The following is a 562,695-nucleotide window of genomic DNA, read 5'->3' as shown; positions in this document are numbered from 1 at the left end:
TTTGTAGCTTTTCTTCTGACATTCAGAACATGGACTTCTGGTCTCCATGAGACTAGTAAACACTGTAATAATGAGAAATTTTCTTGCTGACAGTGTAGTTCCTCCTAGTCAGCACAGCATAAATCAGCAGTTGTACGTGCAAGTCACATCCCTTACTGTCCTTTATTTGGAGAACAAGACAGGAACAGCAGTGTTGTCCTGAAGTTACGTGTTATAACAAGTTGTTTATGAATACTGGAAAGAACTCTTAGCTCTGTTTTTCTGTGTAGCTAAAAGAAAGATTGTTATGCTTAGAAAAGATGGAGGGTTCTTTGCTGTTTGGTTGTTCTCAGTTGCTGAAAAGCTTACTGTTTTCCCTCTTCCAGTAATGAATGAACGTATATGTAGAAGTGTTTACATTCAAAGTAAAGACACGTATTCTCACCCAAATTCAAGATGATATTGGCTAGAAAAAGTAATTAACAAAGTAATTAATGTGCCATTTAGACAAATGAGAAATTATGGAAAATGAAGTTTTTTTCCTCCTAAGTTGGGCTCAGATCTCTGCTCGTGGCTGTGTGGCTTTTTGACACTGCAGTCTCTAGCTTTGCATTTTTGGCAGGTGCTGGTAGGGTGACCACTCAGCAATGCAGGAGCAGGTCAGAAAGAGTGCCCTGTAGGCTGAGGAACTTCCCTTCTCAGGCTTTTTTTGCTAAGGCTTGTGTTTGTGCCCAGACCCCTTCAGCCCTAATGGAGGGACTATGCCCATCCCTGCCACTGGGAAGGGGATGTTCTGCACTGGTTTGTAGCAAGATCCAAGTGACAAGTTCTTCTGCCAAGCTGGGGCATCAGGAGTTCTCTTTGTTTACTGTTACATTTGAATAGCAAGGTATGTTGCTTTGAGGCATGTCTTATTTATCTATTTACCTCTTGATGTCATATTTGCAGTTATGCACTGGGTGGTTTAATGTGTATCCTGGGAAAATTTGGAGGCATTTGCTTTCATGAGGAAAGATTTGGATATTCTTGTGATTTTTTTATTATTTTTTTTTCTGCAGATGAGGTACTCCTCTAAGGAGAAAGAAGCCTGTGCATCTCTTGCTGAACTTAAGGCAAATGCCACTTGAGGTCCTACAGTCACTATGCAAACTAACACTCTGATGAAGTGAAGGTAGGAAAAAATTATTGGAGAGGCCTCAGTTCCACCTGAATGCAAATCTGTTTATGGAAGGGGCACATGTGGAGAAACTGAGGAAGCATGGAAAGAAGTGAGGGCAAAGAAGAGCAAGGAACAGGAAATGAAGTCGGGGGGGGGGGTTTATTAATTACCTTGTAGTGTAAAGGAAAATTCTTTTCGATAATGAAAAATTGTGTATGTGGAATATAATTGTAGATCTGCTTTGCCTTGTCTCTCCTCCAGTAACTATTTTTTTCAGTAATTTTCATTTCTTGATATATATGATTGCTTTAACCCTTCCACTTCCTAAATGCTATAATGCAAATTTAAGTTTTACTTTCTCTGAGTTACTTTAGAGTCAGGTTTCCTGTTTTGTTTGTAGTTATCTAGATTATTAGGAGTGCTAGTAGTGCTATTTTAATAGGCTTTTCCACTCGGTGTAGTCTGTGAGTGCTAAGAAGGCTTTTTCTTACTTCATACAACAGCTTCCCTCTCAATTGGTAATTATCACCTTTTGTTTGCATAGAAGCTGAGGTCTTTGTGATCAGTGCTTCCAAAGTAGAGTGTGAGAAAGGAATACAAAGTCAGTGTGATTTGGAGAATGCTGTGGTTTTGTATATGTATTCCTGTGAGGTACAGCTGGGAGGGCAAAACAGAGACTCTTGTTGATGCAACTTGCTTAGTATGTAGGGCTGGATGAGAGAAAAGAGAATTTTTCAGTAAGCTGACTTGGGATTTGTGCTGTCAATAGTTGCTTAAGTTCTTACTGTCTTCTTTGCCTGGGATCAAGATGACTATGCATAATGGTAATTTCTGAGCATACTTCAGAATATTTTCATTTTGTAGCCTCTTAGGTCCTTAGAGGAGCCCTTGAGTTGATTAAGCTTGCTAGTATATGCTAATTGCAGAAACCAGTTTGATGCTGAACAATGACTTCTAAATGAAAAGATCAATAATTTTAGCATGAGTAATAGATCATGCTCTGAGAAGATAACTTGGTTAATTAATTTAATAAAGTCTTTTCACAAAGGGAGCAATTAAACCCAAGTCTGATTAGCTCTGCTTCATAATACTTGAAATATTCTATATTGAAGTTACAGGTTCTAACTCTGGTACCAAAAAAACCTCCTGATTTTTGTTACCCTCTGAAACTCCTTACTTTTTTTTGTTATTTGCATAACAAAGCACACATATTCAGAAATATTGTCAGCTTTTTCCTTGGCTAGGCAATAAGATATCAACAAATCTGAAGTAATTGTACAGTTGACTGTAACTGTATTCTTGGATACCAGGAGGAGGATGGCAATCCCCTGCCCATTATGGACTCACTGTCCTCCTACTAGGATGTACAAAAGTGGTATTTGCTTGGATCCTCCTATTCCTCTCAGGCGTCCTGTAACAAATCATAGTCAAAGGACTTTTGTCATAGTCAGATTACTTTTCCTCTGTAAACTTGCTTTTTGTTGGATCTAAGCCATAAATTACTTTTTCTCCTGATCTTCTTTGACTCTCTAATAATTTCTAATATTTAATGATACATATTTCTGACATTTCTCAATACTTTGAACACAGAATACAGCTCTTCTTTGTACATTTTCCATCATTGACCCTAAAGCCAACATGAATGGGAATCTGTTATCTCAATTTTCCTCTTTTCTAGTTCAGGACCCTCATCTTCTGCCTGGTGACTATCCAAGGCTCTCAGATTTTCAGACAGGAAACCCTGATGGTTGGGGCCATTTAGACCACTGTTTTTCAAGTTGTGTTTTTTTTTATTTATTCAGGTAGCCTCCTAAGTTATTGGAAAAAAAATCTGAGAGTTGCCTAACTTCTTTGGGGGAAAAAATGAATTACAAATGCATTGTGGAGTGCTGCCACAGCAGTTATCATTTGCAATCAAAAAACAACGAGACAAAGCTTTTGAATTATTATAATTTTTCCAATGCTGATTTTGTTTAGTTCTTTCCATACCTAGGAATGCATGCATATCTTAAAAAAAAAATAAAATCTTACTTTGTGTATAGTTATTTTTGCAAACTGCTGCATGAAGTTTTATGACCTACTTGTGACCCAGAGGCTGAGAAGTGCTGCTCCAATAGCTATGGTGGTGCAGATAATCTACACCACTAACATTATCTCACGTCAAAAAAGAAACCACTGAGTTCTCTGAACTCCTGAGAACTGTTCAAGAGGTTCTCAGTTAAGCTGATGCTAATATTTCTTGTGGTATTTTTCTTTTTTTACTTTGTTTTACAAGCCACGTGTTCTTTTTTTAAGTGCTTTTACTGGGGAGGAAATAACCTAATGCCGTATTTGAACACACAGAGCATTCAAGCACTGGGAGGTGTGGGGCACCGAGCAATGCCAAAGGATGTGATATTGTTATAGTATATGGCCTGCTTTATGAAGCCTTAGAAAGAAAACGGACATATGAGAAGTTTTGCCCAACTCCTTTCCTTGTTTATGGCTTGTCTTGTTTGCTTCTCTTGCCTCCCTTTGCTGGGAGAGGTGGCTGTGCAATGGCTTGAGGCTGAGCCCTGTGGTCACCTTGGAAGGGACTTACACAAACATTTGGGGGAAGGAGGTTCAGCTGGAGTACACTGCTGTGTAGTTTGAAAACTACACCTTTTAAAGTGCCATTTCCTTCTTCCCTTTCTTGAGGCTGTTGGAGCGAGGAGTGTAAATGCACATCTGGGAGGACTGCCCTGTCTGAGGAAGCAAGTCATCTCTGCCCTTTGCAGCTCCAATGTCACCAGCTAGGACTACAAGCATTACATATCAAAGAATAAAAATACACTTCTTAGTATTAAAAGAGTATTTAGCAATAGGAATTAGTTATATAAATATGCAAAATTCAGTGGCCACGCTCAGCTGATTAGAAGATCTTGATGAGTGGTGTTAAATTTTGCATAGTTCTGCAGCTAGATTTGAATCTTCTATCCTGAGTTCACTACCAGTGTTGTGTAAATCATACCATATGTTAGGCATCTTCAAAAGAAAACAGAGCAAACCACACAGTAATTAAAGTGGTTTAAAAAAAAAAAATAGACTTTTTTTGCTTATTTGAAGATTTATTGTTTTGCAGTTCTGCTGAGAACAAGTATCTGTGTGTTGCTTTGTGAACTGCATCCTTTTTTCTCAGAGGATCCTAATTCTGAATAAATGCCAGAATCCGTGGTCTTTTTTTGCTATGTGCTTTATCGTTAAGAGGGGAAACAACTATGAAGGGAATTCCCAAATTCAGCAATTTGTAGCTAGAGGACAGCAAAGCCTACCACCATCTCAAAACTTTTCCTGTTTCATCAGTGTGAAGAGATAAAAGTGTTGATAGGTTTAATGAGATTCTCAAATGACAGGAGGCTGTGTGCTGATGTGGGAGCTGTGTGGTGAGTCAGAGGCAGCCACATTTAAGTTGCATGAATGCATTTGTTTTCAAGTAAAGTGGTTATGTTGTCTGAGTTCACCCAGGTAAAGATTCTGTTTTCCATGTGCTTTTCTTTACCAGAAACTAATGTGCTAGCTAGCAAGTAATTATCAAGAAAGCACCTATAAAGAGAGATCCTGATGAAATTATCAAAATTAGGACTGAGTTGCCATTCAAAAAGATCTTACTGAGAAAGACAGTATGTAAAACTAGGCTCTATCTTTTGTTACAGTAAGATAATATTGGTAGGATATAGAATCATAGAATCACAGAATCACAGAATGGTTTGGGTTGGAAAGGACCTTAAAGATGATCTAGTTTTAGCCCTCCTGCATAGGTAGGAACACAATCCAGTAGATCAGTTGCTCGAAGCCCCATCCAGCCTGGACTTGAACACTTCCAGGGATGGGGCATCCACCTGTTCCAGTGCCTCAGCACCCTCACAGGAAATAATTTCTTCCTAATATCTAATCTAATTCTACCCTCTTCCAGCTTGAAACTGTTCCCCCTCATCCTATCACTCCATGGCCTTGTAAAAAGTCCTTCTTCAGCTTCCTTGTAGGCCCCATGAGGTACTGGAAGGCTGCTATAAGGTCTCTCTGGACCTTTCTCTTCTCCAGGCTGAACAACCTCAACTCACTCAGCCTATCTCCATAGGAGAGGTGCTCCAGCCCTCTGATCGTCTTTGTGTCCCTTCTCTGGACCTGCTCAATATAACTTGTTTCCAAAGCAGGTCTTGCTCCCATAGCTACCTTTACTGGCCTTAACATTGGCTTGGTGGCTTCATGGTCTGCCAGCTGGGTGGGACATGGAGAACCTTCTGAAACTAAGCCAAAGTAATGGGTGTTCTGAGTGTGTTTAATTCCAGAATATCGGGAAGCAAGTCATGCCTCACACTGAGATTCAGCCTATCCAAGGAGCTGTTATCCATTCGAATATGAGATCAGTATTTTCTTTCATGAGGTGTAAATATTCTTTCTGAATATGGGAAACAGCCTAAAGAAAGTGGCAGCTGGAAAGGGTAGTTCAAGCAGGCCAGGAGCAAAGTTCACATTCACATTGTAGGAGCCCATTTGGTCTTCCATCAGTGTTCAGGTTTGTGTGTGTCATGGTGTCTGACAGATCACAACAGCAGGAAGCATTTTTTCACTGTAATACAATGTTTCATTTGTTCTAGTATCTGCTTTGTTATTTTAGTAATGTCTTCAAAGATATTTTTCTAATTCTGTTTCATTTTTTTTGTTCCTTATTTTTAGTGTTTATATCTTAATTTCTAATGGATATGCTCGTTTCACCTGGAGGAAAAAACATGATGATGACCACACAGACACTTCAGAGTGGTGAGACTGCATCATTTATGTAAAATAGAAGTACCAGGTTAATATGTAATGAGCTTTATTACAATAAAAATTCCCTCTTGCAATCATTCCTTTCCATCCATCCTATAGCCAGGCTTAAGACTGTTACCACTCTGATTGTGTGTGTAATCATGGTGCTTAGAGGGATATGATCTGTCACAAACTAAGAAAATACTGGTGAGATCATGCAAAAAATGACTTTTAGGTGTAATTTTGCCAGTTTAGTTCTAGAAATGTTTACAAGCATCTTGTTAACTTTACTAAGGGAAGACTTTCCAGATTATTCATTATTGGTTTAGTGCCTTAGTGTAGCTTCTACTACCGTAGTTTCTACTCTGTAGTTCTCTCTCATAGATATCAAGTTTTCAAGCCTTAAAAAACTAAAACATACAAAAAATATTAATTTGAATCCTGCTAAGATTAGCATGGAAATAAAGGCTTGTACGTAACTTTCTCAATACTCTTTGACATTTTAAGAATTCAGTTTTTCCTTCTTCGTCCCTATTGACCTTGACTGTATGGAGAGTGTCTTTGGAACAGATATTTAAAACAGGAGTTCAGAATCATGAGCAGATGCCCACATACACTCATCACCTGGAATTAAGTGCTTTCATGATGAAACAGGGTGTAGCATAGATCTGTTTGGATATATCATTTTAATTGAGCAAGGCTTGCTTGTAGAAACAGTGGTCAAGTTGTGTTGTTTTTCTTTAATAAGGGAAAAGATGATGCAAGTGCAAATTGTTCTAATGCTGAAATACTGTAGGTGTAGTTTCAGTGGAAGAATAATAGCTTCATCCTGGCTCAAACCAGGACATTCAGTCAGGACTCCTGTCTTTGGTATCTCATCCTGCTGAGTATTTGAAGGTAGTAAAATACCATGTCAATGCACATGCTGAAATTTGCCACTATATTCTTTAAGTACAACTGCTATTGTATGAATTTTTAATTCAAAGGAAATATTAAAAAAACACGAAGCTTATTTTTCAGAGCTTCATCAAATTATGCTCACCTACAAATGGTGCCTGAATTCCCTTTCAATTCTGTTGAAGTTAAATAAAAATGAAGCTTGTCAGGATTTTGAGGCTTGCTATGTATTCAGGCAGTTCAGCTCCTGACTCTCTGGCTTTGACACATCCTGAAGTCCATTACCTGCCTTTGTGTTGTCGTCAGCAAAAATTGATCTACCCTGATATGCTGGCAAAGCAAAACTTAAATTGTCTTCTAGTACTGCACTGGAATGTACATGCCTTATTTTGAGGAGATAGTCTTATTTGTAGCAAAATCTTCTTACAAAGCTGTGCAGTGAAAGAATAATAATGCCACAAGTCTGCAGGTGTGTCTAAATAGGAGTAGTAGCTACCCCTTTACTATAGGCATGTTTCCTGTATAATATTGAACTTGTCAGTGGGGACTTCAAAATTGGGAAAACCAAAGTATACAGTACTGTGATTATAAATCTAGGTGATATTAAGCTTTCTATTGAGAAATGGGAAGTGCTGGACTTACTAAACCACCTTATTTCAGTGAAGCCTGCTAATATATTTTCTTTGTTTCTTTTTCTTTCATCACAACACTTGAATGCCTTGAGCTATCTGTATAATGATTTCAGGCAGCAATCCACATTGTTAGTTTATTTCCCCTGGCTGTATTTGCTGCATTTCTGAAAGTAAATTTAAAAATTGCATGGATCCATTTGAAAGGAATGCAGCAGCTTCCATTCCATTTTACCTTACAAGTAGCTCTAGCAGGCTGAATTACCAAGGGCACACAATTTCTTGGAAACCTAGGGTGGAATGGTAGAGCAAAGCTCAACAGGAAAGGTGGTGTTAACACATCATGGCTCTGGAATTTGATGCTCTGGGTGAGGACTTGCAAGGCCAGGAGAAGAAAACCACGTATAAGTAATAGCACTTAGTCACCAAGTCTTATAGGCAAGTGCCTCTGCTTCCACTTAATGCAGTTGCAGCTAATTGAGCAAGACATTGAGCACAGTTAGCTTCAGGCATGCATTTTCAGTTGCACTTGGAAATCTGAAGAGCTGAACTCACTGAAACCTTAGTTGAGGTTTTGTTGGGTTTTTTTTCTGATTTTTCTTGCCATTAAATAAAACCACCTGGAGATTAACAAGCTGAGTGAGAGTAAATTTACTCATTTTGTGTTTTCCAAACCAGAGCTGATTAAAATGTTCAGCTCAAATCTGCAAGAAACAAGGTTGCTGAAGGTGCTGAGCTCTGCAAATGGCAACTATCTGGCAGTGGCAATGGTGAGCACCCTCCCAGACCTAGCTTTTCCTCTGCAGCATGACCACTCTTTCTGCCAAGCAATCAGCATGACATCTAGCCACCAAGAAGATCTTGCATGTTGCATCTGAACAGGTACACTGTGCCCTGTGGCTCCTGTCATGGCAACACAGCTTTTTGGTCGCATCTCGCCCAAAGACTCAGAGAACAAATTGCTAAACCCTGTGAGCACTTGTGTTCAGCCTTGCTGACTCTTACAGCTACCAAGTTCAGTGATGGCTGAGCTGCTTCCTGCCCACCCACCTGTCTTCTTTCCCCAGCTAAGCAGCTGCAAGCTTAGAATCCAAAACATGGCAGCAGGAGAGATGTCCTGCCAGAGTAACTGTCCCTTGAAGCTGTGCCCCATCTATAAGGACAATTCCTGTGCCACTCAGGACTACAGCTTGTGGATGATCTGCATTTCTGTATCTGGATTCCTAAAAGATTTTACGTATTTGTTTTGACATGGCCTTAGTATTTAGTTTAGGTCTTACTCTGTTCTAAAACCAAAAAGACTTTTTCTCATCCTTTACCAGGGAAAAGTGATTGAATGTCAGGCTTTCCATTTGTTAATAACTCTTGTGATAGCTGTGGAAATGCTGTTATGACTGAGCAGAAAAAGTAGATAAATAGTTTTGCAGTCCAGCAATGTGTGCTCATTCTGCTGTTATTTTTAGAAGACTTGTTCTTATTTTAATTAGGCTCCTTGTTCAAATTTAGAAGAAAATGTTTTGCTGTGTTCTGAAATACAATTGTTAAAATAAGAAATTGCCTCACTCTATAAGCAAGAGGAAGAATTCAGGTGCTCATCCCGCCATGTGTGTTGCTATATGCTAAATTAAAGAAATTGTTTTCTTTAATGTGTTTACATTTTCTGCAGAGACTTGAAATAGACACCAGCTCACTGGTGTATGAAATCAAGGGTAAAGCTGAAGTATTTCTTGCCTTGCGTAAGGAACAAGGTGATAATTATGAGACTGAATTTTGAAAAAAAGGTGGTGATCTGTTCATCTTATGGGAGAATATAAACAAGCTTCTCCTGACCAAGTGTGGGGAAATGTTGGACTTGTTTATGTATGTGTGTATTGAGGGTATTTCTTCTAAAAACAAACTCCACCTTTCTGCTAAGTTCTTGCACAGCTCTGGGAAAGCTGCACGTGACAGAGTCATTGCTGATGGACTTTACAATTAAACACTTTTGCTGACTTACAGAACTGTATCTCCTGATCAAGACGCATGACATCTCAGTTATTGCCATGTGGCTTGCTGATTGACAATTGCATAAACACAAACTGCATCAGGATTATTGCCTGGTTTTCATAGCGTCTTGCATGTTTGCCAGGCATGCAATCTGTGGATCTCAGGATGCTTCTGAAATTTGCATCTTTAGTGGCCTGGGTTGATTCTGAGCTTTGCAAAAACAAGCTTTCCTTTGTGTTCAGGTGGTGTAAAGATCTCACTGTTTGATGCAGTAGCAGGCTTGTATGTTTAGTGAAAAATGTAAGTTCGATTTTATGAGAATATTTATTTTTAAGCCATTTTGCAGAATCAAGAAAAACTTTGTGGGAAAGTAAGCTTAATTGCAGTGGCCATGTTGAGGATGGAGTGACTTGTGAGTGATAACATTTCGGATATGTTTGGTGACATATAATTCAGATAGGCTTATAATCCTGTTGGGACAGAAGTGATGTGATTTCTCCTAGTAAATGAGACATCTAAATGGAGTTCCTTTTTAAGGGATACACAGCACCAGTGGATACTGCAGGTGTGAAGTGCACACTCTTGGAGCTCATGCCAAGTAATGCTTCTTAAATTATACACTAGGGCACTATTTTATGTAACTTGCCATCAGATGACATAAATTCTTTGACAACTCTTAACTATACTCAAGCAAGCGTTCTTGGAATAGGTTGTAGTGCTGGAGCCAAGCAGTTAATCAGGTGTAACATGAGGCTTTGACATGATTTACTGCCTGCTGGTAGCTTGTACTGGGACTGTATTGTCCTTCTGTATGTACTGTGTAATAGTTTTTAAGCTGTCCTTGGACAGGGCCCTATTGTAAACAAGCTGTCTGGCTTAACTGGGATATCCTGTAAAAATATGTTAATAAAAACTGAAGTCATTGTAAGGGATCCTACTCCTACTATTTCTGCTCCCCAAGCTGTTCCCACCAGTGAAGTACAGCACATGTTCTTAACTCTTGCTGTGCTGATGCGTTGCTGATGCCTGTTAGTGTTGTAAGACTTGTTCCAGAACTGATCAATCATCACGTCCCATCTCTGCTGGCTACTGGTTTGTGTGAATTCTCTCCTGCCTCAGCTTACACAGTGCAGAAATTACCACCAAAATAAAGCTTATTCTCAAGGGGTCACATAATTTTATTAGCACTTATTTCATGTCATTTTGTTTCTCAGCTTAATCAGGTCTCCTGAGGGAGCTCTGAGATAGTTCCTTATAAAAGTTAAAAGATTTTTTTAAATGAGGTAACTTGTGTTCAATATTAGAATATTACATCAGGTTCTTGTAGCCTGGAGCTAGCAGGTCAAGATACAACGGTGTCTTATGGGGGTGTAATTTTTGAGGGAGACATCATCAGACATCATTCAGTGAGGGCAACCTCAGCTTAGACTTTCTGGCTAGTGACAGATGCTGAAAATGTGTGTTCTTGCAAAATGAGGTGTTGTTCCTTGAAACGTAAAGGTGTGCTCCAGTGGGTTTAGACATGCAGAATTTCTTGAGGAAACAGATGCTGAAAAGTGCATGCTGAGAGTCTTTTTACAGAAATCACTGAAGTTTATAGACAGGGTGAGATATTTAGGACACCTTCAGGGGAGATGGTGTTCTGCATGAAGGGCCATTGTTTCGCTGTCCTTGCTGCTGTTCCTGGAGGAGAGATGTCTTTGTTACAGAGAATGGCCCTCAGTCTGCAAAGAGTAGCACCAAGTGATAAGCAGAGAGTGATGCTCTGGAGAGGTTTCTGGTTCCTCCCTCTGTCCTGCTGAGTACTCTGCAGAGTACATTCCCCCTGCAATATGGGCTCCAGGATTTTAGCAGGACCTCAGAGGGACCCACTAGTGGCTCAAGAGAAATGCCTAAATCCCAGCTTGAAATAGCCCCCTCCCACCCCACTTGTTCTTTTTTGGTTAAAGACAAACTTGTGATATGCTTTCTTTTGTAAATCAATATGTAATTTTGAATGTTAAAGCAGGCATCAGATATTTTCAGTAAGGATTTGGATCATCCCCATAGATGGAAACAACACTTGTGGATTGTGTGGTGGTCAGAGAAGGAGGAGGGAAGATTTGTGTATGTGCAGCTGTTAAAAGCCATTAAAAAGTGACCTGAGCCCCTCTGAGATCAAGCCTGGGATTAACTGTAAATTGAGATCATGGATCTGCACAGTTTTCATCCCAAACACTAATTTCAGATTTCTACATACCACAGTTTTGCTAAATGTTCTTATTCCAGATATCCTGGTTGCACTAATCTTTCATGTACTTTTAAAAATAGACTGCACAGCAAGTCATTAGCTGTGGATACAATTTAGTTATTGAGGAGTTGATGTTTCAAATCTGAATGAGAAGAATTAATCCCCCTCCATGTGTTTCCAGCATAGCGGTCAATTTAAAATTTATCCTAAAAAATAAAGAAAAAAGAAAAACGTTACCATTTTTATTTTATATTACAAAGGAGACCTGAAAAAATGTTTTTGTTGCTTGGTTTTTAAATTTATATATATATGTAGCCTTTGGTCTGGAACACACTTGTCACTGAATGCAATGGGACTTGCTGTCATGATTGTGCTGCTTTTTAAAGGTTCAGTAGAGCTTGGAAAAACTTCTGGCAGTTTTGGAGAGAACAGGCTGGCAGGTACTAATTTAGTTTTTAAAAACGCTTGCAAGCAAACCTGCCATGGTGCAAACACTGCTTCCTTCGGTGTGTCATCTCCTTTTTTGTTGTTGTTCTTTTCCTTAATCTGATTAATTTAAAGTTACAAAAAGGATGGGGTGTCTAACCAGGCTGGGTAACTGTTGGTGTCAGTGTGGCCCAGTCCTGGTGAGCCCAGAGCAGCTGCTCAAGATACATCCATTCAGCAGATAACCTACATGCTCCTGTTGATGGACAAGTGCTCCCCCAGTAGCTCCAGAGATTTTTGAGATCTTTGGGTAAGCCCATGACATGCTTCATCAGGTAAGAGTGAGTAATTCTGAGGTGGCAGAGTTAGAAGGAACTAAACATCTCAAAGAGCTTGAAAATGGTGGCAGTTGGCCAGTGACTGGGGCAAGCTCTATGGCTTACCTGTATCTGCAGTTGTCTAAGTCTGCTGCTTGAAAGGAGGCAGACAAAAGGAGGTAGCATGTAGAAAACGAAATCCTCAAGTTCACAGAAGGGTTTCATTTTTAGGAGGCTGCATTTCATTATTTATCTTGATTCCTGTGAGCAGAAACAGTTCCAGAAGCTCTGGAAGCAGCTGTGCAGGACAGCAATCGATGCTTTTCAGTGGGAAGGTAGAGCTGATGGGTAAGTGTGTACCTTTGTTGTCTCCTTGTGTGATTTCTTTTTTTTCTTTTCCATTTTTGGAAAACACAAGGAACGGAACACAATTTTTACAAGAAGACTGTCTTCAGAGCAACAAGAACAAAAGCGATAATGTAACATTGCGTGTAAATTAGCATCAATGTCTGCAGGGGGGGAAATACAGACAAATTGCTCAGATTTAATAAAATAAACTATTGCTCTCCCCTAACATACTTCTTTTAACTTTTGTTCCTTAGGTTCTGTCTGTGTCAGTTTGTACCAGAGAGTGTTGCGCAACCTATTTTCAGCAAGGTAAAGCTGAATGCTTTCTCACTCATATAAAGAGATGATGAAGCATGACCTTCAGAATGTTGTTTATTCACTCAGTTGTGATAGTCATGGTAGTCATGTCTTGCAAAACATTTTGCCCTAAATTGTCTCTAAATTTTTCATTGTTGTAGTTAAAATTCATCATTCATTCCCCTTCCTAAGCCAATGAGACTCAGGAGGGAGACATGGCAGAAGGTTAAAGCCTCTTGTATAATTCAGTATTTAAGCTGCATGCCTTTTGCATACAGTAAAAGCATCAGGGATTAATGAAAGCATTTTAATGGATTTCTATATTCATGAGTCATAGCAGAGCCATGAGATCATTAGAGGCAGCCTGACTACCAGATTTTCAGACTGGGCAGTGCTACCTTATATCAAATATAGCATTTCTGTGGAGGTGAAAAATTACCTAGTGAATTAATGGTGGTTTTATATTCTGCATTGTACTGCTACATTGTATAAGATGCATGATAAGGCTAATCAAAATAGTTTTGACAAATAGAATATTGACATCTTAAATTTGATCCCAATACCAGTCCTTTGCCTCTAGACTAATGTGCCTTCTGTCCTTTTTCTGAAAAACTGAAGCTACTCTAGGATGTCATTTTGCAAGGCATGTAAGATACTCACTAGATCCACATTCATTCCCAGTTAGTGAGAAGATAAGTGATATTTTCCTATAAATACATTCAACAAAAAGCATCACAGTAAAATAATCATCTGTTTATTCAAAGTTAAGGTAATAAGATAGGCTCTGCCTGTATCAAGCAGGAAATCTCTTAGCATGTGGAACAATTACTCTGTGTGATGCCTAGAAACCAGACTGCCCAGTACACTGAAACAGGGGTGTAAGAAATGTCTGGCAGCAAACTGCAAACTGCAGGGATGGGCTTGCCAGTGAGTTTTTGTTGCCTCTGGGTTCTATGACTAGCAGAGTGGAGCTCAGTCTGCAGCCAAGGGCAGTGGGTCAGTAAAGCAATTTAGAATATCATGGATATTCTTGAATAAGTTAATACTTCTATTCGTTATTGTAACAACTTTAAGGTATTGAGCTAATTCATTATTGCCTTCAGAACTCTCTGAGGAGAGGCTGCAGGAAGCTGCTTCTGCTATTGATCTTGGGGAGTGCAGGAACTGTGTTGTAGGCTGGGTAAAGGGGGTTTTGTTTACTCTGTGTCTTGTATGTCATGCCTGTATCTTATCTGCATGGGCTTAAATAGCGAGACTGCAAAAATGCTGTGGTCTGAATTGTGCTCATTCTGCCACCAAATTACCAGTGCCTAAGCCTTGGAAGGCAGGGATTTGTTACTTCCCTGCTACAAGTCCACTATAGCATTTTGAGCAGAATAGTATACACTGATTTGGAATGCATGACTAGAAAGCTATTACTTAATATTGCTAACAAATACAGAATTTGTAGGTGAAATGTCACCATATGGATCCTTGCCACCCGTGAAGAAAATAGAATCTGTGTGTATGGCTTGTAGCTCACTTTTTTTTTTCCCCCTTTAAATTCTAGGGAGCCTAACTTCTCCCTTTCTAATGAGAACACTTCATCCTGGCATTGCCAATGGGCCTCAGTCTGGCTGAGTTTCATGCTATTCCTTGCAGATCCTCTATACTGCTGGAGAGAGTCATAACGAGTATTTAACAGAGCAGGAAATCAGACATAGTGCTCTGTCAATAGCTGTGTTCATACATCTGTCTACAGTCATTAGAGATTAGGGGTGTGACTTCAAAATAGCAGAATGAGCAGAAATATCCAAACTCCATTAGAAACCGAACAAGCTGAACAGAAACTCATGTTTTCTTATAAAGTATAATTGTTTCCCATAGAGACCATATGGAGCTTTACAAGAATAGCTGAGATGACCTTTATGGTTTTAGAGAGGAACTTTCCTCAACCAATCAACAAGTTGTTTAATAACATTTTTCTCTGCCACAATAAAGGTAAAGCAGCTACAGTGAAGCTCATATAGTGGATAACACTATGAACACCTTCCATGTAGAGTTTAGAAGTTTGCCCATCAGAGCAATGACATCAAAGTGTCTGACAATGTTCTAGAGAAAATGGGAATACATGCATTTAGGCAGACCTTGGTTGATGGCTTAAAATTCTTTGTAAAATCTTTGCATGTTTGCAAAAAATGAGTGGCCTGCAAAAATGAGGACCTATAGAATACAAGATTTAATGCATAGCACTAGTCCAAATTGACACTTTTAAGGCATGGGGGAGAACTGACATCCAATTACTACTATTCTTCTTTTTTTCTTCTTTTTTTTTTTTTCAGTTTTCCTCCTTTAATTTCTAAGCATAGAAATAACATTTCCCCCCTCTCCTGATTGCTCATGGCATTTTTACTATTAAAATACATTTTGTGTAATTTCTTCACTTAGCCTTACAATGCCCTCTTTGAGCATCTGTTTTAATTCTACTAAAGCAAACTATGATTTTGCTGGCTTGAGATTTCCAAGTCTGGATGTCAGTGGCAGTGTTTTTGGCTACTGCCTTACTCTAGTCTTGCCAAAGCAGAAACTCCCTTTTGATTTTTTTTTTTTTTATATATAGGGGGGGAGGGGGGGCATCAAACCTTAAAACAAGAGGCACATGATCCAGTGTTAGTTTTGATTTGCTTTCAGACTCATTTATCAACACATGTCCTTCATCTCTTCAAAAATAGGAGTTCCATAATAATGGAAAAAAAATTCTGCTTGAGAAGGGATGAGAATGAGAAAGGATCAGAATAGGCCCAGCATGAAAATGTTATGGTGGTGAATATTAAGCCTTGCAGCTAGTCTTTACAGCTCTAGAGAATGTTTTTTTGTAATCTTATTCTTGTCTTTATAGGCATTCTACTGAGTAAATTTGTTTGCTCAGGAGATGTCCATGTCTGGCATCCTGTGGAGCTGGAATATGTAATACTTTCTTCCTTTCTAGGAAGAGTGCACTGAAGTAAGAGAATAAGACAATATTTAACACATCCCTTGTGCAAATAAATTGAGTTACCATAGATTACTGTCATGTTTGAAATCAGTTATAGCTAACTGGTTAACAAGGAGGTGCTGCTCAAGATGTATCAACACAGATAATGGAAGGACACAAGCAGATGATCAGAATTTCTCTTTTTTGTGTACTCTTTAAGTGCCAACTGAAGAAACAAAATGTCTAAGATGAAGGATTATCCTTTTATTTAGGGTAAGACTGTAGGTAATCATGGTTTCCCTGGTTAAAATGACAAACAGCTTAGTATTAAATTAATGAGTGATTATGCCTCAAAACACAAATGCTAAGGGAATGCCTGCAACAAAGACTAAAGCATGACTTCAGCTCATGCAAACAGTCCTTGCTCTGCTCCATTCTGCCATGACTATACCCTCAGCCATATGGTTCAGAGGCAGACTGGGTGTTCCCATCCATGGATTCCAGCTGCTGTAGCTGATAGGTATTCTCCTAAACTTAAGAGGTTGGCTGGCATCTGGGGGCCAACTATTTGTTTTCCTTTCTCTTTTTCAGCTTACATTTCTGTGGATTTTTCAGGACAATACAAGATGAGGGGAGAAGTTTCCTCAGCTGTGTCATAGTCTTTTGCTCCTGACCACAGGCAAGCTGCATGTTCTAAAGAAAAAATTTGCTAGCTTAGTGATAATTGGGTGGTTTTGTGTTGGATGTCAGTATGATGGTGTTTTTAACCCTGTGTGAAGCAGTTTGTACAATCCTGCTCTGTATTTGGCCTTTAGGAAGTTTGTCTTGCTTATGTGCTTTTTCTTAAGCACAGAGATAAAACTATTCTAAACAAATTTCCCTGAAATGGGTGTTAGTTTTAAAATATTCATGCAACGTGGACAAGGGACTTTTATGTTATCAGTGACATTTCCACCACATCTTTGTGTAAACAGCTCCAAATTTGAGCTTTGTGATGTGTTTTATTTGAAGTGGTAGCAAGAAAAGAGCTTGGGAGCAAAACCAGACTTTCCTGAGGAAGTGTCAATGTAGCTGCAGGATCAAGCTCAAAGGTGAAGTCCTTCACCACCTGATACCTGCAAGATTCCAGTCTTAGAGCATGATTTTCAGAGAAGTGGAGTAGTACTTATGCAGGGCTATTCTCATTTCACAAGAGATATTTTAGTGTGTCATCTGAACCACCATATATGAAGTGTATGAGTTAAAAAACTTAATAAAATCTAATACTAGTGGAAACTTAGTTTCATTATTAAAAAAAAAAAAAGAAAATTTCAAAAAAGATTTTTTATTTTAAATTAAACACCTGTATGGGTTTTGCAATGATATTTCAGCTGTAGACTACTGGCATAATCAAAAAAACAATAAGAAAACTGATCAAAGGATAAAATTAACCTATATACATTCACTTCATAAATGAGGTGAAGAGACTGGTTTTCTGTTTGCTTTAAAAAATGATGTGATACTTAGTTTCTGGCTTTCAGTATGACTTTTAATTTGGAATCTTCTACTTCTAACATGCACAAGGAATAACTAAACCATAGCTAACATTAGCACATCCAGTTGTGTTTGTATTGTTACCTTTACCACAATGATTTAGCATATTTTTTTAGATTTTAGAGACAGAAGCACAAGCTAAAAGCTTTTTATAGTGAGAATGTGCCTTTCTGTTCTCCAGTAAGACTCTAAGACTACAGGACAGTTTTCTTTAGTCTCTGGGTTGACAAGGACAGTCCAAAACTCAGCGTAGATGGTTGACACAAAATTGCATCAAATCCTCATTGTTTTTCTCTCTGAAGTCCAGTTTTCAAGTTCAGCCACCACCATTTGGGATAAGCTCATTCCTTTTGGCCTGGCCAATGCTTAGCAAATGAAGTTTGGCTGTTCAGAAGACTGGGGACATGATAAACTCAGATCCTTGCCCATATCACAGTCTGGATGTTTAAACAGGACCGAGTTGTTCATTAACATTGATAGCCTTTAAAAGAAATCCTTCCTATGTCTGTGCTTGATTAAGGCCTCATGCCTCTCAAACTGCACTGTCAGGAGGTGAGCAATTGCAGACTGATCAGGGTTGATAGCCTAATTTCTGCTCTGAAAGAAAAACAACCAGCAATGCTGTTTCCTTACGAGGTTTGAAATCACAGAGCGGCAACAGTTGCTGAGTGTTTGTATGAAATGTGCAGTGGTTTCTGCAGTGCTTGTTCATTCCTCTGAGCCCATCTCTGCTGGAGTTTCTCCCATGGAGGAAAATTATCTGTTCTTTAAACCAGAAAATGTAAAATAATGTCTTTTGTAGGAAACGTGCTGAATAAGGATCTCCTACAGACCTCGTTCTGTATGTAGGCAGAGGCAGTTGCTGGACTCAAGCCATTCATTTTTCTCCTTACAGTCAAAAACATTCATTATAGCCTACATAGTTTTACTTGAAGTCTATCAGCTTTGTTTGTAATAAATAATTCAGCCTTCTGGACACTTTTCTATCTTTTCTGGTATGCTATCTTGCTAAAATTACCAGCCCTAATTCTTGTACAACAGCAAATATGCTTTATCTGTTCTGTCATTGGATCATAGAAACTCCCTTGCCACCCATGTTCTTTTCAAGAGCTTGAATAGCACAGGTATCCCTCAGGATCTGCTTCTCCATTGCCTTTTCACATTGCTTTCAACAGCCTGCTCAGTTCTGTGGCCTTGCTGACACATGGTTACCTTTGACAGCACGCTTAGTGTGATGCTAAACCATTGTACAGAATGGTCCCTTGTGAAGCACAGTCATGCATCCTATAGTGAAAGTTCTTCTGGCATTGTCCCTGCTGAGGTAACTGCTAGATACAAGTGGCACTACAACAAGTCACACTGACCAGTTTGGACCCTTCTCATTCTTTTTGTACAGGCGTAAAAAGCAAATGAGCTGGGGCAGAGGGGCAGGCACAATTTTCCCTCATCTGCTTCTCAGTATTTATAAGATGTATTGTGCTCTACTAAATACAACAAGTGTAACTTCCACTGGCTCCTGGGATGGGTGATGTCTGGAGGAAAGACTCCCTTTTTATCTCTTTCTCTCAGGACCAGTCTCTCATCAATTTTTAAGGCAAAAAGAGTAATCCTTTCCTCAAGCAGGTGCTTCAGAGCTCAAAGACAAATTATACAGATAAAACTACAGCTTTCTAGTTATTTTCTCTCTCTCACTTGTGCTTCTCTAAAGAGAATAATCATAGAAACCCTAGGGTCATGTGTGAGTCCTTTCTAGTTGTGTGTTATATTAAAGCAGTAAATCAGTTTCTTTCACAAATGTGCTTTTTCTGTGCGGAAGCTGTTGGGTAATTTAGTCCAAAGTCAACTGAACATCTTTAGTTACTTCAGAGATAACGTGTTCTACAGATGGCTTCAATTAATGTTTGTTCAGGGCTATCTAAAGCAAGTACCCAGACTGCTTGCTTATGAAGTGTCAGTTAGAAATATCTCTATTTATCCATGTGAAATGTGACCTTCAGATGTGTTGTGGTCTGCTGGGTAATACCCCCAGGATGGTGTGGCACAAGGTTTTGATTTATGTCCTACTCTCTTTGCCTTTTTGTACTTTACCCTGTGTTGGAAGTGAGCACAATAACCAGGGCTTGTGGGAAGCTCAGCCCCAAGCCTGTGCATTTGTTTGAGGAACAAAACCAGTGATCTTTGTCAAGCAGTCATTATGGATTTTACAGAGTGTATTTTCAACGTTCAAAGCCTGGGTCAGCCCAGCTCTCTTGCTTCAAATAAGCACAAATTTAGGAATAGTACTTAAACATGAACATGGTTTATGCACTGGCTGCAGTCAAAAAAGTAGCAGGACCTTTTTACTTAAACCAGTACTGGAGATAAGGACAGTTTATTACTCACATAATGAGTGTGTTTCTTAATGAGTGAATACAAAATAACAGAGTGGATCTTCTGAAGGCAGGATGGCCTGGGACTGCCTGGGGATGAGATCTATGAAAGAGAACAGTTTCTAATACATATTGTAGGATAACATATGCATAGCACCAAACACCAAACCCAGAATTTTATTAAAATGTGTATCTATAAATTACACAGAGTAATAATCACAGAAAATAGCTAAATCATACACAGTAACCAAATGCTGAAAGTTTGTGTAAGTTACATTTTGGCAGAGACATTAGTGATTAATCTGGTGACATTTAATGAAGTATATTCTTGGATCCACAGGTAGTGGAATAGCTTGAGTAACTGCATTGATGAGGAGTTAACAGGGCAATGTAGAGGAAAGTAGCACTGATGTTTGCTCTGTTTCTGTTTGGACAGTTAAAGGTTTGGCTGAGGCTTTCGTTACATCACTGTTGCCTTGATTCTTCCAGTAGAATTGCAGTTGGTGTAACTGGGCTGGATTCAAAATCCTTCCTTCAAGAAGGTTGCATGCAAATGGAGTCTCTTACAAGCACTGCATTCACCTATGGTGGAAGCAGAAACACACCATGCACATATGTTATGCATTTGCTTCTCGTTGGCAGAAATTTGCACTCCTAAAGAGTTCACTGTGTTGTAATAAATCTGGAGAACAAAGCAATTATTTCCCTGCATATAAGGCATGCATAATCCTCAGTGAGTAGTTAACATTTGAGGAACATAGAAAGAACTCTAGTGCTGGAAATGTGTCTCTGGCATATGCAGCCACATCCTTCACAGCTGGGTTACCTTCCACAGGCTTTTCTTCCACTTAAGTTGGAGCAAAAAATTGTCCTTATGTGCCCTAGATAAGCTGATCTCTTGTCTTTAGCTAGCAGGGGAAGTGGAAGACTCTCAGGCTTACAAAATTATTCAAATGAGACTTCCAGAAACATCTTGTTTCTGAGTTCTTTAGCCATTGATTTTTCCACGCTGCACTCCTCTTTATTATTTATACTACTCTACCATTCACAGACTGGGGGACAGCCAGCAAAGAGTTTGGCTCAACTGGCCATTTGTCTGCTCTTTTGCTTGGAGTCAAAAAGGTTTTGAATTCATAGCCTAAAACTTGCATTAGTCAGTTCCCCTTTAAATTATGTGAGGAAATCACAAAGGTGAGAGAATCATGCATAACTAAAGGAAGTACATACCTACATAACTTCCTAACTATGGAGGGTGGGGGCTGAGACATCTCTGTACCAAGGGTTTCTTGGCCATCACAAGAGCATTACCATGAGATATATCAAGAAGGTTTGGGGACTTTGGTAGCTTGTTGTGTAGCAAACTGTTTTCAAGCCTGAATTAAGCAGAAAGAAGTGAATTCTGCCTCTCAGATCCTGTCCTGTGCTTAATGCCAGCACACAGGGTGAAATCTCCCCTGGGGTGACATCTTCTTCTGAATTCTGATTCTATACCTTCTAGACCTTCAGGCCATCTTACACAGTCCTTTGCTGGAAAGGGGAAAAATCTTGTGCTGTTGGAGGCATATTGCTCCCCCTGGCCAAAAGGGAAAGTCCTTATTTGGCAAAATGAGGAGTCATTTTGGCAAAATGGAGAGTTGGCAGTGTTTTGACAGATGGGAATACAAATCCTGTATAAGATCCACAGTTGGAGAAGGCAGATTATCTATCTCAGTAGTAAATTAGTGGATGCTTCCCAAAGCACTTGAGGAGCATTCCAGCATGTGGCTGCACAGAGCCACTGCTTGTTTGTTCTAACTTGCAGGCAATTTGATTTGCCACAGGTGGGTGAAGGATGAATTGTATTCATGTACAGTCTTTGCTTTCTGGTTTTCCAGTCACAAAACTGGAATTCTCTGGACCATTGACAGCTTGTTTGTTGAATCATTCACATGTGTGCAGACAGAGCTCAAACCTGTGGCTGTTTTCCATGGCAAAGAGGCCAGAGACTATTATTGTTAAACCCCTGTGCTGAAACTTAGAGCAAGATTTCCAGTTGTTGTCTTATAAATACTCCTGCTTTTCCTTCTCTCTTCTCCTTCTCTCCTTCTTCTCCTTCTCTTCTCTTCTCTTCTCTTCTCTTCTCTTCTCTTCTCTTCTCTTCTCTTCTCTTCTCTTCTCTTCTCTTCTCTTCTCTTCTCTTCTCTTCTCTTCTCTTCTCTTCTCTTCTCTTCTCTTCTCTTCTCTTCTCTTCTCTTCTCTTCTCCCTCCCCTTCCCTTCCCTCCCCTTCCCTTCCCCCTTCTTGAAGTGAAGTATTAAAACTTCTGCAGGATATATTCCCAAAACTTCTCATATTGCACACAGTCCCACTGATTTAGATCAAAGGTGTAGCTGCAACATCTTATGAGAATGCAGAATTTTCTCACCGAGAGTTGGTTAAACAGCTATGCTTGGTCTTGTGGCTAAGCCTGAGATTAGAAATATGGACACCTAAATTATGTTCACAGCTCTGTCAAGGAATTGCTATATTTTTTGATTGTGTTATTCTTGCTGCCTCAGTTTCCTCATTTATGAACAGGAATAATTTGATCTTGTGTAGTTAATCTCTCCATATATGGGAATTGTATAGCCAAACAAACACAAAATAATAAATTGTGTCAATCAGTAACTATCTTTAATGTCTGAAAGAAAGATTAAGAAAAACAATTATTGGTTGTGTGTTCTCCTCCTTTCTTTCTTTCTTTCTTTCTTTCTTTCTTTCTTTCTTTCTTTCTTTCTTTCTTTCTTTCTTTCTTTCTTTCTTTCTTTCTTTCTTTCTTTCTTTCTTTCTTTCTTTCTTTCTTTCTTTCTTTCTTTCTTTCTTTCTTTCTTTCTTTCTTTCTTTCTTTTTTTTAACTATTGAAGGATAATTTTGAGTTACAAAGAATAATATCTGTCTTAAGCATTGATTTGTTAATTATTACATTTAAATGCATGGTTCAACCAACTAAATGCCTTTGAGAGCACTTCTATCTCCCATCCAATTTCATCTAATAATATCAGGTGTTTCTGCATTTCCAGTGAATTAACCTTATTTTAGAGCCAGGAATGCAGCTGAGACTAAATTACTGTCCTGCCTTGCTGCAAATCCTGACAGGCAGTACAAATGATGCTTCACAGTAGTTCTAGTTTTGTTCTCCAAAGAGGCTGACTCAGCTACTCTTCGCCTTCTTTTCTGGGCAAGGGTGGCCAGGAGGAATTTCGTGCCATTAACTAGTGCTCTTCTAGTTGCCTGGGACTGTCATAGGCAGATCTAAGGACTGTTGCATGCTTGATTTGTGGTTTGTCAGTCAAAATGGGTCCTGGAACCTCCAAGTTTTGCCCTTGCAATCTTAGCAACATCTAGTTTTACAGACAGTTTACTTAGCTTGGCTTGTGAAGCTGTTGGCCTTAGGACTGTAATCAAGAGACTGTAATCCACCCTGTGGAAATGTCCACAAAAAGAAAAGGGGGGGAGAAAAAAAAAGCTCATCTGTAAATAAGCAGCTCCTAAACTGCTCTGACGTACAGGCATTTCTGCCACAGCTTCTGGTGAGTCTGATTCCAGAGCTGTAGAACAGGGATGGGACCACATCCCGTTTTCTCCCTGAAATTGCTGTACACTGCTGCCAAGTAAGCCTCTGCCTGTGCCCTTTCAGAATGATGTGTGCTAAAGAAAGCATATTTAATGATTCAGTAATTGGAAATTCCACTTAAATATCCTCTAGGTTGTATCTAACTTTCAAAAGAGACCTGAATGTGTGTAGAATACTGATTATCCTTGATATCTCATATGGCCTAGGATATATCACCTGGCTTTAAGAAATTAGCCACTTCTTAAAGAAAAGATGTATACATATCTGCCTGATCATCTCTGAGCAGGATGATTTTTTAGTTTACTTCAGGTTTTTTTTGTTTTTTTCTTTCATTTACTGCAGATTGTGTCAGTGGTAATTCTGGTAGTCCAGTAGGTGTAGTAAAAAGAAAAAAAAAAAGATTCTAAATTGAGTTGTGATACCCTTTGTATTGTGCTAGCTTGTTTTAGGGAAAGAACATGGGTTTCAGGATCAATTATTTCTTTTTAAGGCAGGACAAAGCAAAGAGTGTAAAATATAGTGATGGGCTGCTGATTCACATTTTATGAAGCATGAGAATAGAAAATTGCCCCAGAATAAGGATAGATAATGAGATACCTTCTTTCACACAGATCTGAAACAAGGGGGGGATGGAGTGCTGAAAGGCTAGAGGAAAACTCTTGATACTTTTTATTCATTTCCTGGAGGACAAGGCAGCCTCACAATAGTTCTTAATGTTCTCTGTCTTATAAATGCTACCAAGTATCACCAGCTGTTACAGAAGGACATTCTTACTTGCAGGAATCTAAGCATCAAAGGGGGATGAAGAGAGTGTCTGAGAAATAGCCACCATTAACCCTTTTGAAGCCCAACAGTGGAACCACGGAAGGAAAGCTACACTGCTTTTTTCCTGTGCTGACACTTTGCTTTGGATGAAATGGAGAATTTTAACTTCTGAGGCAGAAACATTTCTATTTTAATGGCAACACAATGACATGATAATTTTAATGTGTAAAGTTGAAATAGATTCTTTCTCTGTGAAATGTTTGCAGTTACTGCCTTGTGATGCTACTTACTGTTCTGGGTGCATTGTTGGCAAAGAGGGTTGGCTGGACAGTAACTACTTTCCTTACAAAAACTTGGGTTTAGTTTTCATTCAGATTTGGGAGTAAAAGGAAATTACTTCCCCCCCACTCCCCCTTCATTAATTGGGAAAGAATGCAGTAGCTGTGTCCCAGAACAGCAAGCTGAGTCATGAGCAGGGCACTCACCTGAATGGAGAACAGGGAGAATAGAGGTGGGGTGATGGTGCTGCTCATGGATGGTTTGTGTCTGTCTCTCTCAGACCACCCCAGACCTACATGACCTTCCTGTGCATACCTGCACAGACTCATTATTGCCATAGAATCAAATTTTGACCAAGCCTTCAGTTTTTCAGTAAGGCAAATACTTTGTTGAAGCAGTTTTGACTACTTCTGATGAAAACAGTAATTATTTTTACAGATAAAAGCTTGAAGGTGGGACAAATCTTATCTGCTCTGAAAATCTACAGATAATAAAATAGTGATGAGTCCATGAATCAGCAGGGCTGTTGGACTCCAGTTCCTGGGATTCATCTGAAAGCTGTCTCCAACATCTGTACAGTTACAGATTGGAACAACGGCATGAGAATAAAATCCCTTTCTATACAGAGATGTAGCTGAAAAATGTTATTTGCTTTGAAATAACTGAAGTGTTTTAATGAGAGAGGCTTTGAAAATGCATTTTGCATCTTTAGTGTATGGTTCTGAAAATCTGTTGTAAGCTGGATTTCTTGCACCTACTGAAGAGTTTTGGCCATGTGCTTGCAGTTCAGGTCCTCTTCACTTTTGCCTATCAAATGTAGGGTTTGCCTGTAGCTGAATTGAAGCTTATTGCTGTTGAAAAGCAACCCACCTTGGAAAAAGCCTCCTTACGAGCATGAAAACAGTAACAAAAGGATAATGTAGTAATCAGGTTCTGAGGAAAAAAAGCACATGTAGTGAAACTTTGCATGTGGAGTATTTTGCCAGGAAGTGTGAGAGTGTAATAATATCAGTGCTGCCTTGTCTCATCTGTGCATTGGGCAGGGTTTATAGAGGTGGGGACGAACATCTGCTTACTTGCCCTCAGACCCAGTTTCAGGCCAGGGAACGGCTGAGGCACAGTATGAATGCAGCCCTTAGGGTTTTTTCTTTTCCCCCCTCTCTTTTCATACAATGGAGCAGTGGCCCTATATTGCTGGTGGTTATGTGCTTATCAGGAGCAGGGCGGGGCAGATAAGATATGTCAAAGCTTGCTGTAAATACTTTCAGATGCTTCCATTTAAAATGCTGGTATGTTTTGAGGAGGTGCTGAAAACATTGCAGAAAGCTAGTCAGGGATGGTCAATTTCATGCTAAAGAAGGTCAGTTCCTCTTTGTTTTGTTTGTTTGTTTTTTGTGTCCAGTTTTTGAAGGCTAAAGGTGAACTATACAGAAAAAAATTAATACCAGGGTGTAACTGGAGAACTAGAGCAGCTGAGGGAACTGGGTTTGTTCAGCCTGGAGAAAAGGAGGCTGAGGGGAGACCTCTCTCTCTTACAGCTCCATGAAAGGATGTTGTGCCAGGTGGAGCTTGGTCTCTTCTCCCAAGTGACAAGTGATAGAATGAGAGGAAATGCCCTCAAGTTGTGCCAGGGGAGGTTTAGGTTGGATATTAGGGAAAAATTCTTCACTGAAAGGGTTGTCAGGCACTGGAACAGGCTGCCCTGGGAAGCGGTGGAGTCACCAGCTATCCCTGGAAGGATTTAGAAGACGTTTAGGTGTGGTGCTGAGAGGCTTGGTTTAGTGGTGGATTTGGCACTGCTGGGTGAAGGGTTGGACTTGATCTGGAAGCTCTTTTTCAAGCGAAACGATTCTCTGATGTTAAGAACTGTAGCTGCTTAGAGGTTTGATGCGAACAAGTCAAGGTGGAGCAAGGACGGGTGGAACGCCCGCCCGCCCGCCAGGTGTGGAGGACTCCGGCTGGGAGCGGGCTCACCGGGGTCCCGCGGGGCCGGGGCGCCGCTGGGGGGGCCGGGACCCCTGGGCGGGGCCGGGCCGGCTCGGCGGGGCGCGGTGCCCGCCGGAGGGCGCTGCGGGGCCGGGCGGGCGCTGCCGGGGGCCGCGGGCGGCGCCGCCTCCGCCCGTCAGAGGCGCGGCCGGGCCGGACCGCGCCCCGCTCGGCTCCGCCGGGCTCCGTCAGGCTCGGGGCGGGAGGCGTCGGGCGGCCGCGGGACGGCGGGCAGCGCCCTTCGGCGGCAGAGGTACGGCTGCCCCCTTTGCTGCGGGGAGGCTGCGCCCCGGCGGGGCCCCGGCGTGGGCAGCCTGGCCCGACGGGACCCATCGCGGGGATGGGGCTTGGGGGAGTCTCGGATCCTTCGGGAGGGGGGGAGCGGCGGTCCCTCCCGGGCGCCCCTTCCCGTGGCAAAACGGCGGCTTCGGGGCGAGTTAGGGGCGCTGTGGCTTTCGTTGGCATCTGGTGGGTGGATGGTGGATGGATGGTGGTGGGTGGTGGGCTGTGGGCGGCTGAACTTCAGGCGTGAATGCTGCGGTGCACACGGGCGGAGACCGTCCGGATCTTGCCCTTTAAAATGCGTGTGTGTGTGTGTGTGTGTGTGCTTTTTCTGGAGGGACCGTGGCATCTGTTTCTTTTTTTTGTCTCAAATAATTCCCGTCCGTGCGAGGCTTCGCTTAACTCGAAAGAGCGGGCTCGTGTATGGGAGGAGGGCGGGACCGTGGGAAGAGTGTCGGTGACTTGGAGCAGGATGATGAATCCTGCTGTCGGGTAACTTCTGGAGAAGAGACTTTGAGGAAGGGCTTTCCAGTGCAGGGTCGTTGTCCTGAAGAGCTTGCCTGGGGGAACAGCTTGCTGTAGTCTCCCTACTTAGGACCGTGCGTCTGCGGAGGCTGAGGCTGCCTGCTGTAGGACATCTGCTGCCGCCGTGTTTTGGGAAGGGCATCCCTTTGTTCCTTGGAATAGCCAGACTCCCCCGCGCAGGACAATGGCCATCCTGGCAGGGCCTGCAGCCAGCGGGGCTGCGCGTGGTACGGACACCAAGTGCATGGGTGCAGTGCTTGCTTGGCTTGGCTGCAGTACCTGTCTGGTAGGTGTAGGCAGTATAGGTAGCACCCTGCACGCTTTTTGCTTTTTCAAGCAATTTAGACTTTTGCCATTTCAGACGATGTGTTTAAGTCAATTGCTGTGTAATCAGGACCACTATCCTAAAGGGCAAACGTAACAGTAATGAAATAAAAGCTACCTACTCTTCAAATATATGTTGGAGAAGCTATTTAAAATATATTCAGAGTGGAAATCATTGCTGGAAAAGATGTAAAGGTCAGGTAAAATGGCTGACTCTGCAATTTTTGTGTTGAATCATGAGTTTCCCATATCCGGCTGTCCTATTGTTAATTGTGAATTAAGGCTGGCAACAAGCTGCCCATGCTTCCCTGGATGAATCATCACTTTGTCAAGGCCCGTGTCAAAAACAAGGCTTTCCCCCAAAGTGTGCAGTGTTAGGGAACAGAAACAGCCTGACCCATCTGCTAAAGTAGTATTCAGTGCTTGGCTGCTTTTAGAGGTATTAAAGGTAATGACGTTCTTCTCTTTATGTGTTTCTATTTCCAGTTGTCCCAGACTCGAGTTTAAGAATGTCTTTAATTTGGTGCTTACTGCAGTGAACTGCCTCTGGCTTGATTCTGTGTGAAGGTGTAGGAGTTGCAGCATTCCCGTTATTCCCAGAGTAGCATCCAGTGCTCACCACTCACCTTGTCATTTACCATTGTGTAGCAATGTATTTGGTGTTTTTCGGTGTTGTATTTGATAAGCGTCTTCAAAGTTTCTGGCTCTGTATGAGCGCCACAAACAGATTGGGTGCTCCACAAGGCAGAGGTGAAAGAACTCACAAAAGCATCTTAGATCACAGAAACTTACCTCTTTTTTTTTTTTTTTTTTATTCTTACAGTTTGTTTTGTGTTTTGTTTTTTTTTTTTATAAGAGACCTTGTTAAATCACATCCATGGGGAGGAACTCCATGAGGAAACAATGCCAGGGCATGGGAATTTAATTTAGCCCTTTAAAATGTTGTGCAAGACTTGATGTAACTCACTTTAGAAGGGCAAATGTACATTTCAAGCCGACTAGTGCTTCTGGGGGAAGGGAAAAGTCTGGCAAATGAGAGGAGGAAGTGGGAAAGAGAAATTGGAAACATAAGCAAAGCTATTAATTTTTCCCACTGTACACTCTTAAGAAACTGCTGGCAAGATACTGGTGATACTCTGCCTCATGGAAGTGTCATGGACTTTCTTCACATGATCCTCTGAGATCATCCGGTTTCTCTGAGTTCTGTGGGAACAGAAATTCCTTGTGTTGGAGTCTGATCTCATCTGCCTTCAGCAGCAGTAATAGCAGTGGCTTGGGAATCAGAGAGGAAGGTGAAGAAAGCTCAAGTGGGACAGTTTGGAGAACAGCCTAGTGCTTGTGTAGGCCAATTCAGACACTCTGCTTTCCCTCCTTTCGTTTGCCTTGTGTGTGCAGACCTGGGACAAATGCTACTATACCCACCAAGGGTAAGAGCTCTGGTTAAGCTTATTTAGTGCAGCTCGTGTGTCAGACCATCTTATAAATGTTGCCTTATGTTTCATTCATCCCTTTTATTGTGCTAATGAAGAACAAACTGAAATGGAAAATGGTGACTTGAGTGATTGTTTGCATCAAGCTTGGGGAATTTCCTGAGTTTGATGAAAGACAAAAGTAGAGGTGTTTTGGTTTATTTCCTCTAATACCTATGTACTTACTCTTTTAAATTCACAAAGCCATCTAAGTAGCTTCTCCTGTTTGTTGGGAGACTACTGGCAAAAAAATTAGGAATGCTGCATGATGGCCAGCCCTTGAGTCTGTAACCTGATCCACAGCTTTTTCTCTTCAAGGGGGAAAGGAAGTAACAGCTCTTATTACACCCTTATGTAACCTCTGTGCTCATATCCTCCAAAAAAGAAGGAAACCAGAACTTGATTTCTCATGTATAACCTAACATCAAGGCATGCTTTTTCATAAAGAAGCAGTAAAGAATATCAGTAATGTTCTTTTGTTTTGCAGTTCCTAGAATGAAGAGGGGAAAGAAAAAGTAAGGATTTTTGTTGTGTGCTGATGGGATAGTAGTAGAAAGGCTGCAACTGTCATAAGTGGTAGAGTAGCAGCTAAAGAGGATAAAAAGCTAAAGAGGAGCTGCAACAAGGGTCTTTTTTTAAATCTTCCTTGGTGGGTTTGTGCATTAGTCTCAAAACTTCCGTTCCTTACAGCTGTGCCCCTATTTGCTTGTAGATTTTGAAAGCTCTGCTCTTTTAGTTTGTATGACTCCAGATTTTGGTGTCTGAACAAAGTGTGGAGACCAGAATCTCTGTCTTTGTTGTTAGGTATAAGCACCATCTTGGGGGAGAAAGATGAGGGAAGAGGAAAAGTTTTCCATGTCCCTTCACACATGTAAGAATATATAAAAGAAATATAGTAGATGTTTCTCCCTTTCAGTAGGAGAAGTACCTCTGCTCACTGAGCAAATAAAGGAAGACTCTCTGTGACCCTGTCTGGTGTTCCCAGCTTCTATCCCTCACTAAGGATGTGAGCTCTTTCCACCAATACCTCCTCATTTTGCCTTTAGTCTCCTGCTAAGCTGTCTCTAACCAAGTGACCTCTGCTTCTTTACTTTTTTCTGGTACCTGTCTCACATCTTCCAGAAGCCACTGGTGTCTTGTGTGTGTTGCAATCGTTTCCTGCATCTGGAAGGCAGGTAATTGTGAAATGTGTGGCTTGATCCTCAGGGACCAGCCTGGCCTGTGAGAGGCTCTTCTTTGAGTAAAACTTTTATAGAATGCATGGCCGTTTTCAGTGACTCCTGCCATTTTTAGTCCTTTGATAGGAGTTTGAAAAAACTTGTAAAACCAAGCAGCTTCTCATAGCTTTTGCCTACCTTTCTTTTAAGTAACTGTAGAGTCTTTGGAGTTGCTTGCAGACTTGTGATTTTAGACTAATCTATCATCCAGCTGCAGGGCTAGAACCATCCAAATTGTCTTTTTCCATGCAAAGAGCTAGTGACAAATCTTTTAGAGAAAACCATGCAGACACTTACTCTTTTTTACTCTCCCAACTCGTTGTTACTGGGATATTTCCCATTTGGTTTCAGTGAGTAAACCTTCGTCCATTTCTTGATGTATTTGAGGTCTGTTAGCAAAGTCACTGGTGATGAAAGTGTTGCAGTGGGAAAGACTGGAGTTTCAAAATGCTGTTTCAGAGACCAAGAAATACTATCAAGTCTCCTTTTACAGATGCAAGTTGACCCCAGAGGTTAGAGCTGCATCTTTTCTTTCCAGTAGAAAATGCATGCACACACACTGATGCTCCAGCCTTTGGGTTGAGAGCAATCAATAGGTGGCCTCTGGTTTAAGCAGCCAGATGTAATGTTTCAGCAAACAAGTTGAAGGCCCAAGATAAGGAATCCAAATACCCAGAGTTCTGAGGAGTGAGGGTGAGAAACATTCACTGTCACAAAGATTTTTCTCCTTTGCACAAGGGTAGGGAGTGGGTGTGTCTTGAGGGTTTAGGTACTTGCCTTGTTTTTGACTTTGTGCAGTACTGCCTCAAAATTGCTTTGGTGTTGAATGTACTGATAAACTTTGCCTTGTTCTCCCTGTCATGTAGAGGCAGCAGTCCTTATGAGGGTCTTAGGTTAGCAGAAATCCTTACACTGTTGGCAAGAGGACCATGAAAAGAAAAGGTACCAGGAAGAAACAAAAGGCTCACAGGAAAGAAAAAAAGAAGAGATAATTAGGAATAGGTGCTGAGTAGCAGAAGGGTTGGTGGTTGCTGTACAATCAGAATTACTTGCTGTTGATTTATTTATTTTCTAAATACAGGCAGCAAGGAGAGACTAATTTTTTCCCTACTGTCAGCAGAAAGCAGTGAGTTTGTGACCACAGCCTGGTCAGCATTGGTACAAGTTGCCTGGGCCCACAAATATGTTCTGTCTGCAAGCTCTTGCTTTGCACTCTCTGCTTCTTTTTCTGTAATTTCCCATGATTTCAATAGTTTGTATGCTCTAAAGTCCTACTGGGGATACTTTGAATTAGGAATAAGAGTAATTAAACTGCAGGATTCTTTATGGAGTTTGTTCTTCCTTGAGGTCTACAAGAGCATGCTGATGCTTGAATATCTTTGTGAAGTCTTGGCCTTAAGGTAACCCAGTTTTATGCACAATGGAGCACATGTAATACCCTGATGCTGTGCTTTAACATTTTCCACTGATGTTTGCAAACCTGCACCTCAGAAACGAGAAAACCACTGGGTGATAATGTGTTGAATTTTGTATCTTGAGAAAGCACGAACAAAGGAAGTTGCACTTTCTGTATTTTAATGCTTTTGTGTTAAAACAGTTTGTAGGACAGTTAAGGGTGTCCTTTTAGATCAAAGTGGTACTGTTAAAGCCCTTATTGCATAAAGGCTCTTTGGATGGCACTGCAATGAGAAGTTAGTTCAGCTTTGAGGAGAGCTGTTGAAGGGAGGGAAGGTGGTATTAATCCTCTGCATGGTTCCTTTGCCCAAACAAATAAGCAGCTTGACAGAGAGGCACTAGTGGTGCTGGCTGAGAGTTGAAGATGGGACGTTTCTTCTGGGACCCTGAGGACCAGTTAGCCATCCGTCAAGTAGCTTTGCTACAGCTTCATGTTCCAGGGTGGAGAAAAAAAGCTTTGTCTAGTGGAACTTGTGCTTAACCACTGTGAATGGAGGAATACCTGGGATGTCTAACTTGTGGCAGGGATACCATCTGCTCTACCTCCTCATCAAGAGAGGCTTGGAGATAGGTCAAAAGGGAGATGGTAGGGGTTAAAAGGCAGATAATTTTTGGGAGTAGTTAAACTTACAGCTAAACTAGTACCCAGTTGGTTACTGAATGTCTGGAGATCCTTCCTAGTGAGAGTAGGTCTCTAACTGATGGAGCATTTGAGCTCAGTTGTGCAGGGAAAGCTAAGGGGAGTGCTGATTCCAGGTGAAGCTTTGGAGAAGGAAAAGAGTCATGGAAGGGGTGAAAATTACAATGAATCCCTCTCTCTGAAGGAATATTCCTAGTTGTGGTGAGGAAATATTGCTGCCGTGATGTACTGTGAGTCCTCTGTACAGCCTTGGTTAACTCTGCTCAACAAAGATGGGCTCAAACAGGAGTGAGAGCAGAAAAGGACTATTGGGGTGGTCAGGAAGATGGGGAAGCCACTGAGAGGAAAATGAGCAATAGTGGCTATGCTTTATTCAGAATGAGGAGCACGAGACAATCCTCTCTAAATATTTTCCTGGGAGGGAAAAAATACATTTAAGAACAAAAGAAAGACTCAATAGCATTCATGCAAGCAAGAATAATTGGATATTAGCCAACATGATGAAATTCAGACTAGAAATCAGGCGCACTGTAGGAATTATTTCTCATGAAACATTAGGAGGCTGAAAAATCACACTCTGGAGTAGTGCAGTATAGTAGTCATGATTGTATGTTACAGAGGTTTTGGCACCAGTCTCGAACACACAGAACAGATGTAGCTGCTATTGCCATTGTTCAGTTCACAAACTGTCAGGCTGCGGGAGTTAAAAGGGCTCTGGAGATCACCTTCAGTGATCAAAGAGCACAAGGCTGCCTTAAAGCAAAGTTCACTCCAGGAGAAACCCTGCAAAATCTTTTGGCAAGCAAGGATAGAGCTGGAGCTCCTCATACCTCGTAACAGATTTCTGACATGGGGAAATCTTGCCTGTATCCCATGTGAATAGATCTTTTTGCTTCCTACAACTGCCAGGTGATGGTTCTCACGAAAAAAAGCCTCAGTGCCTGTGAGTATGTCTTGAGTCTGTCTGCTGTTTTCCTTCTGTGGGAGGGAGGTGCTTTCTCTTGATGTTTTAGGAAGGTGTCCCTCTCTAAATCTGCAAAGTGTTAAATTGCATTTGGAAATGCCTTTCTTTATCATGCTAGATGTTAATAAAACCAGTCTGCTGGCTTCTCACTTCGTGGACATCTGGACAAGAGTTGATTATTGTGTGCTGAAATGCAGCTTCTTGAACTGATCTCATTGTCTGAGATATCTCTTGATAAGAGAAAGAGGAATAGCTGGAGATACCTTGATTTAAAAATTGATTACTTTTATAATGCGATTTCAGATGTCCTGCTGAAAATGACTGTTGATAATGAAAATGACAAAACTGTGGATATAGTTCAACACTTGAGATAATCAAATGTGTCTAAACGGTACACATAATTGATCTAAGCTTTATTTGTCCTTAATTAGGTGCTTTTTTAGCCTGGTTTGGGAAAATACTGCTTCTTTTTCCTGCAACACTTGCATCCAAAATTTTATTTTCTTTTCCCCCACCCTCCCTGTGTTTTTCATGAAAAGTGTTTTGCTGAAGAGAAATTGATATACAGAATAGACAGGGATGACAAATTGTAGATGAAACCTTGCATTGTTCTGTTACCTTGGCAGCTAGTCCTGGGAGAAACGGGATTTATCATGTCTGACTTCCTGCAGGTTTTGCTCTTGTGGAGAGAGATGGACCAAACTTACAGAGAAGCAATAGTTTCCATTTGAAGGTATTCTTGCAGCTATGGAATTTTGTGAGGCTATTCTTCTGCAGTGGCTCTGTGGTACTTAATAAGGTGTTTGTTCTTCTTGCAGCCCACGTCTTTGATGGGACCCTTATGCTTAGATCTCCTCTCCTGCCTGCTCTTACAGATGTGTGGAAAATTAGCTATCCCGTTGTCCTTTACTCATCTGTCTTTTGAATGAAATTCAACATTAGGCATGTATAAGAGAGTAGAATGTAGACCGTGACATGTAGAGCTAGCATGATTTGTCTTATTTTCGTAAAATCTTATGCTAAGAACATTCCAAATATTATTTAGAGGTATTACAAGGAACCCATCAGGTGAGGTTTCCAGCAGGGGAAAATTGCAATGGGCAAGAATAAGATCTCTGTGGTGGTAGTCAGGCAACTTGTTTTCCTTCTGTTTTAAATGGAAAAGGAAAGTAAATGGTGTGGAAATATCAGCCATACAAATTTCAGCTGTACCCAGACTTTTGCTGCTTGGAAGAGAACATGGTGCATGGAAACTTGGACCTTGCTTTGGGGAACTCTGTGAGTGCAACAGTGTCTGCCAGCTGCTGTAGGAGTTACAGGTGTGCTCAGTTATTGTGGTTGGCTTGGTGGTGGGTAGATCAATGCCTCTTCTAGGGATATGGATTTCCTGGACTTCCTGCTTTGCTTTGTGTTTGTCCATGCCAGTTTAAGTCTGGCTCAGTGGTGGCCATGATGGCTTTCTGTGGCTGCATTTCCTTCCGCTGCTGGCAGCTGAATCAAAGCTGTGGTGTTACCTGTTCCTTTATTTCATATTCTGCATATCTTCCAGGCTTATCACTGACTACTTAACAGGCCATGCACACAAGCATTTGTGGAGAAGATTAGTGTTTACTCTGGTATTTAACCCTGTAGTCTGAAGACATCTCTTAATACCCACCATACTAACATGATGTTAATTGGTATTTACTCCAGTTGCCTCACCATGAGCAGATGCCTTGCTTGTGTCGGGGATGTGTGGTTTGTGCTGGCTGAGGAGAGCAAGACTTGCTCCATGCCTGTGTGCTTATGTGGAAGGAGAAGTAAAAACCCTACTGAAAAAAAGTAGAAATGAAAGGTACAGATTACACTTGATTGCTGGATTGTTCCAAAAGGAGTGAAACCTCAGCTGAAAGAAATGTTTTCACTTTGTGAGGGCTGGTTGTTTTAAATAGTATTTTGTGAGCATCTGCTGCTGGGGGATCTTTTGAGTGCAGACTCTGGTGTGGTAGCAAGCTACTGGCGTGTGACACACAACAAACAAAGAAGATCCCCCAAAATAAATAAGTGCTACCTTGGGTTTTGTGCCTCTGTTCTGCAACAGCTATGCAAACATAACCTTTGAATTGGGCAGGATCCCAAAAAATTGGCAGAAAACTTCAAGCGGCCAGCTTTAAAGATGAAGATAATCAGCTTAAAAGGGCACCTCCTGCTTAGTGGAGTTTGGATATCCAGTAGTAAAAGCTAAATCATTTATTTAATTATTTATTAAGAATGTACTGTACAAACAACTTTTTAAAAATCATGTTGTCCAAAGAACACTGTGAGTCTGAAATCTAGTCTTTGGTTTAGGGGAAGAAGGCAGGATCTTTGACAGCTTTTGGTTTTGCATTCACATGTTGCTCCATATTTTGAAAAAGATTCAGGAGAATCTTAGCAAGGTATGTGCTAAAAAGAAACACTCTTTATTCCTGAATATTTTATCCCTTTCTGTAGATGTGGACCTGGAGTGATTATAAAACTCTGTGGTTAGACAATGACTAAGAAAAGCCTAATTGTATGAAACCACCATGTATTTTATTTCTGCTGAAGTCAGTGGGAATTTAACCAGAATTTTGGACTATGAACAGCCTTGTTAGTGAAGACCTATTTCCAGATGCATTGAAAATGCCCAGGGTGATCTCCCGATTAAACAAAAGCAATTAAAAATAAAAGAAGAAAAAAAATATATTCAGGCTCTAGAGTAATCAGATACAGAAAAGGCTACTCTACACCTATCATCCTTGAGGCCTGTTAATGTAATTCAAAATGTAAAGGAACTTCTGCAGGGTGAAAAGGGATCACCAAACATCTTTTGATTTTTTAAAGACTGTATTTTAGCAAGTGCCAAAGAAGGGTACCTTAGCAATTTTGGAGGGCCCAAATGCCTTTCCCAAAATGTAGTGTGACTATATGACCAACCCAGAAGAGTTAAAGGAAGGCTGGATGTTGACTTAGGAAGTAGATCAACCTCTGATTGCAGTTATTGGTGGCAGTTCTTGTGTTATGGTTGCGAAAGAATTATTAGAAGCAATTTGGAAAACTGAACTGCTGGCAGTATGAAGTAGAAATACTAGAATAGATATACCCCTTGGTGTCTTACAGCAAGCAATACCCATGCCAATGTTATTCAAACTAGTATGCAAAACTAACAAAGTAGCCTTAAAGAAATGCAAACACAGCCCCTTTCTCCTTCTCTCAGGCTTATGAATTAGTCTTTTATTAGGGAAGAGAAGAAGGGCAAAACTGTACCTTCTGCATGCATAGCTTCGGTTATTTTGGTTTTGTGGTGAGGTGCTTCTTTTATGTGATAGGAGTGAGGTGTGTAGCTTTGTGATGAAGGGCACAAACAGTGGCACGGAAGAGGCATCTCTCTCACTTTTGGGGGATTGATAACAACTAATTACTGCTTAATGTTGATGGCAACCAAACTGGTGTGAAAATAAAAAAACCTGCCTGAAACCCCCCAAAACCCACAAAAACTCCAACAATACCTCCCCAACGACTGCCAAAGAACTCCTGAAGCAACAAGCAAATCTCTCCCCTCTCCATTTATATAAAGGACCTGAGTCCTGCTAATAAAGTTTCAGCCACTGTTTATGTCAGTGGGAGATCATGTCCCAGCGAACATTTTGTACAGTTCCTAATGAGCTCTAATTATTACAGTCAGTTTTTCTGAACTGCAGGTAAGCCTTTGTTGTTGAACTCCTAAGAGATGATGTTGCTTCACATACTTGCAGCGGTTTGTTCAGCAGTGCTTTGAGTGGCCTGTTTCTTCCTTGAAAGTTGCCCAATCTTTAGCTAAATGCATGGTGTTTGGTGGCTGGAGCCAGCAGAGTGTTCCTTCCTCCTCTGGAATTCTGCTGGACAAATCTGTCATCTAAATTGCAGTCACTGGCGCGCAGCTCTCCTAATCTGATGTTGCTAAAGAGCTGTTTCCATTTAGCTGATGCTGCCTGCAAACATTCCTGCAGTCGTAATGCAAATATGCCCCTTAATGCTGCGTTTTACTTTTGCAATTTACCAGAGCTGTTTGTTGTGAGCTACTCAAGAAATCTGGTATGCATACATAACATTCAATCGCTAAAGGAAATTAATTGCACAAGGCTTTCAAGTAATAGTTCTTGCTTGGTAGGTCAGATGTGGGAAATGTTAGCTAATTCAAAAGCCCCAAATAATAAACTTTTTTCAGTTTGAAAAACACTTATTTGTTCAGCAGGACTGGGAGGAAAAGTAATTCAGGACATCCTCAGACACTGACAAATCCAAAAGGAAAGATGGGGAGTCGGAGGAAGTATTTTAGTTAAGAGTGCTTTTACTGCTGTCATAGTATCTATTAACATTGCTGCCTGCAATCTGTCTGTCAGATTTCTAAAGTCCATTTTCTTGCAGGAAGAAATTGTGGGCTGCACCATGATGCTGTTTTCTTCAGCACATTGGTGGTGGCAGAGCACCATCTGTGAGCAGCCACAGCTGGGCAGGAGGGTACTGGTGTTCCTGGCAGACAGTGGAAAGGAAGTGCTGGGTGCACTGCTCTCCTGGAGCATCCAGAGCTCGAAAAGTTTGGGGGTCTGGAGGCATAGCAAGTATTTTCTTTGGATGATACCAACATTTTTCTATATATGCTGATGTCAGGGAAATCTAGCTGTGGGTGGAAAGGGCACCATAGTAGTTCAGCTGCAGAGTCTGTCCCTTGACCTGGTGAACCAGCACAAGGTGTTTCAAAGGAACTTGTGTCTAGTGGGGATCGGTCAGAGACCAGGGATATGTAGGGTTTTCTTCGGCAGCAGAACAGGGTGAATTTAAATCCTGCCTCTTGCTAAATTGGTACTTAGGCTTGTCATGAGTAGTACAAGATGGCTGTAGTCCCGTTTTGTTTTGTTAGGGTAATGGCCCTCTGTCCCTAGCTGCTTTTTGCAGCAGTGGCCTCTCGGTGTCCCTGCTCTGTGTGGGCTGATTGCTCCCTGACAGAGAGAAAGGGAACGAGTGGGCAAGCGTAATTACAGCTCAGGATCAGGCTTGGAACACGAAATCAGTTTGAACTCTGATACTGAATTACTGATGCTGCAGGTTGTCCCCCATTAGCTTTTATAAAAGAAAAAGATGGTTATTTCCTACAGTGAGTTGGTGGTAGTAAAACCAAAGGCTTTTTTTTTTTTTTTTTTTGTTAATAGCCAGATCTGAAACATATGCCAGTGCTCCTATTGTGACAATTTTGATGGCAGGGAAATTGTCCTTTTCTAACAAGGCCACGAAAGAAGATAAATAAGTCACCTCTGCAGCCGGTGATAATTCCAATGCAGCAAATGCAGATGTGTGCTAAGGACTGCACATTTGTAGGAAGCTGGTGACAAATGTTGCTGTTTTTACAGTATGAGGGTGATGTGGAAAACCTTGGACAATTCCATAACATGCTGTATTCCAATAATGAGGTATTACTTCATTTCCCCCTTAGAGAATGTGTGAACTTAATTGGACAAGGCTTTTGAGGTTTTGCCTGTTCTCTGTATCATCTTCTATTTATAGTCTTCATTAGCTCTTGTTTCAGATTGGCTGAGGATAGGACTGCTGTGGCTGCAGAACAGTGTCATTTTTAGTTTGCCATCCTTGGGGCCAAGAGAAACAAGAAGGTTTTAGATTCAACTGGCCTAACTGGATGGCAATCCCAGGCATTGCAAGTAGTAGGTACAACAGACTGTGTTTTAAAAGGCTGCGTGTAACGTGGGAGTGTGTGGATAAAAGCATTTTACAGATGTAACATGCCCAGCCCTTCTCCTCCCGAGCATGTTGTCCAACATAAAACAGATGTGAAGGATTACTGAATAGTCTTTTTTTCTTCTTTTTTCTGAGAATGGAAATGTGTTGAAAGTGTTCTCACTCGGTTGAATTCAGGTTGAGATATGAGACCAAAGTGAGAAGGAACAGATTTGACAAATGACTAGAGAGCAGGGAGTTGTTCTGCAATGCTACTGGTGTTTGCTTTAGGGATAAGAAAGGTAAATCTGGGAGAAGAACTCAAGTGGTAAGTGGGTGTGGGAGTCATCAGGAAACATTTGAGAAAATCTGACTTGCAGGCTGCAAGCTTTAGATTTATTTTTAATATTTTTTTTATTTTTTCCCCAGAGCTAATTTGTTGCTATATTAAAATGTTAATAATTTGCAGCTATAATCTCTGTACAGTACTGTCATTTTTCTTAATGCCAACAGAATGAGATGTTACAGTCACAAAAGCCATTTATTAGGTCAATCGAGGGGTACCATTTACAATTTTAGGTTACTTTTAATTGAATTTCCAGTTTGAAATAGAGCCTCACTTCAGTACCTCCATATATCATCTCCCATTCAGCAATCTTAATTTGAAAATAGCTGGAGGTTTCCTTGTTTAAAAGGACACAACCCATTCTGGTTCTTTTCTCCAGCCTAATTCCCTGTTTGCTTGTGATCTCTCACCAGCACAGCCTTGGTTACAGTCATGGCTGAGCTCTCAGACACTGGGAGAGTTTTTAGTCCCATCCTTCCCGTAGTTCTGGTTCTTGAAAATGGTTCTTGAGAAACTTGAGTCTTTTTAGAAATGATAAAAGCATATATAGGGAGAAGCCCTTATTTTTATGTAGTGTTCTCCAGATTGTGGTGAGCAAGCTGCCACCAGCACTGCTGGGAGAAGATTTCCAGCTGCCAGGAGCCTTTGAAAATATGGCAAATACAGATACTTGGAGATGGATCTGGATTGTGTTTCTGAGCTTAGTGATTATAGCTAAAAGTCTTGAGTGAAGTTTAGCCTTGCAGTGTAGCAAATATTTGACTACTTTATTTATTTATTTTCCCTGTGTAGTGTGCTGATTTTTTAGTTTGTTGTTTCTGTTGTTTTGTGGGTTTTTTTTAAGCTACTTCTAAAATTAGAATTTGGTGCTTTCAAAGCACTATATAGTGAACTTTGATTACATTTTTCTAGTGGACTAAATAAGACAATTGACAAAATTAAATCTAATTGTTCAATATATGTGTAAACATTGCCTTTTCTTAACGGTACTTTTTTTCCCACGTGTTATGTCAGATAGGCAATCAAATTATTCCACAAGCTTGCCAGATTTTCCTTTGTTGTTAGCTAAACCCGAGCAGAGATTAATAATTGGATTCCACCAAAGTGAGGGCTAGCAACGCTGGTGTGGCAGAGTACTCTTGCATCATACATCAGTGTGTAAGGTAATCTTTAATGAATATTTTGCAAAAGCTAAACAATTGGAAATGACTTTGCAGATTCATTGCAAAACAAGAAGTCTAGGCATACTGTCCAGTTTTTTCATCACCTATGTTTCTAAAATTTTCTAGCTCTCATGTTAAAGGGAATGATTTAACCACAGTATGTTGTTAAACTGCTGTGGACAAAACCAAGCTGAAAATTACCCTTTGACCATAAAATGGGACTTTTCAAATACATTAATAAATAAGTATTTGTATACAACTTTCTGATGCAGCTTTTAGTGGTAGATACCATGTCTTTGTTCATCTCTTCTGCAAAATGTGCCCCTGAGCTTGGGAATACATGAATGTTCTTGGTGGGTTTGGCTGCTCTTGGTCTTGAAATTCCTGAGCAGTGATGCATGGAGTGTGGTAGGTGGTATGTAATTTCACAATGGTAGATGAGGTATACTACTTCAGACTGAAATTTTATGTTGAAATTGCCCATATTAGGATTTTTATGTTGGCTTTTTTTTGTTGCTCCCCTCCCCCCCAACCAATATTTAGTAATTTCCATACTTGAGAAGAACTTTTTTTTTTCCAGCCTTCAAAAATTATTTGAGCATTAGCTGATGTGTGAGAAGTAATTAGGTCATTGGAACAAGACTGGTAGTTTAAACAATTTGCCTTAATGGGTTACAGAAGTTGAAGTGTTACCTCTGAAAAGATTTTGTGCATGTTTAAAATTTTTCTGGTGATTCTGAGAGGTGAACTTTTAAGAATAAAAGTATCTTTCTCTACAGAAATATTTGTCCAGTGTTTTTGTTTAAAATAAATGCTGTTTTGTTTGTTTAGCAGAGTTGACTCAGCTTTGGTTGGTTATCATAGTTCAGCAGTGTTTTTGCATTTCCATGTGAATTTCTAGTAATTCCCAGGCTCGGTTCAGGTTTTGGGGATCTTGTTGTATCACTTCCGTTGGCTGCCTGTGGAGCTGCCCTTCTCTTCGTTGAATTTGGAGAAACATCAAACATGACTTAAGTCTTGATCTAATGTCCCTCAAATGTCACTCACTGCTCAAAAATAAATAATTAAATAAATAAAATAACATGCAATAATGCAGTGGTTGTGGACAGAAGCAAGAGATAAAAGGCTTTGCTTGTTTTAAATGAGTTGTCTGATGGATAGCTAGGATGGCAAGTTAACCCTGGTTGCGTAAGGTAATAGCTGTTCAAAGGTACTTTGAAAAAGGTATTTAGAATTAGGTATTTAGAAGGGAAATATGCTGCAGTGCTGGGGGAGGGCAAAGATAACCTGATAGCATTTCACAGCTGAGAGGTTGCTTCTGACTGCTGAAGTGCAGTTGTTGGTTTGTGCAGCTGTAGCTGTGCAATACTTTGTGTTGTCTTGCTTGTTCCCTCACCTCTCTCACCTCTGCTTCCCTGTTTGCAGCCACCACTAACATGTTCATTTTTCAGTCTTGTGAAAGCTGAAAGAGTAACCATGTGCCTGGGGTTCTTGAGGAGCTTAGTCAATCCTCTGTAGCGTTTGGATTGGAAGGATAAAAGGCTGGGACAGTCAAATTAGTGTTGAGTTTTGGCCTGACCTTGACCTCTTTGTCTATAATACTTTGTTTTCCAGACTTGGTTACTTTGTTTTATCCTGGTTCCTGGTTCAAGCCTGGTTTCTGCCTCTTGGCACTGCAGTTATATAGATACAGAATTTTCACTGGTCAGCTTGATTGTTCCTGCCCGACAAAAAGGCTCTCTTAAGCAATAAAATTAAAAATAAATCCAAATACCTCTGGTTAGGAAATGAAGTGATTTGGTAGGCTCATGTAACCAGGAGCAGTACTCTACTGGAATATAGACACTCTAAGAGTGCAGGGTTTATGAATTAAGCTGTGTGGGGTTTGTCTCTGCATGAGTTGACTTAGTTGATTTTCATTTAAATGTTGATGGACTTGGAGAAATGCAAGTAAGAGAATTGAATTTCAGGTTAGGTTATTGACAAATTTAAACCATTTGATATGCTGGAGATGTTGATGAAGCTTTTGATAAAACTTGTGTCTGTGTACACCTGAATGCTGTGTTGGGGCAATAAAAAAAATCTGGATGTGGCACCCATTGGAATTTTTATTCCTGTTCCTTGCAGTTTCATAATTAATATATAGTGGACCAGAAGGCACTGTTGACTGTTAGAAGTTTATTTTTTGGAGTTGTGTGGACTACCTAGGTAGATAGAAAAACTCTAAGAATGTTACTTGGAAAAATATTTTAAAGCAGTGTCATACAATGAGCTTTTAACTTGTGTTCCTTAACTAATGTTACTGGATATTGCCTGTGAAACATTAGAATAATTTTAAGCTAACTTTGCTCACTTTTTTTTTTTTTCTCTCTCATTTCTTTATTTGCAGGAGAATATGGCCAAAATGGAGGTCAAGACGTCACTTTTAGATGACATGATAGGGGTGGGAGATATGGTTCTTTTAGAGCCACTGAATGAAGATTCGTTCATCAATAATCTGAAAAAGCGCTTTGATCACAATGAAGTATATGTGAGTATATGTTAACAGCATCCTGTGAGGAGCTGTGTTGTTATTCTTCAAGTATGTGTTTGTTTGTTAAGGACACACATAGACTGAATGCCTGAGCATAATCTATTGTATTAAGGGATATTTTAAACCTTACCTGTGCTGTAGTCTTTCCTGTACTGCGTTGTTTGCATTTGATCTTTTCATCCGGGATATTTTTCCTTTTACCTGTTGCACAATGTGGTGGACCTCTTGATTTTCATAAAAAACAGTTCCAGAACTGCTGATGAGTATCAATGAGGTTGATACTCCTGTTGTCAGAGGACATTGCAGTTATAAATAATTCACTACCAGGAAAGAGACATCCAGGATGTTAAAGCAGGTTGATGTAGAAACATTATATACTTGAAATATGCTAGGGCTAGCTTATATGTTGCCTGCTGCCTTTGATTTGCAAAAAAAGTTGTTTATTAGAATAGTTGGATATGAAACTGAAACAGTGAGCTTGGATATACATGGAAGTAATAAAAATTTTCAGATATATGAATCTCTGAGTAGTGATCAACAGGAGAGATGTTGTGAACTGACAGTTGAAACACAGACTGGGAATGAAGAGAGAAATTGTGATTCCAGTTAAGCTTTTCACTTTCCTGCTTCATCTCTCTTTAGTCCATTTTTGTTAAAATGTGCACAGGATTGTATCTGTCGTACTGCTGATGTGGGAACTTAATGATTTGTAGAGACTTTCCAAGACCACTGGTGAAAAATAAGTCTTTTAAGAGTAAGGCTGAAATATTTAAGCCAAAATATAGCTACGATCTGCAAGCAGTTGTGTCTGCAGCTTATTACAATCAAACAGATGTGTTCTGTAGTTAATTATAACTTAGCTCCTTCCCCTTTGCTTTTAATTTTCAGTGTGACTATATTTTTCCTTCTTACTAAGCATTTGAACCGTCATGGTTTCTTTATATTTTTTCTTATAAATCCTCCAATATGGGAGGATCTGTGTTATTTTTGTTTGCCTTTTTCTGCAGTTATAGTCTGTGCTTTTGTACCTCTGGTATTCAATGTCTGCCTCATCTTTATTCCAGAGTCATTTTCCTACTCAGCTATGCCTGTTCCCTTTTCTTTAAGCATTAGTTTGGTAATACACAGTTCCACCCTTCTGCTATTGTATCATCTCCACCTATTTGTTCCTTAAGTTTGGACTAACAATTTTAAATTAACCAGAAAATTAAAGTAAGATGAGGGTTCTTGGTATCCGTTAAAGCCTTGTTAGAGAAGAAACCAAAATTACCTGTATTTGTAGAAAGATTCCAATGGTTATAAAAAACTTCCTGATACCTTTGAGAGTTATTAAAAAAAAAAGTTACTTATATTTTCCTTGTTCTTTGAAGATTTAGTCTGTTCCCTCTTGATAACCCTGAGATGTTAATACAGGCAGGTAGTTATCAGTCGGTTCTTTGCAGCTCTGTCATCCTGCTTCTGGCAATTCTTCTGTATTCAGCAGCTCTTGCAGAATTCAGTGTTTTTATCAGCCCGTGGCTTGAAAACTTGTTTCCCATCGGTTTTAGGGTTAACTCTATAAATGTAAACTATTATGGATTGCGAAGTGTTTAATTACATGTTCCTACTTAGTTTAGACTGGATAGCTTTTTTTTTTCTTTAAGAAATCAGTTTGAATGACAAATGGATAATCTGTTTTATTTTAATCTGCTATTATGTACTAGCTGACAAGCATGTTCATGCACTCAGTTCTTTGAGACAGTGACAGAGAAGTGTATATTTCCCCAGTTTCTGATTCAGCTGGGCCTGGCAGTGACAAGCAGTGTAATTAGCTGTGTTAGGAGCTTCAGGAGGTGATATACAAGCTGTCACTTTCCTCTTGCAATGCAGGAGGATCCTTTGCCTTTGCAGGGGGGAAAGCCTAATACTTAAACATGCTCTATTGACAAGAAGTGTGAGCTGCTGCTAAAACCAAAGGATTTTTTGTTGGTGCTTTTTTGTTGGTGTGGGTTTTTTGCTGTTGCTGGTTTGTCGGTTGGTTGGGGTTGTTTTGTTTTGTTTTGTTTTTTTCCTGAATCATTCCCTTGTAGTTTGATGCACTAGCACATACCCTTTTTATCTTCTGGTTTCTTTGATCGTGTGATTTATTTTTTTAAGTTCTTACAAGTACTGTTTGTGAATCCACAGTATGAAGGCAAAATGTTGCAGACCTTTACAAGTATTTTAAAGCATTCACTACATCAGTGGGGCAAAGAATAGATGTTTGTCTATGTCACATGCTGCTACCAAGTATACAAGCTCCTTAGTTTGTGGTGCCGTGTGGTTTTATTTAACAAATCATTTGAGGAACACTATCTCCTTTCCATTGTGTTTTGCTGCCTTGCAAATTTCGTGTAATTGTTGACATATTTTAGAAAACTTTTAAAGCAGTAACAGTTGGAACAGTCCTCACAGTAACAACCACACCTTAATTTTCAAGTGCAAACTCTTACCTCCTTTCTCCTTATTGCCATCCACTCTCTTCCCCCCAAACTTCTCTCATGAAAACTACACTCTGCATTTCTGTTTTTAGACTCATCTGAGCACAATGAAGCCTTTGTTACATCTGGAAGTAATGTTTATTTTACCATGTAAAATCTGTAGTTTGCATGCTATCCTGGGGGTACCAAATTGGACTACTGAAGGGCTACTCTTAGTGCTTAACAATGACTGCAGATTTCTTCTTCTCAGGATCCTTTCAGAGTGCAGTAGGAATGGATATGTCCTTTCATGGCTTAGTTGTGGGGTTAAGTTAATTCCTCATGTCAGTGCCCTGTTGTAGTAGCATTGCTAGAAATTGCATCCAAGTGTGAAAAACTAAATCAAACTGAATCTGTGTGAATGGACTGAAATGTTGCTACAGCAGTAAACCAGGGCTTATGCAACATCAGTTTCTAAGCAGTTTTCTATAGTCTGGTGGCTGTGCCTGTGCTACATATGTTAGTTTTAAACTGAGTGGCAGCTACAATTTGCAAAGGGGTTTGTTGGGAGGTATGAGACCTGCAACACAGATACCCTTGAAAATGCTGTAAAACTGGCCAGATGCTGCACAATCATGTTAGTCAGTCTTGATAGGTAAATGTGAGAGTCAGATCAAGCCATCAGAGAACAGTGCCAAATCTCTCTTCATAGCCAAAGATGACAAGATAAATGGGCTCATTTCACTGGAAGAGAATATAATTTTTGTCGTTTCTAATCTCTTTCCCTGTAGTTATGTTTGATGGTGGAGATCAAGGTCCATTTGCTGTGCCAGCTGGCATTTACCCCTTTGAAATTCCACATCTTGTCCACAAGAGCTCCCCTTGCAAGAGCATTCAAATCTGAACTCCCTGACAGTTCTCCTTGTACCACCCTGGGCATTGTCACTGTAAGCACTTCAAGAAAATCAGAAATTTCATGCCACAGTGCAAACAGGGTGATAAGAGTAATCCTTAGATTAGTTAGAGAACAGACTGTAGCTTGATTGCCTGTTGTTCAATTTTATGTGTATTTGAGGGAAAGTTTCAATGGATTTGGGTGTTAGGTAGCATACCAGGAGCACAGCTGGAAGCTGTGCCTGTAAAAATAAGCACGAAGGCTGGTGGAGCTGGAATTTGGCCAAATATTCTACTAAAGACTATCAGATTCTGCAGTAATCTCATGTTGAGTGGCTTTGGGGGGACGGCTCATTGGGTAACACACGTGTTAATTGGAAATGGGAATCTTAGAGTTTAGTCATGTCTGGAAATGGCTGGGGGTATGTCTGACCAAGAAAGATCTCATTAAAAAGCTGTAATTGTTAGTTATAGTATTTTTGCAGCTCTTAAACTTTTCATTGATAACATTTGCATTGCTTTTTTGTAAGAGTTCTTTTCTGGTAAATATCAGTAACAAAAGCCTGTGAGAGTTTTTTCTTAACTTCACAGAGAAGAATGTGGCTTAGGGCCAATGGAGTTAACAAGCAGAAAAAACCCACAATGGTGTTTATTTGAAGGTTCCAGGTAGCAGTTTGTGTCTTGAAAGTGTGTGACCTAGAGACCGCATGGAAAACTTCAAATACACTCATAGAATTCAGTTTGCATGTCACTGAGGAGTTCAGTCTCGTTCCGTTAAACTCCCTCCTTCAAGTTGGTTTGGTTTTTTATGGCTGTTTTTTTTAAGTTGGCTGAAATACGCTCAGCCTCTTTGGGATACTGTCAAAGGGGAGAGGGGCATCTGTCTATATGTGTCTATATGTCTACAGTGACTCATGAGTGGTAGACATTAGGGTTAAATTGCAGTATAATTATTGGTCTGAAACTTACTTTTGTCCTGGGCTTGTTTTGTGAGGCGGGTGGATGTGGCAAGGGAGGCAAGAGGAGTCTAGAAGGGAGTGGTGCTGCGTAGGCCTTTAGAGGCCAGAGACTGCTTTATTCTGCTGCCCTGCACATTTTTCCCTGCAGTTACGTTGTTTCTTGAAGCCTTCCCAAATTTGCAGAGGTCAACATTTTGTTGCTTACAACAAAATGTTTGTTTGCTTGCTTTTTGTTCTTCCAACAAAACAGAATCTTTCTCTTATGTCAGTGTTTAATTTGTGTTTTCTGTGCGTGGAGATTGTAGGCTGCTTTGGGCAGGAACTGGTACTGAACAGATGTTGTTTTATCACTGCAATATTAAATATTTGACATTCCAGTATAATAATTCAAAGTTAGCTGTTTGAGGTAGCATCCCTGTGGCTGCCTTCTGGTGGTGTGGCTATAGCGGTGTGCTGGTTTCCCAGACTGAACTGTTTCCTGTTCATCTCAATTGTTGTGATATTTTTAGGGGTAGCCTTTTTGTTTCTGACTTCACTCCATTATGTCTACGTTACTGATTCATTCCTTTTTCAGCTGCCCTACAGTATTTGGTAGCTTTCTGAATTGCTGTCAAACATAGCAGCTTTGTTCCTGCTGTGCTGGTGCCTGGTATTCCGGATGCTACATTTGGAAGAATAGAGTGGAGGACAGAATTATGTGAATGTGACCAATTGTCTTGACCTGCATCAGCTTGTGTCACCATCCCTCTATGTCACTCTGCTGTGAAGAACAGAGTTTTGTGGTATTGGGATACATAAATGCAGCTTGCTGAGAAAATCTTCATTGTGATATGATCGAGCGGTCATTGAAGTTCAATTTTATTGTCACTTTCATTACCTTCTACTGTCAGCATGATCTTGTTGGTCTCGGAGATGTTGTTTTTGAGGTCAGCTGGAGTCCTTTGTTGGGTTTTGAAGAGGGTTGTTGTTCCCTGTGGTTTCGGGTACACCCTAGCTGCGTGCATGCCTGTCAGTAGCAGGTCAGTGCCTTTGCTGCTCCTGCAGCAACACGCAGAAGAATGGATCCCCCTGCCAGACCTGGCTGTGCTGTCTTCTACTTCACTGCATTTACTTGTATTTATCCAACAAGTCCAGCCTAAACTCCTCGTTTTCCTTTGGGAGTTTGAGGAGTGGCAGGTGTGGTGACTGAGTTGTTTCTCAAAGGCAGGATGGTTTGAGCACAGCAACCATCCATCCGCCTGTGAAGGTAGCCCAGGGGACCCGAGTTTCCTCAGGTCTCCTTCTCTTCCTCCCTTGGGGGATCCCTGCATTGGTTTGAGTGATTTTCCCAGCAGTGCCTCAACAGTTTCCCTCTTCGAGGGAAGCTACTGAGTTGTAGTAATAATATTGTTGCAGCTGCCACAGGCTAAGACCTTGAAGCCTGCTGCTTCTCCTTCAGATGTGAAGAAAGGGTTTGTGTGCCCAAGGCACATAATTTCCTGTGATAGTTTGTGGTCTAAGAAGCAGCATTCTGCCTCCCTGCATATCTTGCTTTGCTTGTTATCGAAAGAGAAATCCTTTTGGTCCTCTGGCCCTTTGCATCAGCCCACTGTGGTAAAACAAACTTTACAACTTGCCCAGAATCAGGAGTAGAGATTTTTGCAGCCGGCGGTTGGTTCCATTTTACCTTGAAGTGCTTCATGGGAGGAGAGTTACTTATCTCAGGCAGTCTGTTTCCTTTCCTTTTTGTACAACTCCCACGATGCTGCACGTAGCATTTGAGGCACTTGTTTGTAGGGCCATATGCAGTGTCTGCATAAAGGACTAAGAAAACATTAATAAGGACCACAGAACATTATACGCATACTGTGAGCTGCGTGTAGGGGTCTTCTCCTTCCCTACACACTCTTTTTTTTCACCTCTGACATGACACTTAGAAAGAAGGGAGGAGGTGGTCTAGGAAATCCCTCCCATGGGGCCTCAAGGAGTGTTACACTGGTGTCTCTGCCCCAAAATGCCATGTAGTTCTTCACTAAGGTGATTATGTCATTTGGGCATTTGCTAGTGGTGCCCATTATAAAATAAAAACACCTAAGAAAGATTAAGGGAATATTTGCAAATAACAGAAATAGATGCAAAAGCATCCAAGTACTGTGAAAATATGGTTTTCACCCTGAACAGCATAGGTTAGCCTTGGCTGTGGCATGGCAGGAGACTTTCCACCCCATCTGCCCCACCCTGGTTTATCCCTACAGAAATAATAAAATATTTTGAAATGAGTGCTGTTGCGGATGTTTTCAGCAATGGCTTCTTGGCACAGGCACTATTCAGTCTCCAGCTACTGTTTGCTTACAGGTCTTGAAGTTTTCAAAAGAAGCAAGCACTGACATTCTGGGCTTTTAAAATGCTTTCCTTAACCCAAAGCAGAAATGAGAAATTTTGACTTCCTCGTTTTACAGGTTTCATCTGTAACTGCATCCTGTGTAGGAATTGTGCTTGTTTGTGTAAAAACATTCCAGTGTAGTCAGAGAGGTGGATAGCTGAGGTGATTAATCTGCTTCGTTAATAACAATGTTGGAGTCAGTCGTAATGATCGCAAGGTTAGCAGCAATATTCACTGGGCAGGGGAGAAATTTCTGTGCCCTCAAGAAACTCAGGAGAGAAACCTGATTATCTGTGCACATGCATCCCCTTGAAGTACTCGCTTCAACTTGCCATGTGGGTGTCTCTCCCTGGCAAGTGCTCTGCTCTTACTTCAGGGCTGGGATCTAAAGCAGGTTGCAGTGTGACTGAGGGCTTGATCCCAAGCAGCATGGGTTACCCATAGCTTGTTCAGGCTGCTGCTGTTTGCACAGTTGCTTGCAGAATCAAGCCCACATTGAAGAATATTGTAGCAGTGGTGTTACTCTTTTTGACACAGATGGTCTGTGTCGTGATTGTTTGCTTTGGGAAGGTATAAATGTGCTCTTCTGCCTTTGTGTTACCTGCCTGAGCTTTGTTTCAAGTCCTTGTATTTGCCATCAACATATTTGATACCTGACTATGATACACACTCAAGCTGAATTTTGTCTCCTCTAGCAATAAGATAGTTTTGCTTGGATTGCAGATATTGTTGCCCCAGTTTCTTCTTTTGCTTGATTTTATTTTTTTTTTCCTTCCCAATTTCAGGAAGTCATCCTTGTGCTCTACTATGTAGTTTTTCTTCTGTTCAGTCTTTACTGTCCTATCCAGGTCTTACAAGGCTGCCTGTTAGGATTAATATCTGCATTAAGCATGTGAATAGCTTACTGAGGCTGGGTTGTTTTTTTTTCAGGGCACTTTGTCCACTACATTGCTGGAGCAAAAATGCAATGTCCAATAGGTGGGTGGCAATCATTATGGGGAATAGGCTGTGTTTGTTCAGAAATCCAGTATCATAATTCTTCACTTGTACAAGCGTAATTAGAACAGACTCCATTCAAATTGCAGTGAAAAATATTCAGTAGTATCAAGGAGAAGGGAAGGTTTCTTTTATGTGTGTGTGTGTGTGTATATGGAGAGAGAGAGAGTAAAACTGAGAGTCTGGATTTTTAGTTTACCACAGACTAGCCTTTGGAAAAGTGTATTTTTAGCACTGGCTTTCCTTGCAGTGAGGGAGGGGGAAACTGGCTTATCTGTAGGATCTCATGGATTATTGGGACATCTTTTGAGCTGATTTTGAGCTTTGGAGAGATGCTATATTTGCTGGAAAATGCTAATGAGAGGTTTCAAAGCATGTAAGTTTCTTTTGCTAACTAAGGATTAATACTGTGTGATGCTGCATGAGTTCAGCACATTCTGGATATGGGAAAACCCATACAGAAGCTCCTGTTTGAGGAAATAAAAATTTGTTTCTGTTGTTTCCACTTGATCATTGCTCTTTGGGATCTTGGGGTGCACCTGCATAGTTGCTTGCAGATGGTACCTGGAGGCTTAGGTCCTCCTCCAGGCTCACTGGGGCACAAGGCTTTGGGCTCAATGCAAAGTGCAGCTGCACATCTTGGATCACAGATAGACTTAATTTTCTATGAGCTGTCATAAAACAGTGCAGGCAAACCCTGGAGTGTTACAGGATGAAATCCCAGTTTGTTTATGTGGTTTTTAAGTACCCAGCCCATCCCTCTCCACCAAACAATGCAAACACCTACAATGCAATACATAGTAACACAGTGAATCAAAGCCCCTGAAGTAGTAATAATGGTTTAAGGTGGTTTTGCTTTTAGTCTTGTTATTCTCTTCCTTATTCTTTTCAAATATAGTGTCTTGCAACTTGGGAGTGTTTCTGACCTGAAAAAACACAATGGACCAGAAGCAGGGTGCATTTAGCTATTTTATTGTGGCCAACCACAATGAAAAACAAATTTGAGCACACAGCATGATTGTTCAAATAAGAGATGATATTTTAATAAGGTACTAATCTAGTTGCTAATGTGTATTAAAATGAGAAATTTCATTATGAAGTAAAGTTGCAGTGTTAAATTCACCAGGTTCTGTTTAAGACAGTTCAGAGAACTGCAGACGTGTAAGTACAGGCTTTCTCTGCATCTGCCATCTCCTTGACCTCAGCTATTCTGCGCATGCTGCAGCACACGTGCTTATGAGCTGGCAAGGTCCAGAACCACAGTATTTCAGGAAAATACAGATGAAAATTAGATTATATTAGAAAGATAATCTTGCACATGTCACATTAAACCCCCCTCACAAAACCAAAACACAGCCCTCCCCCCTACAAAGAAATAGTGTTTCCCAGGCCCTGGTTCTGGATCGGTTCAAAGTCTAGTCACACTTCTCTTACTTTATTGTTTCTCATTTCAGTGAATTTTTTTAGTGGTGTGATCTCAAACTGTTAAAAATGATAGGAACCCAGTACACTCCAACAACATCTGTAGTAAAGAAATGTGCATTATACAAATCTCGACCATTCAAACTGGTCTGCATAAATGGAAGAATCAGTACAACCAGTCTTTTTTACTAGAATTTATTAATATTCTATTTTTATGCTCCAGTATTTAAAAAATAAGTATATAGGGCATCCTTACCTGGGCCCTGAGAATGTAGCATACTTGCAGGTTACATCAGCAATTGGATGTTTTATGGCAGGAGTGACTTGTGTGCAGCAGCATTTTTTTCTGGACTTTTAAAGGCTACCATAGTTAGGAAGCAGTGGGTTTGTTTTTAACCGAGCTGCCAGGAGTGGTGTAGAGTACACTTTCAGAAGGTTTGCAGCAAATAGCGTAGCTACTTAAGGAACTTAAATTCTGAAGAAGGGTCTTTGCAGAGGAAACTACAGATCCAGAAAGCTTTTAAAGATGCTGGCAGGCTGTTACAATAGCCCCAGTTCTGCAGCTCCTGAAGTGCAGCTTCAGCTGCTGTCAATAACATTCCCTGGCTACTGCAGCTGCTATCTTCTCTCTTCTGGACCCTTGGTGTTATTGCAAGACTAACTTTGCCAGGAGGAAAAATAGCTTTATGAATATACTGTAGCCCAGAGCGTGAAATACTCTCCGTTAGTGCTGTTCTGAAGGCTCCCCTTCTTGGCCTGTACTGCCTCTTCCCTGTGTATCAGATTTCACCACAGTGCTTTTGCATCCTGACTGCAGGGGTGTTTGGGGACCTTAGCTGGACTCTCTAGAAGGTTTTTTGCAACCTCTCAGCTGAAAAGGTCCACAGGCATTTCAGGCAGTTTGCCAGTTTTTAGCAATAGCTTCCCCAGCCCTTGGCAGGGAAGAGGCTGCTGCTGCCTCTAGGTTTCTCCCGAGCAATGGGAACCTTGTGTCATCTTGCTATTTCATTCCTCTCTTCTTAAGCCAATCTTAAAGCTGCTTGGATTAGAAAGGCACAGAAGGCCTTAGAAGGCAGATACAAGCTTGAAGGCATAGTAACATCTTGCCCCAAGTGGTTATGTTTACTTTCACTTATAGGAGAAGACGAGGCATTGGAAGTGTCTTGGATGTTGCTCCTCCAGTAGGATTTAGACGTGTTGTAACAAATACTGCCAGCATTTCCAGCTGAGTCGTGTTTAGCATTTTCTTCCTACTCAGGGTCTTAAACTTTTTACTGAACAGGAGTGAGTTGTCTGCATTGTTTTGGTGGATAATGCAGAATGTGTTGTAATTTGACCCAATGGAATATCTGAATGCTCTTTTCCACGGCTGCTACGTACGTGCATTACAGGGTTGTAGTGCTGCATGACAGATGCACTAATAAACAACAAGTGAGAGTCCTTTTGGTTTGGGTTCTGGGCAAACACACCCAAGAAGTTAGAATTTGCCTTTGTGAGTTATTGCAGTGAAGTAGAAATTTGGAAGAAGAAGTATTATCAAGAGTCTCTGGTAAGCAAAACTTTGAGGAGACGGATCTTGTCCAAGCTCGCATAACAAGTTGATGTCAAACCCAAGAAAGAAATAGAATCTCCTGACTGCATTCTGTGCTTTTAGCATCACGAGGCCATTCCTCTGGGGTTTAATTTTTTTCCTTAAACAGGGAAAATTAAGGTTCTCTTTGGTCCCTGGGGTTCCATGGTATGGTCTCCCACTACTCTTGGGCGTTCTGCTTTCAGCAGTGGAATGCTTCTGTGCTTGTCACTTACTTGCTCAAGGATTTAAGCCATTTATTTTGTTTGTTTATAATAGATTTCTGGTGGGAAGGCAGATGTTATGTGGGAAAGCTATTTTCCGGATCTGTTTATCCCTGGTATGTGGAATCTCACAGGCCACCAGTAGCAAGCAGCTATTAGGCATCAGCTTTGAGATATTGGCATTTTTAGAAGGGGAAATGTGTTAGTTCTTGTAAGCAGCTTTGCAGCAAAACCAATGATTTATTGGCGTGCTTTGGCTTGGTGTTAAAAATTAACATGAGTATGTCTTTGTTTTTATGTAGTCATTTGACTGTTTGAAATATTAGTATTTTAGGGAATGTTTTGTATTTGTTCATGTCTGACAATAAATAGCTGACTTGAATTCCCAAAATACATCGTCTGAGCAATATTTAGCTTTGAAGAGATGGTTCTAAATAAATCTCATTTGAATCACTGTATTCAAAATGAAAATGTAAGGTTTTCACTTTCACTCATCGTTCTTTGTCTTGGCATCTTAGGGTACTTAAAGGATCTTGGCAATTCAGTTGTATGCTATTATGGTAGCAGAGTAGCTGAAAAGGGCAAGTCTTTGAGTTCCAAAGAATTCCTGTTTCAAAATACAATCTTTAAGATCTGACCTTCATCTCTCTTCTGCTGATACTTTCTAGCACTGATTTCACAACAGGCTGAATTCACAAATTCTTAAGATTACGGAGGAGACAAGTTAATATATTAATGCTTTACCAGGAAAGAGTCCCAGTTGGGGTATACATGCACTTGCAAAGACTAGAAAGCTTTTTACTCTTGCGTATCTGTTATTCTTGCCAAGAATCTGTAGGTTTGCAAATTGACAAAGCAGCATGTGTTGAGAGAGCAAAGTGAAAACTGTAGAAAGGCAATTATTGCATTTTCTTCTTGTTCAGCCAAAGAGATTAGACATAGATGGAAAACACTTTCCTCCTTAGGGGGAGGATGGTCACAAAACTAGATCAAACACACACCACGAAACTGTGGTGTGTGCTTGAGAGAAGTAAAAATCTTTATTATTTTGGGATCTTCTCAACAGTCTGTATCTGAATGCCTTTAGGGGTGCTTCCCTCCCAGGTAGCAGGTCGGAGTTCTCCTTCTGAGTTGCAGCTTGGCTGCCAAGATGCAAGGCACCTTCAGACTTGCTCCCCCTCGCACCACTCTGCATGGGCACTTGGTGTGAAACCAGCCTGGTTCAAGGGTATTTGGTCTGTTCTGGGCTCTGATGCGTGGGGAAGGAGTGTGTTTTGAAATGTTTTGCAGAAAGTTTCTGGCCAGTTCCAAAGGAGAGGAGAAAGTATTCGTTGTTTAGAGATGGTGAGTCTTCAGCCCCATTAGTTGAAGTGTTTCATTGTAGCAGCAGTTGGGTGATGAATTGTCAGCAATGGCTGCTTCTGTTTCACCTGCTGGGTAGTAAACACTGCAAAGATCAACTAGGAGAGTCTTTGGAAGCCTCATGCTACTTGTTTTATCGCTGCAATCTAGTTTGTTCAACTCTTTTTTTGAATGGGTTGGAAAATGCTGTGAGAGTTCACAGCAGCTTGCCTGTGCGTATGCATGCTGTGGAAGATGGGAAATCTTGCTCTCCTGGCTTTCTGCTTAGGACCACACTGAGTTAGCGTTTAGCAGAAAATTGCTTTAGACATGAAAGTTAGATAGTGAAGGGCTGCAGCAATTAATATTTTTGTGGCTGCGGCTCTGGAGGTGTTTCAGTGCTCTGCTGAACCTGTTGGTGAGTAACTTGGCCTCCTTGTACCCCTGTTCCCATTTAAATATGCATATTACAGCACTTCTCTTTAAGAAGAACTTGGAGAAATCCAAATAGTAATTGCAAAGTGCTAAGGTGTCAATCTAAATAAGCTATTTAAAATCACAGATCTGTGGTAAAAGCCATTGTTCTTCTTTTGTTGTTACTAGCAAATGTAATCCAAATAACAGGAACCTGTGGCTTTTGTATACAGCCTTCACATCTCCCAGGGAGTTCATGGTTTTGGAAAACTGTATTTCACCAGGTCTTATTTATTTCATGGTTATGGAAAGAGATACCAAGCACTGGAGGTTTCATTAATCTTTGATCAGTATCTGCAGGCTGGGTGGACTGGGGTTTGGGGATCTTTTGCCACTGGGGTGTATTTGGATGCAGCCCTTGCAACTGGCAGGAGGTGTGGAGGGCTGTGGGGCACCCAGCAGCAGACTTGATGAAGGCAGGTTAATTGTGCTGACATGGTAATCATGGCATTGGTCTTCATTTCGCTTGGTAGTGAGCGGGACCCATCAGAGAAATCCAACACAGGACTCTGCTTTCCAAGGGTAACAGCAAGTATGTTTGGAATCTGGAAATTAAAAATATGCTTCATGTCTGCTGAGGAACCATGGCAGGACTTCAGCTGACTTGGATCCCGACAGTAAATCTCTCCTTTGACAAAAACCTGTCAGAGGCTGTTAGCCTCTCAGGCTCCTTTGCTGTGAAGCTCTTCTGTGCTCAAAGCTTTGAAGAGATGTCACGAAGCTCCTCCTCGGGTGAGGGAGTGTGGTCCAACACCAGCCTTTCCTTTATGTGGTTTTGTGTGAGTGCCCATGGGCTGCAGCAAAGCTCGTGTGACATTTGCCATGCAGATGGAGTTGGTTCTTCAAGAACATGTGTGTCCATTTCCCTTTCCTTCCCCCAACTGAATTAGTCACAGAAATATTGTATGATTGCACTTTCTTTTAATAAATGTTCCTAAGAGGCTTTCAGTTATGTAGAAATTACTACTTGATACCCAAGAGTGATCAAGATTTATAAGGTGTTTCAGACTGCATGTCAATGTTCACTCATCGCTACAGTTCAGTTTGTTGTGTGTTTATTTTTGCATGAGTATTAAATGGGAGAATGGTTTAGAAACAGCAAAAGTATGTTAAAAAGAAAAATCCATGGTCATTTTTTTCTTTTCCTTCAACAGACATACATTGGCAGTGTGGTGATATCAATAAATCCCTACAGATCTCTACCCATTTATACTCCAGAGAAAGTGGAGGAATACAGAAACCGAAACTTTTATGAGCTCAGTCCTCACATGTAAGTACAGTGAAGAAGTTTTCATTTTCAGATGGTACCAGCTCTCTCTCTCTCTCACCAAAACGTCTGTGTTGATTATAAGCAAACAAAACAAAACCCACGCTACCACTCCCCCAAAATCAATTTTTATTACTTCATCCTTCATTCTGTCGGGATGAGTTACTCTTTCTGATTCGTGTATTTAAACAATGGTGTGTGCAGTTCAGAACATTTTCCTGTCATTGTTAGCTGTAACCTTTATTACTGTATTGTAAAGAAGTAGTCTGGTTTTGAGGAAATCTGTTTCTTTCAAAGTCCACGTCACTTTGTGAGAGCCTCCAGGTGTTAAAAAAGCTTGAATTGTATAATGTTACTTTTGATATCTGAAACTCTTGCTTTCTCTTTCCACAATGCAAAGACTGAAAGAATTCCTCATGATGAATGCAGAAATATACTGGATATGTCTGAATGGTAACTGTAGGAAAATAAAAGCTCAGTCTCCTCTGTGCTGGGTGGAAATGCGCCCATTCTGAGAGGGCAGCCAGAGTGCCATAAATATATCATGCAAGTTTTAAGGCTAAAATATTTAGAATATATGCAGATATCTAATACTGCAAAATATGTTTTGCATGTGATATAAATTCCAAATCAAAATTTAAGAATAGAAGGCTGGGAAGTAGATATAATCTCTTATTCTGACTTTCATTCACCTTCTGTAATTCCTCTACAAAGATGCATATTGCACAGAAGTCAAAGGCCCTGCCTTGTGGTCATGGAGAACTGACACGACCCGTATTATTTGGGCCTGGTCAGATATATTGAGGGTAATGGGACATGGTTAAGCCCTGTCTGTAACAGGACAGGACTTTGATCACAGGTGTGTGGGTGGTATGGCTGAAAACTAGACACCTTGTCTTCGGGGTCCGTGTGTCGCAGTAATCGTTTTACCTTTTTGGACATGGTAGTGGTGAGATTGAAGCTGGTTGTTCCCTTCCTGGGATAGAGAAGTGTTTCCAGTGTGTTGTGGTATTGCCACCTAACTTTGCAGTCACATATTCAGGAGACTGACTAGAGTGATAAGCAATCAAATAAGTGCCTAAATATGGCTATAGGTTGATGCGTCTTCCTTCAGTGTTAGGTTTTAGGATAAAGTAAATTATGTGTGGAAAGAGTTCTGGAAGTTATTTTGTTCAGGTTAGATTTTTGCCTTCACAATTTATCTGTAACTTTTCCAGATACATTGACTAAAATGCATCTGGCCAGTTAATCAGATCAAATAAACTTCTGGTAGTTCTTGGTCCTCTTGGATCTGAACTGTGTTCAGGTTTTTTTTCTTCACTCTATTGTTTAGCAAGCACAATTTCTTGCTAAATTAACACAGTTGCTTGCTAAAAGAACTTTATGCTCTGCTAACTTTGTTCAACTGCATAAAATTTCTTGTCATATGATGGAGGATTTTAAAAATAAAATCTGAGAGCTACAGTTTGACATTCTGAAAGTCAGTACTATGTACTTGGTTACATGTTGAATCAAGTACATAGGAATATATTGATCTTCACATTTTTGCATCTCTCTTAAGAGGTGGTTTTCCAGAATGAACAGTCATTCTTGTATGTATCTTAACTTGGTAGGAAAATGTTTCATAAACATCCTTCATCACTATTGACAATAATTGTGTGGTCAGGCTGCCGTCTCAGACCAAGAACTTCTGGAGCCCAAACACTAGAATTCCACTTAAAGAGTAATACTTTGAAGAGAGAAACTTCTTTCAGGAGATCTTGACTGTGTGATTGTAATAGATTTTTCCATGCAGGTTTGGATAGAGTGCCAGGTCATGAAAAGTGTAAGATTACTTTTGCCTGGGACAGATATGATCCCTCCACAAATTTGCTTTATTTTTTGTTGCTTCTGTATGAAATTTTTGTGTTCTGAGACCTGCTAAGTAGAGAATATATAATAAAAAATACAGGATTATGTTATTATCTTTGTTATGGTTTCTTCTACAGATACAGTGTTTTATTTTCAAACTATGGAAGTATAAAAATGATCCTACCTTATGGTGACCTTGCTTTTTTTACCACCAGTCTGTAGATGCTTATGAGAGCTGCAGAATCAAGAGAATCGCTTTTGTCTCTGCTAAACTTGGTAAACTTCTTCCCATCTTGAAAAGATATTTTAAAATACTGTAGGTGTCTAAAATAAGGGCTGTGTAGGCTGCCTTATGCCATCCCTGACAAGCCTAAACAACCTTTCATCCCCTTTAAAATATAGTGCCTTGTGCTGTAGCCTCAGGATTCATGCCAGTCCAGTTATTCACTCTGTGAATATAGAGTCGGTACTTGAGGGCTGTTTAATAGGCAATGAGGTGAGCTTACCAGGTGACCATAAGGTCCTGCTGCAGCCCAGCCCAGACTGATCACTAACAGGGTGCTTGCCTACCACACTGCTCAGTACAGCCAGCAACTGGTTTTGGAACAGAGCTGGCATCATCCCAACCCTGGAAATTGCAGGTAATTCTAGGGCTGACTAATTGTGGGAGTAGCAGGCCACTGTTGAAAGCAGGGTTCCAGGCATATCTGGGGAGCTTGCTGTGCTTCCACAGAGACCTTGCAATCTTCAAGGTATATAGATTTTTTTTAGCTGCTCAGGAACTTTAATGAAGAGATGCTGTGAGAGAAATTGCAATTTGTGGTATTGCTTCTGACTTGGGGGCAAAAAAACCCCACGCTGATTTGCAGAGATGTACTTAGGGTTTTTTGATGTGTAAATCTCCACTGAGTCATGACCTCTTCAGAGGAATTGATTGTGGGTAAGTCAATTGCACCATTTAAGTGTCCTTTAGGAAAAGACTTTTGGTTCCTGTTATGTAATCCTGAGCAAAGCAAAACTCTTGACCATTTATAAGGAAACTAATGACAGTGACCTAGAAAGTGTGTCTAGAAAGAAAAGTATACACAGTGTGTTTCTTATTTCAGTATCTCCTTTTTAACAAATATCAATCTAATTATTTTGCTAGTTCTAGCTAGAAAAATGCAAACAATTTATTGCGAGCATTTTCTATCAGTGGTTTGGTTTGAGGTTACTCTAGAAACCAGGTCTGAATGGAACAAAACCTCTTCTGTCAGAAATAAATGTGCTGTCACCTGTTGGCGTGGTAACCCATATGCTCCAAGGTCTGTCATTTTGGAGAGAACTGTCAGGTTTGGGAATCCCAATTGTTAAGTGTCAATGTCTCTGGAGCAGACTGCATGGGACCTTCCCAGAGCTCCAGCTCTTTGTGGGAGCTCCTGGGAAATGAGAAATCTAAATCCTGTTTTAGTTATTTTCCAGTATTTTTGTATGACCTTCTGTCTATGCTCAGGGTATGTGCAAGTGTTTCAGTGTGATGGATTGCTGCAGGATGTGCTTGAGAATGCCACCTGTCCTGGTAGAACAGCAGGCTTGGTGAGTGAAGGAAAATGGAAGGAAAAAAGAAGTATATAACAACGTGAAGGAAATCCATAACTACAGATATTTTTCTATATATGGTCACAGAAGGAAACATATACCCATGGCAGTGAAAAATCTGTTCATGTGTTTTCTTAACCCTCTGAAAGCTGAGGGAGTGAACACCTAGTCATCTGCCCTGTTTCCTCAAGAGTGTCTGCAAGAGCGACTGACGCTCTCAGTGACGCTCGTTAACACTTAATTGCATCCTGTGGGCGGGCTTTTGTTTTTTAATGTTCTTTGGAAATTACAGAGTAAGGCCATGAACACATTTTGAATGGACAGCCAAAGTGGATTTCTGTGAGAAAGTTCCTGGTCAGGTGATTTTGGATAGTGTTATATCTGACAAAATTTAATCAAAGAGAATTTATTTTAGTAGTTCATTCCTCTCTAAATACACCGCTGTTGTTGTGGCTCCGTATAATGAAGTATTACTTTTCTAGGTCTCCTGGTGTGCTTGTTTTCACAGTCTGTGGCTATTTGCATAGGTCTAATAGGAAGTTTACCAAGATTTTAAATTGTTTGTTGTTGTTGTTGTTATTTTTTTCAATGTTTTGTTAATCTTGATAGTTTTGTCTTTATCTCCAAGGCAGGATCAAACTTGTCTCTGACTTGACAGGGCAGAGTATGAGATACTGGTGTTAAAACAGTTTGCTGCTTGATTTGTGCAGTCCTTACACTTCTGTTCTGCTCTTTCAGTTGATGTAATTACTCTTTCAGTTGATGTAATTACTCTTTCAGTTGATGTAATTGCTGTTTTGCTTACCTTGTGGGTAAACTAGACATGAGAGGGAACCAAGCTGTCCATCTTGCTAATTTACATCGACTTCCACCAGTGACAAGTAGCCTGTCGTGCCATTTATTTGTAACCTTCATGCAGTATCACTATTCTACCAGAAACAGATTTGCTTTAAGGAATTGCAGAGTAGGTGCTTTCTTGCATTCCCTGTCTTAACCGCTGGCTCCTGGCTCCTCACAGCTCTGTCTCTGGGAGATAGGGTGGCTTGTGGCTTTTTGCTCCCCTTCATGTTCTGGACCGCCTTACCTGCTGGCTTTAGAAGAGAATCATGGATTATTTTAAGTTGAGGGACAAAACAGAAAGTGGCGACTGTGCTGCTAATGACAAGCTACCAGCAAATAAGATTCAGAACCAACATACACTTTCTAGCTATGCACTGAACTACTTAGGATGAATACCTGGAGAAGGCTTGTATCAGTCAACTATTGGATTCTGCTTATGCAATTTTGCTGTATATTTTATTTACTTGTTATTAGTTCTTTTAAGTCAAATACTTCGGAAGAGATGGTAGTTTTTCATTGAAAGCTTTCAAATTTAGAGAGACTTAAACTTTTGCAGACAACTCCAAAAAACCTGATGCTTCTTAAAATGCAAGAACAAGGAGTTTATGTTCCCCATTTCAATGATCATCAATTGTCCTATCATATTGGGACAAATAATTATCCTGCAGATATCTGCAATTACTCTGACAGTAGATACAATTTGCTGTTTCAAGTTTTGAGACAGTGTTAGCAGTGAATATAGAAGTTATATTTTTGCTTCTGTTTATTTTTTTGTGTGTGTTTGTTTCTGGTATTCCATGCTTGCATGTCTTGTGAAACACCAAGGTTACAGTAAGTCTTTTTCCTCCTTGATTTAAAGCAAATATTTTTGTCTGAAGGGCATGAGAAGGCCCCGGCTGTGAAGGATAGTTTTTGCCTATATGTAAAACTAAGCTTTTCCCTATAGGTAGCAGAGTTTTAAGATACACAGTAACTTTATTTGTTCAAGAAGGGGACTGGGGTGAGAGCCTGTGTTGTAGTTTAGTGTCCTTCATTGCCCCAGTATGTTTCTTGTAACATTTCCTTTTCAGTTTGTCCTTTCCTCTCCAACTGCTTTCATTTGGAGGCATGGGAGCTGGGTGGTTTTTGTGTTTTGTTGGGTTTTTAAAAATCCCTTACGGTTTTGTTCACCTTGCAGTATCCCCTTTTTGTTGTTATTCTTAATAATTCCCCACTTCTCCAGACACTCCGTTTTTGAACTTGTTAATGTGACTTAGCAGAGTTCCTCTTTCAGAGGAGTTTTATAGTGGAGGGAGGATGATCACTTCAGAGGTTAGTTGGCAAAATGAACCGCTGGGCAGGGAGGGAACATCTATGGCTGACAGAAATAATACATTGCAGTTAGGGAGGACTGCCAGTACCTAATTGTTAAACCCATGCTAGGAATGAGTTGAAAGAAGAAGGGATTAAAAAGAATGCAACGAAACAAGAAACCTACAGAGAATACTGAAGTCTTATTTTTGGAGGAGGTCAGGGTTATTAGTCTCTTAACCTCTATAGTGAGGCAGTACTGGATATGGTGTATCCATGAGTGTAAATCCTTCCAAGTGTAGAGATGACAAGGGCCTCACGCTTGCTTCAAGAGTCAGGAGGACTTCATGCCTGAGAAGAGCCTCTTCTATTACAGGCTGCTGGCACACCAGCCATGGGATGCAAATTTCCTAAACTTCACACTTGGTAAGACACCTCAGAAATCCTGAGAAAACAGAGTTTAGAGGAAGACAGTTGTGATCTGGCCATGTTGAAATGTCTGTCTGATTCTCTGAGGAGCATTTTGTAAGTGATTTGTGAGCTTGAAGGCTTAGAGTACGAAAAAAGGTTTCTCTCATGCAACAATAAATTTAGCTTTTTCCTGAAATTTGAGCAGGGTTATTTTAGTTGGTTTGGATAGCACACAATGCAGCCATCAGTGCTTCAGAAGCAAATAGAGTCATAGTAACAAGAACAGTAGTTGCTTGTTTGCTGCTGATAGTACAGTGCATGAAATTTTCTAATAATGCCTAATAATAATACAGGAACTGATTTAGAGCAGGACATATAAGGAGGCTCAAAAAAAATTGTACCCAACACCCAAGAAATATAAATAGCCCAGAAAAGCAGTGCATAGATGAATATTGGGCTTTATTTTAATTATTAAAATAGTCTGAAGTGACATTTAGACTGAATTCCAAAGTTCACTGAAATAAGCCTTTCCACTGATCCTCAAGTAGTGCTGCCTAAATTAAGAAATGAAAAGGCCCTTTAAATTTTTTGTATATGGCACTGGTGCTGTCATTGTTCTGTAAGTGTCTGGGACATAAGATTTCCAATGTGAGAACATAGGATGCTGTGTGTAGCCACAGAGCTGTAGCACAGGTGGGGTGGAGATGCCAGAGCTGCCTGCACAGAGGCTCATCAGGTGGTCTGGAGTCCAGGTGGGTTTTTGTGCTATTTAGGTGTTTAAACACTTCCTAGGCTAGGAAGGAGTGTATCTAGACTACAGGGGATATAAAAAACATTAAAACAAAACTGTCTCCCAAAATACCCCAGGACTCTGCCTCTGCTCTTGCCCTCCAGCATCTCTCTGTCCCGGAAGCTACAGCAGCATATAGTACATGATAAAAATGTTCAAAAGCACCAGGTCCACTGGCTCCCATACAATTTCAGTCTCCACAGCCATAACAGTTGGCAATACTGTTAGTCACAGCTCCAGAATTTTCACTGCCAGAGGCTTCCCTCTCTGGGCAAGACCCACCTGCCTCCATCAGGTTCTCATCTGGAGACCTGTGTTAGGCCTCAGCCAATATTCACATGACCGGTGCACTTTTTGAAGAAGCTTGCAAAAAACCACAAGAATTTGGTACCTTTAAAACATAGTAAGTTTGTAGGGGAAACATTTAGCTTAAGATCCATTCCAGATGCTTCTGTAAATCTATAATTGTCGTCATGGTGTATGAAGGAAAACAATCTCGGGGCAGCCTTTATGAATTAACTGCTGGCTTAGAGCCTCAACAAAATATCTTTGTTGTCAGAACTATTTTCAAATATTTACTCATACCTCTGTACACAGCATAGTTTCACATTTGACTTCAGTCATGTTGGGGATCAGAAATAAAATGTTTTTAGTTATCTTTGACAATCCCTCTTTTTTTTTTTTTTTCATGTGAGTGTGCTATATAGTCTATTTATTTGCAAAGGTAAAAAAGTTTGAGGTTTGGCTAGATTGTTTGAGCAAAGATAGTTTTTTTAAAAAGTCTTAATATACGTTGCATATTTGGAGATGTGTGTTAATACTCCAGTAGTCTAAACTAGTGGTAACTTTTTTGCCAGATCCCATTTCTCTCATTTTCCTGGAACTGGAATTTTCTGGCTAACGTTCATATTATGTCTGATATTTTTAGTACATAAAATGCTGAGAGTTAAAAAAAAATAAAATAAAATTCTCATTGTCACATAAAGTAGAATCCCCCTAATTCACACAGAGGCCTTGGGAATCCATTCAGTATGACTACATTTTGTGAATGAAGTGGGTACTTCGTTAAGTAAAGGACTTGCAGTGATTTTGCAGATTTGTAATGCAGTTCTCCAAATCGATCAATACATAACTGCTTATTGTCTTTTCTCAACATTTCAAATAGTTCTCCTTCCAGCTCTTCATTTCTATGTCTGGGCTAGAACTAAAACCAGCCTTTTTTGTGCTGCTTAGCAGAATGAAGTTTTTCTGATTAGAAAATTGACTGATGGTGTGGTAGGACTTGGAAATAAAAGCATTTTTGAATGCTTCATGCAGCTTTAAATGTAACTTGATTTTTAAAAAAGGGCTGATAGCTGAATTTTTTAAAATTGGAATTTTGGGATTTTTTGCAAATAGGAAAGAATAAGTACTTAGAAGGAGACACTGTTATGTTTCACTTCTTAAATAAGACTTGAAAAGTGAGGGCAGGTAGAGGCTCTGTCAGAAATGAGAGAAATCCCATTTTATACATGATGTGTACATGGAGCAGAATTTTCATTATGCCTTTCCTGAACTGGCAGCATGGTGCTCTCTTAAGATCTGGGATTTCAAATTGCAATTAAGAACAGCTGTCGTCCTTTCACTGGAAGTGTCTCATTGTGTTTAATGGCTGTCTTTTCTTTCTTTTTTTCTTTCTTCTTTTTTTCTTTTAGCAATTTATAACACACCAGGAAATGCCCATCTGCTATCCTAGGAGTCTTTGTCATGATTTTAGATGCAGCATAAACAAGGCTAACGTTTAAAGACTTTAAGAAACTTTGTAAAATTCCAGCTTTTGTTCTACCTTTAGAGGCAGAACATTTTTCATTCAATCTCTTTTAACTGGCAACTTTAAGCAAAAGGCTCCTGTTTCTTCAGCTTCGGGTACATTATGGTTTATGTAGTTTGGGTTATTAAAGATAAACTTTTTCATGTTATGAATCAGGAAATACACAGTCCTAATATTTACTGTCTAGCACACTGAATAATCTTTTACGTATGTTTTGAATAGATAAGAGAGCTGGGACTGGGGTTTACAAACAGAGCTCTAAACTACAAAGACGGTTCAGCTGTGGTCATTTCAGTAAATTAGTTTAAATCTGCATTTTTTTCTTCTATACACAGTTTCCTTTTATGTACCACAGAGCTGATTTTTAGTTGCTAACGCTAGTGGAGTTCAAACTGCAACTGGTCATAATTGCTGCAAGATGATTTCTAGAGAGGATGTATCCACAGGACAAAAAATGTGTGCAGCTGACATCCTCCTTGAGCACCAGCAGACTGACCAAGGACGTAGCTGTTGAAATACACTGTCCCTGGAAGTAGTCCCTGTGGGCTGGACTGAAGCCTAGTGTTTGAGCAATCTGAAGGCAGCTTTTAATTTCTTGCTTTGACCAGTCATGGAAAGAAAATTTTGGATACATATCCACAAATCCCATGCAAAATTTGAGCAAATGCCATTTTATAGACTGAATGGGCTTGTTACCTTGATGTTGTACCTGAGCAAACAAGCTCTCAGAAGCTCAGATAAGCTTTAGTGCCTACTTTGTCCAGGGATTCATGAGAGGTACTTTATAAGGAAAAGAGAGGTGGGAAGCAAAAAGTAAGTTGCATAAGGCTTCTTCCTAACTTCCTTACAAACTACTTGTTTTGCTGAGAGTACTTGAGAGTTACATGGAAAACAGAAAAATTCAGTAACTCCTCCGAGTAGCAGCATACCGATGTAGTTACATAGGGTTGATACTGCCCATCAGATGTTTTCTGGATAACTGAATTACTTTTATTTAATGTTACTCTTGTCTTTGATAATGTTGTGGGCAGCTGCATGCATTACAGAGTCTAGATTTCAAATCTGATGAATAGCAACTTACTTTAGCTTATCTATGAGGATGTGGTAAGACTCCAGTTTCTCCAATATTGTAATATGGACTTAGTGGAGTGCTTGGCATTTTTTCTGATGGCAAATTGTGTTGCCTTCCAGTGCACTCTGTTGCACTAACACATGGCTGATGTTTCTTTACCCAAGCAGAGCTATGAAGTCACTCCAAGATGCATCTTTTTATATGAGATGCTCTCCTTTAGGTATATGCAGCATACTGGAGTTCAGCTGTGCAACAGTACACTGTTGCCTGTTAGAGGAGACCTTTGAAAGCATGTCCCTTTTCTGTGAGGTGAGTACGTGAAGCTGGGAACTTTCCTGTTCATCTTCCCCTGAGTACTGGAACACATTTAGTTACTTAAGAATGAAGGAATACGTTTATTTTTCATTTTCCAGTTGGCAGAGTAGAGCAAGCTTGTCAGAGACGGTATTGCTACTTTTGCAATAAAATTGTTTTCAATCCCTGCATGAGCACATGGCAGCAATGCACACTTCTTGTGGAAGCCAAATCTTGACTTGCATTTCCTCTGCCCTTACAGCATCAGGAGGAAACTACTTACTTCTGACTTCAGGGTGATGCTTCTTAAGGCCTCAGATAAAATCGTGGCTTTCTTTTTGCTAAGCAGGAATACATTTTTTTAGGCAGCAACATGGAATATTCCTTGTTTCCTAAACATTTTTCCATGTGAAACCATAAGAGCAGCACTCCCCTCTCCTCTGCCTCAGGAAAACCTCCAGCCAGTACAGCCCTGTTGTGGTTTTGTTTGTGAGGTAAGTCGCTGGCATTTTGTACATGGAGCATCTGTGCTGTGCTGCTGGTTTGAACAAGCTCAAACTGTATGGCCCCAAAATAGATCCTATTAAAAAACTAAATTAAAAAAGAAAAAAAAATATGAAAAAAAGTAAGGTGACTAATAGCATATTCCTGTCTGTGCAAGAAAAGCCAAGCTTTAAGAATCATTGTTCCTCTGATAGGGTTATAGAATCCTGTCTTCTGAGTATTTCACTTAACCTGTACTCTGGGCCTGTTTTTTCTGAAATAGCTCTGGATAATTCTAAGGACCTGTGTTTCGCCACAGTTAGTGTTTTAAGAAGGAGGAATAATTGTTTCTCAGTGTTTTATTTTTATGTAATACGTGTTATGCTTAGGCACTTAAGTCAAGATGAATTACAGTTTTATTGGAGGAGTTTACTTTTAGTGTGCTGTTCCCGTGGTGCAGCAGCACATTCAAAGCCTGGCTTGTTCTGCAGAAAAAGATTTCTTTTATGTGAAATCTGGTCAAAGCTGACGTGAACTGAACATGTGTTTGACCAGTAAACTTCCCTAATTTTCAGACACACGCAGTGCAGAAACTAATTCAATTTTCTGTAAAACATTGCCAGTCTGGATATTTCAGTGCAGAAAGGGAATGGCAGTTTTCCCTTGCTCCCCATTTTCCTCGCTGTCTCACCAACCCTTCCTTTCCAAACATTTGAAAGAGTTCAGAGGTGCAATTCAAATCTGCTAATATGTAGATGAAATAGCAAACTGGGACTTTAAACATTGTGTGTCCTCTACTTAAACTCTGACAGAAGCCAAGCAAGGAGAATCAGTTTACACCTCTTTTTCCTTATGGTCCTTGTTCAGCTGTCTGACCCCTTGCTACTCCATTTGAACTGGAGAGAAATGTGTTTGTTAGTGGCATAAATGCTAATTTTTACAAGCCCAGCCTCAGGGGCTGCAAAGCTTCAGAAGGTCCCTGGTGAAACACAAGTCTCTCACCACTGGCATTTCTGGCGTGTGATGAAGCTGCTTCCCTTGCAGGTGGCTGCAGCTTGTTTGGTGTAGTCAGGGAGTCCAAGGAAAAGCATGGAGCTTCTGACACAAAATATGGCTACCAGAGCGGTTCACTGTATACTTCTGCACTAAAACCCCTGGTTGTCTCTTTTAGGCAGTCACTAAATCAAGCATGCAAGGGCTGAGTTGTCTTAGGAAATAAGCTACCTCTAATTAAATATGGTTTTTAATAAAACAATAGAGGACACTTATTATACTTTCCTTCAAGGATATCGTAGCCCAGTACAGTTACTATTTTTGTAAACAGAAAAGCCTATTCCCCCAAGAAACTTAAAATCCTTGCAGTGCAAGTTATAGCAGACTGATTTGCTGTAGGTCTGTAAAGAGGCCCAGCTGTGTCCTCCTGTGTGGCTGTGTTGGGTAACGCAGCCTGGTATGTGGGGTGAGAGACTCTTTGGGTTCCAAACTCATCAAGTTACTGCTGTGCCTTGAAAATGGGAGTTACCCATTGGGCTGAGTATTAGTATGGATGAGGAGGTGATGGTTACATGACATCCAGCTGACTGATGTCATGTCAAGGGGGAATCCAAGCCAAGCTACTCTTCTGAAAAGCTCATGACATGGAAATATTTTTTGTTTGTTTGTTTGCTTTTTCCACTTGGTTTATGTATACATTTACTTCAGCTGCTCCAAATAAGAGAGTTCACTATTTTAATTCCTTTCTTTAGGAAAACCAGGTCAGGAGTTGCACCTGTTGTTTGTCTGCAGGTGCAGGTGTTTATGGTGTGTACAGCTGGTGCTGGTCCCCATGAGCTAGTGGGGTATGCCCAGTTCAGTTTGGTATGCCTGAGTGGCCTTGCCATGGTTAATGCATGTTGCCAGGACAGGAGACTGAGTGCTCTGTGCTGCCACCATGCTATGTTCCTTTGAAGGACCCAACCTTGGATCTATGCACAAGTCACTCTCCTGACAGTCTACTGGGTGGATTTCACTGCCAGTTTACAGGACTGAGTTGTTGAATGTGATGTGGACTCCCCCTTACTGGGGTTGATAGTTTGCTAAAATTTAGAGAGAGAATTTATTTTGCAGTCTGGATGAGAAAGTGGCACGATCATCCTCAGCTTCAGAGATCCTGTTTTCTACCAGTTGAAGGAAAATAAAGCAAACAGCTGCGTCACAGGCTCCTGGTAAAAAGGCATTTCATCATACTAATGTGCAGCTCTAAAGTTGCCTTAGATGTTGAAATATGCAGAAAATCATAGGCTGCATTTTAGGCTTTTGTGTACAGTGCTGGGAAGAGACCACTGTTTGTTTTCAAAAAATTCTGGACTGTTGGTCAGTAAAAAGGAAGTGATCACTGATTAAGCCTCCTATTTCCTCAGAGGGGGAATGTGTGCCATCCTACAAGAGGGAAAAGGATCAGGGACAGACTGGGCTGTGGTGGGCTGGGAGGTTGTGCAGGCACAGCACTTGGGGAAGAAGCATTGGCTCCACCTCTCTGTGTAGAGGTTTCTGAGGCAAAGTCCATTGGGCATATCTGAAATCTGCTTCATCCTGACAGAGACAATTTCAGAAAGAATATTTTCTTCTTTTTGCCCAGGCCTCAGAATATTGGCCTGAATCAACTCTTCTGCTGAACCTGCAGTGTGTATATGAACATCAGAGGGTATATCCTGGAGTCTACTGGAACAGAAAATAAATCACTCTGGCTTAATATTAGCCTGTGTTTTAAAGTGTTTTACTCTTGAAAATCAAGAGTGGCTTTGTCTGTCCTCTTCCTGCTCCCTTCCTCTCTCTCCCTTTTCTTCCATGAATTACAGCTGCTTCTTACAAATCAAATGGGCTGATTAACACAGCTTTGGGCTTTATTCTGCACCTAGTAATGCCACAGTTGCTGCTGGGAATAACAAAGTGGGGAAGCGTCCACAGGAGGGACCCTTCTGCTGTGTGTATTGGCCACCTAGTATTGTTGACAACACATGTTTCTGTGCTCACTGGGAACATAAAATTGGAGACTATCAATAAGAGGAAAGGCTTTCCATCTGTCTTAGCACACCTCTTTATCCTGGTATTTAAACTTGTTTTATTTTTTTCCTGATTGGCTTTCAAAGAGCAGCTGCTTGCCTGTGGAGGTCTGTCCTAGCTGATGCTCCAGCCATGGAGCTGTGGCTTTATTCCCTCCAGTGACAGGCTAATCAGCCTTTTCTTTTCAAGTCTGTCAAAGTGCTGAACAGAAGACAGCTTGTAATTATGGAAAGTGGGAGTACACTTTTTATCCTTAGGGCAATTAGATGAAATGATTCTGCACTATGAGCTAATACTATAAGTAATCTCTTATGATTGTTTTTCCCGAATGGTGAATTTTCCACTGGGCTTCAGTGGGCAGGGGGAAAATGTATAGCAAATAGTGATGATTTACAAAGCAATTTATAGAATGTGCTTCCACTGTTCCTAGCTCAGGTTATTGGAAAATTTCATATCCAAACAAACTGGGATTCTGATGTTTTCCTAATGCATGCTGTGAGAGAAGGAAATAATTTGTTTGCTGTTACCCTGTTACAGAGCACTTCTATGCATTCAGAAAGAAAGGGAAGGAACTTAAATGATGCTCTTAATTAAACTTGAAAGAATTAATATAAATTACATTTTATGTAAAATTTACATTAAAAATATATGTAGAATTCACATTTTTCTACTGTTCTATATAGTCTTTGATAAGCACTGACTTCTAATATCCTGCCTAGTGTGTTTAGATACAGTTGAGCAGAAAAGTGCTACCAGATTCTGCTTTGTGAGGAAATGGCACAGCAAAGAAGAGAGGTTTTCTTAATTTCCTTAGAAGTAACAAAGGAATTGGCAGCTGAAAGCCAAAATTGAGTAACAGATGTTTTAAAACGGGGTCTGAGACTAGCCAGAGAAGATGGGTTGAAGGGAATTAACTCAATTAGTGCATGAGAAAAGCAATTGGAGGGAGTTTAAGATAGTGCTAACTAATTGCCATTAACTGACTGTGCCAAGGGAAATGACAGGAGGGAAAAAGTATTGATAGCTGGCAAATGCTGATTCTTGTGATTTAAAGGAAGAAGGTAGCAAAAGAGAAGAGCTACTTCTGTGAGCTCAATTTTTGACAACAAGAGCAGGGTTTTTACCCCTGGTGTAATGGTGGGTGCAATCTGGAGCGTGCAGATGAAGTGGTAAGAGTTGGTGCTCATTTTGGGGTGAGTGGGAATCTTGTGTCTGTCTCTTCCTGACCCCAGGGGTTTTGTCAGAGCATAGAGATGCTGTTGTGCTGCTTAAAATTGCTGGAGCCCTTTGGAAATTCCCCTTGGAGGCCTGTTTGCTCTTTCCCTTTGTTAGTTTTTTTTGGGCTACAGTTTTGTGACAGCTCTGGCCATCTGGAGTTATGTGGCTGAAAAAGCTGTGCTATAAAAAAACAGAGCCTTCTTATTGAGCTAGGTGTGGATGGTGTTTCAATTGCAAATTGCTTCTATACTTAAGTCTTAGCTAAAAGAGAACTCCAGTAAATATTTCTGTGTTCATTGTGGTAGGAAAATGTCATCTTCTTTCATGAAAACCTAAAAATCAAAGGAGAGTTTATTATAAGGTATGGTAAGTGACACTGCTGACACACTCACCAGCTAATTCAGAACACATGGCTTATAACTGCTTTTTAAACTACAAACTATTCTAAAATATTACTTAAGCTCCGTAATTGTGAGGTGGCTCAAAGAGTGGTATGTGATTTAAACTTATAGTTGCAAATGTGGACTTTACAGAGCTGTATTTCTTAATGTTTCTAAAAAGAAAAGAATAGAAGGATTCTTTGTGGTCTACAGATCGCTAAAATGTGTTAATCTGAAAGGACCTTAAATGAAGTTATTGTACACGTTTGTCACAAATAGGGAATAGCAGGAAATTATATTTTTTGAAAAAGTAGAGTTTTAACCAAAGACTTAAAAGTTTGAGAGGTTGTTTTTTTTTTTTTTTTTTTTAATTGCAAAGACAAAAGGCAATAATAGATAGGAAGGACTGAGAGGTCTAATGGTGTGCCATGAAAGTCAACATGACAAATGAATAGATCTGTCTTTTCTTTGAGATAAAGACCCTTGTTCAGGCTCTGACATGAAAATGTCTGGTGCTGTTTATGCAATGCCAGGAAGACAAAGTAATCTTAGTTATTTAAATACACTCTTGTTTATGCCTACTCCAAGTGAATTGTTGGAGCAGTACTTGCAATGTCCGAGGTAAATTTTAGAACACTTTTGTTAGGTAACTCTATAAGCATGTACACAAAACTCCTTTTGAAATGAGGCAACTTATTTTTTTCTTTTGTTTGTAGTAGATAATAATTGATATATTTATGAAGCATTAGGCTTTGCTGGATTGTGTAGAAAGTTGTAGAAAATGATAAGGTATGCCAGGCATCTCTGACTAGATAGGATAACACCAGAAATCATACATACTCTCTTCAACTTCAGAGGTCTTGTTGCAGAGTTAGACTCTCAGTTTCTCTGCTGATGGAAGAGAAAAACATGCTTTAGTCTATTTTTACTGTGCAGTGCAGGCAGAGTTAATAAATACATCAAGCAGTAAAATATATTTTGACAGGGGCTGTTGGGAAACTAAAGTTCAGTGTATTAGGAAAGATGAATGGTTACTAAGCTGATTAACTCATAACTCAGTATATCAAGAGAGAGAATACTTTCTCTGTGCTTGATGCTGACTTCATTTTCCGGTGTGAAACTACTGCCAAGAAAGTTGTTTCAACAGTGAAGTACTAGTTGATGGCTGAGATTGTTTGAAGGACAGCAGGGAGAGAATGAGCCATCCAGTCTGTAAGTTTGAAAAGTATCTCCGAGTTGTACCTTCCTGCTGAAAGCCAGTTTTCTGAATGAAACCCATGGAAACCATGGCATTAGTATTAATGTTTTCTCATATGGCCCATGAATGCTCACTGCAGTTTTATTTCTTTCCTCTTCATTCTCCTGCCTTTTTTTTTTTTTTCTTTAATTCTTCTTGCAAAAAGGAATGTAACCTGTGCTGGAATAAGCTTTTCTGAGTGCCAAGCATTGTACTCTTCAATTTACAAGTATATTTGCAGCAGTGTTCAACAAATATTATTAATTTCCTAAATATGTCCTGTAAGAGTCTGGTAAAGTGTTATTGCTACTGTAGTTAGGATTCCAAACAGTAAAGTGGATGCCAGAAATTGTGTCATGGTCTCTCAGCAGCAGCAGAATTTCTTTTTTTTTTTTTTTTTTTTTGCTACTTCTCCAGCATGTTGACCACATCACAAATCGACTTTGTTGTAATGCTAAAAACATTACAGCTTGCTGCTTTCTTGTAAGCACATTTTCACCTTGGGTTGAACTACTCAGTTCAAATGCTTCAATCACCACAGCAGTATTAGTTTTGAAAGATCAGTCTTCGTTTGGATTCAATGGTAAATGTATCAAAAGGAGTTAATAACCTTTGATTGTGGTTGTGAAGTGGATGGCCCAACTGTCTGTGCAGAGAGAACTCTAATTTAGTGCCTTGGATGTGGGAGAAAGGCAGTGAGAGAGACAGAGCCTTGGGCTGGTCACACAACTCCTGTGCTGCAGGAGAGGAGAGGACAGGACAGGAGGGACGCACATGAGGGGAATCAATGACATGACCATCATTGGCAGCCACTAGAGAAGGAGAGGAAGGTGTGATGATTTAGTTATAGAGGAGCCACAAGGTATTTAATTTACCTGTTTTCCAGCCTTTTCAGAATACCACTTAGTATTCTGGTCTCTTGCAGGGTGGGTGTGCTGATAACATGTTGTGACCATAAATAGAAGTGAGAGAGCAAAACCAAAACCTAAATAAGCAAATACAAGATGAGTCTCATACTGATGAGGAATGAGGAGGTATAAATGTTGTTGCACATGCATTTGTTGCTTAAATTGGGGTAAATGTGCCATGTTCTCCGTACATATTTTGGGGGAGAGAAGGCAGGAAGGAACTGTCTGAGCTGGATGGTGATAGCAGTAAGTATGAAATAATTTGAGTGGATGAAGGTTTAATATTTGAAGCTTTCATACTGCAGCAATAGGAGCCTCTAGAAAAGGCTCATCTGGCTCTCACTACTTCCACTGTGCTGTCCATGCCACCCCTAACCAGTTTCATGACAAAGAGCTTGCTTATCTGTGAAGAGGCTGTGGTTGCCTGCAAAAGCACTATATGGCTACATTATTCAAAACAACTCCATCTCTTTGTGGTTACCAGTTGAATGCAAAGCTTCTGAACTGTCATAGAATAAAGAATCAAGTTTCTGAAAGGTGCATTGAACCTGCAATGATTATGTATTTTATGTTGACTTGAGAGTTCATTTCTCTTTTTCATGCATGTAAATAATAATCAATATCCACTTTTAAGTACATACACTAATATTTTACTAGGTGCAGTAATGTTACAGAGCTCTTGGTCTGTTGAAGGAATGTTTATTTCATGTAAAAATATGCTGTGATTGGCTATCAGCTTTTCTTTAAGTTGTGTAATGCAAGTATACCTTTTTATTTGAATACTGCTTGCTAAAGTTTTTCCAAAGGATTCTAATGTTCAGATAGTCCTTTATTCCATGAACTTAAAAATGCAGTTGAAACAAAATCAATATTACTTTCTCTGTCTCAAAATTACTACTAAAGAAAACTAAATATAATAGCATCTACATTTCTCCAAAAGACATGTTGCTGCATGGCAACAAAGCACATCTGGATTCAAACTGTAGCCCAGTTGTTTCAGAGTCATTATGTTCTGAGCTCCATGGAAAAACTTTTTTGGTACAGGAAAGCTGTTGATGCTTTAGTTTTGCTATATGACATCACCCTTACTGAGTTAAGAACACACATACTGGGAACACTTCTTCATATTTATGCAAAAGTTCAGCAATACCCAGATGCAAAGGTTCTGTGACATCTTCATACTTTTCAGAGTAGAATTTGCAGCTTGTGGTCTTATTAGCACTCAGGATTCTCCTTTTTGCTTTTTCTTAAATCTCTTCAGACAGAACATGTCTTGCTGATGTATTGGTATCTTGTTCAAGAAAGGGTATGACTTCTTGTTCCATTAAGAACACTGTAAATTGCCCTGAAATTTTGTGACTTTGTTTTGATCTTATCTTTAGAAAAAAACTTAGGGATTATGCTTGTGTGTTCCTGGAGAAAGTCTAAATAAGCCACTGAGAAAAAAAAGTATCCATTTTGCTTCTGTTGGTTTTTATGTTCTGAAAAGTAAATGCTTCCACTTTTTTTTTTTTTTTTTTTAATTCCTCTGCCTGGATGTGAGGGACAGATTGCAGTAGTTAGTGTTAGCACTTGTTCTGACCAATTTTCGATTGACTCTTTTTTACTTTGCAGCTTTGCTCTGTCAGATGAAGCATACAGATCTTTAAGGGACCAGGACAAAGACCAGTGCATTCTTATTACAGGAGAGAGTGGAGCTGGAAAAACAGGTAATAAGCAGTTTTGCTCTTGTTCAAAAACACTCAAAGTTATTCAGAGCCTTACCAAGTGATGCTAGAGTCTGTAAGAGCTGAGAGTTACCGGTATCTTTTTGTGTTTGGTGAGTGCAGCTCATTGCTGTAGGGGTGAGCTTATATAAACTAGTGTTTTTTCCCATTGTCACCACTGATGTGTTAAGGCAGTATCCTCATCAGTATGCAAAGTCATGCTAAAGTAATGCTGGTTTGTGGTAGTGTTGTGAGGGCCAGAAATTTAGGCTCTCCCTGTGGGAAACGTGAAGACAGAAAGCTGTTAGTCTTCTAGACGGGAAGACAATCCTTTGATACTTTTGCATGTCTTTTAATAAATATCTACATTTAAACTGGATGATGCCATTCATCCAAGGAAAGTAAATAATGGTAAGTAGCTGATTAGTTTGGAAATTTCATCAGTTTCTTGCATGCTGTGCTCAGAGCAGAGTGTTTCTCAGGCAAAGCTGAAATTGCCTTGAAAATCATTGCTAATTTTTAAACTTGAATGGTAGAAATTGAGTGAGGATTGCATAACAGCAGACCTTAAAAAAGAAAGAAGCCAGTTATTTTCTGAAGTAACAATTTAAAACTGAGGTAGCTTGTGAAAGACACAGCATGTAGGAATGCATACATCTGTTTCCATGTAATTTAAGAGATTTTTTTTCCTTTGAATCTGAGAAAATGTGGAGCTTTGTATGCATATACTGAGCAAGACTTAGTGGGTAACAAAAAGTTGCTTTCCAAGCCTTTTGTGAAAATGTAGTCTTCATCTTTTCTTTGTCTGATTAGTGGCATCCAATTGAGAAGTCATGAAATCTTCAATAGAATCCCTTTTTTTCAGTTCAGTAACACGAAAACATGTGTACTCATTTAAAGTGTGTATTTAAATAATAAAGTTCTTACTAATCTGATGTTTAGGGCTTCTCTTGAGGAGTTCAAACTTTAGAAAGAAGTCCTGTACTGGTATTGTTTGATGTCTTAATTTCCTTGGGAACTCTGAATTACCAAGCACCTCACACAATTGACTTCCACCTTGTATTTATTTATTCAGTTGAAAAGTGTAGCAGTGGTTGAGTTTCTGAACTTTTCTATTTGTAGAGAATATTCTGGTACATTCAGATTTTTTTAGAGATTTTGATGGTTCTGTTATTTTCCTAGTCATATTTGACATAATATTAATTGCTCCCTGATAAAGGTAAGTACAGAATAACGTAGGGTTAGAAATTCAAATCAATATTCAGCTCAGAATCTGTGCTGCTCTCTAGCAGTTGATGTGACCTCTGTTGCTGAAAATGGGGTTATTAGCTGAAGAGTCAGGTTTCCATAGCAAAAAAAAAAAGGGGGGGGGGGGGATGACAGGGGAAGAAGTTCCTGGAGTTGAGGAAACAAACTTGTTATTACAGAAGCTATATAAGTGTGGTTGAGATGTTTGGTAGCCAGAATGTTTGACATGTTTGGGTTGGAAGAATTGAAACTGACTTGTCATCAATTGGGTTTGTTTTTTTTTCCTTCCAATTTTGCTCTTATTTCACCAAATATTTATATTGCTAATCAAAAGTAACTTTGTGCAAGAAAACATGATAGGTTACCAGAATAAGTGGTGTATTTAAATGTTTTTAGATGTTAAGGTGATGATTCCCTTTCTGGTGTCTTCATTGGACCAGAGTTCCTAATAGAATAAAGAGCCTTTATTTTATTTCAATGATGTACAGAGCCTATACTGAAGCCTTTGTATCTTAATGCATATTATTTTTATAATACCTTGTTTGCTGTTTCAGTTTTTCTCTCAGTGATTGAGTAGCTCCACTAAAAGTTACTGTTTTAGGAAAGATTTCAAATAAAAGAATTTGGTAATTCCAAGCTCTGAAGGGAATAGATTCTTAAAAATGAGAGCTGGGTTCAAGGTGCAGTTACAGGAGACAGGAGGCCTTACAGACACACCTGTAGCTCTTTCTCCTTGCTTGTTTGCTTCCTGTATTGCATGTTTGCTCAGCTTTCTCTACAATATGATATAGTAATTTAATATTAGCAAACAAATTTGATTAAATAGGACAGAATCATTATCAAGGGATAACTTGTTGTTGGTCAGTTCTTTCCTGAAATGAAACCCTTGAATTTGTAACAGATCTCTGAAGAATGAGGAGTGGGGTTTTTATGACCAACCACTGTGTTGAGTTGATAGGAATTCTGGGTTTAGTAATTATGTTGTATATCAGCTGATAATGCCTCAAATTTCACTATTTTGCATTGTACTAAACACCATGGACTCTGTTTATAAGCAGAATCCTCTTTCAGCTGCTCTTTGTCCTGACCAGCAAAAACATAAGGGTTGGATGGATTATTTAATATTTTTTCTGTCTGTATATTGACACCTATGTGAACCCAACTTTGAAAGTCCAAAAATGGTTCCAGACTTTGTTAAAAGTTTGTGTACCTTCACATTAGTTTCACTGTTTGAATTAAAGCTTTGCTTTCTCTATTCATTATACTTCAAAACAGCCTGCCTGGTGTTTTGTGATGTTGCAATCTACTTGCAGTGTACTTTAGAGCTGTAATTACACGAGTATAGTCTTGTAAGTTTACACTTGTGTTATTGTGTATCTGCTGATACAAACTGAGTTTTCCATCTTGAAACTGCTTGGGCCTATTTTTTTCAGGCTAGACTAAAGCATTTCCAATGTGTCAGCTAGGGATAGTGTTCTTTCCCTACTGAATGCTTCCTGCTGAGGCTAAATGAAAAAGTAGCAGGTACTGTGTCATATCTGCTGGTGGCTTCTTTAGTGGGAGGTGGGAGGACTCTAGGTGTTTAAGTCCATGGGACTGCGGATGTAAAGGCATGGGTTTCATAGCAGGATATGCTCCTTTCTCATTTCCAGATTGTACAACAATGTAGAAGAATACTGACATGAAACGTGCTTTGCAGTTCCTGTCTGGCATGGTGAAAATAGGACTGAGATCAAGCCTGCAAATAATTTTATGGCCTATTTGCCAGTACTTATCACTATTTTATTTTGCTCTTCCCCCACAGAGGCAAGCAAACTTGTCATGTCATATGTAGCTGCTGTGTGTGGAAAAGGGGCAGAGGTTAATCAAGTAAAAGAACAACTTTTGCAGTCAAATCCAGTTCTTGAAGGTAAGAATCTCATGGAGCATGTATGGAGTATATTACGTCTGTGTGTATCAGCTTTCTTGCTGGGCTGGTTTTGAAAAATATCTTTTGTTGTTTCATTGTTATTTGGTGTCTAAAACCATATGAGATGCTTTCTGTGAAGATACCTACAAGATTTTTTTCAGTTATAGAGAGGTTTTCTTGAGAATCCAGGGAGCTGCAGCCTGACCTTGGTGCCCAGGAAGCTTATGGAGCAGATCATCTTGGGTGCCATCACGTGGCACATACAGGACAACCAGGCAATCAGGCCTAGTCAGCATGGGGTTATAAAAGGCAGGTCCTACTAGAGTAACCTGATCTCCTTCTATGACAGGGTGACCCATGTGGGTGAGGGAAAGGCTGTGAGTGTTGCCTACCTTTAGGAAAGCCTTTGGCACAGTTTCCCACAGCGTGCTCCTGGATAAACTGGCTGTTCATTTTGCTGAGTAAAAAACTGGCTGGATGGCTGGGCCCAAAGAGTTGTGGTAAATGGAGTTAAATCCAGTTGGCCAGTCACAAGTGGTGTTCCCCAGGGCTCAGTGTTTGGGTCAGTTCTGTTTAATATCTTTACCAATGATCTGGAGAAGGGGATAGAATGCACCCACGGTAAGTTTGCAGATTACACCAAGTTGGATGGGAGCGTTGATCTGCCTGAGGGTATAAAGACTTTACAGAGGGACCTGGGCAGGCTGGATTGATGGGCCTAGGCCAACTGTATAAGCTTCGACAAGGCCATATGCTGGGTCCTGCACTTTGGCCACAACAACCCCATGCTATGTTACAGGCTTGGGGAAGAGTGGCTGAAAAGCTGCCCAGGGGAAAAGGCCTTGGGGATGTTATAGTCAACAATTGGCTGAACATGAGCCAGCAGGATGTCCAGGTAGACAAGAAGGCAAATGGCATCCTGGTCTGTATCAGGAGTAGCGTGGCCAGCAGGAGTAGGGAAGTGATCGTGTCCTGTACTCAGCACTGGTGAGGCTGCACCTCAAGAATTGTGTTCAGTTCTGGACCCCTCACGATAAGAAGGACATTGAGGGGCTGGAGAGTGTCCAGAGAAGCTGGTGAAGGGTCTAGAGTACAAGTCCTAAGAGGAATGGCTGAGGGAGCTGGAGTTGTTTAGTTTGGAGAAAAGGAGGCTTAGGGGAGACTTTGTCACTCTCTACAACTCCCTGAAAAGAGGTTGTATCCAAGTGGGGGTTGATATCTTCTTCCAAGTAACAAACAATAGAACAAGAGGAAATGGCTTCAAGTTATGCCAGGTGAGGTTTAGGTTAGATATTAGGAAAAATTTCTTCACTGAAGGGGTTGTCAGGCACTGGAACAGGCTGCTCGGGGCAGTGCAGGAGTCACCATCCCTGGAGGTACTTAAAAGCTGTGTAGATGTGGTGCCAAGAGATATAGTTTAGTGGTGCACTTGGCAGTTGGACTTGATGAGCTTAAAGGTCTTTTCCAACATAAATGATTCTATGAGAAGAAAACTGTTTCTCTCATGCATCGAGAGCATGGGAAGTTAGGTCATGTTTCCCAGACTCCTCCTGCTGCTCTCTGAGGGTGTATGTACCCTTTCTTAACCCTGCCTTGATGATGCTTGGCTGCATCAAAACACTTCAGTTTAATCCCTCTGACTAATTTCCTTCCAAATCATATTATTATAGTCTCTAGTAAATAAACATGCTCTGTAAAGCATTATTTTTCTTTTAGAAAAAAAAAACAAACAAGTGAAGAAATGGATCTTAGAATAAACTAAGCCAGTACATATGCATGCCTATTGTTCCCTGAGACTTATTGTTCCTTGAGCTTGGTGACTTTGTTGCCCAGTCTTCCTGACAACTGCCTTTCCTGCTCTCCCATGAAAAACTTTTTATTTTTTAATTAGTCATTTTAATATAAAGATGTTGCCTGCCAGAAACAGGTTCTTCATTTTGCCTGGAGAGAGCATGGATGATCCCCAAAGCTTGCAGTTTGGTCCCACTGTCTAGTAATTGCCTTCAGAAGTGCCTTGGTTAGCACTGACTTGTTTAGGTCTATTGTGTTGATTCCTGAAAGGAATCTTTCCTGCAGTTCTCTGAGCTGCTGTGGTGCTCAAACTCTCCTGACTGCTGCATGGTGGCTTTGCATCGTGGCCAGGTGATATGCAGTGCTAAGGCTGTTGAGTGTCAACATTTTATATATTGCCCAGCTATCTGTATGTACATGTGAGGAGTTGGAGTCTGCAGGGAGCAAGCACTCACACTTACCTTATACAAGTGAGACAGGGGGCCAAAAATAAAGAAAAAGGGAAGGGAATGCAAAAGTGAGCTGAGAACAGCAGTGAACTGGATGGGCAAAATGACATTGACTGTACACAAGCAAAAAATTCTAAGTACAGACTTAAAGAAAGGATGAAATGTTAAAAGTTGAGAATTTAAAAAAATGCTGGGTAAGCCTTTCTTTGATGATCAGCTCTATTTCACTTAAAGCTGTATGGGGAGACTGGCATCATCCATTTATTTGGGTTCACAGAGAAGAGCTTTGTTGCTTTAACACTGTCCTGGAGGGCAGATTTCAGATGTAGACAGAAATAGTATGGGAAGTACGGAGGCTTTTCTTGCCAAAGGTAGGCTTCTCCTCAGGGACTGCCAAGTTTATTGGACTTCTTGGTTTGTGAATCTTTGTTTTAAAACCAAAGGAAAAGAGTAAGCTTACAGAAGAGTGCCCTGTTGTTTTAAGGTGTTATTTGTTCTACTTGGTGTGCAGGTAACTATTTAGCTTTTTGGAAGGCAGGGCATCTTCCTACTCAGCCACAAGGCTGCTGAGCAAGCCTGGCTGCTTAAATACATTTTTCACAGAAATTAAGTTTTTGTGGTTAGATTTGTTTTTCTTTGGTTATGTGGGTCTGTTTCAGTCAAGCTGCAGTGCAAGAAAATGACATAAATGTTACATATGCATAATTTATCTTAGGGGAATTTATTTTAAAGTACAGTTGCTACTGTAGATTAACTTTTAGAAACAATGAATTAGGCAGAACTGAGGAATGTGTCTCATGCTTTATAATGGAACATTTGTACTTGATTCTGTGCAGTTATAAATGAATCTACTGTTCAGCACTGTGTTTAAGAAAATGCAGCTCAGATTTGGTTGTTGAAAAGATGATTTATTGCAGGGCATAAAGATTTTGAAAACAATTCTTTCACTTATCCTTGGCCTTCAGGAGCAACAAACTTTTCCTTTTGGCTTCAGTTCTTTGATCAAGAATAAGTCTACTCATGCAAGTTTGTTGAAGCCTAAAAGCATGTCTTTATTTCTGTCCAAAAAACATTGACTTGACTTGATCTTTGAAAATATATATACTAGATAAATAAATACTGGGATAAATAAAGTCTCCTGTTGGAGTAGGACTGCTATGCTTAGTAATGTGGGGGACACTGCTGTTTGACTCAGTGTACTTTGACAATGTGTGATGTTTAGACCTTGAATTGTCCTCCTGAGTTCTTATGTCACCTATGTTCTAGGCTGGTGGCTGCACATCTGAATATAGCCCTGGGAAGTCCTGTGTTGGAGACTTTTCACTGTCAGAAAACTTGAGTTAAAGAAATTAAAATTCACCTTAAGCTAGTACAGATGTCTTGGACATTTATCAGTTTCAAAGCATTGATTAATCTGTCCCATGCAAACAATTTTTAAGTGTCATTCTGTAATTTCCTCAATTCTGGCCTCCATCTTTTACCAACTTTGGTTCTGGGAACAAAGGTTAATTATTTCTCTGAATTGAAGAGAGAGAAGTATTTCCTATATTTAAAGTTATTTGAATAATAACATTTTAAAATTGATGGTTCAAACCCCGAGGGTATTGGCTCAATCCAGGTGCAGTTTTGTCTTGGAACCATTTTCCCTGGTATGTTTTTATTTCACTTTTTTAACCCAAGGAAGTGTTGAGGCTAAACTACATTGGGCTTCCCTAGGTGTGTTCTCACTTGTGATCATGGCTGTCACGCTCTGTCTTTCCCCAGAGACTGATACCCATACATAGAGGAGCCTGTTTTTTCTCAGAAGTCTGATTCCTTTAAATATGTAAACAGTCATAAATAATTTAGCATTTCAGTATTTTCTTACTCATAGGTTTGGTCCTCATATTTGTTTTTCTCTTTCTCCAGCTTTTGGAAATGCCAAAACTGTGAGGAATGACAACTCCTCTAGATTTGTAAGTATTTTCTTCAAGGCTGATTTTAAATTCCTTTTAGGGGAGTGTGTGATACACTTTTGGCTACTTCTGTTTTAACTGGTGTCAGACATCAAGTCATCTGTAAGGAGGGAATGAACAATTTTGAGAGAGAACTGTCTTGTAGTTGGCTGAGAACCCTGGTGTTTGGAGAAGGCAAAGACCTTCAGTAGCCATCAACATTTCATTTTGTAGAGTGGAGCGTGTTCTCCTTCCCCAGTGTTTTAGCAGTGCATTATTGGAAGTGACTTATCTTTTTACAAGATGTTTAACCTTGTCAGAAATCTTGTTGTGTTATGATGTGGACACAGGCTTCCATTGAGAATCAAAGTAGAGGTTAAAACCAAGAAAACAAAAAGAAAAAACCCAGAAGATTAGGTTGTGACAGTCTGTGACCGGATGAAAACATAATTACAGTGCAGCTGGATTCTTTAATTTTCTGACACTGGTGACTTTAATGTCAGTGACCATGTGCCTACTACTGGTCTGTTTAGCAGTCAGTCTTTCTGCATGATCATGTTTTCCATCCATATCTATAGCTTTTTTTGTTAAAATTGCTATGTCAGCTTGTCATTTTCTTCTTGTGAAGTTTCAAACTGTGTTTACAGCTCTAGTTTTCATCTAACATTTTAACATTTCTTTTTGGCTTCTTAATAATCAACTGGTTGAATTCAGGCTCTTTTACCATGAAACTGAATGTGAAATTATAATGATTGACAATTGGCAAAAAAAAAATTAATATTGAAGCTAGAGTGGGGAGATTCATAAGTAAGTACTCATCATCATTTCTTCTACTAAAATCAGATGGCTATATAACTTTGTTCACTTGGATGCAAAGGAGTAAGATTGTGAGATGTGTAAAGTAAACAACAGAAGACACATGAATACACTGGGAAAAGGGTGTATTGTGAGTAAAAGTAAATGGATAAAAGCCTGGATACTGTGACACTAGAGAGCAGCTTTTTTCCCTACGTGGGAGACTTTTACTCCCTTCCTTTCTGATTTTTGGGGGTTGATGATGTTGTGCCACATAGCTACGAATGCTCCTTCTGCAGCTGTCATTGCCTCTGCTTGTGTGCAGAGCCAAGGGTCTTCATTGCAAGGTCAGGGCCAAAATTTGAGGCACTGTAGAAATGTTTTTTGTTATAAAACAGTTAGAAAACATGCAACTGTCAGAGATGACGAACTACAGAAAGGAAGAGGAGACAGCAAAGAGGAGAAGAGGTACTCTTTGCAAACAGAAGCCTTTCCAGGACAAAGTGCAACCAACTACTAATTCGCCTTTTAAGTACTTGCTTATAAACATAAAGCTAAAAATACTTTTGGAAACATCCAGCTGGCCCAGTCCTTGGGAAATTAAAATTTAATTATCTGATTTAATTCTTTATCTCAGATATTTGAATCAACTCAGAATTAACTTCAAACAAAGAAGTACAAGTACTGTCCTGTCTAGCCTGCCTCAGTTGCCAGCAAGGAGAAGAATAGAGTTTAAATAGAGTCAAGCCAATCTTGACAAAATACCCAGTAAATTAGAAAATATGTTTGAGGGAGTCAGGGTAAAGTGCTTGTTGGTTTTTTTTTATATTGTGTAATTAAAATCAAAAGAGAAGGAAAAGAAAAGGACTCTTCCTAAATGCAGTGAATAAGGAAGTATAAAGGCAAGGTTTCTCTTTTCAATAGGATGGTTTTGTCCTCTGTAAGTATCAGAGGATGGTGAGATCATTTCTGTGCACGGTTCGTGGAATTTGTTTGAATTACTACCAGCAGTTTTTATCTTTCTAAACTTCCTTGCCAATGTACACTGTACTGCTTTTGCCTTTTCTACACAGCAAGGGTCTGTCCATTTTGTCACTGTTAAACATAGCTGTTACTATATTAAGCACGTGTCATCGAAATTAAAATGATGCAAAGACCAAGAGTGGTCTTCTGCGATGTGGAAAAGTCAGACAGAAGTCAAGGAAACACACTGTGCCAGTGCGGCTGAAAATGAAATTGCTCTTGTGGTGACAGTCTGTTAATTGTTGCCTTTGGTCTCCTGAGTTACTAGGCAAAGAGTTCAGTGGGAAATATCCATCACTTTTACAAGGCAGGCACACGCTTAGGGACAGAAACCCCATGATTACTAACAGTACTTGTTGCCAGCCAGTCCTTAAAGCCAAATAGAGCGGCTGTCCTTCAACTGCTGCAATTCATGCTCTCAGATGAGTTACACTGAGAAAATAAAGCTGTGTGGAAGAGAATTTCTTCCAGCCTTCTTCCTTTGATAAATACGGTCACGTGTACATGGCCACAAGTATTATTTGGTGTTCTTGGTGTTCGGGTGAAAGTTTGTACAATGTACTTTTTCTTCAGATAACCTTAGAAACTGAGCAAATTACTGGGTTGCATTACAATTGTGATTAAAGCTATTTTCATGAAAATCTTTGGCTGTGCTAATGCAATTGTCTTGGAAGCTTTGAATAATTTCCTGTTTTTCAAAATCTGACTGATGCCAGATTGCTCTTTTAGCCTGTAAAAATGACCAACCAACTTCTTAAAAAATGTCTTGAGCGGTTTTTTCTTAAACAGAACTTACATTCCTGAAATATGTTGCTTTCACAGGGAAAATATATGGATATTGAGTTTGATTTCAAGGGTGACCCACTTGGAGGAGTTATAAGCAACTGTGAGTATTACACTTACTATCAGTGTATTAACAATTTAAAATGTTTTGCTCAAAAAAGAAGATGGTCAGATTAATGAAGAGATCAGCTGCATTTGTCTAATTGAATCTCTCTCCATTCTGTGTTAAATTCTGCTTTTTAATTTTGTTGTTGTTGCTGAAAAGAATTTCTTAGAGTAAGTGAGAACAGACTTGAAGAAGCAAGCATGAATGATGAATGCACTAATGCACTGTATTGTTTTAAAAGGTAATGAGTAAGGTGTGTGGGTCATTGTCTCTGAAGCTGGTAGCAGATGGATAAAGTGTATCTGAGGCTCTTTTTATACTTGAATCTCTGGGATCAGCTATGGTACTTGATCTGATAGGTCATATATTTATGGCAGAAGAAGTCTGAGATACATTGTGTTCTGATTCATAATAGTGACCTGAAATATGCTGGACATCACCATGAGGTGGGGATGCTTATTTGAAATCAAAGCATTCTGGACTAAATTTAACTCGCAGTATAGGAAAAGGTTTATCATGAGGGATGGTGACCAAGCGCTGTTTGGTTTAAAGAGAGAAAGGTGGCTTCAGATTTTATTACTTGATGTGATGCTGCTGCTGGGAAATTTATAACAGTTCAGAAATTTTAACCAGCTGACTGGTTGTTGGGAAGAAAGAGTCTGGGAACTGAATGCCAGCCTAAGATGTTCTGACCTGCTTTTCTTTAGAGAGTTTAAATGCAGCATTTTAAAGAAACTGCTCTTCTATGCTATATTGAGTTATGTCTGCTTGGTTTTCTTATTTTTAAAAAGGGAAGGAGGAGGGCAGTGGCTGACTATACTAGGTGATTCTGACCTAGCCCTGACCTCTCTTCCCACTCAGCTGAATTAATTGCTGTTTCTAGACACTGACTTTTTACTCAATTTTACTGGTTGTGAAATAGAGAATTGTCTAAGGTGCACTGAAGTCTCCATATATATATAATAGAAACATTTTAAAACATTGTAAAGAATTTTATCCATAAATATAGGTTTTGATTCTTTTTTTTCAGAGGTCAAACATTTTTTCTGGACTAGGTAATCTTTTGGACCTGTGCCTGAAAGAGCATAATTTTTGTGACAGAGTACATCTTGAAACTGAAAAGCAGTTTAAGTGTTTATGGCTATCTATTAACTTTGACATTTGGCGGTCAACAAAATTAGAGGCCAAACACACTCATCAATAATTAAATGTGAACAGAAAGGCCCTAGCAGGCTAGCTGTGTTTTGTTTTTTTCTTTTTATTTCCAGTTCAAAACAGATACATTAAACCAGACTCTTCTTTACAGAGTGGATGTTCAACAGTTGGTCTTCGAAAGTATTGTGCTGAATCATCTAATTAAAATGATATGTCATATCAGAAGGTGATTGAAATAGTTACTCTATAGTTTATCTGCCTTATAAATCTTTGCCTGTTGTAATTACAGCATTACATGTAGTTATAATGATGTGATGACATGTAATCAAGGGCAGACATATTTTTAGATCTTCCTAAAAGATGCCTATCTCAGGCATTCTCCTTGTCTTTTCACATTTAGTAGATATCTAATAGCAAGATGATTAATATAAACTTTAAAAATAAAGACCTTATGTGTAAGCCTTGTTGTGGAAAATGTTACCTGTTGAACTATGAATCACCCCATACTTAAAGTGTATATCACAGTTTAATACTGAGTTCCTGTAACTACACGTTGACATAGCTCATCTTTAATTTAATGCTCATAAAATTTGGTAGTCCATCCATCTCTCTTTATAAAACAGGTTTTAATTCTGTGCAGTTCCTGCCTTGCATTTTTCCACACATCTGCAGCATTGCATTTATCTGGATGAGAAATTGTTCTGTTGTGAGGTGTCACCATTCTGGAGACAGCAAGGGCTTAAATTCTTTTACACCACTTATAATTTACTATGGTTTTAGTAAAATTTAGGATCAGTTGTCTTAATTCATCAAGCAGGATGTCAAGTAGTGCTTAAGTTTTCTATCCTGAAAGAGAAAGTATGGTTAGTTTGTTCCTAAATATTTTCACTTTCTGACCGTCTGTTGGTTTGGTGTTAGCACGATGTGATGATGACATCATAACATTGTGATTAAGTTTTTAATAGTTGTATCTCATGAGCTTCCTTTCCAAACACCAGTGAAGTTAGTGGGTTTTTTGGATCACAGTCTATGTCACCAAGATGTATTTCCTACTGTGAGTAGCTGGAAGCAGACACGGTGACCATCTAGTTTATTTTGATGGCAAGAAGGGTAACGAAAATAAGTTACTAGTTTTATCAGGCTGGTAAAGATGAGCAGAGAGCCATTAGACTCAAAAGTCTTGTTTGAAACTATTTGTTTTGCCCTGCTCTGAAATGCTGTGAAGCTTTGTGAAAGGCTGGTGAGTCTGCTCCCAGCCTTCACGGAGCTGCTGCTACTGTCACCTTCCCTTGGGCCATTCTCCTGGTGTCCTTCAGTGAGCTCTTACTTCATGATGACAAGGGTTGACCTACAAGTGAACCTTTCAGGGAGAGGAGCTAGAGGGTGAAATTATCATGACAATGCCTACTGCATGTCTGTCCTGTCCCGGACAAAGTGAATGGAAATGTCCATTAGGCTTTAGCAGGAGCTGATACATCTGCAACGTTTAACGTGCCTTAAATGGAAGGATAAATCTTTTGAGTAAAATTAAAATGCGAATAACCAAATGGAAAGGACTGTAATGGAAGATGTTTGTAACATCTATTAAGTCAGAACTGATCTATTCCCAAACAGAAGGTAATTTAATGTTTGAACACTGTAAAATACATCAAGACTTGTTACATTGTGGCTGCTCAGAGCTGAGTGCACTGGTTTGTAAAGCATTTGGCATATTCCTATATCATGATGTACAGCCATAAAGATAAACAGGGAGTGAAAATTTTGACATTAATGTGATTTATGCAATCATTAAATATGCTACTTCAGTCAAGAATTTTTCCCCCCTAGACTAGAAAAGAAAAATAATTTCAGGTAATGCATTGATCATGCTTGTTTGTCACTAAGTTGGCAGCAACTGTGGGGTAGGGGGAGCAGGAGGCTGAAGAAAGGCTGAGTAAGCTGATCTATGTAGCAAGGCTGAGTTGTTCAAATCGTCCCTTTTTGTTAGTTTTCTGTGAAGGTCGCAGCTTGTTTCCCTGATGGGTGAGAGCTGCTGCAATCCATGTAAGCTGACAAGCAGCCCAGCGTTCACCAGCTGACCTGTTTCATATGTGTGGGGTTAGGAAGCCCAAATTACTTTGATGAGCTTTCCTAAAAGCTAAGCCCTTGATGCACTGGTCACCTCCAACTGTAGATATCCCACTGTTGTGTTGTAGCAAACACCAGTCCCTGTGCTGCTCTAAAATGCACTTAAAAACAGGTAAATCACAGTTACACTTGCTCTCACTGAACCGAGGACGAGGTGTCTGTGCCCTCTCTGGCCTCCTGCAGGAGGTTCACAGTTGCTGCTGTAGCAGTGAACACTCCTGTCAGCACGTACCTGCTCAGAGGTTTTATTTCCAGAGTGCTTGTGAGGAAAGGCAGTTGGAGTGTTGGTTTATTAACTTGCTTTTGCCTGGGTATACTATTGTGGAAATAAATTACAGAGACCATTAATACTTTTCTTGGTTTTCCATTTATTCTAACTGCTGTGGTGTAGTGGGGATGGGAACAGGAGAAAGGTGGGCAAGAGACTGCTTTTCTGTAAATACAGACTAATATGTATTTGATGTAAAAGTGGGTGTGTTTGTTTTCAGAATGATAGGTGCTAATTGCAGTAGCTTGTACAGATCTACAGTATTACTTTCTGCTCACAGATGCTGTGCTGTTTTGTATTCCAGGCGATGTTTGTGTGCACACAAACGTTTGTTAGTTTTGTGACTGGTTTTGTGTACACTAAATTTTTTTTCTTGAAATGGTTTAGCATGGTACAGGCCAAACGGGTTGACATTTGCGGTTTTTAGACCTTTTAAAAGTAGGGATCTTTCCGTTTCTTTCCCAGAGTATTTGTAAGTCTTAAATGTTCATGTTTCATTTGGGATTTCCTGCTGAAAGATACCTAGCTTTTTAGCTTTAGGTGATCTTTCCTAATCTGCCTAAGCCCTTTCAGTGCTTTAATGATTAACTGGAAGACAACAGTGGTGCAGGTGAAGCACCGTGTATGTACTGCCTGCTTTTGAAAAGCCATTTTTAACTGGCACAGTGTACTTGAAGTCCAGATAACAAGTGATTAAGAAAGGGCCCTGTTTTACCATCTTTTCCAACAACAACATGAAAGAAACTTACCATGTTTGTCTAAAGCAACAACTGTTGTAAGTTACCAAAGTGATAGCAATAATTTTACAACTTGTTCTTCTTTGCAACTTGTTTGTTCATGTTTAAAAGACAAAAGAAATTGCCCACTAACTGAGAAATCAACATCTTGAGCTGTTGATTGTAGTTATGTGGTTACTGTTAATAATCTCCTTTGCTCCAGGAAACATTATACAAATTTTACAAGTAAGCATTATGTAAAGAGATACTAATTCTTGTTGATTTTTATTTTGCTGTTAATTTTAACTCGTTTCACCATCTCCCATGGTGTTCCAGTCAGCACAGCTGCCTCCCTTTAGGCAATTGCCTTGTCTAAATTAGGAAGTGTGGGTTTTTCTAAAAAAGCAACAAATAATACTAAACATTTTGATTGACTTCTTTTTAAACATCATTTATCACTTAAGCAATCAGCATTTAACACTCAAGCCTGTGCAATCATCATATTTTCACTGCATATACTGCCCAGATACTAGTTTTTATTTGATACCGTTATGGATAATTTCATTCAAGACAAGGTTGTTATAAACTTGATGGGAATAATGGGGAAAAAATTCTTGAGAAAGCTCTATTTTATTTTCATTTTCATTGGTGATTTCTTTTGATGATAGCTGAAGAATCAAGGTAAGAAATCAGAAAACATAATTGAATATGGCATGGGTGTAGAGATAAGCTGCTGTGACTAGAAAATATTCTGTGACTTGGGTTGAATAGCTAAAAAGTTCCCTGGTCATTGTCAGTTGAAGAGACTGACTTAAAATAATTTTTTCCTGGATTATTCAGAATTCAATTTCTAGTGTATTTAGAGAAATACAAATATCCTAAGTTTTTCTGCATCAGTCGAGTTCATGGGTCAAGTAACCAAAAAGTAATCAAATTTGTACATTGAAGCTTGCAGAAGTATTCAGCATGTTGTTTTTTTTCATGTTGAGTTCACTTGAGTGGTCTAGCCAGGATGCTTACATAGATCTCTTGCATTTAATATCGTGTTATCAAGGAGTAACAAGTAGTCTTCAGAACCTGAGGGGTACAGTTGGATTTTAAGTCATATGAATAAATGCATTAAAAAAAAATAATTATCTAAGAAGTGTTTAAAGGGTGGACTTTTCCAAAACAATTGAATTTTTACAGTTGCTTTGATACACACAGCATGTTAGAAGTTTCACTTCAAGCAGAAGCATTGTTAAATAATGCAGAAAGAATAGCTAATCCATAAATACACCATGGGTAGCTCTTTATGTTCTCTCTAGATAATTCTGTATAGTCCCTATACATAATTTATATAGAATGTATAACAAAATGTAATATGTATAGAGTTTGGGTAGTTTTGCTTGTGTGTGTTTTCATATAGATAAGTAGCATCTGTCCACACATGTCACTGTAAAGAGAATGACCAAGTGGGCAAGTGCAGGAATCTGAGGTGCACCTTTGTGTCTTCTCTTTTGACGGGTCAATCCACAGAATTTGTAAGCATGTGGGAGTTACCACAGAAGGTACTGGTTGTGCTGTCTTTGCTTTAAGGAAAATACATCTAGTTGATTTATTGAAATGCTAATTAAGGCAAACAAAGGGAAGAAGTTTCTTAAGAACAGGGCAGATGGTCGGGATCTTTTCTACCAGTCTGATTTCAGTCTGCATGTGGACATAAAGAGAAGGGGGGGAAGCACAGAAAACTAATACTAAATACTAAAAGAATTAGTAGCAGCTGCTTTGTTAAGGGAAATACCTGATTTTCTGTTAGTAACTGCTTTCTGGAGTCTTTTTGCTCAGTTACAAAGGCTGTCAGAATATGGAATGTTGGGGCTTTGGATAGCTGGCTGTTAATCAGTTAACCTCCTTGCCTCTAAAAACGTATCAATAAGATAAACTGTGGTGAAAAATCCAAGGCAGTTATGCTTCTAACAACTTGTTTGACATATGTTCAAGAAACTGTTAAATCTGCTGAAGGCATGCATGAATTAGAAGGCAGCTTACATATATTGTTTTGCCAGGATATGTAGCTGAGCTTTTATGATAACATTTGTGCAAATTTATACATAGAATATTTTTAAACCCAAATAAGCCAAACTGCTTTACAAACTGCATTGCTTTAACATCCTTTGAAAATACAGCCATTTCCTGAAGTGCACGTAACCACTGCAGGAGCTGAAGTTGTTTATTTATTTGATATGAAATTTAGCTGTGACTCCTTCCAACACTTCACTGGAGAATTTTTAATAGACTGGGAGCTTCCTGGTGCTCACCTTGGCTTTCTTGGCATTAACTCTTTGGTGGACCAGCCTCTCCCTTTCAGTTAGGATTTAAAAACTAGAGAGGATCAGGTGTCTGATGGGCTAACTGAGATGACTCTGGGTTGGAACAACAGCTCAAGGAGGGAAGCCCCAACCTTAGGTGAAGGTAGAGAGGTTACACACTAGGCTACAGGTGAGAGCTACACCTTCTGACCTGTGCCTTTCTGACATAGCATCAACCATCAAATGTTAGCCAACTAGGATTTGAAAAACAAAAACAAAAAGATGCCAATAAAATGAAAAAAGCAGTAGTGGAAAATGTAACCTGCCCCATCCTCATGTAAAGATGAGCTGCTGGCAGTATGTGACAGCCACTTGTTGGAGTGTATCTTGGGTGTACTTTGTCATCAGGATGTGCAGAACTTCCAGGTGATGAAATAAGGCCACCTTTGGAAGGAAAGAGACTGTAGGGTTACTGAATTATAAAAATGCACATGTCTATTCAAAGAAGGAGAAGTTACTCATCAGATGCTCTGGTCCTTGGAAGCCCCGTTCACCATCACCTGCTGCGCTGGTTACAGTTCTTCTCTCAGGAAATTGCATATTTATGGGATAACATAGTTCAGCTGCTCTTGTCCTACTATAAACCAGCCAGAATATTAATAATACTGGCTGAATTTCATCATTGTTGTCACTGGCTAATTATTAGAGCAGAAATCAAATTTTGATTCTGTATTGCTGTTGTTTATTTCAAGGAGGGCCTCCTAAGGCTTGTATAATTTTGTGGGTTGAAGTTTGGTCTTTGGCTTCTACTCCATGAGAAGCTTAGGTAATTACAGTGGACAACACGAGGCATAACATGCTGCCTGTAGCTAGTGAAAACATGAGCACACTATTGCCCTTCTCCTGGCTCCTCAGTCAAGGATCAAACCACAGGGAGATGCTCCCCTTGGGCCAAGTCCTGGCATGCCAGAAAGCCAGCAGAGCCTGGGGGCTGCAGCCTGGCACAGAGGCACCTGCCCCATGGTGGGCTGGGGGGCTGCACTGAGCCTCTGGCTTTCTGCGTTGGTAAGAGTAAGCAGGCTCAGTTTCAGCATAAATGAAAATTTGAGCAAAGTTATGAATAGAATATATGTTGGGTATTATAGCAGCCAGGCAGTGAAAGTGTTTAGCAACCCCACATTTATGTTTGGACTCGGTGATCTCAGAGGTCCTTTCCAACTGTGGCTGTTCTGTGATTCTGTGTCCTTAAATGTGTTGCTGTTTCCTGTTTTTAACCTTTATGAAAGTTTGATCTCAACTTTGTGGCAGCTCTTCCAAAGCCTGATATCCAAGCTCTGGTAATTTCAATTTTGGGACTTTCTTCTTGTATGGGTGCAGCTTAGAGTGAATTGAGCCCTGGTCAGAGCAAGCTGAGGTGGATCAGTACTGGTAGGAACACAGGGAGCTCAGTTGCTGTGCACTTGGAATGTGGCTCTGAATGACTCTGTCTTCAGGTAACTGAACAGATGTAGCTTAAAATAGTTCTGGAAACTGTGGGTTTGGTATTTGGAAAAATAGTGTGGAGCCCTGCTGTGCCACTGAGAAGAGAAGGAAAAACATTTTACATGTACCAAAGCAGCAAGTGACACTGATACCTGTCCAGTGGTTCTCTTCCTGCATCCCCTCCCCTCTCCTGGTGTGCTGGGGACCACAACCTTTCAAGCTGGTACAGGCTGAACAGCCTTTGGGTCATCACCTCTGCAGTCACACTGTGCAGGGGAGTCTGAAGTGCTGCAAGTCAGGCAGCTGCTGCTGTCTGCCCACATTCCTGCCCTTCCTGGCAAGGCTTAGAAATGTGCCTGTCACTAACGAGAGTGGACAAAGCACTCTTCTGGTCTTAACTACTCAGTCAGTGCAGTGATGCTTTTCGAAGTGCTGCTTTTCCATTTCACTTTAAATGTCTTATGGAGCTCTGTCAGTCCCAGTGGGGCTTGTTTCATAGCCTGATGCACACAAGGATCACAAAGTGCTACATGATTATTCAATTAAAATTCTTTCTTTGGCTTCATGCTTTCATTTACCCATCTTTCATGTGTTTAGCCTTTTAACATTGCAGTTCTTTTCAAAACTTCATCCATACTATAATTCTCACCAAATCTTAATTTTGTGGTGGGACTGTAAATTGGTTGATGTCTTCTGAGAACATTGACTCCCTGGCCAGAGTTTTCTTTGCAGCTCATGGACTGCAGGACTTAGAAGTGACCTGGGATTACAGCTTGCCCAAATAATTTACTTTATAAATATGTAGTAATCTGATACATTGTGCTAAGCTTTGTCCCTACCATTTATCATCTAATTTGCTGCTGATGAGATAAAGCAATGCAACAGAAAACGAGGGGGGATTGTGTTCATATTAAAGTGTTTTGCTTCAGCAATCTTTCCCTGACCTCAGAGATTCTCTTTGTTTAGATCTGCTGGAGAAGTCTCGTGTTGTTAAGCAGCCAAGAGGCGAAAGAAACTTTCACATTTTCTATCAGATACTGTCTGGTGCCTCAGAAGATTTCCTCTGTAAGTGTTGCTCTTGTGCCATTCTCAGAAATGAGTAGTCTTTAATGTGCTGCTCCATGCACATCTTCTTTTGTGGAAAATGTTATATATTTTTTTTTTTTTCAAATTATTGGTGGCTGTGGCAATAATAACACTAGTAAATATATGGTTTCGTGTTGTCCAGGCATCTGAGTCAGAACTGGCTTTGTAATGTATTGTAAACAAAGCAGAAAGCCTGTTCTTATTTAGAAGCCTTGTAATTAAAAGATCCTTAAAGATAACTTAATCCTACTAATAACAACAGTTCTTGACAATACTGGTTCTGGGATAAAAGAGAACATAACAAGAATGAAGTTAGTGATGATATTTTTTATTTGATTTATTAGGCAAACTCAAACTGGAACGGGACTTCAGCAGATACAACTACCTGGGCCTGGATTCTGCCAAAGTGAATGGAGTGGATGATGCTGCAAACTTCAGAACAGTCAGGGTGAGAAGTAACACTGGTTGAGTGTAAATTGCAAAAAGGCTCAACAGTAACGCAGAGTTCTTATGCCCTTGGTCTGGCTGTTCACTCTGGACTGGAAGGGACTTTCTCGAGTCACTTTCAGGGTGCTGCACACTCTTCATGCAAGGGCATAGCATGTTTGCACAGGGAAGCTTATCTGCAACTGGAAAATACGAAGAACCAAGTTTCTGGAATATTCTAATGGAAATACAAAATGGGAAAGGTTATATTTTATAGTTGCTTATGATGGCAGTGACTGAGCTTCATGAACCAAGGGTGGTGCTGACCCAGTCAAAAGAAGAACAGGGCTGGGATGGTTCTCAAGATTGATCTACTGTGATGTTTTTTGCTTGATTACACCCAGACACAAGAAGAGTAATACCTAGAAGAGTGATACCTAGTGTATGCACATTTATATTCTACAAGTTACTGGCTTTTGGAGGAACAGAGTGGACTGTGAAGACAGCAATACCTATTCATATGATTGTGGAAAGTTGGGTCAGACTATAAGATAAATTAAGTGGTTAAAAAAAAAAAAAAAGTACCACATTTTAGAAACCATAAATGGAATTAATTCTAGAATTAGACTGGACTGGCATGCCAGCTCAATTACCAGATCTTCTTTAACCTGTCTTTTATGTTAAAAAACTTACTTAACCTAAGCACGATAATTCTATCATGTTCTTTTTGTAGCAAAAGTATTAATAAAACAATTATAACTTATGCTAATACAGATCAATAGTGAATTTTGCAAGTATGATCTGTTTAAATGTAGATTCTTTGATCTCATAATTTTATCTGTCCCCTTTGCAGAATGCAATGCAGATTGTTGGTTTTATGGATCATGAAACACAGTCTGTTTTTGAAGTGGTGGCAGCCGTTCTGAAACTGGGAAATATTGAATTTAAGCCTGAATCTCGTGTGAATGGTTTAGATGAAAGTAAAATCAAAGATAAAAATGGTAAGATGAGATTAGTAATGGGAGGAAAAACACCAATTTGTCTGAAGTAATTATTTTTGTAGTTTCTGTAGACATACGATATCTGTACAGATAAATTAGATTGTTTCTAAAACTCAACTGCAGGCAAATATAGGTTGAATTCTGTGCTGTTTCAGTCACTCTGTTTGAAATTGCAAAAATTATTATTTTTCTCCCAGCTTCTTAACACTTTCTTGTGAAATGTTAACAGGTGCTATGCATTTCTGTAACTGCTTGCTTATTCTACAGCAGAAGGTTCTAGTTCTTCTGCAGCAGAGTGTTTCTGTCTGTAAGATCAGATCCATTTGGTCATGTTTTTCCAGCTTATACATTTTGAAAGTTCATTTATTTTCATACCGAACTCCTTAACACCTAGTAGTTTTGGAGGAGAAAAAGCAAAGGTACAAAAGTATTAATTAGATTTACACTGTCCTTTTTCATGCTAGAGCTCAAGGAAATCTGTGAGTTGACAGGTATAGACCAGTCCGTATTGGAAAGAGCTTTCAGCTTCCGGACAGTTGAAGCCAAGCAAGAGAAAGTTTCAACAACACTAAACGTGGCTCAGGTAAAAACAGCTCATGATTTTGAAGGAGAATAATCTTTTAAAGTGGCAATTTATTCTATATGACTAAACCATAACTGCACAAATAAAAGCTACAATAGGCTGTACTGGCTAAAACGTGGCACTAGCCTAAGCTTGTTGTTTCTTCCGCATGTTCCAAGTGTCCAAATATAGTGGATGTTTTGTTTCTATCTGTGAATTGCCTCAAAAGATGAGGGATAGGGAAATGTTGAAAAAATGAAACAAAACACATACTGACATTATCATGGCAAGCTGTTCTCCCTTATAGCAACTGGGGTGATTTCATGTGAACTCTGTGCCCAGGCTGCTGAAAAACTTGTGCTGCCAGTTTATCTTTCTGTGGTGCTGCAGAGCCAGCGTGGTTGCCACCTGTGTCTCATCTGTTCATGCTAGCAGGAGTGTCTTTCCCCTACCCGCAGCTGCTCAGGTCTCTTTGCTGAGGCTCAGAAGGGAGGATGTGAGTCTTTAGAGGATACCTGGATGAGCTGGAAGGGAGTGCCCTGATGGTGGCTGCTGTTGCAGCCAGGAAGGCAGAGGGTGCCCTGCAAAGCCGCCTGTGCTGCCGCAGTGCCCTGTCACCCCTGGTCCAGCTCTGGTGCCTGCTTAGACAGAGGCACTGCTGCCTCAGCCAGCCTCACCCTATCATAGGACCTTTAAAGTATGACAGTAGCATAAAAAGTTTAGGATTAGCCCAGCATTTGTAATGTTTTCCTTCTTTCTTGTTTTTTTGTTTGTTTTTCTTAGGCTTATTACGCCCGTGATGCTCTGGCAAAGAATTTGTACAGTCGACTGTTTTCTTGGCTTGTTACCAGAATCAATGAGAGCATTAAGGTATTGTTGTTTTGTGCCTATAAAAAAAAATAAATCAATAGAAATCCTTTAAATTAAAAGGGACAGTAAAACTTAATTTGCCAATTTCATTTTTCATGGTTGCACAGTGTTACACATGATACAGGTGAATAACTGTATCACAGCTCAACAAATTGCTGCTGCTGCTCTGTTTTTAAGCTTATGAAAATAGTGTTGTTGAGTGTATTTTGGGAAACACTTAATATTTTAGTTTGCAGAATTTGACAGCCTACTTAGGAAATACATTGTTTTTCTTGATTCTCAAGTATTAAAATGTAGAGATGACTGACTCAAAATTTATTTTTTTTTTAAAGGCACAAACAAAAGTGAGAAAGAAGGTAATGGGGGTGCTGGACATCTACGGCTTTGAAATTTTTGAGGTAAGACCTTTATAATGGGAAACATTTACTGTGAGAGCTGTTATTAAAGTTTAATAGAGTAGTTCATGAAATGTGTCATCAGCATACATGTAATTTGAATCTGTTGTGTCATTCCTGGAAAAAAAACAACACCAAAAAAGTAAACCAAAGAGAGATGTCTTAGCGTGTCTGGAAATGTCTGTGAAAATGAAACAAAAATTTACGAAAGCCCAACTTGTGTTTTTATGGCATAGGTAAATAAATACTTTTAATGAGTAAACTAAATACATTTTCTTGTGACATAGATTCTGAGCATAAGAGAAACTCTGACAGTGTCAGTTCTGCCCTGAGTCATTTTGTGGGTGCCTTTGAACAAGCTTTTTATCCCTTTAAAAAACACGACAAAACCTATACATTTTTCCTCTCAAAATTAAACAAGAAATTATATTCCATTTCATATTGGTTCGCTTAGATAAATCTTCTGTACTGATTCCTAGCTAACAATCTGTGGCTCACTGCTGTTTGTTTATTACAGTATTTTTAGATTGGTGGTATTCAGAAACAAAATCAATGAGGAATTTTTAATTGGGTTAGAGAACACCACAGAGAACCAGATTTCATAAATCTTACTCTGTTTATTTTAAGAGATTTATAGGTCTCAGTTGGAAACTGTTTAAAGTAGAAACTCAACTGGGGAGAAAAATCAGTACAAAGCTTGCAATCCTGACCCACTTGCCTACATCCTTCTTGAAAATCCAGGGAGCATGTTTCAAACTGTGTAGAGGAAAGGAATAATCTGGACAAGAGCAATTATATGTGGGAGGGTGGTGTAAGTTTTATTTCAGAAGCAAAACATGAAAGTATGTGCAAATCAAAATACCCCTATGAAGAGGAAAAACAAAGCTGATACTTGCTTCAAGGGTTTGCTAAGCTAGGTTGGATTGTTTGCATTAAACAAGAGCGTATTTATGAAAATACGTTACAAGCAGTCAGGTGGCTGAATGGAGATCTCGGTGCAGATCTGTTTTGGGGCTGGATCTCCCTTAGGAAGTTGGGCACTAGAATGGTACTGCTGGCAGCTTCAGGCTCCTGTTTTCACTAGCTCTTTCTTTTATGTTTAAGGATAAACATGTAGGATGAGATGGCAGAACCTTGCCACTAGCATGTGAGCCAACTGAGTAATTGTGTTTATGGGATGGTGTTGTAGAAGCAAGGCTGTTTCTTGCATGTTATTTTCTTTTCATGTAAGAGTTCAACTTTTCAGAAGGTTTTAAGTGAGTGAGTACAGGAGATGGGGTTTTGCAGAACAAAAAAAAAAACAACAAGGCTCTTTTTACTTTATATATTGAATTAAAATATATCTTTCTTGATTGCTACAAACTCAACAGCTTTCAAATAATACGGGTAGTTATTGTTCACTCCTTTAAGCGCTGAATATTCCTTCTTCTGGAAAAGGTGGGAAAGGTTTGCCTTCTGAATTGAGGATCAAAATCACTGGTACATTCATACAAAAAGAGACATTTCCTTTTGGGAGCTAAGACCTAGGGTGAGAGCAGTAGCCAAGCAGCTTGGTTCAGCATTACAGAAATAGAGGAATTATTTTAGAATAATTAATGGACTATTAATTGAATTATTTCTCAATACTCAATATGGGATTCAAGTAGTATGCCAGAAACATACATGGCTTGTACTACACCATATTTTCATTTAAAGGTATTTGAAAGAGAAACTTGATTGATTTAGCTTTTTGGAGGTACAGTTACTAGTATTGGGATTCTGTGGCAGGACTGTAATTCAGAGGATGAATGATAGGAAAACAATCCATTAGAAACTTCTGAATCAGCTTTATTTCCAGTACTGCCCACTTAGTCATCCCTGTGTTTCCAGACAGGTTAATTCTATAATCAGAAACTGCTGACTTATTCTCAGTTGAATCAAAAGCGAAAATCTTCTTTCAAGGCAAAATGGAATTAATTTTCTATGCAGCCCTAGTTGGAACAAAAAATGATGTTTTGTTATAATCCCTAAATTGAGCAAAACAATTCTGTAATGAGCACTGCACAGGCAAAATGTAGCTGGACTTGTGGTTGCTTGAATGAGCTAGTAGGGTCAATGAAGAGGATGCCTGCTAAATATTTTGGTGTCAAGTTTTGTAACGAAAGATTGAGTCTCAGAAAAATTATTCAAGTTCTTCAGAAAATGCTTACAAAACCCAAATATTGTTGAGAATTTAAGTAACCATGTCTCAGAAAATTGTGTGAAGGTAATTCTATTAAACCAATCAATGAATTAATGAAATGTTAGAACTGTACAGTACCCTAACTCAAAGAAAAGTCAATAATGTCTTAAGATTTATAGCATTAAAATTGCAGTGAAATTAGGGGTGTTTTGCTGTATGATACATTTGTAAACACAATGGCTAAACATTCAAAATACTTGCTAGGATGTGGCTAGAGGCAGTAAGGATAGCCATCTAATTATACATTACTCTGACTAAAAATCTACAGTTCCCTTTTGAACCTAATTCTTAAGTCAGATTTTGATTTTCATGTCTGTTCTTGAAGGTTAGAACTAACATGATCTCTACAAAGAATGTTTTTTGGTAAAAATGTCAATGAAAGACTTCTTTATCTGTGAACTTGTGTATTTAAGACTTGTAAGCTATTTGTTATGCTGAAGGTAAAACAACCTACTTTAATCACATTTCAACTCAGGAAGCAGATAGGTTTATCACTAGTACATACTCTTTGACCTGAAGTGTCCTTGTACCTTGGAGACAGAACATATAAAAAAACATAGTAGGTGGAATAGGAATTTTTTATATATGCTAAATATTTACACATGAAACTTAGTAACATTGAGTTGAGTTGCAAGACATGTTTATTGAAGGGTGTTTTGTTTGTGAATTTGTTTGTTTGTTGGTTTGCTTGCCTTTCCCCCCCACCATCCCCCCCATTAATATTCCAATTACCCTTCAGGATCACTGAAAGAATATTCCAGTTTCCATGTTTCGTCCTGAGGTTCTCAGTTAAAAGTTATAGGAATACATTATGGACTAGTCTGCTCCCACTGCATAAACATTACTTTGCTACAGATTTTCCAGGGTTTTATTTTGTTTCATAATGGGTAGTGCAGACAAGATTTCTCAGGCCTTATTCCTGTTTAGGATGATTCCTTGGATCATCCTACAAGTCCTCCTATAAGAAGAGTAAAGAAATCCAGATGTACCATTCTGAAAGATCCTACACTTCACCTTCTAATGACAATAGTAGTCTTGTTCTATTGTATGCAAATTGAAGCTTACATAATTGACATTTTTTAAATCTCTTTTGAAGGATTACTTTATTTACTGTCCACTGTAATAGCTACAATTTTCTGTAATTTAAAATGAAATCCATTTACAAATAAACTGGAGGTTTCCTGAAACTTTACAAAGGAAAGAAAGTGGCACATTGATAATGCTGACATATACTCTTTGAGATTTGATTTCTCCTAGTCTTTTTCTCAAGCACAAACTCAGTTTTTCAGACAAACCCAAAAGCTACCCAAGCAGATGTAAGGATTTAGCTGTCCAAAAATTCAGATTAGGGATTTAAATCTATCAGTAATCCTCAGCCTCTGTGGCTTTGGGCTGGTGTCAACAGCAAGCTTGGCTGAACAATGCACAAAATAGGTGCTGTAAAGCTGTGTATATTTTTGAATCCTTCCATGCCCTTTGTGGTAAACTGTATGCTGGGACTGAATGTTCTGAAAGTGAAATGCTGAGATTTTGGGTGGATTGTCTACAGGCAAGGATTTGGGGACTAGGATTAGGGTGCGGGACCAAGCTGGTTGTGTAACGCTCCTGGAGTTTGAGCAATGATTGAAGCCAGACACCAATTGCTCTGAGTAGGTTTATCTACATTTTTGAGCACCTGCATGCATGGTCACTCTGCAGTCTAGCTTGGGGTAGGGATGATTGTCAGTGGCTCTGGGAGTTTCAGAACCAACTCACTTGCAGACTTCCTGGAGTAGGTTTAGGGCCGGTCCTGTTTGATTCCCTGTTCAATTCTGTATTTTTGGGCAGAAGTGGTTTCTGCATCTCTGTAAAATGTTGGGGTAGGTCTGTGGAAGGGGTGGGGTTTATGGAAAAGAAATGAAGGCTGTAGAAGGCAGATGATTAAAGGCCTGGCAGGTTTCAACAGAGATGATCAGAAGACTCTTTCTGTTCAGGTTGAACATTTAATTTTCTGTCATGTACATTTCCCGTGTAGATGAGGGCAAGGGTATGTAAAACTGCATGTCGCACAGCAAGTGTGAATATTACATCCTGCCTAGCCTTCAGAGATAAAAATGTCTGTGTTAGCTGGCTTAAAGGCTTCATTCTGAATTTTCGGGTGCTGCTTTGTAGCTAGTCCATACAATGAAGCTCATGGTTTGGAGTGCGGTTTTATGAAAGTTTAGACTGTCAAGGCTTATTCTTGAGACTTGCCAGGCCCTGAGAAGACAGTTTGAGAGTACAAATGCTTTCTGCTCAATCCCTTGCTGGAGAAGTTTGTTCCATGTATTTTTAGCCTGACAAGAAGCTGGGGGTGTGCTGGGGATACAGCTGCAAAAGTAAAGGCTGCAGAAAGAGAGGGGCTGTTTCCATTCCTCTCTTAACATCTGCTGAGGGTTCACCTGAGGTGATGTGAGAATGCCTTGTCTTTGGGACAGCATCTTGCCAACTAACTCCTGCTCCAGGTACACAAGAACATGCAAAGATGTGGCAGCATCTATCACATTCTGTGTAAAACCTGTCAGTAAATAAAAATACCACCAACAACGGAGGCAAGCTGGCCTCCCAGCCATAAAACCATGTCCATTTCTCACAGTTGGTGATGCACTTTGCCAGTGCTTCTCTTTATTAAGCTGTTTCTTGTGTGTAGAAGCCCCTTGTGGTGATTGAAAGAAGTTTGTTCATATCGCATGTATAGCTAAACTGTCATCTGAACGTTGATAAAATGCCAATGTATTTTGAGAGGGAATCTGTTAGAAATATTAAGAGTACAGTTTAATTATATTAACATGTTCATAGTTACCTGTTTCTGGAGAGAAGTACCCAAATTAGGCAGGAGTAAACATTGAAAATACCTTTCTGAGATGTTGAGAGGTATGTACCCTTTTACCATAAACATATGCTGCAGCTTAGTGCAGCTGCTTTGCCTTGTTCTGTCCTGTTCATCACATGAAGGAAATTACTTTTGCAGACCAAGCTAGCTCTGTGAGTTTGCTGCTGGCCCAGAGACTTCCCCTCTCCTTGCCACCCAAGGATGATTTTACTGGAAAATGGTCTAGTTAGTTACTAGAAAGATGACTTATAAGATGAAAAAAAAAGCACATGGAGCAAATTAGCTTATCAGGATCTTCTATTATCTTCCTCTTTTTAGGCTCTGGAGACCCTTTCTTCATTCATGTCTGAACTTTAACTTAGCCATGGATATCTATTGTCCTGGTAGTTGCCTTAATGTCCAGACTGTAATTTCTAGACACCTTTTCTAGGCACTCTATCATGCAACAGATTTCCTTTTCAAAATTGTTCACCCCTTTTCTGGTGCCCATCAGCATATCAAATACTGGCAAGTGGCAGTGCAATCTGATTCCACAGGGCATAGCCCAGTCTAGTGTGAAAGAGAAGGGCTGTGTTTTTAATCTATAATTGATTAACTACATTTGCTAGCAAGAGTTATGAAAGAGGGGAGCTTTACAGAGAGGGAACCTTGGTTGGACTGCTAGGTCCGAATCCTATGGAGATTTTAAAATGCAGTTACAGCAATGTTTTCTGTAAGTGCTAGAATGCTCAGGAACAGGGGTGCATCCCAGGAAGTTAATCACCATTTAATAAATCACATTATAATTTAAGTATTTAGAGAGGTTTATTGTGCAAAATGCAGGTTTCTGAAGTGAATCGCATGGGCTGGCTGTTTTCATCAGAGGAAATATTTGAAATGCTGGAGCAAATCCACACAAATGCTCTGCTTCAGGTTGTGAGAATAACGTTTTACCCTACAGCAGCTATTCTGTCTCAGTAGAGGAATGGATATGATTATATAGCAGGTTCTTGCTTTTTGTAATTCCTGATGTTTCAGGACTGTAATTTGTCAGGTTGAGTTTGTTGAAGGGATTGTACCCAGGTTTCCCTGTAGATCATGCATTCATTGTGTGCACTGGATTCACTGTGGTGCCCTTTTAACTCTAAATTTGCTTTACACCTGTGTGTCTGGACACCAGAGCTGAAAGCAAGATAGGTTTCAAGGTGCCTGCAGCCTCTACAACTGCCACTAGCATCAATAAGGACTGCAGCTGGTTGTGCTATGCAAATATAGAATATGGATATTCCCTGAAAATTCATCATATATCTTTCTTGCTTCTGTTAGATACACTGAAAAGCAGTTTGGTTACATATATGTGGAATATTTATCATGAAATTATAGGCTTCTTGGGTTTTTGCCTGTAGAGGTACTTACATAAAAGCACAGAGCTTATTCTAGTTTACACAAATTATTTTTTGAGTAAGTTTGATTATTCAAATGTTAATATATGTAAAAAAAAGTAAAATATAAATATTGGTAACATATCTTTACTAACTTAGCAATTTTTTTTAAAAAAATGGTTGTAATTAGGTCACATGTAGCCAATTACTTTCTAAGATAAAAACAGCATATTTTCATTTTTTTTATATGCACTTTCCTCACTTTGCTGATTTTAATTTCCTAGCATTTATATTTCTTAGTTTAATCTCATAAACTCAGATGCTTTTGTGGTTGTACATAAAAATCACTCTCCCCAGACACCACAGTAGGATATAAATTAAATTTGCTGGTTGGTTTCACCATTCATTCCACCATTCATCTCAGTGAAACAAGTATGTTGGTCTTTTATAATCATTACTTTTACCATCTGGCACTTTTTGTCTAGGAGCCTTAGTAGTAATCTAGGGGCCTGGTGGATCTACTTGTAATCTCCTGCCTATATTGGGAAGAGGTCAGAGTCTTCTGATGCCTGGGGCTGCATTGTTGTTGGAAAAAGTTCCTCTCCAGGGCTGTATGTGTTAGAGCTTCAAAAGCATTAGTCTCTCTCTGCCTGTACCTCCCCATATTGACAAAAAAGTTCATTTTAGTGCCATTAATTCTGTTTATTTCAACTGTCTCACAACTTGAAATATTTGGGGGTTGTTTTAAATTAGGCTTTTCCCTTAAATATTCCTCATGTATTTTTTTTGTTGTGTGTGTTCATAGAAGGTATTTGAGAAGGTGTTGCTGAACACCTTTTTTGTATGTGTGGTTGTAGATTGAGAAATATGTATATTTTTTTCAATTGGCTCTCAAAAACAACTGGTGTTATGAAAGATAAAGAAGGAAGAGGAAATACTGAGAAACACCTTGTATTGGTGTGACACTAATGGTAGAGAGTCTGTCAATTTGAATCAACAAAATCTGCTTAATTTGGGGAAAACAGTGAAGTGAAAAGAACTCAAGAAATTGGAACACTTAAATTTGGACTTTAATAGGCGGGTGGAAAGTAATAATTTATTCCTACCTACTAATATGGAAAAGTACACAGTTTTACTTTTAAGTAGCTATTTTAGTTGCCTCAGTGTCTCTAGAAATCACTGGAAACTGAGTACTGAAAAGATAATTTGAATGCTCTGTGGGGAGGGAACTTTAGAAGATATCTGGGTTTCTTGGGAAAATGCCTGGGTTTAGATATTTTGTATTTGTAAATCTAATGCAAAAAATGACACACGGCATCAGTATATTGAGACATTTCTACATTGGTGCCTGAGACCAGTAAGAGACTTTGAGCCTTTTTTTTTTTTTCCCCCCAATCTGGAGCTTGTAGCCAGGGGAGGGTTGGTCTCTCCTCCCAAGTAGCGGGTGATAGAATGAAAGGAAATGGCCTCAAGTTGTGCCAGGGGAGGTTTAGGTTGGATATTGGGAAAAAATTCTTCACCGAAAGGGTTGTCAGGCACTGGAACAGGCTGCCCAGGGCAGTGGTGGAGTCCCCATCCCTAGAGGGGTTTAAAAGCTGTGTAGATGTGGTGCTGAGGGGCATGGTTTAGTGGTGGCCTTGGCAGTGCTGGGTTAACAGTTGGGCTCAATGATCTTAAAGGTCTTTTCCAACCTGAACGATTCTGTGATTCTATATATGTTTTTTCAGATGATTCCATGAGACACATGACTGGAATCTTTCAAAGAGGAAATTAAGTAAAATATTAAAGAACAAAAAAAAATTTCCTTAGACTTTCAAGGACCTGTATATAATTAGTTTAATAGCAGTGGTTCAAAACTAGAACTTTTCATGGTTGACTCTAACATCCTCAGTGTGTAAAACATCACGATCTGCTTGTTTATATAAGCATTATGATTTTACACTGAGTAAAATTTTTTGGAGTTCAAAACCTTTCTATTCATGAAATGCAACCCTGATGCCCAGTAGTTTGAAGGCTGATAAAGAGCAGAACTGTCAGAGCAAGGCAACATTATTTGTGAAATGAAAACCATGGTGAAGTAGACTTTGATTTTTGTCAGTGAATTTTTCTACTTGTCTAAATGTATTGTTGCAACTGGTAAAAGATTAAGAGGAGAAGCTGAGGATGGTTGGTTGATCTGTATCTATAGAATTGGCATGACATTAAGCCCATCTCAGGTGACATTCTGTTTCCCAGCACTGTTAATTTATTTTGAGAGACCGAGTGTTTTTTCTTCCACAAAAGTTTTATTTTCTATTCCACAGTGATTTCAAAGGGATAGTTTGAAATGATTCTATAAAAATGCAGGCATTGAAGTGATGGTCTGGACACTAAAGTAGTAGAATTACAGCCTGGAAGAGAAGCTGACACTTTGAGAAGTGCTGGTCTTAAATATTTTTTTTCCTAAGAATATTTGATTTTGCTAACTCTTCCTGAAATGTTGGGTCTGACTGTGCTGCTGCTGTGTTGGTCAAAACTCTTTCTCTCACTTCATGCGAATGGTCAGCATAAGGAGCAAGTAAGTACAGGCTCTTGATGGCTGGGTTCTTCCAGCCTGACTCTCCTGAATGGATTTAGGGATTTGCTATCATTGGTATTAACTGTTCTCTACTGGCTTCTAAAAAAATTAAATAAATGTCAAAAGTCCTTTAGATCCCCTTTAGTTCTGTCATACATAGTTTCTAGGAGCCTCCATTAAAATCTTGGGGGACAATTTGTCTATGCTTGGTGAAGCCCTCACAAAATTACATATTTTGGATATACAATAAGGGAGAATAAATTCACAGTCTCTGTTGCCTTACTCAGATTTGCTCAGAGATAAATACTCTGTTTTGGGTTTGTTTTTTTTCCTACAGTGCTTCTTAAAACCTGTAAAAGCAAATACTGCTTTCTGAAGTGTATTTAATTTACTGAATGTCTTCTGGTCTGTTAAGAATTAAGTGTTTTGAGATTGTCAGTAATTCCAAACATTTCTCCTTATTTTCTTTGCTGTAATTAACTGCTAGCCTTTTGTTCTGCATCACACATAAAGAACAAAATTGCCACTGCTCTTTAATGACTTTTTTCCTGGAATAGCCATTTTCAGTTGCTTGGCAATGTCAGAATTTCAGAGCTCTAAGTGAGTGATTTGTGAAGAACTCTGTGGATTTTGGTTTGCCTTTCTTTGGCAAACCATAAGTAAGACAGATAGATACCCAGCAAATCAGGAAAGCATCTAGTAATTACGATAATATATTTTTAATGATCTTTTAGTTAGATGGTTTAGCTAGATCTGCAGTTCAGTTTCCACCCTCTTTTGAAGCTGAAGACTCTGTATAATATGTGAGCAAAAAGTCCTGCAGTCCTTGTAACTGGAATAACATGGACTTCTGGAGAAACCATCTTTCTGTGGTGGGTGGCACGTGCCTGGCAGGAGGATGCAGAGTGTATTTTGCCCTTCCTCTTTGCCAAGGTGATGTGTCAGTTGGAGTCCTTTTATATATATATATATATATCAATATACAAGTCAATATATCTGAAGTGATGATATTATATGAATGTGTCAAATAAACATTAACGCGTCATTCCTCCAGTGTTCTATTTCCTTCCCCATTCTTCTCTCCCATTACTGATACTTGTCTATGGAAGGTTGCGTATGTGGCATGGATTTAGAGATGTGACAGTGCAAGAATGCAGTTCTGTGTTATACTGATGTGCCTCAATCCCTTGGTTTATTTGATAGTCTTTGGATAGTACCTAAAGATACACTCATCTACAAAGAATATATAATATTTATGTAGTACTTCACATTTTCAGTGACATACAGATATGAGTCTGATAGACTGATCTACTTGGTACACTGAATCAATGCTAGTATATATATTTGTGTTGCTATGGAAGTGTGTAAGTACTGACTGCAGTTTCTGTAATTTCTTTTTGCAACAGAACGCAGTAAGTATGACTTGTTTGCAGTGCTGATTTTGATGCATGCCAAATTTTAACTTTCTCATCTAGAGCTGTGCAAGTTTTGCAATCTGATTGATAATTGCAGTTGGTGTGAGGGGCAAAGTTTGATGTGGCTTAGGAAGTTTGGTGATCAGCTGGGATTTTGCTTTACCTAAAACTAAAATTATAAAAGTAATCTCTGCCTCAATATTTTCTAATCTGCTTGTGTGTTCTTAATCCCATTTAGCAACCAGATCATTAATTTAAACTTTTAAATGACTGCAGTTGCCCTCAGACATAAAAATTCTGTCACCACTATTTGAGCTTCAGCAGGTGTTGTATAGCAGACTTATTTGATAGTGCAAAAGGTGGTTTATTCTCTGATGACTAGTAATTAAACAAAGGGAGGGGAAAAAGGGCAAGAGGAAGGGAACCCCACAACCACAGAGCTGAGAAGACCAGCAGCAGATACCAGAAATTATTCCTGATTGCTGTTATTTCTGCAATATGGAATTATTATTCATGATTCTTTCAAGCACTGGAAAAAAATAAATCTGCTGTTCCCTTTTATTTTGAGAGGGGCTTTTTAAAACACTCCTCAGAACAGCCTATCTCAGGTGACAGAGAATAGCCTCAGAATAGCCTCCTGGCCTGCAAACAGCACGCATTTCAGAGGATGGAGTGAAATGGTGAATCACAGCTTCCCTGCTGCAGTCCCGGCCCTGGGGGATGTTAGCAGTGGAACTGCAGTAGGTGCAAGTGCCAAGGCTTTACCTATGCTATTTCCAGCTAGCAGCAGCCAGCGTTTCCCATGCTGATGTGTGTCCTCAGGGAAGCCTGGTGCTGCCATGTCCCAGACCTGCTCCTGATGCAGGTGCTGAGCTGTGTCCCCACTGCCACCCCCCCCCCCCCCCCCCCCCCCCCCACCTCCTCCTACCCTCTGCTCTGCTTCCCTGGCCCTTTGCAAAGGGTCACACATGTGCTTGCTCCCTAACCCAGTTTTGTATGAGTTAGCCCTTCAAAGGATTGTTGGTTGATAAAGTTATTTTAATTCCTATCATTTCAGGGGCCAATTACATGAGCAATTTATTGGCAGGGAGGAGGTGGGTTGACCTCTGGAGTCAGTAATCTCCTAACTCAGGCTCTGCTGCAACCAGAATAGCAGCTTGGGCTTTGGTCTGTAGGATGCTTTATTGGCTTCCAAGCGATCCTGGTTGGAAAACAGCTAATGCTACCTTCATGATTTTATTTATCAGAACCTACATTTTCCTTACAGGGACAGATCAGATTAGTGCAGGCAAAGCTTTTGTTGTTTATTCCCTCACACCCTAGACCTCCTTATGACTTGTCCCAAGGCATTGATAGAGAGGCATCATGAGTATAACCTACAGTTTTTGTCCCTCCCGATTGAGAAAGCTTCAGGGAAGGATTTGGTCTAAAATTTCCAAACTAATCTCACTCTCAATAAAATACCACTCAAACCATCACATGGCAAAGCTGGAAGGAGTAGTTAATAAAGCAGCTTGTTGACTTGCAGCTGCTGCAGTAACTTACTCCAGCTGAGTTCCAGGTGTTTACACAACAAGAAATGCTAACATGTTTTATCTGACAGGACAACAGCTTTGAGCAATTCATTATCAACTACTGTAATGAGAAGTTGCAGCAGATCTTCATTGAACTTACCCTCAAAGAAGAGCAGGAGGAATACATCCGAGAGGTAATACTTAATGGATCTTTCCTCATTCTCTCCTCTTCCCGTTGTCCCTGTAATGATGATTCACAGGTATGCATGCTGGACCCTCTCTTCAGGGAACAGAGTCACTTTTCACCACAGGCCTGGCAAGGAGCATGTTTGTGTAGGAGGACCGTGTGGTAATTACGTTAAGCATAAAGAGTTGGGTTTGGTTTTGCTTCACATTATGAGTTCTCCAGGTATAAACCAGACCCAACTGTGTTATTAGTTGGAAACAATGACTGGCAGTTCTGAGCAAAGGTTAATTAATTTATTAGAAGACTAATGCTGCTTTTTGGTATTAGTGCCATTACCCTGCAGCCTGTGTTTTGGATTACACAGTGGTGTCTGGGATACACCCCAACAGTGGCTGCAGCTGATCCTGTTTCAAAAAGGAATAGGGTGGGTGAAACAATAGAATACAAGAGGAAAGAAACTGCACATAGGTTTTCTAGTTTTATTTCAGTTAAGTATTGAAGGAACTGTGTAAGCTTAACAATAAATGTAAAGATGTGCTTTGGAGCCCTAACTCTAATGTTTGATGTTACTGCAGGGGTACGCTGAGTTAAGGTTTTAATAGGTTTAGCAGTACTGCCCATGATGTACAGAGCTTGGAGAAAATACCAGCTCACAGCTGTAGAGACTGGCAAATGCTGTCTGTGCTCAAATTGGATGATACGATTTTGCTGGGTAAACATTTTTAAAAATGGAATAAAGTTCCTGCCTTATAATCCTGGCGATAATCAAAGTTTGGGAATGTCTTTTTTCTTTTTGCATTCGGCAGTGAAACATCTAAAGCATCATTACTGCAGTTGGCTTCCTCAACAATATTTCAAACACCCTGAAAAAACTAAGCTTTAAGATGTACTGCAGATGCAAATTAAGAATTAAGTTAATTTTTTTTTTTTTTTTTTTTTCCCCAGTCCTTTCTCCTACCAGTGTTACCTCCTGATGCACTGGCATCTCGTCCTGGAAATTTTATTGCTGATACTCAAAAAAAACCAACCCAACAAACCAAAAAATGAACTAGGATATTAGGAATATCTGAACAACAGCCAAACTCCAGTCTCATCTAAATTTAGCCCTCTTTCTTTCTCCCATTAAAAAAAGCCAACTAAGAGCTTAGATATGTTGATCTCAGATGCTTTGCAGTGAAATGGGCTTGTTTCCCGAGGAGCGTGGGCAGCAGGGGGCCGGGCCGGGCGCCAGGGGAGTGCATGGGAAGCTGACACGGGTGGGGAGAGGAATGGAGAGAGAAGGTCTGGCAGCCACCCAAGGACAGTTGTCCTGCACAGATCATGTTAGTGGTAGATGATTGCATTTCTGTCCGAGTAAATAAAATGCTGGTGAGCATGAAGAATTAAATTTGAAAGTAGTATCTTAGCTAACTGGAATGTAATTAAATTGGCCAGAGGAAAAGCTCCCTTTATTGTTTTCCTGTTCACACTTTGTGTTTGTTTTTTTCCTAATAGGGGATTGAATGGACTCATATTGAGTATTTCAACAATGCTATTATTTGTGACCTAATAGAAAATGTAAGTTATATTCAAGAATCTTATCTGAATGATTTTTGATGCATGGATTGAATTCAGCTGTAAAGTCTGCATGCATCCTCACTTTGATTTTCTAAAACAAGCTACTCATTGTATTAGTCATCTTATTTTGATTGGTAAAAGTTAATTTTACTAAAAAAAAAATTCATAGCCATGTTCAGCAGCACCTATGCAGAAACAAAAAGCTGACCAACCCTTAAATGTTTATATTTAGTGCTGTTTTCAAAAGCAGATACCACATGCTACATTATAAATTACATTTATTTTTTATGGAAACTAGAAGATTCAATGACTTGTTACTGAGGGCTTTAGGTACAGTAATAAGAGGACTTCCTATGGACTTAGTGCAATAAGAAAGAGAAAATTCCTTACGGATTGGAAAAGAAAAGTTTTTAACCATTAACATAAAATGAATGCTGGTTCTACCCATAAAATGGCTACTTTCAGTTTAGCTGAAGCCTTTAAAAAATGCAGGTACTAAAAATCTGTTGGAAATGGGGATTAGGAAAAGAGCCAGACTTTGAGATGGCTTGAAGACTGTCCGGGTATCGAAAGTCGAACAGGAGAGGGCGGTCTCCTTTTTATGCCTTGATGGACACAAACACTAAAGCTCTTGTCTTGAAACTATAGAACCAAACTGGAATCCTGGCCATGCTAGATGAAGAATGCCTGAGACCAGGAACTGTTACTGATGACACCTTTTTAGAAAAACTGAACCAAGTCTGTGCCACTCACCAGCATTTTGAGAGCAGGATGAGCAAGTGTTCCCGGTTCCTCAACGACACCTCCTTGCCTCACAGCTGCTTCAGGATTCAGCATTATGCTGGCAAGGTACCTGGGGAGCATGTGGTGTTTGGAGGGTGTTGAAATACTCAATAAAAAAAATGCTGGTGAGCATGTAGAATTAAATTTGAAAGTAGTATCTTAGTTAACTGGAATGTAATTAAATTGCCTAGAACGTGTGTGGAGCCTGGGTTTGGGGAGGCTCTTCATCCATTAAATGATGTTACAGTAATGAAGGAGAACTGCTTGAGTCGAGAGTTGGCCAAAAAATCCAGACCTGGCTTGATCTTTTCTGTCTTAAGCCTAAAATTTGTGATTTGGGCTTGAAGGCATTCAGAGACCATGCTGCTCTAGTTGAAATCCTTGCAGCAGAGGATGATGTCCCATGTGCTGTGGTGGTGAGCGGCTTGTGCTCCTGAGTCTCTGAAAATAAACATGTTGTTTAGAGTGACCAAAAGATCACACACATCTGAAGGCAAGATAATTTGGAAATCATGTTCTTTGTCACTGACCTAGCTGAAGTCATGTTGATGAGAAAGTGGAGTTTTTGTACATTTGAAGAATCTGAGTTTATTTTGACAGCTCGTGCATTTAAAAAGGTGGGCTTGTAAATGTATTTTCCTTTTTCAACATAAGCAGTGTGAATAAATACAAATCTGATTTTTTAATGTATTTATTGTAATGTTTTCAGTGTATTATTCAGTATGACTTTTTATGAATGAAAATAATAATTAAATTTGTAAAAAGGAGACAAAATATTAAAAAAACCCCAAACTTTAAGCATAGGGGTCTAAACTATACCTCATGTTTGAATCTGCCAAACTATTAGTTTCATAGAATAATGACTATTTGGAAAGTGGTTTTTTTGCTAGGACTGTTTAATATTTCCTTGGTTTTTAACATTTTCTCAATTTTACAGTTTTGAATAGCTTGATAATCTGCTCATTCAAAATAGTGCTGAAAATATCATACTTTTACTGGCTTTGAGCCATTAATTAACTTTAATGCTATATATTTGCTAATATTTTGTAACTGCATTTAATCTATCAGGATTAATAGTTAGATATTTCTTTGGTTGTCTAAATTTGAAGTGAATTGAAAATACCCCAGTGCTTTGAGGACTGCAAACAGCCTGAGTCTTAGCAGGCAGTGAGGGGCTTTGATTATTATTGGCATTCACTTACCCAGTGAATTCCTTCTATTTTGGGATGATGTTTTTCCATCCTCAGCTGAGAACATTTTGATCTAGTCACAGGATAACAAAAGTTTGATTCTCCTTTTATGAAATATAAGTGAGTTCATATGAACAGGTTTTTTCAGTGGTGCCATTTGCCACACCTCCTGGCAGAAACAGAAATGTGTATTCCAAGGAAATACGTAAGGGGTGAGTGTCAGGGAGATGGAGTTAGGCTTTTCTCAGTGATGACCAGTGATAGGACAAGGGGTAATGGGTGGAAATTGGAGCATAGGAGGTTCAAGGTGAATATACGAAAAAATTTTTTTACTGTGAGAGTGACAGAGCACTGGAACAGGCTGCCCAGAGAGGTTGTGGAGTCTCCTTCACTGGAGACATTCAAAACCCACCTGGATGCGTTCTTGTGTGATGTGCTCTAGGTGACCCTGCTCTAGCAGGGGGGGTTGGACTAGATGATCTTTTGAGGTCCCTTCCAACCCCTAAGATTCTATGATTCTATGATTCTATGAAATGCCACCTGAGTTTCCAGTCACTTGCTGTTGTGTAAAATATGGCTATGCCAGTATTAGTTTTATTCAGTATCTGTGTACATAGTATGTGTCTACACAGAACTGAGAAATCATGAAGCTGAAGAATCTGTATTATCTGCCAGATGACTTGTAACAATTAATCAAACTAAATTCCCTGCCCTCAAAAATAATAAAAAAAAACAGTAGCAATCTGAGATCTATATGAACTTCCCCTGGTAATGCCTTCTGCGTCTCCAGCTGCAGGTCAGAGCTTTGCGTTTATGCTTGTTGTCATTGACCTGTTTTCCTGGTAAAAGTCCTTTAAAATGACAGTCCCCTGAAGACTGCCCAGATAGCTGCTAGCTGCTGGGAGACTGAGAAGTGGTATTTCATGTCTTGTTCTAGTTAGGCAAAGAACGTAAGCATTAGTACTTCAAAGGTAAAAGGTATTTTTGCTGTTGTTATTCAAAGGAGAGGGAGAAAACCTTTTGTTAGCCAAAAAAGGATTGTTTGGAAGTATTGATAAGTGGTGCTGTATCAGAGCTATCATTTCAGAAACCAGAATCGATCAGCACAAGGAAGAGTTAGCAGTGTGAGAAAAGGCATCTTTCTCAGGAAGCACATTCACAGAAATTTTCTCCAACAAAACGTCTTCCAAGTGTCAACTTAAAAAGAAAAGCTGAAATGTCTTTCATTTGTTTTGGATAGTGAGAAAGGAGAAATCAATTTCTTGGTTCAGTTTTGAACTGGTCTAGTTCAAAACATGCTCTGATGAGACTCTTCTGTATTGTTCAGGTTATGTACCAGGTGGAAGGATTTGTTGACAAAAACAATGATCTTCTGTACCGTGACCTCTCCCAGGCCATGTGGAAGGCCAGTCACTCCCTTATCAAAGCATTGTTCCCAGAAGGTAACCCTGCTAAGATCAACCTGAAGAGACCTCCAACGGCAGGTTCACAGTTCAAGGCCTCAGTTGCTACCCTGATGAAAAACCTTCAGACAAAAAATCCAAACTACATTAGGTAAGTTACCCTGTGCAAAGCTTTGGTGAACTTATTATTTGGCAAAGTTAAAAAATAAATAAATAAATAAATAAATAAATAAATAAATAAATAAAAAAATAAATATATATATATATATATATAAAAAAATCTTGATACCTGAGGATAAACTATTGAAATCTGTGGTTGAAACTCACAGTAATAGTTGCAGACATGCACAGTGCTGCAAACAAATGTGGCTGTTTGTTTCTCTCTCCAGGTGCATCAAACCAAACGACAAGAAGGCCGCACACATTTTCAATGATGCCCTGGTGTGCCACCAGATCCGCTACCTCGGTCTTCTGGAGAACGTGCGGGTCAGGAGGGCAGGTTATGCTTTCAGGCAGGCGTATGAGCCTTGCCTGGAAAGGTACAAAATGCTGTGTAAGCAGACGTGGCCCCACTGGAGAGGGCCAGCCAGGTAGGAACAGATCAGCATTCTTACCTATCCTGGGTCAAAGATTGAAATTACTGTCTTACACATGTCCTGCTTGTTATTTTTTTGGTTTTGTGTTTTGAGTGTTTTTTTTTTGGGGGGGGTATTGTTGGTTGGTTGGTTGGTTTGTGGGTTTGTTTGGTTTGTGTTTTTGTGTGGTTTATTTTTTTGCTATGGGGGACTTTTTTTGGTTTGTTTTTAATGTAATGCACTTTCAAGTATTCTACAAGTAAATTTAAAACAACTTTTACTTGTATGTTGTTCCTTAGCATCTTACTCCAAATTTTGGATGCATTCATTCATCCAATGAATTCATTCATCCAATAGGTGCAACCTATTCTGCTCAGGAGGCTAGAAACTACATTTCCTTGGTGAAGGAGTTGATTAACTGATCTACTAATGGAAAAAATGTTGCATATGAGCAAGGAGAACATTTTGGTTTTAGAATATATTGGAGCCTTTACTGATTTAGACCTGGAAGAAAGGGGAGGGGAGGGGAGAGAGGAAGAGAGAATGGAGTGGAATTAAAATGAGGAGGAGGTCTGAAATCATCAGGAGAACACTTATCTTTAATAACCAGCTTCCAAAGTGTAGGAACACTCATTTCTTTGAAGACAGTCATGCAATTGTAATCTGTTCTTTCAAATTAAAAAACTGATATAATGATTTTTGTAGAACTATGAGATAATACCTCTTGCAAATCAATTGTATTAAATATATGGTTTTAAATTGCATAGTATTCACGTGTGTTTTTATAGATGATGTCTTGGGTAGACAAATTAGTTTCTCAATTCTTTTTACACGTGGCCACCACTAGCATGATTTAAATTTATTTCATAATATATCAGTGTATTTAGGAGCAGTTTAAATCTTAAGGTTACCAAGGTAACAATGGAAGTGCATTATTGTTAACAATAGCATTGTTATAATCCTCACAAAGTTCTGTGCAATTCCTCTGTTGTTTTTTTTTTGCTGACATTTACAAAATGCAGTTGGTGGTTTGTGGAACTTCAGCATTTGCCCCACTCACCAGTCTTTCTTTCACATTTTGATGTTAGTGTGAGAGCCCTTCCTTTTTTCTTTCTTTTTTTTTTTTTTTTAAGTGAAAATATTATAGACATAAAAGGGGAAAACAGGCCATTGCTGATGAAATTACATGCATTTTCTCTTTTTCCATCAAATGATTCTGAATCCTTACAGTTATTTTTCTTGCCTTTAGCTAAATAACCGGTGAGTAAATTAATTAGGTTTTTCAGTCTTCTTATGTCAAGCACTATTTAAGAATTTAAAATATGCTTTAACATACTTTCCATAAATTAAACTGTGAATATCTAAACCATGAAGCCTTAGAGCTGGGAGTCGTTTTTGTTAAGCTCATTTACTTCTTACTAGGGCTGGAGTAGAGGTACTGTTTAATGAATTGGAAATCCCTGAAGAAGAATTTTCATTTGGTAGATCAAAGATATTCATCCGCAACCCAAGAACGGTAAGTGACAAGTGTCTTCCCTTGCAAAATCAAGTCACCTCTCATGAGGGCAGCCTGATAGGAACCGTGTAATTCACTAGCTGGTTACTGCAGATTTTTCTAGATATAGTGCTTTGATATATTGCACTGGAATGTAGCATTAAAAAAGGCACTTAGACCCATTAACATTTATGTGAATCAAGACTCTGCAGTATCTGTCAGCCTAAATTGAATGTAGCTTTCATGCACTGACTTGAGGCAACTCATCTGCCACAAACCCTGTCATGTATCTGCCTACAGCTCTGAAGGTGAATGAACCAAAAGGTGTCTGAAGGGGGGCCTGAATAAAGAGGAGACTTCTCTTTCATAGCTGTGCTTATGGATTTGTTTGTCTTTTCTCCCCTGCTGTTTTTCTTCCAATGTCAAAACCCTAAACTACCCCACACCCAGCTCTTCAAACTCGAAGATCTGAGAAAGCAGCGGCTGGAGGACTTGGCTACTCTGATTGAGAAGATTTATAGAGGTTGGAAGTGCCGCACACGCTTCTTGTTAATGAAGAAAAGCCAGATTGTGATTGCTTCCTGGTACAGGAGATATGCAGTAAGATAATATCCTTACTAAATGGGGGGTTCTTTATACTGCTTAATTTGGTTTTGCACATAACCTTGGTATGATATTGCAAATAACCCTCATGATACTTTTCCTTGATATGTATGGAGAAGTGTTGAAAGAATTAAATTTTTTGTTAGTTTTTGAGTATGAAATATGTGAATAAAAGGAAATTGAGTTTATAGAGACCACTGTGAAGGATTTACTCTGTGTTTAAATAATTAAAAACCTCACCAGAGCCCTTTAGCTCTGGGAGAGCAGGATTTTGTGGCCCAGCTGGGAAGACTCTTTTTTCATTCAGCTAAAATGCTGTGCTGCCTAGCACTTAAGAGTGCTCTCAAAACATATGGTTAACGCATAAAAAAATGTTTGGTAATGTACACGTGCAATTCTGTGGAATTCAGTCATTCCTAAGGCTTTTTGTATTTTTGCCTTATTTGGAACCTTTGCATTTGAGGCTCAAGAATGCTTATTGGGAGGATCCCAGGGATTTATTTTAATTATAGCTCCTAAGACTTGTAGTTCAGTAGTTGTTGTTGATGCAGCTCTAAAACAGCTTCACGTCTGTAGATGGGGTTTTCTGTGCCATGAACCAAACACTACTGTTACATGACTCTGTCATGGCTTTCCATCAGTTAGTAAATGACATTAACTTATATTATTTAAAAAGTTTTATTGTTTTAAAGCAATTCTTAAACACCTGAGCTGCAGTTTGTTATTGTATGCATATAAGGAAGCTTGAAAAAATATATGATATGGAAAGAAAATGTTTCTTAAATGGCAAGTTGCAGAATTGACAATCACTGTTTTTCAGCTGATGAGCACTTCTGTTTATCATCTTGAAAGTCATTAGTGTGTGGTTCAGTTATCTTGGATAATTAGAGAGAAGTATGGATAATTTGAGAAAAGTATGAATAAATGCCCTAAAAAACTTTCCTTTCTGAACTTCTGTGCTCGAATGCAGCGTTACTAGAAACAGCATCATTACAGAATTGCATTGTGCCCATATGGCTTCATTATGATCTCATAGAATCTAGATGAATTATAAATGGAGTTACCACGGCTAGATTGGCACAACTTTTAGTATAAAGGAATGAAAACAAATACATGACAAAGTTTACATTGCTGTTTATTTCTTAACTGTAGACCTTTATTGTTTCACTGGTGAACCATGGCAGCAATTGTCTTTGAATGCAGGAAGTTATAACAAGACCCTCAGAATTACTTACGGGTGATGCTAGAGATGTTTCCTCACCCTCTTCATGTAGATGGAGGGGACCATTCTCCTAACCCAACATGACTGTTAGGCACTGTGATTTGGCAGGTTTCATAAGGAATGTCTGTCCCTTCCATGAACAAAGCTTTTTGACAACAGCTTGTGCTGGAGGCTTGGCTAAAGGAGCTGCAGTAACTTGTCTGCCTGTTCCCTCACAAGGCGTGGCAGGCATCAGTCATGGTATGAGCATGACCTTGGTGTAGCATAGAGGGGATTCTCTCTAGCTTCATCAAAGAGATGTTCACTGCAGCTGAGTGGGCTGAGGGTGAAGTCTAGAAGCTTTGTTGTAAAGTCTATCAACTGTTGTTCACTTAGTGTTACACTAACTACTAGTTTACTGGAGAGCTGAGCTTTTTAGAAGGAAAACACTTAGCTGTCCAGGAAGTTTATTGCTCAAACTGGCCTACTTGGATAATACTCCAGCATGTCATTCAAGAATCCATGGGTTTTTATTATCCTTAGTATCCCTAAGTTACCATCAGCATATGTTTTTATAAAAGGACTGTAGGTAATTGGAACAGCACAAGTCTTATGAAAAGCTGGTAAAAAGCTTAGCCAACAAACCTGAGCGTTTGTGATAATTTGCATGCTGCTCTGTTGGTGGGAAAGACAAACAAAGCTGTTACTGTTAGTATTTAATCCATGTCACTTTTGTGTTGCTGACCATGAACTTAGTGTTTCTATAAACAGAGTGACATTGTCCATGCAGCATTGTTGATGTGCTTTGTTTCCCTTTAAACACAGAATCAACACTCTGATCTGCTTGGTCACAATTTGTTCACTTTCTGCATTCGGTGCTTGTATCCTTAAATAATATCTTCAAATGTGATTAATGAAATTTGTATTATCTTGTATTTTACAGTTGCAATATTCTGTTCTAAGCATCACATATTTCTTTCCAATACAGCAACAAAAAAAGTATCAGAAGATAAAGAGTTCAGCTATTATAGTGCAGTCCTACATCAGAGGGTGGAAGGTGAGTTTCCTGTTTCTGCAGCTCTCTCTGCATGGCCATAGGTGAGGAGCAGGTCAGGAAAACATTTGAAGTGCCCTGAGCCTCCTGACTTTCATGCCATCTGTCACTTGAGCTGTAGCTGTTGTTGAACACTGATGTTTGCCATAGAAGAGGTGAGTTTGGGATATGTATTTGTAGCCTGGGCTCTAAATTTCTGCAGACAGAGCAAGAGGAAGGCTGGGACCATGCTTAACTACTGGGTTAACCTTGAGGTGTCTTCTGCCAGAGAATGTGGAGAGAGGTGTCCTCTTTACACAGGCTGCAGTGTGAATTAGTGAGTCTGGTGTTCAGAGCACACATAGGTACATGCTAACGAGGCAGCCTGGTGGCTCCAGAGTGGGGTGGTCCAGGACTCAGCCCCTGGGCTTATGAAAACTGTCATGTTGGACTGATTTGGATGAAATAAGCTGCAGTTATTTTACAGATAATAGGAGTCTCAAAGAATGAAGAAAATTGAAAGCAGGCTTAAAAGAAGAGTCTGGGTCACATGGGCAGTATTTTACTTGGGTTGAGTTTTCAGTCCTCCTCTCTGTGCTAAGCAAAGGGGGGGAATGCATGTTCCACTCAGCTTCTGTTGAGTGCTTTGTCTCTGTTTGCTTGTCCTCTGCCTCAATTTGCTGCTTCTCTGAGAGGTGTGTGCTTTGTGAAGGGGTAATCCTGCAGCCATAGTAGAGACTTAAGGAGTGATGCTGTAATAAAAGGTAAAAATTAGGTTAAGAGCTCATATGAAAGCAGCCACAGTGCTTAAAGCAACTACTGCTGTCCAGCTTCAGAATCAATGTCCCCGGGCACTTCTGCTTTCTTATTAACCTCCCTCCTCCTCACTACATGTGACTGTATTTAGGGAAGGGATAGCTGCCTTTAATTCTGGACTCAGTTCCCTTCCTGTCAGACAGGGAAGGAAGAGGCTGCAGTTACTATCTATAGGTGTAAGCAGCCCTCTCCTGCCTACGGGGTTTTAAAGTTTGCCAGCAATAAGCTAACGCAAGTTGATTTTACTGTTTTTCTTGTGTTTTTATTATTTTATTTATTTTGTCTTTATTATTCTGTTTAAATGAGTTAAAAATATCCTTTTGGCCTAACCATTGACGTGCTGGGTAAAAGCATCTTCTCATCCTGAGTTACGGTTTTCTGTTTGTCACTGGAGAACACGCTCCTTTGCAGTAGCACTACCATAGATAAAAGCCTGGGATGACAGCAGCCTGAAGTGTGGCCTAAAGCCACACAATCTACTTGTGATTTAGTCTTTAGTGCAGCCTAAATGCATAAAACATACACTATGTGGAGAAAAAGTGTTGTTGCCATTGTACAAACAGACATTTAGATATCTCAGGTGATGCAGCAAATCTGGGAGAAAACTAAACATGGAACTAAAGTCCCCTGATCTGCCAGTGCCAGGCTCTCACTTTGTACACAGAATCCTCCCTGCAACAGGGAAAGTTAGGCTGTGCAGCATTTATGAATTTATTTGCTTGGGGATTTGAGGCATTATGTTTTGGTCTTGCCTAGATTTACAATTTGCAGAGCCTCCTTTTAAAAATAATTAAGACGTTACAGTTATTTACTTGAATAAAATATTTTCAACTGTTTGCAGGCTCGGAAACTTCTTCGGGAGCTGAAGCATCAGAAGCGTTGTAATGAGGCTGCCACAATAATTGCAGCTTATTGGCATGGTACCCAGGTAAGAAAATGTGCATACAATTGTCTCTACATAGAATGAAGGAGGCCCTTCAGGATAAAGTTATCTGGGAATGTTTTCAGTGGCTTTAAACTACTGATTTTTAGATGTCTCTTTGCTGCTAACATTTTTTAGCTGGTGCAGTCTGGGAAGCTGGGACACGCTTTCTTATTTGCTGTTTGTAGTGAGTGGTTTCTTTCTTTCTTTCTTGCACTGTTGGGAACTTGCAGTAACCTTTTCTTTCCTAAGCTTTTCTATATCCCATTTTCAAATGCATCACAGGCGCGAAGGGAACTGAGACGACTGAAGGAGGAGGCTAGAAATAAACATGCTATTGCTGTTATTTGGGCTTACTGGCTTGGATATAAGGTACTTCATGCACCTATCACATGCCCCCTCCCCTCCCCTTCATTACCCAACAACATCAACATTTAATCAGTAGTAAATAGTGAGAATTAATGACTAATACAGTTGACTTTAAAATAATAGAGCATGATCATTGGTTCCTCCCGTTTCCATTCATGCCACACTTGATAAACCTGAAAACATTCTGTATGACAGTTTTTTTTGTAGAGTAGGAAATTCTTTGCATGGCAGCCAAGTAGTGATTTGCACTAACAAGCCATTGGACTAGATTAAAAATGACTAGACTCCAGTATTCTCAAATTAGGAAATGCATTTAACTACATGTAAATGTGCAAAGCATGGGTTGCAGGGGGAAAGGAGGTTGGGGTTTTTTGGTGTGTTTCCCACCCCCTAACAAGTGCTTTCAGTGACACTGTATGAGTGATGCAACTGAGATTTCCACCAGGCTGTGTATTCTGCATCCTGGGCAATGTCTGTTTACAAGTTCAAAACAACACTATTAAGTTTTACTAAATTTTAGTTTTAATTGGTTTAATTGATTATCTGGCTGTGATTTGAACCAGTGAAAAAATTTCAGTAAGTACAAGTAAAGCATGGTTTTATGACCTGATCTTTTAGCAGAAAATTATGTTAGTTTGCAATTCTAAACTTAGAGCCCTAGAAAAATCCCAGGAATTCTAGCATCAGCTGTCTGTTTTCAGAAGCAAAGTCCCACTGAAAGAGTCTTGCTAATCCCCAGCCTGCAGTTGTGGGTTATGTGAACATTTGAAATGCTGTTCACTAGAGTTCAAAAATGTTGGTTTCAATTAAGAAATTCGTAACTTAGTTGAAACACACATTCAGTAAATACATTGTTTAAAACATCTTGCAGTTATTCAGGTTGGAGGTGTGTGGGGGGGTTATTATCAGAACATCTTGCCAACTAGATGGAGAAACGTGCTCAAAGTACATTTGGAATATAATGCTGAGTTTGACCTTTGCTGTTTTGTTATAAATCTATTAGATTTCTAATTAAGCACAGCCCTGGGAATCTAAACAAACAGACAGAATTCCCCGTGTACTTGAGAGATTTTGCATCTTTTCAATTCTAGTTTGATATTTAGGTAGCTAAGTAATTTGACAGTCACACCATGTCCTCTGTGTTTGTTTAAATGCAATACATTGATGATTTTATTTTTAACCAGAGTTCCTTTCTCTCCAAGACTTAGTAATGCAGAAGTGGTATTTACTTTCCTAGGTTTAAAATATTCTTTGGAATTAAAAAGGACACATCCAGAAAGTAATGCCATAAATGCAATAGTGTTAACTGTGTTAGAGCTCCTCATTTAAATACTTAGTAGATTTAGATGTTTCTTAACATGTTTAGTAGTTATTTTTATCAATTGGCTCACAGATGTTTTCTGAAAAATTGCCTCCTTATTCCTTAAATAGAAATAATCTAAATATAAATTAAGATTAGAAAAAGAATTACAGTATCTGATAAAAGATAAAACTTGTTACTGGTGTGATATTTTATCTTTTCCCAAGGGAATATTTAAAACAAAAGTTTTGGGGAGTTATCTTCAGAGATGGCTTGCTTCACTGAAGAACAAACAAACAAAAACCCCACAAAACCCCCAAGCTATAGGCTTCAAGTACTCAGTTTCCTTCCTTTTCACAAGACAGATACTTTGTTTTACAGAGTTCTTGTTGCTTGTCCTTGCTTTGGCTCCAAGCAGATGACTGAAAATATATTCAGTCTCTCAAAGAGCCTACCTCTGCAAATGCAAATTAACCTTTCCAGCTACATCAGAAAAGCGTAACTGGCACAAGCTGGAGCTGCTGCTGCACAAGTCTGTCTGACAACACGTAACCTGACAACTACAGCTGCTGATCCTATAGTTCTGGAACTCTGTTTTACTTGACTTTTTTTCATCAGATATCTGAATAACAAATGTACAGGTGTCACCTAAAGTGTGAGATTCTCTTAAGCTGCCTACACGTGCTTTTGTGTTTAGAACACTTTGCAAATCGCTTTCCTAAAATGGCAGTGATTGCTGAAATGTAGGTGGGTGCCTGTCTCTGGGTACATGAGGGAGGCACTGAGTTTGAGGGCTTGATGCCTTCAGTCCATAAAGACAGACATAATTTACCAGGCTGCCCAATTTTTAAAGTGCATAAAGATTAAATAACCCCCAGAATAAAAGCCCTCAATACAGTGCCAGTGCTTCACAATTACATATATAGTTTCAGAGCTGATTCTGTTCTGCCCAGGCACTTGCCAGTAGTGACTAGATCGAGGGGGTTTTACTAAGTCTTGAATTTCATACACATCATTTTGATCATGCTCCTGCAGGCAAAGTTCTCCATTAGAATCAAGTTACAAGATACTTGCCACAGATTGCAAAGTCTGCATGGAAGAAAAGGTGGAAACACTGATATCAAATAATGGGGCAGACAAAATTATCACCTGTACATGCCACTCAAGCAGCAGTGGAGGCTTTTTTGACCTCCTCTGTGGCTTCACACCAATTCACACCGACACCTTGGGTATTAAAGGTTAAATGCTGTTCTTCTGTCTTTCTGTACCTTGATTGTAAGTTGGCTGTTCTATGTGGGAGAAGCCTTTTCCTGGTCGTTGTGCTACCTGCATCGGGCTGTCTCTTTTGTTCACTATCTAAACCTTTTAGGCTCGAAGGGAATTGAAACGCTTGAAGGAGGAGGCTAGGCGTAAGCATGCTGTTGCAGTCATTTGGGCTTACTGGCTTGGACTGAAGGTACTTTCTCCAACACTCCCATCTGTCAACATGAACTCAATAAAGCGTGGCATCTCACTAACCCTTCATAAACAAGCAGTTTTGTGGGCTTTACTGGTAGGGCTGATTTTTACACAGAATTACATTGCTGAACTTTGTCATGGACTCTACTGAAAAATTCGTAAGCTGAAAATGCCTCATTTACAGCAATATTTAGGCATCAGTGGTTTTTGTCATATCAGGAAATTCAGTTTTCAAGTGGAAGACAAATGCCAGATTAAAGGGACCCTGCTATTCTTGTTGACTTAAAACCTGACCAACGTTGGCAAAGATCCTATCCAGAAAGATTACAAGGATGTATTTTCTTACGTGACCTCTGCTTGTCTGAATGGGAAGTGGGGTGGAGCTGTTTGACTTTTGCTGCTGCTCATGGTGGACCCCTGGACCCCAGTGTCAAGAGCATGGTGTAAAGCTGACGATCCTGTCCTGTCACTTCCATCAAGCCCTTTTAGAGCATGGCATTGCATGCAGCTGCCTGTGGCTGGTGGCAGCTGTGAATTCCCACAAAACCTGAGATGTGCAAGAGTCTTTTGTTTTCTTTTTGTTTTGCTTTCAAGGACTGGTTGGCGAAAGAAAACACATTTGTAACCTGGAAAAATGTCATTCTGCTCTGCAAATAGACTATGAAAATGGCATCTTGAGATGTTTCAGGTCTGTGCTCAAATGATTTACTTAACACAGCTTCCAGACATGCAGATGCAGTCCCGAAGAACTGCGGAAACCTGAATCAGTTTTCTTTGGCTAGGTGTCACTTGTGCTGACAGGGATGTTGTAGGCTACAGAAGTAAAAAAAGGAAAATATTTGCTTCATGATGCAGCATAAATCCCAGCTCTCATGTTCTCATTCTTATTAACAATGATAAAATGGAACAAATAGTTACAAAAGATAAAATTAAGCATAATCTATGTATATAAGAAATCCATTACAATACGATGGAAACCAGAGCTGGAAATACAAAGGAGCCATTTTAAGAAGTCGTTCTGCAGATCAGAATCACACTTTAGGTACTACTGCCAAAGTGGGTCTGTTTTAATGATTTTAAAACAAGAATATGTCCCTCCTGAGAACTCAGAGGCTGTTTTATATCAAACAGCGGCATTTAAATGAAAACTGATGAATCCAAACCCTTTAAGGCACATTACAGCAGGGATATGTTTCTGCCTGCCTGTGGTGTGGTTTTCCATGTCTTTTTAAAATAGTGTAAGGGCCACTTCTGTCTCACCTGAAAGAGAATTTTTTTTTCTGAATAAGAACATAGTCTGTGATTCCAATCAATCACTGCTACCACAGGCAATTCTCGTTTGTCTGAGGGCAAAGCATTTTCACCCAATTCATGCGGAGGTGAAGATTTAAAGTTGATACAAGTGATCAAGATTAAACCATTGATTCTTGAGTCTTTTTTAATTGTACAAGAAGTAGATTTTAATAGCATTTCTGGTACTTTCCAGACTTAGGCTTTTCTGGAATGGCTTGCGTTTCTCAGTGCTTGCTTTGCAGCTTCCCTGCAGCGCCAATAGGATGCGTGGGTGAATATTAGTCCCTTTGTTCCAAATTAATTTGCACACCTTGCATCTCACAAAGAGTGATACAAAGCAACATCATTAAGAGAGTCTAGGAGAACATGGTGAGATTTGGGAAGATTGTGGTTGGAGTGGTTTTGAGTGTGTTAATTTCTATCCCTGAATAATAAATAAAGAATGTACACTAATCATGGAGCACTAAGCCTTACAGAAAATCAGTGAATGAGAACTCTAATGGTTTTTCTTATCAAGTGAGGAGGACAAATTTATGTGCTGTATTTGCATAGAATGAAGACAGTTGAATGTTGTCTGTTTTGTTCTCTCTTAATATGTAATTAAGCAAAGCCCACTTATCTGTGGGATTTTTAAAATCCCGGAATGGTGACAGATCCTTGCTTTCAAAATACTGGCTTATTTTAACATGCATTACACTCAGTATGGGGCAGAAGGTGTGCCAGGATAAGCCAAGCAAACTTGTCTTTGTAAGTTGATGTAGGTTTTTTCCTCTATGGGTTTTCCCTTTATGTTCTGGTTACAGTGAATTCAGCAGCACATAGCGAGTTAGCTAAAACCACTAAATTTGCTCTGGGGTAAATTATGCAAAGCCACGATATTTTCCCTGGGTTTTGCTCAAAACTTTTAACAGGTGTGTTGCAGGCTGTGCCAAAGTTTGAAAAAGCTTGGGGATGTTTCAGTTAACTTGATGGGAGCCTGGGCTTCACAAAAACTGCAAGGCAATTGTGCTCTCTCTCAAGTTGGGTTTTCTGGGGACTAAGGGTGTGGGAGTTTGGGAAATTAGGCACTATGCCAGTTAGCACTGAGAGAAATGCCAGGGGCAAAACAAGTACTCTGAAACTTGCATTTACAAGTGTGTATAAAAAATCACTATCACTTTCAGAAATGGTCCTCAACGATCACTTTATTTATTTTAAATAAGTGTTAGGAGCAAATCTCAAGTTTGCTGACGTTAAACAACCTTTGTCTCTTCTCTGCTCTTACCAAACACCAAAAACTTACCTTTGTTTTGGAATGAAGACTGCTTGTGTGAAAAGACATGCATAAGTCCACTCTGAAAAACAAAAATATCACTTTTTAGTTATAGGAAACTCTGTGTATGAAGAATCTTAAAGGAGAAAAATTAGAAGCAGTTCATCAGTTAACTATGTAATAAATATCAGTTCAGTGTTGCTTCAGACACAATATCATACATATTGCTGATGATTATGGCACGTTTTCCAGTCCAATTTTATGCAAAAACCTATGAAAATGTTTTAATGCTGTGAGTTCAACAGTATTTTAATATCTTGCATTTTCAGATCAAAGCATTACAAATTCTTTGTCAAGTTTGCAAATTACTGTACTCAGGTCATCTGAGGTAACTTTCTGACCTCTTTGTCCATGGTCTGTTTCATATCTTTTGAACATATCCAGTTAGTGTTCCTATTTCAAGGGACACTTTGCATGTTTGTATGCTTTTTCAGTGTTTTCTGCCATAGAGCTTTATAAAAGAGCACCTGTGGAAACGAATTCATTTGTTATATTCACTTTGAGGGTTTGTTTAACTTTTCAGGTCCGTAGAGAGTACAGGAAATTCTTCAGAGCCAATGCTGGAAGAAAAATTTATGAATTTACCCTTCAGAGACTTGTATGTATTTTATCCATACAAAGCACATATATATTGTCTGTGTTTTAAATTTTTGTTTTCTATCAAAAGTAACAGCTGTACCATGGCCTTGATGGTCTAAGTAAAGAAATGGCCGTGCTAAGCATACAGAAAAATGACAACTTAAATATTCTGATGTTGTAAAGAAAGAACAGGAATAGTGTTTTGGAACGGCGCTAACTAAGCATTTGCCACACCTGTATGATATCTAAATCTGCATTTCTCAGTAGACCTGGCTTTTTAAGTCTATATTCAGGTTTACTGAAACAGAGAGTTGCAGTTTGGTACCTGTGCTTTTAATCACAGAGCATCTGTTTTTCCTTGCTTATTTCAATAACTCCGGTATTTGAACGTTAATAGAACATCTTGCTTCAATTTTAACACAGATGCAAAAATACTTCCTGGAAATGAAGAACAAGATGCCTTCTTTATCACCAATAGATAAAAACTGGCCAGTGAGACCTTACCTTTTCTTGGATTCAACTCACAAGGAACTAAAGAGGATTTTCCATTTGTGGAGGGTAGGACGCATTCTGGTTGAGTTTGTACAGAACTTCATCACATGATTTTCATTAGTTTTGTTCACGAAGAGCCTATTTTTAGGATGCATTTCTTCCCGTTCCAGCCAGGATTTTTTTATTTCTTTGGAAGAAGTGTGTCTTTTGATCATTGTCTTTGGCCTGCAACGAGTATAACTATCCTGCCTACTCCTTTCTGGGGCTAGGGAGAGAGGATTGCTTCCTGCCACCAGCTTTTAACTTAATAGTAAAGCAGCGTGCCTCTTGCCTGCTAATTGGTAGCTTGTCCTACTTGTGTCCATGGCCAGGACTGGGGCACTGGAAGAACAGGGTGGAATTTTTTACTAAAAACTGTGGTTAGCTGAGATTTGTTTTGGATCTTCAGATGGAGAGAACGACGTGAAGCTGTGTAAGTGCTGATGAGACGTTTTACTGATCTTCTGGGCTCTGTTTTCTGTGAATTCTCAAGGAACATTTTTCTTTGTGAGCCTGCAAAATTAATCTCTCAGCTGTGTTTTGTTCTTTCTCTCTACTTACATAAACTTCCACAACTGTGGAATTACATGTTTCCGTGAACCCTTTCAGTGCCGTCCTCCAATGAACTGGTGTCTGATAGATGAAGCTCAGGTGCAAATGCAATGTGATTAAATGAGATGGTTTAGATACTGTTTTTGGTGTAATTCAGAAATATCAAGAATGGGGGAGGAGAACACCTCTGCTGTTTGTTACTGTGCTATAGTGGCATGTAAGATGGAGCTGAGTCACTTCAGAAGCATAGAAAGAATGTGCATCTTGAGCAATAGGCAAACATTAGGCTGTGGTGCTGCTGCTTCAAATCAGATTTGGAAAGATAAATTTTTTTTGTTTGTTTAATATGTCATGTTTTTGTAGTGTAAAAAATACAGAGACCAGTTCACAGATCAGCAGAAGCTTATATATGAAGAAAAACTGGAAGCCAGTGAACTTTTCAAGGACAAGAAGGCTTTATATCCAGCCAGGTAATGACTTGTTCTGCTTTGGGAAACCAAGCAAGATTTTGTCTGAAGCTGGAAAGTGCATTTTTTGACAATGTCTCTCCATCATTTTACTTTACAGTCCTGGCAGTTGACCTCAGTTTGCTTCTCATTTAGATGTTGCAGTACCACTAATCCTGTGGTACTGAGCACTTCTGTCCAAAAGCTGTGATATTTTGTTGTTCTAACCCCCATGACCTGTTCACATCATAGAAGTTTAGAGAACTTGTAGAAGGGAATAACTCTCACCCTTTCCCCTAGTTTCCATCAGGCTGGTTCCTGCAATCAGTAAATGCAGAGTGAGACGAAAGGCTGTAAGTGACACTGTCACTTCCAGAGGAGGTGTGCCAGGGAGCACAAGCTTAGTACATTCATCATCATGCAACAAGATTTATATCTTCTTGAAAGGTTATTTACAAAACAAGTGCTTAGATTTTCATTTGAATTTAGGTATTTTTTTAATTGGAGGTTTTATAAATTGTGAAATCTGCAAATAAGGATTTTTTCCTCAGATTATTGAGTTCTTAAAAACTGATACATTCTTGTCATTGCTATCTGCAGAGCTAACATTACTCAAGAAAGTGCAGTAGTATCAGATTTTACTTAAGGAATGCACTTTTTTTTTTTTGCATGCAATAAAACAAAACAGAGATCTGATGCCCTTGAAAGAAGTGGAATTAAACTTTTTAAGTGAATATGAGCTTAGAAATGTTGTTTTTCTCGAAAACAAAGGTCTTCTCCATCACAGTAGAGTTTTCCTCTGAAAGCCCTGGTTTGAACTGAGCAGGAACAAGGCACTGTAAAGCAATAAGTTATGTTCAGCATAGGGAGGAACAGGAATTGGCAAGAATTTATGAGGCCAGTTTTATGCATGGACAAGCTCTGCTTTGTTCATTGTGTGTTTTATTGGTTTTGGTTTGTTTCACTTTTTCTTGAGACATTTCCTTTTTTCATGTAACGGGCTCAGTATATGTTTTTCTTTTTTCCCTTCAGTAGATCACTTATTTAATGGCTGTATGTGTTATCTTGTGGTTTGTTCCTTATTTGCTTTGGGATGTCTTTTTATGAGCATAGAGCTCCTTGGGAAGGAAAGGATTTTATTTGTCTCCCTGGTTTGCCATTTTTAACACCAAGACTGAACAATGAAATATTCTAAAGTAAAATATATATATCTGAGGTACTTTTATCCAAGGCATTCTTGAGTGCTGATATTCTGTTGTTAGTCACAATCATTTGATTAGGGAAAAAGTCTTTAGGCAGTCAGTTTTGGTGACTAAGGTTTCATAATGCTAATTAATAAAACAAAAAACCCCCAAAGCTCCAAAATAGTAGAAAGCTAGAATGCTTTCCCCACCCTGCACTCATTTGGAAACATTTCCATCTCTTTCTGTCTTGTATTCAGAGCTGATTAGCTCCTGTTGGGTTTTTTTAATTTGCCTAAGGGAGCAGGAAATTACTGTATACAAGTTCTGATTAGTTAGTGTGATAATGATTCATAGGATGTAGCTAATTTTCTGTGTATAATATAATTATTTAAGAACGGAGAGGGACTTCTTGTGAGTACTAAAACACCAGCATCCTTCCTTTTCTCTCCCACCTCCCTGTGTGCAGAGGTGCAGTTACAAAGGTAGTATTATTCCACATAATACATTGGTTCCTCCTGGGCTCCAGCTTTGTCAAAGCTTTGCATTTAGTACTTTTGCTGTAATTTAATTAAAGTGATTAGTTAAAGTGACTTCCAAACAAAGCAAGCAGCAACTGTATTTACCAATTCTTAACTAATAGCAGAGCTCTCTCTGTCCACCCTGAGGTGGATCAAGATGGGGTAACAAGTCTTGATGAAGAGCTGTCCCATGTTTACCAAACAACAGCACATCTTGAAGGCCAGCTCTTGTCTGTCACTCTGAAATACTGTGAAAGTGCAGGGCTGTCAGCCCTACTGAAGCTTTATTTCCTCTGTTTTCAGAGACTGTTATTGAGTGCTTTTAAATAAAAACTATTTGCATATGCAAGGACGTACTTGTGTCTAATATCTACAGCAATATGGCCAATTTAACTGGAAAATATATCCAGAGCAAGGAAAAATGAAATCCTATTACTGTCTTTGGAGACAGATTTCTCTTTATTCACCATCATTGTGCTGTTAATATACGTAAGATTCTGTGTCTAATACACATACTGTTTCTTACCTCTCCTCCTCCGTTCTTCCTTCCCCTGGGATAATGTGCTGGGGGCTATATCCATACTACTCTGAAGCAATTCCCAAGTTATTTTCATATGTACTGATGTAGTATGCTGGCACTGCACAGATTGATGCCAACACCACTGTAGTGAGTGAGCAGTGGTACCCACCTGAAGAGCTTCAGGGCAGAGCTCAGGGCACTGCAGGGTGGAGGACAATTGTGCTGCATAAACCAACACCATGTTAAGAGCCCCATTTGCATTAAATTATGTATTGTTCTAATTATTCTGTTAGACCACAGCAAATTATTTTGTGCTGCTGTTGTTAAAAAGCAGGTGGAAAACGTGAATAGAGGTTTCTGGGTTGATCAGGGTATTATTTTGCTAAAAATAAAGCAGCAAATGACTTTACCTGGCAGAGGGTGTGTCAAAACTTAAGGAAGCTACTGGCAAGGTAGAATCATTGAAAATGCTATTTGGTGCATCTCCTGGCTCCACAAAGCCTGAGGCAAAATGTGAGTGTTTCAGTGGCTTTACTTTTTCCCTGTGATTCATATTTAACTCATGTTTCTCTTTTTGCTGGGCAGTGTTGGGCAGCCATTCCAAGGGGCTTACTTGGAAATCAGCAAGAACCCCAAGTACAAAAAGCTTAAAGATGCTGTGGATGAAAAGATCATTATTGCAGAAGTTGTGAATAAGATCAATAGAGCTAATGGGAAGGTAAGAATATGGCATTGCTTCATCCAGAAGAGTAGATAATTTTTTTTATAAGTAAACTGAGAGGGAGACTTTGTTGCTGTCACGTAAGAGTCTGAGGATTAAAAAAATTCAAGGGCAAGACTGGAAATGTTGGATCTATATAAACTGCTGGTTTTAAGCACCTATTTTAAATTTGCATAAAGATTACAAAAATCATGTTTAGATTTGTAGTTTTCAGCAACTTTTCCAAACAAAAATGGCATCTCATCAACTGGCACCAGTCTGTTGTTTCACAACCAAATGGAATCTCTGTACAAAACTTAAATGTTCTACATGCCAACTGGAGAAAATAAGTATTTAGAGAATCTTGTTTGAGTATTTAGAAAACATAACCTTTAAAGGTTCACACTGTCATTCAAACTCCTGATTATCATATTTTGTTATCTTTTAAAATTGTGAGTGGCATACTCTGCTAGCTTTGCCTGTCTTCTGATTGATATCAAAAGCTTTTTGGAATGAAGAAGCAAGTTTCTTGTATAATTTGAGTAAAGCTGTTAAATACGCTGAGTACTTTCTTATTCTGCCAACACAGAGCTTGTTTTGCATTTAAATTATACTTATTAAAGCAGGAAGTATTATCTTCCCTTAGTACATGTAATTGTTTTCACCATACCTGTCTAAATATTAGTAGATCTCAGCTTCTCAGATGTAGATGACATTTATGCATTTGTAGGAGTGAAATGAGGTTGCCTGTTGTTGATGCCAAGTTAATTTTCCAGTTTAGGATAAACTAATGAAATTAAGACAATATCTTTCCTGTATTTGCATAGACTGCAGCTCTCAAGATTGCAAGAAAAGAAAAGAATAATAATGAGCTGCGCTTCTATATGCTTAAGACAGCTACTTCTTAATTATTATAGTTAAGGTTTTATTATTTAAAAATTTACAGGAGAAAAAGCTGTATATTGATTTAGTTATTTCTTTCTCATTATTTTCTAAGATGAATTTAAGAACACACTTTCATGTTTCCAAAATATTTGTCTTTTGAAAATATGAATGTGTATCCTCCTAAAGAGTAATTCCAATAGATAAAGGCAGAGCAGAACACTGAAAAGACCTATGTGATTTCTGTTGTTCCGCAGCACAGTTTTGGTGAATAACAGTAAATAGTGAGGCTTAGTCCTGAATTAGCTATCACTGAAAATGTACGTTTGTTTTCCTGGGGATTGACAGAGCATGAGAAATGAGGTTATCTTGATTTTGCATAGTTTCTGAGTTTCAGTTTCGGAGTTTTGTAACTGTAATCTTGTAATTAAAGGAACTGTTGATATCTAAGCTTATGTGCCAAAATGAGCTAAGCTTCTCAATCTACAATTAGACACATAAATTTGCCCTGATTCTAATGGATGTGCAGCTTTTACTGAACATCAAATGTTTATGTTTACTAATGTGGGCCAAGCTTATTAAGTCTATGAACTGCTTGTGGTCTTAGTAGGTGCTCCATAAAGGTACATAATGGTTTGCATGTTTGTATTTTCACAGGCTACATCCAGGATTTTCTTATTAACCAAAAATAATGTTCTTCTTGCGGATCAAAAATCTGGGAATATCAAGTCAGAGGTTCCACTGGGAGATGTTACCAAAGTGTCCATGAGCTCCCAAAATGATGGGTTCTTTGCAGTGCATCTCAAGGAGGTTGGTTACAACTTTGTAATACATTTGTATGACTGTTTTACGTGCAGTGATAAAAAATTGATTAATAATTATCTTGTAGCATTAAACCAGTGGTTAGTCTGTAGTTTTATAAATGTATTGACCTTTGCCACATTTGTAAAAACTTTTGTTCAAAACTACTGAAACTAAATGAGCACAGTTACTACATTATGATCATTTACTTGTGAAAATCAGACTTCATCTTTCACTGTAGCTTTTTCAAGATCAGAGTTTTCCATTTGTAATATGGGCCTTTAATCTGGCTGGGAGACCTCGTGGCAGTGTTTTCCTTTTTAGCTGCTCATATAATTCTTCCTGACACACTGGCAGGGTATTTTCTCTCTTCTTTATGGGATGCCAAGAAATCCACATAACTGCACAGCTAATTTAGTTACTCAGTTCTAAAAAGCTTAGTTCACTGCTATATTTGCTTCACTGTGAGCATTACTCTGCTAAAATCATTAAATTGGTATTTACATTCTAGCTTAAATGGATTTGAAGAATATGATATATAGTGTCTTTTCATGCTGTCCACCTTCCTCCTAAAACTGGTGTTGGTAATGGGCTTCTCTTCCTGTCTAAAAATACCCTGAGCTTGCTGTGGTGTAGCCAAAAGAGGGATACAGAAACACTACAGTTTTGCAGGACAAATGAAGGTGTCAGAAGAGGTTTTTAACTTCCTCAATGGGTTTGTAGTTTATTTGAGAGTGAATTTCATTTTGATCCTGTACACTGCACTGCATCCTGATTTAAATTACAAGACAATAGACTTGTTCCATTGCACTGGGAAGAGAAGACTCCTTGTAAAATCTCCTGCTTGGCTGCCATTTAATATTTTTGGTAGTCTAGGTCTTGGTAATCCTAACTACTTTCTTTTCTGTTTCAGGGTTCAGGAGCAGCTGGTAAAGGAGATTTCCTGCTCAGCAGTGATCACCTTATTGAAATGGCCACTAAACTTTACCGCACTACACTCAGCCAAACCAAACAGAAGCTCAACATTGAGATATCTGATGAGTATGTTTCTTGTTTGCTTAAAAGTGCATTTCCTTAATAGAACATGCTAAAAAGTCAAGTATCTAATGTTAACAAAACACTGTTGTGTAACTAATACTTCTTTTCTCTTGGCAGAATAATTGTAAATAAGGATCCAGTTTTCAATGTGTACTTACTTCTAGTATTCATTTTGGCTCTAATTTCCCTGAAAGTCATTGATAAAATGTGCTTTTCCTAAGGTAGTTTCAGACAGGGCTATGAAAAAGAATTGCTGCTGAAGGAAGAATTAATGGATACCCCATTTCTTTCTGCTTGGTGCAGTTTTGTATTTTGGCCTTAAGTAAGAGCTGGACTTGCTGTGTTTATAGCCATGGAATAAAAATGTCTGTGCTTGGCTTGTTGTGTGAAGCACCCCCTAATTTCAGTAGCATTCATTTGGAGGGTTTATTAATTTTGACTAAAGAATAAAATTTGGAATCCTTTAATGATTGTCAACTAAAATTTCTGTAGGCAAAAATGGAACCTTTTTTCTGGCTGCAAAGCACTGCTTGTTTGCCACAGTCATGATGGCCAGTACAGTTTGTATCTGTTCAGTTTTGAGGGTTTATTTAAAGGCTAATATTGCTCTTTCCTTAGAAGTCACATCTGCCATTTTCTATTGTTTGGTTACCAGATGTGATTCAGTTTGCTCAAGGGTGTGTGTTTTTAGCCTCTAAAAGAGTCTGGCTGTCCCAAGTTTCTAGTTTAATGGTGGCTACAAAGGGAGAAACTACTAAAACAAAGTTCATGCATTGCAGTGGTCTGGCCTGCCTGCCTTAGGTCTGGAAAACAGTCTGCTGTCTGGGAGTCCTGCATTTTGGGATGTGGTTTTTGTTCTTGTCTTGCAGATTAAGAACACACAAGTGCCTATTGCTATTGAGTTTACCCAGACTAAATAATGTTAAGCTGTTAGCACTTCCATCTCTGTTGATGGGGAAGCAGTATTGTCATCTTCCTGCTACAGTTTAGATACAACTAGGGACTGAGGAGAAGATGTGGCCTTATTTTGACTCGGGTAACACTACATTTTGGGAAGAGATCTGATACAAGCAAAAGTGCTGTTGATCCAGGGGCACTTCTAGTAAGAGACACATGATTTATATATGTAATATTGAAGCAGTGGGCCTGGGAAGGTGCAGCATTGGTGACAAGAGGTGCTGGCTATAAGACCCACTCGCATTTTCTGGATGCTTGTGTGGTGGGAAGTGCTGAACAAGTTAATCTTGGAGTGCCAGGGCTATGCAGCAGGAAAGCAGGACCGAAGGGCAGCTCAGCACAGGAGAGGCCACTTCCTCCCCTGAGCTCTCTGTCAGCTTGATTGGTGGTTTCCGGCTGGAGAACAAATTCTTTGAAGTTTTTGGTCTCTGCTGGAGGACTTTTTAAGGATGCTAAAAGGGAAAATGTGCTGTATTACAAAGGACTTTTTAGGTCAGCAACCACTGGATGTGAGCCAAAAGGCAGAGCTGCCCTGGTTGTGGCTTTTACCCAGATCAGAGAGGAGTCTGAGGCTCCACGGGAGCCTGATGGGTTTTGTTGTGGTTTTTTTGTTGGTTGTTTTTTTGTGTGGTGTTTTTGCTTGTTGTTGTTGTTTTAAACAATTCTCTGCATTCAGTGAAGTTCTTCTTCCAGTAAAAAAGAGTCAAATCCAGGTTGATTTATCCTAGACTTTAGGAAATATCTAAATTTGGAGGTTGCTGGGAAGGAAGAGAGTTTTCCCAATTGCCAAGCAGGGGACTGCAATAGCTAACTAAGGATTAAAAGTATGCGAGCTGGTAAAATATCAGATATACTAAATTAAGCATAAACCAGAAAAAGAACACCGATGTTGCTGCAGAAACATTTAGCTTCCTTCCATAAAAACAGTCAAGTCCCTTTGGTGAAGCAGTTGGAAACAGTCTTTGCGGCAGTTGTGGTATATTAGAAATTCTAATTCCAAATTAGAAATTAGAATTTAAACTGCCTTCTTTCTAAAGGAATAGCAAACTAACTATTGTAATAGGTCCAGAGTTACAGGCAAAATGGCAATAATTAAGAGGTATTCCCTGAAGGAGACTCAAGCCATACCATAACATCTGGCTTTTTTATTATTCCTCAGCTCTTACTAATAACACAGACCTGAAAGTGCCACCTTCTGGAGTGATGCTCAGAACTAACCGGATAGACCCCTCCTGCTTGTTTGGGTTTCTTTCCACCTTTAACTAAAATGTATCTTATTACCTCTCCTAGGTTTCTGGTCCAGTTCAGACAAGACAAAGTATGTGTGAAGTTCATACAAGGCAGCCAGAAAAATGGCAACATCCCAACTTGCAAGCGAAAAAACAACCGGCTCCTCGAAGTGGCTGTTCCTTAACTGCAGTTGGTGACTCTCCCTTTCATGGACTCATTTCTTTGTACTAGTGCAATTCTAGTTTGGTTTTGCTGGTTTTATCCCCTTCTGGAGCTGTTGGTGGCTAAATAGCTTTAGAAACCCTTGGCAAAACATTTGATCAATCAACTTTTTAATCTTTTTGTTCACGCCAGAGTTTTAACTCTCCAAATGCAGGTTTTTACCAGCTGGCATCTATCTGTCATATACAGAAACCAACCTCTTTGTGTAGCAGTCATACTTTAGTGCAGCATACCCTAAACCCACATATTAAAGAGAAATTACTCATATTCCTTAGTCTAGAGATCTGCTTGACAGGAAGTATACATGGCCTTGGTGCTTGATGACCACTTATGCCCAGTGTCTTTTTGTACCAGGCTGTGGTGGTGACAGGCTCCTTGCTTGCCCACCACTGGGGTCACACACACACACACACACACACACACAGACACACACACACAAACTCCTGTCGGTAACGGTAGGACCTTGTAACTTGATTGTTTAGTCAATAGAGCACAGGAACATCTAATTCTGCAAAACAGGAGGAATATATGATTATACAAGCAGCTATATGCATAATTTTGTAGTAAAAAAAAAAAAGGCAGAAATTTCCAAGTAGGATTTTTAATTAGGTCAGATGTTTATAATGACTTTATACAGTAGAAATCAGTAAAATTAAAGCAGCTTGTTTCTTTCACAAAAGCTATACAGTTCAAGGCATATTTTCTGTTCTGCTTTTTTTTCCTCTTTTAAATTATCAGTTAAGATTAGAGCCTGAAAAAGACAATAGTATTCATAATACAAGTAACTGCTAGGTTAGTTATCAAGTGAAAGGTTTGAGCCTTTCTTTTCGATATTGGCATGTACAATGTGCAATAAAACCTACATGACATTTTGTGAAAAATTATTTATAATACATTTTTGTGTGCAAGAGAGAGGATTGGTGCAGACTGCATAGACAATGTAGGGGTTAAAATAGATTTGTATTGTTAATTTGCAGTTTTTTTAGAGTGTACACTACAGTTGTCAATTTGGGAAGGATACTTAGAATTAAAAAAAAAAATCCTTAATTTGGGGGTTTGTATATAAATTGCTATTATGGTAATAAAACTGTTCTAATTCTGTGCTGTTTGGTACTCCTATGTTATAACCATATTTTTGTACTCCAAACTATTTTATATAACTTGTGTGCCTGATGTAAATGCGTGCACAATCAAGAGCTGCATTATAAACTTTCAGTGTAACTGATTGCACTTAATCTTTCATAAGCCAGAAGCATTAGTGGAAACCCTGAAGAGGAGAGATGCATTTCTAGATAGAAGTAACTAATCAAGTGAAGGGTTTGTTGGATGTGCCTCTTTGATTTGTTGATGCAAGGACAGTTAAGAAAGCATTGTATTTTTGTGGTCTGATATAGGAGAGATTAAGACCCTGGGTATCTGATGTGCAGTGCTGGAAGTCCAAGCTTAAATAAAGGAAAGACAAAGAAAAGTTCAGAGTCTCGTTACTCTCCCGGTGGTGGTGAAGTTATGTAGCACTCCTGGCTGTGAAGGCTCCTCTGGGTAGTTCAACCTTAACATTGGCCCTCTGCTTTAAAACGGGGGTTACTGCAGCAGATGTTCTAGTGCTAATGGTTATTGGTCTGAAAAAAGCAGCTGCTTTGGGTTATGCCACATTTTGCTTTGGGATTAAAATGTAAATGGTTTTGTTAGTGCTCTAGATGCGAAACAGTTGTTTTAACTGGTTGCTTAATGTGGCTGTTAAAAAGTCCATGCACATGGCCCTGAAAGGTGGGAGTATAATACATCAAAAGATTTTCCAAACTATGACCAAAAATTGCCTCTTCCTTAGGATCTTAGTTTGAACCCTTCTTTTAATAATTGAGTCAGGTTAATAGTTTAGTAAAATTTAAATCTTTTTACATGTTTTGTAATTAGAGTTAGTTACAAAAGAAATCATAGTATCATTTATAATGCTTTGAATTAATTAGTCCATTGCCTTAAGAAGACAGCACATAATAATATAGCATTTAAAACTGCTAAATCCTGTAGTAGAATTGCTGCTTGGTAAAGATGGATGGTTTGTCAATCTGTTCAGTACCTTGAAAATCTTACAGTAAAAACCATAAGGGGTAAATTTTTAAAATTAATTTAAAAGTAAGGTAAATAAACATTTGAAGTCTGATGTAACCCTGTTGTTGCTTGCAGGTAGGAAACGGGAGAGTTTAGTTTAAGGTAATCTGGTTGTTTGGCCCATTAAATTTGGGTATTACAGAATAGTGGGGTATTTGACCCATCCCAGGCAGGCCCAGTACACATCTCTGTTATTTTTTTGATCTTTGCAGCAAGTCACAATAGCTTCACTAGTGTAAGACTGGAAGAGGGGCAAAATTCCTCACTTTGATTTCTGTTGTTTCATTTATTTTTCTGAATCTTTACAGTTTTTACCTGGCATATTAGCTGGTACTTTATGATAGTTACTATTTGACACTAATGTACAGAGCTAGTTTTGCTGAACGTTAATTATTTTGAGACTAGATGAGGCATGGGATCATGATGTAAACTTTTAAGTATCTAGAATGTTGAAAATTAAAATGTAAGGTCAGCTAGGTCATTTTTTCTCCTCCTCTGTTTCCTTTTATAACAAATATTCTATCAAATGAAGTTGTAAAGAGACTATTCTTCCCATGGTGCTAACCTTACACATACTTTTACTGGTACATTTCAATTTGTCATCTGAAAGCTGGACAAGGATCATTTAAAAAAAAAAGAAAAAAAAAAAGAGATTTGTTGCATGATACTTTCCAGAATGAAATAAAATTCTGTTCCTAGACCTATACTTTCTCTCTATCTGTATCTTCCTTACTCCCATTAATTCTAATGAGTGCAGGTGACTGGTTTTTAAGATAAATACACACAGCATTGGAGAGACAAGATTTTTATTTTGTACTTGATTTCTTAAGAGGCAGCATACTTTTTCAGTGCATCTCTTCAGTGGAACTCCTTTCCTGGACATTATTTTCACTAAGAAGTCTGCAAAGTCAGATTTCCAGTTGTTAGGATTTGTGTGGATTCCCTCAGAACAACATTAATAGGCAAATTAACTTATTTTTCAGAAAAAGGCTTTGCACCCCAAACCTATCACATTCCAAGTGTTTTGTTGGGTGATATTTTCCTTTCTTTTATTCCTTAACAATTTTATCCTGATATAAGTATTTTCCTGTTCATCATACAAATTATGGAAGAAATTAAAATGGAAAGTCAGAAAAAGCAGCTTTGATTTTAATCCAGGTTTGTTTTAATTGCCAAAACGGGAACATTTTTCTAAAGAGTATTGGGAAAAAGCTGAAGAATTAATTCAATGTTTTAATATGAAATGAGATTATTTTCCCCAATCAGCATAGCTTGCATGGTTAATTCTTAAGCTTTTAGATCCTTATGTTGCACACAAACAATTTCCATATTCTGTTGGAAATGGCTGTAGCTACTGTAGGTGTGACAACCATGGGCAGGAGAGAGATGTGCACATCTACACTTCTAGGGACATTAGACCTTCCCAACAAACACGTTTCACAGACAACTGCAAGTGTTTTCTGGAGATGCTGCCAATTTAAAGCAATGCAGACAAGTGTGAATTGTAAGCAATCTCTAGCATCGCTAACAGATGAGTTCTGGCTTTCCTCCTCTCTAGTTTCCATGCTTACTGGAGTATTTTGTAGCTTATACAGACATTTGATGGTGAGTGGGAGGGACAATTCTTTACCAATGTCTGTAAAACCCCTCTAAGTGATTAAAATTCTCTAGGTACTGCTTTTAATAATGTAGTTTAAAATAATCACATGTTGTGTCACTGTCCCATGACCTTCCAGTTAAATGTTAACTGAAGGTTGTTGGCAGGTTGAGCAGTCTTGTAGCCATTCCAGCACAGTATCTGCACTGCAAACTTGTCTGTCTGAAATTGTGTGACCTGTTAAGTGGTTTCAGGAGACTTAGTTCAGGCCGTGGCACCCTCCTCAAAGAGAACAGCACGTCAGCCCTGGTTACAGTGACACTTTCCATTTTGCGTCTAACTGGAGTGTTTCCTCCTAGAGATGCAGGTAAAGGGAGGTTGAGTGGATGGAAAAACAATCTTCATTGCCAGAGTTTGTTGGCAGAGCAGTACTTGCTTCTGCTGAAGTTTCATACATATGAGTGGTCGCTGCTTTAAGCACACATTAGATAAATACTGCTCTGAAAAAGCCCTTTCCTGCAGGATGACACTGACAGCAGTGCTGCACCCCTCAGTCCTGCATTTTTGGAGCAGATAGAGGATGGAGGATTGTGGTGCATGTGCACAGTTGCTGTTAATAATTCTTGTAAAAATGTATTTATATAGGCTGGGGCAGGTTTACATTGGCCAGTCCTAAAAAATTAGCTGGAATGCAAAAAGGGAAAAAGTGCTTCTATGAATTTGTTTTAAAGCAACACATCACTGTGCCATGTCTGGCTGTATTTGTCTGCAGTCAAGGATTGTGGCTGTGAGAAGAATATCAATTTAGTTATCAGCTAGAACCAGTTCTGTTCTTGTTCCCTAGAGCACATGGATAAGTTGGGTATTCAGGTTTTAACTTAAAATGAGAGGACCATTTGAGGCCATTGCAATTAACTTTGATTATGATAAATTGTCGAAATTGAGTCCTAAAGTATTTTTAGAAATGGATTCTCTCTCTCCTTCATCCTAAACTTTTAAGACCTTGGCATCTGATTGTGAACTGACTAGATAAAATCTGAAGGATGAAGCACAAAAGGCGTTATACATGAATGAAAAAAAAATCTGAAGAATCTGAATCTCTCTTCCAAGAGAGATTTGTTTTCCAAGGCTGTTCCCTGCACTTAACCCAAGGTAAGTGTTGTTGCTGTATAACATTATTCTGTTTGTAGTCTTTAGTTATTAGAGAAAAGATAAATCTCAGGTATTCCTCTAAGCAGGGAATCTTCTTCCCTGAGGACATGCAAAAGTGCAGGGGATCTGCAGGGAGTGCTTCTGGAGGAGTCCTAACCAAACCCCCAGAACTTTACTACCCAGCCTCACCTTCACCCTCTGAAACATTGAATGCCTTTTATGCATTCAGAAAATGGGAGAAGATGCTTTTTGCCCAAATAAACGGTGATATTTGCTGGCCTGGCAACATCCCTTCTGGATGTTACAAATCCATTCCCCACCAGTATCTCGATGCTGGGTGGTCTCAGAGATGCTGGGTGCTGCTTCCCACTCTGGCTCTCATCACGTTCTGATTTCCTCCTCTCCCATTCCCTCCTCCCTCTGATGTGAAGCAGCAATATATTCTTTTAGGTTATTTCCTTCTGTTATCTACCACTGCATTTTGACACCTCAGTTTTAGCTGGACATACAGGAAATGCTGTATTTCCCTTCCAACCAAGAGCTGTTTTTAATGAAGGATGCTTTGTTCCCTTTTGAGTTAACTTGCTAGCTGGGCCGGTATCACCAGTTGTTCTGGTTTGGTTTGGTGGGGTTTTTGGTAGCAGGGGACAGGGCCCAGGGGTGGCTCCGGTAAGAGGCTGAGAAGCTCCCCTGCCCCAAAACCAGCCAAGGAGCCATCAGAGGGACAATAGCTGCGCCTCAGGGATTAACATACGAAAGGACTGAGGTGAGAGCTGGGGAGCGAAGGACTTGGAGGAGACGAGCGGTGCTGGGGAAGCAGAGCGGGGCAGGTGGTGGGTGAGGGAGAAGGAGAAGAAGGTGCCCAAGCAGCCGTTTCCCTGCGGCCCACGGCGAGATGGCAGCTGTGCCCTGCGCTCGCGGAGGAAGGTGCTGGAACATTCCCCGAAGGCGCCAGGAGGGGTGAACTTGGCCACTGGGCTTGCGTGTTGTGGCCAGAGGATTTGCTGCCAGCGGGCTCTGGCTGCGCAGCTGTGGCAGAGCCCGGCGCGAGCGGAGTTTGTTCCCGAGGCAGCCGTGACTGTGGGAAGCCCGGGCTGGAGCAGCTCCGGGCCTGGCGGGAAGGGCTCGCGGAGGAGAGGCTGGTGGAGGACTCTGCCGTGGGGAGGCAGGGAAGCACTGTGAGGAAGCCTTCTTCCTGAGGAGGAAGGAGCGGCAGGAACCACCAGCCTGTGAAGTGACTCTAAACCCCTGTGCCGAGGAGAGGAACGAGGAACAAGGTAATTGGGCCCGGGAAGAAGGGAGGGGTGGGGGTAACATCCCTGTCCTGTGTACGTCTGATTAGTGTGAAATTCAATAACTGTTTTTCCCCAGGTTGAGTCTGTTTTGCCCGGGGTCTTAATCAGTGAAGAACCTTCCTTGTCCTTTGTCTCGACCCAGGGGCTTTGTCCTCCTGATCCCAGAGCGTGTGTGTGTGTGTGTGAGCTGAGGGAGCGGCCCCGGCTGATCCTTTGTCCTGTTGGGCCCAAACCAGGAGATGAACGGGGAGCCAGGCGGGAGAGGGACAAGGAGCCACGAGATTATTGGCCACCCAGATGGGACAGAGGCTAGGATATAAGTAAGGAGAGGTAACGGGCAAAACATGGACTAAAGTACGATTATGGGGAATTTGTGTTGTTAATACTGTGGTAAATGGACGAGGCGTGGACTGTGCGGAAATCCTCCCATTCTGTGTGGAAATTCTTCTCCCTTTCTGTGCGGAAATTCTCCCTTTCTGTGTGGTATCGTGCTGCCATCTTTATTTTGATGTCAGGTTGTTTTTTGCGGTGTGAGCGAAGCTCGTAAAAACTTGTGCCCAACGTAGATTTTGCTAATGATTCCTTCGTACCTGATTCGCAGAGGCGAGAGGTGGAATGTTCTGGTTTGTTCTGGCGGGTTTTTGTGGTAGCGGGCGACAGGCCCCGGGTGGCTCTGGTAAGAAGCTGAGAAGCTCCCCTGCCCCAAAACCCGCCAAGGAGCCATCAGAGGGACAATAGCTGCGCCTCAGGGATTAACATACGAAAGGACTGAGGTAAGAGCTGGGGAGCGAAGGACTTGGAGGAGACGAGCGGTGCTGGGGAAGCAGAGCGGGGCAGGTGGTGGGTGAGGGAGAAGGAGAAGAAGGTGCCCAAGCAGCCGTTTCCCTGCGGCCCACGGCGAGATGGCAGCTGTGCCCTGCGCTCGCGGAGGAAGGTGCTGGAACATTCCCCGAAGGCGCCAGGAGGGGTGAACTTGGCCACTGGGCTTGCGTGTTGTGGCCAGAGGATTTGCTGCCAGCGGGCTCTGGCTGCGCAGCTGTGGCAGAGCCCGGCGCGAGCGGAGTTTGTTCCCGAAGCAGCCGTGACTGTGGGAAGCCCGGGCTGGAGCAGCTCCGGGCCTGGCGGGAAGGGCTCGCGGAGGAGAGGCTGGTGGAGGACTCTGCCGTGGGAGGGACCCCGTGGGGAAGCAGGGAAGGACTGTAAGGAATCCTTACTGAGGAGGAAGGAGCAGCAGGAACCACCAGCCTGTGAAGTGACTCTAAACCCCATCCCCCTGTGCCGCTGGGGGGAAGGAGGGAGAGAAACCGGGAACAAAGTGATTTGGGCCCGGGAAGAAGGGAGGGTGGGTAACATATGCAAGCCCTGCTCTGTGTGTTGTCTGTGTCCTGTGTGTGTTTGATCAGTGTGAAATTCAATAACTGTTTTTCCCCAAGTTGAGTCTGTTTTGCCCGGGACCTTAATCGGTGAAGAACCTTCCTTGTCCTTTGTCTTGACCCAGGAGCTTTGTCCACATCCCAGAGTGTGTGTGTGTGTGAGTTGAGCGAGCGGCCCCGGGGCTGATCCTTTGTTGTCGTGTTGGGCCCAAACCAGGACACCACTATTTCCCAAAACTCTGATAAAAAGCAAAACTGAAGCCTGGGACACAAAAAACTGCTGTTGCTATGTACCCACTCTCTTCCTCTTAGAAGATACATCCACTTGAAGAGATGTTGTCATGAAATCCCTGCTGGCCTTCAGGGTGTCTGTAGGTGCTTCTTGTACCTTGAAAAAAAGGAATCCATCAGAATATGAAATAGGGAGTTTCCAACTGTGGTGCCAAAAGGAGTGGACTCATTTAGATTCAGATACAAAGGAGTATTAAGTAGCTGTGAATATGCTTACCTGTGCTTTTGTTTGCCCTTATGCTGCTATGGCTGTGGAAAAGAAACCTTGGCTTAAGTTTAACCATGAAGACTCCAACCAGAGGTGTTCAAAGCCTTGCTGTCTGATCAAAATCGCCATAAGCTGTTGATTAACATTTAAATTTTAATACTAAAGGGCAAAAATTGTGCATGAGCTTACAGTGGAGGATCCTAAATACTGATTGCATCCCAAACTTCTTATTTCTGTGTGGTGATTGTGGCCTTGTGATGGCAGGTTCATAAGCTGTTCTGGGGATAATGCAATAAAATCAAGAACAAAAAATTGCAGCTGTTTCTGATAAGGCATTTATTTTAAACCAACAGCAAACTCATTGCAACATAAGGGTGTGATTGTTTCCAGCTCACGGTCAGACCATTACTGGCCCAAAGATGCTTTCCCTGGCCATCCTTTATTTGCAGGCTTTATTTAGAAAGTGTTACTGTATTGACATCAGGTGAAGGCCCTGCATGTGCTTGGCTCCCAAGCACTGCATGGTCCTCGGTTGTGGGTTTTGATCCCACCTGGAAGGTTTTCTCCCATCTTTTGGGGTGGAGGTAGAATTTCTTTGGGTGAAGAAATAACCAGAAGAAAAAAGAACCTGGAAAAGAAAGGGAGGGAGTACTGTGAGCCAGATCCCTCCTTGTGCTTCAAGTTTCACATTTTCAGGTCTCCAGCTGCCAGACCCTGGGATGCCATGGGTGGGGGCTCACATCTTCCTTCAGCCAGGGTGGAGCAAAGCCTGATGGAGATCTGATCTGATTTTGAGTTTCTGCACTGGAGAGATGATTTCCACTCTGGTAGTCTCTGTCTGTGGTGCTATTTAGAGGATTCCCTTGGTGTGGCTTTCACCTTGCACTCGGTGTTGTGTTGGCAAATGTTCCTTTCTGTCACATAACCCCAGCATCTCCTACAGTCCCTTTTGCCTGAGACCTCTCTGCCAGTCTCTGCAAGGCTTCATCATAGGGGCTGGTGGGATGTAAGGGGAAGCAGGACATCTTTTCTGATGGCAGACCAAATCAAAAGCAGGGAGTGGGGAAGAGGTACCTTGGGACAGGTACTTGAGCTGCAAGGCGCCAGGAGCTTGTTAGTGACTGAACCCCAGCTACCTGCCTCAGGGTTTAGCTCCTTTGACTCTTCAGTCTTGAAGACCTAGGCTCAAAAACTGGAGTATTGGTCAAAATGGCAGACATCGTACTTGTGCTTCATGGGTAGCATGTGAGGCTCAGCACTACAAAGCTTTGGGGCTTTGTAGTGGCTCTGTTCAGTAACAATGACAATGTTAATTGGTGGGAAATGAGTTTGCTAGGACATGGGGGGAAGGCACTACAGAATCATCTGACCTGGCACATGGAAAGATCTCAGCATCCCCAACCAGGGTGTGTGAATGTTCCTACTTCACAGAAATGCAAATGTGCATGGTGTGTGAACAGTTCGGGCCTGGCACATCCACTGGATGCAGTTCCTTATTATCTAAGGCATTTGGCTGCTTTTGTTCCTTGGAGATAGTGCCTGGTCTCTTGTGGAAGCCTTAATTCAGTTGTTTTTCTTCTTTTTTTAGATTCTTGCTCTTGCAATGTGACATAAAGGTGGCTGTGGCATGAAGGACATGCCTTTTTCCTCATGAAAAAATGTAAACTTACACAGAGGGACAGATTTCCTAATTTTTATTTTTTAATAGTCAACTGATGACTAATAGAGTTGAAAAAAATTTCCGGTAGTGGAAAAAAAGAAACAAAATGGATCCTAGCAGCTATGAAGGAGGCCTATAGCTGTAGCTATTTCTTTCCTAAAAATGGCTAGAAAACTAAAACTGAGGCTGTGGTTTCATTTTTCAGCTTGAGCCAAACCAATGTGTTTCCTGCCACCGGCCCTTTGTCTCCTGCCTGGCTGAGCTGCCCTGGCCCTGCAGGGTCATGTGCCCCAGGGGCTGAGAAGTGGTCCCATAACAGGGGTTCTTGGGGGGGATGCAGGTCCCTGGGCAAGGGGAGAGGATGCAGGGGGGAGCCGTGAATCCCACTCAGGTGGGATGTGAAATCAGGTGCTGGGACAGCAGTTGTGCTTTCTGCTTGGATGCTAGGAAGAAACACTTCACTGCAAAGGTGGTGAGACGCTAGCACAGGTTGCACAGAGGAGTTGTGGAAGCCCCATCCTGGAAGTGTTCAAGGCCAGGTTGAATGGGGCTTTGAGCAACCTGGTCTAGTGGGAAGTGTCCCTGCCCATGCAGGGGGGTTGAAATGAGATGAGCTTGAAGGTCCCTTCCAACCCAAACCAGTCTATGAGCTCTCTTAAAAGACACTGTATGTCAAAACCCCAGACAGACAAATGTCCCTGAATTTTTCCAGCTGTTCTTTGAAGAACTTAAAGGAGAGCAAGAAGTATATACAGTATCACCAGCACTTTACAAAGCACAGTTCAAGTCTCTCCGCTGGTGCTGACTTTTTTTTTTTTTTTTAACAAACTTGGATTTTGGTGGGATTTGGCTGGGAAGCGCTGGTAGCACCACAGTGGGTTTCCTAATGAGCACAACTTTTGGAGGCCACCTGGGGAAGCCAGGCATGCAAGGCAGGAGGACATGCAAATCCAGACTACTGCGTGTGTGTGGATTAGTTGGAGAATTAAAAATTAAAGCAAAACTAATGACTTTGCAAAATCTTCACCCCCCTCTGGCTGACGGTAAAATTCTGATCCACTCCACAGGGGCCAGAAACTCCCTGTTCGCATGCAGGTTTCTGTACAGACACCAAGCAGATCTTTACAGAGCTTCCAGATGGGATCATAATGTCATTTCCTCTGCTGTTTGCCTGGATTCCTTTTTCCAGTCTTCCCGTTCCCTCCTCAGGCTTGCTGAAGAACTGCTTTGTGAATGTACCTGCCAGCTGGTTCTGGTGAGAATGTTTCCCTGGGTTGCCAGAGAAATCCATGCACCAAATACAGGGCTAGTGCCTACAGCAGGACTGCGTTGTTGGGTCCTTGGAGCTTGTCTTCTCCAGCCCTCTTTCTACACCCAGTCTGACAATGGATGTGGAATGGAAGGAAGAGGAGGGAACGTGAGGAGGCAGCGCAGTGCTGGCATGCTTTGAAAGCTGGCTTCTTCACTCCAGATGTTCTGAATCACATGTGGAGAAGTGTTTGTGGTCAGATGCTGCTTGAAACTGATTGTTGATAGTCTCCTGAGACAGCTTGTGACAAATTGTATAATAAAAATGATAAAAATAGCATAGCTATTCCCTGGAAAAGCGAAGTTCCCACAATCCAGTGAGCTGGGAAAATTGTTGAACTTTCTTTGGACACAACGTGCTCGTTTTTTGTGTGTGTTCTTCAACCTTCCATGGGTCCTGGGCTTTTATCTTATGACCCTTCATCCTCCTACCAGCTCTGAGCAACATTTCCAGCCTGCCCAGCCCCAGTAGCTGCTGAACTGAAGTTGTGGCAGGGGAGGTTTAGATTGGATATTAGGAAGAATTTCTAGACTGAAAGAGTGGTCAGGCACTGGAATAGTTCGCCCAGGGAGGTGGTTGCGTCACCATTCCTGCAGATGTTAAAAAGCCGTGTAGATTTGGCACTTCAGGACATGCGTTAGTGGCCAAGGTTTGGTTTTGGTCTTTTTTTGGTTGATGATTGGACTCGGTGATCTTAGAGGTCCTTTGCATCATGACGACTCTGTGAACTGACCACTAACCATCGATGTGAAGAACTGTCTCCCACATTCCTTCAGCCTGCTTGTTGAGGTCAGGTCTCACTTGAGAACTTAGTAGTTTCATGAGTTGAAGTTGGTTATTCAGTGTTGAGAAGGTTTCCTACAGTTTGCTTATGGCTGCAATAATGGAGTGCAAATGTGGTGGCAAGGCAGATAAAAGCTGTGGAAACTACAGAAATGTTTGGTGTGCCCCGAGTGAGATCCTGTGTTCTTTGCTAGGCAGAAACAGCGCTTTCCAGACAGACACTGTATATGTACAAGTGACCAGAGTCTGCCTACTACTGGAATAAATGTCTTTGTCACAAAAACTACCCTTCTGTGTGCTATTTTATGTATTTCCCTGTTACTGGAATTAGCTATAGATTCTATCCCATTCTGGCATGCATTGCAGCCCTGCAGCCATGTGTATGTATTTAAAATTTAGGGGAAGATCTTGGAGTGTGAGCTCTCCTTAAGCAATGATGATCTCTTTGTGGGTGATTCCAACGATGATTCAATGTAGTGTCTTGTTTTATGTGGCCATCCTGGAGATGAGCAATATTTAAACTGTCAGTGGAGTTAATAATTGAGGTAGCCAGCATTGTAACAGATGCACTTAGGTCAAGTCCCAGTCGGACACGCCAGAGTCTCCTCCAATGCTTTTTGCCTGAGGGGAAATGCCACGCACCCACCAACTCACTTACCAAAATGTCTTGCAGATCATCAGCTGGTGCCCATTTTTGTGTCCTCCCTGATAGCCACTTGGCTGAAGAGTTTGGCTAATGAAGCATTTGAGGTGCAGCTGTTCCTTGCCTGTGTAAAAATCTATGGCACACAGTAAATGTAGAGGTCGAGTGAAACCACAGAAATGGAGCAGGGAGCAACGAGGAGCACAAATGTTTTAGAAGTGTTACAGATGAAATGTGGAAAGGCTCTGGTTTTGTAATGAAGTTTGTGCTGAGCTGCTGGTCTGAAGTTTAGGTTCCACGTGATTTCTTGAGAATAGCATTTGTGATAGATAGAATCTGCTCCGTCCCAAACCCACTGCACAGTTGTCTCCATGAACACCTTCCTGCCAGGCACCGCCTGAAATAGAGTCTAACAAAAGAGAGAAGTGAAGTTCCTTTTTTTTGCCATGTAGATGAAATTAAATATGTGGTTGGTATGAGAACGCTGACAGTCACCACCATGAATTTCCTTCAAGGGAATGTCCTGGATGCTTTTCTGACCTGAGTAATGACTCTTACTTGCTCTCACTCTTGCATGGTGGCTGTTTCCTGTAGTAGTTCCCTTCTGCTCTGTCACAGTGGCTTGAGGACCTGTTGTTTATGAGGACATGCTTTTGATAATTTCTCCCCCTATTTATAGGAGTATGCCTGTGTATTTATTTGAAGGCTTCTTGTAGGTTCTGCCCTCCCATGGGTCCTTCCTCCACCAATTCCCTGGATCCGTCACTAGTAAATAAACACAGCTCTCAGTATCAGAAAAGATAATTGGCTGTGCAATGCATAGAAGGCAAAATTGCTTTCCCTGAAATTTATGCATCAGTTATGGCTGTGCCCTGGATGGCACAGTTTGAACCATTTTCTGGGTGGGGAAAAATACGTCGAATAGCGAGAAAAGCAGCTATTGTTGTAATAAATGACTGGGTGCATATGTGCATGACTGTGTTTTAGGTGTTCCATAGCAGGTATCCTGCTAACAAGCTAACGAACATGCAAATAAGTAGCCATGCATTATCACTCTATTTGAGACAAGGCGTATTCTGTTTTTTTGCTTTAAGTAATGAGAATGTTGCCTGGTTCACTGGTGTCCCCTGGGGGAAGTTGTTTGTTCACTGTACTCTGCTAGGAGGATGCAGCAGCCATCGGGCTGAACCCATCTTGCCTCTCCTTTTTGCAAACTCCCTTTTGCCTCCAACCACCAAGCCCTACCTTGTACTTGTGGTGGAACTCCAACATTGTACCAGCGTCCAGGTGAGGGATGCTAAAGTCTGAGGTAAATTTAAAGCTAAGTCAGTCAATAAGTGGTCAAGCTGTATTTTTGGTGAAGGTTTTAATGGAAATGGTGTGTTTGTCCCTCTCTGGAGAACATGCTGATATCAGGGTGCTGTGCAGAGCATTATGAAAAAAACCAATGTTGCCAGTTACTCTTCTGGCAGGATTGTGGTAAATGAAGAGTGAGCAATGTGACTATGTCGAGGAGGAGTGGTTAGAGATTTCTTAAAGGCTGCCTTGTGTTACTCAGTTCCCTCAGCTGCTATTTACTTTAAAACCATTTACTGGGACTTGAGAGCATTCAGCGTCTGGTGGGATCCAGCCCCTTTGTAAATACACTCCTATAAGGGTGTAAGGTGACCTGGGAGCCTGTCAGCCACCATGCTGACTCTGCTGCTAGTGACCTTGACTTATTATTGGTGTTGAATTGATTTGTTAAGAGACATTTAATTAGTTCCCTATTTGTTAGCAGGAAATCACTTGTATTGTAAAGCACACTGTGAGCCCTGCTGCCCGGAAAGGCTTCTCTGATGCTAGGTAATACCTGAGCCAAACAGATCACTGTGGTGTCCTACTGTCTGTTCCTTGTGAGGCCACCTACAGGTTGCGTGGTCCAGGAGAAAGTCCTCTCCTGTGGCCAAGGTACTTCTCATTTAAGAGGTGAGATGTTCTGAGGCAGGAATGATCAACTACATCATCTGTTACACAGGACTTCTCCCATTGGGTCTCCTGTGACATTTAGGTGCTACCTGAATATAAGGAACATCTGTCAGCTGAGAGAAAGAGATTACACCATGTCTGTCTTTCAAGGAATCTATTGGTTGCTGCTGTGGCTGGTGATAATGTGAGAAGGAAGGAGAACAGCATCTCACCCACCCGTGTGCAGGTCTTTAACTTCAAAGAGAAACACCTACCAGCCATGCTCACTACATCTTAGAGCAGCATCCTGGGCTCCCATTACATCCTATAGTGTGGGTGCCTCCACCACAGCTGAAAAGGGGTTTTAAGTGCACTGAGAAATCTGGAACCCTTATTCAGAACATGGAAGAGAAGCTCTAGTCATCTGCTTTTGTAGTATATTCCCTTTCGTTCATTTATGAGATAAAATTAGATTTTGATTTGGAAGCAGTTTTGGGAGAGGGAGTTCAAATGTTTTTCTAGGCCATCAAATCTTGTTGAATTTATTACTGTTTCAAGAGTCATGATCTGACCAGAAGAGTGGAGGCCAGGGAAGTTTTAAAATGAAATGTAAAATGAAATCCTCTAGGCTTGAATTAAGTCACTTAGTCTGCTCACTGTAATACCAGGAGAAATAATATTTACCACTTGGTGCTGGTGCGAGGATTAATGCTTGCTGGGTGCTGTGGAAATGAAAACATTTCCTGCAGAAACGTGGTTAGTGGGTAAGTGTAGAGACCCACAGAGCAATGGACTATGAAAAGAGGAGGTCTTAGCTTGAAGAGGCACACAGCAGCAGGGAGGTCCATAGCCTGGTACAGTGCAGGGTTTGGATAGAGGAAGGAGGACTCTAGGGAGCTGGCTAAATGGCTGCTAGCACTGAAGACTGCAATTATGGAAAGGGTAATGTATGCAAGCTGAGAGAGGTGTTATTTATTTGCTGAACTGCCCGTTGGAAGCTTTTCCTTCCTGATGAGGCAGGGTCACTGGGGAATGTCTCTTGCCTGTGCTGGCCGGGCTGAGGGGAGCTGAGGCAGGTCATCAGCTGCAGGCAGGACCACAGGCCCCAGGAGAGCCAGCTCTGGGGCTAATGCTGGAGCACACGAGGTGTTGGATTACCCAGCAGCCTTTTCCCACAGTTCATGAATATACTTCTCTCCAGAGTTTTGTAGCGCGTAGGTTTTTAAACAGCTGAGTCCTGAAGCTTATCAGACACATTAGCTCTGACCTAAAGTCTTGAAAGCAAATTCTGCTGAGCTGAAAAGGGAGCTTTAATGTCAATGTGCAGTGAATTATCTCCCCTCCTTTCATTTGCCTGAAATAAAACTGTAGGTCTTTATAATAAAGACTCGGGCAAGGTGATGCAGAGTTTGAACAAAGGAACACTGGGAGGAAAGCTGTACTAGAAGTCTGGAAGACATCTTTGAAATTTCTAAGGCTCTTCTTAGGTTAAATGAGGGAAAAATTGCTTCAAGATGCTTAGAAAATATCTTAAGAAAATACTAAACACACTGTTCTGCTGGGTATCACTTTGAGAGCCCCTCTAATTGATTTCAAGACAGGAGTCAAACACACTGAAGGACAGTATAAGCCCTTTGGGTGACACAGGGCAGCAGGCCCCAGTGCTATAGATGGGGTAATGTTCAGACCATGTCATGAGTCAAAAGGAGCAAGATGGTAACATATTGCAGGATTGCCTTATGCGGTTTCTGAACACCCCCTTGTCCTTGAAGAAGGATTAAATAAAGTGTGTTAATTGTGTATCTTGCATGCTGATCAGCTCTCCCCATAGCAAGTTATTTTACTTGTGCTCACATTGGACAGGACCCTTCATTTCCAGCTTTTACTGCACCAGTACATTCCAAACAGCCTGAGGAGGACAGAGTCACACTGCAGAACAACTCCAGTGGGACTGGTCAGGATATTGATAACATAGCATGGCTGTTTATGCCTCCCACGGGTGCTCATTCAGGGTTCAAGGGCTCTCCCATGAATTCAGGGCACGGTGATTCACAGCCAGGATAGCAGGACTCATCTGCCAGAAGTCAGGGAAAGGTCTTCCAGCAATAGTGTGCCTCCCAGGAAGGGTAAGATCCTTTCTGCTCTCCTGAGGAGGAAATAAGCTCAGGGAAAGGACAGGCTCAGCACTCAGGAGCCCTCAGGAGCCCCTCCAGCACAGAGCAGTGCTCGCGGGGCGTGCCCCAGCCCTCCTGCCCCGCCTGCACCATGCTGCTGGGCCTGCTGGCCTTCAGAACTGTTTTCCCTCTGGTGTAAATTAGATAAGAATTGGTCCAGAGTCTTCAATTGTCATTTTTATTTTTAATCTGCATAATTAGATTTGTAATAGTCTGTGTTCACCATCTGGGAGGTTGCCAGCTGGGTGGAGGAGGCAGGGCTGTGGGCAGCCCAGCAAGCCTCCTGGGGCTCCGTCAAATCACTTGCCACTTCAACCCCGGCTGCTTTCCCAAGCCACTCACGGGGGTATAGCCTTGCAAAACATTAGTCATCTGTCCCAGCTTCTGTCCTCAACAGATGCAACTGTTTAGGAGAAGGTGGTGCTGAGGGGAGATTAACGGGGTCTAGGTTTTAGAACAACTCATTTTATATTCCTTTTATCTTTAATGAGAGGAAAAGCCAGCAAAATGAGAGACAATACAGTAGCACCAGGTCTGGCACCAGGTTTCTGCTGCTTCCCAGGTTGTGGGGAGGTACTTAGAAGTAAGCAGGGGCTGGAGATAAGAAGGTACCTGGATATCCTGGAGTATGATCTCCCAAAGAAAAGTGGTGGCTTTGGAGAGGGATGAAGTGGAAAGGGTGGTTGGAAGGTGAGTAGAAAAAGGAAAGTTGAGCCTTGCTGAAAATCTTACTGCATTGAAATCTGCCTCCTTAATTCCCACATCCTTATGACTTCTCCCCTTCTTTTCCATCCCCATAATTAGATTTTTAGTGGCCTGATCCTCGCAAGTCTGTTTCCCAGCCATGGATGGCCCCAAGAACACTCTTCCTGTCCCTTACTCTGCCTTGGACTGTTGCTATGAATTTCTATCTTGCAGCTGCAAGGAGAACAAAATCTTAATTCTGGGGAGGCAGTATTCACTGTGTCGGGCATGCTGCAAAGCCGTGGGCTGGTGCTGCTGCCACAGCTTGTTTTACTTAAACTGCTGCTTTTTATAGACTCAAAATGTTTGCTTTACCAAAGATGTTTCCTCCTGTTCCAGCAGAACCATGTGCTTAGGTTTGCTCATGTAAGAAGCCTGTGGCTGCAGGAGCAGCCATCACTGCTGCCTTGTGTTATCTCTTGTGGCATGAGGGCTGGTGGGCCAGCCAGATGGAAATCTTTTGATTTCAGTTTCAGTGGAAGCTGGATCCGAGATTGTTGGAAGGAGATTGGAAATGTCTCATGAAAGCACATTTCGAATACCAGACCCTAGCTTTTATTAACCCTTTGAAAAGGGCACTTGCCAGTAGGGATCTGTAGTAGATTTTGGGGATGGCACTCAGAGTAAGTAATGGGTAATTCTCTATGTTGAAGCTGGACAGCTTAGCAAAGCAGTTCTTTGTATCTTTCCCCTTGTAGGTTCTCCATGAAAGTGGCATTTCTTTCTCATCAAAGACCTTTTGGCAGAGATTTCAGATGCCTCTAGGAATCAGTGCCTGAAAGGCATAGTCAAACATAAGGTGTGGATTGCAAACCCACACCAAATTTGTGGCTCAGTAATGCTGTCCAGTTGCCTGCAAAGATTGTGCTGTGAGTTTGGGCTGTGAATATCACTGTGAGAGCTAAACAGTGGTACGCAAAAAATGTGGCATTTTCCCTGCAGTGGCGATTTGAAGGACCACTCCTTCTCCCCTCCCACCAGCTCAAATGCAGTTTGGTGATGAGCAAGGACAAGCCAAGGTGAGCATGAGAGCAGCTTTCCTGCTGCAGCCTAGTGCAGCACCCTGTGTGTGGAGGGACAACAAGGGGGAAGCTGCATGGAAATTTCAGTGTTTGTCACATGAACTAGGGAGCAGGTAATATTAAGGACTGAGCTGCTGCATGTTGGACCTTGCCAAACTGCCCTGGCCACTTTGGCTCTGTGGCAGAGCCTTGACCTGTCCCCTCTGTGGTCAGAGTGATGGCATCAGTCCCACGCTTCGCTCTTACCGCTAGCTCAGCAGAGTCACTGTGTCTTGAAACCCAGCCCGCAGCTGGCTCATGTGTCTCCTTTGTGGAGGGATCTGACCACCTTCTGAGAGCACATGGCCTTGCCATGCTTGAAGTTCAATCAGCTCCACATGCGGGCATCCCAGGGCACAAAATGATCAATAAACCACAGAAATGCTTTACCACTGCAGCACTGATCATATTACTGCTCTCCCGGGATCTCTGGGGAGGGATTTCCCACACAGATGTCCTCCCTCAGCCACTTGTGCTTGGCCACCTGCCCCACAGTGGGCCGGGCAACTGGGCTGAACTGGAGCAGCTGGGCGATGAGGGCTCGACAGGCCTCTGGCAGTGGGGGCAGCCCCTGTGGGTATATCACCCCTTTCTTCTGCTGCTGGGGCATGCGACGGATGTGGGTGTCGTCAAAGGGCATGTAGCCGGTCACCATCATGTAGAGCATCACCCCCAGGCTCCATATGTCCGACTTCTTGGCATCATAGGGGATGCCCATCAGCAGCTCTGGGGAGGCATAGGCAGGTGACCCGCAGAATGTGGTGCTCAGGTCTGAACATTTGGTGGCTTCCTTGCTAAAGCCAAAGTCACTGAGTTTGGCCCGGCGGCCGTCAGCGGTGAGCAGCACGTTCTCGCACTTGAGGTCCCGGTGCACCAGGTCCCGGTCGTGCAGGTAGCGCAAGGCCGCCACGATCTGTATAAAGATGTCCCGGGCCTTGGGGCTGCAGGGCAGCTTCCCCAGGTGCTGCACCAGCTGCAGCAGGTCAGTGGCGGCTGCCTCCATCACGATGCAGACCTTCCCGTCGCAGCCTTCGATGAGCTCGAAGACGCGCACGATGTTGGGGTGGCGGATCTTGCGCACGATGGAGAGCTCCCGGGGCAGGAACTTGTACAAGAAGTCTGGGGACGCTCGTCGCCGGTCCATCACCTTGATGGCCAAGGGACCCTTGTATTTCTTGGAGGTGGCTGCTTTCACCTTAGAGAAGGTGCCCTCTCCTAAGGTGTGACCCAGCTTGTAGCCCAGCTCACAAAGTAGCTTCTCTCCTCCATCGGTTTTTGACATGGTGTGTGATCCTGACAGGCCTTCATCAAAGCTGGTGTTTTACTCCAGGATTTTAAAATTTAATATATGGTGTGTGGCAGCTATTGACCTTCACTCTCTCCCACAGCTGCCCCTTTGGGTTCTAGGGCCCACCCTGGCATTGTGATGGGGTGGAGAGTTAGTTCTATGGCAACACCTTTGCAGATGGTCAGGGTGTCTGATGGGCCCCCTCCAGTCAGTGGTGTCCCTGGCATGCCCATGTGGGGCAAGAACTCTTGCTGTGGATATTGTAGAGTTTTAACCTTTTTTTTTCCCCCCTCTTCACTTCGGTTTTCAAAATGGAGCTTTTTGGGTGATGAGAGTTTAAACATCGGCTTTCTGGGATGAAGAATCCATTTGGAGACCTAAACCCATTTTCTGCTGGGTATTAATTATATTAAAATCAGAACTGCACAGAGGAGTGCAAAGGAGTAATTTCTACTGTCCCTAACTACAAATCACCTTGGTTGGCTGTAAATACATAGCCTTTTTTATTGCAATGGTGAAGGGGCCTATTTTTCTAGGTAGGCTTTCTGACTTTGTGTGGTTGGGGAACTCTCAAAACATCTTTCAGAAGAAACCGTTTCTTCAATTTGGGATTGTTCTCTATTTTTATGAGAATGGTATTTTGAAGGCTGTGGAGAAGAAGTGAGACCAGAGATCCATTGGAGAGCTTCTTTAATTTAGATTTTAAATGTTTTCAGTCTGTTTTAGTTGCCATAAGTCGACAGTCAAACGAAGCACAGTGCTGGATCAGACAGCAGCTGGGCTGGGTGGCAACATCCACGCGAGAGTGAAGTGTACCTTCCATTGCCCTCTGCATCTCAGGCCAGTCCTGGTGCCTTCCTCCCTTCACTGAGTCCTTGGCTCTCACCACAGTTGCTTCTGGTTTGTGCTGGGCTTTTTTTTAAGCTGTTCAAGGATTCTGTCTTCCTTATGAAGCCCACATTTCCTTTCCAGCTCTACAAAGGAGCCTAGGGCCACAAAATGTCCATTTTCCTAAATACCAACCTAAATGCTGTTTTAAATTGTTTTAATGTATGTTTCATTCTGGAAATTGGTTCTGTAGAGGAATAAGACTCAACAAAAGATGGAACAAAATCTTTCTTGTGAGTACATCTTGTTAGTGTTTTGAAGTCACTTGAAGAAATTAAATTACTTAAGAACTGCTAACATAGGTCTATGTCTGCTGTGGTGGTTCTTTGCCCTGACTCCTAAGGGCAAGTAATAGTCACCTCGAGTTTTATCTGCTGTGGAAGTTGCAGGTCAAAACCAAGAAGTCCTGGAGGACTTCACCCTATGGAAGGGACCTGTGCTGGAGCAGTTAATGAAGAACTGCAGCCCTTGGGAATGACAGAGAAGTTCCTGGAGGACTGTCTCCATGGGAGAGACCCCAGGCAGGGGGGGAAGAGCAGCAGAGACATGTGATGAGCTGATCCTAACCCTCATCCCTCTGCACTGCTGGAAGAGGAGGTAGAGAAACTGGGAGTGAAGTTGAGCCAGGGAAGAAAGGGGCTGTAGGGAAAGGTGTTTTAACATTTAGTTTTATTTCTCATTATCCTACTCTGATCTGATTGGTGACAAAATAAATTGTTTTGTTTTGTTTTTTCCTAAGTCGAGTCTATTTTGCCTGTGACCACAACTGGTGAGTGATCCCTCCCTGTCCTTGTCCCACCCCACGAGCTTTTAATTATATTTCCTCCTCCCCATCCCACCTGGGGGGCGTGAGCAAGCAGCTCCGTGGTGCTTAGTTGCCAGTTGGGCCTAAATCGTGACTCCCAGGAGTTTATAAACTGCTGCTGCTTCAACACAAGCCAATCCCACCCAGCAATCAGCAGGCTAGATGCAGAAAGCCATTTTTCTGGATACATACAATTTCCTGGCACTTCTGCTTAGCCTGTGAGTCATAACCACAGCAGCTTCACAGAGGTTTGAGGCAGACTTTTCATAGGAGCTGGGAACTTTGAGGTGGCTAAACATAACTGAACCAATGTGGGCATTTTTACAGGGGAAAATGTTTAGACCAGGCATCCCTTTTCTGCTTACTGTCAAAGCACCTCTGGAAAATGCTATCGTTGAGATGGTGAGGAGTAATGCTGTGGAGTCCTGCATTGCTGTTAACTCCCCATCTGCTGGAGGGAACTTGTGGCTTTTGAGAGGTTTTCAGCATGCCCCATCCCTGGAGGTTTTTAAGGCCAGGTTGGATGAGGTTTTGTGCAGCCTGGTCTAGTGGTAGGGTTCCTTGCTCTTGGTGGGGGGGTTGGAACTTGATGATCTTTAGGTTTAGGGTCCCTTCCAACCTTCATGATTATATGATTCTATGCTTGGCTGAGGTGGACAGAATTAGACTCAGAAGTGATTTGGTAGGTCCTTGTCTAAGCTTAGCACCCTGTGAGTGTGGGAATGGACAAACAGCTGCACAAAAAGTAAAAATAACTATTACTAACATTTTTGCTTGACTACTTCAGATAGTGCAAAGACTGACCACCGTTCTAGCAGATGCTGAGTTTACCAGCATCTTCTTTTCTCACAATGGGTAAAGGAAGCTCTTTAAACAAAAGCGTTCCATGTTTTATTTTGTATCCATGGTTGTTCAGACACCAAAGAGAAGCTTGAGGCTGGCATGTCTTATGTGCCAAAAACATTTCATGTAAATGACAATTTAAATTGTGTGAGGGGTGTAAAATAGGCTTGCAAGCCACCAGAGGGAATGGATATAAGGCAATAAGCCCCATCACTACCTCTTGGGCAGCTTGTGAGTGCTTCAGTAAGTGCCAAAGGAGATGAAGGACTGAAAGGGCTAATTGGCTGTTCTGCAAACATGATTTTGCAGCTGGTATCACCAGGCTACACCTGCCAAAAAATCTCAAACCTGAAGGCAATAAGCTGGAGTGGAGTGGGAGACAAAAGGGACTTAAGCAGGCTCTCCCAGGCTGGTTGCTTAGGAGGTTTGTCCTGGCAGCTCTGCCATTTGAAGGTTTTGCCCTTTCTTTGGAAAGAAGGAGGAAGAAGAGTGAGATCTTATGCCTTGATCCTTGTGGTGAGAAGTCATGTCTGGCTCATCAGAGCTAAGGAAAACTAGGTGTATGGGGAGGGAAGCTTCTCCTTTCAGTGCTGGAATGCCTGCTGAGGGGGCAGGCATGGCTGGGAGCAGAGTGGGACTCAACCCCTGGAGCTCACCACACCCCATTCCGAGCTGGAGGTCCTGATCTCCCTGTGTCCTTGTTCAGATGGCTCCTTCCCACCACCTCCCTTCCGAGAGCTGGGAAGCTTTTTCTTCCTTGGCCAGCCCTGCAGACACTTGGCTCAGCCTTCAAGTGGCTAATTCCTGCACACTTACCAGGGAGATCCTCCAAACCTCCTTGTGAGCCAAAGGGAAGGGCTGTGCAGTGTTGTCAGGCTGTCGTGCTGTGAGGAGTGTCTAAGTTTGTTCTTCCTGCCCCTCCTTGAGGCCAGGAAAAGAGCCTGGCAAGCCTGCTGAGATACCCCTCAGCAGCTGGTAAGAAAGGTAAGGGTAGGGGGCTTGGTGGTGTGTGTCTTCCCTGACCAGGGATCATTCCTCTGCTCTTCTTGTTGTGTTAGCATCAAGCAGTCTCTTTTCGTAGCTGAAAATACGTGCCTGCTGTGGCTATTGACTCGCTTTACTGTCCTTGTATGCCCACTGCCTCTGTCCCTTGGCAGAGTTCACTACAGCTGGCTGGCAAGCAGGAGGCAGAGGGCTTCAGGTGGGAGATTTCAGAAGCCATGGTGTGTGCCTCTTGGGTTAGTGGAATTCAGTGGGTATGAGGATCAAGTGGAGAAATGAGAAACTTTTCTTACCACGTGAAGTTATGGCCACATATAATTAAGTTAGAAAAGCAAGTAAGTGTTTCATGGTTTGCTATCCCAAATGACTGATACTTACATTTCTTCCTCACATTGATTTACTAACCTGCCTGTGGCGAACCTCATTGCAGAGCATTATGCATTCAGAAACAGATTTAGTTGTCTGGCACCTACTCTAATTAAAAGCGGCCAATTAAGGACTGCAGAATTTGGCCTGTAATTAGGATATGACAGCCTAAGGTCCACAGAGTTGGAAAGTGAAGAGTAAAGTGTTATGGCTATGGAGCAGGTGTTTAAATGGGAGTTATCAGAGACTGATTTCATGAGTTGCTCTGCAGTCACACACTAAAACACTTGCTGCAGTTGCTCAGATAACCAGTCAGATGCTTTTCCCATGGGTCTGGTTGGTCCCAGTCCTGTACACAAGTCTGGCAGGGTTTAGGCATTAAAAAAACCAAAAAGCTTCAGAGCTGTCCAGATTGATGAGAAAGTTTAGGTTGAGCCTTGGAAGATCAGTAAAGACAAACTCTTAAGTAAGAGAAGGAGCTCATCTTGCACCAGATAGTTTGTGTGGGCATGTGTGTATCAAAGAGGGAAGCAGCTACAAGGACTATCCTGAAAGTCTGTTTGCTGGAGTCTACTCCATCCGTTATCTAACTGGACAGGGTTCTGTGGGATTTGAAGAGAGTGCCTGAGAAGCCAAGCAAGAAACTAGCTGTAGACCTGAGAGGAAAACAGATAAAGCAAACTCAGGGTCATCTCATGCAGAGATAAAAGGACAGTTAATTTGGACAAGCAGTGAATATGGATCTGCTCACGCAAGCAGCAGAACTCATTGCACCGCATGTGCTGCTTTGCTTTCAAAAAATTTGACCTTTTTGCTGCTTTCCTGCTTGTGTGTTTCCCCAGCAGGGAAACCAGTCCATGGTAAGCAGAACCCAGGTGCTCCCCTTCATTTACCGAGGGTCACTGCAGAGCAGGGATCCAGCCAGGCCAGGGCTGGGCTGGAGGAAGGGGCCTGCCTGTGTCCCGCTGCTCCAAGCCACTGAGTATATATAATATCACAGTGCCCTCTTGGGGGCAGGTGCTCCTCGGAAATGATTCGTATGCTGCAGATCTCATTGCTTGCTGCTGTCATTTATTTATTCTAGGAGCTCGTGCTCCCTTGCCAAATCACAGACTTTCTTCTAAGAAAGGGTTCAGAATTTTCACTTTGGATTTTCATTTTATTATTATTATTTCAACACAAATCCTTTCCCTGCTTCTGACCTGTACTTGAAATCTGAAATAACAGAAGCAGGGAACTCCAGAGTGAAGATGGCAGTCTGCCCTCAGAAATGAAGCCTGTGTTGTTTAAACACTTTCAGATGACTCAGCCCCAGCAAGAAACAGGTTTTTTTAATTTATTTTTTATTTTTTTAACAATACATTTAATTACCTGGTGTTTGCATTCCTTCACAGCATGCTTGGGTCCCAGTGCACCTGCTGGCAGACCTGTTGCAAAGCCCTGGTGTCTCCAGCAAAGGAGTGTGAGGAATGACTGAAATGCTAAATAAGGACACAGGTGAGTGTAGGAATTCTCTGCTGACTGCGGGAATGGGTTGGAGAGGGGGGGCAGTGTGACCTGTCTCTCCTCTAGCTTTTGCAGCACTGCCTTTGGGTAAATGGTAAAAAGAAATAAAAAGTGAACAGAAGTTGCAACTTCCAGTGAATATTTGGGATGATCCTATGGAACTGTATCACAGCCAATATGGCTTTTGGTGCCCTGCTGTTGCAATTAATGCTCTCAGTGTAGGGTACTTGTTTTGCCTGTTTTTCAGGAGCTGCTCTGGTTCACTAAAACAGGCAAACAAACTGAAGCTTTTGTTCTGGTATAGGCCAGTCATTTCCCTGATTCCTTCTGCTTAAACAATTATACAAGAACCTCTATTTTAAGGAAGATATAAAATTACAAGTCTGAAACTTGTGACAGTTGTTCTGGCATGGATACCTATGAGACTGCATGTGTGGGTTTGGGTTTTGTTGGAGGGTGTTTTTTTAACAAATTCAGCTAAAAGCCCATCTGTGGTAACAATTCAGTTGAAAAGGATGTGCCACCTGGCAGATGAGTCCATGACTGGTAAAAGCTGGTTTCTCTGAAAAGCCAGCATCTAAGATTGATTATGAGGGCTTCCATATATGTTTTTCTCGCTTAAGGCACCCCCTTTGTTAGACTGCAAGCAGGGTGAAAATCCCTGTATCTCTTAGTGCACTGTGCTTTGTTCACTGAAGCCTTTTTCCTTGCAAAGGCAATTCCCGTCCTCTCTGACTCTCTGCTTTGCTTTCTAAGTTCCCACAAGGTTGGACCCAGCATCTCCTCTGTGCTGTTCTTGCTGGTCCTCAGCCGGTGTAAAGACATTGTCTGCTTTTGTTTTGCTCTTAAGTGGCTTTGTCTTAGCAGCCAAGTTGTTCAGTTGCTACTTACTGGATCCTGCTCTCAGTTTGTTGTGAGTTGGGCAAGATTTCACTGCATGGCCTGAGCTGGCTTATGCCAGACAAGACTAAAGCTGAGTATTTTAGGAAAGTATCCATATTTTAGGAAAGTATCATTTCTGCAGACAAGGGAAGAGAAGGAAAACCCTACTATTTGAGAAGCTGGGCCTCAGACTTTGGAGGAACGATAACATCTGCTTGGGATGTGGCTTAAATGTGCTCAGTGTTGGCCGGTCTGTGAGCCTTGAGAGTGTGTGGTTAGGAGAGCCTGTTGGATGCCCTGCTGGAAGTGGTTCCAGGCACAGAGACCAGGGCAAGCATGAAGAGGATCTTGTCCTGCAGCACTGGTCCTGGCCACTGGGACAGCACTGGGACAGGGCTGCAGCTGCTGAGGGGGGTGTCTGGCACAAAATATTTGCAGGCTCTATCTTACAGCTTCCAGAGAAAAATGGTGGGGGTTTTTTGCTGGGGTTTTTGTTTTCATTTGGGTTTTTTGTTTGAGAGTGTCTGTAAACTCTGTTTTGCTGTCCTGTCAAGCCTGTATCAGCAGATTGTAACAGTAGCAGAGTAAGCAGGAGTGCAAGGGTGGCATCTCTTAGGGACTGCTGTAATTCTGGCAGTGGTATGAATCGGGCACAGTCAGTCTGTCAAGATAGTAAATGTTTTATTCCTCATATTTGTGTGTCAGGCAGGTGTGACTGAGAGGCACTGGTGTAATCATTATAGATGGTAATGTCTCCTGCATGCTCTTCCTTCTCTCGCTCACTCCAGTGTCCTAAAGGAGGAGTAATAAGGCAGGGTTTCATCAGTAGCTGTCAAATGCAGAAATAAATAACTTCAAGTGATACAACTTCACTCAGTTTCTATCTACTTGTCCTGGCTATACCTTGTATTTACATGGTACCATGGGAAACTAAAACTTTTAACTGTTAGAATTTAAATGAACGCAGGTTCCTGAGGACTATATCTGTTACCAGTGATAACATTTCCAGTGTAGTTTGTTTTGTAGCACATCCAGAAAAGCAGCTGATTGGAGTGATTTATTTTCATTCCTAGGGAAAAAAATAGCCTTAGAGCCTTTGTGAGCTTTAGAGGAAAAGCAACCACGGTGCTGGGCAGGCAGTATCTGCCATCATGGAAACAACGGAAAGGGACTTGCTCATCTAGGAGTCACAAGGAGAAGACCCCTTGTCTCTGACCTTTGTGGAAACACTTGCAACAGCTTTGGCACAGTTTAAGGAATTGATCTAAGAAATTGGTTGTCTTAGTCACTGTGTAAGGCTTAGTTGACTGATGAGGTTGTGGGGACATGCAAGGGCATGGGAATGGAGGGGTGAGATGAGACTGGGACTTGGAAGGAGTAGTATGTGGGGTGACTTACATCCTTGGCATGAAGGGAGACAGGTCCCTAGGCCATCTGCAGGGCAGGACCCCCTGCGTTTTGCCCCAGTAAGTGTGAAGTGAATCATTACCCTATGCACCATGTCTGGTCCATTGGTCATGACTGTGGTGATCCGACACTTCTCCATTTTACAGGGCTGGGACTGGCACGTGTGTCCAGGCCCCAAGCTGATCTGGAGGGAACAGTTTTAATTACCTGTGTGACTCTTTCTCCATCCAGACTGGAATGTGATTCATGGTTGTCTAGTCACGCTGGTCACTATGACATGGAGAGCCAAGAAGGGACCAGATTTTAACTACTCACCAGCTATAGACTCAATAAGCCTCCAACTTCACCCTACAATAAGCAAATGGGCGTTTGGCAGAGTGGTGAAAAAGGTCCAAGAGATGGGCCCACATGGTGTGAGAAGTATGTAGAACATGGAAATTTTCTGAAAACATTGACTAGATTCTTAGAGGAGTAGACTTAGGCACAGGAATATTTCCAGGCCGCATCTCTCTGATGTCTCTATCCACCATAACCAAACACATAACCTGTTTGTCCCTCTGTCTACCCAGGTATGACAGTATGGCTCTTTTCTTCAGTAGTCCATTTCTTTCTGGATCAAAACAGAAATGGTGGTGGCAAGAGGAAGCAGCAAGGCCTAAAATAAGCCTCTGTCAAAATGACCCTCGTGTCTCTCTACAGTGTCTTTTATCCCGTTCACACCCAAGGCCAGGTACAGGCATGTGCCGAGACAGGCTGGTTGGTCACAAAGGATCTGTGGCAGTGGCAGTCCAGAGATGTTTCAAATGCTGGTCATTTACCAGTTCCTTGAGAGGCTTCCCATGTACATTGTATAACAGCAATGACAGAATGAGACCATTGCAGTCAGATTACTTTCCTGTGTGACATACATATATGAAGTTGGTCTGACATCATCTGAGAAAGCCCTAGAGGGCCATTGACTAAGCAGACACCACCAATGACTTAAGACCTTCCCATCTGACCTGGCCTTGAACACTTCCACGGATGGGACATACACAACCTCCCTGGGCAACCTGTGCCAGTGTCTCACCACCCTCACAGTAAAGAATTCCTTCCTAATGTCTAACCCAAATCTCCCATCTTCCAGTTTAAAGCCATTACCCCTCATCCTATCCCTCTATGCCCTTGTAAAAAGTCCCTCCCCAGCTTTCCTGCAGTCCCTTCAGGTACTGGAAGGCTGCTATAAGGTCTCCCTGGACCTTTCTCTTCTCCAGGCTCAACAACCCCAACCATCTCAGCCTGTCTCCATAGGAGGGGTTCTCCAGCCCTCTGATTATCATCTTTCTGGCCCTCCTCTGGACTTTTTCCAACAATTCCATGTTCTTCTTACGTTGTATGTTGCCTCCTGCCTCTGATTTCACTTGGCTCTGTGTGGGCAGATGTCTATTTTCTTACTAAGGTGACTGCAGTCAGTGCTGTGATTCCCCATCACTGCTCAAGGCCCTGGAGAGCAGGGTTCCTCTACGTAGTTAGCAAGGAGCAGCTTTCCAGTGGAGGGCACCCAGCTGCTGCAGAATGGGCCAAGGGCAGATTCATCCCCTGTGACAGCAGAGGGGAATGTGAGCTGAGCTGAGGAGGCTGCCAAGGCAGGGAAGGGGCTGTGAAAGGGGGAAGCAAGTGTTGGGAAGGGATGCTCCTGGCCACGTTTCAGGCTGGGAGCCTGAGTGAGGGGTTATCATTTATCATCAGTCCTTACGAGCCTGCTCTAAACCCCGCCTTTGGGGAATCAGACCCACTTGGTAATTCACAGGTTTTGGCCTGTATAGGGTTTATTTTTCTACCAAACTCTTGTAGGAAAGGGAAATCTAGGGCAGGTAGGCAGCTTTAGCATGTATCAACCTCCTTAACTGAAAACACATTCTCTTTATCTCCTGTTCTACATCTCTGCAGCTTCTCCAGTGACCTCTCTGACAGATCCCCAGGAAGCAAAATAAACACTGGGTTTGGTCTGGTTTGGTCTGCAGAACAGCTACTTGCAAAATCAATGGTGGGTTGTTTTTCTTCCCCCTCCTTTGCTGAAGCCAGAAATAGGTCAAGCAGCAAACCAGTGTTTCTGAGGCAGCCGTAAGTGACTGGTGTTTGTTCATAGGTGTGTTTCAGAGGTGGCCTCTCTCTGGGGTTAGTGTTCCCCTCCTACCTAAAATCCCCACAGCTTCCTTCTGCTAGAAGAAGGAGGAAGTGAATTGTTTGCAGCAGAGAAATGAAACCACTTAGGTTTTCTTGAACAAAGAGGTCAGGCTTTTTGGTAGAAAATATATCTAGTACATGCTTCTGTGATGCACTGCACCCACGACACCCAGCTTGGCTTTTTCATGTCTGACATCTGTGCTTGGGAGCCTCAGCACTTTGCTAAGACCCTCTGTCATTAGCCTTGTACCTTGCCTGTGGTTAGGCTGCCTTAGGCAGAAACCTTCCTAATGGAAGCGAATGAGAGTGTCTCGCATTGTCTGAAGCTATTTGGCATCACATACACAGTTGCCAGGTCTGTTTTAAATCACTAAAAAGCTAATTTGGTCACAGCAAGACAGCAATATTCACAGTATTTTTAGGTCCCACTCTTCTGGTTCAGTAAGGTTGTCCCACTTAATTTCCCTTGGAAAATCACAGTCCTGGTGATTGGCTTTATTTTCTCCAGATCTTTCAGATCTTTGCTTGTCTCTTTTGAATGTTTGGCAGCATTTGCAGTGACAGAGGCTGTAACAAACTGCTGTAACAAACTGCCACAAGGGCTTTAACAAGCAGTTGCTGCCTTGGAAGAAATAGGGGTGTTTGTTTTCTCATGCACCGTGTGTCCCCCCGAAGTGTGAAATCAACCCTTCAGAGCACAGAGTTGGGGCACAAGGGTGACAGCCCGCAGTACATTCAGTATTGCTCTTAATTGTAAGGGCAGCAGAGGAGTGGTAATTAGACATACAGAGTGTTCTACTTCCCATCTATATGGTGATTTTTTTCCAACCAAACTGGCTTGCTTAAAGGCTGAGCTCTTGGAGCTGAAACTTGGGATACACTGGGCAGCTGCCACTGATGTGCACGGGCTGAGAACTGCTGAAATGTTCCTCTCTGCACTTCCTGCGCATGGTCAAGTCAAATAGCAGAAGTAATTTGTGGGCTTTCTTCAGCCAAGGTCATAGGAAAGAATTTTTAAAAAGCAAACAAACCATCAGCCTGTTTTGGAAAATGCAAATGAGAAACCTGCTTTATCGCAGCATCTAAATGGGAGCTGCTCCCAGAGGAAAGCAAAGAAGCCAGAGATGGGAAACAACCTTCTAGAGCTTTCACCCTGGTGATACATGGCTCTGTGTCACCAGGGACTATTCACCAGCATAGCCACTGCAACAAGTCCAGCAGAGTTCTTTCCTTGCCAGCTTCCTCACCAGTTCTTTGAAGAGGTTAGAACATCCCCACACAGATAACACCCATCGCACTCACGTTTGTTTGCTCTCTTTCTACCTAAAGGTCTCTTTCCACATCTCCTGTGTTGGCTGCTGCAGCCTCCTTCCCTCTCACGTCCTAGTATACATAAAATTTCTCTCCAGCCCAGAGAATACACAGCAAAGTTGAGCTTTCTCCAGCATGGCCTTGTTATTTCTCCTCTCTTTGAAATCCTGCATGACCTTTGTCACTCTTTTCAATTTCAAGGTCTTTCATGTATCTTCTCATCTTTGGATTTTGCTCTAATGTGCTTCCTTTGACCTAATACTGTCTCTTTTTCTAGTCTTACATAAGATCTCTATTTGTTTATTTTCCTCCCGTTTCTGTTGTACCTGCTATAGTACTCTGTCCTTTAGATAACTTCAGTAGTAGTCTCCTGCAACCTCTGTCATCTAGAAGTGTGTCCTAGGCCTCCTCAGATAGGGCAGCTGATTGTATCTTCAACACTTTCAGGGATTTGGAGCCAGTTCAGCATTAAAGCAGAAGCCAGTTGGGGTAAAATAAAAAAGAACTTTTGCAAGCTGAACTAACTATGATGAACTCATGGAACTGTGTTTAACTCTGAACCCTGGAAAATAACGTGCTCTATCTGGGAGCTGAAAGTACTAGAAATCTCCTGATGGAGCTTCTTCAAAACTAATTTGATTTATATATAGGTCTGATATTTATCGAGGTTGAATTGTCTGTGATGTTTTTGGAACTCTCTGATCAAATTAATTGTCAGAGAGGAGCTAATTTCTTCATTCCATTCATGTTTGGTACAGTCAGTGTCGTATCACATTATTTTTATGGAACCTGTAGGCTGACTTTGTATAGTATATGGAGAGAAAAAAGCTTTTACACACTCTTCTTGTTAATGATGGTTATTAGGGCAGGCACAAGGAGCAGGCAACCAAGAAGGAGATCCTGTTGTGATGCACAGTACATGAACACGGAGTGTTACACTGGCCCTGCTTTATATTACAGTCTAATTACAGCCTGTCACAGTCAACAAACCATTTCTTCCATAATGGAAACCATGCGTACTGTGTATTATACAGGATGCTAAAAGACGTGGTGAGAGCTGGAGAAAAAAAGCCCCTAGCTTTCCATTTATGATGGAGGACTTTTGTTGGAAATAATTTCTTTTCAATAAAGAGCAGTTATTCCCTTGTTGACCTGCAGGATTTTAATAAAGGGTAACTGTGGACTGACAACCTTCTTCAACCTCCTCCTTAGAAAGTAACAGATGTGAGGCTATCATGAATAATATTCGGAGAACAAGTTTTTCTCTTTCCTTTTTTTTAAATGACACTTTTTTTTTAAAGGGTTAATTTACACCTTTTTTCCCACTTCTGTTATGTGTAGTTTGGAGATCCAGTTCAGCACTCATGTAGAACAAGGAGTTAGGGCATGAGGTGTAACTGTAAGGAAGTAGTTTACCACAACTCAATGGGTTACCACACATCAGTGAGCAAAATAGGCTCTGTGTGCCTCCTTATCCAACCCAACAAGGAAGGAAGGCCCCTTCACTTAAATAATTGTTAGAATTTGAATGATAACCATGCTTGCCCTGACCAGCCCCAGTGTCTCAACCATGTGTGATGATGTCCTGCTTCCATGTTCCCTGCCCTCAGTGCAGTGCGGGGGCCCTGGTTGCTCAGCTGGGGACTGTAAAAATAACACTGTTAATGAAGCCTGGGAAGGGGCAAAGAGGGGGGGAGGAAGAAACACACCGTGTTATGTTGTCCCTGAGCTTTCCTGTGGAAACTCCTACCTGAAGGGTTTTTCTCTGCTTTGTTGTCACTGATTTGATGCTTGTATCTGTGCTGTGGTTTGTGCTTTATGTCTGGTATTCGGGAGGGACGACAACAAAGGATGCTGTTTGTGAGCCTAAAGGATAAGGGAAGAGCCTGATGAGAAAGCTCTGGTAGCAGTGGAGTGTCTGGGGACAGAGGGAGGAGAATGGGCAAATATTAGCAAGAAATGTGCAGAGGTGTAGGGGGATGTTCTGAAATGCTAAGATTTTTGTGCGAGTTTCTAATGGATTTATTAACTAAATTAAGTTGCTCTGAAGCATAAGCACTGGGCAAAATCTGCTCAGCAAAGGAGTCTCCTCACAACAGCAGCTTTCAGCAAAAGCAAAACAACAAAAAAAATCCTGGGAGACTCAGACCTCATATTCATCTTTCCTGTAGCATCTGCGGCATCAGGGGATTTCCTTGTAACTTGATGCATCAAAGAGATTTGTGCTTCTGCTCCATTTCTCAGCCTGTGCTGCCAGGCGAGCAGGTCACCTGTCAGCTTTCTCTTCCCTTGGGACTTCATCCCTCTGAAGTCAAGGGGAGTCTCTGCATTACCACCAGCTTCACAGGCTTTGGAGCAGGCTCTGAAGCTTGTCTTCAGCTGGCTGAACCCTGTTCAAGTTCTAAAGCATAATATTTCTTACTGGTCTCTTGTTTCCTGAGGCTGTGAACAGTCTTATGTGAAGAGGGGACTCAGGAACTTGAGTCTACTCCCTGAAGAGTGTGAGGGTTACTAACAAAGGGAGGCTGCAGAAGTGGCAGCTGTGGCACCAGATGTGCCTGCCTGACCCAAATTCTGTGCTAGGCCCCCAAGGGACATGGTCCAGAAGGTCCTGTGATGCCTCTCACCTGAGTCGGTGCTAAGTACTGTGTTCAGTTTTGGGGCCCTCACTACAAGAAGGACATTGAGGTGCTGGAGTGTGTCCAGAGAAGGGCAATAAAGCTGGTGAAGGGTCTGGAGAACAAGTCTTATGAGGAGCAGCTGAGGGAACTGGAGGTGTTCAGTCTGGAGAAATGAAGGCCGAGGGAAGACTTCCTTGCATTCTACAACTTCTGAAAAGGAGGTTGTAACCAGGTGGGTGTCAGTCTCTTCTGCCGAGCAACAAGTGATAAAGCAAGAGAAAATGGCTTAAAGTTGTGCTGGGGAAGGTATAGATTGGATATTGAGAAAAGTTTCTTCACCAAAATGGTTATCAAGCATTGTAACAGGCTGCCATGGAGGCGGTGGAGTCGCCATCTATCCCTGGAGGTTTTTAAAGGCTGTGTAGATGTGGTGCTCAGGGACACGGTGTAGTGGTGGCCTTGGCAGTGCTGGGTTAACGGTAGGACTTGAGGATCCTAAAGGTCTTTTCTAACCAAAACCATTCAGTGATTTTATGATACTAAGTGGCTTCAGCAGCAGCAGTAGGAACTTAACTCCATTGTTTCCTTGGCTGTCAACCACCAGAAAAACAGAGGGTGAGGTGATGATGCTGATGGACTGGCATGGGCAGAATGCAGAAGGCAGGGTGAGGGAACATGAGTGGAGCTCTACTCCATCCCCTGTGCTCTGTGTTGTTTACAGTGACCATTTCCTCCTCCTCTCCTGCTGGGAAATGATGTTAGCCTTTCACTTAAGCCTGAGTTGTCTTTTAATTCGTGTCTCACTGAAGAGGAAAGAGGAAGCTGGGGCATCACTTTTAAGCATTGGTGGCTGCTGCTGCTGCTTTTCATATAATTATTATTAAGGCAGTAATCATTTTATACAGAGATAAATCCAGCTGAGCAACGTTAAAAAGAAGACAGCATTTAACCTGAAAGGAGAATACAGTGTGATGCAAAAGACAGACATGATGGTTGCTCTAGACAAGCATCTTTCTGCTCTGGCCCGAGTGTCACTCAAGAAACACAGGCTGCTCTCTGCCAACAACCAGGTGAAGTCAAACCTGATGGAGAACATTACATGAATGTGTCATTGCAGTGAGAATTATTTTGCTCTTTTGGATAGGTAGTGTGAAATGGGAGCTGATGAGCCTGCAGCTCTCAAGACCACAGCATTCAGCCTAACAGTTGATGATTTAGGTGCTAATTACTCTTCCCCTGAAGCAAAAAAGATGATTGTTCTGGATGGCCTTTAAAAGGAATGGCAAGACTGTTAGGAAGTGAATAGTCATCACTGTAAGTCACATCTGACTCAGCTTTACTATCACTTGGAAGGAATGCTGGAGAACAGCCTCTCTGAGGACAGCTTGGAGCTCAGAGCCACTGAGGGAGTTAAAAGTCACTTCAGCAGGGCCAGGTTTTTGCTTCAGGCAGGTTTTAGTATGAAAGGTGCTGTGCAGGAGGTCCTTCGCTGAGACTGGCAGGGCTGCTCCTTGGCACACATAAGCACTACAGACCTACCCAGGACCTTGCTTGGTGGGGCAAGGTCTCCTCCTCTTCAGGGAGCCGTATGAGTAGGAGAGTCACACAGGGATAAAGGAGAACTGAACATGCACATTAAAATATGCATAATGCAGAAGTGAGTGCAGGCACAGACTGCAAGGCAGCTGTGAGCTGGGACAAACAGTAACCCTGTACTGCAGAGCTGTCCCCTGTGTGCCCACCAGAGCAAGACTGAATCTGCTGGTCCTTCGGGCTCTGTCCTTCTTGGGTGAGATGCACCCTGCTAGCAGGCAGCAAGGCAAGACCACCCTGAATCCTCTCCAAGGGCCTCCTAGCTTTCAGGACCTTGTGCTGCCTGGCAGATATCTCAGGAGTTCTGTGCTCCTCCTGCGTAATGCAAAGGAGTAACTGGCCACCCCAAACTCCAACCCAGCTGCCTGGAAGTCACCAGTCTTGTTTTCATCAGAGTTGTGTTTCCATTGCTGCAGAAGGGAGCCAGCTCAGTCTCTGAGCAGAGGAGGGCAGAGACCAGGAAGCCTGGCCAGCTCCTGGCCCTGAGGTCTACCACAGCCTCATCCCAGGTTTTGGTGGCACCGAGACCTTATTCCACCTTGCAGCTTCAGGTTGCCCTGGTGCCTGCTTTCCATGTCCTCATATCAGGCAGGTTAAGACAAAACTAGGGCTAAGTGTTTAGCCCTAGTTTAAAACTTTCCTGGTAGATATTTGGTGAGTATATTTCCCTCTGGTGAGTATTCCCTCCATGTATTTACGTCGGTAATACAGCTGTTCTGGAAATGGCTACTGTATTTGCTCTTGGGTGTAAAATACTGACCAAGAAAGCTTGATGGGAAGAAAAATTACAGTTCTTAATTTAATTCATAAGACCCCTTTTCCTTTGTCCTGAATCCCCCTTTTTGTGCTTTACGGTTGCTGTGGTATTTATGCTATTTTAGATACATTTGAAAGTGTAGTATTTATATTTATACACTTCATATCGGGGATTGAATCATCATGGGAAAACTGGCATGCCGTGCAGCTGGTGAAAACCCTTTTGTGTGGCTCCGCTGTGTCACTTCCCTGCACAAAGCCGGCTCCTAGTGGGCAAGTCCCTTCTCTCCAGCCTGGAACTGCCAGGAGAGGGCAGGCGAGCCAAGCCTGCTGGAAAATCAGAAACCTTGCAGGCATGGGAAAGAAATGTAAATCTACCAAAGGAAAAAGCACTATGACCTCGCAGCACACCTAATGCCGCACGGTGAAATTACAGAAGCATAAAGTAACCCAAATTTGCTGCGTTTCCAGGCGTGGACATAAAGGAGCAACTGATGCTTAGGGATTCGTGAAACATGAATCCAGCCTCACAGCCTGAGCCTCTCCCTGATTGTTTCCAAATGACACGTCTGTGCTTGCTCGTGGGGCCGACCTGCAGGCTCCCCAGCGTGCACAGGCATCCAAAGAGCCTGATGAAGGAAGCCAGGGGGAGATTGACTTTTCTCCTCTGACTTCTTGGAGCAACGCAGGCTAGTGAGTCAGTACTTCCTGCAGGTGGCAAAGTGGCTGTGGGAGTCAGGTTCTGCAGGCCTGGTATCACTTCCTAAAACTGGTAGCTGTTTCTTTCATGCTTTCCCTTGCTGAGCTGCAGCCTGCAGATAGTTTGCTGCAGAAGAGGGGAGATCTGGTCAAGGCCTTGTCAGTCTTTTGTGTCCCTGCTAAAGTTAAGGGTGTGTGGTACAGGAGGTTCGGTCAGCCCAGCACAAGTTGTAAGTCCTTTTCCAGGTTTTCTGTATTTGGACTTGAGAAATGTTCTTATTTGGCTGATTTTTCACCCTACCTGAATGAGTTTCGAATGATTGCACACCTCTTTGTGTGCTGACACATGCACACAGGCACTTTGAATGTTTGACCCACAAATGTCAGGCTAGAGCTGCTGCAGATTCCTTCAACGTGCCCTGCAGAGAACCTGCATCTATCTGCTCCAGCAAGCCAGGGTTGGCAGAGGAGCTGCTGATTGCACCCTGACATTTGTATTCAGGCAAAGACAGCTTCTGTCAAAGCACATCAGTGAATCTCTGTCCAAGAAACTAATACAGCAAATCCTACAAAACCAGTGTTTTCTGTTGCTTTTTGTCATTCCTTAGTTCAGTGATTTACAAGCAGGTACAGTGTGCTGCAACAGGGTCTTCTGCTTCACAGAGGGGATTTCCTAATAGGGCTCTGGAGTTTCCCAGTGCATTCCTAGGCACTGAATTAGAAATAGAATCAGAGAATTATTTTGGTTGGAAGAGGCCTTTAAAATCATTAAGTCCAACTGTTAAGCCAGCACTGCCAAGACCACCATTAAGCCATGTCCCTAAACACCACATCTACACATCTTTTAAATCCTTCCAGAGATGGAGACTCCACCACTTCCCTGGGCAGCCTGTACTAGTGCCTGACAACCCTTTCGGTGAAGAAATTTGGCTAATATCCAATCTAAACCTTCCCTGGCACAACTTGAGGCCATTTCCTTTTGTTCTATTGCTTATTACTTGGGAGAACAGACCGATCTCCACCTGGCTACAACTTCCTTTCAAGTAGCTGTAAAGAGCAAGAATGTCTCCCCTCAACCTCCTTTTCTCCAGATTGAAGACCTCCAGTTCCCTCAGCTGCTTCTTCTAAGACATGCTCTAGACCCTTACATAAAACTATAATCTTACATTAGGCTAAGCTTGATTAATGAGATAGGGTCACCCCTCCCCACCTGCTGCAAGGCAGTGATAGTCACCTGAGTGCGATGCCTTGCTGGGTCTGCTGTCAGGTTGAGTGTCTTTAGCTCCTGGCAGAGCTCTTGTTGGGGCTAAAGTGACTTCAGAAAGTGAGCAGTGCCTTACTCATTTGCAATCAGGTCATCTTTGCTGCAGCCAGAGGTGAGCTGGCTGTAGGATGGAAGAGAAGTGCTTTGTCCCTAACAAGTATGATCCCTCACCCATCTGGAGTTACTGTCTCAAGATTGGTGCCATGTTGTGTGATTATAGGGTGGTGGCTGGCAGAGCAGACTGTGTTCTCCTGTACCTGCCCACCAAAGACCACACAGGAGTAGTGTTAAAAGGCAAGGTGTGAAGGACTTCTGATATAAATTATTGACCGCAGGGCAAGAAAAAGGGCTTGAGAGGTCCTTGGAGGTGTGAGATTCTGGCTGTGGAGTGCACTGAATTGTTCCCTGCAGGTACACATCTGTATTAACACTGTGGTGAGGCTCTCACCAAGTCCAAATCTGAATGAGTCCTCAAATGTCCTGTTTATGTGCAGAGGGTGGGAGGCAGCTAATGTGTTTTGTGTGGTTGTTTTGGAGCAGCTTTGGAAACTGGGGATCTTGTTAAGCAAGAGAGCAGGAGTGAAGTGCAAATCACTTAATAATAAAAATTATTAATACTAAGACATGGTTCCAGTGCTTTGTGATAGAAAAAAATAATTGGCTTATAGCACAAACAAATGAAAGATCATGGATGATTAAAATTATAATTAAAGCATGGGAATGACACTGGCACCACAGACATCTCTGCAGACTACTCAAGCAGTGTGTTAAGCAGAGTCAATCATTTCTTCATAAGAATGGTATTTACGGTAACACAATGGGAATGTAAGGCATTTCACTGCAGGCTGCCTGGTTGTTTAAAATACACTTTTACAGCATTAACATCCAGAAAAAGAGGTACGGTCTGTGTTGGAAAAAATGCTCAATGCTACAGTTACCTTTTCAGATGCCAGATTTGAGTATAATCAGCAGCAAAGCAAATGAAAATGAGGGAGGACGTTGAACAAGGGCTTTAAAAAGAGGATTTGCTATAGAGAGCAGGATGGTTTTGATTATGCTACTGTACTAAATAAAATGAAGCTGAGGAGGATTCATAATTATAAACTTCTATAATCCATGAAAAACAATTTAAAGATAAGGTGATAGAATATTATTAGCAACTTCAGGCAAAGCTTTCCTATTTGTGATCATTATTAGTCATCTTCTTGGGATCTAATTTAAAAAAAAACAACACGACAAGATAAAGCTCTGTTGCAGGACACAGCAGGGAAGAAAAAATTTCTTCTACTCTCAAGGGCTAAACTCCCTTCCCACTGGGTGATTTTTTTGTTGTGAAAAAGGAGGCTTCAAAATTGGGCTACAAATGTTTGGGAAATTTTAAAAGGTACAGGAAGAGAATAAGGAGCACCGTGACAAGCCATGCTGTACTGCAGTGTTGTGAGGAGGTAATCAAGTGTTCCAACTCGATTTTCTCTTTCAAGAAGAAACAGGGTGCTCAAAGATAGGAAAACCAAGAAGAGTTAAACCAGTCAAAGAAATGTTGAGAAATAATTTGTGTAAATCCTTGCCACAAACTCCCACTTCATTAAGGAGGCAGGTACAGTGCAGGAGAGACCATCAGGTGATGTTCTTAGTCCTTGCCACTGGGTTGTACCAATCCCATGACATGTCTGCTTCTTCTTCTCTAATAGGTTTCATAATTGCATTTTCTGTTTGGCATTTTTCTAGAAGAACCTGTTACCATTTCTTTTTTGTTTTATTCCAAGCATATGGTACTGTTTGATAACAATTTTGGGTTGTTAGTCTGCTCTGTGATGAGAGTTCCCATGCTCCAGTTACCTGATTTTAATAAAAAAACTGCCAAGCAGATGAAATATGTAGATCTTTTCATCTGCTTTTCATTCACAAGTACAGATTCAGCTGATAGCGAGGTTGAGCTAGTCAAGCTTCATTGTTTGTTTGGGAAAACCATGTCTCTGCTCTTCTAGTCTGCTGGGGCTCTTCTCACCTTCCAGGCTGAGCTCTACCAAGACTCCTCCAAGCCCTCCTGCACAGCTGAGAGCTTCCAGAGGGCTTTCACCACAAGGCAGAGGTTTGAAATCAGCAGCTTCTTTTAAAAGAAGTATCAGTGCCCCCTGAAGCTGATCAGACAGTGTTGGCAGATGTGGATCAAGGCCAGGATCCAGCCACCTCACTGGTCACAATAGATTAACTCCAATATCTACTATTCAGCTCTCATTAGCAAGGCAGAAAGTGAAGGAGTGGCTTTGTGCTGAGCCCTGGCCAACAGTGTCATCAGTCAGTATGGCTCCATACAGAGGGAACCACAAGTACTGTGTTGACACCACAGGAAGGCTAAACTTCTTGATTTGGGGTTTATCAAACATTGCTTTGGGCAGGTTGTGGGGCCAGATGCAGATCTCCATCATGCCAGTGAAATGGTGATGATGGCTGAGTTACTCCAAGCTAGAACAGCAGGAACAGACTGGTGAGGTTTTGGCCATGTTTCTAGGCATGTCTATGGGGAAACATAAACCCACAACTAATAGGTCCTTTGCCTACTGGGCATACAGAAGACAAGGGCAGGAGACCTTAAACAGCCTCCTTAAAGGTGCTGGTATCTCCTGTAAACATTCTGTTTGTGCCTTCAGTATGTAGACTGCCCTTGTGAAAAAGAAAAATTACATCATGGAATCCAGCTACTTTTAATGCCCTTCAAAACTTTCAGTTGGATTTTTTAAAGAGTAAAGTAGTGGAAAAAAATAGGTACAATGCTGTATGCAGAAAATGGGGAAAGTGCTGCTGGGAGAGTGGTGTTCTCTGTAGAACATCAGTAAAAGAAAATACAGGCAGGAGTAATCTTCAATTAAGATAGCATAAGGAAGCAAATATTTGAGGAACCAGTAAATCAACTAGATAAGGGTAGAATAGATGTAATTCAAAGACCAATTTCTTGTTGTAGTATGTTACAAACATCAGAGCACAGGGCTGCATTTGATGATGGACTGTAGAGTACAAAGTTGGAAGAGAGGCAGTAGCTCTGTGTAAAGCTCATTGAAAAGCAGATACATCACAAAGGTTATTGTATCATACTGCCAGTGAGGTTTTTAATAAGTAGGTACAATTATTTTGGGCATGAAGAAAATATAAGAAATATCCGCCCCCAAAGGTTGTTATTTTCTCAACAAATGTGCTAGCAGAGAAAGTCAAACCGAAACATAAATATAATAGGATGGGAAAATACGTGCTGGGGAAAAGGAGTTTGTGATGCCTTTAAAAGTGGCCAGTACAGAGCAGCAGATCCCAGTGGAAGACTTTCACAGAGGGGAAAAAAACCCCAACTATTACATATGGCAATGAAAATGTTACACAAGGCATATATTCATATAAAACATCAGACTTACATGGTATTATAAACATGTTCAGGACAATCTCTGCTGCTGACTGGTAATGGGACAGAAGGCATTAAGTTCTGCTTGCATAGGTGAGGGCCAGTTTAGAAAGCATTTGCTCTTACTGGTGAGCATTTATTGCTCATTGAAACCAGTCACCTATGTGGGGTGAATAAAGGCTTCATCAGTTCAATTTCAGGCCAAGCCTGATGATTAAAAAATATGTTTTTCCCAAGTAATGTCTCCCTGAATAAGGACTGGGAATTAGAAGCTTTAGGGAGTACCCCTATCAGAAATAAAAGTACCGATAGAGGGTTTTTTAATCCTTACCAAAGGAAGAATAACATTTATGTCTCTGTTAGGGAAAGTAAATATAAAGCGATGGGGAAGTGTCTAAAGTAAAGAAGGATAAATGTGGCAGTTCAAGCTTTCACACTTTAGATTCAAAGAGTATCTGTGAACTGGAGGATAAGATAAATGTACAACTTGAATTTTAGGTCCTAGTGACTTAGGAACAGGCCAGGCAAGTGCAGTCTAACGATACACTGTAGAGGGCACTCCATGTATCTTATTCACAGGGTGCACAGCATTTTCCAGTCTCGCATCAGTCTTGCTCCTGGCCCACTAACGAGAACCCTAAATTCTCTTGGCTATTGCTGTTCTCTGGTTCTGCGGTTATTTCAGTTAGTTTTTTAATTTGCAGTTTCTTAAACTTGAGCACTGCGTCTGGAGGGAGGAAAGTTGGGGAGGCTTTATCTTTTGGCTTGTTTGGGGTTTTTTTAAAGGTCTTGGGAGAGGGGTGCTGACTCTGTAGCATCCCTGAGATGGGGGTGTGGGTACTGAGGTACCACCCCTGTCTACACATGGTCAAGCACTGCTGTTACTCTTTATTTCAGGGCTACTTTGCAGAGCCAGGCAGCGGCAGGCATTTAAGCATGTGAGTTGAGTATACTTACAGTTTGAGGAAAAAAAACCTCCTCTGTCTCTCCCTGAGAAAGGAAAATCTCTGTGGTTACTGTAGTAACCGTGATCTCATCTGCCAGCAGACACCGACTTCTGACTAGTCAGTGCTGCAGTTGTGAAGTGTTGCACGTGTACGTCTATACCAAATAGGGCTTGGATAACGTTTTCAGAGTCATCTAGGCTTCCCCTTTGCCCCAGGGCATGACTGGCTTTACCTTCACCAGGCAGGTATTTTTCTAACGTGGTTTTTCAGATCTCTGGTGATGGGGAAGGAAGTGCTCTCCCTTGTCCCAGTTGCTGCCTATTTCATAGCCTGCGGCATGAGATGGATGGCATTTCCAGACAGTTTTTATATTCACGGGTGTAATTGTAGCTCATGTCTCTGGCTGTTTAATAGATTGTACTAATGACCAACCATTCGGGTAGTGATCTTTGTCATCTTCCTTTTAATGTTGTGGGAATCGGAACATAATCATGTAATGCTTAATAGGTCGTGAAAAGCAGAGCTGTCCTCTGACTTTCCATGGCTGGAGTGCACCAGGCAGACTCAAAATACACCTTTTTCTGTCTATTCTGTTGGGCTGTATTCCTTATTTGTAGAATTTATTCTCTCCCAAGCTTGAAGTAGTATTGAATTATTCTTGTTTGTGACTCCCTTCCTTCAATTTGGCTTTTAAATTTGCTGTAATCACTAAATAACAAATCTAGGATCAAAGCAGGTTGTGAGAATCTCTAGGTCATGAGGGAGAATGAAATGGTCACCTAAGTAACTGCTGACCAGAAGGTGTAACATGTTTATCAGATGCAACAAGTCAGAAGCAACTGTGTCTGAAGAAGACAAGAGGACAGTTGTTTTAACCACACTGATAACCTCAGCATGAGAAATCCACTCATTTGTTCAATCAGTTTAGTTTCCCGTTACTGGCATACTTTATTTTCAACTAGGGCACCCCCAGTTTTCAGGCATAATGGTAGGCAAACTCTTTCATTTCAAGGAAAGCCCTCCAGTCCTGTGATTTTTTGTTTGTTTTATTTATCAGTTTGAGCTTGTGCATCCTCCTTTCACACCCTGTTTCTGACAGTACCTTGGTCCAGTGCCCCAGGGAGGAGGTTGGACACACATCCACTCCTATCACCCTGCAGCAGGACAGAGGCAAGGAGATGATTTAGCTGCCTCACAGTGTTTTTCTGTCTCTTACTTTGCTCCATTCACCACCCCTCAGCGAGCAGGGCAGTTACAAAGGCTTTTGCAGACTTTCAGCTTTTAATATATCAAAAAAAGTCTGGAGGTATTTTTATTTCTTTAGCTTTTAAAGGTCTTTTTTGGTTTTGCCAATTTCCAATTTGGATTTTTCCCAGCTAAGCTCTGTTGTGGTTGTTTTGCCTGGGCTGTGCTTTCATTTTCTGAAGGACAGGTATAAAGTTCAAAGCAATGTGTGAGCTTTGCCATTTGACCATAAGGCTCTTCTCTCCCCTGCCTCCCATTCCTCTCCATCCTCTCTGCTCTTGTTTTTGGATGGAAATGAGATTGGCTTCAAGGCTTAGTGTAATTTCTTCTGTAGCCTCCATGCTGAGTTTAAGCATTTTAATGCTTCCATGGATGCCATCAAGAGCTCCCTTCCTAGCCCCGAGAAACTCTGCTTCTTCTCCCACCCTGCCTATTTCCTTAGGCCTTACTGAATTTTTTGTTTTAGAAACAAGTCAGTTCCTTCTTGAAGATTTGGAAATTTAATGATCACTCAGTGAGGGAAACTGGGTTTCTCCATGGACTCATTGCCATGCATCAAGCTGTTTGCCATTTGAGACCTGGGGCTTGCAGGCAGTGCTTGGAAGAGCCCAAAGAGGCATCATCAGAAAGCATAAAAATGAGATTCACTCACGACAATGCAGACAGGGAAAGCAGCAAGGCCGAGGTCAGGCACTGCAGTCTGAAATCAGCAGCCTGGCCAAGTCCAGAACCAGGAAAGGCATCTGAGTGCAAAGCCCTTTGTGCCCACAGCAGCCACTGCTCCCACCAGACAGCCCAGCAGAGCAGCCCTGCTAGGCATCCACCCAGCTGGGAAGCACTGGCCTCTTCCCAAGCAGGAACACAAGGCCTGAGCCACTGAATCTCCTGCCCATGATGTCCTGGGCCCTTGGTAAGGCAAGATCTCCACCTGCAGATCAGTTGTTTGGCTGAGTGACAGGATCACTGGGCTTAATTTAATTTTTGTCCAGTCAAGATCTGAGTGCAAGTCTCCAGAGACAAAAAAAAACAACAACAAAGCCGTTATTCCTGCTTCTCACCATATTTAGCTTTGATAAAACAACAGATTAGTTATCACTGAGGTAAAGGCATCAGCTGACCAGAGGTTTTGGCCAGAGTGTTGTGTGTTTAAAGATAATAAGGCTAGTGAGCACACAGTACCTTTTTGTTAAAGGTGCTTCCTACTTAATGAAGTGTTACATAAAAACTAAATTGTCCCCTGATAGTTTTAGTCGGGAGTATTTGGGTAATACAAAGAGCAATGGCTTATTAAAATGGAAGAAGCAAACAGAAATAATAATGATGAAAAGGATCCTTGATTCAAACCGATACTGCTTGCCATGCCTCATTGACATTTGTGTCAATACCATGTTAGTGGTAATCAAATTTCTCATTGTCTGCTGCAGTGTAACCAACGCCTCGGGTATAAAACTCCATGAATCATGGAGGTGTGCTCTCTGCCTCTCTGCTGGTGGGAAGATAAATTAGGTGGTGCTTTGCAGATCTGCTGAAAGAGAGGGGGGCAAGCATCAAGTATAGATGGAGAAGGACAGGCAAAATCTATTCCTGGGCCATTTTCCTTGACATTTGTTCTATGCTAAGCCAAAGAATAGTCCAGAGACTGTAATTTTATTAACTATCCTGCATAATTTTGTATCATAGTTTTCATTTTAGAGCCAATGAAAGTGTATTTCTATGCTTAAGGCAACAGGTTGGAGGGGGTGGGTTTCTGTAACTGCAGATTGTACAGGCATTTTTGCCAGCTTAAAATGGGAGGATGCTATCAAATTTCCTAACTGTCTTGGTCCTGATAGAATCTGCAATGCTGCCATCAGACTCTGGTGACCCAAGTATGTCACAGCTCTGCCAAGAACCTCTTGCATGATGTTGGGTAGGTTACTTCATTTTGCTCTACCTAATTTTCTGTGTCTGAAATGTGGGTAACAGTACTCCCTGCACCCAGAAGGTACAGTGTTAATAACACCATATTAATGTTCATGATGTAGATCCAAAGAAAGAACTTGTGGGTGTGGTTTTTTGCATATTCAGGTTTTTGAAGCCGTGTGAGATGCAGATGCCAGCTGGCTGGATGGGAGGTTTACCTGAGGGATCACTTTTATTTAAAACTGGTCATAGCTTCAGTATCTTCAGTTGCAAAGTGATGACAGTACTTCTTACCTTCTGACATAGAGCTCTTGGTAATAAAAATGCCAGGTGTTGTTACTGTGTATAGAGTGACAGGCCTCTGCTGTGTAAGACAGTTTAGAAATCTTTGGTTGTCCATAGCAACCAGAAGGCATTGAAATACCAGCCTGCACATACGTGGGGGTTTGAAATGCTGCTGTTAACTGGAGGCTGCTAGGAAAAGGCCCCTGCTTTGTCCCTGTGTTGATGTTTTCATCACTCCTACCCACCTCATAGAGAAGGCTGCCCTCAGCCCAGCAGTTTTGACCAGACTGTCCAGCACTATCCCTAGGAGGTGTGTAGTGTGCCTGGCCAGAGAGAAACTGGTACCAAGGCCACGTGTGCTGGAAAGTCCTGACCAGAGTGAGCCCCCATCCTGCAAAGACATCAGTGCTGTGATTTCCACCACTAGAGAGCATGTAGCAGAGCTGAGTCATGACAGAAAACCACTGAGTTTGCTGATGATGGATGCATTGTTGTAAAAGGCAGACTTGTCTTCAGTTGAAAGTAGGAGAGAAAGACAAGAGACCAGAGCCACCTTGTCTCACACTCTCAGGCCTCTTTGGCCACACTCCGGGACAAACCCCTCCTCCCTGTGCCACAGCTAACAAGCAGAAGGCAGGGCATCACCTCAGGCTGTAGCCAAGTCAGAGGCCCAAAGCAGTGGCTGTGCAACAGGACTCAGCATGGCAGGGTTCCCCCTCTGCTGCAAGTGTCTCCAAGTAACACCTTGGGTCACCCTAAACCTGTTACTGACCTTGTCAGAGGTTGTGCCCTGATACACTTTGGAGGACCCAGGTGTCAGCCAGTTAGTACTTGCTCTGTTCTGGTGCAGGATGTTGTGACAGGCCTGAAAGTCACTGCTGTGGGTGTCCCATTGCTATCGTTTCTCAATACAGTGCTCTGCTGGGAGCTAAAGACTGGACCACCTGCTTGGCTGCACTGAGCCACTTTTGCAATACCGGGGTACAAAGACTTTTTTTCAGCAGCTTCTGTGCTCTTGGCAGCACATGGTCCCTGACATAATTAGGTTTGGGTGTCCTCCAAAATGACAGAAATGTCAAAAGCCTCAAGCCTAACCTTGGGGAGATGTAGGTGAACCTGTGATCTCCATGCGATGTCATCCTGGGAGTCTTTCAGCTCCAGTGACCAGTTTACATATTCAAGGCTTGACACAGCAAAAGAGAGTCTTGTGGTCTGATGGATTCAGTCTTTTAATCCCTGTTTCTACCAGTAGTCCTCTTCCTGTGAGTAGGCCCTATCCATGCAAGTAGTGCTCTTGGCTTCAGTGGAGTGTCTTTGCCCTGCCTGCCTTTAGTGTAAACTAAACTAAGCTTACTTTTGGCATCTGTGGAATTCCAAAAAACTAGAACAGCAGAGTGTGATCCAGAGCATCGGGCTTCATACACCCAAGATGTCACAGTGGAGTTGCTAGCACAGGCACAGCAGATGTATTTCCTTTCTGACTGCAGAATAAACACCGCATGGGGGGTAAATACTAGAGGAATTACTGTAGCAGGAGCAGAAAGGAAGGAGGGCTGCTTTGCCAAATGCAGAGTCACAGGATGTCTGTTTACCTGATGTCCCCACATAGCCGACACTGCTTATCAGAGTACTTTGGAAGTCAGGAGATTAAAGCCTTAAACAGGGACAGCCAACACACAGACGATGAGTGCTTTTCCAGCTTTTCGAGTTTTGTGTAATTGTGGCCATTGCTAATTTTCATACTGTGGTGGTTTGACAGTTCTTTGCGTCTGATTGCACAGCCCGGCTCACATGGGAAATCCTTCTTGGAGTCTCATAAGCACTAAGGTGCACATCCTTGGTGCTGCCATGGCAACGGTGGGATGCAGGAGAGCTGGCAGCTCTGTCTGCCAGGAGCACTGCACCTTGCCAGGGGAACTGCCCTTTCGATGTCCAAATTGGTTTAATTACAGGCCATGGAAACTATCTGGTGCCTGGTGACTGAGTCTTCAAATGCGTGATACTTCCCTGAGCAGAATCAACCCTTTGAGTGCCAGCTCCAGCTGTGTGCTGGGCCTCCCAGCACAGCTGTGTGAGCAGAGGGAGGGAGGCAGTCCCGGGGGGCCGGCGGGGCTGTGCACAGTCTGGCAGCCTTCATGCAAGACTGTCAGTCTTGATAAGGAAACTGGGGGAAGCTTCACTGAACGTGTCCTGGCATTCAGCATCAGATAGTGTTTTGGGTTTCTGTTTTTGCCCTGGGTCATTGCCAGTGCCATCCCTTTCCCTGCTGGCAGGGAGAATGCAGGGCAGCCTCCGTGCTGTGCTGACCTCCCAGCGGGGTCAAACAGCCCCAGGCTTGTGGCGGCAGAGTTGATAACTGAAATTTTGTGCCTTGGAGAACTCTGTTTTTTTCATACTTATTTTTTCCCCAGGGGAGGGATAATGGCAGTCATTTTCCTCTCTGAAAAGCATCATGACTCTGAAATGCTGGAGCCCATGTTTGCAGGTCAAGCTGGCAGAGACACACCTCGCCTGAGCAGTGGCCATGCCCCCAGGAACTGCAGCTTGGTTGCCCCATATCCTTGACTCTCCTCTGTGGCCCAAATTTCCAGCAAGGCAGCATCTTCTGTGCTGCATCCTGGCCAGGGAAACTGCATGAGGCCCTGTGGCTGCTGAGGGGGGACAGAGAGATGGAAAATTAAATGGGGGAACATGGTCCATGTATCCGAATGAGGGCATGAAATAATTTAACTCTAGTTCCTATGAAGTACTCTGGCAACTTAGGTAGATACCTGTTCATTATATCATATATCAGAATAGTTTTAGTTGGAAGGGACCTTACAGATCATCTAGTTCCAACCTCCCCTGCATGCCAAGCTGAAACAAAACCAACTGTTTTGTTTTGTTCATTTTTTTTTAAATTCTGTTTGACATAGGGAAGCAGTTTGATTAAATTCACCCAGACCTGAAACTGTTTTGCCATATCTTTACTCATGCTTTGGTAAAAATGAGTATTTCCCACTCTCAGGTCTTGACATGAAATTAAGCAAGTGTTTTGCACTACCACTGCAGCTGATTTCAGTTGCTTTATAAAACTCTTAACATGGTCTGCAATTTGCATACCAGATACTTCCGTGCCAAGTCAACCCCATGACATCAGAGGGTGGCTTGCACAATGATGCTCTTACATCATTCTTACACTTTTCTGCTGAACTGTTGGGTAACCTGTACCCGGTGAACTCTCTCAGGAAGAGAGCTTTACATGGCCATCATCATCCTGGCATGAAGTGGCTGTGTGACATATGCTCCACGTGAGTTCTGTGCACGCTCCCCTGCTGCATCATTTGGCTGAAAGCAGACAACACTTACTGTTAATTACGTGTTGCTCTGCTACCTGCTACTTAAGGAGAGCTGCAAAATTGAGATGTGTGTTATCTGGAGTAGTGACCATAAAATTTCAGTGAATGCAGAGGTGGAGGATAACCATTTTAATAGAGAGAACCCAGAACAGCTAATACAATAGTGGTGCATGTATATATATATATTTTAATCTTCTTCAGGATTTACTGATGTCCCTGTTCAGAAATACAGCAACACTGACTGGGGATAAATGTATGTAAATGCCATGGTTCTTAACTAGAGAAGTGGAAATGTTGTGGTAGGAAAAGCCATTTCTGCTTATCCAGCTGGAAAAGAAACCCAGTTTTATTGGCACAGACACACTTTGGAAAAAATAAAGAGCAGAGAAGAAGATGACACCACGGTTCTGCAGGCTTGCAGAATGGCCATTGAAGGGTGTTCCCTTGTTTTGCAGGCTTCAGAGAAGGCTGAGAGGAACTGCAGGAGTGGCTCCATCTGGTGCTGGGAACTCAGGGGGGTTTCCTGAAGACAAGCAGCCATGGCAGGGCTGTGCTGGGAGAGGGTTTGCACCGTGTTCTTGGTATTGCTCGATGGTCTCTGTGCGCTGCAGATGGGCAGGGACAGCCCAATGTGCATCTCTGTTATGTTTGGCTGGCCATGATTTCACCTTGGTTGCCAGGCTGACAAATGTCCTGAGAAACTTCTCCTAAAATATTATATATGCGTTGCAGAGTTTTGTTACAGTTCCAGTATGGGACTGGCTTTCAAAACCAGAAAGGTGCCATCAAGTTTCTGAAAGTAACATCTGGCTAAAGCCTGGCTTATATGAATGTTTGAAGAACCCTTCTTGTATCACAAGATAAAAATAATCTTGAATACGGAGAACCTGAACAAAAATATTCACAATGTGTGTTATTATGTATCTTCTTTTATGTGGCATTTGATGATGATCAGGATCGCTCTTATTTAGGGGATTATCGAACCATGTCGTCCAGGTCTTCGCATCTCTCAGTTCTGCATCAGAGCTGCTGAAGCTCAGTCAGAAGGGACTGATGAAATGGCTGTGTAGACAAGGAGTGGATTATGTGCCTCTTAATGATCCTACAGGAAGTAAACAAACTGGACAAAACAGAATACTTTCTGTGGACAAATACGTGTTCCAGTAAGTAATCTCTCAGTCAGACTCTCTGTATGTGAGCCCACGTGGGAGGAAGGGACAGACTGATGTTACCCAGACCTGTAAAATGAATTGAAGATATCACAGGAAAATACTTCTCATTGGGGAATGAAGTGCTACTCCTACTTATGCCAGTGGTAGCATAATTTTAATACTTCGCTGTTTGCTTCCTTTGGAAAGAAACAGCACACATTGCAGTACAACTTGGGAAATATAGATTTTACTCCCAAATCTGGCAAGTCCAAAACTGAGAAGGCACTCATGTTCATTCGGATCTCCTCATCTGTTAACCAAATACAATATCCATTAATTTCCAGTCATTTTAAGATGTTAAATTAATATACCATTGATAACGTGCCTAGATTCTATCCAATGGAAGATGCTACATAGGTATAAAATATTATTTGTTTCATCAGTATGACAAGATAAGCAGGTTGTTTTTGTATGGTTTTGTTTTAGTTTACCTAACAGTATTTTAATAGTGTATGAAACAGTAGTCTAAACATGCAGGAAGGAGGAGGACATTCAAAAGAACAATGCAAGGAGCAAACCTGTAGCATAACAGGCTGGAAAAACTCCCTCTTAGAATGGGAAAAAAATCAGAGAACACAGCAGGAGTTAAAAAGCTGATACAGAAAGAGCAAGACAAAACTTTAATAATAAATATGTATTGGCTTTAATCTTTCACATACTTGAATTACACTAAAGCCTTCATCACATAAAGTAAATCAACCTGGCAAGAACAATATTCTAGGCTGATGGTTGTCTGCCCAGCCAAAGCTCTGCCAGTTAACCATGACCTGGAGTCTTACAAGTTGCCCTCACATGATTGCCACTTCAGGAACGTCCCTTTTTTTTCACTGTTGTATTAACACTCCTTGCTCCATAGTTAGTCTAACTATTCCAGAGATCCAATAGAAAAAGAGAAGCAGGTTTCAAATTTCAAGTAGAGTTCTCCAGGTTGTTCTTGCCATCATATTCAGCCTTTGGAGCAGAGGCTAAGGGTATTTTTATGCAATGGCAAGGTGGTGTTCTTAAGGCTTCTGCTGGAGTTCAAGAAGCCAGACACAACCCTTGGCTTATATCAGCCGGAGGTCAATATCCACCTACAGTAAAGATGACTTATGTCAAACAGTTGGGCTGATACTCTTCTGTTTCTTTATAAATTAAAAGCTTGAATAGCTTTCTGGTCTGCTTTCAGTATTGCCTAGCTTGACTGGAGAACTTAAGGAAACTGCAGCATCAGTAGAGAGTATAACTGGAAACTGAAAAACCTGGAGGAATTTTTGATCCTCCAGCTATATAGGGCTTTTTTATTTATGTTTGCTTTCTAAGCTTAAATCCGATAATTAATTATCCTTTTTCACAAAACATAATTTATTAAATATTATCTAATGCCACCCTGCAGTAAAGATGAGATGCTTAGAAATGCTTTAAATACAGACTGAACAAGAAGTAGTATACTTAGCAGCACCAATGGCTTTATGGTTAAAAAAACCCAAACAACAAACCACAAAAAATTAATGCATACGAGAAGCAAAATTTTAGCTCTCCTATATATACCCAAAAGTAACAGGAAGGGAATGGAATGACTTGCCACACAACACGAAGACAGTATTTTATATTTTAACATTATTAAAGCCTTAGATTGATCAAGGAGCCCCAGTGGAACAGTAGTGGTAGTACACGGTAGTACTAGTTTTACAACACTGGAAATGCACCCAAGTGGCAAGCTCCTGTAAATAAAAGCTGTGAGGGCTCTGATGCCTTGGGATAACCATTTCTCCAGCAGTGCCAGTGAGGAATCACGCTCCTCTTTCCTAAAGTGAAGCTGTGCTCACTGGGACATCTAATACAGGCTGTTTTGGTGTTTTTAAGCTTGGGTAAAATCCCCTTTGACTACATGGTGCCTGCTGTACTGGCATTGACTTCTCAGAGGAGCCCCTGGGGCCTGCAGTGGGAACTAAATCAGGCCTCTAAAGGTTAACCTACAGGTAGGCGTAAGATGCCAGGAGGGAATGATCACCCAGCTGGTTTGTGGCTGATGATTTGAGGCTGGTAACCGGAGAGCCTGTTGCACAGCTTTTGTACCTGGAGTCTCTGTGGGATCATCAGGAGCTGGACGGCCCTGGCCCTGTTTGTGCAATGCTGGAGCAGCTCGGCTGTGTCCTCCTGAACGTGTGCCTTTCAGTTGTGTCTGCACTCAGAGTGCTGTGTGGATGGCCCTGTTTTGAGCTGCCCTGCCTGGATTATTCAGGAATATCCAGGAACCTGTGTCCCTGAACTGTCAGTGATTGGTAAGCCAAAAAGCTGGGATCCCCTTGGAAGCTTTTGCTGTGTTCTGTTTATTTTTCCATTCCCTCCCACACCCTAAGATAACACAGGGCTACAGTGTAGACTACAGCAAAAATGCTTCCCAGAAACTTGTTAACACTATGAGTTAGGCTTTTTTTTTTTTTTCCTGTTTTAAAATATCCCAAACTACAACTTGAGATAGTAGTACCTTCCCAGAGGTGCTCATGTCCAAGGACCATTTAGAGCACTCATTTGATTTCACGTACATTGGTGGCTTCCAGAAAGAACCATTTCCTTGTTATCTCATCTGAGCAGGAGTGTTGATTTTATATACGGTCAGAAAATGGAAGTGGAAATGCAAAAACTGTGGTATTAAACCTCTTCATGCTGCCAGTGGCACTTGAAATGTGCTGCATTACCAGGTTTGATGCTTTAAAAGAACATTTTTCATCTGCTGACCCGTTTTGGCCCAGGCAGATGATTCTTAGGTCCTCTGCTGATGTCGTAACTAGGAGCAGTAATGTGCAGCCTATGGAAATATGCAGCAACTGTTGGTACTCATTAGTCACTGACACAAAGCTTTGAACATCAGAATCCATCTACAGGTGCCACAGGGAGAAGGCAAGAAAGAAAAATGTGTCGTACTCTGAGGTAAACAGCTTGAGTCCCTGTGACTCTGCAGGAGGCTGAATTAGTAATTTATGAAGCACTTTGCCACGATGAGATTTGTTTAGTCCGCTTAGGATTTGTTGGTTTTTTTTGCTGTGAACACGGAGCTAAACAACTGAGACTGTGTCTACATGCTCTTCTGCAGACAGGGGCTTGCTCCGTCATCCCTGGCAGCACGGCCGCCTTGTTTGCACAGCTCGGAGGGTAGGGCTAGTATTCCCACAGTTACTCATCCCAGCACCACACCCCCCTTTTTCCACCAGGTGTTGCAGCTGCTTCTGGCTTGTTGGCAGAGCTGTCTGCCTACCAGGAATGCAGCAGTCACATGTGGAGCAGCACTGGGAGGTCAGGAAGGAGGGGAGTGTGACCACCTGGGGTGGAGTGGGGGTCACAGCACCTTCGTCCAGCTCTGTAGCAGCACGAACAAAACGTGTTTCCTCTGCCTAGGGAACAGACCTGTGGCAAGACTGTTTTTTTTCAGTCTTTAACAACACTCTGTTGCTTAGTAAGATTTGAGAAAGGTTTAAGTCTCTGTTGTTAAAGACCACTACAAAACTTTATGGAAAAAGCAGACACTGCTGCAAGAAAAAATAATAAGAAAAAAGAACCTAGAAAAGAAGCCCAAATGCCCATTACAAAAAAATAAATCCAAACCAAATTAAATCTTCAAAGCCTCCTTCCTGGACATAAATCCCCTGTTTTTCTTTTGAAGGTCAGCATTGGATGATGCAAGACCAAGACAGAACTTCCAGCCCATTAGCCTCTGTGGAGCCAGCCAGGGTGATGTGGTCTGTCTGCATACCTCCTCCAGGCACTGGAGAAGAGGTAAGACACAAAACCCTCCCTGGGTAGAAAGAATTAAGAGACCCTTCTCAGCTCTAGGGGCACATGTTGCTGCCGAAGGGGTGTCACGGGACAAACGTGTTGAGCTAGCATGCAGGAACCACCTCTGGCAGAGATGGGGCTGGGCAAAAGGAGAAGGCATTTCCAAAGCTTTTTGAAATGTTGCCTGCTGTCCTGACTGAACACGATAGGAAAGGACTCACCTTACTGGTATTTAAGGGTTTCTGAGCCACTTCAGGCAACTCCCCAGTGGTGCCTGCTCTGTGAAGAGCAACATGGAGTGTGAAACAAGTGACTCAGGGGAAAGGCAGAAATCTGTAGAGCTCTGTGTCCCACCTGAACTGCCTTCTTCCTCTGACTTGAAGCATTTGCCTCTTCTGTCAGCCAGCCAACCAACCATGGTAGTGGGGCTACTTTAAGGAGTCACTCCATGTTTTTGTTGGTGTAAAGCTGGTATCTATTTTCCCTATGTAAAAAGGAGTCACTGTGTTGGTTTAGGTGCTTGTGACTGGTGTACTCATGAACAGAGTGGGGGGTTATTCTGGCACAGCTACAGTGGGAAAGTGCTAATCCCTGCATCTGCAGTTGTTAAACCTCTAAAGACCAGTCTGATGAAGGAGATGGACCATAAGGCCTGTTTTTTTCCTATAGCACTCACTGGAGAACCAAGAAACAGTAATTATGAATGTTAGTGGGCTTTAAGCCCACACATCTTTCAGACTTGTTGTGCATAGTCCTTTGGATCTCTGAAAAGCTGAGGAGGCACTAGCTCCTGTGATCTTTATCTGTATAAGGCAAATTTAGACCCAAATTCCTGTGGTCCAAGCCCAGATTCACAGCTGAGCAGGCAAGTTGCTCTAGAATTGCCCAACATCGGAGATTTCATGTCAGTCACGCTACTGGTGTGTGGGATTCACTGAAGAAGGGAAATAAAGAAGTTCCATAAGTGCCTTGCAGAACTGAGTCCTCTGATGAAAACATCTGCCAAAATGTGTGGAGCCCAGGAAGAAAAGGCTACATCAGTGCTGCAGGACACATACATGGCTTCTTTGGAAAGAATGCGGCAAATTCAGAAGGTTTACTTGGCAATTTTTTATTTTATTTTTCTTTGGTGGTACATTATGGTGTCCTGGTACTCTTGCAGTCAGCTCTCTTAGCCAGCAGCTAGGTAGGCAGACAAAACTGTCTGAAATCCTGGTGACAGACACCTGGCAGTGTTGCCTGCCTCAGGTATTGTGCAGGTACACTGCTCTGAGGCAGGGAAGAAGCAGGCAGCTTGGATCTGTGCTCGTAAGCCAGAAGCAGGACTAGATGCATGAGACTGTCCCTGACACCAACACTGGGGATTCCCCACTGCCCCTCTCCCACTGATTTCTGGGCTGAAGTTCCTCTCAAGCCTGTGTGGCTTCCCCTGCAATCATTCATATTTTCCTGGGGAAACCCTGACCCTGATGACTGGATATGGTGTGCTGAAGAAATGCTGAAGGCACCAAGCTACTGTTTTCTAGGGTCTCCAGAATGCCAGACTGGCTTGCAGCTTTTTAAATGGGTGCTGACAGCTGACCAAACCTGTGGCTTCATTTTGAGTTAATGGCCTGGTAAGGCTCGGTTAAAGGTGGCATTTGGGGGCTTCCATACATTTTTAATCTCTGTGTACAATAAAATACTAAACATCAGCTCTTGCTGGCAGGTTTATTGCAGGAAGATCTACTCTGGGACTCCAATAGCACTGAATACTGGAACAAAAGGGGGAGTTTGGAGCAAAGCCTCTGCTGGTGTCACTCCATTAAAGGCAGAGGGTAAAATCCCAGCCCTGCTGAGATGCGTGGGATTTTTGCCAGACTTGCAACTGCCAAGAGCTCTTTTAAGAATTCAACCCTGATTTTGCTTTGGACTGAAACCTCCCCATGTGTCTTAGCCTGTAAACACACTTTGCACACGGAAGAAAAATGTTCGGCAGCAAGCAAATCAGCTTGGAAACGGATACAACTTCATGAGATGAAGCTGGCTGTAGACTTTCAGTGCAGGCTAAATTAGGCTTCTGTGGTAAGACACTGAGTGGCACAGAGACATTCAGCTCCTTCAGTGATGTAAAGGCTCCTACTCTGGGTGCAGTCACAGTTTATTTGATATGCTCCCTGTTGCTCCCTTGACCCGCACAAGCAAAGTTTTGGTGCGGAGTCTCAGTGATTCATGGAGTCTGTGCTAATCAGTTTTTAAGACCAGGTTATTGCAGGAACCCTAGGTACTGACAGTGCATCTCTCTCCTCTCTTTCCATTGCATCTTGCTGTCATGGTTTCTGGACTTCTTTTTAGGCCTACCTGTTGTTACAGGGTATTTGTGAGTCTCCTGGAAGTTCTTGCAGCTGCAGATACACCTGCATCAAAGCCCTCTCCGCTCCTCCTGTTGGCAGCAGACTGACTACACCTCCAGCAGGGAGGTCAGAAAGCTGGTGTTGCCTCACCCACAGCTGCAGCTTGAAAGCCTTACCGTTCTGAGGTTAAAAAAGCAGCAGGAAATAAGATACTGGAAAACAAATTAAGAATAATTTCCGTCTCTTTATACATTATGAAGAAGAAGGAGAGAAAAAAAAAAGTTTTGTTTTGCAGGTCACCTTTGCAGCAAAGAGGAATCACTGCTGAACAATTCCAAGGGCATTCTCAGGAGCTGGGAAGTGGAATGATGATGCAAAAAATAAGAGCAAGATTTTAAGTGTCGCTTTGTGAAACAAACACAGCAAAATTGTTGATCAGTGGTGGAAAAGTCACTGTAAACAATACTGTCTTAAAATGCATCTGGAAAGAACATTCATGTCCCTGCTAGTCACAGAAAAGATAACCAACTCTGTCTTCCCAGTACAGTCCCAGCTCCTTGTACAGATACAGAGGGAGTTTGTGACCTTGCCTTGCTATTCCATGCATCAAGATTTCTGGAGCTCTGTGTCTCTTTCTGCATTTGCAAAGACTGATCAGAAGTATTTCACAGAGTTTTTTAAGTTGTCTGGGACCTCTTGTGATCTTCTAGTCCAAACTCTGTCAAGCAAGGTGAGCTAGAGCAGGTTGCCAAGGATGGTGTCGGGTTGGGCTTTTAATCTCTCAATAGATAGAGGCTCCACAGCCTCTCTGGGCAACCTGCTCCAGGTTTTGAGCACCTTCACAATAAAAACATTGTTTTCTTCTGTTCAGATGGAATCTGGTATGTTGCAATTTGTGCCTCTCGACCCATCAGTGAGCATTACTGAGAATAGTTTGCCTCCCTCCTGTTTGTGCTTGATTTCCTGCTTGTTGGGATGGACCTTCCCTGAGCTCAGAGGAGGTAATCTTGGAAAGCCAGCCAGCTCTTCTGGAGCCCTGTGCTCTCCAGGGCCCAGTGACTGATCCAGGACAGGGTCCTACTGTGCTTGGGGCTGAAAAGAGAGGATACAAAAATATTCTTTCCCAAGGGTTCTAAACAGATGAGATAGACACAAGGTGAAGAGGAAGGTAGGAAAACCCCATCTGTAAGAAAATAATGTTACCAGTTCCATAGAAAAAAGTATTTTTGTCCAGCCTTTGCTAGGGACACTAATTCCTGGAGTTTGGTTCGACCTCTTTCCCGAGTGACTAAATTGGAGCCATTCATCTACTGACATTAAGTGTTGCCAGACTGAAGTTAAAGCCAGTCAGGGGAGAGGCCACCAAGGGTCTGTCATCCCCCTCAGCTGCGCCGACTGAAGGATTTGGGACAGAAGTGGATGAAGCTCTTGGGGACTTCGAGCAAATTCTCCTGTGGCTCGTGTTGCCTTCCTCTCAGGTTCTGGTCTGAGCAGCAGCTCCCGGCCGGAGGGATCAGCCCGGCAGCTCCGGCGCAGGAGGCGCGGCCAGGCCTCGCACAGCTGCTGTCACCCGTGGGCTCCTGCTTACCGAGAAGAGAAGGGGAAGCCCGGCCGGCTGCGGCTGCGCCTGGCCTGGAGAAGGAGGAACAAGGTGCACGGAGCTCTGCTCCGCTCCCTTCCTTAAGGGGGAACGGCTGAATTGCGGAACCACCGCGTGCCGGGGCTGCTCTGTGGCAGGGAATGATTTCCTCGGAACCCTCGTTTCCTGATTGCCCCACGGGCCGAACCGAACCGAGCCCGGCCGAGCCCAGCCCGGCCGAGCTGAGCCCAGCCCGGCCGAACCGAACCCAACCCAGCCCAGCCCGGCCCAGCCCGGCCGAACCGAACCCAACCCAACCCAGCCCAGCCCAGCCCAGCCCAGCCCAGCCCAGCCCAGCCCGGCCGAACCGAGCCGAGCCGAGCCCGGCCGAGCCGGGGCACGCGCCGCCCGAGGCGGGTCAGCTGGTCGCTGCGCGGCCCAATCAGCGCGCGGCGGCGGCTCGCGCCCGGCGGTTGCCCACTGGCGGCGCTCCGCGTGCCCCGGCCGGTTCCATTCCGCGCCGCCCCCCCCGCCCCGCGCTCCCGGTGGGCCCGCCCGGCGCTATAAAGGGCGTCGGGCGCACGTGCGCCTCAGTGCCGGCGGGACCGGGGGGAGGGGGTGGTCGTGGTGCTGCTGCCGCTGCTGCTGCCGGCGGGGGGAGGCGGGCGTGCCGCACAGATACCGCGCAGCCCCTCGGTGCTCGTGTCCCTGTCCCCCGTCAGGGCTGCCGGGGCCCCCCCGCCCGGCCCCGCTCCCCCGCCGCTCCCCCGCGGGATGCGGGCTCGGCCCGCCCCGCCAGCCCTGCCCCCCGCAGCATGAGCGCGGCGAGCGACACGTACCACCTCATAAAAGACATAAAACCCGGACTGAAAAACTTAAATGTCGTCTTTATTGTGCTGGAGATCGGTAAGTGGCGCCCGGGCCGGGCCGCCCGCGCCGGTGCCGAGCCCCGCTGAGCCCCCGCGCGTCTCCCCGCAGGGCGAGTCACCAAGACGAAGGACGGGCACGAGGTGAGGTCCTGCAAGGTGGCGGACAAGACGGGCAGCATCACCATCTCCGTCTGGGACGAGATCGGCGGCCTCATCCAGCCGGGGGACATCATCCGCCTGACCAAAGGGTGCGTATGGGGCCGGGCGGCCCCGCTCCCGGCCCGGCTCCCCGGCCCCGTGTCACCCGAGGGGAGGGGCGGTGAGCGGGCCGGGCCGCCCTGCCCGCCCCGGGGCACTGCCCGCCCCGCCGGGCTGCCTCCTGTCACCGAGGCAGCGCCCTGAGATCACTCGCCAGACCAAACCCGCCTTTTCCAGCCCAGAACGTGCCTAGCAGGGACGTAGGATCTCATGGAGGACCAGGAGGGGCTTGTATTTTTAATGAGGAGGTGGTGTTAAAGAGACCCGGTTTGGCTTGAAAACAAGCTCCTGAGGAAAATAACTTGTTTTTCGGGGGAGGCGGGAGATGCAATAGTCAGTCCTGGTCTGGAAATCAAGCAGGGAAGTCAGAAGCATGTTCTTGTTTTTACAGCCAATTCTTTCCTCTAGCAGTCAGCTCCTTAATGGAAGGAGGGGATGATTAATGTCTCTCATGCAGAAAAGCTGCTTGTCATTGTAGGGGGTTTAATAGAAAGAACCGGCAGAACCTTTTCAGTTCCTCTGTAAAAATTCGTGCTAGAGCTGCACTGTAGGGCATGGTAGTTTGGTTAGGTACAGTTCCTTAATCTCAGAGCTGGTTTAATTAAAACCAAACAGACTTAGGTTTATTAGCTGTGAGAAAGTATGCTAGATTCAATTTTAAAATCCTTTTCCATGTCATTTAAATTGTGCAAATTGATAGTCACTTTCATTTTGAGTTCTTCATGCCAGTCAGGTTACACTTAGAAATCCATTACATTGATCCTTCAGCACTCCAGGAGGTGGTGGAGCTACAGTGTGTGTAAGGTAGTTTGTTTTTATGAAAAAGTAGGTAAAAGGTTACTCAGTGAGCTGCTAACTGAGCTGCTCTTAAGTTGTTCATTTGGGTTCACTTCATGGTTTTGGAGTGAAACTGGATGACCCTTGCCACCAAAACTGCTTCCTCCTATGCAAGTGTGCTTTTACACCAAATAGGCTTGACTCCTGATTGTGGGGACACCTGCTTGTGTGGGGAGCACATGGAGTGCTGGGTGCTGAGGTGAGTGGAATGAAACCAGAGCTCTGGGCCAGCACCAAGCCCTGTGCCTGGATGACACTGAAACAATGAACAGTGATACTGTTCAGCACTGTCACTGTGCTGTGTCCAAAGCTTGGCTTTCTGGGGCTGCTCTGGTGTTTCAGTGCAACACAGGGGAGGGTTGTTGTAACCCTTCATGCCAGAAAGTGAGTTTGGCTTGCATGAATGAATGAATAAACTGACATAAGTGTTCCTAGTGGGTGGCTAAGTCATGCCTTCACTTACATGAATTGCATGCTCACTTAGGACTCTGAGGTGAGTGAAGTGGCCAAATACATTTTGGTTTGGCTCTCATCTGAAGAAAAAAATGTCCTCACACTGCAATACAAGGTCTTCCAAACAATTTTATACTTAAATAGGATGGGTTTTAGTGTGTGATGTTGCTGTTGCAAGGCAGGTAAATTTCAGCTCTGCAGGCTAATCTGATGCTTTCCAGTGCAGGACACTGGCTGTTAGAAGCAGAAAAGCTTAGCTAGGCCCCACATGTAAATACAGTGTTTCTTCTTTCTTTCTAATGTTGAATTTTAAGCTGTATATGCATTCTTTTGCAAAAGCAGACACTTCGTGATTTTTGTCAGTGGCTGATTAACTCATTTATAGAAAGCTGCTGCAGGTAGTATTTCTAAATTCAAAGCTGGTTCTGGAGTTCAGTGCTTTATGGCTGGCGCTTTCTGAGACAAAAACAAATGCTTGCATACGTGGAGTAACTTTGTGCTGGAAGTTACTAGACCCATGATTTGTTAGGTCTTGTCCCAGTAAATGTATGTCTATTTGTTAGTCTGTAGCTGTTCCTCTTTGTGCCCTGCCACAAAACTGTCCAGCTGGCTGTTTCCAAGAGGGAATCTTTAAAGTGAAAGGTGACAATATGAAGTGAAGAGCATTAATCCTGCTTCTAGGTGGCAGACTAGGTGCTGTGCTTTACTGCTGGGGCTGAAGTACAGGGCAGGTTATCATTGCATTGGCATTATTGTCCTGTTCTGCTGACATGACTCCTCCCTGGTGCCTCTGCTGTAAGCAGTGGGATGGCTCCCAGTCTCAGCAGATAAGGCAAAGGGCAAGAGCAAGGTTTGTTATCTCTGTTCCAGAGATAGACCCAGAGCATAAAAAGTGGTGACTTGTCCAGATTATCTGTGACTCCTGAGAGTGCAGTTGCTGGGGCTCCTTATTTCTGTTGCTAGAAGACAACCCTATTCTTGTTAACTGCCTTGTGCTGTACCTCAGTTTCTGGTCTGTATTTTCATTGTTTTCTTCACATGCACAATGCCCTTCACTGAAAGGAGTAACTCTACAGAAAGTTCTGTATCACTCAAATTCCACTGCTTGAATTCCAGTGCCACTGTAAAGACCAGAGTGCACTCATTCTGTCTCGTAAGTGAATGTTTCCACAACCAAGAAACTGTTTCATTGCATTTCTCTGTCACTTGGAATGTAATGGTCAAACTTGTGCCTTTACAAAAAACCCACATCTGGTAAGCACCTATACTAAAAAAGTAAGCACTTCATATGCTACACATTCAGTAGCAGTATCTGTAATACTCCAGTGAACAAAGGTCATTATTCCTGGCTCCTGCTGAAAGCAGAACTGAAAGCTGTCAGTGGATGGTAGTACAGATACTGCTTCTGGCAAAACGCCTTTCCTCTGCAGGAACAGTCATAAGGGCTGCTCCAGCCAGGAAAGCAGCATCCAGTCTCAAAATAATTGGCTGCTTTCCTGAACTGCCAAAGGAGTCAGCTGAGCTTCCAGTACCTTTCGCTAGAAGTAAAACATGGGGATCTATAAAATTTTAGTGTGGTGAAGTTGGAGTCCCTGGGAATTTTTTTAGACCATGCTAATCTGTAATATTTATTAACTCTTGGAAGTGCTTCTGCTTTCCTTTTAAAACTGGTATTTCTCATTCACTAAGAGACTGCTTTGCTGCTTTCTTTGGCCAGGTATGCATCTCTCTGGAAAGGATGCCTGACACTTTACACAGGACGAGGTGGCGAGCTGCACAAAATTGGGGAGTAAGTATCGTGTGTTTATCCTTGTGGTGTTATGTCCCGTTTTCAGCAGAGCACCGTGGTAAGTATAAGATGTGGTGGCTCTTAGGAAATGGAAGCTAGAACAGCAAAAGTGTGTCAATTAGTGATGGATAGGTACAGTACAGGCAACTGTGGTGTGAGTTTTTACATGTTGTGATAATGAGCTGTTACCCTCTGGATTCATAGGTATGTTGAGGGAAAATAGGCCTCCATGACAGATCTGGGTTTAACCTAAAGGGGGGATTCTATCAATGACAGGGGCCTTAGTCTGCATTGCTTACCTAAATCTCTGCTTGAATAATTACTTCATTTTGGTGGAAGCCTTGTGTGTGTGTGTGTGTATGTATCATGCTTTAGAGGCAAGCATTGCAAAGAAGGAAGACAAAGGTAGCTTCAGTGAATCATATCTAAACAGAAGCAAGCCTCATTAAACCTGCTTTAAACTGCCCACAGACTGAGGTGGTGACTCCTCCTGACTAAGAACAAACATGAGTAACATACTTGACAAGCAGCAGGATAACTAGCAACATTTTCTAACCAGAGCAGTACTTGGCTGTTGCACAAAACCTTGTGGGAGGCCTTGTAATTGTCAGGGAAGTGGGACGGTGGGCTGGCCCTGTCTTCCATGGTTCAAAAATGCCCCATGCTCAGCTGGATTTTGTGAGGGGTGACCTGCCAGTTTTCTTTGGTACAAAACCATTGCCTTAGAAGTGTCATCCAGTGGGCTTACTCTCCAGCAGTCTGGAGTGAGGTGTCTTCAACTGGGCTGTGCCTCCCAGCAGGAGGTGGGAGCTCCACTTCTGTTTAACAAGTCCAAGCTACATAAGGATCCAAATCTTTCTTCCACCCTGACATAATTTCCATATGGTGAGTTGGTGGGCCTATTGTTCCATATTCCCTTTGAATGGAAAAGGGTGCTTTGAATTTCATTCCCTGTTTTGGACTCCTCTGTGCTATTATGTTAATGGAGCATTCTGTAGCATGGGAGCATGTGGGAGTGTTGAAGGTTTCCCTAGAGATGTAATGCAGGCACAGTCTGGGAGCAGGCTGGGTGACTGGTCCTCAAGTGACCTTGTGAGTGGGTGCTGGACAAGATTGTGAACCTGGAAGGAAGGCAAATGGAGCCCTTTCATCACCTTTTGTTTTCTTTACACCGTTTTATCTCGTAGAGTAAATGTGTACTTGCCTCCACTTGACTGAAACACCCACACAGGAAGATGTGACAGCTTCACTACAAACCTATAAAGGGATCAAAGGGCCTTTTAATACCTATGGATGCTCTATGAACAGTGGGGTCTGGATTAATTGCTTCTAGGTGATGAGTTTTAGAAGTTCTTCATAATCCTGATTTCTCCCCAGGTTCTGCATGGTATACTCAGAAGTGCCAAACTTCAGTGAGCCCAACTCAGAACATATCGGGCAGAACAAGCTGGTATGTTAAATTTATCCGTGGCTTCTGGCATAAAGTGCTCTTTGTTCTGAATGCTTCCCAGTAGGCTGTGATCAGGTATGACTCTCCTGGAAAAATTTACTTGGAAGTGATATATGAAAATGAGCCAATAATTAGAGTAGCAGATAAATTCCATGTGGAGCCACTATAAGAACACAAGAAGAAAAAAGTCAGTGTCTTTCTGTAAAAATGTGAAATTTTTCTCTCTGATCTGTGTTTTGTTTTGTTGTTTGTTTTTTCTTTTCTCTGAAGGCACAGGGTGAACAGAATAATAGTTCTGCATCAAGTAATATGGGTTCTTGTACTTTTGGGCCACTGGGTAAGTTTTGTCATTTTGTGGAAGTGAAAGGATGAGAAACGTTTAATGGGTTTAAAAAGAAATTTATCTTGCTAAGGGTTCTGCACTGTGGGGCAAAAGTGTACTATGCTCTAAAAAAGACTCTTAGACTTAAGTGCAAGCACTTAAGAATAAACATTTCCTGAATAATGGTTTCAGAATTTGTTCCCTAGAAGAGGAAGAGATCAAGGTGTCTGTATCATGTAAAGGGACTTCACTAATCCTGAATTATTTTTGTGCTTTCAAATAGTATTTGCAGCACTTGAAATTGTGTTTTTTAAACAGCCAGAGACCTTGGCTTTAAAAATGACTTGTTTTGATCTGGCCAGTCAGTTGGCTTTCCTACTAGGTTAGCTCCCCAAAACAGCAGTGGTAGTAGTTTGAATTCCAATATTTGACCTGGCTTAGTTCATTTTGTGATGTATTTAAACGTTGAAACTTCAATAGGAAAATACTTCAGGCTTGAGTGGCTGTAAGCTGAGAGAGAACCTTAGTTATGGCCTGGCTACATGGTGCCCAGTCTCAGCACCTGGTGTTACATAGCTCTGCTGGTGGATGACAGCAAACTGATCCATAACTTGCTGTTGAAAAGCTGTGTTGCTTCAGTTCAGTGACTCCCTGCTGCCTCTTTAGCAACATGATTTTTATTTCTCTTACAAGCCCTTTCTGTTTCTTTGAAAATAAATGCTTCTGAGCAAAGAGAGGCAGTGCTTTGGGGCCAGTCTTCCCTCAGTGCCAGGGTGAAGCAAATAGGTTTTCAGCCCAATTAGCGTGTAGGTACTTCCTTGGTGTCTGCTTTGGGTGGTGGACAGATTTGTTTTCACTGAGCTTGTGCATATCTTCTGAAACTTTGTTTTTCTCTTCCTGCTTCTTGTGTGGTCTTTAAATGCAATCATTTCCTTTGGTCTCTTCCTTCCCTCCTAGTGCTTCCTGTCATTCTCTTTCAGCTCTGTCCCTACCAGCAAGACATGAGCAGTGACTCATGTTCATGAGAACTTGCTGCTAGCTGGGTTGGTTCTGTGGCTGGAATTCACAAGGCAGCTTTCTGTTTCTGTGTGCCTGGTAGCAGGGAATGATGCAAGGATCTTTGCATAGCCTGCTTTTATTTTGCTTGTTTCTCCTTGACTTCTGCTGCCCTGCTGTCTCTGGTGTGTGACCTGCAAGACAGTGCATGTTTCTGAAAGCACCAGTCTAGTTTGAGACTGCAGTCTCTCTCCTGGGCAAAGAATCAGTATGCAGTGCTGTGACCCTTCTTGCTTTAGTTGAGAGTAGGGGGTAGGGATGGAGGGGAGGTAGTTTGGGAGGGGGGGGAAAAGGTAAGCTGTGATTCTGTGTCTTGCAGTACCAGGTGGGCTTTTCCTTCTGGTGCTTAGGGCTTCCTGGCTGCTGCAAACTTAGTGCATTCCCTGTTGCTAAACTTAAATAGGAGAGAAGTGATTTGAGTCTGTGGAGCTTGTGATAACCTTTTTTCTGTCTTTTTAGGAAATGGTTTACAAACTGGACCTGAATCTGGATTTCCATTTACATATAATCATGGCCCCACTTACACAGGTAGTGGGAGAGGCAATGGGCGAGGACCTGTAAATCCAGCACCAGCTAATAGTGTTCAGCCTCATCTCCCTGCTGTCAGTAATGGGAGGGACCCACGCAGAGCCTTTAAAAGATGACTATGCCAAATGTGGTTGTACAGCTTGCTTAAAGTCCACACTCTACTTGAACACTTATTGCACTTTTATTTATAGTTAACTGTGAACCAGTTTGTCCTTTATTGTTGGTTTGGTTTTTTTTTTACCTTCTTGTCTATGGAGCAAACTTGATGTGATCTATTTCTTGTTTTGCTTAGGGAAGCACAGTGAGTCTTTCCCATAAATTAAGGGGGTAGGGGGAGAAGGTAAGGGTAACAGGTTGAAGAGTCTCAATTAAAACTCAGTAGCCTTTGATAAATGGAAACAAATTTTAGTTACATGTATGTATTTTTCTGTATCTGTTGGTCAGCCATATAGCCTTAAAAGGTCTGTTATGTCCTGTGTGCCCATACATTGACTTCCATTAGGGTTAATGGGAGTTCCTTGTTATTGGAAGATAAATGAATGGGAAGAGCAAAGATGCTCTTGTAAACTAGGTGTCCTTGGAATGACCTTAGCTTGTAAAAGCAGTAAGTATAAGGAAATGGTGGTGTCAGCACATAGTGATGTCTCCTGAATCAGAGAATGGATAACCTGGATGAAAGATGAAGGCATGGTGAGTGTCTTGAAGCTTGTCTTCTGATTCCAGAAGGGTGTACACTACGTACAAATTCTCCCTAAACACCGTTATTGCTGACAAGGAAAGTGACACTCATTTTTGCTGTGGATAGAAACTTGGATATCCTTTCTTGCTTTGTATGAAGTACCAGGAGGGGGAGGCTCTTAAGTTCAGATAGTATTGGGGAGTATGATGTTAGTAAGCCACTCCTTGTGTTCAAGGCCAGGATTACTTTGTAGGAGTCTGAATTTCCAGGAAAGAACTGTTTTCAAATGCTGCATTACCCACTCTTCAGTGAGGCTGCCTACTTCTCCTTCCTTCATTCACTTTTCCAAAGGAATTATGTGTTAGATGAAGCTGTATGTGTGGATTGCAGAGGTACTGGCCAAACACACAGCTGCACTTCTGATGCTGTTTAGCTGCTAAGCTTTCCTTCCTCAGTTTTATATGAAATACAAATTATCCTGTAAAGAACTTAACCCCATCATCCCCATCTGGGGAAAAATAACTGTGGTTTTATTTCTGAGATCACAAATGCCTTGACTCTAGGTAAGAGTCCAGTGCTGTATTTCAGATCAGGCTCAAAAATGACTTGGAAGCTGAGGTGTCATACTGGATTTATCTGTTTAACTCTTCTTATAGCTGACCTCTCAAATAAAAAATTGCACTAACCGTTTCAAAAACAAATCTTAACTTTCTGTCAAGCCATAAAGATTTCATGACAAAAGGCTGTTTCTGGATTGTGAGTTGTCTGTTGTTCATGTTAATTGAATCTATTACTATGTCACTAATGTTTACAAGTTACATTTGGTACTTCTGCTTTTGGTACTCTGTCATCATGATTTGTTGAAAATTGCTTCTAGTTGGCAAAAGTTCCTTGCTTAGTCTGAAATACTGCTTTCTTTTTAATGCAAGCATCAGCAACAACAACAAGCTTCTGAAGGGAGGTCTAGAGAGATTGTGCCCAGACACCTGCAGGCTGTTTACCTCTGGTCTTGGAAAGTGCTCTTCTGATTCCTGCTTCCAGGTAGAACTAGTGAAACTTGTCTTGGACACAAGAGGGTGGCATGCCTCATGAGATCACCCATGGGTGCTGTTACAGAAGCACAGTGCCAAGTGGTGAACCAGAAAGCATGCTGTGGCTTCTGGGGAAATGGAGTAAGGAGGTGATATGTAACTCAGGGACTTTAAATTGCTTACTTATTTATATAAATCCTGTATAGTCTAGATGCATGAACCACCTCTTATGCAGTGTTGCATTAAGACATTTGTTATGCTTGTGAGAAGGAAGCCAAGAGGACTTCTAAACCTGTGATGTATATGTTACGTGTTCCAGAGGTAAATGAAATGTAAGTATGGTATGAGAGCTCTGCCTTCCAGTAGTAGCTGTAAAGGTAGCGAGTGGACAGTGCAAGTTACAGCATGCTGGGGACTTCATACTTACTGGGGTATCTCCACCATTAATCTCAGATCCTGGTGCTCTTGGCTTCTCTACAGCATAAAGAAGATTGAAACTGAGGGGAACCCTGTGCTAGTGTGTGCTGAGGTACCTGATGTTTGTAGCTCTATACATTTGAGCTTTTGTTAAGCTAATAATAAACAGAATGCTTGTTCACAAACTCCAAATGAAAAGTGAGATGGTTACTGCTGCTAAGTGGCATAAGATTAAAAATTTGCTTTCAAGTGGATGATTGGGAGGAAAAAAAGGAAGAGGCTGGTCTTCATGTTCTCAAGGTTAGTAGCATTCCTGCCTCCCTGTTTCTTATGTGAAACTTTAAGCTTATTAATAATTTTTCACTTCTTTGCAGGGGAAATCTGTGCCCTGAAAAATCGCATGGACCTAAAGTAAATATAATCAGGAATTTTTCAAGGTCTTCTGATCTTCCAGTGAACCTAAGACAAAGTTATTTCCCTCTGAGGTATCAATGTCAAGATAGTGCATTCTCAGCTTGCAGAGGAATGTGGGAGCCTACATGACATCTGTTTGGATCATACCACCTTGGTGTACAGACACAGGTGCATTTCTCTGTGTAAACAAGCAGTTGCCATGAATTACTCTGACACTGTGGGGCAGTTCATGGGTGCCCAGTGGTTAGGTCTTTAGGGAGTCTCTTTACAGATATCTTCCCAAGATATTAAAGGTCAGGCTGCCGTTAGGGCAATCCTATTCTAGGTTATACAGATTGCCAAAGGAGAAATAAAACAAACTTCTGGAAGGTGTTTGCATGCCCAGACACAAACCACTCAGTGCTACAGTGCAGCTGAGTAGCCCTGAGACGCTTGAGTCGACATTCCCAGCTCTCATCACCCCAGAGCAGCTCAGCTCCTCTTACCTGCCCTAACAAAAGGACTGATGCCAGAGTACAGCCATGTGGCAGTGAGGAGAGTTTTGCTGGCTGGCTGCTGCAGTTCTCCATGTGTTCTGTCCACCCTCAACATACATCTTTCCAAAAGTAGAAAAGCAGTCCTATACCCTGAAACACTGTCCTGGGTGGCTGGTGGGGTCATGCACTCTGTGTCCACAGTGAAAATGAGAAGGTGCTGTAAGAACAAATTGAAATGCTGGGCCAAGGTGTGTGATACACAATCACTGCTTTCACAGCAGAAAAACCACAGTTATTTTTCCCCACAGTTAGTTTTGGCCTGAACTTGAAACTGACAGGTTGCAGTCCTGTGCACCCCAGTGATGCTGAGCAGCAGCAGCATGGGACAGATGCCTTTAAGGGAGTGTGTGCTGTGTGTGCCGGGCTGCTGCAGGCTCTGTGCCATGGCTTTCCTCTCTCAGAGGACACCCTTGGCAGTGTTCCAGGATTGTCAGACATGTAGCTCATGCGTGTTTTTGGACCCAGGGGAGTGCTTAGAAAAATGCTGTACCCTGTAGCTCCTTGGGGCTTTGTAGTGGTTAACGCTCGTGTTTTGCTAAGGACCTGGCTGTGCTCTGGTTATCTGATGCAATTCATGTCCACATCCACAAAACAAAGAACAATTTCCTGTTTTCTAAGACGGTTATCATCATGCAGCTCTCCTAAGTGCTGTTAGGAGTAGGAATTGGGGGAAGCACTGGGGATTTGAGAGTTTCTGGGTAAGTTTTCTGAGCTGCTTCATGGCCTGTGCATTCTTGGCTACCAGGTTGTTCCCCCTGCTTCTCTAATCTCCGTAGATTTGCCCTTTCAGACATACTGGCTATTCTTAACCCTTGAGCCAAGCAATAATTTGCTCTGCCTAGCGAGGGCTCTGGCAGTGCTTTTGAGAGGGATGAGTGCTCTTGTTAGCACCTAGTTTTTGAGCTACAATTGGGCGATTTGGGGAGTTGCCCCTCAGTCCAGTGCCAGGACACATTCCTGAGGAGGTTGCAGGGCTGTGACTCCCTGTGGTGGCACTGAGGAGGCTCTGTTGGTGCTTGCTGTAGAGCTAACAATGGCTGTGCCAGACCCTGGTGCTCCTGTCACCCTGCCTTGCTGCAGGGAGATCCTGGGATGGGTGTCCAGCTCAAGGTGGTCTGGAGCACCCCCAGGGTGAGCTTTGCAGTAACCCTCCCCCAGCCCCTCCACCAGAGCTGCAGGTGGAGCAAGGGGCATGGAAGGTGCTGTGCATGGGTGCCAGAGGTGCTGGTGCCTGCAAGGTATGTGTCTTCCAGGGGCAACACGATAGCTGCTTGGTGGTTTGTTTTAGTTGAAGCTATGGTCCCCGGTTCCCTCTGGAAAACGTACAAAACCAGGGGCAATTGTCTGAAAACAGATTGAAATTTGCAGCAAAGCCCTTCAGGAATTTGTTCAGAAATGCTCTTTTTGACTTCAGCCTTAATCGTGCTACTAATTCCTTTATTCTTAATTCCACAGAATTTGAAATTGTGGCTCTTTGTAAGGATTATTCTTTTTAATCTGTGTAGTGATGGACATTTGCGTGTGTGTGTGTGTGTACAGAACATATAGAAACACACAGCATCTTGTAAATGGGATGGAAAAAATGAATCCTAAACAAGCTGTTGAGTAAAGTACAGAGGATGAAGTTCAAAGGGATTAGAAAAAAGTTTGGTAATGACTAAGGGGAACACTTAAGGACTTAATTTAACTTCTTAATTTCTCTAAATTGCTGATGTTTTTTCTCAGCAACAAAGCAATGCAGTTGTAATAGCTTCATCTAAAACCACCCTCCTACCCCCCAGCTGATAAAAACTGTCCCAATTTGTATGTTTCCTAGGGGGCAACATTAGAGAAGGAGTAAAACATCAGGATTTAACTCAGGAAAGAAAATTAGTGTGCTGTAAATGTACTTTCAGAACTAAATGCTTCCTTACTACAGAAGTTTAAGTGGGATGGTATCTGCTCTGCAGAGTGGAGAATCTGAGGCAGTATAGTTACTGCAGGGCTGACTAGCTGCTACATGTTAGATAAATTGGCATATAAAAGACAAAATTGGCTCACTACATCATTAACTGAGACTCCACAGGAGTGAAGCTGCATGTTATAGTGTGTCAGCACTGCCCTCTACCAAAGTTTCTTCAGGTTGGTGGCCAGAGAGTGAAATGGTCTTGCAAACTAGTAGACAACTATTTGGGAAATTTGGAACCACGCTTGCCCAGCTCTGCTGAATGCCCTGTGGGCATGGCCGAGAGACAGCCTGCTGACTTCAGACATGACTTGGATTGGATCCTGTGCAGGCAGTAGGTTGTCACTGAAACTAGGATGAGGTGGTAGGGCAGATCTAGCAGATACCAAATTCGTAACTTGGGAAGACGCTGAATGCTGTGGAAAAGCTGAAAGCCACAGCCAGTGTGGAGATTTTTCTTTCTAACTCAAGAGACATTTGGGAATCCATATTCCTAAGCTTGGGTTCTTTGTTGTTACGTGTTTGGTGCTGGTGCTGCCGGGTCGTAGTGTGGCGTCCGTACGTACCTGTTTCATCCCCTGGCAGGTGGGGCAACTGCTTGTGCAGGACCTGTGAAGCTTTCTTTTAATGAGGAAAAGGCAAAAACTCACACATCCTAGCAGGTGCGAAGTGCAACCATTAGCAACTGACCTGTAGAGCTGGTGCTTCTGCTCAGGTCAGATCCTGCTGTGTGTTCCCTCGGAGGCAGAGGGATAACCCAGATCAGGATAGCTGGAAGATGCCAGGGCAGAGACTGTAGCAGAAGGGCTAGTGAAGCCCTGGAGCACACTGGTTGGTACTTGCCTTGTGGGTAGATTTTTAAAACAGTTGCACAAATACCTGTCAGGAGTGATTTGGAGAGAGGGGAGTTGATTCTGGCGTAGGGCAAGCGTGAAGATGCATTAAATGATGTCCTGTAGCCCTTTCCACAATTATATGATTTATGCATTAGCTTAATTTTTGTAATTTCCTCCTTCCTAGTTTGATTAATAGGGAATTTTCTGTAATCAAGTTGAGCATGTAACTTGGAGAGATGAGGTTTAGGCTGATTGCAGTAAAAATCTACATATCCAGTCTAGCAAAACTATTTTTATCTCTAAATTATGCAATATTTTCATGGAACTCTGCAGCCTACTTGTATTTAACCTTTGAATGGAGTGCTCTTATTTTTTTCAGATCACCTAATGCAAACTTTATAAATGGGTTTTTTAATTAGGACAAACTCACCTGCATGCCATCAACTGAATTATTAGCAAGGCAGAGAAGGATCACCAATGGTGCTGTCAGACTTCAGCTGAATATGAAAAATGTTTAAATGCCAAGAACAGAAGTTGCCAGGAAATAACTTGAAGCACCAAGTGCTGGAGGAACAAATTAATATGACTTATTTTAGTTTCAGAAATAGTGAGTTGAAGCCTGATGTAGATAGACATTTCTATGTGCAGTAGCAGCACTTGGCTATGCAACAAGACTGACAAAATCAACACAACCTTCTCTTGAAAAAGAAAAGATATAATGTTTAAAAAAGCACTAGATAGGGAGAGAAAGAACTTGATCTACTCTACTACGTGCAAGACTCCGGTAAGCTGTTCTTGTGCTGTTGCTTATCAGAGTTGTCTGTGATGTGGTTTGGGATGACCTTGAAGCAAGAAACCCTTGAGCAAAAGCCTCTCTTGAAAGCCTTTTGGGAGTATGTGCAATCTAGTTTCATTTTGGCTGTGCTTTACTGCTGGTAGGGGCTATTGCTAGGGACAGTGAGACTAAATGCTCTTGCTGAGCTTATTTTCCCCAGTACTGCAGGAAATCAAAGGTAATTTTTAGAGGAAGCGGGACCTAAACCACCAGTAAGTCAGTATCACGAAGCCAGTAAGAAGGCTGTGTCAAATTGGGAAAATTGCTGCAATAAGCTTCCTATAGCTTTGTTAGGGAAGTGGATTTGTGGAAGCCTTCTGTGCAAGTTCATCAGTATTGTAGCTGACGGCATGAGTGACAAAAACCTGGGTGCAACTGGCTGGAAGCCAAGTGGGAAAAAAGGTGCATTGATAATGGATGCTCTATTGGATATCTGGAGACCATTAGACAAAAACTGTTAGTAAGTCTGTAATTATGTGGTTTTGTGGATGTGCCTCAGCAGTCTATTCTCACTGGGCTAATTTTCATGGAATCATGGAATTGTCAGAGTTGGAAGTGACCTCTAGAGATCATCTAGTCCAACCCCTCTGCTAAAGCAGGATCTCCTAGAGCAAGTTACTCAGGAATGCATCCAGGTGGGTCTTGAATATCTCCAGAGAAGGAGACTCCACAACCTCCCTGGGCAGCCTGTTCCAGTGCTCTTGTCACCCTCACTGTAAAGAAGTTTTTCCTCATATTTCAATGGAACTTCCTCCGTTCCAGCTTGTGCCTGTTGCCTCTCATTCTGTCAGTAGGAACTACTGAAAGGAGTCTGGCTCCATCCTCCTTGCACCCACCTGTTAGATACTTGTAGGCATTAATAGGGTCTCCCCTCAGCCTTCCCTTCTCCAGGCTACAGAGTCCCAGCTCTCTCAGCCTTTCCTCATAAGGGAGATGCTCCAATTCCCCAGTCAACTTTGTTCCCCTCTGCTGGACACTGCAGTAGATCCCTGTCTCTCTTGAACTGGGGAGCCCAGAACTGGACACAGCATTCCAGGGCAGAGTAGAGGGGGAGAATGACCTCTCTCAACCTACTGGCCACATTCTTCCTTACACACCCCAAGATTCCATAGGCCCTCTTGGCAGCAGGGGGACACTGCTGGCTCAGGGATAATGTACTACCTACCAGGGCTCCCAGATCCTTCTCCTCGGAGCTGCCTTCCATCAGGTCCACCCCTACCCTATATTGGTGCATGGGGTTCTTCCTCCCCAGTTGGAGGACCCTACACTTGCCCTTGTTGAACCTCATCAGGCTCTTCTCTACCCAGCTTTCCAGCCTGTCCAGGTCACACTGGATGGCAGCACAGCCCTCTGGAGTGTCACCACCCCTCCCAGTTTGGTATCATCAGTGAACTTGCTGCAGATACACTCTGTCCCCTTGTTCACCTATGTTGAACAAGACCAGACTGAGCACTGACCCCTGGGGGACACCACTGGTTACAGGTCTCCAACTTGACCCTTTTTCTATTGATTTACTGAAAAAACCTCGTTACCATTTATCACAGTGGCCAAGTTGAGTTCTGCTTGAACCTTGGCCCTTCTAATTTTCCCCCTGTGTAGCTTCACTATATCTTGGTATTCCTCATAAGTTGCCAACGCCCTTTTCCAAAGGTCATAAACTTTCCCTTTGTTCCTGAGGTCCAGCCAAAGCTCTCTATTTAGCCAGGCTAGTCTTCTTTCCCCTCTGCTCATCTTTCAGGTCCTGGGGATGACCTGCTAGCTGCTTATAGAATATTTCATCAGTCTCTACATCCTGGTTGGGGGGGTCTGTAACAAGCTCCCACCATGATGTCTGCCTTATTGGCCTTCCCCTTGATTCTTGCCCATAAACAGTCAACACTACCATTTACAATGTTAAGTTCTAGGCATTCAAATCTATCCCTAACATAGAGGGCCACCCCACCACCTCTCTTGCCTTGTCTGTCCTTTCTGAAAAGTTGGTATCCATCAATTGCAGCACTCAGTTGTGCAGGTCTTCACCATTTTTCTGTCATGGCAACTATGTCATAGTTTTCTTGCTGTACAATGGCCTCCAGCTCCTGTTTGTTGCCTATGCTGTGTGCATTTGTGTAGATGCACTTCAGCTGGGCTAACTGTCCTGCCACCTTTTAGGGGGACAAGCCCTGATTCCCACATGACCACCCTCAGGCACTTCCCTAGTTACCAGACTATCACAAGCCCTCATGTCTTCTCTATCACATGGATCACCATCCCCTACCTCCATTGAGACAACAGCCTGCAAGACCTTGCTAGCAATTCTACCAAAAGCACTGGCACGCAGCTCCCAGGCTTCTCTCCTATTAGGCTGGTTTCATCCCCATCCCCCTTCAAACCTAGTTTAAAGCTCTTTCAGTGAGCCCTGCTAAGTCTTGTCCCAGGATCCTTCTTCCCCTTTGGGTTAGGCTTTCCCCACCTGTTGCCAGCAGGCCTGGTGTCCTGTAGATCAACCCATGATCAAAGAAACCAAAGTCCTGCCAGTCACACCAGTCTTGGAGCCAGGAGTTAATCTGCTGGCTCTTCTTTATCCCCTCATCAAACCTGCAACTGGTGGGATAGAGGAGAACACCACTTGTGCTCCTGATCCTTTAACCAGCTGTCCCAGGGCCCTGAACTCTGTTGCCCTTGGACTTCTGGTAGCTACCTCATCACTGCCTCCCTGAAATATCAGTAATGGGTAGTCATCAGAGGGCTGAATCTAGGGTAAGGAGTTTTTTCCATATATCCTTAATCCTGCCCCCAGGGAGGCAGCTGACTTCCCTAAGAAGTGGGTCTGGCCTGAGTATAGAGCCTTCTGCTCCCTTTAGAAGCGAGTCACCTATGACAAGGACCCATCTTTTTTTCTTAACCAAGGTTCTGATGCAGGGCACGGTCTGACTCTGCCTTGGTGGCACTTCCAAGTTTGCTGAATCATCATCCTCATCACTGTTTGGTTCCCCTTGCAGAGCATCATATCTATTTTGCAAGGTCACCTGGGGAGGTACAACAGTTTAGAATTTTTTTGGGTGCTGTGAGCAAATAGATCCTTCCATGGCCATGGCTATTTTGATGTCCAGAGCTGGTGAGTCCAACATGCAGTTGTTATCCCAGGCTACTTCTTCAGTCCAGGTATGAAGGAGGCCACTTAGAAATTAATGGAGGGTGATGCACACAGTCTGTGATCAGAAGTAACAGCCTGTTGCAGGCTGTCAGCAGGGTGCTTGGTTGGTGATGCACAGGAGGACACCTCCCTGGCACTGTATGTTTAGGGTACTGCAGGAGTTTCCTCTTCCTCCAAAAATTTTTGGTTCACTTCAGCCCAGGATGTGTAGGCTTTGGGTTGGCTTTTTTTCTCATTTCAGGTGAACCTGAAATATCCCTGCTGTGCAGCCCTGTGTTTCTTCTGGCTGCCCTCTCTTTTACCTGTTCTGAGATAGTCTTTGCTGGCAGCCACAGAGGGGCCCATCGTCTGTCCCACCAAGCCTTCCCTTGCCTGTTGCTCACCTTGCTGTGTGATCACTTGCACTCCTGCTTACACCAGTACTCACCTTCTGTAATATAATTCTGATTTGTCTCTGACAGGTTCTTACTCACTGAGTATTTGTCAGGTCTGTTTCTGCTTGTTCCGGCTCATTTCTGCATTACAGAATTATTTAATTGCCCAGTTAGAGCCTGGTTGCCCTCCCCAGGTAGGTGTGCCCTCCTGTGGAACAACCACTCTGCCCACAAGCCCCCTTGTGGAGTCCACTCGAGACAGAGAAGGCATCTTGTGCATCGTTGTCCCAAGTTGTTCACAACTGCTGGCACTCTGGGCTTCAGATTCAGCCTTTCAAAAGACTTTGGTAACGAAGAAAGGAACATTTTTTTTCCTGACTGCTGCAAATGAAAAAGCTTTTCACTTGGGAGTTGTGGGTCATATTTATGGAAATGGAGCAAGCACTTGAAATATTTATAACGGTTACAGAAGCGATTGAATCTATCTTTTATTGATACGTATTTACATGCCCACAAAAATCCTATTGCACAGTAGTTGAGAGAACTTTATTTAGATTTAGTATTTTGAAGTAATTTTTTAGTGCTTTTTTATTATCCGTGGAGTGCAAGATTCAATATTTCAAGTAGAACTGTCACCAAACAGCCGGAGGTTTTAAAAAGATTTTTATTTTACGTAAAGATAAATGTTGAAACCACATTTTTCAGAGGCACCATCTGTTCCATGTTGACCTTAATTTTCTGGATGAGTGCTTTTCTTCAAATGTTTTAAGTCTTGTCTACATTTCATTTGGTTGGGAGTGTTTAGGTTATTTGTTGAACAGGAAATCAGATATTCAGAATGCAAACACACCATTACATTACAAATTATTCCCTTTGTATAATTTAGCAAACTGTTTTGTAAATATTCTGCAGACTTGCTGGGGTAGCTCTGCATCTTTGACATCTGGTGAGTTGGCCTTGTGTGGAACTGGATGTCTTTTGAATGTCTCTGTCATGCCTTGCACTGGGAGATGGGGTGCAGGACACCAGGAGAGAACTGTGGAGTACCCTTCTAAAGGGTAGTTTTTGGGGACAAGGAGAGGATAAGAATTTGTTGGTTGGCTTCATGGCCTTGAAGGATTTGCTGTTGGGGCTGTCTAAACAATACCTGATCCTACTAAAAAGGGGTGGGGGGGGCACTAAAATAGCTATATATATGGATACTTATACACACATGTATATACATATGCATTGTTCCCACAGGACAGTACCTTTCTTTCTGCCTTCAAATCCTTCTTGCTCTTATATTTTCTCTCTCCTCTCTCTCTTTTTATATACATATATGATCTTTGCCTTCCTTGGCCTCCAGCCTTGCTGTGTGGCTTGTCCAGACTCTTTTGGCTCCAGCAGTTCAGCTGTTTGTTACCCTGCACCTCCAAGGGTTTTCAAGACCCTGCTTGTCCCTGCCTGTCTCTGCTCTTTCTGCCCAGGATCTGCATTGCAGGCTGGGCACCTTGCCCCATCCGCAGCTCACCTCTGATCAGCCCCATAGAAGCTTTTTGGTGCCCCTGGACACTGTTCCCAGGGGGCTGTGGCTAAGACCTGTCTATGTCAGATGTTGATATGTGGTCCATCTGGGCTAATGCTGACCCACAGTAACAAGCATTTTAGTGACAAAATGTACCTTTTGCAGCGATGGTGACATCTTGGGTTTGGATTGTCAGTAGGGTTGTGATCCTGCTGTTACTTTTTTTTTTATATGTAATGTACCAGCTCCTTTGGCCCCTGCAATGTTTGTAGCCCAACGCAGAAGGGATATTGAGACCTTTTTTTCCCCTCTGAGTATGGATTTGGAAATAAAACTAATGGTGTGGTAGAAAAAGTGATACAATTTATTTTTTTTCCTGTGCTTCAAGAAATTCCCAGAGGGGAATGCTGTAAGGACTGCACTCTCTGAAATTAACCAGCTGGTTTCTTTACAGCTCTACTGTGTAAGTGCCTAGTAAAGCCCATTGCAATGAGATGCCAAGATGTGGGGGTAAGGAGCTGAAGAATTAACAAAATATCTGCATAAACCAAGACTGCAGCATTTCCAAATACCAAAGCCAGGTCTCACCAGGTTGGCTGGGTTGGGAAATACCTGTTGCTACACCAATTTTTGAAGGAAGTGATGGAGCTGGGATGAGCAGCTGTTGGACTTTGTGGCTCGTGGTAGTGGCAGTTTGCTGCCCAGAAAACCATGAAGTGCTCTGCTGCTGGATGTTTAGAGGGTTCTTGGATGTGCACATGGTATGTACCCCAGCCAGGCCCCACCAAGTGAGAGCAGAGGAGGCAGTGGGTCAGGTCACCTCCTGCCCTTCCTCCCCAGCATGTCCAGGGGCCAGGACTCTCTTGGGAAGTGGGGACATTGCATGTTCACTCCAGGCTAGCTCAAGCTATTTTAAAAGGATCTTTTTCTAATCTGTGCTATAAAATAATTAAATTAGATCTAGGATGAGTACGTTTTGTCTCTCCTAGTTATCTCTGGTATCTAGATTTACATCTCTGTATGCAAGGACAGGAGTGATTAATACAGGGAAAAAAAAAGTCTGCTCTCCACCACTAAAAAAGGCATTTTCTGTTTTTTAAAAAAGCACTGAGTCTTGCAAATGAGAGGGGTCTGGGTTGTTTTGGTCTTGTTTGGAGGTGGTGATTTATAAAATAAGTAAAAATGCACATTGTAGGTGGGTGAAGAGTAACTCAGAACTACAACATCAAAGCTGTCCCTTGCACCTGCAGGATGGGCTTTCAGAAGGCAAGGGGTCTGCCTTAACTGCTGGAAGGTCAGGTTTTAATACTGTAATTAATCAGAGTTTCTTTTTTTTTAATTATTTTTTTCCCCTCCCAATCTACTCAACAGGGACAGAGGAACTGTTGAAGAAAACCATTAAAAGCAGGACTCCTCAGCAGAGCAGGGAGCCATTCCTGGGCTCTCCCAGGGGTGAGCAGGCAGGAGAGGGCTCAGAAATTGTACTTTGGGCTGACAACAGCACTTAGGACTTCAAATACCACTCTGGGACAGAGTGAAACCTCTGAACTACTGCAAAGTTGGACTGTGCATTTGATGTGGAGATCTTGGGGGAGACAACGGCTGACCTCTGCCTGCTGACTGCCCTGGAGGCACAAAGCTTCATGGGGATTCCCATTCAAGGGTTACAAACAAAGTTGAATATCCCAACATTGAGCCTGAATTTGCAGTAAAAAGTTGTTGGAGTCTACAGCAGCAGTGGGTAAGTGAACAAGAGCTGTGTACTTTTCAAAATACCTACTTTAAAGACAGTATGTCCTTATCTTCAACAGAAGGATGTTTAGTTTTACAATCTAAAAATACATTTTGTTTCCATGCATCTGCCTTTCTACAGTTGCTTAAGGAGACCTGACTTTGGTAGCATAATTCTGGAGTAAGTGTTAAAATCACTTGGTGTATGTTCATTGTGTTTTTGTGGATAGGTTCATAGCATGAAGTTGTTCAGGGTTTGAGCAAATAATTATTTTGAGGCAAAACAGCTAACTTTGATGTGATTTAAAGAGGGCATTCTGCAAATACTGCCTTTGCTTTGATATATCTGCACCGTGTGGGTAAGTGTATTAAAGATGACCAAAAGTATTCTGACCTGCTGGGCTGTGAGTTAAATATGAAGTCACTGGAAAACTATTTGGAATAATACAAACGTTGTTTCTTAAGTTGAAAAGAGAGGGTTGAAAGCCAAATGCTTATCCATGGGAATGCCTGAACTACCACAGTAAGTGTAAAAAATACGTGTTGTGAATCTGTGGGGCTAATGGGGGACTCTGCTTTCCACTGGCACATGGAACAGGTCACCACTTAGAATAGCAAAAGCAACCCCATCCACCAAAACCTTCAAACCTGGCAAAAACCTCTTGCCCAAAATCTGTGCTCACTTTTCATTGCTAGTACTTTCCAGTTTGCATTGAGGCAAAATCCCATTCCCTGCTGTCTGTTTAATTTTTCAGGGAGATTGCTGTGCAGCCTGTCTCACATGAGGAGGCTGGTGTGGAAAAAGCTAGTGGAAAACTGTCAGGTGAAATGGGGAGGCCATGCGGATGTTGCTCGTGTTTGCCAGGTTGAAACAAGCTGCTAATTAATGGGAGCATTTGTGTATGGCTTGAGTTTTGCATATATGATCAGGCATAACCACACTGCAGATGAGGAAGATAAACTGACAGGCAGGTGGGCAGCTGGAGGTGACCACTGGGGGGGTTTATAGTGAGGTTATTGAGGGCTCTAGAGAAGGTGAACACGAACTGATTTCTTTTATATCCTGGTCTACAGCACAGAAGGAAACCTTCACCTCTGCAGATTCAGTCATGGCCCTGCCATCTTGCTTGCAGCACTCCAGATGAGAAAATGAGCCCTCTGACCACAGGGTGCCCTCCAGAGCCAGCTGCCCGGGTCTCACCATGTTCTAGGAAGCCTTGGCAGCAACTCTGCTCCCTGCCCAAAGGCTGGACCTGCTCTCCTCATGGGGCTGGGGCAGTACAGGGATCCCACTGCTCAGTGAAAATCCAAGCTTCAAAATAACTACCCAACGTTTTGAAGATGGGTGGACAAAGCAACAGAAAGGTTGGTTTCCTGGGCTTCTGAGAACTGTCTTAATATTCATTTCTCACAGTAAGGAATTGAAATTGCTTTTTTTGAATCCACAGTTTTTATAAAGCATGCTCCCCTCTAAGGAAGTTGCCACAAACCCACATGTTCAAAAACCGAGTATCATTTTTCCTTATTAGACTCTGCTGTTATCCCATGTAATCTCTGGATTATAACTAATTAATGTAGCTACACCTAATTATTGAGCTAGCTACAGGTGAGAAGGAGCTTATTTTTAATGAGATTTTTGTTTGATGGAAATTAATAGATTCTCCAAATGGCATGTCCTTTCATCCAGAATAATTTGCCAGGAACTGGATATTGTAGTGACATAGATTCTGTTTTATTTTGTTTGGGTTTTTTTGGTGTTGTTTTTTTTTCAAATCTAATGCCAAACACAATGTGTGCTTGGTTGACTGCTAAGCAGCAGAGTGCTATTTGAGAAGAAGCTTTGAGTATTTTACTGGGATTCCCAAATGTGAGAAACTTGCAGTGCAGACAACAGTGTAGAGATATTAATGCTTTGGTAGCAGTCATGTGGCAATGAAGTCACTGCTTGGTCATCTGGGAGAGATGCACTGTATCTGTCTAGTGCATTTAAAAAAAGCCCTAGACCAGTGTACAGGTACAGCATGCAAGCAATCCCCAAGTGATATTGCATTGCAGAGGTGATTCTGACCTACAATAGGCTGGTGCTGCTGTGCCAGAAACAATTCCTTCCTCACCTCAGTGGCATTAGTTACCGGGGCATTTTAACCAAAAACTGAAAGAGGAAAAGGGTGTCCCTTTTTCTGGTCTCAGTGAGATCAAAGAGCAATGCAGTCACTGTAACACTGGTGTCACAACTTGAAGCCAAATATAGTCCTAAACATTATTTGTTGGTTGCAAGACCAAATGCAGACAAGTAGTTTTCCCACTTACTATGGAAATAACATTGTTTACTTGGCATCTGGTTATTAGACATTATTTCCTTTTCCTTTCCTCTCCCAGATAAAATGAAGATCTTTTGATTAGCAGCTACAGTAAAAAGTGACTGATTTATTTGTGAGAGTTGATGTTTGCCAAATACATTGCTGTGGCAAAAGTACTGTTTGTTATGAGATTGTGCTGGGTCACTTGTTGATGCTATTTGAGGGAGGGAATTTAGTTAAAGACACGGGAACAGGATGTTCATTTTATTTCAGTACTTGTAATCCTGAGTCATCTCTGATAGCTGATGAAATACAGCAACTCACATCTTAGAGCTTCTCTTAACATAGTTTGAGGATGCTGTAATTTGATAGAGGGTGGAAAAATACATAGATCTGATCTTATGCAGAGAAGTTTATTTTACTTGTCACTCTCTGTTGAAGCCCTCTTAAACTTTGCACATCTGTGGCACTTTACTGTGTCTTTGAATATTTTGTAGTTAGGGTGAAACAAGAGCTGGTGTGTAGACAGCCCGTGGGTGCTGGGACTCAGTCTCAAGTAGGTGGGTTCTGGCTGTGGAGACCAGCTGGATTGCTGCTTGGTTGGTCATGTTGACTGCTGTGCAGCTTGCTTCCACTGCAAAAACAGCAAGTCCAGAGGTATTTGGTTGTGTGCATATGATGTAAGGAAGCAAAGGAAAAGTCATCTTTCATCTGTGACCTTGAATTCAAACATTAGGTGAAATTCTGGGTATAATTTTACCCAAGCCTGTGCTTCTGTGGGAGTGTGATTATTTACTCTGATTATTACTATCAGAGTAGCATGCACCATCAAATGTGTATTATTATTATTTGAATATATTTATTTTATTAATTTAGTGCTGATGACAAGATCCTGAATTTGAGCATATTTCCTCTTAGGAGCATAGAGGTGTTTCAAAATAATTTGCATGTATCACTTCAGCTTCACTTTTGCTGCCTGCTACCCTGACTCTTTAAAAGCACAGGGTACTTACAGGCAGAAAGTAACTAATATTGGCTCTCTTCAAAGCTGTGGGAAGGATTTATGTCAGAAGGATGTAATTACTAGATTTGGAATTTGATCAGGATGCACAATACTGCTTGAAGTGAGGGAAAATATTGTAGGGTGAACATTGATCAGAGGATATAAGGATGCAGTTTCACTTTTAATTTGGATGCTTACGTATTCAGTAGTGTAGTTAATGTTCTTGGTACCAGGGTGAAAAGCTGGCTGAGAAAAGAAATTCATAACCTTCATCTCATGCAGTTGTTGGTTTTCTCTAGGGATCCTGCAGATCCAGCATAGCCAGGTTTGCTCTGGCACTGGTGCAGTAGTGTACCTGTCCAAAGGCTTCTCTCTTCACCCCTTCGCCTCCTGACATTCCCAGGAAATGTGTGTGACCAGGCAGCAGAGCAGCTCAGAAGGCTTCTTCACCCCTTTGTAGGACAGTACAATGAAGACAGGGAACACAGGTAAAACTGTATATTAAAATTATCTGCAGTCAAACAGTGAAATACATTCATCCCTTCTGGCACTGCTGCTAATTTATATTTAAAGCAATATGAATTTCATGAGCATTTTAAAAAGTCATATTTTAAATTCAATTTGCTGTCAACTCATTTGATGTTTTGTGTAAAGTCATTTCCCGTAAACAGGTTATTGAATATCAAAAGACTTGTCTCATACATAATTTTTTTGAAAGAGATAATAATATAATAAAGATGAGAATCTGTCCCTCACGTGAGTCATCAAGCACCTCCTGCATCACTGCAGTTCTTTGGTGCTTTCTTTATCACAGTCAAGGGAGTGTCCTGGGCAAGGAACATTTGAGAAACAGTCAACAATAATAATACTGTTTTCTAGGTTGCAGTAGGTTATTCTGCAGTTAGCTTCTGATATATAATATATGAAGAAAGACATTAGTATATTTTTTTCCAAATATCAAAAAGAGAGTTGGAAGAAAATGGATTAAAATACTTCAAATCTGACAGAACTTTTGAGTTGTAGAGCTCATGTAGTATAATGGACTGGGTAGTGTAAGTAGATATGTTGAAAAGCTGAACATGTTTGTTAAAAATTGCTGAAGAAATAATTGCTGTATTTTTTTGGCATGGGATTCTTATCTGTGCTTGGAGGTTGCTGTCATCTGGCAGTTGCTGTGCTGTGTAAAACTAAGCATCAAAGCCTGTATGAAGCTGAATCCTTTGCAAAAAGAAAGAAATTGGCCTCTGGATGCCACAAATTTCTCTTCCAAGTGCTGAGTAATGTACCTTGGGTGTAAGCATATAATATCCAAGTAAGCTGCTTGGGCACTCAAAGATTTGCTAGATTCCTATCAGAGTACATCCAGCCAGTAAGGTTGGAAGAGATTTTTATTAAGTCATTTATTTAAACAAGTTCTGTTGTGAAAGTGGGCATCTCCTTCTGTCTTTGGAAACTGCCAGAAGAAGTAGTTTTCAAATTTTGAATCCCTTGTATCCTAGTTGCATATGGTGCATCAATATAACATAAACACTGAAATAGTCTCCGTTCTATTAAAAGCCATTAGGGGCAACTGGACATTGCACTGAGTAGAATTTAATTGTACTTTTGGCTTTCTCCAGCAAACTGCCTCCTAATTGATACAGGTTTGAAGTAGATTTACATCTTAATAACATTTGAAGTTGAACTTTGAAATCCCAAGCTCCCAGATTTTCCCAAATCAAAGTTTTTTTTTTCCCAGCTGCTGATTGCCCTGGAAGGATTTGCATTTTATTTCAATTAGGGAAGGAAGATTCACCTAATTGCTGAGCATCAAAATACCCTAAAGGTAGACTTCATGAGCTTGAGGCAACTCAGCTGAAGCCTCTGTAGCAATTCTGAAACAGCACCATCATGTCCTATCTCTGAACCCACCCCAGGGCCCCTCTCTGCTTGTTTTTGAGGTTTGCTGTGCATGTCTTCTGGCACACAGAGATGTGGAGACTGGTACAAGGCTCAGATGGAAGAGTTGTCCAGCCTTTCCCCTTCCCCATCACTTCTGGGCTGGCTTCAGATGTGGTACCTGTGGCCAGAGCTTTCTCCTTCTGAGCCAGGGGTTTCAAGCTGGGTTCTACCTGCTGCAAGCCCATGGGCTGAGCTGGTGGCAGTGGTGTGTCCATGGTTACATATAGCCTCTGTCAGCTACGTGTGTTTCAGTAAATTATTAATGTGGTTAGAAAAGACTTGGGGGTTGAAGAAAATATGTGAGGTTTGTAGGCAAGAGATCAGAGCAGACCCATGCTGCAGGGGCAGCAGAAAAGGATGAGTCCTAGTGAAGGCTGAAGGAAAACACTTTTACTGCAGAAGGTGGAGCATGGTGGTCACCACCAAAAGGAAAAAACAGAAGCTTGTCTTTCTGCTCTGCTGGCTTTTGTAGTTGTTGGGCAAATTCTCAACTGTGAGTATTGCCTCTGTTTCTTTATCTTCAGTGAAACTGATCTCACTTAAGACTTAACAGGGATGTGACATAACTTATGTTGCTGAGAAAAAGGTTCATTATGAGGGATAGATAGGTGTTGTACAAATCCTGGGTGTTCATATGGTAGCACCTTCCCCTGTGTTACTTTTATGAAGAAAGTGAAACGAATCCCTGAGGATCAGACACCTGGACCTAAACTGAAAATGCTAGACACCATTGCCTTGATCTGATTCTTAGAAAAAATTCAGAGCAGGTAGAAAGTGGAGCATGGGCCAGGCAGAATGGGGAAAGTGGGAATAAAGCAGCTTTCCCCAGCAAGTACAAGGCTTTGAAAGAGTAGGAGTGTAATGTGTGCTGGTAATGCTGAAGCCTGCAAGTTAAAATTGTTATAATATGAAGTAAATCCACAATACCCACAGCAGGAAGCTCAGTGCATTACAGGGGAATTAATACAATATTTCTGTGGTCAAAACGTGGGGTCTGCTGAACAGCGGCTAAATCGTCTGGGGAGAACCTGGCCAGCAGCTTTGTGTTCCTTTTGAGCTCTGAAAGCATTTGACATCTCCTGTCCACCTCCATGGAAAAGCAAAAGAAAAGCATCCCAGTGCCTGTGTGTGGGGCAATGCTGGTGTCCACCAACAAAACCCTCCAGCTCTGTACTTTGAGAGTCCACCATGTCCTCAGGGTCACTGAGATGCCTCCTCTGCAGAGACCATGGCCTGAGGGCAGTGAGGGGTGGTCAAAAGTGAGGAAGAAACAGCATCCTTTGGTGGCTGGCAGACGGTGTGGTGACTCCCCATTGTGTGCAGTGCTCATAGATGCAACTGGTGTTCAAAGAAGTCACCCCAGATATCACCACCTGGGACAGCCTCCCGGGGTATCCGTAGCTCTGTGTTGCTCTCAGGGGTCAGATGATGCTGGGGAAAAGTTTTACATAATGCAGTATTTCTGATGACACTGATGGGTGAGTGCCTGCTATGAAGGATACAGAAAAGGCTCAGTGGAGGTCTGTGACCTCTGTGTGGGATGGGTGTCCTGTTCTAGGGCCAGTGGGGAAGGGGCAAGCTGGGTATCAGAGTTTCCTATGCAGTAAGAATAAATTAGGTTGGAGAAGAAGTTGTCTTTGAGTTCCTGAAATACATGGGAAGGAAAAAGAAAATTAATTTCAAGTGAAGAGAGTTCTCTGTAGCCAGGGCTCTTTGTGACAAGGAATCCAGAAATGCTTGAGCCAGAGGTGAGGAGGCACAGGACCTCCTGCAGTCGCTCGCAGAGGGGCAGAACATGCCTCAGCCACCCTGGGCCTCCAGGCTCACCCCCTGTGCTGGGATGGGAGGACATGCGGGAAGGCAGAAGGTACAGTCAGGTCAGGTGCACTCTGGTGCCTGCCAAACAGCTGGTAAGGTCAAGTGCTGCTTTAAAAAGCGTATTATAATGTGAGATGCTGGGAGTCGAATGATGAGTTTCTGCCCTAAGGAGCATTGCTGAGCTGCTGTGTTGGGTCTGGCCTTGAACCAAGGGCTCTGTCGTGTCGTTAGGTGGTGCAAGTTTGCTGCAGTTTCTGGAAAGCTGGAGCATTTTTTTCAAAGATTGCAGTATGTGTGTGAGGCTGATAGCAGCATGGGAGAAGGAAAAGCTAAGCACTGTGCCAGCTGTAAGTAAAGCTGAATCTTAAATATAAGCCCTATCAATAGTCTGGGCAGCACCGAACAGCAGAGGTAAGGTCATGTCATGTGCATTGCTTCCATAGTTGCTTGGGGATGTGCCTGGGGGATGGCATTTAGACAGGTCCTGCAGCAGTGGGCCAGGGCAGACAGCAGTGAACTCCCAAGGGTGATGACTAGGTGGGTGGGAGCCCTGGATCTGCGGCTGGGGGTTCCCCCAGCCTTGCCTTGCTGACCTGGAGTGAGCTCCTGGAGGAAGAAGGCTGCAGCAGGGAGGACAGCAAAGCAACTAGACTGTTCGTCTCCACGTTCTGCATAGCACTAAGTGGATAAGACAGAAAGTGAAAACCTTGCTGATGTTGAGCAGAAGTGACAAAGCCCCCAGTGACAGCTGAAGCAGCTATGTCTGCTAAAAAAGCCACAAAACAAAAAATCAAGAAAAAAGATCTAAACCGAAGCTGGGTGTTTAACAAGCCCATGCACAGTTACTCAGTTACACACTGAGTAATGTGCAATTGCATAGTTTGCTGCTCAGGCTGTATATGTGTCCTGTAAGGTTTGCAAATGGTTGTGTTTCAGGTTTTGGAAATCTGGTGTGAGTCAGACGGGCAGAGTTAGTGGTTTGCAGAGGCCTGAGACCACCAGGGTTTCCACTACCAGGGAGAACTGTTCTAGTGTTTCCAGTGGTTGACTGTGGGGTTGTGGAGTCTAAATTTATTATATGGAAATATTTGGTTGAGCTTTTTCTTCCAAATAGATCCCTATGGATAGCTGTTTGCAGGCCCACCCAACAACAGAAGGAATTAATGCTCAGGCCCTGCAGTGTTTAATGCAAGGAGACTATGAAGTTGAGGAGAGAGAAACATAAGCAGTGCAGTCTGGCTGCAGGAGGATTTTCTGAGAGGGTTTGTTTCCATGCCCTGCAGCTGGCAGTCATCCTGCTCACAGCTGTCCAGGGAATGATGATGTCTCTTTGCTGCAGCTTTCAAGGTTTTTAAATGTGTCTGTTTCATACTGAAACAAAAAAAACCCAACCAACGTTATTTTGGATCGTTTTCATGAAAATGAAAACACCTGGCTTGGGTGTAAAAATAGCGGGTGTGTTCTCAGTGCATGTTTTACTTCTGCTTGTCCTGACGTGCAAGGGCATTAGATGCCAGTGAGGGAGGTTCAGGTCTCATCCCTGTTGCTGTGACCCATGGTGTGTGGCTGTGTGTCTGCCTGCACCCCACCCAGCCTCCCTGCACGCTGTCCCCAGCAGCTTTCATTGAAAGCAGGACATCTGCAAGCTGAAAGCTTTGCTGGAAAAGCAGCGCGCTTCAGGAAAACGTTGCTTGGTTAAAAGTGTCTCCAACAGGAAGAATGTTCCTGGAGATAGGAGCAGTGGAGATAACAGGCTTTAGACAGCTTTTCTACTACATTTCTGCTTTGCTACGTTTGTGAATTAATCAAGGCCTTTGACAGATAGGATGGAAGAGCAAAGCTACGGCAGATCCTGGTCTGGTGTCTCAGTCACTCATTCTGCCTCCCTTTTCCAGCTGCCTCTCCTTGCACAGCACGGCTGTGAACGGGGCCACAGTTTTCTCCTGCTGCTGCTGAAGTCGAGCTGCAGGGAAAACCTGTGGGGATCTCTGGTCACTGCAGCCGAGGAGCAGACCTTGCTGTTGTCCCTAGCTTCCCTGGTGGGTAAACAGGTCCTGCTCCAGCCTGACCTGCTCTGCCAGGTCCCCTCACTTAGTGGCGTCTGCTTCTCTTGTCAATGGATTTGGGGATGGTGGTACTCTCCAGTGAAACACGGAGTGCATCTGAGATGGATGGGTAAAAATGCTGCATTAACATCTCTTGCTAATAATCCTTGATTAATGCAGTTACACTGTTGTTGCTAAAGGCTGTTGCTGGACAGGATTAAGGAAGAAAGACCTAGAAGAAGCAGGATTGGTTGTGAGTTATCCCCCTGTATCTTTTAATCTCTCATGTGGCACAGCCTGATGTTTTCAAGTCTTCCTTTTGAAATGGCAGATAGAAACATATTGCTGCTGTCTGGAACCTTTAATCTTCAAATGGAAATAAGCTTTTCTTGCAGAAGTAGGCTGCTTTTTCAGAAACGCTGATGTTGTGCCTTGGTTGATCTGGCTAATTAAAAATGAGCTCCTGTCAATCAAAACCATTACTTTAATGGTAATAGCAAAAATGCAAAGTGCAGCTCTAGTAAATGCAGTGTTAGACAGAAATATGCCTCATTTCCCCCAGGTGAGTGACTCAGAAAGAAGGTTTTTATTGTGAGTTTTGATATTAACAGGCCTTTCTGTTACAAATGTTACCCTTGTAATTCCTATTGGCTATCCTCTCTGTGTCCTTGCCCCTGAGGAACACCTGGTTTTAGCAGATACTATGTTTTGCTCCCTGTAAAAATGGGCCGAACTGAACCTGTTGCCCCAGCTTGTCTGCCCTGCCAGTTGTGCCATTCCCTAGGATCTCTTCACTGTCCTGAAGGTTCATACGGCTGATCCTGCTGATTCTGAATCCTCTGGAGAGGCCCATCTCACTGGCTGAGAAAGCACCTAACTTAGGCTCCCTAATTAAGCACATATAGACAGGGAAGTATTTTTACTTCCTTACACCTGTTGCCTGTATTTGTCTTTTTAACATGTACTTCTGCACCAAATAGATCTCTTGTTGCAGTGAATGATATTCTGAGTATAGCGTTTGACTTAGAAGTGCACACTTGAAATGCTTACAAGCATTTCAAGCTTGGAGTGGTGTCAGCTGTGTGCCTGGCTAATAAGCCTGTTTTCAACAGACACAAACCAAAGCCAACCTGACTTTATATATATGGAATTTCTCGGACATTGGTAGAAAGACTCTAGGTGCCTTAATGATTAATTAGACTCAAAATGGCAAACATGACTGCCTAGCAGCAAAGACTAATTATATGCAAATAGTGAATTAATTCAACCAGAGTTAACTCAAAAGACCTCAGAGCAGCTCAAGGAATTTAAAAAATATTTCTTATACCCCCTCCAAATTCAATAAACAAACCCTCACCTTCCTCAGAATAGCCTTATATAGAGACACCCCTTGAATTCCCCTTCTTTTCCTGTATCTTTTAACCCCCAGTAACTTTGTCATTTAAACTTTTCAATAGCAGTGTCTCCCTGCCTCTATCTGCCCTGAGCTCCTTCCTTTGCCAACTCCTGTTATCTCTGGCTCGACTGTTCCTGTCTCTCCCTTCTTTTTGAAATAATGCTGTTTTGTTCTGCATGTGTGCTTGTTCTTGGATCCCAAAGTCCAGTAGCACTTCCCTGATTCTTCAGTTGCTGCCTTATCCCTTCTTTCTATTCTCACCTAGAGTGCTCTGGTACATCCTGTTTCTCCTGCCTGTCTGCAGCCCCAGTGCAACTCTGAGCTAAAAATCCTCACCTGGGAATGTGAAACTGGGGCACTTTAGTAGCAGACTTGAATGCATCAGGACAGGCTACCACAGGCTCAATACCTGTAAAATTCAGTCTTTCCTATTACTTAACTGTTATTCAGAGTTAATTTGACACAAGCATGCTGGCACCAGTTTCCTTCACAGGGTCCTACTTCAGCCTGTCTCCTTGTAGGAGCCCTGGAAGTTAGCAGAGATCGGTGACAAAGAAGGGCTGACACAGATCTGCAGATGCTTACAGCAGACCCTCTTGCCTTCCCAAGGTGGAGGCCTCAGAGTATCTGCTAGGGTATTCCAGTGCTCTTATACCCCTAATTACATGCTCATGACTTAATCATAAGCTGCCTTTTGCTCAGGTCTGCTTGTAACATCTTCCTCCTTTCTGCTGCTGGTGCGTGGGCTTTCCCTTTAATGTAGCAGCTGTTCAGTTCCTGCCTGAGTGATGGGACTGAAATACCTGCAGACAAGCAGAGGATCTTTCAAATTCCTTTTGAAATACACTTGGAAATTGCAAATTCAGTTCTGAGATGGAAAGCTCAGGCACCTGCCACTGAAGGGAAGAAACCAGGCACATGCTTCCTGCAGAAACAGGCGAATGGCACAGGTATGAAACACAGCCTTTATGTTTAAAGACCTCAGCACTTCACAGTTCACTCCTGTTCTTTTACTAGGCAGTCTCATGATAGTCAGTATTTTCCTTAGGGCCCAAACTTCCAGTCCTGTGATCTGACTGCTTTAATGAAATAAAATTGGCCCAAAAGCAGGAGGGCAGTCAATAGATGCAACTGAATAGAAAACCAAAAGACAAAGATACACAACCTACCATTTTAAAGCTTTTTTGGCTTTAGAGGTCATAATTTCTTTGGAGAAAGCCAGGGTGATAATTTTGGTGTGCTGTTGGCTGCTATTCACAGCTGACTTATTTTTAAGGTGGCACCTGAAGGACTGTTTTCCCTTGGTTTTTCTTCTTTGGGATGTCTCAGGGTGCAAAGGATTATTTTGGAAAGTCTGTTTTATTTGTACACCCTTTACATTTAAAATGCTGTTTTTAATAAGAGTGGAAGATGTGGATTTTTAGCCAGGCTGTTTTGAACATTGCTGTTGACATACGCACTCTGAGGAGAGTGCACCTTGGTTAAAGATCCCTCACTACCAGTGAAGGTGGAGGCAACCTTTTGTCTTTTTCTGGTCATGTTTCCAACACACATGTGTTGAAGTAATTTTTCCTCTGGATGATGTGAACATACAATGCACAAATGAACATCTTGGGCATCCTTTGTTCTCTGTTGAATCCCCCCCCGATTTGATTTTTTGATAGAAAAAAGAATGCATCCATAAACCAAACCTGTATATAACAGCTCTAAACTGGGAGGAAAAATGCATAAAATAAACACCCTTTATTTCTGATGGGCCCTGCAGCAGCAAAGCTAAGATGTGCCTTATCTTTCTCAGGAAAAAACAAGCTTTGCTTTTTAAAAAAATGTCTTGAGTGTTTAAGTTCAAAAACATTTCAGTTGAGTTACATAAATTCATAGAGAGATTGTCATCTGTTTGATGAAAACGAAGGCAAATCTGTGGACAAAGTAAAAATCTAAGGCCTAGCAGAAACTTGGCAATGAGTTTGGGAACTCAAAAACCTTGGGAAACAAGTGTATTTGGATCATGCTGTCACTCAGTGATGAAAAATCTCCAGAGTCACCTTCTTGACCCTTCTCTGCATGTGATGCGCTTGTCATTCTGCTGCATGTTGCGAATTCACCTGGCTCAGATTTATGCACATATAAACATCATAATGAGGAGGAATTACTGCTGCTAGCAGTGGATGTGCCTGGCCAGCTGCCAGGGAGCTCACTGATTGCTGGGGAGATGCCAGCCTTTATGAAGAACGGGTGTTCTTTCAAATCACAAAATCATTTTTGATTGAGGGGGAATTATGAATAGCTGCAGTGTCTGCCGTGGCCAAGGAAGTTTACTCTGAAATCAGTGCTTGGCGCTCTGATTGCCAAACCTTTCGACCACTGTTGAGGTTTTGGGGCCGGATTTTCTGGTGGGCAGGGCTCTGCTGGTTGGGACTCAGTGTGTGCAGAGCAGGGATGGCCCCTGGGGACCCTGTGCCGGTGGCCACAGCCCCCCCGGGCTGCTCCCCTCCCTGCGCTCTGCCGCTCCTCAGGAAGGAGCTTCTCATACGTAGTGGGAAAAAAAATCATTTGGTCTGAGGCATGTCTATAAATATTCTGCAATTCCTTTAGTCGGTCTGACACCTTCTCCCCATTGCCACCTGTGGTCCTGCCTTGGTTTGGCGGCTGTGCTTCGGTTTCTGTAGTTTGGCCGGGCTCGCTTTGCCCTCCTGTGGCCGACAGCGGACATTCCAGAGGTCGGTTCCTGACATCAGTGTCCTCCAGGGATGCGGTTGCCCAGAGGCAACCTTCATAGACTCCCTCAGTATTTGGTACTTGCTTTTCAGGGTAAACACAAATGCCTTATCATTTAACACAGAGTTGCAAACTCGTGATTAGTACTGGCAGTGTTGTTCTGAACATCACTAACTGGAGTAGCTAATAATAGATAGAACTGGTTTAAGATGTATTTCCTCACCTTGAAATACAACTGAATTCTTCTGAAGAGAAACCCACAGCCACTTCTTTCTCCGAACCCAAATAATTATAACTTCAGACAAAAGAATTCAGAATAACAAAAACTTCCTTGGTAAGAGATGAAGTATTCAAACTCACTTGTTGAAATATGTGTAATTCTACCCCAAAGTAATGTTAATATGGTTAAACTTCTGCAGAACTGTTGCCTCAGCTCTTCAGATCTGTGGCTGCTTCAGATGCCTGCTGTTGACATCGGTCCAGGTGTTGGTTTGTTTTCAGTTGCAAATTTGTTTTCAGAAGGTAATAAAATAGACTGAGAGGGATGAGGCTGGGGAATTGCTCACTGCCTCTGCATGTTGTTGCCTTCTTGGATGCTGCAGAGGCAAGTTGTGTCAGCAGTGCACAGGACAGCTTCAGAAGTTGCATGGAAACATGGCATCTTGCATGGCCCTCATGATACTGACATGTGGCTTTCTCCATCTGTCTCACACAGGCATGAGGACAATGTCTCCTCATCACTCTGACTGAGCAGCTGGGACTGCAGGGCAATGTTAGATCAACTTTCTCCTGCGAAACTGGAGGTGTCACATGTGAGAGGAGTGAGGAAGAGCTTCCAAATGCATAGCTGCTGCATGTCAGGGTGTCTTACTCACTGGAGGTGGAAGGTTTGTTTTTTTAATTGGTTGGTAGGATTTTTAATCTGAGGATAGGAAAAATCTCATGTTTTAATAGTCATTAAGATAAAATAACTTTAATAATAAGAACTGAAATGCTGGTGATCTTCACATGTAACCGCAGTGAGCTCAGCAGGTGCTCGTTGGCTGTGTTTCCAGTTTCAGCATGGTTCAAGGATCTCACTGGTGTATTTTGGTTTCTAGGTGGGGAGATGAGAGGGCAGCATGAACACAGATAAAGTAAAGCTTTCTTAAGAAATACTTCTTTAAAACACTGTAAATGGATTTGTGGTTAACTGGTATTTCATTTAAAATGGCTGAAATCCAAGCAGCTTAGATCAGGTAAGGGTTCTTATTCTCTGGTACGTGTGCAGTTCCCTAACTGTTTGTTAAGGCTTGTGGAGAGGAAAAAGGGAAGGGTCATGGAGAGCAAAACTTGAGATGTATGAATTGCAACATTTTAACATAAATACAGGCAACCACTTAAGATAAATGCAGTAGACTAAAGAAAGCCAACTGCTAATGTAAGGAAAAGCAGTCATTAAAGCAAGTAGGAGTAACTCCTTTCCCTGCTGTGCAGAGGCTGCTGCCCTGGGTAAACTGGTTTCATCTGGTTCCACATGCTCGTTTCTCTGGCTATGGTGCCAGCCAACTGTGTCCCATGCAGGAGTCTGTCTTGCAGATACATGAAGATAGGGGAGAGTAATCTCATCATTTATGTCATATGCTCTACAGTAAAAGGGTAAGATTTTTAGTGGATCCTTCTCTCCTATTTCTTTAGTTTCTGCTGCAAGCATCTGCTATTGGCTGTACATCCTTCTGGCAAAATCCCTGAGACGTGTTCTTACGGTGTGTTGAGGATGAAATCTGGGAAAAGGTGGGAATTTCTGTTCAAAGCTTATCCAAAATCATGTGTTTGATGCATTTTTATGCATTTTGTGTAAAATACTTGGAGTCTGGGGTTAAAATTGATTTTTCCTTTCTACTATGATTGTAGGTAACCACACCTTCATGTCCCTCCTACAGATACAGCATACTTGTTCTATTGCTAAGCTCCCAAAACCCCAGTATTACAACTTTTTTGAGAAGTAACAGTAACAAAGGCTCTCCATTTAATGCTAGAACTGTATTCCTTTTTTTTTGCATCTCTGATAGAGTGGGGAGGATTCTGCACCGTATGGCTTTTGCTGCCATAAGTCCAGGTGTGGTAGCTGGTGCATTCTAATGGTGAAGAACCAGTTTCTCAGCAGTGGCAATACTGATTACATATGGCTTAACTGAAGATGGGTGCTGTGCGTTGGAAGATATGTCCCTGCCTGCAGCCATGAAATTTCCAAAGCAGGACTGGGACCAAAGTGTGATTATGTGAGTCAGAACGTAATTAGGAATGCAGGAGGGGACGTGGGAGTGCAAGCTGTGTTTGATATGGTAAAATCTTCAGTGTTCTGCAGTTCTTGGCCTGAAGTTCTGCACCTATTGAAGATTTCCAAAGTTGGAGCTTTGGACTTGTTTTAATGTGAAATATTTATTTTTACATTACAAAGAAAATAATGGCCTAGGAAAAAAACAAAACACAGCAACCTAGGGAAAGTGTTCACAGAACACCAGGATTAGGACTGAAAAATTGCATAGAAAATTGCTTTCAGGTCCATGTTGCAGAGCCAAAGTGGCACGAGTTCTCAGATGTGACAAGCAATCACTGCCTCTTCTTAGACTCTACAGGAGCTGCTGAGTGCTCAGTGTGTGTTTGAAAATGAGGCCACTGATTTAGGCTTCTGTGTAGGGACTTAATGGCCTGATCTGAGGCATCCACTTCAGAAAGTTTTGACTGGATTCACATAAACCCTTCAAGTCAGAGTATATAATTTCATATTCCCTGTGGCCAATGAGAGACTTAACTCCAGTTTTGCATTTCATATTCAGAGACTGTTTATAGCTCTGGGAGGTAAGGAGATATTTTAAGCAACCTCTTAAAACTCACTGGGTATTTTGGTTTCTGGAGGCTGAGGGTAGCAAAAGGTGAGTGGATGCTTAATGATGACTTGGGGACAGGCTGACTTGGCAGCATCCTGGCTCCCACCCTTGTCAGTCAGCAGAAATGGAGGCTCAGTGCTGTAGAGGGTTGAGTCCCACCACCTCATACAGCTATGGGTATGTCATTCCTGGCAGGCATTTGTTCAGCCTGCCCTTACCAGCATCTGATGACGGAGACTCCTCAGCCTCCCCGAGCAGTCTCACTAATACTTCGTAGTGGCTACTGTGAGAAGGCATTCCCTCACCCCTTCTGATGTTTGCTCTTGCTCTCTTTGTTACACCTTAGGTTATTACTTTTCCCCTTCCTTTAGGGAGATAATATGTAGATGATTCCTTCCTAGTTTTGGAAAGTCCTCCTTGTATCTGACAGCTGCTTAGGTTTGTGACAGAACTCAGAGGGCTGTGAATAATGGAGCAGGGTTGAGCTGGAGACCTGTAACCAGTGGTGTCCCCCAGGGGTCAGTGCTCAGTCTGGTCTTGTTCAACGTATTCATCAGTGATGTGGACAAGGGGACAGAGTGTATCTGCAGCAAGTTCATTGATGATACCAAACTCCAGAGGGCTGTGCTGCCATCCAGTGTGACCTGGACAGGCTGGAAAGCTGGGTAGAGAAGAATCTGATGAGGTTCAACAAGGGCAAGTGTAGGGTCCTCCAACTGGGGAGGAAGAACCCCATGCACCAATATAGGGTAGGGGTGGACCTGATGGAAGGCAGCTCCGAGGAGAAGGATCTGGAAGCCCTGGTAGGTAGTACATTATCCCTGAGCCAGCAGTGTCCCCCTACTGCCAAGAGGGCCTATGGAATCTTGGGGTGTGTAAGGAAGAATGTGGCCAGTAGGTTGAGAGAGGTCATTCTCCCCCTCTACTCTGCCCTGGAATGCTGTGTCCAGTTCTGGGCTCCCCAGTTCAAGAGAGACAGGGATCTACTGCAGTGTCCAGCAGAGGGGAACAAAGTTGACTGGGGAATTGGAGCATCTCTCTTATGAGGAAAGGCTGAGAGAGCTGGGACTCTGTAGCCTGGAGAAGAGAAGGCTGAGGGGAGACCCTATTAATGCCTACAAGTATCTAACAGGTGGGTGCAAGGAGGATGGAGCCAGACTCCTTTCAGTAGTTCCTACTGACAGAATGAGAGGCAACAGGCACAAGCTGGAACAGAGGAAGTTCCATTGAAATAATGAGGAAAAACTTCTTTACAGTGAGGGTGACAAGAGCACTGGAACAGGCTGCCCAGGGAGGTTGTGGAGTCTCCTTCTCTGGAGACATTCAAGACCCACCTGGATGCATTCCTGAGTAACTTGCTCTAGGAGATCCTGCTTTAGCAGAGGGGTTGGACTAGGTGATCTCTAGAGGTCACTTCCAACTCTGACAATTCCATGATTCCGTTTTCCTTTGATCTTATCCTCTTTGTGCAGGAAAATTGAAATAATTACGACAACTGCATCAGGTCATACTTTCTGTCCCTTTGACACTCTTGGCTCTCTCCAACTGGACAGTAGATTTCTAAATGCAGTATTTCAGCCAAGGTCTAAGGCCTGCTGTGTTTGCTGTTATTGTTACTCCATGGGGATTTCTCACAGATACTGCATTTTATGATATAAGTCTTTTTGCAGCAGCATAACTTTAAATAATAATAATTTTATTGTTCCTTAAAAACATCCCTGAAGCATTCCTGTGCCATTGCCTTGCCCTTTCATGTTTCATCTAGAGGTGTATCCTAAGAGTAGGCCACTTCATTTTCCTTCAGTAGTTTACAAACTGGGTTACATTTTTAAAGACTTTTTTCTTCTGATTTGTCAGGATCACGTTCATTCTAACTCTGTCTTCAAACTTCCTTAAAGTTTTTGTCATCTGCAGAATTAGTAAGCATACTCTTTTCCACCGTGCAAATTATTTTTGAAAGTGTTCAAGTCACCCAAGGCAGATCATCATGGAAAATTTTTTTAAAAAATTAATTAAATTTGGCAGTGGACTATTGATACTGCTGTCTGAGGACAGATGCATCTACTGCACTCTAGGTTGTGCTTCCTTCTTTTTAAATTACTGTATCTGCAAAGAAAACCTTGCTGAAGGCAAAATATGTATCACATGAATCCTTTTTTAATGAGGAGTGGAGCACCAGACCATCACGGATAGTCATTCGAGCTTTGCCCTGTCTTACTATCTGATCCTGTTAAGCCAGGGACAAACAATGGACAGACCAGGGTGGAAGGAGTGTGAAAAGGGATTTTACTTTCCACATGGCTTTTCCTCCGAGTCTTGTGGGATTTGGATGACCAAGGCTGAGACAAGAGAGTACATTCTCATGTTAGCCAGCGTGTAGTGAGTCTGTTTCTTTTAGTTTCTTAGGTGTAACCGTGTACCCCATTCCGACCACGCTGCCCTTACACAAACCCCAGGCACGAACGTGCTGAGTGGACACGCTCTCGTGTTACCCTGCCAGCCTCGACCTACTAAACAAGGCCTGGGACCTTGGGAGCTCGGCACCGCGCTAGCGGTTTTAATTGCTTTCAACCAGGACTTGAAATGCAGCCAGAAAACGCCCCACCTCTGAAAGCTGCTGTCTCAGCAGGGCTGTATTAAAAGGAGATTTAATGAGGGGAACATGGATGGAAAGCCGCCGGGGAGCAGCTGCCAGGGTGCTGGTTGGTTTTAGGCCTTTTTGCCACTGGTGCCCCGTGCAGTGAGAACAGGCCTTTGCCCCTGCCAGCCTGCAGCCTGTGGAGATGCAGAGAGGCTACAGAATCATAGAATGGTTTGGGTTGAAGGGGACTTCAGGGGTCATCTCGTCCAACCCCCCTGCCATGGGCAGGGACACCTGCCACTAGGTCAGGTTGCTCAGAGCCCTGTCCAACCTGGCCTTGAATGTCTCCAGGGAAGGGGCTTATTACCACCTCTCTGGGCAACCTGTGCCAGTGTGTCTCACCATCCTTACTCTAAACAATTCCTTCCTAATCTTTAGCCTAGATCTGCCCCCTTTCAGTTTAAAAACATTACCCCTTGTCCTAGCACAATAGGCCCTGTTAAAAAGTGTTTCCCCATGTTTCTTGTAGGTTCCCTTCAGGTCCTGGAAGGCCACTCTAAGGTCTCCCCGGAGCCCTCTCTTCTCCAGGCTGAACAGCCCCAACTCTCAGCCTGTCTCCGTAGGAGAGGTGCTCTAGCCCTCGTCTTTGTGGCAGGCTCTGGACTCGCTCCAAGAGCTCCCTATCTTTCTTGTGCTGAGGCCTCCAGAGACAACTTGGAGCAGGGGGAGCCAGGTTACCTGCTCCAGCCCCCGGCCCCCTCTGGGGTCCCTTCAGCCCACAGGGCGGCCTTTGTCAGGCAGGACGTGAGGTGAGCACATCCCATGGGATTCCAGGAGGGGTTTTGCCAGCTAGCAAAGCTACAGTGTTTCCCCAGGAGCTCCTTAGGCCACATCATGCCTCAAATTTTTCCAGTAAGGATCTGCGTAGATGAGAAAGGAGCTTAATTTTTCTACCAGAGAGCAAGAGAGAATGGCTTTAATTTCTCTACAGCAGCAGAGGCTTTTGTGGGGTTCCTCACACCTGTATTGAAAAGTTACTTTAAAAATAGTAATTACTGTGGGGCAGTAGGCGTTTTTGTCAGATGGAGTTGCAGTGGGGTGGGTGGTCCCGGTGCTGCCAGCCGGGGCCATGGCTGCCTGTCCGGGCCGGGCGTGCCCCAGCCCGCGTTTCTCCCTCCGCCGCTGCCCTCGGCCCGCGGCTCCCTCGGGGCTGCTTCTCCACGGGGAGAAGAGGCCGCGGCCGGCCTGGGGTTGGGCGAGGAAGGAGCGGCCGGGCCGGGCTGTTCCAGCGGCGGGTGCCTGTGAAATGGCTGCAGCAGGCCTCGGTACTAGAGGCCTGAGGAAAAGGTGCATGCACTCCACGTACTGTCATTTTAAGCACAGGATCTGTGGAAGGAACATGTACTGATTCAGTCCAAACAATGCAGGTCCAAAATGTTGCTGTCCTGAGGCCTTGGCGGCCTGACGGGTCCCAAGGGCGTTGCACCGACCTGTGGTGAACCTGGGTTTTCTCTAAGCGTTCCCAGCCCATGGTCCCTGTCAGGTAAGCAGCCTTGAAGATCTGTAGCAGGAGAGGAAGGGGAAATCCTGTTAACTGAGCCCCACCTCTGAGTGTCCTTGGATTTTGCCAGTGCTGTGCAGCATCCCGCATACATTAGTGGTGAATCATAACACACTGACAAATTCCAGTCCCTGTGACTCTTCCTTTACTTATCTGGTGGTGGCTGCCTTGCTTTGTGCTGAATGGGTCACCAGACCATAAATGTTCAGCAGTTTTTGCATAGACAACTTGAAAGTACAGGCTGGGGAAGGAAAAAAAGAATAATGCTACTAATTGTTAAAAGCGTGGCAGAACTCAAGTGCTGTAGTAAGAGATTTCGTAGCATGAACGTTAGTCTCCACTAACGGGAAGTGTCACATATAAATAACATTCCCATCTGGTTAAATATTTGCCACTGAAAGGTAGTTCCTGACAACGTTCTTTTTCCTGAAGCAGACCCAAGAAGCTGCCTCCTGCTTGGGCCCAATGCTTTGTTGTGCAGGCATGTGGTCCATTGACAGTAGCTAGTGAGGCATGTTAAGCGTTTTGCACCATATTCTTATATTAATTGATTAACCCTCTGACTCTTTCATGGGGAGGGGAGGAGAAGGCAGAGCTAAAAATTGACATCACCTGCATATGTCAGGGATACAAAGAATGTTGAGTCTTAATAGTTTCATCTTACAAGGTATAATATAAGCTAAGCTGGATAGTAATGCTAGTTGTTTCATCTCCTCAGGCACTTGACTCACCTTTGTGCTGTTGGAGGGCAGTTTTTCAGTTGAAGTGCTTTGTGGAACTAGCAATAATAGTAATACTTACTTTTGTATTGTTTCAATAAGTGGTGCTAAGGACCTGTTCCCCAGTTCCCTCTCCTGTACTTTCAGGGTGAGTTAGATGGATCTGACATTCACAGCTTGTTAATCACCAGAACCCCAGGTAAAAATAACTGGGTACTTTAAATGCTGTAAGATTTTGTGCTGACACTTAATAACACCCTGGATGTTTTTCTTAGCTCATGTACTATGTGTGCATTGTGGTAGTTTCATCATTGCAGCATAAATGTGTCTTCGGCCACATTGAGATGGAGCAAGAAATGGGGTGGATGTCTGAAGCTACAACAATGGCTCTGCAAGTTTTAGGTTTTGTTTGGCAATTTTTTCCAACCCATTTAATTTGGCTTATTGTGAGTGGGGAAAAATACAGTCCTTCAAAGTGCAGTGTTTTAAGCCACACAAAAAGGAACTGTGCTGGAAGGAGCGTTATGAACCTCAGTGCATGATGCCACTCTTTGGCAGGGAAGGACAAATGACGTGTAAATTTTATTTGTTTACTCTTAGATTCTGTTCCTGTTTTGACATCAGGGACACAGTTGCACTCACTTGATCTTTTCACTTCTGAGTCACTGTTCTCAGAGCAAAAAAGAAAGATGGGTTTTGGAAGCAGTGATTTTCAGATTGTAGGGTTGTTGTAGATCAAAAGACTGCATTGGTGAAGAAGAACAAGATGGTTTTAAAGTTTTATTTTATTTGCATACTCATTTTGATACTAAAATCAGAAACTGCACAGCCTGATTTCTGCTATGTGTATTTAGTGTAATCTTGTCTCTAACTATAACAAAGCTAAGATAAAATAGCTAGGGTCTGTTGGCTGTCTTCTGGGGAGCATCTAAGAAATCTCCATGGCTGTCACGTTATAAGATTCTTCAGTATTAGTTGATGTTCCAGGGCATTGTTGTCAGGTGATATTCTCATTGTTACAGATATAAGAAGCCTCTGCCAGAATTTGGCTGGCATGCAGTTCAAACTGACTGGAATTCCTAGTTAAATGCTGGCTGAAGTTCCCACCTGGAAATCTAGGAGAATTAAGCCAGACTACCTGGTGCCTAATAAGCTAATTCTCCTTGCTTGCAAAAACGAATCAATTGGTTTAACAAGCAATACTTTATTAAAGGGAATTAGGTTCCCCTAGCTGGTACTGCTTTCATCTGCCCATGTGATCACAGAGAGTAAGTGCTTGGCTTTAGTCTTCCCATAGATGTAGTATTTTTGCTTGTCTGAAGCCCCCAGAGTACCCATAAATGCTGATCTGCATCCAGTGGGAGATCCTGCCACTTCAGATGCTCACCAGTGTGCGCATGGGCTGCCTGATCAGAGCCCTGTGTGGTCTGAGTTAGGGAAGTTTATGATCTTGTGACCTGTTTTGGGTCTCTCTAATAGGGACCCCTTCCATATTGCGTAGCCTCTTTTACACAAAGTGTTTGGCCAGTACTCTGATGAGAACAGACTTGTAACTCTAAAGCATTGGAAAATTGTGCAGGCCTTCTCCGTGCATTGTTGCATTCCTTACATCGACACTGCATGACATAAATTTGTTCCTGGATATGCAAATGCTGCTGTAATTGTACTTGTTTCAGTTCTAGGGAATGCATGTATTGGAGGGAAAGATTTACTTGTCAGGCATTTCTTTGGATCACAGAGCAGTCCCATATTAATAGACCTAGGTTTTAATATTTCTGTGACAGTGTGTTGAAAAACAGATGTATACATCCTTCCAAACACTGATACATGAACATTTCCCTCTAAGCTGTGGAAGAGGCTGATTTATTTTTGCTCAACGTTTATGCCTTTCAGCATCGTGAGTGGCAGCACTAGCCACGACTGATGTCTCAGAGACCATGGCTAACAAGCAGGAAAGAAAATCAGTGTTTTCACAGCCTTGTAATGCCCTGTTTATTTATGTAATAGATTGAATATCGTGTAAAGTTTGAAACTGCACTGAGCTTTTCTCAGCTCCCTTGATCTGTCTCACAGCTGTGGTAGATGGTTCTCTCAGCTGCTGTTGCTGCCTCTCTAATCTGTGCTTTGATTCTGTAGGCATTTCTTATCTCCTGGTTGTGGTCTGTTTGACACGTCCAGCTATGGAAAGGAAAAACAGACTGTTAAGAACTTGTGTGATAATGCTTCTGCCCTGGCCAAAAGGAACTTTATGTTCCTTGGAAACTTGCCGTATGCAAGCAAAACTATGTATTTTAAATCATACTTGCAAGCACTGAGTTATTAAATGGCACTGTTACCCCGATGTATTTTTCCCCTTGATTTTCAGTGGGTATGAGCTGTTGGTATCAGTGGAACTATATGTGTTGTTGGAGAAAACTTCAGAGCTGTGTGGTTCCTGGAGCTTTTGACCTGGTTTTACTAAACCTGCTTATGATGATTGATATTTTTGCCCATATATCTGTATTGTGAGGGCTAAGCCTGGGTTCCCTAAGTCTCAGGCTGACCTTGGAGATAAAACCCTGGGGTCAGAAGCTCCATTGGATAATGTGGGATCCAGCTCCCTGAGCACAGCCAGTGACTTACCCCACTACCCAGACTGCTGCTGCGTGCTCACAGGCTGCACCTGCTGCTGGGGTGCGATGCATTACAAGGTGTGCCATGCTGTGGGTACTCTAAAGCTGATAGCACCATAGCCACAGTGCTCTTCATTCTGAGCAGCAATGCTGGCTGCATGACATGGTCCTGGCACTGGAGCCACATGTAACTGTGTAAGAAGCTCATCTGTCTCCCCTATTCTGCAGCAGCCCTCATCTTCAGTGCAGGATCTGTTTTGTCTAGGAACATGCAGGTTTTTTGGCATATACGTTCATTTTTTTATGCATGCAAATTATAATTACTTGGATGTTCATAAGCAGGTTTAAAATTTGACTTCTTTGGTTTGCTTCTAGCTGTGTTCAGGAAGCCAGCTACCAAAGCCCATTCTGACTACCATTTTGTCTTCTGACCTGAAGTAGCTGGTGCAAAAGAAAACAAGCTGGTTCTGCTTTGCCTCGTGCTTTCCCGTGATCTTAGAGACTGAAACCTGCTCCTCCGGTGGCATAAGGCTTATGGGTAAGTGTTTTGCCAGAACTGTGATATACATAAGCAGCTGTTCATCTTCCCTAAGTGGGGAAGAAAATCACCCAGAGGAGCAATGGCTCTCCCTGAGGCAGCAGCTGACGTGGATTTATGAGGCTGTAGCAGACATAATTGACCTATTTCATTTTCCCAAAGCAGGAAGCCAAGATCTCCTGTGGGAACAGACCTTCTTTAGCCTTAAGCAAAATCTGTTTTGCTTCCTGGGTGATTCTACTAGATGGGAGTCAAAAGCTGGGTGTCATGCTGCTTTGGCTGCAGGAAGCTTATTTACCTGCTGTGGAACAAGACCTGCTGAGGCTGTTCAGGGCTTCATTTCACCTGGCAGGTATCACAGCCTATCCTAAACCTTTGGAAACAGCTTTCTAATGGATACTTGCCTGCCTGAGGAAAAGGCAGCACTCATTCTTGCTTTCTCACTACCTTAGGCTCTAAACCAGTGCTATTTTTTTCTGAAACAGAGTGCTGCTTTTCCCTGGGAGGTGACCCTCATCAGCAGTGGCCTGTTTCAGGAGCGCTGCTACGTAGAGCAGTGTTCAGGTACAACCAAGGCTGTTGAACCTGGGTGCTGGTTAGAGAGCCTGCTGAGCCTGTGGCGAATAGTGCACAAGTGAGCTGTGCTGTTCCCAGTTGTAGGGTTTTCTTGTTTGCATTGTTTGGAGAGCAGGGCAGGCTGACCAGTGAGGGCTGGGGTCAGCCAGGGTGCAGGACAGCCTGCGTGCATAGCAGTGACCCTTGAGGAGGAAATCTCCTTCACCTCTCCTGAGAGTCAGGAACACAGGAACTATTCTGAGAGCGATGCCGTCTGCGCCTCTGGTTGTTTGGAAGCTTGCTTATCGCTGTGAGGCAAGTGTCTGGATGCAGTCCTCTCAGGGGGAAACCTGCTGTTGTTTCCACTATTCACTCTTTATTGTGGTAGTATCTGAAAGCCACAGTCATGGTTCAGAGCCCCCTTGTGCAGGGAGTTGATTATGAGCAGGACTGGGATGAAAGTGGGATGGTTCCTCAGGGACGAGTAGAAGTTTGGTGGTTTTCTTAAGTTTTATGGAAAAATACATTAGTTTGTAAATGAGTGACAGGGCTGTTGGCATTTATGGTCAACAGGAGCAATGTAACTCCTTTCAGCACTTTACTTCAGGATGTGAACACGGGAAGGCAGGGTCCTGGGAAGAGAAGCTTGTAGGTCAAGCTCCAAAAGTGTTACTGTAATTCAGGCAGTACATTTCAGTGGCAAATTCTTGCATTTTCAGCCTGTGCCTGTGACTTCAGGAAATACTGCGGAAAAACACAGGTTTGAGAAGATGAGGAAGCCATCGTCAAGGAGTGAAGTATTTATTGTCTGTGGAAGATCTAGTAGGAGTGTGTTTAAACATAAGCATGGTGCATGGTAAATGCCTGTGGAAACTTTCATTGTTTTCTGTTAAGTGTGACCTTTTCCTACTCCTTTTTTTCTACTTTATTTTGTTGTTGTTTAGGTTTTTTGTTTTGTGTACAGGGTGTTGTGGGGGTTTTTTTTGTTTTTTCTTTTTTTTTTTTTTAATCAGAAGCAGTTCCTTGGGAGTTACTGTAGATCTACTTCAAAATATCTTTTTAAAGCACTGAGATTTTTTACTTGTCTAATTCATGCTGAGAAGCAGCGAAGTTCACAGGAAGCATCATTAATTTCAAGGAACTATTCAGCTTTAGTAAGGCTGATTAGTTGAGAGTATTAGGTGAGAGTTTTTGCAATATTGAAACTGTCAAGCTATTACCAGATTTTACATTGATTTTTACCAGTTTTCAGGTTCTTTGGCACATGTTTTAATTGTTGACTGGAAAAGGAAATGAGTATTCATGTTCTTTCTTTTGCTGCCTCTCTGTTTTAGGGAGAGAAGTAATTAATTATTTCACGGATAGAAAACAATTAAAGTGTTGTTTCTTTCATCTCTGCATGATAATGAAGTAACAAAATGGTGTCTGAGAGCTGAAGTTTTTACCAGAGTTTTTGTGAGGGAGAGGAGTACTGCATGCAGCTGAGCTGACATAAGAAATGTCTCATTTTTCATGTGCTAAGGGGTGATTGAAATCTCCCTGTAAACTACTCTATTAGGGTGCTTATGCACTACTGAAAAAAATGTAGGCTGTGGAAGAAAGTAACACTGCAAGCAAAGCCTGAATACAGTAATACTTCAGTTGTAGGCAGTGCTCCACTTCGCTGGCTGAGAGCCAGCTTTTTTATGATATGGGCATCTGCGTTTGTTTAATGTGTCCCTTATCAAATCCAAAAGCTAATATTTGAATTAGTCCTCCATGAAGATAAAAGGAACTGTTTGAGTGAGAATTAAGATATTGTGTATTGTACTCCTCAGAAATGTATCTGGGTACTTTACCTTGAGTCCAAAGAAATGTCTTGCAGATGTGTACTCAATCTGAGTTCAGAGAAAGTTCTCTTAAATGCTAGTTCGTGTAGTTTTGGGGCAAGTCGGAGCAAAGAGGGTGATCCTGGTTTTAATCAAATGCAAAGCATGCTGCAGTTGGTTTGCATCCATCAATTGGTTCTCGGATCAGGCTTTTTTTTAGTTCTGAAGGTAGTAAAGAGACTGCCTTTTGAGGAAGCTCAAGGAGGCCTTCTGTATTCCTTTAAATAAGAATTCTGCAATCCCAGTCTAGCTGTAGAAGGGAGTCTAGTCCACAATTATCTTTTCTGATACACAGCATAGGCAGATCTTCTGCCACTCCATTGGCTTCAGTGGATTCATACCAAAGCTGCATCCATGTATGCAAGAGTAGAATTAAGCTCCCCATACTTACCTCTCACTCAGTTTAAGCACTGAATATTTTGTTTCTGAAAATGACACTTTTGAGTACCTTATGGACAAGGTCAGTCAGGTCTGAAGGCAAGCAGCAACATAAGGACTCTTAATATATGGTTGGGATAAATGTAAATAAATGGATGGTCCAACAAACGATGCCAGGATGCCACTGCTGATGGATGTCAGGACCCCAAGTCCCCTGTCACCACCACCAAAAAAAGCAAAAGTAGTTAGGTAGCTGCAAAAGTTAACACAGGTTAGTGGAGGCCTGGTGAAAAACAATCTGATAATGCAAATCATGGTGGTAATGGTGGTGAAAGAAGGATTGAAAACAAGGAAGAAACTTAGAAGGTAGCAGCCACAGCAATGCAGCTTGGGAAAGGAACAGCAACAAATGATGACTGTACTAAATCCACTTAAAAATTAAACTATAATCTATATTAAATGTAGCAGGCTTTCCCTCAGCAGGCAGTATTCATGTAGAATTGAAAGCTGAACATGAAAATCTGAAAATACCATGATGCTATATAAGGAGGATTATTGTGCAAAAGAAATTTCTAGTATTCAGGAAAAAAAAGGAACCTTTTCGTTCTAACGGCAAGCTTTAACTATTGATGTAAGAACAATAACAACTGTTAATGCTGATAATCATGAATGTTTGATGTCCTCGGGTTCTTGCCAGGCTCACCACATGCTTTGTCAACTTAAATGTTGGGAGGAAGCAGCGTAGCTGGAACTTGCTGGAATGCATTAGGTGGAGAAGAGGAAACCTTGTTTCCTGACAAATAATTCTTTCAGGTAGTGCTTTTTTGCAGTATTTGGCCAGCTGCATTGTTGAATGAAAATAATATTTGGAGAATGATGGTAGAACTCACTCAATAATATATAATCTAAAGAATGAAGTGTCTCCAGCACAGTGGGGATATGGAAGTAGGCTGAAGCTTCGTCCTTACCTACACAAAGTAATTATTTTGTGTGGGCTTCTTGAAATGATCTCAGAAATGTTAGAAAAGCACCTTGCTAGTTCTTCCACCTCAAGTTCCTGTGGTCATCTGGATGGTGGAGCCATGGGAGAACTGCTGCTGGTAACAAATCTGACTGAGAGCTTTGCCCAGGGCCCCAGTGGATGGGCTCCGTATCATGGAGGGGCAGGAACATGCCTTGCTGCTGATTCCATGGGCAATATTTCATGCCACTTTCCCCAGAGAATTTAGACCAGAAGGATGTCGCTGCAGACCTCAGCTGATCCCTTCTTTGCTCTCATATTGGAATCTTGTACAAAGAAAATGAGAGTAGACACCAAGTGTGCTGTGGTGATTAAGATCTATATAACCAAAATACTTGTTCAGATTGCTCCAGTAGCATGGCATCAAAGAGGAATCTTTGCCATGCTTTCTGCTATAATAAGCAAATTAGATGAGTTCTGAGTAGACAATCTTTTTCTCCAACTTCAGTACTTACTACAGGTAAAATATGTACTGGATATATATTGTTTTAAAAACATATTATAGTCTGAAGACCTATTTTGTTCTATTACTTGGAGTAGGTTAGGTATTAAGGGAGCAACAGTGGAGTAATACCCCTGCAGGCACAGTTCTTTGGCTGTGTTGCCTACCAGCGTTGTACAGGCAGGGATGATCTCACCCTGTCTGCATTTTGAGCTGACCAGGCATCATATGGATGCAGTTAGTGCAGTGCCTCGTTTCAGCTAATGAGAGATGTGGCATTTTAGCTTGGGGCAACATCTGACATTTGACATGTCTTCCAGTTGGCTTGATGCATGGGCAGAGCGAGGGTGTGTCTGTCTCAATGTGAAGGTGGCCTCTGCCTGAAGATATTGTGCAAAACTGCGTGTGTGAAAGACTTGCAGAGTGATTTTTGTGAAATCCTTGTGAAGTGAAACATGCTCTGTAATACGAAAATACTCCTATTAGAGCTGCAGCTTGAGTAACTCTTATATAAGATGACGCACCACCAGTTCATATTCTCTTGTCTCTGATTTTCTCCAAATGCATTTGGATTTTGTGAGTCTCCCACTGCTGGCATAGATTTTGTCTGCTGTCACATCATAAGACAAGGGACTGCCTGAATTTGTTTAGTCTTTCAGGATGGATGCTGAATACTGTGATAGCATAGGCATTATAAGAAATGTCAGGAGGAAAACTTTGGAGGAACTTTGTCTTTATTAGATTATAGAATGAGTTATAGGTGTGTAGATGTCTTCGAAATTGATGACACTTGGATGCCAAATACTTTTTTAAGGTTTAGTATATTAATCCTTGTACTAAATAGTAAGGATGGAAGTACAGGTATGCATATAGAGATACATATGTATATCTAGGTGTATGCATATAATGTCACTATAGAGTTGTATGACAAAGAATACATACAACTCCTGAGTTTCCATTGTCATTTTTATCTCTCAATACATCTGCCCCCCCCCCCCCCCCCAATCTATTCTGTAGGAGAACTTCTTTTCAGGCACTGGAATTTGATAGCAGCAAACAAGTCGGCAAAAAGACATTTCCCTTTTGAAGAGTCCTAATCCAGGTTTTTATTCCATTGGCTCCAAAGCTCTTCTTCATTTTGTCCCTAAGTTTCCCTCTTATGTATAGAAAATGGTCCAAGTATGGCAGGTATGAAAACCTCTGTATCCGTTAACCTGCATCCTATGAGCCATTAATAAGAATTCATAGTAGAGCCTTTCAATTTCCAAGAAAGTTGTACAGTGAACCAGAGAGTTTCAGGAAAAGTACAAGAAAACATCAGGAAGCAACTTAGAAGATACTAGGAGTGGAGTAGGAGCTGATCTGAGGTGTGGATGTTGAGAAGGGGACTTGTGCAGGTCCATGCAGGTTTTGGAGCAGAATCTGGCCTTTGCTGTGCAAAGTGACAGAAAGGGACCACTAAAAAAAGAAACTGAGGAAAGCCAGAAAGAACAAGCTGTTTCTCAGCAGATATGTGAGAGTGGAGCAACTCCCATGGGAGGCCAAACACGAAGGAGAAGTGGCCCAGCCAGCACTGCTGCCTCGTATCTTAATATAGCAGGCTTCTTGGCAAAGCAATGGGGTGAGGCCCAGTGGAGGAGGAGAGCTGGGTTTGCTTTCCCAGAAACCTGTTTGCAACAGCAAAGAAATCCTGCTGGCTCTGTTCCAGCGAACATTAGAATTCAGTGATCTGGCAGTGAAATCCAGCTGTTGGAGGTGCAATCCTCAGTGCTTCTAGCAGGTCCTGCTTGACTCTTGTCTGCAGGAGTTCTGTACTTACTGGGAGATTAGCTGAATGTCTGGACAAGAGAAGATCCCATCTTGCTGTTAGCCCCCTAAACGCCCTCTCCCCAAGGCTTTTGTGGAAGAAAGTAGGCATGGCAAATGGGTGGTGTTGTGTGAGCTTGCACTGCAGACGTGGGAAGGGCTGATTCCTAGCATGGGCTTCTGCAGGCTCAGAACAAACTACTTTGATGTATGTGAATAAGACATTTGCCTATTCCTGACTGACTTTTCCCCCCCAAAACAAACAAAAAAAAATCAAAGCAAACAAAAGAGCATTGACAGCACTGCATAGTAAAAATCACTTCTAGACCTAAATGCTGGGCGCTGCCTCTGCAGTGCAGATTGGCAGGTAGGGAGATGATTTTGAAAATATTGTGCTCTTTCCTCACTATTGCTGTCTTTTACATTACAGCTCTCCCACAGGATTTTCTGATTCCCTACCCTCATTTGCATCCTTTTGAACCCTAGACTTATTTACTCTTGTTTTCCATTATTTTGTTGGTGCCTCTTGGTTCTGTCCCATCCTTTGCTTTGAGGTCTTGGTCTCTGTTCTGGGCACCCTGCCAGCATTTCAGCTCCTTCCTCCAGGTCCCCACCCTTCCCACGAACTCGTTCCTTCACACATTCTCTCTCTTGTGCACATCTCACCGTTCCATTTCTTACCCACATTTTCCTATTTCTTTTCTCCTCCCACACACTTCTGTGTCTTAATGCCTCCCTTCACTCCCAGCTGGATGTCAATTACTGTATCATTCAGAGGTAATGGGAACTGATTAAAAAAATAAATAAATCAAATGTATTAGTTTTTAGGATTTGGATTTATATTTTTCTATTTCCTTTTTAGCAAAAGAATTTACAACCACTGCAAAATCCATGAAAACTTTTCCAAGTTGTCACCTTTTTTTGAAACTGTATGTCATAAATATTGCATAGTGCTTTATAGCAACTGCATAGCACAGTCTCCTTTTAATTGAGATCTGCATGCTGTTAAAGCTAGCCTAGAAATGCATACTTTTGTGTACTGCAGGCTTGTCTTTTGTTGGAAGAGGTGTTCACTGGCATGCAGAAGACCCAGCTGTTCTTCTAAGGAGCTTACACCTGGATGTGCAAACAGAAACCCCCCTTTTCAAATTTATGTAGGACACATTAGGACCCACAGGTCTTACACGGTGTATCACCCTTTAATGTTTTCACTTATAACCTGATCACTGACTTTCAATCTCCAGCAATCATCAACAGCAAAATGGTAAACCTTACAGGAAAGTGAAGGTTCTTTTTGAGAAGTCACATAGTGCATATAGTTTTTGCTATGATAGTGTGGATGTGACAATTGACTCTGCAAATGCAGACAACTTCTATGTTAATTTGTTTACTGCTAGTCAGATGTTATCACTGTCCCTTTTTCCATGTCTCTCACAACACGAGTTGTAACGAGTCAGGGACCAAGCAGCTGGTTAATGCAGCTCATGTTGTCACCCTCACGGGGCTCATTTGCCTACAGGCATGTCAGAAGGAACAAGTAATATAAGGGCATATATAACTGTAGTTGGCAGTGTACTGAAAAGATGGTGAAGCTCGCTTTAAATGAATAGTGTAGAACGTCAGGAGCTAAGTTGCTGAGAAATAAGATAAATTTGCTTGAATGGAGTGTTGTGTTTCTGTAGTTAGGCTGTGCCTGGTACTTGATCTAAATGAGGTATGTGTACATGGTGTGCAGTGTAGACACCACCTGTGTGCTATTTGTTCCTAATGCTGTCTTACACATTTTCAGTATCCAGCACAGTTCATATCACCCACCCGACCACACCGCTTAAGCCTGATGGGAGGGAGTAAAGAAAGACAATGCCAGACCCTCCTCACCAGAATTAATGGCATGGGGCATTACAATGACCTTCTGCTCCCTATGGTTAGGAATTTGAAGGCTTGGGTTTTTTTTCTGCACACCTTTAGGGAGAAGTACACAAGTTTGTAGAGTGATTGATGCTATGTTTGTTGCTGTTCAGGTCTTCCATTGTGTACCTGCAGAAGCCTGAGTCTGTTTGTGCTGCTTCACACTGGCAAGGCAAGAGGGAGCCACGTATGCTTTGTGTTGGTGCAGTCTGGGCTTGGTTCTGCCGTTGAGGATCACGTTTCAGTGCAGTGAAATGCAAGCTTCTTCTGTCTATCCACTTTGGGCTATGACTGTTGACTGAATGTGTGTGCCCTTGGGTTTGCTAGTTGTTTTTCCTAATTCTTCTGCAACAGGCACTGTAGGTTTTCTGAGCACTTCATACCAGCATGCAGCAGACTGTGCTGTAAGGGAAATGGAGGAGACAGTCACCCAAAAAAACAGTCTTACAGTCTCTTGTGATGATATGATGTGATCATCGACTGAGATATTCCAAAGAGCTGTATGGGTGAGTTGTTCCAGGGCCAGGTTTTCACTGAAGGGAGTAAAGAGAATTGTGATTATTACTGAATTTGGGCTGTATATTGCAGCCATGTTCTGTGGGAGAGTAAATGTTAAGAGAGTTTAAAGCTATTGACAGGCAGAGGAGCAATGCTAGTGTGCAACCTTGCTGCCACCCACTATAATACAGTTTCCAGTTTGGATCGATTCCAGCTGTCAGACCCCGATTTACTAACCATTCTGGGAAGGACACGAATTTTCTTTTAGAAGGTCAGTATCATTTAAGGTTATTGAAAGTGAGGAAGCTGTTCCACCTTTATAAGGAAGACATCGCTGTGGAGTTTTTAGGAGCCATAGAGTTATAATGAATAATGAACGTAGGGTACTTTGTGTAGTGTTTAGCTCAGCTTGGGAAAGAGAAAATAATAGAAGTCTCTTCTTTCTGCCTGTGTGTTCAAACGAAGGAAAGTCAAAGCTGTTATACCAGAGCTATATATCAGCTAACATATTTTAGGAACTGTGGAATGATCATAATTACAAAAAAGTCCTCCAGAGAGAAATTATGACTCATAGTTTATGTTCTCTTTAGTGTTGCTATGGAAAAAGAGGTTGGTGCCAGTGGTCATACAGTAATATTAATCTCTGATCTGAAAGAAAAATAAATAACAATCTCTAGCTTAACCCAAAGCAGATTTATTCTCAGTTACTGCAGCATGCTCCATTAAAGGGGATAACCATGTAAGAAAAATTAAAGATGACACTGATTATCAGTTCTCAACGTGCAGCTAGAGAGAGTTCCTTATTTGAATTAGTGTACACTTCAGACTCCCACAAATGACTTGGCTTAGTGAGAAGAAGGGAAAAAAGGCATTTTGATCAAAAAGAGGGCAGGAAAGATCAGCCACCACCAACAGCTGCAAGTATGCTGATTAAAATTTCTTTATGCATGCAGTTAGACTCAGCTGGGGTTGGCTGGTTCAAATGCAGATCCTGAAACAAAGCCCTGGAAACAGGCAGTTTCAAGTGGTGGAAAGTGGCTATCAGCCCTTTTCCATTTATTTGGGAAAGCGAGGGCTGTGAGTCAAAGAGTGGCGGATACTTATGTGCTGAGTCAGGACCCTCTGGGCTGCCCTGGCAGTTTCCTGCCAGTTGTTTAGTTGCCTAGGCAAAACCCAAACCAGGACTGGGGTCAAACAGCTGCATGTTTGCTCTGCTGGAGCAGTGACTCTTTATTTTCCTGCAGGAAGACTACCTGCCACCTTCCTCTTGACGCCCAGAGTGAGCATGTGTGTCTTAGTGGGTCACAGTAAAACTTCTACCTGTGGACTTTGTTTTCAGGTGTTGGAGCTACACTTGCTCCATTGTATGCAGCTACTGACGGCAAAGACTTCGCAGTCAGAATTTAGCTTGGAATTTTGCTCACCATGCACCCTGCAAAGCAGGCTACAGCGTTTCTTTCTGCCACACTGCTGCATCTGCCATGCTGATGGCAGTAAAACTTTTCATTCTGTTGATGAGCTAAGCAGATTGGATTGGGGAGATACACAGATCTCATGTCCTGCATCTAGGCACACAGCTCTTACTGATGGTCACAGGAGTTGTACGTGTGGCCCAAAAACACTGTAGAGTTCGGACAGTCCTTTGAGCCAGCTGAAAGCTTTTCACTGACTTTCAGGGTTGGACTGGTTCCTTGGTGAACACTTTGCCCTCTAATAAATTGCTGTTACTTCTCTAATTCTTCTGAGTTTACCTCTTTGTGAGGTGTGCAACTGAAATTCACATAACTGTTTGGCACAACAGCCTATAACAACAAATGGTTTTCATTCCATCAGTGCAAAGGGCATACAGGTATATTTTATCTTCTGATCCTTTTCTTCTTCTTCCCTTTCTTCTCTCTTTTTAATCATCCAACATGCTTCAGTCAGGCCAGCATGAGGGCTTTCACTGCACTCTCTTATTTGACAGTGAAATGGTCCAGAAAGCTCCTATCTGTGCCTTTTCACAGAGGAGCTGGCTCATGGATTAGCACGTCAGGGTCAACAGGATGCTCTCTGCCCTTTCCCCTAAAAGGGGACAGAAATATCAGCTGGCTTTCTGGCATTGAAAATGGAAGTATCAGCAGCCACTGAGTGCTACTTGTTTAAATATTTATACCATAAGGACTTTATCACACTCTTTCTTTGTGCAAAGCTCCCGCCAGTTTTAAGTGAAGGTCAAACTGAATCTGTGCAGCAGCTAACAGGTCAGGTCTTCCAAGGAATAATGATACAAGTGGAGCTCACAGGCAGGGGCTGTACCCATGGTATCATGTCAAGAAGGGTAAACAGGCAGTTTTTAAAAAAAAGTAATGATGTAGACAAACCTGTCAGCACAAGCATGGAATACCCATGCATATGCTTGACATCTGCCAGCCTGACAAGATCCAGGCACATACTTCAGATACTTGAAAGAATACAGTGCTGCTGGAGCTGCAGTTTGTCTCCTCTCTGAGACACTATGTTTTTAGTTGGGACTTAAGAATGGAAGGAGAGGGGAAGAAACAGCTTAGTGAACCTCTTGAGATTCTGAGCTTTCTTGTTTATAAGAGCGCAAAAGCAGGTATTCATGAGTTGAGTGAACATTTTTCTCTAGTGCAAAGCATATTTTCATGTATTTGTTAAGATTACAGGTCCCCTCTCCTCGTAAATATGTGATCATGATGGAGAAAACGTTTAATTCTAGCCCTGCAATTGATGGCTGTGTGTGTAGTGTGTCCTGAAATGGGTATTTGTTTTTAATTCTCACAGTTGCTCAGTATCTGCATTTCCTAGCATTGTAATGCTCTTAAAACAGTGGGCATGGGATTCATTTCAGCATCTCTGAAACTGGATTAAGTGTGGCCAGGGATATTGTTTGAATTGAGGCTTAGCAAGACAAACAAATGAGGCATATCTGAAAGCAAAATGTAAACATGATGCTGGGGTTCCTGGTTAGTGCTCGGTGGCTACGGGAAGTTGACAGCTCTTAACATAAAGGTTAAATGTGCATTCGCTGCTCTGTCAGTAAAATTAAGCCTGTTAAAGACTATGTGGCACTCTGGAAGACACAAATTTATCTGTGTGCATAAACAGAATATATACTTCAGTATAAATATGCTCTCAAGACTATTTAAACTATTAGAAATGTGCTGCGGTCCAATAAAAAAAATGCAGATGAAGCCAGCAGATTTTGGAAAGCGCCTGATTGCATTCAGATGGGCCAGAGATCTGACAAGTGTCTGGAAAGCAAAGCACTGGTGTTTGTGTTGCTAAATAACAGCAGAGGATGAGAAAGAAAATGATACAGGTGCAACGGGGACACAAACTGAAGTAATACATGCTTAACCTTTAAATTTCATCTTTACCAACTTCTCAGCCTGCTTCCCCCAAAGATTGACATGGCTGTGTTTTATGTTATGTTTTTATTTGTCGTATTTGTAGTTAGTTACAAGTAAAAATTACTGAAATCCATTGTAGTTAATACAAAATAAAAATATAGCTGCACAAGTTAAGCCATGATTTTTCTTACAAACAGTATCTCCTATATGATACCATACACTTAAGAGCTTAACTCTTAATAGTACTTGCCTACACTAAGCCCTTGCTGACTAACTTCCAGTGTGATTTACTGGTTACAGATATTACCCCTGTGGAGTAATACATGTTAATCATTTCAATAATGGTATTTTTGCTGTAGGTTTTATGTCCCCTGTAATTTGTGATTCTAAATGCAAGTTGAAGGAAGCAAACTTTTAGTGCAATGTTAAGTTTCAGTAGAATTTTAGCTCTCTCTATATATAATAAAAAAACCCACTGCATAAACAAACAAGGATGTAAGCTAACTGTTGAGGGTACTGTGCTTCCCTTTCCCCCTTACCTTTGTTAAGTGACAGGAATGAACATTCATACTGAACATGTAACCTCTCATTTTCAATGAATTTTGAAAAATTACAGACTTGTAATTTTGTGAGCAGGTAGGTGGCATTGAGGAAAGTCATCAGGAGAGAATAAAATCCTGTGGCTTTGCAGACTCATCCTTACGTAAACTCATCCCTGCCATGAAGTTCAATCCATAACAGTTATTCCCTTTAGATGTGACTAAAAGATAATTTCACCTTTTTGAAAAAATTGTCCTTACATCCCTGTAATTTTGTAACTCTTCTGTGTAAATATATTTCTATATACGAAATAATTCTTAAAAAGATAAATTATGCTATTTTCAAAGTACTCTGAGATACAAAGTTGTGCAGGTGCAAAGTTTGCTAATATATTGCTATAAAGACTAAGAAATAATTAGTGTTATCTGAGTATATATTATTTAAGCTGGGAGTATAGATCTGATATTGCAGGGGTTTATTTTTGCTTTTTTTTTTTTCATTTCATAGCATTTCATACGTTCAGACTATCTTAGTTTTTCAAATTCCTTCAATTTCTGATCCTTTAAAGGTACAGTAGCTGATCACACATTCATGCTTGTCATTTATGTACTTTCATAACTCTGGTAGATTTAGAAAAAACTTTTTCATTCCCACCTAAACACAGTCATTTCTTCTAAGTGAATAGCAGGAGACTGCTGGCAAAAATCCTTCCCCTACTGAAACGGATGGAATCAACTTTTCAGCTTTGCCCTCCATGTGTTCTGCTCTTCCAGGCTTACAGCATCGTGGAGCAAAGCTCCAAAACACTTCTATGTGTATGCACAGTTATCCTGAGGCTGTTAGTATTCTTAGAGCATGGCAAGGAAACCAAAATCAAATGTTCTCATTGGTATTCCTACATGCCCATACAAAACTACTCACAGTGCTGGTAAATACTGACAAAGAGGAAAACAGAACAGAATTGTTTGGGTTTTGACTACTCCACACATTCCTCTGACCTAACTATAAGAAAGCCAGCTGACCAGCTTGCTTCTACGAGACATACACTTCTCTTGCTAGTTTCTTACACCAGCTGACAGCCTCACTAAATTAATAAACTCCAGTGAATTGGCCTAAAAGGGAGCGTGTTGCAGCCAGCATTGTTGACCTTGTTCACTCTGCATTCCAACATGATGCAATAAATCACCATTGCAGAGAAAAGGATGGAGGAAACTAATGGCTACTACTGCCTGTGTAGCAGAAACCAGTTCCTTGCCTACGTAAAACTGTGTATCTGGAAGGCAAAGGAAGGCTTGGGCTGATTATGCTGTTTGGTTTATCTGCAGGACAGCTGCTTGGGTTGTTTCTTCGTCAGAGTGTTCCCTTTCCCCACCGACTGGGTTGTTTCTTTCATCGTACAGTTTCTGGCTAGAAACTTCTGGAGGCATCCCATACTCTTCATCATCTTCAACGATGGACAGCTCGATGTTGTTGTTCGTCATGGAGCTCCCTTCCCTTCTGGCTTCCTTCTCTAGAGAATCTGCTACTGCTTTGCCCTCCTCGGTCAGCGAAGTGGTGGGTGTCATATCTGAGTGCATGTCGGCAAATGACATTTCATCCTCATTCTCAGCTTGGTTGTTACTTGTAGTTTCTGTTGTTCTGTCTTCAGCTTCAGCAGGGCTTTCTCCTTCACGGGCTTTCTTCACGTTGAAGGTGAGGGGAGAAATTTTGAAAGCTGAACTCTTGGAAGAGGAGGATTTCTGATGATGTACGGTAAGCGATTTCTTGATCTTTTCTCTCCGTTCTGGCGAGACAATCTTGTTCATCTTCTTCTCAATGTTTTGGCGGGAAAATGCTTTCTTGAGGCTGTCAACCTTCTTGAGGCTGGATCTTTTTATTTTCTCAGCTCTTGATTCTTCTGTTTTTTCCTCTTCGCTGTCATCCACATCGTCTTCCTCGTGAAACATTTCATCATCCGAACACAACTCCACTGTATGCAAGGTTTCTTCCAGTGCTTTGTTCTCATCCACAGGCTCCTCTTTTCCTTCTGTAATGCTGGGAATGGGCTGTTTTGTGAAAACACTGGCAGGGATCTCATTTTCCTCCTGAAAGCAGTGACAATATTTGAGTTTTTTTAGTTCACAGGACACAAATTTAATAAAGCAGAACCCTGAACAATCCCTTCCTCCCCCCCCATGAGATGAAGGATGCTGAACATTTCTTGTTGTTTCCATATATTTAACCAGTAACAAGCCACTCAAAGCCCACTGAACCATTATCTGGTACAGTTTAAGACTAATGAGCTGTCAGCTGTAAGAGTTCTCTTTCAGAGTGACTTGAAATGTATACAGAATGGAAATCCTGTTCTTTGTAATTTAAATTAGATACATTCTAATAGGAGTTTAGCTGTATAGCTGTAAAGTTGTCCACCTCTCCTTGGAGAGAAGAGATGGTTTCATGGCTAAGGAGGTCATAACACAGACTTCTGCATAGACCTAGGGAAGTCACGTAGCCCCCAGAGCTTTCAGTTTCTCTAGCCAAAGATTTTGAGTATCTCTATAGAGAGATGTTGGGTGCATCTGAGAGGTACCTTAGCATTTCAGAGGAATGTCTGCTGCTGTTAAAACTGGATTGTTGATACTGAGAAGCCATGCAGTCTATGATGTTTAGAGGATGTGCTATTTCCCAGCTATTTACAGCACAGAAAAAACCAAAATTGATAAATCTGCTTGGTAAATTGGTAAATACAAAGAATACGGACAGACCAACTCCTTGAAAACTAAAGGAAAAAATGTTACAGCTTACAAAAATAGGCATTGCATGACATAGAAAATACTAGTAGCCACTTCTAGCTAAGGGGAAAATAATTGCTTTTGAGAAACAAAACCAAGAAAGGGCATGGAAAGAAAGAAGGTATCTGAACACAAAACAGGTTGAAGAGATGCAGAAGCTGCAACAGGTAATGAAGGAGCCCTGTGACTACCGAGCACAGCAGCTCTGCAGGCCTGAGCAGTTCAGAGGCAGCACAAGCAACACACTGTTCTGTGGTAGGTTTTGCAGGCATCTGCCCATGCGAAGAAAACAATGTTCCTCACACGCTGTCTTTTCCTCTCAGAATTATTAGGCCTTAGATCTGCATAGTCTATTCATTACCTTTTTTTATCACTTTCAGATAGAGTGCATGCAGTATCACTTAGTGTTATGAATTGGAAGGGTTTTTTTTAACACCCCCCTAGCCTATTTATCTTTAGATACAAGAAGCAGTAAGTGCTGAGTGAAATGGTTGTAATAGTTTCAGATCTGTCCCTAGTGGGCCTGAGTGTACAGTTAAGGGGAAAAAAGGCCACATGCACTTCCAAGTTCATGCTCGTTATTTCAGGACTGAACATACAGTTGTGATCACTAGGGAGAATAGTGTCTCAAGTTGAAATTGTTGTCAAAACTGTATAAGGATGTCTTTATGAATATACCACAATACTTTGTACATGGTTGTTTTTAAAAATAAAAGTCACCACTGCCTTGTAGTGCCTCTGGAACTCAAGAATATGGATGTGGACAGGCAGAATAATTTTATAGCAAAGATACACAGTATATAATCATATACTGTGATTCAAGTGTGTTGATGAATATCCCTTAAGGATATAAAAGTGGAAAGTATCAAAAAAATGGATTTGACTGTATCTGCTTTGCTTCTATGGTTTCCACACACCTTCCAGGACCAGCAGCCTCAGTGGGATATGCTGGCACAGACAAAGCTTTCCAAGCCCTTTGTCTGCAGTGGAACATGTAATAAAGCCAGAGTTCCTCTCCCAACACCTATAATGTTATTGCAACTATCAGCAACAGTGACCAAGATAACTAAACAAAGGAAACCTGCACCAGCTTTAAGTGAAAACAGCTGTAACTTCAGTACAAATATTTATATTTTCTCCACTGCAGTTAATGAAATGTGGATTACATGAGTGGGTGCAGTGTTAAATGATTCCCCAGAGCCTAAGAACTCAGTATAAAGTATAATTTACATGTCTCATGCATTCTTTCCAAACGTAGGTAATCACATAGGGTTTTAAACATCTCAACATTCAGGTGTAAGTGCCTGAACGACATAGAAACCCCTGATTTTAATGAATAAAGACGGGTTGTAACTTTTGAAGTATTTAGTCTAGGAAAGGGATGTCATATGAGATTGATCACTGAGACAGAGATGGGCCTGTGTAGCTCATCTCATGGTCAGTTTAGCTCTGTGTTTACAGTATTGATGTTAAACTGAAGTACTGCATGCAGTGTCTAGAAGAATATGGACATAGATTTTCTTTCAATTTTTATCAAATTTGTGACTTTGGAGAAGGGAAACTGTCAAACTATCCATATTTATAAAAAGAAAAAAGCTAACAAATATACTATATAATAATGAACTAATGATTCAGTTTAAAACAGATCCTAGGTGGTCTTTGGCTTTCAGACAGTACTGGCATGCAGGAAATCACTGCTGTGTCTGAGCTTCCTGCATGGCCCTGGAAAACATCAATAGATGCCTCTGGACATCTATTACTCTGCTTGGAAAATGGGAATTACATACTTTCCTATCTCACATTTTTAACAGACCTGATGATCAGAGGAACTATTAAAATGCAAATGAAAATAAATTAAGTAAAAATGCTTTGGGAATACAAAGGTAGTATAGTAGGAATGTTCTGTGAAGGAACAGACATTTCTGTTTCAAATGCAGTTACTGATAGCATGTTTTAAGTGGGCTATTAGTAACTTTTTGTCTAGGAAGTTTTGTATGACAGCTGTATTTTGTTTTGATAGATTTTTCAAGCAGTCTGATATTTCATTTAGGAAGACTAGAACAATACACTGAAAAATGTCAGCTGTTACAAACTGCATAACTATTTTCCGTGCCAAAAAAAGGTAGAACTTTGATCTTTTTGTCTTGATCTAATGTAACATTGTGAGAAAGAAATACATCTTTTTATTTTCCACATGCGACTTAAAAAACAGCACTTGTATTTTCTCAGATGAGCTTGACTGTAGGTAGCCAGGTCCTCTGAATTTTGCTTTTCCATGTAGGAGACTGAATAGAATAGTGCAAGTTCTCTCTGTAAAACAGCTCTCACTAAGACTAGTAATGCTTGCAAAGTTAAAATCAATGCCTTCCCTGTGGCTTTCATCAGCCATTCTTTGGAATTTTCTATAGGTCATAATCTCATCCCTATTTTTACCAGAAAAGAAGAAAAGATCTGCAAGAGTGTACCACAAAACTAGAGGGTCTGAATGAACAGGTAGTTAATTTACTCAGGAATGCTAAGTCTCTGATAAGGGAAATCAGTGTGCTTTGTTTTGGATTTTTATTAGATGTAAGAGGCCATGGCCTTCAAGAGGAGGAGATGGCATTTTTCCATGCTTACTGCAGTCCAGGCTTCTCTGTAGGTGCTGTTATACGCCTAAATGGTTACTGGTCTAAAACCTGTTTTGCTACACAAAATAGGTCAAAAGATGACAAATCCTTCTAAAAACAGCTGTAGCCTCACCTGCTTTTCCCTTCAGACAAATACATGGTTATTAGACCTGGATGTCACTCTGGGGAGGGAGGAGGGCAGGGAGCAGGCTGGGACTACAGGAAAGGAAGAGATCTCCACCCACCCATGTGCATGTTTTGGTCCCCTGACCCCCTGCAGCTCAGCTGGAGCCTGTCCTTAAGAGCCATGTGAGGTATTTCTGTCGTAAATCAATATAACAGTATTCTCCCTGCAAGGCTCCAGTGGGAAATTTAGTCCGTAGATAACAGCATTATCAGCTTGTAATTCTTCTGTTTTCCTCACTTGTTCATTTCTGGGTTTGAAGTTGCTTTTTCAAAAGATTATTGCAATGACCCAAACAGCAAGATAGAACCAAATGGCTAATTTCCTGTGCCCTCCTCTTGCTTCATTTCAGGATGAAGCATTTACTAAGAGCAGCATCTGAAAGGGGTTTGAATATCAGTGTGCTTGACCTCAAGCTGTAATTTTCACTTATTTTCATCTGTCCTATTCACCACTAAACATGGCATTTAATTGAAAAATTAAACATGAGCCTTTTTTATCTTGCATTTTGCTTTTGCAGCTGAAAAAGCAAACAAAACCCCCACCAAACCCAAACCAAAAAGCTGGTCATGTGGCAAGCACAAAATAGAGGGGAACAATGCCAAAGCTTAACAAGGATTTTTAAAACAGTCACTTCAGTGTTTTGCTAAATTGCTGTGTCACTTGTGGCATTCCTAATAACTTTTGCATCCTCAAATGCTTGGAATGGAGCTTCATTAAAATATGTCAACCATTAAAGAAATATATGCAAACTAGGAACAATGCAAATAGTCTAGGGAAAGAAAACTAAGGGCATTTTAATGGAAAATATGTAAATAGCTGAACTTTTCTAGACACAGTTCATTCTCAAGAGTGTATGCTGAGGGAAAGCTGATGCTGGCGAGTGGCAGCACAGTTACCATAAAATGCAGAGCTGGAGCTCAGTCATGTGGCTATGCCTGAGCTCCTACCAAGTGTCAGGGAGTTTGAGGTATACAGTGAATGCAGAACTTAATCACAAATGTGTGTTTTCATACAGAGCTGTTTTCCTAAGCTGGAAATGCAGGACCTAATGAGAAACATGCCTTGTGAAGTTTGGGATTATTTTTTTCAGTGGAAAAGAAGAATCACCCAACCGAAGAAAAGTCTCATACAGATTTCCTTTTTTTTTTTTTTTTTTTTTTTTTTCCCCCAGCAATCTGGCAGCAGGATGGCTTCAGTGCTGCAGCTTCTCTTTCCTGCAATTGTTTTTCCATGGATTCCTGCTCAGGCCAGGACAGAAATACAGCCAGCCTTCTGCTTTTCTTCTTTACAATCATCCTAGTGAGGCGGTGGCCCCACTGACTACCAGGTCATCCCACCTCCAGCTTGTAAGGAGACCTCAAGGGAGTTTTCACAGAGGTGGACATGCAGGTAAGGTGCCTGGCCAGGCCAGCAGCAGGCATATGAGCACCCACCATCCCCTCTGGGTGCGGCTTCCCCTGTGGAAAATCCCAGCTCCTCCCAAGCCTTGCTGGAAGGAGCCCCGGGCGCTGCCTGTCCCTGCTACCCTCCCACGCCCTGGGAAGCTCTGCTGGCCACCCTGGTTTTCCAGACAGCCACTCTACCTTTTAGCAACAAGCCAATGCAATTCCCAGTTGACAGCTGATTTTTTATTTTATTTTTACTGATTTTAACTGCAGTGTTTCTTTTTTAAGGCTTGTGTTCCTGATCTGCATCAGCTTGGGATCGGTTGAGTTCATCTCCCCTCTGCCATGGCAACATATTTTCCATTGAGAGATGGGAACTCGGTCACCTAAATCCTTGCAAAAGCAATGAAGAACAGACCTCCTGCCCAAAGGTACCACCCCAGAGACAAGCAGTTGATTTTCTTTAGCTGTGGTTCTGGGACACTGATCTGTGTTTGCACGTTCGGACACAGTGTTACAGAAAGGCTCAGAGGTTTAAACTGGCCTTAGCTTTGCAGTACTTTTCAGTGTCAGGAAGCAAGCAAAGCCAGCCCTTCCCTGTCAGGATGCTGCTTTACCCTTCAAACCCTTCTTGAGTTTTTCCAGTACTTTTACCCAGTGACTGCAAATCCCTGCCACTAGGCAGCAGTAACAGGGATCTCTAGCTGAGCAACCCTAACTGCCCACACACAGCTGTGGTTTTGTCTGTCCTCTACACACTATGTCATCTTAAAATGCTAAAATTTGAGTTCTCTGGAAGAAGATACTGTAGCTGGAATAGCAAGGCCTTATATGCTCGTGGGTAGCAGAAATCCTAGAAAATTATGTTCCCCCAGGCCATGCTGGTGCACCCTCCTTACAGGAAACATTCAAGGTCTAGGTCTGAACCTGGAGGTGGGAGCCAGTCATTAGCGAACACAACCTGGGAGATGGAAATGTTTTGACTTACAGTAATGGATCTTAAATTACTTGGAGAAGTCCAGATAACATATGTCTCTTAAGTTAGCCAGTCCTTGGAATAATTTCCACATTCCTTCTAGGGTGGAAACCACTCACTCTGTACATGTTTCAGCTCCTCCTCTTCTGGCTTGACAAGCCTGGACTGTAATTTGGGATAACAATAAGCAGGAAGGTGGGGGTTTCCTTTTGGGGGGAAAGAGCCTGTGTGCTAACCAGGCCTGCCAGCTTTTAAAATCAAGGTCTGCTCATGTGTTTTGGGTTTAACTAGAAAAAAACAGCCCCAGCAATAGAGTTAATGACTGACAGCTGTAACACACAGCTGACAAAGATTAGTGTGGTGAGCTCCTGATGTGCCTTAGCTGTGGCTGCTCCAGCCCCATCTTAGCTCTCCTTCCAACTCCAGCATGTTGTAGAGGTCTGGTTTATTTATTTTTTTTAAAGATGTGAAAGTCATATCCTGTGTTTAGTTAAAGCTCACGCCATGTTCTGTCCAGACCATTGCTTAAAAAGGGGAAAATATGCAAACTGCTGCTATCACTGGATGGGCTCCCAGGAAGCTGAGTTTTTAGCTGAATTTTTAGCTCATCCCTGAATGGGCCAGGACAGACTGAGGGGCAGAGAGGATTTGGGTCTGAGTGCTATAGCTCTACACCTCTCCTGCTTCTGAGGGCAAATGCAGGGAGTTTACTTAGCCTCCTCCCCAAAACAACTTTCCCCACATATGCTAAGAGTTAGTAAAAGGTGGTTCTTTCCCCAAGTTTGTAGGAGTGAGCAAAGTAAAGTCTCTTTTCCTCAGGTTTGATGAGAGTTAGTAAAAGGCAACTCTTTCTCTCAGTTTGCCAGGAGTAAACATGTCTCCTTCACCAACGTTTGCTAAAGTTAGCAAAAAAACAGTCTCTTTCCCTATGGTTAAGAGTTAGCAAAGTGGGTTTCCCCCCCCGGATTGCTAAAAGTGGGTATTTTTCCTCAATTTGCTGAGAATAAAGGAGGGCTCTTTCTTTGAGTTTGCTAAGACTAGAAGGTTTTTCTCCCAAGTTTGCCAAGTTAGCAAAAAGACAGCTCTTTTTCCAAGTTTGCAAAGAGTTAGTAAAAGCCCAGCTGCTTGCAGTTTGCTCTGAATAAAGAGCAGCTCTTCTCCCCAGGTGTGCTGGCAGCTGGGAGGAAGGGCGGCGGGGGCGGGAGCCTGGGTGAGTGGCTGCAGGGCAGAGGGGTGGTGGCGGGTCCTCTCACCTGGAAGATGAGCACCTTGAAGCGGTCCCGCCGGAGCAGCTGAGCGTGGTGCTGCTCTAGCCGTCGCACTTGGTCGTACTGCCTCTCCAGCCGCTCCCGCACGGCGCGGGTGTGGGCGCACACCTTCCGCGACTTCTCCAGCAGCTTCTCCACCGCCTCCCCCGTCGCCCCATGGCTGCGGCACAATTTCCCCAGGTCGCCTTGGATATCCCGCACCGCACCTTCCAGCCCCCGCTGGCTCTGCTCCATCTGCCGCTGTTTACCTTCCACCGCTTCCAGCATGGAGAACAGCTTCTCCAGCAAGGCCAGGACGGTCAGGGCGTTCACCTGCCCCCCCCCCGCCTCCGATGGCGGGAGCAGAGGTACCGCGCTGCCTGCCGCCGCTTCCCCCATGGTCGGGACGGGACAGGGCGGGACGGGGCAGGACTGGGGCTACGGGCGCTGCTCTTAAGGGCTGAGCCTTCTCCCTCCCCAGGGGAGGCTCCGGGCTGAGCCCGGCCTCGGGGCGGGCCGGGACCGCGGTGGGGCCGCCGGTGCCTCCCACCGAGGCTGCTCGGGGCGGGCCGGGACCGTGCTCGGGCACCCGGTGCTTCCTCCCTGTCCCTTTTTAGAAAGAAAACAAGCTCGCCTCCTCGGAAGGATCAGTAGATGGCAGGAGATACCGCGGAATGGGGATAGGGATGGGGAGAGAAAGGAGCGGCTGCTGGAGTCAGGTTAGGAGAGAGGGAGAGGGTGTTGGTGCTAGGAGAGCTTGTGGGTGTAGATTGGAGTTCAAGGCTGTCCTTTGATCTGATGGAATTAAGCTGATAATAGAAAAAATTTAAAATTATTATAGTAATCAAGGTAACAATTATAACAATACATGAATATTAATCTATGCTATAGCAGTATAAAATACTTATGTGCAGTGGTATTGTATTACCTGGTGTAGTTATTCTTCTATAATTCTGTAATCTATATTGATAACTATGTGTAATAATTGTAATAATAATTAACGTGCTCATAATTATTTTCACATGTGGTGAATTGAATCTCCCAGCACTCCTTCCACCAAGCAGGCACCCCATGCAAAACTAGACTGTTTGTTTTTTTTTTTTAAATAATAGTTTAAATGATCTCACTCCTACTCATTATCATCCTTATTATTATCATTAGGGTTTTTAACAGTAGTGTAGTTTATGATTATTCTAGTAGCAGTAGTAGTTGTGTTACCAAAACAGTCTGGTGTTGCATGCATTGCTTGCTGAGTGGAAGGAATACCAAGAGATTTGGTTCACCACATGTGGAGATTAACCAGGCATCTGGTGGCCCTGACCAGATTATCCAGCCTTTCTTTGGTAACAAATTGTAGGGTTAGAACCGCTAGGGATTAGCAATCAACTGGGAGTGGTGGTGGAGGGGGCAGCATTTTCAAACTTTTGCAGAGCTCCAAAAGGAGCATGCCTGGCGTGAAGAAATGCCAAGCTGTTTATTTAGAATAATACGTAACTGTCCTCAGGTCTGATCCAAAGCTATTATTGTCAGGGAAAATATTACAGTTTCACAGACTTGGGTTGCTCATTTGTATGCTGATTGTCTCAAGCACAGCTTCTTTTGATTTTGTGTTCTTGACGTTTGCCTGGTAACAGGACTTCTTGCTGCAACGCAGATGTTTCTAGTACTTGGGTATATGGAATTCTGATACTTGGGTAGCTGAAGTACAGTATTTTCTAATATCTGGGTGTATATAATTCCTCTATGATTTTCCTGCATCTTGTAGACTAAGAACATATTATTTGCAGTCCAAATGGCCGTGATCCTCACCCTGCTTTTAATACACAGGGGAAAAAAAACACAATCATTTTACCATGAAAAGGAGTAAAAATGCATGACTTAAGAATAATGCAAATGAGTTAACCATTTCAATCACCACATGTTCAATCCTCTGAATGTTCTGCAATGTTATCATTACCATTTGATTTTTTTTGTCCTTGCTTTTTTCCTCTGCCTGCAACTTCTATTCCTGAAGTTGAAGGAGCTTGAAAAAAGCATTTGGTGAATGAGTTCCTGTAGGAAAAAAATTACCAAGTTTGCCAGAGTTGTCAACAAGGAAACTATGCTGAGACTGTGAAATATGCAGGCTCAGAGGGGAGTGGACATATTTTAAAGGGAGCAACCTAAACAAAACCCTTTTGTTTCCCTGGCAGCACTACCTGGTACACCCTTCCGGAGACATCCGTGTTTCCAAAGGGCAGCTGCTGTCTTCCCTTCTTGGTACAGGATCCTACCCTGATTGCTTTCTTGCTCTCTCCCTTTTATTTGGCTGGGACCTTGGAGCCCAGGTAATGAGGGGGTGTTTTTGCAGAGGGCAGCAGCTCATGTTGCTCTGGCAGGGCCTCATGTGCTGTTGGTGGGTGGGAGAAGGGCAGGAGTTCAGACTGGCGGCAGATCTTAGCAGTAGTGGTCATGCTGCTGCCAGCTCTGCCTGCACAGAGGTGGGAGCAGCCAGGCCTTGCTGCTGTGGCAGTGGTGGAGGGGAGGCCCCTGCCTCCAGCAGTACCAGCCCTGGCTTTTGTTCTCCCAGCAGCTTTCTCACTTGCGAAGCCAGAGTAGCAGCAAACCCAAGTCTTCCTGTCTCTGCCTCAGCTCCAGTCCTTCCCCATCCCTTTTTCCCATGCAAGGAGCAACCCAGCTCTCTCCATACCCAGTTGCATATCTTTCCTGTGGTAAAAATACCTTCCTCACCCCATAAATGAATAATTAAGGTTTTCTTTAGTTTTGATGAACTGAAGTTTTGATGAGTTTCGAGTTTTGATGGCAAAGCCCCAGCTTGGCAGTGGTCCTGGCTGCTGAGCATGCTGGGCTGCTGAATGTGCTGGCTTTCCAGTCTGTCTCTGGTTTGCACTTTGGAGCCTGTCTCCCCAAGCCTTTCTGTCTCAACCTACTGTACATGGCACATTTGCACAATGGAGAAGATAGACATGTTGTCCTTGCAATCTAATACTCTCCTGAGTCCTGTTACAAGCCCTCTGCAAAGGTTCTGCAAGTTTTTGAGTCTTTCAAACTCCCAGCCCTGTGTGCATCCTAGGGAAAAGCTGCAGCACCCCATGGTAGTGGCTCAAAGGCACAGAATGAGTTCCTGGTTATCCCTCTGCCCCAGTAAAGCAAAACCAGGCATGGCAGGGATGTAGCTGCAGGGCCCATCAGCACCCACCATAGGGATTCCTCAGGTTCCCTGTGGCTCGGGATGTTCTCTGTTGTCCCTGTGCTCCCTGCCCAGCCTTGTTACTCAGGTCACAGGCCCTGAGGGACAGCAGAGGTGATGAAACCAGGAATATGATGGCCTCAAACTGGTACCTTTTCCAGCCAGCTGCTGAATTCCAGCTGGGGGTTTTGACACCAGCCGTCAGCTCTGATTACCTGTTGTGTTTGTAACAACGCTGTCAGGCTGGCTGGGCTGCCAGCACTTGGAGGAATTGGAGACTTTTTATGCAGGTTTGGGGTTATTTTAATTTTATTGATTAATTCAGCAGGGTAGTGGAGGAGTTTTTTTTGCCAAGTTGCAATGCAGGTTTTAATGGTGAGAAAATTTCTAGAGGAAAACATTTTATGTTTATTTAGAAAGAAGGAGCATTAAAGAGATTAAATTTATCAGGGTCATCCAATGTAAGTCAAGTTCTTTTCATGTGAAATCAATGTGTGTGAATTCTACGGACAGAAATTGGAGGTTAATTCACTCATTAGTCACATGGTGTTCAGGATAATAAATGTTTGATGTTGGAGCATTACTGATAATTTATTAGGCATGGAGTAATAGGTAAAAACAATATGACAGGAAAGGATGAAGAAGGAATTTAATAGGAGAAGGAAGAATGGCAGAGACTGTACAGGTCATCCTCAGCTTATTGAATCTCATGCCCAAGCTCCCACTGACTTTAAAGGTATAGTGTGAGGCTGGCTGACTCTGTTAGCACAGGTAGGCCAGGTGCTGGCTAATGAGAAGAGCTGTGGGTAGCCTGGGAGGAGAGCCCAGTAAGGGAGGGAGGGTTCCTCCAGGGGGCTGATGTCTGCCCCAGGGGTGAAAAGAGAAAACAAATATACACCAGACAGGGAGAAGTGATGCTGCGTCTACTGGCACCAGGACCAGCCGTGTCTGCAGCCAGTGGGCAGCTGATGGCACGAGGCTTGGTTGCTCCTTGCTGGAGGGTTTCTCTGAAGGCTGGTCGGGTCACACATTTCCCTCCTGTGGGTCTGCTCCTTCTGTCACAGCAAGGTTTGTCAGGTCATTGAAGCTTCAGCCAGGGTTGGTTGAAAATGGCCAAAAGGTTCTGGGGAGGTGGAGGCCAGACTGGCTGATTTGTAAAATGCAGGTGGTGATGGAAGAAATCTTGTTTTATTAGGCAGCAAGGCTAAAAATACTAATGGAGTTTGTCCCAGCAAAAGGCATTTCCTCCCCCCCCCCCACCCCTGGCCATAGGCTGCTTTTTTCAGTGGCACAGGAAAGAAAACCCATCTGGGCTCCAGACAGAAACCACCCTCCTGCAGCCCCGTTCCTGGGGTGTGCAGGAGAGCAGGGCATTCTACCCTCCCTGCAAGGGCTCTGCTGTCCAGCAGCCATCCAGCCTGCTCCCTGATGGAGGGAACCCTCAGGGCCCGGCTCCTGGCTGACAACTCCGTGCAAACAAGAGTAAATCTCTTTGGAGAGCCAATATGTAAGAGTGGGAAATTTGGAAAGTCACTGCTGGGAGAAATGTTAATATCTGGGGAAGGAGAGAGATGAGGCTGTCTGACAGGAAATGTATCATCATAAAAGAACATGAAACTGCAATTTTGTTCTCTTGTGCAAATGGTATCCAGCAGAACTTAATATGCAAGAAAGAAATCCACTTCCACTTTATTGGCCAGCCTGTACCAAGTTATGCACAGGAGACTTCCTTTTGCTGTGTGCCAAATAGTAATAATTCTGTGCAGACCTGTAGACGAGGGGAAAAAAAAAGCCACATAAAAATACTGTATGTGCCGGGCATTTTCTGCGTATTTCCTCAGACATTTGAGGAGCACTAATATTTTTTTTTTCTTTGTAAGGCAAACTAAGTTTATGTGAAAGGTTTCCTTAGCTTCAGATAAAGGATAATATTTCAGCTGCTCGGTTGGACATTTTAGCAGCTTAGACAAAAGCGAGGTCAGGACACCAGCAGATACAAATTGAACAGCATATGGCCAGTCAGACCAGACTTGCCAATTTATTGTATTCATCTAGTGATATGTGGGGCATGGAGCAGGAGAAGCAAGTCCGTTAATATCAGAATAATAAAAAAAAAAGATCCAGAGGTGTTACTAAAAGGACATGAAAAATGGCAGGATCTGCAGGATGGGCCATGGTTACCTACAGGGAGCCAGCTCTGCTTTTGGAGCAGAGAACCTGAAAGCTCCTGCTGCGGCCAAGCCTTTGTGGTGGGTGTGAGGATCTGCAAGGTCACAGGGACTGGGGAACGAGAGCTTGAGGGAGGTTTTGTTGTTGTTCCTGGTGAGAGCCCTTTCCAGCTGGAAGATGGGCTTTTGGAGCTGTGATTAAAATGCTTACCAATGTTTTAGGTTTCCTTCAAAGGTGCCAGGTTCTTTGGAATAAAATGTTGCATTTTTTCTCACTTTCCGATCAGAAACGATACGGAGACAGAGCTACTTTTCCCTTTCTTTCTTGTGATTTTTCTGGAAAAAGGGGAGTGAGGTAGTTTTCAGTGAAAGGCAGAGATAACCTGTCTGCTTCCTTTTTCCTCCTCCACTAAAAGAGAGTAAAAATTAGAATGCTTTTAAGGGAGCTGAACACACAGCATTGCTTTTTCTTCTAGGATGCTTTTTATTACAACATATTCTCAACGGTTTATTGTCTTTTGAAATTTCACAAGGAACTTCTAAGCAAGCAGCCTTCTTAGAAAGGATGAGGATGGTCTGTTCTTGTGAAGCCTGGCAGTATGTTCTCTTGTTGCTCTGTGGAGATTGCTCAAGGTGATGCCTCTTCCAAATGGGAGATTTTCTAGCAGTAAATTAGGGATTATGATCAGTATTTTTCTAAAAAGTATTTTTCCTCTACCTGGCACATCCTTCGGGATCATCATTATTGGTAAAAACCTGAAAGAGGAGCCTTTCCTGCTTCATAATCAGGTTGTTTGGAAGAAGATGGTAATGAAATAACATATAATGGAAGCAAATAGAACATTAATTATGTGAAAAGCAGGTGAATTGAGGGGATCTGTCTTCTGCAGGTAACTGGGAAGACTTGAGTAACTTGGTCTGCAGACACACCACCATTCATATCCCTTGAATCTTTTATTTGGAAAGAGCTATAATAAACCTGGAATCTAGAGAGTGTCTCTCCTTCATTGCTGAGGCATCTGTCATGTTGTGGCAAGAGACTTCATGTTGTTCAAATGACATTGCAGGAGATAACAGTGCAATGCAAAGCCAAGCGTGATAAATATGACATGGCATGTCCAAAACAATACTTGCTTTTAGTAGATCAGTTCTCCTTTAAAAGCTAGTATTTAGGTTTGTCCTTAGATAATTCAATAGCTCCCGTCTCTGGTAGGAATGATGTCAACCTGAGTTACTGTTTCTGATGAACAGTGTTGATGGGACAAGATGGCATGAAAAAGATGAAAGAACAGCAGACTCTGGGTGTGTATCCCAGAGCTCCTTCCTGAGTACCTGGTCAAGGCAAAGTTCATGGGGCAGAGCACAGTAATGATGTGAGAAATAGCTGAAGAGCATTTGTCACAGGCCAGCTGGCCTCAGTGATAGTATTTGCCCACCACAGCACTCTTGATTTTTCTTTATCATTTCTGTCTTCAGGTCACCACTAGTGTGCCAATGTTAAGGCAGTAGAAGAAGAAGGACTGAAAAACGAACCCCCAAACAAGGTAACTTTTGTGAATTGGGTAAATGAGGAACTGTTGAAGTAGTATGATCAAAAGTCAAACTGGAATTTGAACCTTGAGCATCCATTTTGTCATGAAAACTGCATCTGGTGTGACCTGGCTCCAGGGAAAAGCCAGACTCTCAACCCCCTGGGGAAGAGCTGGGCCCCTCAAAAGTGGGGACACATCTTGGCCCTCTGGAGTTACTTCCTCTTCACAGGGGGTTGTTTTGAAAACTGTTTATTCTCGTAAATGAGAAACAGAAATCTAGGCTGGAAGGATCTTGGGTATTTGATAGCATCTTCTCTCCTTCTCTCTTGTTCTCTATCACTCTTTCCTGCACTCTCCGCTTGCTGCCTTATGTATACCCTTTGCATGCTACTAACTGTCTGTACTTGATAGTAATTATTTTCAGTAATTGAAAACACTTATTGACTTAGTTATATAAAAAGGTGAATATTTTCCAAGAGTCCCTGTTGAGATTAGAAGAAAAAAGGAAGCTTAAATGAGGTACCAAGCATCCGAGGTACGTATCATTAATACCTGATTTATTAGTGCACAGCTATTAAGTGCTTTTATTCAGAAGTATTGAATAAGCAGAGAGTCATCTAGATAGGACATGGCTAAAATATCAGGCTGCAAATTAGTTTGTTTATGCAGTGAGCACCGAGGATTTTAGACCTGCTGTCTCATGTGCTGTCATGCTCTAGGTTACAGGTGTTGAAGCCATGTTCAAACCAAAGCCATGAGCAGGGTGAATGTGATTTTTAACCCAAGCACAGTTCACCAGGAGTTACTTACATGTCTTGGCTGCAGAACTGAACCTGTGGTGCTGTTCAGTGTTTTGAATGTCTGCTTGCTTGTGCCCTGCAGCAGCCTGCAACTTGCCCTGAGCTGCCTACCTCCTCCAGCTGTCATCTGAGCAACTTGCCCTGCTCCTGATGCACTGAGGGGCTGCTGCAGTCCTGAAGCAGGTGGATGGCTTTCCCTGCAAAGGTTTTATTTTTATTTGGGGTCATGGATATTTAAGTGCTAAGGCCTGACCCTGCCCACAGGCTCCAGACTGTGTTGCCACGGTTTCTGGAAATCTCCTGGGCAATAACCACAATTCAGGGTTGCAGCCACATGAAGGTTATTCCTGCTGTGAGAAAGGAGGGTGAAGTGGTTGCACTGGTTGTTCTCTGCCACTGATCCTTTGCTGAAACCCATTTGGTTTTGCTGTGTCAAATGTGCTTGAACAAGATGGTGAAAGAATTTTCTGTTTTCTGGGTGACTGCAGAAGTGGGGTGGGAGGAAAGCTGGTGGGATAGCCTTCTTCCAGGCTGGCCTGCTGTGCATCAAATCTGGATGCTGTTCCCAAGCAGATCAGCCCTGGGATCTCTGCTCAGGCTGCCAACACAAAAATCAATTAGTCCCTGTCATGTGGGCTACTCTGAGGAGCAGACCAGTGCATTACAAACTGGTCTGGACCTGCAGAGCCATTTAGCGTTTGTCACCAAGGAGCTATCAAAGAGTAATGGCCTTGTCACTAGTATGCAACTGAGATGGATGGGGAGCCATGACCCAGATGTGTAAGACTCCATCCCATAATTAGTCCTCCGGACCAACCAGCTTCTGTGCCATTGCTTTTCAACTGGCTCTCACCCCAGTGACATACCCCCATGGTGCTGCTTGAACAGTTTCACAGAAATCTCTTGTAAGTGGAATATACATCAGTGGCAACTATACCCATGCCCTGCTGCATGATATGAGCCATAGGCAACTCCCCAGGTCCCACTGCTTCCCCTATGAGAGGAGATTTGTCTCTTTTGCTCTTCATCCCTTAGAAGGGGAGGGTGGGGAAAACTTGTGTATTTAGGGCATAGGAGGGAGTACATGGGCATCTCCTCCAGCTTAGATTTTTCCTCAGCATAGGATTTTTTTGGTAGTGAAGGGCTATTGCTAAAGGGACAGTATCCCTCCAAAAAAAGGGAAGGACCAAATTGTTTTCCCATCCAAATTGCAGATTGCTGAAAGAAGGGTTGAAAAAATTAGTCTTTGTGTGGGGAGGGCTTTTTCTCCTATCTTGCTTTCCAGCTTCTCCATTGCTTGACAGGAGCAGTAGCCACAATTCCAATATTGAATGGGTGCAGATAAGACCATGGAATGGCAAAGTTGGGACTGAAGAAATGGAACATCAGGATTTGGGATTTTTTTTTCTCCAGATAAATTCTCTTTTATGAAGCCTCTAGGGCCAATTAAAAAAAAATTCAGTTGATGTCGTGCTTTAGTAGAGCACATCCTAAAGAGCAGAACATTTAAAAGAACAAAGGAAAAAACCCTGGTTCCTGGCTGATAAATGTGTTTGCCCAACCTTGGAGCTTCACTAATAAGACTGCTACGTTTCCAAGCACTAGGCATAATGGCAGCTGTTTTGCAGTGTGTTGCTTTAGAGTGCTGTGGTGGCTTTATTTGTGAATGATCTGTAGGCATCTGAGGATACCCAGTGGGTTAAGGCAAGCAGGATGCTGTGGTGTTATTCTTGGTGCTATTTAGCTTTTAACCCTCATGCACGGAATGCAAAAAAGTTGGCTGTTGTAAATTAGCTACATGTAACTCAAGAACTGATATGGATGGAAATACTGGCTTCTTTAGCTGACTTGTGATAAAAAATATCATTCAAGAGGCTCAGAAAAACATCCTCTGCTCTTGGACAACACCGAGCTGAATGGGAAGCACTAGGGAAAAAAACCCAGCAAGCTAATTCTACATTAAAACATACCTCTCTTTCTGCCCTCTCTCTTTCTTAAATGCTAATAAACATTTTTCCCTTGTTCATCTCCACATCGGTCCACAATTTTGTGTAGTGCATGTAATTCAAGGTAGCACAATCTAAAGCTGCAGCATGCTTTAAAGCTGTTTATTTTCCCAGATTCAACATATATTGGGCCAGACAGCAGGTCTGCTCCTTCTGCAGCTTCAGTGAGGTTCAAGAGGACCAGGCAGACAGAGCAGAGCATTGTGTCACTTTTCCACCTGAATCCTCTCTACGTCGTTTGCTGTATCTGTGTTTGTGAGAATCCTGCATCCATCAGAGCTCTCCATCTTGAGATATAAGAGGTGGGTGTTAATAAAAATGAAGTGTTTTTTAAAAAAAAAAAGTGAAAAAAAATTGGCCAAGTTGCACTCAGGGTATTTGTCATAGGGATGATGCAGGAGGCTTGCAGTGAGTTGCTGAGTGATTTGAAAAGTTAAGATCCAGACTAAAGAGAAAATAAGCAAATTTTCTGCACCGAATTCCTTCAGCAAATGTTTCCACATCTTCACCAGCTACTGAATATGGTAATATTTAAAGAATTAAGAGCTGAATGTAGGAGCATATGAAATGTCAGGTTGTGGGAGGTTAAAAAAGTCTTTTGAAGTCCAACTTCCCGAATAATTTTCCTCTTGCAAAAATCTGATTGCTGTTCAAATAACCCTGCTTAGGATGCATTTACTGATGGTTATCTCAGGGGCTGAAATCTTCCTGCCCTCCTGGGGAGTGCGCTCCTTGCGGAGCCTCCGGGGCCAGTTGTGGCTGGAGGAGCATCCAGCCCATCTCACCCCACTCTCCTGACACCAGCCACTTCCCTTCCTCCTCTCCTGCTTTTAAAGGACAGCCAAAATGTTTCAAGTGTTGAAATCCCTGTCTCACTGAAATTGCACTTGACTGGCTGATTTCCTTTGCCTTACAACTTGTAATTAATTAGGAAAAAGTTAATTCTGCACCTTCCAGTACCTTCTCTCTGGTATTATTCAGACCATAGTTATTTTTCCTTTTTCCTCTGGCTCTCCTGAAAAATGACTTTTCAGGATTAGTTGGTTTCTGATGTATGTATTTTTGTCTGTTGCCTGTATGTCTGTATCTAAAAGCGTATTACCAGTGTCATTTCATGTGAAATCCATGTAATTATTTTTTAGGTTTGACAGGTTTTTGCTTTTAAAGTGCAAGTAACACCTTTTAGCAATCTTTCCAGGTTCATTAAAACATGTGGGAATTTCCAAACACAGAGGGAGGAGAGGTCACACCATCAGCAGTGCAAAGCAAACTGATGTCCCTTGACACTTTCTTTGTGGAGGATGATGGGCATCTACAAAGGCTTTTCAGAGGCTGATTTTAAGAGCATTTTGAAGAACTCTCTCCTTTGGTTACAAAGAGAAACTGCCCAGGTAAGGATAGATGTCTAAAATCTATTGTATGTGCCCTTCCAGGAAAGTTCAAGGTAAGAAAATAAAGCTTTAGAAAATGTCAAAACCTTTTTTCTAAGTATGTATTTATCTCTTGATTCAGGGTTTGGTTTTCTTATCAAAAGTGTTTATCAAATTCAGGATGGCTTCACCAGCCAAACAGGTCAGTCTTAGTTGTCATTGAAGGTTATTCAAAGGTCCCCAGATTCTGCTGGGTATGTCCAGCAAATTCAGGGGCTATGAGGTGTTCTTGTTCTACAGATCTTTGCCCTACAGTAGTTTAATTTTCTGTATGCCAGGAGCACTAGGGAGTGGTGTAGCACAGTCTGTAAGTGGTGCTCAGGTAGGGACAAGCCACCCAAGCTGGCTGATAGCCAGCAAGCATATCATTGCAGCTTGCACTCAGGAAAGATCTGGTGTGGGGCATTTGCTCTTTGTGATTGCTGCTCTGTGAGCTGGTGCTTTTCTGCTGTTCCCTTCAGGGAATGACTACAGAAAGTGGGACACGGCAGTGATGAGCTTGTTTGAGACTATTCTGATGGGACCAGAGATGGAGATTTAGTAGAGTATGGTATTTCTTAGTTTGGTGAGGGATGGTATTGTGTAACATGGTTGCTATTGCTATCCACCATGGTATGATCAGCATGTTTTGTCGTCAGGAAATGTCAAGGTGCACCAGAAAAAAAAAAAAAATCTACTTTGGAAACACTAACTAAATAAGTACATAGAGCGGCCAAAGGTACAGGGAGTTGGAAGGGCAGGTCCTGCAAGTGAGAGGACCAGAACTAGAACTTGTGGGGGCTTTACAGATTGTAATACCTCATGGGGAGGCAATACTGTTAATATGGATGGATATTTGTGAAGCTTTGGTAGGGTAACTTAGGACATCTATGCAATAGGCAATATACAAATACATCCTGCAGCCACTGAGCTGACCTATAATGTTCTCACAATCTGGTGTGGAAAGTACACACAGCTCCACCAACCTTCTAGTCCCTGGAGTTCTCACAAGGTGAGAGAAGGACACGGTCAAGAGGTTCCTTCTCTGTCTTCCTATTTTTGATAGGAGAGGGTTGGAAGTACTTCAGCTGTGCTGCTGAACTCCTGTTTTTGAGACCTCTTAGTATTTCTTAGTATTCTGGGTTTTGCTTGGTTTATTCAAGTACTAATTATGGCAACATTAATACAGACCACTTTAAATCCTGAACAAGCATGCAGCATTTGTGAAGACATACTGCCAAGTGACTTTACAGCTGTCCTTGATGGAGGTGTACAAGGAGAAGAACTGGGAGGATTGGTAAGGGCTTTAGGCAAATCCTTGCATTGGAAATTAGAACTAATTAGACAGGGAGAAGCAAGAGACCTGCTGGCAGGAGCAGCAGGAGCAGAAGGGAGAAGTTTCCACTCTAGTGAATCCCTGCTTACAGGTGAGCAGAAGCCAGGAAGAGACAGGAGAGAGGTGGGGGGAGGAAGACAAGGTCCCTGCACTTGCTGTTACTGCTCAGATCAGCAGCAGGTCATTTCACTGCAGCATCACTGTCCTCTGTGAAGTCCCTGGGCTGCCTTTCCCCAGTGTCGACCCAGTAGTGTTGATGGAAGAGGGCTGCTGAAGGCCAGCAGCAGCAAGTGTTCTTCAGGGGTGCCCTGGTGAGGGACCCAGCATTTTTACCCCCTGCTGTTGACCACATTCACTCCGCTGGCTGGACCTTTGATCTGCCTTGGTGGGGGGTCCTATGTTCTCATGTAGCCTCTGGCACAACAACTGTAGCTGTCTCAGCAGGTGACGTGTGTCAGGATGAAGCAATGCTGGTCCCTGGGGGAGAAATGACAAGGGTGATTTGTAGCCAGGCTTTTAAGTGCCATTTGGTAGAGCAAATACATTTAGAAAATAATATTGCTGTAACAACAGTGCTGTCTGTGTCCTCTGAGGATTGCCTTTTTCCTGGCTTTGAGGAGAGCAGGGCCAGCTCATCAGGCTGTTCTGCAGGTGTGAGCCCAGCTCCACGTACCCCTCAGAGCAGCATGTGCCAACTGCCACCCACCCTCTTCTGACATGATAACTTCACTCTTGGGCACAAAGTTGTTTTTTGATCTTCGGGCTTCCCCCTCCAGCACAACAAGACTTGTCAGCTTCTTGGACACAGGCTGTAGATGACTCCAGATTGTTGCCCATTTTTCTTCCGAGCTTGTGCCAGACTGTCCTTCAGGTTAGGGCTGATGCAGCTTCCTGACAGGAGCAACATGGGAAAACCAAGCAATTGCTGGTGTCTGCAGAGACCGTGGTTGGTGATGGGCAGATTCAGCAAGAGTGGTCCTGCACAAGCCTGGAAACCAAGGGAACAACATTAATCTTCAAGGGGGTTAATTTATTGAGGTTACTTTCAACCAGCTTAATAGTCTTCTCACTTTATTCATGCTACCTGTGGTTTTAATGCTGTCTGCAGGCATGGGGTAATTGCCCGGAAGCAGAGGAGGTGTGAAATAAGGGGAAAAGGGGTGATTTGAGACCTCCAGCCTTCTGTGGTGGAGGGGACAGGGTTGGTGTATGTGAGGTAGGAAGACCCACCACAGAGAAGCATTGTGCAAGCTCACCCTCCTGACCACACTGCTTTTCTGAGTAGATTTCTTCTGCAGCAGCTTTTGCCACAACAGCCAGTGTTGTTTTTAACATGAAGGGGATGTCTCTGTCATTGTGACAGCCCCGTGTGACCCCAGCTCCTCTCAAGTGGCCCCAGATCCTCTCAGTGCCCCTCCACCATCCCGGGTGCTCCATCTCCATCCCTGGGGCTCCCAGCAGGGCTCTGCTGCACGGAGCAGCTGGTGCAGCCAGGGCAGCCTCCTCAGCAGTTGCTGCTCTTAATGAGTTTGTTGCTGCTTCCTTAGTGAAGGAGTGGCTGGGATTTCATTTTCTCCCCTGTACTGGTTTTTCAGACCCCTGCTTGAGAAAGCAGACCAAATTCAGTTGAAAGCAATGCTACAGTTTTCTAGATAAAATTGCATCCATTCTTTTTCTTTTTAATTTCCTTTTAACCAGAGGAAAGTCTCTGAAGGCATCAAAAGTGATACTTTGTGCATATACAGTGCTACTGTGTTTGAAACTATTTGGCCTTATTAACTAACACAGACATATCCCTAAAAGATACTGCTATTCCTGGCTGAGTTGCATCACATATTGCCAGGGAGAATTAGAATTTTGAGGGGGAGAGAGCATTATGTAGCCACAAACTAACAAATACACAGAGAACTGGAGTACATCTCCTATGGAGACAGGCTGAGAGAGTTGGGGTTGTTCAGCCTAGAGAAGAGAAGAATCTGGGGTGACCTCAATGGCAGCTTTCCAGTGGCTGAAGGGGCTACAGGAAAGCTGGAGAGGGACTTTTTACAAGGGCATGTAGCAATGGGACAAGGGGTAATGGTATTAAACTGAAAGAAGGCAGAGTTAGACTAGATACTAAGAAGAAATTTTTAAAATAAGGGTGGTGAAGCACTGGCACAAGTTGCCCAGAGAGGTCCAAGAAGTCCCATCTCTGTAAGTGTCCAAGGCCAGGTTGAACAGGGCCCTGAGCAAGCTGGTCTAGTGGGAGGTGTCCCTGCTTTTATGGCAGGGGGGTTGGACTAGTTGACCCTTAAAGGTCCCTTCCAACCCAAATTATTCTATGATTCTGTGAAAACCCACCACCTGAACACCACCCATGTTTCTTTGAACATGTTTTCCATGGACTTCTGCAAGAGATTTTGTGAAGCCAGCGACTGGCTTCCTGTGCCATGAACATCAGCGAGCCAATGGCAGCAGAATGTTTTCCTCTTTAGGAAAGCACGGAGGCTTTACTCCCCAGCACACAGTCAAGGGAAGGAGGAACAAAGTGCTGAGCTGGTCTGCAGAACAAGGACTTGACCTTTAGTCTGAGGGAGCTCGGGGTCTGACAGGCTGGAGGATTAGCCTCCTTATCTCGTTTTCTGGCTTTCAGTTAGGATTTAGTTAAGAATACCCTGCATCTGCATCAGCAAGAAGAAATGGCTCTTCCAAGGCTTTGGAAAGGTCAGCAAAAAGCCAAAGATTTTTAAGCACACAGTTTGAAACTTTTAATGTGTTGGAAATGCATCGGCTGGAGTCAAATCCTGAAAGTGTGGAAGGCACTTCTAGCTGGGACTGCCTCACTGTATGTACCTGCATTTGTAAGCATCAGGAGATGGATGGGCTCCATCTTCTGCTGCCTCTTCACTCCTCTGCACCAAACCCACCCTGTGTGCTGCTCCCTCTCAACCAGCAGCAAAGCTGACAGGGGTTCAGGCTCTGTGGGCTCTCACTGGGTGTGGGGCTTTGGAGACCCTCCTCCAAGGCTGGGGCTCCCGTTGCTGTGTGTGGTGCTGGGGCAGCCCCTGGCTCCCAGCCCCCTGCCCCTCCAGGAGCACCCCAGCTCTGGGAAGCAGGGGGTGCAGCCATCTGCATCCGCTCCCAGCCCCTGACTTTTTCAAGCCCAGCTGTGCTTTGCCCACCAGCAGGCAGCTGGTAGGTGCCTGCTTTGAAGCCTTACTCCTCTGCAGGCAGAAAGAGCCCTCAGATTAATGGTCTGCCTGAAAGCTAAAAAGACCACAAAAAAAAGAGAAAGAAATCATTTAAAACATCACATTAAAATGCCACTCCACATCTGAAAGGATCCATTAAAACTTTTATAGAGCTTTTTACGTTTGTTTCCCCTGTTTTACATTTTGTTCTGGATTCAGACACTCCTCTCTTATAATTCTCCTTTGTAATAAACATTTTTGCCTTGGTTGGCTCTGCACGAACAGGGACAATTTGCTGTGCAGAAGGAAACATGGGGCTTTTGCCTCGAATAGAGCTTTTCTTTCCAAAACCACCATTCTCAGGCATCCAGCCTGGGTGGTTGTTCCTGCACCATCCTTCTTAAACATTTTTTTTTTTTTTTTAAATTTTTGAGACTCAGAAAAGTGCATCAGGGCTTCAGGCTGTGGTTCTCTGCCTGCAGCTCCTTTGCCAAGGCCCCGTGGTGGTGGGGGCAGAGGGAAGGGCTGGGAGAGCTGCAACACCCTGTGGCCAGGGCTGCAGGTCCTTCTACCCAGTCCCAGCAGGATGCTCCTGGTCCTGCCACCTCCAAGTGTCCCCCTGATGTGCTGCCACCACTTCACCTGTTCTTGCTTTTCATGTCCTTTCCATTAAAAATAAATAAAAATTGTAAAATCTGCTGTGGGTAAGAGGAGGAAAGGCTTCTAAGGTTCAGCAGGAACTGGTCAGTTGTCACCCCTCCTCTTCTGGACAGTGGGCAAGGACAGGGTGACCAAACAGTGGCTCAACAAGGCTCTGAAGTCAGGTGAATTACGTTTGCAGAGCAAACGGTGTATAAAACTGCTCTGCCTGCACGCCTGGCCCTTGGTCTGGGCCTAGAGTTAGACTGTTGCTGTCTGCCTTGCTCTGCTCAAATGTGTTCCTTTTTGTTAAAATATAAATAATAGAAAGCATGTAGCATCCATCTGGTTAGCCTTTCTTTTTTGCAACTTTTTTAACCATACCTATGGAAAGAATATCACGTCACACGGGCCCTACTGCCTGTGCTGGATGCCAGGAGCTTGGGTCCATGTCCTGCATCCTGCCTGTTCCATCCCATCCAGCAGCCTGGGAGATGCTTGCCTGCCTGGGAAGCCGGAGGCTGGTGTGGCTTGAACCCCTGGCCTCTTCCAAACCAAACCCACTCAGCACAGCATCTTGTCCATGGGGGATTTGTGATGCTGACTATTACGTCGTTGCTCTGAAAACAATTTTGTGTAAGGCCTCAAATTTAAGCTTAATTGTCCCAAAAGAGAAATGGCAGCAGTGTATCCTGTCAGTGACCCAAGGCAGTGGCACTTCCTTGCCTCTTCTTCCTTCCTGTGTGTGCCCAGCATTGCAGAGCCCACCAGGTGAGATCCCACTGGGTGCTCACTTGTAGTTCCCAACTACCAGCTTTGACAGTGCGTTATTGAAGCCTTCACCTTGTCTCCCATCCCCTGCTCTACCCCTTAAACAATATGTATTTTTGAATGTTTTGTGTTTGCAGTGCAGCCTCTGCCTGTGGTCAGTACACCACCTATGGTGTGGCTGTCCAGATGGGCATTTCTCAGGAGCAACAAGTTTAACACTGGCCCTGCTGGGGTGGTGCTGCCCCGTAGCACAGCTTCTTGCACAGCTCCTCTTCTTGCTGTGATGCTTTAGCTTTGTACCCACTGCTGGGGCTTTCCTGCCCTTTCTCTGGGCACACCTGAGCCTTGCAAACTGAGGGCTGACTTCAGGAATGCAAATAATGTTCCCTGTGCATCCACGCCATGTCTCCAAAAACCTTTTCATCTTGTTCCTTGTTGCCCTGGATGATAATTACTTCAAAGAGCAGCCCCATGTCCTGGTATTTCAGTTTATCTCATTACCATTGTGTTTACTAAGCCAACCAGCTTTGCCAAAAACAGCGTCAAGGTTGCTGGCAGCTCTAGCTGACTGGCCTGTTTGTCCTCTCCGCTGGCTGAGATGCTAATTTTTCCTTGATTGCAAACCCTGCATTCATCTTTTGTGAATTAGTGGTGCCTACAGATTCAGCATAATGGCTTAAAAACCCCGGGCCCGAGCCACGGGCTGCCAAAGGCAGGGCTAATGGATGCTGTTAGGATATTTACTTGCCACTTTCTTGGCCAAGGGGAGCAGCTGGCTGGCACCCAGGGCTGGCGAAGGGCAGGCGGGAGTGTCACGTAGGAGAGCTGCTTGGCAGGTGAGAGCTGGAGGAGGCACAGAGGGGTGGACAGACAGAGGGATGGACAGACAGACAGATGGGTGTAAGGATGTATGCAGAAGTCATTTGTCATGGTGCCAGCCAGCCGCTAGAAGAGAGATGCAAGCTGTCAGCTTCTGGCTGTAGGAGCTTTCCTGGGCTGCAGGAAGACTAGAACAGTCTCAGGGTACCCTCAGGACGGTCTTAACACAATCTGATTTTCCCCTTCTAATCTTGGGTTGATTGCAACAAACTACGTGTACAGTTTTTAGAAGTCTTTGGTGCAAGATGCTGAGCTGGCAGTAGTGTAAGTGACAACCTGAACAGGCATTCATGCTCACATGGACTTGCCCTGACGTTGCCACCACGGTCAGAACAGGGCACCAAGCTTTGGGTTGCTGCATAAAATAATTTTAGTGGCTGAGGATTAGTGTAATGTTTTTTAAGATCCTTAAAAATCTGACAGCCGACTCAAAAAAGAGAAAATGAGAGGAGTCTCCAGCTCTCAACCTGCTGGCAGGGATGGGCAACGTGGGGTGGGCAGCCACAGCCCTGGCTGTTACGTTGCTCTTTAGGATAAACCTACCGTAAGTGATGCTATGGCTGTTGCTAAGCAACTCACATGATTGCTATAGCCAGTATTTCCCTCTTAAAGGTACATTTGCAAAGAGTAATCTTTTGTGTGCATGAAATTAATTTCCAGATGTATGGATTTGTATTAGTTAATGGCAATAAACTTTGGCAACGCCTCAGTGCGGTGTTAAAGTGGCACACAATGTGGCATGGAGATACTGCAGAGCAAAAGCATTAGGCCCTCCCCTTTAATTAATTGGAACTTAAAGCTGGGATGTTTTACTTACCAAAATAAATTAACAGTGAATCAGGTTACAGAATAAATTAACAAATTAAATTGGGTTAGTTGGAAGTTTAAAAGAGGGTCTGTGAGCTGCCTGCATTGCAAATAGAGTTGGCAAGTCTTGAGCTCTAAGGGGAGGCTTGCAAAGAAAAGTGTAGCTGTTGCGGCTCTGTGAAGCAGTGACCAGTTTTCAGTCTTTAGCATCAGAGACTGGACCTGCCCTAAATACGGATGAAACCTCAGGGATGTGCTGCCCACCCAGGTCAAAGCAGCCACCCCAGAAGGGACTTTGGCTGCTCATTTTCTTCTGGTTTTGTGTTGCCACAGACTTGCAGAGGATGATGCTCCTTTCACAGGCCATCACAATCCTCCCTTTTTATTTTTAATTATTTTTAAGCTGTTCCTTCTCTTGCTGTTCTTGACTGGCAAGGACTTCATCTCCTGTGCTGGCAGAAGGGGCTCCCAACCCTTGCTTGGTTCCTGGGGACGTGTCTCCACTCCAGGCTGCGGATGCAGTGGGTCCCACCGCCTAGTAACCTTGGCTGAAGCAGAGGCTTTTTAAGATGCACAGAGCCATTGGCAGCCCAGTCTGATGGTCCTACCGTGTCACAAAATGTCCCTTTGGTCACCCTGGGCTTGCTCTGCCACCATGGCACAGCTGGAGAAACCCTCATCTGTCAGCAGCAGGGAGAAGGGGAACCCTGGCAAGGTACTTCAACTGTATTACTTTCAGGTGGTTGCTACATCTTTTCTAATTAAAATAAAATAATTTTAGGCTTCCTGAAATGAATATTTGGTATAATAGATTCAGAAAGTGATGAAAATGTTTTCATTAAATAGTGAGAGAGGGAGAGAGACCCTGCAAGGCATAGTATTTTATCTCAACTCTCTAATAACATTCATAAACTCTTTAATCTTTTGTCATGTTTATGGCTTAATGGCAATCCTTAAAGACATGACAGACAAGTAAGAGATGCCAGGTTCCTTTAACCTATAAGCATTCATGTTCTTCCCAGGATTTTGATCAAGTGGGAAATGCCCCTGTGACAGGCTTTATGCTCCATGTACAGCTGTGCTTCACAGCCAGCCTCAGTGGTTGAGGATGCTCAGCCTTGGCTGGGCCCTGGCAGTGCCAGGGGATGGTGGTGACATCTCCCTCCTCCATGGCCAGGAGCCAGGTGAGTGCTGGCTCCTTTCCTGCCACCGACCAGGGGTATTTAGTGTCTGGCCCCATTTCCTTTGTCCCAGCTGTGCTGCCCAGGCACTGACCTGACCCTGCTGGTGGTTGGTCACTGGGGGACTGGCCTTTCCATGAGGAGTGGGTTTAAAGCTGACTGCTGGTGAGCTCTGTGTTGCATCATTTACTTTCTCTGGTCTACAAAGCACCAAATAAGACTAACCCCTAATTTTTTGGTGTGATTTTGCTTTCCCCACTAGGGGGTGAACATTTGGAAAAGGGGGCTCCGTGGGGGGTGGTGGTGTCAGCACACGATCCGGGAGAAGGGAAGTGCGTAGCTGGTTAACTTGTTCTGTGTAGGACACCCCATAAATGCCTCATATACACATGCCTGTGGTGATCTGTAATTTCAAACTACTAATACTTGCTAAGAAGCAGCATTAAAAGCTTGCTTTTTGGTCACAGGGTCAGGCACTCCAGTTGCTGCTGCCAGAGAGAGAGTTGCCCAGCACAGACTTCACTCTGCCCTGTATGCTGCTGTCCTGTGGTCCAAAAGAAGCATGTGTCCAGTGAAAAAAGTAGCATGTGATCCTGGAATTGAGAGGCTGCACAACGAGGCAGACACAGGTAGGAACAGAACCCAGCCTTTGTATTTCCTTTCTTTTGTTATGATTTTCCAGACTCCCAGCTATCTGGCATTTTCTAATCTTCCAGTCCTTGACTATAAAACCTAATTAATGCTCTTCTAATGCAAGGTTTTTGCATTTAATCTCCTCAGGTTTGTTTTTCTTAAATTTTAGGTGCATTTGCAGCCTTTTTCCTCTCTCACCAGGGTTGGGACCCAGAATACCCATTACTGCAGCTGCCAGCTGACTGTTCCCCAGCTGGAAGCAGAAGGATGCTCCACTGACAGGGTCAATCCAGCCCAGGGTGGTCAGTGGCAGTTTGATTCTTCCTGTCCCTGTGGTACCCCCTGGGTACCCTGTGCCCCTGGGTACACACGGTACAGATGGTATTTCATGCAGCTTTGGCTTCATCTGCTGTGAACATAAACACCAGCTTGGTAACTTCACTCTTGTAAACGATAAGCTGAAACCTCTTTGGTCCTTTCTCAGTCAAATGCCAGTAACAAAATGAAAAATCACCATTGAACCCCTCCTTTAATTGCATGGTTATGATGCTGTCAAAAAAAATACAACATTCATGTAGCATAAGGAGAATTTTTAAATAGAAGCATAACATTTTAAAACCCTAATAAACATAAAAGCAAAATAAACACTGAAATTTGAATTTAGAGAATAAGAGAAGAAAGATTAGTCTGTGCTGGTGTAGTAATGAAGGTAGTGGCTGGTAACAATTTTTAATAGCACATTAATGCTGAATTACTTTGGAATTTCTGCAGGAGTTGAGATGACATCCACATAAACACCAAATGAATTCCAAATGATTGGTATTATCATAAAGAGCACCAAATGAATTAATAATGATGGAACACTTAAACTAAAACGTTTTCTTCTCTAATCTGTCTCTTTTATGCACTGCACAATTCATTTTTAGCCAACTATGACCCTTTATTTCATTTGTTTTTTAATTTTTAAAAAATATATTTGTTTTTGCATGAGTGTTCTGTACCCACGTGAAGCAGGACTTGGACTGGTCTGTCTTCTTAACAGTTCTGGTTTGGCATAGCAAAATTTAAGATAGATGGGCAGACATCTGGACGTGAGATATATTGCTGGGAGCCATAAGAATAACAGTGATCCTGCCTTGATGGTCCCAGGTGCACAGAGACCTCAGGGCACCCTGAGCAGTGTTTAATAAACTAAATGGCTCACTCTGCAGCAACACAATGAGTCTCCCCCTCCTGCAGCCAAGCCCGAGAGGGGAGGAAGCTGGAACATGCCTTTGTCTGTGTAACTCAGCCAAAAATCAGTCACTAGGGGCTGGAGCTTGTTTGGGTGCTGGGCAGTGCTGCTCCATGGGTGCCAGGGAGGAGCTGAGCCCCAGCACTATGGGGCAGTGTCTCTGGGGGCCTGCAGAGCTGCCAGATGTGGGCACAGCTGGTGTGGGGAACACCAGAGGGAGCAGCACTGGTGTCCTGCGGGCAGCGCTGCCCCGGGTCACGCCAGGTCCCTCCCTGCTGACATATTAGCAGTCAAATGACATTTAGGGAGCACAAGGCTCACTCCCTCCTGCAGGCCAAGTAAATATCATTAGTAATGATATTAAATCTCAAATTGTGCTCCTGCACTATGGCAACCACTCAGCAAGCATTTGCTATTGCTGCTTGTTCCTAACAATTACTTTCATAGACTTTATCTCTTAGAGAACTATTAGTGACCATAAGCCTCTACATGGCCACAGAAGGAAAAAAAAAAAATTAAATAAAAAAAAGAGGAGAAGTCAGTGCAGCTTCCAGACTGATGTTGTAGCTACCAAGAGGCTGGCAAAGCAGCTTTTATTTTTGTTAGGAAGTTGGTGGTGCTGGGAGCTGCCCTGGGCAGCCAGGCAACTTTTCTGGCCAGTGAACCCTCTATGGCTTTCAAGTGACATGTGCCCCAAGGCAATCACCTTGCTCTCCTGTACATATATTTGTGCATATAAAAAATACATATTTATGTATAAAAACATACACACACACACATATATATGTCCATGTAAATGTGTGTAGCCCTACCCCCCCCCTTAGCAGTTGGTTTGCTTGGCTGCAGCAGTGTTGGCTGGGCTGGCAAATGCTGCTGGTGGCAGTGGGGGCTGCTGGCCCATCACACATGCTGTGCTTCTGTGACAGAAGCAACATATAATTATATTACAAATTAACTTGCAAATGCTGGTAGGGATGTACTCTGCAGGAAAAAAAAATAATTGGTTTCAGCTTCTCTTGTGTCTTGTAGCTGCTCCCTCCAGCACAGTCTGCATCTGTCAGGATCCGTGCCCTGGGAGGACTAATCATTTTTATTAACCATTAAACAAGAAGATCCTTTTTATTTGAAAATGTAAAACAAGCAGGGAACACTATCTGTAGCTGCTAATTCAGGTCATGTTAAATAGCTCTTCCTCACCTCTTGGTTTATCCCTGTTTCCTGGCCGGGCCGTGCTCTGCCTCTTCCAACCAGATTCTCTCCTGAATTATTGCACTTCATTTCTGAGACACCCAAAGGAAAGCAAGCCCCCTTTAAAGCCTCTCTCCTGGCAAGTTTATGAGCTGTTACTGTATTATCTTAACATTTTCACCTTACAATGTGTTTTATTTCTCACTGGGGCAGTGACAGGTTGAAGGCACAGTGATCCCAGAAGAGAGACTGGGAGGATGGCCCCAGCTGGGGTCCTGTCTGTGCCTGTGGGCTTTGGTCACTGGTGGCCTGAGGGACCCCTTCCCCTGCTGCCCCCTTCCCCCTGGTGAGGGCCAGCCAGGGCCCAGGGAAACTCCCACGGGAGAGGGGCTGGAATCAAAGCTCCTACCTGGAATCTGCTCCTCCTCAGCTCAGCAAAACAGGCCTCACGTTTCATTTACAAAGCTATGGCTGATGCCACCTAGTTAGCATTATAGAGCACATTCCTCATGTGCTTTTTTTTGATGCAGTTTGGTGGCTGCTGTGTGAGACTGTGGAATATTTTCCTGCTTTTGTGACTCTCAGTCAGTGCCAGGGGTGGGGGAAGGAAAAGTTGACAAAAATCCTGCTTTTTTTTTTTTTCCTTTTTTTTTTTTTAAAGGCATCTTTGTTTTCAACAGCCCTCCTGCTGCGACAAAACTGTTAATTAAACTGGAAGTAAAATAAATTAAGCCCACCTAATATGAAAAGCATTTGAAGGCAAAGCATCTGCCTAAATGCTGGGCAGGGTAGGAGGTGGCTGTGCCTGCCCCTCCTGCCCGTGGGTGTCAGCAGAGGCTGCTTTGGCTGCCCAGAGTGCAGAATCCCAGATCAAATATGAGATGATAAATTATTGGTTTTATTGTTGTATTATTATTACTACGGCTATTGTTACTATTAGGAATAGAACAGGCTCTAAAGACATAATCTTAATGGCCAGTGCATCTCCATGTACCTTTAAGTCCAGCTGATGTTACTGATTATCCTGGAGGGAAAACCATAGGTTAGCACCACCAGCTGTGGGCATTCCCACCTCCCATTTGTCTAAAATCTGTGGGGGCTGGAATCTCTAAGTAACTTGCAACCAGCCCCTCTAGTCCCCCTGGCCCAGCCACATACTTATAGATAAAAGGGCAGGCCTGGCCCAGGCGTGGTGCCTACTTCTGATGTGCCATAATGACTTTCACTTTTAATTTGGGGTTGTAACTTCCATCCTGGCGCAAAACTGGGAGCTGTGGAAAAGCTGCATGTGTAATGAGGGGTGAAAGCAAGGATGCAGCGCGAGATGTGTCTGATGTTGGATGAGGGGGAAGATAGCCTTTAATCATTTTGTTTTCAAAGAAGCTTTAGAGAGCTCTTTGAAGATGAGGCTTTTTGAGAGCTGCTTCTGGAAAAAGGAGGCAGTGATATACGGCACCCACGGCCACCCACCCCCTCGGGTAACTTGCATGTGGGACAGACGGATGCACAGGCATCTCTGCCTTCAGTGTGTGAACCACTAGACCAGGTTGCTCCAAGCCCCATCCAACCTGGCCTTGAACACTTCCAAGGATGGGGCATACACAGCTTCTCTAGGCAGCCTCTGCTTGTGTCTCACCACCCGCACAGTGAGGAGTCAAGACTCCTCAGTGCATGGGGGGGGGGGCAGTGGCTACAGTGGGCTGTCCACCCTCCCTTTAATAATGATGATATTTTTGTAACGATAAAGTTCTGTAAATCATGTCTTACCATCATTGGATGAAAGGGAATGGTACCGACCGATCAGATTTCTTTAAGGACAAGCACTGTGAGGCATGGAAGCAGTGCCTGTTGGTGTTGAGCAGCTTTTGGGGCGGGAGAAGGTGTCAGGTTGTCTGTCACCCACCCGCTGCAGTCAGGCTGTGGTACCTGCCCGTGGGCTGGGAGCTGGCACTGAGGGATTGAGCATCATCTGAACATGGCAGGCTGGGCAGGATGCAGGATGCTCTGCCAGGAGCACACCTCGCTTTCCGGAGGGCAGGATGCTGTGGCACATGGTTTAGCAGTGGACTTGGTAAATTTAGGTTAATGCTTGGACTTGATGATCTGAAAGGTCTTTTCCAACCAAAATTGTTCTGATTCTATAAATGCATGATGGATGAAGTGAGCACATCTTATTTGTTCCAGAAGAATGTTATAGGCTGTGAGGAGAAGACTCAGGAACAGGTATTGCCACCAGTCCTATTTTTTTACCAAGTGCTTTGGCCTTGGTAAAACAACAGCCAGGCTGGCAAGTGACCACAGGCTGCTGGGATGTCAGTGGCATGTGTTGCCCCTCAGCAATTGTGCTGAGCCTGGCATTACTGGTCTGTGGTTTTGTGTCTCTGCATTCTCTTGTGTGGTTACTACAGTAAGTGTGTGCTGGTAGTTGAGGTTATTTACAGCTTCCATGGTGTCATGACAGAAACAGCTGAAATACATTAATTGCTGCCCCCCCCGCCTTGCCCAAATAAGGAACAAGCCCACACACTTTGTAAAGGGCCTTGCTCTTGCTGCTCTAAGTGTGCATTAAGAAGTGGACAAGCAGCAACACATTACCCCTCCAGGTGCTGCAGGGTGGAAGAGCTGGGCCTGGCACCATCCCCATCCACCCCTTCACCCAGCCCAGGGCCTTCCATGCCTAGCCCACCTCCCCTCCATTTGTGAAGGTAAACTGCATGAAGTCCCTGCAGAAAAGGAAAAAGCAACCCCCAAATCCACTTCTCCAAAGCTGCAGCTGTATTTGGTACAAGTTCTGCAAATCTTTCCTGTAGAAAGCTCCATTCCTGGTAAGTAGAGCCCCAGACACAATTGTTGTCAGACTGTGCGCCCATACCAGCATGTTGCGGGTTAAATTTGAAAGGCCCAAATAAGTAGGACCTCCCCTTGGTGCCTTAAAACTAAAATCACTTTCCCCTCTCTGCCCTCTGGTCTGCAGTAGGTACTTAACCACTGGCCTTGATGCAGAGGCTTGAAGGCTCCATGGCAGGCCCTGCAGCTGCAGTGCAGCTACCAGCCCCTCACCTGCACAGGCTGGGCAAGGATTAACTGTGCCTTCCACAGCAAAGCAGGTAACTTGGCAAGTTAGGGGCTGGTGTGCTGGACTCCTCCTTTCACTTCTAAGTGATGCTGTGCTACTTTAGGCCAGGCCAAGCCTTGCCCTTTTTTTTTTTTTTTTTTAATTAGGTTTATTGCTACAACTACATGGCTGTGTGTGTTAACATTTGGTTTTTGTGTCTAATGTAAGTGACTGAAATAAACAGTCCAGATCTGATAGTCCCACTGGGCGGACTGACATTTGGATGCAGCTCAAAAAATCTGCACTTCAGCTGCTTGTTAGACTCCAGCTCTTCACTCAGAAAGCACAAAGCACAGGGTGAGGGGGCTGCAGGGCAGAGCTACATTTGTCATCTCCAACCTGAGCCTCAACCAGGTTCAGGCCTGCTCACTGCCTCTCTGCTGCCATCTCCTACCCCTGCAGCATCACTCCTCCTCTCATTTGAAAGAAGCCCGGATGGCTGGTGAGCTGGGGTGAGGGCTGAGGAGCAGAGAGCAGCTCTATAGCCCTTGCCTCACCCCAGCCCACAGCCCCAGGAGCTGCCCCACCCTGTCCTCTGCCCCACTGCCTGTGAAAGTACCACACTCCCACTCCCCTCAATCAGCACAGACCAGGTGCCTAGAAGCATCTCTTGCCAATCATCGCCTTTTATTACCTTCAAAAAAAAAACCCGGAACAAGACAAAAACTGAGACCGTGTGAACATCATGCAATGGATTCACTTGAGAGCAGGCCGGGGGTGGGACAGGGATGACCAAAAGCTGTGTTCGAGTAGAAGTATCAGTTCACCTGTGTCTGGAGGCCAGAGTGGGTGGTCTGTCACTGGTGGGGCTGGTGACGACTGTTGTGAGTGACTGAAGTGGTGCTGAAGCAGGAAATGGAAACACACTCATGAGCCATCATCCCAGGTAACCCCAGACCTGATTCTGCCCCAAGTGCAGTATCTCATGTGGTGATGACAGTGAGCAACACAGCTAGCTCTTGGTGCTGGGCACTTTCTGCCTCAGCAAAGGCTCTTTGGAAAGGAGCAGCACAATTAATACCTTTACAGGGGTGTTTTAGTTAACAGTTCCGTTACTTAGTGTGACTACTCCAGTAGTCAGTTAGTGGAGTGGATGTTGTACAGCAGGAGTGAAGCTACCACACTCTGCCCTTCAGTTCCACTCTGCCATCTTCAAAATTCATAGCACACTCAAGACTAATATTAGCCTCTCAAAAGAAAGTGTTTTGGAGAGTTTCAGCTACCATGGAAATAACTTTGCATCTTGTCCATCATGTGGATGTGACAAAACACATGCCCTTATTTTCCTGAGGTATAGCCAACATTTGACTTCATTACATTTAATGGAGTAGGGTCACCCATAAAGTTATTCATAAGGTATTTTCTGAGTGGTTTTCACCTTCTCTTTGCAAAAATAAATTATATCAGCATGTTCACAGGGTACAAATGGTGCTGGCATTTCCGCTGTTATTATGTTATTAACTTTTTTAACCTAATAATTTTCAATCAACAGTACGAAGCAATTTTCACTCACTCCAGTGACCAGAGTTGGAGATTCTGCAGTGTTCTTGTAGGGTTCACCTTGACAGACACCTAATTCCCTCCCAAATCAAAACATTACCCCTGACACTCCCATCACAGTTACTGAGAATTTCCATTTCCCCTTCGGTTAGAATTTAATTTAGAAGGCAAAGACTTCCTAAGCTATGGGAGAGTAAAGATAGATGGTATGGGAGAAGAAGGCTGATGAAATGTAGTTGGCTCCGGATTTGAAATATTTTATCCCTCCTCAATGTAGATTAAATTATTCTTCACCTTTCCCACATCCATAATTGTCGCTGATCTTGGACCAACTCAAAACCCTACTACTGAGTTCAGTAGACTCAAAATTTCCACTAGAACTGGAAAAAGAAAAAAAAAAGAAGAGATTTGTTAGTGTCCATATACAATATCCCAAGACTATACACAGCTATGAGATACAGCAAATTTAAGAAAGGCAATTTTTTTTCTCATCACTGAGTATTTATTATATATAACAAATACATGAAAAAGAAAAAACTATATTGTGTGATATAAATAGTTTATTTACATTACAGAAAAAACATCAAGACAATGTATACTATTTCAAATATATCCATACATAATCAAATATAGCTGTAGTACATGTTCTCATTGGTGTAGATTACCACAAATGCAAGGCAACATGTGTAGATCTTGTCTTAATCTTTTGTCTATAATACTGTATTTTGTAGTCCAAGCTCTCTGCAGTTAGTTTTGCCATTGTGGAAACATGCGCTCTTTAAATTAACCTTGTCGATGCTCTTGTCGTGTTGTCTGAACTGTAGTGCCCTGTGTTTTGCTTCTGTCTGTGGATTCTGTTGCTCCTGGGACATTTCCTGGAAAAGAGAGTGGTGAGAATACATGGCTCTTAGGGCAGCTGCTCAAGAGGTGGCATGGGCAGCAGGAGATGGGAGGGCGAGAGGGTGATCCTCTGGCCCTTGGCATGTTCCCTCCTCAATGAAATGAAACGGGCTGGTTAATTGCACTGGTACCACACGAAAAAAACCCAACAAAAACAACCCACAAAACATACTATAAGCAAAAATATGGCAAGGGAAATTCTAAGATTCCTGCTCCTTCCTGGAGAGCAGGGGTGATTCTGCTGCACTGTGACAGCCCCAGTGGCACTGCATCTCTCATCTTTGAATAACGGATTTCTTTCCAGTGAGGCGCAGGCGGAAGGTTTAGGACAGTCTCATGCTCACCTGCTTGGCTTCCCAGGTCTGTGAAGCATCTACAAAGTGGACGTGGGGCTGTCTTTCCGAGGGGCTAAGCATCCACAATCCCTGTTAAGTCTCCATGGAAATGCTCCACGCTCGGGTCATTAGCGAGCAGCTACTTTACTCACGGGTGTCTGCACCGCACTACGTTCCTCACGTGGCTGCTTGGCTTAGTGTGGAAAACAACTGCACTGGAAAGCCCCAAATCTTATTTTCCTTTGGATGCTGCCAAAAGCAAAAACCTCTTCTGCCTCAGGACCTCACGGAGCTTCAGCAAGGGCACCTTCCCACTATTCACCTGCAGCACTGTTGGCTATGGGGACTGCTACAAAGTGTTTCCCACTAATGGAAAATTTCTGGCTTCCTCCCATGGGAAGGCAGCTTCTGACAGAGGGTATGGAGAAGTTTAGCCCTAGTGGAGGCTGTAGGAAGTCCTAAGCAGCTGAGAGCCAAGGGCGTTCCATCAGGAACTGCTGGACAAACAGAACCACAGCAGGGTGACCAAGACCCTCTAAAAATGCTCACACTTTTTGCATTTGTGGTACCAGTAGGAAAATGGTGCGCTACAGCCAACCAACCAGCAATAAAATCACTCCCTCATCCAGGGTGACCTAGTTAACATTTTGCACAGGAGGAGGAAGCAGCTGTTCCTAATTCAGCCATTCATTTATCCTCTTTTGTCGTCTGAAGTCCGGTATGAGTTTTTTTCCCTTTTGGCCCTCCACGTGGGCAGTTACAGAAGAGAGACTAAACACCTTCTTGGAGTGGCATGACAGAAAGCCCACACACAAAAAAGCCCCTTGCCTTGGGTCAACTTGTTTTTCTCTTAGAGGGAGGCTTTCAGCAGCACCTTGTGAAACCTTATGGGGTATGCACCAGGGAGCGCCCACCCTCCCCGTGCAGCGAGAGCTCAAAGCACTTACCTTCAGCTCTGCATCAAATAACTCAGAGCAAAATAGAGTGAAATAAGGATTTACTGACCCCTTAAAATAAAGAAGGCCATTTTTCTTTCCCCCTGTTGGCTGGGAGTGATGCTATGGCTTTGTGAAGCCAACTGAAAGGCTAAACAAGAGCGTAAGGACTTAGGAAGCATTTCAAAACGCTGAAATACAATTATATAAGTGTCTTACAAAATGTGGGTCAGACTGTCCCGACTTGCCTCACTTTCAAACCAACAGGACCACCCCCTCATGAGAAACTGTATGGCTGTGTGCTATATATTGCCTTGTTCCTGTCTTGGAAGCAGCAAAGTAGGCTGTTATCACTAATCCGTGAAAAATAAGCCTGTGTCTCCAGTGCTCTGGGTGGTCACGGCAGAGCTTTCATTATGAAGCTAACGCAGCCTTCAGCCAGTCTGTGATTTCATCATTCACGGCGTGTTCCTCAAATTGCAATCAAACTTTTGGAGTGAGTCAGGGAGCTGCTGCAAGCAGGCACGGGGCTGATTCCCTGAGTCACACATCATGTGTGTGCTGACAGCTGCCCAGCCCCAACCGTCCCCAGGTGGCTTCTCCTGCCCGTTCAGCTGGAGATGGCCCAGCAGGACCTTGCAGTGCTCCACGGGAGGCAGCACTGACACCTCGATGTGTGACAGACAGCACTGCTAAGCCCTGCTGCAGCAGCCAGCAGCCTCATGGGCCGACCAAGTGACCAGGGGTTCCTCCCCAGTCCCAGGGCATGGGGATTTACAGCAGAAGGCACAGCCCTGCTACATCTTAGCGTTCAGCCACATGAAGCAGGATTGGAGAACCAGGCGTGGGAAGCCACAGTGGGCACAACTGGACCAGTTTTGTAAGAAAGGTGGAGATACCAGGTGGCTGGGGGATGACCAGGATGGTCAGTGAACTCAGGGGATGCAGCTGTACATTCCCAGAAGGGTGGCTACTGACTGCTCCAGCTGGAAGCAAGGAGATGAGCATCTCACAGGCACTTTCCCAAAACTGACACTGACAGCATCTCTACAGTCACTTAGTCCAAGGTCAGGAGATATTGATTCAAATGAAGAGATTACTCCCATTAAGATGATGAAAAAGCATCTTTTAACCAAAAATGCCTATCATTTAATTGCAAAATATGCTCCACTCCCAATCAATGGAAGCCTGGGAAGGCCCCAAGGCCAAGTACTGACACCAGGACTGCTTAAATGCAATGCTGTTGCATTTGCAGGTAGGTTGTGTCTGAAGTGCATCTGGGTTTCCCTAAGAGGGGCGTTGGCATTTAACCAGCTTTTCAGACTTAATTATCTGCTAAAATTGAGTGACAGCTTTTCCTTGGTCCTTAACTCTTTAATCAAAAGTTCTTTGTAGTGCTCTGTGTGGGGAATGCTTTTCTTTATGAACACAGCAGTTTTATCAATGTAAACTAGGTACTGGAGCACAGGCTGCCTGCCTTCCTTCCATTGAAGCTCGCACACAAGCTTGAGTTACTCACAATGTGATTCATAGCAGGTAGAACACATTATGCATTCATTTTTAATCAAGTTATTTCTTCACGTAAATAAGACTGCTGTGACTAAACATTAGGGAAGCACTAAAAATGCAAAGCTGTAAAGAAAACTGCTGAGAATCATTATGACACTGGGTTGTACCTATATTATTTACCATCCTCCTTCACTTTTATCATCGTTTTTCTTTTGCCTCTGAGCTAAATGTCCTTGGGCACAGGGATCTCGCTGCTCTACCTCCTTCTCTCTGGCACCCTACTCCTCCTCCCCAGCAACTTATTCCTGGTGCTGGCACTAGCAATGAGTAGCCAAGCAGCCAAACCTCATCAAGGAATTGAGCTGCTTAAAAACAAATAATCCATTTTATTGGCTGAGTTCACAGCTGAATCCATCCCCTGACCAGGTTTGTGGTGTGGCTACACAAATGCTAATGGTGGCACAAGAGCACTGGCAGAAACAGGTGCCCAGGAGACAAGGGCAGGGCAGAAGGGACAAGGGCAGGCTGCCCCTGTCAGCAGCACAGTTCATTTATTCAGAATGAAGTATCTATGCCAAAACAACAACCCTAAAAGTGTGCAGGAACAGCTCCGAGCAAATGGACCTCCAGCAGTGGAGGACACCCCATAGGTCTGCACCACTGTACAGGTGGGATTTTAAGAGCAGCCACAGCAGCAATAGGTAAAACATTTTCAATGACATTCTTGGTGGCTCAAATGCAGAGTGTGCACACAGTGCACCAAACTCATCTGATAAATTAGGTGAAGCTGTGCTGAAGTGAGCAGCAAAGAATTTGGCCACCGTGGCCTCTGAGAGACTGAAGTTTCCCTCCTTTCCCCCAGGAATCTGGTAGGGTGGTTTTTACACTTTGAAGAGTTCAGGGTGTGGAGTTCACACCAGTACAGTCAGGTTCTCCAAAGCAGGTAACTCAGTTACTTAAGCACGTACTGCCACAATGCTCTCGTGTCATGTGGATTCTTCTCTTAGGCCACTTAAGAGCACACTTTTGCAAATGTATCTGGGCTCATTATGCTGGGATGAGCAGTAATTACATGCATGATGGGAAAAAGTCAAAAGATCAGAAATTATCTTGGTTACAAAGTGTGTGGGGAAAGGTACCATCTATGTATGAAAAGAGTGTGATGGATAATTTGCATATAGCACCAGACCACTCAGAGCATGCTGCCTTCATTCCTCAATGGAAAGGACTCTGCCTTTCTGCCTCAGGGTGACAAAGCTGGAGTCACCTGACATTCTGATACAAAGTAATCGTTACATTATCAGTTACTGCACCATCTTTTCCTTACTCTGCACCACATTTTTGGTTGGTTGAATTCTGTCAAGAGCACCACAATATAATCTCTTGCTTCATTCAGCATTTACTGTTGAGTTGATGGACTCAGCTTGGCCAAAAAAGTAGCTTCATTTCATTAGATGGTTTTGGTTTATGCCTTTAGGCCACAGAAGGACTTAGAATTTGTTGGGTGTTTTTGGTGATTTTTTTTTTTTTAATATCTTTTCTAGAAGCAAATGCTACACTTGTCTTCCAGCCAGGTAGTGCAACACGGGACTGAGATACATTACAGATTTTATTTTCTACAGAGGTGTAATACCAGGCTTTTGTTTTCTTGTCTTTTTAAAATAAATCTATTTCTAAAAGAGAGATTTATCAGTGTTGCTGAGTAAATTTAAGCTTGTGATTTCTGAGAGAAGCCTGAAGATGCTTGAAGTTCAGAACTTACTCCAAACTATCCAAGAGACAGTAACATAGTTCACTGGGGAAAAAGAGCAGCAGGTATAGGAGGGGAAGGATTGCATTTACCCCTCTTACTTTGAACCACCCTGTGGCTGTTATTTCCATTCAGACAAACTCTTTCTCATTAAAGAAAAAAGAAAGGCTGCATGGCCTGGTGTGCCACCATTTAGTGAAGACCTTAAAACCTGAGCAGTACCTTTGAACATGTATACAAGACTAATTAAATCATTTAATCAATGGGATTGCAAACAGGCTTAAAACTTTGTATGCTTTACCTGATTAGGACTAAGGGAATGGGCCCTTGAGGAAACCAGATGGAGATATGATTAGTTTTATTAAGTGTTGCTCCAGCTGCTATATTTATATTTCCCTTATTTATATGAACAATATTTGTCCAAGCATTGAATACAAAATGGGAAACTTCATTTGCTGCAGGCACCTACCTTAGTTTGATTAAGATTGAAGTAAGAATTCAGTTATAATAATAAAGCAGCTCTGGCTGGCTGGACCAGACGTTATCTTGTGTTTGTTGGTGAATGAAATAGCATTTGTTATCACTAGTGTCACAGCAGAAATCTGTATAATCAGTGCACAGAGCAGGAAAACCAAAAGTCTTTTTTCTGTTGCAAAGTATCTGGAGATACTGACCTTGTAATACAGAGGACTACAACACAGATGATAGCAATCTGGATGGTTCCAATCACAGCTGCTATTAAGACATACTGAAATCGTACTGGGCCTGGAACCACATACAAAACGCTGTAGTCCTTTTTTTCACAGTGTTGTCCAGTGTAGCCAGCATCACATCTGAAACAAACAATAGTTCATCCAGTTATCCATACATGAGGCTTTTGAAGAATGCTTGAACAAAGTGTATGTGAAAAAGAAGATCAGTGGCTTGAGCACAAGCTTATGTGTGGGTTTTTTTTGCAGGATAGGCCCCCCCCAGAGAGAGCACTGGTGTCTCCTTGTACCTCTCAGATGGAAGCTTTCAGGTTCTCAGCACCACTGAGGTCTGTGAGAGTGAACAACACTGCAGCAGTGCCAGGAGGATCCAAGGGGACAAAGAGTCATCTAGCAACTTGCATGTCATGATGAGAATCCACTTGTTTCCTTGCACAACATATTTTAGATTTCTCCCTTTCTTTGGGGATGTGGGGGAGGGTGAAAAGCCATCTAGTTGTGGTTCCTTATGCAGATTACTCCTAAGGAAGTGATAAGCAATCATCCAAGCTCCATATTAAATGTGATTAGATGTTCCTGCAAGTGGATACATCATTTACATTTTGTCTGGTTGCTATAAAAAACCCCTCTGTTGATGCTTCAACCACCCACCCCAATGCTGCCTGCTGAACTGCTCACCAGTTCCCATCCTGCAGCCTGACATCTCTCTGTGATTTTGAGGAACAGAAAGTAGTTTTCCCATGGTACCTCTTGCCCTCTTTCCCCAAAGAAGCCCAAGCAGGAAGATGCCAAAATTCAGGTCAGTGGTAGCAGCAACTATAAGAGACCGAGTACTATTGCTTGGGCTCCTCTCAGAAGCGTTATTGAGGCACTAACCCTGATGGGTCAAGCCTTGAACTTCCATCTTTTTCCTCCCCTGCATTTCCACAGCAGCTTGAGGAAAAGACATTTTCCAACTGAATGGAGAACCTAAAACATTGCAGCTGCAAAGACCAAAATGTGCCCTCACTGTTTGTGGGAGCTGGGAGAATCTGGCTTGAGGATCTGGCCTGGGGAAATCGGCCTGGTCTGAATCTCTGTTTTCCCAGTCCAATGTCTCAGAAAAACGCTGCTTCATGCATAATAGTCCTTTTCTTTGCCTGCTGGTTGGACTTCAGAAGTAATATTCCCACTTCTGCAGGGAGGCATTTGCTGCAGAAACACCGTTACTCCTCCCGCATGAAGGAGCCACCTTCACTCTAGCTTGCTGCCCTATGAGCATCACTCCTGCTACAGTGGGGACACATCCCTGGTAGCACTTTGCTCCTTCAGACTGAGGAGGCTCCCTAGCACCTGTCTGAGCACTTTGTGAAGTGCTTTTAAAAATATGCCTAAATGCAACTGAATGTTACTGAATCTTTTGACAATCAATTAACATTGTGCATAACTCAGTACACTTTTGCCACGTAAAATGGGGACTTTGATGAATAATTAAAGTCTAATGGACTTTTGTAGCATGAAGGGCCATGGTTACCATTATTTGCCATAGTTTATCTAGATTAAGTGCTTTTGTAAATGAGTATTTCATCCTTGGTAGAAGAAAGGTTACCTGCAAGACGGTTCCAGCATGTTAGTGGAGTGCTCACACTTGCCGTGCATGCAGAAGCCGTTGTAATGCTCTGGACAGGGGATGTAGATCCCTCTTGCACTTTCTTCCAGTTTATTTGCATTCTCTGTGAACACAGGTGAAGGGAACATTAGCCTGGCAATGCAGGATAAAGTGGAACAATGGAAAGAATGTGTAAAAGAAAGGAAAATCAGAAGAACAAGATGTGAAAGATGTTTATGGGAAGCAAGAGCAGGAGTTTGCGCATCTAATTCTGTCACGTTACAGCAAATGAGACACCAGTACAAATAATTTGACTATTCAAAAACTGATTACAGACTGACACATGAGGAATCCTTCATCATTTCTGTTATCCTCTAGGGACTGTCTCCTTGCACCCAGGCAAGGCTAGGAGGAAGACTTGGGACATTTGCATGTAATATATTGTTACAATACATTCAGTCATTCAATACAACATATTAAGAAAGATAGTTTTATGCCTGAAGTAGAGGAGCAGGAATCCAGAGCTGAAGTTTCTCATCAGTGCTGTATGCCCATGACCCATACCCTCTGGCCTCCTCCCTGTCCCCCAGCACAGGCACCTTTAAAATGGTTTGATTTTCTGTGCCTACTTCTGCAGCTGTTAAACTGTCACCAAGACTGCAAATCCTAGAAAATGCTTCCCTCCATGCAGTCAGGAAAATGGAGGCCTCATTTAGTCTTGAAACAGGAACGTGCTCAACATTTACATTATGGGCTGAAATGCAGAGTGCTACTTGCAGTAAATACACATGAATTTTGTAGGCCACCAAAGTGTTAACTAATATGCATAATTTTGGCAAATTCTTCCATTTAACCAACACTGATGGTGTCTCAAATAGCAAAAATCTGTTCTCTGCGATAGCATCGTCTAGCCATGAGGAATTAAAAACAGAAAAAAAAAAAATGTCCTGATAGATGTCTGAGGAGATGTAGTTTGCACACAACTAAGTTGAAGCCCTTGTATCTTCCCAAGGAAGTCCCCCAGTGTCATGAAACAACTGCAATTTGTGTTCTGCCTCCAAGCCAGTCGTGCCGGCAGGAGGTATGTTTGGGTATTATCCCGCCTTTGGGAAGACTGTGTGTGGCAGATCCAAGATGCAGATTTTCATAATGAATTTCCTTCCTATCACTGCTGTCCAAGGAGAGCTTTAAGTCTCTTAACAACTTGCACTAATCAAGTTGGTTCTATTGTCCTTATGTTAAAACAGGTGATGACAGGCTCCCAGCAAACGAGAATGACACAGCAACCTCTGCATCCCCGTAGACAGCATTAACTTCTCTTACGTCGTTAGGCTTTTCAGAACTGCACTAGGGATCATTGTTGCATCTTTTACCCCACACGTGTGTTGAACACAGCCCTGTCTGCTTCCAGGACCTCTCCCAGACTTGCAGCTGCTCTCACTGTGTGTAGGCTGTAGGGCTGGTAAAAAGAGGAATGATTTTTCCTCCTCCTGCAATCATGCAGGTGTTTTCTTTAAAAAGGTCCCTAGTGTACTTTAAAATAAATCTAGGATCCTGCAGAACTTGGAATTGTACCTCTTAAGTAGAACGTTATGTTGGGAAATGCTTTACTGCATCAAAACCTAGATGGTCCAAGCTTTGCTGGCACTTCATAGGATAAACTCTTCATGCAGGAACACTTATAATCTGGCTTGGAAGAAACCACAAAACCTGGACATGAATTTTCTGTAGTACCTAATTTTGACTAATAACTCTTCTAAAAGAGTTTGGGATTGAACAGAAGGGCAGAAGGGGGAAAAAAACTTATTTATTTTTATCTGCCCTTTTGGTTGTTCAACAGACCAAAGCCAAAGCATCATTTACTTCACACAAAGAAGTTCTCCTCTTCCAGAACATTTTGAGTTCACCCAAAATAATTCCCCTGCCTCAATACAGGTTATATTTCTCATTACACAAAACATCTTTTCAGATTTAAAATAGAGACACAAACACCAAGACATGCTTCAAAAGTTCCTTCATGCTAAAGCTGACTGCTCTCATTCCAGAAGGATCTGAGCACTTCTGATGAGATACCGTCATGAATGCATCACAGGGTTTATATCGCCATGAAACAAGTACTTTAAATAATTTCTAAAAAGAGAGGATATTAATTAAAAAATGTTTAAATTATGATTCAAATAAGAACTATACAAAGTTCAAAAACGTAAAGTAAAATAAATGAAGACTTCTCTATTATAATTTGGGATTATGCATAAATTCAGTACTGGAGGCAATTTTCACTAATCAAATATCACCAACCTAGGAAACCCCTCTACCACACCTTCCTTACAGGTACAGAGAGCAAAGATTAAAGACAAAACTAGCCACTTTTTTTTTCCAAGCACAGCAGATTTGTATTCCTAGAACAACAATACAGACCTAACTCAAAGTTCATCAGGTTTCAGTAAAGTTTAATTCAGTAGCTCCTCTTCAAACACTGGACTTGCTGCATTGTTATTGTGGTAACAATGTGTGAAAGTATTAATGGCATCCCCAAAAAAACAACAACAACAAAAAGACATAAAAAAGATAAAAACTGGACTCTCTCCTATCCCTGAGCAAATGTAATTCCTGCCACATTTCTCAAATTGATTCTGCTTTTTATTTTAAAAAGAAATACACCCTCACCTTCCGATCAACTGTGTTCAGAACCCTTTTTCTTAAAGCGTTTTTCTGATAGAAACCATCACTTTGATGAAGCCAATATCTTTTCCTTCTCTGCAACATTTCTTGCATCTTTAGCCTTACATGACATTTCATATTGTTCACATCTTTTGTTAGTGCCAGAACATGACATGATAGCCTATCATCTAAGATATACTAGTCAAAACAGATTATTTTTAAATGCATTGAGGCCAGATGCTACTTTGTGTAAACTGAAACAGCTTATCATCTTGCTTACTAGAAGAGTCTCCCAGTTGAACACTTGCTCTCCAACTGAGATGATGCTATTTCACTGAGGTAAGAAATTGGATCCTGAAAAGTTATCCAGTGTAACTAACCACCCATTCAGTGATCTTGCTTTTGCTGATGAATTATCTTCTGAAAAGTTAAATACATTATCTAAAGATATATTGTCTAAGTTCCTTAATATCTATGGTTGTTCCTGTCTTCCATCAAGAAGCAGTAGAAGAATTATTTCAAAGATACTTTGTATTCCTTTTGTTTTAAGTTCTGGTTTAGGTGACTTCACCTCAAAGGTTTTGGAAGCGGAATGTGCACCATTAGGATCCTCAGGTGAATATCTTGTGAAGGCTGAAATTCAGAAGCCAAACAGTCTGCCTGGTTGCAGGACCTGACTCTGCAAGTGATGAGAAGAGAGCAGCCAGATTCTTCTCTGGGCAGCCTCACTGGTCCCCAGCTCCCATCCGAGCTACTGCAGAGCTTCTGTTACACAACTGCATGTGGAATATCTCAGCTGACAAATGATTAAGTCCATTAGTGCCCTTGATGAGGATTATATGAAGTACTGTCTGGAGTGCCCAGAAAATTCTTCCCAGACATAAGTTCCTGCAATCCACTTTAAAGAAATTAGATAAAAATCTAGGCAAAAATAGGATTCCTATGTCCAAATATTGACTGCCAGGCACTTAGCAATCAGTTCTGAAGGGCTGATAATTCTCTGTTCTGTATGTTTGAATCAGTGAGACTTTCTAGGTGATTTCAGCAAGCGAAGCAGAGGGCCACAGCCTCTGAGTTTACATGTTAGGATTTTCAGTTATACAGCCTGTAATGTTGGAGCTTATGGAAATAAGAACTGCCCATATGAGAAAATATTGACTTATGTACAATGTAAATACCTTTTGTACAGTCATCACTGGACCAAGAGAGATCCTGCAAATACATATATACACATATATTCATCAGTAAGGGACAGGACAGTGAAGGATGTGCAGCGAAAGCTATTTGGACACCCATCTCATTGGGAGCAGTGGTTAAGGAGAACTGGTTTACATAATAATTTAATCTTTTAATACTGCTGAGGTCAGACAAATTTGCAGCTGAAAGCTCTTGCTGATATTGAGGTAGTGACTCCTTACATATCACATTTGCAGAGGATTTATGAAGGGAGAAAGGGATTCCTGGGTCACATGTATGTCCTTAGCCTTCTCAACTCCTTTTGGAAGTGTGTCCCCCTCCCACTCCTTTTACCTCCTCACCAGCTCTCCCAAAGATATGCTGCAGAGCTCAGAATTGGGAACTTAATTTAAAAAGCTCTTCTGCTCTGCATGATCAGAGACTTGCTGTGGCAATTCTTATTTGAAATAAAAATAAAGGTCTAGAGAGTCAACCTGTGGAGCAAAGGCAGAGGATGTCCCAAGTTTTGTGGAACAGCTTCAGTGATTGAGTAGGGGTGGGAAGGTGAATCCTGTGGATGAGTCCAGGAACAGTCTACATTAGTCATCTGAAGTCTTCATAGAGTCAGCAAGTGCTGCTCTTCTGGGGGAAGGGGGAGCATCCTCAGCCCAGCAATGTTCATAGCATCTGCAGAGGTTTGAAGGTCCCTCTGTAGTCAGGAAGAATGAGGCGGTAATGGTGTTGCTCCTTCTGAAAGTGCAGAACTGCTTTAGCAGGGTCCCACAGCAACTTACACAGATTAAGACCTCAAGCAGGCTTCCACTTACTTGTAATGAAGAAATGTGCTGACAAATCCCAGCTCAGAACTGGCTCTGATGAGAGGAAAAGAGATTTCTCCCAAGTCCAACAACTCCAGACACCCTGCCCTTCACAAAGGTGCCAGCAGCCAGGCTGCTGTCTACCACCACCAGCTGCTCAGACCTGGCCTATTAACCTAGTACGTCCCCTTTTTAAAAACTTTTAAAACCCTGCTTTGATTTTAGGAATATGGAGTGTCTCTTTACAATAAAGAAAATGTGCCCAAGCAACTTGCCTGAAAATCATTGTTTGGGTGGGCGTTGCAGAGAAAATTCAGAAGGAAGCACTTGCTGCTGCTCCAGAGGAAGCTCACCAGCCCACTCCCCTGAGAGCTGGTGGAGACACCAAATGTCAGCTGAAAACGTCTGGCATCTCTGAGCTGCAGCCCAAGCCCAAACTCATCCTGCAGCCACTCCAAGTATGAATTTCAAGCTAAGCTTTCTACATAAACTGCATAAAAATACCATCCCCATGTTAGCTACTTTACTAAGAGGAAAAAAAGAAATGGAACTTTGTGAATTAAATTACATTCATTTCTTTTCTCAGGCACAAAATAGGCTTGCTCAACCTAGTAATTTATTAATTTTAAATGTCCCTATGCAAATGAGTTCTCTGGAATAAGATAGCATCCACTTTCCTTTTTAAAAATAATCTAGTGCTTTTTATGTTTGACATGATGGCAAGATGTCCTAGTGCACTTGGAAAAAAAGTACTGTGCTCTGTCTTTTGCAGCAATGTATCATAATTATTCAGCTTGCTGCCATAATTAATAATAGAAACCAGTGAATTAAGACACTAATAATCCCCAGATGTTCAAACGGAGAACAAAACACTTTCAGCTTGTCAGCATATATATATATATAGGCTATGCTATACATGTTAGAGCCATCTCTGAACTTTTGAAATTGAGAAGCAGTTTTATTTACATAATCTGTCTATGTATGTTCCTTATTCCAAAAGACTGCTTGAAATTAGGCAACTTATTAATTTTCCTGTACATAAAGAGACCATATGTCTACTGAAAAGTGAACACAATCTTTTTTAACCTTCATTTGTTTTTTCAGTGGCCATAGTCCACCTGTACTGACTGGCTAGGCACAGATGCTTTCCCCTAGGGACTGCAGAGACCCCCTGGCTCCTACACACACAAGTAGGTGCTACCAGGTAGCTACTGCAATATGAAGTGCAATACAACCCCAAAATAGCACAGTGATACAAATACATGCTAGCAACCACTGCTTACATGTCTGAACAGGAACACCCAGCAATACTAGCCAAGCTGAAAGAAAAAAGAGAAAAAAACAACGATGTGGGCCTATATGTTGCTCCAAACTGGTATTTTCAGGTGGTCACATTGGACACAACTCTTCCCTGGGGTGACCACTTTCTTCAGGGAGGTAAAGCAGGCTGTTGTCTCACTTTCTCTGATCTCCACTCCCTCCTCGCTGTATTTTGTCCACTGATCCTTGCTGAGGCTGTTGGTAAAAGCAGCAGTCACTGCTGTTAAAAGCAGATGCTGCACAAGTGCCTCTACACTTGATTTGAGAACATGAAGAGGTGACACACTGAGCTCTTCCTTCAGCAGCTTCACAGAGCAGTTCATTGCTGGGTGTGAAAGGCACCAACCTGCCTTCCACTCCAAAAAACTGGGAAGGCCTTCAGCTCCCTGTATTGTCTCTGTGTTGGCTGTTACCAAGTCCACCTCTCAATACTTTTGTGGATAAATTACACAGATGGAGCTCCTGAAGATGGCCACAGGCGTGGCTGGTCTTGAGGCCTATGATTGTTACTGCAGATGTGACTTAATGATGTGGGGCCATGTTGTGGATATATCAAAGCCCTGGGTAAAGGGGCCCTTAGAGTCTGTGCTTCCTTCTTTTGTGCCAGGATTGAATACATCTGCGTTTACTCCATTCACAGAATAGATTAAATCTCTCTTTGTGCTAACTCAGCTAGTCTGTGTTTTTGACACACCACTCATGTCCCCTTCACTCAGATGCCCCTGCCTAGGAGAGGTGCTGCTGGCCCCATGGGAGCAGCTTCCTCCCCTTCAGAAACCAGCCATGGAAAGGAACAAGGTGGTAGTTTTTCTCCTTGCATATGATCTCCTTAGGCAGCTCATGACAGAGGCCTTAGAGGATGAGTTAACATTATTATTGTAATTCTGTGTTGAAAAAAAGTTGATGTCAGTTTAAAGATTTGTGAGGTTCCCTCCAATTAGGCTGCGTGCCTGAAGGCAGAGGGGTGACTGCTGTATCCATCACACGTGGCACAGCACAAGCACAGCAGGTGTCACCCCTCCCTGAGAAATTCCTCCCAATGGCTTGGCCAGTGCTTCACTGGAGGTTAAAAACAGACAGTGGCAACCACATCTAGGCTCCTCTCTCTGTCCTCCTCTCTGAAAAAGTATGCCTGAGAGTTGCAATTTCCTCTTTAATATCAGATTAAACAGAGATGGAAATGCCACCCCAGTACGTGGATGTTAGCGGCAGCAGATGTTTCTTTATATGACCAAATTTTGTCTCCTTCCAAGGAAGCAGGCATGGATCTACAGAGCAAGGCAGAGGGCAGCAAGGGGGATGCTGACACAGGAAGCAGTGCTGCCTTTGAGGACAGAGAAGCCAGACATTGTTCCTACTTCACAGCCCCATGTGGCACGTACCAACACGTGCTTCTCCCTGGCAGCAAAACCAAAGAGCTGTTATTCACGACTGATCTCAGTCTAACATGCAGCTACATTAGTTAATGTAGTTAAGTGGTGATTAAGGAACAAAACTCCCTGAACTTGACCCAGTGGTGTCCTGCTGCCTCTGCTTTGTGTGCTACTTCTATGCAATTTCTGTATCAAAGCAGCCTTGCTAGTGCAGCAGTCTGTGAGTGGCTTATTTATATGTAGATGCAGCTATATGACATTTCCAAATGCCATACATTTGCATATGAAGGTTCCACTTTCCCCCCCCTCTTTGAGTAAAGAGGGGTTGCTGCAGCTCCAAAGCAGTGCTCAATTGGAGCTTTCTGTGAACCATCTCTTTAAACAGCTTAAAAAAACCCTGAAACACCTCATTTTCATAACTTGGCAACCGTGGGCATCAATAGCATCTATGGGCAGGTCTTATGATTTAGCTGTACCTTTGATTGCAAATAGAGTATGGAGAGCAAAACTGCAAGACCGTAAGATTTCCCATGAAATGGCTGCAGATAATCTCAAATACGAATCAATATTTGCAAATAGGCCTCAGACATATGGTGGAAGCTTCTGGTCATTCTAAAAAAGGCTGTGGGTCACATTCATTACAGCTATGAAGATGATATTGATTTTTGTCACTGATCTTTCACTTGGAAACAAGAGCAAGAGCTTGTTGCAAGACCTGCCTCTGAAATGGCAAACCTAACACGAAACCACACCCTTATGTAAGGCAGGGAAAGCCAAGCTGACATTATATATTCAGCTTTCTTGTCAAAGAAAGATAAGGCTGAAGCAGATGGTATGTGGGCAAAGTTTCAACCTGAATACATTGCCTTCTAAAAACCAACCGTGCTAGGAAAACGTCCCAACTTCGTGGCATGAGGGTGACAAACGCTACCTGCACGTTCAAGAGCCGCTCGCTGCGGCGCCTCAAGGTGCGTGTAAGGGAGAGGTTGGAAGAGCTTCCTGTTGGCAACGGGTGTATGGAAAAACTGTGTGTCTCAGCATCTCTCACTTACCACCTGGTGTGATGAGTATGAGTTACGTTTCATAGAGAGATTGAGCCCTGTACTTGTACACATTCCCACTGGGACGCGCAGCCTGGGGCGCAAGCTGAAGGAAGCGGTTATTCCAGCATGGTGGGGCGGCCTGGGAGTGTGGGTGGCAGGAAGAGGGGATGGTGAAGTCAGCAGCCATCACCCATTCCCTCTCTCATAGTGCCACCAGACACCAGCCATCCCCTCTCCCACAGTGCCGCCCTGCTCCATGGCTCCCAGCAGACCTTCTCCACATTCCTGCTGCCCTGTGGGTGGGCAAATGCTGAGGTGAGGACCAGCCACTGCCTCAAGCCCCTGTTCTGTCTGCTGTTCAGACTGCAACAGGTGCTTCCCAACTGTGACAAACATGCACAACAACCCTTGGGACTCACCTTTCACCATCACTGCAGTCTTAGCTTACAGAGTTCCACCCATTCACCACTCTGTTTCTAAAGGATTTCATCCTGGTCCCCTGCTGACTGTTAGATAGCATCAAATATGACAAATGGGATCAGGTGCCAGAAAGCTGATAAATACTTCTGATATGGCCCTAAAAATAGTGCAGGGATATCTGTACCCTTCTGACACTTTTCCAAGGGTAGATGGATATGCATGACCTAAGTTTTAAGACAGGTGTCAAGAATATTGATGTGTGGAGGGAGCAAGATCGTTTTGCTGGCACTGCCCCAGGGGACAGTGGCATGAATAATGATCTTTCCCACCTCCCAGCTGTGGGTGTGTTGGGAGGGGGCTCAGGGAGGCCTCTGCCTTTGGTGCCCATCCAGAGGAAGAGGATTCTAGTTCTCAATGCAGCTCTGCCCACCTGGGACATACCTTTTCCACTGTGGGGATGCTGAAATGGGAGAACTGGCGTGCAAGTGGTCTCTGTGCCTGGTGGGACTGTGTGGCTGGCTGGCACATGCCTCACACTGGGGCAAGCTGTGACTGCTGCATGGCTCTGAATGGCTACATGGGAATTAAACTGTCTAAGGACATTTTTCAAAAACACAATGGGATAAAATATGCTTATGTTCTGCTGGAAAAAAATTATAGACTGCCTAGGAGCTACAGACAACAATTTTGGTGCAGATTTGTTCTGGAGGAGCAGTAAAACAGGGCATTGTAGAGCCCTGAGTTCTGGTCCTGCAATTGCCACCAGGCTAACTCATGCTCCATACCTGATTGGGCCTGGCATGTTACTGGGACAACACCCGTAAATTTAATTTGGCATTTCCAATCTACCTCTGGAAATGTGGAAGTCAAACACAGTTTCTTCCTCTCCCCTGCAATCCCTACAATGACACAGACTCCAAAGGTCTCCAGTTTGCATGTGCCATCCCAGTGTCCTGAAGTTAGTCCCTCTGTGGCCCATGGGGCTGGCAGGAATTTCAAGTATTGATGCAACTAGTAGGTCTTTGAATTTTTAAGGATAAAAATGGCTTTTAAGCAATTGAACTGTGGATTAACAAAGCATCTTTCCATGCTTGTATGGAGATGCACTTACCACCTGTATTCACCTTATTATTATCAGAGGCACACGCACATTTTATGAAAAGGAAGCTGCATTTTCCAGCAGTTCTCACCCTGTCTCTTCATGTGTGTGAGTGGCCTTCACTGGCAGAAAGATTGGGCAGGCGATCAATGAAACAAAAGAGGAGCTTCATTTTGAGAAACTGCAGTAAATAAAATTGCACCTTCATCCAATTACTGTGCTGTCCCCTGATTTCCAATAAGAACTCCGGATCTGAATGGATTGTTTTCTGTGGAGATGAATGGATGGCAAGAAGCACTATTTAAAAAGGTTTACAACTTACACTTAGGTCTGCCAGCATGCCATGAGAATTTACTTTTTGGTTGTACACTTTAAGCAAACTAAAAAAAAATTACAACTGAAAGCAAGTATGAATGGCATAACTGCCAGTGAGGTTTGATGGGAGGCACGGAGATGGAAAGGTTACCCAGGTATGTGACAACACGGACAAGTAGGTTAGGGACATCATTTTGGAGGTGTTTCCTGAGTCCTTTTGACAAGCTGAAGGTTTCACAGCCCTAGTTTGGCATCAACTTTATATTCAGTTTTCCTTACTAAAAGCAGGGTTTTCTTTTTTTTTTTTTTCTTTTCTGGGGGTGTGTGACACTTACTTGGCTCGCTTCCCTCTTTCTTTTTTTTCCAAGGTAGCATCTGTGCTTATAAAACATGCTGCCTGAGAGAATTCATCCAGGAAACTGGAGAAAGAGCTGCAGAATTTGGGGGAAGTGTGTGTAAGAAAATAGGAGACTGAAATAAAAATACGTAACTCCTATAGATGGTATTTTGAATGCTTCTTGAATCACACGCCTGGCAAATCCCTTGTGCAAATCTTGGTTATTTTAGTTACCAGACCATGACCCTGAGTGGCCTGTGACTCCTCAGAGATATATGCATTGTTGGCTAAAAGCATCATTTCAGCCACGCTTTTCACTTCTTTTGTTTGGGCTATTCAGAAAAGTAAATACATTTTATTGGCATGTTGCAAAACTGCGATCACTCCTCTGTACAAAGCAAGGCTCCACACTTGCTGAGGCAGAAATCCTGCTCAGTTTGCCTCTATTTTTACTCACCTGTCTCCCTTGAGTGCTGCATTGTTAAAACTGTGATGGTAATGGGTCCATACAATTTACAACTTTGCTTTCTGTATCTGCCTAGTTCTATTGTTAAAATCTTTTGTGGCTGCTCAGAAGATCAGTTTTGAGCAGACTATACATTAGAAATTCCTACTCAGTAAGAAGGAGTTCAATATGTTCCCTTTCTCATGCCTGAAGCTGGAAAAATATCCATTACTATTCCCACTTTTAAGTGTAGGAGAAAATGGTAAAACAATATAAAATGCCTTTTACCTGATTTTCCAAAGATACACTTTGTTTCCCATCTGTCAAGAACCTTCAGTGGCAGGATAAAGCCAAAACCTCTGCATCTTCTTGGTTTTTCAATAAAAGGGTCCAGTCTTGCTGTACTGTTACTCAAATTTCAAAGGTCTATCAGGCAATAATTGGTCTCTGAGCTGAGGAGATGAGACCACCCAATGTTGCAGAACATACTTTGTGCCTCTCAGTAGCCTCAGGAGCTGACAGGGACCCTTCCAGGGCATGCTTTGCACTGAAGACACTGGTATGGAGCCATCACCTCTCCTCCTCTGATGACTGCAAACTCTCCCAGAAGCACCAGGACCTTGAAGTTACTTCTCCATAGACCCAGCTCAGACTCTTGTCTCTTGAAATGGCTTCCCCACCATGTCAATGTATTTTGGCATGGCAGGACACAAAGTGAGTACAGAGCTTGCCCTGCTATTTCTTTCCATAAAGAGTAAAATAGCTTTTCTACAACACAGAGTTCCTGGGATTCATCACTGGTCACACAGCTCATTTTGAAGCACTGCCAGAAAAGTCTATTAAGAGCATATTTTTTATAAATTAATACCTTCATTTACTAGTTTTATACACCTGCACCCATTCCTACCGTTATCTTACAGAAGTGCCACAGAAGTAAGCAGTTGAGATGGCATTTGTGTAACTAAAGGGTTTCCTATTTTATCCCAGAACTCACTCCTACAGCTATTATTAAAAGTGGGAGAAGCTGAATGGAAAAGCAAATGGAAATTTTACTATGAATAAAAATGGATGAACAAGCTGTATGGAGAAATCACAAAGTCATTAAACTCAGTGGCCATTCTCCCACTAGCTTCAGTGAGGTAGAGAGGCCAGAATTTTACCTACTGCCTCTTTAAATCTTATTCACTCTTTCTAACAGTATTTTAAACCAAACAGCTGACATCCTTCTGCCCCAGCCAAGGCCCTTTAAATCACTGAAATGCAGGATGGAAAAAAAAAAATCCACAGTGCCAGATGTGTCTAAAAACAGTCACAGTTCTTGTTGAGGCAATCTGCCAGAGAAAAATGTTTAGCATGTATTATGCCTGACAAAACACTAATGGTTTACCAGTTTTGATATTACAGACTAATAACAAGCCCTTCCTGTGGCTACTTCATTTGCAGAGCACAGAGACAGACTAGACTTATGTTACTTGATTTTAGAACAGTGTTTTTTTTATTTAATCCTTTTCCATCCTAGCTAGATGGAAGTACACTTCCATTACTAAATGAAATTATAAATTAAATACCCTAGAGAGGCGGTGTTTTTGATGTACACCTCACACAGCTTTAAACCATAGACAAAAATAAAAGGGAGATTAAAATCGCAGGGAGGATTTGAATTTATTTTTTTCCCTCCTGAAAAACATTTTGTTGTGTAACACAGTCTAAAATGGCTAAGGCTGGTGATAGCAGCAATGGGCAAAGAAGTGCATTTCAATTCAGTGCTGATAACACTCTGAAATGCACTGCCACTGGGTCTGTGCCAGCACACTTGGGTTGCAGCGGTTGTATTTTTGGGAAGAGTGTTTCATGCTAATTAAATGCTCATGGGTAGATGGCAAAATGACAGCCCCAGTGTGCAAGAAGTCACCTTGCTAAGCAGGTAAATGCTGCATTTCAAACCTGAGCTTTCAAGAGGGCTTCCACTCGCTTGGTGGTACAGACTTGTGCCTCAAATCACCAAGGCTGGGCTTCTCCCGAATGCAGAGAAATGCTTCTATGGAAAGAAGCAGTTGAGGTGGCACAGCTGATATTCAAAATGCTGCATTCCCTGTTGTCTATAAACCATTCCATTTTTCTTAAATAACAGATTTCTGTCACTAATGGTTTCAGTGTCTCATACCCTAAATGTTAAGAAATACAAAAAGAACAGGTACGTTGCGTTGCTTGAGCAATCAGGAAAGTGAAAATGATGCAGCAAGATGCTTGTCTGTCTTCCCTTTCTTTACTCAAATCCATTAAACTAGGCAAAAATTGCTACTTGTGTCCATGTGGTCTAATTCTGAAGTTCTATCAAAAATAAATACTCCAGCTCTTTCTTTTCTTCCCCAACAGCATTTCTTTCCATTCTATCAAACGCATTTACTTCCTGGGTCTAGGTGAAAGCCTTTATCTGAAGGCTCAGGTTAGCATCTCACATGTCTAAATGATCAAATTATCTAGTGTTTGTACTGTAATTTAACATGATGATACTCATTCTAGAAAAGATGATGTTTCAATCAGTTCTAAGTAGCAACTTTCCTTACTATACAACTTACTTACTACAACTGTCACATTCTTTCATCTCATGATATTTTGATATCTCAAATTTCATAAAGAATGCCACAACTTCCCATGAAACAAAATTCTGAAGAAATTCAGTTCTATGAATATTTAATTTTTATATTTTTTTTACATTTCAGACTAGATCAAACACAAATATTTAAATGTTGATGTTCCCTGAAAACAGATATTCTAGCATCTCATTATAAGTAACTCTCAATTCCTTGGGAAGGCTCTGTCATTCCTAACAGCAGAATTACAGAAACCAGGCCTAAAATAGAGCTGCTAAGCATAAAAATACACTGTGGTAGTCCTTAATATCCATTAACTAATTCAAACTAGTGTCACGGATAGCAAATATCTGCTGTGCACCATCTCAAACAGCATCCTTCAAGAATGGCTCTTGAGTAATCAACATGCTGGGAGCCCAGAGGAAGGGTGGAACCAAGGCTTGAGTTAAATCCCTCTACAAATCCAGACAACGGGATTAATTTTCCTAGCCTGTTCCTTAGGGAAGACTTACAGAGTCTTGTCTCAAATACTTTTTCAACTTTCCTTTCTTGAAGGGGATACAGGCAGGCTGAGAAGGGAAACAAGATGCTATCAAGAGGGAAATGCCAAAGACAGTTGGTACCTACCATTTTCCTAGCATGTGGATGAAGTACTAGGAGTTATAGACTGATACCTAAACAAGCACCAGAGCTGACACAGGGTGAAACCCAGCTGTCATAGCAGAGTATCAGAAGAGTCACACATGCCACCACCCTGCAGCTCAGTATGTCTCAACTCTACCTCCATGCTTCTGTTGGTCCTATAGAGGAACTAGGCTGCACAGTTTTTTCTGGGCCCCAACTGGAGAAGAATCTAAGCTTTCCTCTGACTTCTGTTGTAAAGTGAGTTTGGGATTGTCTGCAATAAATTTAAGTACAGATCTGTGAAAGCCACTTTGTGGCCGGACTCTTTCTGCATTGTTCAACTAATATAAAGAGCTCTTGATATTTACTGCTGGTATACCTCAAAGAAGGAGCCTGCAAGTGGGGGGGCACCTCATCTAAGAAGTGGCAAAGGTACAGTATTGGGTGCCATAATGTGATTTAGTCAGATATAAAATTACTTTTTTTTTTTTTTTTTTTTTAAATAAATGTGTATCTGTTCACAAGGGCAAAGCCCACATGCTCTGTGGGGCTAAGTATTAGGGTGCATACTCCATATGTTAAAGGCAGCTGAACAGTGCATGTGGAGGATGTTGCTGGATCGTCATTTCCATAAACCTCTGAAAACAAAGGCTGGGAAAAGCAAATTCTGGGAGTGGCTTTAACTAGAGCGTAACAAATTGCATGACTGCAAACCATGAAAGTGATTTTTCCAAGGGTCTCTTCCTGCATTCATTTCTTCAGGGTATCCCTTGCCATTAGAGATCTTACTTAGAAAGGTAGTATCTGGTTAAAGGCAACTCAAGAAATGAGACAGAATTCAACTTTTGTTGAGTTTTAGGGATCACAATTTGACGTGTGAGAAGGAAAAGGTTTTTCTGCAAGCGCTGCCTCCCTTTCAGCTTATTTATTCTTCTGATCAAAACACAAATACTGAACAGAGGACAAAGATCAGCAGGTACTGAAAGGCTCAGATTTGCTAAGGAAGCTGGATTTCTATGCTCCAAACAAGACAAAACATGGGTAAACGATATGTGATGTGTTTGTGGACCAGGACACAAACAGAAGAATCTGTCGGAACGCTTACATAAACCCAGGTCTGCTCATCTCTATTGCACGTACAATTTCTGTTTTTATCCATAACCTTTAACAGAAAAATATGTTACAGAAGACTGCTTACATGATACCAAAAGGGAAAACGACAACCAGTAAGGTACACGGTCCTGGGGGAGCAGAAGAGAGAGCCAGTGTTTGGAGGAAGCTTTATGAATTTTGCACACTTCTGATGTAAACCCCAGATGGAAAAATATACTTGGCATTACAATCTCCACCCTCACCTCAAATCTTGACACCCGAAATAACTTCTGGGACTTAAATATTTTGGAAATGTTGTCAACAGTGAAACAGCCTGGTCTGACTGCCTTTTGCAGGCTGCCCATGCCAATATCAGCGTTACAAGTTGGTACTTTCTTTGCCTGTGTATTTCATACCAATCAAATTCTTAGCCAAGACATACCAAATTTTCAGGCTACTGAGCTTCTAAGTAAATCAAATAGCTTTCTTTATAACGTTCACTCACAACATTACTGAATTTGTTTATTATAGGAAAAAAGCACAAATGAATCCTGTGACTTTTGATTCACATTCATTAGTGACTAAATTAACAGCTAGGCTTTAAAGGCACAAATGGAAATGCTCTTTTTCCTTGAGCTACATCAGTCTAGGTAAAGAGATGTCTAGCAGTTCACCTGAGACCTAATTTAAGTTTTAATGCTAACAATTATAGGTTCCATGAACATGACACTGGGAAATCATAAGTAATGAAAAGGCACGGTTTCTCTCATTATAAAACCACAAGAAAACAGAAATCCAAAACAACAAGGCACATTTTACCAAGCTTAGCATACACAATTCAAAGTTAAAGGAGAGCTCTCATAAAGAGTGAGGTATTCCCTTGAGGCTGGCAGATTAAATGAGCAATATTTCTCTCTCCCTACTGCTTGTATTTAAAATCTCTCTAAGCCTGTTTTCATTTTGCATGCTCCTCAGGAAAAGACTGTTAGGAATAAGTGCTGTTAAATCACACGGCGTGGTGCTCAGGAGTGATGTAGCTTCCTTTCTGCCATGGGACTTGTCAGTGAGGGTCCTACGTGACCTCTACCTCTGTGTTTGTCTCCTCTTTAAAAAAAATGTACATAGAGCGTAGCAAGACGGAGCCTAGCGGGATCTAAAGACACATTTGAGAATGTTCTAGATAAGAAAAGCCTTTATGGCAGCGTATCCTGCAGTGCCTACCACTAGACAATTGTGTTATGCCCTGGTTTTTCATATTTTAGACATACAGTATCCAATCCTGCTGGTGACACAGAAAAATTCTGGAGTGAGAATTTCCCCACTCCACCTTTTGAAAACCAGGAGTAAAATTACAAAAAGAAGTAACTGCAATTTTTCATTTAAAAAAGCACCCAGGACAAGTGAAGGTTTGGGGCCCAAGTGAGTATTTCGGCCTGATGTTACTGGCTACTCAGACTTTAGTTCAGAAGTACCTGGCAGTAAGATTTATTATCCTACCCGTTGGCCTCTATCTCTACTTTAAAAATTTTCTTCTGGGTATCAACAACAGTGGAGGAGCTGCAAGGCAGAGGAAGAGCTGGAGACCACCGTGCTATCAGAATACAGTGAGCTCTTCTTGCCTTTGAAAATCAGTAAGAAGAACCCTAGAATAGGCATGTGTTTTTTCTGTGTTTTATAAACTAAAACTAAGCTACACACAGTTATTCTCAAGTAAACACTATAGTACTGTAGCAGCAAATTTGAGTTTGATTTTGGAAGCCTCCAGGTTCCATGCACTAAGAAGAGACATTTCCTCTGCTCTACCTTTTGAAAACTTTTCTGCTAGTAGTACTTGGATTAGGTAGGCAAAATAAGCTCAAAATGTCTTCTCCACCTGCCTTTATTAGGGAATTACTTCAGAAGTGGAGATCAGCTCTGTTCATTCATCATTGTGAGTTTATGTGCCCCAAACTTCAACTGTTTGTAGACATCTACATTTCTGAATGACCAGACATTTTAAGGGACTTTCAGGCACGTGGAGCATAATATTGTCACATCTTCCAGAGGGAGACACCCTCACTGCTTTCCTCAAGTCACAGGCAAAGAAACCCCAAACTGTGCAGCCTGAAATACAATCTATACTGTTTTCCTTCCTGGCTTTGTAGAGTTCATCTGCCACCTTTTGTGAACTTTCATTCTGAATCAAACGTAATGTGTATTTTCATAAAACCTCACACTCGCAAATGCAACTAACAATGCAACAACATTTAAAATATTCTTACTTTTAAAGAAATGTATCACTTGTATTATTCTTGTACTCCCAAATTCTGGGACTGTACGCACCTCTGAGTGTGAATGCAGGCAGAGGCTGCAGCTAGACAGCATTCACACTGCCAAACAGCTGGCAGAATATTAAAATGTGCTTTTTTTCAATTATTAAGTGATTTGATGGAAAAGCAGGAACACTTCCTAAATAATACATTTGTTTAGTGTGACATCCTCTGACTTGGAGACTGTGGAACCAAAAGCCAAGCAAATCTGCATATGCAAGAATGCAATTTCCCCAGCTTTTTTAGAAAGCTGCAGATGAGAAATGGTTTCTCTCTAGCTGTGACGGATGCACGGTGCTCAGCCCTACATCTCACTTGCTAATTCCATTAAGAAGAAAGGAAAGCCTGGTTCACAAAGGCAGAGCAAAACCTCATGATATTTTCTATCCCGTAGCTAAGCTCTGGGGCTTTATTATTCTTTACCAGTTTAGGAAATGGCTGACAAGGTAACAGACACAAAATTTAATTTAAAGGGACAATGTCAAGTGATTTATACTCAAAGCTTAACCTACTTCAAAAATGTTATAATCTAGAGAAGGAATCTGAAGCTCTCCTATTTACTCCCAGGAAGAAAAAAAAATAATAAAAAAATTATCACTCTCTCTAGAAATCCAGCACTGCTGCTCTGGTTCCTGGCCCCTCTCCAGGCCTGTTACAGACAATGAAGATGACTGTGACTGAATTCGGCGGGCTCTGTATCAAGCCTGTGAAGAAAGGGATGTGTCACACCCCGGTGCTTCGCACATGTGCTGGGTCAGCGTGCTGCTGCCAGCTCTCCACATTGCCTTTGATAGGCACGGCTTGCTCTCCCATTCAAAGGGATTAGAAGTTAATGATGCAGAGTGACAGATTTGAGTAAAGTTGTAGGGTGGTTTTCTCAAACATAAATACTATGTTCTATTCATTTTGGAGTCCAAGACTCTTGGACTTTTGAACAGACTCTTTGAAGAGCCCAAGAACTCTTCCTTACCCTTCGGAGTGAGGAATCTGTGGTAGCTCCCATGGCCTTCATCCCACAGCCCTGGCCCAGCCAAGAGAAGATGATGTGTTGACACAGATGGATTGTGCCCTTTTTGGTGGAGCACTCAGTTTACTTGGGCAACACGGCCATCTGCCGGATTACTCGCCTGAGCACTGCCAGTAGTGCCAGGAAGGCCCCAGTGCCAGAAAGCAGTCTGAAAGCAGTCCAAGACTGTCACGTAGATTTGAAATCCCATGGGAAACAGGGGGGAGAGCAGGGAACAGAGCAGCCATGAGCAGACGTGCAGCATTTTGTGCTCGTTAGCGTTTTCCAGGCACAGCAACAGCAAGAGGGGCCATGGAAGTACCTGCAAGAGAGTCCCTGGACTAGCCAAAGTTGCAGAAGGCACCATCTGAGGCTGCAGCCATGGGAGAGATAACTGCCTTCAAGCAACAAAAAAACATACAGCTCATACATTTGCAGAGGTGCATTTTTCACCAAAACTGACTATTGGGGCTGAAAATGCCTTCTTCCCCTCATCATCAGCTTCACTGTGCTGCTGGCGTTTGGCTGCCGAGACTTGATCTAATCAATGCTCATATAAGGAGTGTTGTCTGGCCTGGAAGATGGTATTATTGAATAGGTCTATCAAATTTGTCAGTGTCTTTGCTAACAATTTTCATGAATACATAGCATTGAAATATAGCATATCCATACTGACTTCTTCTTTATAGTGCTCAAAATGGCTTGAAAAAAATCTCTGTAATTTGATAACGAGAAAGGATAAAATCAGTTAGGGGGATAATTGCTAATATCCAGATCTTAAGAAGGGAATAGAAAGATGGAAGAATAAAAAACATAGGCAAATGAAGAAACAAGATCAAAACTCCTTGGTTGCCTAAGCTCTGAATGAAAATTGCCTACGAAACAGCCAACTTCTTTAGGCAGATCATGGGGAAATTCAAGAAAATATCAATCACAGGACTTCCAAACACTACATTCAAAAACATTCATTACATTTAAAATGTTTAAAGATGCTCTTTCATGGAAATTGCAAGATAAAGTGTATTTCTATTAGATGTGAGGGAAAAATCCCTCCCACTCATTTACTGACTAAAACCAAATCTTATTTCAAAAACTTCATCAACATCAACAATTTGCCATTTGTTGAAAAGAGTGAAATCCTCCCTCCCAGTCTGATAAATACTTTGATGTTACAGAAAAACAAGAGAGGCCAGAATTGCACAGAAAGAGACACAAAGACACACACAAACAGATTTTGTGCCTGCACTCATTGCACACACAGCCATGGCAAGAGTAGACTGGTGAACCTGGAGAGGTGGACACCATCAGAGAAGGGCCACCTATGGCTCACTCTCTCTGTGTTTGCTTTGCTGAAAAGAGGGACCCTGCTTTTCGGGTGTCTCTGGCAATAGTTAGGTGTTCCAGTACTAGAGTAAACCTTGCCTGTGTAAAGTAAGGGCCCTTCAAAAACCAAGGCAACGTACACTTAATGCAAAGCTTTACCCTCCAAAGGAACGAGTACTCTTGGTCTTGCAAACTGAAAGATTTGTGTGTTATTTGCAAGGATCAACGGGCTTGAAAGAACAGGAGGCAGGAAAGACATGGATTGAACAGACAGTTTGAATAGTTCAACATGAAAAAAAATCAGCTGGCTGTTGGGACTTGTGGCTGTTCGCAAAGCTCTTGCCTTCCTGGGACCCCATGTTGAGCATGTGGGGGTGTTCATGGAAAAATCTGCACCACTCAGCTGCCACAAGCTCTGCAAAGAGCATTTGGCACTGCTGCATTAGCATAATTGACAACATCAATTATGCCCACTGCTATTTTCTCCCCTGAGAAAGTCAGTCCATATGAGTCAGTGGTTTTAAAAGTGGGCAGTGCTCACAGTCTTGGCAATTTTTTGTGCCATTAAATGGTAGAGAACAAAGGTGTTCTCCAGAAAGGTGCAGGGACGGGGATATTGCTTCAGAGGCACAACAGCTGAGGAACTGCTGCCTTCTCACACAAAGCTCCCCCTGGTCAGGGCAGCGTTTCCCTTCTGAGCAGATACAAAAGGGGGAAAAAAAGTAGCACAGACCACGCTCCTGTAATAGCCTGAATCAAATGTTTCTGTGCTTGAAAGAACATGAGGACAGCATGAAGCCTGGATGTCTACTGAGCCTCAGTTTTATACTGCTCTTTTCCTTCTGACCAAGTATTCTCAAAGACTGAGGTTGTTCCAGCTTTTTGATACAGTTGTCCCTTCCCCCTAGGGTCTCCTGCTAGGGTCATGCCACAGACACCTGGGGACACTAGAGGCATGTGGACTGCCCTGCACGAACACAGAACTTTCACCCTACATGCTGCCACCACATCTAAAAATGACAAATGTAAGCAAGAATAATAGTTAGGTGCACAAAAAGAACACATGTCATCAGCTGATGCAAGCAACTGTGGTTCAGGTTAAGTCAATGGATAGTACCTGATGAGACCCACATAGAGGAGACAGTCACTGCCTTTGAGAAGACCACTGGAGCCCGAGCCATTCCAGAAGCCTCGAGGAATTGCTTGTTAAGGTGCAATGACTGTGCCTTTCAGTGCCAAACAGGTACCTACTGGACCTCCCTGCTGATTCAGGATGTCTCCATGCCTCCTGCAGCTCTAGGGGAGTGAGATGCCCTGTCCCCTACCACAGGCCCCCATCACCTCTCACTGGAACATCTGCTGCAACAGCTCCTTCCAACCTATCGGATCTCAGAGACTGTCTCAAGTACAGACCCACTCCTCCATGTCATTGTTCTGCCCTCCTCCCTCACCAGTAGCCAGTTTCTTCCTGGACTCCTCACTTGACTCCCTGGCCTTGACAAGGCTTTGCTACAATCAATTTTCTACTACCCACTATCCATTCAAGCGTGGGCTGAAATATCAACACTATTCTAAGCAAGAGCTGTTCTCTTTCCTCCTGCCCACTTGAGCTGAAGGCACCTTCTGTGCTTCTCTTCCTCTATGACCCATGACTTGGCTTCCTCTTGTCATCACTGTGATCTCCTCCTCCTCCCTCATTTTCAAGCTGCCTTCCCTCCCTTTTTGTTACAGCCCAGTAGCTTCACGTTTTAACGTGCTGTCTCCTCTCTAGGCGATGTGGGTCACTGCCATCCTAAAGCTAAACCACCAGACAGCAGCAGAGCAGGACAGGTTGCACAACACTTTAAAAGGGGCTGCAGGCCTTCATCTAGATTTAGGGATGGCAGAGCTCTCCTCCATTCTCCAGCAAGAATGCTAAAGGATTTAACACAACAGTATTACTTACCTTCATTTCTAATTTGAAATAAATAATTTTGACCTGCCTGGCTGTGTCTCCTGCCCACCACAGGATACAATCTCGAGCCTTCCAGCCTTTAAAAATACCTGATTGCTGCATCCCAGCAAAAAGCTGAGACTAATCTAAGGTTTGGGGAAAAGAGACTGAAGACTTTTCTCTCTTTGCATATTCTCTCTTCACCCACAGAAAGGCTTCCATGTTTTAATCATCACACACCATTTTGAAGTAAGAACAGAATAATCCTTTCTAATGGGTACCCTTTTAATGCTGGGATGTCGTGCACAAAGGGCCCTCACAAGAAATGACCAGCAAAAATCAACCAACGCCAGGGGACTCTCCTGGTAAGAAATATTAAGACCTGTGAAACCATCAGCTGGATGTCACCTAAGCCATGTAGCAAGCTGCTCAGGCAAACCCACTCTAAATACCTACTTGCAAAACACAAAAATATCACAGACCTAAGCAACGAACGCATCACCTGACCCACTTTCACAATACCTTCCCAAAGGTCTGAATTCTCAGTGCGAGCTGTGAATATCTGTATGCACGTGCCTGCACATTTAATTTCTAAATCAATCCTCCCAGGCAAAGGGTGCAAAAAACATCTCCCAAACCTCACCAGTATGTACATGTTTTTAATTTCAATTGCCATATAAGGCTATTCAGTGATTATATTTTACTGTAGCTTCTACATAAATTAAAACCATTTATCACTTAAAAAACCATTTTAGGAACTTCATTAATTTCATAGTCAGACAGGTAATACTTTCTATTATGGCAACATTTCATTGCCACAGCTGTGTTATGCTCTGGATTTTCACTTTCTTAAACCTCTGTATCGTGACAAAAATACTCATAATCTAGTGCACTGATTCAATAATTTTCAATTATATCTGCTAATTCTGCAAAAGAGCTTAAAATATTTACTTTCACTGTCAGTACAGGTGTTTTATGACCAAAATACCTGTATACTGACAAAAATGCTAGAAGTCCATTTATTATGAGGAAAGAGCTTCCAGCAAAAGGAAAAGTAATGTGAAGACAGTGTTTTCTTAAAGCAAACCAAGAAAAACATACTAGAAGATGGGGACATCTCATCTTAGCAAATGGGGGAAAAAAGTGACTTACATAGTTCCTAGAAATGGTGATTCTCACAGAGTAGGAACCATACCTGCATAATCTGTTCTTGCGTAATGCCCATCCTCCGATTTTGTAGTTGTTGTAGTATTATCTGTGGGAAAAGAAGGATGTTGAATTGCTTGGGGTGCCTCTACTTGATACAGACTGTGCCTCAGCTGCCAGTGCCCAGGCAAACATAGCTTCACTTGCATGCACAGCATTGCTGCTGGCTTCAAAGCTCCCCTGGGTCTGTCAGGTGAAAACAGTAGGATTCGGCTTTTTGGAACAAAATGTTCAACATCTTCCATTAAGAAAACACTTTTTTTTTTTTCCTAACAATATGTGATAACAGATTGCAGCTGGGATAAATATATCAGTATGAAGCAGAAGTTGTCATTTCTGCTCTATTTGAAGTAATTAGGGAATTTTAATTTGTACCCTGAAATGAACTGCCATGTAGGGTGGTTAACTTTAAAGAGATAGGAATAAACTAGAATGTGTTTAATATACCTATATAGTATGGGCTTCTCGGTAGATGTACTGAGGATTTTTAGGTCAGAAACTAAGGGGGGAAAAAGCTATTGGGAGTCTGAGCCTCAGCAGACACGTTACTTACAGGAGCTATTTAAAGGCAAACTTCCTCAATTTTTATTTAAAAAGAAAATAAAGTCAACTCAAGGGTTACAGGTACAGGTGTTGTAGTAGCCCATGAGCTGGACACAGAGAAGCATGGCATTCATGGAGAAACACCATGAGACTTGAGCTGTTATTAACCAAATTTCCTTCCAGGCACCTTCGGCATCTCATGGGCCCAGTGCAGGTCACATGAGAAACTAGAACCAGCTCTGTGTTTGGGAGCACATCTTTGGCTTCCTGAGATTGCTTTGGGCTGCTCCAGTTGAGGGAGAATCAGAGGATCCATCCTGGATGGCAAAACATACCTGAGAGACTCTTCTGCTGTCCTGCTCTGACAGGTGTCTGATTTTGACACCAGTGCAGGGCTGGACAGTCCCCAGCCACTCCAGGAGGAGTGTTGGAAGGGTTATAAACATCACTCCTTGCGTCTCGCTCTGCACCCTCCCTGAGCTTGCACTGTACCATACAAATTGAAAGAGTCTAATGGAAATGTGAGAAGTGCCAAATAAGAAGCCAGCCCCAGTTCTTTTTTTTTTCCCCTGAACAAAAATTGAAAACGTTCTTTGAAATGAGTTTTGTTATGAGAGTTACCTTGACATCGACCCAAAGACATGACTTCAATTTTCTCCTGTTTCTGGCATGATGCCTCTTTGATTTGACATGCATTATCATAAGATTTCCCATCGGAAGCACAAAGAGGATTGAAGTTGGTTTGAGAACAGTCAATGTTGCACACACACCTGAAAAGATAAAGAGAAAAAAGAAGAGGCTAATTTGAGAGTTTTTTCATGACATCATAAATACATCTCCAAAATAAGTGTGTTTCTATTTTCCTGACTGCACAATGCAGATCAACAGAATGAAAGTGGCAAGTTCTGTCAAGAGGTCATTTGTATTTCTGGATGGAAATGAAACGTGGGGAGAGGGAAGGGACACAGAAAAGAAAAGCAAGCAAAAGGAAAGATAAAAGAGAGTCTCATACATGGAAAATTATGCCACAGCATTACCACTTGTAATGCTTGTAAACCAAAGAACACCCAGCAGATATGCAATAATTTAAGCTCTGCACCCTCTTGCAATTAAAGAAGCCACAGTATTTGCCTCTGTTGAGGTGCTGCCCATCATATGTAACACCACAGAAGTGTGGTTTTATATTGATTTACGACTTAATTCTGATTATAATTACAGCATCTATAGGAGCTCTGATCATAATAAAAGATGTGATGCTGAAGCCTTATCTCACCCTACTGGGAGCCCAGCATAGGACAGTGCGGGCAGGGCAGCAGTGGCCCTGTCCTCAAGGAGCCTGGGGACATCTCCAGAGCCACAACAACCTAACTCATGAGCTCCTGGGCTGTCCTGAGACGTGAATGAAAGAAAAGCAGGGGATTCACTTCAAAAGTCTGGTCCAAATCTGAACTAAATGTGTACATGTCCTGACTGCATCAAGCCTCGCCATTGCTCAGAAGATGGAGAAACCTAATTGTTTTCACCAACAGGAGGCTGCAGCCTTTTTTCTTTTGTTTTCTCCTATTTCATTATCATTAATGATGTCAGACACTCTTGGGCACCAGCAAGGGAAAGGCATGCTAATCATCCATCCCCCTGACCACGCCATTTAACAGACATGTAAGCTCAGCCTCAGCAACGCTTACATTCACACCAATGTGATCCTGCTTGGGGACAAAGCCCAAGATTTAACCTGGCAGCTGCCCAGATTTTCTGAGCACGTAACTGTGCACATGCTGCTGTCTAAACTCTTCCTGGCTCCTTCTGACATTTAAGGCAAAGTAATGTGACCGAAGCTCCAGCCCACTGGTTGCGCTGAACCTCACAGCCTTGACTCCACAGCTCTTCTTTTGGAAAGTTAAGTAATGGAAATGTCAGCCTCTAGCCTCGCTGCTTGATTTAAAAAGTGTTTAAAAGTCAGTTCACCTCCCATTCACAGATGACATGTGGACACCTTCAGCCACTGGAAGTACAGAGGGAGATACACAAGAGAAAAACTTTGGTGGAAAGAGGAAGTGTAGGAAGTTAAGACAGTGTGGGTCAGATTTCTCCAACCCCCTTTTGGCCTCTGGCCTCTGCAAATGTGCCTAGGGTGATGAAAATGAGTGGAACCAGAACTCAGCTTCTTTTGGACTTTCTTTACGTTGGGTAGATCTATTTTCCCCTAATGTTCACAAAATACAGAAAACTTCATCTCAAAAAGATGCAAAAGGTGAAAAGAGCTGATAATAAATTAAATTACATGATTTCATAACTAGTTGAAAAAAAGAGCCTGGCTCCCTGTGTAACCATTTCCCCACACTGATGAACATACAGAATAGAGGGAAAAAATCCAGTCAATTTCCTAAGAACCTCCTTATCAGTGGAATGAGAGTGTTCTGCTCCACCGAAATATTAACTGTTGTCATTTCTTCCTGCAGCTGTTTCCAGCTTCCCACCTTACTCAAACTCACTTCATTAGGAAACATTTACTGCTCAAGTAATAGCAATTCTTTTCACGTAGCTCCACCATTTGCATTTCAGATGGGACACAATCAGCCATATGCTCCTTTTTTGTAATAAACCAGCTCAGAAACAGCTTCACTCCTCTACATTTTGCTACAAAAAATCAGTGTAGGTTAATATATATTATGTCTCAAGTTAAGAGAGAATTAAGTCAGTGAGAAAATTAAAACAAAAGGGTGCTCCTTAGGGGAAATCTAAGCAACTATGGATTCAATTTCAATAATGCCTAGGGGATGTAGGAACCTATGCTCAGAGTTAAGTACTTAAGAGACATATTTTTGAAAGGTGTTTAGATGCTTAAAGATGCATGCAAACACTTTGTGTGGGATTTCTGAAATCTCAGAGACCTATCTCCCACTGACTTCAAAGACCATTTCAGAGCCCGTTAAGCATTTATTTGCATCTGTTGATACCTTCCAAAAAAACCTAAGTTCCAAAATTACTTTTCTGACCTCCTTCAGTAAAAGTGACAAGAGAACCAAGATTTTTCTCTACTTCATTCAAAAATCTTAACTGCAAGACCAGCCTTTCTTTCCAAGCAAGATCTCTGCAGCCACACCCTGCAGTGTGTAGGACGTACTATACGAGCACCATGGACCACACACTCCCTGTGCTTGTGTGCAAGGAGAGCAGAAGGGACGACCTCGGGATGACACAATACACCCAAGTCTTACAGGATCTCCTGTGTGAAGGCTGATTTTCAGAGTTGACTAGATAGGCAGTAAAAAACCACCACAATAAACTTGTCACCCCAGTCTCCTTGCTGCAAGGATCTGCACATCATCCACCCCTTTCTCAGTTTTCAGCAGACAGCTTCTAGCTTGCACCTGCTGTTCCTTACTGCTTTTGCACTTATATACTCATATCCTACTTTAAGGTTGCACAATTAAGCCAACATCAAATATATGTCAGGAAATGCTAAACTTAGGATTGCATCAGGAAGATTAATGTACCCGGGTTGCTGACTCTGTTTAATTTATAAAGCTCTCTTATCAGGGAAAACGATAATATATTCAAACTTTTTTTCAAACTAGAAGAACAAGCAGTCTGCCATTTCAACCGTGCCCCCAAAGTCCAGAAGAGTGTATTACTGAGAAGAAGGTGGGGCATTTACTCCAAACACGCATGCCCAGGCACACGTGGCCACACAGCATATCTCATCCTTAAGCAGGATATGCTGGCGATGTAATAAACACAAAATGAACGTCACTTAACATATTTGATAAAATGAAATCCTTTAGCCACAGGTAAATGTGCCTTCACTTTTTAAAGCAATATAAAATGCAGAAGTTGGACTGTGTTCTGTTAAACAAGCAGAATCAAACAGTGATAGCCCCATTTGAACCTAAGGGCACGCATTAGGTAAGAGCCCTAATGGTATTCAAGACTTCAGATCCTGTGGGACACAGGACTCCCCCAGCCCAAACAAGACTCGCACCAACTCCTGTCATGCCCAGAAATCCTGTCCCGCTCATAACCAGCACCCGGCGCTGCTGCCTCGCCTCTCACACTCAGCCTGCAACCTGGCTATGTCCATGCTCTGTCCCATCATCTTCTCGTTCTTCCACAAGCCACAAAATCAAAGTGGTCTCATCCCTTTCTGGTTGTTGGCTGCACTGATACCGGAGTCCTCCCAAGTTTCCCTGCCAGTTTAGGCCTGGAAATACACATGCAGATGCTACGGGGCTGACCCACAGGCCAGATGCATGCCTGCCTGCAGCTTCCCAGTCCCTGAAGCACTTCAGTATGCCTCTAATTTTAAGTAATTTGATCATTTGACCATTTTATCATCCTGGCTATGACTTCTGATTATAGTTACATCAATAAATCCATTTGGTTTCTGTGCTCTTAAGTGTAGCGCTGAAGAAAGCTTGGCAATAAAAAGGCTGACTGAGCTTTCCTGAGGCTCAAGAAGCTGTGAGAAGGTCAATGAGGTCTTATCAGGGGTCACAGGATGAAACTGTACCCAAGAGCATACACAAAATAAACGTGTAAGACTTGACTATGACTTCTCCAGTCAGAAAAGCAGCTTTAAAAGCATCTGTGAGGAAGAAGTGCTTCCAAGTTGTCAGCCGATACCCTGCAGCTCCCCTGAGAAAGGAAGAAATACAGAATGCTGCCCCACAGAGCCATCACATCTTTCAAGTAATGGGCTTATATATTCATTTATTAAAATGTGGGCTGTCACTGTAAACAATCATTAAACAAGGCTCATTTCCCTATGTCTGTTCTTCCACATCATTATGATAGTCTCTGATGAATTCCACTTCTCCTATATGCTCTATTTTATTCCAGTATCATAGAGTCATAGCATGGTTAAGGGATCTTAAAGATCATCTAGTTCCAAACTCCCCACTATGAGCAGGGACACCTCACACTAGACGAGGCTGCACAAAGCCTCATCCAACCTGGCCTTGAACACCTCCAGGGAGGTGTTCCATAACCTCCCTGGGCAATTTAATTTCATATGATGAAAATCTTGGAGGAGTTGAACATCTAGCAATCCACTTAGTTACTCTGGTGATCATGAAAGCAGAAAAAACAAACCAAACTAAAAAGACAAAAGGCAAACCTGGGCACCCCCTCAGGGGGTTTTGGGCTAACTGCCCCAGGCACATCTTGCAGCACAGCTTGATGACATTGCCAGACCCTCTGATGAGAACATCATGTCAAGGTAGGAGTGGAAGGTCTCTGGAGACAGAGGTGACAGTAGCTAACAAATTGGAGAAGCCCATAAGGATGCCTACAGGAGGGCTGGCACAGCTGAACTAAGCCTGTGGCTGGTGAGATGCTGACAGGCACCTCCTTGTGCCTCACTACTGACTTGTAGGGTGCAAGTCACTGCACTTCTGTCTCTGAGCTTCTGTCAAGGCAGTAACTGCAATAAATGCAACCAAACAGCACACAGGGAGCCCATGTGCATTTTAGGAGTGGTTGTCACTATTTCACCTGTGTCACTATTTCTCTTCCCAGGGAAAGGAGAGAAGAGCACAGAAGCAGACCAGCAATTACTTCCTGTACAGATCTTCACCATGAAAAGCAAGCTGCCCAGACCTCAGAGAGGTCTGCATCTCAGCAGTGATGGCAATGTGCTGCACCACGCTGCTTGGCCAAGCTGGAGCAGCCAACTTGCCTTTCTGTTCAATCAGTCTCTGTAAAAATGAATGGGGTCAAGAAACCAGGCATGGGTGAGTACACCGGTGAGTGCACAGGCTCCTAACCCCCCACTCTTCTGCAAATAACACATGGTATTATTTTCTGGGAACAGAGAGTACCTTTGCCTGCAGAGAGCATGCTGCTGAAGACAGGATTCATGGCTATGAAGGACTGCCCCTGGAGGGAGGAACAGTGTTTTAAGGAGGCATTTAAATAAAAAACCAAAACATAACAAAAAGAAATAAAAATGAGAGCATGATTCTTTGCCCGTAAAGTGTAGGGGAATGCTAGAATTTTATTTCCTTAGTACATGAATGAAGTATAATCATTAGCGATACAGCAATGAGAAAAAGAACCCCACTCTGTGTTTTATCTCTACTCCTAAGACAACTATTCAGTCTCTGTTTTCAGCAAAGTATTACTGAAAAATATTTTAAAAAACATTACTATGCAATATCTTTGTATAGCATGAGGGAGGCTTCATAAGTAGCTATGAAGGGAAGGAAAGAGAACAAATGAGACAACACTTCTGAAAGAGTGGTTTTACTGGGAACAGAAGCAGGCACATTTTTGTCAAAGTGAGATGGCAATGGGAATTCTTCCCTACTCAACATCTTTTAATTAGCCCTCTGCAGTTTGGAAACCTGAAAGCACTGTTGGTACTACCTCTGTTTATTAAAGATTTATATTCAGGCTTTGCTGGCCATGGGTCATTTGCTTTTTGGAACCAGAGCAACAGAAAATTGTGTCTGAGATATCTGCAAAAAAGTACTTAATGAAATGACTAACGTCTTCAGCTAAGTGTCTAGTTGATTACAGGGTCCAAACAGCAGAACAGCAATAAATCTGCCACAAAGAGAATTGTCAGTCAAGAAAAAAAGCATATAACTAAACAGACAAGGAAGCGAGAGCTAAAAATGTGAAAATGCAAATTTAGTGTAGTTTTTACTAGTCAGAACTCTGGTATTTGAGTGTTTATGTTAATTTGGTCAAGTGTGAGATCCCACCATGTCTCAGCGAACACTATTTCACAGGGAAGGTGATGTTCCATTCTGCAGTCATTTTAAACATGTCTTATATTTTCTCCAGGCAAAAATAAAAACAGCAAGGAAAAAACGAACAATATTTTGCAGCATAAAAAAAGCCCAGAGCCTTCCCTTAGCCATAAAAGAGTGTATAAATAAAACCACGGTTGTTGTACATTTATGGTATTTCCACCAGGGACATTTCTTATCTTCCTCTGTTCTCACTAGCAAACAATGATCAGAAACTCACAGTTTCTGGTTGGATGCCAGTATGGTCCTCTCCAAGCCCCTGTCCCTCCAAGCAGGACATTAAATGCCCACTTAAAGCTAACCTGGCAGTATATACCTACATAACGAGCCCGGCAATCATCCCCAAATGCCTTCTCTATCATTTGGATTCCTGCAAGGTTTTCCTTTTTGGTACACGGGGCATCTTTGTTAACATTACCAGCAGGCAAGCTGAAATGAAGCCAGGCTTAACATTATGCCTCAGCATTAGGACATGCATTGCACTGTGGTTCAGCCGTGTGTCAGGAGGCTGGGGGGGCACTCTTCACCCAGGCTGCTTTGGGTATGTTTAATATGTCTCAACACAACGCCATGCAGAGATGCTTGAACTAGCTCTAAGCAGAGACTGGCAAGGTTAACCAGGCTGGGCAGAGCTATGCTCACACACACCCGCTGGCTCCAGGAGCTAAGCTCTCCCGTTCAGACCTTTCCTGTGCTGCTGCATCATGCCTTGTTGAAGCAGGCTGCCTATGATACCCCTATGCTGGGGAGCAGTGACAGCTCACCTCTGCTACCCACCTGGCCCCCTCATCAGTCATCCTTAAAGCTGCTCGCACATACAGGCAGCTAAACTGGATTGCTTCAAGGGGCTTGCGCTCACCTCTGATTCCACATCAGTCTCAAAAGGACCTCATAAACACCAGCTTCTTTCTCTGACCCTCAGCCTATTTATGAGCCCATTAAGTTTTCCAGCAATCAGATCCTGTAGCAGCAATGACTTAGTACTATTAACTCATTTTACAGAGAGGTAAATTGTATGTTAAATTCCTGGCACCTTCAACAGAGTCACTTTTAGAGGGACTTCTGGTAGCTCTGGCCTCTCTGCTATAGGGGTATGTGCAGTGTGTGAAGCACAACCCAAGAGGATGGCACCAAGAGATGCCTCCAGCCAGAAGGCAAAATGGCCTGGCATCATTGCCTGGTTTCACATACAGCTGAACATCAGGTACACAGACCTACATATATAAAAACCAGTATACATAAAATATATTGGTAATGCACACAGGCACAGAATTTTTTACACTTCCTATGAATCATACCCTACGATCTGCCTGTGCTTGCCAGAGGATTGAAATCTTATCATCACACTCTTAAGAACATCATTAAGAGGCTTAAAGAATAGAGACACTGCATGTCTCCTTCAAAAAAAAAAACAACTTTACTGTATTTTTTGAGGCTGATGCAAATCTTTAGCTGCACTGCAGAACAATAAACAATACATATTTTATAATGGCAGCACAAAAATAGCATGTGATATTTCATTCCTGGGTCTGCTAGTACTTCTCTTCTGCTTTAAGATCACAAGAGAAGAAAAAGCACATCTTACTTTGAGTGCCTTCCATTCAATGTTCTTTCTTTATTTATTTATCTAATTTATTTTTCCCTTTTGTCCTTTGCAGCTCAGCTTCTGTACGAAGGGCTTTAGCACGTCTACTTTTCACAGTAGCTTCCCTGGGATATTTTACCTATTTTTACTGTTCAAACGTTTATCTTCACCAGGAGTAATAGGAGAAAGGCTTGATTCCCTCAGGGTGACACAATGTTTCTGCATGGCATTTCAACAGCATCCTGTTCCTCAAACAATTAGAAATCAGGGAGACCATGCACGGAATTATCAGCATACTGCATAGAGACTTTTATTATTATGTAGTGCATAATGAAAATGATTTGAAGGACCCCAAAGCATCATAACAGAAGGAAGAGCTGAATAATCAGGTTTGTTTTTTTCCGTTTTGTTTTGGACTGCAAGAGACCAAAATACTGTTTACTGGACATATGTCAAGCTGAAATGCACTAAAGTAGTGAATATATTTATTACTGCCCTTCCTTGCATACCAAATGCCACATAATCAGAGAGTCTAGCTGGAACACAGAGCCAGGAGCTAGAGCAATCACTGTACAGCTGCCACGCTGCTGCTGCTGAATACAGGGAGTGTCTGGCAATGTTTAAAAATACTTAGGATTTTTCAGAGCATATTTGTTATGCCAGTTAGGAGAAGTTGCTTCAGAATGGTTTTGGGAATCACTCTCAGAGACACCTCACCTTAGAGCAAGGACAGCCACCTAGGTGCTGGCTCCTCCCTGGAGCTGAACCAGCTCAGTGAGTTGCTGGTCCATGCCCCACCAGTTTTCAAGGCTTCATCCTGGAGACTGTAGCTCATGACAACTGCTTTAATCTGCTGTGCAAGACGCTGCAGCTTGTTTCCTAATTCTCCTTTTGTTTGTTTCTTTCCCCCCCCCCGTAACTTTCTTTACCAAGTTTTTGACAAAAAAAAATAATTCACAAACTTCACCTTTACTTCCCTCTTACAATTCAAAGCACCAATTAACATACGACCTTCCTCTGGCATCCTGATGCCTCTAGTGCTCTCAACAGTGCATTGAATTGTTTGCTAACACCTTCAGGGCAAAATAAACGTCTCCCCTAATTTATTTTTTTAAAAAATAGAATTCCTATATAAAAGGAATTATACGTTGTGTACAGCAGTCTTTGTGAAACCAGATGCTTTAAACCCAGAATTATGAGGCTGACAACTGTGTTTGAAGAGCAATAGAAAAACAGTCACGCTAGCTGTGTGTGTGGCTAGAGAAGAAAATTCTAATATTGTTCATATGCCAATTCAAGTATCTGCAGGTATCTAATGAAGGAAGTTTATTTAAAGCCTACAGAATAAAATAAAAGCCTTTGTATGGTTTGCCTGCACTTGGTGTCCTTCACATCTCTATAGTCTGTGTTAAAACAACGCTTTGCTGACTGTTTTTCTCCCTCTGCAAACATTTGAGGCTGTCCTTCACCAACGTTTTATCATCATGTGCCTCAGACTGCTGATACTGTTCACTCCTATCTAGAAGCCAGCAGAATAATGAGAATTGTTCCCACAAATCCCAATGTTTCACCTCGGGCTGCAACAGCCAGCGGGAATGCTTCAACATCTGGTGTGAAGCACGGGACAACCATCTAGCTGCAGGTCCTGGCATGAACCTTGCCTTGCAGAAAGGCTTAGGTCTGCTCACCAAGGACTGCAGTATCAGTTGGGATGAGCCCAACAGCACATTTCTGGTAACAGCTTTGTTAACTACACCAGAAGTTACTTCTGAAAGCAGACTCTGATTTAGCAGTGAGACTACAGCGATGACAACCCTCCTGCCAGCTTAGACCACCATGTTGCAAGCCCTGTCCCATGCAGCACATGAGCCCTCCACCGCTGGTGGGGGAGGCATGGCTGAGAATCGACCTTCCTAAAACTAATTGAAAAAAATAATGGTAAAAGAATTCTTTCTTGTAATGACTCCCTCCACATGTGCAAAATCAAACTAGCTATCACCATAAACTGCTCGGTGTCCTCAAACACGTGTGCCTCCTGCTTCCGAGGAGACCTGCCTGAGGCAGCATCATCTGAATTGGCTTCGTACTCCAGGCTACCCTCCTTGCAAGGATGACTTATATTACAGAACAAATTCCAGTCTAGCTAATGAAATTTTAGGAGGATACTCCAGGCTTTCCTTCAGGCTTTGTTTTCACCTCCTGCACAGACAGAAATAAGGCAAGATAACCTCATGTCATCCCACACAGTGATGAAAAGGTATCTCAGCCCATAGGTATGAGACTGGGACGGATGCAACCCCAAACAAATCACTGCATTTGCAAGAAGAGAGCAGTAGTAACCTTCTGTTTCCTCAGAGCATTCAGCTCTGCAGGGTGAAGCTGCTGTGCAAAACAAGGTATTAGTACTGGCTGGGGCTGTTGCCTCTTCTCTTGCTGTCTGATGATGACCACAGCAGCTGGCTGCCTTTGGGAGCAAGTCCCAGGGGAAAGTACTGCTGCCAGAGAAAGGAAAATGAATGAAATGTGCCTTCCCAAGGACACATCCCTGCCTGCAAACTACTGAGAGTAGCCCTGTTCAGGTCTGAGACAGGGATCAGTGGAATCCCCCTGTAGCTCCTAAAAAGGGATGCACCACAAGCCCTGCACCCTGGCTGAGATGGGTGCCCCCAGGACACCCATGCTCCTCCACATGGGAGGACTTGGTTACAAAATGGGCAGGCTGAGGGACAGCAATTAAGTCTGTACATCTGGACACGTCTCACACAGGCTTTTAGCTGCAATTTGCAAGTAGGAAAGGACCAGGGCAGGAGATGGATGCTGTGGGGAAGGAACACCTGCCACCTCGCAGGGGCTGTGAGAGCCGAGGTCGGCCCTGTGCGTCAGCTCCTATTGAGATTTCCTCAGGCTCACATTTAATGCATGGGATGTACTTTTAATGGCTTAGATGTGTGAACAAACTGTGGCCTTGATGTTTCAACATGGGTGTGTGAAGGAGCCTCTGACCTTCTGCAATGGATGCAGTTTTAATTTAATAATTAACATAAAGTAGGATGGAAGAGATGAAGCATTCTATTAAGACATTTGATAATAAATTGGAAAGTGCTTTCCCAGTGCTGTACATAGTTAGTCTCTCTGCTGATCTATTTAGCCAACACATGTAATTTGGAGCTACAAAGTTGTACTCCTGCTTTCGTAAACATAGTTACATAAAACTCAATAACAACACAGTCTATTTATTGCTAAAATGCTAGTAGGAAATTGGAAAAGGTATAAATACAATTCATTGCTGGTGATCTCCTGCCCCCTGAAGGCACTGTAAGGCTCCAAATCTTGCTCAGTTCACAGCATCATAAAACCAAAGCAATAAATGTCACTCCTTTCTTGATTGCGCATTAGGCCAATCGGCTTTTTATTGCGACTAAATAGGCCGTCATGAAGGCACCGCTCAGTTTACTACTAGGGTATGACTTTGGCCAAATGGGGGCCCAGGGAGGGAGGAAAGCTTAGTTTTAAATAACAAAAAGGGGAAAAGAAAACAGGAAAATAAAGGTGCAAAAGCCTGTCGCTCTCCAAGGTCTCTGCACTCGCTGTTTTGTGCTATAATGCCTTGATGTTCGCAGACGATTTTGTGTCAATGCACATTAATATTTGATGTGCATTATCGTATTATCCCTACGTGCACTTCCACAGCCTGGCAAGCCCTGGCTCCCCCGGCCATGGGGTTACATGACCAATTGGTGGCTTTGCCTTGGAGCACATAGTGCACAACTCTGCCCTTTCAGAACTGAAAGGGATCCTGTTGTCCACTTCCCAGAAGGAGGCAGGAGCCAGGCATGATCTTCACAACACCCTGTATTACAGCAAGAGCATAAATCAGGCTGCCAAAACCATTCCTTCCAACGCAAATAAAGGCGTGTGCTCGGAAGGCTGCTACGTTTTCCTACCTAGGACTGAAATCTGTGCTCACAGCTGGTGTCAGAGGAGTACAAAAAAACAAACTCCTGGGTTCGTTTGCTGCCCTGTAAAACTGGGCACATAAAATGGTAGATCTCTGCTATGCTCTCATGTGTATATGTTGTATACAGAAATTTCCTGAAAAGAGAGGGGGATGCTGCTGCTGTGTCACACAATGCCCAGGTACACAAGCGCAGCCCTGTAACACACACAGATGGGTGTCAGCACAGTCCACAGCTTCGATGCCAGCCAAGCTGCTACCCCCCACAACCTCCAGCTGTCCCAGCCATACTGGTGTTTGACGCACCTGCTCCACACTGGATGTGCCATAGCAGCCTCCAAGCTCAGCAGAGCGAAGGCAAGTGAGGAGGAACTTCCTGCCACCTGCAGGTAGTGTCCCCAGAACCCTCCCACAGCCCCAGTGCGTGGGCAGCTGCTGAGGCTCCCCCCTGCTCTCCAGCAAACAGCAAAATGGACTAGGCTGCAAGTCAGCTTCAGGTTCTCCCCCTGCTTCCACAGTCCTCTGTCCTTCCCAGTTCATCCCTCCAGGTTTCCTGCCATGACCACCCACCTCTCTGTGCCTCCATGCCTCCTGTCCACACAACACATGCTGAACATACAGGTAGGCATCTTGGCCATGGAAACCTAACAGGAAAATTTCCCTATTTTGAGCCACACTTTTAAAATAATTCCAGTATTTATTTTTTTAACTTTAATATTCACAGACTAATAATTGTGAAGACAAATGGCAGCTCTACATGTCCTACAAGGCTTTCCCCCTTAAATTTAATGAGAATTAGTGTCTTGCTCCTACAGGATGATGGCACCATAATAAATCATGAAACCCCCCAAAATGATCAGAAGTTATTTTTGGCTTTTCACAAATCAATATTGCCTCTGAAGCAATTGAAGGAGTAAGCCAAATTTTGCTTTTATCATCACAATTTCCAAGTTATTGCTTTGCACTCTGTGACTGACTGAGCATTTACACTCCAACACACTCTGTTCTCCATTCTTCCAGCAAAAGGCTTCATGGGGCAACTGAGAACTCACTCCACAGTTATGATACTGGGAGAAAGCTTCTGTTTCACTGAAGCTAATGGAATAACTCTCACTACTTCCATAAGCTGAAAGTTCATCTTCTGAAACGAAAAAGCAAATTTGGATCAGTATCTGAAAAGAGGAGCACAAGGAAAAAAAATCTATAAACTTTATGACTGTGTAGGGTATTACTCTCTGGACACAGAGAGAGTTTTGCTGTAATTGCAGAAGATTTTTTTTATTACAAAAGCAAACATTAGGGATTCTAGTTTTTGGATAAGAGATGAATGTGTCATATAGGGTCCCTACAAGACCTGCTTTGGTGAATAGTACAGATTGAATACAATGTGGGTTTGCATTTATCTGAGAACATTTAGAGCTGTGATATATTGTCTACATGACAGACTTCCTCGATGTATAGAGAAAATATAGCCAATTTCTTTGTGTAGGCTGAATTATTTACCAGAGTGTTCCAAAGTGTATTGGTAATAAAACACTATGAAGTATAAGTAACTCCAGACAATCTTGGCTTATGTTAAAACCAGTTTTGTTTTGTTTTTTTTTTTAAAGAATGTTATTAAGAAAATAAATCCTGAGAATCTGGAAAGGCAGGAGTTTGTCAAGTGAATATAAACCATTGAAGGATTGTGTTGACTCAATGGATGGAAAGGCCAAATTCTCCAAACCACCACCCTAAGGGAGTTGGAAATCAGTCTCACTTCAAAATTAAATAGGTTCTTTTGGCACAGGATGAAGGACGCAAAGATGGTAGGGTGATTTTCTGAAACTCACCTGACAACAAAAAATGGCTATTTTCATCTAAAAACAAATAAAATATATGTAGAGTAAAACAATTTTCACCAGCTCACCAAGCAAGCTATCATTTTTTTAAGCATTAGCTTTCCAGCCAAGCATCTTCTAGCAGTGCATTCAGTTTAGAAACAGTGCTCGCCTTCCTGCCTCCTACTCCTCAAAAAGATGGTGTTTTGCTAATTTTCCTGCTTTTGTGCCAAATCACATGGCACTTTTTTTCCACAGCCCAAATGAAGGAACATGGCCAGGTTCTCTACTCAGTTCTCACTCCCCAGCAGGTCTGGCTGACCAGCCTCCTGTGAAAGCCACCAAACTGGCCCTTCTCCCATGCAGGTTTCATAATTAAAATACCATGTATGGACAGGTAGGTGTCCTACTGTTTTTTCTGATGTTCCCAATGCTTTGTCTTTCATTGCAAAACCTTCATTGACTAATTTCCACTTCAAATCTTGTTGCTTGGACTACCCTTTACAGCATTGCTGACTCTTAGTCTACTGCATGGTAACTTTATGACTATCTTAACATGGTATCTCAACAGTTATACTGAATGGCTAGATGTAAGGAGACCAGTGGATGTAGTCTACCTTGACCTTAGCAAGGTGTTTGACACTGTCTCCCGTAACATCCTCATGACCAAGCTCAGGAAGTGTGGGGTAGAAGAGCGGACAGTGAGATGGATTGAGAACTGGCTGAACAGTAGAGCCCAGAGAGTGGTGATCGATGGTGCGGAGTCCAGCTGGAAACCTGTAACTTGTGGAGTCCCTCAGGGATCAGTCCTGTTCAATATCTTTATCAATGACCTGGATGAGGAGACAGAGTGTATCCTCAGTAAGTTTGCTGATGATACAAAACTAGAAGGATGGGCTGATTCACTGGAAGGCTGTGCAGCCATTCAGCAAGATTTGGAGAGACTGGAAAAACAGGAACCTAATGAAGTTCAACAAGAATGAGTGTAGAGTCCTGCACGTGGGGAGGAATAACATGCCCCTGTACAGGTTAGGAGCTGATCTGCTAGAAAGTAGCTCTGAGGAGAAGGACCTTGGAGTCCTGGTGGACAAGAAGTTATCCATGGGACAGCAATGTGCCCTTGTGGCAAAGAAGGCCAGTGGTATCCTGGGGTGCATTAAGAAGAGTGTGTCCAGCAGGTTGAGGGAGGTTCTCCAACCCTCTACTCTGCCCTAGTGGGACCCCACCTTGAGTACTGTGTCCAGTTCTGGGCTCCCCAGTTCAAGAGGGACAGGGATTTACCTGAGAGGGTCCAACAGAGGTTACAAGGATGATTAAGGGACTGAAACACTGGTCTTGTGAGTAAAGGCTGAGAGACCTGGGGCTGTTTAGTCTACAGAAGAGAAGACTGAGGGGATCTTATTAATGTATATAAATATCTGAAGGGTGGGTGTCAAGAAGGAGGGGACAACCTTTTTTCAGTTGTGACCCGTGATAGGACAAAGGGCAATGGATGCAAACTAGAACACAGGAAGTTCTACCTCAACACGAGGAAAAACTTCTTTAATGTAAGGGTTACAGAGCACTGGAACGGGCTGCCCAGGGATCTTGTGGAGTCTCCTTCTCTGAAGACTTCCAAGACCTATCTGGATGTGTTTCTGTGCGACCTGCCCTAGGTGATCCTGCTCAGGCAGAGGACTTGGACTCGATGATCTCCAGAGGCCTCCTCCAACCCCTAACATTCTGTGATTCTGTGAAGTCAGCTGCTTGCTTTTTATGTCAAAAATTTTTAACCACAGAACATGTACAAAAAGAAACATTTACAGTTAACTAGGCTAATTTCTCAGTAGATACTGTAGGTAGCTCTGTTGTTAGGCCAGGGCTAAGGTAAGCGACAAGGGTGTAAGAGGGTCTAGGCCACTTGGCTGTCTCCTGCTATGCAATACAGAGAGTGAATGCTGCAGTCCCTCTACTTTCCTCTGTAAGCTCTTGCCTGGACTGTTACTAGACATGACTACTAAGCTCCATGTGAAAATGTATGCAGCAGCTTCACTATGTGCCTTAGGTATGATCTCAGGTTAAGCAGAAATTTAAGTCTTTGCAGGTTTGCTTTTAAAATTATGTGATTCCATTTCTGTGTTTATTTGAAACAAAAGTCTAATGTATGTTCAAGTGTTATATGTAGCCTTGAACAAAGATCTACTTTTTTTCTAAACGAGAAAGGAAAGTGGCAGAAAACGACAATATATCTACTGGATAATGCACGGGACACTGCAGATGTTGAAGTAGCTTGTTGTTTCTGCATTTGGAACAAGTAGGTCACACACAGTCATTATGCACACTACTGAACATGAAGCAGCAAATACCCGTGTAATATATGTGAGCTTTTAAATTACCTTTTAGTACCATATAGTAGTACAGCATTTTGTTTGCAGATGCTTTGCTGGAGAGAAACTGATTGAAGGGGGAAAGGACCCAAAGCTGACTGACCTAATTGCTGTGTGGATTGAGAAGCTGGCAAAATCATCAGTTTCTTTTATGTTTTCTTTCTATACTATAATAAAGACAAATATTGATTGCTAGAAAAATATTGATTGTAGGGGTCGTTGCTGATGGCAGCTGCATGATTTGCACAAATATCTCCTACGTACAGCGCCGCTTATTTGCATGAGAATGCAGTTTTACCAGCCTCGCATTGCAGACTGTTCACTTGCCTTACAGGAGCATTTACCCAAACTGTATAGATCAGTGACTAGCAGTAAAATATGAAACGAAGGCCTGAAACAGTTCATCTTCTTAATATGTTTTCTGTGTGTGACTGTCTGCTGAGGGTAAGTGGAGTTTATTGTCCCAGTCATGTGGAAAGAAGCGCAGGACGCAAGGAACCTGCTGTAATTATGCTGAAACATCACCACCTCGCTTGGGAACAGCACCCCTAGACCCATGCTCCTTCCCTCCTCACTCACCTAGACAATGAACACACTGAGTGCCTCCATTCAGGTCTGGATGCTTTCCTCCAAGCTCCCAGCTTTGGGACACAGTGTCCCCCCAGCATGGCTTCAGCACCTTCTCTCTCCTGAGCTGAACCTGCCTGATGGGATCCTTGTCCACTTGTGAGAAATGGAAAAGGCCCCTCCAGAGCTTGGGAGAGAGGAAAGTTGCCTGCCACAGCATGGTGCCTATGGCAGAGCACAAAACCCTAACCTCAGCCAAGGAGGAGTTCTTGGGGTGTGTGGGACCAAGTTGTGGGAAGCAGCAGGAGTATTTACACCCCTTTTTATCACTGGTGCAAACCCAAGTGACCCATTCAAGGTCAGGTACCTCCTGCCAGTGAAACTGCTGTCTCTCTCCTCCACCTGCAACCTCCGGAAGGAGGAAGGGCAAGGCAGAGGAGCAATCTGCAGAAATGGCCTCCTCACCTCCTTGGACACTGCCAGGTTGCAGGGAATTCACTCTCTCCCCAGCATATTATACATCTCCGTGTCTGTCTTTTAGCTGGCAAACTATCCTATTCTGGGAAATCCTGCACTTTGTTACTGCTGCTGGCTGACCTGCTGATATGGAAATTCAAAGGAATAGCATGCATATTTAACCCCAATTCATCATTTTGATTTTGATTAACTCTACTAGTCAGAGGTTTGCAGGCTTTAATCTTGTTTTAAGAAAATATTCCTGTTTGCTCTTCTTTGCGTTTAACAGGAAATTCAACAGAAGGGTTATTATTATTATTATTATTATTATTATTATTATTATTATTATTATTATTATTATTATTATTATTATTATTATTATTATTATTCTCCTTCCACTTATTTGGACACATCATGGACCTCTGAAACAGCTGCCCAGTATCTATCCAAACTATGGCTTGTCCAGTGTAGAGAGTGCTCTGATTTCCTAAGTGGCTCATAAGAAGGAGATTAATACTGGAATCCAGGTTTCTGACATGGTTATGCACTGACACTAAGCCACTTCAGCAGATGAGCAGGCACTCCATTTGGTGAGTACTATTTATGTACAGTGAGTAGGTATTTCACAGATGCTTTTTGGAAGATCTTAGAAATACACCACAGTTCACAATGTTACGCTTCATTTTTCATTTCCTTTTAAGTATATCTCTTGGGGTGTTATGTTGAGTAGCCTTGTCTTACAAAATCAATTATTCCCTAGCCAGCCCAGGAATAAAACCCAAAGTAAGCAACACCAAATGTCTGATTTACCAATAGATTGCAATCCAGTGCTAAAGAGCACTGCCCTGCTTTAAATATTTATGAAGCCCACGGGTGCAAAATGCATTAAAGGTGGGAATAATGCCAGTAATACACGATCCTCTTAGTGACAAGAGGCTTTCACATATTAAAGTAGCAAGATGTTAAAGACTTTCAACTGAACAATCTTGGTTTTTAACCTAGAGAAAGAGATTCACTAATGGAATGCCAAATTGCATTCATTCTTGTGATATTAGACTGCAGAATAGGATAATAATACATGTGTGCTTTACCATGCTGTGGAAAACCTGTTATTACAGTGGGTTATCTTCTGCCTTTTCTTTGTACTTTCCAAAAAACGTTCACATGCATATCTTAACCCTTTGAGCAGTCTTCTGTGTGCCAGTCTCCCTAACAGAATCCCAAAAGTCTAGCCATTAACAGGTTGGTTTTATGCAAATACGAAGACACAGTACAACAGTACAGTTTAGCTGAGTGACAACTGATAATGAATAACCAAAAAAACAAAAAAGGGAAAAAAATGAGTTAAACCAGAGACAAGAGACTGCGGCGTAACAGACTGGCAATGCAGAATAATGTTAATTATCACTTTAAATCATTAGTAGCCCAACCACATCTGCTATCACACCTGCGCTCTCTTCTCTGTTCTACTCTGGCACCCTAGAAATATTAGGTGTACAGTCAGTCTCATATCTCCAGTTCTCTGTGATCTGGGTCTGCTACCAGATTGCATCCTTCTGACCTGGACTGGATCAGGCACTGACCCTGCACCCTCTAACTGCTTCTGATGAATAGGGGACACTGCTGGTGCTGGGCTCGTCACTGTAACAACAGGTCTCGGGGCTGCTGGGACACACTGACTCCATCTGGATTTTACAAACCTCATCAGTCAGGAGAGATAGCTAAAGGAGCCCTGCTTACATCTGAAATTTGATCTGCATAAAAATAGTGATCAAATAATAAACTGAAGTCTTTTCCCACTTAATCTAAGGACATTTTTTGCACACCAAATCTTGGCAGGGGAGGTGGGAGACTACATCTATCTGGTGCCAAACATGGAAATTCAATTAACGTACATTGGAAAGAGGGATCTAGGTACCCCCATATGTAGTCTGCTTTTCTTCTAGTAATAAGAATAACAAGAAGCTAACACAAAGAAGGTTCATTTTTCACAAACACGTTTATCCGAGACTTATCAGGGGGCAAGGACCGGAAAACAGGGCTCTGTTATGGCATACAAAGTTGTTTACTTCAAAGCAGACCTTTAACAGAGGTCTTTGTACTTCTGGTTGGAAATCTGCTTTCCTGCCTTTTAACACTGTCTGGCAGCATCTTCCTAGTAAATGCCCATCCCTGCTTCCCACCCCAAGAAGTGTCTTCCCCTGCAGAAAAACTGTCAATAAAGATTGAGAACTTCAGCTCCTGCAGTCATTACACTGCTCTGCATAAGCCAAGTTGTTTTCAAGAGGAGGGGGGAATTGCATAATGCAAAAGCTGTAGAGGGAACATTACAAGAGAAAGCAGAATCAGGCTACTTTATTGAGCTATTTCTGGAAAAAATAAAATAAAAACTGCTACTCAGGGCTTATGATTAATAATGTTATCTTGTAGCTAATTTCATTCCTTGCCCCTCTCTTCTCCTGCTTTCCAATTTGGAAGTGCACTTAATTATGAAAACATGAGCACTAGACTGTGAATTTTGATATATTAATTTTACCATGGTTTTGTTTTTACACCGCACCACCAAAACTCTCAAAGGACAACCAGTCAAGGAGACAATGAAAATCCTGACACCTTGGGTAACTTCCTTAAGCAGAGTCAAAATTAAGCAATTTCTTCCACACAAATCTCATTACATTATGCACCTGTCCCAGAGGGGGAAGAGGCTTTTGGGGCAGGACTTAGCAGGGCTCATTGAGAGAGCTTTAAACTAGATGTGAAGGGGGAAGGGGAGAAAACTGGGTTTGTTAGGGACAAGCACAAGAGGAACGTACCAGCGCCTGAAGGCAGATGGTCTAAGGAAGATTTAGTCCCACCAGTGGGCTCTGTTTGTTTCCTGAAATGCCTGTATGCTAATGCACGCAGCATGGGGAATAAGCAGGAAGAGTTAGAGGTCTGTGTGCGGGCTAAGGGTTATGACCTGGTAGCAATAACAGAGACATGGTGGGACAGGTCACATGACTGGAATGTGGCCATGGATGGTTATGTACTTTTTAGGAAAGATAGGGCGGGGAAGCGAGGTGGTGGAGTTGCTCTTTATGTGAGAGAGTAACTAGAATGTATTGAGTTTTGTGCAGGGACTGATGAGGGGCAAGTTGAAAGTCTGTGGGTAAGAATTAAGGGGCAGGCTGGTGTGGGTGATACAGTTGTGGGGGTCTACTACAGACCTCCTGACCAAGGCAAGGAGGTTGATGAGGCTTTCTACAGGCAGCTGAAAGCAGCCTCACAACTACAGTCCTTGGTCCTCATGGGAGATTTTAACTGCCCCGATATCTGCTGGAAGACTCACACAGCCAGCCTTTCACAGTCTAGGAGGTTCCTCCAGTGCATTGATGATAACTTCTTAATGCAAATGGTGGACAAGCTGACTAGAAGAGGAGCGCTGCTGGATCTTATACTAACCAACAAGGAGGGCCTTGTTGAAGCAGTGGTGGTCAGTGGCAGCCTTGGCTGCAGTGATCACGAGATGGTGGAGTTCAGGATCCTGTGTGGAAGGAACAGAATACCCAGTAGGACCAGAACCCTGGACTTCCACAGGGCGAACTTTGGCCTCTTCAATCAACTGTTAAGGGAAATCCCATGGGACAGGGTGCTGGAAGATAAAGGGGCTCAAGATAGCCGGTCAACATTCAAGGACCACTTCTTGCAAGCACAGGATCAGAGCATCCCAAGGGTTAGGAAATCTAGTAAGGGAGCTAGGAGACCAGCATGGTTAAAAAAGGAACTGCTGGGCAAACTTAAGTGGAAAAGGAAAATCTACAGATCATGGAAGGAGGGGCTGCTCACTTGGGAGGAATATAGGAATGTTGTCAGAGAATGTAGGGAGGCAACTAGGAAAGCTAAGGCCTCCTTGGAACTTAACCTTCCAAGTCAGGTTAAGGATAATAGAAAGAGCTTTTTCAAATACATAGCTAACAAAACTAACACTAGAGGCAATATTGGCCCACTGAGGAATGAGGTGGGGGCCCTGGTGACAGAGGATATAAAGAAGGCAGAGGTGCTGAACGCCTTCTTTGCCTCTGTCTTTACTCCTGCAGGATTTCCCCATGAGCCCCAGATTCATATAGCCACAGAAGAAGTCAAGATAGGTGAGGACATAGTAGATGAGGATTGGGTTAGGGATCAGTTGAGTAATCTGGACATCCATAAATCAATGGGTCCAGATGGAATGCATCCAAGGGTGCTGAGGGAGCTGGCGGAGGTCATTGCTAGGCCACTCTCCATCATCTTCAGTAAGTCATGGGTAACAGGAGAGGTGCCTGAGGACTGGAGGATAGCAAATGTCACTCCAGTCTACAAGAAGGGCAAGAAGGAGGACCCGGGTAACTATAGACCGGTCAGCCTCACCTCCATCCCTGGAAAAGTGATGGAACAACTTATTCTTGTCTCTATCTCTAGGCATATCAAGGACATGGGGGTCATCAAGAGCAGTCAGCATGGTTTTATCAAGGGTAAATCATGTTTGACTAACCTCATAGCCTTCTATGAGGAAATTACTAGGTGGATAGATGATGGTAGAGCGGTAGATGTGGTTTATCTTGATTTCAGTAAAGCATTTGACACCGTCTCCCACAGCATCCTTGTAGATAAGTTGATCAGGTATGGGTTTGGTGATCAGGTAGTGAGATGGATCAAGAACTGGTTGATGGGAAGGAGTCAGAGAGTTGTAGTCAATGGGGCAGAATCTGGTTGGAGGTGTGTGACTAGTGGAGTCCCTCAGGGGTCGGTACTGGGACCGGTGCTGTTCAACATCTTCATCAACGACCTGGATGAGGGTACAGAATGTACCCTCAGCAAGTTTGCTGATGACACCAAGCTGGGAGGAGTGGCTGACACACCAGAAGGCTGTGCTGCCATTCAGAGAGACTTAGACAGGCTGGAGAGTTGGGCGGGGAGAAACATGATGAAATTCAACAAGGGGAAGTGTAGAGTTTTGCATTTGGGGAAGAACAACACGATGTCCCAGTATAGGTTGGGGGCTGACCTGCTGGAGAGCAGTGTAGGAGAAAGGAACCTGGGAATCCTGGTAGACAGGAGGATGACCATGAGCCAGCAGTGTGTCCTTGTGGCCAAGAAGGCCAATGGCATCCTGGGGTGCATTAGAAAGGGTGTGGTTAGTAGGTCAAGAGAGGTTCTCCTCCCCCTCTATTCTGCATTGGTGAGGCCGCATCTGGAGTATTGTGTCCAGTTCTGGGCCCCTCAGTTCAAGAAGGACAGGCAACTGCTTGAGAGAGTCCAGCGCAGAGCCACAAAGATGATTAAGGGAGTGGAACATCTCCCTTATGAGGAAAGGTTGAGGGAGCTGGGTCTCTTTAGCTTGGAGAAAAGGAGGCTGAGGGGTGACCTCATCAATGTTTACAAATATGTAAGGGGTGAGTGTCAGGGAGATGGAGTTAGGCTTTTCTCAGTGATGACCAGTGATAAGACAAGGGGTAATGGGTGTAAATTGGAGCATAGGAGGTTCAAGGTGAATATCCGAAAAAATTTTTTTACTGTAAGAGTGACAGAGCACTGGAACAGGCTGCCCAGAGAGGTTGTGGAGTCTCCTTCACTGGAGACATTCAAAACCCACCTGGATGCGCTCCTATGTGATGTACTCTAGGTGACCCTGCTCTGGCAGGGGGGGTTGGACTAGATGATCTTTCAAGGTCCCTTCCAACCCCTATGATTCTATGATTGTTGTGAACCTATAACCATTATACGTATTGCTCCTGCTTTTCAATAACACAATTTCTTTTGATGACTGGAGCCAGAGCAAGGCCTCAGTGGTTTGTTCATTTGGTGTTTTTCAAAGACTAGAATCAGAGGTTATTAAAAGCCTGGCAAGACAAAACCAAAACGAGCAAAAAAGGATGAACATATTCCTAAGCTTCTCCACTGAACAGCAGAAATGTTCATAATTTACTGCCTGACCAACAGTGCATGGATGCCTTGCCTGGATGAGGTCAGCTGCCCAACACTGGACCCAATTCTCATGTTCAACATTCATACATTCGTTCGTTCATTCATTCATTGACTCCTCTCTTGGCTCCATTCCAACTGTCCAAAAGTTAGAGTTTGGGCAATATTGCTTTATTGACATCTCACTGCCCAGTCTGTGTATCCACCCTTTAGCTACCACCAGCCCATAGTTTCAGAAACACCATCCAGACAACAGCTCTACCATTTACATGAGTATCTTGTTGTCTTTCTAAATTTGTATTAATTTCTTAGGTAGAAATATGAGGTTTGGCATTAAGGCAGTGTTAGAATAGCTCTGTGAATAGTGGCTTTTTTGATCTATTGGCTGTTCCAAAGTCACAATGAAATTATTAGTTTTAAGTTGACTTAACATATGTTTGCATAGCTTCTAGGCAAAACAAAAAATTAAAAATAAAACCTCCTGAGCAGATAGAATTATTTCCCTTCAGCTTATGTGGTTAAGGTTTAAAGTAATAATAATTAAAAGATAAATATTTTCAAAACCCTTTTAAAAACTAAAAAATAAAACCATTTCCATTGAGAAATGTCTAAATGCACACTCTAATTATTTCAATCATTTGAGGGCTGGGTCTTCAACTCCAGCAACTAGGAAAAATCAAGGCAGATTTCCCAGTGTTTCTAATGCCACACATGAATTAACATGATGATAATACTGACATTTTTTAACCAGAAAAGCTTTAGGTCAATTATTTTTCCCAATTCTATTTTTACCAAAATATAAACGTTTAAAACTCCAGATGGAATAACATAAGTTGTAACAGCAACAAAATGGATAACTGTGTTTCTAGACTAAATTGTGCATATTCCAAAATTATAAACCAAACTGTTTTATACATTTTTTTCAGAGTAATAACCCCCTCAGTCCCTGTGCAATGAATCTCTGGGTGCAGAAAATTGAATATCTAATATTGTTAGTGCTTTCTAAATCACAGTACCATTAAATAATAAAACATTAATTAAAGTAGAAGAGTAGACCAAATTACTATACCAAACATCCTCTGCATCTTCATCACACTCTGCCCCAAACTGGCAAATGTCACAGGTCGATGTCTCTTTTTGATTGGTTTCACCTGAGCCTTCATTGACTGTTTGAGAGAAAGCAGAAGAATATACATTAGTACAGACAGCATGGTAGCACTTCTCTCTCTCTAGACAAATCTATTCAGCCAGCTTCACGTGCTGCTCGCAGAGCCAATGCCCAGCTGGCAGAACGTGTTTCTGAATGAGGCCAACATAGAGATTTCCAAGTTGGTCTGTGATAAATTCCCTGAATTACAGAGTTACATGGAAAACTGGAGGAAGACCCTTCCTCTGGCTTTTCCACTTCAACAATGATCCCTTGAAGCTGCAGGTCAGGCAGGCTGCATCACCAGCGAGCCTCACAGCTTTGTGCCCTGGGAAAATGATGGAAGTGTATTGATAGCATGATATGCTGCCTTGTGTCCTTACACCATGAAGGCCTTGAGATGGACCCAAGGGGATGTTTTCCTTGAAAATGTTTTGAAATTACCTGTGGAACAGTGCAATCTATTCCATTCCAAAGGCAAAACATTTCTCTCTTCGAAAGTACAGCTATGAGCCCCAAGGACTAGTTATCTCTGGCAGGAAAAATTTAGTGCTGTCTAGAGGAGGGGATGATCTCCAGCACAGGTTAAATTTGAAACCCAGGGAAGTCAACACCCTTGTCTGCAATTGTGTAAGGCTGTAACTGGCCCTTAAGCCAAAAACATAAAGGGGCTGAGGGGAAAATAAAATACGGGTATAAGAGGACTGTGAAAAATGTTGATGGCTGAGTACTGAAAGAGAGAAAGGGACCACTAAGGTAGTCACCAAGAAGAGGGCTTGTTAAGATACAAACAAAACACAATCTACATTTATATTAAAGTGTATATATCTTGCAAGAGGTGCTGCTTTCGAGCAAGACACAGTACCCAGTGATATCTTTCTGCTGGTTACAGAATAATTAAACCAACCCAGACTTTAGTATCCATCAGCTTTGACTGATGTTATCTGCATAATCAGCCTCTGCAGTGCCATCCTTTCTGCTGGAGCCAGCCCTGTGGTGCAGGCTTATTGCAATTTGGGCCCAGCCTGCCAAGGCTGAACGACACAGTGAAGTGTGTCAGTAGCCCCTGACACTGAGGGGACAAATCACCTGCCTGATGCTGTGCACCCACTGCATGAGACCCCCTTGACCTGGTGTGACTGGAGGCTCCGGGGTGGAGCGCTCTGACGTTGAACATGCTGCTTTTGTCATTTACTCAAGAAAGAAGAAGAGTCCCAAGCTTTCACTCAGCTGTTGGAGGAGAAAGGCCTTTTGCCCCTAAAAGAGAAAGTGTGACCCCAGTGCCTGCTTTCTTAGCCTGGACAAGTTATCTACCTCTGTCCTGTTTCCCACTGTGTAAAATGGGTATAATATCACTCTCTACTAAAAAAGAATATGGAAACAAGTTTATTAAAGATACTACAGTGATATGGACCACAGAAATATCTAAGGTAGATGGTTTACTCAGAAGCCTTTTCCTTAGGCTTAATAGAGTCAAAGAAAGCGCTGGTATGTTGAGGTCTGAGCTATGCTGCAGCAATTTCTCATCAGTCTTGCTTGAATTTAGACAATGAAAAAAAAAAAATTATCTATTATGATAATTCTGATGATCCTTAAAGGAAAAAAAAAAACATATGGGTTTGCACTATTTGCAGAATTTTGCTCACTTTTATACCCACAAAGTTCACATGCAAAAAAAACAAAAGGGAAATTCAGAAAACATAGAATGGATTTTTGTTCTCCTCTTTTGTAGGAAGGGTCTGACCTGTGTTTTTTCTGTTTCCTTAAGTGACTGAGCAACTCTTTAGGCTCATATTTTATAAGAGCCAGCATACAAAGATGGACAGGGTGTCCAAGGGCCGTGTCCTCACACCATTAGCATCTCCATGTGCCACATGTTTGATCCTGACCCAATAGCGCTGGGAAACTCATGCTGCTGTACAGCTCAGGCTCACTCCTCTGCAGCTCCATCCAGGCCTGGAGTTTTCACTGAGTTTCATTTACATTTTAAATTTAGATTTTTTTTTTTTTTCCTGAGAAAATAACTTTGACAGCCAATTTTGGCAGAGAATTTCCAGTGGTTAAGATATTAAACAGGACACATGATGTGGATTTATCAAGTCACGTTGCTTTGCTGTGTCACAGCTTCATCATCTGTGAAAGGGGAACAGAATATCTGGCAGGTACTTTGGGGGCTGTAACGAATGATTGTAAGCAGAAGACTCCTTATGGCAGCTAAGCATTCCTCACCTACCAAGAATATAACAATAGCTTCAGTTCAGGAGGGTGAAAATGTATTTTTTTTATGGAAAAGAGCTATAACTTTTTAAATTTTGTTATCTGTAAATCACTTTCCTTATACTCCCTTTTAATTAAAAATATATGCCCTATTTTGTTTTCTCCAAGGAATGTTTCTGTTTATAACAATCCAACAGGTGTTGGACTCATCACAAGCTGAATAAAACAACTACTTAAGTCATTAAAGGAAGACATTTGAAAGATTGAGCATTCTGAAGAGAACTAACTGATTTAGAGAGGAACATCCACATTAAAGCACAATGCAGCTCTCAATTTCTACTAGAAAAGAACAGGTCACTCCTTCATATTTTTCTGAAGGAGCTCTGCATCCAGCATTCCAAAATCAATGTGCGCACTGTCATTAAATGTCTCAGCACACAGTGGTCTTGGTTAAAAAGGACAGCTGTTTATCTCCCTCTCTCTCTTCTGTTTTCAGTAACCACATATAATATTATTCTTTACAATTCCTTAAGGTATGTTTTCTCCCCCTACACAAACATGCATAGTGGCATGTGTACCCACACTCAGGACTGACACATGCAGGGGTTAGTTTTCTTCATGCTGTGCAGGTAAGCGCGTTCATAAATCTGGACATCCTACAAAGAGTTATTTTCTCAATATTTCCTGCTGCTTTTTAGCTTTAGGACTAGTAGATGCTCATTTTCTAAGGTGACTCTTTTTTTTTTTTTTTCCCCCCCTCACTGTACTTGCTTTCATATTGCAACTAAAAAAAAAAAAAAACAGCAAAAATAATCTAGTTGCTGGATTCCTCTTTCAAAAATAAAAGGAGTTCAACTCTCTTTTTCTCATGCACAGTATGTAGTTCTCATATTAGCAACTGCTGAGGTTTAACACCAACATCCTGCAGGACCATAGTAGGGCTCCAGGGAGGCTAATCATTGAAACCCACCACTTATTACTCACACTGCTGAGAAATGTTAAGCTGCAAGTTCCTATTTGTATTAGCAAGATTAGCAACTTCCAGAGTTCAGGGAAATGTGCTAATGTGGGTTAGAAGGTCACTAACTTTATCTGAAAGTCACTTCAGAGACTTCAATCTCCTAAGCAATACAAATTCTTTAGCTGGGAAGGCACTACATACAATTTACAGAGTCAATGGACTGTAGTAACCGTAACAGCCACTGTTTTAATAATTTGGTCCTTTTCTGGCATTCTCACTGCACTCAGATCTGATAGTTGTGATTTCGAGAATATCTGTAAACTTGCAAGTCCCACAAGAAAGAAATCATTTTGGACACATTTTACTTTGCTTCCGTAGCTGAAAAACCAGACTAGAAGTAGTGGTCTGACTCTGTGCTTTTCTCCTGTAGTATAAGGAGAAAAATAAAAGTCCCAAACTGTTCCCCCTTCCATAGACACCTCTACTTTGTCTTTACACTTCAATCCCTTTGAGTCAAGAATCTTCTATAGGTGCTACAATCCAAATAAATCATGTTATGACTTGACACACACAACTTCCCAAACTCATGTTCTACTAAGAGTTCATGATGGGTGGCTTAGCTGTTTTAGCAAACAGACATGAACATCTCTGTGCTTAAGCTTCTGGATAACTTGCTCAGTGTCTTCCAAACATGCCTGACATGTGTCAAAGAGGGATTGAAATAAACTCTTTGCAATTTCCAGAAAAGCAGCTCCAATGGGATGGTTAGGAACATGCACAGCAGCTCACAGCCTTAATCTAATATACAAAGCATCACCCATTTCCTAAGAGACTCAAGAGACATGCACATAACTTGCCTGATGGACCACACTGTGAGGAGTAAATCGAACTGGAAAGAGGAGCTGGTGAGCCACAAGGGAGAGAATTAGGTAACAACACTGGCTAAGCAAAAATCTCTCAATCTCTCTTCACTAAGTTGCCTCTGAAGACTACAGGGCAAACTCAGAAGAGTCTCAGTTCAGTTTTCATGTGGTTTCATAGGATTACTAACACTATTAAAATAATCCTTATTCAATATATTTCAACTATACTGGAGAACTCAACAAAGAAATAGCACTGTTTTTTGTATTAAGCAGTCTTCCTTTGGTTGATGTGATCAGATGCGTGATCATCACAATCTCTGATTCTAACTTGACTACTCTCGGTGGGACATCTTAGCTGCTGTTGAAAGAACAACTTCAAAAGGAGCTTGCTCTAGCTCATCCTAACAGGATATCCACTTGTCTTTATCTGTAAAATCTAGGAAATAACACATATCATGTGGAGATGAGAGTTGATGGCCGTTTTTGTAATTTTGGAATGAAAGACAATGCGTAAACTAAAATGTGGAGGAGGAGGAGAAGAATGCTCTTCAGAGCAGCTGAGGTGATCTCGCCACATGCTTCAGTCCTAACAGGACTGCTCTAGACAGGCAATGAGGTGAGTGGACAAAGTGAGAACACTGAGAAAACAGGGCAGAGAATCCAGCAGCATTTACTAATTTTGTTAGAACAAACACTACCTACACCTCTACCAAATGGTGGAAAACACCTCAAAAAGTCAAAGAAATGAAAGCCCATTTGCTGCAAACAACTTCACTCTAATCAATAAGGTTTTTTCTTCCCTGAAAGCATTAGCCCAGTCAAAACTTGCAAAGTGAGAAAAACTCAGGGTGCGGAGTCGGGGAGCACCTCGTGAATGACTCTGCTCTTGAAGTCTGGCAGAGGCTCAGCATGACATGACAGTCAAAATGAAAAGCAAACGGCCTACTGTATCAGTAATAATTCCAAACTCTGACACGCCTTGTTCAGCTTTGCTCCTGCTGCCTCGCTCCATCTCAATAAATACAAATATGCTCTCTCTCACACATACAAACATGCTGGGGAAAGTACTTATCACATGAGGAAAGTGTCCCTACCCAGATCAGGACCTGACTCAGAACTTCTGAAGGGGACTTGAAAAATTCTCCTTCATGCCAATGGGCCTTTGATGGGTTTCTCCATACCACCAAGGGTCAGTACTTGAAACCACTTCTCCACTACTGATGGGCAGGTGATTTAAAGAGTGTCAGGGTTGTGTCCATACCTGAGCAGACTACCAGGAAACCAGACCACACTTTCCAGCATTTATACTGGAATTATATTATTTCCAGCCAAGTGCTGGAAACAGTTAACATGACGACCCCAGCGTGATGCAAATACCTAACAGGGCTTTTGGGGGAGAACTAGATTTATCCAGCCAGCTCAGACTGCTGATAAAATATGCTCTTATCTTCTTGCTAAAGACCACGTAGATACAGCCTGGCACTGCTTTGATGCCAGTCAGACTCAATTTGCAGTTTTTTCCAGCTCTCATATTTGTACCATGACTCTCAGGTTATTATTTTTTTTTTCCTTGGATTATCTCAATGTATCTCAGTTGCTATGTACACTTATTTTGAAAGGTACATCTAAGCTTTAGGGCTCTGGAGAAAAAGCTTCTGGGTATAATAAATACAAGAAACGATGAAGTTTATAACTTTAAAAATTTTTTTCTAGGGTTGATGCATGATTTTCTGGTCCTGTGCAATGCAGAGTTTAGCTCGGACAGGAAATAAGCACTTCCAACACAGGTCACTCCTCTGCAAGGCCCTGTGTTGAGCTCACCCACACCTTGTGCTGAAGGCTCCAATTATGCCCTGCATACAGTGTAATTAGTGCAAGAAAACAGTGTCTGGGAAGTGCCCCGAGTTCAGTAAATAACTAGTATAAAAAAGTTTCAAATTATTACTAAGTGCTGCTGCTCTCACTAGTGCCATCTTTATTTTTTACCTCCTGTCTTACTTCCTGTCATGCCTGCCTTCCCATTCTCTTTCAGCTTTTTCAGTTGCAATTACTCAGACTACAGGGCCCAGCTCAGACTAGCTCTGGCAGCCCTGCAGACAAGCTGCTGCTGCTGTGAGGAGAGGCAGAGGCCCATAAAAAGCTGAGAGCTTCTCACTTCATTCTGCTCAATGTCCTAGAAAACTTAGAAGCCTTCTACAGCTGTCATCCAGGCTGATAGCTTGCAGGCCTCCCCCATCAAGACAGGCAGCCTTCATACCCTCTGAACCTCATTCATCCTGGCTAAAAGTAGATGGGAAAGGAATGGCTTCACAGGAACAGCATTGCTCCTCTGCATCTCTGCACTTTCCTCCTTTCAGAGGCCACAACTGGAGGTCTCCAAGAGCATCTGGGTCTGAAGTCAGGACGTGACCCACTACGAACCTCTGTACGGACTTGCCTATATTTGTACAACTGTGGCAAGGAGGGAATGGATTAAATTCTTACTCAAAGTTTATTTATTATAAACAAAACACCACTTCCTTGTTTCTGTCTCATGCATATTCCTGTGCTCCCACAGTACATTTGATAAAAAATTAAATACAATTAGTCGGGGCCAGTTTCTTCTTGCAAATATCTATAATGGCATTTCAAGAGGAATGGCTCATTGAATAAAACTCTATTGTAGGCTTTCTGAATGCTGACATGAAACAGCTGTGATTATTGCACCCTTGTGCGTTCCCCCTACAAAATTTGGTGTTTGCCTGGTGTATGTGGGATGCCAACATTGCAGATTTATGAAGGTGTACAATGACCAGCACTGAGAGCATTTGCCAGCTTGAGGAAGAGGAGGCTCATTTGAATTTTGCTAAGAGCTTCCCCGCATAAACACCTTTGAGTAAAAAGCCAAACAGCATATGGGGACTACTCATCTCTGCCTTGGATTAATTTAATTTTAAAGAGAAATCACTTCCTTGCAGGACAATTTTCAAGGAATAGTTACAGCTTGTAAAAACATGCCTGCAATGTTGCCAAAGTGTTTGTGGCATCAGTCCCCAATCTCATGTATTTCAATATGTCCAACAGTGCAAACAAAACAAACAAGTGGCCATGCCCACAGCTGGATGGTGCAAGGCCACGGGTCACCCACCAAGGCCATTACTAAAGAACCTGGAATGAGATCACTGTAGTCCTAATTGCAAGGACCACAAGATTTTTCTGAATCAAGGAGAAACAGAAAAAGATGATGTCTGATTCCTCCCTCAGGTTGACTTGCCTGGCCACACAGATCATTAAACCTCACCGTTGAGTCAAGGGAGACAGGAAGCTGCAGTCCAGGAAAGTACCCAATATCATAACACTTTTCTTATTTGTCAGAAAAACAGGTTACTCAGAAGGAGAGTCAAATGTGAGCCATTTGTGACCAGCTGGCCCTATGTGCCAGAAAGAAAGGTAGCAGGACAGGCTCAAACCCCTCTTAATCTCTTCTGTGGACTACCAGACACCCTCTCCCTGAGGACCTGCAAAAAAGCCACCACATCTTTGGGCTCTGCAGAAAAGCAAGGGCTGGTTCTGGCCACTCACCTTCCTCTTGTGTGGCTGGGCAGAAGGTGTATCCCATACAGTCTGAAGCAGGAGCTTACTGCTAGTTACCTTATGCTTGATGCACTAAACATACGATGCAAAGCTAATCTGATGGACAGAACATATGGACTATATACATGCTGTAAAATTGCACTTACAGCCAATTCTATTGAGCAAATACTGCATTAGATATAGCTTCATCTGGAGAAACAGGAGTCAGTCGTGCTTTCCTCTGCAGGGCAAGATGCTACAGTTGGACATGCACTGCATAAATTACTCATGTGTGCTTTCCTTGACTTCTGCCAGGAATTCACATCCCACCTGAAGTTCTAAGCACTTTTATTCAGTCTAGGCAGAGAGTAAACTGGATAATGAAATTCAGAAAAATTCAGTGAAAAAAAAATAAGGAAGAATCCAACCCATGGTTTCACAAAGGAAAATTTCCATTAAGGAAATTCCAAATGGATGATGTGACTTTCCAGGGCTTTCTGCACTGAAAGGGTGCTTTAGCCAGCCTCCTACCTGGTGGAAAGATTAACAGGAGACTTGAATGTGAACCCTTATAGCTATTCATCTTTCACAAAACAGAATGAAAGGAACAAAGATAAAACCTAAAAGAGCTGTCCAGCTTCCACTTGGTGACTACTTCAGTTTTAAGGTCTTTGTCACTTTGCTATTGATTTAAGTCTGTGTATCCTTTGGAATATTAGTATGGCTAGCAAGATAGCAACATTATACATAAAAATGTTCTTTATTCCAGAACAGATGAAACTCCCAGTGGTAAAAGAAGATTTAGGTATCTCTGAAGATTTCTTATCACTGTGCAACATAACTCTCTAATGGTTCAATGCCTTGGAGGGTCATCTGAGATCACTTATCACATAAATCAAATAGGTGGCAGGCTATAAGTGTGGAAGCCTATAGCAATTTCATGTCTTTGCTTGCAGACATCAAATCTATCTTTTAGGTAGACTATAGAGGAGATAATATGCCACTCCATTTAAGACACTGAAGAAACCCAAATCTGGGTATTAACCAATTTTAGGAAGCTGCTCCTAGTCTTGACTGCACCACAATTATCTTGGGAAATAACTGGTTTTAAATCCTAAGACGCAAACCACAGACACCAGTCCTGGTTCTAATTTACATCAAGGCCTCTGTAAATCACTCTGGCAATGGAAGAGAATGGCAGACTGAGTGAAAGTCCAATTTACTTTATGTCCCATTTACATAATCAGGGTGGTGTAAAGTGGCTCTACTGTAAAAATGACTTGGGTCTGCCTTTCCCTGAATTCAATACAAGGATCACAGTTTTCTTCTCCCACTCCACGTTTCTTCCACGTTGTACTCATTTCTGTTTATTTCTGCACTGCTGATGCATGTTACACACACATACCTGAGCACAGGCACAGCCCTGGAGCTCAGAGGCTGAGAAGACGTGTCAAACTCACGCTCTGCAATGGGGTCTCAGAAGGAGACAGCTCAGTCAGGTGTCAAAACTGGCAGTCAAAAACCATGCTGTACTCAGCCAAGCTGTACCCTCATGGTTGGGAGCCATGATTGACAGCTCCTTAACAGCCTCTTCCTCCAGCAGCTCAGTGGTCAGACTGTATGCAAAGGGTGATCCCCAATCCCCCCTCACAGCTGATGTCCCAGAGAATTTAATATTTCCACAATAACCCTCCATGATCTTCAGTTGTCACTGCTGAGCTGTTCCTCTAAACTTGCACAATCAAGGCTCATCCAGGGCTCATTCCTGTGTTTGCTGCTTTCTTTTTAAGAATTTCCATTTAAAGATAAAAGAAAATCTGGCTCAGAGCTAGTTGTAAAAATATCCCTCCTGACATGAGTAAAGCTCCTTCTGTCTCCCCAAGCCTGCAGCTAGGCAGTCCTTGGGCCTCTGCTGTAGCTCAGGGGGCACAAGAGTGCAGGCACCTCAGGAACTTGCTAGAAGTTGAGGGCAACTGCAAAGTTTTAACTCCTGTGGGAGGAGACACAATACCTATGTAACATATATCCCCTCTTTTTTATAACCCTATTCTTCTACAAACACAAAAACATGCTGTATCAGTTACTTGCATGAAAATGTCCAGCAGTAAGATGACCTTTCAAGACAAATGGGTAAAAAATCAGTTGAACCATGTTTTGCCTTTTTATTTGCATATTTGTGGGAAGCTGAGGCACTGTGTGAGTAGCACCATTGCTGGCTTATTGTATTGTCCCTTGTTTATGGTTTATGTGGTGGAGCAGTCATGTCCACAGGACAAAAACCATGACAAATACTGGCAGCACTTGTGACAGCCTTACCAGAAAGGCAAGGAGTTAATGAGTAGCACAGCCACTCCTGAAAGAGTGGCAAAGATTTAGGAGAAGGAGCCTCCACAGGCCAGGCTTGTTGCTAAACTAGGGATCTGGTTTTGTGCTTTCACCTAAAATTGATGTGACAGTGTACAAAAAACCTCCCAGTCCTCTACTAACAGGACAAACAGGCTGAGTGCAACATGTCAAACTCAGCCTTGCAGGAGCAGTGAAGAAGCATGGATTTGAATCCATTGACACCAGAACAACATTGCCTTTCTGAGTATAATTTTACAGATGTGTTTATGATATGGGGGGAGCCATATGGCACAAAAGGTTTAAACATTTCATCTCACTTAGCTTCAATATACTGCATATACAGAAAATTGGAAGCCCAGCAGGAAAATGCCAGATTTCATTCTCACTTAGTCATGATTAACCTTTATGAGCTCTCTCAGAGTTTTGTCACCTGTGATGTCACTGAGTACAGGCAGGCAGCAAAAGCCCTGACTTTCTGCCCTGTCCATGGCACTGCAGCCCTTAAGCTTGAGCTTCCTGAGGGCTGTGCTGCCCAAAATGTGGGCCTTTCCCAGCTGAACAGCAGTGTGCCCTGTCCCATACCTTCCCCCGGGTATGGGGAGTGTAGAAGGGGCTATAGGGAGTGAATGACTTAGAGGGACTCCTCCCCCTTCTCTTCCTGCAACTGTGCTTCTTTGCACATCTCAGGTAGGTCAAGTTTAGAGCAGCCAGACACTGGCAGATGGATGCAAAGCGAATAGCTGATATGTATCTCACTTTGCAAATAAGCTCTTTCTCATTAATATTGATTCCCACACACAAACACTTTAGTGATATTCACTGATTGCATTACCATTGCAGAAGTGTAATTAACAAATTAAAAGGGAGGATTGTGATTCTGTTTAATTTGGGGAAAATCTTTAAATAAAATAAATAATAATAATAAAAAAGAAGTCTGATGTTTGAGGATCGTTCCACTCTGCTACTCATTTTAATGCCATGGACATGCTCTAAGAGAAATGCTTTCATCAAAAGAAACACGAACCGAGTATACTGCAGTACTGGCACACATGGGTACTTGAAGAAGCATCAACAAGACAAAAAACAAACAAACGAAAAAAAATCCTGACAGATGCTAAACAAGATACTAGATTGCAAATGAAGGTGTATCATCATGGAGAGAGGTAGAGGGAAAATGCCAGTTGGAAGCTGCTCAGACTGATCTGAGATTGCCAGCTTGTTCACAAAACCTTATGAAAAGCAACACAGAACTTGCACAGGTAAAAGCCAATGCCACAAATATTTCTGAAAGTGGGAGAAGCAGAACATCTCCCATACTTGCTGCCCTTCTAGTTGCTTGTATGATAAAATAAATCAGCTCCACTAACTAAACCAATGTTTGAAAGAGCAGTCAAAACTCCTGAGCCAAAGTTTGACTGCTCTTATCTCCAAAAAACAACTGAGCACACCTAGAAGAATGGTTGCAAAATGATATCTACTTCCCTTCCCATCTCCTACCAAAAACACCTTTCAGGTGATCTAATATTATAAGAAACCATAATCATTAAGGATTGATCATGCTAATATAATTTTCTGGATGGCTTATTAACCTACTAAGACATGTTTTTCTCTACTTCCCTTCATTAGCAACAGCAGTAATTAGGTAAGGACAGAGTAGCAAAATTGATCATATGCTACTGCCGAAGGGGACAGAGAATGTATCATGGACATTTAGCATAATGTTCTCCGAACTCGAGATGCATTAATTATATTTAGTAACACAGCTATTTTCTGCCTTTGATAGAAGGAATCCATTACTGCAGATATTGTATAATAGAAGCTTATTTTTCTCATATTCCAAAATGGAATTTTATTTTTTTTCTTTAAAGTTCATCATATGAAATGAGATGAAACAAGAAAACATCACAGTCTCAAGTATCTACTGATACCACATCCTCTTCTTATTTCAGTCTTGCCTACCAGTCTCCTCATGAAAGCAGTGCTTTAAAAGCAGAGCGGCTGCAGAGCTCTGGCTAGGAAGCAAAGAAGTGAGTGATACCCTCACCTCCCAGACAATAATCCCTAGAGACACTTCCCTTAATTTTTTGGGTCAGCTTCAGGCAGCCTTCCCACTGCCTGCCATCCCTGGTCACCAGAACAAAGCACCTGCAGTTTACACGTAGGCAGTGGTACTCAAAAAATGTGCATGCTTACATAAACAAATTTTATACATGTACAGAGGTGACTGAATAGCAGCCACACCCTGAGTGGATGCTAAGGTCCCTCCTCCCTGAATGTAGCACCAGCAGCAGAATGGGGCTGGGGGATGACGGAGCAGCCAGACTCACTGTCGGTGCCCACATGCTGCCTCTCACCTTCCCAAACTGTGACCCCAGTGCCACGGCCCCACACCCCACAGCAACAGCTCTGATCCTTGAAAGAGAAACTGCCAGCTAAGCCATCAGCCCGGTCACAGCTGTCATGTGCAGAGACAGGGACTGGTGTCAACCCATGGTGGGGCCGCCACTCGACCTGGCAGCTCAACAAGACTGGCGGCATTCACTTCCCCACGCCACCCTGCTAGCATGGGAAGCGTGTGTAAGTGACCAAGGGATGGCAGCAATGATAAATCTTTACATATTATTTAAATGCCAGTGACTGGCTTTCCCTGAGCTCTCTCCCCATGTGAGCAATAGGCAGCTTTCTGTAGATAAAAGCATTAGAGGGAGCTGAAAAGAGTTGACATTACAAACTTGGCACTCCGATGGTGTGCTGCACAAACACGGAAAGGGAGGATCTGCCAAAGTGAGAGCCAGAGATAATATGAAAAGCATAAACCCAACATATTGACCTTATTTAAATCCAAACAGCATAACACTAGGATACTTAATACAAAAATGTTGAAAACATTCTTTATTCCACACACACGAATGTTTTCTTTAAATATGCAATTCAGTTGATATCTGCAATCCCCCCTCTTCAGTTGCAAAATCCAAAATAATGATTATATCAGTCACTGCTTAATACATTCAACTGTGGCCCTGATTTTCATGCATGAATGGTCATTTACATATCATTACCCATCATGCCATCCACTCAGATTTTTCTTTCTAAATAGAGTAATACATTTAGAGTTGTCATTTTAAAACAAAAATGCTTAAAAATGGGACTTTCATTTCTTGTTATCTTATCTGTGCTCTTAGAGGCTCATAGACCAGAATATTAAAATGGAAAATTCTCAGTGTGTGTGTGACAACTGCCACAGTGAGAAGATCTCAGAGAAGAGGCAATTACCAAGGGATTTTTCTCAACTTTGGAAACACAGATAAATATGAACAGAAAAGCTGAAGAAAACCAACCAGAAGCAAAAGAGTAATTATACTACGTTCTTCTATTCTCCTAACACAAGTCCTTGTTGGGGCAAAGCTAGTTACATGTTAGTGAAATTGCTGTGGACATGAGGTGCAGTTAGAAGCTTTGCAAGAATAGATTACCGTTTTTCAATTAATATTGCCCATGCCCATAAAAGAGGAAGGATTTTTTTTTTTTTCTTCCTCCTGCTACTTTTAAAGTAATTTTCTGCTATGTTTAATTAGGAATTTTCTCTACAGAAGGAAACGTGATAGAAGATTAATTCTCTATTTCCTCACCCACTGTGTCAGTAGACTCAAGTGGACACTATAAACCCCAGTTAAATAGGACGAGGATGATCAAGCACGGAGCTCCTTTCAAGAGGTCGTGTCTGCAGACTGCGGATCTCATTTCAAAACAATAAAAATGAGTTAGAAAATGGTATCTCTCCATGACAGTGCCACCGAGGAACGATTACAAGTGCTTCATGGTGCGAGGGTTCACCATGCCAGCTAAGAGGGTTTGCTATGACAGCTAATGATACTGAACACCACCAAGTGAGAAACGATGTTTTGGGTCTTTTTCTCCTGTTCAACACTAATAATTATTCCTCTAGTAGTCACATCCTATTTTACATATTTTATGCCAAGTATGAAACAGCAATTAAACAATAAATAATGAAATGTTTGCTGGTGGGCAATATAGTAAAGGCTTTTTTGTTGCTTGTTCGGGATTTTTGTTTTGTTTTGGGTTGGTTTGTTTGTTTTTTTGTTTGTTAAGGGAATAGACAAAGGGTGCAAACTGTATTGGTTTTTAATGAACAATGAAGAAAACAAGCTATTTGTTTCATAAAATCCTATGAATGGTCTATTGCTGCCTATGTTGAGTAAATATGAGGTTAATGCTTTTTTTAAATTGAAATCCAAGACAGAGTAATAACAATTATTTAGGATAAACTCAAACCTATAAGATACTGGAACATACAAAATGCTGCCCTTTGACAAAGAGAGTAAGGAATCTTCTCAGTTGTTTTATTAACGGAGTGGCTGAACATCAAAAGAGAAAAAGCATGAACGATTTAGAGGAGGAAATGCAGACATGCAGCCTAGTAGAGACCGAGAGCCTTGCTCATTGATTAACTAGGATCAGATTGTTTTAATACAATGTAAGTTGTCAGTACATACCTCCTGGGGACAGAAAAGGTCAAAACAGGACAATTTAGCAGAAATAAAATGTGTAATGCAGAAGAAACCTCACTCCCAATTTTATGTTTGGCTTAAAAACATAAATCAGCATTTTGGCTAGTCCAGTACCTCTATATCTGTGCCAGTCTCCCTGTTTTGAAAGGTTTGTAAGACATTCTTAATCCATTCTGCTAAATGCTGCCCTGGTCTCTTGTAGAGAAATGCTCCAGTAGAGCATTTAAGAAGGGGCAGCCACCTTCAAAGAGTCCAAGGGAGAGCTGCAAAGATGACGTGATTCAAAAAACATTACTTCCACAGTGATCTTAGGGGAATGGAAATTTTTTACTATGGAAAAGAGAAGACTGAAAAGAGATTAGTCGTCTGATATAAAAAGGAATGTTAAAAGACTGCTATAAAAAGAAGGATAATCAATTGTTCTCCACATCCACATTTCTGAGACAAGAAATAATTGATATAATTTACAGCCAAGGGGATTTCAGTCAGATATTAGGATCTCCCCCCCTACTTCTAAGAATTACCATGCGCTGGAACAGGCTGAACTGGAACGAAGCAGGTGTGCTCAGAAGTGGCTTCTGAGACTGGTCTGTGCAAATCTCAGCAAGGGAGAGTCTAACTATAGTTGTTCCCATCAGACTTGAGAAGGTTGTATGGCATGATCTGTTGATGCTACTTGCAGAAATATATGTCTATATCATCCTTTTCTACAGGTGAGGCAACAGCTGGGCTCCACGCTATGCAAGACTCAGTCTTTACTTGTAGAAATTCCCACCGAAGTCACAGGGCATTTTTTGTTAACGTAATTAAAATGCTTTCATGTCAGCTGGGTGTGTGATGCCTGCCCATGTATGGGGATACTATATATTTTTGCATAATCTCTAAAAATTCCTGACTCCTGCAAATTCAGAGGACTTGGTTACACCGAGGTCTTGTGAACAAGATATCAGCTCTTCTGATCCTGCACAGGGAGGGGAGCCAATCGCATCTCTTTCCCTCAAGAGAGAAGTTTTTAAACACAATGATTCGAAAATATCAGCTCCAGATTACCAAGTTTTTGTTCCATTACAATAAAATACCTTTTAGAGAGAAGGCATAGATGTCTTCAAAAGGAAGACATTTTCCAAAATTTTGTTAAATGGGTTGCAAAACCTATTTTAATACAGAAATCCAGGTAATGCACTATGTTTCTGGAGTGGCCAGCAATGAGCTTCCCATGTTACCACTCAGCTTGTCCCTACCGAGCTAGAGCCTGGGGGACAGTCCTGCTCAGGGTGGGGGTCCTGCCCTGCACCCTGCCACCTTCACGCCAAACCAATGGTATCCATCACAGACTATGCAGCAGCCGTGCCTCCAAACGCCAAGGGCAGAAGGTGGCAGAGGGAACAAATGAAGCTCCTTGAGCCAGCTCCAAAGCTGAGCATTTTGGGGAGCCCTACTTTCAACCAGAGCAGACTGCGACTGCCCAAATGTGTGTCAGGAGCCTCAGCCCATGCAACAGCCGAGAGTCACGCAGCGCAGAGGGCTTGTAGCCACCTTTGTTCTGCGTCCCCTGGAGCTGCGCTTTCTGTGTCGCATCTGCTGGAGGCACAGCACAAAATCTGTCCCCTGTGTTCCTGTTTCTAAGGAGTGAGCAGCCCTTTTACAGCGAAGCCAGTCTTCAGAGGTTCCCCAGCATCCGGTGACTGCAGCTCATGCCCACACTACATAGCTGCCTAGGTGCACATGGGGTGACTTTTTTTTCCTCTTTTTCCTTCGTAAGCAGTCGAGCCCCAGGGCAGAATTACAGTTTATTTGCACACTGACAACACAGCCTTTCAGAAAGGAAATATAAAATGATGAATCAGAGGTCTGGACATACCCATCTGTCATATCGAGTAAGCACGTGTGTGCCATGTGAATGCCTGGTCACTCTTGTAATTAGCTGCTGAGGCTGAATGGGCAATTTTCAGCCAGAAGTGAATGAAATGCACGAACATTTTAATGATGCAATGAACAATTAAGAATATTACATGCACCGTTCCTGATCACCTTGAGATTTTCTCTCTAGTTAGCCCTGAGGGAACTCAACCTCTTTAACCCTATTAGAACAAGAAGGCACAGATGGAGTAAGGAAATTATGAGCTGAATAAATTGCAGCAAGGCAGGCTCTTCTTAAAATGTAACTTTTTCTTCCATAAACTCTGAGATAATAATAGGGAAAATGTCTGTAGTGAATTCTGATGAAAAAAAAAAAGAAAGGCCAGAATAGTAAATATGTCCCATGTGACAGACAGGAAAAATGAAGGGTCTGATTCAAGTCCTGTACTAATCAATGGGACTCTCTCAATTACCTCACCTAACAACCACATTAAAACCTTTATGTTTAGCTGAGTAGATACAGCACATAGGTAAGAAGCAAGAAAGCCTAGTCCCTGAAATGGCTTAGCAGCAGGTAAGCCACCTGAACTCAACCTGATGCAGTAAATCTGTATACATCAATAAATACAGAATGCATACAGATGGTATGGATGCTATTTCAGCAGAGAGCAAACCTCCTGTGTCTTCACCCCAAACAGGGAAAGAGGGAATCTGGACCAAAGAAACACAACAAAACAAAACCAAAGAAAAAATCACACAGAAGGTGGCCAGAACCTATATAATCAAGCAATCTAAACATTGCTAAGATTTGCAATCCCACGTGTACTTACGCAGAGACAGAAAAAAGGGATGTGGCCCAGGGTTGTGGGGAAAAAACTTGACATTATCACACATTAAGTATTTGCAGTGGAGGATGCAATGTTATTTTTCAAAACCCTGTATGAATTTGGCTTCAGCAAATGCCCCCGCATAAATTCCATCCGGCATATGCCAGTCCAAAATGCAAGAAATGCTGTGGCCTCAGACATACAGCTCGATGAGGGAGGAGGAAATGCCTTTCTGCTCACAGAGGGGATGTCAGCTTTCAGCTCCTCTCAGGTGGGTGCCCACTTGACTTCAGCAGAGCAGAGCTGGCTCCTAACAGGTTGGGACCTAGCCCTGGGCGTTCACTATGAACATTTCTTAGGAAAAGTTAATTAGCATATAGTAGATGTGGGTATGTTTCTTTGCAAAAGCTTGCTCAGAGTAGAAGTGTAAGCACTGCCTAATCTAACCACTACTTTCATGTACCTTATTTTACACTGAGTTGCTATAAACTATCCCTGAAGTATTTTGTTGTAATTACATGCAGTAAAAGAAACAACCGGGTAATTACCTCAGACTCTGCAATAATATTTCCACATTAAAACGTAAGTGCAAGATGCATAGCTCGTGTCCATGTTTTAACCATAGGAAGAACAGAAGACTGCTCATTTGAGGGGAAAACCACACATTAAAAACCTCTGTGCGAGATACAAGTGGTCTGGTGCTGTCACAATTTAGGTTGGGCACCTGCCTCTGCTTATAACTGTTTACAGCAATCCATGGCTTTAAAAACAACTGCGTGTCTCCAAAGGACGTTTATCCTCCCTGGAAGCCTGGCACCCCTGAAGCGTGCGCAGGTGATCTTCAAAGAGGCTGTTTACATGTGGAGAGGGATACTGGAGAAACCAGCTTTCTGACCTTAGTCCCTGGGCTGGGATTAACAGGGTCTGCCTGCCCCTCACACCACTGTCGGGCAGCAATTGCAAATGCTGTGGGAGAAGGAGGATTAGCTGTATTTCACCTCCAGAGGGTTGTCTTCCACACTGAAGGATTTTCTGTCTTTCATGAGCTTTTGCGCTTCATTTAAGCCCTAAATAAAGCACAAATAGCCCACGGGAGTGAAGTTTACTCTCTACCTGTCAGAATAATTTCCTACCTGAATTAACTTGTGAAGACACTTAAAAAAAACCTAGACACATCTCCTCTATAGCCTGATTATTTGCCTGCTTTACTTTCCAAACTTTGTTTTACACCACTTTTTCCATTTTGGGGCTGACTAGAGTCACACTAATCGATTGACAGGGTGAAGAGTAAATGCAGGCTCAGACTTTGGTGTATGTGATCCAGTTTATACAACCCCTCCCACCTTCCAGGCCTGACTGGTTGCTTAAGAGTACTCAAATGGGCTCTATGCCTGCCCAGTTTCTGAGCACTTGCATGCTTTGCAGATAGACTTGCAATGAATTCTTGCTGTGGGAGGGAATGCTTTCTTATCACTTTGCATCAGGAAGGGCTGTACAAACCTGCCCAGCCTTCCTGGCTGAGCTGGAGAAGGAATTTGCAGGATGACCCATCACAACCTTTAGAAAAAAAAAAAACAGAAGAGCAAAAATGGCAGAAAAAAAAAAGGAAGAAAAAAAGGAGTAAAAAATGTTGGTTAAATGCCACCACTTGAGACGCTACAGATACTAAAAAATTAGAAGGGGATAACACTGAACAGACACTGCTCATTTGTGCTTTGTTTGGAAAGGAAGGAATGTTATGAGCCCCCTTCTGAGGGGTGGGCCCATCCCTGCCTGCACCCCAACTGGCCCTGCCAAGCTGTGGCCCTCCAGAGAGGATTAATCACAGGTCTCTGCATCACTGCTTGAGATCCAGACAGGCCACAAAATCTCTGATTTGACCCAGAGATGACCCATTTCTAAGATAACCACAAACATATGAAGTTTGCTTTTTGATAGAGCAGAACTCTTGCTCTACTTTCCAGTGTTAGGTGAGAGCATCAATAACATGCCGTGGATGGCTGAAGAAGCTGGGAGAGGACTGGCAGGCAGCAGGAGGCCATCTGAGAGGATCCCAGCTGCACCACACAACCAGCATCTAACAGATGCTCTGCCTAGCTCTGTGCTACTGCTTTATTAATGAAAACAGGAATTGTCTCTTTCAGTCTTACTATCACAGACAGTTTAATCAAAGCGCTAGCAAAGCAAGCAGGGAAACCACAGCCACGTGTTGCACTAATTCCAAGAAAGGTGCTTTAGAGAACAGAAACCTCCAGCACCCTGACACTTGGTGGTTGAGCTGGCTTCAAAAAGGGTGACCAGACTCTGCCAATGCCATGGGCTAGTTCTAGGTGCTAAGCCCACAAGGAGCTCCAAGTCCCTGCTAATGCACTCAAAACCCCATAGCAGAGCACAAAATGTCGCTCTCTCTTCTCTCAAAGAACCTAGTATTTACCACTCTCAAATCAGCAACAGCCAATTTTCATCACATCCCACCTTCTTGTTAGGATCTGGGTTCACTTTCTTCACTGCTTCCCATCTTTGGGTCTGCACTGACAGAGGCACAATGCCTGCCCCTTACGGGTTTGGGTCTCCATGAAGCAAGAGAAGGCAGAGGATCATTCTTCTCAAAGACCTGTTCCCAACTTGCAAATTCCCCTGGCAGTATTTCTTTCTCAGTTTTACTTCTAAAATCATTTAATGGGGGGCATCTCCCTAAAATCTGAGCCACTTCATGATCTTCCACTGTGCCTGTCAGCTTCCTTATTGCTGTTGTTTTCCTAACAATATTTCTGTGCTAAAATGAAATTCACACACTTTGCATGCCCTGAACAGTAAGACTTTTCAGGAGATAAAATATAATTGCTCAGTGCATCAGGCATGATTGATCCCTCTGCATTTCCTGGTAATTAGCCTCAAGAACAGTCCACATTAGACACTCTCTGCTATTAGAAGTAGTGTCTGGGGTCTTGTGGTCAGGTTTACTAAAATATCCCCTGCCGTATGTGACCTATAAGACACATATGCATATCCTACATAAGTGCATTCTGTTTTGCTCTTAGATTTGCATCAGAAAAAACACCCATAAGGCTATTCTATCAGACTACTATTATTTAGAACAAGTTAAATAAATAAATACATACATAAATAACCCCCTCCCAGCATTATGTTTTCTATTGCCTTCTGCATTTTTTTCTTACTAATTTTATTCTTGCTCTTTATGAAATGTATTTACAAACATAAGTCCATATTTAGACCTGATTCTGCATATTAACCTTTACAGAGCATATGTTTTCCCTCTGGAAGCATAACTTTTTTTAGTGGTTACTTTTTATTTACAACACAAACAGATTAACAGAAGTTATGCAGGGTCAGAAAGCTTCGTCTCAGCTTTGGTTCACACATGCCTGTGGGATAGGTACCTATCTTGTCTCCATTTTATCCAGCACCTATTGATCACCACTGCCTCTCTGACAGCTCCACAATAGGTTATTCTTGCTCTGAACCAACCCCTACTTGATACAGGATCTGATGTTGAAATATATTTCTATTCACCCAGCAGTACTATAACATTTGCTTCAAACCACATTACTTCTGATCCTTCTAAAGCACTGGCAAACCTAAGTATCTGAGTAAATGCCATCTCACATTATTTCTGCTGTTTCACCACTGCCAAGGCAAAACGGTGCACCTGCTTTATGCTTGCTTCTCTAGTATGTGGTTCAGAAAGCTACTGAAGCCAACAAGGACATTTAGCAATTGAAAAAATGTCATAATCCACTGCAAAAATCCTTGCCAGGCCATAAAAACCATGTCTGTGTGAGCTACTCTTCCCCCTTGCTACCAGTATCCAAATGGATGGATCTAAATAGACCAGTCAGTTGAGCTCTAAATCACATAAAGGTATCATTAACAAATGGAAAAAACGATACAGGTCCTTCTAGGAGACATTCAATTTCCTGCTTTCTTTCTTTGCACTATTTTGGCTTGAGACCCAGAGACTTGACCAGAGTTCAGTGATTTATTCCCAGAGTGTCTTTGGTCACGTTGTTCTATTTTTCATTTATCTGCTGCAGCTGGCTTCACACCAGCAGACACTCCTCAGCATCTATATAAAGTTTCAGTGCACCATCGACTGGTGCACATCATGCCAAAGGCCAACTTCCTTGATATTTCTCCTTCCTGTGCTGCTCTGGCTGAGCAGCTGCCAGCCTCCCTGTCTGCCCACACTCTCTAGCCAGCACATAAACCAGTCCTGCCATCCTGAACCAGCTGCATGACACCACAGCTTCTTCCTTAATTGTTTCCACAAATTTTAGATATCACTATTGCCTCTTACTTTGGAGCTAGATGAGAAGGACTGAACCACATCCTCCACCGACTACTCAGAACACAATATTTGTTGCAGGTCTATTTTTTCAGACCTCTTAAGTACACTTGTCATTCACAGTTATTCTGTACCCTGCCTACAGAGAACAAGCTAAGGGGTGAACATAATGCTTTCATGATATTGCTAATATATTTTTCTTCTCTCTACATATTCTAGCACCCATCCCAACACCTTAATTGGTTTTGGGATTTTAGGTGCTGAAATTATTGTTCCTAGGACTAGGAAGACATTTGTAAGCTTTAAAGTAGTCCCTCCATTATGAGATGAAGAATCTGCTAGAAAAGCTCAAAAGAGAAATAAAGATGTCATTTGTTGATACGTGATAGCAGATCTCACCATTACCACAGAGGGCTAAGTGCCATGGACACACACCAAAGAGCTCATCCACTGAAGCCCTCTGACACTGAGCCAAATGACATTTATTCTGGAAGAATGACTATGGTAACCAAAACGTAGCTACCACATTCTCGCTTACCTATCATCTGCTCTCAAAGCTGCTGAACATCAGAGAAGAACTCAGCAATAGCATCATGGAAACACCTAATCCCATGCCCACATTAACCAACCAGCCCAGCCAGTTGAGTCCTGAGCTAGAGGAAAGGAGTAGCTTTGCACAGGAGAACAGTGGTTGCTGGATGCTGAAGGCAATGGAAAGGGACAGATGGCCATTCACAGTGTCTCACTGGCTCTTAGTTGCCTGTTTGGTTCCTAGCTTTCTCTTGCAATATATCTTGTAGCTATATGGTCCCATTTTGAACATACTGAATATTCATATCTATCTACATGGAATAGCTCCTAGAGACAAGAGTATCACTGTCCACATTTCACATGAAAGTACCTAAGCAGGGAGGTACCTGTCTTCCTTCTGGGACCACAAACCTAGGGGCTCAGATTACACACCATATGGTATCCTTATAGAGGGACAAAACATGGACACTCTCAGCTCAGTCTTTGGCAGTAAGACACTGAACTCAACTTTGCAAAATGTTCTCACCACCAGCCAGTGTTTGTCTTGAAGACTGTCCCAGTGAGGAGCAGAAGATTTGTAGAAGACAGGGCTTGAAACAGGGTGGAGGTTTCACAGGCAGGTAAGAATTAATTACTACGGCAACACCACATGACCTAATTGGAGTTTCAGGAGCGTGGCAAGTTCTGTAGGGCCTAACAAAAACTTATTTTTATGACTACAGCTGGAGCATACCTGAGGAAAATAGGTGGGTGTGTATCTAAACTAGAAAACTGGCCTATATTGCCAGAGCACAGGGAAAGCATAGAATGAAGGGATTAGGAACACCAGAGCCTCCATTATCAGGTGTTGGAGGTACAATGGTAGTAGCACCACAATGTGTGTCTTGTCCACCTAAATAAGACCATATCTTCATCAGTTAAAACCACACACTTCTAAGTTCAACTATAAAGTCAATATTTCTACAAATTTTGCATTTCTAAGGCAATCCAGGACACTGCCAGCAATTTAATACATTTATAGCAAACTCATGCAGGCCTACTGAAGCAACATTGTCTGGGTAGCAGTTTTGCATGTTTGGAATAGAACTGGCTATTAAGAGTGCCAAGGGCAAGAATTAATTATGGAATAAAAAAAAAACAAACCCAAAACAACAAAAACAAACACCTCTGCCTGTGATTTGTGTCATAGACATCAGTATTTCATGCAGCCAGGCACATAGTTGAGTAAATAACCCTTGTGAGCCATTTGTAGAAATTAAGAAGGGTGGGTACCATATTTCCTTGAGTAAGGAAGGAAAGAGCATTAAGGAAGGGAGGAGTTTGGCTGTGTGTGAATAAAACCCAGTTGCCACTGAATGTATTGGAACATGATCTGAAATCAGATTTGCAGTCATGCAGTTGTGCTGCCAGGAGACTGAAGAGGTCAGCTGTTTGTTTTATAAACCACCAATGCTTTCCTCTCTCCCTGCCTGCTCATCTCAACAGAAAGCAGTACGATGGATGGGAGGAGGTCCCTCTGCTCCTGAAAACCCCTGGAATGGAGGATGCAGTCAGGCAGTCACCTCTGCCTGTCACTCCTGCCAGAGCAAGACACTCCAAAATATCCTGTGTGCCAAGGGTCCCTGATTAGCCTCACATTCACCACAAAGTCATTGTTATCCTTGCTCCTTGGGCCATGATTGTTACACTTAGTGGTTCTCTAAAACATTTGTAAGCTGTGTCTCTCAGATAATATAATACTGCCAGCTGAGTGGCAATGCTCTGCAAGACAGGAAACAGCACAGCCTGGAAAATGCCTCTACCCTTTCTGCAGACAGCAGATGTGCTGAGCCCCACTCAAGTCCTACAGAAAGAGATGCTGCTTGGATACATGAAATAGTGAACAGGTTATGGACCTACAAAGAGGCACCACAGGCTCATGGTAGAAAAGATAAGAAAACTTCCCCAGTCTGCACACATGGAAGTCTGAAACTTTCATACTTTTTGGATGAAAGGCATTTTTAAGCCTCTTCCCTCTGAAGAGACTGGCAGAATAAAGACACCGTCGGAGCACTCAAGCTTTGTACTCTCAAACCCCTCAAAGTCGCACTGGCTTTGGTCAGCTTTGGATCAAGCCACAGATTCCAGGGAAAGCCATCCCAAGAGTAGCATTGCTCGTGCTGGTGCAGCCTGCCCATGTCCCACTAGAAAGAAAAATCAAGGAGAAGTACAGAGAATTATCTGAAAGGAAAATAATCCTGGATTTACACTTGGGCGAATCACAAAGCTTTGTCTTTATTACCCCTCTCCCTAGGGAGATCTTTTCTTTCCTCTTTCATATTCACCCTTGAATTCTCTGTTTATTTCCTGGGGATGCAGCAGGCAGGTTTTGCCTTTCATGGCAGATATTACTCAGAGAACAATAAACAGGTATTTTTCTCCTTCAGGTGCCTGAAACTTTCCTTAACGTTCCATTACAAGCACATACACCCAGCTCGCAGTACATACAGTACAACCTGAAAAGAACTGCAGGTCGGAGTATCTCACAGCAGAATATTACTGTGGATTTAGTGCTAATTCCAGCTTTATTCCTTTCCTAATTCCTGTATCACATAGCCTTATCTACACAGATAAAGCCCCTTGAAGTGCACTTGCTTTGATGCATGGATGGAAGACTTCTGTCAAAAAAATGTAAGATTTGCTTAGAAAACAATCACCACTCTATTTAGTCCGCAGCCTACTCCAAACTCCCCTGACGGGTTTCAGTGCAAAAAAGCAAAGGCTCCCCTTGGCTGACTACAAAAGTTACATTTCAGACAAGCCAGTAGTGTACCCGGGTGATGAAGTTTAACCTCGTGCAGTACTTCAAGCATGGCCATGATCTCTTAAAGCTAACATCACCATTACCAGCACAGTATTTGCACACCACATAGCTAATTTCCTGACTTCCTTAGAGTATCGGTGTCCCTGAAGGGCGTACTATTGATCCATAGGTAGATGATGTTAGTTGCTTGGCTTTGGGAAATACGCGCTTGCTCTCCAGCATCCTTGTAGAAAATGGCTGTGTTTTATGCACGCTCTGCCTAGGTTTTCAGGAGCTCTTTAAGCCAAATCGTAATGGTGCAAGGCATAGATCTTTCGATGTCAAAGCCTGTATGATTTTACAGCTGGCAACAAAGAAAATTTACATTTATAGTAGACAGCAACTTCCAGCCAAGGGGATTTCAAAGCACTTTATGAACTATCATTCAGAACAAATAATGCTGAATGAAGACATTTCTGGGTTGAAATATAGACATTATTGAACAGAACTACTCAGCAGCTCAGGGTAAAAGGTGAAGAATACCCCATACAATTGAATGTGTGCAGTGCAATTTTAGTTAGGCAGGATGCAATTACAGAAGCTGGCGTCTGGCCAAGCCACCAAGGTTAACTACTTTACTTTTTCAGAAAGTATCATGGGACTTTTGTAATGACCACAAGTTAATGATGTTGTGTCTGAAAGTCAGCACCTCTCCCCTTACAGTGGCCTTTACAATAATTTAATAGCAACCTCCCAATACTAGATCCAATGAGAGAATCCCAAATCACCATTCCCACTGGTCTCAGAAATTTGTTTCTCTTAGAAAAATGGGTTTAGAAGGGATCAAGTGACTCACTAGGTCCAGTTCTTTAGAATCACAAGAAAGATCACATGCGTAAGTGTATCACTGATACACAGTTGATAAAAGTTCAATATGTCTTCTTCTAGACTGACTTCAAAGTTATGAACACCGTAAACTAATACCTTTCACAAAAGGAGCTTCACAGACCTGTGATAAATTCAACTTAGTAGCATCCTTCAATACTTCAAAGTGTAAGATGTTTTACGAATTTTGGAGTAACTTACAATACATACATTTTTGGACTATGCAATAGAAGGATCTAAGACTAAATACACAATTACCACATCAGATTGTTATGGACTACAGTAAAAATAGTGACATGGATTACTTAAGTAATAAAGGGACTCTCGCAACCTAGTGTTTATTAATCCATCAAATCAGAGATACCACTAATTACAATTAGTAAGAACATATCCCTGTGTGACACAATGAAAAAAGTAACTTGTAAGTCAAACAGGACTATTAGAAAATCATGCACAGCTTGCAGACTTTAATAGCCATTAAGACAACATCTATTGTATGTTCTTTGCACCAACTTTCCTATCTTCAGTTATTAACACAGGGATACCAATCTTCAGCTAAAAAAAACCCCATAACCCAACAATTAATTTATGTATTATTTTTATTTTATTTGCTAAGCATGCCTTTGCATTTATCTTAGCCAAGCCACTGCTTTCAAAACCACTTCTAGGCTATTTAACTCAAACCTCTGTTTTCAACTGTTTGCTAGACAAATCATTACAAATAAAATGCAGAATTTAATTTTGATAGCAAATGGTACTTTAAAAAGAGGAATGGAAAACCTAGAAATCCCAAAGGCCTTTAGAATCTTCCATTCAAATCTTGAGTATTCTTCATGCAGACCACACCATCAGGTATTTCTTGCTGGTGAACATATGTAACATTTTTTGCTACCAGACATAAAACTTCCATGGGTAAGTAAACTTTAGAAAGCAAGGGTATGATCTAGTAAAATCAACAGCAGCTTTTATGTTGATCTCTGCGTGCTTTAACCCTCACATACCAGATTTAACAGTCTTATCATCTGCAGAACAGCATTTGCACAGTTCATTATCTCATGCCCCTTTGTTGACTCTTCATCTGATTAGGTAAATGAGACATTATGACTGACCTTTTAGAAAGTTTTTTACTATGCTTTTCTTGTGCAGGATGTTAGATAAAGGAATCTCTACTAGAGGTAGCTTGGCCTAAAAAAAAAATTCTAGTATTCTAAGACAAAGGTAAAATAAATCAGGCTCAGAGAAGCTGGGGCAATTTCTCAGATCGAATAAATTGGAGAGCTCTTCCAGCCACAAAGATCTCAGCTGCCATCAATGAACTGAGCACCCAGCCTACAGCATCTATCTTGTGTTAATTCATTAAATTCTAAACCAACCGTACAATAGCCTCACTGTTACTTTTAACACTTAGCACTTTATGCCACCACTTGCCAACAGTTACTTTTTATTGGTGCCAACATTAAGCTTGCAGCCCTAGTAAGAACTTAACGGGACTGAGATTCACCTCAAGTTTGCCAGAAATTTCAGGGTTTGACACATTTTAAGGTCATTGGTAAATGGTTCTTTAAGCTCTCACTGGGTAAATTGTTTACAGGTGAAATGGTCAATCTGATCTTTGCTCTTATGTTAGCTGGATGTGAGCATACATTTGTCAAGAATTTTTCATCTGGGAATTCATTTCTTGTAGATGAAAAAGCTATCCTTCTGGTCCTAATACTCTGATCTTTATTTGATTAAAAGGATTAATTCAGATTTATTTCCCTGTGATACTGCATAATATCACGGTGCTCTGTTTTGTGAAATCTCTTCAGAGGTCACTTCTTAGCCCTCTTCCAAGTCCCCCACCTCAAAAGTACCACTGTGGGCACATGGCTGACTTTGCTTCAGGTCTTGAAATATGTGGAGATGTTTAAGTGTGCAGGCAATGCAGCCAAGCTATATTCAAAGGTCTCTTCTCTCATCCAAACTAAGAATCTAAAACCTGATGTTAATATTAAGCAAAAACGGTTCATGAATGTAAGCTACTGCTGAAAACAGAGATGTGCATGTTCTGTTAGTTTGGATCAAACCTTTGATGACTGAAATATTTTTTGGCTATGTTGGGAGAAAAAAAAACAAAAAGAGATCAAAGAAGAAGTAGTTGTCAGGACTGCCCTTTGTCCCAGCAAGGAGGGTTTTATAGCTGTGCATTTGGAGAAGGAAAAAAACCCCACAACATTTATGTACCTTGGTATGAGTGCAATAACTCAGCAATAACCCAGCACATAAAAAAAGGAACACACCAAGGCTTCAGGTGAAACTTTCTGCTGTGCAGATTGCCTGCCTGCTTTGCTGGTTCACTTTCCAGCTCTCTGCAAGAGCAGTTTTAGGCCTGGGAGATGGAATGGATCTTGCTCAGGCTTTTCCCATTACAAGCAGCACTGACAGCTGTCTTCAGACATTTGGCTGTCTATACTCAAACCCTAACTTGAACCAGCAACCAAAGCCAGCATAGATACAGCTAACGTGCTTGATGAACAGATAAATGGATGAAAAATGAAACCATAAGAAACTAAATTTGACTGAAAATTTAACATGCTTGTTCAATAAAAATGTCCCTTTTAACCAAAATGTGTCTTTCAACGCAAAAAGTTTCTGCTTTAAAGAAAAGTTTTCAGATTTTTTTGTGCAAGAACTCACACTTATTTTCTTACTTAGGTGACTCCAACCCTACAGTTTTACAGTGGTGTCAGGCTCCTTGCAAGTAACTGACGTTTTCAGGGTTTCTTCATAATGACAACACCCCCTGCCATCCCCAACCATTACAACATGTTTATTTTACTGCTGTGCAGAGTAAGTGAACAGGCATAAGCAGCAACTCAGCTGGCATTTTTCTTATATTAGCAACATCTGAGATCTAATTCTGTGCTATGTATTTGCTTAGTGTGGTGATGCCAGTAGGACTTGCACTTGTGTATCTCTACAGCCAACAAAGATGAAAAAGCATGGAGTCTCTTACGGAACTGTAACTAGAGCAAGGTAGAAGACTAAAGGTTTTTATATTAAAAAACTAAACTTATCTGAGGGTGGCTGGGAATACATGTATGTTAAAAGCCTCAAAATTAGAACCAGATTTTTCGTGATCAAGTCAATAGAAGGAATTCTGAAAAAAGAAAACTATAACAGAAGTCAAAGTGTAAGTGTAATTTCATATTTGGAAAAAGTTTTTTTTTCCCTCTTTTTTTCCTAAGCAATAAGCCTCTCAAGTTTGTGGAAGCTTTGATTAGCTGAGCTTTCTAGGAATCAGATCATTCTGCTTCTGACTGCATCAGAAACATGATTTATTTTTTATTTAATTTTGGCACGAAAGCAGATGATCTAAACACTGAAGTGGTTTTGGCAGCATGAGTTTGAAACCTCATAGCAAACAAAAGATTTTTGTCACTGCACCTCCTTGCAGACATGTGGCTGGAATTGATGTGGCCCCTCCCCTCATACCTTTTGACAGACATTTGAAGAAATTGTGTGCACCATATCTTTCTCGTGTAAGTGAGCACAACGTCCCAAAATGTAAACAGTTTCCATCTATATGAAGACCATGCAAAAAAAGAGCTGTCTATTAAAAAGTCCTTCAGACATCAGCTTTAGGAAGAGAATAGTATTTCACAAAAAAGAACAACTCCTGGAGACCTCTCCCTTCCCCAGGAGGAAAGAAACCACCTGCCCAAATCCACTACTGATCAGATCTTTTTGGAGCTCCTGCTGTCTTGCATCAGGCAATAAGGATCTTCTGCCACACACCATTTCTTCCTTCTAGAAGAAGTCTACCTTATTTTGGATTTCACATACAGTCTTATGGCCTAGCTCTCTAAAGCTGCAAATATAAACAAGATTCTACTAGGGAAAACATTATCAAACCAGTGTTTTGACCAGCTCTCCTCTCTTCCAGGTGCTTTCTTGCACCTCTTTCAGCAGCATGAAACTCTGCTTCTGCTCCTGCCACATATTTGAATTCCTGGCACCTTCTTGGTCCTCTGGTGCCCTTCCCTTTCCCTTCTCATCTCTCTGGCTCTTACAAGCATTACAAACACATACATCCATTGCTTTGCTCCTTTCATACAAGACCTATAAAGTCAATAGTCCTTCATGACACCTTTCCTGAATATTTTCTGATGTGAATCATACTTGAAAATAGAAACAAGATTAGCAATGCAGTAACAGGGATGCTGCTACATTAAGGTGTGACCACAAAACATTTTACAGCTTTGCTTGCATCCTGCAGCCTCTCTGTAAATGACAGTCTCCACTTATTCATCTTTCTGCTTTAAGAATTTGAACTCTCTAGGTCTCCACTTTCAGCCAGAAGGAGCTTAACACAGTATGATTATTATAATGATAAATAATAAAATAGTCATATAATATAGTCATCTGGATCTGTAGCCAAGCATGGATCTTTTCTAGGTGCTCCTACAGAGCATTTCTTCTTTAACTCTGAACTGGGATTTATATAGTCAGGCAAGCTCTGATCCACAGAAGTATTAGACAGTGTGGTTTTAATGGGAGTTTAACAGTCTGATGCATTATTTGATTTCCAAATGCAGTCAGCGCCAGCCCATCATTAGCCATCAAACCAATAATGTGGCCCCAGGGAACGCTTCCCCCTAGGCCCTAGTAATCACTATTGGCCCTTAAATTTCATGCCAAAGCGTTAGTTCATTCAACATTTTGCTCTTTTTTTGTTACAGCTTAAAGAAAAGGACAGAGGGTAATTTCATACACAAATGTACAAGGGATTTGGTGTTCATCTGCTGTGAAGAAAGTAATTTAAAAGCTCTTTTATTTAGAAAATCTAAATATAAGAAACTTTGGCCTTCGTTTACTGGGATTCAGAATCAGGGCTGGAGACCAATAATAGTTCAGCTCACAAACCATAAAGAGATGTAAGCCCCACTAATTTCATGCTCCTTTAATCTGCTTTCATCAACTGTGTGGATTTTGTAAAAGCACTCAAAAATTAAATGTTACCATTTAGTAAAAGCATTGACTGATTTCCAAAGGGTTAGCTTGCAGCACTGCTGAAAACATTAGTGACATGGCAAATAATCCAGTGCTATGAGTTTCCTGCCCTACACAATTTCTATTCTAGTAACATAAATATTACTGTATGAAAGTAATTTCACTCTCTTAATAAAGGGAGAGAAAAAAAGCTTGGCCTGTATGTTGATCTGCTTCTGATGAGGTTATAAATAAACTGTTACTCATAGTCTCCAAGACAAACCAGTTTGGATGTGCTCAAATATCATATTCATTAACAAAGACTGTATTTACACAAATAGAAAAAGAAAAAAGAAAATAGTGAACAAGGCCATTGATTTCAAATGGAACAAGCACCACAACGCAATTGAGTGCTGTTAAGCAACAATCTGAGCAATATTGCTTTTACCAGTTTTATATTAAGTTTTTTCAGCATGCATTTCTATGATCATTATAATGAGTAATTGCATTAAGAGTTCTGTTTCATCAAATTAAGTTACAACTGCAATAACCTTTCACAAAGATTTTTAGGATAACATGAATGTATAGAGAGGTCAGTTCTGAGAAAAAAAAACACACCAAAACACCGAATAGCTTAGCATAAATAAAAATACATTGCATACAGCAGATCCTGGCACTGCACAGTAAGTTACAATGACCATTAATAGAGAACAAGCTTTATGCCATTCAGCTCATCAACTATCATCAGTTCCTTGACTAGAAAAACCAATGTCCTCTCCAGACTTCTACCCCAACTGAGCAAAACACTGAAGAAGCTTCTATAAGCAACAGCCACAATGTACGTCAAAGCACAGCCCACTGTTCATGTTATCCATCAGAAAGTACATGTGACAAAATTAAGACACACCCATGTGCAATCCTATGCCTGACCTTCATTCCTTCCCTCCTTGGAGATGACTGACCCAGGAGGACAACTCGCCACCAGCCAAAAGGGTAGATGGACACTAACAGATTTTTTACACTGTCTGAGCACAAAAACTCCCCCTAAAGTCAACAGGAAAGTTACTTCCAGCATGGAGTAACTTCCAATAATATCTGAGCATCCAAACTTCAGAGTTAATTTGAGGTGGCAGCAGCTGTGACCACAACTCCTAGTCATAAGAAATACTGTGGATACACAGGAGTACCACAGGGGTGATGAGGCAGTGATGGACTGAACGTGAGCCATCTGGCTGTGACGGCAGTGATGGACTGACCGTGAGCCATCTGGCTGTGACCGCACTGCAAAAAAGGCAGCAAATCTTAGGATTTCTGAGATTACATATTTTCACCATCAGGAGAAACAGAGAAGTATTAATACTATTATTGGAGTTCTGTGCTAAACGCCAGTGAGCCAAGCTCAGGGAATCCTGATTTCTGAATCTGACTATGGATAAAAGGGAATGGAGACGTTACATGAGACTGTGGCCTGTTCAACCTCAGACAGAGACTTAGAAGAGGTGTGATGGTTATCATGGGATACTGTTGGAGTGGAGAGAAAGATGTGTCAGGGAGAGAAAAGAACTGGGATCAATGAGCCATTTGGTCTTTGCCAATGCTGTATGTAGCTGTTCAGCTGGCTCTCATTGGACGAGATACAGTGACCTTGACCATCTTCTTTCCTGATAGAAGATTCACACCCAGAATTCCCAGGAGATTGAACTTTTCACCCTTCTGGAAAAATGTACAGCTTTTCTGTAAGGTTTTAAAACCTGCTATAGAATCTTCCAAAGTGGGGGAAAAAAGAGAGCGCAAGAGGGAGGGAAATGCACGTGGAAGTGCTATTCCTTGCTGATTTCAATGGATAGTGGTTTTGATAACATTACACTGTATTTGCATGTCCACTTCCCCTTCCCCTCCCCCTGTGGGGCCAGTGAAATTCTGACATTATGAACTCAGCTGAAACCCTGCTTTGGTTACTCTACGATCTCAGCAATAATGAGATCCAGGCTTGGTTAACATTTCCAAAGGAAAAGGAGGTGTTTAATAATCTTAACTCAAAGACTGCTGCTAAAATTAGAAGAATATTCATTTTGTTTACTTTGGTGTTCAGAACAGAGGGGCTGCAGTGATTTTATCAGTATGACTGAAACTCACTGGAAAGAAAACCCACCCATTTCACAGCTGCTTCAAGAATCAACTGGTAAAGCCCTTTATAAACAGAAAGGAGGTGAGCAAAAGCACTATTTGTTCAAAGTACAAAATGTGCAAGTCAGATCTTAGGAAAGATTACATGACAGCTTGGTTGGAACTATGCAAGGTCAACCTTTCTATACCGTATAGAGATACCTTGTTCATAACCTCGGGCTACTAACAGCACTGTGATGCCTGCAAGAAAGTACTATGTGCATATCAGTACTTGATGAACTGAATGAATGAATGTTAAATCTCAAAGCAGTATGTTCCTTGTGATCTGTTAGAAGTCTGCAGCCCTTTAAAACAAGAGCCTTAATATCATAATCTCCCTGGCATCTAAATCACCATGAGAAATGAGTTCATTTTCCACACACCGTGTTCTGCCAAGCAAAGTTATTTTTCCAAACGCTTATTATGTAACTGTTCAACGGGAAAGGCAAGATTGGAGCTAACCCCGTGCATGCTCATCTCTGCCTGATGAGATGCCTTCTGCTAACTGGAGCAAGCTCCTGTTCAGGTTCCACCCTCCTCTGATTCTTCATCCTCTTTGTACTCCCTCAGTCAAAGCACTGGCAGAGGCCATGAGCAATAAGCAGCTCCTCTGCTCTCGGGCAGTGCTGGAACAACTGCCTTGTACTGGGAACTTGCTGTTTATTTCCCCAAATGCATGCACATCAAAGCATTTTATCAAGGTTGAGACTCAAAGAAAGAGAACACGACATCAGGGTCTGATCCACAATTAAAATATTTCTGTTGAGCTGGACATTTGGACTGAAGCCCTGAAGCTGCCCTTCCACAGCTACTTTTCTCCATTTTAGACACAGGCTTCATTTAGCCATTTCTGTGTTTCCAGTCTTTGTAGTTACCTTGGATGATCGTAGACTCAGTGGACACAGGCTAAAATATGTTAACATCCAGCACTGTTAAGATGAGTGAGAAAGCAAAGCAGGGTGCTTGCAGAGCAAAGATTTAGGAAACAAGCACAAGAATTCAAGACTGCTGAGGGAGGACCCAGGAACTGTGAGACTGGCTTAAAAGAGTTGTTTTTATCAATAATAATAAATCCGAGGCCCACATTTTTCTCCTGGGGACTCCAGATTGCACTGCCAGCTCTCCTTCTACCACAGAGGGGCAAGAGAATCTCCTTAAAAACAAAGAAAGCTCAGATCTTCAAAAAAACACATGTAGAGCTTGTATATAAATTCAAAATACCACAGACCCCGTGATGAAACCACAACTTGGCAGCAAGTGCCACCCCTTGCTACACAGTTGAGAAAGAATCCATCTTCCCCAAGCATTTACTTACAGCTCTCTGGACAATACAGACCTACACCTGAACCCATCAGGCCAATATCTGCATTCCCAATGCTTTTAATGATCTCCGGAGCAGGCCTCTGGAGACAGCCAGTCTCTGAGCCACGGAAGAGAAAACCAGCAGTGCTGAGATGGAAGTTTTCTCAGCCCCCAGAGGCAAGATGTGTGGCAGCTCCCAAAAGGCTCAATTGCCCTGACACAGGCTCAAAAGTGAGCCTGTACTTGGACTAGACCAGGCAGACCAAAAACAAGCTCTGACATAAATCAAGAGGAGACAGTACAAGGCCTATGGGGAGCAAAGAAAAGATGGAATCAGGAAACCACAATTCATCATTTATCTTCGTGGTGTCCTGCTAACAACGGAAACTTCCAAACTAATGATTATTTGAATGCAGCCTTACACATAATGTATCATCCCTGAACTGTATTAAAACATCAAATAAAGACTTCTAAGATTAACAGGCTGTTCACAATTAATTATGAGGTGATTGCCTAATTTTAGACTTTGATTTGGTGTATTTACCTTCTTATATTCAAACATATGCATACTTTGTAATATTTACATATATCTAGGTTGTGACTTCCCATAGTATTGCTATAAAAATGCTGATGTACTATTTATGCAGACACAGTACACATTTTCCTGTGCTGCAAATGCAATTTACCAAGCTGTTTCATTCCTCCTTTTCTAGTTGTGAGATTAATTATTTTGATTTTCCTTTATTTATTTCACTTAATGAACTTTAATGAATTTTGTTCAACAAATAATGCAAAGTTTGGTTCTTGTTAAGAAATTATACCTTCCAAAAGGAAAAAAAAAAAGGTCTTTCCTATCAGTCTTTAGGTTTGTCACTTGGCCTAAATATTATCCCTCTATACTATGAGAATTACAGTGTAGAATGCTCAAAAAAGGCCATTATTAATATATGAACTGCATTATTTTCTGACCAACATCGGTTATGATGAGTTGCAAGAGAAAGGGAACTTCTCCATCTACAAATCAATATTGATCAGTCTGATTTATGGGCTGATACAAGGCTGGACCATGCCCTCCACAGGCATAAGAGAGGCACTGGTGATGTGGGAAGTTACTGCTATGTTTTGAGGCTGGTCCATGTCTGGGTTGTGCCAAGCACTGTACAAATACGTACAGTTTCCCTGTGTACTACTGACATACAGTAATTCTTACAGGATACAGTAAGTTGACTTTAACCCACATCAACACATATTTCCCTGCTCATCATATCCCATGGGTAACCACAGATGCATCACAAAGTCCTTGAGCGTAATTTCCAAAGAGACCTCCTGGTAAGAACAGCGAGAAGGTCAAGACCTATGGACAAGCTATCCTTTCTACCCATCCCAGATTATGGCTTTCTGCACCGGGGAGGAGAGGGCAACAGTTCTCTCTTTAAGCACCCTACCTTTGGTGCCTGTTGCCTCTAAAGTCCATATATATATATCAACAGGCAGGGAGACAAAAAGACTTCAGAAGGCTTATAAAAATTCAGAGGAAGAGCCTAATTGGAGTGCTCTGAACATCCTCTGGCCCAGCCTGTCTCACTGTTGTGCACAAGGCAAACTGCAGAGGTTGTGCCTCCCTGCAGGCACCTACAGTCAGAGACAAGTGGACAATGGGACTGCCTCCCTTTGCTGCCCTGAGCAAAGGAGGTGGGAATTATAAAATATCACCTTGAGTAATTGTATCAAAAGTAACACATTATCAAGGGAGGAGCAGGGAAGGAGCTGTGATTCTGCGTGCTTTTTGGTTAAGGATAAACCATCCCTTCAAAAAGCAAAATATAACTCTGCCACTATGTCTATGTGAAAACATACACAGCAGAACTGATGGTGATCAAAAACCAATAATAGCTGTTACTACACAATTTTTATCAAAGAAGATTATTAATAAATACAAACACTTTCTACTCCACTGTAGGAAATGCTTAGAAAACAAATTCCAAATAAAAAGAATGACACTTCTAAAAGCACCCATCTGGGGCAGAGGTATGGATGATTTTTTACACACATCCAGTGATTTCTATTTTCTATATTCTTGCATAAATCTATTTCCTCCATTAGCTCTTTTAGTCAGAGTTAGATTTATAAGGGGTAAACTGGCTCTCTAAAAGCTCCTTTCACGATCTCAGGAAAACTATTATACTTATCGATATCTCAATTGCTGATTTGTAAAATGAAAATAACTGTACTCTTCTTTTAGAGGAACTTCATCACAAAGAGATTTACACTCTGACTGCTAACACTGTAATATTCTTCTTTAAGCCATAATAATGCTGACATTTTACTAGTGTTTCTCTCTTTCCCTCTCAGAATTGTTAGAGCTAAAATCCAATGCTTCATACCAGGTACTGAAATGCCAACAAAAAGAGTATGATATAAAGATACAGATATGAAGCAGCATCTAAAACGGATGATTTTGATCTTTCAAAAGACAAATCACTAATCTCTGGCTCTAATGAGATATGGGATGATAAAGGTCATGCTGAGTAAAGGACTAAGCTGATGGATCAGTCAAAAAGTTTCAGAAATGATACTACTGCTCGTGTCCCATTGGGGGGTGGTGGGGAAGGCAACCCTTTGGATGTGTTGCAACAGACTGTTTCAGGCACTTTAAAGAGACTTATTAACTATGCTTAATGCAAAGACAACTCTAAACTCAGCCAAGGATGTGCAGACTGAAGTGCAGTACTGTGGTATTTTATATGCTGCAAAATAAATCCATTTATTCTTTCAAAACAGACTTGCAGTCTGAAACCGGTAAAAGCTCCTTCACCTCTGCACGTCTTCATGAGGATTACTAATGAGATACAGTAGAAGCTACCAGGTGATTGTGAAAGGACCTTTGGTCAACAGTAACTTGAATTAGCTGCTGAGATGACAAAAGAAACGCAGAGTAGCACAGCTTTTATTTAATTTGGGGCTTGATAGTTTAGGACTTGATGTACACCTGATACAGAGTTATCCACAAATCAGAGTACTACCATAATCCTCGACTTGCACTTCTCGTCCTCAACATTTTTAGCATTTTGCTTTCACTCCCACTGGGCTGCCAGCTCGTGTTTGGCACACTTTGCAGAGCTCTGCAAAGACTGGATCTCTTTTTGTTTCACTGGCTGATGTTTTTTCAGTGTTTCCTTTGCTCAGGTGAGCTGGGTGATGTCTTATAAAACCCAGCCCATGAAGCCTCCCTCTACAGCAAAAGCAATAATGATTTGCAATCTTTCACACCAACTGAAGCTGGGACAGAATTGCTGGACTTCACTTGTTTCCTCCTTCTACTTTGTCCCCACTGACCTGTCTTGCCCATCACTTTTAAGGTCTTTGATGAAAGCTAACATGCTAACAATAAGCAAAATCTGCAAAAACAGCCATCCTGCTTCCTTTGAAGACTCTATTCCTTCATGCCCATGACTGTACAAATGCTATCAGGTGTAGCTGAACGTTGCTTAATCCCTACTTTTCTTTCAGAAGCCATTTTAAGCTTATTCTGAGTTAAATTTGCAATTACACTCTTAGGTACAGGTAAGTTTGCAATACACTAAATCAGGTTCTGCAGATTGCATGAAGACTGAAGGAAGCTGCTCTGCAAACCAGAGAAGGCAGGGGGAGGAGAAAGGGAAGAATAGAAAATGAAGGTATATTTTGGGGGAAGCTGTGAAATGAGGCAGTTTTCTTTACCACCCACGTGAGCTCATTATTGCACACAGAATTTAAAGGAGATTGATTAATAGCACAAAGGCCTAGAATGGACATTGATATTGTTGTTTAATTCTATATAAATACAGCATCATACAAACTGCATCTAGGGGAACAAAAACCCCTCTTTTGTTCCTCTTAGCATTAAGGAAAATACTAAGTAAACAGTGTTAATAATAGAAACAAAGGGATGGAGTCTAGCAGAGCTTTTAGGTCACTGACTCCATTCAGAGAAAGGGGGAAAGAAAGGAGGGTAAGGTGCAATCTAACCTAATTATGACTTCGTAAAAATTATTTTCAAGACATTAACTGAGATTTGGCCTACTTATATTGTAAACTTCTGGGAGAAAAGACTTGTTCTTCACTGGTCTTGCACGCCTTGCAAAATTCAGTCCATACCCCTGCTCAGAGTTGCCAGGCCCCAGGTATATTAACCAACCACAGCATGAAGGTGAGACAACCTGGGCTAGGCACATGCCAGCAGCTGTGCCCACTGTCAGAGGACCTCTGAAGTTCTCACTTAGTATTAACAGCCAGCAAGGCAGAATGTGGTTTGAGATTTATAGGTGTAGTGGGAAGAATTAAAATGTTCAGTTTAATAACCTGTGCTTCCATGAAATGCCAGTATCTCTGGTGTTAGAACAGGTAATCACCCTCTCTGTGCAGAGATCAGCATGAGTCAGGAGCCAGCCAGGAAGAGATTTTCCTGAGAACTCAGGGGTATAGACATGGTCCTACCTAAAATAAGTCGTTCAGAATCTGGGTCAGCATAAAAAACCAACACAATTGGAAGAGTTACAAAGTTGAGGGGGGGAAGACCTGTTGGGGAATGATTCTGACTATTTTTCAGGCTGAAAGCACTATTCACTGAGAATGAGCACTTTCTTTTTTATTTTCTGTTTTTTTCCAGGTCAGCTGCCTGCGTAACCTGCCATATGCAGAGAACTGCTTATTGTCATGGTTCTGCTGTGGTATCTGCTGACTTCATGCAGGGCTTGGGTGCTGGAACCAAAAAACCCACACAAGAGAGTTAATGCAGTGGGTGGGCAAGGACTGAGAAGGAGTCCTGTCCAACTTTACAGCTGTAGTGGAAAGGCTCAGAATTACAAATGCACTCTTTAAAGATCCTAAAACTGAAAGGGAATAAACACATTATTTTAAACCAAGCTGATTTAGAGTAATCCCTGACTTTGAAATGTGCCATGAGGGAAGGTGCAGTGTAGAAATTTTTTGTTCTTAAATGGCCTATACCTCCCAGCACCCAAACAATTACATTTCAATTGCAGGTGAAGAAGTTCCATAGTGTAATTTATGTCATCTCCAATCTGTGGAAAGCTCTGGTATATTATACGTAAAAGTGCTTCTTATACGGCAATCATCAGATGTCAAGACTACAAGAGGTTTGTTCTACCAGTATTCAGCCTCATGCATAGGCTTGAAAAACACGTGCAGAAGACTCAGCCAGAAGCATTATTTCTTAACTAAGAGGGGAAAAAAAAATCTTTAGAAAGCATCTTAAACTGACAAGGTGAGGTGTGTGGAATGACCTAAGACAGACAGGCACTGATTGAAAGCCATTGAGGTAATTCCAGAACTAATTAGATCTTTGGACAACAAAGTGATGAAACAGGACAAATGACCTTTTCTCATTCGCACACTACCAGCTTATTTTTCTGATTTGTTTCACTCTCCAGGAACAGTATTTCTTTTAAACACTAGCAGGAAAAAAATATGGCTACAGCACTGAGCCGAGATGCACAGTATCTGGATTCAGCACCTGGCTCTGCTGCAGACTTCCAGTATGACCTTGGGCACACCCATTAATCTCTTGCATCTCAGTTCTTTAGCAGTAAAATAGAAAGACAGCTACGACTTTTTCCTTGCCCACTTGCCTGTCTTCTCTACAGAGCCTGTAAGCATTTTTGGAGCAGAGAGGTTCCTGGCATAACCACATCTATAAATTTTGCAGAGGCCGTGTAGGTCAAACGCAGTGCTAGAAGTCAGCACAGAGAGGCCAAAGACAGCATTTGGCAGCAGTCCTAGGTCCCCATAATGCCTGTACCTGGGTCTTTGCCCCAGCCCAGGCTCCCAGGCTGTCCTCTGCCCAGCACAGGTCTGGAGGGAGCAGCCCTGCCAGTGCAGGCAGGAGATGACACCCTGCTGCTCACCCACCCCAGATAACCCAGTGGCAGTGCATTTGAGAGGCCATCCCCATGGCATCAAAACTCTACTTGAAATACAGAACTTAGCAATTTTTTGGAGCAGTGGGGGAAGGCAGGATTTGGGCATGAGCCACAGGGTAACTTTCATATAAGATACAGTATCAGATAATTACAGATTGGCCTTACAAAGTTACTGTGAAAATTTACCAGCCTTGGCATCTAATCACAACTTTGCTGTAAATATAAAATAAATATAAATATAAAAATATTAAATATAAATATTAAATATTTATAAATTATAAATAAATATATAAAATAAATATAATTTTATATATAAAATATAAAAATATGCACCCAACCACTGACACACAAATTCTGTCTGTATATAATACGCAGAAATACCTATGTGAGTATGCATACGTATCATTACACACCCACATGATCCCATTTCAACATAAAGGAATGTCAGAGTTGGTTTACCATACCACCAGAATAAATATCCATCTTGACACATTTTTCACAAGACCTCTGTGAATTCTGTATAATTACATTTTTGAGGATGTATTTTGCAAACGTGCCAGATAATGCCAGAAGCACAGCTTTGAGTTGACTACGTTCTTACTCCCACCAGTGTCCTTGCTATGACAGTTTTGATACAAACAGTGTGTATTAGATCATTAGTACAGAGACAACCCTCTCTCTCTGCCATGCTTTTGAAGCTCAGTCTGATGAATGGGAACTTGCTCCTTCTGCATTCAGCTTGGCCAATACATCAGAAAGCCGTGCTCAGGGACTGGCATCTAGATTGACTCTGACCATGCTTCCGGGGTGTTTCTTATCAGTAGAAACAAACAAACAAACATACATACACAGCATGCTTACAATCGATCAAGGTATAATTTTCTAGAAGCATACAGAAGGTCATTCATTGACTAATAAGGCAGCCAATTATCCAGGGTCTATTAAGTAATATGAGCTCTCAAACCTTTACCCACATCTGTCAGATTTCCCATGCAGACAGGAGCATGTATGCATGCCTCCCTGTGTCTGTTGCAGTCCCTCTTAAAAAGCAGAATGATATTTAATTTACTGAAATGTGCAAAGAATAAGTCAAAGATTTCTGTGCATGAACCAGGAATAAGGGTAAGGTTTTTTTGTTTCATTGATTTTTAAATTTTGAACATTTGCTGACTATTTCAAAAGGTGAAACTTGTAACATCTCTCCCTTTGCATGAAACCACCTGGCAGAGGCAACAGTAATTACAAGCAGAGCTGTCCAACGATGCAGTCTTACGCTCTGTATCACCCTATTGCTAATCAAGTTGCTGTATTGATCACCTCTCCTTGGATGCCTTCCCTTCTACCCCAGGGCCTGAGCGGTGCTCTCCACATGGGTTGTAGCTTGAGCTTTCACAACTCCTTTTTAGCAAGGCACTGAATTTGATTTGGGACACAGTGAGGCAGCCCTGCACCACAAATACCACCAAATACAAAAACCTTTTAGCTCTTCTATAGTTAAATTTGCCGTCCAGAGATCAGATCACGTGCCATTTCTATCACTGTGAGAGAAGTACAATAACTTTTTGATTCTCTCTTTCTGCCAGTCTCTCTGCATGACTCCCACAACTTTTGGATCAGATTGTAAAGGAATACTAATTCCCTACAAGCCTCATGAGAGTATAAGCAGCTTCATTGAGAAGAGATACCCCGACTGGAGCTCCCACTGACAGAAAGCTTTTCCTAGAAATTGTGCTGTACTTCCAACATTAAGGAGCTTCGGAGGAGAGAGCTGCTGTGAATCCAAACCATAGGAAGTGGCTTTATACATTCTTCTGACCATGAAAGCATTTGGAAATCTGAATTTCGGCTATTTTTGCAAAAAGCAAAAAAAGATCTCCTTACATCTGTATTTATGGACTTTGTTATGTTTCAGTTTTGTTCAAGATCAAATTCTGGCATAAACTGGGGCTCTTCTCTGTTGACTTTGCAATTACACACAATGCTTACACTGGCTCCACACTGGCCCTACTGATAATTTTTGTCATTTCTTCCTGTCTTGCTCCTGTGCAATCTCTGCTCTGAATATGATGGTGATCAGCTATCTCTTAGAAGCAGTGTAACTGGTTTAAAAAGATTTATCCCAACTTTAATTAAAGACAGTTATTAGAGTCCAGTTGAAATCCAGTCTTTAAAAATAAAAAAAAAACCCAAACACCCAACCAAAAACCAAACCAAACAACCCAAACAAAAAAACTTAAACTAACCAACCAAGAAAGCACCCAGTTTCTTTTCTGCTTTGCTAATAAAATTGGAAAAGTTCTGCTGGAAGGTTCTAATGATAGCACTGTATATTTAAATTTCAAGACACACTAAGTTTAGAACAAGATAATGTGGCATTTTAATTATGGTTCTTCTATTTATATATCTCCTATGTGGCACAAGACCCCTTTAATGAAAGCCAGTTTTAGAGCAGCTTCAACACACAGCATTATAGCAAGTTTTTGAATGTGCCAGAAGCTTATCAGCTAAAATATGTTAATTTCTCTAATGGGGTAATGAAGTCTAAATGCTTTCAGGAAGACATTGCTATGATAATGGGTCTACTTAAAACACAACATTAGGAAAACCTTGATTACAGGTTGCTCAGTAGTTTCTGACTTCCTTAGGACCCAGAGTTTGTTCCATACCTAATTTGCTGCAAGAGTTGCTGGGAAGGAAGCTCATTTCCATTTACATAGTCAATCACCTTTGACAACATAACCAAAACAGCTGCTTGAAAAAAAAAATCCACTAATGCAGTTTCCAAGACTTAGAGGCTAACTTAGAGCTGCAAAGGCTTTGAGGATGAAGCAAGGCTGAGCCATGTGCAGGGCAGCACGTGGACAGTGAGGTGGCGGCACTTACGTAAGAAGCAGATGGGCAGTCCAAATGAAGCAACAGGTTTGATGAGAGGAGAAAAAGGCAGAGCAAGAGTTATGTAAAGCAACGAAGATGCCATGTCCACTAAGGAAACCGCCTGGCCAACATCTGCGCACATACCCAAGGAGCAAGACTCTCCACTGCTACTCGTGCAATACTTGGTCACTGGGAGACTCCCCAATCAGAGCCTTGAGACACTTGCATTTTCTAATATAGGTATTTCTCTTTCTCTTTAGAAACCTGTTGACTTCCCAAGGCTTGAGCCTTGTCAATGAGCATTTCTTCCACCTGCCACCTATGAAGGCAGCTCTCAGAGCTAGCACTTTGATTCTGCTGTGTTTCAGTCACATACAAAGCAGATAACCTCACATTACTTCTGACTAGGAAGATACAGAAGCAGAGCTCTAGTACCTGCTTTGTGTCCCCCAGCCAACATCTTTACACAAAACACTGCCCGGCAAAGCCCCAGACAACTTTGTCCTTCACCTGCCTTTGCTGCAGAGCTGACAGATGCAACACACCTATGTATTTTACCATCTTGTGGCTCCAGTATAAGGCCTTTTGCCAACCGCTCATCACTACACCCACTGCAGAGTCAGTGACCATTGCCTGGCACCTTGGTTTTGCTGGGCTGTCAGCTGCCTGATCTGATCACATACCCATCATTCTTTTCTTCACATACCCTACCAGCTGCAGGATCAGGCCACAGCTGGATCTGTCAAACCAGCAATCATTCAGCTTGCTGCTGAATGGGAGGAAAGGCATGTGGTGTGTAGAGAAACTTCTTGACAAGCAGCACCCTACAAAGAAGCTAGCAAGCTTTTACTGAAAATTAGATGAAAACCTACAAAACAAAACAACAACAACAACAAGATACTTCTCTACTTCCCAATGCATCACACCAAGTTCCGATCACAGACACCACATCTGATTTCCATTATAAGAAAATCAAGACAGTCTGACCCTGTTGTACAGATACACCTTTTGAAAGGAAAAGAGCTTGATACTTGTCTTGATATGTTCAGCTGGGACTATGCTCTCCCTCATTTTGGAAACAAATGGCTCTGTAAATCCTGCAGCATCAAGCTCAGCATGATCTAAGTGAACTAAATATTCACCTTGGTATTTGCATTTTCTCTTTTATCAGAACCAATAGTAATCCACTTATTAAATCCAGTATTTCTGTAATTAATTTGCAGTCATTACAAATCACCTTTAATTGGATTAGCTATAATTACAGTCAAATAATTCCCTGAAAGAAAAAATTATATTTGTGGGGTTTTTTGGTGGTTTGTTTTTTTATTTATTTTTTAGAGATCGGAACTTTATGTGAACATATAATAGTTGAGAAACACTTCAGAGTGTTATTTTCATTGAGCTCGTCTGTGTATTTCCTCCTCGACAGACCCTAAGTAACTGAAATGATGATTAATTGCTGCTCCTCTGCTGCCTGACCAGGCCCAAGCTGAAGCAGGAGTTTGATGGCCATCATGACTCTCCCTTCCTCAAGTGTCAGTCAGTCCCTGGAGTTCCATCATCTTGGTCTAACAAAGGGTGATCAAAGCCATGCCCAGGCATTTTCCTTGGCACAGCATGACCTGACTTTAAGGAGCTGATTCCTCTGAAATCTCAAATTTTTCCAGCAAAAGAGGTGCCTTCACAGTAGCTCAAGTTAAGGTACCCACAATGCTCTGGGACCAATTGCTGTATTAATAATGCACCCCTGGCCTAGGCCTGCAGTGCAGATAGTACCATGATTTTTGGCATGAATTCCAACCCAAGTCACACGCTACTTTTGGAAGGATTTTTTTTAATAGCCAAAGATGCTGCCAAAACCACTTCACCTCTTGGGTTAGGCTCTTCCTCTGCTTACAGACATCAACAAAGCTCCAGTGACTTTGGTCAACATTGGCTGAAGATGTGGAACACACAACGTACAAAAGGGTCATTCCCTTGTGCTGCACATGATTGTACAGCTGCAGAAACCATCTAGGTTTCTTTGCTCATATTCAAAGATGAAATAAAATGTCATGTAAGGAAGAAATCAAACCAAAAGGGGCAACGACCTATGGGCATAGCTGACCCTAGACAAATGGAATAGAATTGCTGGAAATACAAGGTTTTCATTCAAGACCTTTTATTCTTAAAATAAAATTACATGGCACATTGGCAGGAGTTCTGGTATTTCTCTCACTAACACCAGTCCCAATTTCACATTTAATACATGCCATAAAAATAGCACATTTGATTCACATGAGCATGTCATGTCACATAAATGTAACACCAAGCTGTAAGTTATATTTTTACCACACATATGAATGTGCTGCCTTCCTTTCCACTCACTCCAGCTCTCACAGCTCCTTAAAACAAAAGTACAGCAAGATACAGTCAGGCTGAGCTATCTGAAAACTCAATTTTCAATAGGTGGAGTGAAATTAGCTACTAAAAAGCATGAAGCACAAAACAAAGTTCGCTGGAAAAAAAGAAGAATTTGAACCAGGTGCTATATTTTTAAAATACCACAACAACTCATAAATGATGCACATTTTATGCAACCTGATTTTATCCAAGGCTCCCTTAAACAAAACACATCTCTAGGGCTTTCAACAGCATCTCCTCCTTCTGAAGTCATTGCTAATCTGCATATGCTTCTGGCCTGATCCATCTCCTGCTCCCCATTTTCTAGATCAGTTCAGGGCTGATGGGTCCAACACTCCAATTAGAAAGCAAATTCATCCATAAGGAAAAGAGAAGTGGAACAGACAGCCATGATGCCTGCAGACCATTCTTTAACTGAACAGCATAGCATCAGACTCAGGTTCACCTCTCCTCTCCAGCTCCACCGCCCTTCCTCAGCCCTGTCACTGAGACGCTTTGGGCCCTTGGCTGGCCCTGTGCTGAGCCACCTCACTGCAAAAGTCGGCAAGAGACAAAGCTACAGACACAGGATCTGTTTTCTGCTGGATGCTGGACTGAAAGGACAGGGCGAAGGGTCGGGAAAACAGCCAGGCCAGCAAAAAGCAGGGCAGGACCTCGGCAGCCCATGGCAAGTTGAACTGAGATTGCTGTGCTTGACAAAACCAACAGATCAATATTTAAAGGAGAAAGAGGGTAGAGAAAGAGTAGTAAGAAAGAAATGTTACTTTCCTCAGTTTCTCTTCAAGTTCCATGGCCAATTGTGGCATAAATGATGCGGAGCTCTTATACTTAGCATCTTTGTTCAAGAAACTGCATGGCCAAATCAATTTTGCTTACAGTGTGTATATTGCTTGAAAACACAGCCTCTGACTCGATGCTCAGACATTAGGCAGACATTAAGTATGTTAAAACTGCAGTTGTAATTACATGTTTTTTTCTTCTATTTTTGGAAAGATAATTCTTTGGAATAATTACATACAGCATAACTAAGTTCTCGGAAATGTCTGAGTCACCAAGAATCACATCTGCACTCCAGCAGCAAGGCTTGTTGAAATCTTGAATATTTTTATCCCTGCTAATTATAAGAGCTGGGAAAAGCAAAAAGTTGGTTTATGCCTTTTAGGAGAAACGTGCTGAGCCCATTTGGAAGATTCTATAGGGATTTCCTATAATAGAAATAGTATAGCTGCTCTAACAAATTTCTGACATAACTTTTGCTGAAGATTTTCCACTTCACAATTAGAACAGTATTTTGTGTTTACCCCTTCATGCTTAAAGAGCTCACAGTCCAACTACAAACAACACCTCTCAGATCTGACAAGCTTCCCAAACAGGACTCCTGCTTAGAGCCAGGATGAAACACAGGAGGACGTGCAACCCCCAGTACACAGACAACTCTGTAGTACTTTCACTGTGTAATAGGACACTAAACTACTCCCAGCGGAACTGAAGTAGTAAATTGCATACAACTGAAACTGCCATTTAAGTGTCAGGCTTGCAGAATTTCAGCTCTGAAGCTCCTTATTTCAGAGCAGCCAAGGACCTCTGAATAAACAAGCAAATGAAAAACAAACAAGACTTTCCAGTGTTCAAAAATGTGATTTTAAAGCTTGAAGGTCTAACATTTTACCAATTTCAGCAGCAGCCAAAATAAGTTCAGGTGGAACTGCAGTACCTTAGTCCTCTCCTTCCTTACTCAGCTGTAATGCAGATTGGTTTCAGGAGCCCAAGGTCTCTTGGTAGTGTTTGAGTGCTACCCTGCAGGTCTGGAGTCTTCTATTCATTCCCATTATTTAAATAATAATACATATGTATAATCCTCCTTCCTCCTGTAAGTGTTCTACTTGAAGAACCAATTAATTCCATTTGTTACTTCCTGGTGTACTATTTCTTCTCTACAAGCTGGAATCCCTTTAGGATCCCTGTCTGCCCTTGACTACTGATTATTTCCTTGGCTTTTCAATCATCAGAGCCTCTTCCCATGGATTTTAGAGCATTACTGTGATTGTCAATTTTAATAATGCAAGTTTTCATAGTCTGTGCATACTGCAGGCCATAAAAAAGAAAAAAGAACAATCCTGCTTTCCATAGCTTTAAAATAAAATAAGCATTTTTTTTTTAAGTTTAAGGAACCCAGTCTTACATATTGTATGTCCATCTATTATGTGATACATACACAAACACTGACACTCACACAGCTTTTATCTCCTTCTGTTACCAGTCTAAACAAAAACCCCCAAATGCCTCAATTTTTATCCTTAAATGTGAAGAAAGAGCACTTTCAGAAGCACAAAGCAGGAAAGGGATCAGCCTTCAAACAAAAGGCACTGAGCACTAATCTTTGAATCCAGAACCTGCTGAGAAATGGCACAACCCGTAGCATCTGATGAGGCTACCTCATAGGTTTTTTAAAGACATTATGGATGAAAAACATTTAGTATAAGTTCAGGAATTCAGCTGTTGTGTAAACATTTGACCAAATGGTCCCTAAGCACTTGAATGAATACTTAAGAGACACACAATTCAGAAACAAAGGCATTTCCTGAGGCATCAGACTTCAGGGATCCTACTGCCTTTTGCACTATTACATGACTGGGGGAAGCATTAAATGCCTACATAGCCCTTTGGCTGAGTAGATGGATCCATTTAGCTCTCAGAGCTACCAAACCAGATTCACTCCTAGAGCTGCAGCAGTGTCACTGCTCCTGTCTCTTAGGCTACACCCAAACCGCCCGAGCACGGAGTGGACGAAGACTATTAAGAACCTTCCCTATTCCTCTGCTTAGATGGACAGCACAATAACACTTATGGCTTCAGCAAGGGCTTCTACTGATGTTTTTGATAGCTGAATAAACACCATAAATGCAAACAGGAACAATACCTTCTCTTCAGCCTCTGTTCTGTGCTGCTACCACCACTTGAAGCTGTACTCTGGAGCTGAGAATGAGAAAGAACTCAATGGGAAATTTTTTCTTTTCTTTCAATTACTTTGGCAACTCTGGCCAAGGGAGGCCAAGCTCCACAGGACATGTCTCCTGTCCTGCTGCCTAAGCAGTGCTGAGGTGCCTGCACAGTTTTAAAAAAACTGTTGTGGCAATGCACAATTAGGTGTAGGTCTGAAAGTCCACTTACATCTGTCTGTAAATAAATAGTGCATCTGCTATCAGAGCTGCACAGACACCGAAAGGCTGATGTTTGTGAAGCTATTCAGTACTTCCTGCAAGTCAGCTCTGCCCTAGTTTTGTCCAAATAATGACTTCCAAATTAAATCCACCATAAGGCTGCTGGATCAGAACAAGAGAAAGCTCATGGACATCCTATATCTAGGAGCTTTCAAATGCTGCATTAGTTTTGTCCATTTAGTTACTGATCAACACAAGCACATTAGCTCATCTGCTTTGAAGGAAGCACTAGTAAAAATATGGCAAACTGTAGTCATGTCAGGTTATCAAATATACCAGAATCACCTAACAATTAGTAACCGTATTCCTTATTAATAAAACTAACAATGTCCCATTAGCATAGAAATAGCATACAAAAAGCACAGAGAGGAAATGGACAAGTTCAAATGCTGGGAAAATATTCTTAAGTGTAGAAGTCCCTCCCTGGAATGACGTGTCTTTTACAACAGAGTTGAAGCTGAAAGCAGCCCTGCAGGCTCTTCTGTTCAGCTTTCAGAATCCCAGGAAAGAAGGACAACCAAGAAAACAGGTTTCATGCCAGCAAGAGGATCACTATTAAGCTCAACCAGCATTTAAGTGTATTCACAGCTGATTCCCATATACAAACATTGTTGTTTTTTTTTAAATATAAGACTATTCATGTTTACATTTATACTCCCATCTCAGTTCACAAGACAAGCACTTGCTGGTAGGTTTTAGCAAGCGACTTCCTCCCACTAGGGTAGCTCAAGGATGAAGCTTCTTTCACCTTCTTTTGAAACAGCTGCTCCTGGCTATCACCAGTGACATGAGTTGAAAATACATTGACCCCACTCTGATTTGTGATGAATATGGACAGAGGAATATAAAAACTGTGGACATGCATTTATGCACAATAATGCACACAAAATATGCATTAGACTCCTTGTAATGCTCATACCTACAAAAGGTTAAATAGCCCTAGGTGACACAGAATTATTTAAATGGACCTTTTTATAATGGCAAACAATAATGCATTCTGGTTACCTTCTGACATGGCTCACTTCCAGTCAGCATTAAGGAGAATTACTACCTGATTTTAATACATCTTGGTTCATTTTCATGCAGGCTTATTGTCTTCTAATTATCAACACAACAATTTGATCTGCATCCAGATTAAGGCATTGCCCTGACTTCTAACACCAGAGCAAGGCCTGTGGTGCTGTGCTGATTTCTCAAGCAGTAAGCAGTTTGCTGTTGTCTCACATCCCCAAGGCACAAATAAGCAGATGCTGCATTAAAGCTTGTTTAACAAAACTGCTTCAGTTGTGATATACATTTTTAATATAATATACTGAGTGCATTACAGTGAAAACTGCGAGAGCCAGTGAACTCACACAAATTCATTAGCAAGACCAGCTTCTCAATTAAGCCCATCTAAAGACTAGACCTAGTTGAAAAGAATTGTCCAGAAACATCTGAAATTAGTGAAAAGCTCGATCGTGTTTGCCACACAGAAGCACAGCTTAGTTTACCATTTCAGTTTTCTGAGCATCAGTTGGGATTGCTTCTCACCAACAACAAGCTTCACTGACCTTTTTTTTTTCTTTTCATCACAAGGATACTGTGGTTGGCTTGAAAGCTTAAATTTTTTTTACAGTATTACTATTCTGAGTGTAAAATCAGAAGCACAGCTTTTCATACGCAGAACGGGTTCTGCACAGGAGACACTAGTAGCCAGACGTTTTGGAGCACTCACTGACATGCCTTCATTCATGGGTAGGTTTAAAAGATCAGAAATTATACCTTGTGTTTTCAAAAGACAAGCCAAAGGAGAAAGCAACATTTTTTATTCTCTTTGGCTTATTTGCATTTCTTACCTACACTCTTCTCCCTCAGCTGTCAGCTGACAACTGAAGAGCACCTCTGGAGGGCTCTGTAATCCTCTACAATGCCTGTAAACTGTCGTGAATCGGTGATTACAATAGGAGCCCTCAAAAAGCACAAATTTTGCTCTTCCTTCAACAGAGGGGAATCTTTGTTGTGCACTTTGAAGAAACCAAAGCTATCAGAGGATTATTATTCTAATATACTTGTTTAAAGAAAATGCAGTAAGATATACCAAAAATTAATCTGGCCAGCAGCAGACTAAGGTTTACACAAAGCATTTGCAGGCTGCCTCTGGTAAACCATGACATTAGTCACAACTCTGTTTATGGCATAACTGGCTGCTACTGCTACGAGCCGCATTACAGCAGCCTTGTGCAATAGCTTAACTTAAAGGAAGAGAAGTTCTGTAATACAACTTTCTCCACCATATTTTCGGGAGTGCTGTCTTTTATGGAGCCCTCTGGCACCAGATCCTTCTGAATAGTAGCAATGCAACCATAGTAAAAGGGAAGAGCTTTCCCCCCTCACTACTGCTTCCTTCTGTGCTTCAGTGTATTTCTTCACTCTCTCTTGGACATACCCAACATGCACCCCTGAGCAGTGTTCCCAAAAGCTGATCACCAGGCCAGGGTGTCCTGCAACATCTGCTCACTCTCTTCTTTACACATATATGTGATCATGAGAGTATGCTTACTTTTTTCTGCATGACATGATGGCATCTTAATGACAATTTATCCTCATGAGAGGTAATAATGATGAAGGTTGCTGAAACTTTCATTATGTTTATAAGCTGATCCATTAAACTGAATCAGTCTAATCCCTTACGAATGACACTACAAGTGACACGAAGTCCTAAAACACACAAAGAATTTTAATTGCTGGCCCCCTACTGAGACACTGCCACTTGATGCTAAATGACTTCTCTGTGCCATTAATGACTAGAATTTGCAGGGATTTACAGTGACACTTGTATCATACCTGCTAGCACCTACTGCCACTGTAACAAGTAGCTGGGCACTAATTTAACCTGACCTTAGCAACTTGTGCAATCTGACAGCTCCCCATGCTGTTCACCCACTGTCAGATCAGTCTGCTGCAGATCTTATGATCCTTCTACATCCCTTTAAATTAATAGCGTAACATCAGTTAGTTCTACAATGTAATTAAATGCAGAAACAGCAGAGATGACTTTCCGAGGCCCCGATGCTGAAGTCACAGCACTTATAGGAAGGCAGAAAATGTGGATTGGATGCCTCACCACCATGGATCCCCTAAGACAAACAGGGGTGTGTGTTACTAATTACCTAGGTCGCACAAGAAACCTCTTCGAGAAAGAAGAGACTTCTGAAATGTCTCATGAACTAGAATGAAAGACTCTTGGTGCCACCATTTTTCTTGCTCCTAGAAGCTGTTCAATTCACTAGTTAAGACAAACTAAAATCTCTCCTTCCTATGAATTAAGTTGAAAAGGACTGAAGACAGGAAAATATGGTGAGTAGCCTGGTGAATTTCCAGGCTATGTGTAGAGGGTTATTCCCACTTGTTTATCAACTTTGAACCTTCTTGTATTATAGGTTTATAATTGTTTCAGGTAACTATGATGGTCTAGAAAATTCCTTCAGATATTCTTTCCAAAACACACATTACTGATAGATTTTCTCAGCATTACTTCAAACTAAGGGCACTTTTTTTGTCTGTCCTGGCACTGGCTTGGAAATGTTACAAAATGTAGATTATTCCCAATCTAGTTAACCTCTGTAAAGCAGGCTTAGCTTAACACAACTGCCTGACTGCCCACTGAAATCAAGAGCATCTCTCTTAACCAACAAATGTTGTAGCACAGGAGTGGAGATGGAAAGGAGGTACTTAAACCTCAGGCAGAGGGTAGATGAACAGGCACCAACAGAAAAATCCTGTTGAAGACTGCTCAGCACTATCTTGTGCCTGCTAAAACTGCTGTTTTCAGGTAGCAAGAACAAGAGTTTTAAAAACAAAACTTTAGAAATACTACTGTGAATTTAAGAAATGGTTCTTGGTACTGTTTTCAGATAAAAAAAGAATCCAAGAAAATCCTCCTGAACAACAGAAGGAAAATTTCAGCCCCAAAAGCACCTGTCATCCAGCTAAAGACATCCAGAAAAGAGTACCTTACAGCAGAGGATCTAGAGCATTCTGTGGCTTTCCAACCCAAATTCATAAGAAACACTAAAGGGCTCAAATACAGATTTACTCTACTGGTTAGAAGTAAAATGCTCTCTTTTTGAAAACATTACTGCTGCTGCCTATAGATACCACTTCAGCATTTGCCACTCTCCCGTTACAAGAATGCTAAAGCATCGAGATCGAGGGCCTCAGATTTGATACACCCTCCGGGATCCAGCCTGACAGAGTATAAACGGTAAAAGAAAAATCCAAGGAAAATACCCAAGCACACGTTTCCAGGACCCACAGCACAGGCAAGATGTGAGCTCCCCCTGCTGACACCAGGGAAGCCTGCCTGGTACAGCCACCACGGCCACAACAAGGGGACAGTCACCACCACCGGGGCAGGAAGGGAAAAACGCCAGGATGCAGGCAGAAGGGGCGCCGACAGCAAGGATGAAGCCAAGCTTGGAATGGCCCCAGCACCTAAGATATCATGGTTTGACCTTGGAACTCACTGAGCACCCTCAACTCCTTTTAGGAAACATGGAGTCAGAAACCAGTTATGGGTGGTACCTGAGTGAGCTGGGTCAGAAGGGGCTATGATGACGAAGGTGCCTGGGCAGGTGTCAGCTGGCCTTTTCACTGCTGTTGTCTAGGTAGAAGCTCCCAGCTCAATTCCTGCACATGGACAGCTGAGCTAGGCCATCTTCACCCAGAGCTGTGCTGTCACCAAGTCCCTTGCTGAGCTTCTCCAGTGCTGCCTGAAAAGAGTTTCACTGCTGGCTTTTAAAGGTCCCCTTTTGCTGCTTCTGTGGCACCTGAGTGAATGGAAGAACCTTGCCCCTGAGCTCCTGAGCTCTTGTTTCCAGCACGTATACTCAGGTGTATCACCACTGATTCTGGCACAGCAGGTCCTAGGGAGAGAGATAGGACACCGAGGAGGCGGGCCACAGCCCCACTGAAGCTCCTCATACAAATGGGACAGGGGAACCTGTCCATCCTCCATGATGCCACATGCTTTGGGGCTGAGCAGCCAGCTAAGAGGTGACAGCACTAATGTGCCACACAGTAAGAAGCTGGAGGCAGGAGCCAGGTGACTGGACCTTACACTCCTGACAGAAAAGTTCAGAGTTTGGCAAATACTCAAATCCTGTAAGACTTGGGGATGGTTACCACAAGGGCAGAGGAGTGCTCTGCAGTCGCTAGCAAAAGCCTTCGGAGACTCCAGGTAGAAAGAAAAAACTAACAAAAACTTTTAAAATATTTGAGAAAACCTGTGCCAAAATCTCCTTAGACATGTATCCATGACTAAGCATGAGAACTGAATTGCTGATGCTGTAGAGAGGTTGCTGCTTGCTGGTGATGGTCTAAAAGCACTGATGCAGCGAGAAGAACAGCTTAATTGCTAGAAGCTCACGTATTAATAGCAGAATTTTCGGTCAGAAACATGTGAAAGCCTGTAGGCTTTGGAGCAGTAAAATAGAATTGGGGCCGTATGGTGGCAGAACAAAGTCTGTTGAAGAGTGTTGTATTTTCTGCCTTTGATAGGGACATTCCAGAGCTGTCAGCTGAGCTGCAGAATTAGAAACCTGACATTGCAGCAGTCAGTTTTTAGATTTCAAGCTGTTCAAATGACTTGTCTCCAGGGAGGAATATCTAGCTTGCAGGAATCAATAGCAAAACAGGTAAAGATGCCAGTGTACAGGGACAGCCACCCCAACACCATGCCCCAGCCAGCCAGGCAGTCCTACTGGAAAGGAGTCATGGGCGATGATGATGGAAAAACATGCTCCCTCTTTGAATCAGTACAAGAGAGATACTATAAGCTGTTCACTAAATTTGTGACACTGCAGCTTGATTACATTTGATTCCACGTTACAGATTGATCTTCCACACGCCCTCAGTTCACACCACCCCCGTGCTCCAAGCCACTTGCTGAAAAGATTATAAAAGAGCCTATTTTATCATATCCTCACCTCTGAATGCATTACAAGTGACATCGCTTAATTTTAGCCAATCTGAACAGCTAATTAGATGTAAACAGATTGAAAAATTGTACACATAGGACAACTCGTTTTTCAAAAGGCCACTAATCTAAACAAACCTGAGTCCATCAATTTACTTCAACATTTGTCTAAATGAATTACAGCATAGACTTGTCCTGCATTGGCCTTGTGATTCATATAACTAGCTCCCTCCTCTTTTGGTGAAAATCTCAGGCACTGTACAAAAGAGTAAGTTATTTGTTTATGAAAGTTCTATTAGAACAAAGATGAAGATGCCACTCTGTCTGAATCTAGCAGACAATATGCATGAGCCAAACCAATTGCAGCCTACTCTGGTACCTTCTCTCTTACCTCCCAAACCCATCACATAGATACATCAAAGCCAGGGAGGCTCTTTGTAATGACACGTAAAAATCAAATTATATTTATTCATGATCAATACAGGTTCCACTTTCAGAGCTCCTTGGGTGCAATCCTCCCCTCTGCTCTTACCCCTTTACACCAGCAGAAATGGGAAGGAAAAGGATCTTGGACAGATTGTGCAGAGATAGCTGGTGATCCTCCTCCCTAGGACTCCCTCTAAGCACCAGCTGGGGGAGACCAGTATTGACACTGGGCATCAGAGCAGCACCGAGGACAGAGATAAGCCCAAAGGGGCCCCTCATGACTGATGAGGTTGGGAGATGCTGAAGTTACCCAGTGTCAGACAACATAAAGAAGTCTTAGGATGAAATGCAGTCTAGTGTGGCCTATTTTTAAACACAGAGCAATTAGCAGAGAATTATGCATGAGGTTTTCCACTTGCTGCTAAAGCCCACATCTCTTCCATTACCTGCATATGTAAATGTACACAACGAGATGGGAGAGGGCAGAGGGAAAAACACCTGTGTGGATTTTTAAACGAACAAACATATTCAGATAATCAATCCCTTTCTAGACTGCTTAACACAGAAATCTTGGTGAACAAAACAGACTAATCTCAGCCTATTTCATGCATAAACTAATTTATGGCACCTAGAATTAATGGTCCACTGAGCATCTCTTGTGACCTCCCATGAGACAGAGGCCCCAGAAATTCAGATTCATCCTTGTTTGAGCAGCACAATCTAGACGTCCAAGTGCCAAAACTTCAAGTGATGCAGAATCCTACGTAACTTTTCATCACGTACTTCTATGCGCTATTGTCTTAATTTACAAACACACATCTAAATTTTACTCTGTCTAGCTTTAATTGCCAGCCTGGAATCTCATTAGACCTTTGTCTGTCAGCATAAAGAGCTCTGCTGCTCATTTGTGTTCCGCATACTGGTGCTTCCTGGTTGTGACCCACGCACTCCTTTCCTTTCCCTTGCCAAAACTAAGGGCATCAAAGCTTTCACAGCAAAGCTTGCTTGCCAGCCCCCGCTGTCACAATGTAACATGACATCCTTACCCTTACTCAAGAGTCTGCTCCTTAAATATACCAGGATAACAGTGGCCCTTTGGCCTGTTGTGTTTGCAGAGGACTCGCACAATGAGCCCACTAGCTACCAAGCCTCCAGCTTTCTTTGTCGCATCAGTTTCTGGGGGGTTTCCCCACCTCACTCCTCAGGTTTCTGTCTATGTTCTCTGGTTGTGGCTTTAGATTTGGTCACATCAGAAGGCCTGTTCTTGCACCAGTGTACCCAGTAAATCATGTTGGGTAGCATTGGTGAACTGTTAATTTCTTACTTCTCCAGTTATATCTGCTGAGAACTTGACCAGTGAGGAAAGTATGTGACCACCTAAATCACTGGTAAAACAAACAAACAAATAAATAAATAGCATAAAGCTCCTTGTGTAGCCCTGTGCTGCCCATCTAATAACGATAAATCCACTCATAATTACATTGGGAAAGTCAGTTTTATTCCACTAATTGTGTACTATGTTAATTTTGCGTGATTCTTGTTCCTTAATCATAGCATCATGCAAGAGGCATGCCAAATACTCCACTGACATCCGTGCACACTACATCAATGTTGCTGTCTTTATCAAGCAAACTTGTAGCTTCATAAATAACATTTCAATTAGTTGACAAAATCTATTACATCAGCCCATGCTGCTCAGCATTAGTTATCATTTATTTTGTTATTAAGGAGGTCTGGGTCTGCATGTCCTGCTTTACCTCAGTCAATGTCAGATTGACAGGCCTATAAATATCTTGATTTTTTTTTCCCCTGCCTTTTAATACCCACACACCCACATTCTCTCAGACCTTTAGAATTGTCCCATGTTCTCAGACTTATCAAAAAACAATGTTAAAGTCCCTTAACTAGCTTTGTTCAAACTCCTGCCTGCAAGATATTTGGAGCTGCTGAGGTAAAAAGGGTCCTGCTTCAGTTGCTGCTTTTTTAAATAGGCACCATCATTATCAAACTCCCATGCAGCTAAACAAATGAGATCCAAGAAGTCCCAGGCATTACAAAAATAAAATAGTGAAATATCATGGAAGAGTTCTGACCTCTTCTTCTCCAAATCATCATATTTTCAAAATGCAATTTGAACTTCTCCCTGTTGTTGAACATTTTGGACTTCTATTCAAGTATTCTCCTAAGGAACAAGGACTAAAAAACATTTGTGTTTGTTTTAAATTAAAACCTAAGCATCTTCTATAAGACTATTCAAAAACCTCAGCTGAAAGACTTGTGGCAACATCTTAAGAACTTGTAGCACTGTACCATAAAATTTTAACTTCTTTGGATTTAATTATGAATTGTTCTGGATTCTTGGGCTTGCACAACATGCACTAAAGTTGTCTTGCAAGTATTTACATAAAGTAGGTGGCAATCTCCAGTTTGCTAGGTGTTTGGGAATTAGTCATGCCCTTCCCAAAGATAAACTCCCACTAACTTAAAAGACAGCAGGAAAAATGTCAGGTTTTATTTCCCAATCTCTCCCAAGTAAAGAGAGCCTCTTCGACAAAAGGGAATTTAAACACCCAATGCAGAATATATTACATTTCCCAGATGCAGCTGAGGTCTGAAATGTAAGAGTTAAAGAAAAGTGAGTACATGAACGTTGAGAGAGACTTGGCAGTTTTCATCCCATTTGTTCTTTTTAAGATCTCATGAGAGCATCTAACAAAATCCTATGTCATGCCAAAAACAGTTCAAAGCAAGCGCATAGTGAGTCAGCTTCTTCAATCACTAAACCACAGAACGTATAACCAAGAGATGCACAAGGCTCTGAAGAAGTTCTAGTCACTCCAAGACTGCCTCAGTCCCCACAAGATGTCCACATTCAGAAGAAAATTTTGGAGTCAACAGCATTGAAGCATGTGATAAAAGCATGTGCTTGAACACATGCTCTTACCCCACGCACTAAGACATTGGTACAAGTCTAATAGAGCTGTTTAAAAGTCAGAGAAGTATTTTTCTTCCCTAGGAAAGAACTCCCTGCATAGGAAAGCTAAATGGTGGGCTAGATTCACCTCTCACTGTCATCATGGCAAATCTCCAGTGACTCCACAGTTGTCACAGGGAAAATTAATCCAGGTTTACAGAGATGTAGCAGACAAATCTAGTCCTTTATGTCTCTCTCTTGCTGTGTTTGAAATAACAGACCATTAAATGAGTATTTGTAATTGGATGCCTCATTTTTAATCTGTTTGGTAGAGTATCACAGGATTTGTTTGCTGGTTTGATGACTTAGTTATTTGGACATTTACAGATTGCACATTAGACAGCATATTTTGGATTTTCTTGCTCTGTTTTGACATGGACAGGCAATTTTGACTATTAAAGCAAAACCAGAGCATCCTCAGTATTTTCTGACATAGGTGAGCATCTTCCATTCACACTCTCCTTGTGTAGCTCTGAACTACTTAGAAGAAGAGCTAAAAACCATAAAAGACTTATGAAAGAAGGAAAGAGGAACTCAGGAAAGAGACTATGAATGGATGTCATTCCTACTTCTCGCCTACAAAAATATGTGGATCTTCATGGCATCTTCTTTTCGTTTTCTCGGGTTTTGCATGAATGGCTGAAAATGAGCCACAAATCATTCACTACAGCTCAACTCTTTCCTGTGGTATTTCTCAGTGTTGATAGTCTGCTTGAGGGGAGCTGTGCACTCACACTAAGAACACAGCAAGGGCTTTGGCCCATTAATAACAAAGCAAACGCAGGGATTGAACACACCACTTTTCGTGGTATTTTTGCATTCCAACTTCAGAAGCAGCAGGAGCAAAACACAGGCAGAACCCAGGCAACTGAACCCCAAACTAGTATCTCCCAGACTGGTACTTAATATATAAACCCTGGAGAGCTTCAGCTTCACAGGAGCTGTGAGGATTTGCTGGAACATCTCAGTCAGGCACTGTTGATTAGCTCATTATCTAGCTCAAATGAGAGCCTGAGAGAAATCCAAAAGCTGGTGTTCCTGTCATTCCCATTCCTTCCTAGCATTTCCAAAACCACTAATGCTTCCTACCCAGCACAAAATGCCTGCAGCGGAGGCCTAAAAGCACTTGTGAACGTCCAAGTGCTCCCCATCCAGTCATCAAAACCACAGGAACTTCAACCTTACCTAATTTTCAAAGGCCACAAAGAAACGTTAGCTGCCTTTTCCCGACCTAACTCTTATATAGGTCAGATGTGCACCAGCCCTGAATTAGAAGTCACGTAATCATGTTAGGACAGTGAAGAGCCTGAGCTAATAAACCCAGCCTTTCAAAGAGCTTATTGGTTTGGGCTTGGTGCCATGCTGAGGTTAACAAGGTAAAAACCTGTTTAACAAAGGAGACGTATATTTGACCACCCACAGTCAGGTCAATCATATAAGATTTAAACATTCCCTCCAGAGGTATTTACCGAGTCAGCGCACGTTGCTTACAGTTGATTTGGTACCTTCTGATGCTGCTTTAAATTATACCTCCCAAATGATATTAGAGTAGGAGAAGCTTTCTTACTGCTTTACTGCAGTTATCATAGCACGTGGGGTCAGCAGATACTCTAAATTCACATGAGAGAAGACTGTATCACCCGTTACACTCAGGCAAAGAAAGGACAGGATCTGTAGCTCAAAATACAAATTCCCTTTCTTTCAGAGGTGAAACTAGAATACTCCCAGTGTTTTCCCATATATTGAGAATGTGTGTATGTGTGTGTTTATCAGCATTGGATTTTATACACTGCTTCATTCAAACCAATATTCACTGCAGGTTTTATGGTGTATTTTGGCTCAAGTGTTATTGCTAGGACAGTGTTTACAGCAACGTTCATTGTGTTCTGCATAGCCCTGCCCATCAATCAACCTTGTAATAAAGTAGAAAGGGAAATCGGTGGAAAAGCAGCAGAGCTGCTGAATTCATGTTTGTTATACAAAACCAGCATAGAGACAAGTACAAACACAATTGGGCCAAAGTAGCTGTTTGTCTGTTGATTAAAGGAAAAAAAAAAAAGAAACAAAAAAAGATACTCATGCTGCATTACAGTTTGCCTTTAAAAATAATGTAGTCTTCAAAGCGTTAATTTTTTTCCTCCCTGTCTTCTCTGGGTTAGTGTTTCAAGAAGACTGCTGCTCCATACAGATTTATAATATGAAAGTGTTTACTCACACGTCTCCAAGCCAACAGGAAAGGCAGAGCAGAATTCTAAATCTATCATTAAATCTACATGTTGACACCTACAAAGAGCTGCAGGACTTCAATTTTTCTGGATATGACTGAAAGGATAAACTGAAAGAACAAACAAACAAACCATTCTTGTCCTTAAAATACACATGCAAAAAGGAAAGAGAGACAGAGGGGGAAAAAAAAAAGATGGTTTGGAAGGCTGTTGATTTCCAGGTGTGTTTACTGGTGGCAAATTAGGAATAACTTTAAGAACAGTATAATCTCCAGTTCTTTCTGAATGACATACAGACCTGCTGACAAACACCCTGGTTCAAAAGACACAGCACTGGTAAGGCTCCAAAGTGGTGTGTGTTATTATCAATTCAGCCACTGACTTGTGATGCAACTTCCAGCCTTGGCTCAACTTGGACATTTAGGCTCTGCTTCACAGATTTTATTCTCTCTCTCACTGTGAAGAAGTGCCTCACACTATCAGGGTGTACCACACTGTAGGCCTAATCTTATAATTACTGCCTCTAGATGCTACTGTAAAATAAATAGCAATGCTGAATATTGATGAATTATGACCTTTTTTTTTTTTTTTCATTCTGCTTTAGTCTAGATCATAAAGAATTAATATAAAAATTAAACTAGGATCAGATCTGTGTACCCAGGGGCCCTATACAATTCCCACTGAAGTCAGAAGGACTTGAAGGGAAATTGAATGAGGCTCTGAAACTAATTCAGTGTAGGTGCCGGGGATCACAGAAACACCTAGTGCAACAGTCACCCACAGTAAACCCTGTGAAAGCCAATCCACAGAGCCAAGAATACAGATAATGCAGGGAAAGAAGTGTTCAATGTAAAAAAGAAACCAAGGGAGATGTTCTTAGCACATTAAGAGCTATAATGAAATACTGCATCTTGAGTTTGTCGCTGCTCAAAGGAAGCTAGGAAACGAGCAAGAATTCATTATGAAGCTGCTCAAGACCAAAACATGAATCATTGAGTTCTAAAAAAACCCAGTTGTCTGGAGAACTGCGTAGATGAAAATGAATGGAATCTTTTTAAATTACTCTCTGTATCAACTCTTCCACATTCATTCTTTCTGCCATTGATTAGTATCTTTATGGGATAGAGGTTTTAGAATAATTCCACACCATACTCCCAGCTTCTGCAATCAAAACACAGAAACAGCTCTTGATTCTGCATTTTTAGTCTTCATTTAGAGGGAAAAATGTCTTCTGCAGTAAGAAAATTGAACACCTACTGTTCTTACCCATTTACTGGATATCCCCAAAAGTGCATGCTGAAGGCTCAGTAATCAAATGAGATTAACATTCCCCCATCACTTTACAAATAAGGGGACTTTTAGACACTGTTACTGCATAAAGAAGGATTAAATCACCTCTAGAAAGCCCTCAAGATCATTAAAGTGTTAAGAAGCTGCAACCTCTCTGATCCTGGCATCCCTGACAGCAAAGCAGAAAACGTCAAATCCTAAATAATAAATTGAGAAGTCTTCTCAGCAAACCTAGGTTGGAATGCGCAGAAGGGAAACTCGGCAGGTAAAACACGGCCTCTGGCTGTTCTGTTTCTGCTCTTATCAGTTTCCTGAGAAAACGGGGCTTGTGTGACCACACGGTGTGTTTTGTACATCTGTCCATCACACCAACGTTTTTCCAGCAATTTCTAAAGCATCAACCAGTTGGCAGTGTTAGGTTTATGGTTTGACACAATGACCTTAAGGGTCTTTTCTAACTAAATGCTTCTATGATTCTATAATTTCACCTGACAAGAGCTCCATTGAGGGAGAAGCAGTGCTGAGAGCTGAACTGCTATCAGTCATGGAGGACACCACCTCAGGGCAAGAAATTTGCTGCATTCCAAGAACCAGAAAAACATTATGTCCTCTACTAGTTTGCAATTTGAGTTAATTCCCTATTAGATGCGTACCTTATCAGACCAAAGAAATCCAACCACAAGATAAAACTGTTGAAAAGCTGCTCCCTTGTCACACAGCTTGTGGAGTGATATTAAAAAAAACCCACTAAGGGAACTCATGGGAATAATATTCTGGGGCTCCAGTGAGAAGCAATATCCTTTTCCACCTACCAAGTGCTGAGAGGCAGAGATTCGTGCTGCTAATGACAGTCCTCAGTAATTCAGACTTAAGTATCAGCCCTTACAGGTGCCTTCAAGTAGAAGTCCTTCCACTCTTTGCCTCTTTAATCAGAGACTCCTAATCCATGTCCACGAGGCCTTGCTCTACCAACCTGTGCCCACAGCAATCCCCCTTCTTCTAGCCTCGGCCTCTCTGGCTGCAAGGAACCTCCCAGAGACAGACCTCAACAGTCACACAAACCTGAACCTTCCCAGAAAGTCTTTAAACTCTGAAAAACACAACATACAGAGATGCAACACTGAACAAGCAGCAATGCCCAAGTGTTGCTCTAGCCTGTGTCTTGCCAGCACTTCAATGGCAACAAGAAACAGGGCAAATCAGCAAGAGAATCATAGAATCACACAGCAGCTGTTCTTAAGAGCTCTCAGAGTCTGAGATGTCTCAGGTACTTTGCTGCAGACAAACCCAGCACCTGTGACACCTACAGCATCCAGCACAGTACCACTCTTCTGATTTAGGCAGAGGCTTGGCCAGTTGGGAGGGTCCCTACAGCTGTAGCTTTGCAAAAACCCAAACCAAAACAACAACAACCATAAAAAAACCCCAACGATGCCACACTAGTACTAGTCAGCACTTTGATAACCAAGACCGCTTGAAGAAGAGTAAGAAATGAAAACTTGCTTAAAAAAACCAGAAAAGACTCAAGATTGCATAAAACCTCAAGCTTCTCATAGAAAAACATTCCACTCATGATAGTTGAAGTGGATTTTACCTTACTGTGATGACATCCAAAATTTATCACATCTTTTATAAGACCGTGTCTAGTAAAGAATGATGTATTAACAACATTTACTTGGCTGGATTTAGCTTCTTAGGGCACATAAATATACTTTTGTACTGTAAGAGCAGCCATAGCTGTCTACTAAATCTTGAATAATACAAGGTAGCTTTGTAGACCTTTAAACACATGCACCAACTTGATTCTGTCTCCTTCACAAATCTGCTTCCTTACTAATCTGCCCAGTCAGTCCCCAAGGCCCATGTGCTGCTCATCTTTTGTCAAAAGACATGTCATTTACCACGTTTGGAAACCATGCTTTTAAATTTCCATGCTTTATCAGTGCAGAGTTAACTACTTTTAGAAAGTGGCCAAGTTTATTTCCCCTTCCTCCCACAGTTATAAAACAAAGTGGAAATCTTATCTGGTTTCCTTGGTAGATACTCTGCATGGCTTTTCTAATTTGAAAACTCATTTATCAAACATACACATGGAAACTCTATAATAAATATAAAGTGTATATTTCTGTTAAGCACCGAATAAAGAATCTATTTGGTCTAATAATTTAAAAAGACAATTAAAAAATAAGACAGAGTAAAATAGGAATAGCTGGCCAAAACTTTTAAAAACTAATAGCAATATTTTAGGTTGGTATTTTTTGGGAGCCTGCCTTGAAATAACTTAAAGAGCTGATATGCAGAAAACAGCCTGATCCCAATGTTGGAAAATGAGCTAGGTCCCTTGCAAGTGCCTCATGCTTATGTTATTGACCACTTGATAGGTAAAAAGAATATTTTACCCACACATTGTGCTCTCTAACATACTGGTTAGCAAAACTACATGAGGACTAGGTGATATCTTGCCAAATAACAAAACTGTATTTGAAAAACCCGAATCCATCCAGGAACAGCCATAGAGCTGGGTAAGAGCCCAGACCTGCTGTCAGTGTCTTACACAGCAAGCTGGCTCAGCTGCTGGTGGCTGCCCCAGCCGCAGGAGCTCAGCAGAATCCCAGCCTGATGCAGACCTTGCCTCTCCCTGCCATGGGGGTCCCAGAGCTTACCCAAGGGACTCAGGCAGAAATGAGTCTAACTCTTAAGGACAACCCTCCACAGCCACCCAAAGTAGCCCTAGCCCTCCCAGCCACCAGGGGACCCTGACTCACCACTCCCACCACGCAAGTAATTCCCAAAAGTCATGCTCACTGCCCCGAGCCAGGGCACTACCCAGAACCAATGCATATACTTCCAACAAGGATATGTCACAAACCCTAGGACCAGTGTTAAACAAGCAAACCCATAACTGACTGCACTGAAGAAATAAAAAGAAAACCAATCCCCAAATTCAGTGTAAGCTTGCCTACATTTTACAGTACCCCCTGTATGCAGCAAAGGGTTTGGACTATTTCCATGTTCATTTTTGCTAATGCTGTTCTTATAAATACACATTGTTCTTTCCCTGTGACATTTCTTTTTATGTTTAAAAGAATGCTCTCAGTTACCACAGAATATTTGGCTTGAATCCTCCAGTAAGGAGGAGCCACCAGGTTTGGCTCATGTTTTAAAGACAAAAGAAATACTACTCTAAACATAAAACAAATGAGTGCAACTGTAACAGTAGATGGAGATAGAGCTCCTAGCAGCACAACCCATGAATAATTCCAGGTTCTGTAAGAAGTAACACAGCTTTCTGAATTTCCCTAGAAAACAGCATGTCATTATTAGCTTCCAGCTTGACTAAAATGCAAAATGTCACTTTCTTCAGAGAAAAATTTACACAAAAGACAGTATGTAGTGTAACAACTAAACTGCAAAGCATATCCAGTTGCACTCTGAAATTCTGAAAGACAATGTGTGTATAGATAAGCAGATGGCTCTTACCTCCGTCCCCAGATCCTGAGCCGGCATCTGAGAAAAGAACAGAACAAAATTTATATTCATGTGCTACCGTATGTCCTGTAAGCATGCAAAGCAAGACCACTCAGTTAAGTGTATTACAGTGTACCTTACGTTTGATGTCAAGTCTGGGTAAATTATAGAGATCTAATCTGAACACAGTTTGCTCAAGCTCTCTCATGTCTCCCCGCTTTTTCTTTCAAGTCTCTATATCAAACTAAAATAACCTAAGCCCTGGAGTGCTGTAACATCCTCATAAGCCTCTGCCTTGTTTTGCTTGTACTGAGATTGATCTATCTTTGTTCCCAACAGTTGTGCAAAGTTACTTCACTTGGCCACTACTAAGCTCTCACCAAAGATAATTTTTTAAAATCCATTTGTTTGAGAACACCATGAATTTCCAGTTGGTATATCTTGACAAAACAGTGAAATTCATCAGATCATAACTAGTTGGAATAAACAGTTGAAATTATTATTATACAATTTTTTTAAGACAAATTATTAAAATGTCATTGTTGTTACAGAGTTTCACAACTCAGTGCTTTATTTTTCCTTTGCTCTACATTTTGATGGCTGGAATGACAGGAGTCACAAATTTAGAAAGTGCAACATAACATAATTGCCAGGCCTGGAGCTTCATTACAGAACTTTCGAAGCAAGGCAAAGCACAGAAATGCACACACGTGCAGGGTTAACAAAAATAATGTGTAATAGGAGTTTCTTTTCCAGGGAAGGGAGGGAGGTTGTCATCCCATCTTCCCCCTCAGAGAAGGGGTTATACATTTATCAGTATCAATATTAACATAGAGTTTGGTAAGGCTGCTTTGGGATCCAAGTACACTATGAACTCTTAAATCTCATTTACTGACAGCAAGGCCTGGTGGATCTGAACTGGCTTGTACATGCCACCATTGCTCAAGGTTAAAAATAAGGAAATCCTTTATTTAAATAAACAATGGCTTAACATGGTAGATTTACACAGCAGGACATTCAAAAGGGGGCTGGAAAAAAGAACAGTGGTGTTTTCCCAGTGACCATCTCTTGCATTTTTGTGATCTGGTATTCTCTCCTGATGTTCTTTCCCAAATGAGCTACTGAGGGAAGAGGAGGGGATGGTGTCTTCATTACAATGTTCTCATGGCTCTGGGAAGCACTGCTTTTCCAGGTGTGCCAGGTCTCCCCAACACAGAAGAAAAGAATGCCTGCTATCACCTGCCTCCCACAATGAACTACCACATTCTCTGGCTCTTTGAAGGAAAAAGACCTTGTGTCTCCCCTCCAGCCCCTGCCCTTCAATGCCCAGACCCCTCCCAGTCATGGCCAGGAGGGCTGCTCACTGCCAGACCTGCCAGCAGCCCAGGTTGGGGCTCCTGCACATCCTCCCTTCTGTCCCCTTCCCACAGGGAAAATCTCAGGTACACAGTTGCTCCCTGTTCCACTGAGCATTCTCCTTGAGAAGAGGAAAAAGAGGACAACTGATCAAGACTTCAGGAAGCCCCCCCCACCTCTTTTTTCCTTCTCTGTTTCCAAAATCCATCTGTTTGACAGAGAATGCTTCCAACACAGCCAATGCTAGTAGGCAAGAAAGTTTAAGAAAAAAATGTAGCAATGCACAAAAATTACCCCTTTAATCAAAAAAGTTTGAACCGAAAAAGACCAGTTGCTGCATTGAGAGAATTCACTAAGTTTAAAAAATCCTATGCCACAATAGGCTTTGTCAGCCTGAGTTCTGTTTAATACCAATTTATAGACAAAAAAACTGCAGCATGTGGTTTTTTTTCCTCTTGAAAATTGTGAGGTAACAGCTTCAGAGAAGAACAACATTTCCAGGAAGGAAGTTTATTTGCTCTCAGGTGTATGAAACACAAAATTACAGCACTGCAAAAAGTTTGTCTAATACACTTATTGACTCCTCCATCCTCAGCCAAGAAAGAAATTCTGCTTCAAGTTTAAAGAACACTCTCAAGAACAAAGACTTACTCCTCCTGCTCTTTTCAAGTTAACTTCACTGCCCACCTCTAGCAGATACTGAGCACAGAAGAAAAACATCAAGAACTCTTGCATGAAAGTAACAGTTTTCCTGTCTGATTTTGCTCATTCACCTTTCTAGCTGTTTCAGAAAAGCACAGGTACAAATATCTCATAATGCTCTCAAATGTCAGTTTTCATGTATGTTCTTTAATGAATTATTCCAACAAATCCAGAAGAAAAACAACAACCTGTTGCACACACTTGGTCCTTAAGGGTGTTTTGGGCCAAATCTTCAGCTGATATAAATTAACAGGGTTCATTACAAGCAGTGGTCTGTTGTATCATACCAGCTGTGCCCTACATGCATAAGAAAAAACCTAAGAAAATGGACTGCAGGCAATAGTGCTTCAGTTCCATCTCTCCAGATTATGAAGAGGTTTGTGGTAATCCAGATGCCCATTTATCAGACATCTGCTCATTTAATCTACTTCCAGTTACTTCTTGTAACAGCTCAGAAGTGTACGCAGCACACAGGATGATCAGGAGCACAAGATACGTATTAAAAAAAGCAATGAAATTCGGTGCTGCACTCTTCAAAACAGGGTCAAGGGTATATTGTATCACAGACTGTGAGTCTATACCAAGTTACTTAAAAGGGAACGATGGCAGCAACTTCTCATGCCTAAGACTGCAAAGAATTAACCCATTACAATTAAAAGCAGGGATTCAAATGACTTTTGCCACCCACAGGTTATTTTATTCAGAGGCCAGGCAAGGTCCACAGGCAGCCTGGAGTGCATTGTACATACCAGTTGCACACGATCCTTCAGACACCAGGAGTATTTCACTCTGCTGCTTGCAGGCAGCCTGTTTCAAGTAGCATTCGTTCTGGTAAGTGTCACCGTTGGAGCCACACACGGGCACATAGTCATTGTTACACTGAGGGGAACAGACAGAGAGCAGCAGCATTAGTCACACACCCAGGGTGATACAGCATCATCCATTTGGATGCGTGCCCCCCCCCCCCCCGCCTTCCAGTATTAAACCCCTGGGAAAACAACAGAGAGGGAGACACTGACCCTCCTTGTCATCCTTACAGCCACGTTGGGAGAGGGAGGGGGGATTTTAAAAAAGACAAAAGACGAAGAATAAACCAGACTTGAACAGGTTAGGGAAAAGATAATCTGAATGGGCAAAGTGTTCAACAAGTGCAAGAACCACAAGCAAGACAAAGGGCTCCTCGCGTCGGCAGTAGCCGCTCGTGTGTTTTCATCGGACGGCTACGAGCAGGAGGTAACAAAGAGGCGCACTTCTCCTCTCCTCCTGCACACCCTCACTGCTACCGAGACAGTCCTTTGCATACACAGAAGTGTCCACCTGTATACAACTCTCTGTTTAAGCACTTAGCCATAATTAGAACTGATTGGGCTGAGGGAAATTATTTCTGAGAGACCTATAATCAAAACTCATCCCTCTTTGTGCAGAGATATTTTTGTTCCCGTTGAGCCGCAAACCGGGATGCTCTGCAAAGGTCCAAGCCCTCCCCAGGGCAGCCAGGGGGCAGGAGTGGCAGCACGGCAGCCAGAAGTTACTCGCACCACATACCCCTCCTTCATCTCAAACTCCTGCCCATCTCCACACACTACCTGCTTTATTCCCTCTACTGCTGAAAGACGGCTTTGCCCTCTCTTGCTCGTTTTAATAAAAATAATTCTATTTTATATTGAAAATTGGGCAACCTGCTGGGTGCAGTTCTCATAAGATAATCGCACTCTGAGGCTTAGAAATACTTGGATGTACCCTGTACGTGGTAATTATACAGGGATATGATTATCTCGTGATTACCGTACCCCTGGTATGCCTCATTGTTTAATTATAACAAATGGAATGATCACAATAATTATTTACAAATGCTCACCTCTGCTTAAACCCAAGTAAAAACTAAAAAGAAACCTTACTTCCTACTTAGCTGCCTTATGCCACAAAGTGTCTGAGGTGTGTTCTTCAGGCACAATGTAAAACACAGAACTGAGATTCCAGGGATATAAACATCAAATACTCTACAAAGTGAAGAACTACAGAAGTGATTAACACCAACAGTTGCACAGATTGCGTGAATTGTAGGCCTCCACACAGAGCAGCTGTCAAGAAATTATTCATAGATGGTCAGTGACATTTTGATTGGGCCAAACCAAATGACATTTTCCTTATGCATTGTATTTTCTTAAATCTTCCTGAGCTGCTGCCCACCCCCAGCACTCTCTTCTCTTGGAACAAGAAAGAAAAGCAGCAGCCATAACAGTAGAAATCCTCTCCTTCCACTCCTAATAAAGGCCTCTTCCATGCAGGGATTTTAAACCATTGATTAAAAAGTGTTTCTACGCTATTTTCACCATTATGTTCCAAATCTGAGCAGTGCTTCAAGCAGAAAATGCCAACTTCATCCAGAAGCTCAGCAGCAATTGCTGGAGGCTGTTATGGAATACTTAACCAGGACAATGAACGCAATCACACGCATTTTCTAAAGCATCATACTTGCTTTAGACATGCTATCAGCTTGTCACCCATGGGGAATTTTTGCCCAAACAATCGTTCAGAATTTGGCCCAAAGTATGTGAACAGGCTCTGCTGCATGTAGAAACAATGTTGGATCCTGTTCCCAATAAAAAGTGGCAACCTCTCTATTGGTTTCACCCAGAGCAAGAGATGATCTTTTACACGGACTCAGCTGCAAATCTGCAAGAGGCCAGACAGCCCTACATTAACAGTATTCAGCATTAACAGTGAAATCTTGAGCCACAGAAAGGATGACAGAGCTGCTATGAGCTAAGCTGGAACTTCTTCCAAAGCTTGGCAATTTCAAAACACATTTGAAAGACACCAGAGCTCTGGGAAGGATTAACTCCCATGGCAGAAGTTTCCCCATCTCTCTGTTGCTCCCATCACACTCGAGTGTGGCTTGGCCAGCAGGGACGGAGGGTACTCCAGGATGAACACACATGATGCAGCCTTTTCTGTCTCTAACTGTACTGGTCCCACCCATTCTTCTCATCACCGCCTTTGAAGAGTCAGTATTCAGATGGAAAAGGCAGACACCTAGGAGCTACTGATGAGTTAGTCACAGGGAAGAAAAGAAGCAAGAGCTTCCAGATGGATCCTGCCTTGACTTTGAGCTGGCATGACTCTGAAAGCCACCAGGAAACCATAGTGGAAGGTATCCAGGAAAGAAAACAAGACCACCCATGAAAAGGTTGTGACATTAGTCATCAGGCTACTCATGACCCACTAGGGCCAGACTCTTGACCACAGTGAATCCAGCACTCGTGGCTCTTCACTGTCATAACATACTCCTTGCTAGTACTGGAGGTATATTAGACATTGACTGTCATAGTTTCCTCAGTTTAGTGACACATTTTTGACATTTTTGGCTCCATAGACCCAGCCCTAGATAGGAGAATGATCCATAAAGTAAGGCCTGACCAAGCACTTGGGGAAATCCATGTCAAAACTCCCACTAAACCCAAAATCTCCACATCTTATGCACACGAGATTGTTAAAGACAGCTGCAGAGCAGGGAAACTGACATATCCAATTCAACCAGTTTCATTCAAAGACAGCACTAGCAGCTCAAGTGCCCACTAACACAGCTAAAGACAAACCAGCTTTGCAAGTGTTGGGGGGCAATGCTGTGCACTGAAAGCATAACCTTTATTTTCTAAATAAAATAATAACTTGTGTAACTCCTCCTCCTGGTAACACTATTAAAAATTTGACCTTCTACTCTTGGGGATTAACTACTCCCCAAATACCACCTGCATCTTGAACCAAGTAGCACGAAAATACATTCTGAAAATACACTACAAAGCAGAAAGTTGGCCAGCTGATGTTGCAGCTCCACAAACACTGATGTACGTGAGGGATTCAACATGCACGAAAACAGGACTCCTGCCTCACAGTGAATGAATGTCCACAGTCTTGGTGACTGAAGAGAAAAGATATGTAACACTGAGGGAAATACCCCATTATATTTTTTGATATGTTAATCAAATCTAAAAGGGAAGACAACCCAGGCTGCCAGACTGATGGCTTTGGGCAGACTGTGGTACAGACTCCAATGATTCCTGTCTCCAACCACATTTGTTCAGGCACAGCTCTGCACCATCTGGTGGATCCATTTCAGTTTGCCCTGAGTAGGGAGGGAAGGGGTGGTGGTTTCCCCCACACTCATCCCCAGTGCTGGAGCCAGGATTGGCCCAGTGCCTTCATTCCCTGCAGGCACCAAGGTCTGTGCTTGCCCCAAGCAGGGGACAGGTCTGCATTTAGTGACCAGAGCAGGACATGGTGTTTCCAATTTGACACATCTCATCCTGAGGAGTCAGTGAATGAGCCATTGCTTTGCAACAATACAACGTGAGAGCCAACCCATATGAATGCTTTCTTATCTCATGTCTGCTGGCTCTCCAGGGATGGAAGCCTGACTGAGGTGTTCAGAGCAATCTGATCATATTCACCCTTTCAAACAGAAATAAATTATGTTTCCCTCCACTTGGACAGATGTGATGCACCTGTGATTCTGGTTTGGAAAAAGCCCAAATGAAGACTGCAGTTGCCCTGATCCCCACTTCTGCCTCCTCCCCACCCCTCAAGACACAGGCTGGCCAGCCCAGGACTTTTCAACAGGACAGAGGCAAAATTAGCTTTCCATCCTTGTCTGTTCTCTCAGGCTGCAGTTAAAGCCCTTGGCAAATTCTGGAGAAAACATAAAAAGTAATTATTGTGATGAGGACTGTGCTATTGATTTGCTCACTATCACCCCAGAGAGATGTCACTGAAACGGGGGACCTGAATTCTGATGGAGGACCCCCTTGCTCATGACATAAATTACCTGGCTGGTTCTGCCTTTCTCAGACACTGCACTAGAAATTAATTTTCTACTCTGGTGGTGTCTCTCTTTGGATTGTCACGTTGTCCACTGATGTTACAAGAGAAGCTAACGTCCCCCCAAGCTCTGCCTGTATCAAAGCAGACGTGTTTGACTACAGAAGCCTCAGGCACTGCACTGCCCTTCACAGCCCTGGCACAGGATCAGCCACAGGTAATTTGCCCTCCAAGGTCACAGGCAGCCCTGTGGCTCCATGGAGGGCTCAAATCAAGACAAAGAGCTCTGAGTGTTTACAGGGCCACTGAAACCAAAGATTACTGCTGATTTCAACTCATTTACTAGCGATCAGGCCCACAACTGACCAATTCATTCTTTTGATCTCATTTACATATTCATACACCAATTATCTGCTTTCCTTAAATCTGTTTCAACTGCCCCCTACAGAACTGCTCAACTCAGCATACACATACCATTTACCTCCCAAAGAGGAGACAACACAGCCCAGAGAGGTCTACTTAGCTTCATTTACCCTGAATCATGAGGGACCAGCATCCTGCCTTGGGATAACGGTGCTCCCAATGCCTTCTTCCCTGTTGATTGCAACATCTGAGTTTACTCCTTTTGTGTTATGAGTCCCCTGCCTTATGCCAAATAGAAACACCAAACTGGGGCCAAAGACAAGACCCGAGCACTCTCTGTGGCTGCTCTAATTTCCCAATGCTCATGGCACAACATCTGCCCTAGCTTTAGCACCAGGCAATGGGACAAGCCACAGACGTTCCACTGCATTACAAATTTTTCTTAGAAAGAGAAAACAGACCAAGCCTTGAATCATGGCACATGCTAAGCCAAGGCAAATGCTCAAAACAGCACTGAATTTTTGATTGCTTGCAAACTAGATATGGAATAAAAAAATCCAACATGGTCAGTATGAATTCTCTCCCAAAAAGGGAAACACAAGTACTTCAGCAAACAACGATCTTTTTCTTATTACAGAAAATTCCTTCTTTGGTTTAAATGAAGGAATTTATCACTTGGGATTTTTCTCCAAAGACACATTTGGCTCTAGAAATATAAACGATACTTGTCATGCTTCAAAGCAAATAGTCTATCAAAGCTTGGTAATAAATTAATCATTACAGATGTGCACGATCTTGAACTGTGCACTATTTGGCCCGCTCTACTGTAAACACTCAAATCAGCGTCACAAGTTCCGCAACTTCACAGAACCACATTTAAATGCAAGAAACCACAGGGGCATAAATGTACGTACAACGCATGCCAGTACATGCTTAAAACTCCTTTAATTTGTTAAGTTTTTATTCAGGTCATTGTGTAAAGCACAGCTGGTTTATGAGTTGGCTGAAACATACTAAGTGGAATCCTTCACAATGAAATTGTCTGACTTTGAGAACACTCGAGGTTTAGACGTAGCTGCAAGAGGGAGAGAGAAGAAACAGAGGGAAAAAAACAACCTTACTACTCAGTAATAGCCCCCCTAAACTATATAAAATATAAAGGAAGTTCATGACTTTAGAAAAGAGGGATTGCTCCTTAATCTGATCAGCTGTGCAGATAAACAGGCAGAAGCATTGTCACTATGCAGCCTTTCCTGAAAATATTGCATAAGCACATTACAGATCCATTTCTTTAACTAGATCAGAACTCCGAATACAATAAGCCATGATCTATATCAGAAATGAATGTAGAAAGAACTCTAAATCCTTGTTAAAAGGGCAGAGACGAAAAATCAGAAATGCACAACCCGGAACTGCAGACCCAAGGAGACATCTAAAGCCACAGCATCTGCATTTTCCCAGAGAAACTTATGTCTTCTTGACACCAGTTGGTTTTCCTGCCAGCTTTTATACATGCTGCCAGGTTTCTCCTCTAACTTCTCTGCACACAGAGAAATAAATTGCCAAGTGATGGGTTATAAAGAGATATCCTTGATTTGTATTCTCTTTAGTGAATTAAAGAAAGAAATACCAATCTTCTTACCTTGAACTGACAGACACAAGTCACACTGTCTCCAATCCTTAAACACTCCCCATCAAATTTACAGGTATTGGTGTCGCAGAGAAAGAGATCATTTTCTCTGTCATCGTAACCTCAAATATAAAGAGGAAAAAAAGAAGAAAAAAAAAAAGTCAGCTTTGGTCGAGCAAGAACAACAATACGGGATTATTGCATTTTAATGCACCCAGCAAAATAACCTTGTTGACTAAATGATAGAGTCCAGATTTTCTTTTGTCCTTCCCTGTCCTCAGTTTTCCACTTTTTTTCATTTCTCCCTCAGTCCTTATTCCCTACTACCTCATACACTTTTTTTCCTGTTTCACATAGTCTGTTTCCTCAAAAGTCACCCAGTAATTATGCTATTTCATGGCTCTGGGTTAGAAATGTCATCAACTTTTCCCCATCCGATCGCAAATCTGTTGGACCGAAGTCCAAATTGGAATTTCTCCATCTCACGACACAACAAAGCCCCCAGTAATAAAGACAAACAGGCTGTGTGTGTTCTGTGATGGTCTGTCTGATCCCAATGAAGATTGATTACCACTAAGTTAACAGAAGTGCCAGGTTCCCCAAAAGCTGCTAAGCAAACCTAGCTCTTTGCCTTCATTTTTCTCTAGGAAAAACCAACCTATCTGACTGAAGATTCAGTTCACGAAAACAAGCATGAATTTCAGATTTCACTACCTAACTTCCCACTCCAACAGTGCAGCAAGGTATTAAACAAAGCAGCTATATCAGACTCCAAACCCATTCAGATCTAAATCCATCGATTTTAAAAAAAACATCGGAGCGCTCTTTACCATAAAACTGTATGTTTAAAATTAAGAGCTTACAGCAGAAAGTCCCTCCCTCCCCGCAATCTAACATTACCCCAAATGCTGCTCTTTTCCTTCAAAGGCTATCACGGTCTAATTCCAGAATTACTTCACATATCGGAGAAGGGCCGGCTGATGACCTACATAGGAAACTAATTATAAAGGTCAGCCCGACTTTAAGGAACAGACACCGGGTGCCGGTGTCCATGCTCTAATTTGCTCTCCATTCGGTGTGCACAGGAATAGCCGCCCGTAGGCTGCACACACACACACGGCTCGTCTCCCCTCTCCCCCTTCTACCGCAGCCACACGCCACGGCGCCCAGTTTAAGCGAGGATCCGCGTTCCGGCGGGGCCGGGGAGCCGTGCCGCGGGGAGCAACCGCCCGCAGCCCCAGCGCTGCGCACCGGCGGAGGGCGCGGCTGCCGCGCCCGGCTCTACGGAGCAGGGGGCACCGGGGCACCCGGGAGCTGCGGCCGCCCCGGGAGCGGCGTCGAGCCCCGACGCCCGGGGCTTTTTGCCTTCTCTGTCCCCGTGTTTTCAGCGGCACGCGGTATCTCCGTCTGAAGTTGCCTCCTCCGGGCTCGACCGCGCAACTTTGAGCTCCCGGCGGGGCACGGCAGGGCTGTCGGGGCGCTCGGCGGGGCCGGTCGCGGGGTGCTCCGGTGCTTACCGGAGCAGTTCCAGCCGGTGGGCGTCTGGCAGTCGCTTAAGGAGGTAGGGAAAGCCGTCAGCTTGTCGGGGCGAGCGAGGACGAGCAGCACGGCGGGCAGCAGAAGCCAGCAGCAGCAGTCGCAGAGCGTCCAGCTGCCGCCGCACTGCCGGGGCGGGGAGGGCTCCCAGGGCACCATGACTTCCTAACTCAACTCTCCGGCGGCGGCGTGCCCCCCGGGCGGCGCGGCGGGCGGCAGGGATGGGCGGCGGGGCCGCTGGGCATCCCGGGGCCCCGGCCGGCGGCGGCAGCAGCAGTGGGTCAGCGAGCAGCGGCCGATCGCGGGCACAACGCTGGGGCGAGCGGCGGCGCCCCGGGGGTGCGGGCGGCGGCGGGGCGGGGAGAGGCTGCCATAGGGGCCGGGCGGCGGGGAGCGGGGGGAGGGCGCGGAGGGGCCGGAGCCGCCGCGCAGCCGCCGCCGCCGCCTGCCCCGCTCTGCCGCCCGCATCCCTCTGCGCGGGGGAAGCAGCGGGTCCCGGCCCGCCGCCTCACGTGACGCCGCCGCGCCGCCCCCATTGGCCGAGCGGGATGCGGGGACCGGCGGGCGGGGCCCGAGGAGATGATGCTCCCCGCGGCAGCGCCCGGGGCCGGGCCCGGGCAGCGGCACCCCCGCTCCTAGAGACACCCGGGATCGGGAGTGCCGCTGCCTGGCCCGACTGCGGGGATACGGGCACCCCCGACGGGGCGGGGGACGAGCAGCGCCGGGCCGGTCCCCTTCCTGCGCACCCATCCATACATGTGCGTGCCCCATACACCGTGGAGCTGCAGGTGCAGGCTCACCTGGGTGCGCAGGCTTGCACATACGTGACTCGCTCTCTCCCCTGCTTTCCCCCCATCGCGCCTACATGAGCGGGAGCCGCTGAAGTTGCTCCCGGGTGTCGATATTTAATCACGCGCGGATGCGACGTTAGGAAAATTAAAACCACCGTCACCCCACCACGGTGGGGTCTGTAACGGGCGCACACGGCTGCCGAGGGGAAGGAATGAGCACTGCGGGAAAGCAGGGAGAAGAGTGAGATCCTGCCCAGCCTCGGCAGGCAGCAGCCAGGGGCTACTCGAGCTGCGGCACGACCCCCGCCACGGAGCCGGCGGAAAACTGCACCATCACGGCGGCACGGAGGGCTGCGCTGCCCCCAACCCACGCCCGGAGACCGCGGAGCGAGGAAACCCCGCACCGCGGCAGCCTCCTCCGCCCCAGCCGGCGCTTCGCCACGGGGCTGCAGGAGCCCTTCTCTCCCCACTGCGCCCGTCGCCGCAGGGATCCTCCTCCCCTCCGGAGCTTTAGTTTTAGGAGGCAGCGATTAGGATGGCCGGTGGGGACTCCCCCACCTTCCCGGGGCGGCAAGAGTACAGCAGCCCCGTTTCCCCCACAGCCTCTCCGGTCGCAGCTCGCAGACGCTCACCCCTGCCCCAGCCCCGCCACAGCGGTGGGGGCGGCTCAGTTTCGCCCCCTCCTCCGCGCATCTCCGCGGCCGCTCGCCGCCGGCGCGGAGGAGCCGACAGACACCTGCCCGGTAAATGGGACCCCCGCCCGGTGCTCAACGTGCTGCCGTGCCGGGGGCGGGATGGGGCGGCCAAGGGCTGTCGCCGCGAGGACGCGTTAGACCGGAAAATAATTTTAAGCATCGGATCAATTTGTGCAGATGGCAGCAAGGAAGAGCTTTCTAGACATGAGTGCTCAATTCCTGCGGACGCGGGTGGGAGCCGAGCGGCCCGCCGGGCAGGAGCGCGGGGCTGGGGGCGGCTGCTCGGCCCGGCCCCTCCCCCGCCGCGCTCCGCAGCTCCGCACCCCGCGGCAGCAGTGAGTGCCCAGGGGGGCTCCCGGCTGGGAGCAGCACGGTGTCCTCACGGGCCCGAGTAAGTGTGTGGGAGCCCTGCTGGACGTTTGCTTTTCCCGAAAATACGACCTCCTTTTCGACCCCTAAGTTAAAAGATGTAGGACTCACTCTTTAAAAATACTGGCTGACATATTTGATGCAACCATGCTTTCAGGGGTCTGCACAGAGCTATACAACAGTACTGCTTTGTATCCCCATGAGGATCCGGAATATTTTATGCTCATGTAACTCCTATCTAGCTTCTCCGTAAGCTCTAAGACAGGCTTTGCTGTGCCACTTCTGCCCCATACAACTACGTCTGCTCCTCACTCTACCTCCTGCTCTCTGTACTGACCTTGTCTTCCTGCCTGTAGTCCAGAAGCCTTTGTTACAATTAAAAGGGTATCAATTTGCACGTTCCAGTATGTGCTAATGCTCTGATGAAGATCCACAAAAATCCCTGTGCCTACTGTTTCCTATTGACTAATCAAGCCCTAAGCAGCACCTAGCAGAAAGGAAATACTAATTTTTACTGCCTGCTAGTGGTTGCACTGAATCTTATTCTTCATCTTCTGTGGGCTTACAGAGCACCTGCCAGCTGAGCACCTGGAGCCAGATCAATTTTTTTCTCTCCCTTTAGCTCTTTACTTTCTTGTGCCAGTCGGTTATTCCATTTAAGATCATATTCTATTTCCCCTCTCACCTCTTCCTTTTTCTTTTTAACTTGTTTCTTCTTTCTTATATTCAGTATTTGTTGCCTGCTGAAACTCAGCTCTCTGCTTGGCTGATCACTGAGGTGCTTAAAAATGAAAGATGTCCTGGCTGACCAGGTACCACAGTCACACAGCCTCACCAGGGCAATGTTCCACTCTCTCTTCCTTTCTTCTTGCTCCCCCTACTTGTTTCTTCTTCCCAATTCCCTGGCTCCTCTGTGTGGTTTCACTGCTCTATTTTCCCCATTACCATGGCCCACTGTTTCTATTCTCATTGTCTTTTTCTTCTTTTCCTCTCCCTCCTCCCTCCTTTTCACACCTTCATCTCCGCACAGCTACAGATCATAAAGGCTCTGCTGGCCTCCTTATTTAGAGACCAGCTTAACCCCACCATACAGGGAATGTGAGGCCAGTTCTTTTCTCAGACTCACAGCCAGGCCCTCTCTGATCTGTCTCTCCTGTCACTATAACTCACGCCTAAGATGATACTGCAAGTGTATCTGGCATTCACAGAGTACCATTAAATACAGCAGCAGGAGCCCGGCTACGGCCCCTGTTCTCCCCAGAGTGCTGTATAACACCACAGTGACCGTGTCCCAGGCACACCGTTCTGACTTATATTTACCCTGCCTTTTTTTTTCAGCCACTCAGACAACAGGCACTGCCTGGAGAGACAAAGGAGCCCCTCTATTTTTGTAATTGTTTTCTGACTTTAGGATACAGAAGCTCCACCAGAGGTCCTGTAATTGGCACCACATGATGCTTGAACTATGAACCTGAAACAGTCTGAAGGGCAATCTGCTTAAGGCACAGTATTAAGGTTTTAGCTGTGCTAACTGGTATTAAAAAAAAATTCCTTGTTGATATGAAAACTTTACTTATAAAAACATTTTTGTGTTAAGGTACATCTGTCAGAGTTCCAAAAGGGACAGCTAGACCCATGAGCCCCATTTCTCCATTACCCTCTCCAGCAATTTCTTTTGCATTATAGAGACAGACTGAGATACAATCATTTTTTCATGTAGTTCCTAGCTCCAAAGCATACATTCTTCTGCCCTACTAATCCGACACTCCACACACAATCTCTGGGTAGCAAGTTATTCCCAGCTATACTTCAACACTTAGGCAACTTGACACCTTCATTCTTGTACTCCCTGATGTTTCCATCCCATCTCATCTCATCACTACATGAAATCTACTACTTCTAAATCATGCAATGATGGGTTCACTGCCACGCAGGCAGCATTATGCTACTGTGATGTACAAACTGCAACCAGCATCTTCTCAGTGAGATACTGGGGTCACAACACACGCACCCTGGCTCCCCATTCTCCATCTCTAAAGCAAGTGCCAAAGACGAACAGACATTGGTACAGATCCTTTTGATTATGTGTTTGGTTTCAGTGTCAGGTAAGCAGCAAAATCCACCTGAATTCTTTTTTGGAAGGGCCCTTCTACGTGATGAGGGGATACTACTCCTCAAATATTAAACCTCTTACTTGTGAAGGTTTTCTGAAGCCCATGCAGCTTTTAGATGCTTATACTACAAGAAATGGCCAGATGAGAGGTCTCAAGGACAGCTGATACTGATACAGTTTTACCCAGTACACATGGTCATGCCACATGTACTACTGTTGAAAGGAGATCAGCTACCAGTTGAAAAGCAGCTGTTTGAGGTGTTTCACGTGCTCTGAAGATCTCAAAGCAAGAGCAGGGTCTGCCCTGGCTCTGCACTGCACTCCTTAGGCTAGGACTGGGCAGCAGTAGCTGGCAGCTGAGGCCTGGGGCCAGACTGCACCTGATCCCAGTCCCACGTAGCCATGTCTGTGAGTAATGCCTTCTGTTGCTGTGCCTGACTAGGAGGTGGTGTAGTAGTGACGAATTATGCAACCACAGTTATTCACACTTGTAGTATATCTTGGCTGTGCTGCTCTTGGAAGCTTGCAGTTTCCCAAAAGTTTCCCAGAACTTCAGAGAAGCCAAAAGCTACAGCAAAACCTCCTCAGCAATACAAGCCATGGGTACACAACAGCCATTCTCCTTCTGCTCTGTCTACCCAAAGACTATAAAACTGAATTTGTGGGTATTTGTCTTTAAAACACTTTATCACCTGTGTCTGATGTCTCTAAAGGCCTTATGAAGGTGACCGTGGTCAAGAATACCAATGAAAAAAAGCTTCTTACAGTCTAACTGATACTCATAAAAGTTTTTCTTCAGTCAGCACCACAAATATAGGTATAAGAGTCCACAGCCACCAAGAACAAATCCCACCAAGAGACATTTGAGCTAGTCTCTTTACTACTTCAACCATAATGCCACATGTTTATGAAACACACGTGCACAGAATATAAAAAAAATGCACTCTGCACAGTTCTTGAGAGAGCCACCCCATGTGTGTCAGCTACTGCAAGATACTACCACCAGTGTTAGCTCCTAGAAAAAAACAGTGAAAAATTCTATTTAATTTACAAAAGAGTTGATCAAATAAGGTTCTAGCCAGTACTAAAAAGAAAGGAGCATAGGGGTCACCTATTTTCTATGGCAATTCTTGTCAAAAGAGCGCATCTGATTCCAAAGTCTCCACCAAAAAAGGCCTGGGACCCCAGCTGCCAGTTAAGAGGACCAAACCCAGAAGAAAAGGATGCTGCTTATTCCACACAGCCTATATGCACTTACTATGTATGAAGCTGGAGTTTCTCCCGACCCGTGGAAGAACAATGTTTGTTTCAGGTCTGTGTATTTTCAGGCCTGTTTTGAGCAAAAGTTGGCAGACTTAGCCTACCCACATGTTCCTGTCAGAAGTTTGTGAATCTCAAGCAGATTTTAGGATCATCTATTTTTCATGTGTGCAAGAAAAGCACACGTGGCTTTGCTCGAATGCACAGGCAGTAGGGTACTTTTTGCCTACATGCCAATTTACAGATTTTATACAGCTTTCAGCTAAATCACATATCTCAATGCAAAATATACCACTCTTGGATACCACATGGATTTTTAATGCTTTGAGACATCCTCTGGGTCTATAAACAACAAGTAGATTACACTCATCTACATACTGTCAGACTTTTTTCCCCCCTTGCTTGCGAGAGAAATATGGCTCTTATTCTTCACTTGAACATATGTAATCCAAGTACAATTCATGGCCAGTTATGAGAAAAGTGTGCCATATTTTTCATTGTAGTTAACTGCTTCAGAGCAAGACTCATGTATAAAGATGAAGAAAGGTCTCAGCTTTTCCTGAAAGACAACTTGCATTTCAGCAATGTGTCTCACACTTGGAGTTTTGACTGAAGCATTCCACTACTTTGGTGACCTGTTATGCAAAAAAAAAAGCTGTCTTGTGTTACGCTTTACTTTCAACTCAATGCGATGGCACATGCCAAGAAACAGAACAAAGTATTGCAATATATACTGGAACACTATTTTGTGCTGCTCCACACATGAAACTGATGTCAGAAAAAATTGCACAAAGGGCATGGAAAATGCAAATAAATACTGTGATCCTTCCATGTTCAGTTTTAAATAGATGGATTGAAAAGCATGGACCCTAAAGATTTATGCATCTGTTTATAGTCCATTCTGGAGTTTTAACATTTCATGCAGCCTGTAGGAGGGAGTGTATTTATTTATACAAAGTCATGGTTATTCAGCAGTGTTTATTCCTGAAGAGCAACAAAACGTCTTCAAGAAGAAATTCATAACTGGTTTACTACCAGGGTTAGCTAACTTAGCCATCTTATTTCATGACTGATTTACAAAGAACTTTGCTCCTACAAGCACCTGTGTAGCACTGGACATTTTGCTACCAGCAGGAGAAATCACCTCCATCTCCCAGGACAGAGAGCACTACAATGGATTAAGTGGCTTGATGGCTCTTCAAAGGGATAGAAAGAGGTGGTGGTGGTGGGGACCTTTACAGTTGTGGAAATACTTAAGCTTTATTTTTGCAGCTCTCTTCCCAGCACAGTACTGAATGGAGATGCAGAACTGGGGCCTGCAATGAGAAAACGCGTGGCAGCTGTTCACTGATAGAATTTCTGTGCAACAACAGTTTCATGGCCATGTGAACTATTTCTTCATTCTGATGCAGCATAACATCTGTAGCAGACAACGTTTAAATGAAGAAGAAAAACAAGGTGGAGACACACCAGCATTTTCAGGTGGCACTTCTCAGTCAACTTTTAGGTTCACCCTCCATGAAGGTAGACCTAGCAGAAGTTACATTCAGTGTACCACAACTGATCATACAGCATACTTCTACTTAGATATGATTCCTGCAAACCACCAAAGGGAATTAATAGTTTAACCAAACAAATCCTCAGTAGTCTAACTTATCCACTGCTGTCTCCATCTGGCAATGCTGTCAACAGAAACACCTGAACTGTGTCTATCTGTAAAGGCAAGGGGGCCCAACCACAGACAGATGTAGTAGTGCTCAATGTACAGACGTATGAGTCATTTCTGCTTGTTTTCAGTAGACCCTTGAGGACAGGTGGGTAGTACAGCTAAGCTGTTAAACAGATGCAGAGAAGGACAAGTGCTGTTTTCTGCAAGAGGCAGCATTGTTGAAGACCTATGGAAGACACTACACACTATGCTGAAATACCTCATATAGGTTCTCTGATGTGTAGCTTAAGAGTAGATGATCAGAGCAAGGTTACAGCGGTGCCTTCCTTGCACTCCTGCAGGCAGCTGGAGGCTGGGACTGCTCACGGACAAAAGCCAGTGTCTCTGTGGTTAATAGCTCCTGATAGATTTTCTTTCCATGAATTTGCTATGAACTGCACAAACATATGGTAGCCAGAAGGACCTCTGGTCATGAGCTTCACGTACTGTGTGAGAAGATAATTTCCTTAAATGTGGCAGCTGCTAACATTATTCGATACTCCTAATTCATGAATTATGAAACAACAAGCAATCATTCTGTATTCAGCAACTTGTGCCAGCCCTTATATGTAAGCCCTGCTCCATATCTCCTGATATATGGATAAATCATTCCAAAAGATAACAGACTGTCCATGCTTTCCTTTTGCATATGGATGGAGAACTAGCACCAGTGTCCATTCCTTCTTATGAGAAGCATCCATGGGTGATGTCTGACCATTGTGTGCACTGCCAGTATGAGCATCTCTGCCACAGTAACTGAGGACATGGTGTGGCTACCAAAGTGTGCACCCAAAGACACTGTTGTCTGTCACACATGAGCCTTTTGGGAACAAAGGCACTTGTATGCTCCAGGCAAATACCAAGATACACATGAATGTGGACTTCAGTTCAGCTACTCTGTCAGGGTGTTGTGCCAAAGTGACTAAGCCAGAGTGGTGGTGTGGTCCTGTGCATAAAGCAGTGAAAAGCCTTCATCTGTCCTGCCTCAGGTCAGAGGATGAATTGTCACAGAAGCATTTCTGATTGTTCTTGGGAATGGGGCATGACTGAAAATTAAGTGTAACAGAAGAAGTGCTAAGACTCTCAAAGGACTGGCATAAGAAAGATTCTCACAAGGATCAGAAGTTAAAATACTCGTAAGTTTTTTGCATGCCCACCCAGACATGTGCCTAAAAATTCACTATTTAAGTACTATAAAATCAGATTCCATATCTCAGAAGGGAGAGGCCCAAAAGAGATGCAGTTCTGATAAACAGAACATTTTGCATTTTCTATCTAAGGATCTGAAAGGGATGTTTTGTCACTAGTGATGCTGTACACAACAGACTACCAACAGGTAGCACAGAGATTATGTTGTAAGGAAAACTAATATTGTTTCCCATTTAACATATGGCACCCATACTTAACCAGGTATAGTATTTTGTCAAGCCATGCTCATCTCCTATCTGATTTGCAAACTATTGCACATATATTTAACTTTACCTTAAACAAAACAGCAGTACAGAGAAGCATTGCTGAAACCTGAAAACATTTCACTTCCTATCATGTACCTGATTTTTTATTCAAAATGTCATTGCTTATGTGTGATAGAAACATCTTTTTATGATCAGTCAGGCAAAAGTAACTATTATTTAGAAATTATCTGAAGGCATACCAACTCAAACAGTAAAAAATGCAAAAGAAGATGCTTCACTAGCTAAAACATTGATGTGAAATGATACATACAAATGGTAACTTAAAAAAAAGAGACTTGTGAAGTACATCAACTAAAGCTCTGCAATACTAGAGAGACCCTTGCTGCCTTCAAGGGAAAGTTTAATAGCTTCCATTTAAAGAAAGAGGAATTAAAGGCAGAGTGCAGTCCTAAATAACATTCCCCTATCTACTCTGAAAATGGTGGCACAGAGCAGTTTTTCATATGTCTGTGACACGTATGAACAGAAAGTATTCTGGGTACCTGCTGCCCAACACATGAAAATAAATCTGGCTTTTGCATCTGCTAATATTGGGAGACTCAAACTGAAGGTGAGTGAGATGTCTTTTCAAAGTTACTCATCCCTCTCTGCAACTTCTCCACTGTTTTTTCCCCTCTACTGATGATCCATGTCTTTGGTGACCCCACTGCACTCCCAGCCACTGTCCTATGATTTTTTGAGGCACAGCACAAACCCTGCTATACAATGGTCCTCTGCTTCTGGGAGTAGCAGGACCTTCTGGCACAACAAGCTGGCTCGGTCAAATGTCTATCCTCCTGCTGCTGCAGCCCTAGGGCTGGTTCTCAATCCCAGCTGGGTGGGCTGGGAGAAAGCAGGATACAACCAGCAAAGGCTTTTACTTCCTATGGAAATGGCACACACCCTGCCCAGAATAACAGCCTTGCCATTCATTTTTCCTTTGGTCTGTAAAATAAGCAATAACTCCAGAACAAAGCATCTACTATTTCTACAAATTGCAGTGCAGGAGAAACATGTGGCAGTTATGAAAAGTTCTCTGCAGTCCCATGTCCTGCATTAGCCACTGCCTTGCTGTATGGCTGCAGACAGGGCATGGAGAAGTCTGGTGCTATAACGTCTCCAACAGATCCCCTGCAGGTGATTTATGAGCTTAGGCTGCTTTAAATAGTTATTTATATCATAGCAGGAAGATGTAAAATCTGCTACATGTCAGCTCTGTAACTGAGAAGGGTGCATGGATATATAATATGTGGATAATAGATAAGGTGCCAGTAGATGGCTCTCAAGATATGAGGCCTATGGCTTTCATAGGAGTGAGACAACTTCTTGGTTATTGAGTAACAGCTGCTTTTGCAGCATGCTGGGAACGAATAACCACTCAAACTGTGTTTTGGGAAGGTGAGAAGACAAACATTGCATGAAACTGGGGCATCTTCTCTCCAGACCTGCCCCAAAATATCAAAGTTATTAGTTTGGTTATTTTTGATAATTCAAAGCAAAAATGCAACACCCTTTCCATAAAGCATGCTTGAAATTTCCCTTTAATTTTTAAAGTGAGATTTAAGGGGTGTTTAAAGCAGACTGGAAAAAGCTGTGAGAACGCTTCTGCAGTACCCCTGTTGCTGTGCAAGAAGAGGTATTGGCAGTCCCAGCAGGGTTATGTAGTTAATAAGTTATATTTTCTTAACTAAACAGTTGAGCTATTTCTATTTAGAGTTAGTTCTCTCAAGCATGTGAACTGACACCCCTAAGGGAAGCGAGTTCAGGAGGGAAGCTCATAGTTAGCAATTCTAGAGGGGACTGAAATGAATTTTTAGCACAATATGAGTGAAGTACATAATATTTAATTGCAATTTTTGCTTTATTTTAAAAGGAGAAGAGATCAGATTTCAATCTAGGCAGTGATTTATACTCTATGTCTAGATTTTGTGAATTGAGCAAAGGCAGACAACAAAAACAAAAGGAATCAAATTCTTCCAGGTATTTAATCACTCCTAGCGCAAAGGAGACGATTTGTACAACATAACTTTATTCAGATAGCTCCATTTATTCATGGAGCATATGAATTAGAAAATCTGCTTGCAAATTCATTCAAATTGTAATTAAATTTGTTTCTCTCAATGCTTTAAATGCTGTTTTTTCACATAGCATGTCCTGAGGCCTACGCCACCCAACTGTGATATATTTTCCTGGTCAGCAACCCTAGTCTATATTTATTATACTCCTTCTGTTTCTTGGTTTCATGGCAGGGACAACTGGAGTGATTGCTGACTAAACAATTAGCCAAGGGAACGCTTTCTCTGTATGTATCTGTACTCATTAGGCTAGTGAGAAAATGTAACTTACTTTCCTAATATCTTTCCCTATAGGTACTTGGCACTTCCCAGGAGCAAAGCAGGGAGAAAATGTAATTGCTAAAAGCTCACATACTCATTATTAGACTAATGACACCTTTTTCTCTTGATCTTGCCTGTAAAGGCACCTATAGAAGTGATGTAGAGCTGCTGCTCCCCATTGTAACAGGAAGGAGAAATGCAGGCTTGTAGTATTGTCCCCCCATCAAGCAACAGTATAAGCACATAGGATATTACAGTATTCTATAATATAGTAGAATAATGTAATAAAATGCTATAGTCATTGTTGTCATACACAGTGTGTCAAAACCACATACACAGTCACAAGCAAAATAAAGGAGAATGCACAGGACATGTACTGACACTGTTCATCATTGAGATTCCCCTGAATGATCTTAAGAAGTTGGGCTGAGTTGAGCTAGGATCAAATTGCTTTCTTTTGGTTTCTGCACATAAGGTTTTTACAGAAGATGAAAGTCTCTCAACCCATGATACTCTTCAAAACCTTGCATGAAACTCTGCTCTTAGGTTTAAGAAAGAACAGCTGAACTGAAACTATGTCAATGTGAATCACATTCCTGAACTGCAGCCTTTAACATATTAATAGGGGTACCAGAAGCTTTGGGAGCCATGTAAAAAAGCTTCCATTCTTCCAGAAGGTAATATTTTCTCTTTTCTTCCAAAATTCTTACCATATAAGGAGGCACAGACTGGTATTAGCATTGGTAGAAAGTTGGATGACATTCTGATCCCACTGAAATAAATGAGTTAGTTATTTTAGTTAGCTAGGATTTTTTTCATCAGCTTTCATGACTAATATAGTTACTCCTTGATTTACATACTATTATCTCCCTATGAACTTTGGAGAATCTTGTTCTCATTTCTTTTTATTACAGCACTATAAACTATTCAAGAAAAGCTCACCTTGAAGTGTAGAAGACAAGGTGGTTCTTTTGCAAATATGGGCTATCTAATGAATTCATTGTTTCCCCTACAGAACTGTTCTGGTAGTGGCAAGGGATGATGGGAATTTTTAAACAGAAATTTGCTAAAATGCAGAGTTTTGCTTATGCTTCACATATTATGAACCCATGCTTTGATTCAGTCTCCCATTCTGAAATCTGGTGTGCCTTAAAAAGAAGATTCTTCCACAAGGAGTCTGGGTCCCAGTTTTCTCAGCTATTACTTATTGCATCGTTTGGGCTTTCAAAAGGGTTGCTAAACCAGTGTGGATAGTGTAAAAAAATAAACTTAATCTAAAACTAATACAAACTGTACAACATAGAAGATTTAGAAAAGCCTACTTAGCAGCTAAGAATAAAGCTTTCATTTCTCTTGGTTCTTCCTAAATCCATCTCTGAACACACATGGGACCACAAGGGGAAAAAAAAACCAACAACTTTATGAGTGACCAGAAAGCAAAAATTCTGCACACGAGAATACTTGAAAAGGATTGTGCAAGCAATGTTGAGGGATCAGAGCAGTTTGAAGCCCCTGACCTTGTTCAGTGCCTGCCCTCTTTGGTCCGCTGACCCTCTTGAAGTCAGCACATCCCAGTTACACTTAACACCAAGGTTCCACGAGGGAAATGTAAACAGTAGGAGCAGCTCATTGTGTGAGCACATGGACTGTGTCTCAGCTGTCGGGTGGCATCAGAAGTCTCAGCCCTTGTTTTGAGAACAGTGTTTGTTACCCACACTTAAGCCAAAGCATCTGTTTTAATTTAAATAATCGCTGCCTTAAAAGCTCACTGCCTGAAACATTCCTTGATACTGAGGCGTGACTTATTCCAACCATGCACAGTCAAATGTAAGGGGCCTGTTACTGCTGCGTGTTGGCATAAACCATATATGGGAGACAGAAAGGTGATTAGCACCTTTTAAACTCTTTCCAAATAAAAAGCTAAACCAGCCTGGATTGGATATGAACACTACATACAAGATTCTCCAGCGTCACTTGTCTTCAGAGTCAAGTTTGGCACCAAAGGTTTCAGCAAATGAAGCAACATAATCCCAGATTCAAGGCTTCCAGCAGTGCAAAAGGCAGAACTGTTGGTAGCAGCAGTTCTGTTCTTAATGCTGCTTGTTAAATCTGGTATCATAACAGGCATTCTCAAGAGCTCATAAACCCAGATGGAGTATTTTTCTGTAGTCTTCCAGTAATGGAAGTTGACTCTTTGCAGGGACAGGTGACCCTTGTATTAGGTGTTGTACAACAGACCTCCTGTCAGCGGTGGGGATTCTCCATACCTCAAGCAGCAAGTTTTATTTACAACTATTCACTTTTTTTTTTCTTCAGAGTAAGAAAGCTGCCCTTTTTTAGGTGTCAGTAATACTTACTTCAAGTAAAGATTATTTGAATACGATAAAAAAATAGTTTGCTTTTTGTTAGGATTAACCATTGTGAAGAGTTTGCATTGCCACAACAGTGTGTTGTTTTGTAACAGCAGTGGAGAGACCCAGTCTAAAACCTCTTCCTAATCATATCCAGCTGTTATACCCACAACTTTTGTATGCATCATTCAGCAAATATAAAATGGCCTAAAAGATGTGGGTAGTGAGGTCTAGATTGCCTGGTCAGGCAGAGATCCTCTTTAGTATGGTTATAAGTATGTTTGTGTTATTTTGCTGAACCAAACCCAACTATTTTATTGTTTGTCCTTCAGAGCACTTCTAACCACCTTGGCATCTTGAAATATGAACAAAACAATTTCTTAAAAGCAACACTATGTCTGCACCTCTGCATTTCCATATGGTACCTAAAGACAGCACATAAGCACTTAATTGCAGAAGTTTGTTCTGTGCTAGGAAGCAGTCCCAGTACAGCCTTAAAGGATTACATCTTCTGCTTCAATAGAAAAGCTGCACAGGGCAGACCTGAGCTGCCTAACATGGCTCACCCAAGTCATATCTGCTGGCAACAGAGGTGGGAGGCCATGGATCTCAACTCAGGAACATTTCCCAAATCTGGGTTCAAATGTACTTTCTGACTTCATACCAGGTGATTTGGGATTTGAGAACATGGCCTGTCCGTCCTCTGTGCCAGAGAGTTCTGCAGTAAGCATGGTGTGAAGGCCACCAGGGCTGGTGGTGGGGTCTGGCTGGCTTCCCAGCCTGGATCAGCAGCAACCAAGGGCACATAAGAGCCTGTGAAGGAGTGAGAGAGCCAAGACTACTTATCTAAACAATCCCTGCCCATGAGAGATGTTGCTCCAGAGGCAGATGCTCTAGTGTATTCTTAAATGATATGTTTGTTAAAGACCATCAAACAGCTTCAAAGTAGGATTTCTGGAAAATGTACAAAATTAAAGCAAAATTACAGCACTGCTCTAGATAGTGACAAAGCATGGAGATACATCACCATTAAGTAAATAGTTAGCTTGGGGTTTTCAATTACAATTACCACACACTCTCTTTTTTCCTAATACTTAGGAGACCTATAGCACATTGCAGAATTTTGTTAATTACTGTGTAAGTGAAGAAAGAGAAAAACTACTTTGACCAAAATATATATTGTGTATTGATTTAGAGAAATGTAATTTAGATTTAATACGCTGTATTTTATAAAAGATAATGAAACCTTAGGAATACAGAGGAAATCACTTCACCCTCTGTCACTTGATATATTTGTACAAAGGTGAAAGAGAGTTTTGTCTTCCCCTTGCCCTATTTATAAAATGTGCAGCTTGGTAAAGAGTAGATTAGCAAGATTACAGACTTCTCTTTGTTGTTATTTATCATGCAAGGCAGACAAAGTAGTAACTGGTCTTTGATGTTAAGAGAGTTTTCTCAGGTAATACCCTCAGAAAGTAATCACAGGAGCACTCAAAATGATGACAATCATTGTCCTATCAATTTCATCAGTTCAAACCTGCAGAAGTTGCTTGGTTCATTGAATGGTAATGAGATCATCTCTCTATTGCTAGAAAAGCTAAGTCACTGAAATTGGGACTTTCACTAGTACCAGAGCACTGCAAGCTATTAATGAAACCACTGCTGGTTTGTGTCTAACTGAAGGAATAACCACAAGAAAATTAACTTGTAATGAGAAATTATTTAACCTTGTTACAACACACATATATATGTGCAACCTTAGACTTCTTTGAGTGTAAGTACCCATTTGGGCTAACTAATTTGATAAAAGTGCAGTGTGAAAACTTTATGGGGAAAAGCTTCACACAGGAATTCAAAGAAACAACAGGTATTAAGTTCTTACATGTTATTGCATATTTTCAGCACAGGTTACTACTGCCACGTCCTTACTGTTGAAATCAGAGATGTCAAACAAAGCTTCATGGTACAGTGAGGTCAGGTCTCAGCCTTGTTTCCAATGGAAACAAGGCTTATATGATCATACTGATTATAAGCATGCAACTCTTGCCTCCCTCATGCATAATTTATTTCACTGGCTGCTGTCAACCAAACTAGAGAATCACAGACTTCTTAAAAGTAATTAAATTGCTACAAGTTGCATTGAAGTAGACAAACAGGAAGAGGACAGACCCTAGAAATGCTCTGAATGAAGCTCATTTTTAAGACACACCAAAGGACCTCAAGAGGAACACCCCTGAATGAACCCAAATACAGGTAAAATTGCTGTGAAAGTTTAACCTTTGTCAAAGGTCATTAGACACAAATTAGACACAGATCTAGTACTGATGCTCTTAAGAGTTTCTTGTACACAGAAAGGCCTCAAAAGCTAAGTTGTATTCAGCATCTTCTGAGTCCAAGACATACTATCAGACTGCTCTGAACTGGATTTAGTCAGCACCATAGGAATGGTAAAGGCATAACATCCTCCAGCCACACAAATGCTGCTGTTCCTCATGAGTGCCCTGAGGCATCAGGAAGTCACAGAAGATACTTGCTTTGGTCAATCTGTACTAGCTGCCATCCGCTGCTGCATACACCTTGCTTTTTTGCATGAATGAGTGATACAGTGAGAGTGTAGTCCAAAGTTAAGGCACTGTCTTAAAATCTGGAGCAACGTCAGTTCTCTACCACACACTCCTCTGTGATCTTAGCATCATCATACAAATCCTTATCCCTAAAATAAGGAGGGTAGCATTGGCCTGCATGAAGAAATATGCCAGATAGTAAGGTACTCACACTGTGTGGGGACATAAAGGGGGCATCTCAAAGACAAAGATAAGATGCCTAAGCCTGGTGAAAACTGGAAAATTATCATAAAAGCCTCCTTTTCTCCCACTTCTGCAGAACTTGTCTTTCAGATTTTAGCTGCATTATTTTTACATATCTCATTTCTTATTTTTTGATCAGATATCCTCAGTCACCAATTATTTCCTTTCAGGTGATTCAGTATATGCACTTGGCCTAAGAAGCACTAGAGGAACAGCTTGAAGTTGCAGAATGAAACTTTAGAGAAAGAGTCCAAGTGATTGTACCCCTGTACTTGGCACTGGTGAGGCAGCACCTCAAATACTGTGTTCAGTTTTGGGCCATTGAGTTGGTGAAGGACAGAGGGACATGGAATTGCTGGAGCGTATCCACAGAAGAGCAACAAAGCTGGTGGGAAGTCCGGAGCATGAGTCCTATAAGGAGCAGATGAGGGAACTGAGGTTGTTCAGCCTGGGGAAAAGAAGGTTGGAGTAAGGCTTTCTGACTCTCTACATCTACCTGAAAGGAGATTGTAGCCAGGTGGGGGTTGGTCTCTTTTCCTAACTAACAAGAGGAAATGGTCTCACATCGTGCCAGAGGAGGTTTAGGTTGGGTATTGGGAAAAACATCTTCACTGAAATGGTTGTCAGGCACTGGAATAGGTTGCCCAGGGAAATGGTGGAGTCATCATCCCTGAGGGGATTTAAAAGATGTGTTGATGTGGTGCTAAGTGACATGGTTGGACTTAATGATCTTAAAGGTCTTTTCCAACCAAAAGGATTCTATGCTTCTATCTGAAGAAGTGGCATCCCAGGATGCCTGATATGCTTGTGTTGGCAACCTGTATTTCAGAGAACCAATACTCTGCCTGCAGTTCAATTGATGTCCACTACTGATGGATATAAAGTCTCCTGAGACTAATTCATTACAAAATTAACCTCCCAGATTTTAAAATATTTGAACACGTCCCAAAACAAAAGCATCACAAATGGGAAATATATATATATATATATATATATGTGGCAATCACCTATTAAGAGCTATAGACATAGGACCCAACAGCTGGAGAAAAGTTCTTGTAGACGAGCACAGATCTTCTGCCCTGGTGTCCTTTCACAGCTACACTCTTCATGGTCTAGGTTTACAGGGACAGGATGCAATTGCAGACCAGAGGTAGCTTCTCTGATCAGGCACACACACTACAAATATATCCTCAATTGTATAGTGTATAGCTTTGCCCACCTCCCCCTCCCTGTTAATTTTCTTTAAAGTTCAATATTTGTTAACTGGTGGAAGTTCTGCTCTGCTTAGGATAACCTTTTTCATTTTCTCTTAATCTTTTGCTATTCTCAACCCATCTCCCTTTCTGAAAGAAAAAAATAATCTGAAATGTCAAATGCTTAAGTAAGGTGACTTCTATTTATTTCATCTAGAGGAAATTAAAAAATTGCCCATTTCATATGCAGTAGGCAGTTCAGGACAAAGACAGAAACTAAGTGGCTCCCTACAGATCCCTTTTTATCTAGTTATAGATCATCTTACTGTTGTGCAAAGGATAATGAAAAGTAACACAGGCACTCCCATATTGCGGGATCACTTATCTTCTGCTTAAAAGGCATTACTTAATGATGTAACTATCAGTGATTTTTCACATCTAAGCAGATCAACAGACTACACAGCTTGTAGATAGTTAAGTGGATCTTAAAAGAGCAGAACACTCCTGGTGTTATTCCTGGGTAACATAGCTTATTACACTGCCAAACTAATGAAGCCCAAACCAGCAAAAAACTCTGGGTAGCAAAACAAGGCTTATCTGCCAGCTCTAGATGGACCACTGAATTACCATCCATCTGCTCACAAAGTTTCACTGCAATTACACCTCTGAATTGCTCATTCCTTGAGTACATCTGGTATAAGTAGCTTTCTGAAAGGTAGCCACGTCTTTCATAAAGTTATGTACATACAACAGCTGTTGTATATATGGTCACCCAAATGCAAGCAGTGGCATTCTGCTTCTCCCTCATCTTGGAACATAAACTCACTTCTTGGCATCTAATGTGCAACCAAATTTCACTTTTTGTTGTTGTTGGGTTTTGTGGGTTTTCTTTCTTTCCTGCTGGCTCAATTTCTTTACTCATAAACCTATGCCTGCAGATTATAGACACTATGTTGCTAAGTTCAGGCTTTATAACTTCAAAAAGCCTGGCTGTGATTTTTCTCTGTGTTATGCGACTGTTTTGGTAGCAGCTGTTTTCTCTGAGTCAGCTGGAAAACAGCTGTTAGTTAGCTACTGTCTCCTTGGACAGAGGGTGCTCACTAGAGGCAGTTTTTGGCTTTGTAATATAGGTTCATTTGCAGGAGACTGCTGGACAGATGCTGCTTTTCCCATATGCTGGAAGGCCACCTCTGCAAGCATCTGTCATGCAGTTTGGAAGGTGTTACAACATTCCTGCTTTTGAGAGAATGATTAATCAATATAATGTGAATTTTGTTCAAAACTGTATGGGTCCAACCTAAAACTCACAGTTATCAACAGGAATGTCTCTACACATTTCACTGCACTTTGAGTTAAGATTGTGCTAAATACAGCATCTCTATTTTCCCAGCAGATGACTGTTGGAAATGAAATTCATCTGTCTGCAGAGCGTTCAAAAGAAAATCTATACCCAACTCAAGCAATGGATAAACCTTGTTTGATTTAGCTATGGGGTTTGATTCATCTGTCATTTAAACTGGGTTGGTACCAGTATAACTCCCCTGACCTCAGTCAAATGACTCTGGATTTACCCTGAAGAATGGGGACGAAGGAAAAGGTCAACATCTTGGAATAAATGGGCTATTGGGATTGATCCTTTAAGCCCACTGATATTTTTTAAAGTGCAATTTTACCACAGTTTTTTCCTATGATAGATGAATAGGTATATTTGCTTACATTAGTAGTTGGCATTTTTAATAAATCTGCATGAATTGGCATAGTATACATTGATAGCATATTTATGTGATACTATTTTATATTATGGAAAAAAGGGAAAGAAATGTATTTATCACAGAAAACCAAGCACGCATCTGAAATGGTGATATTTGTCCCAGCCTTTACTGTGATCACTTGCTTCTACATGCTTCCCCCCCACTTTCATATTTCTGTGTCAACAACCTTTCTAGATTTGATCTGACTTGCAGAATAAGCTTCTGTCTCTGGAACACAGATAGCACACCTAGGTTACTGCAGGTGAAATAATGAAAAGTTACTAATAGCAGGGTAATTGTGGCATAAGGAGAAAACTGTGAAATGTTCTATCTGTACAGTAAATGGCATAGAGCGCTCCATGCAACACAAACAAATATGCCTAGAAATGTACAAAACCCCACGGACCTTTTCCCCCAGTTTCTTGGCATTATGGATTTTTTCAAAATCCTCATGAGTCCATACCACAAAAGGCATGCAAAAACATAATCATACAATAAACTAGCTAAATATTTATAGTATCAGGGAATAAGAAGATATCTTAAACACTTAATTGCAGTAATAAGCTGAATATAGAAGCTAAAATATGTACCATTCCTCACACCCCTTCTGTAAAGGAGAGGGACCAATATTAAAATAACACAGGACAAGAACAACTCGTACTAGATCTAGATGGACCCTTTTCCCTAGGACCCAACAACCAGCTTCTCTTGATGGAAGGTGTTAAACAGGAAGGTATCTCCAGGAAGTTTTACATGGCCTTAGGGACAGGTTTGCCCTTCTTCTGGGCTCAGCCTCTGCAACAGAGAAATGGGCTGGTGACCTGCTGTCCTTGCAGCCTGCCTGCCTGTCTATCTGTCCCCCCTGGTGTGACACTCTAAAGCACTGCTCCTGGTAAGGAGGTGGGGGCAGAAAGAGGTTTTCCTGAAGAAAAGATCTGTCCAATGACAGAAACCCAAGTGTTACAGACTAGGGTGTGCTCAGCTCCTGCCTGCTTTCAGATTAATTTCTATTCTGACACATACTTTTCTTTTTCTCTACACCATTACCAAGGATTAGCTCTCCTAAACAGGGATTTATTTTAGGGGAAAACCAGAAGCTGGAGTCCTTGCAAAGAGCAGAGAGACTCCTTTTGAATAAATGGCTACGGTGACCACAATCTGATGTCCTACAAACACTGAAGTACTGCCACTCCTGTAAAGGTTACGGGATTTGTCTTATCTTTGACAAACCTTAAACTGCCATTTCATATTCTAATAGAAATTAAAGAGCTAATTACATACAGTTTAGACTACACATGAGGGACACAGGCTCAGCTGGAAGCTGAGCTGGGAAAATTTTAATTGTTTATTTAGAAGAACAATCTATTCTAAGACAAGGAAAAGCAGCTTCTGATTCTAGGTTAAAATTCATTAGAGTAATTTCTGATGTTACAACTATTAGTTTCCTAATTTAGATCAAGGAATAACGACTGTAAGGAAAAGGCAGTGACTGTGCAGATTAGATCATTAGACCCACAGTCAGCAGAACTAATGTCCATTAACCTAAGTGGTGGCATTAACACCCATCTTCCTGGCGTGGACCCATCTCCCGCCCTGTAATCTGCATTTCTGGAAGAACACCTGGCTACAGCAAAGTGAGCCAATTCCAGGAAAAAAATAAGCAGGAAAACAACAACAGATTTGTTTGGCTATGGTAACCTGGAGTACAGAGTGGCCAGTGTGAGGGAAGTGGGGTCTTCTTCCCACACAGATCGCTTCATACACTAAGGATCCCAAAGCTGTTTCCTTGGGAAATGACCATGTGAAATTGCAGGCCAGAAGAAAGGAGAATGTCATTTCTCTGGCCAGCATCAATGTCACCTGAGTAAGTTCCAGACCACCCAAAAGCCTGACAGACAGCTTCCAGCAGAGAGAGGCTGTGGTGCTGCCACCTCCAGCTTGGGGATCATCGTGTGGTACCCAGGAACCACAGGACATTAACATACTCAAAAATATAAAGCAGAGGAAATTCAAATGAATTTTATTTTTATGATGATGAAAAAAATGTCTCCATGTTTCAGTAGTGACTATGAACGCGTTAATTCTAGGGAATTTTAAATATTGGTTACTTCACCTATTCTCTCTTCTCAAAAGCATACCCCTCTATTCCTCCCACCCTTTCTGCATTTTTTTCCATCAGGATTTAAATAGCATCTTTGTGTTGAAAGATTCTGTGCAGCAGGGAGAGGTAAAAAAAAAACACAACAAACCAAACAAATTAAAAATTTGCAACAACAGTAAGATTTAATGAGAGAGCATTCAAATAGAGCTGCTGAGGGCAAACTGAACAATTCAGGATGGATTACCATCTGTTTTGGGCAGTCTCACTTGGCATGGGTCTAAGACCAGAAGGGACTGATGTATCTTTGCTGTCTAGGTCACGGCACAATGTTGCCTAGAACAGGCTCAAACCCTGAATTGAAACAAAATAATCTCCTCCAACTTTCTCTCATACTGAAACACTACAAAGAAATAACTTCTACACAGCCCTTGACAAGTTATCTGTCGTATTAATCTTATGATTTGCTCAGTTGAGTCTCTGGATTTATCTGTTCTATTTTAATTGTGGCCATGATTCAGCCATCACATCCATTTTTTGTGGTATTAGTGGAACTGTACCACATTTATTCAGTAATATGCTCACTTTATTAAAAAGATAAGGAAGCAATGAAAGCTATTAATAAACATTGGACTGACTTAGTATATCAAGCCACCATGGGAGTACTCATAATTTGAAATAAACTAATCATGTCAGTCACTGAATTAGTGGATCAGGGCTCCATTTTCTAGGCACTACACAAAATCTGTTATTAAAAAAAATACAATCATACAGTCTCTGCTTTCAGGCAAAAAAATACTAAGTAATTATTTGAACACCATTTATTAGTTAGATTGCCTGACATATGGGTGGTGCTCAATATTAGAGGTCCAAGAATAGCATAAATCATATAATAAAAAAATAAAGTAGGCTGCCCCTCCCCAACCCTTCCAAAGTACTGGCTGAATTGTTTGTAAGCTTCATTTCCTAGGTGCAGGACTAGAGACAACACTGTGCTTTTGGCCAGCCCAGAAGAACCTACTGGAACACTTGAACATAAAATACTTAACATGCACCATCTCCACCTGAATTACCTGAGAATACACTGGATTTTTAGCTACAAGTGGAATGTGTCTATGGACAGTTTTGGGCCCCTCACTTTAAGAAGGACATATTGGTGCTGAGGCGTGTCCAGAGGAAAGCGACCAAGCTGGTGAAAGGGTGTGGAAAACAAGACAGACCAGGAGCAGCTGAGGGAACTGGGGATGTTTAGTTTGGAGAAGAGGAGGCTGAGAGGAAACCTCACTGCCCTCTACAGCTACCTGAAAGGAAGGTTGGTGTTGGCCTCTTCTCCCAAGTAAGTGACAGGACCAGAGGAAACAGCCTGAAGTTGCAGCAGGGAAGGTTCAGATGGGATATGTGGAAGAATTTCTATACTGAAAGAGTGGTCAGGCACTGGAACAGCCTGCCCAGGGGGCTGCCGGAGGCACCATCCTTGGAGATATTAAAGAAATGGGCAGACGTGGCACTTCAGGGCATGCTCTAGTTGTTGAGGTTGTAGGGTTTTTGTGGGTGTTTTCTGGTGGAGTGTGTGTGGTTGTGCTTGTTTGGTTTGTTGTTGTGTTTGTTTTGTGTTGATGGTTGGACTATTGTGATCTCAGAAGTCCTTTCCAACCATGATGATTCTGTGACTAGTGGTCACTGGTCAGGCAGCACAGTGGTGACTCCAGTCTTGCAGGTGAGGCAGTGAGACAGTGAATCCAGTTCTTTCTTTTCTTTCCTGAGCTTAGGTGCACAGAACAGACTTTGCCTAGAGATTGCCATTTCCCACCCATCATGAACAGGGCAGTGACCCGTAAGGCTTCAGGATGATGTTACTACACCTCTGAAGAAATACAGATAGGAAGCTATAAACACAGCACCATCAGTGAGCTTTCTTTGGAGGGCAACTGGTGGAGTACATTAGAATACTCCTTAATATGTACTCATATAGTCCACTGACAGAGAACTTTCAGGGCAATAAAAATAATAATACTGTCTTTACTCTCTTCAAAGTTTCCCCAGCACAAGTGTCACGACCCACCATATTCCTTCTTCTCTCTTACATAGCAGAAAGGCTGTTGTTCCAGATGGGCAGAGCCTTTGTTTCTTACCAGTAAAATAAATTAATTATGCTATGCATGGTTAACTCAGCTCAGTCCTTGTTGCTACAGAGTTAACACATTGCTATGGGAAGGGAATATTGCTAACAGGAATATTTTATACTTGATCTCTTCTGGGTTTTGGCACGGTAAGTGAACATGTGCTGTCCCTCAGTTCACCTGGTCCTGATGAGACTCTTACTGCAAGGAGTTCCTGCCCCCTTGCCCCCCATCTGGGCAATTGTTCTCTGTAGGGAGCAGTCTCCCTTTCTTACCACAGGCACCTCCTTCCCCAGTTCAAGCACTAGGAAAGCAGCTGATGTCTAGGAGAGCCTGGGCTTTGCAACACTGCTATTCAGCAGTCATCAGGAACACCGTGAACTGAGGAGTCTGCCTGTGTCAGTGAGATGATTTGCTCACACTTCCTGTGATCCTTGTGAGATAGAGCACAGCTCCTCCTCCTGTAAAGGTCAGTAGTCTACTCTCATCGTCAGTCACCAGCAGCATTAAGGGAGAAAGCAGGAGCCTTGCCATGTGGATACATTCATCAGACCTGGATGCTTCATATGGGATCATTTTGCTAAAGCCTTAACTATGTGTGTATTTTTTAAGGGACATCTGTGCCCTAACTCAGATCACATAGGTACTGAGGTGAGACTCTCTGCACAGGAAAGTAAATTCACATCTAATTCCAGGGTGTTTGGATGTGAGGTCTTGATTTTCCTCTTTGCAGATGTAGAGAACAGCCTCTGCACTCAGCTTTACTAACCTCCAGCTCTAAGACAGTACATGACACATTGCCTGAAACAAGGCTGACCAAACACCAAGGTATTAATAAGCAGAGAATTGCCCCCTTGCTGCCTTTTGAGCCTGTAGAGAACATTTCAGTTATCTTTCAAACTTTGCTTCATATTCAAAAAGTTCAGAAAAATGCTGTCTTTAAATAAAAACAGCTTTTTCATATAACTCTGGAATTCTTGAGCTCTGGCTAGAAAAAACATCCAAGTATTGAAAGTATCTGAAAAAAAGAAAATAAGGGAAGTTGGAGCCAGCAATACTATCATTTAAAATAAGAATGTGAATTCCTCCAACATGTGGGGATAGTAAAAGAAAAGAGAAGTTGAGGATCATGCTCAGGGCAGACACAGGCGTTGCTGGAAAGTGAAATGAACAGAGAATTTGGCAGAATACAATTCACAGGCTGCTTTAGCAGAAGCAGGTAAAACTTGCCCTTTTCTTAGAGACCTGTTGTTATGGTTTTAAAACTTTTCTTCCAGCCTCCTGCCTATCTTCCTGCTGCAGATTTTAATAAACAGAAGGTGGGTGAATTGAGAGAAGAACAACAAACAAACAAAACCCCTTATCATTCTCTGATCTCCTTCCTAAAGCTATGAAAAAGGCTGGAAAATAGCTGCTCTTCCGCCATTCAAAGAGAAAGTGCCTGATGCAGCCTGTGCTGTGCTTGACCCCTCACAGGAGGAAGCATCCCAGTTCACAGGACCTCTGCAGTAACCAAGTTCCTTCTCATGCTCTGTGGCAGAGTGGGTATGGGGGAAGGCTACCAAGGGAGCCAGGGAGCAGAGAGCTAAGAGTGGGGAAAAGGAAGCAGGAAAACTACCAAGACAGACAGAGTGGAGGAGGCTGGATGAGAATTCAAACAGCCAGAGCCAAAAAGAAAGGCTAAAGTAGAGTGCTATATTTAGCAGAACTGCTCAATTGAATGCTGCTGAAGAGCTTAAGTTCTGAAGGATCAGAGTAACTTTAACTTTGGAGCTTCTTCCCTGCTCTGTCCATGACCTTCACTGCTCACATCACATTTGAATGTAGGCGGCAACTTCTCCAGACCTCATCCTTGCACTTGGCATTTCTTTCAGCATTTGTTCATACCTAATAAGCCTTTCAAAATATTATTTATTGCTTAATTCAACACTATTGTCCCAAAGCAATTGCACACTATGGAACACATTTTAAAATAAGATTATAAACTTGGTGTTAAGAAGACCTGGGGAATGCTGAGAGTTAAGTAGCAATCTAATCTTGTTTTAAGACTTGGCTTGCAGAACAAAGTCAGATGGAGAAAGATCTTGAAGAGACAGGAGGGTATTCCCTCAGGAATTCCACTACATTTGCTCACAGCTTTCTGGTTTATGACCCTTTCCAACAACTGTAAAATAAGCTAAATAATTAATATTACAACACAGAATGTTACAATATGAATATACTCTAGTGGAATTGCATGTGACTTCAGCTAAATATTCCATGTTGCCAGCCTAATTTAATGTTCTAGAGAACATCCTTGGATTCAAGAGCAACACACTGATCAGACCAATACACTGATTTTTCAGATGGAATTTGTAACATAGAAATATATCTGCTGAGTCACATTAGATCATATATAAGACAAGGTTAAAAATTTCTGACAAAGTCACACAGGATTCTATCAAAAGCTATCAAAATAAACCAGCAAATACAACAGTTTAAACAAACGTGTGAAATTTGATACTGTAGTCAAAGGCATCCTCTGTATTTTGAGAGGATCAAGCTTGAAGAATTTCAAATAATTTATTTGGAATGTCTTTATTCAATCCACACAGTATAAGACACTGTCCAGAGCAAGCTCAAGAACATGACATAGACGAATTGCTTCATTCTGTTTCTACACAAGGAGTGAATTGTATATTGTTTAATTAGGGAGAGGTATTTTAACATGTTATGAGACTGAGTGGAATATTTCAGAGACCTTCCTCGTTTGCTGTTAGAACTGAAACAACAGTGGATGTAATGAAAACGGAACTTGTTTTTTCCCCAGGAATGTGCCATTATGGAAGTTACTATGCGTTATAGAACCATGTTCTTGTAGGCATACAGCGCAAGCCAAAGTCCACTGAAGCTGGTGGGGATTTGGAAGCAGACTTGTAATGGCTTGTCCAAAAGACAGAAAATTAGTGGGCGTATATCACCATATTCTACTTGCTTTGGTGGAGCTAAGCCAGCTACAGCAGCTCAGAATACAGCCTTACTCATCTCAAGCAACTAGGTAGTGTGTTCAGAGCACAGACCAGCTCCATGGCAGATGAGTAACCAGGAGTTTGAGATATGGCAGAATTGCATTTAATTATTTTCTTCTCCAAGACTTAATTCTGCTTAATGCTCTCCTGTGACCGAGTGAGGTGATGAGACTTTCTCATGTCTGTTTGTCAACAGAAATACAGGAGCTAATAAGAGTAGCCTCTAATAAATTTCATCTTGAGCTTCAGAACATCACTCCTTCCATCCCTGGTGGAAGTCAGGGACAAACGGAAGTGTTGAACTCTCACTCTTAATTACTGGAAAAGGAAGTTACTGTTACAAAATTACTTCTCCCACTATGTTAGGCTTTACCAGCATTTTTGGAATACTGGGATCTGTTTTCCCTCACAATAATAAAGGTCTAGACTGGAACTCCTGTGGTAGCCACAACCCTATTGATGAGCTGTGAGTGACACTGCATGGGTTTTGGGGTGTCTGGACAAGAGAGAGAAGAGAATGAGCGCACAATTCAATTAATGCTGCTTCTTTTCCATCCTGAAACACAAGGAAATGTGTCTAGCATGACTTCATCTGTCACTTAACAATGCCAGACCCCATCTGTTCTTCAGATAAAAAAATCAAAAACTTCTCCACTAATGGTGGAAGATATGGAAGGTTTTGATTGTAAAGCTGGGCAAGACTCCTTTTATTTGCAAATTCCACTGGATAGTCCAGAATAAAGCTATCTGAAACATCCTGAAAACCTAGAGCTTTAGATCTGCTTTACATCCATTATGTGGATAAACCAGAGTAAGGAAGCCAGGCACAGATCTGTGTATATATGCCCAACTGCTCAGACCCACCCAGCACAGTGGCAGCAACATCCCCATCAACTATAGCTCAAAAAATGAGTGCTGTAGAAATAGCAGGAACACATTCTTAAAGTGAGTATTTCAACTGTAAAACAGTAGGTGCCTTTGAAGGACAAAAGCATTTATTTAAAGGAAAGATGCAGTTACTTGACGGGCTTGTGATCCAGATACAAGCACAGGCTAAGACTAAGACAGGAAGACAATATCCATGAAGTTGTCCTTGTGCCAGGGTAAAAGGAAGCAGAGCAGCAGACATCTATCACAAGCAGTGCAATCGAGCTCAGCTAAGCCCACCATGGAGCACGGTTAGAAAAGTGACTGGCTAGAAATCTTAGTCCAGCATATCCACAGTAGTCCTTTTAAGTGGACATACCCAGCTGATCTTTCCCTTTGTTCTCACATTGAAGTTTGAACTGCTCAACCCTATGAGATGCCTTCTAGAGCTGGAGGTGTAAATGGAAACACAAGAACACCGCAGGCCCCTCCAATCCAGGCACAGGTCTCCTGGAGAAAGCAGTGACTTGCAGCCAGGGTGGTTCTGACAAACAGCTTTTGGTGCATATTGTAACACAATCACCACACTCTTCCCCACTAATGGGAATTTACTGAGAAATCTCAGAAGAATTACACAGAGCTTAGACAGTTTAGCCACTGCTACAAAGCAGCCCCCCAGCAGGAACTCCTGCTTGCTCACCAGGTCTCTGGCACAGCATGGGACTGGATGAATGAACCTTGAGTCCTCTTGGAGGTAGGGCTCAGTCATGCTCATTGGCAGCACTCCTCCCTGACTCCCTTCTCTTCCCCACAATAAAGGGTCTGACCCAGAGCAAGCATTAGGTAAAACCTCTCAGCTCTGTCAGGCTGCAATGGCGAGGCTGGGGACCACGCTCTGCACGTGACCAGGCATGCAGAGGAGACCTGCACTCTCCTGACCTAGCCAGGAGCTGCTGTCCCACCGACCCACGTACAGAATCTGTTGGGCATCTCAAGAGAAGATGCCTGTGAGAGCTGGTCTTGGACATCCACGAAGACCTTAAGAAGTCACAGGAACACCTAGAGGTGTTGGATTTCCTCATACTTCCTACCGCAGGACTGAGGAGAGCGCCTGAATCCCCCAGCACAGAAGACTGGGGACCCTACAATGCAAGCTCACAGAAAAATACTCAAGCTGGAGATGAACTGCACTTCTTACAACAGAAGTCAGAAATCTGAGACTTCAGGCCACATAGAGGCTGCAGGCTGTTTGCTCCACATACAGAGGGAGGAATAGAGAAATGCACTACCAATAATTTTTTCTGCTGCTTTTTTAGGAGCTCTGCAGGGGTGCTAGAAAAACTGCTTTCCTCATTCCAGTTAAACAAGACCAGCATTTTCTTCCAGTAATTTCTAGTACGGTGTACATTTGGTTTCCTGTAAACTATAAATTCACAAAGACAAGCCCCCACAAACCAGCATAAGTAGGGATCATCTCAAGATTTATGGGCATCTGTCATTTTAAAAAAATTGCCGCAAATCATTTATGCAGCAAGACACGTACGTGCTGGCTGTGAGCAGCTGATCACATTTCACAACTCTGGGCTGGCATTTGAGGTGGGGCCTGAAATACAGTAGGGTGGAAAAAAAAATGAACTTACAAATCTTGTAAGTATAGGAGAGCTCCTCCATATAAGACAGAGAAAACAAAACTTGCATGTGTGTTTGCCAGGGATGTGAGGAAGAGATGCTAGCATTTGCTGAGGTTTTTCTCCAGACGGCTGCCCAGGTCTGTGCCTATTTTGATTATGCCAGTGATGAAGGAGCAGGCTGCAGCTACGGCAGTCTCAGCATGTCCTCACTGATCTCTGCCTGAATGTTTCTGAGCTGCATTCCTGGATCCCCTTACTCCTGGATCCAGGAGGACTCTCCAGTTATTCCTCATTCCTCTCTCTTTATGGTACGTAAGAAAAGAGCAGCTCCTGCTGGACGCATCTGACAGCTAACCATGTAAGGATGCTCAAATGCCACCAGGAGAACTGAGTTTTGAAGTGAATCCACACAACACAGTTGCTTACATTTCATGAAAGCAAGTGGCTATTCATCTGAATAACAAGTTGATTACAAATTCATTATTCCTGTCATTTTAGGAAATTGTTGTCACATACCAAAAAGCTGAAACTCTTTAAATGCTTTTCTAGTGGCCACGGAGGAATTACAAACCATAATCTTGTGACAAGAGTAACCAAAGGCCAGCTATCATCCCAGTTCAACTCCTGCTGGAAGGAGACAGAAGTGGGAAAGCAACCATCAGCCTGGAGTCAGTCTGCCAAGAAAGGAGGAGGAAACATTCCTTCTTTTACCTTAGTATACCAGCCTTCAAAAACAACCTGAATAGAAGCAAATCTCCAACCACACAGAGGAAAAATTTACAGTTCAAAAGCCAGTAACTAGCCCAAATAAACAGTGCAAAGACCAGTTGTAGTTTCTGTACCTGTGGTTGCAATTTCACCTTTTTAAACTGAAGAGGCTTTGTACCCGCTTCAAAACACCCTACCCAGAACTGGAAAGCTGGCCACAGTGGCCGTGATTTAAACGTAGGATTTTCAGAAACAAAAATCAGCTTCTCCAAGCACAGGGTCTGCCTGATCTCTTTCAAGCTAGGATGAATAATACAGATGTGTTTAAATTTGAAATACTCTTCTTGTGAGCTTTCTCTTCCAGCAGCAGCAGATTTCTATCCTCCTACCCCAGCTGAGCCAAGATATTCCTGAATATTTTATAACTAAAAATCTTTTTCTCTTTGCCCTCCTATGTAGATTCTCACACACTGCAGCCCAGCATGACAAGTTCTTTTCTTTGAAATATTCAGCCACTTTCAGTGGGTCTTGTCAAACCTTTACACCTATTTTAATTGAATATTTCAAAGCAGAGTGAGATCAGAGCACTCTGTCTGGGTGGGCACTCACTGATGATGTCAGGCTCTGCCTCCTCACCCCTAGCTGAAGCCATCAGATATCTTGCTGCTTTGCACTGAGGGTATGATGGATCTCAGCCTAATGAGAGAAAACTGGTGATGAGAGAGTTTGAAAAAGAGTAGATAGAGCATGCTAAATGTAGAAGCTGTTTGTTTTCAAGAATGGGGTTGAACTTTAACCAGCACAAAAACAGTGGCTTGTGTCCTGCAGTTCATGACATCTCTGCTCCCTAGCTAGATTCAGGAAATGCAAAATCAGTCTATTTTTAACAGTAACTTTAACTTTTTTCTTCCTCCATGTTTTCAAACTTGGATGCCTGGATCATATAGGTAGATGTAGAATCCTGGTCTGCCCTAGAAATAGTGTAGGAGCTCTCATTGTAGTAGCTGCATCCAATCAAAGTTCTTTCTAAAGAATATCAAAGGAAAACACTAGAGAATTGATGCTGTTCAAACCAGAGTCAAGCCAATGGATGTATACATTTCCATTCTTGCATAACATTTAAATATTTTAAAGTAGAATCTAAACACCTACTAAATGACTATTAAGTTTCTCAAGCAACCTGTAAAACTTCTGGATAAATAAGAAGGTAGCATAAAATAGGATTCCCTGTACATCAATTGCATTTCCTTGCTTACATAAATAGCTTTTTATAGGAAACTATTGCAGAGAAAAAGGCTGGCTGAAGCCATAAACTCGTCAGAACACTCTGATTATTGGTGACCATCAGCTCCATTACCATCAGGCCACAGGCAGACAATTAAAAGAGCTGCCATGAGAAGTCGTCCTGAAACTGAGGGCAAGAGAAAGGAGGGCAGTACTTTCCTGAAAGCAAGACAGCCAAGGAAATACCACCAAGACATTTTGATGCAAGAGTTTTTGTTGTGGGGGTTTATTTTCTTTTCTTTTTTCTTTCTTTAAATCATTAGTTTGTTCTAGCTGGCAAAGATACTGTGAAATTAATTGTTTCTGTGTTGCCCCAGGCAGAATCCCCTGCAATTCCTTGATAAACTTCTATCTCATGCCCACGTCTTCATCAATTTAGAGTCTTCACTTCCCATTAGAATTAGTTGCTTACGGTTGACAAATAGTATCTGTATTTTCCTTGCAAAAATGACCATGGGGGTAAAACTTCCATTTTTATATTCACAAATAAAGCTAAACAATTACATGGCTTTTGGCATAAACAGGAACACGACAAGATTCCTTTTCAAATATTTTTTCCTCCCTTAAATTCTCTTTTGTGGCATTTTGGATCCAGTGCCTCAACATTCAGTGTAATTAATTAAGCTTTTTATTCTCAAGAGCATTTTAGTAGGATTTGCCAAAAAAATTGTGGAAAATGGCTGTGCATTTAGTAATACGTGCATTGGCTACTGTTCCAGCACTCTGTAGGCATGGACAGCCACAACAAGCATCAAACATTAGTTACGTCTGGGAACTGTGGCCCTGTTACGTGCACATGGCTTAAAAACAAGAGATAAATTCCTTGGTTTTTCTATTATCCCAAATGATAAATAAGATACCAGATGGAGAATGAAACTACAGGTGAAATGGGCAAATTTGCCCAGATTGTGAAGAGTAGGGTGCTAGCCATTTTGGTCATCAAAAGGTTGGGGCAACAGATGGAAAAGCAAAGAGCAAACATGTAGTGGGGATGACTGAGGCAGCCAGAGCACAAAAATAACTTGCTTCTGGGACCAGAAGTGGACTCTAGAAGATGTCCAGTGCTTATGCAGCCTCTAGCAGGTCTCTACTGTTCATAATGACCTGAGTGCAACCTATGTCTCACAAAGTCTGACATTAATTTTTATATTTATTTTCTTCCTTACTTTATTCTACTATCAGAGTCACTGGAAAATAGACTAATAAAATAGGCTTCAAAACCAAACAGAAAATACTAGTTGACTTAATATTATGGTCACTAAATCTTTCTTTTTTTTGGTACCTGGTTACCTAGCTTAGAATTTACTCAGGAATCTCAATGTTACAGTGCATCGTGCAACAACAACAACAAGCCTTGAGTCACCATCATTATGAGCCGGGTCAGCCTCCAAGCATCCTTTTGCTCAGGATCTGATGTATTATAGCTGTAATACCAATAGCAATGAAAAAATAATAAATCTAGTCACTCTGCTTTACAGACATTTTCAGTCAATGAAGGTATTTGGATTACTGGTTTCCCAGTCCTTGAGCCAATTTAAGGTTTAATTTCATCAGCCCCGGAAGAGAATAAATCACTGTTAATGCAGTGCAATAGCATGGTCTGAACTTGCCCTGAAAAGAAAACCAAGATGCACAGAGCTCTGTCTGCAGCTTTTTTCTCTGTTACTCATAAGGTATAATAAATTAGTAATTAAAAATCTGAAATCCTTCAAGTGCTATATGTGTTTTTTCAAGCAGATTCACTTAAAATTTCCAGCATGGGCTTCCCACAGTCACGGGCTGCTTTGGGAACAAACTCGCTGGCCCGGGGTCTTCTAAAGCTGCGCAGAGTCCACTGGCAGCAAATCCTCTGGCCGCAAAATCCAAGTCCAGTGGCCAAGTTCACCCCTCCTGGCACCTTCAGGTAATGTTCCACCACCTTCCTCCACGACTGCAAGGGCACAGCTGCCATCTCACCATGGGTTGTAGGGAAACTTCTGCTTGGACACCTTCTTCCCCTTCTTCCTCACCCACCACCAGCCCCGCTCTCCTTCCCCAGCACAGCTCTTCTCCCCCCAAGTGCCTCTCTGCTCAGGTGTTATATCAGTTCTTTCCTGTGTTCATCACTAAGGTGCATCTATTGTCCCTCTAATGGCTCCTTGGCTGGTTTTGGGGCAGGGGGAGCTTCTCAACTTCTTATCGGAGCCACTCCTGGGGCCCTTCCCCTGCTACCAAAACACCCACCAAAACAAACCAGAACAGATACCCTACAAAATATGGGCCTGACCCAGCACTCAGTTAATCGGATTTTTTCCATGACACTAGCAGAGGTGATTTTAAGCCCCTAGAGCAGAAGCTGGCTCACAGTTGTCCATTTGCTCTCTTGTCATTCACATAAAAGAAATTCTCTTGTGCCTTTTCAAAGATGATAGCTGAGTTTTAAATTCATGCTTTTATTTTTGCTTAAAGAGAACCAATTTATTTCAAATAAAATGGTCTTTTGAGCAGAGTTCTGGCACATGTTTCTGGGGTCAACTTCTAATAATAGCCTGTACAAAAAAAACTAGTTGTGACATTCATTCTTCGGTGCAGCAAACAATGAGACTGAGATGATAATGATTGTGTTTATTTTTGTTTCTGGACAAATGTCATCCATTCTCCATCCAGTCCCATTGTGCAATGGGCCTGAGCCAGAGTCTCCACGAGGATCAGCTGGCACAGTTCCACCTGATCAAAATTTACCAAAATCTGATGAATTATATATATTTTTTTCCCTACACTTTTCTCACTGCTGAAAAGATCTCCTGTAAGAACTATTACCTTTCATTTATGGTAAAATATTTCAGTTAAACTGAAATAATGGGTGCTAATGATGCATTTAAGATCCTGCTGCCGAGGATCACCTTGTGTATTACAGAGGCCCTTCACTTATTCAGTGGAGAATTACCTTCAAAAAGTAAACTCATCTTTGTTTTCCAGCACCTTTCACTCCACCAGCTGCCCTACTACCCCAAGCAGTTTTGCTACTGAATTCTGATTTTAACTCTTGAGTATTTAGAAGATGTTCTTCCTTACAAAATAACTTTTCAGGGTTTGCTTTCTGTCGTTTAGCAGTACACATAAACATCCTTTTGCAATGCTCTTCAGAAAGCTTTGTTCTTCCATAACTAACCCTATGTGGGAGGTTATGTCTAGGTTTGCAAATTCCTTGTGGCCCAAATGGTCACTAATAGTGATCCATTATGTATTTTTGACAAATACAAAGCAACATTGGACCTCTGAATTACTAATAACTAGTTAAACAACCATAGGGCTCAGGCACTGATTTACGCTCAAGATATTTATGATCAATTTCCATCACATCACTTGATCCTTCTGTTTCACTCAAGAAATGCTTGATGTTCAGCACATAAGTTGTGTTGGGCAGCAGCTGTCTCAGCCATAGATATATGGTAGAGAAGGGGGATCCCCAGTACTGGCTGGGGATTCCTGTATGGCAACACAGTGTTGCCATACATGTGCATCTGTCCTGCTACAAAAATTCCCAGAACTATCAATTTCCAGGAGATTTTTCCACTGAGTTTCATTGTAACCAATGAAGCAGGTTAGAGATAATACTTAGAAATGTGCCAGACAATCTGTTAGTGACTAATATATCTCAGAAAACAATGTGAAATATGTAGCACTGAGAGGTGTTTTTTTTTTTTTTTTTAAAGCTTATTATTTATGTTAAACTTGCAAACTGCAGATGGCCACTACTTCTGCATGGCTCTCTGGTGCTCAAGGATACAAAAGAAATCAATTTGAGATCGTTTTTACATCATTATAATGAAAAAAAAATAAATGAAAAAAGGCTGTTTCTGGCAGAGCTATGTAGATGTGTTATATATGGACTGCACTAGCTAGGTATAGGTTTCAAATATAATTTACAGGCACAGTAGAAATGAAAGCAATAAATACATATTCAGAAGCAGGCATTTTGTAATACTCCACATTACCCCAGTCATTCCACTGCTCTCACAATACTCCACCTGGGGTCACTTTATCTGCACCAACTCTAACAGAAGATTTCAGAAGATTTCCTCTCACAATATATTCTTAAATAGTCAATGTGCAGTGGTGATCATTATATACACTCATTTCTTTTGAGATTAATACATGTTGTTACCTCTGACTGACATGGTCCTGTAGATGTCACATCTACATTTCAAATAAACACATTAGTGTGATTAAGTGTTAGATGTGGGTAACACAGCAAGACCCCACCAACTGACTTAAAATCCATTTTGGGTCACTACTGTCACAAAATTTCTTCTCACAAGTAGTGCACTGGGCTGATACAGCAGGAACTTGACAATTAATTTCAGCTCCACCTTGGCCATAATAAACCAAAACCAATTTCTATTCCCACTGAGAAAAAAACCTCTTACCCTCAAAACACAGACATGCACAAAAGCCTGGATTTATATTTTTTAAATAAAGGTGGATTCTTTCACCAATTGTTTTTCATTCAGCTGAAGAATCTAGCCACCACTTTCAATCTACCATTTCCACTGCTTGCTAGACAAATTACCCGGACAAAACACAATGCAAATATTCAGTAGTTTATTTTTCCAGCTGTCCTGAAAAGCGTCTTGCTTTCAGCCCTGCCTGTATAGGACAGGTAATCTTTGTGAACCTTTTTTTAAAAAAACAACAAAACTCCTCTAAATCTGCACGATTTCTATAATCGTATTGTATAACAGAACAACACACAGTTTCCATTGTAAAGTAAGAGTTTCTTTTACAGAAGTATGGAAGGCCATTTCCATCTAAGGCCTAGAGAGGCTTTTTAGCTTCTACTGGGACCTATTTCCCTGCTGCCACCAAGCTGAAGCCACACATCTCTGGGGATGGAGACAAGAGGAAAGATGAAATTAGGAGGGAAGAAGGGAACTGGGGGTGAGAAAGGAGGGACTGACAGAAATCTTATGTTTGTGATAGATTTCTTTCATTTAATTCTGAATTTGTAAAAACCCAGACTACTTGAATATTTTGTTTGATAGCTCAATATATAGTTGCACATATTTTTGAATGCTGAAGTATTAAGAAAAATTAAAGGATTAGCAGCTGCCTACTTCCAACAGAATGGCTTGGAATTGTATTACCTGCACACAAATTATTTGAAATTAATATTTCAATATTTATCTTTTGCAAAAGAGTTTAAAAATTGTTTTGTATATCAGCAGCCCAGCAGAGCAATTGTTTGTAACAGTCCCTGTTCTCTGCATGTTTACTTTTAAGAGAACTGAAGTGATTATTTTTCTTATCTAATTTCTTGTTTTCTCCTCGTGCTTTCATTAACAGACTTTGATTTAATATTTTTGTTGAAGACATAGTTCATCACCGTACCAAAGATGGTAGCATCCAGCAATTTACCTGTCAACCTCTTCTCAATACACAAGCAATTTTTCATATAAAAGAGGAACTTATTGGAGCAGTGGTCTATTGTTATGGCACACAGACCTTTTAGTGTAGTAAATTCATCATTATACGTGACATAAAAGATGCATTATCATCCATTAAGTTCAGGCAGAAGCAAACCATTGGATGCTTACCACTGGATTTCTCTCACACCACAATATCCTTTTCCAGTAATGTGTGTGTGGTCTTTGAAGAGAGTTTCCCTTCTAAATGGTACACTACAATTAAATGTGAACAGCTTTAAAATGTAAGCCAACTCTAAGTTACTAGCATCAACATTTACTACTATGTTATGAGGCCCAGCCCAACTAGAAGTCCATAAATCATTGCTTGTTTTACATGGACAGGAAACCTGGTTTTGCATTTAGCTTTCATGCCCTCCCCCCAAAATAGCTTTCATTATCTGTTTTCCCTTTTTATTTCAACACAGCAGTGGCAAGCAGGGATGGGTAGCCTGCACAGCCCTGGGCTTCTAAATCAGAGGATCAAGACCTCCAGGCAAAAAACCACCATGTCCCAGAAACAAAAAGGGATCCCCAAGGCTTTGCTTAATCATAGTCTCACAAGCGCCTCTATTTTCAATAAAATTATCTAAATAAAAAATTTATTTCACATGGTGGCATACAATGGTGCTGCCCAGAAAAAAAGCATGATTTCATCTAAATTTACACCTGTAGCTGACTAGTTACAGAAAGATAATTTGTCTATTGAGTCTTGTCTATTTTAATTCTAGTAACACTCTCTGGAAAATTTTTTGTGTTCTGTCTTCAGTAAAGCCCAAGATACGACTGGAAAGGTCATTCTCCCTTTTCCTTTCTCTTCTCCTCCACAGTGAGAAATGTTCCAAGGTAAAAACTCTTCTCTACCTATTGTAGCTGGCCTGACCTTCGCCCATCAAAGTGTGTTGGAGTTTCACACAAAAATTTTAACAAGCAGAAATAGTAGAAAAGTGCAGAACATTCTCATTTAAAGGGTGACTAAATCTATCCAAATTCTCAAGACTGATCTATAATGATTAATGGTGTTTGGTGGACTTCTCCATTTGAACAATAATTGAAGAAAACATCCAATGATTTAACAACTACAAATCCCTTGCTACTCCCTCTGTTGGTGCAAAAGAGGTCCACAAGTGCAGACCTACATCTCATATCTGCAGTGCTGCTGCTTAAGCAATCATCATGTTTTCTCTAACAGTGATAGGGTCTCAGCTAGCCTGAATGGAGCACACGCAGAGAAGGTGCTGTGATTGACTATGAAGCTGCCCTGGGCATATTCAGAATCTGTAAAAGAGATGCCATGGAGTCATCCCTTACTCGAGAGCCACACAACAACCCTCTCACAGCACTTACACTTTTAGCAACAATTGCAAACCAGTTATTTCCTTTGGTCTGTTAAAAGGGATGGGAAGACAGGTTTCCTAGGGACTCCCATCACTCCAGGATAAGCACCGCATCACTGCTTCAAAGGGAGCTGCTCATGAACATGAAGAGACACCGCCTGATGTATCTTCCTGCTGCTTATCAAGCCCACAAGGTATGGCTAGAGGAACAAAAAGTGCTTCCCAGGTGCTTTCTATTATGAACTAGTGAAGGGAGTAGAAAATTCTCTGAAATCTCTAAGACCTCAATTGAAACACACTTGGAGAAGCATCTTTTATCTACCAAATGCTTTTGGAGCCCAATTAAGCAAAGTACAGAAAGGGATGGAATAGCCCTGAATAACCTTTGCACAGGATAATGCTTGTATGCCAAGAGCACAAAAGCCATATAAGTTATTTAAACCTATATTTTTTGTCCATTTGCAGTAACAGCTATCACTGCATGCTGTGTATCAACGGGCTGACTTGTCAGTGGATGAAGCCTGCTATTAGCCAACAAGTAACATGGTTTCACGCTCCTCAGACTTGGAGCAAGGCTTAGCTTTCACTGTGAAATATGGACGTACTGGCAACAAACACATTACTGGAACATCTGGTACATTTTGAAAGTCTAGATTCTTTACATTTTACACAGTGCCAGGCTCTGTAATGAATATTTAGCATTAAGTGTAATTATTTTGATTTATTGAGTCTGTCTCAAGCTCTAGATGTCTGTACATGATTTATGTTTCAAGAATAACACTATACAGATTCTGATAGGCATTGATGTACACTCAAGTGCTAAAGCACTGTCACGTCAGACAACCTTTCCAAAGCATCCACATGCCAAACAATGTCTGTGCTGGGGAGGACTGTTTTAAGTCTGATGTACCCAAGTTCACCTGAATGACAGAAAGATTAACTAGAGAGCATTTCAGTGTATGAAAAACTTGAACAACTTGATGCCTTGAAATTAGTCTGAAACAAAAATAATAATGATTTTAAAATAGCAAAATATAATGCCTGGATACAATTAATTGCACTAATCACAAGTTTACATTTACTGACTTTGGGAGTACAAGTCCTTGCATGGCAGCTGAACTCAGTTTTACCACCAGCAAGCTCATAGGGAGATGTTGCTCAAGTCAAAGCCTAGTGCATGGAGCTGGTATTGTTCACCCTCAATCAGTTGAGCATAGGCGTAACCATTCAGGCAGGATAAAGGGCTAATTTCCTTTTATTATGAAAGCAAATATCATCACCTGAAGAGACTACTGTTCTGCTGTTCTTGGCTGCCCCATTCAAGATGCTGGAGTGAAAGCCACTTCCCATGCAGGCATGCAAAGGGTGGGTTCTCAGAGCCAGAATGGCCGCAAGGCCCTGCAGGTGGAGAGCTACACATCCTGCTGATTTCTGTGCCTTGGGCACATCTGCTAATACCTACAAGCCATAAAAGCAGTGGCAGCATCACAGGGAAGAAGGACTGTTACCCTCTTATCCAGTGAAACAGAAAACCCTCCAAGCTTCTCCCGAATCTCTGGATTTCCATGCCATGCTCTTTCCTCCATCTTCCCCTACCCCTTGCTAGGAGAAATTTGCATTATTTGGCCATCTCACTGCTCTAAGTTTCTTTGGCTATCAAGGGCAAGTCACTTCAGCCCAAGTTCTACATCCTTCTCCCCAACCCAGTATGGTTAGGTACTTAGAAGTATGAGTCACAGATTTTTCAGCTCCACATGCCTTTGACTAAACTCTGCAACCCAGCTAGGTTGTAATTTCTGTAATTTCTGGCACAATCTGTTCTAAATATGTAAATATGTAAAAGTATATTAGTGTAAAAATACTCCCATTTACCATTCTCCATTTCATTTTTCAACTGCATATTGAGAAAAACAGTGATGTCCTTCAACAGTGCATGTGTGAGGCATTGTTGTGCAAGCAACAAGAAGGTCAACAAGAAGGTTTACCAGAAATTCTAGCAGAGGAAAAAATGCAATGATCTTTTAGGCCAGAGGACTGTGTGTTTTTGTAATGACTGTATTTTTCTTCTATTGTTCTGAGACATTTAGCTGGCAGTCTCTGGTATTTCTCATGAGACTGTATCTCACTGGGACATTCCCATCCTAGACACTGAAGCACTTTGGAGTGAAACATTATTTAAAGCAAAACAAAAAAACAACCAACAAACGAACTTCAAACCGACCATCGTATGTTTCTCCAAATAAGAAACCAACATGAGTGCTCTGCACGTTGCACGGCAAGGGGCAGAAGGGTACTTCACCCATTTAATTGTTTACAGCATTAAAAATATATCAGTTAATGTTAAGGATTTCTGATTGTGTCCATCACAGTCAGTTTTAGCAGATAGTGTTTTCCTTTGTTTGACCAAGAAGAACAGACTGTTGTAACAAGAACTGACCCTGTCAGCACTGCTCAAGGCAGTTAAACAGAAGATGTTATCATTGGAAAAAAATAGCTGGCCCTTTATTTTTATGGATGGTAGAAGCAGCTTGTTACCATGGCAATGTTGCATTTTCGTATTGTGAGGCTACAGTTGAAAGGGGCAAGCAATCTCTAAACTTTAACCAGTGGTGCTTGTGGGACAAAATAGAAGGCAAAAATATTAGCCTTTTGTTGAAACTACATCTGCAGATTTTTGGGGAAAAGTGCTTAGGGTGGTTATACTGTTGTGTCACCTCACTATTACAAGCATAAAGCTCATCTGGGTGTTGATTAGACAGACAAATTTTAGTGCTGTTCCCATCACCAGTCTTCATTACCCACAATGTTAAGTGGACATAAGTGAGAAAATTAGCATTTAAAATTTATTATTGTGAATTAATTAGCAGAGGTTTTTACATTTATTTAAATACAGACATTTAAAATCTTACCCTCAGAGAAAGGAAAACATCCCCTGGAGTGGCATTACATTTTAAGATCTAAAGAGCAATATGCATGTGTGCATGCACGCGTCCATGCTCACAGGTACTGAACATGTACACAAGAAGCCCTCATCAGCTTCACAGTAATTTAAGCATCAGGTGAAGCATCATCCTTTAGCAAGGCTCATTTCCCAATTACAAGAGAAGCCAGACTAAAAGGAGGGAAGCATCATCAAGCATGCTAAGGTAGAAATCTTTCTAGCCAGGTGGTTGCCATAAGACACTGCAATGGATTTTACCAAACAGATCCTCACCAACATGACATTTTTGTTGTCTGCTAACCACTAACAGGAATCACAAGAAAACAGAAGGGTGTACACCTAGGAATGTTGACTCATAGCTTGTTGTAAGGCAAACGTGGATCACTATTTTAACATTGTTTCTTGAGCAATGGGTTTGACAATATTGTTCGTAACGACCAGGTTCAGTTTGTCTGAAATGGGAAAAAAGATATTACTTTGATTTAGAGTTTTGTGTTTCAGTATGTGAGCTGGACAATGGCCAGTGATGGAAGGAAGAGAGAAGCAAGGACAACACAAGGAGAAGTTCTCTCACTATGGTCTAGGAATGAGCTTATGCCACAAAGCCTTAAATGTCTCTCAAAACTTTCTTTTTTTAAAAAGTATTTAAAAAATTATTATTACTTTGGCCAATTTCCTGGCTCTTAGTAAATTTCTAGCTAGGATGACATCTTGTGGCATTGACTTTCATAGCTTAGCACACATTTTATAACAGAAACATTTGCATCCAACCTTCAGTTGCCACTTAGCAGTTTAACTAGAGATTCCTGTGTTATTTTGCTTACTTAAGGTGAGGAAAAAATCCTCAGGCAGCTTTTTCTTTTGGTTCCTCTCTTCACATTCTATCCAACAGAAATAAAATGTTTCTGATAGAAAATATTAAGATTTTTCTCTTTTTAAAATAGCTGGTCCAAGGCAAATAGGACTGCTCAAAAAGTTGGCCATGAAAACCCCTTGCATAGTGAATTACCCATCTGCGGGCTTGGAACAGAAACAATGCAGACCTTGTATTTGGACTGATGTTACCATTTATGTTCTTTCCAACAAACCATTCATAAAATTCATGGCTACAGCTGATCCCAGTTACTCTATTTCTTTTCGCACATTTGTCTTGGAAAGTCTGTTCCACATCTTTACAAAGCTGCATACAGAAGAGTAATGTGTGATCTACAGCAAGTTAAAGGCCCAGTGCTCTTGTCTGCAACTATCATACAGCAGTGGTCAAATAGTCAATTATGCAGTCACTGACAGTGTATTTGATGATCTTCCATTTCTCTCTATCTCCAAAATATGTAGCCTCAGGAAACGGACAGCTCTGTAGGTTCAGCTTTCATTCTCATCCTGTTGCAGGAAGTGGGAACCATGCCACTGATTTCAGTGAGAACAAAGATGGACGAAAATGCAGAACTGGATGAAACATTTCTGTGAACTCTAATTTCTAGCTATTCCCTTGTGATTACTCTCTTTCTCCATCCTCAGCCCCCCCTCATTTTTCTTCCTAGAGACACAATAACTGAGGTTTTGACAAAAGAACAGCAAGACTAGTCTCACTGGGATTTTAAACAGGAGATTGTTTCTTTTTTGAGGAAAAATGTCCAACTAATAGCTGTTTCTCTTCACCACCAAATAAGCAAAAGCTGATGCTTCTCTGTAATATGCTTCTATTCAAAATTAGGTAGGACAGGGAAAATGAAGAAGGATGTTTAAATGGCTTCAGGAAAGGACCAGCCAGGTCTCAGTTTCCAGATGCATCTCAGCATGCCCATGATATGAGTAAATACTCCTATGGGTGCACAGTGCACTTAAGTGGTACTTACCAAACTATAGTCTTTCTGGTGACTTTAGGCAGAGTATTTTAGGAAAAGGAGAGGTTTGTGTGCCCATATCTATTGAATTTATCTGCTCTTGGTTCTGTCACCAATAGATATTTACTGGGGAGAACAAGATGATCAGAAGTCACATTTGATAATCCATAGCATTCTTATGAGGTAGCAGCTATGCTGTCACTAAAGGATATCCCTTGCCTCTCCTCTACTTTCCCTGCACTACATAACAGCTTATTTAAACACATCACACTTTGTGTACCAATTAATCTGAAACAAAAGAAGATGCCATTGAAATCAAGATGGCAGAAAAATTGATTTCTCAAATTCCCTTGGAGCCTAAATACATGAATTGCATGATGGACAAGGAAGGATAAATGGGAGAGGCGAAGAATGTGTTGCTATCATTTGATCCATTTTTGAAGAGACAGCCACACGTCTGCTGTAGCGAGACAGAGATAAAGGAAATTCTCATAAAGTGCTGGAGGCTATTCCATTATTCTCCTACAGGGTACACCTGCTTTTTGTCACGTATCCCACCAGATAGCTCTCATGGCTTAGCCTGTTTTGCATTTCCGTATGTCTTCAGAATACTTTTATACTATTTAAAAAACCCGAACAACAGCCATAACAAAGCCAACAAGTTTTGCTATTCACTATGCTTTATACATCACACACATAAAAAGGCTCTGACTCTTTTCTCCTCCACAAAAAGCACAGCAGATTAATTTAGTTTGCCTCTATATCTGCAGAAGAACACTTCCATGACGAAAACTCAGATGTCAGGGAGAATTCAGTATTGTATTAGGACATGACACATCTGTTATGGTAGGCTCTGGCAAGGAGCGACGTTCTGTAATAGAAATGCCCAACATCTAGTGGGTATCTACTCAATAAACTTCCTGATTGTTGGTGAAATTGTTAGACAGAAGCTTCTTAGCTAGGGAAGCCAGCAACAAGCCCTGCTTCTCTGCAGAGAAAGAAAATCTGGCCCTCATATATATAGCTCATAGGATGAGAACAATGAGGGAGACAAACAAAGACAACTACATTTATTCAGAGAGAATGGATGAATTTCATTCCCCTCCTGAAAATTATTTTCAGGAGATGTTCGTTCTCAATGTGGTTATCAACTGAGTGGCTAGTTCAAAACCATGCTGTAACATCTGATTTGCAGTTATACACAGCTACTTGAGCTTTATAAAACCACCAACATTGTTTTCCACCATCAAGCCTATAGCATCTTTTGGTTGCAAATCTAAGCCTCAACATTAATATTCTTTAATGTCTTAAAATCTGAAGAAGTTTTTCCTCTAAAATACTGATCCATAACTTCTGTGTTTGATATGTTATCAATGGGAAAGTTTCATCTGATTCAGATAAGTAGCCTACTGTTGTATCCACTGAATTGTCTAAACTACCTTGCATACTCTGTTATTTCAAATGAAAAAGGGATACCTATCCTATTCTTCCTTTTACAGTAAACACAATGTCATGACAAAGTCTTATTTAAGAATAACCTGGAGTCATTAACTTGTCACAGAAGACTAAAAATCAGAGAAATACTGAACCTCTCATTCAGCAGCAAACGCACAAACTTCAGTACATTAGAAGTGAAGCAAGCTGCATTAAACACAAAAGCAAAATATTTAGGCAACACAATCATAGAATCATTTTGGGTGGAAAAGACCTTTAAGATCTTCAGGTTCAACCATTAACCCTGCCAAGTCCACCACTAAAAAGAACCCAGTGATATAAGAGACAAAAACTACTGTACGTACACAAAGGTTTGAACTTACACAATTCACAGGTAAAACATAAAAGATGTTGGGATGCACCAGGTCAGAGGTCTGATTCGTGAGTGCTCAGGGCTAATTCTAAAAGCAAGGTTGCAGATCTAAGATAAGAAAGCCCTCGCTCTCTGACAGAGAGCAGGTAACTATTTCCACACATGGACAGCTTTCTGTGACCATTTTCTAGAGCTGGAATGAAAAAGAATAAATATTATCTGGCATCCATAGCTTAGTCCTGACCAAAACTCCCTTGTGAAAGGAGGCAGCAGGAGCAGAACAAGTTATTCTCCACCTATACTTCAAAAAAGGAGATGAAACAAAAAGGGAAAGTCACTTCACATATAAATTCAGTTTTACCACTCTACTTAAAGAGCCCAACAGCACAATTTGATCATACTCTGTCATCACTGACACTTCAATGTCCCTTTATTCATCTATCATCTCATTCCCACAGACAGACAAGAAAGGAAACTTGCTACTGCATTCAGATTGTTTAAAGATCTACTTCTCTTACAAATGAAGAACTGCTTTTTGAGTATAAGCTATGAGATACAGATCTCAGATTAGAGAACCCATTTATTACTGATATGGAACTTGTTTCTCAGTGGTTCAATGCTCCTAATGTCACCTTCTGCCCAATTTAATGATACTTTTATTCACCAAGTATTTAGTTTTACTACTTAATTTGCACTTAATCACATATCACTTTATAATTAGCAATATTACAATAAGAAGGCTTTGAGTTTCTATGGCATTAACTCCAGAATGTTTTGAAAAACAAATGAACACCGTGTGATCCAGTTTTTGCTGATGAAGCAACTAAGGCACAAAAAGGTTGAAAAGAAAAACGAAAAACTTATTTTCCAGGTGTTAGTACTGCAATCACTACAGGATTATTCCCACTTCAATTGCATTGTCTTGCCCTGCAGTGTCTATGAACGCATTTAATTTACTATCACATTCTTGTTGAGGGCAAGGGGTTCTGGTTTACAATAGAAGTACAAAAATACCTATAATTGAAATTGTTTCACATGCAGCTTCACTAGCAATTCACACCATTTTTTAGATGTTGCACTTTTATAGTTGGATATGTCCTTCTGATTTAACTTAAAGGGAGATACATGAGGTGACAGTAACACTTTCAACATACCAACTGCACAAAAGGCCCTGTTAAGGAATTGCCCATCACTTTGGAAGCTGTGACAAGGTGAGTGCCCCTCCACAACCTAAACCAGCACTAAGTTCTACATCTGAAATACCACCTACTTTGCAAAATCCTCTTACAACTGAGGGCAGGGATTCACATTCAGAAAATAAGAGAAGCAGGACATTAATGCACGTATTTTAGAGCACAAACAAGGACATGAAACTGAGGGGGCGCAAACAACTTCAGCATTTCAAAAAAAATTAGACCTTGACTCCATCATCTCTAAATTCTTCAAACATCATATTTTGATTTACAGTCAATTTAAGAACACACTGGACATGTAGATTCTCAAAGCTGTCATATCCCACGGTTTGCAGGCAGTAATAAGGAACATAAGTTACTGAAACATTCACAAAGCCAGAGAAGAGCAGAGTTCAGATCAGCTATTCCCTGGCCTTTAGAAACTCTTAACTTAAGGATAAGCTTAGTCTTCTGGTTATTTGGCCATTAATAAGCTTGGTTTAAATTAATTACTCTTAGGAAATAGAAGAATACTTCTAACTACATGGTATCTACAAAGCACCAAAACTTGACACTTATGAAACTACATATTTCTGGCTCTTATATTTGCCTTTAAGTAAAATAAGCCCTGCAAGGAGCTTACAAATTGCTACCATCCAGCCTAAGCTTAAGGGTTCTACATCTTTTGATGATTGCTTCCTACTGCATTCTAAACTCACCACAGCAATTCTCCTTGCATGTTGTTCTCCACTCCACAGCTATGACTGTTAGCCTTTGATAGGTTGCTGTGCCAGGAATGTAGGGATCTCCTACCAGTTTCATCTCTTTCAAGGCTTCCCAAGTTATCCACTACACCTTTACTGCATCTGATTTCTGAGAAAAACAGGTTATTAGTTATTATTCTATAAACTTACTCTTGCTTTTGTGGTGCTCCCATTGACCACCCCTAAATAACTTCACATAAAAATATAGCTGAGTATATAGTAATTATTTTAGTATATAGACAGACATGGGGAGAGGAGGTATAAAAAGATAGGAGGAGCAGGTACAAAGAGATGGTGAGATTGTTAAAGTAAGAGGTGTGCTTGGAGGTGAGAACTGTAGGATCTGGACAACATGAATATAAAATGTAAGCACAGGGATAATAGAAAAAAATATCAAGACCTACAGAGACATCTTTGTAAATGTCAGTGCAGAATTTGACCTTTTGGTATCTATCATACATTCACTTGTCTTTGTTTGGGACTGGCACATCCAATGTCATTTTGCATTGCCTTGCAAATCCTGTGTCTGTTTGGAAATACTGCTCTGGAAGGATCTGAGAAATAAGGCAGACAACTTCAGAAACTATAGGGACAAAAGTCTCTTCTTATAATGCCCCAGAAGCTAAAGATGGCTGTCCTGCATTAGCCACAAATGTATTTCACAGTCTTTGGGTGCAGGTGGAAAGGAATATACTTCCCCACTACACCTGCAAACTTGAATTCTCTTCATTGTCTGAACTGACATTTTTGGGGTTCACAAACGCTGCTACGAGCTACTCCAAAAAAATCCTGCCCCTCCTTCCCATTTAATTTTTTTGAACTAGCAGTACAGCTTGAGAGATAATGATGTACTGATAGTGATCCTGAAGCTAACATGGGCACAGAATCCTGCCACTGGTCTCTGTCCCTTACCAATTAAAAACCACAAATAAAGAAACCAGTGAGGGTCTGGCATGAGAAGGGATGCTACATGAACCTTGCAACTTGGTCTTTCCTTTTCACCTGATAAACCAGAGAAGGGTATGTGGGAAGAAGATTAGAGATGGAACAAAGTTGTTGTATTAACTAAAATGGGACCCAGAGGACCTGGATGTAACCAAAAGTTCTTATGACAGAGAATGGAAACATTGGTGTCACCAAAAAACAGCCAGGTTTCACATGCTACTATTGACAAAGCAGATGCTATTCCACTAAGCACTCAGATGACATCATGTTCTCACTGAAAATTACTGGGCTTGTAGCATCAAGAGAGGTTGAGGTCCCCATGCAGTTGGGACTACACATCAATCACACTGTAATAGCAGCACACATTAGACAGAGGAGGTTCTCCGCATAGCAATAGAGCTGCAGTTCAGCTGTGTTTCTGGACTGAAGGGATTTTGTCATCTCATTTTTTGCTTTGGCTCTGGAGCTTTATAGGCACATACTGGATTGTATAATGAAGCACTGACTCCTAGATGTTTTAAAAAGCATTATTTTTTAAAAAATACATATCATTCCTTCCCTCTCGCCCCTCTTTCTAATAAACAGGAAAGAAGAATATGACCTTCTAATACTGATGACAACAACAGCACACGTGAAGATACTGTTGATTATCTGAACTGATAACTTATCCTGTCCAAACGGGGGCAACACTTCCAGAGAAACCCAAATCCATTTCTCTCAGAGGCATAAAAGCATCCTCTTTTTGTTTATTGTTCAAAGGAGTTGAGAAAGGTATAAAGGAGACAGAAGCTGCTGAAGATATGATCAGCTGAAGATAATCTTGCCTCTGATGTTCCAGTTGCTTAATCAGCACTCTAAGTGCTTTGCTATTGATGCTGAAAGATGTCCTGCTCCTGGAAACTAAGCATGCACCAAAGCAGTTCACTCAGCTGGGGCCTGCTTTTCTGAATCCCTCTGCAGAGGGCCTGAGAGCACACTCAGATTTTAGCCCCTACTTACACGTTCTGCTAAATCAGGACCTTAAGGCACCTACCAGATTGTATTTCTGTTCAGGAATGTGTTTAGCTAGGTACTTAGCAAATGAGCCCCCAAAGCAAAAGTTGTGGAATAAAGACAAAGCATAGAGGCAGGTGTGCAATGCATATATGAAATAATAGTACCAGCAATAAACTTGTCATGCTAACCTGATCTAACTGCATAGTTTCCCCAACTCTTGACAAATCACAGCTTGGTTTAGAATTAAAACCTCACTCTACTTGCATTAATTGCACCAATACATTGATAATTTACTGATACATTATTTGGAATTGGATGCCTAACACAAGAAATGCCCATTTGTGGTATTATCTCAGCACACATTCGTTTTATGCAGAAGTGTGTTCATGTCACAAAACAACTGGCAACTCATTCCAGTACAAATATCTGGAGATGGGATTTTCATTTGTGGTAGGGTTTCTTTCATTGTTTTTTAAAATGTATTATTTTTTTATTTCCCTCCCTCCAAACAAGATATTCCTCCTAGAAGTTGTTTATGTAAAGTTGAAGTCTTTTCTCTTTTCAAACAGCTTGTAATTCAGATTAATATTTGCAAGTTGAATGTTTCATTTAGTTAACATCAAACAATGAAGAGATGCCAAGAAAAGTTACTGATTATAAATTATAGCATCCCAATGGCAAAAACATTGCAATACCAAAAAAAAAAAAAGAGATATTTGTACTTCCTTTAATTTTAACAAATCCAAGGCTTTTCGTTTTGAAAACAGCCTTAAATAAAATGAATGCAACCCTCCCATAAAATACATATGTCCAAAGACCAGCAGACACAACAAATGTGGAAGGAGGGCAGCTGTGGACTGATCACATCCTCTGGCTCATTCAGTCTGCCTGACATCTGCAGCCCTTACTCCTTCCTGGTTTCCACTAACTTCTTTGCTAAGTTTAGTTCCATTGCTCACATTTCCCTTTCGCTGCAGCCTGAGTATGTTTTACCTGCAGATCCCTTTGTCACCATGTGATTCTCATAAACTGTGGTCCCAGACTCATGGCTGGCTGGCTGTGTTACTTCCTTGCCCCTCAGAATCACAATTCTGGATTTATCTACTACTGAAAGCCTAAAAAAAATGAACCCACTTTATTAAAACACTGCGGAAAAAAACCCTACTTGTCAATGCCACATATTTTCAGGTATCTGGGGCTGTCTGAGGAAAAGGGGGAGAGAGATGATCAAACATGTCAGCTAATTTTGATCAGCTCCAGCTGCTGGTATCTTGTTAAGAGAACCATACTTTTGACTGATAACTTCTATTTCCTGCAACAATCTGTCTGCAATCAATAGATTACCTGACAGCAGATACTCCTGGGATGCACTGGTCAATATACATGTGGGAAGAGTTTTCTTTCAGAGCTAACTGTGGATAAATTCCTGCTGTCTGTATCCACCTGTACCCTTTAAAAACTACTCTTTATTCAGAGCTGCTAGGCCCGGATATTTCAAGAGAGCTGTTTATGACAGACAGACACCAATCCTTCATCCCCCAGAAAGACTCCACATGTGCTCCGTTTATTTGGAAATAAAACAATTCAGAGAAAATAAAGAATATTCATTCATTTTCCTACTTGTAGAAATACACAGGATGTATTCAGCTTTCAAAATGATTCATGTTTAGAAATTTCCTCTCCTCTTCACAGAAAGGAAGCTGTTCCCTATTTGTTCACTCTGTATCCTCAATACCAACATTTGGATTAAAATTTGTTCGTGGTCACCTGTCTCTTGATACCATTTCCATTACTTCATGGGAAAAAAAATGATTATGTTACTATAAACAAAATTTGAAGTTACAAGTACTGCAAGGCAGATCCTTCTCTGCTTGTATAATTACCTTCCTCCAGGACCTTAGTAAGGTACCTCCTATCCTCATGTGTGGCATTTTTCCATCATAGCCTTGCATAGCCTTGTCTGAGGGACTAAGAATATTTGATTAAATGTCTCCTCTAAGTAATAGCTACTTAAAAAAAAATTAACTATGAGCTTTCCTCTTGGTTCAGACCATATCTCCTTTATTCCTACATGCACGGATTGCCTTTGGTTACTGATTTCCAGGACATGTGGTTCTACATCCTCACAAATGACATAGAAGTGGTTTTATAGCAAGAGTTTTCTGAGGTTACACATGGAAACAGAGAAGTCACAATAATTTTGGGAATTCAAGTCTGTGCTTTACCCAAAACATGAATGGCTCAGGCAAACAGGTATGGAAGAGACAGCTGTTCCCCATGTGCAAAGACCTTCCTACTTTAGCCAGTCACACTTGTAGTCCACCCAAGCGAACATCCATAGCTGTTCAGTTTGCACTGATGGCCTCCACTGTTGCACACTTTATTCTACACTACTTTTGGAGCTCCAAAAAGGAAGACAAAGGCTTTAGCTTCTGCCAGAGATTTCCTGCTGGGAATTTGTCATGGAAAATGAGCAAATTCTTGCTTCCTGGTATCCAGCCTCAGGACACCCTCCCTCCCCTGGACTCAGAGCTATCCTCAAGCAGAGTGGGCCTTTCTGAGTGCTGTACACAGATTATTGCACCTGCTTTCCTGACTCTTTCTGATGTCTCCCCTCTGCCCATCCCTCCCTGCACCTAGAGACAGCATCTGTCTCTAGAAGAGCACAGGACTTCACAGAAGCCCCATTCTTGTCTTTCTGGCAAGGAAATAGGGTTAGGTGCTTCAATAATATCATGCATAGGGAGGGGGCTGGGGGGAAGAAGGGATGAAAGAAGCCAGCAATTTCTGTCAATATGTGCCATTTGGGTGCCTGTCTCATACTAATTTCAACATAAAGTAAAAACAATTTACCACTAACGCAATTTGTTACCTATTTGCATTTCAGGATCTTAAAAATAGAGCAGACAAATCATAATGCATGATGCCCCTAGTGATTTCTGTTCCCTAATTACACTGATAACTTGCTTGATTAGTGCTATGCTTTGTAAAACAGGACTAGCTGGAACAGAGAGAGTCTTTATTTACTTCAGAAGGGCTCTGGATATGATTAGCAGGAGTGCATAAATGCACATTAGAGCACATTAATGTAGCAAGTAGACTGTGGACAGAAACAATACGTATTGTATTTTTCCACCCAGTATGTTTCTATTTGAAAATTCCTTCCACAAGTGCCTCTGAGGTAATCACTTTAATTTAGATGTTGCAATTTTTAATTACCTTAGATTGATATGTCTGGTTTTCTAAATAAATTGCTTTATTGGCAAAAAATATGCCCTCTTTGTAAGCAGATTATATTTATGGCCACACAGCATACTTAATTTCTTTCTCATTGGGAAAGGAGGGTTTGAGCTTCTTGCTGGGAGGGTTTTTTCTGTTTTGTTTTTAAATACGTCAAGGATGTTTTTCATCCAGAAATACAGCTGGCCTATAACTGATGAAAATGGTTCTAACATCTACCTTCTTACTAAGGTAATTTTGCATTTTAGGAACTTCCACTGGTATCTCTTCATCAGTGAGGAGCATCTTTTGTACACAAAAACTGACAGGGTTTGTATATCTTTTTTTAAAGATACATTTGTTATGGCCCTTGCTATGATATACATTCTAATTACCATGACAAATCTTCCTTATATAACATGGGATATAATAATAATTACTATTTCTTATACAATGGGAAGTCTTTAAATACCAGAAATGGAGAGAAAGTTCAACCCTTTTGTCCGTGGTACCTCCAGGCCTCTCCACGTCACTGTAGCTGTACAACTGAAAGGGCACCCACCACTGCTCTGTGGAAGAAGGACACCCCTCTGGGGGACAAGCAATCCACTGCTAACAAATTCATGTTCCTAAGCCACAGACAGCATGATCCTTTCAAGAAGGACAGGAACTAGACATCATCTCAGAACTGTATTCTTGGGACTCTGCAGACAGAATGATTTCAGTTGCTTGCTTCACTTCCCATTTGAAAGAGCAACCTTCCTCTCAAGTCTTCAGAAGAAATACCCCCTTCCTCAGGCTCCTTTCACCACTATTTTTTTATAGAAGAGTCAGTGGTTGTCTTAAAATGATTTAATTTTTCTAATGCAAGACCCTGTGTTTTCATGTTTGTTCCAATGTCCAGAAAGCTCTTGGCTATGCTATCATGACATGCAGTGGTTGATAGACACAGGGGTTGAACAATCTTCTGTTTAAAAAGAAAAAGACAACTTTAAAAATAAATATAAAGCCCAAGAAAATGACAAGGTGTACTTAGTAGTTGTTGCCTACACAAAGCAGATAGGCAGGTTTTCTCTTTCTTCCTTACGTCAGAAGCAATACGTTTACATTCCTTACACACAAGGACACACTTAGCAAAACCACTTGCATTCCTCCCAGTTTGGCTTTAAGTGAGACATGCTGTACTGCAACTTCTTGGATACATTCTGCTTGTCTCTTGCTAATCACATTTCATTGCTGGCAGCCAAATGGACGATGCCCAAATTTCACGAGATTTGGAGCGCTGCAAATGCCTGTTGTTCTGGGTATCTGACCACGTCCATGTGCAGCCTTGCTGACACTTAGCTGAGCTATTTCATGAAGGTAAATGCCAATATCAAATCACTAGAAGGATTACAAAGACTTCATGGCTTCACGTGCATTGTGTATCACTGTGCTAAAGCAATACAAAAAGGATGATCATGACAGGAAGGAGAACACTGGAGAATGGAATGGTTTTTAAAACAGCACAGCTGATCATACCGATGCTTTGGAGGCTATGACATACTTCAGATGAGTCTCCAGCTCAGCATGCAAAGAGCAAGTCAGAAAGAGAAATACTTGGCATTTTGTTTAACTGTAACTAGACAAAAATATCTCACCTTCTGCCTTCAGAACTGAGTAGTTAAGAGTCTATGAAATTGCATAGCTTTCTTGATGGGATGCTACTCTGCAGTATCAACCATTTAGCTTTCCATTTCTTTCCAAGAGTTATGGGTCAACAGCTAGAGTCAAGTATAACCACTTCCTTGTGCTTATGGTAATTACTAACTCCCACTTTATCACAGTGCCTTTTCTCTGAAGTATCCCAAAGCATTCTACAAATTCAACAATATATCTATGTTGGACCTAATCCAAAGTGCATTAAGGTCAATGAAGTTAATATACAATATATTATATGCACGTAAACATTGGATAAATTGCTTGCAATTGCAGGATTACAGTTGAGGGCACCCAAACTGCCTTAACTCTGCTCTATAGCGATGAAAACGAAGAACAGTTTGATGAGTCTTCTAAAAACAAGCTGCATTTTATTTGCAGCTAATCGATGCTAAGACCATATTAAAAAACTTAAATCATAATCAGAATTAATGTGTACTGTTGGCAAAGACTGAGTTGTGTGTATGCCTTAGCTGAACATTACCATTCTGGAGATTTTTGCAGTTTAACTATCAGTCTAAATTTCCCATATTGAATGCAGTTTATCTGATAAACTTTGAAAGAAATTATGAGGGTAGAAGAGATGACAAACACTAGTTCCATTTTAAACCGTATTTATCCAACTAGTGATCAGAATGAGCCTATACATACCAGTATGCCATCTTGACCCTCTCGAAGCACTGAAAAATGCATACTGCCCACGGAATTCCCTAAACGGGAGATGTGCCAGGGAAAGGATCATCCTCTGCTTCACACCAGTTCTAATGCTCTTTCCTAAGGTATCCTCAAGTGGCTATTGTTAGAAATGTCACACAAATTGGCTGGACGGTTCACCCAACTGCAACAACAGTGCTTTTAACCTCACTTTTTAGAACGTAGGCTTTGGGCTTTATACCAAGACTTCTAAAGTGTTCAAGCCAGCATATCTATAGCCTCATTTCAGCCATCATTTTTGACTTCCTATATCCTAGCAATGGCCTACACTAAGGAACTAACATTAAGACACCTTATTTCTGCCCTAGATTTGAGTTGATAGTTTACATGTGGAGAACAGTATTTGAAACTTGCAGAAAAAAAAAAAAACAATTGTAACTTTGTCATCAAGACAGCTTGAAGTTCATCATTATGGACATCGATAGGATGTTTGAATTTCTCTTCCTTTCTCCCAGTGACATTTAGAATTTGACTGAGTAAACGAACTAACAAGCATCTTCCTGTGTGGGCTGCTATTCTCCATAGCACTGGAAAAGGAAATTGATAAGAATTAAAGAAAGAGCTGGGGAATAAATTACATTTAATTAACCAAACAAAGCACTTCCTTAATTCTGCTATGGGAGACAAAGGGACAGTGCCTTAGAACAGAATGGGTGTTATGATTAGCGTGGGTATCATCCCTCCTACTCAGTATTTGCTCCTGAAGTGCTTGCTCTAGAACAACATAATTCCCATCTTCCTTCCCAGTAATTCTAACAACAGTGTGCCTCAATTCACATGGGAAGGATTATAGCTAAATTGCCGTGCTTGTGAGGTACGCTGGGCTGGCAACCTCAGACGCCAAGGCAGCAAACTAATCAGCAGAGACTCTCAGAACAGGTATAAAACAATAGAAGCAGATGCCTTCTCCTCTACTGGAAAGAGCTCAGCTTTAGAAAAGCTTTCCCTCAGCCTTGGATCAGGCTCCCCTGGGACAGCCCAGCTTTTCTGCCAACTGAAGCACAAACTGATGCTGTCTAGCCCAGCATGCTTTTTGCAATAACTAGACTTGGAACATCAGTGACATCTACGTTCAACAGTAGCAACCTTCAGACATTCAGATGTCTGATCTGAAGATATACAACATTATATTGTTACAGAACAATGTTATACCTTTTCATTTGTCTGAAAAATGTCACAGTTCTTTAGTTTTGAAAGGAAACTGTTTTCACAACAAAACCCCATTCTGTGTCAAAGTGGAAAGCTTAGATCAAAGCTTTCCAGTCAGGTTTGCAAGTGTCCTGCATTGCTTTAATAACTAGATGTCCCATCACTTCCTACAATTTATAAATTAACAAGATAGGTCATCTTAATAAGGAGTATGAAAAAACTCTCTTAACTCCAAACACTACAGATATTAGTAAGAACTGCGTGAAGGTGACAGGGAGAAGAGAAATCTTCCCACCACGAAGACAGTTAAGCACAGGAACAGGGAACAGAGCAGGTTGTGCAGCCTCCACACTTAAAAGTTTTTAGGGTCCAAGTGGTTAATGACCATAGTCTTGCCTCATCTCACAAATGACACTGCTTAATGGAGGTTGAAGTCCCTTTGAACCTGAATTATCCCATGATCCTGTGACAGTAATTGTCTGACAAACAGAAGAGGAAACAACTTCCAAGTAAGTATTGGATTATCAAAGTATTTGATGATAAATACTTCAGAAAAGTTTTGCTGGAAAAATTCCCCCTCTGCTTTTCAAGCACAGAAGGCTGAGCACCTGACTGATCTGGGCAATAATGATAATACAAGCTAGCATTTCACCATTTTATCACCATGACTTAAATGTTCCCACTACAAATAAAAATGTTTATAATGCACATATTAATGAACTACATATCTAAATAGGTCCTTCTAAATTTTGAAACTTACAGCTGTACAGCTACTACCAAACATGGTTGACATCAGCCAACCAGATGTTACTTTAGTCCTGAAGGGATCAGGTTTGATGAAATCCACTAACAAAGCACTATATCTAGAAAAAAAAAGTGAAAGTTCAGAGAGCTGGTAAACTGGCAACAAACCAAGACTATGTGTTTAATACAGCCATATGGAAAAAAATACTGGCTGTAATTATTAAATGATAAAATCTTGGACTGAAAGTCAGAGAGTATTTAAGGATCAGAGTTAAGTTGCTCAAAAGGAGCTCTTAGCTAACATCAAGTTGGTAAAACAAATGTTATCCTGAATTGCATACCAAGGAAAATACTTTTCTATATATTGCATCCCAGTTCAGGAATCTGTATTTTTAGGAATATGGAAATACCAGGAAGTCATAAAAGTCAGTGGCAAAAAAACTCCACAAAGATGACTGTGATACTTTAATTACTTTCTCCAGTCTATCTAATTAATCCAGTGTAAATTATAGAAGTAAAAATCATAGTGATTTTTTGTTTTCTGTTCCCAAAAGCCACAAATCAAGAGCTCTCAAAGTGCATCACAGAGTAAGGGCCTTCAGTCATGTTGACAAAGAAATAACTGGAACCAGTGACTGGCTAAACAACAGCCAATTTCCAAGAACCACATCTCAAGGAAAAACTCCAAGTCCCCAGAACATTCCTAAACAGATCAAAAAAACCCAATGGCCAGCTGGCTGTCATTTTACACTGACAGTCATTGAAAAACAATTTTCTAAGAGGCAACTAGTGCAATTCTGGAGATACCAAAGGTGCGTCTGCTTAGAACTCAATACAGTTGGTGCATCCACTACTATGTGAACCAGCATCTTCTATATTTAACGTGACCCACAGATCACTTGTCTTCAGCTGGCTTTCAAGCTCTTCTTTACCTTCCTCCACTTGCTTATATTATAATCTATTTGTGATCCTAAATATCTAAAAAGCTCAGAAGCTATAACCTCAGTTTAACTTTGTCATTCTTACTTCTATGGGGCTGTGGACGTACTGCACACAGGATACAAGCATTAAGGGCAAGCAACTAATTCCCTTTGCCATAGGCAGGAAAATTTGGATTGCCTTGAATACTTGGCATTGTGAGCATGCACAAACCTGAAAGAGTAATTAAGATGAACGTTGGCCTGTTAGGTCTTTTTTAAATGGTGCTAGTCACGAAAGGAAAAAAACAACAACAAAGAACCTTGGAGGAAAAAATGTGATTAGAAGCATTAAATCTGGTCATTTGGCTGAAATCCCATCCTGAGTCACAGTCTAGGAGGAAACAGAGATACTTGATCTCTTTTCCCTTCTCTCTTCTTTGCCAGTGAACTGTTATGACACCCTATGTCACCCTTCCTGTTGTGTCACTTTGATGCAGATCTGCTTTTTCTACACTAGTTATGTAATTATCCTCAGTTTAGATAATTCTATCATACCCACAAAAAAAAAAATACTGTTTACCAAGGGACTTGTCTTTGGTGTAAGAATTATGAGGAGATGACTTTTTATTTACATTCTTTGCTCCATCCTTGCTTAACATAGCTAAGAACCACGCTTCTTATTTCCAATTCATTAGAACAACCAGGTGTAAAGCAACTTTAGAAAATGACTGAACTGCAGAATATTTGGTCCATAACAGAAGTGACTTGGTGTTTTTTGTATGGTTGGTTGTGGGTTTTTTTGTATTGGTGGATTTGTGTTTTAAGATGAAGCTGTTCTTTGTCAGTATGCTCTTTATAAACTTTTCAAAACAACACCTTTATTTTCTGTTTATAATGTATATAATATTTCTATTAGTAACATATACTGTGTAAGTTATACATCAGGGAGAGTACTTAGTGAAACAATTTCTCTTTCAGTTTAGCCACTTTTAGAGTTGAAAATATCTATTTCTCCAAAGTAACCTGATTTAAATTTTTCCAAAAAAACACAAAGTTTCAGGGCATTGTTAACAATCAAAACTCTATGGTGCATGCTTCCCTTTTCAGTGGCACTATAGACAACAAAATTAAAAACAGACCTAACTTCTTTGCTAAATGACTACCAGAAATCTCCACAGAACTAGGGTAGGGGGGATGGGGAGGCGACACACTGACAGGACATAAAGCAGCATATTTTAATATTTTAGTCAGAAAGGGAGAACACCTCTTTGCTAAAAGCTGGGCTGAAATAACCCACCCACAAGGACTCTGCTTGCCTACAAGAGGCTGAGTGGGTTGTCCTACACTGTATACTTTTCTCACTGATACAGTAACTGAAAGCTTCATACTTAAATCATGACCCAAATAAGAAAACATTGAAGGAAAAAACCCACCCTCACCATCATTTCACAGCTACTTATAAGGACTAGAATTTTACTGGTATTTGAGACAGGTGGTACCAGTCCATCTTTGTGGGCAGTGGCATGACCAGGCCTTGCCCATCCTGGTATACCAGGGGAGGTATTCATCTCCTGGGTATAACGCAGGCTGAGCAGTTCAGCAGGTTGGTTTCGTTCACATTAAAGGCTTGCAAATGGTGCTACTAATTGAATTACAAATTAACTCATTATCAGATGCAGTAAGTAATTTCTTTAAATTAAGTGGAGATTAATTAGAATAGCTGGGCAGAATAACTGAAGCAAAATGGTCCCACCACCCCCATCAACATCTAAACCTGTCAAATTACTCTAATCTGACAGAAATTGATTTGGGATTATCAGATGCATCTGTCACACTACCAGGGAAGTGTTCAAACCCTCAGCAATTCTCCTAATATTAAAACATACATGTTTGATATCTACAACACTTGAGAATATCCTTAAAAGCAGGGAGCTATTTAGCTATTTTTCTCAAAAGAATGGATTCAATCATGCGTTTAAGTGCTTCTGAAGGGCACACGTGTTTGTTGTTTTAGCAGATTAAAAATCCCAACAGAAAATAGCTCCTATTATCCTCTGAAATACTATTATTTATTAAATTGTTATGAGTATCAGAGTAATATTCCCAGATAGCTAATAATTACACTGCGGTTTCCTCAGGTTATAAAAATATATTCTCAGTCACAGTCTCCAGTGACATTGGAGCAATCAAGGTTCTCTCTCATATCATGACACATTGTCTACCTGTAGAACAGAACAAGACAACGAAAATGCTAAAACCCTCCCAACCAAACAGGTTTTGTGACAGAAGATTCAAATACAGCAATGTTAAAAATCTGTTCCAAAATGAGAAGATGGTCAGGCATTACAGATTATAGTTAGCAACTGTAATATTAAGGAAAAAGAAAATTCAGAAATAATCCATCAAATGATCAAGAATTTTTTCTCCTCCTGTATGTACTAGCAATGCCAAATGAAATCACTCAAAGCCTCAGAAATAGTTTTCATTGCTGAAAAGTATTGCATTAAAATCTTTTTATGTGATTCACAATAAGGTATATAACAATAAACTATGTTTTAATTGGAGACAATGAGAAGGACATTAATTTCACCAACAACCTTCAGTGATAAGGAAATACACAGGTATTTGATGCCATGGTCTTGGAAACAACTCTCTAACATTCCCAAAGAAAACTGGGATTTCGAATGCCATCTTTTTAATGACAGAAGAGAGCTAGGTGGTGCGGGCCTGAGAAACTTAAGTGTGTAAAGTATGAATTAACACATCAAAATACCACCTCTCTAGCAACGATCAATCACAGAATCACAGAATCTTAGGGGTTGGAAGGGACCTCCAAAGATCATCCAGCCCAACCCCCCTGCCAGAGCAGGATCACCTAGAGCACCTCACACAGGAACGTGTCCAGGTGGGTTTTGAATGTCTCCAGTGAAGGAGACTCCACAACCTCTCTGGGCAGCCTGTTCCAGGGCTCTGTCACTCTCACAGTAAACTTCTTCCTGATATTCACATGGAATCTCCTATGCTCCAGTTTGCATCCATTGCCCCTTGTCCTATCACTGGTCATCACTGAAAAAAGCCTGGCTTTGTCCTCCTGACACTCACTCTTAACATATTTGTAAACATTGATAAGGTCACCCCTCAGTCTCCTCTTCTCCAAGCTAAAGAGACCCAGCTCCCTCAGCCTTTCCTCATAAGGGAGATGTTCCACTCCCTTAATCATCTTTGTGGCTCTGCGCTGGACTCTCTCAAGCAGTTCCCTGTCCTGCTTGAACTGTGGGGCCCAGAACTGGACACAATACTCCAGATGCGGCCTCACCAAGGCAGAATAGAGGGGGAGGAGAACCTCCCTTGACCTACTAACCACACCCTTTCTAATGCACCCCAGGATGCCATTGGCCTTCTTGGCCACAAGGGCACATTGCTGGCTCATGGTCATCCTCCTGTCCATCAGGACCCCCAGGTCCCTCTCTCCTACCTACACTGCTCTTCAGCAGGTCAGCCCCCAGCCTGTACTGGTACATGGGGTTGTTCTTCCCCAGATGCAAGACTCTACACTTGCCCTTGTTGAATTTCAACAAGTTTCTCCCTGCTCAACTCTCCAGCCTGTCTAGGTCTCTCTGAATGGCAGCACAGCCTTCTGGTGTGTCAGCCACTCCTCCCAGTTTAGTGTCATCAGCAAACTTGCTGAGGTTACACTCTGTTCCCTCATCCAGGTCGTTGATGAAAATACTGAACAGCACCGGTCCCAGTACTGACCCCTGAGGGACTCCACTAGTCACAGGCCTCCAACTAGATTCTGTCCCATTGACTACAACTCTCTGACTTCTTCCTTTCAACCAGTTCACAATCCACCTCACTATCTGATCATGAAGACCACACTTCCTTAGCTTATCTGCGAAGATGCTGTGGGAGACAGTGTCAAATGCTTTACTGAAATGAAGATAAACCACATCTACCACCCTACCATCATCTATCCACCTAGTTACTTCCTAGGGCTCCATTTTCTGTCCAGTGACTGATACACAGCTGGCAGCAAAATTCATGATGGACACCCTCAAATTGTTACTGGAAAAATTCCATTTAGAGACATCATGGATGTATCTGTATGTGGATGCTTGAGACAGAAAGGTGACAGATCCAGATTTTGTTGATCAAAGTAGATCACAACCAAAGAAAGAGTAGTGAGAAAGAGTTTTATTTTAAACTGCCTACCTCAAAAAAAAAAATCAGCTCATTTTCTGAAGCTTTTTTATTTTCTTTCAATGATCATATGTAGATGTAACATTCATGTCTCAGATTAAAAAACCCTAGAAAGCACACCTATGCCAACAGCTGAATGAAAGCCACTGAAAGGGTAAATACACCACTCTCTCTTCTTTAAAAGTAAAAATAAAACATTTTGAACAAACCAACACTGGAAAATTGTCATTTTATACTAAGAAACAGCAGGAACATGGGTAAAATTCTTTAGGGGGAAAAAAAACCTCCCAAACTCCACAAAATACAACCAGGCCACCCTAACTAGGTTTGAAAAAATGCTGAGAGGACTTACCCAGATGTGAGACAACAAGGTCAGATACATGCCCTCTGAAATGCCAAACAGAAGTAAAAAATACCACCAAGAAAACCACAAAACACAATTCTAGAAGCAGACAGTTTGGGTAATTTTCTGCAAGTTACACCAACCTAGTCTAACTCTGCTGAGCAAAGAAAGAAGGCTTTAGACATTTATGTTGGTTTTAGTAGTGACCCATTTCATAGTTCTATTGCACTATATGGTTCTGTCTCCTAAGCTCAAGTTCTCAAGAGACAAGAAGTTCTAGACATCTTGCCCCCTGTGAGGACTTTCAGATTTTAAACCCAGAACTCCCCAGGGAAAGAGCTGAGCACCCAAGAAGGCTCTTTTGATAGACTACAGGAGAAGGAAGACAACTGAGGACTTTTATATCCTCTAGTGTCTTCTGCCAGGTTTTATAAACTTTATGGAACAACTTTAATTCAAAAGACATACCTAGAGGCTGAAAAACATGTAAGCTACATCTCAGGTTAAACAGTCATTGTGGTAGAGCAAATTTGACTGAAGAACTGTTGTGATGAAAGAAGAAAAAACAGTTTTTTTCCTTTACCTCTTAATGCAAATTAAAATGGAATGAAAACCTGACAACTGCCATGTCTGTGTGGACAAGGTCATATCTTGCCAACTCCTGTATGGACAAGGTCATATCTTGCCAACTTCTGTATGGCCTCTGTATCATTATGGAACCGGAGACATTTCAGGAAGGAAGACATCTGTTCTTACTCTGACAAACCTATTTGTTCCCATCCACATCCAAAATTTGTGTGTTACAACAAAGAACAGAAGGAGAAAGTAGATATTCCAGAGTCAAACAGCTGGAGCCTCACCCTTGGAAAGAGCGAAGATGGGAATTAAAAGAGAATTAAAAATGCTAACTGTAAAGCAATTAAAATTCCCTATAAAACTATCAGTGGTAGCATATTAGAAAGCAGACCATTTCCAAAGCCACTAAAAGAGGTACCATAAATTAACAATTTTGCAAGAAGAACTGGAGATTCTTTTGACAGAAACAGTAAAGCATCTCCTCAAGCAGCAGATCTTACTGCAGATCAGTACGTAAGATACTAAATCTTTCCCAGTCAGTTCAGAACAGTGTTTTAGAGCAGCTTATGATTATATTTTAGAAGAACTTTTCCTCATTTAAAAATTCCATCAGTTTTAAAGTTAAACCTAGAAATAAATTGGGCACTTAGAGGTATTAGAGGCTTTTTCAATAGATGTTCTGGACATTGTACTACCTCTCATGTTATTCTAGAGGCTAGTTAAGCTCAGTGTTTGAAGTCGAAAAGCTTTTGGAAATTGATGTCTAGGGCTAAGCTTAAATCTTTAAAAACTTTTCAAAAGAAAGATTCATTCTGAGAGCCAGTGTTAGCAGTCCGCCTTTTCAACAGGACCTATTTGCAAAGATGTATCTCAAATAAATTACTTGATCCAGCTGTACCAGTGAAAGCCATTTGCAGTAAAAAAAATCATAGTGTATCAGTCTGTTGTATCCAGAGAAAGTACAAATTTCTAATTTGTCCTTCATACAGCTACAAGTGAAGCGAAGATCTTCAATTCTTTATCTTAGGTGGGACGAGGGGTAAAGAAGGGAAATGTAAAATACTGAACTCATTTATTTGGACAGTAGATGAGGCAACAGTGATACTTTTATTGATTTGCTGCTCGGTTGCTAATTAACATACTGCTTTCAGGCTTAGATTTTTCATCACAAGATTGACCTGTTTAAGACAGTCTTTGGAAACTCACTTCTCAGAGATGACACCTTAAACCAGAAAGAACGCACTATTATTTCTGGTTTTACTTGGTAAGGAACAAGCCAATTCTACAAATACACTAATCTACAATGTAAAAACATATGCAGTGTACTTTCTTCAAAGTAGCAAATATGTTGGAATAAGATACTAGCATGGAAAACAAACCCCATTACAAACAGAGATGTCAGATCAGTGTCCTGCATCAGACATCTTGCTCCCCCCATCTACGATGCACCCATGCACAACTAGCAAGTTAACAAAGAATTACTTACCAAGTACAAGAGATTAAATAAAAAACAGACTCTCAGAAATTAAGAACACATTTACATTAAATTCTACCATGCTTAACATGACAGTAGCTCATTCTCTTTCTGAGAGATCTGCTCACTCATAGCCACAACAAATGACTGCAGCTCAAACAGTAGGGAGATTCTGGTCTTTATGTCCTGTGGTCTTTCTATGTCTCCTGACATCCAGGAGGCTGAGTTTAGCAGTACTAGCTTATTTTTTATTTATGACCTTTACACAAGTAGCATCTCAGAAGGCATGAGAGGAACAGTTATGGTCTGCATGTGCCCTAAGTGCAGTTTATGTTCTGAACTCCTGAATTTCCTCAGCAATTAGAAAATTAACTTTTATTCAGAATATCAGCACAGATCCCTGACCTTTGTTCCTTGCTACATGCAGAGAATTACCCCACAAAAACAGTACTTATATACCATGAAAGAAAGAAAACAAGACCACTATCTATGTGGGAATTAATCTACTCCCTGTAGGCTAGAACACACAGTATCAGTTAATAGTCACAAAAAAGGCTTCTGATAATATTGTATCATTGTCAGCATTAAGTCACAATACATGTCTTACCCTTAAAAATGCATCTACAGAGGCAGGAATCAGGCCCCATGCAAAACATGAAACATGAGGACAAATGCAAAGAGTTTTTCTTCCCCTTCCTGTAAGTTTGAAAGGAATAAAGAGGCAACAGGGATAATACATCCAATGGGCCCCGAGGATCCTGCTGCCCATAAAGTGGTATGAAGCCCAAATATATATGGGGATTTCCAAATTAGACACCTGCTTGAAATAAGTCCATCACTGCTCTTAAACATACAGCCATGGGACCAGACCCTTAGCACACAGACTGCTGGATGAAGGAGAAGCCCACACATGGAGAACTGTGCCTTTACTTTGTGTCTTTTATATCTGGCCAGCATTTCTAGAAACTGAGAGAGCTAAAGTACTGGGATGTAGACAAATACTTTTATACTTCAGTGGATAATCACCTATCACTGCTGTTTGTATACAATGCTATGTGACAGTTTATTTCAGAAGACACTACAGAAAATACTTCAGAACCACATGCCAAGCTGCACACATTTTAAATTCCAGCTAAGCAACTTCCACAGAAGAAGGGTGAAACTGCTATTCAGGCCCAACACAGTTCAGATGATCTGTAAAAGCTTTTTTCTCCCGATGCATTTCAATCATATTCTCAGTATATTAACATCAGAATGAAAACCTTTTCCTATGTGCCCAGAAGCCCATTAAATACTTCTCAGTGTTTTTACGATGGTCTTTATGCTTAAGATTTTACAATTCCCAATAATAAAATACACACTCACAAAGACTTTTCACTGAAAATAGCATTACACTGATGTTGTGACAAGATGGACTATAACAGTGTTTAATAAGGCTGCAAGCTCAGGTAGAGAGAATGTGCAACAATGTTATATGAAGGAAACTAAAAAAAAAAGCATGGCAAAAAAAGCAGCACAGGGATGAAACAAAATAGCTGTTGCCACATGTTAGGATTTTACAGTAGCCTCAAATACAATAACCACATGGGAACACATCATAAAAATTATCAGTATTTTTGTCTTCCATTTCAGTGTAACTACAGTGTAATTAGAACAAATCTTGCAAATTTTATCTAGAAAAGAACTCAAGTAATCCCCTTGTCCCTCCTCCTGCTGGATTCAGTAGTGAAGTCAGAAAGGTGATATAACTACTTTTATACCCATCAAGATTTCTTAAAACATGAATAGTGATACAAGTGAATTTTTTTCTGTCCATTTTCCACAAGTTTTCACTTTGCAGATAACAGAAGTCAAAGCAGCACCAAAAGTCTCCAGACACTTGAACATTACAGAGGCTGGTCCAGCCTCTGAATACACTGGTTTAGGAAGTGATGCCTGCTAATCCAAGTGGCAGCTCTGGAGCAACATGACTGAAGATCTTGGTGGCTGCAGAGGAGTGGTGTGGCAGTGCCAGTTCAGAAACATGCTTTCAAGTTTGTACCCAGGGATAGACATTGACCCATTTCTGCTTCGGATCAACTTTAATCCACAAAGCAGGCAACTGTATCCAAAAGGCTACTCACTACAACCTTTGCAGATGCTATAGATGACCAGTTTTTCTTCAGGGAATGAATCGTCTGCCCCAGACGCCTCAGACATACTTGCCTCAAGGACACGCATCTTAACACTGGAACCCAGTAGAATGTTTAGTTAAGGGATTTCTTTCCCTCACCACTGCAGGAACTTGGATGATCATCATGCCTATCTGAAAAATCCTTGCCAAACTGAAGCCACATACAGAACAGCCCTGATCCATGAAGCAGCTCTATGTTCCACAACAGAGACCTTCCTTTTGTTTGGGAATTAGAGAATTACTCCATGCTACAGCCTCCCAAAAGCAGAGAATGAGTTTGTGCTAAACTTTACCTATAGAAGCTGCTAAGAACACAACCAGCTGTCTTATTCAAAAAGATTTATTTTCCTGGCTAGAAGCACAGTTGCTTTTCAGGATATGACTGCATGAAGATGTCAACTATTTGTTTGTCTCCCTAGCAGAATATTCCTCAAGCGTAAGCATACCAGTGACCATGACAAAAAGAAAACTGATTCTCCCCCCTCACAAGTCCTGTTAGTTTTACAGAACCAATACAACAGCAGGCAAGCCAGATTTGAGTTCCCTCTTCTAATAAGGGGAACTGGTTGCTAAGTAGTATTCTGTCACACCTGCACAACCCCACTGAAAAGGCAGGTGTAAACAGAAGCTTTAATTTGCCCTGCTGTTGCTGATGCATGGGAAGGTGAAAAAAAAAAAAACCAGCTTGAGCCAGAGCCCCAGTTGGATGCACAATGCTGTCAGGCAAAAAACCAAAAACATCTTTCTACTACCAAACTGAGTGTATTTGATCTGAAAATCACTAAGGCTCAATAAATATGAAACCCCACAAAGAAGTTTTTTTACACTCAATTTTCAGGGGAGAGTTGCAGTTTCTGTAATGAACATGCATTAAACTCTCAATGAAAAAGGTAATTAAGAAAATGATGTTTGGGTTTTTTTAACTCAAAATAAGTATTCTGCTGCTGAAAAACACAGCATGTGCAGTAAAAATATGGTTTGGCAGGACAGGTTTGTTGCATGGCTCTATCGGTACAGAGTTCTGTTCCAGTTCAGCTTAAAACAAATTCAAACACTTTATGCAGGGATTTAAATTATATATAAAAAAATATTAAAAAGTCAGCACATGAACACTACAAGGTCATTAAAAAAATAAGAACACAGATACGCAGAAATGACACAAAACCCACAGGAAAAAAAGTCAGATATTTGTTACTAAAACAGATAACTAAAGTGTATTTTTTCCCCTGTATCACATTGCAGCAAGTTTCAATAGAAGCAGAGTACCACACAGTTTCTTCCATCAGTAATTGGGGGGGGGGAAAGTTTGTAAAGAAAAGAAACTTTCCTTTTTGGTAACACAGATTTACAGGGAGATTTTGAAACCACATTCAAACATTCCTGTATCAACAGTTTCCAAATTTTCCCTGTAACTAATTCAAGAAAGAAGTAATGATGGTGCCCTGAAACAGAAATCAGTAAATAAGGACATCAGAGAGATGGCAAAAAAAAATACTGAAGAAGGTTCAGAGAAAAGCATGTGTGTATGGTATGACACAAACATAACTGATATGGAAGGAAAGCTGCAGATTAAAAGATTCTGTTAGTCACAAGCAGAGAAACATAAAAGGAAACAAAAAAAATCAAAGAAAAGGGTCTACTTGTATCATTAAATGAGGAGAAATACAGAGTAAACCTCTAAAATTGAAAAAAACCCTAACCTTTACAGTGGCTCATAGTTATAAAAAAGAAAGTGTAAGCTTTGCCAATGCAAACAGAAATAACCTAGTGGGGTACTGCAGACTCAATGCCTGAAGAAATGTTAGGTTCAGATTTTAAGGAGCAGACCTCATTACTTTCACTGTGAGCAGCCTACACTTCCTCACTAACCCCAGTGGAGCATGAAAAATAATTGTTTTATAGGTATTTACACTGGGTTTTCCCAGGCCAAACCAAGAAGAAAAAGAGCCACAGCCCATCACTGAGGTTCATGGTCACTAGCCAGAGGAGGTAACTTCCGAGGGCTAAGAAACCCCTCACTCCTGGGCAACTGGTCTTTGTGCTCTACAGTACAAGTAACAGAATTCTTGAAAAGATGGTAGTTTCAATGTTTATGATTGTCTTTTTATCAATACCTCATTTTGAAGAAACACCGACCAAGAACTACAGCCTACTCAACAGCTAAAGATTAAACCTCTCTCAGGTAAAGGTAATGGTGGAGTTGATTCACTGGGTGTAGTGCAGGGCATAAGTCTGCTGAGAACAAAGTTCTGTTCCCCAACCTAAATTTCTTTTTATTTTAATTATCACAGACCACCAGAGGAACAAGATGAGCCAAGAGCCAGCAAACATCACACACTAAGAGTATGGAAAAACATTTTTTTATAGCACACAGAAAAACATGCCATCCTAACCTATAAGCTCACAAGCCCCATTGACTAACACACTCAAGACAGACACCATAAAATGGCTGAACATGCTATACTTGGAAGCTCAGATCACAGAGGACCTTGAGAAGCAGATCCAAACACACCACTCCACCAGAGCTCAGAGGAACCCTCTTTTCTTCAGAGCTCATTTAGGCCAGAAACACCATCTTCACCAAAAATCTACCACATAGGCAGCATACTGATATTCACTTGCTTCTCTTCCCTTTATCTAAATGTGCAATAGCAGGACCTCAGCTAAATCCAGAAGTGGAGACACGCAATCCCCAGTAAACCAGTAACCAATATTAATGTGACTTTTTTTGGCCATTTCATTTCATAAAACACAAAGTTACTTACTTGTCTGCAGGTGGAGAAGGAGCTCTTGTTCAACATGTCTTTCTTAAACAGAGGAAAAGCCAAGCCTGCCAGCTACTTCTGAGACCTGCCTGCTATTAGGGTGCAGCCATCCCACCTGTGGCTAATTTATAGTCTCGACCATGGCACAAAGCTGAGGGGGAAGGGTGGGGCCAGCATTAATAACCCACCTGTGAAAGAAAGCTGGCTTTTTGCAAACAAAAAGTTCAGTTCTTACTTCAGGGTGGAAGGGGAAAATAATTCTTTCTTCTTTTAGCCATTTTCTTTTCCTTCCTCTTACTCTTATTTCTTTCTTTACGCTTCTGCTCTTCCAACTTCGTGTCTTAGCTTGCCTTTTTACATCAAGCATTTATGTAGCTTCCATTTCCTGAAGAGGAATAAGCTTAAATGAAAACCTAAAGGTGTCTTTTAGACCTAAGTGAAAAATGCACTGTTTGGATAAATAAAAACTCATATCCAAGATCTGTTGATGTTTTATCAGGCAGTATTTTTGCAATTGTCTTTCACAAAACGTACACTGAAAGGAGTGTTTGCTTATGAGCTAGCAGGAAAATCTTGTCAGTGTGCTCCTGTGTCACGCTTCATGGCAGCTCCTGCTGCACCAGAGCAGTACTCCCACTTGGCCTACATCACTAGCCTTGCTCAGCAACAGGCATTATTACATGCATGGGGAACAAGCCTGGGAATAAGCACTTATGACATTGCCTTTCCCTATTTAGAGGTTGCAACCCTGACCTGTTAGGAGCGCATGTTCCATGGTGTTGGTTTTTCACAGAAGTATTTTAAGATGCTTGTGAGAGTCTTTGAATGCTAGGACTTACTCAGATAAGCATTTATTTGAGTCTTTACATATGTTTAAGTCCTAAATAAATGTCTCTGCAACAATGTATTTCTTATGCAACTGTTCACAGAAAGCTGAAAGTAATGAAAATTCAAATTTGAAAAACTATTGTGTTTTGGTATTTCTGCATGCTGTTGCTTTGTAAATGCAGGCTGTTTGACTCCTCTGCAGAGAGGCAGCCCCCAGCTGATGTGTCACTGAAGACTTCTTTGAAATACTAAGTAACAGGAAAATCTTGGGCTGATTTTCAAACCGACGAGCTCAGTCCACAGCCTAGGTGCACATGAAGCCTTCCCACCAGAATTCTCCCCTCTCACACAAGCCTGATCTCAACAGTGGATATAATTAATTCTCATGTCTTCTCACACCTCTTCCCTCTCATTTCCAAGACTGTGACTGTACTAGATGGTGTCTTGTACAGTCTATTAAATGCATATTGCATTACAAAAAGACCTTCAGCATGCGAAACTGGCAGTCCAGCACATTTCAGCTCTCACTCACACCAGCTGAACATCTGAGCAGGGATCTGTGGCATGGATATGAGGACAATATTGCCTTTAGTCACTGCTAGCATGCAAGCAAATAAAGAAACATTTTTCTTCAGTCTTCTGTATCCTGAAGATGAAGCATCTTTCCTTTCTCTTCATGAAACTCATCATATGCTGCTGTACTGGAGCAAAAAAGTCACAAATAATTAAAGAAGGCATCTGCTGTCCAAACTTCTGACAGAAGCATCCTTGATAAATAATTCATCCTAAAAATCTTGAGAGGTATGAATGAGATGGCAAACCAGGTGCTCCTCTTAAGCATGTAGGCCTTCCTAGGTGACCTCCTATGGCACAAGCAGCTTATAATATCCTGGAGGGGGCACAAAGAGAAAACAGTTTTAACAAATTTGTCGATAAAGCTGTCAAGCACACGTGTGTGCTATAATCAGGTACCTGTATACTTCACAGCAGAGACTATTATGCAATTAATGAAGTATCAGATAGCTTCCCACGATGGAATCAGGGAAGAAAGGAGAAAATACCAGACTCAACTCACCAACCACAACCAGAAAGCAATGTAATGCTTGAGTAAGAGTGTGTCCTTCATGCAGGATTGCTGTGACAAATGTCCACACAAACTACACAACGTTACACTGTACAGACCTCAGGGAGAATCCTGACAATTTTATATCATTTATTTTTGGATCTGGTGGTGTTCACACTTCCAGTGGTCTCAGCAGAAGGTCACATCCAGGGACGCTTCAGCACCCAACCATTTTCTATCTTTATTTTTTAATACTTTGATTTTAAATATTTTGTTATAATTTTCAGGAGATGTGTCTCCTGAAGGAGGTCAGGGAGCTGAGTCTTCCAGCAACACCATTCTCTCACTTCCTCCAAAATTTACTCTTACACACATCATCTGAAACATTTGCAGTAACATTTTTTTTTCTTTTTAACCTTACATTATTCTTCGTAGGCCTATCCTGATTTCTATGCCAGGGATGCCTATGACAAACAAATTTATAAAGAAACACTTTATCCATTCTCAGTTAACAATGAACCTTCTTCATAATGGAAAATCATACAACTAAAATTTTAACAGAACCAATCTTTGTAAATCAGGGCTCTTAACTGAAGAGCAATTCTGGATAGAGAGACACAGATCAAATACATGCACTTAAAATACAAATAAATCATATATACATATTAACTGCTTTGGACTAGATTAGCCTGTATGAAAAATTTTTATAAGAGAGGATTGAAAAGGTACATTTGTGTGCTGAGGGTACTTGAGCTGATCTCACACGAAAAAAGTTATTTCAAAGAGGTATTGTTCTGTGATAGGCAATGCATTACCGTGGAAGCTGAGGAGGGGCTCCTACATAGTTTACATTTGACAAATTCAAAAGAGTAGCAGGATGGTTCACTAGGAAAGGTGAGACAGATGTGCAGAAAGACATTTGAGTACGGCCTGCAGGAAGCTACTCTGTGCTTATACCTTAAACCCTGAAAAACAGTTTTCACTAGTTTTCATTTTTGTTTTTTCCATTTGTGTGTTATATGGGTCAATGACATTAAACTTTGGACATTTTTCTACCTACTTGCCAACCACCATTTACTTACTATAAATACTGACTTTTTGGTCTCAGTTAATCAGAGATGATCTGACAGACTCTGACAATGTCTAGCCAACTGCTTAAGGAAAGCTCCACACAGATCCTGTCAGATTGCCTTTACCTTACTGAGGAGGAAATACTTTTGTAACTGATTTTACTTTCCTTCCACTTCTGACAGAAGAAAAGTAATGAGTTGAGTCATGCTTATCTGAATTCATCTTACAGAAGCAGGAGCAAGGGTGCCTAAGCTTATTCACAACCAGATTTAACTAGGACCTATTTTAGATGACCAAACTGATTTAAAAGAAGGGAGAAAGGAAAAAAAAAACCCACCACATACTACTCATTCCTACACAGATGATGTTATATACATGACATATGTGTCAAAGTAAAATCTTTAAGGACTTTTCTGACTTAGAAATAGGTGGTGCTTAATTGAGACTTTACAGTTTATTAAAAAACTAGGTAGAGACATTGAAAGACATTTTCTTGTCTTATCTGGTATTTAGGCTGAAAAAACTCACACAGTATTTGTGCTGCTGAAGTATTTCATGCTGCACACACAGCTAAGGGGTTACAAAGTTTTATCAGTAATTTTGTAAGAGCCTTCAGCACAGCCACTCTTGTCTCCCTTCAGTAAAGTCCCATGAATTCTGTTTAAATGAGTGTTAAGCCTCAAAAGTCCTGAGGTGCACTTGGACAGTGAACACTCATTTGCTGCTTTAATCTTCTTTTGATTGCATGTAGTGCAACTTATCCTTAAAAGTCTAAACACAATTGTGCATTTTGATAGAAGATCACAATTCTGTTTCAATTTATTTTTATTTATTGGCTGACCTGGCCCATGACTAAGGTTGCACTGCACAAAGATGAGAGCCTGCTGTGTCCCCTGCTAAATAGCTAGGTGATTACACATAGTCAATGATCAAAATTTATGTTCAGGAAAAGCTCAAGGCTATTAACAAAGAGGTCAGAAATAAGAAGCCTTTTATTGAACACATTCTAATATTTTGAAGGATTTTTTTGAATGAGATCAGCTAAGCAAAATTATCAGGGCAACACAAAACTCTTACGGGGTATCATTTAAGTCTTGTCATTTTGCTGACACTTGTCCTTTGAAGAAAGAATGGCTAAATTCAGTTACGTTAGATACAAGCAGACTCAGCTTTTTTCTTACCAGTCAATCCACCAAAGAACCAATAAAATAATTTAAAAAAAAAACCTTTAAAGAATGACATGTCACAGCTACTCTTGCATAAAAATAACTTCTGCGATTTGTGTTCTCCCAATACCACATTGTATCTGTGATTCAGACAGGAAGAAGTCTAATTTATACGGACATCCACATCTAGAAATAACAATTTTGAAAAGAAGAAGGAAATGTGTGTTTTCAAAATAAAATAAATTAGAAAAGTCCACTTCTTTCATGAGCATGATGAGACTGCTTTTATGCAGTTTTATATAGTTGTCATGTTTAGTGGAAGAAGATATTCTAAGTGAAAATACAATTATTTTACCAAGAAACATACCCTTCTGCTCTTACAAGAATGTCCCATAAGCTGAAGAGCTGAATGTTATGGACATTGTTGAGCAAATAATTGCTTCCTCCAAAGACTGTCATATTATGTCTCCTATACAATGCAACACAATTTATTTTGTAATGCATTTTCACAGAAATACCTTGCTGTTCACAGAAGTTATGTAATACCAAAGAGCTCTGTTGTGAAGTGCTTCAATGAAAAGGAAGCAGTGTAAATGCAGAGAGATGGAAAAGTGAGCTGAAAAAGTTTGTATTGTTAGTATTGGAAGAACTGGTTTTGAGCCAGGAGCCGGCCATGAACAGAAACTTCCCTACTGCAGAAGGCACAAGAAATCTAATCTTTCCTAAGGCTTTGTTAAAGTGGATGTGAGCAAAGAAGTGTGGAGCCCGGAGTGTGAGTGGGGAACTGCTGCAGAGAGGAGAGAACCACAGGATGAATATTAAATGCTGGACTGACAGAAAGCTTTCATAAGGAGACTAAGAATGATACAGGGACAAAACAGAGCACTGTGCAGAATGTGAAAAGTCCTCAAGACAAGGAGACTGCTTTATAACTAGAAGAATTCGGGATGCAAATAAATGGGTGCATCTTAGAGCACCACAGTTACTTGACCTGGTATGCAGTACTACTATTGAAGACTTTACAGACAAAATACCCTCTGAGAAAACAAAACTTTGTAGGAGCCTCCTTTGCTGTTTGGTGTATCCTCACTAAACCCATGGACATTGGGAGCATAGAAAGCTACAAAAATATTGATTCCACTAAGCACCCACAATGGTAATTGCAAAGATGCTTCTGGTTCCTGGATAGAACTGGTTTGGGACTTAAGGTGAATGTTTGGGATTTTTTTCCTTGACCTTTTTTTGTTGTTGTTCTTTCTGAACTGAAACTAAAGCGACATTTCCTGAAAAACTGAAGATCTGACTTCTGTCCATCTCCAGAGGCAGTGCTGAGGCTCAAGAGTCACTTGCAGGTAAAAAGGGCATGGGATAATGTATCAAGAACTCAGAGGAGAAGGATGTGTAGTTTTACTGCTGATATTGACTGATGGGACACCCATTGATTCTCCAAAACTGCTCTAAACACAAATGAACTGTAATAGTACATCATGCCATGATTGCATGTTGATGCTATTTCCTGAAGTGATGTGATGACACTGTGGTAGGACCATTTTAACCCATCTGTCACATTCTGCATTTGTCTCAATCAAACTGACACAAGGATTGCGTAAATGTGACTTTGGGCAATGCAAACCCCGCGTTATGGGCCTGACATCTAAAAAAGCAGTTGGTATTGAAAAGAGGGACTGACATGACATGGACATATGTTTGAATGTAGGACCCTTGCTAGAGGACATTTAAATAAAAGACTTGTCTTTCCTCTCAAGCAATCTGAGATTATTGCTACGGCAACCCAAAGATTGCTGTAATTTTTTGACAATCAGCCTGCACATATTATACAGAGCATCACACCAAGCATCAGAAAAACTAAATTCCTCTAAGGTCCCATCTTTCTAAAACAGAGACATCCACTTATCAGTAGGCACATCTGAAAATACTGCCACTGCACTGACAGTTTTAGAAACAACGTTCACAACTGCTAGCAACAATGTTTTGATAATACCGTTGCCCACTTCTCAGCCAAAATTTCCACTTCCATTTACTGGAATTCTGGTGGATTGAGGACTGTAAGGCCTGGTTGAAGATGTCTTCATATAATAGAACCATCTTTCTATTTCGTATTTATTTTAAAAGATAAAAGTATAATTTAAATGTGTCTTGTCTCTTTTCTTTAAGATAGTATGTATCTTTACCATATAACTGAATCTTTAAAGATGCAATAACGGCTATTCTAAAATGGTCTTCTTTCTGTATCTACATAAAGATATAAATATCTGTTTCCTGTGTATTGTAGGCCAATGAAATAATAATTAAATATCTCTCTGCAGAATTTTCTCCTTCTTTCCTTCCTTTTTATTCCCAATTCAATAAAGTACACACAGAACACAAATTTCAGTGGCTTTTTAACAGATCTTGGTCTGTTAAAGTGTACATCTTCCAACGTAAACAATGAATAATTACAGAACAGTCTCTAGAAATTAAGAAAAATGGATAACATTTCCTGGAGTGCAGAAAGAATCTGCAGAATACCTATTAGAACATTAATATTAAGATTTAGAACTAGTACATAGAAGTAGATTTGGAAGAGTTGAAGACTGGTGACAGACATAAGGCTGACAAAAAAAAAATCATATTGCAATGTCTTCAATAAGCATTGTTCTGCTTTCCAGATGTTGTTTCCCTGATAAAAGGACTACAGCTGTTAAATTCTAGAACATTTCAAGGTAAGCAGATGAAAAAGCCAAGGAGCTGCTTCAGAAATATTAACTAGAGGCTAGAAATGGAAGCTAAAAGGCACAAGGTAGTGATAATAGCAGATGAAAAAGAGAGGAGCAACAGCTCAACCACTCCCTGATACCACACTAGGCTCTGCCAGCCTGTTTATTTCCAGACCCAGACAGGTACCTTGACACGGCTGAAGGAGCAGGACCAGGGGGACAAGCTGGTGAAGCAGGAGCAAGTAGATGGACATGGGCAGAAGGAACCTCCAGCTACCACTGCCACCAAATAATGTACCTCCACCCAGGCTTTTGGTGTTACTGCTCTCTAAAGTGCAATCAGAGCAGAATGAATAAATTTAGGAGGGCTTGTGAAAAACTCACCTGTTCTTCCTACCATATCAGTTGTCTAAAAAAAAGTTATAACCTCCCCCTAAAGCCTGGTCTAACAAATAACACATTCCATCTGCCAAGTTTCCTTTTTTCTCTTTTTATAAATGCCTCAATCATCCAGGGATGAAGTAACGACAACTGTATTTATTTTACTTCCCTAAGTGTAATCTCTCTCCTCAGCAGATGTGACAATTTACTGACAAAGTAAGTTCATCACACAATTAGCGGTGTGAAATGAAAGCCTATTGTGTACCATAATGATTTTTCTTGCCATTAGCAGTTAATAATTACCGACACCGGCTTCAGGGCGGGCTCAGCCCCCCCCTTTCTCCCCTCCCCTCCCCAGGCCCGGGCTCAGCATCCCCATTTCTCTGCAGCCCAACAGCGCTGTTCTGCAACCACTAGGGGCTATGGGAAAATGCTTCGTAATGAATCCTGATGAAGCCGTTGCTCTATTTCTCCCAGCCCCACAGAGCCCCATCTTCTCAGGTGGTGTGCAAGGCTGTGTTTGGATTGGCATCAGGCCCCTACAGTCACTTGAGAGATCGGAGGCAGGCCGATTACTTTTCCATTGGGGGTATTCTCAATGAGATGTTACTTCATGGTTAGAGGAATGACTTTCCTATAAACTTTTATTGCGTTTTCTAACATGATTTCATAAATATTACTAGCACAATACTAAGTTCAACATTTTCTATAAAACCCCATAAAGTAATAATAAAGATTGTCAAAACTGGACCTTTTAACTGCACAACATATTTTCATACAAATCACATATTAGTAACTGACCCGGCCTTGCTTTTTTGGTGCTATCAGCATTTCCTATGACAGGTACTCTTGGTCCCCAGTGAACGCCTGTCTGTACTACCACTGCTAACTTTCTGCCTTTCAGAAAAAAAATAATTCTATTTTGGGGCTGTTTTGTTTTGTTTGTTTGTTTGTTTTATGGGGGTGAGGGATGTTTTTTCCCAGAGAAATTACAGATTGTTGTATTTTTTTTCTCTGGTAAAACTACAACAAAGAACTAAAATAAACCCAGGAGAACTCCTAGCAGAGTCAATACATCAGGAATTCATGAAGAGCCATCTAGCAATGTAAAGTTAATGAGCATATATCGAAGCCTGTTAAACCACCACGTACATGCTTCTCATCAGGGAGTAAGACAACCTTCAAACTACATTAACCTAAGAGTACTTTACCCCAAAGAAGGGCATGCACACTGTAGTTTAAAGGCTTTTATTTATGCCCATTAACTTTACTTGAGCTGTTTGGATTTGCCTACTCCTCTCTAGGCAAGCCCTAAAATTGCTGTCTGTCCCTCTGCTGCTCTATACCAACTTAGATCCAAAGCAGCAGTTTTGCTTTCCATCCAGAGGGCCACAGTTATCTCTAAGCCCTAATCACCAATTCACTCTCCTTGTTTATCACTGTTTGCAATGGGGGACAGGAGAGTCACTCTGGGGAGCCTGCCACAACAAGGTCCCTATTCAGGATTTTGCTGTGGAATGAGCTTTCTCCTTCCATGTAGTGAGAAATAAGACACATGGTTTTGATACCTAATTCAGATGCATTAAGTAGGCATACAAATAGCATGTCCTGTCTCTCAAGACATACTGGGGAACCGAGAGAAAAAGAAAGCAATAATGTATCGTTCACTGAGATGGGCTGAGGGCCCTTATTGATATTCCAGGATAGCTGATAAGAATTCCATATTACCCAGTTTAGAAATGAGTAATATTTATTCAGGCAGCGTTACTGGTATAATGCGAAACTCTTTCTGTAGTTAGATTAGGAAATTGCAAGTAGTATTTTTCATGCTTGAAAATATATGGTCAGGATGAACCAGAAGCTGGATACAAAGCAATCGGAATTCACAGAGAGCAGCGTGTCACAATCATCTAACTAGCCAGTCTTCAGGCAGCTTTTACTCCTATCACAGTCAGATTCATAATTTCTCAAACCATGTTTGGCTACACCATGGCCATACAGGAACTTCTTTGCTGGATTTAGTGCCACCTTCTCATAGCACTTTGCTCCACTGATGCCTTGATGCCTCTGTTCCTTGCTTCTTAGCCTACATGACTACGTGTCACCTTCCCTTGCAAGTGGTGCTTCAGAGCTCAGTCCTGTCCCATTTCACTTACACCTTCCATGAACACCTACCAAGCACATCTGTGTGTTTATCTAGCCATTGCACCTCCGCCTGGACCCTGAGGAGACCCTGGTCTGCCTTACCAGCTGGGGAGAGGCAGCGTGTAAGCCATTTGGTCAAATAACAAACAATGCACACACGCTCATGCACATCTCAGGCCTAAATCCATTTGCCAGCAAAGCCTTCCCCTTGAGAACACTTTGTGGGCTGCCAAGAGAGATAGCAGAGAGAGTTCATAAGAATTGCTGGTGGTGTGATATCACAGGTGACTAATTTTCTTCTGATCCAGATCATTGCTATGCTGAGTAGAGTCAAGAAAAGAGATGCACATTCTGTCTCACTTTCTTCCAATTTTCAGTCTTCTTCTGTGTGCTCAGAAAGGGGATTGCAGCTGTTGAGAAGGGAACAGTTAATACTCTCACTTTGTAATGGTTCAGACCAAATCTGCTCTTTTGCCCCATATCACTTCCCATATGAAGCTGCAGCCACAACATAGTTTTCTTCACCAGCTGTCCCTCTGATCACCATGCTTTGCCTGCCAAGCTGGTAGTATGCTGTGTTCACTGAAAAGGCTGGAAGATATGGAGCAGGGCTGAGGAATAACATTTCATCAAGAAGATTCATTCATCGTAGGCTATTTAGGATTTAAAATTGGCACCAGCTATTCCTCAAAAGATAGATAGCAGAGCTGCAGAAAACAGGGTGAAAAGAAATTGGAGAGGTCATCTAATCTACCCCATCTCAAAAGGGCCATCTGTGGCACATTTGTCTGACCTGTTCTCAAAAGCTGTCAAAGACAAACTACCCATGATCTATCTCTCTAGGAGTTTTTAGAGCCACAAACTCCGGGACATGAAAACAGGCATTTCTAGCTCCTTTCAGCAGTCAGCCAGCTAGCAGCTCAGTTGCATTGCTCAGCTCCCACCTGGGTTTCCACATGCTGGGAAGCACTATCTGACAGCATGGGAAAGCTGGCTGCTGCCTTTCTCAGTGCCGGGCTGCATGAAGCAGTAACAGCAAAGAATACCCCTTCCGAGTAAATCTTCTCAAACACTCAAGCCCTTGGAAGATTTTTTTCTGAATCACAAGAGAGTCACTGCCGAGCCTGGAGCGTATTGCATCATGTGGGAGGATTTAATCCCATTCTAAGCTCCCTCATAATTTCTATGTCAATTTAAATATATCAAAACAGGGATTTCTAGCAAAGCTAGATGGAAGAAAAAAAGTGCTAATTTGTACTTTTCAGAGCAAGAGCTTATTGGCCAAGAGTTAGGCATTAAGTATCATCTTTTCATCATTTTATTTTATAGGTTCTTCCCCCCTCCTCAAATAACAAATGACTTTGCAAGAAGCCTTCCCTACTTTTTCTAACCTTTGCACAGTGCATTATTATCTGCACCTCATCCATTTTTATATTTAGAAACAAGGCTGCAGCTGATTTCAGCTGATCTTTTTGTAAAAGCAAATTGCTGCTTCATGTTTTCAGTCTTCTCACTTTGAGGTGCATCAGCTGATCAACAGGTTGCATTCTGCTACCCTGAGCACTAAACTTACTTGTCACCCACAAGTAAATTTTCCTGTAACACTTATGTCTCCTTCAGTCATTCTGGGTTTCTCACCAAAGTGAATCAGCTCATACATGGTGATTTGTTTCCCTTTAAATGATACTGATTTAAAAGAAATCTCAACCTGATACCATGTCACTTGGCAATAGCAAACAAAGAGTAGCTATGTTCTTCTGAACACAGATTTTAACAGAAGTGGGAAACAATTATTTTTCCCCTTCATTAATCTGCATCAGTGCTTTTTTATTATATATGTAACAGGCTGCTCAGTACCCATCCTACATAGGCTCTTCACTTGTAAAGAAATGAAATTAATCTCCTTGCAGACACTCCACTATTAATTGTTTATAATGCATCTATCTGAAGGAAACACAATGATATCTCAGCACACATTCCATATTACTTATAGCAGTAAGTGCTTCAGGGAGTCTGTATGAGCCGTTACCTCATGGCTGAAATAAGCCTACTTCATAGTTTTTGATACTGTACTGCCTTGGGACTCAGTGCAGTAGATATAAATTTTTTAAAGTTACAGAAGATTATTTTTTTTATGCCGTTGAAGTGAATTGGCTTTGTAATTAAATTTATTTTCGGCTATCTTTATTTTCATTTATTTATTTATTTATTTAGTCCAGAAGGCTACTTAGCCTGCATTTGCATCGGGAAGCCGAAGTATTAAAGAGCATCATAACACAGTATGCAAAAGCTATGTTAAAATTTCTTCTCTAAGAAAAACAAATTCTTACAATTTATTGATAACTATGTAAAATGTCTTATAATCAAGGGAACTTAAGAGAGGAGGAATTCCTTGTCTCCTGAATTTTTATCTGTTGACAGAAAGAGAATTCATTAAGGTAGAAATAATACCATAAGTAAGGAATAGAGATGTCTGTATCTTTTCTGAGTGTGAGCATTGAGTATCCTATGAATTCAGTAATATTAAAAGAACAGAAGATGTGATGACTACATTATGCATGAACCTGGCGTAGTTTGCTCCTTCAGACTTTGTCAGCTTACTTGTGCTTTTTCATTCCTTTTACAGCAGAGATCAGAGAGCAAAAGATTCCCTTGGCAGAGGAGCTAAATTGGATAATAATATATCAAGGGTAATAGGAAGAGGGAAGAGAAGAGGGAAGGTTTCACTCAACAGCCTTCAAAGATCATTAGTGGAAAGCTAACACTGAAACAGGAGTGGTTCACATTTTTGCAAATTCCAGCTTGCCTTCCCAATTTTGTTTTTTAAGTGTACCGACGGAGCAAACAACACATGAAAATCTCTAGGGTCAATGAACTGATTTCCCTGCCAGGCTGGAATTATTCCCAGGAAAATGTTTACTACAATCGTATTTTGTTACCTTAGAATGTTCCAAGAAATAGTTCGCTTGAAATGGCAAAAATCCTATTCTGAACAGATGAAACGTAGCTTTTTATTATTTACATCTTCCCAAGGCATTCCTTTCCTACATCAGGGACAGGATTCTAGATACTTACTAGATGCTACCATTTGCTTTTCAACTCAGGACAGCATTCTTACTCAGAGCAGCACTTAAGTAAATGTTTAAGTGCTTTCTTGAATCAGGACCAAAACTGTCACTCTCTGGATTATATATTTGGCTATTTTAAACTTCTTTTTTCCTCAACTCTTCCAGGTTATTTGGTTTGTGGGTTTTGTTCTTTTTGTTTGTGGGTTTTGTTTGTTTGTTTGGTTTTGTTTGTGGGTTTTGGTTGGTTGGTTTTGTTTGGGTTTTTTCTTGTTGTTTTTTGTTTTGTGGTTTTTTGTTTGGTCGGTTGGGTTTTTTTCTTTTTTTGAGGGGCTTTTTGTTTTGTCTTTTTGTGGTTTGGTGTTTTTTTGTTTTGTTTTTTCTTTGTGGGGTTTTTTACTTTTTTTCCTGTTGTTTCTCTCCATTTTTCTATCTTCAGCTTTCTAGTTAATGTATTCTCAGAACCAAATGACTTGTGGTAACTACTCTCATATCCACTTACTTTACTAAGAAAGTTGGAGTTACTCAGTTTTGCATTTTTTCTGCTTCTTTACGAGAACATAACTCTGTGAAGTTGGACCAGGTCTCTCAGCACTGACCATTCACATCAGCTCATGCCAACTCTCTCTCCTGCTCCACCCGACAAACCACAATGAAAAGCAAAGGAACACAGGACTGTCAGAAACATGACCCAGGTGCTCTCTCAAGTGGTTGTGATGGTTTAGTTTGGTGGATTTTTTTGGTAATGGGGGACGCGCCCCACAGGTGACTCCTGTAAGAAGCTGAGAAGCGCCCCTGGCTCCAAAACCAGCCAAGGAGCCATTAGAGGGACAATAGATGCGCCTCAGCGATTGACATACGAAAGAACTGAAACGAAAGCTGAGCCGAGCAAGCAGTTAGAAAGAGCTGAGATGGAGAGGCTGAGCAGTGCCCATGGTTTGTGAGGAAGAAGGGGAAGAAGGTGCCCAAGCAGAAGTTGCCCTGCAACCCATGGCAAGATGGCAGCTGTGCCCCTGCATTTATAGAGGAACATGGTGGAACATTCCCTGAAGGTGCCAGGAGGGGTGAACTTGGATTTGCTGCCAGTGGACTTGGATTATGCAGTTGTGGAAAATCCCATGGCAGGAGAGGTGACTGTTCCTGAAGCAGCCCATGACTCTGTGGGAAGCCTATGCTGGAGCAGCTCCTGACCTAGTGGGAAGGACTCATAAAGGAGAGGTTCATGGAGGACTCTGTCCCGTGGGAGGGACTCCGTGGGGAAACAGGAAAGGACTGTAAGGAACTCTTCTTCCTGAGGAGGAAGAAGCGGCAGGAAAAATAAACTGGATTCAATCTAAACCCCATCCCCCTGTGCCGCTGGGGGGAAGGAAGGATGGAAACCGGGAATAAAATTATTTGGGCCCGGGAAGAAGGGAGGGGTGGAGGTGAGATATGCAAGCCCTGCTTTGTGTGTTGTCTGTGTCCTGTGTGTGTTTGATTAGTGTGAAATTAAATTGTTATTTTTCCCCAAGCTGAGTCTGTTTTGCCTGGTACCTTAATCTGTGAAGAACCCTCCTTGTCCTTTGTCTCGACCCACGAGCTTCTTGGCCTTTGTCCTCCCCATCCCAGTGTGTGTGTGTTGGGGGGGGAGTTGAGGGAGCGGCCCCAGGGCTGGTTCTTTGTTGTCATGACAGTGGTGAAGGAGGCTTTGGAGCTTTTGGTGTGAGAATAAGTGCAATGATGGACTGCCTCTTGTTTACAGAAAGCACAAAGCAGAGTAGCAAAACATCCAGCAACTCTCCCTCCTATCCTGTACATGAGCAGAGGCAGACTTTCATTCGCAGAACAAACTCAAACCCATTATTTTCCACCACTTGCTTATACAAAGGCTAAACTTGCTCTCATCACCTCTCACTCTGTCTCTCTAATCCATCACTGCAATCTGTTCTTCTCCACAATTTAAAGTCTCCATTTTGGATTTGACTTAGGGTACTGTGGATAACAACACCACTGTTGAGCAGGTGCTACCACAACCATGATCTCATAATTTTGTTTTATAATTATATTCTACTATTTGGTTTGCAAGGCACAAAGTGATTACAAACTATTTTGAATTAGCTTAAAATAATGAGTGTGAGAAGGCGGAGCAGATCTTCAATCCTATGACTCATCATTTTAGGATTGTTTAAGTTTTTTACTTTCTCTATGCACTGATAATGCAATGCTAAACTCCTAAAAAAGTAAAATTTTAGGAGAATGATTTCAAGTTGTATTACTGCTTAATAAAATAACAGAACCTTCAAATTCAATTCGACAGCTGCTTGCTTTTAGCCAAAAATCAGGCCAGTAAGAGAAACAGCATGACTTTGAAACATCACTTATTGACACATTTCATTCTCTAAAACTATACAAATTAAATGAATGAGAATGTCTCCCCTAGGGTATGTCAAAATATGGACAGCTGAAGGAAGGACAACTCCTACAAGCCTTCTTCTCAGGGTATTTATAATTCTAAAGTTCTGACTTCCAGCACCCAGACAAGCCTTCCCAAGTATGTTCCTCTGCAGGAGTAAGACTGTAAAAATGTCTAGCATTCAAAACGTAGTTTACAAAGATACAGCAATATATCCTTGAAAGAAGGAAGTCACTAGCACATTTAGCAGTTTGGAAAACCTGTCTCAAGTAGCAGATGTAACAGACTAATGGTGAACCATTCTTTTTCAAACTGGAACCAGGCTCCATGTGTGTCATTATCTCCTATGTTTTTCTGATTGCAGCAGGAGGAACAGCAGTGTAATTGCAGTATGCATGTATCTTCAATAACATGGATTATTCACCAGCCTCTAACACATAGCTTCTACAAATGATATATGGAAATTGTTAAGGATTATATACAAAGACACTAATTACTAACTATGCCTGCTGAGGTCTATGACAAAACCCCAGTTGCAATCACTAAGAAACAAGGTTTTAGAAAAGGTTTCACCATCTCATTACATACAGACTTCAGTTAGCAGAAGGTGAGTATTAAACAAAAGCATTAAACCTTGCTGAGAAAAGGAGATGAAGATTCTGCATTGACTTCACAACTACTGTTCCTGGTGCAGAGCAGGTTTGCAGCAACAAACCCAAAGTTATCTATGCAACAGTGAATCAGCCAAATGTAACACAGTACACAACAGCAATCCCAACTATAACTTCAGAAATAATGTCTTTGAAATGAGAAGTGGACACTTCAAATCAATTTGGCCTGCATGAGTAACTGTCTTTTTAGGTAGTAATAAGATGTCTAGACTCTCACTTCAGCTACGAAGTTCTGGAGCACATTGAGTTTGTTAATCAGCAATATGCATGCAGACAGCATTCAAAGTCTCACAGACAAAAAAGAAATTACTGAATTGGGGATTTGCCTGTCTAAAAAAAAGAAAGAAAAAGCCAAACCATGTGTTTGCTATACCCTGCTGCATAACTAGGGACCACTTATCATAATTTACCAGATAGTAAGCGGGTATAGTCACTATTATGTATTTGACTTCCCAATAAATAGCTTTCTACGTGGCATTTTTAGGGAGCAATTCAACGATTTCACTCATGCTTCTGGTTACCCTGAAGGGTCAGGGGGCATCTCCTCACAAGCCCTGGAGTTTGGACCCCGAATGCCTCACCCGGGGCACACTGTGCATGTCCCCACTGCCAGCGCTGGGAACACGAGGCTTATGCAGGGAAAACGCGGCAATTGTGGGTTACATGAACAGGGAGAAGATCAGAAGCCTGTGTGGGTGCTGCGGGAAGCCTGGGGCCTGGGCCTCCCCCCCAGCGCCTGCCCCGAGCTGCGGGCACGGCCTCCTGCGGTAGCTCGGTACATGCCTGACGCCCCAGCCTCACCTGCTGCTCCTGCAGAGTAACAGCCGCACCGGACCCCGCGGAGAGGGGCTCAGCCGCCCCTGAGGCGTGAGGAGCCCGGGCCGCACCGGCAGGAGCCCGCACAGCGCCCGCACAGCGCCCGCCGCGCCGCCCGGACGCGGCTCCCGCGGGAGCAGCGGGGCGCGGGGCTCGCGGGGTGCAGCGGGGCGGCTGCGGGCCCCGCGGTACCGAGCGGCCTTTCTGAGCCCTCCCAGGAGCCTGAGGGCGCTGGGACGACGTGTTTCAAGAGAATCGCCGACGAATAAGAGGGCGATACTGTCGTAGTTTTGTTTCGTGTTCCCTGAGGGGGCTGTGCCTCCTGACACAAAATGGCGCCCACGCGCCGCTGAGGCGGTGACCCGGCCGGAGCCTCTGCAGCCTGCCCCTCCGGCGCCTGCACCCACACGGGCTTCCCCGGGCCTGAAACAGCTTTCAGACTTGGAGTTGCATGGACCTCCAGGACTTGGAAAGTCCTCCCTCTCACCTAAAGGCTGTTGTGGATATCACAGCTCTTCAAACGCGTCTCCATTTTATGAGAGGAGCTCAACGGGCAGGGCAGTGCTGGGAGTATAAACAAAGATTGATAAGGTGGCACTGTGCCCTGTCCCAGCCCTGCCTTAAGGCTGCACAAGGGGAACCTAAGCCTGAATTCAGCCTGGAGCTGAATGACACAAGAAACTCATGAGGTGAAGGGTGCTGGGACCTTGCTCCTCTTCTGCGGGGGAAAAGGAAGAACCTTCCCCTCGGGTGCCCCTGTGTAACAGACCGGGCACATCGGGGCTGGGGAGTGAAGAGTGAGTAGTGGATGGGATCCTGGAGGAGCCCAGCATGCACAGGAGATCCAGTCACACACCCACATCCGAACCGGTGCCACCAGAAATGCACATGAGCTGTCAGTAGTGGGAGGTCACCTACTGATAGGCACCAAATCACCCATTTACTGACCAGGGCATTTCTCTAGAGCCTACCAGGAGCTCACATTCATGGTGTTGCTGAGGGGCTGCCGAGCCTGGTGAACCCTACAGAGTATCATCTGCTCCTGCTGTTCCTCCCAGGGCCTCGTGATACCATGACAAGGCAACTTAGAACCACGACAAGAGACTTTTGTGTTCCTCGGAACAATGTTAAAAACATTAGGAGCACAGGTGGTGGTCTCTATCCTCCCAATCAAGCTGAGTAGTGCAGTTGATTCTCCAGAGGAACAGAAGCCATCCAGAAGGATCTAGACGGGCTTAAGAAGTGGGATCATGCAAACCTCATGAAGATCAACAAGGCCAAGTGCAAGGTCCTGCATTTGGGTCTGGCACTGGGAGCAACCCCCAATATTCATACAGAATAAAGGGATTGAGGGCTTTGGTTTGAATCTTGTTTAAATCTTAATAAAAAGTGATAAGATCTTATTTAGATCTTAGTTGCCTAATAAATTGCTTGTAGTGTAACTGAAGAAAAAAAAAAAGCATGAATGATTTGCTATATCTAAGTAAAGACAGTGGCTCAGACTAGGATCCATTCATAATGAATAAGAACCATAAGATTTTCAGTGTTTCTGAATGGAAGCTTTGTTAAAACAGTGGTACACAATTCCTAATTACAATGATTATACAAAATAGTATAATAAATCCTATTAGACAAAAAAGTCAGGGTGTTCTGTTTTTAAAATCCAATTTAGTCTAGAAAATGAGAAAATTGATCTTTTATCTTTAACAACTTGGCAAAAATAAACTGGATTTTAATTAGGAAAGAAGTATGATGAAATTAAAGCTAAAGGTAGAACAATGCCTTAATAAAACTAGCTAAAGAGTATTCTTAAAAAAAAAAAAAAAAGGTGCTTCCCTTTTTTTTACTCAATTGAATTAAGGAGCCCACAACTACTATGTAAGAAAGATAATTACAAAAAAATGTTTAGTTGGAGAAGTGCTTTAGGACTTTAGGACTCAACTTTCAAGTTGAGTTTGTTCCATGGAAAGCATCCACAGTTGCCTGTGTGTTCACAGGAACGATCCACGCCTTGGGTCTAGCATGGGCAGCTCCTGCCAAACATCTCCTGCATCATCTCTGCCATGGCTCATGGTGCTCAGCCTCCTGCCCCTATTTGGCTGTCCCACCAGAACCTGCTTGTGTTTAGGGACAGGAGGTAAAGTGGGCCTCAAGAAGGGGGTCAGTGTTTTCAACAGGAGATGTGATGAGCAGTGTAGAGAGTTAGAGAATGCTGTGACACTTTGGCAAAGAGCTTCAGCACGAGAAGATGAAAGGAAGGAAAGCCATTATGAGTGGTCACAGCTCCTGACCAGCAGTGCAGGCTGGTAAGGAGGGTGGCAGCCAGACATGCACACTTATTTGTGCATGCCCATAGGCATACCTGCACAGCACAAATGCATGCAGAGCAAATCTCAGCCTCTTCCTCTATTAGCATCTCTGCTAACACTAGTGCCTTGATCTGACCACATCAGGACAAGGCAGGGTTGGAGCCAGGCATGTAAATCTCCCTCTGCCTTCGGAGAGGAGAAAACAAAAAGGGAGAGATACAGGTGAAGGAAAAAAAAAGGAGCAGAAACATTTTTGGCTAGAAAGAAGGAAAACTCCTTGCTGAGATGCAGTTGTGTCATCTATTCCCCTGACACAAAAATACCACAGGTATTCTTCAGCTGGCCATTAACCTCCTCTTTCTCAGTTGGAGTACTTTCATTGGCCACAAAAGCAGATTTTCTAATGTCTTAATTCACAAATGCTTTAACAAACCAGGTGTAAGGAGAGAAAGAAGGCAGGGAGGACATTCTCCTTAGCTTTTACCAGCCTGAGGGTGTGCAGTCCATTCACTCATCGTTTCCCAGTTCTGTGCTCCTCTCTATGTGATAAACTTTGTATGCTTTGTGAAGGGGACAAGGAAATCAGAGAAACAAATCTCTCCAAAGAGAAGCTGAGCACACAGTCCAGCAGCCACCAACTTATAGGTATTCAGACTCTTAAGTCTAAATATTTGCTACTCCATCATGGCATCTTACTCAGATTTACAAAGCTAGGGGACCAGCTTCTGTTTCATTAAACAGTGCGTCCTTCCCTTTCTAACAATACTCTCTCTAGACTGTATTGATTCAGACAACACATAATTAGTGCTGACTCAGATTAAATATGGTCTCAAAAAACACTACTTTTTTTTTCTCATGACACAAAGGCAAACTGAAAACCCTCAATGATTTTTACTGTAGAAATGTAAAAATAGCAAAAAAATCCTGCAAATATTTATGGAAGCTTTATATGTCTACATTAATCAGCTATGATCCTGAATGAAAGCCCTTACTCATTTGAGCATCTGATGGTGTCTGGAGTAATTTTCAGAAATATACATTAGGTCAGAAGGAATTGATTTAGATTGTTTTAGAGGAGGGTCCTTGGAGCAAGGACCATTTACCCTAAGGGCTTCAGAACTGCTCAGTCAGGCAATCAAATGGAAGCAAAAGTCACATATAAACTCTGTATTCAGCAATTGAAAATATAGGGTTATATTTCCTTACATGCTTTGGTTTATTTTTTTGGGGGGAAGCCAAAAATCAGAGCTAGAAGTGCCTTTTGTCCTGCTTGGATGAATGGAGGCTCCTGTATTTATGGATTTGCTGACTTGAATATTTTACCATGAATGCCTGTTGATGAGTAATCATGTTTTATCTGGGTGCCCATCCCAGCATCTGCATTTCTGTTGCCATACTGGCAGGACTCTATATGCCCTTTAGCTTGGTTTCTGCTAAAATGTAAAGACTTCATAAGAACAAGGCTCCCCTGAAAACGACAGTCACTGTCAATTGTACCATTCTTACATGGATAATTTCTGCCATTGAACACAAGCACTGGCCAGAAAGAAAACACACCATCACAGAAACAAAGACCAGCCACAAAACTGACAAATCCTACCAGGAGTGACATGTACTTAGCACAGCATCCTGGCCTGCCAAGCTCCTGGTGCTCAGAGCTCAGCTAAACAGGTTTGCCTGCAGTACCTGCACAGGCATTTCTGCAGTCAGTATTTTACTGTTTTCCCAGTGGAAGTGTACAAACAGTTTTCTGCTTTTTCTTCTCCCCATTTCAAGTCACCTTGTTTTAATGTGCACAATTCAGAATTTTTACAGTGGTTTCTCATCACATTGTCTTCAGAATACTTGAGAAACATGAATGAAAGACAAAAATGTGCATAATTTGTGAAAATAATAAGCACACTACTTAGAAGGAAGGGAATACTTTGATGCTGGTAGCAATGCCGCAAATACAACCAGAATTTTAGAAGAGAGTTCTGATTCATTCGTTCATCTGTACTAGCCAGTGTATGAAGCCTTCTGCATCCTACCTACCAGCTTACCCAAATCATGGTCTCCTGGTGTTAAGAAAGAATGGGAGATTCACCATCAGATTTATTGAAACATGTCCAAAGAACAATTTTAATCTCTTCTGATAGGCCCTTCTCCATTTAATGTCTTGGTCAGCCATTCAGGAAGAAGCACTAGTGCAAGCTCACACACTGCATAGGGTTTATGATTTTTGGCACAAGGACATCATTGTGCTGTGCTACATACGGCCAGTGAAACTGCTGCTTCTGCCAGAAGCACTGAGCCTTGCTAAGCCATCAAAGTCTGCCATCTTCAGTGTGCCACCCCACTAGTGCTCACCTTCCATTAAAAAAGCTGTGCTTACTGTGTTCCAGCTGATAAATATAATTGGGGTTGCCATTAGGCTGTGCATGGCCAATTAAGGAGGTGCAAGTCTTTGCCATCCACACTCACGGTACTGAGAGTGACAGATGCTCCAGTATCCAGAGAGCAGCAGAGCTGATGCTGCAAAAGGGACAATGTCAGAGTAGCTGGGCATGGTGAGGGCTGTTCTTGCCTGATTATAGCCCAACGTTAAAAAAATGGCTGCGGTGAAAGGAAAGGGCTCTGACAATTAGCCAGACAGGGGAACAGATGGGAAGGAACAGAGCCTCTACAAGGTCATACAGAACAGGCTATAGACTCCTGTTTTCGAACATATTTTGCAATATCCATTATGGGATATCCTCTATTTGCTGTAAAGAAGGACCGGAACCTCTTCTCTCCTCTATTTGGTTTCACAGAGGAACCTGTGGTTGGGGTTTATTTAGGAAAATATTATTTCTAGTTTCTGTATTCCTCAAGATAAGTCTTAAAAGAAAGGCCTGTGGTGGCCAGGACTACAGGTCTGGTTTGTCTGGTGTCACATCTGAGCTGCTGGCCTTCTCTGTATCTAACATCCACACACATCCATTGCCAGAAGCTGTTCTAAACAGTGAGTCTGCATACCTAAGCCACAGTCTTTTAATTCGACCTCAGAATTCTTTTACAATCTCAAGTACACAGACTAATTCCTTTGTGGAGTTCAAATCAGTACAGCACTAACAACTTGAGCAGAACAACCTGTATTGCTGGTAGTTTAAATATTTATCATTTTGAGGCCAGAAGGAGCCAATATGTAGGTCTAGTCTTACCTCTTCCATAACACTGCTAGCTGAACTCCCCCCAGGAATCCCTCCACCAGAAATGAAAGAAATCCAGCAGAAGTTGATTGAGCGAGGTCTGAAAAATTACTCCACAAAAATTAAAGCATCCTGATCCAAGTGATCCATCCAAATCCTGATCAAATGCCAACTGCTTTCACATAGACCAGCCTTTTTTTTCTGAAAGCCAGTACAGAACCCTGAGAGGTGACAGAATTTGCTAATGCAACAAGCGTGCTTGATGACCAAAGGCAGAACAGAGCTGCTGGATCGTTGGATTTCTCTAACATATATTTATGGAACACATCGATAGGTTATTTTGCACTTTCCCTAATAAAATATTTGGTGCACAAGCAATAAAGAAAAAAATTAAACTATGCAATAAACCGAGCTGCCAAAAGAAAATAAAAATACAGGACATGTGCTATATAATTGGTTGTATGTACATTGCTGCTGTTCACAGCAATGGAGTTCTACCTCCTGAACACAGCAATTCTCCCTCCTCCTTCAGTAATTTAGAGCCAAGAGATTTCTTTCTCAAAATATTTTTTTTATTAAAAGGCCTCCATAAACAAATGCTATGGAGAAAATTAGAACCAAGAAAAAAGCAGAAGGTAATCCATTGAGGTCCAAGCTCTGTGTACAGGAGCAGGAGGTTGCCCTATAGTCGGTCTCAAAGAAATGTACCTCCCTGTCTTCCATCAGCCCCTCTTTTCCCTCCAACCCTCTCTTCCCTCCCTCCGACCTTGGCATATTCTATCCACAAGCATTTCAGAGCCTACTTTACCTTCTCATTCATACTGTCTTGCACTTTAAGATTATCACTTATTTCTGACCCCCCCCTTGGTTTTAGGGACAAATCCTCCCAGCTGACAGAAATCCATACAACTTCACTGAAATCAGAGAAACGTAATCAGTTTAATCAGATAAGGAATTTATTCTTTCTGTCTGCTTCTTCTGTCTTGCCCTGTTGATTCATGCTTTTTGAATGGATGGATCCACCCTGTCTTTTCTCATTATATTTCTGAAGGAACTTCCCAGTTTTTCTGCCTCACTGGTAGGTTTCTGTCTACCTCAAAGCCTCTTCTCCCAAGTCTCTTCATTTTTATTAAACTTCTCTTCTACTAATACCCCAAGAAAAATATTCTGAATGATGTGATCTATTTTTCTAATATATTATTTCACTAAATTTATATAATTACATAAATGCCTTGTAGGAATTATATACAGAAAAGTTACATTTTAAGCAAAATACACTGATGGAATATAGTCCTAAACTGAATTTTTCCTTTTGGATCCCCCCAAAAAATGTATTGGAGAAATAAGCAGCCTTTTCTCCATTCTTAATGTAGGTGGTAGAACTAAAAGGAAACCAGAACTTCAGCAATCTGGAAGAAAAACTCATTTGCAGTCCTGAATGAACACACATGCTACCAGCAGTTATTTTTACCTAGCCCATCATTTTACGGCCAGGAGAGGCTAACAAAATCTACTGAGAATTTTGGTTTTGAGAGATAGTGGCTATATACTATCATTTTTTAATACGCTGCATCCGACATAACTGACCATATAATACAAATGATACCCTCTTTGACAGCTCTGGCAGAGATAGAAAGCCAGCGTCTCAAATCAGCATGTTGCAGAACACTTTTACAACCACGAGTAAATTTAGTTGCTTTTGCTGGAGCACCCTGGGCAGGAAGCCAGTGGAGCATCCCCCGCCACACACGCACTGTCAGGTCAGCAAGCATGGCATCCACACCGGGCTTAGTTTCATCTCTGTAAACATGCCCCCCAAACTTGTGCTGGGCACCAGCTCTGAAATACTTTTAGAAGCAATTTCTGAAAATACTGTTGTTTCAGTAAATAGCATGGACTGGGCACTGTCGTTACTTAAATCACAGGAAATGGTGCCTTCTCAAGGCTTGAGGCTTAAGCTGGCACAACTGCTTTATGCAAAGATAGTGTTTATAAGGATGGGAGTTGTTGTTCACCCACCACAAGTTTCAAGCCACCACAAGTTTCCCATTGTAATGAAGGGTCTTTGGATCAGGGTCCACATACACATACACAACAAAACAACTTCTGGAGATTATTTCAGTTCACTGTGTTCTTCAGCTGATGTCAAAAATTTGCAGACTATAGATTTAAAATTTTACCTACCAGAAAAACTAGCAGAGGTCAACATTTCTATTCATACAATTACAGAGACCAGTGACTAGCACAGCAATGCAAGTTAGGCAGAGATAAGGGTAAAAAATAGTTCTCCCTCTCTTCTCTTGCTGCCTGGAGGGAATGAAGACACCTACTTTTGCAGCTCCAATGTTGAAATCCTTTTTGCTTTCATGTGGTTACTGTGCATGTTCTCTGGAGTATTAAATGAGAGGAAGGCATTATGGTTTTTAACTTTGATGCCCCATTAAGATGAATATGCACCTAATGAGCTGAGAAATTACCATTGCTGCTCTTTTTGTACTACTGTACAAGACTAGCTAATCAGGACAGGGGCACGCTCTTTGTGTTCTTAACCTAACAGGGATGAAAGTTAGAAGACCATATTCAAACATATGTTCAATGCAGCAACAATAAAGACAATAATAGCTCCTGCTATGAAAGAGGGACTAAAAGGGATTTCTTTTTTAAAATTTAATTTTCTTATTTTAAGAGCTGCAGTAACTATCCCTCGCAGTTGAGGTGGAGTTTGGCATAAAACTACGGATATTATTTGTAAGCCAGCTGTCCCCATCAGCAGTTTTAGAATGTAAGCATCTTAAGACAGTCAGCAACAAAAGTAACTATCACCAATGAAACCGCTGATTATTTTTTTTGGGGGGGAAAAAGAGGCAATCTTACTTTAATAGCAACAATTGAACTCTTTCAAAGCCCCTTAATTCAGTGACTTAGTCCTGTTAGAATTTGAAATGTGTCCTTTTTTCTGAGGTCAGCCTCCCTAAGAATGAAGCTGGATCAAGTAACACAACATGAGAAGCTAAAGCCAGAATATTCCAGAATTATTGACTAATATTCCCTACCTGCCAACTGGGGTGTGGCAAGTCTGATTCATACCCTGATATGTGAGCAAGGATATGAAGCTCTCTTTTCCCCTGAGGGAAATCTTGTAACGAACAGTTGACAAAACAACACACAATTTTGAAAGTAACAAATTAAAAACCTAATAAATCAAGAACATGGGAGTTTAGGCATTTTTTAAATGCCTAAAACAAAATTCAAGTTTGCTTTCAAAGATATCCTAAAGGAAAGGTATTATTTAAGTAATGAAGAGAGCGCCACTGTGCTGACACCTTGACAAGGTTCATGTCCTGGAAGCTTTCAGTCCCCTGGTAGTCCCGCAGTGTTTTTCACATAAATCTTCTCAGGTGGTGAAATGTGTGTGGGCCCGAGCTCACTGACAGCTCTGATGTCCTTGCACAGCTGCAGAGCAGCACTTTGCAAGATACTGAGTAAATGTAATTTCTCTGGTGGCTGCAATAGGCCAGGAGCTCTCTTAACCAAACCTATATAATGGTTACACTGTATTGTAAATTAAACCATAGGGAGTTAGGCACAGCCCAACAGACAGGTGTTCCCTCTGCTCCTGCAAGCATTTGTTTCCAATGCTTATAAAAGGCAAGGTGTGGATGGGTGCTGTGTTTTAGTCAAGAAGATGTTGATCTTGTGTATCACATTTAGCCTATGGCAGGGGTGACATAAAGTTTCCTAAAATTTCCCTTGAAAAAAATACTAAAAATCCCAGAAGATGTGGTAGCCTAGCAGAGAAAATAACCATAAGGGTGATTGTTCCCTGCATTTTTTGATGCTTTTTTTTCCTTCTAAAAGGTTTGTTTCAACATTTTGTAAGAATATTTTCTCTTTGATAAAAATACTACTGCAAAATGTGGTTCAAATAATAGTATTTTTAGCTAGCTCTAGGCCACTGATTATTTCTTTAATTTTCATTTATGCCAGCTCTACAATTGTTCCTTGAATTTTGGCCAGCCTCAGTAAGGGATGGTGGCCACAGGACAATTCCAGTGTATACACAGTCACAGCATGTCCTCTTGGTGTGGTTGCCTGGGGAGGAGGGATTCTGAAAAACATTATTTTAGACTAGGTGTACAATAATAGAGGAAAAGAGAAAAGCACTGCTCCCATTAATGATTGATCGCCGATTTGTGCGGTCATGTCACCCAGGTCAGGATCTGCTCACAGCCTTGCACTCACAACATGCTCTGCAGCTGCTCACTGATGCACATGGAGGAGAACATCTCGGGAGAGCTGCAAATGGTGGCAGAGGAGGAGGAAGCTCCTCTCCTGAAAACGCAGCACCCGGAGCTCTCTTGCTACAGAGGAGAGGAGTGAAAGCAAGCTCTGCTTGTTCTGGGTTTCTGAATTCCTTGTCACACTAACTCCTGCTGACACCGCAGCAATCAGAAGGAATCTCACAGGGGAGTCTGAATAAAGTATTTTCTAGAGAGAAAATGTCATACAGAAGGAAGGGGAGAAGAGGAAGTGCCATCTTTAGGGTTGCATTTGAGGTGTGATACCACTTTGAAGATGAACCCTGGCAAAATCTCACTTTCACACAAGTGATTTACATCCTGTGTGCTCTCGGTCATGTTGACTGGCTGCACAGGAAAAATTAAGCATGATTATTGCTAACTAGTCACAAGATTTCTGCAGCCAGAGATCAGCACTAATCCCACCTGATGCATAAAAAATGCTAATTAAGGATTAAATTGTCATGAATTATTTTAAGGGGATAAATAATTTTTAAAAAAAGAAACAGGTGCATTTTAGATAGTTAAATATTTTTGCAGTTTTCTCACCTCTTCCCAATTAATGGCAAAGTAGGAAAGGGGAGAAAATAATGGGAAAAAAAAAAAAAAGAGAATTCAAAGTTTGAGATTCTTCAGTATGTATCTAAAAGCAGTAAGCTTCAAGAGACAAAAGGGAGGATATTTTTCCAAAAGTTCATCTTTCATCTAAGTTCACATCATTTGAACTGTAGTATTTCAGCAAGCATAAATTTAAGTTCCAGTGTGCATAGCTGCTGAAGAGTGTGCCACAAGCATGGCTATAAGCTGTTCCACAGAGCTATTACTGCTTTGCTACAAGTGACACAGGAAAAAAGGGCAAAACTCCATTTTATCCCAATTTACTGGACTACCGTGGAGAAAGAGAGCAGGAAAAGGGGCACTTAATTCAGAAAATGAACAGAATACCTGTGAAAGTCACAAGATAAGTAGAGGAGTTATAGAGCCCACGTCAACCATTTCCAAAACCATTATTCTAAGTTACAGTACACTTTAGAAATCAGCTCAAGATTTATTAAAGTCGTTCAAGAATGTGAAAGAAGGAACCACAGGCTTTGAGGAAAATTGAGTTATTTTACATTGTCAGTGTTACAAACTTAGGAAGCCTAGTTTGTTACTAGGAATTTAAGAAAATCTGCTTTGTAGTAGTCAGCATGGGAAGATTCAGCAAAGGCAATTTAATAAACAAATCCACTGGAACCTGATTATTTCACTATCCTGCCATAACATGATGAGTCAGAAGGCATAATTTCCTTCCACCACTTTATAACGGACATTAGATCAAAAATGCTGCTGCATGCATCCGTGTTAATGTGCAATGGTTCTGCTAAGTACCTTTGTGAGAGAAGCCTTCAGTGGCCACTAGCACTCTTCTCTCCCCAGTGGCTTGCTACAAATCATCTCCTGCACCACAGCACAAGGCTAGAAGCTAAAAAAATGAATACACCAGTAATTTCTTTTCGACAGTGATTTGACACCCAGCTGATGGAAGGAGCTAACCATGTAACCTCTACACCATAAGTTCTGCTAAAAGAGATTCTCTCAAAACACCCATGGGGTTATGGATTCCTGATAATAGCAGCGATAGGATGGATGATAAAATTATGGCAGTGTAGAAATGCACTCTCAATTAATTTCCCATCATGTTAAGGCCATTATCATTGGTTGTCATCTAGCAAAATGGAAAAGAAAAAAACAAACCTAGAAGCCTTCAATACGTTTAGAAGTTTCACTCACTTAGCACATGATATAATTGCAGCAAGAGCAGGCCAGCCTCTTGAAAGAGTTTACCTTCAAACAGAGCCTTAATGGTATTGATTAAAAGTACTAACGGGCAGATTTGCTTCAAAAACATAAGCACTGATAAAAGAAAAAGAGAAACAAGTACATAGCCTGGAAGGAAAGTGGGCAGAGATTCACCCCTCTCCCCCAAAACTGAGTTAATTCAAAATTTCTAGATGTCAACAAGAGCTATGTTGAACCAGCTTTCAACACCAAGCTCAGAGGTCAGATGCAGCTGTTTCTCCAGAAAAGCTGCTTCAAACTACAGCTCTTCTTAGCAGTTATCTGTAGTTTTTTTTTTCTCTTGGAAGATCAGAAAGTTTAGAAAACTGTGGACAGGAAGCAACACAATGTAAAGTCTATGGGAGAGCATATATATACACAACATATATAGACACAAATATACATACACACACAGATATGTAAGTATGTATGCATTTATATTTAAATATATACAAATGCACAGCCATAAGCAGTAATTAAATAGAACCTATTCTTATTTTTGGCAAAATGAAGAACAAACCAGACAGGTTTTGCTCTCTTTGCAAACTTGCTGTCCTCCCCGTGCTTTCTACCTGCCAGTTCTGTCACTGCTTCCCCAACACAGGCAGCGGTGACTGGAAGAGGCAAAGGGTCAGTGCTGTGCTGGACAGAAGAAGAGATTGCTGGTGTGTCAAAGATTCCTTCTGCATGTTGATCTGAAGACATGATTTCCCCTACTTTAATTAAGGCACGAGACATAAGATTAAGAATTAAAACTCAGCCTACAAGAAGGTGTATGCCAGGAAGAGCTGAGGAGAACTTTTACAGTATGATAGGCAGCAAGAAAGCCCAGAGCAAACACTCATGAAAGGGCTAAAAACTTTCTTTAACTTAGAATAAGAAAATCTATGTCTATAAACGAGGAAGATGAGATCCTCTGGTCCATATTTTTGACTTCTCTGGTTTTGAAAAAGTACAGAATATATCTGCGAGGCATTTGCGTTTACCCTGCAATTGCAGCAGACTTCTGGATACACACATGCAACTACTCAGTGATGCACAAAGTATCCAGGGCGATCCTGATTATAAAGATTAAAGATTATATATATATATAAATATTATATATATTATATAAATAAAGATTATATTAAAATTCCTCTTAGCCGTATGAGAAACTGGTATGAGCCCTACCCTTCAGGAGAAAACCTAAAGGCTGACAACATGAAAATGTATCACAGGGTGCTTTGGACTGTAGTCTCATGGCTTGGTTTCAGCTGAGTAACATCAAGAGATGACTGCTTCTAGCTACTCATCAGCCCAGCAATTTACAGCCTCCCAGGCTTGTTGCTGTTCCCCTTCCTTTTCCATACTGTCACAAAAATCCAGATGGCATTAATACTTGAAACAGAAGTTTTTACTAATCCAAAGTATTTTAACATAGTCATATTAGGCAATCACAACATACGCAGATCCAACAGGGTGGTGTTTCCAGCAGCAGCTGGAGTAGGGCAGGACACAGCTTGGTGATATTCTGAGCATGAGAACATCTTCCAACATGGTTCAGAAAGCATTAACAAAGATGACTGAACTCTAATTCCAGATTTCATAGCTCTGAATAGAAGCAGGTGGCCAAATGAAATAATGCCCTTTAGCAATGGTTTCTACTGCCAATAAATCACAATCCAAATTTTACATCAAATTGCAATTAGTTAAATTTAGATTTGAACTTGATTTACTTTTTTCCCCCCCTCAAGCATTACAAGAAACACCGCCACGCGCAGCTGGCATCTCAAGAAACTTCAGGTGGAGAAAAGCATTGCTCTGTTTGTTGAGGTTGTCACGTATCTTTCAAAACAGGAAAAAATACCACATCTTTTTGAAACACCTGCTTCTCAGCTTGCTTGAGCAGCAATTGTTGCTGTTATTGACAGCTCAGCAACATAGGAGAGGATTTGCTCTTGTATGTCCTTTTCCATTCCCCCAAGTGAAGCAACCAGCAAAGTGCCTTAAATGACACCCACGAGACTCAGGCTCACTTCACCCAGTGTGGTAGTGCCCTGGCACTGCCACTGCAGCCTTCCTTCCCCTGCTGCATTCCAGTCTTCCCCTACCTGAAGGGATTATACAGTATCAGCAAAATAGATCTCAGCTTTATTCCTTGGGCAGCTTCTTTGTTTCTGCTGCCAGCATCTATAGTACTACTGCATTAGGGAATATTTCTTCTCATTTAAATAGGCCGTTTTACACAGCAAAATGGAGAAATGGAGACTTTACGTCTACACCAGGGGGATCTTCAGCTTTGAAGCCTGTGTAAGTCTTTTAAGCATCTCTGGCTGTCAGCCATGTGGAACTGTAAGTTACTGTCTAGGGCATGTTAATAATTTTTAGACATGTAACCTGTAACAGAAAAAGCACCTTTCTTCCTCAAATGAAAGAAAAGGCACTCAGACATAAATACAGCCAGGAATCACTGGTAGTAGGAGTGGAGAACCCCATACTTTCACCCTCAAAACCCCCTCTAGCTTTCATGTCACAAAGAAAGAAGACACAGTGAAATTTTCCCAACCATAGTGGATCATCACTATATTTCTTGCCATAACAATTGATGTTTAATTCCAGATTTTTGAAAGTTAGATCACTGAAGATGCCTACAGCTGCTCTGTGTCTACCTAACTTCAATACCTGTCTGGTTTGGAAATCTGCCTTTGTAGCTTGTTATCTAACTTCTTTTTGATACTAATAAACAACCAGGCACCAGTGATCCCACACCCCTGGCGAACGACTTACACGCCCCTTTGTTCTGTGAGGCAATTTCAGGTACCTCAGTTTCGACCTATACACTTCCTCTGAGTGTCTAAATTCTGTGAAGAAAGTGATGGCACTGACTTTTCAACTTGACAGGACTTTTTTTGGCTTGAGCCACAGCTGTGATTCAAGTGCAGGCAGCAGTAGGAAGGATCTCAGTCCTGTAAGTCAGCAGCTTTCCCCAGGTCTGCTGTAGACCGGGGATCTTGAGCAGGTTGCTCCATGTTGTTATGATAGCTAAACACTGCTCTGTTCCATTAAAACTGGAAGGCTTTGGCATTTCATCCCATTTCTGAATGGACAGTTTCTGAAAAGTCTGAATGTCACAGTCAGAATTTGGTGTCCAAGCCAATATATAGAAAATAATTTAAAGCTAGTCTTCACTAAGTGGCCGAAAACAGTCAAAATGTAAGAAAGAGACAAAAGTATGATAAGAATTTACCATTTATTACAGGAAGAGTCCAGCCCACTGACTGCTTCTGCAGTGGAACTGGCAGGTTTGTTACAACCCTGTGAGATAGGTGAGGTAGAGAATTATACAAATTCTTTATAGGGTTTGACAAGTTCATTACACCTTTGATGTCTTTAACCTTGTACTAGTTTATTGTACTGAACTTGTCAAAGCAAGTATTCCAGAATAATTGCCTGATAGTGTTTGACTGCTGTGGCAATGCTCCCTAAGTTTGCAGACATCAGTACTTTGCCTAGCTGCAAGTATAAATGGAGGAGACAAATTAAGTGAAAGCTGAAGCTGATATTTTCCCAAAACAATTTAAAAAAAAAAAAATTACAAATACCTGAATTCACTTTTGATCTGCAAATTTTAAATTTTGCTTTCTTCTGTATTCCAGTCCTGATGGGGAATGGAAACAAAAGAGTACAAAATAGGAGGAGACACTGCCTGAAATTCTGCTTTCATTAGGGACAGACATTTTTTGAATTTTCCAGAGACTGCTTTCTAAGGCTTCTTTTTCAGCTTTCTGGACAAAAGAGGTCTGCTTTGCTCCCAGACAGGGCCAATAAGCAATAGAATGTTTATAGACCCTATTGATTGCTAAAAGAAGCTCATTGAGAGCCCCAAGCTCGTACAGGTATGTTGAAGAAAAGAGTGACCAAGTATCATGTTGCCAATTTCTTGTTGCTGCCCCCAGAGCTTTGTGGAGCAGCTGTATTCAGTTGCTGCACAGTTCCTTTCAGCCTGGATCCACTGTGGGGTTGTTCCTATCAGCTCGGATGACACTGCTGTCACAGACTCAATATGAGTGTGATTATACTGACAAAGTCCTGAACAAAAGAAGAGTAGCAGTAGACGGTGTGGGGTTTCCTAAGAGCTGCTAGAACGTGGATCTATGGGAGGACTGTTTAAAAAGCAAGAGGCATAGGCAGGTAGTTATAGAGTGAGACTTCTTCTACCACAGATGAATCCCTAATCATCTGAAGTCACTGCCATGCACTGCAGATTGCTTGTTAAGTTAAAAAAGAGGAAGAATTACTTACTGTCTGCAACTAATTTATTTAATTAGCAGCTGGCTAACCTGAGGATGCCATATTTGAGTCCTCTTGCCATCTCAGACTTTTTCTCTTGCCAGCTTCCTGGATAATCAAAGTAGGATGAAGCTACCTACCTGGAAACATGCCTTGAATAATATGAGAATATATACAAGGTATAAATAATATGTTATATTCTATGTCACATCAATATTAATGGTTTAAATACTAAAAATACTAAAAGGCAATGTAAATTTCCCTGAAAAAGATGGGTTCAGTAAAAATCGGTGCCAAATTAGTATCTTATTTGAAAAACTGCAATGAAATTAAAGAGAAGTAACTGAATATTGCCTCCCTAGGTACTTGTTAAGATCCTGGTCAACTGTTTTATACCAACAATGTAATTCTTGACCAAAGATCTCAAAGCCTTCTGTGCACTGATTAATTACAGAAACACAAGACTGGAAAGTCCTGTGTTCTGTTTTGAGGCAGAGAAGTATTAACATCATCAGTATACAAAAGCTAACATTGCACAGTAAGGGAAGGGTGAATGTAGAATAAAATCCAAGCTGGAGTTTAACATTTCTAGGTACTTTTAAGAAGTGCATGTTCAGCCCCACGTGATTCATTCAAATCAGAGGAAGATAGGGCAAGCAGAGAATCCTCCTGAATCCCAGAGCCCTGCTCTAATTACTAACACATGTATCTCTGCTTTCCTCCAGCAACAATTTCCTCTTGCATCATTTAATCCATTTTTAAGCTTTGTTTTTTTTTTAAAAAAGAAATCTCTGCACCATTCCTCCTCAACCTACAGACATTACAGCTAACATACATCACGAGGGAACACGGGGTTTTTTTGTGTTATCTCTATGTGCAATGGTGCTGTCATATCTCTCAGATTGTGTCACTTCTGAATTCAACTTTTATATAAAAATCAGAGCCAAAGACAAGCTTCTGGAACTGCACCTAGCAGTCCTCGATCTCAAAAACCTTAACTAATTTTCCTGATGATGCTGAAGAAATGTTTAGTGAAAGGACTAAATGCAGCAAGAAAATATGAAATACACATCTGTATTCAATCTTGAAATGGTTCAAGTTACCATACATCTCCCCAGTTTCTAAAACCACTCCCTGCCAAAGGTCTGTTTGATTAATAGCCTTGAATAATCCCCTTCCGCAGCTCCAGGGGAAGGGGAGTGGATGTACTAATCTATTATCCACTTGTATTATGTAATATAACACTTATTTTATCCAGGAAGATTCATAACCATTGACACGATAATAATCACAGCTTAAATTGCATACCAATGAACTTCTAATACTAGCCCTTACTTAATCTCTGCTAACTAGAATCAAATCAGATTTTTTTTCTCAAAAGCTAAGCAGGAAACGTCTAATTCTTTCCTGAACAAAGCAGCATTGTTATAAATTAAAAATTAACTAAGCAAATTACAACTAACCAGTTAAAAACACCTTTCTGCTGTGCAACTGTGCACAATAAAAGCAAATAGACAGAATTTATTAATTCTCCACCAACAAAACACTTTCATATAATCTAACTACATGGCTAGTTTTTCTAAGACATGACACAGTATGAGGAAAAACTTCTATACTGTAACTGTTACAGAGCACTGGAACAGGCTGCCCAGAGAGGTTGTGGAGTCTCCTCCTCTGGAGAATTTCAAGACTTGGGGACTGGTTAGACTGTATGCAAGACTCCCAAAATCTCTTTGTTACATGGGAACAAGGGGTTGGACATTTTACTGCACCTCAGAGCATTGTTTCCACTCCCAGAAGGAGAAGAAATTTCTGCAGTTGTGAGGTCCTGCTCTGTTATAAAGACAAACCTTTGAAGAAATTTCTTCCAGTGGCACACATTTCAGAAGTAGAAGGTTCTAGACTCACGTGTCTTTCATTAACTTGTGCCTAAACACTGGGTGCCTTTGGTTTCTGAAAGGAACCGTGGACTGACAATACAGAATTAAACCCCAATCTTTCCTCTTGTTTCCTCTTTTCTCTAAAGAAAAGGCATATGCATATTCAGAAGAATATTTGTGCCACAACCAGTTTCCAGTGCTGCAGGAACACATCTATTCATGTTAAAATCATGTATAATTGGCAGCTTTTGACCATTTTTTAGAAGAAAAATTCCCCTATTACACACGTGGGCTAGGAAGAAAGTATCCCATCTGCTGACTGGCTCAGCAGGCAGCTGGTGAATATTGTCTTTTCCTGTGCTTAATTAGCTGTAGAAGCTGGCATAGCCAGCAGGATGAAAAATAATGTTAGTGCTCAAAGAAATCCTCCTGTTGTTCTTCCTCCATCATTTTCAAGGTAGGTGATGCTAGCATACCTGTTCTGCAGCAGTTTTACTTCAGGTGACTTCTATATAGTTGGAGTATCCTGTCTAGAAGTTCATTATGGCAAAAGGACACAGTATGTGACTTAATTCAGACATACATTGACATCCTCTTAAACAGCAACCTGTCAAGCAAACCTACTAAGAATATAAAGTCCTTTATGATCAGTTTGAGGTTTCAATAATTTATTCTTCACTTTCTTCTTTGAGCATTACTGTCAGTGATGAAGATATCAATACTATATTCTTCTGGTCTTCCAGACAAAACACAAGCAGGCCTATTGTTGCACTTTACATTTGAGAGAGAACAACAGAACTTGCATTTCAAGAGATGAACTTGTTTCTTGGAGTTTGATCTTAATAATCAGTGTGCACTAAGAAACTGTCAGAAGTCCTGTGCACAAATTTTTATTTGGAAGCAGTAGGTTCAACTTCCCACTGAAAGAGTAGGTTCTAACTTCAAAAGAAAAAAAAAAAAAATCTTCAAAAGAAGCTTTCTTCCTTGACTACAACCAGTTTTTAGCTGTTGCAAAATAAGCAAGCCTGACACTAGTTGATGAAAAATTTTATCAGATTTTTATTATGCAAAGCTGAATTATGTTATTAGGTGGGATCTCAGGCTGGGAAAAAAAGTGCTTTATGGCTTTATTAGTTAAAAAACACATGATAGTATCACTGATGTTTTGACAAATTTTAGATATTCTAAAGATACTCTTCAGATTCTGGGAAACACTCAATGCTCTGGAGACAGGCCAGTGAAATAAAGTGATCTAATCAATGAGGAGTCAGAAAACATCTCAGTGTGATAGTAGCAGAGAAGCTTCCAGCATCAGCTATGTCCCTGATTACCAGTGGGCCAGAAATACCTAGACTGCAGGATGCTTCAGTAGGACTACACACATCCACTGCCATCTGACATCACATTCTTAGAGAAGATCAAATGTATGGTTTGTGCAAATACCCCATTTGTTAAAGTGATATTTATATCCATGTCTATGTTTACTTTAGCATGAAGGAGATACTAAAAACAAAATATAAAACTGCCAAAATACTGTTTTTCTCTTTCTTCCTCAGACTTGCCAGCATATAAACATGCTACAAGTCAAACACCACAATGTATTCATACTGGGGTACCTCAGAAGACAAGATTACATCTTCAGCTGTAACAGGAAAAAAACAGTGTTACATTTTTCATGCAGGATATGGTGTAGTTACTTGCCTTCAGTCTATTTTTTTATAAGATCACAGAAGTAAGTATCAGGGAAGTAATTACAGCAATTAGAGAGGTTATTTGACGTCTTTCTTTTCCAGGGACTGTCAAGTCTAGTCCTTTCTGGCTGAAAGAAAACATTCCCTGCATCCATAAATACACAAAGATCTGCATTCTGATTGAGCTTTTAAAAAATCTCTGCACAGTCTGTGTGTGGTTTATAATCTCTCGACTTATATTAGTCCTCTGGGCCTGAACAAACATTCTGCAGTGTTTTAACATCAAGTTCAAAGCAAAGCTGTCAACAAGACAACAGTCAGAACATATTGCTCTTTCCATAAACAGTCACATCACACTTGATTTTTAGTACTACAACAAGAAAATATCATATCTGCTTTATACAAATTCATATTGAACACAGCAGGTACACCTCTCTAGAACAACACCACTTGATGTGAGAATGTCATCGCTAGTTGTGCTGGCGGAATATGTGAATGCCCCGAGGATGAATGAAAAGTGGATGTTAATACCACTCACAAAGCATTTATCAGTTAAACATAGATACTGATAGGTACAGAGAGGCTGCTCAGATACCATTTGCCTTTTTGGACACACTTCTCAAAATAGAGTACAATTCAACAAAGCATTTACACAGGGCTGAAGCTTTCCCAGTGAGGGGCTTGATTGCATACACCCACAGCCAAGTGTAAGGTTGTACCAACTTGTGTTCTCCTACCCACCCCAAATCCTTCCCCTGCACCACCTGGGGAGGGACAAAAGCTGCTCTTAATCTTTGAGGGATGAAGAAAGATTTGACACCAAAACCACCACGACACAGGAGATCTGGCTTCACACCACGTAATATGAAGCTGTGGCTGGAGAGAAGGGAGAGAGCTTTGCAGCATGGGGCTTTCCCACGATCTTTTAGTGAGAATGATGTGGTACTGGATCTAGTATGAAACTAAGAGCTATCAAATAAGCTGAAAGTCTTCCCACATCTTCTACAAGTGAAAGAAACTATTGCTTTTCTCTCTTTCTGATCACAATTAAGATTGTCATCACAGCTGGGTTGCTTCTTTCCTCTGCCCAACATCCCACTGTTGCCCAGAAGGTAGATAGAGTCTTATCTGCCACTCTCTGCAGAAACTCACTTTGGGAAAAGTAATGCCAGTATTGGGACCATAGGTTTGCTTAAAGGCACCAGCAGTAACATAAGGAGATTTTCTGAGAGTTCCCCTCCTAACCAAATAGTTCTAGACACATGCCAGGATGTAGACAAGGACTCATAAATTATTTTTTCCCCTATCTTTAGCTGGTCTGTTCAGCAGGTAGACATCACAGCACTAATTGCACACCATGGTTTTTCATCTGCAGGATTAGTAAGGCTTTCAAACGTATTTCACCTGTATTCTTAAGGGCTGGAAACTTGATGTTAAAAGGAGGAAACCAGAGCAAATTCTAGACAGATTTGCTATGGGGGCTTCTTAGCTCAGATCCTCTGTCCTCCAGGTCAGCCCTTGGCTGGGGCTTTTTTAATGTCTGCCATTCTAGAGCACACTTTGTTCAATGCTGTAGGGCTCTTCTGCCTCATCTCAGCACAGGGCAGCCCGGTGAGAGTCCCCTTTGTCAAACTTCCCTCCACCCAGCCCTCCAAATCCCACAAACACTCAAACCCAGCTGTCAAATCTAGATTGGTTTTATTTGGCTCTTGACCTTTCCTGCAAGAAAGCACCTGAATTTAGAGGCCAGTTCAGTATCTCGTGTACAAGTGGAAAAATTCTAACACGTGTTCCTTCTGAGCACTTTACAAAACTCAAACACACCGAGTTGTGTCTGCTAGCTCAACCACACAGTATCCTTTTAGCACTGTGCTGGAATCATGCACCAGCTCTTCTATTTTCCTTAGAAACCTTACATTCATCTCGGCTCTCTGGAACAGCTCAAGTGTCTTGAAACATTTCTCCCCACACAATCACCCTTCAGTGAGGGGAAAGAATTAGCGTATTACAGAGCATGGTCTATTACCAGCCATTGCAGGTGAGTACCTTTTCTTCCCCAGAACCTGCCTCTTCAGATCTGCCCTCTTCCAGAGTTAGAAACCACCACCAAGAGCTAGGTGTCTTTCACCTCAAAAAAGTTAAGGGCCCTTCTTCAGATGTGGACAATATTATCACTTAAAAAGATACAGAAAAAATAAATAAATACATGCTATCAGGGAAAGATTTAATCAGAGTTGAAAAAAATATAAATTACTTTCTATTTTAAAAGACGGTTCTTGAAAGCTGTCAAATCTAGATTGGTTTTATTTGGCTTTTGACCTTTCCTGCAAGAAAGCACCTGAATTCAGAGGCCAGTCCAGTATCTCGTGTACAAGTGGAGAAATTCTAACACGTGTTCCCTCTGAGCACTTGACAATCAAGTCTATGGATCTTTAGAGAATTGAATAGGAGCAAGATTCAGATAACAAAGCCAGAAAGAAAATCCACACCGGAATAAAGGTCTTGGATCTGAATGACTTTCTTGAAAAAAGAGGACTATGCTGCCCTGAGGATTTCTGTACACTGCAAATTATTTTTTTCCTCCAGAGAGGTGTACACAGCAGAGTACTGGCAAGACCTTTGCACACAGTGCTTCCACGACCTGGTGGGACTGTGCTCATGCCAAGCTCTAGACAATGGCGATGCTCTAGACAACTCAATACACGTTGTGGAAAAGGTTCCCACAGTTCATTCAAGTTGCAGTGTGTTTGATGCCAAGCAGTTCAAAGTATTCACCACAACACAAACTGAGGCATGGTAAGGTTGGAAAAAGTGCACACACATAGTGTTGTAATTTCGATGCTACAAAATGCTTTGTACTCAGAATATTACACAGTCTGTAGTTTAAATAATTCAGAATGTTACATAATTTTCACAGGGTGGTTTAAATCTGCATATGAGTAATGACAGAAGATAGTTATAAATATAGTTATTTTAATTAAAACCTTTGGCTAGACCTTTAGTAGCAGGCATCTGACCTCATTACAGCTGTGAAAATGGTAAATTTCAACACACACATACAAATACATAGATATATGCACACAAATTTATGTATCTGTGACCTAGATACTGAGGTAACTAATCTCCTTACACTTGCATGGAAATATAATATCTTAGAATACTCTAGGTTCCACATATTTGTCTAAATTCGGATACATTTATGGATTAAAAAAACCCCACCTGGATAAAAAAAAGAACTCACTAGAGATGGAGAGAGAGTCAGATCCTCTAAGCATAAATCCAGCACAAGTCTACTGAAGATGGTGCTAATGGAAATAGTGATTTATACCAGCTGAGGTTCTACTCCATACCACAGAGAATTGTTTGTGAAGAGTTTTAGTGCCAAACACTGTGTAGGTTTATTTGCTCAAGCAGTCTTGCTAATTTTAATTGAGTCAGTTCCTTAAAATGAGCAGGGTTTAGCCTGTCTTCTTCCTGTATGGCTTATATTCTGCAAATAATAAAAAATAAACACTGATCAACAGAACAAAATCAAGTATTTGTTTAATTTTGGAGCCAGGTAGTTTATAGTTTGTATTACTTGTAGTTTGTAGCTTGTATGATAGCACTTCTGTTTATACAAACTTATGTTAATATCTAAGAGAGTAATTAGGGTGTTTTAGGAAAGATACTTTTTGAAAATACAAACATCCACATCTTCTTTTCATTCCTACATGTTTTCTTCTGAAATGATTCATACTTCCTTCTCTAAACCTATTTAGCTTATGCACATTTCTATAGCAGCACTGAGCTCTTATAGCTACGTTGCTTCTGAAGCATTGCTTTCTTTTTTCAGAGATAGGCTTATTAGCCACACTGAAATAAAAAAAAAACAACCTTCCTACTCAGAGAGAGACTGTTTCCCAACAGCACCCCCAGTTACAGGGTGATAGCTTAAATCATCTCATAAATAAATACACACCACTCTTGCCTTTCAGCTCCTTGCAAATATTACTTGTGTTACACAGTTCCATCCTTGGGATGTTAGCCTTGAATTGTATTCGTGAACCAAAACAAAACCACATAACAAACGTTTCTCACTTTTCTTTAGACTTGGACATAGTTCATAAGAAATGAGAATTGAGTTGCCAGCTCCAGCAATGTGGAACAGAACCTGCCCACTTTCTCTGAAGACAGGAACACGAAATTAGATGTAGGTTTCACACCGGGGTTCCACCAAGCAAAACTCAAATCCTTCCCCAACCCCACCCAAACATCTGGAATTTTTCAGGCATTTGATAGAGTTATCTTCTAAGCCAGAAAACCCCAGAACAAAACCTGACTTGGATCAGGTTTGCCACGTGCAGTTTGGATAGGGAACATTAATTCCTTCAAGACTACAAAATCTGTTGATCTTCTGAAATTTGAAAACCTATTTCAACAAGACTCGGCACTGCTTCCAAGGCCTGAGTTTCCAGTGCCTTTCCTCTACAGCCTGATGCAAACCTCCATCGATAAAAAAGCAGGCCTTATCTTCCTTAGGAATTTGATTTCTTAAAAATGCTGCAGTAAAAGCATGCAAAATTGCAGGTAATCAAAAAGCAGCACAATGCTCTCCAGCACTTAAAAAACCAACACTTCTGCAGAATAACCTCTAGGTGATATACAACCAATCTCCAGATAGTTTCTTCACAATCTTAATGAGATTTTCTTAATGCTGTTTTTCATGTTTATTCCATGTTCAAAGCACAACTCGCGTTTTGTGTACTGAACGACAGAAAATGATAACTCTATTATGAAATGGGAGGGTCTGAATTGACTGCTGAAGCTAATGGAAAGTGTTTTAAGCACATTATATTTTATCATGTTAATGTCTTGATTACCTCCTGGAATTGCAATTTTAAGTGAGTACATTAGGAGTAGGTGGAGATTTTTAATAAGAAAATATGCTTACAGCTAGAGAGTCACAAAAGATGGCTTCAGCTATTCAGAAAATTAAGATATGTCTCAAAAGTTACAGCAAACATAAACCCAAATTGACACCTTAAGACTATTACTATTTGTTCAACATAACAATAAAACAGACTGACTGAAACTCATATGAGCAAAACTAATAGAAGACAGAGGAGCCAGAAACAGACATATTTATACACATGTGGGGATTTACTTTCAAAATCAATTTTTAAAAGAGCCCCCAAAAGACTTTTCTTCAGTGCCTCACTGTTAGCCTCAATCTCTTTTCCTACCTATTAGAACTGGAGTGGAGACCAAATGAAATACCCTGTTCAATCACTCTGTTATCTCTTTTGGGGAGCATTCAGACCTACACACCGTGCTAGTTGCAGCCATGACCCTCAATAGCAATATATTCTCTTTGTTAAATTCTTATTTCTGGCCCTCATTGGCAGTCCTTTGGAGACAGAGTTTCTCAATCAGCTGTTATTGTTGGCTTAGGAGGTGAAGTGATAGCACCGTATTCCCTTAAAGAGAAAATACCCGATAACAATTCTAAGACAAACTGAGCAACTTCTGTCTATGACATGATGTTTTTCATTTCACTGTTTAAGTGTAACATCACTTTAACTCCACTGATACTCTCCAATTATTCTCTTGATGTCTATTAGCAAAAACCAAGACCTTCCACTTGTATAACTGGATAAGTAATAAGATGGACCAACACCCTAGATTAGGAAAGTGTTCTGTCCTCAGAGCCGTGACTGCCCTTTTTGGTGACCTGAGCAAGGTCATTTCATTGCTGTAATCTCTTTCCTCCTCCTGCTTTTGGCTGTCTGTCAGCACATCCTGCAAGATCTTTGCGATAGGGGATGTCACTTCCCATGCCTTTATACAGTGCCTGTCACACTCATGTTTGTTTTACTGGACATAAAAAAAGTGCAAGACTCTCTGTCAAAAAAAAAAGGTACAAAAAGGTACAAAGCTGGCCTTTTCATGGCTTCATCTGGCTTGTGCACAGTACCGGACCTTGATAATCTCAGACTTCAAGAGAGGCAACAGCATGGAAAGAGTCAACAACTTCAGTAACATCTATGCAATCTTTTCTAAAGAGCAACTGCTAGGACAAGTTTATTCTCTCCATGCTGTTGCCTCTCTTGAAGTCTGAGATTATCAAGGTCCAGGGCTCACAGTCAACCTTCCGATCACCAAGGTTTTATCCAGACTTCATCTGAACCCAACAGCACAAGCTGCCAGCAATTCTTTCAAAGATTCTTGAACACAGAGATTAAAATCTCTAAGCATCCCCTCTGATGTAGAAGCCACTGCTCTTATTTAGTTAAAACTGGCTTCAATTAATTGTCCTTTCTGTTTTCCTAAACATTCATTTCTGCTGTTTGAACTTATTTTCCAATGTTCTAACTTCAGTAATTGCCGCTTTAATCTTTTGCAGCTTCACAAGTTCTTGGTAATGGAGAATAATAAATGTAAATGTAACATTTAGGCCATCAGTAATTTATCCTGGGAGAGCAGTTCAAAGGGAGCATCAGCTTGAAACTATTGGTTCATTTGTGAAGTTTGAGGCAGGAGACCCAACTGTCATCTGACTTCAAGGAGCCTTTGTACGGGACTAATTATAAAACAAAGCCACCGGACTGGTACTGATTAGTTATTTATATTTTTGATGAAGTTATCTGCAGTTATTTTTTGATCTCTAATTAGAGGTGACCTCTATAACAGAGGTTTGCTTCATTTTCCAGAAGAGCAGCTCAGGAATCCGTCAATCGCTCACTTAAAATAAATACCACAGTGATCTTAACACTCCCTAGAGTTGATTCTTAGGTAAAAAGAGAAGAAAACCATCTGATTGAGTTCACAAAGCTGGGCCTCAAAGTGACCGAGGACTTTTTAAAAAAATATGTCACACAGATGGAAAATGTTTTCGAGTAGTATCTACAGCAAGTCATGACTCTCTTAAATCCTTCATAATTCATGACATGGAATCAACAGCTGTTTTTAAAGTAAAAAATAACTCATGGGGAATAGATGGAGAGGGCAAATCCTGACTCTGCTTTCTGACATTCTCAGACCAGGAAAGGAAAGGTTCCATTTTAGTAATTTAAATGCTAATATAATTTCATGACCACCTGTCACTCTATAAAATGTTTTCCGTTGCCTTAATCACATTCTGCTCTCTTCAGCAGAAAATTAGCTGATGCTAAAATACCAAAAGGTTATTAAGAAAGTTTTATTTTCTGTGTATAGATCATCTGGTATATAAGAGTAATCAACTTAGGGCAGTATCTTAATCAAATGCTGATGTATGCAGCAGTCATTATCAAATACCAAGGAAAACAGCCTGATGTGTTAAAACACCTGCAATAGAAATGTATCTCTCTCTGACTTCTAATACATTCAGTAGCAAATGCCAAGTCCATGGGATGGAATGCTACTCCCTCAATCCCAGTGTGTAAGATGACTCTGACTGCACCTTAGAGAATTTTCTCCAGAAATGGTGAACCTGACCTGTATTTTAGAAAAACAACATTCATAAGCTGTCTTCTCAAGTTGTGTCTTCGCATTATAACTAAAGTGCATTTTTAGCTGTTTTGACTAGACGCTCTTTTCAAATAGTTTAGAAAAAAGATTAAGATGCTCAATAGTATCTTTAGAAAAACAGGAAATAGCAAGTACCCCAAAACACATCTGGAAGGAACCAAGTGATAAGACCATGGAGGCAGCAGTTCAGCAGATACTGAAGATACCTGCTTTTGTAACAAAGTAGAAAGTTTTTTCTGATTAACACTGATGGGTAGTTACCTCCAGAGAGGTTATCCAATTAGAGCAAAAAATGCTGTGCTATGTCTTATCATGTGCCTGATCTTTTCCCACCTTCCTGCCTTATTCAAAGAAATATTTGCCACCAAGTCATGGTGTACAGTAACTGCTAGTAAAATCCCCCAGCAGCACATTTTTCGGAATTGTAGACTGTTCTGTATATTACTTTCCACTCTTCTTATGCAAGCATATAAAGTAGGAAAGCACCTTTACTTGAATCATCTTAGAAGATGACATCTAGTTCTTAGTACCCTAGAAAAATAGCAAGTACTATCCTTATTCTTAGCAAAAAAACCCTAACAAAAACAAACAACAACAAAACAACCCAAATATAAATGCAACCTTAGAATCATAGGCAAAAATTTATTCATACTCTTCCAGTGAACTCAGCAGTTGAATAGCCCAAATATAATAAAATGCATTTAACACATTCTGTTAAATTTATTTTAGAGTTGGAACTAACCATTTAATGATAACATGGTTAGCTTCAATTTATTGATACATATTAAATGCTACTTTACTAGTGTATACTAAAACCAAAATCACATTTGACCTCATATATTAGTATAATCTAAGATGATGCTCTTTCCTGGTACAGAAAAACCCAAAGACCAAAAACCTCATTTTCAGATTCTTGTCCTCCTCAAATATTCTTCTTACAAATATTAGCTCAAAATGAGTCTTCAGTCTTTGAGACACGTTTTTGTGCAGGCACAAGTAGCATTAACCAATCTTTATCAACCACTGACAGCAGACCTCCCCAGTTTTTTTCTGTCTCTATTACTGTCCTTAAATGAACAGCATGACTCAAGCAGTTATGACTACAGCTCGTACAGGCAGCATCCTAGTCTAGGCTTTGACCTCTATCAGTAAGATGACATGGCCTTATTACTGCAACAAAATCTAGTTCATTTTTATCTCAAACCTACTTAATTATATTTGAGTCAGTTATTAATTTCTCATAGAAACTTTAAAAAGAATGCCTTCAGAGGGACTGGATTTTCCCCTAAATTCATATTCCAGTGCTCAGATGCAAAGTGTTCCCAGATACTCCTCTGCAGTTTTGAATATAACTGTTTCTTATGACTGCATTTAAAAATGGCTTGTAAGCTTCTTTAGAGATTTTCTTTACGTTTTAGAGGAACTATACACCCACTGTGTAAAAAAATAAGGTAAAATTCCAGGCTCCTTTGGACTTTTACTGCTACTGATGTCTCTCCGTTACTATTACAATGAATCGGAATTTTCTAGTGGAAACTGCCCTATCAAAGCATTGCTAGACCCTCTATCTGTCACAAAAAAAATTAATCCTGACTATGCAAGTCAAGTGGTGCTGGGTTTTTGTTTTTTTTTTTTGGGTGGGGGAGGCATGTTACAAGTTTTAGATCACAATAAGATTATTAGAAAAACTCACAGCTCAGACTTTTCAGGCAAAAATGGACAGTATTCTTGAACAAAACAATGTGATTCTTGCAATAGAAGCCACACTGGTTTTGAAGTTAATATTTGATTTGAAGACAACCTGACAACATTTTGACAGTCCCTTTGACACACTCTAGTTTCTTATTCTAAAGTCTTACAAATAACCTACTGAGTCCTGCAGAATCTTGCACTTCCAGTTTTAGCAGACAGTTTCACACTACTGGGAAACAAGCAAAAGCTCACGGTATCTTTTTCATCTATTGGTAAAGAAAGCATAAGTTAGGCTTCATGAGTACATAAGAACTTTGGGATCCTTTAGCAAAGACTCTGCAAATGTAAGATGTTATGATACTGTAATTATACAGCAACAGATTTTCTCAAGTGCTAACACAGTGTCTTCACAGTGCCTAACACCTCAGTGTTGAGCTATTCGTTCTACTTTGTTGTTTACCTTTGCTGTACTGCTTCCAATCCTTAGGAATAAAATGGTACCAACAGAACATGCACATAAATCACCTGGGTGTCATAGTGGTAGATATTAAAAAGTCAAGATTTACCACAGCACTGGAATAGTTATTTCCTATTTCTAAAATGCTGGTGCCACTCTTCTGCCTGATGTGACTGCTGCAGTGTAACCTCTGGCAATTCTGGACTATAGCTGTAATTCTAAATTTTCAACAATTTCTGCAGTATACTTTGAACAGGTATTTATTATGCAGACCACACACACTCATGCTTATATATGTGATGGTGTTGTACATAAAGTATTCATCTCTGTGAGTGTCTGATGACTGCAGTATGAAGAGGCACTTCTGTTATATTCTCTTTGTACATCATATGGGAGAAAACAACATAACCTATTTCATAATAATGTAAAGTAACTTTTCCTTCCCTAAAAAAGAAGCTACAGGACATGCTCCAGCTTTTAAGGCCAGGAGCTAGTGCTTCATTGCACCGAGGCATCTGTCATCTCCCTTTTCAGAGGTATCAAGCAGAAAACCCAAGTCAAAATAAGCTTGAACTGAATATCTGATGGGAGGTAAACTGTAGCCTAATTTTTCCCATTTCAAGATGGCAATCAGAAGACAGCACTCATACTGAACAGATGTTGCATACTAAACAGATGTTGGTATTAATTTTTTGGTGAATCCTGAGAGAGATGAGCAGCACACAAAGAAATCAACATGCTCACGCTTGTCAGAAAGAACTCTGAAAGGAAAGACAGTAAACACAGAACTAATTAATCTGGGAGGTCCATCCAGTGTAGTCAAATACAACACACAACTGGAATGGGAATGCCCATTGGTGGCTATGGAACACCTTTTTGTTTAGTTTTTGTTTGTTTGTTTTGTTTTTAAAGGAGTATCATATATACCCAAGTTTGCAAACTAAAAAAACCAACAACAACAAAACTAGAGCAGTGCTAGTCCAGGAGACTGGGACACAAGAACCTGAGATGATCAAGGAAGTGGAGTCAAGGTTCAAAGTGAGTTAGATTCTATAACGACCTGGGGTTAGCTTTACTGAGCTACACTTCCTGAGCTAAATCTTTTGCTGAACCTGAGCTAGGAAGTCCAGCAGACTTCTAATTGAGGCTGTGAGAAGTTTTTCCTGGTTTGGCAATTGAAATTAATTAAAACAGAACTCAAAGTCTGACTTGTAATGAGACTATAGGGAAAGAAGAAAGGAATGGGTATTTGTTTTACCTAATCTCCGATAAGGGTTTACATTTTGCATCTTCAGTGAAGGCAGTGATAGCTTTTAATTAATTTGACCATCAGAGAGGTAGCAAGAATTGCAAACTGTGAGCAAAGCCTACTCTAAAATACAGGAAAACCCAAGAGCAGCTAATGGTTCAAGACCAGTGATCCAACAAGCAGTCTATTCTATTCTGTCTTTGACAGTATCCAAAAGTGGATAGATACCAAGGGGGGAGGAAAAACCACAATACCACCTCTCCTCCAGCATCCAAACTTTGTTGCTTCAGGGGCTTCCTTAGCCCAGCATTGAGTAATCTTCAATGGGTTTATCTTCCCTGAACTGTCTCAAAGCTATGCAAACTTCCAGCACTCCTAGGTGTCCTTCAGCAGTAGTTTCCTAAAGTTAGCTGCTTTTTGCAGGAAGCATCGTCTTCATTTTTTTCTGATCATGGCTCTTTCCAGGTTCACTGGATAGCTTCATTTCTGCATCAGAAGTGGGAATGCCCTATCCTGCTTCTCCAAATAGCTCCTCATCCTATGAAATTCTTTCTCTTCCCCCGTTCTTTTCTCTCCCAGACTGAAAAAAACTCGTCCCATCAGTCATTCTTTAGAAGGCAGCCACACTTCTCCACTATCACTGACTCATACTTTTGAAGTGCAAAGAAAGATCAGAGGAGAGTTTGCCTATTCTAAATTCCTCAGAAAAAAACTATTTTGAATCATTATAGCCTAAGCTGCTTGTCTCCTGTGAGGCACTCGCTTCACAACCTATTCTTTTACATGATTCAGTCCTGATATGTGGGCCATTTTACCCTGCTGAAACCACCAAGAAAGTCACTCCCATGTAACTCTCAAAGCCACTAATAAATAATTTGCAGTTGCAGCTGTCCTTCTTTTCTGCATTACCAAGCTGTGATACATTTGCTATGACATAGCAGAGTAGATTTTTGCATTCCACAGAGCTGAATGTCTCTGCACAAAGATCTCCAGTCTGCCCAGTACCAACACCAGCACACTTAGAGATTTTTGACTCACACTCTCACAAGGGTGTGTGCTCTGACAGGGCTGTGTGGGCAGTGCAACACTCACCTCTCACTTTTGCCTTTGTCCACAATCCCAGTGGAGGCGCAGACAGTGGGACTTTCTGATCTGCTCTTGGGGCTGGCGTGGAGGGGGAAGCAATGACACTGAACCCATGGATATTCACTCAAAAGTGCTGCTAGAAAGTACAGGTGCCCTGTCTTTGCCTAAGGATCTTCCCAGTGGCATGAACCAATATGTGGGGCCTTTGAAACAAACCTATATCTTGACTATAATATTCCAGGTGATGCCATAATTTTCCTTAAGTTCCCAATTTCTTGCTCTGAACTCATAAAGGCCACACTGCATCTGCAAAAAGTAGCTTCCACTGAAAAATACCTTGGATTCACTGGAGTATCTGTACAGGGCACTATTAATACATCTCTTTTCTCACATGTGGAATTCTACAATTCCGGCTGTTAATTAAATCACTTTCTTCTCAATTTAAGCTATCTTAGCATAACTGACTCATATTTTAGTGTGCAAAGAAAGATCAGAGGACAGATTGCCTACTCTAAATTCCTTTGAAAAACTAATTCAAATCATAATATCTTAGACTGTTTCTCTCCTGTGAGGCACTCGCTTAACAATCCATTCTTTTACATAAGTCAAAGAGCAATTCAATTATAAAATCACAGACCTTGAAATTTTACAACTAGCCCAATTATCATTTAAAAAACTCTTGATTTAACCATTAAAGTATACCCAATTAGAAAAGTCATATGTGCGTAATTTATATAAATTCTACATAAATTACAAAGAAATGAGTTAGTTTTCAAAATGATTATAAGTAAAATACAACTTAATAATTTTAAGTACTGAACTTTATCCCTGTAGCTCTCCCTATTTACTCTCCTTTCCTGGGTAGGACTTGGCCATATTCTCTTCTCCATCAATGACAGGGTGGAAGTGCAATATTTTGTGATTAACAGAAATTAAACCCAAAATTTCTCTATTATGGAAATGGGAAGGCCCTCTGGTTCCCATGCTCTGAAACCTATCTGTCCCGAAGGACAGACACTACCCATCACCATATTCAATAACATTGTAATTTTTTTAAATACAAAAACAGAGGGTAAAAAGGTATAATTTCAAAGAGAAACTATGAGGATAGACCCACAGATGTCCAAGAACATTATTTTTTTGTTTGACAGGAAAAGAAACTGCCTGACTTTTGCTCTGCACAGTTAAATGCCTTAACCGACTACATTGATAGCTTCAGTTTTGTAAGCACTGTTGAATGCTAAAAACATATCAACATCATTTTGCTGCCTTAAGAATAACATTTATTACAGATAACTTTGGAAAACATTTAATATTTTCATGAACAAAAATGTAAAGATCCCTGCACAATTACTGTATAATAAAATAGCATTTCTTCTGCTTCAGGTGATGATTTTCTTCTTTCATGTAATGAGCTGTCATGATTTTCTTTATTACTTCTTTTTTACTGAGCAGGAAGTTGCAATCTAGTAGGTACCTAGGTTAGATTGTCCCCAGAGCAGTATTTGATATGCAAAATGTAGCTTATTAGTTTTCAATTTGCCACTAGCTTAGTTAGGAGATGCTGTTGAAATTTCTTCGCAGCAGGAAATACTTCTGCATTATAAAATGGTGGTTTAAGTGATGTGTGGGAAAAAAACAACCATGATGCAAATTTAACTTCATCAAGTTTTAACCCAATTTGCAGTTGGTTTCACTCATGGAAGGCAGTAGAAAGAGGAATGCAATTTACCCACAACTTAGACACCAGATTGAAAAGCAAGGATGGCTTGTTGTCAGCACATTTAACCTGTCCCAAGGGGTGGAGTGGGAGCCAGCAAGGAGATGAATTTATGGTACATTGGTCCTTTTCTCTTTGACAGTAACCAAGAGGGAGAAGGTGAGGATTGCACTAAGACAACAGTTGAGGCAACAACATGGAGATTCAGAAGTTGAGGAATGTTCACTGTCCTCTAAATATGTCACAGAAGCTATTTACCTGTGCAGCATCAAATAAAATTCCTGGGAATGAAAATCAGACAGAGGTTCAAAGACGTAATTTGAGAAACCGGTGGGGGGAAGTAAAAAAACCCCAAACAACCAGTGAATGAAAAAGTTTGCAGTAAAGCAGAATAAGAAGAGGAAAGAAGTCTTAGCATTTAAAAACTCAGAAATCAGATTTCCTGTATAAGGTGAGGGCTCATCAGTTAGAGGGCTCAGTAACAAGATATGGATTTCTAATTACTAAATTATACATAACAATGATGGCCCTCAAAACTGGCAAATGCACTTCTCATGTTGCTCTCAAGATTTTTGTGATGAACGTGGAGGAGTATTCATGCTACCACACTGGATACAAGTTTTCTTTGGAATACTGTGTGCAGTTCTTGTCACCCTAGAATAGATCATGTCAGTCTGGGAAAAAATACAGAACAGTTTCCAGAACAAAAGGAGAATGAGGAGGCTATTTTATGGGAATAGACTAAAAGAGCTTGCTTTGTTTAGCCAAGCAGAAAGTTGAGAAGGCTACAGTTGCTCTCTCTGAATAAATCAAGAGGGTAAAACCAAGGGAGAAAGAGGAGTTAATTGAATGTAGAAAACTAAGGGTAGTTGGAGAACAAATTGTTGCCACAGACCACAAAGATAGAAGTTAGAGATAAACAACCACCAACTAAGTATGTTTTTTAAAGAGAATATACCAACAAAGTTACAGTGGCTGGAGTTCACTGATATGGGAGATCTTTTCTGGTTCTAGTTCTTACAACTCATCTTTGAAGGGAGAGGTTCAGCTCCCCTGAAGTCCTGGGAAATTTCTTGACAGCATGATTTTACTGTCTCCAATGCCAACAGTTCAGGAACATCCACAAGATAATACATTTCAATAATCACATGTTTCTGTCCTCAAAACTAGCAAAATACAACTAAAAGCAACACCAAACCCATATTTGGGTGTAATCAAAGTCTTGGACCCACCAACATCGCCCACAAGGAGACAGATGCCCATGCAGATCCGGCTATGCTGTTTGTTTTAGTAGAGTGAAACCCTGGTTTGTTTCCCCATGCCCAGATGCTGCCAGAAGCAACTTCATGACAGCAGTGTCCTACTATCAGGATCTCATCAGTTGTCTGGAGGTCAGTGACTATTTCCAGGGCACAAAATACTTCCCCATATTTTTTTTAGATTACACACAATACTCATGCTGGTCACAGAAATAGCCTGTTATGTGTGACCTACCACATATGCAGGTATATAGCATGCTTTTTGTTTAAATGATGACACAATAAGCAATGGTGGTACAATGAAATAATGCCACACGTTCCATAAAGCCGATAGGCTTGAAAATGGAAAAAATATGACTAGAGTGAATTACTCTAAGGCACAGTAAATAAATTCCTTTTATTAGTTGTTTACAGTTGTGGCAATAACATGGGTGTGCTATAATGCTGTATATGTTTATTTTCTGCATGGAAGATGTACTGCCACAAGCTATTTGCAGCTGACGGTCCCAGCAAAACAACATTTGTTACTCGCAATCGGCACAGAAAGGGGCTCATCCTCATTAAGTATGCAACAAGGCATGACAACTCAATAAAATACAGGGATGCTCTCAGCAAATGTCAGATCTGCCTGCCTCTTGACTGGTTGTGATCTGTACTCTTACATGCTTGTGCGCCTGTACTGGGTCATTTCTTTGATGGTATCAGTGCAAGACTCATGTTTTGCAGTTGATTTGGCTCAGTGGGCTAAAGCCAAGAGGCTAAGAAGGAACATACTAAGGACTATTGGCTGACCTTCTTTTATTTCTTCTTTGCCACACTGTGCAGAAGGGACATTTCCTCCCAAGTGCTGCATGCATCAGCTACACACAGACACACAAAAAAGTGTAACTCAACAACTTTCCACTAATGCTACAGTATACTTCTTAATGGGTAATTAATGATTTCAGGTCATTATTCTTTTCAGCCACATGATCAGTTACTTTGATTTACAACAATTTATAGGTATTTGCAATATCACTTCCGTTGCAAGTTCTGCTCCCTCTGGGTTAACGCTGGAAAGAGAGTAGGTAACAGAGGTATGGCCTTGGTCCTGAGGAATTCCCATCACATCTACTCTTAGGTCAGCAGAGATAAACTCTGGCCTGATGAGATTCACTGCTTACACATGCATTTCTATTTTTTCTGACATTCAATTTAAACTAATTTCTAACAGAGAAAATTGCAGTTTTAATTTTGAAACGATCTTGCCTTGCATAAGATGCACATGTGGCTCAGCAGTGCTTATAACTTAAGCTATTAACCTTTCATTAGCTTCCTATATACCAAGCACCTAGAAGCTGTGGCTTTCTTTTAAGAATCTGATGCCTGGTATTTGGATGACTATTGTAAAATATTGCTACATATTGAAAATTTGGCAGAGGACAACACACGATTGGCAATCTTTCCTTTAATCACTTACGAGCAAGCCATGTACTTTGCCTTGTAGCCATCAAACTGGTGATAGCCATTCTTTCAGGTTTAGAGTTCCTATATGACTCCAGGTAGAAAAAAGCTGCAATAAAATGGATATCCTCTCAGGGATAAATGGTCCTGCGTAATTTTCAGACACAGAAAAGATTGCAGTGTTCAACTCTCTCAACAACAAAAGAAAAAATACAAAATAATGAAATCAACTACCTGGTACAGCTCCCTTGATCTCTTGTCTCTTTTAACTGGAAAAGAGTAAGTAATTTCATGGCAAAAATCCTACTTCACAGTAGTAGGGGAAGAGACTTGGAGAGATAGGGGAAATATCTTTTTAGAAACTATTGGACCAGATATATTCTGCAGCTGATCCTGGAGAGTGTCTGTAAGGAGAGATCTGACAACAAAGATCTGATTCTAGAATTTGGATGCACAAAGAGCCAGTGTGCGTGTGGAGTGACAAAACATGAAATGAGTTTTAAAGAATACCATTTTTTTGTTCCCAAATAACTGATGGAGTCATGTTTAAAATAGTCACTCTATACAAGTCATTTAGAATGCAAGCTTTTGCTGAAACAACTTCATTAATTAGGATTTCCAAAGGTTACCAAGATTTTTATTTTTGCACTTATACACTTTTGTGAGATTGAAGGTAACACTCTCGTGCCTGTCTGTTAATTATTTTTATTAGATATCATATGCTTTAAATTGATTTCTGATTCACTTTTTTTTGTAAGGAGATGTAGTTGTCAGAACTTTTTTTTATAATCTCACTGCAATTTTCTTTTACTTATTAACATTGAGAACTCTATAGAATATCCTGGAATTTATTTTATTTTATTTTTTTTTTTTTTGTATGGGAAATTAAATTGTATAAGAGATGTAAAAGCAAATGTGAATTTCAGAAATAAGAGTACTATAATGACTTCACAGAAAGCTCCATTTAATTAATTAGGTAACTGGGAGTATCTTCCTGATTTAGAGGGACACTGGAAAGTGCTTCTGTACTTGTACCTCTTCCATAGCACAGTGCAATTATCAGTGACAATACAAAATGCATTTTCTAGTGCATAGAGAACCTGACAGAGGCAACTTGTTAGCATCAAGGGTATGTTGTCTCCCAAATACTAACATTCACTAAAAGTCCAGCTGTGAAGATTTCTCCACTGTACTTGAAAAGGGATTACACTCACCTAGAATTGCAGCCAGACTAACACCCCAGTCCACAGGGACAAATAACAGTTTCCTTCATCAGTGGGTTGGGCACTGATTTTTATGTGAGGCAACACACAAAAACTGCATGGTATGGACTGTCCTTCCAACACAAGACCTTCTAAAACAAAAAAATCACAGAGCTCAGAATGGCAGAACTGTCTTTCCTCTAGGCTGTAGCACACATCCACTCTTTGGATGGACTTTCCAGCTTGTCTCTGTCTCTCTGGATCTACATCAGAGCTACCTTTAGTGAGGCTGCAAACTGCAGCATAGAATCATAGAATGTCTTGGGTTGGAAGGGACCCCTATAGTCATCTAGTCCAACCCCCCTACAATAAGCAGGGACATCTCCAATTAGAGTGTATTTCAGTGTCTTCTATGACTTTGCATGTTTTGTTCCCTAAAAGCCAGACAATACTTCTTACCTTAGCAAGGACGCAACACGTCTAAGATCTTGCAATGGATGTTAAATAACAAAGTTCTGTAGAAAATTAGGCAGGCCGGTAATCAATCTGTGTTACTGTGTTCAAGTCAAGAACAAAGTATGAAGGACAGAACACATGAATTACAACATTTTTTTATTAAATGGTTTAATATTTTTCATTTTTGTACTCTATCTTTCAATTACAGTGGTATCATTCCATGAGGAATTAGAATGATGATATTTGGCTTGCAGTCTTAATTCCTAACTCTTTTTTTCCTGCTTTTTGCATTAGCTGGTGTACTAATGAATATTACACTTATAAAATTAATGTGACATGGATACTAGCATTCCATCACTTCAGCAGACCTGAATCTGTGCCAGCCTGTTACAGCAAAAAGTAAGAAGAAATGGCTTTCACATTTAATGCATTAAACTGGTGTCACAATCACCTATTTAACGGAACATGGTGGCTGAGTGTAGTGTAAAAGCCTTTACAAAAGATAAGCTAAACGAGTTATATTTTATATAGACTGGTGTATGGATAAAATGATCTATACTTTATCTATATTTATGGAATCTGGAAAACGTTATATTCCATGGCATCAGCACTAATTTGAAAGAGTCTCATAGCTAACATTCAATATTTGTGTCTCTGAATATGTGAAAATGTGTGAAAATAAGATCAGGTTAGGTTCATTTTTGCAGAAGGGCTTATAGAAGGGGTTTAGAGTATGGAGAGTAGATCAGCCACAAGCAGCCTCATATCAGACTGCTCTCTAAAAGCCACTAACTACTGCTCCCACATAAAAAGGGCTGACAAGGATCAGAAATTAGGACCCAAAGTATTTCAGTCTCACTACCTGACTTTTAAAATTACAATTAACAAAAAGGCAGTGGGATGGAATTTCCATGGTTGAGAGCCACAGCCAGGCTCTCCTAGCCCTGGAACGTCAAATGCACTGCTGTTCCCAATCCTTCCTGCAGCAAGGACGTGGCATCACTCTGCCAGATGAATAAAAGGAAGAGGTTTGTCTTCTGCCACGCCAAGCTGTTGATTTTTGTCTGCAGAGAACAGCCTTGATACTCTACCATTATTTGCCTATTGGCTTCACCACAAACACGAGGTGGGAAACGAAGCATGTTAAAAACGAAAAGAAAAAAGAAAAAAACCCCAAGTCTTCAAAGAACCGTTAGGTTTGTAACTTCTACCTGCATATGCCTGCCACTTCACTAGCTGTCAAATAATTACATGCACCCCACTGCCCAGCAGTCTCTGAAGGGTTTTAAATGGATTCAGTAAAATGCCTGTCCTTCACACAAAAAAGACAATAAAAAAGAACATATTACTAAAGAAAACTGTCTAAAAAACCTGGAGGCTGCCTTCTCTCCTGCATTTAGGGCAGCTTATCACTTGCACAGCCCATCGTCTTTCCGACTACAGCTCCCAGTTTACATAGTCATTAGCCGAGGAGGAGAGAGCAGCAGTTTGCAAACACCCGTTTTGTAACGGGACATTTAGCAGACGCTAGCAAGAGATTAGCAGTATTCACAGTGATATCTGCATACCAGTAACATCGCTCAGAGCAGACAGCTGGGGCTACAAAGGGAACTCATGAAGCTTGGTGTCACCCAACTTGAGCTTAGACTTTGATCACACATGAATAAATTCAAAGTTCCGCTTTCAACACTTTGATTCTTTGGGGGAATCTGCTACTCCAGCATTTGAAATATGTAAAGAAACTCAAGCCACAATGACTAGAATCATTAGGCTTTAAAATATGATTATGCAATTTCTGCATCTTCTAAAATCATGAATTAAATTACTTGATACAGGGGATGAGTGGTTTTGGAGAAGCAATCCTTGTATTTCCTGAAGATCTGGGAACAGCCTGCATTGAAAAAATATATCTGTGGTACACTAACTCCCAGTGATAGTTTAAGAAAGATGCTGAGATCAACAAAACTTCAAGACATTTTTTATGACCACGCACTGAGTATTGATGTTCCCAGATGTGCCAGGAACAAGCACCAAATCAAGGCAGTAAAAGTTTATGGTTTTATCTTGAGCTGCACATAGAGACAACTTCTGGTATAGAAAATATATATGCAACTGGAAAGGCAAAGTGTTAATCTCCTTGATCTTTCCTCCATAGGGTATGGCCTGGGGAATACTAATGATTGGAGAACTTCTAGTGCTCATCTTAATCCATCACAGTCAGACATCACTTACTTTGAATTTCAAAACCTGTTATGGCTACTGACCTGGTTGGATTACATGCTCAAGTGTGCACTATCCAAGCAGCAACTCTGAGCAGTGTCCAACACCCCATTACTGTGTGCAGCTCCTGTAGACCATGTCAGTAAGAGAGAGGGAGGAATGAACACAGGTTACTCAGGAGAAGTAGCTCAATCTGTAACAATCAGCAGTATTGCTGGGAGTGTCTAGGGATGCTTAAACAAAAAAAAAGAAAAAGAAACCTGCACTGTAAAAGCCGTTATCTAACAGGTCAGAAGAAATAATACCAAACCTACTGAAATCTTCCAACTGAAGGACATGGTCACCTGAGGCACAGAGAAATGTAAGAGGAATCTGAGAAAAACAAACAAACCAACAAACAAAAAACAACCAAAGCCAAAACCAACCAATAGAACAGAAAGGGGTGGAGATGAGGGAAAACCTAAACTCTATAGAGAACTGATCAGGGGAATAAAAGAATAACAAAATCTCAGGCTGTTGTACATTACTGAGAGATCAGATATTAAAAAATGTGATGTGCAGAGGGCTCAGTGAGATGCAAAGAGAGGGCGAAGGAAGTAGACAAATACAGGTGTGAAAAATGTACCGTAAGTTTGTGTGAAAAATGAGGAAAAAACAAAAAAGACCCCCAAAGGATTAAGAAGGTGTTACTAAGACAATGAGATGGGGGATGGCAGGCAGGGTGAAATAACAAGGACCTCTACTGATCACCCAGAAAGACAACAGAAGAGAGACAGGCAGTAAGAACTGTGCTGGGAAGAAGTGGGTTGGCCATTCAATTTGCTTTGTGGAACCTCAGACTTTTTGCTCAAACTCTAACCACCCTGTTTCATTCCTCTTTTATCTTTCTGTTTTAGATGATGGGAGAACCCCTTGAACTAAACTTCTGAAGTACAAATATACTTATCATTGAAATTTAGAAACATTTTTCTAAGCATGATGGGTTATTTCCACAGCATTTTGTTCACTGAAATGCTGAAATCGATAGGCAGAACTGCCAAGAGTCATCCCAGGTGCTTGGCTGCACTATATGGAGCATAACCTGAGATTCCAGCTCTGGATAATAAAGGACATCCCTGTGGCTGCCAGTCCTGGAGCTACAGTAAATTATGCTGGCTCATGTGTGACTCCAGGGCCAAGCTTTACTGAAAGAAATGAATGATAAGCTGCAGCTTTTGATTCTTGCCTTAGTCTGTAAAAAGGAACACACACATGGCCAGGAAGTGATGAAACCTAGGAAAGCAGAAACGGAGCACAAACCCGTAGGTGATGATGATACTGAGTTGATGCCATTTACAAAAAGTTCAAAATTAAGAAAATGACTCATTAAAAAAAATCAGGAAATGAACACTGATATTACAAGATACTAAAACCCTAGAGGACAAGCAGAGAAGGAGGTGAGAAAAGCTGGAGGAGAAGGATTAGCCTCTCCCAAGAGGCTGCAGGTTTCACTGGCCCTTTGCCACTGGGTAGAAGACAGCGTGGCCAGCAGGGATTCACCAGATGATGGCATCAAGAGTATGACCACAGCAATGCCCAGCTGCACAACCGGTCTGGTACAGGCCACAGCTCTTCACTGTAGATAAATAATTGTTCATTAAAAGATTCTGTGTGCAGATTATCTTGCTCTGAAATCTCCAGCCTGGTAAAAAAGTCCCAAATAGAGTGAGATAAAAATTTGAGGGCTACTCATGGGAGTCATGCATGAATCTGGGATTTGCTCAAATATTTATGAGGCTGCAAGTAAGAAACTTTTTAGATCACATGCCTGCCATGTGCTTACCAAATAGATAGTAGTGATCTCACAGAAAGAAAGCAGTCACATACAGAAAAACATGCACTCTGTGTTGGATTTTTGAAGGAAAACAGTTTGAGATCTAGAGGTGACATTAACTATACACATGTAAGACTAAAGGAGATTTTTTAAAATTCCAAATGGTCAGAGTTAAACTGAATCATGACAGTTCTCTTTGGGTCCCACAGTTCATATGAAAGCTTGTTTATAAATACTATGTAAAAGGCAAATAATATGCCAGTATTATACTAATTGATTTTTTGCAATATAACTATAATGTACTCTGAAAGCTTTTTGAGCCATTTTTAATTGTACTTTCCTTTTATATGATCTGCCCATAAGGTCATAAAAGATTTTGGTTCTACATGTTTACAGCTTCCTTGTAACAAAATATTCTTGGACTTAATCCCAAAAGCCAGGTATCCCAAACAATAACATTCAAGAATAGTTTGAGTGGGATAATGTAGCCCAACACAAAGGGCTGTAACACTGCTGGGATTATGGCACCCAGTACCTTTGTAAGAACTGGACGTATATTGTGGCAAAGACTGATATTCCATCTCAGTGAACAGTTTTGGGAGGGGAAGTTGTTTTGGTGTCTAAATGAAAACATGGCCACAAGTGTGTAACTCCTTTGTGCTTAGTGGTACATTGTCAGAGAAGAAATAGGATTGCCAAACAGAAGTGGATTACCTCATCTCACACAACAGTGACATCAACAGGAGCTTTGCCGTTTACTTCAGTGAGAGCAGGACAGACACGTTTTTGGAAAGGCAATGTGAATCTTGGTGCAAATCACCTGTTTCCTAGAGATCAGTCTTGGCAAACCAGAGGAGGCATGAACCTTTCTCCTTTGTAAGAACCTTTCTCTATTGATTAACCTATCAATTATAATAAAGATTCATCAAAATTATAGTGACTCAAACTCAGGCTGCTCATTAACTGAGATCTTGAACTACAGCTGGTATGAGAACTGGGAGAGAAACAGCAAGTCAGAAGGAAAGGTAAATGGAGAGCTCAAAGAAATATAAACACTAGAGAAACACAGCAGGTCACTGGAAGAAGTTCAAGCAAGAATTTTATATAAAGGAAGACTGAGTTCCTGAAATGAAAGATGAGGAAAAAAACCCACTAGTTTATTTTAATGTTGCAAGTTAGGGATGCTGACTTTACTCTGAGCAATCTATATTTTAAAAAGTGAGAAACACCAGTTATCAGATGAAGACTGATTTATCAGTTACAGAAATTTGTAGAATGCTACACTTCTAAAAATAGTACATCTTTTGGAAGTTATCTGCTTCATGTGAAAAACCAAGGACATGGAGATTTAATATATTTGCTAATGCTGAGGTAAATACGTAGTTTTAAATTGTTCATAAAATTGCTCATCCAAGGCCAGATGGTAAAGAGGATCCAAGACTCATAACTGAAAAAGATCACTAGACAGCTTAAACTTACAGAAAACTAATAAAATGTGAAAAAAAAAACCAACCCAGAATGAAACTGGACCAGATTGTTAATTTCAAAAACTAAACAACAGAATGTAACACTAGTCTGGGTTAGTAAAAAACAGAAACACAGGGCAACACAGAGGAGGGGGAAAAAAGGACAAAAGTAAAGATACAATGGAGCAACCTGCACGATGACACCAGGCTGATTTTGAGGCAAGACCAATAGAAGCAAATGAAGACCTAAGCAGTGTCCTGCCTTTGGACACTTGCTGTAGTGACAAGCAGCAAATTAGTTCTGCAAAATCCTACATGAGAAAAAACACTTTTTAAAAAGAAACAGATATATATGCCTGTTCCACACAGGGACTTTTTTTTTTTTCCCATCGGCTCTGAAGCCTGCTGCGATATTTCTGCTCCCTGTTATTAACAGTTTCCAAACCTTTGGTTATGCTGCAGGTGTGCAACTTTCTCTCTTCCTCCAACCCAGCCTCCAAAAGCCTCTTCTGGCTGAGCTTCCCCTCTGCTGAAAGCAACTGAGTGCTCACTCCAGAAGGTCTGAGTGACCCAGTGCAACAGCCAGAACTCAGCTGAAAGTCGGCCTCCTTCTTTGCTGTGCAGTCAGATATTTTAAGAAATATAGCAGACTTCACAGCAGATAGTGAACAAATGGGACATGAGGACTGTCCACAAAAATAAGTATAATGGGAATAATAAAATTGCTAATTAGCTAACATTTGTTGTAAAAATCATTATATTATTGACTTCTGATATGTGTACAAAACCAGAACTGAAAACAAGAATTATGAGTATTGTCCAATACTGTCCTTTAAAATTCAGTTGAAGAAACTTCAGCTGGAAGACCTCAAAATTGGTTCAGATTTGGTTTTATATACTAGAAAAAAGGTTTCATTTTTGTTTTGAATTGCCAGTTCCAATGTCAATTATTAGAACTCTACTAGAGAATGTTGCTGGACATGTAATTTCAAATACTAAATCTCTGCAAGACGTGATACAACAGGAGAGAGAAAGACAGATAACTTTTTGTCATTTAACTCTTAAGAGTGTAGAATATTAGCTAGATATATTGATTTTAAATAGATCTTAAGTCCAGGGTATCCACAGTGCTTTGGCCTATAGAAAATAGTGGTTAAAAATGGTTGAAAAATGCTTTTGAAAACTTAAATAATCAATGGCAGATCATTACATCACATGATAGTAATTGAGGGCATCACCCTCAGGACAAGAGCTGTCAGATATGAAACCTTGTTTAATAGCAAGTTCAGAGTTTCTAGAAAAAAAATTGGGTGTTTTGTTCAACTACGAAGTCACTGAGGCAAACACAGCAGTCTTGTAAATTCTATAAATGCCTTAAAAAATTGAAACACACACATCTGGGTATGCCAACCACCTTGCAGTCATGTGACAATTTATACATAAGCAGCTGCAGAAAAAGGAGGGAAACAGCTGTGTTATCACAGCAGTTTAATTGAGACAATTATTAATCAAAGCCATGCCTATAAAAATGGTACAACACATATTTTTTATGTGGTTTTTTTTCCCCACTTTTGAGAAATAAAAACATGAGAAAATTTCTGAATTTCTAAGATGCAAAACACAAAAAGATGGCTGAAAAGCAAGTACACTGGAAAATACTAAGGGAATGGAGCAATCCAGGAAATCTTGAAAAGTTGGACAGCTTTTGATACGAGTGTGTACTGTCAGGGTCTTGATTTATATTTTTTTTCCCTATGAGAAGGAGAGGGTTACAGGCATTTGAAGAAGCCTGCAACATTCCTTGCACAGCCTAGTTCAAACCAGTTGCTACAGATTGGTGTTACTGTAAAGGGAGCCAGAACTCCCCTTTCTCACAACACTTTACTTTCAGGATTTGTTATCCTACTTGAAGACTCTGAGCTGTACATTCTGAGGAATGGAGAAAGCACTATGCAACACAGCCAGAGAAATAAAAACTGCTTTGTGCCTGACAGCACTAGCAACACCAGATCTCTCTGAAGGTAGAGACAATTTTTTCCTTAGAATACAAGAAAGAAGTAGAAACATTTCTGTTTTTTATATAAAGAAAACCCTTCTGAATGGAATGCTCAAGAAGCCTTTGATAACTGTTTAGAAGCTAACCTTTTGACTTCTTAAGTCTGGCTGAGCTCTGTTCTAGACCACACTTGAGTAACTTAGTTCAGGTTGAGAGTCTTGGTCAATTTGTAGGTATAATTTATGTACCTGGATTTATGTTTTAAGTAGAATTTGAGTTTTGCCATAGCTAATGATGAGTAAAACTCTGGAAGAGAGATAAAGCTCCTGTACCAGTATTTTCACCGAAGTATAGCAAAAGAGATCAGGATGAGGCAGATACAGGATTTGGTTCCTTCTGTGATTTATCTGGAGTTATCCGCTAATAAATGGCAGCTCTTATGGTTGCAACTTTCTACAAAAATAACTGTGTCTGAACAAAAGTTCTTTCTGAAGTAAAGGGCAAAAAACGTGCTGAAAACGTTTCTTCCTTATTCCTCAGATTTTGGGATTATCTATGCAGTGTATATAGCAATAAAGATTGTTTCTTGTGCTCTTCTTCCTTAACAGAGCTATAATTTGGGGCTTTTAACAGTGGGTTTTCAAAAATTTTAAAATTTCTTCTCATGTTTCTATTAATTCTTCAGTAGGTGAGCAGGGTTTGTTTACACAGTATAGTAATTCTTATTTTTTAATGGCTTCCTAATTTTTAGATGACAGTTTCTTTTGTTGCTAGGACCTTTTCTTCTGTCTTTCTAACAGTTCTTCCTTGTTTTAAACTTTAATCTTCCTGCTCCTTCTCTCCCCTTTTGTCCCCCCTTTTCTTTTAATATTGACAATGCAGATGACATTCCACTACAAAAAGCACCCCAACTGCTTGACTTGAACACATCCAAAGCTTATTTGTTTGCTAAAAAGCATTACAGGACAGAGAAGAGCCTTTAAAAGTAAGCCCACATCTTCTGAATGGTTTCCTCCGATACTCACCTCTGCTCATTCAGTGCTACTTTCCTGAAAGACTTCTAATGTAACTTTTTGAAATGTTAAAGATAATTTTGATTTCCCTGACTAAGTAATTCAAATATTTTAAGGAAGGTTAGTCAAATAATGAAATTATCACCAGTGCTTCTTGATTCAATTAAATTACATTCAAATAATACAGAAGAGTACTTTCTCAAATTACTTTAAGAGTAATTTCTGCCATATATCCATCCCTATGTTACTTTTGCAACTTCTGAATTTGGAGATATAGTAATCAATAATATTAGTGTTTACCAGAGAACCTTGAAATACAAATATAAAAAGCTTCTTTATTTTCCTCTCTTTTTAAGCTTTAAAACATTCTGAAATGCAAAACTGAGACATATGTTAGTAAACAGAACATTAGCAGCTCAAATCACCCAGTGCTGCACCTGATGCAGGTCCCTGATAAGACCTGGTCACACATGGAGTCAGCCAGTGCTTCATAATATGCTACTTCCAGCAGTTTATTACAAGCATAACTACTTGTTCTATGTCCCAACACAACTCAGAAAATATTCCCAGTATCCTCAATAACTGACCCCTGGGAAAAGTATGGCTCTTCTAAGAGCTTTATTTCAGAGCTTTCTCATTGTTGTCTCCCAGCTTCTATTATTGCATTGCCATTATTTTCATCATCACTGAGAGATACAGAGCTTTTTGAAATAATCTGAATGACCTCTAGCTCCAATTCTCCTTCAGAACACGATGTATTAATTTCATTTTTTAACATCTTTTCAGTTTTTAGCAAAGTATTCATTTAAAATACGTGCACTGTCTGGAAGCAAAAATTACAAGGGTAAAAGGGCATTCCAAGATGACTGAAAATGTACCTCTCAAGCTGTTTCTTTTTCTATTTCCCACATAGTTTTGCTGAAAAGGTGGATAAGAGATCTTATTCTAAAGGCAAACATTTTTATTTTTTCTTCTGTTTCAATGTAGTTCTTTGTGTGTCCATCATGCTGCACTCTGAGATCTTGAAGAAATTCAGCACTGCACTTATAAACGTGAGATCTGGTTGTACAACAGACAGAACTGTCTATATTTTTACTTGTATTTTTACAAATTGTTCTATAGTAGGTGCACATTGGGCTGTAGCATACATATGCAGTGGTTGGAAATAGAAAAGCAGGTTTCATTGTTGAGCACACTATCAGGATTCCTATGAAGGGAAGCCAAACCAGATGATGTGCTCCAGGCACTGGTGGGTATTCAGTACAAGAGACTAGACTAGACTTCTGAGAATTTGTAGCAAGCAAAGTGATGATGAGGACTCAGTATCTGTGTAATGTGCATTTCAGTGATTTTTTTGCTTTGGAATAGTGACCTGCTCTTAAACTAGTGCTGTCTATGGAGCCTGGTGCAAGCAAATCAGACCGAGTTTCCTTATAGTTACCTAAGCCTTTTCTACCACTGTTTTCCCTCTTGAAAACAAGAGTTATCCTTCTGAGAGCACATCAGTATGCAGCCTCTCCCCAAGGGACTTGGCATCAGCCTTACTGGGGAGCTTTACTTGCCTCTTTGCAGTTTTGCAGTGTCATTGAATGTAACATTAGCATCAGAGAGTAGGTTATGTGCAGAGTAATGTTAAAACTATTTCAGTGGAGAAAACAAGACTGAAAAGAGATTATTCCATCTACCTATAGACATTGTAAAGCACTATTTCTGCTGCAGTGGTGAAGCACTGTGGCTACAAAGCAAGCAGTACTCCCAAGGTACCATTCCATGACAAGTTTGGAAAGATCTTGCTGAAATACCCTATTTCATCAAAGCAAAAATATTTTCACTTTCAGAAATAGCTTCAAGAAAGGCAATATGATTAAGACTTGCTTGACTTTCATCAATCCATGATGACACGTTATGCCCTGGATTAGGCAAGAATTTTAGCTCAGGTAGTATCTAAGAGTCCAGGTTACAGTCACACACACATAGGGACTGGCATCTCAGGAACACCCTAATTATAACAAGGTTTTACATGTTATATTTAAGAGACATTTTTGTATAATAATTTACTATTTGAGACAATAAGGAATATAATTAACAGCTAAATGGCAAGATTTCTGCAATTTGTAATTCCCTAATTGCTATTTTGGATTTCTAATGGAACATCAAAATGTCATAATCTAGTGGCACCAAACACAGAACACTTAAAATGTCAGCAAGAGAAGAAAATGACTTTAGAGAAAGTGGTTTAAGAAGTACAGATCTGTGATTTAAAATGTACAGTACCTGGTAGTATGAATTGCATTATGCAGGAACAGCTCTTTTTTGTGCTGTATACTTGAGATTAGAGGCTGCAAACTGCCTATTTCAGAATCACAGCTCTCCACTTCCCCTGCTGAGATGTCAGATAGACTTGGGCTAAATTTGATGGCAAGTGTTCCAGGTCCTGTCTGTCAGGTTCTCCCATGCTTAATGAGCAACATACTCTTTGATGAAAATACTGTGTAAACAATGAAACAGCATGTTGAAGAGGCGTAAATGAACTTGCTTCTGCAGTATTTTCAGTCAGAGCAGGGCTTAGGACTTTTAGGCAGGCCTGCAAAACCCTGCTGTGTCCCTAGAACATAATTGGCTCCTGAGAGCAACAGCCTATATTAGGCACAGTAAAGCAGTTTAGGAAGGTCTTTCACTAAGCTTTCTAAAAATGCAACTCATTCATTTTTATAGGAAGCCTGTGGTTCTAGTGGGTGTAAGAAAGGGTTGTCTAAACCCTTGCTCATTTTTATTTCCTATAAGTAACATCATCTCACTCTAGATACAGTACTCAACTACTTTGGACTAAAAACACAAAGATCATCAAATATACTTTTGTGCATGGATATGTAGTCATCTTCTAAATCACCATTCCTAAAAATCACCACTCTGAAGGATATCTGTAGCACAAACGTTTCCAAGCATCAAAGAAGGAAACCCCACAGCTATTGGGAAGGTTGTACTTTCAAGAATGATGACGGGTTGATCAGCTGGTAGCGTGCCTGGGAACATCCCTTCTGGCTTCAGTGACTTAATGTATCTGAGGAGTTGTGGATTTAAAGATACTTAGCAGCTTTACAGTGGCTGGCTTAGTCCCTGCCTTCCCAGCTAAGGTTACAAACAACACAGGAAACAACAGCAGTTTGTGATACAGGCAGTCAGTGTTCATTCCTGTTTCCCCCCAGCTCCCCAGCACAAGCGTGCATACCACTGCAACACCCAACCTTCTCAGATAGCCCTAGTTACATCAAGTGGCCTAATTTACATTGTTTACTGTGCTGAAATAGGTTTTATTTGACACTACTATAGCACAAGCATTTTTTTTATTACTATACCTACTTACATTAGGACAGAGAGCACTGAATTTACTGTATGATGTATATAGTACCGCACACGATTTTAATGCTTAAGGTTCACCACATATTTTTGAAGAATTGCCCTCTAGATTATTGAGGAATAGGTGAATGCACTGGCCAGAATAACTATTTTTAAAACTGCATTCAAAAAGAAGCTATAGAAAAAATCAGGTGCCTTGGGGAGGAGAAAAAGAAGTTAAAAAAAGTAAATACCAAAGATCTATTTCCAGCTAATGTCTTTAGTTAAATTAGCAAAACATTAACATCAGAACCGTGGATAAGTAGCAAAAAGATTAAGTCCTGGAATGACAGACCAGTCAAACAAAATTAACTGAAAAGAAAACAACATTTTCTCAGGAAATAAACACATCACATCATGAGAATACAGATGTTTCTGGCAAATGCATTAGCACAGCTGGTTTTCTGTTCAAATCACAGTCCTTTTCTACAGCTGTACACACTGCAAATGGTCAGAAGGGAGTCCCAGGGCATCTGCTCAGCAGCTATTTCTGCATTGTTTCAGTCTCATCCACAAGCAGGAAATCTGGTCTCATCACAGCCCTTTCCTTTAAAAAGATCAGCTTTCACCATGGGGAAAAAATCTCTCTTGTTGAATGAGAACATCCATCATAGTTTAAACAGAATTTCAGGAATGACAGGTACCTTATTTAGATAAGGTGACACATTACTGCTTCCTTTTTTCTCCTTCTTCTTATACAGTAAGATCTATATAGAGAGTAAATTACTCTATCACACCAAGTAAGTATCAAAGTCAAGCTCCATTTTCTGAGTTTCCTATTCCGCATCCCCTTGAATTCCTCATCTAGCTGTTTGAAGGACATCTGAAGTGGATTTCTGGTTCCACTTCTCTTAGTATGAAATATTTTTGTTGGCTATGCTGAGTGATAAAGCTTACTGAAATCCTTTTTCCTAGGAGAAGGTTACTGGCAGGAACTGTATTGCTACAGAATTGCTGTTATTGGTTGTTAAGAATAGGGGCTTAAAAAAAAAAAAGCAAAAAAAAAGCAACAGCTATAAAAATAACTGATTTAAAAATTCTCTTAACATGCTCTCCAGATTGTTTTAAATTGTTTTCTTTAAAACTGAAAAAAAAAAAAAAAGATTAATGCAAGAAATGGAAATTAAGAAATTCAGATTTCTTTGGAGCTCTTATTGTCATGTCTGTGTCAGGGTGTGACCATCTGAGCACTGGGAAGGAAGGGGCATGTGAGCCTGGACCACAGGCTTTAGTCACAGAGCAGGGCAGTGCGGCACTAGCTACAGGACTGCCTTGGTCTCAAATCTGACACAAATTTGTAATTTTTCTGTCTTAGTAGCTATTTTGCAGATGAACTCCTAAACATGCCCTAGCTGGGCAATGCAGAGAGAGAGTTTTGCTGATTCTGGGAACACAAACTTAAATTGGGCCAGTTACGTGGCCTACATCCTTATGTGTGAGAAAGCTGGGAATTAAATGGATCCCGGTGGAAAACACTACCTTACCTGATAGGCTTCACATACACTGTGTCTGAGATCCTGTGTGTAACTTGACTTCTACTTACTATCATGGATACTAGTATGTGGCTCAGTACGCTTGAAAATGTCAACAGGAAAGCATAGGAAAATTAACTTTACTAGGAAAACTACTAAAAATGGACTCAACATTATATTCATTCATAAGAATAAAAAGAGTTACACTTATTGATCCACTACTAAAAGAAAAGTTATTGCTCTATGCAAAGGTTGGACTGAAACAGAAATATAGCTGTTCCATAAAGCTTTGATGAAGGAACCACTCCGAGTCCCTGAAGGTATTTATGGAGGATGGGTAGTGATGGGGAGAAGACTGAGAATTAAATACTACCTCAAAAAGGATTTAGCTGCAGACTAAGCACACCTCTGTAAGTGCCATGGCAGCTTAGAGAAGTAGTACCACACTGATGTAAAGTCCCTGAGTCCCTCTTAATAGAGTCCACGGCACTTTCTCATCTGACTTATCCTCAGCACACCTATATGAAAGTCTTCAGAGCTATGAAAAATACCCATCAGTGGTCCTCTGGTGCTTTCCACACAAATCCTGCATACATCCCATAGGAGCAATTCCTTTCATCTAAGTACAATTTACTCATAGGACAAAAATCAATTTTTATCAATACTCTGCAAACAGGCACATGGACTGGAAAGGAGATAATACAGATTCATGAAAGATCCCGATAACCAGAAGCAGGAGAAATATTTAGATGAAAAGGCACCACATCTCATTGACAATGCCTGAAATACAGAGGCAGGCAGTGCAGTCACATTGAAAGCACATGCCTCTATGCATAAGGAACAGATACTCATCATGTACAGGGTGAAAAGTACAGGAATGCAAAAACTGGACTGACAGAGAACACAGGTCAGCAAGTTTTGGAGAAGAAAAGATAAGATATCTGAGTCACACTTTCAGCTGCTGAACAAATCCTGACTCTAGTAATAAAGAATCTGATGGACTGAATGTGTATGCAAGAGCTGAGGGAATAAGCAGAGGTAGGGAACTGTTTGGTTTGTTTTCTGGCTGCCAAAATTATTTTTCTATTTTGAACCATCCTGCATCCATGAAACCTGCAAGGATGAACAACATCAGCATTAACATCTACAGACTGGGGATGTGCTTGAAGTTGTATTTAAACAGAAGGAAAAGCTGTCAGGTATGAGTCCTCTGTATCTGCTACAAGTTTGTGCAAACATTTTTTTCTGCTCACAATGTGCACCTCAGGCTTTACTGGTAAGAGTCCTAAAGCAGCCAACATCTCTCGTGGTCTGATTTAGTGTCTGCTTTCTGTACCTATGAAATGAATAGCACAGGGTATGTGAGGCACACTGAGCCTTCGGCCAAAGCAGGATGCACTGAGCAGGAGAAGAGGACAGCTACAGACCATGGGCAGGCCTGAGAGAACTGGGGAAGATGACAGTCAGCAGTAGGGGGAAGCAAAAGGGTTAAACTTTATAGAAAAGATATCAATGGATACAGAAGTCCAAACTGTTCTCAGGAAACCTTTAGCACATCAATTATAGCTGATGATTATCACCCCTACTCAGTCAGCCAACCTACAGGATTTTCACAAGCTGCCCCCACCTGTGGCAGGATAAAAGGCAGGGAGAAGTAAAGGCATTGGTAGTGAATGATTTTTGCACCTTGCTGCCAGCCTTCCCTTGCACAGTTCATCATCCATCTAACAGAGAGAGAGGTTGTGGGAGTAATCCTAATTAAAAAAAAAAAAAATAAAAAATTTAAAAGTAGTTTTCTTTCACTTTATCCTCCATCCTTCCTAACTGGAAAGGTTTGAGGGCTGTCTTCAGGCCAACTCTGAGATTTTTCTGTAAATGACCTTTCTATAAATCCAACTCAAGAGCTGAGAGAGGTAATAAACAGTTAAGGAGCCATTTTACAGGGCATCTTGTATTTTTCATTCCCTGAAAATACCCTGAAAATGTTTTAGCTGAGATTTTCAAAGCAGTGTGGGCAAATCCTCTGCACATCTCACATTAATTAACAGCAAGCGTGTGGTAATTCCCTGTAGTACTTTGATAATGTCAGCTTTTTTTTTTTAATATCCATTTAGCATATCCATGTGGAATAGGATGAGGGAAATGTGTATAGCAGGTCGAAACTGCACCTAAAAAAAAGCATTTTTGTTCTGACCTTATGAGCCTCTGATCTGTTCTGACAAAGGGATTCTGATCAGCTATTTCAGGCAGATCCAGAAATGTGAAATAAATGCACTCCACCATCACGGAGATCGGAGCTTAGTAAAGTATCTCATCTAAATAATATTTTTCTGTTTAGAGGGCTTGGGGAAGGGTAGGGGAATAAACCTCTATGTTTACTGTTAGCTTTGGAAAAAATCCACTGGGAGGGACTGCACAATTAACATATTAATGAAGGCTGGCCTCAGATGTGATTCCTGAAAGCAATTACAGGCAAATTAAGAATATAAATGCAGGAGAAAAAACTCATGCCTGTTTGGGACAGGAAGAACATGAGCCATTCAGCACTGAAATAGGGATATATTTTATTCCCATCTTACTCTCTTTGGAAAAAGCAGCATTTCTAACACTCTTCATCTCAACTACAAAAGACCAATAACACTGTGACACCTATGCTAGCTGGTACAACTGGTTGCTGAGCTGGATAGCAGAATTTAGACAGTAAAAACCTGGAAGTGTTGTGAAAGTCTGTACACAGCTAAAGTAGAGGAAATAAGTAGTTTTCACCACATTGATCTCTGTGCATTAACACGACTGAGTTAAGTCTACTGGTGGGATTTTTTTTTTATTTTTTTTTTTAATGGATACCAGTCACAAACATTGATGAGTATTTGCATGAATTCTTAAATACATTAACAGTGATGAAACCCAAACTGGCCTTATGGCAAATCAAATAGAAGTGGATGTAAATGCCTCCAGCACAAGAGACTGCAATTTTCTTTTCCTCATAAACACCAGGTGAGGGCTACAGAAGAGCTGGCTGGAAAACAGGGTTTCCACTCATGGCTGGTTTTGTTTTACTCTTCTAAGTAACAGTGCAAATCAGACCAAAAACTAACATGTGCTAAATTCCCCAGGCCCTGCAGCTACTTAGTGATATTGATGTTCCTGTCAGCTTTCATGACCAGAGCAAAGATGACAATTTCACTGAAGAGCAACAGGAAAAGTTGGCTCTTGGGCTCCAGCAGCAGAAGACTCACCAAAAAGAGTCTGAACTCCTGGCAGGTCCTTGCATTGGTGCCCCCCAGGAGAACCCATCAGGAGCCCAGGCGCTCTTTACCTGGCACCCTGCTCTGGGCTTGGCGTGCACTCAGACCAGGGATGTTATGAATGAAACATTTGGGGCTCAACAAAATGCATTTTTTTATATGGAACTTCTTTATTGTGTGTGTCTCTGAAAGTATTCACAGCCAGCTCTATTATCAAAAGCCTTTACAACTAAAGAAAGAAGCTAAATAACCAGAAAAACCTGGAGGCAGGCAAAGCACATTTTTGAATGCTTAGACTTCTCTCCAGGAAATTTCAACACACATGAATGAAGCCCATCAAATAATGCCAGAGGAGCTACAATACTAGAAAGCAAAAGCCATTGAAAGTTGTTTCCCCACTCTGGAAGAACAGAAGAGGTTTGAATGAAATTAACTAGCTTAGTTATTAACCAAATCGCTAGTATTTCCCTGACTGAATGTGGACCACTTGTCTATTCTTAGTGGTTTCTACTGAACATGGCAAGTAGCAAGCTATGAAAGCCTTCTTCCTTGATACCAACTTAGGAAACTCAGCTAGAATATGAGCCACTAGGTTTATTTTTTAAAATTTATTTAAGCTCCTATAAACTCCTATCTATCTTAAAAGCCAGGTAAATGTCATATCTATTGTTCCTTAATCTATTTTGCCAAACCTAAAGCTACAAGCCCAGAAATTCCTTTGCTGAGCTTTCATCACCCCAGCACTATTCCTCAAATGAGCCTTTGGAAACTCATCAGCCACATGGCCATCTGTGGAATGCATTCCCAGCAGGATGCTCCTGGTCAGCCTCTAACCTGCTTGTTAACAAATGTCCTCTCTGCTCCAACAACTTTTATTATAGTTAACAAAACACAACTCTTTTAGCATCCATTGCTGCCAGTGAAGTCTTGAGGTTTTCTTTGCCAGAATGTCCCTGCCTACAATTTGCCACTCAGAAGGGAAACCTTGTTTTCAGGTACACCTGTTCTTAACACTAGCAGGTCAAATGTATTCTTTTCTAAGCAGGATCACTGAGATATCTTCTTTTTACTTACTACATTTTTAATTTTTTTTATTTTTTCCCAGTGGAGATTTCAGCATTCCTCTTATTCCTCTTCATACAGCCACACAGCCTGTGAATCCAAATTGCCAACAGGCTCCATACTGACTTGCTCAAAGATCTCAACAGTCATGAAAAAACCCCTGATGATAAAGCCATTTTGTACGTAACTGTAATGCAGGCTCCTACTGGATGGCTGCCAGGGTGCCTGGCAGTGCAACACCAAGAAGCCAAAGTATATAGCTGACTTTAAGATCCATTTGCAGACAGCTCAGTCAAAAATCTTATTACCTCTGGCAGGTTGCACAACTGTTTGGTTCATTGATTCATTTGATTCATTGGTTCAGAGTTAATGGCAAATACTGCAAGTACCACTTTAACGCAGAGAAAGGTAGAGGTAGGCAGTGCACAGGAAGGCTGCCTGTTTACCTGGGACACTCTGGGTCAGGCAGTGACTTCCAGAGAGAGGAAAGACTTCAACCCTCCTGAGAGCAGTATGTCAACATCATGTGGAAAAGCCAGGCAGGGATGAACCAAATGACTTGCAGTGACAGTGCAGAATGGTACTGAACAGAGGGAAGCCAGAAACAGGCCAAAACATTCCTGAGGAGCAATGGGAAGACATTTCAGCATCCAGGAAGCTGTAACTTTCCTTGCAGGAGTTCAGCTGCATGTGATACAACATACAGCCTGCCCAAACTTGGCTCAAGTTTCTAGAAAGTGGGTAGACATGAGCCATGAGAATCAGGTGAAAGATAACATTTCAGAGAGAGCTTAGATTGTTGAGATGGGGTTGATTGCAGTTCAAGGCAGTAAAACACTGATATGAAAAAGTATTAAGTCCTATAGAAAAAAAGATCAATCCCTTGCATGGATACCCAAGGCTGATAACTTCTTGCCTGACAACTGCAAGGCAACAAAGACATCAAAGGTGGCAAGCAAATTAATGCCCACCTACTAGTGGTCCATTGTGTATAACAGCCAATAGATGTTTCTTTCGTATTTTTAACTATTACATTGCTTACCTTTGTTCATGGTGAAAGTTGTCTAAAGTGGTTCAAAGCCTTAGAAAATTGCTTGGCTAGAAAACCCACCTAGAGGAAAGGACCTGACCAGCTATGCCACCATAAGGAGAGAACCCATTCATTTTTAAGACTTATCTAATCTGCAGAACAAAGTATATGGGTTTTCTCTATTTATTTGCCCTCTTTTAGTCATATTGTTCAATATTATATTTTTTTCAGTCTGCTAAAACTTAGCTTTAATAATTGGAGGCATTTGATATCTTTTAGTTTGCTCCTCTCAAGGATAGGGAGGTGGGATAATTTTAGCTCAGGGCTCTGGCAACCTATGGTTTTTGTTGCACAGCCACAAAGCATTTGGGCTTTGGTTTTGTTTTTCTTGTATTTAATACTCCTAACAGATGTATTGCTGATTAGTTTCCTGATCAATCCACAATTAAAGGAAGATATGGTGCCAGGATCTGCAAGGATAGAAACTGACTGGCTGAAATCACCCTACTGACTTGCATGTGCACTGGCAAAATCATCATGTGAAATTCTGTGCATTAGGTGAGCAGGATTAGAGGTGTTTTTCACATTGAAAATGCTCCTACTTGTCAAATAAATCACTGGAATAATGAAAGAAAACCAAGAATACATTTGCAACAGTAGATATAAAATATTTATATAAATTGAGCAGAAAAATGGAAATAACCTTAGTAAGCAGGAATATTCAATGTTTGTGTACAAAACATTGTGTACTTAGACTTTGGAGCCGTGAAAAAAATGGTTAGCTATGAAATTTTCTGCAATCACAAACCATAATTGGGCATTAAAATTTGAGTTAGTAGTGGCAGCCAACAAGGTTTCTCTTCCCTTTTTTGCATTCAATGGAAACAGACAATTGCACAATTTGCTAACAATTTAGGAACAGTAGGTAAGTAATTATGTATCAGCAGCCTATTGAGTCACCCTTTGGGGACATACAGAGAAGATTTGAGGCCTGGCACCTGTCAGAATGAGCTTTCAACAGAAGCAAAGGCGGCGGCGCCTGAACCTCTTTTCCAGAGAAACCCAAAGACATGTGACACAACACATTGCTCATTGTTCCCTTGCTGTCATCTCCCTTGTGTCAACAATGTGTTCACACAGAAACACAGCTCAGGGAAAATGTCTTGTATAACTGACTCAGTTACTGTGGGACTGTGCCGTAAGTTCTGCAACTCTCTTTCCACAGACAGTATATGAACCTTGGCACTAGTCT

The 562,695-nt window shown here is 41.8% G+C and overlaps 5 protein-coding genes across 36 annotated transcripts; 2 read left to right on the top strand and 3 right to left on the bottom strand.

Annotated features, from left to right (window-relative positions):
* The first annotated feature begins 26,678 nt into the window (after positions 1 to 26,678).
* MYO1B (myosin IB) lies at positions 26,679 to 139,092 on the top strand. Of its 8 annotated transcripts, none has more exons than XM_051623215.1 (31): positions 26,679 to 26,767; positions 42,998 to 43,138; positions 56,976 to 57,091; positions 75,907 to 76,001; positions 79,051 to 79,155; positions 83,304 to 83,350; positions 85,970 to 86,033; positions 95,042 to 95,140; positions 95,506 to 95,609; positions 96,441 to 96,588; positions 97,053 to 97,171; positions 97,934 to 98,020; positions 98,353 to 98,418; positions 110,424 to 110,528; positions 112,016 to 112,078; positions 112,727 to 112,927; positions 115,379 to 115,605; positions 115,844 to 116,044; positions 117,452 to 117,545; positions 117,975 to 118,124; positions 120,317 to 120,385; positions 122,019 to 122,105; positions 122,385 to 122,471; positions 125,138 to 125,224; positions 128,355 to 128,429; positions 128,834 to 128,968; positions 129,857 to 129,963; positions 132,747 to 132,879; positions 134,401 to 134,553; positions 135,458 to 135,585; positions 137,830 to 139,092. In XM_051623215.1, exons 2-31 carry the CDS (start codon positions 43,004 to 43,006, stop codon positions 137,951 to 137,953), a joined length of 3,411 nt encoding a protein of 1,136 aa, XP_051479175.1. In that variant the 5' UTR covers positions 26,679 to 26,767; positions 42,998 to 43,003; the 3' UTR covers positions 137,954 to 139,092. The 8 variants fall into 8 exon arrangements, with proteins under 8 accessions (XP_051479175.1, XP_051479178.1, XP_051479176.1 ...); XM_051623218.1 differs by lacking the exon at positions 26,679 to 26,767 and adding an exon at positions 26,964 to 26,982; XM_051623216.1 differs by lacking the exon at positions 26,679 to 26,767 and adding an exon at positions 33,240 to 33,369.
* Positions 139,093 to 156,746: 17,654 nt separating this feature from the next.
* On the bottom strand, positions 156,747 to 157,619 carry TSSK6 (testis specific serine kinase 6). Its single transcript, XM_051624175.1, has one exon. The coding sequence runs from the start codon at positions 157,617 to 157,619 to the stop codon at positions 156,747 to 156,749; it is 873 nt and encodes a 290-aa protein (XP_051480135.1).
* Positions 157,620 to 196,332: 38,713 nt separating this feature from the next.
* Positions 196,333 to 296,652, top strand: NABP1 (nucleic acid binding protein 1). 25 transcript variants are annotated; one of them, XM_051623232.1, is made up of 25 exons: positions 196,333 to 196,627; positions 196,700 to 196,838; positions 199,856 to 199,927; positions 201,305 to 201,377; positions 201,648 to 201,714; positions 203,215 to 205,992; positions 216,365 to 216,734; positions 217,799 to 218,089; positions 220,327 to 220,515; positions 230,661 to 230,832; positions 231,046 to 231,183; positions 231,623 to 231,718; positions 240,664 to 240,826; positions 240,992 to 241,178; positions 241,312 to 241,390; positions 242,101 to 242,237; positions 254,524 to 254,752; positions 254,847 to 254,950; positions 259,937 to 260,154; positions 260,439 to 260,581; positions 269,208 to 269,275; positions 272,184 to 272,371; positions 273,268 to 273,460; positions 282,729 to 282,890; positions 296,320 to 296,652. In XM_051623232.1, the coding sequence occupies exons 1-6, from the start codon at positions 196,537 to 196,539 to the stop codon at positions 203,397 to 203,399; spliced, it is 627 nt and encodes a 208-aa protein (XP_051479192.1). In that variant the 5' UTR covers positions 196,333 to 196,536; the 3' UTR covers positions 203,400 to 205,992; positions 216,365 to 216,734; positions 217,799 to 218,089; positions 220,327 to 220,515; positions 230,661 to 230,832; positions 231,046 to 231,183; positions 231,623 to 231,718; positions 240,664 to 240,826; positions 240,992 to 241,178; positions 241,312 to 241,390; positions 242,101 to 242,237; positions 254,524 to 254,752; positions 254,847 to 254,950; positions 259,937 to 260,154; positions 260,439 to 260,581; positions 269,208 to 269,275; positions 272,184 to 272,371; positions 273,268 to 273,460; positions 282,729 to 282,890; positions 296,320 to 296,652. The 25 variants fall into 25 exon arrangements, with proteins under 25 accessions (XP_051479192.1, XP_051479187.1, XP_051479199.1 ...); XM_051623227.1 differs by having other exon boundaries at positions 240,989 to 241,178; XM_051623239.1 differs by lacking the exons at positions 240,992 to 241,178; positions 241,312 to 241,390; positions 242,101 to 242,237 and adding exons at positions 281,517 to 281,795; positions 282,103 to 282,264.
* On the bottom strand, positions 252,724 to 262,868 carry CAVIN2 (caveolae associated protein 2). Its single transcript, XM_051623223.1, has 2 exons — positions 262,380 to 262,868; positions 252,724 to 255,282 (listed from the first exon to the last, which is right to left on the bottom strand). Exons 1-2 carry the CDS (start codon positions 262,770 to 262,772, stop codon positions 254,500 to 254,502), a joined length of 1,176 nt encoding a protein of 391 aa, XP_051479183.1. The 5' UTR covers positions 262,773 to 262,868; the 3' UTR covers positions 252,724 to 254,499.
* On the bottom strand, positions 289,619 to 421,366 carry TMEFF2 (transmembrane protein with EGF like and two follistatin like domains 2). Its single transcript, XM_051623222.1, has 11 exons — positions 421,132 to 421,366; positions 419,627 to 419,736; positions 413,553 to 413,682; positions 410,758 to 410,784; positions 345,809 to 345,905; positions 321,917 to 322,065; positions 320,742 to 320,801; positions 297,659 to 297,782; positions 296,035 to 296,193; positions 290,720 to 290,806; positions 289,619 to 290,311 (listed from the first exon to the last, which is right to left on the bottom strand). The coding sequence occupies exons 1-11, from the start codon at positions 421,307 to 421,309 to the stop codon at positions 290,215 to 290,217; spliced, it is 1,218 nt and encodes a 405-aa protein (XP_051479182.1). The 5' UTR covers positions 421,310 to 421,366; the 3' UTR covers positions 289,619 to 290,214.
* Between the last annotated feature and the right edge of the window lie 141,329 nt (positions 421,367 to 562,695).

This window comes from Apus apus, chromosome 6 (assembly GCF_020740795.1).
Source record: "Apus apus isolate bApuApu2 chromosome 6, bApuApu2.pri.cur, whole genome shotgun sequence".
Classification (NCBI taxonomy): domain Eukaryota; kingdom Metazoa; phylum Chordata; class Aves; order Apodiformes; family Apodidae; genus Apus; species Apus apus.
This window is presented reverse-complemented; position numbering and strand designations above follow the sequence as displayed.

What these genes read in the sequence shown, in the direction of transcription:
- TMEFF2 (XM_051623222.1), bottom strand. Translation starts at nt 421,309, where the DNA reads ATGGTGCCCTGGGAGCCCTCCCCGCCCCGGCAGTGCGGCGGCAGCTGG. An exon ending in CACCGGCTGGAACTGCTCCG is followed by an intron (nt 419,737 to 421,131) that starts GTAAGCACCGGA and finishes TTTATATTTGAG; the next exon opens with GTTACGATGACAGAGAAAAT. An exon ending in CGCAAGAACAGATTATGCAG is followed by an intron (nt 297,783 to 320,741) that starts GTATGGTTCCTA and finishes CTGTGTTCACAG; the next exon opens with AGAATGCAAATAAACTGGAA.
- MYO1B (XM_051623214.1), top strand. An exon ending in TATGAGCTCAGTCCTCACAT is followed by an intron (nt 57,092 to 75,906) that starts GTAAGTACAGTG and finishes TTTACTTTGCAG; the next exon opens with CTTTGCTCTGTCAGATGAAG. An exon ending in TGCCTCAGAAGATTTCCTCT is followed by an intron (nt 95,141 to 95,505) that starts GTAAGTGTTGCT and finishes TTGATTTATTAG; the next exon opens with GCAAACTCAAACTGGAACGG.
- CAVIN2 (XM_051623223.1), bottom strand. Translation starts at nt 262,772, where the DNA reads ATGGGGGAAGCGGCGGCAGGCAGCGCGGTACCTCTGCTCCCGCCATCG. An exon ending in TCAAGGTGCTCATCTTCCAG is followed by an intron (nt 255,283 to 262,379) that starts GTGAGAGGACCC and finishes CACTGCTTTCAG; the next exon opens with GAGGAAAATGAGATCCCTGC.
- NABP1 (XM_051623231.1), top strand. Translation starts at nt 196,537, where the DNA reads ATGAGCGCGGCGAGCGACACGTACCACCTCATAAAAGACATAAAACCC. An exon ending in CTTTATTGTGCTGGAGATCG is followed by an intron (nt 196,628 to 196,699) that starts GTAAGTGGCGCC and finishes GTCTCCCCGCAG; the next exon opens with GGCGAGTCACCAAGACGAAG. An exon ending in ATCATCCGCCTGACCAAAGG is followed by an intron (nt 196,839 to 199,855) that starts GTGCGTATGGGG and finishes TTCTTTGGCCAG; the next exon opens with GTATGCATCTCTCTGGAAAG.
- TSSK6 (XM_051624175.1), bottom strand. Translation starts at nt 157,619, where the DNA reads ATGTCAAAAACCGATGGAGGAGAGAAGCTACTTTGTGAGCTGGGCTAC.